Source organism: Myxocyprinus asiaticus, chromosome 18 (genome assembly GCF_019703515.2).
Source record: "Myxocyprinus asiaticus isolate MX2 ecotype Aquarium Trade chromosome 18, UBuf_Myxa_2, whole genome shotgun sequence".
NCBI classification, from domain to species: domain Eukaryota; kingdom Metazoa; phylum Chordata; class Actinopteri; order Cypriniformes; family Catostomidae; genus Myxocyprinus; species Myxocyprinus asiaticus.
The window spans coordinates 23,607,518-24,030,000 of record NC_059361.1 but is presented as its reverse complement, the minus strand read 5'-3'; the positions used below and the strand labels follow the sequence as shown (position 1 = coordinate 24,030,000).

Below are 422,483 nucleotides of genomic sequence, written 5' to 3'. Positions count from 1 at the left end.
GAGCATTTCTGTAACTGCTGATCTCCTGGGATTTTCATGCACAACAGTCTCTAGAGTATAAAGATAATGGTGCAAAAACAAAAAACATCCAGCAAGCGGCAGTTCTGTGGACAAAATCGGCTTGTTAATGAGGAGAATGGAGAATGGCCAGACTGGTCCAAGCTGACAGGAAGGTGACAGTAACCCAAATATACACGTGTTATAACAGTGCTATGCAGAAAAGCATTTCTGAACACATAACATGTCGAACATTGAGGTGGATGGTCTACAGCAAAAAAAACCCCTCCGGATACCACTACTGTCAGCTTAAAACAGGAAACTGAGGCTGCAGTGGGCATAGGCTCACCAAAACTGGACAGTAGATGTTTGTAAAAACATCGCCTGGTCTGACAAATCTGGATTTTTGTTTTTGGCACCATTCTGAGTAAACTCTAGAGCAGTGGTTCTCAAAGTGTGGGCAGGTATTGCAAGGGGGGCGCGGAAGACTGACCCATCCTCAAATCTCGTTCACTTTCACACATTCAACAAAAATTTTGAAAATACACATAAGAACCAATGTGCGCAATTTATTATCCTCTACCTTTAAACTTTTGCCTGGCACCACAGCGTATCCTACGCGTGCAGCTCTTGACAGCCCAAAGCATTAATGTCAGGTGCGCTCATGTTATTCTTGTGTGTGTGCCAGTTTCAAATGAGTGACGAGGTGAATTAACTCTTAAATTTCTGTCTTTTCCCTCACATAATACACTATATGATTTCAAAAGAATTGAGATCTAAGGCATGAGTGTTATGGACAACTTTAAGGTGCTTTGATATGTTCTTTTGGAGCTTGGATAGCCACAAACACGATCCTCTCTTCCCTCAATCTTGTGTTTCACAGATGAAAAAAATACTGATTTTGAACGATGAGGTTGAGTAAATGATGGCGGAATGGTCTGTTTTTATTGAAGTTTATCAGTATAGTTAATCAGGTGTTAATTATTGTCCAGAGGTCCTGACCGCTACCGAAACAGCACATAGACGGCACTGTCACATGACACTTGTTACTTTTTCAGTGCTGGCTAGAATGCGACAATCACAGTAATTTATTATTACTGGATGAGGATTTTTAAAAATAACTTTTACAGAGACTGCTGAAGCTTATTTCCATTCATAGGTATGAAAAATAACTAGAGTAAAACTGTCTCCAATGAGATATAAAACTTTCTGGTAGTTAATTGCGGATGAATGGAGGATTCGGTTTTCTGAGAGGCCAAGTGCCCCCTGGAGTGAAGTGTAACTTTCCATTCAGTTTTCATTGTATTTTAAATAAAAACTTTGTCAAATGAAGATGAAAGAAAATGTAGTTTTGTAGTTTTAAATGTATCTTTTAAAAGCATTTTTTTCCCCAGTAAAAACAAAATGATTTGACACGATTTTTCAGGTGCAAACATTTTTCTTGTTTCAAAGGGGTCGTGACCCAAAAAAATTTAACCACTGCTCTAGAGACTGAAAATCCTAGGAGATCAACAGTTACAGAAATACTCAAACCAGCCCATCTAGCACCAACAGTCATGAGATAACATTTTTCCCTATTCTGATGGTTGATGTGAACATTAACTGAAGCTCCTGACCCATATCTGCCTGATTATATATATTACACTGCTGCCACACGATTGGCTGATTAGATAATCGCATATAAATAGATGTACAGGTGAACTTAAAGTTGCTGGTGAGTATATATATAAAAACGTACTGTCTACCAAATTGACTAAAATTATGAAAAACTAATGATAAAATAGTCTGTACTAAGTTAAAAAGTCCCCTATATAATAAACAGCTTTGACTGTTCTAATTGGGCATTTCAAGGCTTATATGTCTGGTTTTGTTGTGGTTGTTGTTGATGAATAAACATCATAACCTGAAATTTCATAATCATAATGTTAAATGGTATTTACACTTTGGTTTTGTTTCAATGATGGGGTACTTGAGCCTTACTGATGGTGCTGTGGGTTGGGAACCACTGATTCAAAGGACAAGTAACAACTGACAAGATGTACTCACAAGTGTAAATAAAACATTTATGTCTGATTTGATCTACAGATTGTTGGATTTTCTTAGCAAATATCCTCAAGTAACACTACTTTGTTAACGTCATTCATACATTGTCTATCCAACTATTCCAACTCAAAATGTCAAAGGTATAAGCACTTTGAGGCTCTTTTTAAAGGTCCAGTACAGAACAACATTTCTGGCCTGAAAAGACTCCTCTGTAGAACGCACGACAAAACCTGTATGTTACTGGCCATCTATCGTCACTCTGCAAGACATAAACCAAGGGATGGTTTGAACACTAACATGAAGACAAACACTTTTGTATGATTTTGTTGGCATCTCTCTCTTGGCTATGGGATTAGTCAAGAGAGAACTATCCTGTTCTTAAAAACACTTGACACAATACTCACATATATTGATCCAAGTTGAGTTCTGTCTGTGTCGAACAGCTGATAGTAATGTTGGACAAAACTGGATCCTATTTGTTCCCAAATCGGCTTGTTGTCTCCCATTCTTATTCACCCAGCTACAGGCACTGGTGGGGACAGAATAAATTACTCTATGTATGACAAAGTGAGGGTTGATGACCATTATCAAGATCCTAAGCAAAATACTAAAGTTATATCTACATTTAGGTTTTCCAGCAGTATATGTATAATAGATACAGGTAAATAAGATTATATATAGTTCTTTTTGGGGCAAAAAATATATATGTAAATAAGTCAAAAACCAAACAGATAGCTGGATTCTCTGGATAAACTCTATATTCTACTGAGGAACTTAAAGGAATCTAACACACTTATGCTCCACCCTTTCAGTCACACATGCATTTGTCAGCAACATTGACTGGTTAATACAGGGGTCGGCAACCTTTTTGATATGGAGTGCCATTTTTTATTTTCCTGGTCAATGGCTGGCTATTTTATTTATATGAAGTTTTTCGCACCTGCATTCCAGTCTACATCTTGATGTAATCCTTCCTCATGATCACGCAGCGTGTTCCCTTTCGATTTCGGTCACTTACATCACGTCGCTGACGCTTATGGGAAAAAATCCTTTTCTCCGATTTCTGAACTCCTATTGGGTCACGTCAATTCAGATGCAACTGAACTGAGCCAATGGCGTTCGCGTCCACTCAGCCAATGACATTGAGCACGCGGCACTCAGCTTTTTATATATGCGGGCGGCATAACGCCATCAGTCAGAATGTATCTCTTTCACTCCTGGATTTCACCGTCTAATCGCACTTACGTGCAGTGGACGGCGCTTCCCTTCCTGAAGACGACCGCTCCCCTGCCATGCTCCGGTGAGCTAAAAGAGTTGAATATTTCCACACACTGACTGGACCATCTTTTTCAAGATGCCATCGCGGAAGTGCAGATGTGGGAAACCTGTTTCCATGTCTGATGGCCACAAGAGCTGTGCGTTCTGTCTGGGCTGCGCCCATGCAGAAGCAGCACTGGTCGAGGCTGAATGCCCACACTGCAAGGCAATGTGCCTCAAAATGCTCCACGGTCGGATAGCGCTATTTAAGCACAATGACCCGACTGCTCTCGCTCCATTGCCTCCCCCGTCCCTCGAGGACCTAGGGAATGACGATACTCAATGCGAGGATATGGAGCAAACGGATTGTGAGGCTGTACCGCCTGCTCAGGTCTCGTATGCACCCACACCCCCACACTCTTCTTCCCCATCCTGTTCACTAAAAGGGTTCGCCCGCCTGATGGCACTTCTGCCCTCGTGCAGTTCGGCAGCAGTGAACATGGAGAAGAGGACAATGACGACGCCGTATCGCTCATGGCTTCAGACACTGTCACCTCGTCTGCCTCATTAGAGGACGCTGCTTCTCCCCCCCAAAAGGCGGAGACTGGAGCTTGTCCGCATTCTCACTAAGGCTATAGACGAGCTAGAGCTCGAATGGTCACCTCCGTTAGAGCCAACTCGTTCTTGGCTGGACAAGTGGTTTTTGCCAGGCCGCCAAACTAAGACCACCCCGCATAGACCTGGCCCATTTTTCCCCGAGGTCCACGCTGAACTCTCCAAATCACCATTCATTCGTTCACCATATTCGGCGAGGCTGCAACTCTCCAATACAGCAGTTTTCACATCCATTGACCGTGGAGACCAAATGGGATATGGCTTGCTTCCCCTCGTTGAACAGGCGGTAGCAGCCCACTTATGTCCCTCAACTCAAGCTGGCTTGAGATCCCACCCACTGCTCTCGTCTAAGCCGTGCCGGCTTACTTCAACACTAGCGGGACGCTCCTATTATACAGCTGGACAAGCTGGTGCCACCTTGCACACGATGGTAGTGCTCCAGGTCTACCGGACCAAAATTCTTTAAAAAAAAATGGATGAATCTGGTCCCGATGAACTTTGTGTCGTGACCGATTTGGCGCTAAGAGCAACAAAGGCCACCGCCGGAGCGATTGGGCTCTCCATGGGAAATCTGGTCATCCTAGACAGTCACCTTTTGCTGACGCTGACCAACATGCACGATGGGGACAAGTCGGCCCTCCTCGACGCGCTGGTATCCCCCACTGGTCTCTTCGGCAACTCTCAGAGCGCTTCCAGACAGCCCAAAAACAGCAGCAGGCTATGAAGTATTTCATGTCTAAACGAGGTAGTACCGCTGCTCAACCCAGCTGTTCACGCTCCGCTTCAACGCAACGCCCCCCGAAACGGCAGCACTCTACTCCCCAGGCCCCTCAGGGTCCATCTGGCCGTTCGCCTGAAAAAGCCTTGGCCGAAGCGCCGCTATCCACAGCCACAACGCCAAGGGCCCCACCCATCGGGAAAACCTTCCTCTGATCAGCCTCAGCGTTCCTGACGGCTTCAGCAGCGTGAAGAGGAGTCCGTATTGTTCACCACGGGGAAGACCCGCCCCAAGTGGACTCGCAAAGAATCCCTGTTCTCTCCTCCCGCCATTCCTGTTCGGGAGATTGTTCACAATTGTTTATCTGTGCCAATAAAGTGTATAAAAAATGTGCACTCTGCCCGCCTTGCCGGCAGTGTGAAAAAAGAAATACACAAACACTCAGGAAGAGAGCTATGTTTCTCTTCACGCACCTACACACATCCCACAAACCATCAGCCCTGCCCCTGGGCTGGGCGCCATGTTAAGCTCTTCAGTGATCTCGCTATCCTCGATGTCCGAGTGAATAAAAGTGTGGGAATCCCTTCCCGGCATATCAAATTGGGTGTTAACAACTAAAGCACGGTTACACACTTCAGTCTGCGAGACGGCCGCCGCGCTTCAATGACGTGCTGCCGTCCACAATGTCATCTCAAAACACTCGCATTCTGCATGCAGAAATCGACAGCCTGCTAGCAGTACAGGCAATAGAACCTGTCGAACTCAGCGAGCGTCAAAAGGGCCTTTACAGACGTTATTTTCTTGTCCCGAAGAAAGACGGCGGGTTGCGTCCAATTCTGGACTTAAGGCTTCTGAAATGCGCACTGTCAAAGCGCCCGTTCAAAATGTTGACACAAAGGCAGATCATAGCACACATCCGTCAGAACGACTGGTTTGTCTCAATAGATCTGAAAGATGCCCATTTTCATATCCTGATTGTTCCTCATCACAGACGCTTCTTGAGGTTCGCATTCGAGAAGACGGCATATCAATTCACAGTCCTGCCGTTCAGCCTTTCCCTCACTCCGCGCACATTCACGAAATGTGTGGATGCAGCTTTAGCCCCTCTGAAAGCGGAAGGGCTGTGTATAATCAATTACCTAGATGACTGGCTCATTTTAGCACAGTCAGAGACTGTGGTGCACTCGCACAGGGACAGGCTGCTTGCACATGCGTGCTTTGCTCTCAGCCAGCTACAATCCCTACATGGAACCTGGCCTTGGTGCTGAACGCGCTGACTAAAGCCCCTTTTGAACCGATCGAGACTGTCGATCTGCGTTCTCTTTCCTTTAAAACAGCTCTCTTACTCGCCCTGGCATCCGTTAACAGGGTGAGTGATCTGCAGACTTTCTCAACGCACAGCTCCTGTTTGGAATTCGGTCCGAGCGAATCTAGAGCCACGCTGAGACCGAAAAAAGGTTATATTCCCAAGGTGCTCTCTACCCCCTTTAAGGTGCAGGTAGTCACTTTACAAGCCTTTTACCCCCCTCCCTTCCAGGCGGTAGAGCAACGCTCCCTCCATACACTCTGTCCAGTCAGAGCGCTACACACCTATGTGTCCCGCACGAGCCAGTTCAGACAAATGGACCAGATTTTTGTCTGTTTCGGAGGTCACTCGAAAGGCATGCCACATTGGATTGTTGATGCTATAACACTGGCGTACAAATCTCAGGGAACCCAATGCCCTATTGGCATCAAGGCCCACTCAACGAGAGGTATGGCCGCCTCTTGGGCGTGGGAAAATGGTGTTTCCATACAAGAAATCTGCCTGGTGGCAGGTTGGGCTTCGCCCAGCACCTATGCACGATTTTACAACCTTGACATGCATTCAGCAGATACTGTCTGTGCAGCAGCATTAATACATTGTGTCCGCTTTGAGAACTCAATGAATTCACTTCGCTCCCGGATTGCACGTGCCTGTGCAACACTGCAATACTCAGCCCTTCATGTTAAGCACCATCATACTTAGTTTATACTGCCTAATTACACTACATGCAGTATCTCTTATGTCTCGGCTGTGCTTTAGACATTCGAATGTAAAGCGGTGCCACACTCGGGCCATACTGTTTGAATATATATTTACTATGTTTCCCACACAAATACATTAATATACTTGTGTCTCGGTCACGCATTAGACACTTATTCTCTGGTCAAAAAATAGATATGTGCTGTGTTTCCCTTAGTGGAACTCAGCTGTTTCACTACCGGACTGTGTTCCTGACTGTCCTCTACTAGGTCCGCTTGGAGTCCTCTTAAAGGCAAAGCATCCCGCTACTGAGCGATGCGAATGTGCTTGTTACCTCGCCCCCTCAGAACTGTCAGGGCGAGGTTGATTTTTTTATATGCTTCCTATAAGCTAAGCGTTGTATCTGCATGACACAATCTCATGTCCTGCCCCTTCTATACACTCGGGGTAGTTACAACGAGATTCACTCAAGTGTTATGTGTCCTTTGTCCAATACCGCGGCATGATCGTACACGTTCCCATAAGTATCAGCGACGCGATGTAAGTGACCGAAATCGAAAGGGAACATGTCCGGTTACGTATGTAACCTCGGTTTCCTGAGATGTAGGGAACGAGACATCGCGTAGCTAGCCGCGCTACCGGACTTCACTATCAGGCGGCTCAGCCACCACTTTCAGTCAATTAATTCTGACTGATGGCGTTATGCCGCCCGCTTATATAGAAAAGCTGAGCGCCACGAACTCAATGTCATTGGCTGAGCTGACGCGAATGCCATTGGCTCAATTCAGTTGCATCTGAATTGGCGTGACCCAATAGGAGTTCAGAAATCGGAGAAAAGGAGTTTTTCCCCATAAGCGTCAGCGACACGATGTCTCGTTCCCTACATCTCAGGGAACCAAGGTTACATAAGTAACCGGAGATGTTTTCATCAGCTGAATGGGAGACTAAACACTGGCTGTGTCTCGTTTCGAAGGCTGCTTGCTAGGTAAGATGCGTCCTTTGAAGGCTGCAGTATACCGAGCGTCCTCCTTTAACCAAATCTCGTTTAAACGAGACGCCCTTCTTAGGACAAACGGAAACGGAACATGGTTGCTATGACAGCACACTACTCTTTAACAAGTGTGAGTGCTTAGAGTGAGAAGGTAACAAAGTCCCTTTAGAAGGGAATGTATGAGGTAAATTTTAGGAGAGTTATAAAGATGTAAAGAGAAAATAAATAGATTTTACAGGTGTAATTTAGTCTAATACTTTATTTTAATTATATATTAATATAATAATATATATATACTCTGCACCCATCTACTGAGGTACTTCAACTTGGGAATTAACATAACTTGCATTTGAACATCATATTTACGGGCAAATTGGCGTTATTTTTTTTAGATGTTTCCGTTGAAGCAAAGAATTGTGGGTTGTGAGTGCCCACGAAGGATACACCTCATGCATCCTCCGAATTCCCGTGAAAGAAGGTCACATTCGAAGGCTGCATTCGAAGTGTCCTACTCGCTTTTATGAAACGAGACAGCCTCAATGACGTATGCGGCCAAGAAATGCGACCTCCGGAGGACGCAGCCTTACAAATGAGACACAGCCACTATTAAAATGTGACGAGACTCACGCTGCATGTGCGAGCCATTCACGCATCATGAGCCGATCAACTATTTAGCCCTTTTCGGTGAATCACACCTGCAAAATCCTAAATCTTTATTTCCAGGTTTAATTTATAGTTTGAATAGACTCAGATTTTTGAACCCCACGATGTGGGTTTATGTTTTCTCTTTTAATCGTTTAATGTAATTTTGAGTGTGACCGTTGTTTAAGAACAGTGTACCTGTATGCTGGGTTGGAAATCTCAAGGATTAATAGTGGTGTTTTCCATATTATATCACGTGTTGTTCTGAATGCAAAGAGAAACAAATGAAATACGGAATATAGGTTGTCATCTGCGCAGCCTGACCGAATTAAAGCGGGGGCATTTACTCGCGGTTAACCGAAAGTGAAGCGCGAACAGTGCTCGAATAGAGGGGGGGCTGGGGGGATCCGGGACCCCCCATAAGAAGTAAAAAATAGACACTTATACAAAATATCCCCAAGATACTTATATTTTAGTAAAAAATAATGACAAATCTGATTAAATTCATGCAGTGGATACGGTAAATTTCGTGAATTATTTACAATAATTTATATTAAGTTTGTTTATAGGCTAGTTGTCATGTCTCTTTAAAATGCAAACGCCCCGCCCCACATCTAAAGACCGCTAAGCACATGACATCGTTGACATGACTGCTTGCTTGTCGCCGCTCCGATGAAGCTAACTTTAGCTAAAAAATGGAGAATAATAACCCTCCACTTGCAGTCAGGAAGAGAAAGCTTCTTACTGACTTTTTTGAGGGGTAATTTTCTCTCTCTATATATATCTTTCTACTATATCTATCCACTCTATGTCAGGGCTTTTGTATTCCTTGCATAAATTGTTAATATTTAGGCTTACTCATTTTTCATTATTAATAGGCCTGGTTCTACGGGGGTGCTAGAGATCGCGATGAAGATGAGTGACAACTTTTTAGTGATTATAAAGGGAGTGCTTGTTGTGTGCTTTCTATGCTATATATAATCCATTCAGAATTTGTATAAAACTTGTTTTTCAAGCTGCTAAGAGGACCATCAACGGCCACATACACGCTGCAAAGTTTCGGGAATTACATCCGCATATAAATGCGGGATTCACTCTTGAAATAGCATTGATTGACATATTGATAACCGTAGCATTGTTTGTTCCTGAATAAAGCAGCCTTTTTGACTGAAATGGTTGAATAGTCTAATGACTGACTCACTCATAACAGTCCCTTGTTATGAGTGACAATAACCCCCAACACTAACACAGACTGACAGCCTGTCTTGTCACAATTTATATTTGTATTATCTAATAAACTAGTTTCATGCATTTAAACAAGTCTTTTGGAACAAACACTATTATCACAAAGTGTCACATCAATCATCCAGTTGTTTTTAGGGTAGTAAATACTACATTGATAAATAATGCTAGAATTATTCTGTTGGATGTACACTACTGTTCAAAAGTCTCTTCTGCTCAACAAGCCTGCATTGATTTGATCCAAAATACAGTAAAAACAGTAATATTGTGAAATATTATTACAATTTAAAATAATAATAATAATACAATAGTAAACTGTAATTTATTCCTGTGATCAAAGCTGAATTTTCAGCATCATTACCTCAGTCTTCAGTGTCACATGATCCTTCAGAAATCATTCTGATATGCTGATTTGCTGCTCAAGAAACATTTCTGATTATTATCAATGTTGAAAACATTTGTGTAAAAAAATTTTTTTTTCAGGAATCTTTGATGAATAGAAAGTTCAAAAGAACAACATTTATCTGAAATAGAAATCTTTTGTAACATTATACACTACTGCTCAAAAGTCTGGGGTTAGTAAGAATTATTATTTTTGGGGGGGGGGGGGGTAGAAATTAAATAAATTAATACTTTTATTCAGCAAGGATGCATTAAATTGATCAAAAGTTACAGTAAAGACATTTATAATGTTACAAAAGATTCTATTTCAGATAAATGTTGTTCTTTTGAACTTTCTATTCATCAAAGAATCCTGAAAAAAAAATGTACACAACTGTTTTCAACATTGATAATAATCAGAAATGTTTCTTGAGCAGCAAATCAGCATATCAGAATGATTTCTGAAGGATCATGTGACACTGAAGACTGAGGTAATGATGCTGAAAATTCAGCTTTGATCACAGGAATAAATTACAGTTTACTATTGTATTATTATTATTTTAAATTGTAATAATATTTCACAATATTACTGTTTTTACTGCATTTTAGATCAAATCAATGAAGCTTTGGTGAGCAGAAGAGACTTCTTTTAAAAACATTAAAAAATCTTACCGATCTAAACTTTTGAACGGTAGTGTATATTTCCTTCTAGGTCCTTTTGAAGTTACTGACTGCTGCTTTATCACTGCTTTCTGAGACATTATGAAATAATTATTCCTGTGCCACTGCTGAATCTGACAGTGATACCATCCAGTGAGTCTGGAAGCCATCTGATTATTTTCTACTGTTTTTGAGACATTTCAATGTATTTTGAAGTCACATGCTTTTACGGGTCTTCAAGTGCCTTATATGTAGTCCCCTGGTATATTTGCCATAGTTGCCCTTTTGGGTCTGGTGTTTGTCACCCTCTAAATCCAGTATTACTTGGAGTAAGCCATTTAAAAGAAGAATAGAAGCTTATCTCTCTTTGTTATATAACATTAGACTGAAAATTTCTATTTTTTTTTATTCTTTATCAACACAAAAGCCTGTTCTTTTATGTAAGCCTGTTTTTAATAAATAGTATATAGTTATGCATATTATGATCAAAGAAATATATTGTATATTTTGTATAAATTGTATATTTATGGGGGTTGAGGACCCCCCATAAGTCTTTATTCAATTCGAGCACTGTGCGCGAATGGCTTGCACACGCTACACGAGTCTGTTGGGTATACTGCAGTCTCGTCACATTTCAACTTTTTGTTTAGCCTCCCATTCAGCTCATGAAAACACGCTGCGTGATCATGAGGAAGGATTACATCAAGATGTAGATTTGAATGCAGGTGTGGAATTCATACAAATAAAATAGTCTACCCCTCTCTCGCCATTGCTGGCGTGCCAGTGATTACCCCTCCGCGTGCCATAGGTTGCTGACCCCTGGGTTAATATATCATGTGCTTGTCATGACTCATGTCCCAATTGAGTCCTTCTAAACTTCAACATCTCCATTGCACCAAATCCTAGATTTCCTCTGACATATAACTTTAGTGGGATCTTCACTTAAATAGTTGACTGCAACGCCTTTAGTTATATATGATGAGAAGAACTCCCTTCTATCATAATTCTATCATACAGTAGGAAATGTTTAAATGACAACAATAACAAAGCCTGCTGCTATTTCTGTCGAATTAGCTTTTTCCATTCTAAAGAAGGCAAAGAAAAAAAAAACCTCTGCATTATTTAATAAACAATAAAAGCATTCAGTCTACCATTCTAAAGAGGATTGCAGACAGCTCGAGCCTTGGTTCCTAAGCAAGTCATTCCTCTGTATCAAAATTGTTTGTTTATATTCAGTGGTTTCCGTATTATGGTAAAATCGTTCCTGACATACTAATACATTCGATGACTATTTGATCACCATTACAATGAGCCATTAAATTGTGAGTACGAGAGTCACCATGCAAAGATTACCACTAGCTTCCGTTGGCCTCGCCGTTTCCTAGCCTGACTGATTCAATGTAGCTTTAGCCGTAGACGGGCTAACACAGGGTTGTCTGTCTACAACGAGCTCGCCGGCTAAACCGTGAGAGGAGAAAAGTTATTTTATTTTACAGTGGACGCTGTCCTTTGGATATGGCCACGGAATCTGAATAATAACGGACGACGATTAATTCTTCGATCACAGGCGCTCTCGTTACGTTCTAAAAATACCTCCGAGACATACTAGCTGCTCGCGGACTGAAACCGTCGCGCGGCCCATACACGATCCTGTCTATAACATAGGCGTGTCCTATAAACAAGCACTTTTGGTTACATGGGCAAAAAGCCTGAGACCTACTGTATTGCATATAGTTGATATGTGCAGCGTAGCACAACTAAAGTGATAGTTCCTATATGAAATCTGCAGCCAGTAACTTACCTCCGCGAACCCCTTTACCGTATCCCCGGTTCCAGTTATGGCGACTCCAACGCGCGTGAACAGAACAGAAGTCGAGCGGCCTTCTCGGTTAGAGCATGCGCAGAGTGCTAACACACGCCAGTTTGAATTCTGGTAGTTGGGAAAATCTTTGGCAGCCAGTCAACAGATTTTAAGTGTAGACAGACAGTTGTTGAGTACAGTACTGCCTACCAATCTAGCAATAGTGCTGCAAACAGCAGGTGAATCCCAGAATAGTGTGCTTTAAATGTTCTTAAGTCCACGTGAAAGCATATTTTTGCAATTTCTCAGATGGCTTCTGCATGCTGCAGAAAACAAAACTTTTTTGGCTCTCACTATTTAAATGATTCTTTTCTAGGAGTCTCAAAAGTAAAAATATTTCACAGCTGGTTAAACTGAGTTCTTGGATTTTTAAGCTATAAATCTGACAAGCAAATACATATACATGTAACATTTATTGACATATAAATAATGATCAAGTAACCTTTAAGTAGACAATACAGATTAATTCAGCTTTGTTGATCCCAGGGAACACAAACTGATCAAATGTATACACTGAATGCACTGTAAATCGCTTTGGATTAACGTGTTTGCAAAATGCATAAATGTAACGATTAAAAAGAAGTGGAGAGAGACAAATGAAAATTTACTTTGGAGGGTTAAATAAATGACAACAACAACAAAACTAATTTAAGGGGGTTTTGAATAAGCTCTTTGAAACCTACATACAAAACATCTGCTAGAGATAAACACATTTACACAATTAATTGACTCTGAGTCTTTGTGACAACTTCCCCATGTGACAGCTAGCCCTGGTCTCCCCTATGTTTTTTTCATATCTAATTATTACACAATAATATGCATAATAGACAGACATAACAGTAATATGCAAACTTTTAAAGGAATATTCCAGTTTCAATACAAGCTCAATCGACAGCATTTGTGGCATAATACTGATTACCACAAAAACTCATTTTGACTCGTCCCTCCTTTTCTTTAAAAAAAAAAGTAAAAATCTGGGTTCCAGTGAGACACTTACAATGGAAGTAAATGAGGCCAATTCATAAACATTAAAATACTCACTGTTTCAAAAGTATAGCCACAAGACATAAACAATATGCATGTTAACATGATTTTAGTGTGATAAATCACTTACTAACCTTTTCTGTGTAAAGTTATAGCCAACGATGTAATGTAAACAAACCCTAAAATGACTGTAAAAATTACAATTTAAACAACTTTACAGCTAACAAAATACACAAGTTTTAACAGACGAATTAATGTAATTGCTTTTATAAAATTATAAGCTTCTCATTTCTGCCTTTAAACCCTACAAAAATTGGCCCCATTCACTTCCTGTAACCTCGATTTTGGCTTTTTTTAAAGATTTTTTTAGGTAGTCAATATTATGCCACAAATGCTGTCGATTGATCTTAACTTGTATTGAACCCGGAATACTCCTTTAACACAGAGACATTTCTGTGTCCTGTGCTGTGTATGTTATAACTGTGCTGTGCGCTAGAAATACACAGTGCAAGAGTAAAGCCATGTGCTTGACTGGACAATAGTCTTTATTTTGGCCCTGACCTTTTCACATTAGCCACAGAGAGACGCTGTAGCACAACCTCAGTGTCCAAAGTGTGAGTTTGTAACTCGCACCCCTCTGTCTGAAAAGCTACACTGAGGTTCCAGTCAAGGGTTGCAGAATTCAGTGAGGGATCGATGGTCTTGAAGGCAGCCCTTAGATGCTCTGCATCCACTTCCCTATGTTGATGGTAAACAGGACAGAACAATGTCAAATAACAATATTTCAAACTAAACTGGTTTAGTTAAGTGTAGCTCTTCCCTGTGATCTCTAATTATAGTACTCATACAATTTTGTAAACAGTGAATTATGATCTCTCACCCTTTGCCTTCCAGTTGTACCCTGAGCTCGCTGATATACTGGAGTCTCTCAGCGGTAGCTTGATTTTTAACCAGACTCAGGAATTCTTTGTGCCTTCCATTGGTGTCCTGGGGTGGAAACAAGATGTACACATCTCTTGGCAATCATTTTGTGAAAGAAAATGTTTTATATTTCATGATTTTCAATATAAAGTATGTTTTTGTTGATGTGCTTAATGTGAAATTTGGGACCTGACCTCTGTATAAAGTTTCTGATAAGCTATTCGTACTGCATTTCTCTTCAGCTCTGTCTGAGCAATCGCCAACAGCTCCTGTATGTCTTGTTCTGACTTTAGGGGGAAAGCCTTCCTTAATGCCTCTCTGAAAATCAGCACATATTGTAATAATTACGTTTCAACCATTATTATACTATCATTATTCTGAATATTATTTAAGTCAAAGACAGCACTTACTATAAGAAATGTTCTACTAAAGGAACATGTTTTCTTTTCCTCACCTAAATTCTACAACAGTTAGTGATCCGCATTCTGTTGTGTCACTTTGAATTAAAACTTTGAGCAAGTGAGAAAGCAGCTGATTCTGTCCATGATAGATACTTTCGTCCACCTGCCACAAAAATACATTTAGCAACATTACGCAGCAAATATCAGTCAATATATAATGATCTCAATAAAATGTGGGATCCCTCCCTCAGTCTTGCCATGTTCGAGGGCTCATGAATAAACGTTACATTTACATATTGGTTTTCTGGCACTACACTCAAAGTGCTTTACGCAGTGAACAGGGGACTCTCCTCAGACACCACCAATGTGCAGCATCCATCTGGATGATGCGACGGCAGCCATAGTGCGCCAGTATGCTCGCCAAACACCAGCTATTTGTGGAGAGGAGAGAGTGGAGTGATAGTGCCAATTAATGGATTTTGGATTATTAGGAAGCCATGATTGAGAAGGGCCAATGGGGGGAATTGGGATTTATAATGACCACAGAGAGTCAGGACCTTGGTTTAACATCTCATCCGAAGGACTCCCTAATACCTCTTCCAGCAGCAACCTTAGTTTTCCCAGGAGGTCTCCCATCCAGGTACTGACCAGGCTCAACCCTGCTTAGCTTCAGTAGGCAACCAGTCTTGAGCTACAGGGTGATATGGCTGCTTGACAATAAGTTTAGTAATAAGGCCCCAATGTTTTGGTGCTTCTTTATGTCATGGAGGTCCTATGTAACCTGCAAAATCTGCTTTTGTGGACAGTGATCACAAAACACACAAACCTTCCCAGTAAGGATGTCATTGAAAAGACAAATGAGATCATCTTCAAGATAGTTTTTGATGCTTTCCATCAAGCTGTAAGCCCACTCTCCTGCCTTCTCCTTATAATGTTCCACAAGATAGTTGTGTAGAAACACTTTCATATCTCTGCAGTCATCACTCTTTATTGAAGAAAAAGGTGTGCAGAAATACAATAATGAATACCAAAGGAAAAACTCATAACATCTGAATGTTTAAACAAATTGTCTTTAACTTTTTATTTCTCTTACAAATCAGAGAGGATACAGGTAGGGCATACCTTCTCATTCTCTGCCGTTTTGTCCCTCCAGATTTCCTTGATTACTTTAACTACATCAGCTTTCTTGAGTTTAAGATTCTTAAGTTTCCCCTCATAGCGTAGATAAATGGGGACGTCATTGGAGGTGCCCTATGAAAACAACTTGAATTTAACCTAGCAAAGCTGATTAAATTGATTCTAGTGCTACCAATAACAAAAGCATATTACAGATCAGTATTTACAGTGGCAAGTAAAAGTATGTGAACCCTTTGGAATTATCTGCATTTACTGCATGTATACATTTGTCTTAAAATCTGGTTTGATCTTCATCTAAGTTACAATAATGAACAAACACAAGAGTTTTTAATAACACAAAAAGTATTGTATTGTTCTTGTACATATTTAATACATCATTACAACATTCACAGTGAAGGTTGGAAAAAGTATGTGAACCCCTAGGCTAATGACGTCAACAAAAGCTAATTAGAGTCAGGAGTTAGTAAGCTGGCATCCAATTAATGAAACGAGATTGGAGGTGTGGGTTAGAGCTACTTTGACTTATAAAAAGCACTCAAACATTTTGAGTTTGCTATTCACAAGAACCATCTGCTGACATGGGTCATACCTCGCAAAAAAGAGATCTCAGAAGTCCTACGATCAAGAATTGTTGCTTTGCATAAAGCTGGAAAGGGTTAAAAAATTATCTTGAAGAGCTTATATATTCATCTGTCCACAGTTAGACAAATTGTCTATAAATGGAGATGATTTAGTTCTGTGGCTACTCTCCCTAGAAGTGTCCATCCAGCCAAGATGACAAAGTGCACACCGTAGAATGCTCAATAAGATAAAAAAGTACCCTAGAGTGACAGTGTGATGAGGAGGAGGGCGTGGCCGGGCGTGAGGACGAACGCCTGGTGCTGAATTGTCCTAATCAGCCCGGAGGTGGATAAAGACGAACCAGAGGCGCCAGTTAGAGAGAGAGAGAGACACGTGGCCACTGTGTGTGTGTGTCTGTGTGTTTGTTTGTTTAAGTTCAATTATGTCATTAAAATTATGTTGACTGTTCTGCCGATTCCCGCCTCCTCCTTGCCCATCCTGTGAACCCCATTACAGACAGCTAAAGAGTTGAAGGAATAACTAGAACTAGTTAACATCTCCGTTCATGAGTCTGCTATATGGAAAACATTAAACAAGCATGGTGTCCATTGCATGACATTCCAGAAGAAGCTGCTGCTTTCCAACAAAAAAAAACAAAAATTGCTACAAGCATAAAGTTTGCCAAAGACCACCTTGACACTCCACAACACTACTGGGAAAATGTTTTGTGGACTGATGAAACTAAGGTTGAATTGTTTGGGAAGAACACGCAGCACTACGTATGATGTAAAAAGGGTACAACATACCAACATCAAAACATCATCCCAATGGTGAAGTACGGTGGAGGGAGCATAATAATTTGGTGCTGCTTTGCTGCTTCCAAGGGCTTACCTACTTTTACTACACCAGTGTGAATGTTTAAATGGATGTGTTCAATAAAGACATGAAAGATTATAACTGTTTGTGTGTTGTTAGCTTAAGTACATTGTGAATGTCTATACTTTGATGAGATCACATTTTATGAACAATTAATGCAGAAAACCAGCTAATTCCAAAGGGTTTACATACTTTTTCTTGCCACTGTACACCTGAAACATAAATGACGCAAATTATTACACTAAATTGCTATTGGTTTGATGTTAGGGAAACTTACAAGACCAGTGAAGAACTCATTTTGGTCTAGGACCTGTCCATTCAGCTCCTGCAGGAAGATCTCCAACTTCTTTTGGCTGGATTGACCTTCAAAGAGCTCTTTGCATCGCTCACTGCCCCCAAGTATGTCTATTACACATTACACAAATTATCTCAGGCATATGTTCAACTGTGCTGTATCTAGAGAAGGTGAAAATCTGGCTTTAAGAAAATTCAGATACTCGTACCTGAACATTGTTCCCAATTAGGTCTGGGAGTAACACTGTGATTATTATTTGAGCTGGGTTGCATCATGGACTGATTTGAGTATAACACTGCAGGTGCTGACTGTTGAATAGAATAATGTTCAGTAAGCAGACAAACTTCCCATTTGAGTTTTCTAATTATTATTATAGAATCCCAGTTCATTCTGAAGGCTGTCTCACTGCATAACTACACCTGCCGATGAACTTCCAGCAGTGTGTCATACTCTGACTTCATCTTTTCAAAGTGTGTTTGTAAGGTTTCCAGCTGCAACAAGGAAAGAAATCAAATATTATGTTTTTATGGTTTTACTGAGTTGGCCTATACTGTATTTGTAGAAAGGATACAGAATATTGATGTATAACAGTTGTTCTTTTGGATGTTGTTGTTTAAGTTTACAACAGATGAAATATACTGTAGGACAATTTCATCCTACCATACCGGAAATGACCAAAGCATTCTGAGGTATCTGCTCTAGTTTTAACTAAAAAACAAAAACGTTTTCTGTAAAAGTTGGAGAACTCCCAGGTTCATATAATATTTGACATTAAAATTTTAATATTTAAAACATGAATGTTGAAAGGCATTTCTCAATACCTTCATTAGAGTCTCCTCATGCACATGATTCAGGTTCTCCCAATCTCGCAGAGGGACCACATTGTCATATTCTGCTTGCAGGCGGTTGAGCTCTACTTGGGCTTTGGTAAGATCCTCTCTACACACTTGCAAAGCCAGCTTCAGCATCCCAGGATCCTCAGGTTTCACCTCTGAGAGAAACAAGAAAAGCTCAAACCACTGCCTCAAACTGCAGGAAACTGTTCTGCACCTTCTCATCACTATCAACCCCAACCACTCTTTTCTCTCTTTTTCCTGAAGATTTTTTTTTCTTTCAAAAACAAGATTGTGGGCATCAGTTTCCTTCCCTTAAAGAATCTATTCCAATCCATTTTTTCTATACTATCTGCTATCTATTGACCCAAAGAGTTAATCACTCTGGATAAAAGTGTGTGCCAAATGGTTTAAATACATGTAGTATAAATGTAAATGAACATAACATAGTTATGACACTAAGGTAACTTCACATTAAATCAGATTAAAGTAAGTTAAAGATTTTTTTTGCTTCCATGTCCACTATTGATAAATCAAATAATCGTCAGTTGTTAAAACCTTCCTTGTTGTCATCATCATCAATATCCTGGGTAGAGTGCATGCTGCTGACTTTGGCGATGAGCAGCCTTCGCGCATCACGTTCATCCCTGTATAACTGATACTGGGTGGCCAGATCTTCTTTTAGACGATCAACCTGTGGGAGAAATAACATACAGATCTAAGTGTGTTTTCAATGTCTGAGCATATGCTTTATGTGATTATTTAATTTCAAATAATATGTGATTAAATGTTAATAAAAATGTTTGACAAAGATTAACAAAACATCACTTTCATGACCAGGTTTTCAAAATTATGCAGATCTATACAAAGATCAGAATGGAGAGTAAAATAAAATAGGCTTCACCTGAATCTGCAGGGCACTTTCTTGTCCCTTCATACTCTCAATGATGCTCTGCAGATGTCGACGCTCTTGCTTCAGAGCTCTGATCTCATCCCTCTCCTGCACCTGTAGATCCAGAATCCTCTTCTCACACTGTTCCGACACCAGCACTAGCTTTGCCCGCAGTGGTAACAGATCCCTGATCTGTTCACGAAGGTGTGCTGGGACAGACATTAACACCCAACTATTATATTTAGCATTTCATTCTACTTTATTTAAAATATGCTGGTATAGCTTATATCAGAGTGGGCTGGTAAGATGAATGGCAAGCTAGGGTAATTTACAAACAAATAATTGAAATCTCTCTGATGATTTTTTTATATTGGCAAGGTATGAAATTATTTAAATGAAGTTTTTATTTTATTTTATTTTTGTTTTGTTTTTTTGCAGCTATAGCTAATCATTTAGTACAATACTGATTATGTCAAGTCATTTTTATTTGTAAAGTGCTTTTCACAATACAAATTGTTTCAAAGCAGCTTTACAGAAAATCATACTGTAATGTATAAAAATCCCAAGTGAACAGCTTCACTTAAAAACTTAATTGAAATTCATGCCATAATGTTTTTGTCTTTAAGCCCCCAGTAAGCAAGCCAAAGGTGACTGTGGCAAGGAACAAAAATTCAGTTAGTTAGTGGAGAAAAAACCTTGGGAGAAACCAGACTCAGCTGGGGGATGGACAATAAACTTGAAGTGGTGGTAGTCTACTGGTTAAGGATCTAGGCTGCCATTACAAAGGTTCCTTTCCACACATTTCAAGAAATGATTTGTACATACCTAATGTGATGTCGTACTCATTTTTGATAGTAGAAAAAATCGGCTTATAGGTTTTAAATTCTTCAATTAAATAGCCAAAGACCTCCTGGTGAACCTTCATGACACAGAGACAAACGCAGCAAAATTATTTCCTGAATACAATAACAGCAGAAGGAAACAAAGACATATTCAATATATCCACACTATGTATTCACAATATTCACATTAATGTTTGGATAGAGCCATACATGCCTTGACTAGTGGAGAAAGCAATATTGAGAACAATACATGTAGTCAGTTGTCAGTTGTGTATAAGCATATGCTAAAACAGTAACAAAGTGGGGGTTAAACCTGTAGTCTGAGCTCTTGGACTTGTGGGTCATGTATGTCTAAAGCTTCTATCTGTCTCTTGAGATAGCACTTTAGTTGTTCCAAGAAACGAGGCTGGGTAAGAGATCTGGGGGGAAAAAATCATAATAATGAAGCTGTAATATTGAGCACTGAGAGGATATGTGGAAAGCTTGCCGTACCCATGACATCTTATTTCTCTTGGTTTTCTGATGATTTCAGAGGTAAGATGATCAGCCCCAGTTGAAAGGTAGACTGAAGTATCTCCACCTTTGATCTGAGGGAAATCAGAGTGATCCAGCATTATTAGACATTTGATGAAGTAACCCAAATAAGTATGATATCAAAGTATATTTGTTTTGTTTATTTATTTGTTTTTGTTTTTTTACTTTCTTCATCATTTATTTATTTATGATGAAAGGAATATTCTGGTTTCAATACAAGTTAAACTCAATCGACAGCATTTGTGGCATAATATTCATTACCACAAAAATTCATTCGTCCCTCTTTTTCTTTAAAAAAAGCAAAACTATGGGTTACAGTGAGGCACTTACAATGGAAGTGAATGGGGTCAATTTTTTAACATAATAACATTCATCAAACCCTAAAATGACTTTAAAAATGAAGATTTAAAACTTTACAGTTCAAATAACACATTAGTTTTAGCAGAAGAATTAATGTAAGTGCATTTCTGCCTTTAAACCCTCCAAAAATTGGCCCCATTCACTTCCATTATAAGTGCCTAACTGTAACCTCAATTTTTGCTTTTTTAAAGGAAAGGACAGAAGAGGCTAAATAATTTTTTGTGGTAATAAGCATTATGCTACAAATGCTGTCGATTGAGCTTAACTTGTATTGAACCCGGAATATTCCTTTAAGAATTCACATTTGGCCAGCTATAAGTAGGCTTACATCTATCTACCAGTTAGCTATCTGTGCATCACTGGATATTTGGAGTACTATAAAATGCTATCTTTTAATCTGTTTATATATTAATTAAAACAATTTTGCAAGCAGGTTCATAACCAACTTACTTTAAGAAACTTTGATGTAGAAATTCTACTGATAATTTGTCCTCTGCTGTCTCTTTTATCATCAGACGGAAGGTGAGATGATGACCTAGATCAGAGAGAGAGAGAGAGAGAGACAGCAGTAAAGGAGTCTTTGGGTAGTTCACATAAAATGTCAAGCAGTCATTTTAATTAAGAAACAACAGTATATTTGTACTTTTAAAAATATATTATTTTTAGACCGTAGGACTATTTAAGAGAACGGCATAAAAGATAAAAAAAAATGTCTAAAAACTGAGAAAAACATAAAAGAAATGGTGACCTATAAAGAACATAAAATATGTAATTTCGGTAACACTTTACAATATGTTTCCATTAGTTAATGCATTAGGTATCATGAACTAACAATGAACAATATATTTTTGATAGCATTTATTAAAGGTGCACTCAGTAATTTTTAATATATGTCATTTTGGACTTGGACACTGACACTGAGGGGTGTGGATGCCACATAAAACGCAACAGTTTTCAGTTACCAATGCCACTGTAAAAATTATTTAGCAGAGACGGGCCACTTCTATTAAAATGAATGGGAGAAATTGGAATGCCCAATGGTCAATGGATGTAGAAAGGATGTCCCGCCTTACAGGTAAAAGAGCCAGTCACCTTTTAGATAACATCACCTGTCAATCAACACAAAGTATGTACATGCGCATTAGCTATACAAGCCGGAAAAATTTTGGTTTTTAGCGTAATCTGAGGTAAAGAATCACAATTTATGGTTACAGTGTTGTCAGATTTTACTGCTGATTTAAAATATGTTCTTTGTTCGTAATTTTGACAAACAGTTTTGGAGATTTCGATCTTTCCCCATTCAAGTAGATAGAAGCTGCACTGTCATGATTGGGAATTGCCTCCTGAGAGCGTTCCAAACATGGCCGACAGTAGACTGACTTGCAAGAAAGACTTTGGCTACTCTCAGTTATCCATAATTAATTTAATACATTTGTTAAAGTGTCAAATAACAGGGCGGTTACTGAGTTTAATGCTGCCTTCAAGTGGACCTAGGAAGCCCATACCTCCAAGTCAGGCGTTCATTACAACGACATGTCAAGCATTCATGTGGGAAACAAGATATGGAAGAAGTCAAACTAAAAAAAAAAATATTCAGTGAATGATGGCAAAAACTCTTTTTCTGTTGTACCACTGAATAAACATAAATGAATGTACTTGCAACATTTATTCACTACATATATGATTTAAAAATGCAAGGTATCTAACAAATTATTCAATAATTTGCTTAAAACAAGCCACAAAAGGCAAGTCATAAGCTGACTATAATATATAACAAATTAATATTATTAAAATAAAGTAAAATTATGCAACATCATTGGTTTCCATCATCTTTCCTGTCGACACGCCCCTTCCAACAACCCATCTTGGCAACTCGTGTATCATCTAGAATTCAGAGTTTCCCACTCGTAATTATGACTTTGCTTTACAGTTCTTGTGCTCGGAACTCGTAAGTACGATATTTCTGACTCCACTTGAAGGGTACATAAGTAAGTAGTATTTGGCTGGTCATGTGATCCCAACATGGCAGCCCCCATGACGGGACCCTCTCCATGTAAAATAAAACAGCTTTTAAAAGACTACTGATGAGACTGGAACCTTCATCTCGTGTGAGTGACAGTGATTTTTTTTGAACATGTTTCAAAATTGCTTTAGGAGTAAAACGTTTTAAATGAGAAAAAAATAAAAAATAAAAAAAATACTGAGTGCACTTTTAACCTTTGTTAATGCTTGTTAATAAAAATATAATTGTTCAATGTTAGTTCATAGTGAATTAACTAGTGTTAACATCTGCTCTTTTTTTATTACTATATGTTGAAATTAACATTAGTTCATGTTAACTTATGTTGTTATGTAATGTTAACAAATGGAACCTTATTGTAAAGTGTTACCATAATTTACTTAATACATTAGGGTTTCCACAGTGTACGGTGTTACCGGTTTTACTCTGTACAAGGGACAACACCGGTGTGAAATTTCATTTAGCCTATTGAAACCCTAATATAAAAAAGCTTATCGACATGTTATTTGTCAACTACCCATTTACTGACTGGAGTTTTGTAAACTATTCTGCATTAAGATTAAACTGACCCTGTAGAAGCCATTAGTTTACAAAATAACATTAATGCCTCTAACGCTTTTAGCTTACCTTTCAGAGTGCGACAGCGGTGGTAACTGCACTTCTTTCTTTGACGACATTTGGATGATTGCTTCAAAAAGCAGCCATTTAAAATTTCACAGTAAACTTCTCAATGTACTTCCAACCGACGCTTCAGCAGCGTGGCATTGTTGTTGTTTGAGAAGTGGTTGCTATGGCATTATGGACCCTAGAAAAGACCTCTAGTTTATAGGTGTCCATAGCGTGCCTTTATTAAAAAAAAAAACTGGCTGATCGTCAAGAAAACTATATGAGTCGTTTGGAATTCATTTATGTATGTAAATAGATCAATTGACAATTTCTTAAAATTTAAAGTATTAATCTGTTTGTAGGGGGATAGCGATGGTAATTGTTTTTCTCATGGCAATAATTAAATGGCTACTGGATTACACCACAGAGAGTCTTGTTTTTCTGAGCCCATCTGTTTTTTTAGACAGTAGAAATCCTCAGGATGCTTAACTTGTTGAACAGAATGTTTTTTTTATGTTTTTAATGTTTTTAAGAGATATTAGGTTTAGAAGTATGAGTGACTTGTTTTGTTACTTTTTGTGCTGTGATACACTGTTTTGACTAAATATGATTAATAAATATATATTGTTTAATAAAAAGGCAAATAATATATCTAAAAATATATATTTTAAAAACATACTGTGAATACGATCGGTTTTAGTTTAAGTATTATCATAATAATGGTGCTTTACAGTCCAAGAACTCAAGTTTGGTATAAGGATTACATGAAGACTGTTACATAACATGCTAAAAGAGTGATACAACTATGTATAATCATAGCACTTAAATAACGTTTTTATAGAGATACTAATTCGAGATCCAAAAAGGTTAGTTCAGACAAATAAAATATATTAGTTTAAAGAGATAGTTCACCCAAAAATGAATTATCTCATCATATATTTATTCTCATGCCATTCCAGATGTGTATGACTTTCGTTCTTCTGCTGAACACAAATGGAGATTTTTAGAAGAATGTTTCAGCTCTGTTGGTCCTTACAATGCAAGTGAATGGTGATCAGACCTTTGTAGCTTCAAAAATCACATAAAGGAAACATAAAAGGCCATCCATTCGACTCCAGTAGTTTAATCCACATCTTCTGAAGTGATATGATTAGTGTGGGTGAGAAATAGATCAATATTTAAGTCCTTTTTACTCTAAATCTTCGCTTTCACTTTCATTTTCAGACTTTCCGGTGTAAAAGTTAAGTTTTATTTATTTATTTATTTGACTGAACTATCCCTTTGATAACAAGTGTTTTTACAACATGATTATGGGATGTGTTGAAAACTACAGTGCGTTTTGCATCCCTCTCCTCTTTCCGACGGACAAAACGTCAATTATTTATGGGTCATGTAGTTAATGGCACTTCCCTCGTATCATCAGTGTGCACTGCGCAGTGCTTTGTGTTCAACTACAGTACCCACACGTCACTGTAGAGCGGCTGGCTTATCCGGGGATGTCTCACCACTGCTGTGTTTCTCCAGTCTAGCGCTCACTCCTTTTTAGCGGATTGGCAAAACAGGGGTAGGATTACGAGAAGGAATAAACACATACCCAAAAATGGCAGAGCTTGGAGCGGTGAGCCTGCTAACAGGAGATTCTGCTTTTAAATATCAAGAGCATGAGCTAAACGAGCGTTTGAAGCGGCTGTACCCGGCCGTGAATGAGGAAGAAACCCCCTTACCCCGATCGTGGAGCCCCAAGGATAAATACAGCTACATCGGGCTCTCACAGAATAATCTGCGGGTGCATTACAAAGGTATACAGATGTGACACACTCGCCAGAACATTGCTGAGCTGTCAACTCCACAGGCCTTAACAATCCCGGTGGTGACGGCTGTTGTGGTTAGCTGCTCTCGAACATTTGCAATCTCCCCAATCTAGATTGAGCTGCTTGTTCCGTCCCCTTTGCTTTGTTGCATAGAAGGAATGGGGAATGTCCAAATGGGCTGACATTTAGCAAAACATGTCAGAATTCGGCTAGCGAGAGTAGCTCAGGGTAGCATATAATGCACGATTAGAGAACCCATCGTGTCAGTCTTGCTTTTAGACACCTACTATCTGAAGAACATAAAGTGCTTTTGGTTTACGAAGCTCATCCCTTTTGGTGAATTAGTTGAAACTGGTGCTTGTCAGACAGCCACAGCAGGGCAACCAGCTACACCACTGAAATGAAATGCACATCGATTGTTTAGTTTACACCGCATTGCATAAGTGTATTTGTTATCCGCTTTCGAGAGCGGATGATTTATATAAGGGTGCGCGCCACAGTACAATGGAACAAAAACGCTGGAAACGATCTTGTTTTATATGTGTATTTAACATAGACAAGACTGTTTACGCACGAACAAGCGTGTTCGAAATATTCGACATATTCGAATCTAATGGATCGTTCGAAGCCCCGAATTCATCATAGGTGTGAATTCGAATTCCACAGCACTGGCTGTTTGAACAGTTGCACTGGGGTTTATTCTGACGAAACGTGTCAAAATATGTCCTGTATCTTTAAGACATTAACCCAAATTGAATACAAAAATGTGAAATTATATTATGCATAAACAAAATGAAGTCTACATTTAGGACCATTTTTGCATTGACATTATTTTCATTTCTATTCTCTTTTACTATTCCCCATTGTTTTCTATGATGATTATTATTGCCATAATACTGCTATTTGTTGTATACTGTATTACAACATACTACAGTGTATAAATACTTAACACTTTATTATACTTTATTATACATCATCAGATAGCACATGTACATCTGTGATCAGGGCCGTAGCTAGTGGGATGAAAGGTGGTAACAATTCTAGGGGCCAACAGGCCCAGGGGTCCCCACAACAAAATCTAAACTGTGTTTTTTTTAATGGGAAAGGGGCCCAGAGCAATATACAGTCAGGGGGCCCAGAAAACTGCTACGGCCCTGTCTGTGATGAGTCTGTTTTATGTCTTTTCATCTGGAAAGCATCACAATTTAATTAACATCTGCTAAACATCTTGAAAAGATCAGATTTACAAACATTCTACATCATAAACGTCTCAAAGACATCTGTTGAATGCCTTATTGACATCTGAGAAATACTTATTGACATACATCTTGTAGACGTATTGCAGATGAGCAAACAACGTAAAAAAAAAAAATCTTCCAGATGTAAACACATACATCAAATAGATGGCTGGGTGATGTACGTGTGCTATCAGGGTAATGACCCTCTTTTTTCTCATTGAAGGAATAAGAATTGGGGGTAAAATGTGCAACTTTCATGAAAATTTTTTTAATGGTTCTAAATAGACTTTATTTCCTGTATGCAAAACATCATTTCTTATTTGTTTCTTTTGATTTTGGAGTAGAATAGGACCAGGACATTTTCTTGACAGGTTTCATGACAATCACCCTGTGGTGTTTCTCCGGCCGAATGACCCAGGGGGGGACTCTAGATTTACCAAAAAATTCAGATGTACATTTTTTTGTTGAACAACTACAGTGGTGGACAAAAATATTGGCACCCTTGGTAGATATGAGCAAAGAAGGCTGTGAAAAATATGTCTTTACTGTTTATCCTTTTGATCTTTCATTCAAAATATTCACAAAAATATATCCTCTAATGGATATCAAACCCTGCAAACACAATAAAAGTTTTATCAAAAAGCAAATATTTTTGTCAAATATATGTGTGGCATAATTATTGGCATATCCATTTTGTGAAGCTCAACAACCTTATGCCGCACATCATAAATTTATTCTTTGCATTGTGATGGATGACAAAGGGAATTTGGCTTGTGTGTTACTTAATATTTATACCCCTCTGAAACAGGAAGTCATGGCTGAACAATTTCATGTTCCTAGTCATCCAGGTGCACTAAAAATAAGTAAAATGGGAGTGGGAATATACTTCAGATATATTTTACTCATAAGAATTTCTAGGGGTGCCAATAATTGTGCCACACATATATTTGACAAAAATATTTGTTTTTTGATAAAACTTATGTTGTGTTTGCAGGGTTGTAAGATATCCATTAGAGGATATATTTTTGTGAATATTTTGAATGAAAGATCAAAAGGATAAACAATAAAGACATTTTTCACAGCCTTCTTTGCTCATATCTACCATGGGTGCCAATATTTTTGGCCACCGCTGTATGTACATGCTTCTAGACAATACACAATAAAGCAGTCTATTTTAAGAATGATCACTAAACAGTCTGTAGATGCTCTTTGTGATTCAATGACTTTGCAGCTTTTATAACAGGGAGATCTTTTGTTTTAGCACCTACATAAACCATAAGGCTTGTAAAAAGGATTTGCCAAATGATCTGCTTTTAATTAGATTATGTCGTGTGACAGTGGGCCTGTTGTGCATTGTGCAATACTTCAGGACAGTTACCATCTGAGGGTCATTTGTGTATAGACTTTACTGTTTATTTTCTTACATGTGTTGTTGCACACATGACAGCTGTCAAATAGACAGCATGTTTGTGTCGATGCCCAGGTCAACTGGGTCTTTAGCCTAATAGTTTTATTTTGTTTATCCTTTTTGACTCAACATTGAACAACACCACATTATTCTGGTAATGTACCCTGCTTTGTGTCAGTGGAAAATTGTACCTCATTGGCAACTATCTTCTTTCACTGCATGGGTATGTTTACCACTTCATATGTGGCTGATGTTAGCCAAGCATTTTGTATTTGGAGTACTGAGTCTATTTGTTAATTAGTGTTGAGTAGGAATCAGAAGTGTTTGTGTACTGATATATATATATATATATATATATATGTTGTTTTTATTTTGTTGTTTTTTTTTTTGTCATGGATCTGTGTTTGGATTTGGATATCAGTTTATCCTTAAAATTGGTGTATTTAGATTTCGATTAAGCAAAGGGTTGCACTGTTTGTAACTGTAATCCCTTTCTTTAAATCAAATTATTCCCATTTTGTAGCAACGTATTCAGAGCAGCTACTATTTAACCTACTGTCTTCTTCTCACCCTTGTGATTTCAGTACTATTTTGGCCATTGTACCAAATTCAATTTGATATCTTTCATATTTCCAGGTTTAGACAAAAAGTATGAGCCATCAAAAAAATTAAAATCATGAATTTATGATGGCCAAAATCCATGTGTTTCTGTATCTTAACCTAACTTTGTGAAGTCATGCTTAACCTCCTGAGACCAGGATGAGATTGCTATGTGCATTTTCCATTTCCCTTTATGATTTGTAACTAGTAGCGCCTGATAATCATGCAAACAAAGCAATTTCTGAGAACAACAAATACTTTGCCTAAAAATGTATGTCCTCATATGGGGTTCATGATTTGGAATTTTTAATAAATAACAGGCTGTAGAAAGTCAGCTTTGTGTATCAAATTGTTTATTACAATGTTTTCTCTAAATCATTAATGTTTCGGACTTAAAGGGATAGTTCACCCAAAATGAAAATTCTCATAATTTACTCACCCTCATGCCATCCCAGATGTGTATGACTTCCTTTCTTCTGCTGAACACAAATTAAGTTTTTTTAGAAGAATATCTCAGCTCTGTAGGTCCTCACAATGCAAGTGAATGGGTACCAACATTTTGAAGCTCCAAAAGCACATAAAGGCAGCATAAAAGTATAATCCATAAGACTCTAGTGATTAAATCCATACCTTCAGAAGCGATATGATAGGTTTGGGTGAGAAACAGATCAAAATGTAATTCCTTTTTTACATTTTTGCAATTTAACATTCTCCTTCATATTCTTCTTCTTTTGTTTTTGGTGATTTGCATTCTTTGTGCATATCGCCACCTACTGGGCAGGAAGGAGAATTTGTAGTAAAAAAAATTACTTAAATATGAATCTGTTTCTCACTCTCACATATCATATTGCTTCTGAAAATATAGATTTAACCACTTGAGTCGTATGGATTACTTTTATGTTGACTTTAAGTACATTTGGAGCTTCAAAATTTTGGCACCCATTCACTTGAATTGTATGGACCTACAGAGCTGAAATATTCTTCTAAAAATCTTTGTTTGTGTTCAGCAGAAGAAAGAAAATCACACACATCTGGGATGGCATGAGGGTGAAAGAATGATGAGAGAATGTTCTTTTTTTTGGGTGAACTATGGCTTTAACGTTTCCTGAATGTATAGCTATTTACTAAATACCTAAATGTTTAGTTATTTATCAAATTTGTGGCAGTTAAAGTGTTGGCAAGCCAAGTAAAATATGAACTACTTGCCTGACTGGGCCAGTAGAAAAAAAAAGTCTTTATTAGGGGGACTGTTAGCCCATGAATGAAGAGTGGAAATGGGACATTTGCAGCACTACATCCATGGAGATATTGTACTGCATTGAATTACAACACAACCTCCTTTGAGAAGATTAATGCAAGGAAAATTAAATAGATTCAAATATAGAATAGGCCTAGATGAGGATAATTTTTCTATGCCGTTCGGTGGACTGCTATCTGTTTCCTGTGGCAGGTTTTTGGTTCACTGTGTTTCCTTTAACCTCTTTGTAATGTTTGCCTATTGAGGGGTTTTGCCAGTCTGAGGAGCCAATCATGCATGTTCACTCAGTGCGGTGACATCACCAGATTGTGTTAGTTTCCCCCTAGTGTCTCTATGAAGCTGTAAAACCCTGTTTGCTAACACTACCACGACACTCCCAATCTTCTCTCCCTCTCTCTTTGTTCTCTTATATTGTAGATATTAATTTCATTTTTATAATTTGGCCTGTTTAGCTGATGTTTTTGGTGCCAGCTGTAGCACTGTCCTGCTCCCACCGTTTGCCTTAGTGTTTTACCATATAGCTATCCGATTCTGTGGTGCTGATTGTTTGTGTGTGTTTATGAGAAAGAGAGAGTTTATGAGTATATCTCATTCCACTATTCATTGAGCTACACATACTGGTTATTGACTCCTTTTCACCCCAAAATCAACAGAAAAATAAGTATTCAGGCTGTATTTTGAATAAATTCAAAGACTATTTTAGGACGATTAAGATTATTTTTGCATTGTTACATTATTTTTTTGATGTTTTCAAAGTAGTGCGTATAGGCTTATAACAGAACATTGAAGTCAGGTCATAACATTCTTATAGAAACAATGCTATGACACTAGTTCACCCAAAAACCCTATCATTATTCTTTCACCCTAAGGTCGCTCCAAACCAGAATTATTTTCTTTCTTCCCAGCAGTGGCTAACACAAAATTAGACATTTTAAGAATCCTCACACAGCTTTTTGTCATATTATGAAAGTGAAAATGTCAAAGGAATGTCAAGCTCCAAAAAGCCCCCAAAAAAATCAAAATCATTGATTAGCTTGTGTCCAAACGTCATAATGTCAAACCTGCACCGTAGTCGCCATTTTGGACTAGAGCACTACAAACCAGAGTTGATCAATGATTTGATTTGAGAGTGAATAACCATTTAAATTTCCATCTAGTTTGGCCACACAAAGTGATTGTATGGCTTCGGAAGACTGCACAGTTTGTATCAACTACTTTTACAGTATTTTGAGCCTGACAGCCCTGAACCTTTTTGTGTTATATTTTTTTCTCTATTGTGTTCCACAGAAGAAAGATAGTCAGTCTTTGGGACATATTTATTTTGACACTTATATGGAGTATCATAATGTAAGGGCCGATGGTCTTACCATACAGTATATCAACTGATAAGCTGAGCATTTGGATGCCACATGTAAATTGGACCACATTTCTTCCCTGTCAGCAGGGTCTGAAATTAACACCTGCCAAGTGCCAAATGTGGGTGAATTTTCTATTTGGCCAGTGAATTTTGCTGTGTCTCACACCACACTGGCAGGTGCTTTTTCCTTTCTATCAATGTCTGTGTCAGTGCTTATAAAAGTAATGGAACACAGTTTTGTCCTCAAGGAGGCTCTGTAGGCTTACAATCAGCAAGGTTGCAGGTGTTAAGACAGAATGGCCCTTAACTAGTTTCCCGCTGCTCATCTATAGGCTTAGTTAGCTGTAAATCTAAACAAGGTGAGGGCAATTTTGAAGAGCCTTCATGCCATCTGGAAGAAGGGAAGACCACTCTCGGGTTTCGAGTTTATGTGTGAGTAAAGGCCCCGATATACTTCATATGAAATCGAAGAACGAATGGGTGTGATGTCATTAAAAACAAAATCTGGCCTCGTTTCGGTGGTTCACAGTAGCCAGTCAGGGCACACTTTTAGCAAAATGTCTTACCGGCTGCTAAACACCTTACTGCCATTGGTCCATGTCATCGGTAGGTGTGACCTGGAGCTTCACCTACTTTGAGACCCGTTCACGGTAGGGATGTGCGAGACTAGCCGACTAAACGGTTCTGATGCTTCAAGTCAACACTGGAATTGCTAGTCGGTTAAAATTTTCCCCCATTAAACTGATAATAATTTTTACACATTTCCATTTGGCTTTATATTTTTACAGAGGCTACGCTTAAATTACTGTCATATTAATGTTACATATTTTAAATAGAATTAATAATACAAATATTATTTTAAAAAGAGGATATCTGGAGCAGATACAAAGATTCATTTCACCTCAAGCTGCACGTGCTTCTTCCCTCTCTCAATCGTGGCATGCACAGGAAAATGTCCTCTCGCTAGACAAGAAAACTCAGCAAAGTTGTTATGAAATCACTTCGGTGGTGGTGCAGGAATCAGATTTCCAAACGTTTGAAAGTCCCTATGGATGTTTTCACATTTGAGTCTTCTTTACATCTGTGCATGCTTGTACACAGTTTTGCCGTTGTGCAGGCTTTTTCAAGTGCAGGATGGCCTCATCAGGTGAGTCAAGTCCCGTCTTTCACCAGACCATGTCAGTGTGTTAATTTTGCTCATCAAAAAATGTATGCTTTTGAGTAAGTAGCCTAGAAAATGACTGTTTATATTCAACGAGGTGCCGACTGCTTAATGTGTTAAAGTATCTTTTATTCTGTGCGCACGTCATGATTTGAATACATTAGGTTTATTGTAGGCTACATCACAGTCCTTTTTTTCTATCCTAGGGCTACTTTTTTTTTTTTTTTAATTTCGTAACTGTTATTGGTTAACATTTTTTACCAAACTGCTGTCATATTAGATCAATGGCTAATGCACGACTGCACGTTGTGAAATACGCACAACTTTTCAATGCATTTTTTTTCTCTCATAGATTTGGCTTAGTCTACCTGTTAATTATTTTCAACAATGTCCTGACCTGTTTTAATATGTTAAGTAACTTTTACGTGGTGAATTCCATTTAGAACAGGCTGAGTTGCTCTATTGGTCCTGCACTATTCATTCAATTGTTTTCAATAAATATGCCTTTTAAATATTTGCTAACGTTGATTCAGTCAATGCGTGTCATGTTCTATATTTAATGTACAATGATCATAATGCAAGGTGAGCACGTCACAGATAAATACCCCTTTTCAGTGGAATTTAGCTTCGGATTTGGAATAGATCAAGTATTTTAAATGGGTCGCATAAACACATTTCTTTTTTTGAGTGTTTTCTGACGGTTGGTTTCTTTTTAGACTAGTCGGCTTCAAAATTTTCATTTAAACGTCAGTGAAATTAGTCGTTCAGCACATCCCTAGTTCACAGTGTTCAGTCAGTTAAGATCAGTCAACACTCTATTGTTCAGTTATTAACGAACTGGTGCAAATTTACCTACATCTGTACGATTGTTCGCATAGAGACATTTTCCAAGAACATGTCAAGCATTTTTTTGTTTTTTTGTTTAATTAGTCTACAAAAGGAATCAAGTCTACTCTAATACTTTTTAAGTGCCCATAAACCTTTGGTTTATATGCTGCTTCACTCATGTGCCTTCTGCAGTGAAAGCCATTCACACATCTACCCATAGTAAGGTATGTCCCTCTCTTTTGTCTGTATTCTTCCCATTAACACTCTTTTATACACCTTTTATGCATCTTTGCAGTTGTAAAGTGTCATCATAAATTACAATTACAGTGTAATCAGTGCATATTATGGTCGCGTGTAGTGTATTTGCGCATTAGTGTCATGAATTCAGAATGTAAACAAGTCAAATTGCGCATTTTGTACTGCATATACAAGAAAAAGTAGGTGAACCTAAGCTGGTTTTCTGCATTAATTGGTCATAAATTGTGATCTCATCCTTATCAAAGTCACAAGTATAGACCAACACAATAAGCTTAAGCTAACAACACACAAACAATTATAATCTTTCACGCCTTTAGTGAACACATCCCATTAAACATTCACAGTGCTGTGGAAAAAAGTAAGTGAACCCTTGGATTTAATAACTGGTCGATCCTCCTCTGGCAGTAATAACCTGAACCAAGTTTTCTGGTAGCTGCGGATTAGATCTGCACAACATTCAGAAGGAATTTTGACCATTCTTCCTTACAGAACTGCTTATGCTCAGCCATATTCTTAGGAAGTCTGGTGTGAACTGCCTTCTTGAGGTCATTCCACAGCATCTCTATTATGGGGCTTTTCCACTGCATGGTACAGCTCAACTCGACTCGACTCTGCTCACTTTTTGGGGGTTTTTCACTGTGGATAGTACCTGGTACCTGATACTTTTTTTAGTACCACCTTGGTCAAGGTTCCGAGCGAGCCGAGCCGATACTAAATGTGATGTCAAAACCCTGCAGTTCACTGATTGATCAGAGAGAATCGTCACTACCAGCGTCAATGGATTTGCGACACGGGACATCAACCCGCTAGATTTAAAGTTAGTAACAGTGACAGCAATATCATTTGTTCACGTGACTTTCAAATTGTAAAAAGAAATGGCTGTGCGCAAAACCACGCCGTGGTCAATAAACGAGGTGCAGACTTTCCTCTCGTTAGCGACAAACGAAAAAGTCTTTCAGGAAGTGTCTCAACTGTTTGCCGCGCACGGCTACCACCGGACCTACCAACAGTGTAAGGAAAAGTTACTTAAAAGTGACTACAGAACCATCAAGGACCACAACAGCCGGAGTGGTTCAAACAGAAGAAAGTGGAAGTGGTTCGACCAAATGGACGCTATCTATGGCAATAGACCGGTGAGCAATGGGAGGGAGAGTGTCCTGGACTCGCCGTTGTTGGAGTCCACGATGGAGGATGGTACGTTATGTTACGTTAACTCTGTATTCTGCTTGAAAGCTTCACTTTATTTAGTTGACCAGCTACTGGAAAGCTTGCTTCTAAAACAACTAGGCCAATTTAACTGTTACACTTGTGTAAGATCACCATGCAACAACTGCTTTATGCAGCACAATGAGCTAGTAGCTAACAGCTAGCAGTCGTGTTATTGTTTATGTTCAGTAAAGTTTGTGTCGCGTTTAAGACACTTGCGGCGCAACTATGACGATCAGCCTATAATCCCACCCACGTTGAGATGGCACTAAACTGCAGTGGAAAAGCAAGCTCAGAAAAGTAAAGCAAGCAGAGTTGAGTCGAGTTGAACCGTAACGTGCAGTGGAAAAGTGACATTAGGATAAGGTCTGGGCTCTGACTGGGCCACTCCAAAAGGTGGATTTTATTTTTTTGAAGCCGTTCTGTAGTGGATTTACTTCAATGTTTAGGGTCATTGTCCTGCTACATCACCCAACTTCTACAGAGCTTCAGCTGGTGCACAGCCAGCCTGACATTATTCTGTAGGATTCCCAGTAGCCTTGTAGTGTGTCAACGTGGTCTTTGGAAAACTTCAGGTGCGCAGCAACGTTTTTGTTGGAAAGCCTTCGTGTTGTCCTGCCATGGACACCGTTTTCCATATAGTAGATTCTTGAACAGAGATGTTAACCAGTTAATGATTTCTTCAGTTCTTTAGCTGTCACAGGTGTGGACAGATGAATATCTAAGCTCTTTGAGATAACTTTGTAAGCTTTTTCTGCTTTATGCAAAGCAACAATTCTTGATCATAGGTCTTCCAAAATCTCTTTTTTGCGAGGCATGGTCCACATCACCAGATGCTTCTTGTGAATGGCAAACTCAAAATTTTTGAGTGCTTTTTATAAGACAAAGTAGCTCTAACCCACACCTCCAATCTCGTTTCATTAATTAGATGCCAGACTTGCCAACTCCTGACTCCAATTAGCTTTTGTTGACATCATTAGCCTATACTTTTTCCAATCTACACTGTGAATGTTTGAGTGATGTATTCAGTATGTACAAGAACAATACAATATTGTGTGTCATTAGTTAAAACAGATTGTGTTTGTTCATTAATGTAACTTAGATGAAAATCAAACCAGATTTTAAGACATATTTATACATAAATGCAAGTAATTCCAAAAGGTCCACAGACTTTTTCTTGCCACTGTATATTACTTTAAATTATCATCAAGTGGTTAAAAAAAAGCATCTTTTACTGATCTAGTGTAAATTCTACTCATAGAATGAGGCATGAAGTCAATGATAACACATTTTAATGTCACATTAGCTTCTTGAGCGTCCTCATATTTAAATGTGTTTCTAAACGCCTCCCACAGTGGTATGGCAGATATTTGAATGTTCGCAAACAGTATATTGTTGCTCGGCTGTTTTGAACTTCTTTATACCCCTGAACAAAGAATGCAGAAAAACTTCTCCTGAAGTACAGTTGAAGTCAGAAGTTTACATACCCTTAGGTTGAAGTCATTAAAACTAATTTTTTAACCACTCCACAGATTTAATATTAGCAAACTACAGTTTTGGCAAGTCATTTAGGACATCTACTTTGTGTATGACATGAGTAATTTTTCCAACAATTATTTACAGACAGATTGTTTCACTTTTAATTGACTTTATCACAATTCCAGTGGGTCAGAAGTTTACATACACTAAGTTAACTGTGCCTTTAAGCAGCTTGAAAAATCAAAAGAAATCAGCCAAGACCTCAGAAAAAAAAATTTTGGACCTCCACAAGTCTGGTTCATCCTTGGGAGCAATTTCCAAATGTCTGAAGGTACCACGTTCTTCTGTACAAACAATAGTACGAAAGTATGAACACCATGGGACCACGCAGCCATCATACCGCTCAGGAAGGAGATGCATTCTGTCTCCTAGAGATGAACATAGTTTGGTGTGAAAAGTGCAAATCAATCCCAGAACAACAGCAATGGAACCTGTGAAGATGCTGGAGGAAACAGGTAGACAAGTATCTATATCCACAGTAAAACGAGTCCTATATCAACATAACCTGAAAGGCTGCTTAGCAAGGTAGAAGCCACTGCTCCAAAAAAGCCAGAATATAGTTTGCAATTGTACATTGGCACAAAGATCTTACTTTTTGGAGAAATGTCCTCTGGTCTGATGAAACAAAAATGTAACTGTTTGGCCACAATGACCATCATTATGTTTGGAGGAAAAAGGGTGAGGCTTGCAAGCCGTAGAACACCATCCCAACCGTGAAGCATGGGGGTGGCAGCATCATGATGTGGGGATGCTTTGCTGCAGGAGGGACTGGTGCACTTCACAAAATAGATGGCATCATGAGGGAGGAAAATTATGTGGATATATTGAAGCAACATCTCAAGACATCTGCCAGGAAGTTAAAGCTCGGTCGCAAATGGGTCTTCCAAATGGACAATGTCCCCAAGCATACCTCCAAAGTTGTGGCAAAATGGCTTAAGGACAACAAAGTTAAGGTATTGGAGTGGCCATCACAAAGCCCTGACCTCAATCCAACAGAAAATTTGTGGGCAGAACTCAAAAAGTGTGTGCGAGCAAGGAGGCCTACAAACCTGACTCAGTTACACCAGTTCTCTCTGGAGGAATGGGCCAAAATTCCAGCAACTTATTGTGAGAAGCTTGTGGAAGGCTACCCAAAATGTTTGACCCAAGTTAAACAATTTAAAGGCAATGCTACCAAATACTAACAAAGTATATGTAAACTTCTGACCCACTGGGAATGTGATGAAAGAAATAAAAGCTGAAATAAATCATTCTCTCTGATATTTCATATTCATAAAATAAAGTAGTGATCCTAACTGACCTAAGACAGGGAATGTTTTCTACGATTAAATGTCAGAAATTGTGAAAAACTGAGTTTAAATGTATTTGGCTGAGGTGTATGTAAACTTCTGACTTCAATTGTATATCAGGGCCTTAAGTTTGAATTACCCAACTCCACAAAAATTTCTAAATAGATTTTCAGGCAAGTAAATATTCCATAAACAATACAATTCTTTAAAAAAGCAGTTCACTTTTAAACATGCGTACAATATTGTTTATTTGTCTCTCTTGTCTGTCAGATCCACTTGTAAAATGCAATAAAAAATGGCCGGCAAGAAATCTGACTGGCAGGTACATTTGTTTTTCATGTACAAGCCACCTTGGCTGGTAGACTAAAAAGTGAATTCCGGACCCTGTCTGTCAGGTTTGAAACCGATCCAGCCTCACTTTCACAGACTGAAACAACTGATAAGGTCTTGCCAAAAAATTCAATCAATAAATGTGTATTGTGTTATTTTGTCACCAAGCTGTTCCAACTAAAACAAGCATCAATGGTGTTGAAAATGGTATACCTCCTGTATGTCATATTTCACAATGCAAAAAAAAAAAAGAAACTCTCGTCCTAAATTATGGTTGATTTTTTACATTTTCTTTATGCAAAACATAATTTAGTTTTATTTTGAGGTAAAGTCTGACCTGGACATTTCTTGCCAGAGAGTCACCCTTTTATCAAGACTGGGATCGAGCCAGTTTTGTGCCTCAAAGGGTTAATAGATTATTGGCTCACCCCGGTAAAAAAACAAAAAAGCAGCGCTAATGCAGAACATACCATAAAATGATATGTCCTACACAGGATTAGAGCAGTGCTGTAAGACACAGCAGACCTATGATTATGCAGTGCAGAGAAGGATGCTGTATAAAAGCTGTTTGTGTTTTGTGCAGTAAACATGTTTGGGAGAGAGAGATGGAGGGACAGTCAGACAAGGAACTAAAGAAGGAGAGAATCACCTAGGGTCATCTCACTCCTCTGTGCTCCCAGAATGGTGTGGTCATGGCATGATGTATAAATAGATTGAGTGTGTGTGTATATATGTGCGTTTGTAGTTTGTGTGTGGAAGAGTGAGTCAGGGATTTGCACATACAGGGTCATCTGCTTTTACTCTGGTCGTGTGAGCTGTGGATATATATAGATTTTGTGTGTGTTCTTGATTATGAATGCTTGTCTGGACTTGGCAGGCAAGTGTATTTTAGCTTGTAGCAGGACTTAGATGCTAAATATAAAGGTGATTAATATTATTACAGTAACCAGAGATGATGACGATGAATGCATACACTTGATGCAGCTTTCAATTACTGTGGGGATATAGGATTGATTTTTATTTGAATCACAGTGTCTCATAACACATGGTATATGCTGATTACAGATATATGGAATAGTTCACCCAAAATTTTAAATTCTTTCATTATTTACTCACCCTCATGTTGTTCCAACAATTTTGATGATACAGTATATGCCACTCATTTCCATATAATGAAAGTTAATTAGGACTAGTGGTTTGATCAGTCCTTAAAATAAAGCCCGAGCCTGAACCTGAAAAACCGTTCCAGTATAGTATATTGGTGAACTATTGAGCAGCGAGATCTTTTCACTGCGTGTTGAGAGTAAAAGTTGTTCCATGTAATCTGTGTGTGTCCAAAGATGAGATCCACGCAACCCATTTGTCATTGAATAATGTCTCTTTTAATACCCCTTCTGTTCTTTACAGTCAGTGTTTACTCAAAATAACAAAAAAGAAACATTTAACTAGTGTTGCACTAATCATGCATAGCACGGATGAGGTAAAGCCATTCGAATCCTCTCTCGTTTATATACGCTCATTTACAGACGATCTTTACAGGACTACCGGTTTCTTAAAGAGACGGTACCGGATTTAGCACATGTTCAACAAATCAGTGTAAATAGGAAACATCATGCAATTAAATAATTAAACAAGTAGCAAAAAATTAGATGCAGTATGCAATATTATATCTATTGATTGAATACATGGATTTGTTCATTTTTAAAAAGCTAAAATGTGACCAATATGATTCAAAACTAATAAAATATAAATAGTAAAAAAAATGTTTTCATAATGTACCTAGAAAGAAGGTACAGATCTTTCATATGTAAGCAAAAAGGACATTCTAAAGTTAATATACCCATATGAATCAATATCGGATCGAATTGAGAGCTTGTAAATCTGAATAAAATCGGGAAATCTTTATTAATACCCAGCCCTTCATCATAGACAACATTCATAACAGCTAACATACTAGTACACAGTTTTAACAAGGCATGGTGGCCCCTCAGTACACCAGAGCAGAAGGGAAAAGAAAAAAAACACAACTTACCATTTATCAAGTTCTGAAAATTTGCTTGGTGCAAAACAATCTGGAATCATGTGTAAGAGTGTAACAGTCACATGAAGTCCTTTTAGCATCCTGAATTTATTCAGAACGTCAAATATTTGTGACACCTGCGCTAAAAGCAAGCAAGATGGAGCCCAACGAATGAAACAGAGCACATGTGTCTTTTTAATGTGACACGGTTTCTAACGAATGCGACGATCCTTTGCGAGTCATGGTGCAAATGGTCAAAGACATCCTTCCAGCACGTGTTACATAGGAAAACAATTTTAAAAACGTACAGATGCACGCAAAAACATGTTCGCTGCCCATACTTGTCCTTTCGCATGTCTTTGAGTGAGAGTGCCTGCGTGAAACATGTTAGGTAGGCTGAACAGAACATTGTTTGTTCCATGTATAATATAATTAGCTGATCAGACACATTGATAGCCTCATAGGACATTGGTGATAAGCCTGTATACTGTATCTTCCCTGAAAGTTAAAATGTGTAATTTTCGTTTGCTAAAATATTTTTTCCTATCCCAGTTTAAAGCTGAAGTATGTAACTTCTGGGCTACAAGAGTCACTAAAAAGAATTGCAAAAATAAACATTGTTCTCAAACTGCTTTTTCGAACACTCCCCCGTCTGCTGTTGATCATATTAAAAGATTGTCCTGCCCCAAACTCACACCATTGGAGTCAATGTTGTTGTGCCAGGCTGGACAGGTCGCTCAAAATAAACAGAGCACCACAGTGACATGGTGTTTACAGCAGAAGTGCTTCAGCTTTGATATGAAGAGACAACTCTTAAGTAAAGTAGATACATTTCCTCAAAAAGTGGAAACTGTGACTTTGCTGTTCTGTCTAATCATTGCTATGTGTGTTTGAGCATCCTGGCCTTCCCAAATCCGTCAGTTTGTGACTATCTGTTTGTCCAATTAATAGAATATGCTGTTTGAAAACAATTACTGTTTTTGTGTTCCATTTCGGTGAAGGTAGTGGCACAGAAATTACATGCTTCACCTTTAAAACATTCCTTGGAACTTGTTGTTATTTATGTAGAAAGTGATTCATACCAGAGGGTGTTTGGTCAGTGACTTATTTCCTTAAATGTTTCCATCTTACTTTAGGCCACGGAAAAAACCACAAGGATGCAGCGTCCGTTCGGGCCACCCATCCCATCCCTGCCGCCTGTGGCATCTACTATTTTGAGGTGAAGATCGTAAGCAAAGGAAGGGATGGGTAAGTGAAAACAGGTTCTGGTTGAATGCATTCATTTTAAATAGAGTCAGGTTCAAAAGTCTGAGACCACATTGGAAATCAGTTTTTTCTGTTAAAACTTGAAAATAAACAAAGTTTTAAAATTTTGAATTTTTTTTAGAAAAGTTATGATGTAAAATTTAAAATTTAAGATATAATATTTAAGCACGTTTCTAATCAAATTGAAACAAATTTGTGTCATTGACCATGTAACTCTTTTGTACAGTAGGTCAGATTTCCTTGCTTCCATTAAGGCACACAAGATGCTCTTTGAAACTTGCTCATGTATAGATCATTTGGTTTTGCACAAGAGTTCATGCTGTCATTAAAGGGACATGAAACCCCAAAACAATTTTTTTGAGATGTTAACAGGTATGTACAGGTTGCACATCATTGAAAACAATTATAGCACTCATTATGTTTATTGTTATGGGGAAAGTTATTTATTTTATTTATTTAGTTCATTTTTTTTTTTTTTTAGCCATTTCGTTCTTCTGGTTTAAAAACTAAACTTGAAGCAATGTCATAAAATACAAGGTACAGTATATGTGTAAACTCTGAGTTGTGGTTGGAGTAGAGTACACTAATACGTCATTCGATTCTGAGCGTTTCTCCACATTATTCATGAGAAGTAGCACTTCCATCCAATCATTGCACTGCTTCATGCATGAGCTTGCATTACAGCGGAGAATTCAAACTCAAACTTGGACGTGACAACAGTTCTTGGTCGGCGCAAGTTCAGCAGCACTCGCGAAACAGATATAAGAGGGGCTCCATGGTGAGATTTCATTACAGCGGAGAATTCAAAATCACAGGTGGACGTGACAGAAGTTCCTGACCCAGGTATGAGACTGGGCTTTTACACAGAACACCCTGGTACGATCGGAATCACTCATCTGAATGGACCACAGTCGATAACCAGACCTGGAGCGAACACTACTCATCACATACACTGTTCAAAAGTTTCTGGGATTTAGGCCTACAGAGTTTAATGGTGCTCTGTCATCAAGAAGAAAGTTAAAGGAAGAGTTCACTCAAAAATGAAAATTCTCTCATCATTTACTCACCCTCATGCCATCTTAGATATGTATGACTGTCTCTCTTCTGCAGAACACAAACAAAGATTTTTAGAAAAATATTTCAGCTCTGTAGGTTCATACAATGCAATTGAATGGTGGCCAGAACTTTGAAGCTCCAAAAATCACATAAAGGAAACAAAAAAGTAATCCATATGAGTCCAGTGGTTAAATCCATATCTTCAGAAAATATATGATAGGTGTGGGTGAGAAACAGATCAATATTTAAGTAATTTTTTTACTCAAAATATCCACTTTCACTTTCAGATGTGGAGATTTGGATGCCGTTTCCAACTGGTATTATGATGCATTTCGGGTGATCCAATCAAATGTGGTCAGCCCTAAACACAGGTCTAAACGGGGTCTAAAACGTTATGTGATCGGATCACTGAAACCACATACGAATGTGGTCAAAAATGCATGTGACCACATTGCATTTGAGGTGTAAACGCTAATTCGTCCTGTATGTGTCCTGGCAGCATTGAAGCGCCACCTCACCTGTCAATAAACTGATTCACTAAAACAAGAGTTTAATGAAGGTAAAATAGTGCCTAAATGATTTTTATGCATAAAGTAAGATTTGTAAAAGCGTAAATGAAGTTACAAGCATGATAGAAAAATTTACATGCACAGATTAAGATTTGTGAAAGCGTAAATCAAATTGCAAGTGTAAAAATAAATTGCATGCGCACAGAACATTGTTAATCAAGTTGCAAGATATTAGCAATACTTTAATGCTTTACAGAAGTGTAATTCATGTGTTGTGAATCTGTTATTGCGTATTAACACAAAGTCAATTTGCACTTAAACATGGCCAAAATCATTGCAAACCTACAGTCAGTGATATGCAAGCAAAGAAAGGGTGTCATTAAGAGCAAAACGGATTGACTGCGTATGAATTTCTCACTGAAAAGAGTTTTGCATGGGCATGTAAGACGGCCTCTGTAGCACCCCCATTTTCACATACAGTCACCAGAATTAGTACATATATAGTTCTCATCAAGCCGGACAACTTTCAAGATTGTAGTCATTAGGTCCGCCCAACAGGAAGTCTGCCATTTTGGAGTTTTTTAATATTGCAGTCTCTGAACTTTTAAATATTCCTCCTAGGGAATTTATGAGACTGTCCTCACATTTAGACAACATTATGACAAGACACTGAAGATGCTAAATTGTGAACATATTTTTAATATATTGAACGGTGTTGCCATGGCGATGCATTAAATTAATGGCGAAAAATGGGGAACAGGAAGTGTCTTATATCTTCTGTGTGCAATGTGTGATTTAGATCGAAATTGAGATGTATGTTTAGTATTGGAGGCTAATCACATGGATGTGACTATTTTGGGTCACTGTCATAGTGCCACCACCTGGCAGCAGGCAGTGTGGCTCTTATAACAGACTTTAAAATAGTCCTCTCATATTTACCCAAATTGCTTCAAAATTGTTTAGAATAATGTCAAATGCTAAATGCATGTGTCCACCTTGCATTGTTTTCGGAAAGCCTCCGGGTGGAAATGGACCCATGGTGCTTGGGCCCGTCATCGCTGCTTGCAGCTATATTTATATTTACTATTAATTATCATTGGCGAGGCATTTTGGTGAATAGATGAAATTAGCTGGTATCACAGAACTCATGCTAGAAGACAAATGAATAAAGTAAGCCATATAAAATGAAACTCTGTGAACAGATACAGTAGATAGATAGTTTTCTTAAATCATTTTGTTTTTTAGAAGGAGTTAAATGATACCAGCAAGATCCATCCATCCATCCATCCATCCATCCCAATGATAATTGAAAGTAATTAAAATATAATTAAAACAATGAACAGCAACAAGAAGAAACATTTGAACACCAGATTGAGATTTATATCAATAAATGGTGTCAGCTCAACTTTACACTCGCAATAAAAGAACGTGTATGTATTAAAATTTAAGAGAGGAGAGATACCCAGAGGAACGACGCTTAGCCATATGAAGAAGAAGCTGTCTGTCACGTTGTTAAACCAGGTCAGGTCAGAGTAAACTGGTCAAGGAAAACCTCATTTAATTGGTTACTAGAAGCAGGTAGACCCGTCTTCCCCCTCGCGTTTGCAAAACTCTTTTCAGTGAGAAATTCGTGCTGGGAAGACGGAACAGTGTATATCGGATTATTTCTGGAAATTATTTATGCCACAAACACAAGTCATTTACACGTTACAGACTGATTCTATGCAGTCAATCCCTTTTGCTGTTCATGACACCCTTTCTTTGCTTGCATATCAATGACTGCAGGTTTGCAATGTTTTTGGCCATGTTTAGGAGCAAAAACAGTGCCAGAATTGTAAGCGTGGGAAAAAAAAGGAAGTTAGAAGAATACACACCAAATTTACTTTGTGCTAATAAGAAATTACAGATTCACAACACATGAATTACACTTATGCAAAGCATTAAAGTATTGCTAATATGTTCCTTATGCTTTCAACTTGATTTACACCTTTACAAAACGTTCTGTGCGCATGCAATTTATTTTTACACTTGCAATTTGATTTACGCTTTCACAAATCTTACTCTGTGCATGCAAATCATTTAGGCACAATTTTACCTTCATAGAGTTTACCCTATGTAAACTGACCATGTTTACATGCACTTTGGAAAACTGCTTATTCCAGGGTTTTTGCAGAAAGCAGCATTCTGAAACTTTATGTAAACGAGAATTACGATTTCCTTACACCGCTTAAGGGATTAAGAGAAAGCAGTTTAACACACCACGTCTTAATGTGGCCATGTAAACACATAAGCAGCGTTCTGATGGGTGTTTGAAGAGTGCGCATGTGCATGCCTAACAACATTTTTTAACACAGCGGAAAACCATTGACAGAATTCCGGAGTTTTACGTAAGAGTAAAACCTGCAGTGCAATTGTTCAGTGAGAGTGCATGAATTGTTGTGCTTGACCCCCTCTTGTTCTCCCCCTTCCCACCCACCTTTTTACATATTTCCTCACCCCTGTCATGACCCTTTTTTTAAGTCTGAGGTGTGAACGACTGGTGCTGAACTAAGGGGGTTTCATGTCACTTCAAAGCAAAAGTGAGATTTTTTCAAATACCATGAAATTCTGAAATTCATGGTAATTTTTTAAGTCTGCTTTTCACTTTGATGTTATGCTGATAACCTAATTTGTAAATAAAAAAAATATTAAATTAGGAAAATGAAAAGTAGAAGCATTTTCATTGGTGCTCTCAGACTTTTGGACTTCACTGCACCTAAGTATAAAGACAATTTCACAGTCTCAGGATTATAATTGCTCTGATAATTTGACCCTACAACATGTTTGAATCCATGCCTTAGGTTTGGGCATATCATAACTGTCTAAAAATGAAAAAAGTTCCTACCCCTTCCTGCGACTACTGTAGCTAATGGACCTCTCAAACAAACAAATGAATGATCATTATAAAAGATCTCATTAATTTTTGTTTCCAGTAAAGTGAAGGCATGTGTCCTCATGTTTAATGAAGCTCACCTTTGTCCTATCTCCATTGGTATTTGCAGGTACATGGGAATTGGACTGTCAGCCCAGGGTGTCAACATGAACAGACTGCCTGGTGAGTTAACAGGAGACCTCACCACGGGTCACAGATCATGACTGTTTATTTTTCTAATGAGAGGTTGTGTTGGAGTTTGCATCAGGGTCTCCACAGAATGCCAAAGAGAGTGACAAAAATGACTTAGAATTTCAAAATATGTGTGCAAAATAATTAATAAATTTTTTTATTGATAACTACTGATACCTGTATGTTTCTTAATGTTTTCTTAACCTAGCTGTACAAAGTACCCATAAAATGACTTGATGTTGATTTGATGATATACTTTAGGTAAGAGGCAATACATTCTTGATGTAGTTATGTAATAATATTAGTGAATAAAGATGAAATTTAATAAGGTTAAATCAAGGTATTTTAAATGAATGGATGACACTAAGTGTATATTTTAAATGGTTAGATTAGAAAAAAATAGGCCCTTATGAAAGTGCAGAATGCCAAATACCTTTAATTTCAGATACTGCAGTGCATAGTGCAAATGTAGCCCACAAAAATGTCTTTAGTCAGATAAATATTTGCATTTCAGTGTTCTCTTTGAGCTCTGGTCTTGTAGCCTAAGATCCTCTCAAACTCTTCCCCTTAAACTTTTTAATATATTTCTATCACACAGTCAGACTGCAATTTAGGCCTGAAACATGCTTCAACATGTCCTGGTGAAAGCCATTAGCTGTCAGAATGACCTTGCAAATGCAAATACATCTCAGAGTTTTTCTGTCTGTATACCACAGTTAATCTCAGGAAGAACATTTTGATGTATTTTTTTCTCTCATTGTGTCCTCAAAGGAAAGGTAGAGAGGAAGGAGAGGAGACCTAGATCTCATTATTGGTTTTCCTCAATGAATTTTAACTGGCATCCTGAATGTTCTGCGATCACAAAGCCTTGTCATAGTTATTCAGAGCTGAAAGCTAAAATTAATCAGAGAAGATCTTTTCATTCTTACAAAGTATCTATTCACACACCAGAGGGTGTGAAGTAGGGGTGGGAATCACAAGGTAACTGGCGATACTATATTATATCGATATTTAGGTCACGATACGATATTATTGCGATTCTTTATTTTTGGTGTATTGCAATTTCAAAACTACGAGATATTGCGATAATGTTTTTCCATTCATCTTCATTGGATTTCAGAGAACTGTTACCAAATCACCAAATGCATTGTTCAATTAATATAAAAGTGCCAGTTTACAAATCAAGGTGAGTTTATTTTGTAATATCCATGTACAGTACAATGCAAAGCTATACGCATATAAGTCCATAATGGGTCCTTATTTCTTTGGTTAGGGTCAATGTAGCTAGTCTTTCTAAAAATAAATTATAGTATTTATGAAGACAGTAGTAGCCTAAACCCTTTAAAATCGTTATTTATTACAACACAGTTTCAATACATATAAGTATAATAGTTCACCTAAAAGGTTAGCAATATGATGCTAACTTTTTTGTTAAAATACCTCCGTTAATGTTACTACTGTAAAATTGTAATACATTTTAGTAACGGTGGGTGATTATCTGTAAAGCATGATAACTGCACCTTCTAAGGGACTGGTGTTGATTGTTTCTAGATCGATTTGGCAAAGAGAAATAATGTTTTCCATCACCATAATGTGAAAAATGTTTAATTATAATATCAATACTTGGCCTGAAAATATCGATAAAATATCACGATATACTAGACCAGTAAAATTAATTGACAAAAACTGTGATTAAAATATTTGTCAAAAAAGACACAGTAACTAAACAAATTTCTCCATTTTTGATGGCAAAAACTAAATGAAATGTGCTCACTCTCTTTAATCAAGAAAGGTGAAAAGAAAATGTCAGAAATTGGCAACTGGAAAAAATCTATTTTATCATTATTATTATTATTTATTTATTTGCATTTTCCAGCTGATTTTGGGGGAAGTTAAGAATTCTGCTGAATTTATTTAAATGAGAATGTGTAAAATGTGTTTAACGCAGTTTTGAGTTCTGCACACTAATTTGTAGCTGAGGGCATAATCATAATAGACAAAATTTTGTGAATAACCAGTGTTGAAATTTGATGGAAATCTCCTAAACTTTCTGTATAATTTGTATACATTTATGATTTGATCATTTGAAAAACAGTGAGTTGGCATAATAAATTACATTTTCAGATCAGTGTTGAATTAGATTACTACTATTACTGCTTCACTTAAAGGAATATTCCGGGTTTAATACAAGTTGAGCTTAATCGACAGCATTTGTGGCATAATGTTGATTACCACAAAAAATAATTTTGACTCGTTTCTCCTTTTCTTTAAAAAATGCAAAAATTTAACTTGCAGTGAGTCACTTACAATGGAATTGAATGAGGCAGAAGGCAGAGATGTGAAGCTTATCATTTTATAATAGCACTTACATTGATTCTTCTGTTAAATCTTGTGAATTATTTGAGCTGTAAAGTTGTTTAAATTGTCATTTTTACAGTCATTTTAGGGTTTGTTGACATTATATCATCATGGAAACGAAGTTGTAAAATTTGTCTTTAACTTTACACAAAAGGTTAATAAGTGATTTTATCAAGCTAAAATACACTATATACACTGTATGTACATATATATATATATATATATATATATATATTCATAATAACACTCATATTGTTTACGTCTTGTGACTAAAATTTTGAAATAGTATTTTAACTTTTATGACTTCCATTGTAAGTGCTTCACTGTAACCCAGAGTTGTGCTTTTTTTAAAAGAAAAGGATGGGCAAGTGAAATTAATATATGTGGCAATCAATATAATGCCACAAATGCTGTTGATTGAGCTTAACTTATATTGAACCCGGAATATTCCTTTAAATTGCCAACATTTACATTGGTAATAGCTAACAACGTTCAAAAGGCAAAAAAATTGGACTAAAATTTAAATGCAATTGAAAAATTAGAAAAGAGCATGAGAGCTGGATGTTTGCAGAGAGAGAGAGAGAGAGAGAGAGAGAGGTCACAGTTGGTGTCATGTCACCCTCCCGTTATACCTGTGACCAATCCAGCGACACTGTCACCTGCTCATTGGCTTCTCAAATGTGCCTGAAGCCTTTGAAACGCTTTGGAGCAATCTAGCCAATTCGGCATGTGCCTGCTGACTATAACTTGTGTGTTCATTCACCCCAATCCTCTCTGCTTAAACCGCTCTTTGTCCTAGAGTGCTTTGGAATAGAGAGGAAATGTGAACAAATGCAAATAGGCTGGCCCATGCATTTTCTAGCGTGTTTAATCTATGCCTATAGCATTTGCCAGCAGCATGATTTTCTGCCTGTGCTTGTTGGTGGATCCTTGACTGGAGCTGGGTTCTTTGCTGGTGTAATGAATGTTATGTTCATGTGCAGGGTTGGATGTTTAGAGGTTTTTGGAAAAATGCTAAAATTTGTGTTCATGTTTCTTTGAAGATCTAATAATGAAATAGTTGGGATGTTATTATCCAGTGTTAAACAGCAAAGCGGGTTCTTTGGGAAGCATAAGATGTCTTTTCAGAGTTATTCTGGCGAGGACAGGGTGGGTCCTTAGATCTTTACAGTGTTCCCATGGTCATGGAATTACACCGATCAGCCACAACATTAAAACCACCTGCCTAATATTGTGTAGGTCCCCCTCATGCCACCAAAACAGCCCCAACCCGCATCTTAGAATAGCATTCTGAGATACTATTCTTCTCACCGGAATTGTACAGAGCAATTATCAGAGTCCATAGACTTTATCAGTTCGAACCAGTCTGGCCATTCTCTGTTGACCTCTCTCATTAACAAGGCATTTCCGTCCACAGAACTGCCGCTCACTGGATGTTTTTTGTTTTTGGCACTATTTGGAATAAATTCTAGAGACTGTTGTGTGTGAAAATCCTAGGAGATCAGCAGTTACAGAAATACTCAAACCAGCCCGTCTGCACCAACAGTCATCCATGCGATTATCTAATCAGCCAATCGTGTGGCAGCAGTGCAATGCATAAAATCATTCAGATACGGGTCAGTAGCTTCAGTTAATGTTCTCATCAACCATCAGAATGGGGAAAAATGTGATCTCAGTGATTTGGAGCGTGGCATGATTGTTGGTGCCAGACGGGCTGGTTTGAGTATTTCTGAGCAGAGATGGGGCTGGGCGATATGGCAAAGAAAGAAAATCTCGATTTTAACTTATGGACGATTCACTATTTGTTTTTTGTTTTTTTTTAACTTTTAAATGTACTCCAACAAGATTCAAATTGTATGTTCTTTATTAGAATGCAAGGCAACCTGGTTACAGAAATCCAAGTTCTTTCCATTATAGGAAACAAAGGTGTGCAAGAAAAATGTACAAACTCACCAAATACAGCACAGGGGAAGTTGTCAACAGAGTATAAATGTAAAATAAATTAAAATCTAATAAACCCAGATGTTCAGAAATAATAGAATAAGAAAACTGCAAAATAATTCTTAGCTAGTGTAGGTATTCATTTAATCTAAACCAAGTCTATCTAGAGAGTTATCTAGAAATCATTATCAATAAATGATCAGGTTTATCTAGAAAATACTCATTTGTATATCAAACAATTTGTGTGTATATTCATAAACCGCTGTAGATAGAGATGCGCCCTCTAGCGGCTCACACTGAGCAGCGCAGCAATATGAAATAATTTATCATTACAATTCAACTCGCAAAGTTTGTGAAAATGAACGCTTGCCAAATGTTGGCTATAGATGCAGAACACTTGAAACATCTCACAGAACAAAGCAATAATTAGCGATCTATCTGAATCATCATGGCAAAAGGAGCAGTAGATGTTTGATTCTCCCATATATAGCTTATCTATGATTTGAAATGAAGCGCCCATAACTGTCACGTAACTAGTGCTTTTTATGGGTAAAAAGAAAAGAAAGGAGACCGTTCATCAACATGCGCACACCGAGGCCAGTTATGGTCTTAAGCCGGTGTATACCTGCATGATGGACGAAGCTGAGCTACAATCACACTGTGTACAATCATATTGGGAATATTACCGCTGTCTTTAATATCAGTCTCCGTGTTGTTAACCTGTCACATTCAGTTGGAGCGCAACACACACGTGCAGCTGATCAGATCGGGAGTGGCATTAAGACAAGCGCTATGAAATCTTTTTCTCTTCCTTATTTAACCTTTGGTGGATTTGCAACGTATCTAACTTTAGTGTTTGCAATATTTTTTGGCAAAATCACGATTTCTCGAATAAATAAGAGGAACAGTCATAGTAACTGAGGTCCAGTACAGTTACAGTAGTTGTTCTGTTATAAGGTGGAAAGTGAGCACTGTGTGTTCAGCAGTGTGACAGCTCTGGGGTAAAAGCTGTTCTTCAGCCTGGTCGTGTGGGCATACATGGCTCTGTAACGCTTGCCAGACGGCAAAGGGGTGAAGATGCTGTGACCAGGGTGGGTCAGGTTTTTACAGATGTTCGTGGCTTCAGCGGGTTCTAAAGATTTCTTCCAGTGTTGGAAGATGTGAGCCAGTGATTTTCTGGGCCGTTTTAATGATGCGCTGGAGGGCCTTCCTGTTCTCAGAGGTGCAGCCAGGGTACCATGCTCTAATGCAGTATGTAATGATGGACTCAATGGCGCACCTGTAGAAGTAGATCACAGCTTTTGTGGGAGTTGTGCTTTCTTCAGGCTCCTCTGGAAAGGAAGCCTCTTAAGACCTTTCTTGGCCATCGCTGTCGTGTTGATGGTCCATGTCAGGTCTTGGCTGATAAAGACTCCCAGGAATCTGAAGCTCTGAACTGCCTCCACCTTCACACCATTAATGCTGATGAGTCAGTGACCGTTGTTCCTCTGTCTCCTGAAGTCCAAGATCAGTCCTTTTGTTTTCTTTGAATTAAGAGAAAGTTGTTTTCCCGACTCCAGCTTTCCAGGTTCTCAACCTCTTCTCTGTAGGCTGACTCGTTGTTAGAGATCAGGCCTATCACGGTGGTGTCGTCAGCAAACTTGATTATGATGTTGGAATCATGGATGGGTTTGCAGTCATACATGAAGAGGGAATATAGGAGGGGGCTCAGCACAGAGCACTGAGGTGCTCCAGTGTTCAGTGTTATGGGGAGGAGGAGTGCTTTCCCATGCTCACTGTTTGTGGTCTGCTGGAAAGAAAGTTCAATGGGGGTGTTGAAAACAGAACTATAATCAATGAACAACATCCTGGCATAACAGTCCTGCTGTTCCAAGTGAGACAGGGCAGTGTGAACGGCCAGTGAGACATCGTCCTCAGTGACCTGTTTGCCCTGTGAGCAAACTGGTATTAATCCAGGGAAGGGGGGATGTTACTTTATATGTGTGTTAAAGGAATAGTTCACCCAAAAATGAAAATTTGCTGATAATTTACTCACCCTCAGGCCATCCAAGTTTCTTTCTTCATTAAAACAGAATTTAAGACTTTTAGGATTTCATTTCAGGCCTCCACCTCTGAACAATGCAAGTGAATGTCCTCCATTTTTTGATGGTCCAAAATGCATATTTAAGGTGCATTAAAATAATCCACATGACTCCAGTTGACAAATAAAGTTCTTCTGAACGCAAGGATTGATTATTTTGAGAAACAAAACAATACTTGCATACTTTTTAACTACAAATGTTTGCTTCGGTACATCTCTGTGACGTGCGCTCATGAGAGGGATGACGTAAACTCGTTGGTAAGGTCACATGTCACATGGAGGAGGGGTCAGGAAGCGCGTCATTGTTTACAAGAGAAACTTGCACAGAGCACAGACCAAGCGCCGTTCACAAACCAAAACAGTCCAAAACAATTTCAAAACAATATAAAATAAAATAAAAATCGTTTCCAAATAATAATAAAAAAAAACAATGTAAACAATGACACTTTTCCTGACTCCTCCTCCACGTGACGCGCAGTGTTTCAGGACCCGTCAGGGAACTCCATCAGGTCCAGCGGCTTTATTGGGGTTGATGTGGCTTAGGGTCCGTCTCACCTCGTGGGAGTTCAGCACCAGTGCGCATGATGTCAGCTTAGTGATGGTTTGGTTGCTGTCCCTATTGAACCATGCGAAGAAGAGATTTAGATCATTTTGTATGGCTGCGTGTATGTGTGCAGTTTGAATGTAATGGTTTTACATGCCCCGTCGACCTCCATGTCTCTGATCTCATGCTGGAGCCCTTCCCATTTCATTAGCATGAAGGGAACACTGAGCTCTGCTTTAGGAGTAATATCCCGGCCTTCTCTGCTCTGCAGATTAATCTAATACCTTACCACTTCCCACACAACAAGCCCCCACTACTTTACTTTCTCTTTTTTCATTCTGTTTGCATCTGTTCAGTCTGTCATTCACAGAATTCACTTGTTTACTCCGTTTCAAATCCACTATAGTTACTTGCACAATACCATTTGTTATCATGGACGGGAGACTAGGGATGATTGTAAAAAAAAAAATGTTTTTACATTTCCTTCAAAATTCACAGACTACAATAAATCTACCTTCTATCTTTTTGTATAAGAAAAAAATTCTAAAAATTATCTAAAAGAGATTAGATAATAATTTTAAATTAACACAAGTCAAAGTGTTACCATTGCCCCAATTACGGGAGGAAAACCCTTTTTTATTTTAATAATATTATTGCTTTAATATTTCTTTAATCCTGAATAGTTTTCACCCTTGTACAGTATTTATTCTTTCAGCTGTTAGGCATAATGTGTTCTTAAAACAAAAGTGGGACCTAAATTATTATTGTCAGTAGCAAGTTGAATCCTTTTCACTAAAATATATTGATCAGCTAAAGTCTTCTAGAACTTTAATGAATTAATCTTCATTACATACAGTTACTTAGCACTTTATTTGGAATACTATGGTCCTAATAATGTTTCCGACATGGTCTTCTGCCATTGTAGCCCATCCACCTCGATGTTCGACGTGTTTTGCATTCTGAGTTGCTATACTGCTCACTACAATTGTACAGAGGGGTTATCTGAGTGACTGTAGACTTTCTATCTGCTCGAACCAGTTTGGCCATTCTCTGTTGACCTCTCTCATCAACAAGGCGTTTCCATCCACAGAACTGGCACTCTCTGGATGTTTTTTGTACCATTCTGAGTAAACTCGAGAGACTGTTGTGCGTGAAAATCCCAGGAGATCAGCAGTTACAGAAATACTCAAACCAGCCCATCTGGCACCAACAATCATGCCACGGTCAAAATCACTGAGATCACATTTTTTCCCCATTCTGATGGTTGATGTGAACATTAAAATGTTAAAAATGTTTCAAAGTGAAACGACCCCACTTCTTTTTCTCATGCAGAGAGAAGTGTGTGTTTACAATTACAGTTGTCCTGTTTCTCCCACTGATCATGTTTGTATCTGCTATTTTTGAGTGAGATTGTCAGTTAGTGATGTAGACGGACTCCTCCACTTGGTGGTTTGAGGCAGTGCCTATCTGACTGCATTGCTGAGATGGTCTTGTAAAATTCAGGCAGGCTTGTCCAGCTGCACTCTGCATAAGCTCCAGGGTTGCCGTGGCCATTTATGCTGTTCAAGGACAATCTTTTCATGTACACTACCGGACAAAAGTTTTGAAACACTTGACTGAAATGTTTCTCATGATCTTAAAAATCTTTTGATCTGAAGGCGTATGCTTAAATGTTTGAAATTAGTTTTGTAGACAAAAATATCATTGTGCCACCATATTAATTTATTTCATTATAAATCTAAAATTGAATTATAGAAAACGTTTTTGAAATTGATGACTTGGACCAAATAATAAAGAAAAGCAGCCAATAATTGCCCAACATAGATGGGAACTCCTTCAATACTGTTTAAAAAGCATCCCAGGGTGATACCTCAAGAAGCTGGTTTAGAAAATGTCAAGAGTACATGTCTGCAAATTCTAGGCAAAGGGTGACTACTTTGAAGATGCTAAAATATAACACAGTTTTGATTTATTTTGGATTTTGTTTAGTCACAACATAATTCCCATAGTTCCATTTTATGTTATTCCATAGTTTTGATGACTTTACTATTATTCTAAAATGTGAAAAAAAAAATTATAATAAAAAATGAGTGTTTCAAAACTTTTGACCGGTAGTGTAGTTATAAAAAAACCCTATCTGTACCTGTCATAAACTGCAAAGCCTATTTCATCTGGAAAGGCAATTTCTGCCCACACAGCTGAGATCCACCAAAAATTATTTTCTGCCCGGTTATGACAACGGTGCTCATAATTTATGTAAGAAGAAGTATATTTTATGAAACTATAGACCATATGGCTTGTTACCCAAACTATGAAACACTGCAGGCTTAGGATCAGCTCTGACTCATCCTGTGACAAAAATCAGTACAGAGGCAGAAACAAGATTCCTTAATAGCAAACACACAGAATCTGCACCCGCAGAACTCCACAGAAGTACAACACCTCTCCATGACCAGTGCATGTACATTTATTACATATTTTGACTAGTTTAATTATGAGTGTAGTAGCTCAGAAAGAGTGTAGTAGCTCTGTTTAACATATTTTATCATTTTAAACCGCAAATTTGCGCAATTCTGCAGTCTGTTCCTTTGCACTCCTCTGCAGTTTTTGAATGCCTGAAGTCCTACACATTTAATTTATTTTATTTTTCTCTCTCACCTCAGGTTGGGACAAGCACTCCTATGGTTACCATGGTGACGATGGACACTCCTTTTGCTCCTCAGGGACGGGCCAACCATATGGCCCAACCTTCACAACAGGCGACGTTATTGGCTGCTGTGTGAACCTCATCAATAACACATGCTTCTACACCAAGAACGGACACAGTTTAGGTAATAATTTAATAGTAATTACTATCTTGTTAACTTTAAATAATTATAAATCAGATGGGGAGATTGATGGCCTTCACATCTTGTTCTTTACATCTTGTTTATGTAATCTCTGAATCCACAATACTAAGCAGTTCTGAACTTTTGTGTTCCTCCAGGTGTGGCTTTCACAGATCTCCCAGTAAGTATCGCAATACAGACCTCTTTCAGAGAAAGAAATACTAGATCTGTTCCAAAACTTAGCAAGCTGCCTACCTAGACAGCACTTAAGGTGTCATAGGTAAAATCCAGTGTGAAAAGTATCATTACATATATTTAAAAATGGACTACCAATATTTGTGTGTGCTGTGGATTTTATGCTTATTAAAGTACCAGTAGTAAGCTTAGCAACATGCTAATGTCAAGCGCTATTGAAATCAATTGCAAGTTGAGTCTCCTGTGCATTTCCAAAGAGCAGCACTATTTGTGTGGCACATGGAGTTGCTGCCTATGAAGGGGGGGTCCAAATCAGTCAATTCTGAGGTTCCATTTCAGTTAGAATGCAGACTTAGAAGGTAAATTCCTACTGTATTTTGAGAGTAGACTGCAAGGCTGCTCACTAGGTTTTGGAACAGAGCTGTTTTCTTCTCATAATACTTTTACTGATACATCATCATGGCCTTTGTCAGACTTACATCTCTGTACTAGTTTGTAATTTTCTGGCCAACTGTGGAACTATGCATTGCAGCAATTCTCATGTTACTGTCTTCTTAGGATAAATCACTTGTGTTGTAGCACTCTTCATTTGTAAATCGCTTTGCATATGTTACCTTTTAGATACAAAAATCGCCTGTCAATCAACTCGAGAACAGGCATGCGCATTAGCTATACAAGATGGTATAATTGCGTTTTTAGCGTAATCTGAGGTAAAGAAACACAATTTATTATACCAGTTGATGGAACAACACGCCATTCCCGTGGATCAACGTCGCCTTGCGTGATGGGGCTTGCGTGATCCCAATGAAGAGCCTCATCACTGCTACCTTTAAACACCGAGCACGCCTCTCCTTGGGAGACCGGTCTCAACCTGCTGGCGTCTTTACAGGTCCAGGAACGGAGTGGGGAGGGTCCGGTGCGAGTTAGATGCATCACGGACCCGCACCCCGGAACCCAGGCGCGAGCTGGAGCACGCGTCGTGGCCAACGGGCCAGGATGCTGGGCCGCTATTCCCCTCAAGTGTCGAGGCCCAGGGAAGCCGGACCGCTCAAGTGAAGCTGCACAGGGTTGTCAGATTTGACTGATTATATGAAATTTGTTCTTTTATCGTAATCTTGACCAACTGTTTTGGAGATTTCGGTCTTTCCCCATTCAAGTAGATAGGAGCTGCACTTTTATGCCGCTTGTTTACATAGAAAAATAGCTGCTAAAACTGCCCAAGAACGTTCCAAAAACGGCCTCTGAGTGGACTGACTTACCTTGAAAAAGAGACTTTGTTGAAAGGATCCGGAAATACATCTGGACCGTTTTAAATCCTTTGTTTTTGTTTACATTCTTGAAATGGTCTATAGTGTGATTAAACTGGAGCTTCAGCTGAGCCATTGCCAACTGAGGTTTGAAGAAGGAAAGGATTAATTTTGTTGCAAATGTAGATTTAGAGATGTGGTGCTAGACCTACTATATATGTGTGTGTGTGTATATATATATATATATATATATATATATATATATATATATATATATATATATATATATATATTTTAGAGATGGGCACGAGTACTCGGGTACTGGGACGTGGCAGCAATGATCGATCATGAAAACGATGGTGATCATGCATGGTGACTTTTTACTTAATTCGAAATTCAATGACAATTTCCTGACAACTAAACACAAACGTGTTAAAGAGGGAGCTTGTTTTTAATTTTGAGATTGATTACCTTGTGATTTTGAGGGAAATATTGATTGTCAGAGATGTCTCATAGCAACCGAACTGATATACGACACCGCAATGCTATCATTACGATAATCAGAAGAGAGTTTAATTAACTGTGTTTTGAACACCTGTCTCTGCAAAACATTTGCTAAACATGTTTTATTATCATTTAATGTAAGAACTTTGACTCGTTAATGGATATTATTTAATAAAAGTGAATGTTTGTCACTGACTGTAAACCTCCATGCCCTGGGCACCGACATATTTGCGTGATGTAACGCACACCTGCATCACAACGAAATGGGAGTTAAAGATTTCTGCAAGTGTTTCCAAGTTAGAAGTCCGACACAAAATTTGAATCCCTTGCACTTTCCCCAGTTGAAAGGTGGAAATTCAAACTCTCCGATTTGAATGGAACACTCATGAATCATCACAGCAACAACAGGAGCGAACATTTGGACACACACACACATACACACACACACACACACACACACACACACACACACACACACACAAACCAGTCATGTGGCAGTGAACTCAACGCGCTGAAGCAACGCATATACAGCAGGTGAGTGCTTCAAACAGCTAGACAGAGGGCAGCTAAATGGAACAGAATGCAGTGTCTTCAAAACTGAACTTCAACTTAATATGCATATTAAAAACATGATGGTTATGGCAACTCCTGTTTAGCCAACCATGATTTGAAAATAGATGGTTCAGACAGTCACTAAAAAAAACTGGTGCGTGCTTATGATTACTATGGTAACCTTAATGAATAACAGACAGATGCGTGTTGTGCACATTCTTCCATTGAGTTGGGCAGCGAATCTTCACATAATGACAAAATATGATGCATTACATTTTGATTATGCAATCTTTTGTACATTTTGTTACAGATTATTTTATAGCAGCCTATAATAAGGATCCTATTTGTGGACTTCAGTTCAGCCTTCAATACCATCATGCCTGATCTTCTCTCAACCAAACTGACCCAGCTCTCCATGCCAACCATAATCTGTTGGTGGATCAACAGCTTTCTGACAGATAGGCAGCAGCTAGTGAGACTAGGGAAAATCACATCCGGGACCCTCACTATTAGCACTGGTGCTTCTCAGGGATGCGTTCTCTCTCCACTACTTTTCTCCCTGTACACGAATGACTGCGCTGCAAAGGACCCCACTGTTAAGCTCACTCATTGGCCTCATCCACGATGGTGATGAGTCTGCATACAGACGGGAGGTTGAACAGCTGGCTGTCTGGCATGGTCACAACAACCTTGAGCTGAACACACTCAAAAGAGTGGAGATGATAGTGGACTTCAGGAGAAATCCCCCTGCAACCCACCCACCCCACCATCCTGAACAGCACTGTGGCAGCAGTGGAGTCATTCAGGTTCCTGGGCTCTACCATCTGTCAGGACCTGAAGTGGGACGCCCACATAGACTCCATTGTGAAGAAGGCTCAGCAGAGGTTGTACTTCCTTCACCAGCTGAGGAAGTTCAACCTGCCACAGGAGCTGCTGACACAGTTCTACTCAGCCGTCATTGAGTCTGTCCTGTGTATATCTATAAATGTCTGGTTTGGTTCAGCCACCAAATCAGACAGAAGGAAACTACAATGGACAGTTATGACATGCTGAGAGGATTATTGATGCCCCCTGCCCACCCTCCTAGACCTGTATGTCTCCAGAGTGAGGAAACGTGCAGGTAGAATCACTCTGGACCCCACACACCCTGTCCACTCCCTTTTTTAACTTTTGCCCTCTGGTTGGCGCTACAGAGCACTCAGCACTAGGACAACCAGGCACAAGAACAGTTTTTACCCTCAGACCATTTACCACATGAACAATTAAACTGCCTTCAGGACTCCCATAGTGCAATAATGTAAATAAATATCTCATGTACATATGTAAATTCACTCATATTTGATTCAATAACTGTACATACCCATACCTTTACATATTTTACCACTTGCACATGTACATACGCCATTCTATGTTATATGTCCTATTTTTTTTTTTTTTTTTGCATGTCTGTTTATACTCTTACCTTCTTTTATATTCTGTGTCTCACTGTAATGTTCTGTGTGCACTTGCTTGTTTGTCCTATCACCAAAAAACAAATTCCTTGTGTACGTGAGCACACTTGGCAATAAAGCTCATTCTGATTCTGATTCTAATAATGAATAGACAATACACTGGAACAACAAGACGCAATGCAGCAGCCAAAGACGTTTGTCAGACATGTTAATATATATACTGTTATGTACACGTCATTGCCCCTCAAGTACTCGTCGAGTACTCGAGTAATTAGTCCAAGTACTCGAGTAGACAAAATGACCAAAATGCCCATCCCTAATATATATATGCGTGTGCCACATCTCACTAGTTTTTAGTGTCTCTAGTGATAAGCGCTGTGTTTTCAGGACACTGTGTCAAGTTAAACATAGTTTAAAACTTTGAAAAACCCGTCTCAAGATCCCTGCATTTTGTTGTGCTCTGTCGAACTTTCAGTGAGTACAGTAGCCACCAGAGTCGAATGTTACATTCACACACAAGATTAATTGTGGGGGTTTTTTATGCATAAATTAACAAGTTAAACCATGAGCCCTAATATACACTGGTGGCCAAAAGTCTGGAATAATGTACAGATTTTGCTGTTTCAGAAGGAAATTGGTACTTTAATTCACCAAAGTGGCATTCAACTAATCACAAAGTATAGTCAGGACATTACTGATGTAAAAAAAAAACAACACCATCACTATTTGAAAAAAGTAATTTTTGATCAAATCTAGACAGGTCTCATTTCCAGCAGCCATCACTCCAACACCTTATCCTTGAGTAATCATGCTAAATTGCTAATTTGGTACTAGAAAATCACTTGCCATTATATCAAACACAGCTGAAAGCTATGTAATTTGTTAAATGAAGCTTAACATTGTCTTTGTGGTTGTTTTTGAGTTGCAGTATGCAATAGACTGGCATGTGTTAAGGTCAATATTAGGTCAAAAATGGCAAAAAAAAGAAACAGCTTTCTCTATAAACTCGTCAGTCAATAATTGTTTTGAGGAATGAAGGTTATACAATGCTTGAAATTGCCAAAAAACTGAAGATTTCATAGAAAGGTGTACACTACAGTCTTCAAAGAGAAAGCACAACTGGCAAGGACAGAAAGAGATGTGGAAGGTCAGATGTACAACGAAACAAGAGGATAAGTACATCAGAGTCTCTAGTTTGAGAAATAGATGCCTCACATGTCCTCAGCTCACAGCTTCATTGAATTCTACCCGCTAAACACCAGTTTCATGTACAACAGTAAAGAGAAGACTCAGGGGTGCAGGCCTTATAAAGAAAAAGCCACTTTTGAAACAGAAAAACAAAAAGAAAAGGTTAGAGTGGACAAAGAAACACAGACATTGGACAACAGATAATTGGAAAAGGGTATTATGGATCTTAACCCCATTGAGCTTTTGTAGGTGCGTGAGAAGTGCCTGACAAGACAGCCACATCTATGGCAAGTGCTACAGGAAACGTGGGGTGAATATCTGGACAAACTGACTGCTAGAATACCAAGGATCTGCAAAGCTGTCATTGCTGCATGTGGAGGAGTTTTTGATGAGAACTCTTTGAAGTAGTTACTAGTCAAATTGTAATAGTAATTTTTCACATTATTAATGTCCTGACTATACATTGTGATCAGCTGAATGCCACTTTGGTGAATAAAAGTACCAATTTCTTTCCATAAGAGCAAAATCTGTACATTATTCCAAACTTTTGGCCGCCAGTGTATACACTCATTTAGCACTTTATTAGGAACACTATGGTCCTAACAAAGTGCCTGACGTGGTCTTCTGCTGTTGTAGCCCATCCGCCTCAAGATTCAACATGTTGTGCATTCTGAGATGCTGTTCTGCTCACTACAATTTTAAAGAGTGTTTATCTGAGTTACAGTAGCCTTTCTGTCAGCTCGAACCAGTCTGGCAATTCTCCGTTGACTTCTCTCATCAACAAGATGTTTCCATCTGCAGAACTGCCGCTCACTGCATGTGTTTTGTTTTTGGCACCATTCGGAGTAAATTCTAGAGACTGTTGCATGTGAAAATCCCAGGAAATCAGCAGTTACAGAAATACTCAAACCAGCTAATCTGGCACCAACAATCATGCCACGATCGAAATCACTGAGATCACATTTTTTCCCCATTCTGATGGTTGAACATTAACTGAAGCTCCTGACCTGTATCTGCATGATTTTATGCATTGCACTGCTGCCACACGATTGGCTGATTGGATAATCGCATGAATAAATTGGTGTACAGGTGTTCCTAATAAAGTGCTCAGTGAGTGTATTTATAATAGAATAGAGTGATGTAATAGAATATCAATCATCGAATATCATTGTTAAAAACCTGAAAAATATTGAGATTTGTTTTGCACAATGTTTGCTCTGAAATGGCTTAAAAGGGTGATTTCTTTTTTCCAATCTGAGGAACCGTTATGAAAACGAATACGGTAAAAAAAATAGTTTTTTAAATAGTTAAAAAATTAAGGCATGTTTTTTTTTATTACCTACATTTATTTTACTAACACATTTTAATATATTAAAAAAGGCTACATTTGGACTTCTATCCATGAATCAGAATTGTGAGTCGATTCATTAAAACAAAAGTTTGAACTGATTCACATAAATGAATTGATTTGACTAATTCTGACGCCATTGAAGTTTCAGTCAGAAACGCTTGGCTTAACAGTCTCATACTCACGATTCGTAAGACAAGGAAGGACTGTAAAACTAGTCTAGTGACACCCTTTTTAGGAAACTATATGGCCAAATAAAAAGCGCATTAAATTCTTAGCGATATTCATGATGTTGCTCAATTTTATATCGGCAGCTAAATCATTGAGCAGTTATCATGAGTACTGAATATATCACCCAGTCCTACATCTAAATAGTCTCTTGTCTCTATCAACTCTGTCTGTTTTTCTTCTTTGTCTCTCATTTTAGCCCAACCTGTACCCCACAGTAGGGCTGCAGACTCCTGGAGAGATAGTAGATGCTAACTTTGGCCAACAGCCTTTTGTGTTTGACATTGAGGACTACATGAGCGAATGGAGGGCCAAGATCCACAGCATGATTGCCCGCTTCCCCATCGGAGAGAGACTGGGAGATTGGCAGGCAGTACTGCAAAAGTGAGCAGCCTCATATCACTTCCTGAAAATGTGCTTTGTAGACACATGGACTTTTTGAAAAGTTCTGAGAAGTTTATTTCACACTTCGCTTGCATATTGTAACTTTGTCATGATGGCTTGTTCTTGATTCATTAACGAATGTTTCTTCTTGCTGTGATAATTTTTTTATGTTGATATCTGCAGCATGGTATCCAGCTACCTGGTCCATCATGGTTATTGTGCCACAGCAATGGCTTTTGCCAGAGCCACAGAGACCATGATCCAAGAGGACCAAACCTCAATAAAAAACAGACAGAGTGAGAATCTACATTCATTCAAAGTCAACTAGTTTAGCCAGTGTGTGTGTGTGTGTGTGTGTGTCTTGTACGAGTTGAATATAGAGCAGCAATATTGTATTTATATCGCTAGTAATGAGTTAAACAGATCTCCCAATGTCGTCTGTGGATTGGGTAGGAAAATATAGCTGTTATGGGGAACTTAAAATTCTACTGGATAAGCAAATGTTTCTTTTCTTCAGCACTAGTCTGAATATGAATATTTAATCAGCTTGTCTGGCTTTTTTTTGTGCCTCTGATTTAAGCTTTTATCAACACACTGAATGTTTGATGTTCAATTTGTAGTTATCAGAACTGTTTATCTTGCACTAGCAACAACTGAAGGATTTTGCTAAATCTTTTTGGAAACGTTTTATTAAAGCTGAAGTGTAACTTTTTCAGTGTTAAAATACTTTCTTCTATCCTAGCTTAATATGCAGAGACAACTATAATTAAGCCATTCATAAGTTAATTTTCTATAAAACTTCCTGTGTTTGTTTTGAGCGTCCCTCTTAGACCCGCCCCTACAACATTACTCAACCAATGCAGTGAGTTGGGGGTGGGACTATCTGACTGTTTGAACAACTGCAGGCAAGAGGCAACTGAAGTTAATTTTTAAGAAGGTCCACAATAATTTCGGTCTGACCTTAACAGACTTGAGTGACACATTTCAGTGTGGATTGTTTTATGAAGCTGTAGAAATTTAATTACGGCTTTGCATAGAGACTGTTATTGAAAGATTAGGCAGTTTAAAACTGGGATGCAAACCCGCAGCTCGTGTGCGAGCTTTGTTTCTCATTTCACAAGCATAGAGGGCGATCACATCAAATTCTTAATTGCACAGCAGCAAAAATGGCCAATTTAATTCTGAATGTCATAGAAAGGGTAGAAATGGTCATAAAACAAAATTATGGCTTTTACTTTTAAGGTTTATAAATTAAAACTTTACAAACATTTTAAGTGTACCTCAGGGAGAAAAAATAACAATAATAATGTATGATATGACCGCTTTAACAAAATAAGAAAAAAAATTATAAGAAAAACACCTAATTAGTTAGTGAGGCATCTCGCTCCCACTTATGTAAGTGTTTATTCTCTTTCCGTAAAGGAATACAGAAGCTGGTATTGGCAGGGCGTGTTGGAGAAGCCATTGAAGCTACACAGCAGTTGTACCCTGGACTCCTAGAACACAACCCTAATTTACTCTTCATGTTGAAGTGAGTATCTCTACAAGCACACACTCCCCAGAGTGCTCTTCATAACACTACTGATGTGTGTGTGTGTGTGTGTGTGTGTGTGTGTGTGTTCCATTTAATTGTGTTAAAAGGATCAAAGGAATTGCTTAAAACCTCAAGCAAGGTGCAAAAAAAAAGGTTATCTTTCCATGGGATCACAAAAATACAGCAGAATACGAACATCCAGGACTTTCTGTCCTGAGTTTTATAATGTAATCCTTCTGAGAGAACACAAGGTCTGAGATTAGTCTTTAAAGGAATAGTTTGTCCAAAAATGAAAATTTTTCATACATGTGTAACTTTCTTCAGTGGAACACAAAAGGAGACATTTTGAAGAATGTCTTTGTCACTCATTTCCATGCTATTACAAATAAATGGTCACTGATTATGCTCAAAATGTATGCAAAAGCACAATAAAAGTTGTCCATAAGATCTGTGTACTATATTCCAAGTTTTCTGAAGTCTTTTTATCTTATGAAGTATTATGAACGTGCCTAGGAGAGCTAGGAGAGCTAGCAGATGTCAAGATTTTCAGTGAATAATCAGTGCATTCCAGTTATTATTGAATTGCACCATTAATGTCAATTAATGTCAAATCAATACTGATATCAGGTGCTGGTGTGGGAATAGTTTTGGATCTCTTGTCAGTTATTCAGTGCCAAGATCAGTGTGAAGGAGACAGTGAGAGCTGAGTTCTTTCTCTGTGATGAATAACAGTTGAATGACAGCCAGACAGTTTAATGGATTGCTGAGCTGACAGTGTCAGTCAGTTGGCATTATAGATAACAGAAGCGTGGTTGTTCGACATTTTAATGGATTGGCAGGTCTGAATTGAGTGTTTATTGCTGTGTGAAGTCTCTGTGGTGTAACACAGTGATTTTGTGTTCTCCTCTCAGGTGTCGGCAGTTTGTGGAGATGGTGAATGGTACAGATAGTGAGGTACGGTGCTTTAGTGTCCGCTCTCCTAAATCCCAAGACAGCTATCACGGATCCCCAAACCTGAGCCCACGGCATGGAGCCACCAATGCTCACTTGCACGGTACAGGTAACACACACACCCCTAACACTTTACATCTTCATTCAACATTTAATTATCAAGTTAAACACTCTGTGAATTATGCATTTGGGTGAAGCTCAAATGCAAAAGGTAAAAAAGAAGAAATTATATTTTGCATAAAGAAAATTAAGCCTATTTTATGACCATTAAGACATTAAGGCGTATGCTTAAATGTTTGAAATTAGTTTTGTAGACAAAAATATAATTGTACCACCATTGTACCATATTAATTTATTTCATCAAAAAAAAAAAAAAAAAACAATTATAATTTTTTTTTTTTTTTTTTAATTGATGACTTGGACCAAATAATAAAGAAAAGCAGCCAATAAGTGCCCAGCATATAGATGGGAACTCCTTCAATACTGTTTAAAGATCATCCCAGGGTGATACCTCAAGAAGTTGGTTGAGAAAATGTCAAGAGTACATGTCTGCAAATTCTAGGCAAAGGGTGACTACTTTGAAGATGCTAAAATATAACACAATTTTGATTTATTTTGGATTTTGTTTAGTCACAACATAATTCCCATAGTTCCATTTATGTTATTCCATAGTTTTGATGACTTTACTATTATTATAAAATGTGAAGAAAAAAAAAAAAAAATTATAATAAAGAGTAAGTGTTTCAAAACATTTGACCGGTAGTGTGTATACTATTTTAATTGCCATGAATTAAATTCATCCAAACAAATACTACCATGATGTATACTTACAATTTAAATAATAAATCATAATGTTTTATTTATTAATTTATTTTTTGCATTACAGTATTGAAAATGAGAGTTTTTTCACATTACGCCAGTAGGCTACTTACAATTAAGTTTGTGGGGGTGTGCTTAATTTTCATGAAAATAAATAAATTAATAAATATAGATAAATTCAAAATAGTCATGATGTCCTTCAAATAGGCTTCATTTTATTTATGCAAAATAAAAAATAAAAATTCTTAATTTTGGGGTGAACACTGACACTGACATTTCTTGAGTGTTTTTGTGAAATTCACCCATTCACGTAAGCTTTAGCATAAGTGTTTTCATTAAAATCTCATTAGTTAACCCATGTAGAATTTGTACCCTTTTTCATACATTCTTCACTGATTGTTGGGTCAAATCGGTGTTAATTATGTAGAATGGATTTAACTATATTAAAATGTGTCAGATGGTGCTGAGAGTACTACATTCTTAAGGATTATTAAATTAGCTAAATATTTATTAAACCTACATGCAAGTTGTTTCACCTGCACTGCAGTGGAGTGGGTTATGCAATTTACAATTCAGGTAGTGTACTTGGGTTAAGACCCTCTTCTAATGGCTCTCATTTATCTCTTTCTCCTCATGACTCAGAAGCAGAAAGTCCCACATGCAGTAATGGGGTCACCCCTCCTAATAAAAATAAGAGCCACAGCAAATACACAGGTGTAAGCTCCGCCTCCTCCTCTCCATCCTCCTCCCCCTCCTCCGTCAATTACTCAGAGTCCAACTCTACTGACTCCACCAAGTCCCAGCCCCACAGTGCTACCAGCAACCAGGAGACTAGGTCTGTGTTTGTGTGTTTCTATTTGTATTGTTTTTGTTGTTGTAATGCATTTATTATTTGAAGAGTGTTGAGGCTAATGTGATAAATATATGTAAATTGGAGGGATTATTTTATAATACTTGTATGTTTGAATTGCCACAGATAACATTGAAAAAGGATATGTAAATTCTGTAAGCAAGGACAAGCACATATATTTGGACTTGGTCTCAAATGTGTAGTTACATGCTACAGAGACAAAATCAGTTTTTGACTGTGTATTGTGTCTGTTGACAGTGATAGTGAGATGGAGATTGAGGCAGAACACTACAGTAATGGTGTGACAGAAAGCTCAACTCGCATTGTGAATGGCACATACAAATACCAGGAAATCCTGCAGGCGGATGACAACAGTGTTGGCAATGGAGTAGCAGGTACAGTACATGCTCACACTGCACATACACACTGGTTTTTCAACACAACAATCAACAGTCTGTGAGAACGCTTTAAGAACACATGCCTTTTATTCTATTTATACCTCTTTCATTCTTCATTCTGATGTGACTAGTTATATTTCTGCTCTGTCCTTTTTGCCCCTTGAGAGCTGCTAAATTGAGCTCTTCTAATATTCAGCCCATTAAATGTTTTCCTTCAAGGTCACAAAGAGAGAGGTGGAACCTGTAGTTTTTAATAGGATCCTGATATCCACTTCTTAATTTTTTCATGTGTAACAATAAACAAGAAAGGAATATAGACATTATTTTGAATTTGGTGAGTAGAAAAGTGTTTTAGAAAGCTACTTAACTTAAAAGTAAAGTAATTAGTAATGTGATTACTTTCCAATGAAGTAATTCGTAAATAATCTGATTACAATTTTAGAGGAAATAATTTGTCATTTGTAGTGGATTACTGTTTTTAAGTAATTTACCCAACAGTGGTCTTGACAAACTCTACCTATCTAGTTTGATTAGTATTAGAAATATTTTAAATAAAATGTATCTTTGAAAATAGATGACAGCTGCAGCTCCAGACAGCTTTGTGGAGGAAATCAAGCTGCCACGGAGAGAATGATCCAGTTTGGCAGAGAGCTTCAGATGCTTAGCGAGCAGCTCTGTCGCCAATACGGCAAGAATGCAACTCACAAAAAGATGCTGCAGGTAGGAGGAACGGAGGGCAAGAGGTCGACAGGCTTGAGAAAGTGATCAGGGAAAACATTAGGGAATTTTTTTAATTGTGATTGCCAGGCCTGGAAAAGTTGTGGAAATGTAATTTAAGAAAAATATTTATCAACCAAATTGAAGAGAATTTTCTCTGTCCATAGTGCAGTCTGTATAAAATGAATTAAAAATCCCTATCCAGTAATCACACACAACTTTGGACAAGAGGTTTAGGATCCCTGTGTGATAAACTGCCATAAATGTGATGTGAAGTGGATATTGATTGTGCCCTGTGACCACTGATTTTCTAACAGTCAACAGCTGTTCAAATGTTTTGAATTATTGTAGTTTTTACAACAAATAATAATAAAGGGGTCTGTTTTTGACTTTGGACTTTATATGACTGCAATGATACATAAAGCATTAAACTTCTTTTAACTCTTCTGCTCAGCAGAGTGCCTATATTACTCAAACCCCTGTTGCATAGTACAGTGGCAAGAAAACGTATGTGAACCCTTTGGAATTAGCTGGTTTTCTGTATTAACTGGTCATAAAGTGTGATCTCATCTTCATCAAAGTCACAAGTACAGACAAACACAGTGTGCTTAAGCTAACAACACACAAACAATTATAATCTTTCATGTCTTTATTTACTTTTCCCATTTACTTTTTCTTGCTACTGTATGTACAAAAGTTTGCATACCCTTGGAGAATTGGTAATATATGTACCTTTTTTTAAGAAAACACGAGTGAGCAGGCAAAACACATTTCTTTTATTTCATATGGGATACAGATTCAACTGTAGGTTATAACAGAATTGCACAATCATAAAACAAAACATGGCAACAAAGAAAAAAATGAAATGACCACTGTTCAAAAGTCTGCATACCCTTAGTTCTTAATACTGTGTATTGCACCCTTTAGCATCAATGACAGCGTGCAGTCTTTTGTAATAGTTGTCTATGAGGCTGCAAATTCTTGCAGGTGGTATAGCTGCCCATTCGTCTTGGCAAAATGCCTCCAGGTCATGCAAAGTCTTTGGTCGTCTTGCATGAACCGCACGTTTGAGATCTCCCCAGAGTGGCTCGATGATATTAAGGTCAGGAGACTGTGATGGCCACTCCAGAACCTTTACCTTTTTCTGCTGTAACCACTGGAGGGTCAACTTGGCCTTGTGCATAGGGTCATTGTCGTGCTGGAAAGTCCAAGAGCGTCCCATGCGCAGCTTTCATGCAGAAGAATGCAAATTGTCTGTCAGTATTTTCTGATAACATGCTGCATTCATCTTCCATCAATTTTCTCAAGATTCCCCGTGCCTTTAGAGCTGACACACCCCCAAAACATCAGTGAGCCTCCACCATGCTTCACAGTGGGGATGGTATTCTTTTTACCATAAGCCTTGATGACCCCTCTCCAAACATAGCGCTTATGGTTGTGACCATAAAGCTCTATTTGGGTCTCGTCACTCCAAATTACAGTGTGCCAGAAGCTGTGAGGCGTGTCAAGGTGTTGTCGGGCATATTGTAACCGGGCATTTTTGTAGCATTGGCGCAGTAAAGGCTTCTTTCTGGCAACTCGACCATGCAGCTCATTTTTGTTTGTCATATTGTGCTCCTTGAAACAACCACACCGTCTTCTTCCAGAACAGCCTGTATTTCTCCTGAGGTTACCTGTGGGTTTTTCTTCGTATCCCGAACAATTCTTCTGGCAGTTGTGGCTGAAATCTTTCTTGGTCTACTTGACCTTGGCTTGGTATCAAGAGATCCCCGAATTTTACAAGTGATTGAACAGTACTGACTGGCATTTTCAAGGCTTTGGATATCTTTTTACATCCTTTTCCATCTTTATAAATTTCCATTACCTTGTTATGCAGGTCTTTTGACAGTTCTTTTCTGCTCCCCATGGCTCAGTATCTAGCCTGCTCAGTGCATCCACGTGAGAGCTAACAAACTCATTGACTATTTATACACAGACACTAATTGCAATTTAAAAAGCCACAGGTGTGGAAATTAACCTTTAATTGCCATTTAAACCTGTTTGTGTCACCTTGTGTGTCTGTAACAAGGCCAAACATTCAAGGGTATGTAAACTTTTGATCAGGGCCATTTGGGTGATTTCTGTTATCATCATGATTTAAAAAGGAGCCAAACAACTATGTGATAATAAATGGCTTCATATGATCACTATCCTTAAATAAAAGACAGTTTTTTTGCATGATCAGTCATATTTTCAAAATCAATGCCAAAATTTCACAATTTCTGCCAGGGTATGCAAACATTTGGGCATAACTTTACTTTCCCCTGTTTGGTGCTGATGTTAATAGACACATGGAAGTGGAAAGGTTACAGTGTGTTGCAGTTCACTTAAGCTTCTTTGCCCAGTGTATTTGTCTGTTTGTGTTTAGGATGCATTCAGTCTGCTGGCGTACTCAGACCCCTGGAACTGCCCCGTGGGCCAGCAGCTGGACCCCATGCAGAGAGAGGCGATCTGCTCTGCTCTCAACAGTGCTATTCTGGGTAAGGTTTTCACATACACACACTGTTAACATAATCACTTACCAAGGCTTATAATTAAACACAGCCACAGTAATAAGACATGAAATATCTGGTTCAGCAAGTGTGTGATCAAGTGAGATTAAAGTACTTTTGCTAATTAATATTTTTAGTTGTAGATATTTAAAAGTGCAGAAGTAAAAACCCAGAATTCTTGAAAAATGTGTTAAAGTATACTCGCATGACCAGAAGACTCCAGTCATATCAGTACCAGTTTCCCCAGTATTGAAAATTTTGGCCCGTTTCCACCTGGTATTAAGATGCGTTTCAGGTGATTGGATCACATATGGTCAGGTGAGACACAACGCTGTTTACACCTGGTCACTTTAAATGCGTCTCCTGTGATCACTTGTGTTCGGATTTAGAGGGGAGGGTCTCTGTTTCATGACAACATACATCAGTCATTATGTCACTGTGTTATTGCATGAAATTAAACCACAACAAAATCAGAAAAGACAAGGAAAGTGCGGAAAAAAATGGTCTGCTGTTTCTCCCAGATACGGATGAAATTTAGTCTAAGCACAAACGCAGCATGTCAGGCAGAATTATCCATTATTTTAGTGGATTACCTCTATTAAAGGAGCTTCAGGTGTTCATGTTTGTCATCTGTGTTGATAACAGACACACTAAAGAAGATCTGTGAAGCTCTTGTGATTGTCTATGTATCTGCTTTTTAAAATTTTCAGATCGGACATTTATTTCCTATTAAAGCCGCTCGTAAACAGCAAAGTGTAACAGCTCTTGTTTTAGTGCAGCGGTTTATTGACAGGTGAGGGGCGGTGCTTCACTGCTGCCGGGACGCGTGCAGGACGGATTAGAGTTTACATCTCAATGCGATGTGGTCATATGCGTTTTTGACCACATTCGTATGTGGTGTCTGTGATCCGATCACAAAACATTTTAGACCCCGTTTAGACCTGTATTTAGGGCTGACCACATGTGATCGGATCACCTGTATCTTAATACCAGGTGGAAACAGGTCTTAGGTTGCAAGTTAATCATTAGTGACAAATTTGCCTGCAAATAAGGTATTTTTACAATGCCATTGGTAACCAAAAACGTCCTGGTTACTTTCATAACCTCCGTTCCCTGATGGAGAGAACGAGAAGTTGTGTCGATGTAGTGAAACTAGGGGTCACTCTTGGGAGCCCCGAACACCTCTGCTTTTGAAAAAAGGCCAATGGGAATTGGCGAGTGGAATTTGCATGCCACTCCCCGGATATACGGGTATAAAAGGAGCTGGTATGCAACCACTCATTCAGGTTTTGTGCTGAGGAGCCGAGACAAGGTCCCGGCCATTTCAGCGGGTAGTTCAGCATTGTGGCAAGAGGGACACAACGTCTTGTTCCCTCCATCAGGGAACGGAGGTTACTAAAGTAACCAGGACGTTCCCTATCTGTCACTCACTCGACGTTATGTCGATGTAGTGACACTAGGGGTCCCTATACAAAATGGCACAACTAGCTGAACTGTGTTACGTGGACTGGCGGTGCGAGACGGGCAGACCACTGTGTGCCTCATAGCCAGCACACCAGGCCGTCACGTAACCTCCCCCAATGCTCTTATGAGCGTCGAACGGTCCTTCGGGGACAAGTCGACTGCCCAACAAATAGGGACAGGCTAGCCTGGAGCCATAAATGTCTACGTTGGGGGGGTGTGACTCCCAAGGGGAAGATACCGCTGAGACCAGACCCCGCCCAGAGAAGGGGGGGGTTATTTCGTGTGGAAATGCATCACATGGTCTTACCGAGTCTTGTCGGAAGTATGTCATGTGGAGAAGTCGCATGGTAGGTCCTACGCTGGGGAGGGGGTTTCTACAAGCATGGTGACCAGGGGGCAGAGGGGCCTCTGCCCAAGGAAGATGCAGTTTACCGACAGGGAAATGATTTTGCGGAAGATATATCACATGGGGTCACCTATGGGGAACCAGCGCATGTGGAGCACCTACCCCAGTACAGGGCTTAGTTAGCACATGTACTGGGTCGGCAGCGTGTTTCTCCGCAAACTTGTCTTCCACAGGGCTAAGGAGGAAAGTCATCCATGGATCACAACTTGTGAACACGACTGGGAGTCAAAGGCGCACATCTTCACCCCATGGGAAGGGAAAGGCGCTATACGCAAGCGGTACACCCGGCCAGCTGTCCCGGAACTTACCTGTTCGGACCTGACAACACACGGGACGAAACCGGCTCAACCTGGAGATTATAGAACCTCACAACCTCCAGCCTCTCCTGCAGGAAGGAAAACACCGATCCGACTGCGCATCTCTGGGGGTCTTCGTGTCGGGAAGAACACCACTTAGCGAGCAGACACCACTTCAAAGCATACAGGCGCCTCGTAGAGGGAGCTCTAACCTGAGTGATCGTGTCTATTACGCGGGTGATAGGCCACTTAGGTCTTCTGCGTCCCATCCAAGGGCCAGACGTGGAGATTACAGAGGTCTGGTTGCAGGTGCCAGATGGTGCCCCGTCCCTAAGAAAGAAGGTCCTTTCTCAGGGGAATTCACCGGGGGTGGGGGGGGGGCTGTCGTGAGGAGTGTGAGATCCGAGAACCACGTCTGGGTGGGCCAGTAGGGTGCTACTAGGACGACCTGCTCCTCATCCTCCCTGACCTTGCACAGGGTCTGTGCAAGTAGGCTCACTGGGGGAAACGCATATTTGCGTAGTCCAGGGAGCCAGCTGTGTGCCAGCGCGTCTATACCAAGGGGTGCCTCGGTCAGGGCGTACCAAAGCGGGCAGTGGGAGGATTCCCGGGAAGCAAACAGGTCTACCTGTGCTCGACCGAATTGACTCCAAATCAGCTGGACCACTGGGGGTGGAGTCTCCACTCTCCCCTGAGCGTAACCTGTCGTGACAGGGCGTCCGCTGCGGTGTTGAGGTTGCCCGGGATGTGAGTGGCTCGTAGCGACTTGAGGCACTGCTGACTCCAGAGGAGGAGACGGCAGGCGAGTTGTGACATGTGATGGGAGTGTAGACCACCTTGACGGATGATGTACGCTACCGTCGCCGTGTTGTCCGTCCGGACCAACACGTGCTTGCCCTGGATCAACGGCCAGAACCTCCGCAGGGCGAGCAGTACTGCCAACAACTGGAGGCAGTTGATGTGCCAACGCAGCCGCGGGCCAGTCCAGGAGCCGGCAGCTGTGTGTCCGTTGCATACGGCTCCCCAGCCCATCTTGGAGGCGTCTGTCGTAACCACGACGTGCCTGGAGACCTGCTCTAGGGGAACCCCTGCCTGTCGAAATGCTAGTTCGTTCCAAGAGCAGAAGAGGAGGCGACAGATCGGCGTGATGACCATGCGATGTGTCCCATGGCACCATGCCCATCTCGGGACTCAAGTCTGAAGCCAGTGCTGAAGCGGTCTCATATGCATCAACCCGAGCTGTGTGGCAACCGCAGAGGAAGCCATATGCCCCAGGAGCCTCTGAAAAAGTTTCAGTGGAACCGCTGTCTTCTGTCTGAACGCCTTCAGACAGTTCAGTACTGACTGTGTGCGCTTGTCGTGAGGCACGCCGTCATCAAGACTGAGTCCAACTCCAAGCCGAGAAAAGAGATGTTCTGAACCGGGGAGAGCTTGCTCTTTTCCCGGTTGACCTGAAGCCCTAGACGGCTGATGTGCCTGAGCACCAGGTCCCTGTGTGCACACAGTAACTCTCGAGAGTGAGCTAGGATCAGCCAGTCGTCGAGGTAGTTGTGTATGCGGACGCCCACTTCCCTTAGCGGGGCAAGGGCTGCCTCTGCGACCTTCATGAAGACGCGAGGGGACAAGGACAGGCCAAAGAGGAGGACCTTGTACTGGTATGCCCGGCCCTCGAAAGCAAACCGCAGGAAGGGTCTGTGTCGAGGTAAAACAGAGACGTGGAAGTACAACAAGTAAAACAGAGACGTCCTTCAGGTCTACTGCCGTGAACCAATCTTGATGCCGGACGCTCACTAAAATGCGTTTTTGTGTCAGCACCTTGAACGGGAGTCTGTGCAAGGCCCGTTTCAGAACTCGCAGGTCCAAGATTGGCTGCAACCCACCGCCTTTCTTAGGTACGATGAAGTAAGGGCTGTAAAACCCTTTCTTCATCTTGGCTGGAGGGACAGGCTCTATCTCGCCCTTGCGCAAGGTAGCACGCAAGGTAGCAGTGCTCTCGCCTCCGAAGAGAAAATCTGAATGAGTGGTTGCATACCAGCTCCTTTTATACCCATATGTCCGGGGAAGTGGCATGCAAATTCCACTCGCCAATTCCCATTGGCCTTTTTTCAAAAGCAGAGGTGTTCGGGGCTCCCAAGAGTGACCCCTAGTGTCACTACATCGATACAACATCGAGTGAGTGACAGATAGGGAACTTTTGTTTTGCATGTCAGCAGTCAGTATATGGATAGTTTTCAATATTAAGTCCAAAACCACTGTTACCAAACATGAACAAAAATTACTTGGTGCAAGTTTAATTGCTATGATGGCTTCATATCTACAATCTTTTCCCTCATGTAGAGTCTCACAACCTGCCCAAGCAGCCTCCTCTCATGCTGGCCTTGGGTCAGGCCACAGAGTGTGTGCAGCTGATGGCCAGGGTCCGCTCTGGATCCTGCTCCTTTGCCAGAGTGGACAACTTTTTGCTTTAGTGCCAGTCCAGGTGAGAGCCCCTTACTACTTTCTGAAAAAAAAAATTGTGTGCTCAAAGTCTAGTGTGACAACGCCTTAAGGGGCTGTTCAGACCGAATTCAATCTTGCGATAAAAAAAGCTAGACACAGTGCAACAAATATTGCAAAACTCAGGTGTCTTGAGCCCGTTTTAAAAATCGCAGTTCTTTTTAACTTGACACAGCATCAGAAAAACATGATGCTCCTGTGCGAGATGATAAAATGATGGAAAAAGGAGCTCTTAGCACTATTTGATGTATAAAACATGCCCAGTTGGGACTTGTGATAGAAAATTTTTCAGCCTAAGTAAGACGCATGGTAATTATCACAGAAGCACACCACGTGGCTTCATGATTGCTGTAACAAAGCGAATAGCCACAGTCTACCAGTCAGATTAATATTTGTGAGGATGAGCGTTTAAGAGATTTAATGCCCATTTCAATGAATATGCAACCTATGGGGAAACTAGTTCTTTCAATTAGTCAACCTCCCACTTAAACTTTGGGAAATGTTTAATGTGTCTTGAATTGGTGCAATGTTAGTGCATTTGTATCTTTATACTGTGGAAGGCTTTGTTTGGAAAATGTTTAATAAAGTATTATACACTGCCTGGCCAAAAAAAAAGTTGCAGTTGGATTTAAATAAGCAGATACTTAAGAGCCTATGATTGGATCATTATTGCAGTGATTAAAATGTTTCAGCTGGCAAGAATTCATTTAACCCTAACTGATGCAGTGTGTAGCTTCTCATTTCTTAAACAACCATGTCGGAAGACATATCCCGTGGTCGTAGAAAAGATGTTACTGTGTTTCAGAAGGGGCCAATTATTGGCCTGCATCAAGCAAAGAATCCAGAGATTGCTGAAATCACTGGAATTGGGTTAAGAACTGTCCAACGCATTATTAAAACCTGGAAGGATAGTGGTGAACCGTCAGCTTCACGGAAGAAATGTGGTCGGAAATAAATCTTGAATGATCATGATCGGAGATCACTAAAATGCTTGGTGAAGTCACATCGTAAAAAATTATTTGGAGCAATGGAAAAAGGTCTTGTGGTCTGATGAGTCCAGATTGACCCTATACCAAAGCGATGGGCGCGTCAGAGTAAGCAGGGAAGCGCATGAAGCGATGTACCCGTCACTGTACAAACCTCTGGAGGCAATGTTATGATCTGGGGTTGCTTCAATTGGTCAGGTTTAGGCTCAGCAACTTTATGCTGCAATAAAATGAAGTTAGCTGACTACCTGAATGTACTGAATGACCAGGTTATCCCATCACTGGATTTTTTTCTTCCCTGATGACACGGCGTATTCCAGGATTCCAAGATTCATCGGACTCAAATTGTAAAACAATTGTTCACGGGGCATAAGGAATCATTTTCACACATGAATTGGCCACCACAGACTTCTGACCATAACCCCATTGAAAGTCTTTGGGATGTGCTGGAGAAGACTTCATGGATGGTTTGACTCTCCCGTCATCAATACAAGATCTCGGCCAAAAATGTATGCAACTCTGGGCTGAAATAAATGGTGTGAAGTTGCATAATGTTGTTGAAACAATGCCACGTCAAATGCATGCCATAATCAAAGATAAAGGTGGTCCAACAAAATATTAGAGTATGTGACATTTTTTGGCCAGGCAGTGTATTGTTACATATTGTTTTGTTTTCTTTCCTAAGATGGAAATTAATGCATTTTGACAAGAAAATAAGTATATATAGTGTAAAATTTCAGCACTTTCAAAATCTGTGAGTAATCGTGATTAACTAAAAAAACTAAATGCGATTAATCGCAATTTAAAAAAAATTATCAACTGACAGCACTATTATATATACATATATATATTAGGGCAGCACAATTAATTGAAATTAAATCGAAATCACGATATGACCTTGTGTGATTATTAAATCGCAAAGGGCCACGTTTTAATTAAATGAATAAATAGTCTGCTGGCTTTAAAGTTGATTTGCGCTGCTCTGTCCAGTCTGTATTAAGTTAGAGCATTATTACAGTGTTTTCAGAGCAGTTCTGTGCTCCACAAGTCCATCTCATACTTACAGTAACAGAATTGCTTAGAGTTTGGTTCGTTTGCTTACGTGCGCTAAGTGCTTTATTTACACTAAACTGGCGCATCCTGCATTAAGCTTTTTTTTTTATCATCTGCGGTAGCAGCATCTCAGTCTCCGCCAGGCATAGGTATCATAATAATAATGCGGAATACAAGATGGGATATAATCCAAAAATCTTTATTAAACGATTGCTGCGCAAACAGCTCAGCAATTAAATGAAAGCGGAACTAATATTACCAATATCCAACTAAATGAAAAGGAAGGAACGTACATATAATAAATCTATATAAATATTTAGATACTTTAATATGCATTTTAAATGCATTGTTAAAATTAAATAAAATAATGAATAAAAATAATTAAATTAAATGATGACAAACTAACCAAACTTTGACTTTAAGTTTAATAACACCAATGGGTTATCAGTTCAACTTCAGTTTGATGTTAAGCATCGTTCTTTAGGACTATATGATATACATTAGAGAATAGTTTGTATAAGCCTACTTGTTTTTAAGGCCTAGAGTAAAGAGTAAAATGGAATATTTTGTGTTTATTTAATTATTCAACCAACTAACCAACCGTATTTTTGACAGTAAAAACTAGGCAACAACTATGGTATTACCAACAGGGCAATTCAGTTAACAGTGACATTGAGCAGAAAGCTTACATATAACCAGTTTTGACCGAGCTGCTGATAAAAAGTTAAATGATCAGCATCGGACAATTAGATGAAAAGACAATTGTAGATCAGTATCGAATGTTAAAATCCTGATTGGATTATTCTTAATATTCAAATTGACTGGGTTTCAAAAACGAATGGTGATGATTAGTGGGCTGAGACCCTATCACAAAATGGACAAAACAGGTACACGGTGGATGAGTACAATTGGAATATAAAGAAGACATTGTTTTTTCTTTGTTTCAGTTTATGTATTTATTTGTTGGTGGGTGAATAAAAAAGTCTCAGTTTGATTCCGAAGTGTGAAAAAACCCCAGTAGCATTTTGGCAGTTGAATATATTAAAAAACGTTACCTTTTTTTAAAATTATTTTGTCTATCATAATCACAGTTCAAATCGCAATCGCAATATTTTTCAAAATAATCACAATATGACTTTTTGTCCAAATCGTGCAGCCCTAATATATACAGTATATTAGAATTTGTTTGAAGGTTCAGAAAACAGCTTCATTTAAAAACGAGTTTTCTGATTAATATTTATTTCAGGCTTTATAGGGTTAATTATGTTACATGCAAAGAATGTCAAATAATATTTTACTGTTTCAAAAAGTACAATAATGTCACATACCTAATTTGATAACTTTGATCCATTCACCCAACACCGTAAGTACTGAGATTTGCACTGTCAGTGAATAAATCCATTGTTCAGCATAATTTCAGCCAGAATGATAAAGTTTTCGCCTCTAGTACAAGGATTTCTGGATTGTAATCTGCCCTAATATAACTTTTAATTTTAATAAACGAAGATTGCATCTGTACAGTAGATGTATATCATGAGCGAGGACAATTCTGTTTTGCATTTTGCTTGCAATTTCACTAGAAAGCAGCACGAGCAACAGCGGAGTGAGAAGAGTGCGCGTCTAGATGCACGAAAGAACATCGCTTCTTACTGTCACTCAGTGCCACTGATGACAGCCGCAACGAGCACTCAATATAACATTAAGAATAACAAACTCCAGTGCCGGATCACCACTTATTATAACACATGAACGAAATGGAAACTCCTGCTCAAGAGCTGGAGATATTTTTTCTGCATTAGACACTTACCTGATGAAAGCTATTTCAAAAAGTGGTGGTCACAAAACCGGCAAAGTCAAAAAGTGGTAGTGACATGTCCAACCAGTCCCACAAATAGATGACGCCTGTGTGTGTGAGACATGGCACAATGGAAAAACAAGTGAAAACCATCGCAGACAGATGCAAAAACATGTTTGGTGAACGGCCCCTAATGCTGACAATTCACAGCTAGATTTCTCACTGGCTAATTTAATTATATATGAACTTAGACAATAACAATTTTGGAATATTTTAAGAAACCCAGGCATGATTACTAATATTATAGTTGTTAAAAACACAACATTTGTGTGTTTCTTTCAGGCAATGTTCAGAACAACTAAGAAGAAGACTTTTCAAATCGGTTGCCATGACGAGAGCACACGTTTGATATGGTGTGTCGCTTGCCGTTTGCCAGAAGCAGCCAAGCAGAATGAATAGAAACATTAGAAGAGAGGCTTCTTTTTAATTTAGTATTATCAAATACAAATTGTGTGACACTATTTAAAGATAATGAATTATTCTGTTTATCTAGTCATTTTTATTTTAGTTTATATTTTGTCTGTTTGTTGTGCTCATCATGAAACAAATCAACCTTCCGGCTCGTTTTTTTCAAGGGGGAATTCAGTGCATAGTATTTCAAGCATACCATATCAACGATATACATAATGGTAAGTTCCTACTGAAAATACGAGCTACATACTCTGGTTTTCTCAGTCAGAGCTCAGGTATATAAAACAAATGTTTTGTCGTCAGAACGAGATATTTGCAGAAACAGGTGTTGCTTTACCAGACCATACTGTGGGGTTTAAAGCAGGTCCTTTTCTATGTACAAGCAAATTCTGTAGGTTTTTTTGGTTAACTTTAGCCACCCCTTTAGGAATTAGATGGACATTAATGTTGTGCGTACAGGAGTTTTCATGTGCCCTGGCGATGTTTTCATTGGAGTATGTGTGTGGGACAGGGTGAGATAATGCATGGCTCCTAGCATCTCACCTTTTAAGCTACCTTAGTATCTCAAGCACCAGCACAACTTTCATTAGACAAAATCACACAGTGACGATGCAGACTTGCCTTTGGGTCCAATGTAGGTGAATTATATTTTTAACTGTAGATGTTTTCCCAAAATAAATCTATTTTACCAATATTTTATCATCTTTATAGCAGTGGGTATCATGCAAACTTTTTTTTTTAAGTTAGGTATATTGAAATTAACCTGTGGTTTTCAGATTTCCTGGCTGTACAAAATAAAAACTTAACGTTTTTACAAAGAAAATGAAGGTCAGTAGTTTGATTACTGAAAAGCTCCAGTGAAGCTTGCAACTGAACTTCTTATACCAATTCTGTAAGTTTTATACCCATGTCACTTTGTTGATAGTTTTCCTGTTAGATTAATGACTACAGGCTGACACCATTTCAGCTATTGTTATTAGTCGTTTCATTTGCTGTTAAGTACTGTTGTTAAAGTTTTGTTACCATTGAATGCACTGTACTTCAATTAATGCACATGAAGCATTACTGTATCTGTCTACCTCTCCTGTTCAGTAATGGAGGGATGGAGTAGGAACTTGCTGTATGCAAGACAATTGACTGACCCTAGGTTCCTGCAAATGAACGGAAAACGCTAATGCAAAATGTGTAATTATTTAGTAACTAGAACATCTCCTTAAATTGCAAATGTCTGTGTTGCTCTAGAACTTCACCGCGACCTCATATCTGTGCAATTGTTTTGTCCATTTCTCCTAGCTCTCAACAATCTCTACTTGGCCTTTATAAGTAGTATGTAAGTGTGATGTTAACAGTAGTTCAGGGACTTAATGCTACACTCTTTTTATTTCCTTCTAGCGGCCTGTGTATTCTCTGTCGGACATGGCGTGATGTCACTCTCCTTAGCTTTTCTTTGAACTGATTGGTCCATGAAGGAAAAACTGTCAGTCGTTCCCATGTCAACCCAACATTTCACACAGCTAGCACGCCACCATGGTTTTGAATGTAGCTTAGCCAATTTTACTCTCATTTTATGTCCCACTTTTTTGCTGCTGGCCATCATGAGATTGATTGTTACATTCCCTCATCTGCACCTGCTTTGTAAACTTCACTTATACCTCATTTACTCTTTGGACAGTGCTGTCTAGCTTCTTGTATCATGTCAGGCATTCACATAAAAGGTCTGTGTAGTGCAGTTACCATTTTGGTAGGTCACTGAGGTCAGAGGTCCCAGGCTCAACCTTGCACATGCTCCTCCTCAATATCTAAAATAAACTCTGCCTTTTCATTTTTAGAGGCTAGGAGTAAAATTGTGGATTAACACATCCTCATCCCCAATAATCTCAGTCAACTCATTTAACAATTTCACTCAAAAAGATGGATCATTTTGATTGTTAAGTGGTGGTATCTTATTTCATGGGGATAACATGCATAACTTTTACACAGCCATAAATGTTTATAGATAATGGCTCATACTTCTAATGACCTGTAAGTAATAGATCTTTGTTTTGGGATGGCTTTTTAATGCCAAATATGTTTTGGAACTCATCATAGTCTAACCGCCTAAAATGTATATTGTTGTTTGAAAAAGAATCCATCTTAGAACTAAAAATTTGGCTTTAAGTAGGGACCTATGTACATATGTGGAAGTGAAGGAAGTAGCCAAAATCCTTCTTTGTCATGTGGTGAAATTCCTGCCTGAAATGACAAGGGGCAGGAAAAATAGAATGGAGTACAGCAAGCTGTGCAAAATTTACTTCTATTATGATTTTCATTTTATTTGAGTTTTCTTTTAGAGATTGTGAAATGAGTTACTCTCTACTTAGCATGAACCTTTAAACAAAAAAACAAAAAACAAAATAAAAAACATAAAAAAGAAAAACAATAGAAAAAAGGGAAAAAAAGAGACATACCTATGTAATGGAAACATTATAAAGAAATATTGTACTCATTTAATTTTGACAGAATTATTTTTATTAAAATACACATCCGTGAGCATATGGTGTCTGTCTTTTGTATTATTTTGCTGTTGTTTCTTTGCATATTATTAAAATCAGAAAAAAACTACTATACTAATACCACAATACTGAGTAAGTAATAGTTCTGAGTAATTCAGATGCAACACTGCTCTAACAAAAGTGTTTTTCATCATGATGTGTTATAATATAATACATGCACTGTAGAATAGAATATTATATTAATAATAATAATTAGGTTCAGTTTAGTCTCTTATTTACATGCTAACACTAGGATCTATATGGTTGAGTTAAAATGAATTGCCTGTATTGTCTCTGTTTTATGCAAAGGTTATGAGGGAAGGTCAAGTCTGATAAATGTGTCCTGTGACGTTCATTTTCATATAGCAGACCCTTTTATTCTAAGGAAATACTGTATAGGGCAATTTAATCATAAGGAGTCAATAACATTCTAATTGCTTTTCATCTATTTGATGTAATTATGCTAACAGTTCAAAAATACAGTTTAGTCAAAATTTTAAATATTTGACTAAAATATTGCTAAAACAAAGCCTAAAAATCATAAAATTGCAACACATGCATTCACTAAACCAATATTTCCTGTAGAAAAAGTCACATCATGTGATTAGAGTCATTGACACTGTCAGTTACATTATGTATGCATTTGAATATAGAAATATATATGACACATACATTGAAAAAAAAAGAAATTAGGGGACAAACGCACAAAGATGCCATGACGACAGAGGGTTTCGGTCCATCACAGGCAGGTTATTGATCTTTCTCACAGATGCTTGTATTTGTGGACTCGACCCAGATGACCCTGAACCTCTTGATTTTCCCTTTCCATTTTCTTTTAGACGAGCTGCTCTTTTCATTTAGAGGTTTGGATGTCGAAATACATGGACTTCATCTCTGGATATTCTGTGAACATACATGTTTATATATATATATATATATAAACTTTGTTTTACATTAATCACTTTAAACATTTATCCAGTGACAATAACTAAGATGATTTATGTGTCCTTTTTTGTGCTGGGTAATTCTAGCTTGGTCTTTTTCAAAGTGATTTTTAAGGCTATATAACCTTCATAGTTGGAGTCTGAGACTTTGCTGGTGTATATAATAATATAGCACCTTTATGTGATAAGAACATACTTGCCATCCAGCAGCAACATATTTCAGCTCCTTTAATATGGGAAGTTCTTCATATCAACTGAATTCCTCATAAAGTTTCTCTGTTGAAAACCACAGACACCCACCCCACTGCAACACATACCAGTACAAGTAACAATTACCAGGTAAAGATGTAAAAATGAGCACTAATCAAGGATTAATAAATATAATTTAAACTTTTAACCCTCAGATTCCATTCAGTCATTTTTGACCGATTTGATTTTTTCTTTTTTCTTTTTTTTTTTTGCATCCTTCATCTTAGAGGTATATGACTTTTCCTCTTTTTACCATCTAAATACACATAACAAATCCTGAAAAGATTCCATTAAGTTTAAGTGGTTTTCTAAAAAAAAGTATCAAATTTGTTAGTGGTCAAATTTGCTCGACTCTTGAAATTAATAGGGAAATTAATGGGTGAGACTATAAAACAGACGAAATGCAGAACATACACACAGAAATGAATTGATAAGACTATAACACTGCCACAATGCAGAACACACCCACACCACCAACCACTTGTATTCCCATGCAAAACTAATTTTTACACAGCTCTGAGCTTCTTGAATGATGTTTGCAAAATAAATGGTAAAAGACTTTTTCTAAGTCTTCTCTTTATAACGTCAAGGTCAGGTTTGACTGTACATTGAACACTACATGTGGCATTATTGCAAAAACTGAATATTCCGAGCAAGTGGTTTAAAATCATAGCTAAGCTTTGATGAAAAATAGTCTATTATAGTGTCTAAATATATATCCAAATGCATAACTTGTGATAAGATCTAGAAATTACATTACAAAATTGGGTTACAGAGACCAGGCGACAATAAATAACACTGAGGCCTTCCATAGGATATACTGGTGATTACTAAGAAATTGTAATAGTTTTGTCATGTTTTCTTTTTTTTTTTTTTTCAGCAGATGGCAGCAGATGCTCCTAATGCATGACACATAGCAGCTTTTTCATAAATAATCATGTTTGCCTTTTAAAATGTGCTTATTTTATATAAAAATGTTATGGTGTAATTTGAGCTAATTGAGGTCTAAATCCATAAAGTCCTCCAAAATGCAAAAAAAAAGTAATACATTTTTTTTTTCATAATAATTATGAACGAAGAGGTGATGCAAAATGTGTTATAAGGTTATACAACCTGCATAGTTCAGTCTTCAGAGTCTGAGACTTTGCTGGTGTATATAATAATATAGCACCTTTCTGTGATAAGAACATACTAGCCATCCAGCAGCAACATATTTCAGCTCCTTTAATATGGAGAGTTCTACACATCTACTGAAATTTTTTAAGGAGAAGAAGGATGTTTCTACTGGTTGAGGAAGAGACTTTCTCATTACTAAGCATGCTTATAGTTTACTGTTATTTTGACATTGACAGTAACCCCCTGTTTCTCCTTATGGACTATGTACTTTGCTTTAACCTCCTAAAACCCAGTGTCCACATGCGTGGACATTACCTTTTGGCTTCTCTATAGGCAATGCATAATTTAATTTAATTTAAACCGACTGATCTCAGTTCAGGAGAATCTAGGCTGTCATAAAAGGGTTAAACTTTCGAGGCACCGAGTCAAGTAACAAAACAACATGGCGCTGATCACAGCTGAGTTTGTCTTTGGGAGAAACACCAACAAAACTTAATCTGGTAAGAAACCTCATTAAATCTTTACATTAAAACCTGTTTGAGTCAAAAGAGTAGAGACTCTAGTTTCATCCGATATGCCAGGGGTACTCAATAGGCGGACTCCGGTATGGATCCGGACCGAAGGACAATTCAGTCCGGACCGACCAAGATCTAAATCTTTGTGCTAGTTATCTGACACCTGGACAAGTGATTGTGCAAACATACGTGTATACACGCGCGGAGTGGGAATAAAGTGTGTCCAGCGCTATGCGCTTATTCCTACTCTCGTTGCCTTTTTCCCTGCTAATAGAGGTGCTGTATAATGCCTAATTCACTGTATGTAGTTGCAAGCGTGGTTATTTTAACAACAGTAGCAGAGACACCGCTACAGATACTGGCATCTTTCGCTTAAACACACTGCAGAAAACAAAAATGAAGCAAAGTGAAACAATCTTCATCTGTCTGATGTGTGATTCAGACAGTTCAGCTAAGCCAAGTTTGTGTCAGGACAAGTTAACGTGCTACCTTTATACTATAATGTTTTTTCCATCTAAATTTAGCCTAATTAATTAATTAATTAATTTGGAGCCTTTCATAATATACAAACAGAATTTTCTTCTAATTTTGTGAAAATTCATCAGAGATGTCATCATGGCATGGGTGGCAAGGAAAGCCTATTTATACTTAAATTAAGCTGACAGTATTTTAATGCTTTACTGTTGTTATGTAAATTGTTTGTTGTTAAAAGATTTTTACTTTAAGGGGGAAAAAAATGGTCGATTCAGACTTTTACATTTTTATAAATGTTCTCTCAGGGGATATCCCCGAACCCCCATACAGTATTTTTATCCTTCAAAAGGCCTCCTCTGTCCCATAAGCCTACATATAAACTCAGCAACAAAAAAGAAAAGTCCCTTTTTCAGGACACTATTTTAAAGATAATTTTGTAAAAATACAAATAACTTTACAGATCTTTATTGTAAAGGGTTTAAACAATGATTTCCATGATTGCTCAGTGAATCATAAACAATTAATGAACATGCACCTGTGGAACAGTCATTAAGACACTAACTGCTTACAGACGGTAGGCAATTAAGGTCACAGTTATAAACATTTAGGACACTAAAGAGACCTTTCTACTGACTCTGAAAAACACCAAAAGAAAGATGCCCAGTGTCCCTGCTCATCTGCGTGAATGTGCCTTAAGCATGCTGCATGGAGGCATGAGGACTGAAGATGTGGCCAGGGCATTAAATTGCAATGTCCTTACTGTGAGATGCCTAAGACAGCGCTACAGGGAGACAGGAAGGACAGCTGATCGTCCTCGCAGTGGCAGACCATGTGTAACAACACCTGCATAGGATCGGTACATCCGAATATCACACCTGCGGGACAGGTACAGGATGGCAACAACAACTGCCCGAGTTACACCAGGAATGCACAATCCCTCCATCAGTGCTCAGACTGTCCGCATTAGGCTGAGAGAGGCTGGACTGAGGTCTTGTAGGCCTGTTGTAAGGCAGGTCCTTACCAGACATCACCAGCAACAATGTCGTCTATGGGCTCAAACCCATCTTCGCTGGACCAGATAGGACTGGCAAAAAGTGCTCTTCACTGACGAGTTGCGGTTTTGTCTCACTCGCGTTTATCGTCGAAGGAATAAGCATTACACCGAGGGCTGTACTCTGGAGCGGGATCGATTTGGAGGTGGAGGGTCCGTCATGGTCTGGGGTGGTGTGTCACAGCATCATCAAACTGAGCTTGTTGTCATTGCAGGCAATCTCAATGCTGTGCATTACAGGGAAGACATCCTCCTCCCTCATGTGGAACCCTTCCTGCAGGCTCATCCTAACATGACCCTCCAGCATGACAATGCCACCAGCCATACTGCTCGTTCTGTGTGTGATTTCCTGTAAGACAGGAATGTCAGTGTTCTGCCATGGCCAGCGAAGAGAATGGATCTCAATCCCATTGAGCACGTCTGGGACCTGTTGGATCGGAGGGTGAGGGCTAGAGCCATTCCCCACAGAAATGTCCGGGAACTTGCAAGTGCCTTGGTGGAAGAGTGGGGTAACATCTCACAGCAAGAACTGGTAAATCTGGTGCAGTCCATGAGGAGGAGATGCACTGCAGTACTTAATCCAGCTGGTGGCCACACCAGGTACTGACTGTTACTTTTGATTTTGACCACCCCCCCCACCCCCTTTGTTCAGGGACACATTATTCCATTTGTGTTAGTCTGTGAAACTTGTTCAGTTTATGTCTTAGTTGTTGAATCTTTTCATGTTCATACAAATATTTACACATGTTAAGTTTGCTGAAAATGAAAGCAGTTGAATGTGAGAGGACGTTTCTTTTTTGAGTTTATGAGTTTGAGTTTATATCATGAATGTACAAATATTTAAACACAAAAACTGGACTGCTGTCATTTAGCTTCAAAACAAACTGCTGACCTTATCTTTTAATATTCATATCCAAGTGCCCTCGACTGATGAAGTTTTCATGAAATATTTTAATCTTTTGGTAGAAGATCCCTCAGACCTCATTACTTTGTCTGTCTCTGGGCCCCCAATGTCCTCAGCCCAGTTTTGAAGAGACTATTTTGAGTGTTTAGAATTTTTTTTTTTTTAAAAGTACTATTGCTGCCAACATGGCAAGTTATAAAACTATTCAAAAATATATACTATATAATTTTATAGCCATATGACCGTGTAAGTTACGTACTATTATCTGGACCTTTGCTGGGAAGAAAATGTTGAGACCGGACTTCTTGGAACTTAAATTGAGTAACCCTGCGATATGCCATTTTAAAAATATCATCAATTTATCGTAAAATGGCACACTGTTAAACACAATGACCATGTACGTGGACTATAGGCTCATTTTCCTTACAATATCCTATATTCACTGTGCATTATCACATTGAGAATCAATGGATGCATTTGGTCTAAAAACAAATTTAATTAGTATATTATTGCATGTTTCTTAGGGGCTACTAGTTGCAAATTAAATAGGGGAACGGAAAATGCACACAGCAGTCACGCTCAGGTATCAGGAGGTCAAGTATTAAAATGGCCTTATTGAACTGAATGGAAGAATGAGAGCATCAGTCTGCAGTATGAATATTGAGGGCCATTTGGTAACTATAGAAACACATTTAAATTGTCAGAACCGGCATTAGACAGCAGAGGGAGCCAATTCCCTGTAATATTTAGAGTGCTTGCCACATTTATTTCCTGATAGTTTTTCAGTTGTAAGTATGGTATTTTCAATGTACTGACTGGTTTATACAGTATGTAATGCAGTATTGTTCATTCTCTTTATGCTCTAGGTGAAGTGCAATATAGAACTTCATTCGGCAACTTCCAATAACCAGTTTTCCCCAAAACATAAAAGATAGCCCCCATTATTTAGTGAGTACTTCTGAATATGTTCAATTTATTTACCTGTAATACAAACAAACATTCAAAACACTGATTACATTACAAATGGTAATCATGACGTACAAACACTTTTAAGCATAGTGACACTATTATTAGAGTGAGTCACTCTGTAAGTGTTATGTAGTAATGACTTTATCTTGGATGTCATGTAAATCTTATTTTTTAATATAGTAATCATTAAAGAATAAGTCATTTAGGTAAAAGAAAAAGAAATACATCAGATTAATGAAATCAATTTAAATAATTTTATTATCTTTATAGAACATTTTATAATCATCATAGAACATTCACAGTATTGTACACCTTGACCCATTCGATTATAATAAAACACAAGCTTCTAAGGATTTGAGTTTCGTTTGTTACTGAAAAGAAATAGAAACCTCCTCTCCAGAATTCTTATATACATACAAAAGTACAAGAGTAAGAAAAATACTTTTCCATATTTTAACACATATATAAAATGCTCTTTATATATATATATATACACATATAAAAGGGCTCCTAGTATACAAAAGTGTCTATTTCATATTTCCATTTATACATATACATTGACATATACAAAAAAATAATGCTCATGTGGTATTATTGGTGCTCCAATAGTGTGCTACAGTGTGTAGTTCAAAACACTGTCACTTTATATGCCATATATCTCTTCAGTTTCTCTGCAACAAATTCAGACCGGCACATCAATCTTAATATACTCCCTCCAGAAAACAATAAGACAGATATTAAATATAGTCAGTAAAACAAAGTGATGGTTCATGTTTCTAAACGTCCCTTGCAATACATTTTAAATTATCCTTCTGATTGACTGTTTGATGTCCTCATAACAACATTGCAATGTCATCGAATGTTTCTATAGAGTCACTCGGTGTCAGTTTTGCAGATTTTATGTCTAGACATATTTAAATAACTACATTCTTTTTCAGACCAGAGGCTTCCTTGATAAATGTCAGGTTTATTGCAAAATAACACCTCATTTGTTCTTCTGATCAGGTTAAACCAGATAATGCACAGCAGATGAGCCTACACCTTCTTGAATCACACCTATCATTTATGACATTTAAATACTGGCTTCCTGATTATTTTCACTGGCACCTGCTTCTATCCACATATTTAAAACTTCAAAACATTTGGGTTTAGCGTCTGCTAAATGTTGGGTTGGTGGAGAAAAAAAAACTGCTACCACTTTACAATAACATTCTACATGGTGACTTTAGTTAATGCATTAGGGACCACAAACTAACAATGAACCATATTTTTACAACATTTATTAAATGTATTAATCTTGGTTTATGTTAATTTATAAATATACTGTTGTTCATTGTTAGTTAATGCTAGTTCTAATGCATAATGTTAAGGTAAACAACCTTTAAAGGGATAGTTCACCCAAAAATGAAAATTCTCTCATCATTCACTCACCCTCATGCCATCCCAGATGCGTATGACTTTCTTTTATTCTGCTGAACACAAACAAAGATTTTTGGAAGAATATCTCAGGTCCATACAATGCAAGTGAATGGTGACCAAAACTTTGAAGCTCCGAAAAGCACAAAGGCAGCATAAAATTATTCCATAAGACTCCAGTTGTTTAATCCATGTCTTCTGAACAGTTCTAATTGTTTTTTGGTGAGAACAGACCAATATATAACTTTTTTCACTATAAATCTTGACATCTGCAGTATCCTTGGCAATCATGATTTCAAGCTCGATTACAGTTCCTAGCACCGTCTAGCACTCTGAGCATGCATCAAGTGTAATCAAGCCTGAAATCATGATTGTGCCTAGAGACTGTAATGGCAAGATGTACAGTGAAAAAAGGATTACATTTTGGTCTGTTCCCACCCAAAACCGACTGGATCGCTTCAGAAGATAACATCTACAACCTTATTGTAAAGTGCTACCAAAAAACTAAAATATATTAGTAAATTCTTAATTTTATTTACCCCCCATGTATAATAATGGTTGTTCATCCCAGCTGGTAATCAGCAACTGCAATGAAACTGGTTTACTGATAAGGTGTATTTTTTGTATTTCGAAGTCTTTCCTCCATCTATCGCATATGGCCTTCAGGAGTGGACTGTGTGAAAAAGGTTCTAATGTGCAGAATTCTGGCCTTTTCAAACATGAAAGGAATTTCCAGAAAAACAGAGAGCACACAGGAGAATGGACAGACTGAGTCAATGAGAGGTCAAGTCTTTCTGAAGTTACACCGCACTGGTGCCAGTTAAAAATATATAGTATATTCTATTTTGCTGAAGGGGAGAAAAAAAGAAGAAAAAAAAACAAGGAGGGGGAAAATGGATTGAATGCCTTCGAAGAGTGAGCTCTGTTTGAAGACAACACTAATCCAAAGGTTCAAACCATGTTACAATCTTGCAACACTAGACGAGAAAAGAGGGACAGACTCATTTAGAGGCACTCATTTAAAAGCATCCATGTGTATGAAAACAGCCAACATTTTCCAAATGTTTATGAAATCATAACTATGTTAATGGGAGTGTTAAAATGGTGCACTATGACAGAACAAGCTGATAGTGAAAACATTTTTCAATGTTGGCATATTTGGAAGGCCAATTTACACATGCAGGGTCATCTTAAAAGGATAGTTAACCCAAAACTGAAAAATCTCTCATCATTTACTCACCCTCATGCCATCCCAGGTGTGTATGACTTTTTTTTTCTGCAGAACACAAAGATTTTTAGAAGAATATTTCAGCTGTGTAGATCTATACAATGCAAGTGAATGATGGCTAGAACTTTGAAGGTCCAAAAGCATATAAAGGTAGCATAAAAGTAATCCATAAGACTCCAGTTGTTAAATCCATATCTTCAGAAGCAATATGATAGGTGTGGGTGAGAAACAGATACATTTTGCGTTCATGTGCATTTTGGAGCTTCAAAGTTTTGGTCACCATTCACTTGCATTGTATAGATCTACACAGCTGAAATTTTCTTCTAAAACTCTTTGTGTTCAGCAGAAGAAAGTAAGTCATACACATATGGGATGGCATGAGGGTGGGTAAATGATGAGGGAATTTTCATTTTTGGGTGAACTATCCCTTTAATGCAACACTTCCTTTCTGTCTCAGGTACTGCCCATATCAGATTCATGAAAGCCACATGGAGTTTATAGATATTAAAAACATGATTGACTAACACTTGAAAATGGTTTTGAGATAACAGCAAATAACCACTTCAAAATCAACATGTAGAGCAGATTTCGGGATCCATCTTGAGTAACAGACACTGTGGTCAGTATATGTTTTAGTATCAGGCGATATAAGCAATCTATCATAATCAACACTGATCAGGTCAGTTTTAACACTCTTATATTTTTCTGCACCTCTTCACCATTATCATCATTAATGCAAGAGGCATAAAAAAGTGAGATGAATCCACAGTTAAAGATGCATCACTTTCATAGAGGCGATTCATTCCTCTAATGTCCTCTGAGATGTGCAAGCGATAACGTCAAGCATCCCAGTAGTAGCTAGCGCACATTATTTGCAGTGTTTGTGAGCTGATCGATTGTCCAATTAAGTAAATAGAGTTTCACAGGTGAGATGAATGTGTCCTGGCAATGGATAAAAATAATAATAAAAAAAACTAAGGCGCAAGGAGAGGAGAGCCATAAGGCACTTCCATATGGTGACAGCCTCATGCTGGGGCCGCTTGGAGCACCCTTATACACTGGCCAGATTGTGCAACTTGTGTGATTCTGGGTTGAGGGTCCTCATTCACAGAGATTATTATGAATAGATTGTTGTTTTGAGACAGTAATGGCAGAAAAATAATAGTAAATAATAATATAACAGTCCTTCATTTTCTTAATAAATGTGCATAAACGCGTCATACTGAGTCCTTCTCTCATGATCAGACCTTGTAGTGTAAAGCATACTGTAGCATACTTGCTCACAATGTTATGAAATTTCCGTCCTCTCTCATGCTTTCTTGGCTGCTACTCGTCTTGGTGGAGCTGCCGTTGTGTGTCGGTGTGGTTAGGGAGCTTAAAGAGGCCTTGCTGTCTGACAAAGAGCTGCTACTGGGCAAGGAAACACTTTGTGGGAGAGGCCTGTGTGCAAATGCACCCGACGACAGGGTGTTACCATGGCTGTCATTGCCATTTGTCATGCGGTGTGGCATGTATGTAAGCAAGTTGTCATTTTCTATGATGAGATCAGTATCGTCATCACTATCTCCCTCAGCCACACTGTTGCTGTTGCTATATGGGCTAGGATTGTGTGAGGCGGGACTGGGGGCGGAGTCATGAGAGAGGGCGGAGCCTCCCGAGCCAGCAGAACTGTTGCCAGCTGAGGATTTACTCGAGCGATGCGTCGTGTTGTTGCACTGATTGGCAGGTTTCACCGTCACAATAAGGTTGTGGCTGTTTGCAACCATCATATCAGTCACCTGGTCCAGTGACTTCCCAGCAACATCGATACCATTCACCTCGAGAATCTCATCGTTAACTCCCAGTAATCCTGTGCTCTCAGCCAAACCAGCCTTCACAAGGCGTGAGATGAAAACGCCTGGAACTTTCTCCACCCCTTGGGGTGTTATGCGAATGCTGACCCCATCACGGATGTAAAAGCCAAGGGGTTTGTGGGTGCCGTCCTTGTGCAAACGGACACGGAGATGCGTCTCGGGCAAGATGTCCACATCGATGATGGAAGAGATCTGCCGGAAATCCTGCGGAAGGCCGATGAGCAGCGCTGGTTTGGACTTCTGTTGTGATTGACGTAGTCCTGCTAGGCCCTTTTTTCTTCTCTGAAGAGACCCTGTGGGGAAGGGTATGGGGCCATCCACATCTATGTAGAAAGAATGAGAAATAGAGATAAATTGTTCATAAACACAAAGAAATCATGTAAACACAACAACAGAAACTTAACTCTTCTTCTTTTTTCTTTTCTTGGAGAATACAATCTGCTGAGACCATCACAATCTTAAAGAAACATTTAAAGATACACCTCATCCTCAAACACTTAAAAGGAACATTCTGGGTTCAATACAAGTTCAGCTAAATGAACAGTATTTGTGGCATAATTTTAATTAACACAAAAATAAATGGACTTTTCCCTCCTTTTCTTAAAAAAAAAAAAAAAGCAAAAATCTGGGTTCATGGAAGTCAGTGGGGCCAATCCATAAACATTAAAATACTCACTGTTTCAGAAGAAAACAATACACATGTTTACATGATTTTAGTGTGATAAAATCGCTTTACACAGAAAAGCCTTTTCTGTGTAAAGTTAGATACAATTTTACAACTTTAAAATTGGATATGAGACATTAACGAAGACGTAATGCCATAAACCCTAAAATGACCGTAAAAACTATGATTTAAACAACTTTACAGCTCAAATAATACATTAATGTAACAGAAAAATTGATGTAAGTGCTTTTACAGAATTAAAAGTTCACATTTCTGCCTTTAAACCCTTCAAAAATGGGCCCCATCCACTTCCGTTGTAAGTGCCTCAATGTAACTTTGATTTTTTTTTTTAAGAAAAAGAGGGACGAGTCAAAATAATATTTTTGTTATAATCAACATCATGCCACAAATGCTGTCGATGAAGCTTAACTGGTATTGAACCCAGAATATTCCTTTAAAGGGGTAGTTCACCAAAAAAATCTAAATTCAGTCATCATTTAATCACCCTCAGGTTGTTCCAAACCCGTTTAACATTCTTCTGCAGAATACAAAAGGAGGAATTCTGAAAGATGTTCTGTTCGCAGATTTCCATAGAGTGGCAGTTGATAGTGACTCGTCAAGTCAAGACTTTCACTGTAAAATTTTTCCAGCTTGTTTTTCACCAAAACCTATCATTTGCCTTCAGAAGACTTGGAATATGATGTACAGACTCACCTGGACTACTTTTATGATACTTTTGGGTCATTTTATAAGCATTCAAATAAGTCCCCATTGACTGCCATGGAAATCAGTCAATGGGACATTCTTCAAAATTTCTCCTTTTGTGTTCTTTTAAAAGCTGGGACAACATGAGTACATAATGACTGAATTATGATTTTTTTATTCTTTTGGGTGAACTATTCCTTGAATTAATAATAAACTATAAACACAGGCACTTTTTTTATGTAAAAAAAATATCTTTTAAGCGTTTTCTATACTTAAACTCCAGCTTTTGTACTACTCTAGCTTACTCTTGAATTTGATGATGCAGTACTGTGAAATATTGTTGGCTCCTGTACGATAAATTGCTTTTGATTCTCCTCATTTTTAAGTCGTTTTGGATAAAAGCATCCAAAAAAGGAAATATGTAAATATAAACATTCAGCAATCAATGTCATATTGAGTCATTTCGGAGAACATTGAAAATAGTAAATATAAAAGTGATTAATGGGGGACAATTTTTTAAATGAGGTCACTATGATGCGATACTAGTAGGACAGATGGTGAAACACAGAGCGAGGCTCTGTGGAGATCTTTCAGTATTCATTTTTAGAAACAGAATTTTATGCCACTGCAGTATGTACAGTAGATCACTCCAAATTTGGTAGACAAACTGTGAGTTTCTGTGGAGTAAGAAACTGTTCTAGTATGACCTCATTTATAAAACTGTTCCACATTAATCACTTTTATATTTATAATTTTCAATGTTCTCTGAAAGTATTCAATATGACATTGATTGCTGAATGTTTATATTGAGAAAAAAGGCCATAAAAAAGTATAGAAGATACTTGATCATAATAAAATGGAGTGGCAAGGATGGATGGATGAACAAACAGGGACTGTAATAAATCTGTCCAAGACACTTGCAATAAGCCAAGGGTCACGAGACTGAATCAGATTACAGTCAGATTAATCAAAGCCCCTCTCACGGCACATTAAATTCACTGTTCAAAAGATCTAAACAATCACAGCTGATGTGTCAGACTAGAAAAAGGCAAGAAGGATTGTTTTAGCTGGTAAGCAGGTAACATGGAGAAAAGAAAGCCCTCAACTGGAATCTGGTGGGAGGTAACATGCATCACAGGGGAGAGAGAATGTTTTTGGTTATTTTTAAAATGCAGCAGGGGTTTTGAGCGCTAGTCTTCATGCAGAGGTCTTTTTGTGATCAAGAGAGCACAGCCTGCTCAGAGTAGAAATAGCAGGAAGTCATCAACACCTTCCCCTAAGTCTGCTGACTAACATTAAACTGTGTCTGTGATTGTGTTTTCTGCAGTGTACATCTCTAAATTTATAGCCTAATAATAAACCAAAAAAAGAGGCTTGATAGTAGTGCAAGGTTAGACAAACAGAAGGAGCCTGGACATTACAATAAAAATGTACAATGTTGCTGCTTAATACACTGCTTTTTGGAATACTTGATTGGTCAATCACAGAATTCTTTGCTCAGATATATTTTATAATGACTGCTAAATTATACGTATAATTGACTGTTGTCACAGGCAACCAATTTCCTACATAGCTGTGCTAGTTTCATAATAAAGTAATTTCAGTTAAAATCAATATTTCATATCCATTCATTTATTTGGTAAGTACTCATGTAATAAGCCGGATAACGTACATTCTGAGATTATATTCTTCTCACCACAATTGTACAGATCTGAGTTACTGTAGACTTTGTCAGCTCGAACTAGTCTGGCTACAGGCCAAGGTTTGCCTATGGAGAGTACATTACCTTCTCAAGTGGCTCACAACTAATTCATTATCATCAGGCCCCATGGGCCAGCTTGTGGTTGTGGAATTGGGCAGTGAACACTGACCCCAGCGCTCATCAGATGATGACATACAACAGCAGGCAAATACAATAGAGATGGTGAAGCCCACAATGTGTAGTGATTACTATACTGTCAGTGTGACTCCATTGGTTTAATAAGCATGTAAATCTTTAACCTGTTCTTTCAAAGCTTTGACAGTATCGTCCATTGTATGTGACCATCTGTGCAAGGGTGTGTTTATAAAAGCTATTAGTTTAAATGGAGAATAGCATAGGATTTATAGACAATTGGAAGAGTTTTTGGGGTAGACCTGACCTGCTAAAGAGAGACGGACTCCATCCCTCCAGGGAAGGTGCCGCTCTCCTCTCTAGTAATTTAGCTCATAGTCTTCATATTGATAGTATTTGACTAACTGGGGCCCAGGTCAGGAAGCAGACAAACTGGTTAATCTGAACATCTGCTTTGAGACATCCCACAAGTCACAAAAACTACAACACATAGAGACTGTATCACCTAGATATCTCACAAAGACTGTGTCTGTTCCCCAAACAACCAAACACAAAACTCTCATTAAATCATTTAGACATTTTTTTATTAAGGTCAAACTTGAACAAAACAAAAAAATTAAAGATAAACATCATATGAAGGTAGGGCTACTAAACATTAGACCTCTTTCTACCAAAGCACTAATTGTAAATGAAATTATTACAGATCATAGTTTGTATGCGCTCTGTTTGACTGAAACCTGGCTTAAACCAGATGAATATATTAGTTTATATGAATCTACTCCCCCAGGTTATTGTTGTAAACATGAGCCTCACCTGAAGGGTCAAGGAGGAGGTGTTGCTACAATTTACAGTGAAGTTTTTGGTGTTACTCAGAGGACAGGATATAAGTTTAAGTCTTTTGAACTAATAATGCTTAATGTGACACCGTCAGATATAAATAAAAAAAACTTTAATTGTTGGTGACTTCAACATTAACATAGATGATGAAAATGACACATTGGGATTAGCATTTATCGATACTCTCAACTCTCTTGGAGTCAGTCAAAATGAGACAGGACCAACTCATCACCATAATCATATGCTAGATTTAATTCTGTCATATGATGTTGATACTATAGAAATTCTGCCGCAGAGCAATGACATCTCGGATCATTACCTCATCTCTTGTATGCTGTGATCAGCTAATGTTATTCAATATACACCACGCTATTGTTCAGGTAGAACTATTCTTTCAACCACTAAAGATAGCTTCCAGATCTATCTCATACACTCAGTAAACCCCAAAGCCTAGAAGAACTTGATGTAATAACAGAAAATATAAATAGTCTTCTCTAGCACTCTTGATAGTGTCGCTCCTCTTCGATTAAAGAAAATGAAAGAAAAAAGCCTCGCACCGTGGTACAATGATCACACTCATGCTCTCAAGAGAGCAGCTCGGAAAATGGAGCACAAGTGGAAGAGTACAAAATTAGAGGTATTTCGCGGTGCATGGAAGGATAGTGTCTGTAGCTACAGACAGGCACTAAAAGCTGCCAGGTCAGTTTTTAGCAAACTCATAGAAAATAACCACAACAATCCTAAGTGTTTATGCAGTACTGTGGCTAAACTGGTTAGGAATAAAGCTTCAACAGAACCAGATATTCCGTCACAGCACGGAATGACTAAATTGATATTTTTACTGATAAAATTGAAATAATCAGAAATAAAATTGGAATTATGCAATCATCTGTCACAGTACCTCAGAAAACAGTGTCTCATAATTTTCCTCACGAGCAACTTCAATCCTTCACTGTCATAGGTCATGAAGAGCTAACAAAACTTATCGAAACATCAAAAGACACAACATGTATATTGGATCCAATACCAAATAAGCTCTTAAAAGAGGTATTCCCTGTAATCTCAGAACCTCTTCGGTAACACTTTATTTTGATGGTCCCAAATAGATATTTAACTGACTATAAGTGACTTATCAACTGGCTTGCTATAGCTAGTAAACAATGTTTCAACAAACATTCAGTAGACTTTCAACTGTTTGAAAGCCAGCCAAACATCACTTCAGTTTATTACGATGGACATCTGAGGATGAACTGATGAAAACTCCAACCATAAGACATGGGATACTTCATATGCCATTGTCTGAACCTTGGATTTAGGACAGACCTCACCGAAATTACCGGCCGGTTGAACTGCGATGCACCTAACTGATCTCTGCCTGCATCACCTTGGTCTAATGATGGACTACACTCTTATAATGGAATACATAGACTATCAATTAACTGCCAACAAAACCCTTCATCAGCCAACTAACAAGGACAATGCATCTATGAGAACTTCAGCACTTAATCAAGGATGGGCTTCAAAGACATTAGTCATTAATCTTACAGTTCACACAAAATCTTTTTTTAAACACTGACTCTTAACACTTACTTTGTTTAATAATTTTAAACCATGACTTCCACTATGCATAATATTAAGTAATATTGGCATTATATTCATGTTGTTTAGCCAGAGGGGAACTTGCCCCCACAGTGAGCCTGGTTTCTCCCAAGGTTATTTTTCTCCATTAACCAACATCTTATTGAGGTTTGTGTTCCTTGCCACAGTCGCCTTCAGCTTGCTCACTGGGGTTCTAAATACAATTATTATTTAATAACTTATTTTTAAACACAATTCACAATCGTATTTTATCAAACTACACAATGATTACTCTAAGACATTATAGATATTACAGTTTCATTTTCTGTTAATGCATAATTTTCTGTAAAGCTGCTTTGAAACGATGTGTGTTGTGAAAGGCGCTATACAAATAAAAATTACTTGACTTAAATGTATCTTATATAGTATGCAACACAGCCTCCCTGCTTGTCTCCCTACATTAGTCTGAGTGTCTGGATCCCCACAGAGAGCAGGGCAGTCTCTGTTATTAAACCTGCTCATGGGCTGGAGAGGGAGAGAGAGGCAGGGCAGACGGGGTACCCAGGGAGGGTGAGTGGGAGGCAGGGAGGGATCCAGACAGATGCGTGGTAAGAGATGGGGATAATGGGCTGGCCTTAAGGTCTATAGCAGGTCCAAAAACCTTCCTTGTTAACACGTAAGATAAAAACCACGCTTACCCCCTCCCACCCCACCTAAAAAATATGCTAGGTGTTAAGACATATAGCTAAAATGCTGATTTTTGTGTGGGTGGATGTGTGTACATGAGGTCAGGGAATTTTGTATCTTGTAAACACTATACTTAGTGAAATGATGTGATGTTTTGCTTAGAGATCAGAGGCTAATGCATTGAGCTCTTAAGGCTGATTAAGAGATACCACCCCCTTAGCAATATCTTTCTCACACACCCAACATATGCAGACAACACAAGAATGAACCATTGTCTAGATCGAGATTGAAAACCCACTACCTCCCCTTGGCAAACCATCTCAAACAATCATTAATCACTGGACCTCAATGTCATATAACCACAAAATATGAGTAATCAAATGACCCCACTTATAGCCAATCTGTTTCCACAGCAACCTCGCATTAGTGCTGTAAAACTGCTTTGCAAGTGCTATAAGGGAGATTTGGTTGGGTTCGGTCAGATTGTGATGCATTTTCAGCTCTGGGCTTGAAGATTGTAACAAAATTACTGAGCCATTTATCAGATTAAGCTAGTCTGAGAGAGAGAGAAGCTAGTATTTCCAATAACAACATGCAGTTCAGACAAAGGCAGAGAGAGACTTCTCTCTCACACAGTACTGGCCAGTATGAAAAGGAAAAAGGGGATGTATTAGTATTATTCAAACTCAGAGTAAGTGGATAGAAAGGTGTATGCAGAGACCATAATCCAAACAGGAGACTGCAGTGAAAGTTTTTCATAAGCACCGAGTCACCAGAGAAATACAATAAAAAAAATGAAAAACTCCTGCCAGGTGTCTGCAGCCTCTGGGCACAGACTGAGTAGAGCTTTGTGAACATTGTTTTTTGGATTACACAGATACAGAGAGACTTTAGAAACTTCCACTACCCTCAGACAGCGAACACTACTAGAGAAGGGCTGTGCTAACCATCTGTGTATGCAGACTAGACGTTTAACTAGTAAGTAAATAAATAACCAAGGCTTGGTCATCAGAATCATGGAATCACTGGTTTTATTCTACTGCTGAAATGAACTGTTGATCTGGTCTCTTTCAATCTCTCTCATCTGTCTCTTCTGACATGCATTTTATGTCAAAAGAAAAACACTGTAGGAGTGAATACTGTATACAGCTAGGCATTGTTCTACAAATACTGTTTCTGAAGTATGAAATTAATTTAATTGCGGGTTGGTGTTGTTTTGGCAGCACAAAGGGGACCTACACAATATTAGGCAGGTGGTTTTAATGTTGTGGCTGATTTCATTGCATTAGAAGCAAAATATCAAACCAAATGGAATCTGCAAACAATAAGGCACAACAGTGTGGTTCCAGAAGTAAAAAAAATCCCATACATTTATTCCATAGCCTAATTGGTTTTCAACTATAACTTATAAACCTTTAAAGACAGACCTACCTAGAGCTCCGAGGTTGTTCATCGATGGTATTTGCTTCCATTAAAGCCATCAGTCTGCGTTATTTCAACTTCATTGTTTAAAAATAGAGTTTGATAGCAGAATTCCTGGTAAACAACTACATTACCAATGGCCCAGCAGAGGCCTTCATAGGACAAACGGAAATGGAATGTATCATGGTTGCTATGACAGCAGCCACTCTTTAACAAGCGCCAGCGCTTTGAGTGAGAAGGGAACAAAGTCCCTCTGGAAGGGAATGTATGAGGTACATTTTAGGAGAGTTATAAAGATGTAAAGAGAAAAGAAAATAGATTTTACTGGTGTATTTTAGTCTAATACTTTATTTTAATTATATATTAATCATACATATTATGTACTCTGCACCCATCTACTGAGGTACTTCAACTTGGTAATTAACATTACTTACGTTTGAACATCATATTTGCGGGCAAATTGGCGTCATTTTTTTTTTTTAGACATTTCTGTTGAAGCAAAGAATTGTGGGTTGTGAGTGTCCACGAGGGATACACCTCATGCATCCTCCGAATTCCCATGAAAGAAGGTCACATTCGAAGGCTGCATTCGAAGTGTCCTACTCGTTTTTCCGAAATGAGACAATTCCGTCGACAAATGCGACCTCCGGAGGACGCAGCCTTCCAAACGAGACACAGCCAGTGTCTCTTCACCCTTAAAATACTTATCTATTTGTACATATCGGAATATTTCGCAATAAACGTAAAATACATTGTTTCTATACTTAGAATCAACAACTTAAAATCAATAGTTTTATACACTACCTGGCCAAAAAAAAAAAAAGTCACATACTCTAATATTTTGTTGGACCGTCTTTAGCTTGGATTATGATGCATATTCGTCGTGGCATTGTTTCGACAACCTTATGCAACGTCACAACATTTTTTCCATCCAGATTGAGTACTACTGTCCATTTTTTATGATGTGACTTCAAGCGTTTTAGTGATATCCGATCATGATAATTCAAGATTTTTTTTCTGACCACATTTCTTCCAAGAAGCTGAAGGTTCATCACTATCCTTCCAGGTTTTAATAATGTGTTGGACAGTTCTTAACCCAATTCCAGTGATTTCAGCAATCTCGGTTGTTTTCTTTGCTTGATGCAGGCCAACAATTGGCCCCTTCTGAAACACAGTAACATATTTTCCACGACCACGGGATATGTCTTCCGACATGGTTGTTTAAGAAATGAGAAGCTACACACTACATCAGTTAGGGTTAAAATAATTGTTGCCAGCTGAAACTGAATTAATCACTGCAATAATGATCCAATCATAGGCTCTTAAGTATCTGCTTATTTAAATCCCAACGGTGATTTTTTTTTTTTTTGGCCAGGCAGTGTATATTTCCATCGTTTTTCATTTAATGACATAATTTGCAATGCTTCATGGGACTGTAGTTCGTTCCCTCATAAAAGACTTGTACCTTTGTCTTTTTGTCCGATTTTCAAATACTTTTTGCCTGAAAACAAAGTTCATGATGCTGTGATTGTTTGGTTCATGGCTTACAACTCTTTTATGGAGGATTTTATTAAAAGTCTATGGGAAAAATGAATGGGAAAAATACTTCCGGAACCTAGACGGCAGAATAAGTAGAAGGGCACTGTTGTGCTCTATAATGCCAGACCTCTTCTCAGAACAATTGCAATTCATTAATTTTTAAGTGTCTAAAATGTCCATATATTTTTTGGGACCACTGCATACCTTTTGTTACAATGCTCAGTTTATCTTCCTTGTGCAGCATCGTTAAGATTTGTGCAAGTATTGCTTTCATCAAAACACTCACTTAATTTAGCAAACATAAACAATTGAGTATGTTTGCACTAAACATTCTCAATGATGCTCCTGATAGAATAAAGAGTGCATGACAATATATGAGGTCAAGAGTACAATTATGTCCATTAATGATAACATTGAGGTCCAATGACCCTTCAATAAAACCTTGATTCTTTTCAAACCAATCTCAGAACCATTGCTTCCTCTCCAGTTCCTAAGTGAAGTATGTTATTGTAGAACAGGATAGCTTATTGACTCTGTGATACTACCACCGGGCAGTGTGTTTAGCTAGTATAGGGTAGCTTATTTACCCAGGTTAACACCTAATAATGTGGTGTTATGGCAAGGCTGGTCAGCTTATTGACTGCGACCCTACACTGCACATTTGTAGGTTATTACCAGAGTCATATATCATGCTGACAGTGGAGCCATTGGCTCACATCAGCAGAGAATGGCTGCTGTGTGTTTGACTATATGCTGATATGATATTGTTCCCATGTACTGAGAGACAACTGCTCTGTTCCAAAATCTGCCAGCTGCCTACAGAGGCACCGTTTTAAGGGATCGTAGGTCAACACAAAGGCTGTTCCAAAAGGTAGGTGACTTAATTATGCTGCCTCCTAAGATACCTCATCTTGACCAAATTCTAAGGCAGCATTGCACTGTTCCTTCACAGAAAAGGCAATCAAAGCTCAGTGAAAAATACATCCAAGAATGCAGAAAAACAAGAAAAATACTGATTATAAATAAACATACATTTCATTCAATACTATAAAATATTACTACCACACCTGGAGTCGCAAGTTCGAATCCAGGGCGTGTTGAGTGAATCCAGTCAGGCTTCCTAAGCAACCAATTGGCCTAGTTGCTAGGGTGGGTCGAGTCACGTTGGATTAACCTCTTCGTGGTCGCTATAATGTAGTTCGCTCTTGGTGGGGCACGTGGTGAGTTGTGCATGGAGCCGCGGAGAATAGCATGAAGCCTCCATGCGTGCTAGGTCTCCGTGGTAACGTCCTCAACAAGCCACGTGATAAGATGTGCAGATTGACAGTCTTAGACACGGAGGTAACTGAGATTCGTCCTCTGCCACCCGAATTGAGGCGAGCCACTACACCATTATGAGGACTTAGAGCGCATTGGGAATAGGGCATTCAAAATTGGGGAGAAAAATATTCTTCTAAAAATCTTCAATTGTGTTCTGCAGAAGACAGAAAGTCATACACATCTGGGATGGCATGACGGTGAGTAAATATTGAGAGAATTTTCATTTTTGGGTGAACTATTCCTTTAATAGGTAATATAATTAGTACTGACACTTTTCATTACCAAATCTCTATAAATGTGGCCTGGTCTTTAGCAACGTTCATTTGCCAGGATTCTGGACAATGTTGTCATTGTCAGTCTCTCTGAAGACTGAAGACAGGTACAAAGCATAGGTGGACAAGCTTGTCAGAATGAATAAAACAGGATGGCAGCTAGAGAGCACCTGCTGTTGGCCAGTGAGAGAGAAGCAGACACCTGATGCTGTTTGAGGGAGGCAAGTGACACCGTCACATCAGAGGAGTGTTCACTCTGACTTTCTTTCTTTGCTAAGGTTGGGTCACATTACCTTCATGGCCTAGTGACCGAGAAGTGTCCCTTTTTTCTTCGTTCTCCAAATAAAACCTGCATTTTGACTTAGTTCCTCCAAAGAAAATGAAAACCCTCATGTTGTTCCAAACACATATTACTTTTTTCTGCGGAAAACAAAAGGAGATGTTAGGCAGAATGTTAGGGACTGACAGCCTCAGCATTCTTCAAAATGTTCCACGAAACAAAGAAAGTCATAGAGGTTCGGAACAATATGAGAGTGAGTAAATTTCAGAATTTTCATTTTGGGGTATGGAAAAACAAAACAACTTTTTGACTTTGTAATAGTAGAAAAATACAATGCATGAAAGAGAGAGAAAGAGAGAACAAATTTAACAAACAAACAACAACAACAAAATAAGATCTATGGAAAGCTGTACAGTGGAAAGTGTCCAGATGGGACATGCCGCTGCTACAGATACAAAATATGATGATTGGAATCATGACTTTATATTAAAGTCCCTAAAAACAGAGTCCCAGATGTCAAAGTGTCCAGAGGGTTTGACTTCAACTCTATTTTACTGCTGTAAATACATTTTGGAAGATGGAAACAAGAGGCTTTAAAGAGAAGCTCAACCTCATTCTATCATAAAATTACTAAGATCTGCCATTGATGATAAATGTCATCACCTATTGTGAATCTCTGATGTAGGATGTGTCTCTATTTCTCCATCTATTCCACTTCCTCCTCCTCCCCATCGCTCAACAGTTCAACAGTTGTGCATATGGCTTTGTTTGGGTGTGGGTGTCTTCAGTTTGCGGAGTAAACACACACACACACATACACACACACATGTGGTGCGTGTGCCTGGACCTGACTCTCTGACCTCATCCTCTGCTACCGCCATCTGGATTCTAACCCTCAGACATATGGTCACCACAGCAACGGCAATCTCCAATGTCCTACTGCCACACACGCACAAGAGTTTAAGATCCAGTCAAACTTAAGACTGAACAATGAGCCACTTACAGACAATGACAATGCAATGAGATTCAGATATTGTTAAGTGTGACTTAAGTGTCCTAAGGTGTCCAAATACTTTTTGGGGCCACTGCAAATAACAAACAATTAAACGTAAACCATCCCATTCAATTATATTCCAGCACCCTGAGACATGATATAGTGCTCACACTGATACAACATCATAAACCCATTAAGAAGTCAAATAAAATGCACAAACACTCAGACTTTCATACAGTGTTCTAATGCAGTTAGACGTTGCTGGTGTGAATATAGCGTACCTATGCTGCGATCAGGCATTAATGATCATGGGACTGATGTTGTTTTTCCTTTGGGATTACTTCATAGGCTGATGAGAGCTGACTGTAATTCCAAATGATTAGGCCTAATACTGACATATAAGTATGCATGCAATTACGCATGATCATATGTACACACACATAGCACCCCTGCATCAAACAGTCGTTTAAGAATCTTAAGGCATAAATTCATGCTCTTTCATTGGAATATAAAACAGCAATGAGCAACAAGGCTATGGTAAAATCACTGAAGCACACAGCCTCAGTGGCATATTGCTTTTATAGAATGGCAACAACAACAATATGATAAAAGACACCAATGTTCAATAAATAGTTACATTTACTATATCAGAATAAACAATTCTTCCACCAAATATTACACAGTGGGGTACTGAAGTCTGAGACCACATAAAAAATCTAAATTGTTTTGTATTTAAACTAATGCTGTCAGTCGATTACAATTTTTAATTGCGAATAATCGCATAATTTTTCATGGGTAATTGTGATTAATCACAGATTATGAAAGTGCTAAAAATTTGACTCTACATATAGTTATTTTCTTGTCAAAATGCATTTATTTCCTTTTTCGGAATGAAAGTAAAACAATATGAAACAACATTATACTTAATTGACATTTTCTAAACAAAGCCTTCCACAGTATAAAGAAAGAAATGCACTAAAACAGCACCAATTCAAGTAACATTAAACGTTTCCCAAAGTCTAAGTGGGAGTTTGATTACCACAATTGAAAGAGCTCATCTCCCCATAGGTTGCATATTCATTGCAATAGGCATTAAATCTCTTAAATTCTCATCCTCCACAATATTAATCACCATGGAGACTGTGGCTATCTGCTTTGTTACAGCAATTGCACAGCCACGTTCATGATTCGCTTGAGCGCGTCAATGCCAGTGTCAAACACGGCTTTGATCTCCACATGGAAAGTGCAAAAGACAACGTCTCATTCTGCGTTTTCACGATAGTTAAGACCTGACCTGCTTCTGCGGTAATTCAATTGCGCCTTACAGAGGCTGCAAGGTACTTGATTTCTGTCACAAGTCAGAAAATTTGTACATACAAGTAGCATTAAGAGGTCCTTTCCCATCGCTGTTGTGTGTGTGTTGTGGTGTGTTCGTCAGTGTAAATGACTCCAGGTGGACACAAGGCAAGGTTCTGCTCTTTTCCCACCAGTGTTTATGCTGGTTTAAGCTTTATTAACAGTAAATGCGTTAATCTCGATTGAGAAACATTTACGCGTTAAACTTTAATCACATGCATTAATTTTGACAGTTCTAGTTTAAACCTAGAAATAAACAGAATGTCTTAAATGTAAAACAAAGAAAAAAAATTAATGGTTCTGCATTTCTGTTTTTTTAGATTGCTAATAATATGTAAGCAAATTTGTGAGATTGACCATGTTAATTAGGGTTGGGCATTTTGATTAATTTTGTAGTCAAGTACCCTCTAACTTATAAAAAAAATAATAATTAATCGATTACTTGAAATTTAGAATTTAAGGTCAACCTTCAACTTTTGAACCCATTTTTCTTATGGAAAAATGAGCACTATGCATAAACAATAAGATCTAGATTCAAAAATGAAACAACAAACATTTGCACACACACAGAAGCCTACATTCCAAGTCTTCTGAAGTGATACAATAATATTAAATAATGGCAGAATTTTATTTTTGGGAGAACTAAGGGCAAAACTTACACGAGAGAAGCAGTTTCAATGTTGCCCATGGCAGGCAAAGGCACAAAGGAAAATCAAATTGCAATATTTGAGTAGTGTTTTTACTAGTCGACTATTTAAAGCTGAAAGAGTACTCTTGTGCACATCCCTACTGTTAATTCAACTTCAACATTTTTATGCTGATATTAACATTTATAACTAATGTTAATTGCAAAATAGAAGCATTTTCACAAGTGGTCTCAGACTTTTGGACCCCACTGTAGTTCATTAGCCTACCTTATGCTTGTCAAGCAAAATAGCCACTTGGTGCATTTAAATAGAATGTACAGTCATCAAACACCATCAAATGTGGTTCATTCAATCAGAATTATTAGACACTGAAAAATCACGTTTTCTCTTCCTTCTATGCTGTTCTTGGACCATTCCTGAAGAGATGCCAGAATAAATGCCATGCTGAATGGAAAGAATGATATACAGCTTATTCCTGCCACTGCCAGTGACTATAGAGGAACTATATGAACAGCACACATTTTCTCCACAATCCACATTTCAACTGCTGGCAGGTCGAGCAAGCATTTTTTATCCTGCACTAACCCTTCTGACGCAGCCCTCTGACACCCTCATATGTAGCACATTTCTGTGCTTGTGCTCAGTTTCAAAGAATGCATGCCTGTCTGACACATTTACATAGAGGACAGAAAGGACAGAAAGTCACTCCATGCAGTTTAACCTATCAACAATTTTTCATGGTGTATCACTGGATTCCGAAGCCACACTCACAAATAGCCCTATAAATAAATTCATAATGACAAAACATGCATGTCATCTAGGGAGTGGTGTGTAAATGCCACTATCAAAACCCAGTCTAAGATTAGCCACAACAAGTTTAGTAAGTACACAGTTAAAAATGGGAGCAATGTCAACCCAGTTATGGAGTCTCCTCTCCTCTCTTTCTCATTCCTGGCCCAAGTGTTCTGCACATACTTTGTTATTCTCTACACAGTACCCTTCATTTGTATGGGTGTCATGGTGATTGGCCGTATGATAGCGCACCTGTGGAGCAGACCGCTCAGTCCGACTCAAACCAGCCTTTGTTCTTTGATATGCTCACTGATTTTATTGGCAACCTACCGGCAACTGACCCACAGGCCAAAAGCATATCTCCACTTATAAAACAAATCTAAATATCAAACTCATCACCTCTCATGGCAGTATGCGCACCAATTTAACTTTATTAAAGTTTGAGTTTGGCTGTTCACCCAAAATGTTTAATTCTGTCATTATTTACTCACCTTTATGTCCTTCCAAACCAGTATGATTTTCTGTCTTCTATTGAGCACAAAAGGAAAAAATCGGAATAAAATACTGGTTGCTCTTGAGTCGTTTCCATGCAATTACAATAAATGGGAGGAACTTTGAAGCTTTAAAAAGGACAATAAAGCACTACAAAAGTATCATATAAGTGGTCCACATGACTCATGCATTATATTTCAAGTCCTCTGAAACAACTGATCGATTTAGTTGCATAGAGCACTTTCATGGTACGTTTCATCCTTTTTAAAGCTTTAGTCTCCATTTATTGTAATTACATGTAAAAGAGCGACCATTTGATTATTGAAAATATCTAATTTTCCGTTGCACAGAAGAAAGAAAGTCACACAGGTTTGAAATTATATGAGGGTGAGTAAATAATGACAGAATGTAAATTTTTTGGTTAACTATGACTTTAACCCTTAAACGTATTGCTCCCATTTTTAACAGTGTATTTACTAAACTTATTCCACGCCTTGTACCTCATCCATTTTTTGGAGTTGTGCCCACACCTCGTTAGTATTCCTCAATCTCTCTCTTATAAATAATGTAATGCGGGGGCCTGGGTAGCTCAGCGAGTAAAGACGCTGACTGAGCTGAGTGACTCCATTCAGGTATCCTAAGCAACCAAATTGGCCCGGTTGCTAAGGAGGGTAGAGTCACATGGGGTAACCACCTCAAGGTCGCTATAAAGTGTGGTTTTCACTCTTGGTGGGGTGCGTGGTGAATTGTGCGCAGATGCCGTGGAGAATAGCGTGGGCCTCCACATGCACTACGTCTCCGTGTTAACGTGCTCAACAAGCAACATGATAAGACGCGTGGATTGACAGTCTCAGACGCGGAGGCAATTTTGTGCCAAAATTGCACACAAAAAAAAAAGTTAGAGACCCTAGGTATGTAAGAGTGTCGTATATCTCATAGATTACAATTTGGGGTAATCTAATCCAACTACTTTTGGATTACTTTCAACCTAATTCTATATTATTTTATGTCACATGCATTTGAGTATTTTAACATAAAAGTGCAAAGAGGAAGAAAATGTATTACATTCTTTATTACTAACAAAAAGAGCTCCTTATAACATTTTTAAAAAGTGCATTAAACATTACATGAATGAAATAAACATTAAATCTGACAGCAGTAACAGTGCATGGCCAAAGTTTATAATTCAAAACACTGAGACGTCAAGTTCATTTTAAGTGCATAAAACAATAGCAGCATTACGAACATTAATGGTCATAAAATCAACAGCAACAACGTTGCAAAGGTCAAAGCTTTCATCTAAAAACACTGAAACACTTTTAATCCTTACTGTTTACTGATAGTCCATTGTCTATTCCAAAGATGAGGTGCAAGATATTATCATTTGAACAGCAAGAATATTCTAAAAGAGCAGAATATTTTAAAACAGCAGAGTTCCACTGAGTCACACAAGGAACAATTATGTCAAGTTTTATGCAATGGACTCCACTGCATCAGCAGCAACAGTAGAGCAATGGGCTTTGTTCCATATTCCTGCACATTTGAACTATTGTGTACCCTTAGAGATGGCATCCACTAGATCCTTTGAAGCAATTTAGTTCAGTGTGTGAGCTGCACACCATTGGTGAGGTAGTAAGAAATATATATATATATATATATACACAAATCTATTACATTTTAAGTGCATAAAACATTACATGAACAAACAGTAATGAACCTGAAATCAACAGCAATGACATTGCTAGGTCAAAGCTAACAGCTTAAAACTCTGACACACTTACTTTTAACCCTTACTACTTACTAATAGTCCATCACCTATTGCTTAGCTGAGGTGCAATATCTTACTGTTGTAATGTAAAAGGAGCACATGCTCAAAATGTTCATCTGTGACACTATTGTGCTTAAGAGTAAGAATATGATGACATTGATATGAAAATGATCAATAAATTATTAACAATTAACTGTCATTGCCTTGTTAATATGTAATCATGTAATCTATATAAAAGTAACTGTAGACTGATTACAAGTATTATAAAATGTAATTTAATCCAATTACAAGTACTTGATTTTTGTAATCTGATTATGTAATCTAGATAACATGTAATCCGTTACTACCCAGCACTGATTACAAGAGAAATGAGTACTACATTAATACAAATAAATGCTATATCATGTTGATTTTCTGTGCAACCATGACTTGTCAACAATGGAGAATTATCAGTATTCCATATGCGTGTACACACATATACTTGTTATTTCTTAAGGTGACAATGTTGTTTCAGTGATTGACTTGATTTACATTTGACATTGCTATTTGATGAAGAAACAACATGGAAGTAAAGTATGGCAAGTGTAACATATGAACTGAAATTATGTAAATTGTGCGTCCATTTAGAACATACCTGCCAACATCGGATTATGAAAAATACTTAAAAGCGCATAAATGCATAAATTTAAATTATGATCCATATCATCCAAGATGTCAAAACAAAAACAGCATGCAAGGAGCATGTTACATCGACATGCCATCCAGATTACCCTGTGCACTATACATAGAATACTCATTAAGCGTAGAAAAGTGCAGGCATGAACACATACACATGGACACACAGACTCCCTATGGTACAAAACAGCTGCTGACTACTCAGATCATTGTGCACAGAATGGGCATGCTGGGAAATATCCTCCCCATTCTTCCACTCTCTGCTAAAACCAGCAATACAGCAAATGGGATTTACAATAGCCTGCCACAAACAATCTTCCTCACCTATTATCCGAGAACACACTGCTAAGCTAAAGTCATTCAACCAAGATAGCTGAGAAAAGGGGGGTGTAGCAAGTTATTGTTGCAAGGGTGCTTCTAGGATCATGTCAGTTACTAATGAGAAACAGAGTTGAATTCAATACAATTCCACAGGCACAAACACACATCCTTCTTTGTACAGTACACCCCTGAGGTGTGACAGCTACAGAAAACATCTCTTGGCTCTAGGGTGTCTCTAGTAGAGCCTGTCATCTTACTAGCCATGTGTCTTCAGCGTGGAGAGCAAACCTAGAACCGAGACAGAGTTGAAACCCCCCTCTCTTTGTAACACTTCAATTTTCCATCTTTTTTATCAAGATTTCTCTTTCTAGCCTATGTCAGGTCAGGCACTTTAGTTGAAGAGAGTGTGTACTATTTTCACACAAATGTTCGCATCACAATGTAAAAAAATACAGTAATACGATCATGCTTCATGCTAACAGGCGTGCTGATAAGTCACCTTGAAGTACACATCCTCATTTGATAAAACTTCTAAACACAAGGTTTTACTAATCTAAATGTTTTAGGTCCTAAAGTGCACATATAATACAAGCAGTTATGGAAAAATACTGTTGAGAAAGCTGTTTTGACATATCGTACCTGTTTAACCACAATCACATGCTCATCCTTTATCATTTATGGCTTGAGGATAAACACTTCCTTCATGCTGCTCAATGAACTTCAGCAAAGGATTAGAAAAGTTGTACATCAAGATTGATGACACATATCAAATCACTGAAAGTGTGATACAGGGAAAGAATATATGTCCTAATCTAACATGGTCTCAAAATGTATGTAGACACTTAAGCCACACTTAAAAATGTAGGAAAGGCTTTACGTTATATAACAAAATATCAAACCAAGTGGCTTTTAAACACACACACACACACATATACATATATATATATATATATATATATATATATATATATATATATATATAGCACAAACTGACCATTCAAGTAAATCATTTGATAAAAATATGTTAGTTTGGCTTTAAATAATAAAACAACAGAAAACTGCTCAAAATTCAAGACAAGTATTTGGATTCTTTCTGGTTGTCAAATTTTAGCAAAACATGGTTAATATGATGAACTACACCTGTGGTTGCTGTGCTAGGACACCTGTGTAAACTTAAGGTGAACTGACTTCATCCATTTAAAATCACTTTGAGACCAGTTAGTTAAAAGTACTTAAAAAAAATAAAAAATAATAATAATTTAGTTCTGAGAAAAGGTCCAGAATCAGTTGTTTGCAGATCACACTTTGTGTTATCTACTGCAACGAAATGCATACATGTTTAAAGGAATATTCTGTGTTCAATACAAGTTGAGCTCAATCGACAGTATTTGTGCCATAATGTTGATTACCACAAAAATGTATGTCAACTTGTCCCTCCTTTTCTTTCAAAAAAGCAAAAATCTAATGAGGTATGCATGTTGTTTACGTCTTGTGGCAATACTTTTGAAATAGTGTGTATTTTAAAGTTTATGTACTGGCCCCATTGACTTCCTTCTAAGTGCCTCACTGTAACCCAGATTTGTGCTTTTTCTTTTAAAGACAATTTTGTGGTAATCAATATTATGCCACAAATGCTGTCGATTGAGCTTAATTTGTATTGAACCCGGAATATTCCTTCCAAATACTTCTGGGGTTTACTGTATATTCAAATAAAAATAACCCCTAAATGTTACAAAAAAATAATGCTTCTACCAATTGGCCCCCCAAAAGTTACATGGCTTTGTGTTACTATGAGGTTATACACTACTCTACTGGTTCCCATCTGCCCAGCGAATGCATCATCTGGTGGGATGAATGAGTGTATGGCCACTCAGTGGGATGAGCTCATACTAAAACCAGATCAATCTCTGTCTCAGTGCACCTGTTCAGTCTCAATTTAAAAGCCCCAGTCGCTGATACCCGGGTAGGGTTGAGATATGATTAGAGAACTTTGATAATCCCACCAGATCACGGAATACATCACATCCTAATGTCGATCTATCCCTTCACAATCAGTCTGATGCATTTACGGTTAGCAAAAAACCTTGTTTAGACTTCAAAACATTCATTTGTTCACAATCTCAGTGTGTTTATATGCACTATTTTTTTGTTTCTGTGTTTATGATAAATATAAAAGGATATCATTATGTAAACCCAAAAGAAACAATCTCAAATATTGCAGTTAATCTGCCTTAAATTAAAATAAAGCAATGTGTTTATTTTACCTGATTTACAAACATGTGTCTGATTGACTAAAACGATTTATAAATAAATCGAACTGTTTATATTTGCAGTTATGCCTCCTTTGATTAATGTAAAAAAGTTCATCAACAGCAGAACCTTCATAGCTGTTCTTCAAAGGGTGGCATTTTCTGTAGAAATGTGCAAACATCACTGCATTTACAAAACACATTCATGAGAACCTGTCAAGCCGGCTGTTAGTTCCTGTTGTTTGCTTCCCTTTGTGACATAAGCACGTCAACCATCTTAAATTCAAGCTGAAGTGTGTCATTGCTGTACCACTGGAATCACCAAAAGTAATTTCAAAAATGATAATTGTTTTCAAACTGGTTTCCGAACACTCCCCGTCTTCTATTGTATATACAAACTGGCAGTCCCAACTCAAACCCTAAAACGACTGTAAAAATTACAATTGAAATAACTTTACAGCTCAAATAATACATGATATTTAACAGAAAAATGAATGTAAGTGCTATTATAAAATTATAAGCTTCACGTTTCTGCCTTTAAACCCTCCGAAAATTGGCCCCATTCACTTCCATGGTAAATGCCTCACTGTAACCTTAATTTTTGCCCTTTTTTTTTTTAAAGAAAAGGAGGGACAACTCTGTTGATTGAACTTAACTTGTATTGAACCCAGAATATTAATTTAAGGCTTGTGAGAATTAAATCAGAGTACTTACTGAATGGTTGTTGATATGACATTATTTAAAGATACAAAGTTTTATTATGTTGTATTTTACAAAAATGAATGAATTATGTTAATTACAAAGTCTGTGTAAACAAACCATTTTCAAGAATCTATTCTGTAAAAATACAAAATCGTCTCATCATTTGGTAACAAACTGCACAAGGCAGAAATTTTCAATAAGATTTGCATTTCTTTTTTCCAAATATTTCTTCCTCATAAGAACTAAAATAATCATTAATGGAACCATTATAGAACTGGAAACATTAAGAGGAATTGGAACCAGAACCGAAATCAGGTTGATTCCTTAAAATTCCCATCCCTACATATGGATACACATAGATATAGGGGAAGTTAATGTAAAGCAGCGTTTACAAACCCCGTACCTGGAGTATCTCAGCACAGCAAATTTTGGATGTCTCACTTATTTACACCTAATTCAACTCATTAGCCCATTTGTAAAGGCTCTGAACTGGGTGTGACAGATAAAGGCAATTAAAGACATTCATATTAAACACTGACGTAAAGTACCAGGTTGTGAAATGAACTGGTGTTCTCTATTAATACTGAAAAGAAGGAAGTAGAGTGTATTTGTCACCTACGTAGATGTTTTTTTACGAATTGTGGAGAGTGAGGGCTATGAAAGGTACACTAATGCATGCGGAGGGGGAAAACTGGTTGTTTGTGAGTTATCAAGTGAATGAATGTGTGAAGGGGTGAGAGTGCACAAAATTATCAAAACAATGAATGGAGTGTGTCAGCTGCACTAAATGGGAATTCTAGAAACTGCATATTCAGGCACCACATAAAAGCTAGAAGCAAACATGATGCAAAAACCAGGCTTTTAACACATCCTCTCTGTTCAGAGTAGAAATATATATGAACCAAGCAACAACAACAGAAAAAAAGCCATTAAAGCAGAAAAATGACATTTCTTCCACGGAGCAGATGAAGTTATAATCGCCCAGTGACAGCCTCCCAAGACTGCATCCGGCTGCCACAGGGATAAGCCCTCACTGGAAATGTGGATTTCTTCACCCCTTCAAACAGTGCTTGATTAAACAGATCCACACTGAAAACCAGGTTAGCCGAAGTCTGCAGCAGGGTTCTTCAGTACCGGGGGGAGCTGGTACAAGGACAAGGGGGGCTAATCTAAAGCCTTCTTACTCTTTAAATAGTAAAATAGGCATTTACTAATACTCTTAGCCACAAATAGTGAGCATTTCATTGCTATAAACTGGCCAGCATGCAAAAACACATGGCCCAAGGCTTGTGTGGACAACAAGGAAACACGTATCTACATAAACAAGATCCTAAAAAAAAGTGTGAGTTGAGGAAATTAGTGCAGAGAGGAGCAAGTATACCCTTGAGCATCTCAACACTATATGAAGTTATATGAAGTTTGTAAATATGTAACTGGCAACTTTTGTTTAGGAATAGCATTGCTGCAGCTTTAAGGAAGAGTTCACTCAAAAATGAAAATTATGTCATTATGTACTCACCCTCATGTCATTCCACATTTACAATTTTTATTGATTCTCATAAATGAACACAGAAAAACAAAACATATAAACAGAATCAGTCTTAACCCCCACTATTACCCCTCCCCCTTCCAATCCCCCAACCCCACCCTGGCCTCAACAACATCCCAGTAGTCGCACATTATATAGACACACAGACACAAAAAAGAAAATTAAATTAAAATAAACAAATAAACAAATAAAAATAATCACCCAGCCATAAATTATATATACCCTCCCCATTTCTCCACAAATCCGTTGTATTTCCCCATTCTTCTAAACGACCCCTCCTCAAAGGCCACCACCCTTTCCATCTCCAAGCACCACTCCTGAAAGGAGGGTGCTCCAGCCGACCTCCAGCCAACCTCCAGCCCCTTAGAATGATCTGTCTGGCGATCATGACACTGGTTAAGACCAAACATTTTATGTGTCTATTTTCAAAGTCAATGACCACCCCATCACCCAAAATAGAGAGTCTGGGGCAAAATGATACCCAAGTGCCTAATATATCACACACCAGACTCTGAACCTTCAGCCAAAACTCCTGAATCTCAACACCCCCAAAAGACATGGGTTATGTCTCCATCCTCTGATGGCATCGTCAGCAGGTGGGTGTGTCTTTAAGACCAAGCCTATACAATCTAGAGGGGGTCCAATAGAACCAATGTAAGATCATGAATTGCATAAGGTGCACCCTTGCGTATCTAGATGCAGTCTTGACGTTCCTCGTAAATCTTTCTCCCATAATCTCTTGAGAGTGGTCAAGGTTCCATCCCCCAGACTCAGAATTAACAGGAAGTAATACACTGATGCCTCATGACCTTTTACAAAAGTAGTAATCACCAATCTCATAGTATCTGCCGCTTTAGGGGGGTGAATGCTATTCCCAAAAATAGTACAGAGCAAGTGACGCAGCTATAGATATCTAAAAAACTGAGATCTGGGGATCCCAAAATGTTGAACCAAATTTTCAAAGGATCTCAACACACTACTTTCATATAGGTCACAGAGTGTAGTAACCCCCTAACAATACACTCTGACCAGCAGAAATGGGACTTATTGATACATAGTTTAGGGTTCAGCCATAAGCTCGAGGCCACATTTAGATAAATATCCAAATTCAACACTCTGGACACTTTTTTCCATACCGAGTGCAAATGCGAGATAACGGGGTGTAACTTAACTTCTCTGGTTGACTGAAGGAAAGGCTTTGCAATGGCCAAATAGGGGCATGAATTTCCTGTTCAATACAAAGCCAGGGAGGGGCTCTTTCAGGTGGAAGCAACAAATGAGCCAAATGTCTGCATAATAATAAAACAAAATCTTGGGAAAGGCTAGCCCACATTTGTCAATTGGCCTATGCAGATTACTGAAATGTAATCTGGGACGCTTACCATTCCAAATGAAAGACTTCACTATGCTATCAAATTGCTTGAAATAAGAGAGGGGGACATCTATAGGGAGTGCCTGTAGCAGGTAGTTGAATTTTGGAATACAGATTATTTTAATAACATTAACCTTCCAAATGATGCCTACCTGCCCACATCGCTCCAAAACCTTTTTATTAAAGGGTCAAAATTAACTCTAACTAAATGAGACAAATTTGCTGGAAATAAAATATCCAAATACTTTATGCCCTGTTTGGGCCACTGGAAGGCGGCCGGCTGGAAAGCCGTTACTGGGCAGTACGCTGTCAGAGTCAAAGCTTCAGATTTAGACCAATTGACTTTGTATCCTGAGAACTTAGAAAAGGAATTAATAATTCTGTGGAGGCAAGGCAAAGATGTAGTTGGATCAGAGATGAATAATAAAATATCATCTGCGTAAAGCAGAAGCTTATGCGCCACACCTCCCGCCAACACCCCTGGAAAATCATCCTCCTTTCTTATCGTGGCTGCTAATGGTTCCAGTGCAAGACAGAACAATAATGGGAAAAGAAGGCAACCCTGCCAGAGTAAAATAATCTGAAATTAATCCATTTGTTTGTACCACCGCTACAGGGTGTCTATAAAGTAACTTAATCCATCCCCGTATATTTCCAAAATCTTAAAAAGATAATCCCATTCTACCATATCAAACGCCTTTTCGGCGTCAAGTGAGATGGCAGCGGAGTCTGATCATTTGCCACTGACCACATGATATTGATGAAACGCCTAATGTTATCAGAAGTGCTGCAACCCCGAAAAAACCCCACCTGATCTACATGTATAAGAGATGTCATAACTTAATTGGTTAGCCAGAATTTTTGACAATATTTTAACATCTAGCTGGATCAGGGAAATTGGAAGGTAACTCTTACACTCGCTTGGATCTTTGTCGTTTTTAAGAATCAGGCTGATCCGGGCTTGTGTCATGGTTGGTGGAAGCTTTCCATCCTTTAATGATTCCATATAAACATCTAGTAAAAGTGGAGCCAGTTCTGTAGCATCAGATCTAAAAAAATTCAGCGGCAAAGCCATCTGGCCCTGGAGCCTTGCCTGTAGGCAGGGCCTTAATTACCTCGTCAAGCTCCTCCAAGGTTATCTCAGAATCAAGAGAATTTTTTTGCTCAGTCGTCAGTTTAGGTTGTTCTAATGGTTCCACAAAGTTTCTAGCATCTTCATCAGTAGACAAAGATGTGGAACTATAAAGATCAAGATAGAACTCTTTAAAAGCATTATTAATTTCAATGGCTGAGGTAATTATATCACCACCAGCAGAATTCATTAAGGGAATGGTTTAAAAAGACTCTCTGCTTTATATATCTAGCCAAAAGTATTCCTGCTTTGTCCCCTGACTGAAAATATGACTGTCTTGCCCTGAATAACCAAAACTCCACTTTCCGCAACAAAATAGTATTATATCTGTATTTCAATGGGGTCTGCTTCGGCACTTTTAATATTCCCTTCCAACTCCACAAGTTCTCGTGCTTTGGATTTTTTAATGAATGCACGCTCAAGCAGAGGACCGACAGGCGATCTGGAGCCTTCTCAGCCAGGAGGCATCCCCAGCCGCGACCCCGGACACCCACACGCCGTTACCCCCACCTGCGTTACAAAAGATGGGGGCGGCGGATGACCCAGAGGCGTTCCTGGATCTCTTTGAACGCACCGCTGAGATCTGGGGCTGGCCACTCGACCAGTGGGCGGCCCGACTCATACTGCTACTGTCCGGGGAAGCCCAACTCGTGGCTCAACAACTACCAGCGATGAGCCTCCTGGCCTACGAAGACTTAAAAAAAGCCATCCTGCAATGGGTTGGTCGGAGTCCGGGAGAAAGTTGTCAGCTCTTCCGGAGCCTGAAGTTGGAGAACTCCGACCGCCCGTTTGCCTTTGCCCAACGGCTCCGCGACGCCTGCCGAAGATGGTTGCTAGCGGGGGAGAGGTTCCGCAAGCCTCCACTGGCTTCTCCCCATTCGAGCTGCTGTATGGGCGATGCCCACGCGGTGTGCTTGATGTATTGTGAGAGGCCTGGGAGGAGGGACCTTCAAACAGTAAAAATGAAATTCAGTACATTCTTGATCTTCGAGCAAAACTCCACACTTTGGGGCAGCTAACACAGGAGAATTTGCTCCAAGCTCAAGAATGACAGCGCCGACTGTATGACAGGGGAACTCAGCTAAGGGAATTTGCACCGGGAGATAAAGTGCTTATATTGCTTCCCACATCGAGCTCTAAATTACTCGCCAAGTGGCAAGGACCCTTTGAGGTCACACGACGAGTGGGAGATCTCGATTATGAGGTTAAACGAACCGATAGAGGGGGCGCATGTCAAATATACCACCTCAATCTCCTGTAATTGTGGAGGGATGCGGTTCCCGTGACGTTGGCTACGGTAGTTCCCAAGAAGGCGGAGCTCGGACCGGAGGTGAGTTCAAAACATAAACAGTTCACCCCGGTCATTTGCGGAGACCACCTCTCACCGAGTCAACTCACGGAGGTTGCTAGGTTGCAACAGGAGTTTGCGGCTGTGTTCTCCCCTCTACCGGGGCGTACAAACCTCATCCATCACCACATCGAGACCGAGCCGGGGGTCGTGGTACGTAGCCGCCCCTATCGATTACCCGAACACAAGAAGAAAATCGTTCGGGAAGAATTGGATGCGATGCTCGATATGGGGGTAATAGAAGAATCCCACAGCGATTGGTCCAGCCCAGTTGTTCTAGTGCCTAAGAGCGACGGGTCTGTGCGATTCTGTGTGGATTATAGAAAAGTCAACGCGGTGTCTAAATTTGATGATCCAATGCCTCGCGTTGATGAGTTGCTCGATCGGTTGGGCACTGCTCATTTTTATTCGACATTGGATTTGACGAAGGGTTATTGGCAGATCCCCTTGACACCAATTTCCCGTGAGAAAACCGCCTTCTCCACACCGTTTGGATTACACCAATTTGTGACACTTCCTTTCGGTTTGTTTGGGGCCCCAGCTACGTTTCAGCGTCTCATGGACCGAATCCTCAGACCGCATTCAGCTTACGCCGCTGCCTATTTAGATGACATAATCATTTACAGCAATGATTGGCAGCGGCACATGCAACATCTGAGGGCGGTTCTGAGATCGCTGCGCCGAGCGGGACTCACAGCGAATCCGAAGAAGTGCGCGATTGGATGGGTGTAGGTACGGCATCTGGGGTTCCACTTGGGCCACGGGCAGGTGTGTCCCCAAATTGACAAGACAGCGGCGATTGCGACCTGCCCGAGACCCAAGACCAAAAAGGGGGTGAGACAGTTCCTGGGGCTGGCTGGCTATTATGGATGCCACCCCAACCTGAGTCGGGCGGTGGGGATATGTGGCAGCGGGGGCGTGGTCAAGCATCTCTCCGGAGAGAGAGAAAGCGGTAAGGACGCTTACACTTAAGCTAAATTATGTCTAACACCTGTCTCTAATTTGAGTGAGCACGGGGAGAGCGGCATAAATAGAGCCACACTGCAAGTAGAAGGGGGAGAGCCTGGGCACCACAGACCCGATTAAGAAGCAAAGAAGTTTTCATAGTATAAATGATGAGAGTTTATTTTTATGAAGCGGTGTGAGACTATAGATTAATTTAGTGAATAAAGTAAAGACTCTGAGACTGCAATTGTACTACAGAGAGAAAATAAACCCTTACCTGAAGCAGGAAAGCTGCTTCTCGCCTCCTCTTTACAGGGACTTAGATATAAAAAATAAAATAAAAATATTCTAGAATAAATATTATGGACTGATGAAAAGAATGTATAGACCCTACCAGATGGGTCAAAAGTCGCCAAATATCTGTAAGACCAAGATTTTTACACATCCTATGAAGTGTCATGTTGATTTAGGGGGATTACACACTTTTGCTTCACTATGATCAAGGACTGTATCCATCAATAGATTAAAGTCTCCTCCCAATATTATATCATGAGGGCTGCCAGCGGCTTGCAACATCCTTTCAAGATCTATAAAAAAGCCCTGATCATCAGTGTTAGGTGCGTAAATATTACGCCAAAATCAACCTTTGCCCCTGAATTTCTACTAAAACAATAATGACTCTTCCTAATTTATCTTTAATCAGTTAGAGATATTTGAATTGTATATGTTTACTTATCAATGTAATGACTCACCTGCTCTTACTTGAGCCAGCACTAAAGAAAACAAGTCCACCTCGTATCTTCCCAAATTTTTCAGCTTCCTGCGAGGAAAGATGCGTTTCTTGAAGAAACACTATTTCATATTTCTTACGTTTAAGAAAAGAAATAACCTTCCTTCTTTTTATGGGGTGCCCCAACCCATTCACATTCCACGTGGAGAAAGATAACCCACTCATTAACATTTGACATTTTGATATAATAGAAAAAGGAAATTGTGTGTCAAAAACAAGATTATAAAGACCACATTTCAACATTAGTGCACAATGAAACCCCGAACTCCCCCCTGAACCAAACAAACAGAAAAAAGAAAAACGAGTGCATTAAACCCGCGCACGACAGCGCCAACCAGCGTCCATCCCTCTAAACTCAAAAAGTCCATGTACGCCTACGAGAGTCACCGCGACAACTTTGCCATCGGATTGCTCAAGTTTGGTGCTTCTGTACAAATTTTGTGAGGCAAAATTACATAACAGAAAATACTTTGTAAAACAAACCCCAGCCAATAGGCAGAATAAACACAAAGAACGTGTAGATTCATACACAGAACTGACTCGAAGGTGTGATCCTCCACAAAACAAGTTCCAGCCTCTTGCGGAACCAGCAAAAAAAAATAAAAATAAATTATATATATATATATATATACACACACACACACACACACACACACACACACACACACACACACACACACACACATATATATACATTTATATATTATTTATATATATATATATATATATATATATATATATATATATAAAAGCCGTTCAGTTTCCTCGGACAGTCAAACGAGTGTTCAGTGAGCCGGCTTATGTGCAGGAGATGCCCTAATCCTTCCAATGTCCTGCAAAAATACTCCACAAAACAAACTCCAGCCAACAGGAGGCATAAGCACAAAGAATGAGCAGATTCATCCACAACTGTCCCAAAGGAGTGTTATTCCACAAAACAAACTCCAGCCGCTAGGTGAAACCAGCACAAAAAGAAACAAAACAGGCGCCCCGGTTCCTCGGATGGATAAGAGTGTATTGAGCGAGTCAAGTTCACACGGAGGCCACATAAAAAAAAAATAATAATAAAAAAAAACATGACTTCCTCATCAACTTTATAAAAGACATTGCTTGTTGTGGGCATGTAGATATTTTGCAGCCATCCTTAGTATCCATTCTCAATATGGCCGGGAACTTCAGTGTAAAAGCGATCCTCTGTCGATGCAAGAGTTTCTTGAAGGAGTGTCACTACACAAAACAAACTCCAGCCGCTAGGCGGAACCAGCACAAAAAGAAACAAAAATGGCGCCCAGCTTCCTCAGAGAGCCAAGAGTAAGTACAGAGAGTTAATCCACTCGGGGGCCACATGAGAAATACCAAATGGCTTACCCACTCCAATGTTTTTATGAAGGAGAGTGCTTGCTTGGGACATGTAAATACTTTGCGGCCATCCTTAGTATCTATTCTCAGAAACATCAGTGCAAAAGCAATCTTCCATTGATGTAAGAGTTTCTTGCATTCCTTGAATCGATCACGTTTCTCTCGTCGAATTCGCAAAGTCTGGGAATAAGAAAATGTTGTGATTCTTCCAAGAAAGCCTTCCTTTACTCCTTGCCTCGTGTAACACAAGATCTTTATCGGTAATCTCAGAAATCTGGCCAGGATTGATCGGGGCCTGTCTCCCTCAGCAGATCTGCGAGCCGAGACTCTGTGAGCTCGCTCGATTTCCAGTTTATTGCCTGTTATGTCGAGCAGACTCGGGAAGAGCTCGTCTAGGAATTTCATCATACCTCGGTCTTCTTCGTTCTCAGGAATTCCAACAATTCGGACGTTATTTCACCAGCTACGATTCTCAAGGTCTTCCAGTTTTTCAAAAATGCATTCCAAATCTTCCTTGGTCGCTACCAGATTAGCAGATAATTCCCTCTCCGATGACTCCAGATAATCGATCCGTTACTCAACGTCCGACAATCTTGTAACCAACTCAGAGAATTTAGTTTCCATCGCTGTAATCGATCGACCCATCCCGTCTTCCTTTTGCTTTTATCCTTTCTCTCCGTTTCCATCCTCATTTCATATTCTTATCAAATTCCATATCTGGATGTACTACGAATTCAATTACTGATTTGCTGAGATTGTGTGTGAGTTGTCTGTATGATCTCTGTCTGTCTGTATATATGTAGATACTAGCGCTTTTTTTTTTTTCATTTTCCATTTCTTTTCTGTAGTATGTTGCATAAAAATAAAAATGTATATATATAAAAAAATAATAATAATTATAAGCAGGGTTATGCCGAAACATAAGTGTTCCATACAACTTGTGTGCTATATTCAAAGTCTTCTAAAGCCATACAATAGCTTTGTGTGAAGAACAGACTGAAATTTAAGTATTTATTCACTGATAATGTTTGCAGAAGCTCACGTTCAGTCCAGATTCAAAAGTAATTCGATGTCATTGTTGGCAAAACACTATGGTTTTCATGAGTGTAGTAACTAGGGGATTGGTAAAAATACAGATTTTCCGATACATCGCAATCTTCATTTGAACGATCTTGATATACATTTTTAAATCCCAAGATCAATCTTTTACTTTGTGCGCAACCCTCCACTTCAATGAGAGGAAATCACTCGCATCTGCAACCAAATTTTGCGCTATGCGACTAAAAATGTGTTGGCAACTGGCTGGCTAATGTTTAGATTTTATTCACCAGTAATTGTGTTGTATAGTGGTGGAGTGTTCAGCAGCGAGATCTTTTCACTGTGTGTAAAAGTTGTTCCGTTTAATGTGTGCGTGTCCAAAGACGAGATCCACGCAGCCCATTTGTCATTGAATAATGTTTCTTTTAATACTCTTTCTGTTCTCTACAGTCAGTTGTTGATCAAAAACAACAAAACAAATATTTTATTCTAATCACGCATTGCACAGAGGAGACAATCACTCTTTAATTTCTTTCATATGTTAGCAAAAAGGACATTATAACTAAAACATACCCATATGAATCGATATTGAAATCGAATCGAATCGAGAGCTTGTGAATCGGAATCAAATCGGGAAATCTGTATTAATATTCAGCCCTAGAAGTGACCAAATGCAATGTGCCATTTTTTTTATTCTGGACACAAGTGCTAAGATTATCAGTGAATAACAACAAATATTTCACTCTTTTCCTCACGCAAAGGTTGCGCATGGCTTCGGAAGATATAGGCTTATAGTGCACAGAGAGTATAGATTACTTTTATGGTGCTTTTTTTGTTGTTTATACAATTTTATTTTACTATGAACTTTATGGCAAGAGCTGCATACAGTTCTTCAAAATTTCTACCTTTGTGTTCCTCTAAAAAAATAAATAACAGCATACAGGTTTGGGACAACATGAAGGTGACAGAATTTAAATTTTTCGGTAAGCCATCCTTTTCAGACAGACTGCCTCACACAGGAAGCCGTGCTGAATTGTTGGTAACTTTGGAACATGGTGCAAACTGATATATCTGAGCAAGAATTGGCAGGTATGGGAATCAAACTCCGTGTTTTGGCACACTACTTCAATGCACTTTCTGGCACTGATGTCGGCCTTGGACAAGCAGTTACTCTTCAAAAGCAGTTTTCAGTGGTCATGGTTCCCAGTTATTTTGACTGCTCTCCAACTAGTTTTTTTACGAATGATGCAGAGGTAGCCGCTTTTGTCTGGTTGTTGCATGCGGTTTCATGCGTCAGTTTGAGCAGTAATCCCTGTGCTTGTAATGAAAAGCCACAAATATTTGGTTGGTTATGTCACCTTCAGTTATTTGTTTTTGGACTCAGGGAAATTACATTACACATACACAGCCCCACACACGTTGGCAGTATCGGTCTAATTAACAACAATTAACACCAAATAATTGAGTTGTTTATTTCATTCCTCTTATTTATCAGGAAAGGGTGTGTAAGAAGGTATAATCTCTCATTACAACATTACTATTTAATAATGTCCATGTGCAAATTATAATTTAATTATGTAATACTAGAGTATTATTGTTGAATTTTTCTTACATAAAATCACACCCCTACAAGCTTTTCAGAAATGAAAGTGGTGAAAATCACTGCAGGAAAAGTGCACCATGTCCATTCTTACCATATTTTATCTATCTCTTCTTCTTTCTTACTTTCTCTCTCTCTCTGTTTTCTGTCTTACCTCACAAAGGAAATTATGTCTCATTAGCCATATTCCATGTTCCCCTGCCTTGGGTCAAACAAGAGGCAACACTTTACACACAGTAAAACAACTAGCCTACTCAAAAAGGTCTTGTGCTGTCTAGTTTTCACTAAAGACATAACTTTAAAAATTAATCCACCTGTTTTAATGCCTCTCATTTAATGTTCCCATCCAACAGTTCATCACACACCAACTCATGTGTGCATGTACAAGTGCAGTGTATGTGTATGTGTATTTGTGTCACAGACACAGTACCCATAGCTCTTACACTTTAGGGTACTTAGTTGCCTCACATTAAAGATAACTTCCAGAATAACTTGAGGGATTTGATTTTAGATCACCACACAAGTCTAAAAAGGGGGGAGTGAAGGGGTTAATATTCAAATATCCTTTTAATCTTACAAGTTATATCTCATCTTTTATCATCCTTATTTATTCTTATTTTATTAATACATTTTCTATTTTCCTTTTACAATAAGGTGCAAGTAACATGTAGGGGTGTACAGTGAAGCCATTATCTATATTTGTATCTGTATCTGTTCATATGACAAAATTATCTGTATCTCTCTCTGTATTCGGATAGAACCGGGTGTCGGCGGGGCTTAAACCAGAAGTGCGTCAAAACTAAATGAAATGCCTATTTTTAAATGTTACTCTTACATTTATAGTTTCTATTAATAAATATGCCTTGTATATACCTTTTCATAATAATAGCCTAATAATAATAATAATAATAATAATAATAATAATAATATATTACTACTATTATTATTATACAATTATTTAAAAAATATATGATTTTATTGTTTTTATTTTTCTTACCAGATGAAGCTGAATTTGTAGGCAAAAGTAACTGTGGAATATGTTGTTAACTGTGGTTTCTCCTGGTATTTCTGATATTAATATCTGCATGAAGCAGACTTTTCATATAACATTATTCTGGAGGCAGGAGGTGTCAAGCAAAATGTGAAATGTCAAGCACACATTTTGGAGTGAATAATAAACACAAACTGAAATATTAATAGAAATTAAAATAAAATCAGTATAGCCTACAAACAGGTGAAAGTCCCGTAAGTATATCAGGAATTTTTTACTATAAGACACCACTATTTAGTTAAATACTACTACTACTACTACTACTACTACTAATAAAAATAATAATAATGTTAAATTTATATAGTGCCTTACCAGAGGTAGCACAGTTTAAAAAAGAAGAAAAAAGACGGAGCATGTTTTAGTTTCTTTGTTTTACATAAGGAGGACTATTCTGAATAGATGAATACTCTATGGAGCATTTTAACAACTTTTTTTTTTTTTTTTTTTTTCAGAATAAAGTCTTAACCAGATAATATCCTTAATCATTGATGTGGACATACTGTAAATGTGGTCAACTTTAAAAGACAGATAGACAGCTCCAATGTGAAATCATCACTTCAGGTCAGGAATTAACATTGCGCTCAGGTTTAGGCTATAAATGAATACACGTGTGAAGCGTGTGATACATTAACATAGACATTTCAAGAAGTGGAAATTGTGTATGATGTTGTATCTTAGTTTATGTTACACTTGATAAGCTCCAGATGGGCACAAATAACAGAGACCGCAAACGGAGTCGAGTCCACACCCATCCGATCTGAAATCACACCGTGCGCATTTTCATTCATAAGGTTTACACTTTAGAAATATTGGCTGCATAGATTAATAAATTCTTTGTAATTTTGTATATATATATTTAAAATGTCACTTTATCCTTGTGCCTCTTGGATAATCAGTCATACGAATATTTTTTATATTATTCGGATGAATCCGTTATTCGTTTTGAAGTCATTATTCATGCCTTTCCTAATAAGGTATTCGGCTTCGGTCACATCCCTAGTAACATGTATGTCATCTGATGGGTGACTGAGGGTCTGGCCCCATGCCAGGAATGCAATGGCAGTGATCATTCATTTAGCCCGGCTCCCTGAGAATATGCATTTATATTATACTGCATTTATTCACAAACATATGTATCTGTTATAATTATTTCATAATTAATCAACTATTCTATTACCATTTGATTCTATTTAAATTCAATCATTATTAATTGAATGAGAGAGATTTTAGTTATGATATGATTTATTTTGTCATATTAGGTGACTATGTGCATTAGTAGGCCTTCTGTGTATGCTCTTTGTCATGCTCTGTCTTAATTTTCTGCAGATGGTGAAAAGAAAAACTGCATTCCAACAAAGTTAGGGAAACGACCTCCTGTCCTGGGAAATAAATAACACCTACAGGTTGCAATGTCTAAATCATTAGGTGTTTGGATTGTTTATGGTGCCCTATAACATGTGACACCACATAAGTTCAATGATGGGTATCTGATTAATGTTATGACTAACTAATTATTTTTTGCACAAAGGTGGAGACAGACCAAATTTTTAAAGTGCTAAGGTGTTTGAAGTGACCTATCAGAAGCTTAGAAAGTGTTGTACTGTGTCACCTATAATTCAAATTGCATATGACTATAATTGCTTGTGAATGTTTTTGAATGGGAACTAATTATTTTTTCTTCTGTATTACTAAACCACTGGATTCAACTGACTTGTGATGCTTATTGGAACTGCAGAGAACAATAAGTAAACTCTCTCTCAATTGATTGCAAACCTGAGTCTGAGTTTTTATTCCTCAATAGTCAATTTGGGGACCCAGCTGTTACCCCCTACAATCTTAAATGATAAGGTTCAAGCGTACAATAAACTATATTATCCATAAACATCAATATCAATATGAATAATCAAATATTCAAGAATGGGTGGGATCAAATGCAAAAATTAAAAACCCATATTGATTGATCACTAATATGAATATTGGGGTATTAACATCTATGGTGGTTACGGTCGTGACCCTTGGCTGTAACTGATAACTGAGACTATATGTTACAATAATAGAATATTTCATATAGCTAACATGTGATGTTAGACGTGATAATCTGATTAAATCCCTTTATAAATGCTAAATAAAACTGTTCCCTTTTTAAATTACAACAGTTCTTTAAATCTCAGAACAATGCCATTGAGTTCCTTTTACAGTGGATTAGAGAAGGTGGCGTAAACAAACAGAACAATGAAATAAGGAAGATTTGATAAAAAGTAAAACATTCCTAACAGCATTAACGAAACATTTCCTCAATGCTTCAGTTCAGATTCAGCCTTGATTAAACTCCTTGCTTGTGACACAATATAAAAAATTATGAAGGAGGCAGGGTGTTGAAATGACAGAAAAATCAGAGAGAGAGAGAGAGAGAGAGAGAGAGAGAGAGATGAAGGTGTGGGCTCCTTCACTCCTCTGCACTGCTATCAGAGACACAGCACCTCAGCCAATACTCAGCCATGAAACCGAGATGGGCCCGACTGGCACCACCTTACGCTGACACCCACACATCATAACATCTCATCATAGCCCATAACTGTTCTCATCATCATGCACAACATTACACTGCTGTAATGACTTTATATTCCCTCTGGAACACAACAAGGACAATGATATATGATCATAAAAAATGATGCATGATTTCAACACAAACACCTACACATACTTATCAACTGTGCTGCATGCATATCTCTTTTCCATATGCACACTAAATTCATTTAAACCTAAAAGCCCTTCAGGTACACCAAGAACCTATAATCTGTCTATAATAAATTCCTGTTCCCTGTTAAATTAAGTAGGGGCATCGCAATCTTCATTTGAACGATCTCGATATCGATTCTTAAATACCAAGATTGTTTTTTTTACTCTATGAGCAACCCTCCACTACAATCAGAGGAAATCACTCACATTTGCAAACAAATTTTGCACTACGCAACTAAAATGTGTTGGCAACTGGATGGTGCATGTTTACATTTCACTCACCAGTGATTGTGTAGTATAGTGGTGGAGTATTCAGCAGCGAGATCCATTCACTGCGTGTTGAGAGTAAAAGTTGTTGCGTGTAATGTGTGTCCAAAGACGAGATCCATTGAATAATGTCTCTTTTAATACCCTTTCTGTTCTTTAAAGTCAGTTGTTGATCAAAAACCACAAAAAATAAAAATGTAATTCTAACAATGCATGGCACAGATAAGATAAAGCCATTCGAGTCCTCTCTCATTTATATGTGCTCATTTAACAACACTTTTTACAGAAATGCCGGTTTTCTTAAAGAGACGGTACCAGTTTTAGCGCGTGTTCAACAAATCAGTGTAAATACTTGTAAATAGTAAAAAAATATGCAATTAAACAAGAAACATGTAACAAAAAATAAAATATGAAATATAATATTTATTTATTGATTGAATACATGGATTTGTTCATTTTTTAAAATCCAAAAAGTGACCAAAATGATGAAAAACGAATAAAATATATCAGTAACATTTATATTTTCATCATATACCTAGTTAGGAGGTCCCCTGTATAATTTATAGCATTGCTGGGTGAGAATTTCTTTCATATGTAAGCAAAAGGGACATTATAACTGAAATATACCCATATAAATGGATATTGAATCGAAATCAGAATCGAAATGAATCGGGAAATCTTTACCAATACCTAGCCCTACTGTTAAGTGTGTAATTTCTGTCACTAGCAGCAACAACCAGAATTGCCAGAATAATTTATGTTTCGAAACAAGTTTCAAACACTCCCCCCATCTTTCATTGCTCAATCACACAGGTAGTCCTGCCCCAAACTCACACCACTGGTTGAGCCAATGCTGTCATGGTCCGCTCAAAAGAACACATTGTGATTCCATTTGGTGCTGCTAAGTGGCACAGAAATTACACACTTCAACTTTCAAAATAATAACCATTTGACTTCTTTGTATAAAGTACAGCGCCTTACCTCTCCTTTGAATAATAATTCGAAGCAGAGGATTGGCCGAGGACAGTGCTTTGTGAAAGTTGTCATCATTGTTGATTGGAAGTAGATCTCCATGAATGTCGGCATATCCCAGCAGCACGTCCACTCCAGGGATCCTGTGAATGGTCTGCAACAGTTGGTAGAACTCCTGGAAGCCCCCAGCTCCTTTCCTCTTCAGGGCAAACCTTCGGTACTCTGCCTCAAACTGCAGCACAACCACAATCATGTTACACATACATAACCGAACAGAAAAACAGGCTCTTAATGCATATTACTTAGCTTAGCTCTATTATGACTTCACCACAGACCAAGAAAGATATGCCTGAAATTTGATCCATTTAAAAGATAGGGCTTTACTGTTTTTTTTTAATATTATGTTATGTTTGATCCGCTCTTTGAAATTTGGAAAATCTAAAATAGCTGCATACACACATTCACCTTTACAGCCACACACACACATTCAGTGTCAGTTCTCACTACCAATTTCAGTGGCTTCTGCAGCTGAATAGCTTTTTGATGTGCACTTGCAGTTCTGAGGAAGCCATTAGGGTGAAAGAAAAACATTGAGGAACAAAGGGAGGGACAATCTAATCAAGTACTACAGATAAAGAGATAGATGAGAACAGTGGCATTAAAAAGCAGAGCTTCTACAGACCACACACACCCAAAGTGTATGGTAAATTCATTTCAAGAGCTCTCGTCACAGCTGAACATATTGGAAAAATTGTGTCAGATTGCTCAATTTATGAAGAGGAATTTCATCATGGCCAATGACTTTCTCCTGTATCTGTCCTATATTTAATGTTGAAGAATACTTTATGAATTGAAATGAGAGCATCACCGAAAAATAAAAAGACAGAGAGCTAGAGATGTCATTTTGCAGATCATTTGAATATTGACATTTAGTAGGTCTCAAGGGGTGTTCTCTCGGGCCATATTCCTATAGTTTTGTGTTTAATTAATCCATACAGAAATGTACAGAAATCCTTAAACTGTGGTAATCAGGGACTTTAAGTTTCAGAAGTTGGATGATGCTGTTTCAATCCTTCCCCCATTTCTAACCCTATCTCTTGCTCCCCTTTACTTTCACATTTCTCTTTTATATATGGTGTTGACAAAATCTTGAATCAATAGGTTTGGCATTTTAGAGAACAATGTCACATTTAATTTTAAAATTTACTTCTCTGGGTGGGTAATCCTTCATTCTATGTAGTGGCATAGAGCATATCAGCATTTGCAAAAGAATGTTCAACCCACTAAACATTTACTGTCTATCACCTCTATTACATGCATCAACACATATCAAAGAATAAAATGTGACACAACTGACCTTTATATGCTGAAATGTTGCCCTTTGCTCCAAAATTACATTTTAATAGTAGTTGGCATGAAATACTTTTGGGAAGTTGACATGTCCTGAGATGTGACATGCTATAGTGCATCAAAAAATAAGGTGCACTCAGTAATTTTAGTGTTTATACTGTTTATCTTGGACTTACACAAACGCAGTAGTTTTTAGTTACTGATGCCAATGTAGAAATGTGGAAATTCACTAATCACAGTCAGCCTTTAAAGGAATAGTTCACCCAAAAATGAAAATTCTCTCATCGTTTACTCATTTTCATGCCATCTAAGATGTGTATGACTTTCTTTCTTCTGCAGAACACAAATTAAGTGCTTCCAGTGCACAACAATACAAAAACAATACAAAAACAGCAGCAAGACATAGATAATAATACAAAAAATACAAATAATTATACACATACGTACATACACACACAGACACACACATACATACATACACACATACGTAGTGCAATCTAATAAAAATCTGTTATCTGTTATGTACAGTGCAAATACAAATCTGTTATGTACAGTGCAAATGTTTTGGAATGAAATGGCAGAAGAGGTTGGATGTGTTGGATAAATATAACAAATACTAAGCTGTGTATTGCACATAGTTATTGCCCAATGGGGCAATTTAACTGTTCATGAGATGGGTAGCCTGAGGGAAAAAACTGTTCCTGTGCCTGACGGTTCTGGTGCTCAGAGCTCTGAAGCGTCGGCCAGAAGGCAACAGTTCAAAAAGGTAATGGGCAGGGTGAGTTGGGTCCAGAGTGATTTTTCCAGCCTTTTTCCTCACTCTGGAAGTGTACAGTTCTTGAAGGGGTGGCAGGGGGCAACCAATAATCCTCTCAGCAGTCCAAACTGTCCTTTGTAGTCTTCTGTTGTCTGATTTCGTAGCTGAACCAAACCAGACAGTTATTGAAGTGCAGAGGACAGACTCAATGACTGCTGAGTAGAACTGTATCAGCAGCGCCTGTGGCAGGTTGAACTTCCTCAGCTGGCGAAGGAAGTACAACCTCTGCTGGGCCTTTTTCACAATGGCGTCAATGTGTGTCTCCTGCTTCAGGTGCTGTGAGATGGTAGTGCCCAAGAACCTGAATGACTCCACAGTTGCCACAGTGCTGTTTAGAATGGTGAGGGTGGTCAGTGTTGGGGTGTTCCTCCAAAAGTCCACAGTCATCTCCACCGTTTTGAGTGTGTTCAGCTCAAGGTTGTTTTGACTGAACCAGACAGACAGCTGTTCAACCTCCCTTCTGTATGCAGGCTCATCGTCATCTCGGATGAGGCCGATGATAGTGGTGTCGTATGCAAACTTCAGGAGCTTGACAGAGGGGTCCTTGGCGATGCAGTCATTGGTGTAGTGGTAGAAGAGTAGTGGGGAGAGCACTCATCCCTGGGGGGCACCAGTGCTGACTGTACAGCTGCTGGAAGTGAGTTTCCCCTGTCTCACAAGCTGCTGCCTGTCCATCAGAAAGCTGGTAATCCACTGACAGATAGACATGGGAACAGAGAGTACGTGTAATTTATTCTGGAGTATAGCTAGGATTATGGTGTTGAAAGCCGAACTGAAGTCCACAAAAAGGATCCTTGCATATGTCCCTGGTCTTTCCAGATGTTGCAGGACATGATGCAATCCCATGATGACTGCATCATCCACAGACCTGTTTGCTCGATAAGCAAATTGAAGGGGATCTAGAAAGGGTCCAGTGATGTTCTTCAGGTGGGCCAACACCAATCTCTCAAATGATTTCATGACCAGTCATGAGTCATTAAATCCTGTGATTTTTGGTTTCTTTGGGACAGGAATAATGATTGAGCATTTGAAGCAGCATGGGACTTCACACTGCTCCAGTGATCTATTGAAGATCTGTGTGAAGATGGGGGCCAGCTGGTTAGCACAGGATCGAAGACACGCTGGTGAGACGCCATCTGGGCCTGAAGCTTTTCTCGTCTTTTGTTTCCGAAAGACCCGGCTCACATAATCTTCACAGATCTTAAGTGCAGGTTAAGTAGGCAGGAGGGGGGTTGCAGGAGGTGTTGATGTTGGTGTTTGTGTAAAGTGAAGGTCAGAGTGGGTGTGGGGTGTGAGATTGGGCCTTTCAAATCTGCAGAAGAACACACTCAGGTCATCAGCCAGTTGTTTGTCCACCACAGGGTTGGGGGTAGGATTCCTGTAATTTGTGAGTTGTTTCTTGCCACTCCACACTGATGCAGGGTCATTAGCTGAAAACTTGTTTTTCAGCTTCTCAGAGTATCTTCTTTTAGCCACTCTGATTTCCTTGTTCAGTGTGTTCCTGGCCTGACTGTACAAGACTTTATCCCCACCCCTGTAAGCATCCTCTTTGGCCTGACGATGCTGCCTGAGCTCTGCTGTAAACCACGGTTTGTCGTTGTTGAACTTGAAATAAGTCCTAGTAGGAATGCACATATCCTCACAGAAACTGATATATGATGTAACAGTATCTGTGAGCTCGTCCAGGTCTGTGGCTGCAGCCTCAAAAACACTCCAATCCGTGCAATCGAAGCAGGCTTGTAGTTCCCGTTCTGCTTCATTGGTCCATCTCTTTACAGTCCTTACTACTGGCTTGGTTGATTTTAATTTCTGCCTGTAGGTTGGAAGAAGATGAACCAGACAGTGATCAGAGAGTCCCAAAGCTGCTCTAGGGACAGAGCGATATGCATCCTTTATTGTTGTGTAGCAGTGATCCAGAATATTTCTGTCTATGGTTGGGCATGTAATGTACTGTTTGTATTTGGGCAGTTCACGTGTGAGGTTTGCTTTGTTAAAATCCCCAAGAATAATAATAACTGAGTCCGGGTATTGTTGTTCCATGTCTGTGATCTGATCAGCCAGCTGTTGCAGTGCTGTGTTCACACGCGCATTTGGTGCAATATTCACACTCACCAGAATAAACAAGGAAAACTCCCGTGGCGAGTAGAATGGCTTACAGTTAATAAAGAGCGCTTCCAAATTAGGACAGCACATCCTCTTTAACGTTGTTACATCTGTACACCAACTTTCACTGATGTAAAAGCATGTTCCACTGCCTCTCGTTTCCCCGTTAACTCCATGATGTGATCCGCTCTGAACAGCTGAAAGCCCGGCAGATGTAACGCACTGTCCGGAATGGCTTCACTCAGCCAGGTTTCTGTGAAGCACAAGGCAGCAGAGGTTGAAAAGTCCTTGTTTGTGCAGGTGAGGAGATGTAGTTCGTCCATTTTGTTAGGAAGTGAGCGGAGATTTGCAATATGAATGCTCGGCAGGGCTGTTCGAAAGCCGCGCCGATGGAGTTTGACCAGTGCGCCTGCTCGTCTCCCTTGCCTGCGTCTCTTGAACAGCAAAGCTGCGCCTACGACTAAAATGTCCAGCAAAATGTCTGAATATTCAAAAACGGGAAAAGACTGTCTGGTATAAGCTGTCGAATGTTCAGCAGTTCATCTCTGGTAAAACTGACTGTAAAAAGATTACTAAACACAGGACAAACAAACAAAAACAACAAAACAATAGGAGCGCTCCACACCTAGGCGGCCATCCGCGGCGCCATCATGATGTAATTATTACTTTTTAAGTTGCTAATGTTAGCTGCTTTGCTAATAATTAGGCTACACCAGTCACCAAGACACATGACAACGGTTGCACCCTCTCACTGTCTCTAGTGAGCAGCGCAACAAAACAACAGTGCTGTGTACACCAGATCTGATCTTTCTGCGCTGTATTCGTAAATATTTTTCTCTAGCACCGAACACGCTTCATTTATGCCCTATACTGCTCTACACGCGTTGCCTCTTTTCCCTGCATGTGAGTATTCACGATGTGCCACGTAAGTTAACGTGTTTCCAGAGCACCTTGAGACCATAATGTTTTTCCTTCTAAATTAAGCTTTATTAAAAGTCCAAGCGATTTCAGCCTTTCTACTTCCACGAGACTGAGCCGTTGGATTAGCCACACCCCACTCTTTCCAAAACACAGAACTCCAAAGATACCAAAATGAGCTTTACTGAGAGCAGAAACGGTTGTTAAAAACAACAGTTGTAAAATGGTGCCCTCAACTGACTACTGTTGTGAACAACGTGGCATAAAACTGCAATAAGCCTCAATAATTCACTCTAACTACAATACAATGAGAACACGCAAAATGATTGACCGGCAGAAAGCGCTATTGTCCACAGACACATTTTTGTTTGCTGTTTACAAAGTCTAGAGCTGTCACAGAGACTGGTGAGATATCGCAGGGCACTTATTTCAGTAGGAAAATTTTTTGCATACCTTTCCATGAAAAAAAAAAAAATAAAAAAAATAAAAAATAAGAAAAATAAATAAAAAAATTTTTTTTTTTAAATCGCTTACAGCACCATTAATCAGTATGTTATGAGCCTTAATAATAAACAAACAGATTTCTGTTCTAATTTTGTGAAATTAATCAGATGTCATCATCTCTGGCATAGATGACAAGACAATACAATTACTAGTTTGTAGCCTAGTCACTTTAATGAAAATATAAAAATGGTCCATTCAGACTTTTACATTTTTTATAGACTTATTGACTGTTTAGGATTTTTTTTTTTTCTTCTGCCAACTTGGAAATTCAAAAGAATGTGCAATGTGCAAATGTGAATGTATATAGTGATAAATATCAATATCGAATGATATGAAAAAGAATATTGTGATAATATTTTTGGCCATATCGCCCAGCCCTATGTGAAACGGACATTTATAGTAAAAAAGGACTTAAATATTGATCTTTTTTTAACCCACACTTACCATATCACTTCTGAAGATATAGATTAAAACTACTTAAGTCTTATGCTGCCTTTATGTGATTCTGGAGCTTTAAAGGTCTGATCACCATTCACTAGCATTGTGTGGACCTACAGAGCTGAAATATTCTTCTAAAAATTTTAATTTGTGTTCTGCAGAAGAAAGAAAGTCACACATTTGTGATGGCATGCGGGTGAGTAAAGGATAATTTAATCCATAAGTGAAAGTATCCAATAACAGGGCGGTTACTGAGATTAAGCGAGTAGTATTCAGCTGGTCTTGTAATACAAACAAGTAATTATCCCCATCCATTAATTGGCTGTATAACTCTACTCTCTCCTCTCCACCAATAGCTGGTGCGTGGTGAGCGTACTGTCGCACTATGGCTGCTCTCGCATCATCCAGGTGGATGCTGCATACTGGTGGTGGTTGAGGAGAGTCCCCTGATCACTGTGCAAATCGCTTTGAGTGTAGTGTCAGAAAAGTGCTATATAAATATAACGTTCATTCATTCATACACACATGGCAGCCCCCATGAGGGGACCCTCTCCATGTAAATTTAACCACCTTTTATAAGGTTACTGCATTGACTGGAGTCTTCATCTTATGTGAGTGATCATTATTTTATACACAAGTTTCAAATTTACTATTTATTTCATTAGGAGTAAACCTTTTTTAATTAGTAAAAATTATTAAGTGTAACTTTAAACACCATTTTGCTCATTCTTTTTATAATGATTTAGCATGCAGCATTTATTGCCCCATTTTAATTGAAAGAGACTACATGGAACGTGCTGTATGTACTTTTAAAATATCATTTGTCACACCACATGGCCATTTATATATACCTTCTCTTATAGATTCTCTCTCGACTATTTTTATTTTGACGTTGGTAAAAGAATGTCCATGGACACTTTTTGCATCAACTGCACATTTCAGGCATGAAAAGGTATAGTTATATAAAGCTAAGGTCACAAAACCATTCAATTTAGGTCTTATGTGTGCTCAGCACAGTCACCATAGCTATACAGACAATCATTTATTTTTTCTGTATTAAAAAAATAATACCTATCATATTTAATGGATTTGAATAAAGGAATTTGATTTGATATTTTGCTAATGACAGCATGACCTGTTGAGAAGGATATCATCACTATCATTTTGTTTAACTTATACTCAAACCTCAAAATACTTTTTCTCTAAAAATGCCATTGCAATGACTAAGCAATGGATAAAGTGAGACAGGAACCCATCAGGAGCATGAGAGTGAGAGAGAAGAACAATTTCTTCCAATTTCCTCTCAGGAAGAGCAGAGTGTCACCAAACACATCACACTGCCTGTAATAAAAACCAGAACCTCATGCAGGAGGACTGGAGTGATTAAATTACCCGGTCCAGGCTAGAATACAAAAACAGACACAAACTATCCACATCCAGCCGTATTTCTGCTCTTCCCGTAGTCTGTAATTTCATAGGAATCTTACTAAAAGGCCAGTTCCTGTTTTCTACTCTCCTATTTCACTCATCTATGCATTGTTCGCTTGACATTTCTCAAGAATGGAGGAATAATAAAACATATCCTGTTCTGTTTGGAAGATTGTGGTTGATGCTTTCCAGTAACTTGATTGGGCACAGTGACAACAGCGATTCCAATACATTAGACACCAAAACACGTGGTCTGTTTATTTAATAATAGTAGTAATATAGGGGGCATGTTAAAAAAAAAAAAAAAAAAAAAAAAAAAATTCCAATAACAAAAATATTTACAGTAGTAACTCATTTCTCATGTTGCCCACATCTCTAAAATGGATCAGTGTGATCTGATTGTTCCTGGACTGCGGGATTCGTTTCTACGCTATTGGTATGGAGCATACACAATTGATCAACAGGGCCCAATAGCCTCATTGCGCACATCTTGTATGTATGGTCCTTCCTTCACACTGCACCAGAACCGTATATCACATCACACAGAAACCTGCTGTCATATAATGATCCAAACTGAGTGCCAGCCGCAATAAAGCGCTTGTCTCACGCCTCGGAGTCTGTGCCGACACATACAAATCTGCCATCAGCACCATCAGCGTTTCTTTCTATGGATGGATTAGTACACAAACCCCAGCACTGACGCTCTGAAAATCCCCCAATAGCATGATGAGTTACGGGCACGCGCCACGTAAACACCAGTGTTTACACATGCACGCTGTCAAAGCGCAACGAAGATAACAGAGCGCAGGTGTCTCGAGACGCGCTTTTAAAAGTCGACGTCTAAAAAACGCGGCGCTCCAGCGCGAGACGCTGAAAACAACAGCTAGACGCAGCGCAACGTTCAAAGACGTCCGTCTCGCGCGTGTTTACATAGAAAGAAAAAAATAATAAAAACGGATGCACCCCCCATGGAACATTTGTAGGATTAACTTACTTTGCTCTTCACCTCCACGACATTTTCTTCGTTTTTCAGCGGCGTCCTCTGGTGATGATGCCGTGACATGTTTGTGGCGTATTCCCACGGCCAGTTTCACACGAGAGTAGCCCTATATACAGGAGTGAGCAGTCACCACTGGGTCAGTTGATCGTGTACGGAGCATGAGTGGACTGACAACGCAAGTACTGCTTCTCACAGGCACAGAATGATTTGTAAAAGCTGTTCTAACGGTGATGGGCGGGGCCAGTGACTGTCAATAACAATGATGTTGACAGACCCGCCGCTTGAAGGCGTGGCAGGGGTCGTGCGTAATGTCACATGTGAGCGGAATGTTGATTTGACCTCTTAGAACAGGTCGCGATGTAGAAAAAAAACTCATAGTGACTCATTATGTTTAAAGATATTAATAAACAACAATGATGAATGATATCATGATCAAATGAGAAAGTGACACAGAGAAAGCTCAGGAACATTCCACAGGAAACTTACAGGCTGTGGTGCTGCTGTGGAAACTTTACCATCACTTCCCAAACCCAGCTGTAAACCTATTTAGCAGTGTGGTCCAAATGGCATGAACGATACCTTTGCAGTGCACTTCATGGCAGCCATGTTATAGGGTCGTTCCAAACAGTGACATTGTGTGTACAAGATGACTTTAGAAGAGAGTTACGAATTGGGTTGCCACCTTGGCCCTGTAAGATTCCTGGACGCATGATCATGGCATTTAACACCTCATGGATATTCTTTATAAATATGTCTCTTTGATCTGCCTTTCATTCTCATAGTGAATGATTTAACACCAGACCTGCTATAATCAGTACCATGAACTTGGAGGTCTAGAAAATTTCTTCCAAGCACTTCGACATTTCAGTGTGCTCATGTTCTAAAAGACTAGCATAGACAAACTATTAAAACAAACCTATTTGAGTCCAAAAATGTGACATTTGCTCGCTAGACGTATGATTAGTTTCCATTTTTATCTTAATTTTTGGTGCCTGACATTTTACATTTTACGATGTCCACTGATCTTAATTAAGCCGTTCTCCTGTGTCCCTTGTTGTCTGTCCAGTTTTGTTCTGCACATCCTCTCTATGGGCCTCTGTCCAGCTCAGATGATGATGGATAGCAGAAGAATGCAGGAATGTGGAGGGTGATGATAATCCTGCACTCTAACTGGTTGTTCATCACAACAGCAGGTACTTTGATCTACACTGCATTTGGTCCAAACCCAACAATTTCCTGGAATATAGCAGAGAATGAAGTTTGAATACATGACAAATTTTTTCAAATAGATGTTGGGGACTCAGCTGACCTGTAAGGTATCTTGAAAAGGAGAGGTCTTTTGGATACTGGTGTTCCCACATGGCTTCTTAACTTTCTTAACCAGCAGGACTTCCCTGGTGAACCAACTTCACCAGAAAGACCAAACTTGTTTGACCAGCATTTATTTATTTGTTTATTTATTTATTTATTTAGTGTCTATGCTGGTCCACCAACTAGACCAGCACCAAACCAGCACAAACCTGAACAAGCAGATAATTCAAGCTGGTCTTTTCACCTGACTGATCCAATCTGATTTGTCCTCTCAGTCACTCCACCAACATATTTAAACTTCTACATTTTATTATTTTTTTTCTCCCCTTTTTCTCCCCAATTTGGAATGCCCAATTCCCAATGCGCTCTAAATCCTCATGATGGTGTAGTGACTCAATCTGGGTGGCAGAGGACGAATCTCAGTTGCCCCTGTGTCTGAGACCGTCAACCCATGCATCTTATCACGTGGCTTGTTGAGCATGTTGCCATGGAGACATAGTGCATGTGGAGACTTCACACTATTCTCCACGGCATCCATGCACAACTCACCATGCACCCCACCAAGAGCGAACCACATTATAGCGACCACGAGGAGGTTACCCCATGTGACTCTACCCTCTCTAGCAACCGGGCCAATTTGGCTGGAGTCACTCAGCATGCCCTGGGATTCGAACTTGCAAACTTCAGGGGTGGTAATCAGCATCTTTACCACTGAGCTACCCAGGTCCCCCCTTCATATGATTTTTATTGGAGAAATTAAGTGGCCAGAAACATATTAAAATATCTGTCTGACATCTACTGTAACCGTGTTCTCTCTTTTGGCTCATCAATGAGCTCATACACAAAGTATTTAACCTGCCAAACCAGATATTTGTTTGATAAGAACCTGCTGAGGCTTAAAGTCTGTTCAGTGGCTCAGAGCTTATTGCCTGTGAAACAGAAACTTTAGGAACAGTTTAGAAAGTTCATTGAAGTCGTCCTTTCTAAAATGACTCAAGGTGATTCTTGTAACATCATGAGAAGACAGAGGTGGGGAGGATGGAGGGAGCTTTCACATCAAAATGCACATAGCTAAGTGGTAAACCTGGTGTTTAATGTGTGATAATCCCATTGACAGAACATATGATAAACACACATTTTATAACTGAATATGGATCCTTTGACACTCATCTTCAGAGCATAATGTTTTTCCACTGTATGTCTATATAGCTGTATATCTGTTCATCACCTAGAGCTGTGCAACTCATTTTCCTTGTGAGAGAGTCATGCAGTTTGTAGCTGCTTAGATGATGGATGTCTAAGAATGTGAGCTATTCAAGAGGGGTCTGATTAGTACAAGCTGATAAGATATGTAACACTCCTACCTCTATTCTTCCTGAGACCTCATATATTCAGGAGGAAATGGGGTGAAACTGCACTTGAATTATCAGGAATTGTTGTCATCATGACCTAAGCATGTACAGTGGCCTCACAAAGTATTTGGACACTTGGGCTGCACTTAAAATGTATAAATTTACATTAAATAACAAAATATCAAACCAAGTCACATCTGCAAACAATTCATGTGAGACCTTTTGTCAGAACTAATTTCACTCTTTTTTTCTTTCTATTAAATCTAATCAACTGGTCCCAAGGTCATTTTTAGTGGATGTACAGTATGAATGTGTCTCTTCAGAGTAATCAGAAGTGTGGCTTATCACAATATCTTTTGTATTGTAATGGTACAAAAACTATTTGTCTTCATTTTAAACAATATATCTATTGTTTTATCATCTGAAACCTAACAACTTCTTTTTGTAAAATATTTAGCTTAAAAAGTGTTTGTGCTATTTTTCGTTACAAGAAATGTCACTCGGTTTAATATTTAGTTGTATAATGCAAATACATTTTTGATTGACAGTTTCTGTCAATACAATCTGTCAGCAAATGTGTCAGTTTCCTTCCTGTTCTCAAAAGCAGACACCTAACTCTTCACTGCAAGAACATAAGAGTAAAATGTATGCACTTTTGGGTCCTTTAAACAGTCTGTTTAGACAATTTACATTATGACAATGAAAAAGGCATGCTCTTAACAGGACACATCTCACACACCCTTTCACAATAAATGGTTATCAAATAATGGGCAAACATACCAACCATTCCTGTCTGGAATCACTATTTCTCTGTTCTCTAACCACACATCGAATTGTTCACCTGAGGTGTTTACATCCCTATTGTACCGTGTAGATTCCAGAATGTCACATAGCACAATTGATGGAGATCCAAACATGATGAAATTACTATTTTGAATAAAAAAAATGAATATAAATAGTCTGTAGTGGGGTCTGATGCTGTAATTAAACGCAATAAAATGAATACACATCTGTATGTAGTTACACACCAAGTACATTGCATCGTATGTATTTTAATGTTAGTGCATACTAGTAGTTAAAGACACATAATATAAAGTGGGACCCAACATTCTGATAAAACAGTATAAATGTAACTTCTTACTATTCGCCTAATTAAATTTCTAATATTTGTCGGAGTCTCTGTCAGGAAGGCAAGGAAAATAAACTTAAGGAATGTTACAGGTTCAAAACAAGTTAAGCTCAATCAAAAGCATTTGTGGCATAATGCTTATAGCCAAATAAAATAACTCTTCCGAGTCATCCCTCATTGCTTTAATAAAAGCAAAAATGGCGGTTACAGTAAGGCATTTACAACAGAAGTGAATGGGGCCAGTCTATACATGTTAATATACATACTTTTTCCAAAGTATAGCCACAAGTTGTAAATACAATTTTTATAGTATAAACATGATTTCACATTAGTTAACATGATTTTAGTGTGATAAAAGCAGGGAATTACCAGAGTTACAGTGTGTACCAGATTACAGTGTTAAATGGCATTATGATTTCATGACATCGAAGTAGTAATGTTGTATATGACTTTACATAGATAAGGTTAGTAAGCGATTTTATCACACTAAAATCATGTTAACACAGATAATGTTTATGTCTTGTGGCTATACTTTTGAAACAGTGCATATTTTAATATTTATGTACTGGCCCCATTCACTTCCATTGTAAGTACCTTTCTGTAACAGTGATTTTTGCTTCTTCTTTTTTAAATAAACGAGGAACGAGTTTAATTATTATTATTTTTTTGTTTGTTTGTTTGTTTTTTGATAATCAACATTATGCCACAAGTGCTGTTGATTGAGCTTAACATGTATTGAACCTGGATTTATGTGTCAGGATCAGTATCCTGACATTGTGTGTGACAGGAGAGCACAGTTCTCTGTCTTGTTTCTTAACCCCACCCCCTCGTTTGCCTTGTTATTAGTTCAGTGCTTAAACCTGTCTCCCTCGTTACACTTCTTGTTTCTCCCTGGCTGTGTCGTTTTGAAGGCTGTGTGCTCTGGAGTTCGCATTTGCCGGGCGTATACCTCACAGATAGGGTTGCCACTTTTGAAGTTTTAAAATAAGGGACACTTAAATGGGGGGTCAGTTTAGTTAAAATGCATTATTAATAAAAATAGTATATCCTTTCATATATGCTTATATGAAAACTTTCCTGACCCATGAATTATAAATAAGAATTAAAAAAACAACAACATTTATATGTTAAAAATATATTTATTTAAATTTTTTCTTTGTATTATTTATGTATACGTTTTGGATGGTTTATACATTTTATATATATATATAAAATTATTATTATTATTATTATTATTTATTTTTTTATTCACCTGTACTTGTCTTTATGATTGTATTCATACATTGTTTGATCTTATTGAACATTTATATAGAAAAAACTCCACAGTTTTACCACCATTTGTGGACTTTTCAGATGGTCCCTTTCCACACCCTTCACAGTATTAGCACGTTTTAGCACAATGTGTGGACTTTTCGGACAGTCCTTTACCCACCACAGGCAAATTTCCCAAATATCAATGTTAAATTGACGATCTGGAACGATTTCTTCGTGACGCCATCTGACCAGCTTAAATATGTACAATATGGGACGCATAATTGTATCTTTAAATATGGGATGATCCCGTATTTTACGGGACGGGTGGCAACCGTACTCACAGAGGCTGTCTCGTTTCAGAAATTCAAGTAGGAAACTCTGAACACTCACATCCCACAATTCTTTGCTTCAACGGAAACGTACATAATTTATTTGAAAAAATGACGCTGATTTACCTGAAAATATGGTTAAAATGCAAGTAATTTTAATTCCCAAGCTTAAGTACCTCAGTAGACGGGAGTAAAATATATAATGTGTACAAGTATAATAATATATAACGTAAAATAAAGTATTACAAAGTAAATATAAAAGTACAGCCACAAAATAAATTTTCTTCAGCACGCTTCAGTGCTGTCTTGTGCCAGTTCCTTGTGGTTCTCTCATCCTGTCTACATGTAAACGAATGAATGAATGAATGTTACACTTACACTACTTGTCAAAAGTTTTGAAACACTTACTCATTTATATATATATATATATATATATATATATATATATATATATATATATATATATATATATTTCACATTTTAAAACAATAGTAAAGTCTTCAAAACTATGGAATAACATAAATGGAACTATGGGAATTATGTTGTGACTAAACAAAATCCAAAATAAATCAAAACTGTGTTATATTTTAGCATCTTCAAAGTAGTCATCCTTTGCCTAGAATTTGCAGACTTGTACTCTTGACATTTTCTCAACCAACTTCTTGAGGTATCACCCTGGGATGCTTTTTAAACAGTATTGAAGGAGTTCCCATCTATGTTGGGCACTTATTGGCTGCTTTTCTTTATTATTTGGTGCAAGTCATCAATTTCATAAATTGTTTTTTTAATTTTTTATGATTACATTTTAGTTTTATAATGAAATAAATTAATATGGTGGCACAATTATATTTTGTCTACAACGAATTTCAAACATTTAAGCATACGCCTTAAGATCAAAAGATTTTTAAGATCATGAGAAACATTTCAGTAAAGTGTTTCAAAAGTTTTGACCGGTAGTGTATATATAGTGCTTTTCAGACGCTACACTCAAAGCGTATTACACAGTGAACAGGGGACTCTCCTCAAACACCACCAGTATGCAGCATCCACCTGGATGATGCGACGGCAGCCAGAGTGCACCAGTACGCTCACCACACACCAACTATTGTTGGAGAGGAGATAGTAGAGTGATTGATAGAGCCAAATTTGGCCAGCACACCAGGGTTACACCCCTATTCTTTATGAGAAGTGTCCAGGGATTGATAATGACCACAGAGAGTCAGGTCCTAGGTTTAATGTCTCATCCGAAGGACGGTGCCTTTTTGTTTTACTGTATAGTGTCCCATCACTATACTGGGGCATTTGGACCCACACAGACCGCAGGGTGAGCTGGCCTCACTAACACCTCAGCAGCAACCTTAGTTTTTCCCCAGGAGGTCTCCTATCCAGGTACTGACCAGGCTCAACCCTGCTTATCTTCAGTTGGTAACCAGGCGTGAGCTACATGGTGATATGGCTGCTGAATGTGGAAAAGTGCTGTTTTGTTTGTCATGTTCCTGTTGGTCTTGTCCTGTTCCTGGTGGTCTAGGCCGACAAGGACCAGGCTTCTGCTCCAGCCAGCCTGGGTTGATCTGTCTCCTGGCTTCCCGTCACTCTGCCTGTTGGTTCCTGGCTGTCCAGCTGCTACTGGACTCCCCTTCGCCCATCATCGGACTTGCCCATGTGCCTCGTCATCTGTGTTTCCTGGTCAGCTTCCCAGCCTAGTCTTCCTTCCACCATTCCCCTTTCTACAGCCAGCAGTTCTCCACCCACCTTGAGACTGTGTTTTTGCCCTTTGGGGCAAACATTAAAGGGATAGTTCACCCAAAAATGAAAATTCTCTCATCATTTACTGACCCGCATGCCATCCCAGATGTGTATGACTTTCTTTCTTCTGCTGAACACAAACAGAGATTTTTAGAAGAATATCTCAGCTCTGTAGGTTCTTACAATGCAAGTGAATGGTGACCAACATTTTGAAGCTTCAAAAAGCACATAAAAGCAGTATAAAAGTCATCCATTTGACTCCATATCTTCAGAAGCAATATGATAGGTGTGGGTGAGAAACAGATCAATATATAAGTTCATTTTTACTATAAATTCTCCTCCCTGCCCAGAAGGTAGCGATATGCACGAATGCAAATCGCCAAAAACAAAAGAAGAAGAATATAAACGTGAAAGTGGAGATTAATAATTATAAAGGACTTGATATACATTCCTATTGATCTGTTTCTCACCCACACTTCATATCACTTCTGAATGGATTTAACCACTGGAGTCTTATGAATGGATTTAACCACTGGAGTCTTATGAATTGATTTAACCACTGGAGTTGTGGAATTTTCATTTTTGGGTGAACTATCCCTTTAAGCTTGTTTTGCCCCGCCAATAAAGCCTTTTTGTTTTGCTCTGCATTTGAGTCCTCCTCCCTTCATCCGCATCTGACCCTTCCTTTAAGATCTCACTTTGAGTTGTTTCGGCAGAGTTGCGTGCATCTATAATTACCTGAAAATCAATTCAGCATAATTTGTAGATGGCTCAGTTTATCCATAGTTTACCAATAAAACGTGATGAGAACAACATCTTTCATTGCACTGAGGAGAACTGAAAATGACATAGCCAGTATAGACCAGCCTTCATTAATGTTTTATGAGAAACAAGGCTGGTGATATTTTTAATTCTGGGTAAGAACCAGGGACACTCAGTACCACTAAGATGTTCATGCATCTAAGAAATGCTTGTACCTTCAGAGAGATGTACAGGCTGTAAGGGAAAGGATGTGGAAAGTTTGTGTGGGTTTCAAAGGTGTTTGCGCACATTTGAGTGTGAGGAATGCTGCCAGACTGGCTGGTACACTCCGCTTTGAAAACTATGCATTCCCCTGGCCCTCCCACATCCCTCAGCAGGTTACCAGACCCAAGCTGCCGGCCGCCAGCCTCTCGTTTGTCTACCCAGCATTCCAGAGGAATTCTTGGCACCACATGACTGGCTTTTAGCTTTAGGGACAATACTCACACGTCTTAGAAGAACTATCAGATCTGTGTCAACACATAATGTGATAGTGACATCCTCACTATCACCATTCACTTTTATATAAAATGCATATAAATTAATTTTTTTTAAAATAAAAAATAATGAAAGTGACGATTGAGGCTCACATTCTGCCTAACATCTCCTTTTGTATTCCACGGAAGAAAGAAAGTTGTACAGGTTTAGAACAAAAAGTTTGTTGTTGTTGAGTAATTCATTTTTGGGATTGAGTAATTCATTTTCAAGACTGATCTGGGAAATAGAAGGATGTCCACAAGAGCATACCCTTTGGGCATTCCTGAACATCATTCTCTCTGTTTTTACTTCAAAGGCATGACACCTAAGGTGGTTGACTTTCTGGTCAGCTAGTTAATCATAAATTTCAACCTTCCCAGACCTGTATCATCAAAATTAGCCACAGGCCTTCCTTATGAAATCTGAGAGCTCAGGCTGGAATGTGAAACGTCACCTGGTCACCATGGTTACATGTCTGTATCAGCTGCTCTTTGTCCTAGTTTGAGAGAAGAGGGTGTTTTGTGTTGTTCTCTACATGTAAGTGGTTGAGAACAGGTGTCTGAGGAGAACAGTAATAATCTGTTTTATGCGTAGAAGTCACTTAACACTCTCTGACAACCAAAGTCAGAATGGGGAAAGAGAGATTAATGTGTGGATTTACATATGACTTTGAACTTTGACATTGGGAAAAACAAGTGTACAACATTTTTGTAGCAAAGTGGTCATCTTCAGTGTATGTGTGTTTAATCAAGTGCACATTATTTTCTAAGATAATTATTGATTCACACAAAGGCTATGCTCAACAGCTCTGGTGACATAAGAAGCAATAAAGTTCTGCCACCTAGTGGTCACAGTGTTTAATGTTTATACTTTTACAAAATGATAATAATAATATAATAATAATTTCCTTGAAAGTGCGCTCAGTACTCTCTTCCACATAACTGTGCAAATGAATAGTAGGATACTTTTGAAAAATATGTTTTAATCCTGTACACTCATATGCAGTCTTCATTCATATCAGTATCCTAATAAAAGCTGTTTTATTTACATGAAGCTGGTCAGCAAAAATATACCTTTAAAACAGCTACTTTGCAAAAAGATTTTAGACAGTGTAGCTTTTTGAAATAATAATAATAAAAAAGAACTTTGTTGCTTGACCACAAAGTAAACTACAGATAAACAAAAATTTGATCTGAAAAGGGAGGTTGCGAAAAGCAGATAACTGATAGTCACGGCATTTTAATTCCACTACACATAAATTAATATTTGTTAACAGAATAACAATGGCATTTATTTAAGTTACCTACATGTTTCAGAAATGTTATCTGTTCTTCTAATTGTCTGGAACTAAAAGGGCTTTGAAGACTCAAGGAGGGACTTTGTGGCACTCAGTAAACATTTACAGAACTTCAAATATTGAAAGTATTTTATTTCAACACTCATTATTCCCTGTAGTTTACAATTCAGATATTGCTAGTTGTACTAGAGATCAAATGGATCAAGATAACAGATAGAAATTAGCAAGAGAAATAAACCATATTATTTCCCTATATGCGCTTTACCATACTTCAGTAATTTCAAGACATGCGGATGAAATATGTGCTAGACAAAAGATTCTATCAGCATTTCTGCCACTTTGCGCAATGTTTCATTTGTAACAATTCATTATGAAGCTGAAACTGGTTGGGCAACTTTGCTTCTGAAATTTCTTCTGTTCCTGTGCTGTAGATAAAGAGTTCATTGTGACACATACACTCACTGAGCACTTTATTAGGAATAGGAACACTATGGTCCTAATAAAGTGCCCGATGTGGTCTTCTGCTGTTGTAGCTCATCCGCCTCAAGGTTCGGCATGTTGTGCATTCTGAGATGCTATTCTGCTCACTACAATTGTACAGAGTGGTTATCTGGGTTACTGTAGCCTTTCTGTCAGCTCGAACCAGTCTGGCCATTCTCTGTTGACCTCTCACATCAACAAGGCATTTCTTTCAGCAGAACTGCTGCTCACTGGATGTTTTTTGTTTTTGGCACCATTCTGAATAAACTCTAGAGACTGTTGTGCGTGAAAATCCCAGGAGATCAGCAGTTACAGAAATACTCAAACCAGCATGTCTGAAGCTCCTGACCCATATCTGCATGATTTTATGCATTGCACTGCTGCCACATGATTGGCTAATTAGATAATCACACAAATAAGAAGGTGTGCAGGTGTTCCTAATAAAGTGCTTAGTGAGTCTATTTCATACATGTATCTGTAAGATATACATCACTCATGTAAGTCATTCTGCAGAAATCTTCATATAACAGAAATCATATAACCTCGCTTCTGTTTCAGGAACTCCAGGAATGTGATCACAGTTATCCAGAGTTGTGAGAGATTCACAACCCAATTTGAACATTAATGTAATTTCACAGCTAATTCATCACCTTAAATTAATGTTATAATTAGCAGACTGAGCAGTTATTAAATTTAAAGTTATTTATGTGATTATCCTATCTTTTGGTGCTATTATTATCTGATGTGAAACAAATGTAACAATGTCTACCTATTTTCTAAAAAGACTCTGATTGTCTGGCTAGTATCATAAAGGCCTCAAAGCTAGAGGAAGCTAGGCTGAAGGACAAAGGCAGAATCTGATCATCAGCTGTGCTGGTCTGAATGTACCAGGATACACATGTTAGTGGAAGTGTATACGATTAATGCGGTGGGACAAGTGCTCATTGCAACTACATTGGGGTCCAAAAGTCGGAGACAACATGGAAATATGGATTTTTTTCTTTATTTAAACTTGGGAATAAACATTACAAAATTAAAAAAAGTATAATATATATTTTTTATTTTTTTAAGATCACATTATTGCATTATAACGCCTTTGTATGTAAGTTAAGATTTCCATACTTACATTGAAGCACACAAGATGCTCTTTGGAACATTATCAAATCATTCTGGGATAACATTAACATGGATCTTTCCTCTTTGTCTGTCTGTGGTAATGTTTGTGGTTATATCTGAAGAACACTTTTATGCAGTAAATAAAACAGTTCCCCTTTAGGTAGAATTTTTTTACAGAGGTTCATAGTATGTAATAAGCAGTGTATGTGTGTTGAATCAACTGTTCGTTATTTTTAAAGAAATTCAATTTTTTTTTCTTTGTTTTTTATTTTTTTATTTTTTTATTTTTTTTACTTAACAATACTGGTGATGTATGAAACCATTCAGTTCTGCAATCTTGTGGCCATAATGTCTCATGATTTTACTTCTGTTATACTCTGTTATATATATTGTTTTCACATTGTAAAAATGTTTTTTTAGTTTAAAAAACTAAATACATAATTTGAATCATTGTACCTTTGTTGTAGGTCATAAATCAATCAAACAGAAACATAATTCAAATCTGAAAAGGATGTGTTGAGAAAAGCAGATAACTGAGTCATGAACATACTGTATATTAATGTATGTTAACAGAATAACAATGACATTACACATATGATGCTTGGATGTTTTATAAATGTTAACCTTTTTTCTTATTTGCAAGCTGCATTCCTCGTTTGCAAGCAGTAAAGTGCTTTGCACAAAAACACCAGCTGAGTGAATAAATGTAAATGTTCTCTCTCTCTCTCTCTCTCTCTCTCTCTCGCTCTCTCTCTCTCTCTCTCTCTCTCTCTCTCTCCCTCCCTCTCTCTCTCTCTCTCTCTCTCTCTCTCTCTCTCTCTCTCTCTCTCCCTCTCCCTCTCTCTCTGTGTGTGTCTAGAAAGAAAAAGTGTTTTTAGCCTGGCAGGCACTTAACGACCAAAACGGTGGCACACTGCAAGCATCAACAGACCTTCAAAGAGTTAAAAAACTGATTTCCTCATAACAACTGATTACTCCCACACATGCAATACATACACATTCATACAGTACTTGTAAATGCATTCCATTGTACACAGGGTGTAGTGACAGGTCACGGACTGAGCCTCTGACTGAAAATGGCATCTAGTATATGTGAGAGTGTTCTGGTGACTGGGTCAAACCGGGGAATTGGACTTGAGTTGGTTCGCCAGTTGGTTGATTCACCCTCACCTCCAGGTCAGATCTTTGCTGGTTGTAGAGACCCAAATGGATCAAGGGCACAAGTAAGAGAGCACAGAGAGAGAAAAACCTGTAAAAACCATATATTTTCATGATTTTCTTAAACCTTTTAACAAAAAGTCTTGTTTTGATTTGATTACATATTTCAGCAAATTCATTAAATGCCTATACACTTTGTGCTATACAAATAAGATCTTATCGTCATTTGTGGCACCTTTTAGTTTTACAAAGACAGAACAGATGAGTCATTGTGACACTGAAACTAGATGGACGACTCTTCTTTTGTTGTTCTTGTGCTTTAGATAAAGGGTGCATTGAGACACATCATGTGTCTGAAGGATGTGTTACTCAGTATCAGCTTATAAAGATATACAGAATATCTATATAATCTTCTGAATAACACAACCAACCGCTTCTTTTTCAGGAACTCCAAGAACTAGCTAAAAAACACCAGGATGTGGTCACAGTTGTTCAACTTGGTAAGAAATGTATGACCAAATAAGGACATTAATTCAGTTACATGGCTGATTAATTAATTAGTGTTATAATTAGCAGAAGTATCAGTTAAATAATTTAATATGATTTATGTGACTACCATATATTTTGATGTTGTTATTAACTTATATTAACCCTTGTGTTGTGTTCGTATGTGCTAACACCTTTTGTGTTCCCGGTCAAAAATAACCGGCCCACTAACATTGTTAATAAATCTCTTATACTGCATATATTATCCCAAGATATTACATTAGATCTTTTTGTCATCTTCTTTTTTTAGTAATTATGACAGGTTTTGTACTTCATTTTTAAACATATTTAAATATATATACAGTATATATATATTTACTGATAGAAGGATCAATTGAACTGAGCATTGTGGGGGGCACTCCCTGCAGGAAAAATTTAAAATATATTAATAAAACTAATTATGTAATAAATTAATAACCACTTGCTAGATCTATACAAATAGGTGTCATTTTAAAGCTTAGAATCTGGACTTTACAATGCATATAACTCATCCTACCAATTCTTAAATAATGCTTTTTAATTTGCCATTTTGTTATCACAACAATTATATTCAGAGCTGGTAAAAACATAAAATAGATGAGATTGCCATATGTTATCTATCATTGAAAAGGTCTCAAGGAGCAAATTTGTTTCACTCAGAGGCCAAACTGCAGTGAGTATTAGTGTATGAAATACCCACTGACACACATAAATATAATAAACAGGAGTGTCTTTTTGTCATGTTTTTCCTTATTACTTCCTGAAACATTCATATAACATAGATAATGACATATCGCAACATACAGCAGACTATCTCCATTCAAACGAGCCCAAACATAACATTATATGATAAGATCTTGAAATATTTCTTAAAGAGTGTAAATGGAAAGATGATGCACAAAAGGGCATGTTGTGTGTGTGTGTGTGTGCATGTGTGTGTGTGTGTGTGTGTGTGTGTGTGTGAGAGTGAGAGAGAGAGAGAGAGAGAGAGAGAGAGAGAGTATGTGCACATGTCCAAGGACTTTGTGTGCACATATCCACATATGTGCTCATCTAAAGGATTGGGATGCTCCTGAACACTTAATATTTCTGTGTTTTGTAGTCTAATCCATTTATTTCCAATGGCTGTTCACTTTAGATCAGGAACACTACAGGTAAAATAAAACCAATACAATTTTATGAAAATTATCTAAAAAAAACAAATTGTGTGTTCAGATACCCTCTGTGAATAAAATTTTTTATTCCAGCTGGATGAAATAAACTACAATTTTCAGGAAAAAAAGCTGATTACCCCCGTAATCAGTCAGTTTTTATAGAAACATTATACAAGAGTTAAACATACAGTATGTAATGTTTTTCTCCCTAATTTCTCAAAAGACACTGATTGTCCGACTAGTATAACAAAGGCCTCAGAGTTGATGAAAGCCAAGCTTAAAGAGAAAGGCCTGAATCTTATCATCAACAATGCTGGTGTGAACATCCCAGGATCCTTAGCGGAGACAGGAAAAAAGGAGATGGTGGAAGTGTATACAACTAATGTTGTAGGACCAATGCTCATTGCAAAGGTACCTTCAAGACACCTCCATAATATTCTTGTAAACGTGTGTTGTAACAGTTTCCTGATAAATGACACAAATACATTTGCAGGAATTCCATCCCCTCCTGTGCAAGGCTGCAGCTCAGTTTCCACATCAGACAGGCTTGTCTTGCAGTAGATCAGCTATCATCAATGTCTCCACACTGATGTCTTCCATCGCCATATGTCGTGATAATTTCTCCAGAGCTCCAATGTACTCCTATCGGATCAGCAAGGTAAAACTATTTTTCTGAAATCTCTCAGCTATCTATAATTGTCACTGTGTGTGTATTTGGTGTAAAGAAAACGTTGTGAAAGTTGGAATTGTACTGACTGTTCCTTCATTGTACTTCAGGCTGCCCTGAACATGTTAACCTGCTGCTTGGCAGAAGATTTTAGAAAAGATAGCATACTAGTTATGGCTCTGCATCCAGGATGGGTCCAAACAGAGATGGGAGGCCCACAGGTAATACAGAGCCTAAAGTAGGACTTTTCCTTTTATGTTTGCAAACAATGGCTAGTTTTTAGAATATTGTTGGTCGTACACAGAAAAAAAAAAAAAAACTGAAGTGAAGTTTACTTAAATAACCTAGGAAGCAGTTTCCAAGCAGAAATTGCTAGTTAATTTAAAGGGGCATTCAGTAGTTCTCTAGCTAGCATTAGCATTGCTCTTCTTTGTGTACTTTAAGTACCGACATGACAGTGGTGTTAGCAGTACTGTCATCTATCGATGTGGATAAGCATGATAGTCTCTGTCGCCCCCGCCAGCTTTGGAATATAATTTGCATCTGCAAAATGTCAGAGTTTGAGGTAATTTCTAAAGTTATTTATTACTACTATAATATAATTGCTTTGCCTAAAAACAAACGTCAGAATTCAAGCGAACAGACTTCTACAGTTAAGGACAGATTATTATTGTCCCTCATATCAATAATCTTTGGAGACTGTCTACATTTCACGTTATTTCTAAAGACAGTTATTATATTTATTAGAGAACTGCTTAGCATGAAATAAACCTCAATTATCTAGCGATACAGAATGTTATGGTAAAGGATAGATTACAGTTGTTTTTGATGATCAAATTTAGCATGTCCATGAATACTGTATTTGAAGAACTCGTTTTTGTTTCCAAGCAAACCAACGTCATGGTTTACTCAAAATCCACAACAATCATTGTGCCAAGCCACTAAACGAATGAAGATGTATGCCATTTCATAGAGGTGGAAATAGATGGGCCCTTACTATAGCTGTGATAACAAAGGAAATAAAATGACACATTGTTTTCCGGTTGCGCTTGTAAACACCGCTGAAAACTGTCCATTACTAACATACGTTGACTACACATGTAATTTTAAAAAGTTTGAGGGAAACTTGTATGAGTTTTCTGCAAATTCCACTGATACTATTTTAGAGAGTGGTCTAAACAATTAATAATGTCTTACCTGTCCAACAAAAAAGAAGCAACATTGGCATCACTACTCCGCCATCAAATCTTTCCACCTTGTGTATGCCATACCGATGTTTACTCTAGTTTTTTGCCTTTGCCGGTCTTTCTGTTTTCTTGCTTCTGATATTTTTCCCTTCTTTGGCTGTACAGCTACTGAATCTCCTGTTGTCTCTGCTGCTAAAGCATGATAATAAGTATGCTCCATTGTATTCTTTTGCTCTTTGCATCACCAAACAATACTGCGCTAAGCATAGCCAACTGAATCTACATAGGCGGCAGCCAATGAGCGTGAGGATTTTCTTCTTCGATGTTTAATGAAACACAGCAGGCCATGTCATTTCAACATGGCGAAACACACTGAAGGGGTGAGCTACACCATGTATAATAAAAACACTTTTTATAGAAAACTATTATGAGCACAGTCTTCATCTCATGTGAGTGTACACCATTCAGATCACTCTTCACAGAAACACAATTCATTTGTTAATGTGTAAAACTTTTTAAATTGCAAATTACTGAATGTACCTTTTACAGACCATATTTTCAAGTAAATGCTACACACAGTTCTTGGTGGCTTTAATAGAAATGTACCATTCTTTAAAATTGATAAAAGCAGATACAGAGCTGCGCAAGCAGATCTGAACACTTGCACAAAACAGAATCAGAATCAGAATGAGCTTTAAAGCAAAAGCTTATGCGCCATACCTCCCGCCACCACCCCTGTAAAATCATCTTCCCTTCTTATCGTGGCTGCTAATGGTTCCACGGCAAGACAGAACAATAATAGGGAAAGAGGGCAACACTGCTGGGTGCCCCTATGCAGAGTAAAATAATCTGAAATTAATCCATTTGTTTGTACCACCACTACTGGGTGTCCATAAAGTAACTTAATCCATCCACTAAAAGTATTCCCGAACCCATGTATTTCCATAATCTTAAAAAGATAATCCCATTCTACCATATCAAATGCCTTTTCGTGTGTCAAGTGAGATGGCCGCGACCGGAGTCTGATCATTCGCCACTGACCACATAATATTGATGAAACACCTAATGTTATCAGAAGAGCTTTGGCCCCAAACCTGATCTATATGTATAAGGGATGAAAGCCAGAGTTTTTGACAATATTTTTTACATCTAGTTGGATCAGGGAAATTGGACGGTAACTCTTACACTCACTTGGAGCTTTGTCCTTATTAAGAATCAGACTGATCCGGGCTTGTGTCATAGTTGGCGGAAGCTTTCCATCCTTTAATGATTCCGTATAAATTTCTAACAAAAGTGGAGCCAAATCTGTAGCATAAGATCTAAAAAATTCAGCGGCAAAACCATCTGGCCCCGGAGCCTTGCCTGTAGGTTATCACAGAATCAAGATAATTTTTTTGCTCATTCATCAATTTAGGGAGATCTTATGGTTCCACAAAGTTTCTAAAGTCTTCATCAGTAGATGAAGACGTGGAACTATAGAGATCAAGATAGAATTCTTTAAAAGCATTATTAATATCAATGGCCAGGGTTAGGGAGTAACGAAATATATGTAACAGGAATACATATTTAAAATACAAAATATAAGTAACTGTATTCCACTACAGTTACAATTTAAATCAATGGTATTTAGAATACAGTTACATTCAAAAAGTATTTTGATTACTGAAGAGATTACTTTGCATTTTATTGTCATTTGTTTCATTTAATATTTAGTCCTTTCAGATGGAAAAATGTATACATATAAATGATGCGATCCAAAGTGCATTTGAACAACGGTGAAACACAGGGAATGGTAGAAAAAACTCTATATGCTTTATATATCTAGCCAAAAGCTTCCCTGCTTTGTCCCCCAACTTAAAATATGACTGTCTTACCCTGAATAGCCAAAACTCCACCTTCCGTGACAAAATAGTATTATATCTGTATTTCAATCGGGTCAATTCTCTGAGGCCATCTGAAGACATTCGGCACTTCAGCTCTTTTAATATTCCCTTCCAACTCCACGATTTCCCGTGCTTTGGATTTTTTTGATGAATGAGGCATACTGTATGATCCGACCCCTAAGAACCACCTTAAGTCCTCCTAAGCCACGCCCACAGAGGATACTGAGGACCAGTTGGTCTCCATATAGACATTGATTTCAGCCTTTAGCATTTGTTGGAATTCAGGATTTTGCTAAAGTGATACATTATAAGTGCCAACTATATGATTTCTTTTTCTCCATATGTGGCAACACCTTTAAACTCACCAGGGCATGATCTGAGACTAAAATGTTTCCAATTGAGCAATCAACAACAGATGATAATATATATATATATATATATATATATATATATATATATATATATATATATATATATATATATTTATATATATATATATTTATATATATATAAATCTATTCTAGAATTTATCTGTAAGACCGAGATTTTTACACATCCTATGTTGCTCGTCAATTTTACACGTCAATGTTGCTCTAGGGGGCTTACACACTTTTGCTTCACTATGCTCAAGGACTTAGTCCATTAAAAAATGTAAGTCTCCTCCCAATATTATATCATGAGTGGTGCCAGCAGCTTGGAACATCCCTTCAAGATCTATAAAAAAGCACTGATCATCAGCGTTAGGTGCGTAAATATTAGCCAAAATCAACCTTTGCCCCTGAATTTCTGCTAAAACAGTAATGAATCTTCCTAATTTATCTTTAATCTGTTTGAGAGATTTGAATTGTAGATGTTTACTTATCAATGTAATGACTCCCCTGCTCTTACTTGAGTCAGTACTAAAGAAAATATGTCCACCCCTTATTTTCCCAAATTTTTCAGCTTCCTGCGGGGAAAGATGCGTTTCTTGAAGAAACACTTTATCATATTTCTTATGTTTAAGAAAAGAAATAACCTTCCTTCTTTTTATGGGGTGCCCCAACCCATTCACATTCCACGTGGAGAGAGACAATCCACTCATATTAACTTTTGACATTTTGACATATTAGAAAATATAGACTGTGTGTCAAAAATGACTCAATTACTCAAGATGGCGCCGAGTATGGCTGCTGCGTTGCGAGCTCCAACACAACATAGTAGTGTTTTGTTTGTTTTGTTCACAATTCTTATGTTTTTTGTCATGGATGTTGTCTGCCTTATTGTCTATGACAGACAAACACTTTTGGACATTGGTTCAGCAATTTCACACCGTAAACCGGACTTCAAATTTCTCAATGCCGACCCGCTGTTTACAAACACGCAAGCGGAGCCCTTTGTCTGGGCAGCATGGCTGCGGAAACACAAAAGGAAAAGGGGGAACAGAGCCGGCGTTCTCATCAGAGTAAGACACCATGAAAATTGACCCCCGCTACCCACTATTCTACTGGCAAATGTTCAGTCTCTGGATAACAAGCTCTGCGAGCTGAAAGCGCGGATCTTTTTTCAACGAGATACAAGGGACTGCTGCATTATCTGCCTTACGGAAACTTGGATGTCTGCGGAGATTCCAGACTCAGCCATTGAACCCACGGGGTTCTCTGTACACCGAGCGGACAGAGCGAAAGATCTCTCAGGTAAAATCAGAGGAGGTGGTGTATGTTTTATGATCAACAAATCCTGGTGTGATCAGAGGAACGTTCATTCTATCAAGTCTTTCTGCTCTCCTGATCTGGAATTTCTTATGCTTCTGTGTCGACCATTCTGGCTACCGAGGGAGTTTACAGTGGTCATTATCACAGCTGTGTACATTCCCCCACAAGCGACACAGACTGGGCAATCCAGGAACTGTATGGGAGTATAAGTGAGCAGGAAACCGCGCACCCTGAGGCCGCGTTCATTGTGACCGGGGACTTTAATAAAGCCAGTTTAAAATCAGTCGCACCAAAATACCACCAGCACATTAGTTTCAACACACGAGGGGACCGGGTTTTGGACCATTGCTACTCTCCCTTCCGGGATGGCTACAAATCCCTCCCCCGCCCACCATTTGGCAAATCGGACCACTCTTCCATTTTGCTTCTGCCCGCTTACAGGCAGAAATTGAAACAGGAAGCACCCACCCTCAGAACGATCCAGTGCTGGTCGGACCAATCAGATTCCATGCTACAAGACTGTTTTGATCACACGGACTGGGAGATGTTCTGGTCCGCCTCTGATGACGACATCGAGCTTTACGCTGATAGCGTAATGTGTTTCATCGAAAAGTGCGTGGAGGACGTGGTTCCCACCAGAACAATACGGATCTATCCGAATCAGAAACCATGGATAAATTACGATGTTCGCGTGGCACTTAATGTGCGGACCTCCGCTTTTAATTCCGGGAACGCAAAGGAGCATAAACAAGCCAGTTGTGCCCTCCGAAAAACTATCAGAACCGCAAAATGCCAGTACAGGAGAAAGATTGAAGGACAGTTTAACACCACCAACTCTAGAATCATGTGGCAGGGAATTAACATTATCACGGACTTTAAAGGGAATAAAATCTCCGCCATGAACACCTCTGCCTCTCTCCCGGATGAGCTAAATACTTTTTATTCTCGTTTTGAGGGAAATAACACCGCCCTCGCGGAGAGAGCTCTCGCGGCTGAAGCTACAGAGGTTAGTTCACTCTCTGTCTCTGTAGTGGATGTAACCCGATCCTTCCGACGGGTGAATATCCGCAAAGCCGCGGGCCCAGATGGCATTCCGGGCCGCGTCATCAGAGCGTGCGCGAACCAGCTGGCTGGTGTTTTTACGGACATTTTCAACCTTTCCATCTCTTTGTCTGTAGTCCCCACATGCTTTAAAACATCCAACATCCACTGTTCCAAAGCAATCAAAAATAACTTGCTTAAATGACTGGCGTCCTGTTGCTCTGACCCCCATCATCAGCAAATGCTTTGAGAGACTAATCAGAGATTACATCTGCTCTGTGCTGCCTCTCTCTCTTGACCCGTTGCAGTTTGCTTACCGCAACAACCACTCCACTGATGATGCCATTGCATCTACAATACACACTGCTCTCTCCCACCTGGAAAAAAGAACACTTATGTGAGAATGCTGTTTGTAGACTACAGCTCAGCATTCAACACCATAGTGCCCTCCAAGCTAGATGAGAAACTCCAGGCTCTAGGCTTAAACAGCTCGCTGTGCAGCTGGATCCTGGACTTCCTGTCAAGCAGACGCTAGGTGGTTAGAATAGGCAGCAACATCTCCTCATCACTGACCCTCAACACTGGAGCCCCGCAGGGCTGTGTTCTCAGCCCACTACTGTATTCCTTGTACACACATGACTGTGTGGCAACGCATAGCTCCAATGCCATCAAGTTTGCTGATGACACGATGGTGGTAGGTCTGATCACTGACAATGATGAAACAGCCTACAGAGAGGAGGTGCACACTCTGACACACTGGTGTCAGGAGCACAACCTCTCCCTCATTGTCAATAAGACAAAGGAGCTTGTGGTGGACTTCAGAAGAAAAGACAGAGAACACAGTCCCATCACCATCAATGGAGCACCAGTGGAGAGAGTCAGCAGCTTCAAGTTCCTGGGTGTCCACATCACTGAGGAACTCACATGGTCCATCCACACTGAAGTTGTTGTGAAGAAGGCTCATCAGCGCCTCTTCTTCCTGAGATGGCTGAGGAAGTTTGGAATGAACCGCCACATCGTCACATGGTTCTACACCTGCACTGTAGAGAGCATCCTGACTGGCTGCATCTCTGCCTGGTACGGCAATAGCACCGCCCACAACCGCAAAGCACTGCAAAGGGTGGTGCGAACTGCCAGACATATCATTGGAGGTGAGCTTCCCTCCCTCCAGGAAATATATACAAGGCGGTGTGTGAAAAAAGCTCGGAGGATCATCAGAGACTCCAGCCACCTGAGCCATGGGCTGTTCTCACTACTTCCATCAGGCAGGCGGTATCGCAGCATCAGGACCCGCACCAGCCAACTCCATGACAGCTTCTTCCCCCAAGCAATCAGACTTCTGAACTCTTGATCTCCCACGATCAAAATAAATCAGCACTGCACTTTATTACCCTTACTCTTATATCTCACACCGGACTGTCATAAATTATATTATTATTATATTATATTCTCTCTTAACAACTGACTATCAACCGACAGCCTGAATGTCAATACAGTACAATACTGTACATTCTATATATACTATATATACTTTTTTTATATATTTTTATTTTTTATTTTTATTGAATAATGTGTATCTATATAGTGCGTATTGTATACTGTACAGTGTATGTTATTATTTGTATATTGTTGAGTGTAATTATGTGTATATCATATGTTTAAATTGTGCTGTGTTAATTTGATGTTATTGTAAATTGGTACTGTCTCATCACTGTCACGACTGCTATGTTGATATATAACTGCACCCAAGAATTTCACACACCATTGCACTTGTGTATATGGCTGTGTGACAATAAAGTGATTTGATTTGATTTGATTTGAAAATAAAATTATAAAGACCACATTCCACATTGGTGCAACAGTCAACCCCCGAACTTTCCCCAGAACAAAAACAAAAAAACAGAAAATATAAAAACGTGCCCATTAACCCCGCGCACGACAGCGGCAATCAGCGTCCATCCCTCTAAACACAAACCGTCCATGTATGCCTACGAGAGCCCCTGCGACAACTTTGCCGTTGAATTGCTCAAGTCCGGTGTTTCTATACAAAAATGTATAAAACAGAATTACACAACAGAAATAATCTATAAAACAAACTCCAGCCAATAGGTGAGATAAACACAAGGAACATGTAGATTCATCCACATAACTGTCCCGAAGGCGTGTTCCTCCACAAAACAAACTCCAGCCTCTAGCGGAACCAGCACACACACAAAAAAATAAATATATATATAAAAATGGGCCATTCAGTTTCCTCGGACAGTCAAACGAATGTTTAGTGAGCCGGCCAATTCGGCCGTTACCTGAGTGGAATAGATGCCCTAATCACTCTAATGATTTGCAAGAAATATTCCACTAGGAGGCATAAGTACAAAGAACATGCAGATACCTCCACAAACTTTCCCTAAGGAGTGTTACTTCACAAAACAACTCCAGCCAATAGGCGGAACCAACACAAAAAGAAAAAAGAAGGCACTCAGCTTCCTCGGACAGTCAAGTGAATGTTCAGTGAGTCAGGTCCACTCGGCTGTATCAAGAGCATCACACAATAACTTACTCATTCCATTGACTTTATGAAGGACAATGCTTGTTGTGGGCATGTAAATGTTTTGTGGCCATCCTTAGTATCTATTCTCAATTTGGCCAGGAACATCAGTGCAAAAGCAACCTTCCGTTGATGTAAGAGTTTCTTGCATTCCTTGAATCGATCACATTTCTCTCTTGTCGAATTCGCAAAGTCTGGGGACAAGAAAATGCTGTGGTTCTTCCAAGAAAGCCTTCTTTTACTCCTCGCCTTGCGTAACACGAGATCTTTATCGGATGATCTCAGAAATGTAGCTAGAATTGATCAGGGCCTCTCTCCTTCAGTGGATCTCCGAGCCGGGACCCTGTGAGCTCACTCGATTTCCAGCTTATGGCCTGATATGTCGAGCAGACTCGGGAAGAGCTTGTCTAGGAATTTCACCATAACTCGGCCTTCTTCGTTCTAAGGAATTCCAAAAATTAGGATGTTGTTTTGCCAATTATGATTCTCAAGGTCTTCCAATTTTTCCCAAACGCGTTGCAAGTCTATCTTGGTCACTAGCGGATTAGTAGCTGATTCATATTCATTTCTCGACATCCCCCATTCTTGTGACCAACTCAGAGAATTTTGTCTCCATGGCAGTGATCGATCGACATATTACAGCAAAATCCTCCAAGTCCGCAACGACCTTCGCCAGCATTGCCGACATGCTCGACATTTGACGCTGAATCTCTCCCACCGCACTGTCTAAATTGAGTCCCTGGTCTGCGGCCCTGTCAGGGGTGTCAGCTTGAGCACGTAAGTGTCTTTTAATGTCTCCAGAGCCCAGGGGCCTAGGTAGCTCAGTGGTAAAATACACTGGCTACCACCCCTGGAGTTCGCTAGTTCAAATCCCAGGGCGTGCTGAGTGACTCCAGCCAGGTCTCCTAAGCAACCAAATTGGCCTGGTTGCTAGGGTGGGTAGAGTCACTTGGGGTAACCTCCTCGTGGTCGCTATAATGTGGTTCATTCTCGGTGGGGCGTGTGGTGAGTTGAGCATGGTTGCCGTGGTGGATGGCATGAAGCCTCCACAAGCGCTATGTCTCCGTGGCAATGCGCTCAACAAGCCACATGGTAAGATGCATGGGTTGATGGTCTCAGACGCGGAGGCAACTGGGATTCATCCTCCGCCACCCAGATTGAGGTGAATCACTACATGACCACGAGGACTTAAAAGCGCACTGGGAACTGGGCATTCCAAATTGGGTGAAAAAGGAAAAAAAAAAAAAAATGGATTTTGAATTCTTTGACATATTGTCTTCATAGAACAGTTATGGATCAGGGTGTATCGAATCTCACCGGTTTATGATACAAAAAGTATTAAAAACTAGCAAAGTGCACAGAGCTCACCATTCACACATCCGACCCTTGCATGGTGCCACGCAACTCCCAATTACCACTTTTTTCAGAGTATATCATAATTTAGTTTTTTCATATTTAAAGATTCAAGTCAAGGTCAAGTGGTTTGAACATCTTGAGTAATATTTACAAGATTTTACATGATTAAGATTGAACATCTGGTTCTGGACCAAGGGTAAAACAATAAAATATACAGTATATACTGTATAAAATGCATTTAAAATGTTTTAATAAGAACAGTTTTAATGTGACCTTCATATAAAATTTGAAACCAGTGCTCATAGTTAAAGGTGCACTCAGTAACTTTTGTCTTTGGGTCATTTTGGACTTACACTGACACCTAGCGACTTGGATGCAGCATCATTTAAAATCTTTTTAGTTTTCAGTTTCAGATGCCATTGTAGAAATGTAGCATTCAAATCGGGGTGACACTATGCGAAGGATGGTCGCTTAAAGGCGAGCTCCACTTAAACTTTGGTACAATTATGCTTTAAAGCAATATTAACTGGTGAGAACAGTAATAGTTTTGTTTGTTAAATTGTGCGGGGAGGGCAGGATGTTGAAAATTTAGATATCGTCGGCCTGTGGGGACATTAAAAAGTACTTACAGAAAAAGCACTTAGCTTCATGAAGTAGGTTGGGATGGCGAAACTTTCCACCCTGATAACAAGAATGGACGATCTTGAAAAACTGGTTGAGTTGAAATTGAACGCGCCCACAGAATTTTAGGTCAGCTTCCCGGGGTGGGTGACACTATCTATCCTGGCAAGATTCTTGCAGTCAGCTGACAGAGACTTTGTTCTACGAGCGGCAAGAAATAAAGGCAAGTTGTGCTGGGAGAACCACAACATCATGGTTTTTCCAGACTTTGCTAGATCGGATTCAAAGACAGTCAAACAATTTTGTTTCATTTTTTTTATTTTTTCTCTTTCTCCCTTTATTGACTTATTGTTGAGTTAATTTGTTAATTCTGTGGGTTCGATGTGATTATTTACTGGGGCTTATTTTATGGAATACATTTTTGTGCAATTTAATGGCACGGTTTATGTAAAAAAAACAACAACAAAACAACAAAACAAAACAAGAAAAAAAAAACACCAGACTTGAGCAATCTGGTAGCAATAGTGTTGCTGAAAATTTCATGAGTGTGCATGGACCGTCAGATTTCCGAGGGGATGGATGTCAGTTGGGACTTTTGTGGTTGAAGCGCATTTTATTTTATTTTTTCTGTTCTGTGGGTTATTCAGGATTTGATTGTTATATCAATATTGGAAAGTGGTCTATATAATTTTGCCTTGAGTACACAAATTATCATTACATGTCAATATGTCACATTTTAATATAAGTAAAATGTTTCCCTCCACGTGGAATGTTAATGGGCTGGGGTACTCTCTAAAAAGAAGGAAGGATGTATCATTCCTTAAGCTTAAAAAATATGATATGGTGTTCCTTCAAGAAACACACCTTTCATCATAGGAAGCTGAAAAGCTTGGTAGGGCATGAGGTGGGCATATGTTTTGCAGTGCTGTTACGAGTAAAAGCAGGGGAGTCATCACATTGATAAGTTAGCATTTACAATTTAATTGTCTCAAAGAGATTAAAGATAATTTAGGAAGAGTCATTATTGTTTTGGCTAAAATACAGGGGCAAAACCTTATTTTGGCTAATATTTATGCACCCAACGCTGATGATCAAAACTTTTTTATAGATCTTGAGGGGAAGCTACAAGCCACTGGGATCCTTCATGATATGGATTTTGGTGGAGACTTTAATCTTTTCATGGATCCAGTCCTTGATCATAGTGATGCAAAAGTGTGTAGACCCTTTAGAGCAATGCTGACACCTCAGAGGATGTGTTAAAATCTTGGTCTTACAGACATTTGGAGACTTCTGAATCCATCTGGGAGGGACTACACCTTTTTTTCATCAGTTCATGAGATTTACTCTAGATTTATTCAAAAGATTTATTTCTAAGTTCCATCTACCACTGTCTGCTCAATTGGGAACATTTTAGTTTCAGATCATGCTTTGGTGTATTTAGAGATGTTGCTACATATAGAGAAAAGAAAATCATACAGATGGTGCTTTAATACATCCCTTCTACAAGACCCTGAATTTCAACAAATGTTAAAGACAGAAGTTAATGTTTATGTAGAAACCAACTGGTCCTCAGTGTCCTCTGTGTGCATGGCATGGGAGGTGCTTAAGGCAGTTCTTAGAGGGTGGATATTACAACATGCCTCATTCATTAAAAAAGATCAAAGCACAGAATTCATAGAATTGGAAAAGAGTATTAAAAGTGCTGAAACAGAGCTGAAGCACAGAATGGTCTTAGAGAGTTGACCCAGCTAAAATATAGGTACAATACTATTCTGTCACAGAAGGTTGAGTTTTGATTATTCAGGGCAAGACAGACATATTTTGAGTCGGGGGACAAAGCAGGGAAACTGCTTGCCAGATACATAAAACAGAGAGAGTTTTTTTTTTCCACCATTAATTCAGTGAGGTCTTCTGGAGGCATTATATTTACATCTGCCTCAGATATTAATAAAGCCTTTAAAGAATTCTATTTCGATCTTTATCTTCATCTACTGATTATGATATTAGCAACTTTGTAGAGCTATTAGCACTTTTTAAATTGACGAGTGATAAAAAAAAATATCTCTTGACTCAGATATTACTTTGGAGGAGCTTGTTGAGGTAATTAAAGCCTTGTCAACAGGTAAGGCACCGGGGCCAGATGGTTTTTCCGCAGAATTTTTTAGATCTTATGTCACAGAACTGGCTCCACTTATGTTGGAAGTTTACACAGAGTCATTAAAGAAATGTGAATTTCCGCCAACCATGACGCAAGCCCTGATCAGTCTCATTCTTAAAAAAGATAAGGACCCAAATTAATGTAAAAGTTATCATCCAATTTCCCTGATCCAGTTAGATGTAAAAAATATTGTCTAAAATTCTGGCTAATCGAAGTAGTTACATCTATTATACATACACTGTAAAAATTTCCGTAATTTGAACGGTAAAAGACTGTAAAAATGCGACAGTCAAAAACCCTTAATTGGTAAACGTGTAGTTACCTTAAAATATACGGTACAAAATTTTTATATATTTAAAAAGACAATAAATGTAGTTTTGCTGAAAAATGTTGTAAAAATTAAATTTAGATGTAAAAAGTCTGATTTTCCCATATAATTAATGGTAAACATTTATATCATGTTTAACAAGAGAGTATGTGTACTTTTTATGGTAAATTATTTATCTACGGTAATTGTTATTAACAATAATCATGAGTTCCCAGAATTCGCTGCATGACCCATTACATTTAATTATATTTTATGGGAATAGTTATATTTCTACTTATTTTTAATATCAGCTATGTTCTTTGGGGTGTTCTGTATTATATTTGATGTAGTTTAGTTAATGTTCACTGCATTATTTAAATTTCACATGTGTCACCTTGATGATGTTAAGTGTTTGTGTGAGTGACACTGTCTCTACATGTTTACTGGTCATTGCTCCTGGAAGGACCACTGTTGGTGAACTTTATGTCATCATACCCTTCTGTAATTACTACAGTGATTAACAATACATTATAAAGTAAAAAGCAGATTTGTACAGTTTCAGAAGGTTAATATTAAGTGTATCATTTAATAACATAAATGGCGATAATGTACCGTAAAATGTGCAGGCATCAATATTACATCCTGTAAAGGCTGAAATGTGTTTACCGTATTTTTTACAGTGAATTTCTGGCAACCACAGCTGCCAATTTTTTACCGTAAATTTAACAGGATTTTTTTTTTTTTTACAGTGTACAGATCAAGTGGGTTTTATTCATGGTCGTAGTTCTTCTGATAATATTAGAAGTTTTATAAATATTATGTGGTCAGTAGTGAATGATCAGACCCCGATTGCTACCATCATACTTGATGCTGAGAAGGCAATTAATTGGGTGGAATGGGACTATCTTTTTGAAGATGTTGGAAATATACGGGTTTAGGAACACTTTTATTGGGTGGATTAAGTTACTTTATAAACAACCGTTAGCAGCAGTGCAAATGGATTAATTTCAGATTACTTTTCTCTTGGTAGGGGAACCCGGCAAGGCTGTCCTCTCTCCCCTTTATTGTTCTGTCTTGCCCAGGAAACTTTAGCAGCCACAATAAGAAAAGTGGATGATTTCCCTGGTGCTGTAGAAGATCTATGCCTATCCTCCACAAAAATTATTAATTCCTTCTCCAGATTTTCAGGATACAAGGTGAATTGGTCTAAATCGAAAGGGGGTTAAAGTTGATTCTTTAATCAATGAGTAAAAGTGTCAAATAATAGGACGTTTACTGAGATTAAGCGAGTATTATTCGGCTGGTCGTGTGATTTGAACACAGCAGCCCCCATGTGTGGACCCTCTCCATGTAGAATAAAACAGCTTATAAGGTTACTGTTATGACTGGAGTCTTCATTATAATGTTTGTGGTCATGATTTCCTAGATATTTTGCAAAATTACAATTCATGTCTTTAGGAGTTAAATTTTATTCAATGAGGAAAAAGTCACTGAGTGCACATTTTAAAAATAAATAAATAAATAAATAAATAAAAACACCCTTATATAAGTGAGTTCTCACATTCATCTCAATGCTTTTTTTCCTTTGTAATCCTTACTTTTTTGTAATTTTTCTCTGGTACCTACAGGCTCCCCTAACAACAGCTGAGAGTGTCACAGGTATGCTGAAAGTGATTGCAAGCCTCACAGATAAAGACAGTGGAACTCTTTTAGATTGGAAAGGCAATAACATCCCATGGTGATTGCTCAAGTCATCCGATGTTTCACATGTACTTCTACATTGTTGTTTTTCTATGTTATGTTATGTCTAAAGTATGTCTGAACATTTTTCTGTTGCAAATAAAACAGTTCCCCTAGCAAATGAGGTGAAATTCGATCACAGATGTTTGTAATACTGCAATGGTAAAAATGCATTTGCAGTCATCAATTTTGTGAAGATCTCATGAAAACAGGTTTCCTACTTCTGTGATTATAAAAACTGTTGTTGGTCATATTTGTATTTTAGACTTTCCAAAGTCAATAGGCTATCAGAAGATTAATGTTGAAATAGGAAAATTGTTCTTTTTGTATGCATATGTTTATTATAAAGTTATTTTATTGTCTTGTTTATATATAAAACACCGATTTTGACAATCAGATAATGGGTGCAGTGCGACCTCTAGTGTCAGGAGAGTATAAGCAATTTATCATTACAGCATGAGGAGCTTGGAGTGACAAGCATGATACGAGTTTTCCAACAAATCGATACCCTGTTGAGAAAACAAGTTATATATAGTAATTTCTAAGAAACAAATGTAGATTGACTAAAGCAATTCAACTGCTAGAAGACTCACAGATAATACCGTAGGTGAGCAAACACATGATGCTGAGATGCAGTGCACATCTCTTTAAAGGGATAGTTCACCCAAAAATGAAAATTCTCTCATCATTGACCCCGTTTACATGCACTTAAGAAAACGGTTTATTTCAGGGTTTTTGTAGAAAGCGGCGTTCTGAAACGTAATGTAAACGAGAACATGAGTTTTCTTATGCCACTTAAGGGATTATTTTCAGGATTTTAACCCTTTAAATGCAAGTTTGTTTACATAATGCCACTGTTGTTTTTTACACACACACACACACACACACACACACACACAAAAGTCTCAATACACACATACAAAACACACTCTGCCATCTATACCAACACACCCAGTTATAGCTGCATCATTTATTCAATTGGCCTGCAGTGCTTTATAATACAGAAAATAGGAAAAAAGCATGTATTTGCTCCATAGGCAAAACATGAGAAAAATGGCACCATATGGTGGAAATTATTAAATATTTAAATTTTTAAGCCAGGGCTCCAGAATGAAAGCATAATATCATAGAATTCATGATGTTATGATTTAATGGCACTGGGATCAATATTGCAGTTTAATGGGTTTCAATTTTGTCCTCAAGGTCCTGAGTGTTACTATTTTGTGTACACAGTGTATTATAGATGTATTATAGGAACTGAGGTTGAAATATCAAAATTCCCCCCAAAATACACACCTTTGGCAAAATTTATGCCGTTTGCATTAACACAGCCAAAATGATCGAAAAAATAAATAAATAAAAAAGACAAAAATGTTCACACAAGGGTTAAGAGAAAGCGGTTTAACACATCTAGGTTTCTCCCAGAGAACGCAGCTTATCTGGCCATGTAAACACATAAGCGGCATTCTCACAGGTTTTTGAAGAGTGCGCATGTGCGTGAACAGACTGGGGTAACACACATCATCGGATGGAGCTGAACAAGAAGTAAACAGCCAAAAGACTTCAACATTTACGGAAGTACAGTCGAGAAAGCACATACACAATAATTTATACTCATTTATAAACACCACTGTAATGCGCTCGTACATCGGGGGAATACCTGTGTTTTATTTAAGAGAGAAAACCCCACAATTGCTGCCCAATTCCGCTGCAGGTCACAACAGATAGTTAAGGAAACAAACACAGCAACCACTGTGGAATATACTGTTTGTAAATAAAGTGAAGCAACAGAGTGTAAAATAGCTAAATCTTTCTCAGATGCCGTGTTTGTTATTTACACAAGCGTCGCGGGGATATTACGTTGCTATGGAGAATGCTGCTTTCTCATAAAGCCGCATGTATACATGAGTTAAGAGTAATCCACTTATACAGTACATGTAAACAGGAACGCAGTTTTCTCTCAATAAGCCGCGTTCTCGCAATAGGCTTCTTTCTGGTGATTCACTCACCCCATGCCATCTCAGATGTGTATGACTTTCTTTCTTCTGATGAACAAAACTGAAGATTTTTAGAAGAATATTTCAGTTCTGTAGGTCTATACAATGCAATGGTGACCAGAACTTTGAAGCTGCAAAAATCACATAAAAGCAGCATAAAAGTAGTCCACATGACTCCAGTGGTTAAGTCCATGCCTTCAGAAGCAATATGATAAGTGTGGATAAGAAACTGATCAATATTTAGGTCCTTTTTTAAACTACAGTCTCCACTTTCACTTTCACATTCTGAAAGTGGAGATTTATAGTGATAAAAGGATTGAAATATTGATCTATTTCTCACCAAAGTGATAGCATCGCTCCTGAAGACATATTAAACCACTGGAGTCGTACGGATTAGTTTTATGTTGCCTTTTTGTGATTTTTAGAGTTTCATAGGTCTGGTCACCATTCACTTGCATTATCTTTTTTTTAATTATTATTATTATTTTAACTATGCCTTTAATAGTTTGAGATCGTGTGAAGTTCGGCAACATAAGCTATGTCTTGAACTAACATTTGTAAAGGTTTCGAGAGCTGCAGCAGTTTCTGTAAATTTCAGAAGTTCACAGAACTCAAAAAAGTAAAACTGTAAGCCAAGAGAGTCGTTACATGAATCAAAACAACAACAATAAAATCAAAACTTAGTTTAAAGTTTATTATTGCTGGTAGGTTGGAGATTGAAACTAATGGTTTGGTTTAAAGGTGACCTAGTAAAATCAATCAGTCTGACAAAAGAATCAAACGAGGCTCAATGTAGTGATTCATTGACAGGGATTTGAATGCTTTGTTGACGAGAGAACCGGATGGTATGCCCTGTTGATTTTTCATTAACTATCAGTTAGCTCGTGATGGTACTCCCGATTGTCCTGTAAAAACAGGGGCAGGCGGGTGTTTTTTCCTTTCGCGTTGAAAGTAAAAAAAGGAGGGTACGAGCAGACGCTTCTGGAGAGCGGAAAGTACGTACTGCATGAGCTGTTTGCCTTTAAGATTAATAACGACTTTATTACAATCAAGTTTACATCTATTTCTTCACACGGGATTTAGTCGCTTGGACAAACTACTCCACAGGTAGGAACCCCATTGTGGATAAATTAATGAGAATGTTCCCTGATGTTGAAATAATAATAATAATAATAAATAAATAAATAAATAAATAAATAAATAATAGTAATGGATGATTGGGTGATCTTAGCTGATTTAAGATGGTCTTAGCTTTTTTTTTTTTTAACCTTAGTTTTTTCTGCGGGGTTATTACTGGGAGAGTATCTTTTATAAACTTTTTAAATCATAAATGTATTTATTAAAGTATGTTTTGAGTACATGTCCACGACAACTTTACTTTTGATCATTTGCAAACATTCGCAAAGATTCGGTACTGTCCATATTTTAACATGAGACAGCTGGCTTTATTTGGAATCGTTTATCATTACTGTGCTGGTGCACAGGGGAGTTTTGCGCCACTCTGGGATATTCCCGATATTCCCCACCTATTAAAACAGTCAAGCAGAGGTTGTCATGTCAACAGAGGGGTTTGTTGACTGATATAGGGAGGGTCTGCCTCCCTGTTCTTGAGGAGAAAGTGAAAAAGAAACCATAGATTGGGTTCTAGTGTGATGATGACTGTAAGGATTGCTGTACATTGTTCATGTTAAGTTCTTGAAGGAACTAGCTTGTGAATTGTGAACATAATTCAGCCTTTCAATATTGCACAATTCTTCAAATGGTTTAACCAGAATCGAAGATAGTTGTCTCATACTCTTAAAGGGATAGTTCACCCAAAAATGAAAAATCTCTCCTCATTTACTCACCCTCATACCATCCCATATGTGTATAACTTTCTTTCATCTGCTTAACAAAAACGAAGATTTTTAGAAGAATATTTCAGCTCTGAAGGTCCATACAATGCAAGTGAATGGTGGCCAAAACTTTGAAGCTCTAAAAATCACATAAAGGTAGTTAAAAAGTAATCCATATGACTCCAGTGGTTTAATCCATGTCTTCAGAAGTGATATGATAGGTGTGGGTGAGAAATAGATAAATATTTAAGTCCTTTTGTACTATAAATCTCTACTTCACATTCTTCTTTTGTATTTGGTGATTTGCAGTTTTTGTGCATATCACCACTTACTGGGCAGGGAGAATTTATAATAAAAAAGGACTTAAATATTGATCTGTTTCTCTCCCACACTTATCATATCTCTTCAGAAGACATGGATTAAACCAGTGGAGTTATGGATTACTTTTATGCTTCCTTTATGTGCTTTTTGGAGCTCCAAAGTTCTGGCCACCATTCACTTGCATTAAGCTGAGATATTCTGTGTTCTGCAGCAGAAAGAAAGTCATACACATCTGGGAAGGCATGAGGGTGTGTAAATGATAAGAGAAATTTCATTTTGGGTGAACTATCGCTTTTAATACATTTGAATGTCACTCACTGATTAAAATAAGAAGCCCGTCTTAATTTTCTCTTCCTAATATTTGTTAAACCCCTATGACGTTCTTTCTTCCATAGAATGCAAAAGGAGATGTTATGCAGAATGACAGCTTCAGTCACTATTTGCTTTCATTCAGTGGAGAAATGATGCAATGAAAGTGAATGGTGACTCACATTAAGATACTGCCTAACATCTCCTTTTGAGTTCCATGGAAGAAAGTCACATGGGTTTCGAAAAACATAACGTTGTATAATTGATAACTGAATTTTCCTTTTTGACTGAACTATCCCACAAGGTCATCCTGCAGGGTCATCAGTGGAATTGTAAGATGTTTGCTCTTAGAGTTTTGGCCTCTGTGAGTATTTAGAACTTTGACAGAATTTGAAATAGCTTCAGCTGACAGACTATGCCACACTGTTACATTGTTATCTGTTATACAGAAACATTCCAGAACGTCCGTGATTGCCTTTTTTCTGACCATGTTTCTGTCCTCTTTATCGCTCAGCATGTATTTCACAGACAGAGAATGGTTTTGAGATGGTTTACTTTAAAAGAATGGATTGTTAACAATTAACTATAACTATCAACTGCTTACTGATATTAGAAATGTAGTCATGAACAAAGTCAGCATAAAATTCAGCTCTATCCCTCTGACTTCATAGACTACGGTGGCTCTGAGGTGTTTGCTCAGTGAGCCTATCCTCATATAACAGAAACCCTCTATGGACACATTGGAGAAAGAATCACCATTGGCTAGTACATTTTTAAATGATGTCATGAAATTGCATTTATAGTAATGATACAAGCTGTTGTCACTGTTTGAAATTTCATACATATTTTAACACAAAATATTCAGGTTGGAACCTAAAATGTGTTTATATAATTCCATATATAATATTTAAGTGCTACTAAATCAAATGTAATATGTAAACAACAACAACAACAAAAACATTAGGTTTATGGCACAGGGCTTTGCACAGGTTAGACACTAAGAGCCTATTTGTTGTTTCTTAAAGTTAAAATATTTCATAATATATTATTGCCCCTTTAAATATTTATATATTTAGACATTTATTACACTTACTACATTAATACATTTTGTTACATGTTTGTTCATATGCATAATTTGTACGATTTATAAGTATTTACATTGAGTTTATATGTATAATTGATATGGATAAGTGCTAAAATTCTGCCAGTTCCTTGAGGAAGAGAGAAGAGAACGAGAGAGAAGTTGCACGATTGTTTTTACCTCATCCGTGCAATATGTGATTAAAATGATTTTTTCTTTTTACTTTTTGATCAACAATTGACTGTAAATAACAGAAAGGATATTAAAAGAGACAAATATTTATTGTACAAGTTCTGAAATTCAAATCTACAGGCTCTCAAGTTTTGCAGCACTTTTGACTTCCATCCAACAGGCACGTTACTGGTCTGTAGCCATGACGTAAAACAGAGAATGTTGTGAAAACAGTCCATGGAAAAGTTTAAGCAAAATCATAGTTGACATTGTTAAATCCAATGCAGATTTAACTATGGCATATCACAGCTCAATTAAAGTGATGGTGACACCATGACAACTCAGGACCCACTGCAGCCAAATAAATTTCCAGTAAATTTCCTTTGAGTGCGCGCTCATGAGACACAACATGCAGTGAAAGGATCTTGGGTTTCCTAAACTTCTTCTCCGCCATGGCACAACTCAATCACTGGTGAGTGAAATCTGAATATTGACTATCCAGTGGCTAATAACAGACATGTTTTTATCACATAGTGCAAATTTTGGTCGCATATGCGAGTGATTTACTCGCAATGTAAGGCTGAACAGTCGCAGTGATTGAAGAAGGGCAATAGTGTTTATGTGTACAGTGATCTGCTGATTTGTGTTAAATGTCTTTTTCATATCCCACTTTAATATGCAAAGACAACTATAAGCAAGCCTATAAGTAGGTTGATTACATATAAAAGATAGCGGCATGTAGCGCTGTGGCTGTTTGTTTGAGCGACTTGTTTAGCCCTACACATCAAGATTGGCTCGACCAATGGCGAGAGTTTGGGGCAGGACTATCTGTTCGTACAACCAATGGAAGATGGCTGGGAGTTTCCTGGAATCTGTTTGAAAACAATTATTATTTTTGCAATTCTTTTTAGAGATGCAAAAAATACACACTGCAGCTTTAATGGACAAATAAATGCATCCATAGAATTTATTACTGAAAATACATTGATTTGGTTAAATGTTTAATTGAGCATACAGTGCATCCGGAAAGTATTCACAGCGCTTCACTTTTTCCACATTTTGTTATGTTACAGCCTTATTCCAAAATGGATTAAATTAATTATTTTCCTCAAAATTCTACAAACAATACCCCATAATGACAACGTGAAAGAAGTTTGTTTGAAATCTTTGCAAATTTATTAAAAATAAAATCACATACATAAGTATTCACAGCCTTTGCTCAATACTTTGTTGAAGCACCTTTGGCACCAATTACAGCCTCAAGTATTTTTTGAGTATGATGCTACAAGCTTGGCACACCTATTTTTGGGCAGTTTCTCCCATTCTTCTTTGCAGGACCTCTCAAGCTCCATCAGGTTGGATGGGGAGCGTCGGTGCACAGCCATTTTCAGATCTCTCCAGAGATGTTCAGTCGGGTTCAAGTCTGGGCTCTGGCTGGGCCACTCAAGGACATTCACAGAGTTGTCCCGTAGCCACTCCTTTGTTATCATGGCTGTGTGCTTAGGGTCGTTGTCCTGTTGGAAGATAAATCGTCGCCCCAGTCTGAGGTCCAGAGCGCTCTGGAGCAGGTTTTCGTCAATGATGTCTCTGTACATTGCTGCATTCATCTTTCCCTCAATTCTGACTAGTCTCCCAGTTCCTGCTGCTGAAAAACATCCCCACAGCATGATGCTGCCACCACCATGCTTCACTGTAGGGATGGTATTGGCCAGGTGATGAGCGGTGCCTGGTTTCCTCCAGACATGATGCTTGCCATTCAGGCCAAAGAGTTCAATCTTTGTTTCTCATGGTCTGAGAGTCCTTCAGGTGCCTTTTGGCAAACTCCAGGCGGGCTGTCATGTGCCTTTTACTGAGGAGTGGCTTCCGTCTGGCCGCTCTTCCATACAGGCCTGATTGGTGGAGTGCTGCAGAGATGGTTGTTCTTCTGGAAGGTTCTCCTCTCTCCACAGAGAAATGCTGGAGCTCTATCAGAGTGACCATCAGGTTCTTGGTCACCTCCCTGACTAAGGCCCTTCTCCCCCGATCGCTCAGTTTGGCCGGGCGGCCAGCTCTAGGAAGAGTCCTGGTGGTTCCAAACTTCTCCCATTTACGGATGATGGAGGCCATTGTGCTCATTGGGACCTTCAATGCTGCAGAAATTTTTCTGTACCCTTCCCCAGATCTGTGCCTCGATACAATCCTGTCTTGGCGGTCTACAGACAATTCCTTGGACTTCATGGCTTGGTTTGTGCTCTGACATGCACTGTTAACTGTGGGACCTTATATAGACAGGTGTGTGCCTTTCCAAATCATGTCCAATCAACTGAATTTATCACAGGTGGATTCCAATCAAGTTGTAGAAACATCTCAAGGATGATCAGTGGAAACAGGATGCACCTGTGCTCAATTTTGAGTGTCATGGCAAAGGCTGTGAATACTTATGTACGTGATTTTTTTCATTTTTTTATTTTTAATAAATTTGCAAAGATTTCAAACAAACTTCTTTCACGTTGTCATTATGGGGTTTTGTTTGTAGAATTTTGAGGAAAATAATGAATTTAATCCATTTTGGAATAAGGCTGTAACATAACAAAATGTGGAAAAAGTGAAGCGCTGTGAATACTTTCCGGATGCACTGTATAGCTGACTCAACTTGTGGGAAAAATAAACGGAAATCAGCAAGCAGATCAAACAGACCAGAAGGAAGTGATGTGTCTCTGGGGATGGGATCTTTGTACAGCATGTTACGGTCACCTACACATGCACACACACACACACACTTACACATAGCTAAACTACAAGAGCTATATGTTTCCCTTGATGTTATAGGAAACACTTTGTCAAGGCTGCAATAAATAATGCCTGTGCCATTAAACTGTCTTTAATTTAATGTACAACCTCATAGTCCTGAACTGTGGACTTGTGTTACTTGTCAATGTTTTTGGCAGCTGTTCCAGCAGGTCTTCTCTTTGACCCGAGTCTAGTAGTGGTCAGCAGAAAGCAAACAGCAGTGGGGGGAAAGCAAGAGCATGTCACGTTACATGTAGATACAGTATCTTTGGCCAGAGCCATGTTTTGCTGTCCGAAACTCTGAAAGTAGAGATTTCTTTTTATTATTCTTTCAGTTTGTTCTTCTCACACTTTCTCTTGTCCTCTCCAGTCTTTGTTGACTCTGTCACACATGTACCCACTGCTTGCTTTTTATCTCTATTCCAGTCCAACAAATTCCATACTCTAACACTTTAATGTTTAGCACTTAATATGCTAAAGATATCGGAAAAACATTTAGGAGTGGCTCATCCTTACCTTTATTGAAAATGTTATGGTTATGTTGGAGAACATGCACCCTTATCTAAAGGTATTGATCACATTTGCAAACAGTAATGTGCAGTTATCACTTTTGCAAAGGCTGATCAAGTTAAATCAATGATAGTGTTCAAGCATTTCAAAGCAAGCTATCAAAGCTGTCCTGTAAGGAATAATAGATGACGGACCATTGAATTATTGAAAAATAATGCACACCCCACGGTGATAATGTGGCCACGACGTGAAGCGGACAACGCAAAGCAGCCGTTACACCTCGGGTGTGTATTATTTTTCAATAATCCAATGGGCCAGAGTCAATAATTCTGCTTATACCACAGTAGACGAAAGAACGAGAGAGAGGGAGCGCAAGGGTGCTTTTCAACTGAAATTGATATAAATGTAGGATATTATAGACATTGTTGTCATCTTTATTCAATGAACTTATCAAGTGTTTTATTTTGTTATTTTGCTGTGGTAGCCTGTATGACTCTTTTAAATAATTTGGCGAAGTGATATGGAACCATAAAGACCTGGAACTACTTCATAGCCGTGTGTTAACTGGAAAATAATAGCTCACATTAGAACATCTGTCAACCAATCAGAATCAAGCATTCAACAGACCTGTGGTATTAAGTTAATTTATGTGATAGAAGTCCTCTAAATAAAGCATGCTTGGCAAACGAAGCCTTGTACTAAAAATACTACTTGCGGCGTTGTTTTAAAATTGATTCAGAAAATAAAGAATGTCACGTCCAAACCACACCCATGAGTAGTTTTAATCAGTCACCAATGATCTTCGACTATCTGAGTTTTCCTGGGTCACAAATTTCAAGGATGCACGCATGAACAGGAGAAATATCTCCAAATGAACACCTTAGCAAAAACAAAATGTCAGTGCATTTTGTTATAATTTTTAGGTGAACTGAAAGAAGCCTGTTTGCCCAGTAAGTTTAAATAAGACTTTAATGAACTAATTTATACACAACATTTATGTATCCAGGTTAGTACATTGAGATATAAATAGCCCTCCATTATAAGTGCATTATTGTAAATTCAATTTTTGTTTATTTTTACAAATTGAAGGATGAGTCAAAACAATTTTCGGTGGTAATGGACAGTGTGTTACAGATGGACCTTGACTAGCATTGAACAGATACAACTGTAAATAATTGAACGAATACAGTTGTAACTTGCATTACATGAACATTCCTTTAAGCTCATATTGTAGGGCATACCATATATAGAATGCAGAAAATATTACTTATTTGTGCAGTTTCATCTGGGCTTTATCTGTTTCCCATTTCTGGAACATTAAAACAGAATAAGGGCAGTCCAACTGGAATTGCCTTAATAACAAGGTTGGGTAAGTTACAAAAAAAGTAATCCATTACAAATAACTATATACTGTACTTCTTTGTACAAATTGTAATCAGATTACTTGTATTACTTTATTGAAAAAATAATCACATTACTAAAAATTAATGTTTTAAATGTATTCTACATAATATTATTAGAAATATGTGTAACCCATGTAATGTACTCAAAGGTAATTAACACTACATTTTGACTAAACATTTATTCAATTACAGTAACCAATTACTTTATCAGATTACACCCAACACTGCTTTTAAATAAAACATTCAATAAAATGTTTTGAAAGTGTCATGAAAGTGACTAGAGCCATCTTTACACTGCAAAGGTGGCACATAATCTGCTCCTGAATTGGCATAAATGCATTTACCTGCATTTAAATGCATTTAAATTGCAATTGCATAAATAATGTTATATTACATTTTATTTATGTTTGACATATAAAATAATCAATATAGAAATATGAAATGAATGAAAATATGAAATTATACATTTAATTATGAAACTAAATAATGGGAAATATGCTCTATCATGACAACAACTAAGTTTAAGGCTGCTCTGATGCTCCATTTCATTTACACAGAACCAAAGCAGCTTCAGAACTGCCTTTGATAATAGGGGCTGAGGTGGGTCAGAGCAGCCATAATTTAGTCTTGCTTTTCTGCAGAATTGATTCTATTTTTAAACAGAATGTTGAGCAGGCACAGAGCAGGATTAACTCAGCTGTATAAAGTAGACTTATGGAGTAAAAATGCAGTGATGTTTGCAGGTTCTGCAATTAGAGATGAACCTTAATGGTTAGTTAAAGAATGGACTGTCCATGACCATGCTACACAGTTCACATGAAATATAGTATCCAACATCTGAACTTATTGAACTGACACTTTCATTATAGTCAAGAACAAGCAAACAAAAAGGGAACATAATAATAGTTGTAATATTTCTTGAAATCTTTTTATCTCACACATTAACAGATATAAGGAATGTTGGCAGCAACGTCCCTATTGTTTTCGAGGGATAGAGAGGGAGGAAGTGTTTATTGGTACAGATGTACAGGGTGACAGAGAGAAGCGATGAGACCATATCAGCCTGATGAGCTTCTTCCTTCCAAAAAAACTGCCAAATACACTCAGGGAATCCCTGAGTGCTGCCAGAAAGTTATAAAAACACATCAGAATCTTTGAATGATGTGTCTTTGTTATTTTTGTATGAGTAGAGCTTTTAAAACATTTATTTCTATTTTTGAATATTGATAAAATAGGTGGTGGGTTGTGTATTGTAATAGGCCATGTGAATTAGCAATCAACTAATCAAGCACCAATCAAATCAATCGAGCATCAATGGAGTTAGCTTTTTTTGCGTCTTAAATCTAAACATTCCATACTTCAAACTCACTCATTTTGAAATAAGTCTCACACAAAGGATTCTTTTCATCAACAGATGTTTCAACAGTCCAAAAATAAAGACTTTTATCTACAGTCTTGAGAAATTAACTGCTCATAGAAATCTGATTGCAGTGCAGCCTGTCTATTGGTCTGATCACACATGGAGTGACAGCATTATTTGCTGCAGCCTGGTCTGTCATAAGCATTGGAGGCCAATGGCCTTGTGCCCTTCCTTGTGCAAAAAGGTCTGAATGATGACCTTACCACTACAGGAACAGAGTCAGTTTCACTGGAATAAAAATATCCCACACCACCATTTGTTTTTGTTCCATATGCCCTAATGTGCTTTTATGTCTGACTTTGAAATTAAACATATGAAACAGAATAGAGATTTTGAGTAATATGTGCAATACAATTGTAGGAAATGTTTGGTCATGTTCCCTCTGACCTGCTCTGATTATATATGTCTGTTTTGGCCTGAAGCTTCCTGATAAAAGGGCAGTTTGGACAATGAATAAACAGTGCAGCTTGATTCCACTTCAAAATGACCTTCCAACATGTTCCTGTAATAGCTGTGTGTGTGTGTATTCATTTTTAAGTGGTATTGGTTTCAAATACAGTTTTAATGTTGATTGTGTGTGTTGGAAATAGCATACTATCATAATACTTCGGCAGTATGCATGCATTTGCTAAAATGTGCAGTTTAGGCTACAACAGAGCATACTGCCAGGAATACTGTACCCCACAACCTAATGTGTGCAACGTGACTTTCCATTCACAGTGTGACAAATTAACCAAAAAAATTTCCTTGACCCGTTACCCATTATTTGATCAGACTGCCAAGAGTTGAGACATTTTTGCACAAAATGGATAAAAAAAAAACTCCAATGTAACCATTTATTTCCAAGATGATAACTGGTCACCCCTCACTGAATTAAGCATGCAATGTAATGTAATGAGTTCATGTGACATTTTAACGTAGTGAGCTTATGTGATGGCAATGTAGAATACTTCTGTTTGAAATGTTTTTTTAATTTTTTTATATTAAGCAGTATACAGTATACTATTCTAGTACACTACAGTTCTCTCTGAATATCTCTTATCCAGTGTATTTTCAGCATTTAGTTAATTTCTGTTGCAGAATAATTGAAGCACACCCTCAGGACACCCTCTGCGTGTCAATGTTCCAATGATTAAATAATTTGTTCATACACTCGCACTGAAATTTATATACAAGTTTAGAAGTCCTCCTCTCTATATTTGTTAGCATTTTTTCATCAGCTGTTTGGTGCATGTTAATGGGTGAAGGCATCTGCTCATTTTTTGGCAGCACTTCATGTGTTAAAGATTATACATCCATATTTATATATGGTGCTGTGGAACATTTAGGCATTATAGTTTATGGTAACGATTAATGTTCAAATAGAGTTAAAAGAATATTCCAGGTTCGATACAAGTTAAGCTCAATCGACAGCATTTGTGGCATAATATTGATTACCACAAAAATTTATTTTGACTTGTCCCTCCTTTTCTAAAAAAAAAAAAAAGCTAAAATCTGGGTTCCAGGTGAGGCACTTACAATGGAAGTCAATGGGACAAATCCGAAAACGTTAAAATACTGTCTGTTTCAAATGTATAGCCAGAAGACACAAACAAGATGTGTGTTAACATGATTTTAGTGTGATACAATTGATTACTAACCTTTTCTGTGTAAAGTTATATACAATTTTACAACTTTGTTGCCATGACAAAGTAATGTCAACCAACCCTAAAACCCTAAAATGACTGTAAAAATGACAATTTAAACAAGTCTTTAAACCCTCCAAAAATTGGCCCCATTCACTTCCATTGTAAGTGTAACTTTGTAACTTTGATTTTTGAAAATGACAGACAAGTCAAAATTATTTTTTGTGGTAATCAACATTACGCCACAAATGCAGTTTATTGATCTTAACTTTTTGCCAATTGTATTGAACCCAGAATATTCCTATAAATATTACAGTTTCATAAGTATGATCTGCTCTTAACAGTCTGGCCTTCACTTCCACACTGCCTGCTGTTATTCCCCTATTCACTCACTGTGTAGAGCTGAAGACTGTACATGAAAGGCCTTGTTCAGTGCTGTATTCATGCTACAGAAAAAAAAAAAAAAACAGAACAAAAATCAAGCACAGTTTGGTTACCGACATACACTTACTGTAATAAAAAATTCAATATAGTCAAATCAACAAATAAGTGATGAATAAATGAATTAAAGAAAGCATTGAAAATAGCTGTGGATTATCATAATGTGTTGATTTTAAATGTTTTAATTTTGCTAATAGAATGTGAACTATTTGTGATACATATAAATGTATTTATTATTATTTACAATGGGAGGCCTTGTTACCATTCTCTCTCTGTTCTGTGTTTATTGGGGTATTAATAGAGTAGTGCTTTAATCACCATAGACATTGAAGGTGATGTTAGAATCTTGAGTCTGTGCATGTCAGACATGCTGCATTATTTTTTCAGATTGTCCGGTGGAGGGCAATGTTTGCTCATAATCCATTGGTCTGATTGTGTTTCTAGCTTTGCCTTTGTGGTTACTGCCATTAGAGCAAGTGGTCATGACTCATGAGCCTCATGTTTGTCTAATTCTCTAATTTCGTCTAAAATGAGATTTTAGACCAAATGATATATATTTTCTAACTGTCTAATTTAGACCTTTTGAGCTTTTTGTGTCCATCTCTTTGTTGCATTCTAATATATTGTATTGTCTATTTGAGATTAATAATGGACAATCTATTTTATTAGGACTAATGTTTAATGTTTTTTTTTTTTTTTGTCTCCATTCTTATTTTCCCTTCCTCTCTGTCAGAGTCAGTTTGAGAGCAATGACCATGTGGGGTTTTCTCCAGTCTTTACCACTTTACCAAAGCTCAGCTGTTTATGTATTGTGACGTAAGTGGAAAGAGAAACAATCAGGACAAAAGCACCTCAAGTAAATAAAACACCTGCACAACACATCTGACTATAATGAATGCTTTGTTGAAGGGAGTGAGGCATTCTATTGTGGGTGCAGAAAGATAACATTCAGCCTGCAGGGAAAATAGCTCTATTTTCGTATCTCTTGTTTTCTGTTTTTCTGTTAGAAAATGATCAGGCACAGTGACACAAATGTAGACATTTTTTTAAGGAACAACTGATGCACCATCCCACACTTTTGTCTCATCTACATGTAGACCTTGTCCACATTAAGAATAAGTTTATGTTCTGTGTGTTATCTTTTTGCAAAAGGAGATGCAACTTTTTATACTTTTTTCAATTTCAATCATCGATATTTTATTTAACTCTCAATGGAGCCTATATCCAGTGTTGGGGAGTAACGGAATACATGTAACGCGATTACATATTTAAAATACAAAATATAAGTAACTGTATTCCACTACAGTTACAATTTAAATCACTGGTAATTAGAATACAGTTACATTCAAAAAGTATTTTGATTACTGAAGAGATTACTTTGCATTTTATTGTCATTTGTTTCATTTAATATTTAGTCCTTTCAGATGGAAAACATTTATACATATAAATGATGCGATCCAAAGTGCATTTGAACAGCAGTGAAACACTTTCTTATGATGTGTTACATTCATACGAGCAGACAGAGAAGTAAGTTTGAAGTAAGTTTGGAGCAGAAGAAATAGAAATAAACCTTGTGTAAATTGTCAGCTTTATGCTAAGCTAAAATGCTATTTCTAGACATTTTACATGCACGTTACCAGACATGATCATATTTTTTTATCAAGAAAATTCACTTTAGATCATAATTCCTTTTTTTCTAGTAATACCTTTGATATTAGGGCAAAAATCATAATCTTGATAATCATTTTTGTATCGTTTTCCTGTAAAAATATCTAAAAATCCTTAAAACAAGATCAGTTTGATTTATCTTGTTTTAGGAACAACACTGCATAAGATATTTAGGTTTTTCAGAGAATGTATTTTTAACATGTGTATTTTGTCTTACTGTACTGGCAGAGTTTTTATAGTCAAAACAAGTGAAAAAATCAACCAGTGCTGAAAAAGTAATCCAAAGTATTTAGAATACGTTACTGACCTTGAGTAATCAACGGAATATGTTACAAATGACATTTTACAGCATGTATTCTGTAATCTGTAGTGGAATACATTTAAAAAGTAACCCTCCCAACCCTGCCTATATCTGCATAATCTAGTCTCTGATTTTCATGTCAGCTTCTGTTGCCCAAAAGCAGAGTGTGATGGAAAAGTTTTGAATGTATAATGTATTATGTTATTAGTTATGTTATCATGACTGTGTGTGTAGTGATTTAACAAGTTGTAAATAGTCTTATAGCACATTTTAGGTAGGGATAGAGCAGGTCAATTCAAAAGGAGATTGGAGAAAATGTTTTTTTACAAAAAAGGCTAAATTCATTCATATCCAGAAATCTATTGACCTTCCTTATAAGTTTAACAATTCAACATATATAAAAGTCAAGCTAAAGCTTGACTCAGAGAAATAATAAACATAAACTTTTTAGGGCATTACAGTGCAGAGTTAACAGGAAGCACCTCAACACCAGGAAACAGTCACAAATAAATACAAAAAAGAAAATGCAAATGGCTTCTTTCTGTTGCCTTCCTTGTTTACAGCTGTTAATAAGGCAGAACTATATTATTTGGTAGGACACTTGTCATGCTTTTGCCGAGCAGAAGTCAGAAGGGATTCTAAATGCAGAGAGTGAAACAGGGAAAATATTCTTTTATTTATTCACATGAAGGCAGCAGGATTGAAATACATTTTTTAAAGCTTATGTAAATTTCTGTGCCACTGTAGTGCCACCAGACGGAATTGCAAAACTAATAACTGTTTTCAAATAGTTTTCTCAAACACTGCCCTCTCTCATACATTGGTTGGATAAACAGATATCCATCTCAAAATCATGCCACTGGTTGTGCCAATGTTGCTGTATCAAGTTAGTTGGGATGCTCAAAAAAATAGAGCAATGTTTTGATAGCACCACAATGTTTACACTTTTCAGGGAAATTAACTTGCTAATGGCTTATCTGTCCCTGCATGTTCTGATAACATCGAATAAATTCACACTTTTGCTTTTATTTGCACTAAGGAAGCATTGAAGGCACCTGATTTAAATTTTTAAACCTTATATATGTATCTTTTTTGTTTCCTTCTTTCTCTCTTTCTTGCTCTTCTTCGTGAGTGGATCAGCTCATGCGAAAAGTAAATGTGCATGAGCTCACTGCATCCCCAATGCAGGCTTTGCTTTCACTCTTCACTTTCTCTTTTACTTCTGCCCCTTTTACTTCTGCCTCCCCATTTCTACCCCTTTCTCTCTCTTTCATTGCCATCACTTTTCTCAGGATAACAGACACTCAGCAGTTCTTCACTGGCACTGCTATGAAAAGGAACATTAAAGAAAGCTTGAGTGAGAAACCTTTTGTTGGCACTTAATTACCGGACCTGGATCAGGACCATGCACCACAAGTTTTAGTTTCAGGAGAATAATCCTACAAATGGCTTACTTATAGTTATTTCTGCATATTTAAGGGATAGTTCACTCAAAATGAAACATTTTTCATCATTTACTCACCCTCATGCCATTCCAGATGTGTATGACTTTTTTTCTGCAGAACACAAAGTTTTTTAGAAGAATATCTCAGCTTTGTAGGTCCATACAATGCAAGTGAATGGTGCCCAAATTTTGAAGCTCCAAAAAGCACATAAAGGCAGTATAAAAGTAACCAATTAGACTCCAGTGGTTTAATCCATGTCTACTGAAGAACAGACCAAAATATAACTCCTTTTTCACTATAAATCTTGACATCAGCAGTCTCCTTGGCAATCATGATTTCAAGCTCGATTACACTTCCTAGTGCCATCTGCGCATGCATCAAGCACTAGTTAGTGTAATCGAGCTTGAAATCATGATCATGCCTAGAGACTGCAATGGAAAAATGTACAGTGAGAAAGGAGTTATATTTTGGTCTGTTCTCACCCAAAATGTATTAGATTGCTTAAGAAGACATGGATTAAACCACTGGAGTCATACGGATTACTTTTTAAGATGCCTTTATGTCAGGGGCGTAGCAGTCATAAAAGTCATAAAAGCCCAACTCTTACAGTGCAGAATTAATATTTTACAGTATATATTAATATGTAAGTATGATATACTTGTATTTGTAGTATTTTAAAGATTCAAGTATTGAAAATTAATTGCACAATTTTGCAAAACTAGCTGCAAAATAAAGGGCATGTTGTGGAGCACTTGCTTCTGTTTCACACATGACAATAAAAGATTGAGCACAAGCTGGTCCTGAATAAATTATTTAATCAATTACAATAATGACAATTGTGCATGTGCACATTTTTATTTTTTACTCTGTGCTTGTGCATTGTGGGAAGTGGCTCCAGTGATTTGATTACATTCACCAAATTTCATTCAGATCCATTTAATGATTCATTCAGTGACCATTTCTGGTGATGCCAGAAGGTGGTGACAAATGAGTGCCTTTTGTGAAATTAGTTAGTCACTGAATCAATGATCAAAAGAAAATTTTAATCCTTTAAAATGTGTATGTCTACAGACCTACAAAGAGACTTTAGTAGAGGTTTTAAGCATTATAAGAACAAAGTAAATCAATTAAATCCCTACAGTGAGCTGCTGAGTATGACTTTTATAATAACAACAATAATAGTCTTATATTATTATGAGTTTCAATAACGTCCATACGTTTTGTAGTGAGAATCCCACTGACACCAAAGTATGTGGTGATTTTTGATCACACGTCACTTAAGGTGTGTATGTGTGTGTGTTTATTAATATCAGACGGCCCCTCCCTCCATCCTTGGGCACCAGCTAAGGAGTTTCACTTTAACAGTAAAAGTGAAATTCCAAATGGACCATTCAATAAATTAGAAATATGTAGTTGGAGGGAACTGGTCATCTGGTTAATCAGAAGGATTCATGAGATTCAGCCTAACCCTTTAGAGCTCTTCTGCATCATCAACACAATTAACACACAGTTGTAATAATGTGAGTTTTATTTACAAAAAGATAAACAAGAATAACTAACAAAAACAACAAAATGGTAGTAATATGCTAAAAGATAAAATAAACGAGTAGGTAAATAATGTGCATAGGATGGAAAGATGCAAGTGGTTGAATTGGATGTAGCAATGGCAAAGTATGACTATTATCTTATGAAAGATAATGTGGTTTCTCTGTTAATTCTTAAGGTGAAAACCTTATTCCTATTGAAACAATAACTCAAAGATTATTTGCAAGACATTTGATACACAGGTTATGCAATCTAAAGAACATTAGAAAATCATAAACTGATAGTATACACTAATGCCAAGTTCTCTGGAAAGAGGTTTAGTAGTGATATTTATTTTTGCCTTGATCGATCGATGAGTTCGGTGACCGCGACGTCTTCCACTGGGGCTCAGAACCACGTTACAGTGGGGAAGGAGCTGGATTCCATTTCAACAGTCTTGGACACAAAGAAGCTGAGGAATGCTGATCTCCTGGAAGCACCGAGAGGTTCTTGCAATCTGGAACACGCAGATATACTGCCATTATGTTGGTGCACGATTCATCATCTGGAACACACAGATGCACGAAACTTGAAGAGAGGGTTTGCTTGCCAGAACTTAACCTTGTCGCTGTTATCTCTCTGGTATAGGGATTCCGAACTTGCAGTTGCAATAGTCTCTTATAGAAAGACTTGGTACTTGGTCGATCTTCTACTGTCTCTCGGATGGACACTGAGGACAATGGATGATCTGTTATCCTTTCTCTCATGGAGTGATACTTAGCTTGTTGGATGGTTTATATTCTGTTACATCTCCTACCACTCAGGCCAGTGATTCAGAATGTTCATTATTATTCTGTTATTGCCTCTCTCGTAAAGTGAGACCAGAACAAATGTGTTTTAGAAGTGTATCCTGTTAATGACCCTCTGGACAGGGACTCGGGATGTTGATTATTATCCTGTTATTGCTCCCAAACTTGAACAGCCAGGAACTCAGAACAAAGGTGTGGTCATCCGGAGGATAGTTTTATACCTTCCTGATGAGCAGAAAATTTAAGTTTGTCACTTCTTGTTTCAGGGTTATGATTGGCTGCTGAGATTGGAGGGGGCCCATTCAGTGTGGCTCACCCTCCCTTCTCTGTGTGGAACATTTGCATATTTTAAAATACATAGTTAGAACAATGTCTTTAAAGTGTCATCTATGCATTGTTCCTTTTCCAAACCTCTTCAAAATACTCTTTGAAGATATAAAGACCAAACATGATATTGAAAGATTAAATATTATGCATGCATTAATTTATACCACAATAGTTCAGTTTGTGTGAACTATTGTGCTAATTGAACAACTGCAATTTACATAAACAGTTCTGTGAACAATCATGGAGTGGATGTGTTGCAGTTGGTGTCCATGTTAGGAATAAAAATTTGTGTGTAAAGGTTTGTCTTTGTGGTTTTTTGTTTCAGCTTTTGCAACATAAAATGTTTAAAATGTTGCTAAGACACCACCCATGAACCAATGAGAAGTCTTCTCCAATGTCTTGGAAGGTCCGGGGCCTTACTTTCTGAAGTATCTGGTAGTTGTCCAAGCAGCTTATCTGGTGGCTGTGCTTGGCATTTGTTTGTGTTGGTCCTGCCACGATCCAATCAAAATGGAGCCACTCTTCTTTGCCTTGACAGTTAGGGAGGGGCTCTGCCATAAACTGATTCATGGAATGTCATCTGGTCTGATGGTTCACCACAGTTTTCATGTATAAAAAGCATCTACATATCTATTCACTTCAGTAAAATGCCTAAGTGTTCTAAGAATACAGCAGATCCTTTTTTCTTACAGTTTGTCGGATGTACACCAAAGTAGAGGTAAAAAACAGGAGCTGATATTAAAAATATCTTTATAAATTTAACACAAAAAAACTGTCAGGAATCAGCAGAGGCAGGACCTAAATGCAGAGTAAAAAGGGAATTTATTTAAACAAAAAACAAAAAACAAACAAACATAAACTGCCCGAAGGGGGAAAAACGCAGTCCAATGCAGTCACCCTCTGAAGTGGGACTGGGGCAGACGAATACGGACCAGGACCGACCAGAACTGACAGAATAGATCAGGTAAAGGGAACAGGACCGATATGAGATGTGAAACAAGACGAACTCGCACTGGACAGCACACACGAGGAGACTAAAATAGGGAGAGAAATCAAACAGGTTAACAGACAGGGCAGTTGTGACTAATGAACTAATAAGCAAACAAAGAGGTGGGGAATGACGCAAGACAGAGAGACACGCAGCAGAACAGAAACAAAACAAAAATATGTGCTCTCACAAGACACAAAGACCTCATGAATTTCACCTGTGATTGGCTGGATGGTTGCTCAATCAGCCAAAAGTAACAAAACGCAAAGAATACTGTATACAAATCCACCATTTGGACTTGGTATGGGTTTAGCTTGAAAAAGTGCGGGGTACCAAATCACCTTTTTAAAGAGTGCGGAGGATGTGTACCCCATGTCCCCCGCGGCTGCTATGCCCTTGCTTTATGTATTTTTGTAGCTTCAATGTGAGAGACTTTTTATTTTTGGAGTGAAATATTGCTTTAACCTCCTGAGACCTGGACGAGATTGCTGTGTGAATTTTCTATTTCCCTTTATGAATTGTAACTAGTTGCACCTGATAACCATGCAAACAAATTAATTTCTAAGAACAACAAATAGTTTGCCAGTCGGTATGTTTTGGAATTTTTAATTAATGCCAAGCTATAGAAAGTCAGCTTTGTGTATCACATTTTATATTACATTTTTTTTTTCTATTTTGGCAACAAAATCTCAAAGTTCTCTCTCTGCATTGTTAAACAAAATATAGCATTTCCATCACTAAGAAATGTATACATACAATAAAGTTACCAATATTAAAATTAGGGATGTGCGAGACTAGTCAATTAGACGGTTCTGAAGCTGCTAGTCGACACTGGAATTACTAGGAAATGTATAGCATTTGAAATATCAGAAATGATCTTCATCAATTCTGAATCAAAGTAATGGCCAACATAGTCCAATGGCTGCCAACCATGTTGAAATTGAAATGGCTTAACCTACAGAGTTTTTTGTATGAATGCACTGATCTCAGAACAGTTTGAAAGGCACCTTATTTTAATCTTATCTCCAAATACAACCTTCGAAGGCAGCATTCCCAATGGTGATTATGCCCACTGGGTCTAAATATAGTCCCAATGTCCTCGTACAAGGACAAAGTAATCAAGTATGTTTTCTCCTGATAAATCACTGACATTTTCAAATTGGCACATCTTCAATGTAAAAACTTAATGAGGTTTCTTACCAGATGCACTTTTGTTTGGTCTGCTCACACAGCAGCATTTTACTGCAATTGGCACCATCTTGTTTTGTCATATGATGTCATGCTTTGATAATTTAACCATTAAATGAAAGCCTAAAGTCTCCTGATATGAGGATAGTCGGTTTAAATTAATTTAAATTATATATAGGTTACAGGGAAGCCAAAATTAAATGTCCTGTTATGAGGATGCAGGGTCGCACAAGGTTAAGGTGGAATAGAAGAGTATTTTAACAACAAAAACTTTCCACACCATATTTAACTAGTTTGTGTACCAGGACATACTCCTTTACAGTCTCTGAGTGTGGTTATGTGCTGACGATGTCCTCACTGGCCAGGTCACACAAGATGCCATCACTTGCACTTCCTTTCTGCCTGCTGAGCAGCATGCCCAGGGGAAGGGACCAATCAGCAGGTTATTATGGCCTGGTCGACAAGGTTCCACCCTGCTTTAATCTATAAGAGGAATTCAGGCTGGAAAGATTAACTGGGCTGAAGGGTCAGCGATCTGCCCCAGTGTCTTCTGTCCTGCCTGAAGGTCTTAAGGGTGATGGGGGTTAGAGGACCAGTCATTTATGGAGAACTTTAAAGAGTGCCACCAGAAATTAACTGCCCAAACAGGGATAGATTGTACATTCTGTACAGTGGCTCAGTGAAAAGTGACTGACTGGTACGACTGAGTTTTCCATTGGTTACTGTATTACAGGGGTCATATCACAAATTTTTTAATCATTTAACTTTTTCCCTGAGGTGCACTTTTGATGTTTTTGTGCAATAATATTTATAATTTTTTTTCAGGATAATTTCCCACCCTTTCTATGAATTAAACGGGCCATACAGTTGAACTGTTTCATCCTTCAATAGTAGAATCTTTGTAATGCTGTCTTTGCAGTTCACCCATAAACGAAAATTCTGTCATCATTTACTCACCCTCATTTTGTTCCAAACCCCTATGACTTTTCGACTTTGTATGAAACACAGAATTATTTTGAGGTACCAATAATACCTCTTCATGACTGCTTGGGTCAAATTTCTGTATCCTGAATAGGTGTTGTTAATGTGTAAATGTGGGCAGTCATTATCTGTCTTATGTCAGAAAGTTGCAGAACAAGTTGATTTTGCTACTTAGTTCCAATAGATGCTCTTTTTCTAAATGTTACAGTGTTTTCATAGTATAATGAACTCTTTTATTTCAAAAGATCAAGGAAACTTTGTTTCCAAAATATGAAAGTATTTTTTTAATATGGTCAAGTCTAGTGACACTGGGCCTGAGTAGAAACAGACTGATCTCACAGTGAAATTGGAAACAGTAGGTTGAATTTTCTATAGCTAAAATCGGCCTGTGCTTACTGATATTAGAAACACTGCCCCCAGTGGCCAAAGCAGTAAGCGTTGTTGGGAGTATGGGCACATGTGAGATCCATTTTCCGGGTGAAATGTTCCCGGAGTTGTTTTCAGCTGTACAGGCTGTTATAATGAAGAGGAATTCATATTTTATAAACTGAATCCCCCAACCGAAACCCTAAACCTAACCATAAGTGGTGTTAATATTAGAGGGGAAAATGCAACCTCCAAATCGTGCTCGTCACTGATTATGTGAAACAATTACTTCTTGATTTCATTGCTGGATGTAAACACAGGTCTCCCATGCTGTTAATGGAACGCACTTCCAGTTGTGCCACAGGAGAAGGTAAACACACTTGAGTTCTAAGAATGCAAAAATGTCTGATGGGAGATGGCGACTGTCAGTGAGTCGGCTTAATGTGTCTGATCCTAGGGTACTGTATCTCTTGGACACACATGCCGACTTCCCGTGCAACCATGTTGTGAGAAAGCGGCAAAGATTTTCAAAGGAAGGTACTTGAGCCCACCGTTCATGTCTTCAGTGCTGTTAATTAGATTTGTCTAGTCTAAATGAACAGCTGGTGGACTAAATGGTCAGCCTAGTCTAAAGTACCATATCTTCAAAGGTCAATACACAGAGTGCTAGCATGGCCCTACAGAATATAGTAATAAAAACAGTTCTTCTAGATTTCTGCTTTGTTTGGACAATAACCCTTCTGCTGATATTATATCTCAATGCTAACATTGTTCACTACTCTGACTTCAGTCCATATAAGTGCATGGCAAGTGTACACACAGACTCCTCTAGCCCTGAAATGAGAGCTTTGGTGATGCCTGACCCAAATAGACCACCCCATGCCTCAGGGTGCGAGTTTATCACACCTTTTCCATCTGAGATTTTCTCCAGCTCTCAAAACTATATGTATTTTTATGGATTGGCTTGAAGTATGAAGTATAATATGTCTGTGTGCTTGTTAATTGTGATATGTTTGTGTGTGCAAGTTATGAAATACCAAAGTAGCAGATGGAGTGAACAGGTGGCATGCAGTGTGTGTGGGTTAGTACACATTTGTTTTTCTTTTGTGTTGGTCAGCATGTTATGGTGAGTGAGTGAGTGGGTTGGTGGGTTGGTTCTATAAGGGTAGTTGACAAATGTTGAAAAGGTTCCTGAGAAGGCTAAATATATGAGGCTAAACAGAAGACTAAACAAGGCTTCATATTATAGAGCTGTTCAGCTTACAGCACTAAAACCCAGATGAGAATTAGCATTTTTGAGCACTGAGTTCCCTTAGGAATTGCTAATGGGTTTTTAGAATAGTGGTTGTCAATTTATGATGAGTAAGATAATGTCTGTGGTTAACATTACTAACGAAACTTTCTGTTGTTTGTGTTGTTTTATAACATAAAGGACATAGGCATAATTCAAATAAAAAAAAAAACATTTTGTGCTTTTTACTAACAATTTGATTCATAGGGACTTCAACGGTTGATTTGTCAAGCATATCTGTGTTGTAGACCTTTTTTAGCAACTTGTGGGCAGTTTAGGCAGCTAGTTTTTTATCAAATAAAATAATTTAAAATTCCACAGGGAACCCATGAAGAATTAGCCTTATGGGTTGGCCTTCTCTCATCATTTACTCACCCTCATGCCATCCAGATGTGTATGACTTTCTTTCTTCTGCTGAACACAAACACAGATTTATCACAGCTGTGTTGGTCCTTTTGATGCAAGTGAATGGTCTCTGAGTGTGAATCTCCACTTTCACTTTTAGATATGAAAGTGCAACTAAACAGGCGTCACTTTCAGATGTAAAAGTAAAAGTAAAAGTGGAGATTTATAGTTAAAAAGTACTTAATTATTGATTTCTTACACACACTTATCATATCGCTTCAGAAGACATGGATTAAACCACTGGAGTCTTATGGATTACTTTTATGCTGCTTTTATCTGCGTTTTGGACTTTCTTATTTCTGGCCATCATTCACTTGCATTGAAAGGACCAACAGAGATGAAATATTCTTCTATAAATCTTAATTTGTGTTCAGCAGCTATAGGCTGTAATCAACACTTGCTTTTGTACTGACATTCTGTCTGTCTTTCATTTAATTTTTCCTTTCTTTTTTATAGCTTTCAAGACACAATTGGTGTGCTGTGTCTTTCAAAAGGAAATCCTTGAGCATTGCTTTCAGCCGAAAGGGGATGCAGAGAAATGGCAAGAGAGACTATTATAATTTTTGGTTCAGGCTTCTTTGAGAAGTAAACCAGTGCAACATCCAACAAACATGGAATCCTTATAGAACTAAAGAGCCAATAAAACAGAGAGGGAAGACAGGAAAGAAGGACAGAAAGTAATGATCAAACGCTGCCCCCCTCCATAAATGGTGGACATTCCCACTGGGAGTCCGACAGGCAGGTTGCACGAACTGGAGTTCAGAGGTTAATGAGCATGGAGGAGGAGCAGGGAGGGGGTTTGGGTTCAAAATGAGATTGACAGCCAGATAGCAACAATCTAAAAGCAGGGCTGAGCCACGCTAGAAGACCTTGTCTATGACATGACTATCACAAAAGCAAAGGTAAGAGGAGGAATACAGTGTGGCCCAAAAAAGTATTCGGACACTTTTGGACTTAAGAATGATTTAGAATGAATTCCACATAAAAATGTCTGAATGTCATTGCATTCAAGACAAAATATAAAAGCAAGTGTCATGTGCAAACAAACTGGGAAAAAAAAGTCTTAATTAGTATTTTTGTCTTCAGTAAAAATATCGAAACATTCTTAAAACAGGATATATATATATGATATATATATATATATATATACTGTACCTGACATTTTAGAGAAAAATCTAACTAAATTTAGTGAGATTTATGCTTAAAACAAGAAAAAACTATTTGCCAGTGGGGTAAGAAAAATAAACTTGATTCAAAGGGAAAATAATTTTTTTGTTTGTTTGTTTTCTTGTTTTAAGCTTAAAGTTGGCAAAATTTTGTCAGATTTCTCTGAAAACAAAACGTATCTTATGCTATTTTGCTTGTCAAGTAAATATATCTTGTTTTACGAACGTTTTTATACTTTTACTGGAAAACAAGACAAAAATACTGAGTAAGAAAATGATTTTTTGCGTTGGGCTTTTCTCAGAACTACACTTTTCTGAGCCATTTTTGCAGTGACTTTCAAGCAAGTCAGTAACCCGGAAATTCACACAGGGAACCACGGGTGTATTTTATCACATTAACTGTTTGACGACCTGTACCAATATGTTTGAACAATATATCTATTGTTTTATTATCCTAAACCTAACAGACATTTTGTGATATGTTTTGCTTAAAAAGTGTGCGTTATACATGAAAATAAAAGCCATTTGGTTTGATATTTTATAATATAATGCAGAGACATTCATACTTTTTGGAATTTTCCAGGTTTAATACAAGTTAATCTCAATCGACAGCATTTGTGGAAAAATACTGATTACCACAAAAAGAATGTCGACGCGTCCCTCCTTTTCTTTAAAAAAAGCAAAAATCAAAGTTACAGTGAGGCACTTACAATTGAAGTGAATGGGGCACATTTTTGGAGGGTTAAAAGGCAGAAATGTGAAGCTTATAATTGTATAAAAGCATTTATGTACATTTTTCTGTTAAAACTCATGGATTATATAAGCTGTAAATTTGTTTATATTGTCATTTTTACAGTCATGTTAGGGTTTGGCAACAAAGTTGTAAAACTGGATATAAAATGTACACAGAAAAGGTTAGAGATTATATCACACTAAAATCATGTTAACACACATATTGTTTATGTCTTGTGGTAATACTTTTGAAATTGAGAATTTTAACATTTACAGATTGGCCCCATTTACTTCCATTGAAGTGTCTCACTGGAACCCCCAATTCATATTATGAATCAAATTCTGTCGATTGAGCTTAACTTGTATTGAACCCAAAATATTTAAGTATGATAAAACAAGTGTCCAAATGCTTTCTGTCTTGATTTTGATCAGTATACTGTATCTATTGTTTTATCATTTGGAACCTACTGTAACAAATTTATTTTTCAATGCTTGGCTTGAAAAGTATGCTTGTACTATCATATAAAATATATGCCATTTGGTTTATATTGTTTTTAAATGTGACCTACAGAAAGTTTTCGGGTTAAACACAAGTTAAGCTCAGTTGACGGCATTTGTGGCATAATGTTGATTACCACAAACAATAATTTGGAACAATCCCTTGTTTTGTTTTGTTTTTTAATTAAAAATCGTGCTTACGGTAAGTCACAGTAAAAGTGAATGGGGCCAGTCAATAAACATTAAAATACAAACTGATTCAAAAGTATAGCCACAAAATGTTAACATTATATGTGTTAACAGGATTTTAGTGCGATTAAACAGTGTAATCTGGTAAACACCGTAACACTATTAAATCTTGATTTTTTTCACACTGGACACATTTGGACACATAAGTGTATAAAATCCTTTTTTTGGTCCATTGTACACTCTTAGAAAAAAGGTTCTTTGGGGTTCTATTTAGAACCCTAGGGTTCTTTTCTCAGCTCCAAAGAACACTTTACGCCAAAAAGGTTCTATTTACAAAGATTTACAGAAAAAAGAACCCTTTTTGCACAAAAGGGTTTTTGGGTTGACAATTGTATATGCGGATGCATAAATTACATTATTGAAAGTTTTGTTTATAAATAGTTTTGAACACTACACTACATTACTGTTGCATTTGCATTTCATACTACAGAAAAATAAAGATTTTACAAGGTACTTCTAGAGCTTTGGGTTTGATTAGAAAATAACAAATTACAGATGTTCAGATCCAATGTCCTCTCTCTTTTAGATGACAGGTTTATCTTAATATTAATATACAGTCTATAGTCTATTCTTGACTCATAATTCAACAAAAAATTCAAAAAATGTTGTTTATCATGAACAGCAAAAAAACTTGAGCATGTAGGGCTGTTTTTTTCCTCCTATCTACATAGTGCAAAGGTACATTTAAAGCAAGTGATCAAAACGTGTGAGGATCCTATTTCAAATTTTAACGGCCACGGAAAGTCGGTTGAGCTGATATCTTGAGGGTGACGTTACCCTGGTAAGTAAGACTTATAAATTAATTTGTTGATAAATTTTATGTTATTTGTATTTATTTTGACCTAACTCCTTGTCATTTATGACTTACATATTTATTTCAGCATGCACAAAGAATAAATGTCGACAAAACTGTTTCATCCAGACCTGCGATATTCTCCACCAGGAGGTAAATAATTTTAAACTTGAATCACTAAAATCTCTTATGGGTTGACTAGTAATCCTGGTACAAGGTTATGTTACAATTTCATTTTCTTTGCATCTAGAAAACATGTGAAAAATAAAAACAAGTTTCCATGAGCACATCAGAGCATTGAATTAAGCCAACTGCACTGATATAAAGAAATGAATCAAGCTCTATCTATTCAATAGCTACATGTATATGTCAAATGTCCAAAGTCAAAGAGAGGATGTGATGGAAATGTTTCAATTTCTCAACTTGTGTATATTTGTTGTTTGTAGATTTACTGTCTTGTACAAAAATATGATAATTAGGGCCTATGTATTTTTTTTTTTATTGAAGAAGCCATATTAATAGACCATGGGTTTTTAGCAAAGACCTTCACCTAATTCAGAGCACTTCTGAAGTTCTGGCCATCAACATCATCACCCTTAAAAAAGGGATCTATATAGAACCTTTTAGGGGTTCCAGATATGAAGCAAGCGATAGAACCCTTTAGGGTTCTTATTTATATCGAACCTTTACTTCTAAGAGTGTATGCATGAAACCAGAGATAACAAAGACATAAGACATGTATGAATTAAAACCCCCAAGAATAGTATAGCGGTATGAAATGTAAGAATCTCCACAATAATAAACCCCATGATTATATTGTTAAATCCATTAAAGAAGGCCATTAAAGTCTATTTGATGAAGAACTCACACATCTCTTGCACTGTCAGCACATGGCCTGGATTTTGCACTGCATTATGGCGTCCTAATTACATAATTTAGGTACCAAGATTTAGCCTTGGGCAGTGGGTACACTGTAGTGTGTTTGCCTGGACTAACCCAGAGTGGGATGAATGGGAGTGGGGGTGTGTGTGCAGCATTAATTTAGGGAAGTGAATTTAAAATTCAGATGGTGGGATAACAGCCGGTTGGGTTTGAATAGGGGGCAAACAGGGAGGGGTAAAGAGGGGACTATGGGAAGGATGTACTGATCCCTTTCTTCAGTCTCTGGGCCTATCTTTTGCTGGCAGGTGGCCACATCTACCCTCTCTTCAAATACATGACATCACCTTTGGTACTGCCTGCAATGTTGCCGCAGCAACAACTGGCCAAGGCCTATGTGTCCAGTCACATCTCCTCTGGGAGAGGCTTGGGACATGTGTCACACATACATGATGTGTATTTTGTGTAAGTACTATATCATGTTTCTTGCTGTTTATATGCAAGGATATGCAAGGATTCTTTTTGTGGACATCAGTTCGGCTTTCAACACCATTATCCCAGCTATTCTCCAGACTAAATTAAACCAACTCTCTGTTCCCATGTCTATCTGTCAGTGGATTACCAGCTTTCTGACAGACAGGCAGCAGTTAGTGAGACTGGGGCAATTCACTTCCAGCACCTGTACGATCAGCACTGGTGCTCCCCTGGGATGTGTGCTCTCCCCACTACTCTTCTCCCTGTACACCAACAACTGCATCGCCAAGGACCCCTCTGTCAAGCTCCTGAAGTTTGCAGACTACACTACAGTCATCGGCCTCATCCAAGATGATAAGGATTCTGCTTACAGAAGGGAGGTGTAACAGCTGGTTGTCTGGTGCTGCCAAAACAACCTGGAGCTGAACATGCTCAAAACAGTGGAGGTGATTGTATACTTCAAGAGAAACACCCCAGCATTACCCCCCTACCATCTCACAGGACCTGAAGTGGGAGACCCACATTGACTCCATTGTGAAAAAGGCCCAGCAGAGGTTGTACTTCCTTCCCAGAACAGCCAGGCACAGGAACAGCTTTTTCCCTCAGGCCATCCATCTCATGAACAGTTAAAACTGCCCCACTAAGCAATAATTATGTGCAATACACAGCTTAGACAATTATATTTATTTAACATATCCTACCTCTTCTGCCATTACTTTCCCTTGCACTGTATATAACCGATTGTATTTGTGTATACATATATTTTTGTCTTATTCTGTATTTTTATATAAACTTTATATTCTATTCACTTATTTTTATTCTTTATTCAATTTTTTATTATTTCTGTCTTGTTGTTGTATTGTTTGTGCACTGGACGCTTCTGTCACCAAGTCAAATTCCTTGTATGTGTAAGCATACTTGGCAATAAAGCTCATTCTGACTCTGATTCAAATTTAGGCTCTTTCCCCTGTTTATCTTGTTTACACTCCAAAGCCACATACTCCCTATCTCCCCTTTTAAACTATTGGTTTTAAAATTGTAGCTTGTACAGTTATGCAACAATACTTTATGTTTGGTTTTTAAGGTAGAGAATTCTAGTGTCACACTAGGCTCACACTACAAACTTTGAATAGGTTTGTGTAATATTAACATGCTACTAGTGGTTAAACTTTGCCCTCGATCATTTGGAAAAAGGTGCCTCCTCAGCTTTGCATCCTAGATTAATCTCCATTTCTCATACTCTGCCCTTACACAGTTTCTAACTATAGCCTGGTGTGCTAATTGCCATGCAACAACTTCAGCCAATAATTTAACCTGTAGCTACATTCCTCATCAAGAGGCTATCTACTATGTGGCCTATTTATATAAACGTGTTTGCCAAAATGTGCTTTTATTTGGTGATAATAAATTCCATTCCTCTTAATGACTCATTTTTATTACTTTATGGCCTGGCATATGGTTCAACACCCTATATAAAGCATGGAGAGTGTTGTGTGGGGCAATGTTTTTGCACATCAGTCATTCAAGGCTAAGTTCTGTCGTCATTTACCCTTATGTTGTTTCAAACTTGTATGACTTCCTTTATTCAGTGGAACACAAAAGGAAATGTTAGGCAGAATGTTATGAATAGGAACTGACAGTATGCGTGATGTAAATTTCGTCATCAGCACAGCCGTCCAGCCTGACCACGCACCACTCTAAAAGAGTATCACAAACCATAGTGCGCATGCATGAAATGCGTTTGTATTCGCTCGCGATCAGAAAAGTATACTTTGGAAGGTAACGCGGTTGGTCGAGCACGGTCCGATCTGGAATGCAGAAAAACGAAGTATAGTTAGTTACTAAAGTATACTTAGATTTTGAACTTTCCGGATCGGCTCGTGCCTGGTCGACCGCTTTGCCTTTGTGAGTATACTCTTCTGACCGCGAGAGCATATGAACGCTTTTGATGCATGCCCACTAAAACTTCTTTGTAATACTCTTTTAGTAGAGTCAATGGCCGGCACATGCACAGGTGATGCGCACAGACAGACTGGATTATTACTAAATTTACGTCACACATATTATGAGTGATCTGCAACGCAGACGCGCAAAGTATACTTTGGCCTTAAGTCATCATTCACTTTCATTGTATAGAATAGAAAAAAGTTCCAGTCCCTTACATTGTGTATAATATCACCTTTGGGTTCCACAGCAGAAAGAATGTCATATTGGTTTTGAACAACGTGAGGGTGAGTAAAAGATTACATAATTTTATTTTTAGTGCTAACTATCCCTGATGCCAATACCTTTTTGATGGTTGTGCTGGGGTGGGGAGTGTTTGGGTGGACACGTTTTTCTGAGGAGTATTACACATCTTTGGGTTTCACTAAAAGAGGCCAAAAAAAGCTCAGATCTTTGTCACTCCCATTCTCCCTGCCCCCTCTCTGTTTTGAACAGGACTCGTGCATTAAGTGTATTTTTAATCAGTAAATGTGTGCAGTTGGACAGACGTTAACGTTCCGTAAAGGAGATCGCACATATCCGTTCAGAGGACATGATATTTACACAATCTCCTTGTCCAACTTTATCTCAATTCCCCTTGTATCAAAACAAGGACCCCCGATTCTCTCTCCACGCAGGCCGGGGGGTGAGGTGGACACGCTGGGGATGGACGTCTTTTCATTTGCATGTGTTTTGTCCACACCCCTTGCGAGATAACGACAGGACCAAGCCCACGGTCTTGCTTTCTTCAGAGGGAGAAAGTGACACAGGCGAGCCTCGTGCATGCAGCGGACTGAGGATACGTTGTGTATACAGATATATCAAGGATACGTTGTCGAGATTCTACACTGTTTCACAAGGAACTCATTTCGTTCTATTCAGTTGAAAGCATCAACTCAAGCGCGCGGATTTGGATTTTAAACATCGATGATACCCACCCTGGCGACAGACATGTATGTACTTTCATCGTTCAGTAATTCAGTTTTAACGATGTGTGTTTGATTCGAATAATACTTTGAGTGTTTCAATTAATATTTGAAGCGTTACATTTACTTAGTACCTAATATGGGGAAATTTCGAAGTGTTCTCAAGGAAACATAAGCTACAATAGACAGTAAATTATAGTGCCAACACAAACTGAATACAAACGTTTTTTATAGCTACTTGACAAAGCCGAGTGTACGTATTGTATTTTAATGATTGGCATTTTGTAAGTATTATGAAACATGTGCATGGCAGTATGGTAGACTTTCTCAGAGCCCCTTGGCATGGTGGAGACGGGCAGTAGAGAGCTCAGTCCGCTCGGTTTTGATGACAAAGAAAGCTTTGTTTGGTGTATGTGTGTGTAATAGATGTGACAGAAGAGTCTCGTAACCTCGGATATTAATACTTAGGAATAACATAGCGGAAATAAATTGTCTGGTGGTTTCGAGCAAGTCAGACTCGTGTTGTGGGGCCAGATTGTGTTTGGCTGACGTTTTCCCCCAGTATACGTTGCATTTCTAGACCTCAGCACTGTGTTATTGCTTTGAAGCCCCTTTCTTTGCACCTCCTCGGTTATAGCCACTCAATTGCTTTAGAGAATATCCCATGGAGCTAATCCTTCACAACCTAATCCCATTGATTTGGCCCCCCCCCCGTATGCAAGGAAAGGCAGGCTCTAATAACCTACTTGTGTTACTCTGGAGAATCTCTGAAGATACTCGGATCAGAATTTTGTTAGCCTGATTGATACGTGTAACATTATTAATTGAATACACCTCTTCTGTGATGAAAATAATCATTTATCTGGGGCATAAAGTAAAAATGTGGTGTAACCGTCTGGAGAAAGTAAAAATAAATAAATATATATAAAATAAAAGCATAATTAAAACTGATGATATTGGAAAGTGAAATGTTGGCATATGTAGTTTAGAATAAGTTTTTATGACTATTTCCAAATAAAATGAGCAGTGAAACTAATATATATATATATATATATATATATATATATATATATATATATATATATATATATATATTTTGTTTACCAGTCAGGTGGTGTAACATCCAGGTAACTATTCTGCTAACTTGTGACAAAAGAACATAAAACACATAGGACCCTTTTAGACCCTCATGACTGTGTGAATGTTATAAAAAAAATCTGATATTTTGTTCAGGTCAAATTGAGTAACCCAACAAAAACATCTTTATATTTGTGACTCAACATACATGATATTTTACCTAACATTTTTAAACTAATGATTAAGTTGTGTACACTACACAGGTATTAAATTATACAATACCTTTTACTTGATGGTTACACCACTATTATTTATTTTTTTCTCCCCAATTTGGAATGCCCAATTCCCAATACGCTCTTAAGTCCTCGTGGTGGCGTAGTGACTCGCCTCAATCCGGGTGGTGGAGGATGAATTTCTGTTGCCTCCGCGTCTGAGACCGTCAATCCACACATCTTATCACGTGGCTTGTTGAGCGCGTTACCGCGGAGACGTAGCGTGTGTGGAGGCCCACGCTATTCTCCGTGGCATCCATGCACAACTCACCGCGCGCCCCACCGAGAACAAAACCACACATTATAGTGACCACGATGAGGTTACCCCATGTGACTCTACCCTCCTTAGCAACCGGGCCAATTTGGTTGCTTAGGAGACCTGGCTGGAGTCACTCAGCACGCCCTGGATTCGAACTCGTGGCTCCAGAGGTGGTAGTCAGCGTCAATACATGCTGAGCTACCCAGGCTCTCCATTAAGTCTCCTTTTTTGTAAAAAAAAACTATAAATGTTTTTTTAATATCAACATGAACACAAAGATTACATTTCTATGAACTTGATACCAGAGGTCGACCGATAGTGGGTTCTGCCGATACCGAAAACGAAGGTGCTGGGGAAGGCAGATAACCGATTAATCGGCAATAGCTTTTTTTAAAATCGATTTAAAGAATAATAAAAAAAATGATTTTTGTCTTTCCTTACTAAGAAGGGCACATACATTGAGTCTACAAGAGTCCAAATAAATAAAATCCCAAAAGCAGTTTATTGTGCAACCAAAATCCTCATAATAACCAGAAAAATTTAACATTTGGTGAATTATGCGAGACTTTTAACTACAAACAAGCCCGTAATACACCAGTGAATCTTATTTTGAAATGACAGAGACTTGGCTACATTACAATGCTTTATAGATTTATTTTATCTATATTTACTAGGAATGGCATAAAATAACGATATATTGATTATTGATCGGCATGCTATTTTATCGATATATTTTTGAGGCATCAATGTTTTAAAATTAGCCGACATTTAAATTAGAAGCCCAATTTGCATGCTGTCCAATTGTCTCAGTTGGCCTCTGTTTAACAGTGAGGCTTAATAACATTGGGAGACCACAAGATAACATGTATCTCAGAAACACACCACACAGACAGGACGAGCTGAAGCGGTGCAGGAGATGGTAGTCCAAAGTTATGAAGGTTTTTGTACTTCTTCAAGAATGAACAAAGTGATGTTGATGAGTTTTCTGCAGTTTAGTGAAAGTGGTGAAACTGTGAAAACTGAACAATTAGAAATGGCAATGTTTATTATGCAATTTCTCTGTATGTAGCGTTAAATAGGTATTGCATTCAAACTGTCAAACCACAAAACAACATACTTGAAAATAGGCTCTATGAAAGTTACATGTTCACAATATATCATCCAGTGATGGCTAGAGTAAATAATCTTTGTCCTCTGATAATGATTTGGGTCGAATTTAATGGAAAACTATGCGAGTTGCGCTCCGTGGCACTTTAGAATGTTGACGCTGCGCGTTGGCTGTGTGTGCGTACCTTTGTAGAAAATAAATAAATGTTTTGAATTTTAAAACACGCCATGTCATCTGCCAGATGCATCCTTGTGCAACCCCCTTTGATTTACCTTGCTGCTCACACTTTACCAAAGTTGTGTTGAGAAATGTCCTATTTATATATGAAAAAAAATCACAATATATACACTGGTGGCGAAAAGTTTGGAATAATGTAAAAATTTTGCTCTTATGGAAAGAAATTGGTACTTTTATTCACCAAAGTGACATTCAACTGATCACAATGTATAGTCAGGACATTAATAATGTGAAAAATGTATATTACAATTTGAAAAAATATTCAGAACTTCTTAAACTACTTCAAATTGTTCTCATCAAAAAATCCTCCACGTGCAGCAATGACAGCTTTGCAGATCCTTGGCATTCTAGCTGTCAGTTTGTCCAGATACTCAGGTGACATTTCACCCCACGCTTCCTGTAGCACTTGCCATAGTTGTGGCTGTCTTGTGGGGCACTTCTCACGCACCTTATAGTCTAGCTGATCCCACAAAAGTTCAATGGGGTTAAGATCCATAACACTCTTTTCCAATTATCTGTTGTCCAATGTCTGTGTTTCTTTGCCAACTCTAATCTTTTCTTTTTTTTTCTATTTCAAAAGTGGCTTTTTCTTTGCAATTCTTCCCATAAGGCCTGCACCCCTGAGTCTTCTCTTTACTGTTGTACATGAAACTGGTGTTGAGCGGGTAGAATTCAATGAAGCTGTCAGCTGAGGACATTTGAGGCATCTATTCCTTAAACTAGAGACTCTGATGTACTTATACTCTTGTTTAGTTGTACATCTGGCCTTCCACATCTCTTTCTGTCCTTGTTAGAGCCAGTTGTCCTTTGTCTTTGAAGACTGTAGTGTACACCTTTTGTATGAAATCTTCAGTTTTTGGCAATTTCAAGCATTGTATAGCCTTCATTCCTCAAAACAATGATTGACTGACGAGTTTCTAGAGAAAGATGTTTCCTTTTTTGCCATTTTTGACCTAATATTGACCTTAACACATGCCAGTCTATTGCATACTGTGGCAACTCAAAAACAAATACGAAGACGATGCTAAGCTTCATTTAATGAACCAAATAGCTTTCAGCTGTGTTTGATATAATGGAAAGTGATTTTCTAGTACCAAATTAGCAATTTAGCATGATTACTCAAGGATAAGGTGTTGCAGTGATGGCTGCTGGAAATGAGACCTGTCTAGATTTGATCAAAAATGACTTTTTTCAAATAGTGATGGTGTTGTTTTTTACATCAGTAATGTCCTGACTATACTTTGTGATCAATTGAATGCCACTTTGGTGAATTAAAGTACCGATTTCCTTCCGAAACAGCAAAATCTGTACATTATTCCAAATTTTGGCCGCCACTGTATATCGATAATCATCGGGGAAATCTTCAGATTGTCGATGTGTGAAAAAGGCATCGATCCCAAGCCTAGTATTTACCAAGTGAATCCTTTTATAGCCTATATATTCAGAGATTTATATGTTTATATTTCACCAGATGAGATTTATTGATAAGGAATAAAACTAATGAGGGGAAAAATATCATTACAGATAGTTTAACTGTTAGCCCTGATTAATTGCTAAAACTGATATATCGGTCTACCTCTACTTGATACATGTGTTTTAAACTATATTTATAAAAGATTTCTAATTTGTATCATCTCAGGCAGCCTTTTTGTCAACGACCCATAAGAAACTCTGATCAATGCAAACTGACACATTTAGTTTGGTGTGAAATGGGAGAGGTGCACCATGATGTGGACTGTCAATTCTTCACATGAGATGAGCACCTATGAGGCCACTGGGACCATTTTAGATGGTCTACAGAACACAGTACAGCCTGCCCCATATGTTAGTAGGCTTTTCTATCTGCATCACATGGCATGGAAAAACAGAAAAGCCAAAATGCCTTTTTTCTTTTAACACGGACGTGTCTCAGGATTCGCTTCCACTTCTTTATGTGGTGTGCTACTGTATTTCTGAACTTGGATGTGAGGTTTGCTGTGAATCTTGTGACTGTCTATTAACCGTGAGGCTGTGTTGTCCAGACTACTTTCTGAGAAGAGTGTGGGAAGACTCCTTTTGGAAAACTTAGAGCCTTGTGGGCAGCACCACGGGCCACACAATCTGTCCTTTGTGCTGTGCTGGACTGATATAAAGGAGTCTAATTTAGCTGATGATTTGATCAACAATAACGATGAAAGTGATGAGCAAAAGAAAGTGCTGCTGGCCATATCCTAGTTATGTATTTTTTTTCTTCAAGAAACACAATACATCCAGTCTTTAAAACAACTTTACTGGGTCATTTAAAAAGAGGTTTATTTAGAGTTCAGTGTTCACAGAAAATGATAGATGGTATGTTTGACCATTGTTTACACTATCTGGTCTTTTTTGTTACTTATCCACATGAGTCATTCCAATGTGCACACATCTCAGTAGCTCATCCAAACAGTGTGTGTCAAACGTGTTCTGTAATTCTAGAGCTCACTTGTTTAGGTAACAGATTTAAATGTAACCAAACATAAGTTTTCTTTCTGCCATAAGCGCGTTCGGTTCTTTGTGCATGATGTCTCACACACGCATGTCAGAAACCAGTCCATAGTAGGCAATTTTTCCTTCCTCTTTCTCTACACTCCAGTCTACAGATTATTTCTCCCACACCCCAGAGGTGTGTCCTGGCTGACCATTCTGACAATTGGCATGCCTTGAGCAGGGCTTCTTGAAGAGAGTCCAGTCGACTGTTACTGGTTAAAAAATGTAACCATACAGTCACTAAAATTCAAACACTGCTGCAGGCTTTAAATGAAGTCTGTATTACCTGCTTAACTCTTTGAGACAACTGAGAATCCAGAAGTGTCATTGAATCCAAAAGGCTAGTCAGCCCACAATCAGTATTTATTCCTCATTTTTTTTATTGTGGGATTCTGTTTCTCAGAAATGGATGTAGGTTAGCTGCCAGCATCTGTTTAGGCTTTTATCTTTTATAATGCTTTCTCTTCCGCCTTCGGGAAAGCAGATAGTTCATTCGTTTTTCTTCCTGTTGGTAAGATGGCAGCTAGTTTCAGAGGAAGCAAACATGCCTTGAAATTAGTGTCTAGATATGTGTAGGAGGTTACAAATGATTCTCCAGTCTTCTGCACCTGGCTGCATGCTATGCTATGGGAACAGTGAATGGAAATCTGACCGTTGCCTGAACTCTGGATGGTCCTCTTACTTTCAATCACGACACTTGTTCTAATCCAAGAGTCCAAGATACAAAAAGTTGCTGACTTTAAGCATGTAAATGTCTCATTCTGTGTCATACTTTTACTGTGTCTAATAATAGACACTTTTCTCCTTGTTTAGACACATAGCACACAAGGCCTCCCACTGTAGTTTGTGTAACATGTTATTAGCAATGGCTATTTTTTTTTATTTTATTGCAGTGTGTGTCTGTATAGTGGGTAGTGCTGCATTTTTACACTACTCATTCTCTTGAGCAGCTACTTTGATTACACACCTCAAAAACCGCTATGGTGGACTGAACTAGGGATTTGCAAAACAACATATTTTAACAATAGATTAGTATGTGGGTTGACTGAAGGAATGTCAGTGTTGAAGGAATATTTGGTGTTCAATACAAGTTCAGCTCAATCGACAGCATTTATTTTTTTTTAGTTTCTCCCCAATTTGGAATTCCCAATGCACTCTAAGTCCTCGTGGTGGCGTAGTAACTTGCCTCAATCCGGGTGGCGGACGACAAATCTCAGTTGCCTCTGCGTCTGAGGATCCCGCATCTTATCACGTGGCTTGTTGAGCACGTTACTCGCTCTCGCCCCACCGAGAGGATTATACCACACATTATAGCAACCACTAGGAGGTTACTCCATGTGACTCTACCCTCCCTAGCAACCGGGCCAATTCGGTTGCTTAGGAGACCTGGCTGGAGTCACTCAGCACACCCTGGGATTCGAACTCGCGACTCCAGGGGTGGTAGTCAGCGTCTTTACTCACTGAGCTACCCAGGCCCTCAATCGACAGCATTTGTGGCATAATGTTGATTTCCACAAAAATTTATTTTGACTTGCCCTTTAAAAAAAAAAAAAAAGGAAAAAAAAAAAAGTAGAGTCTGGGTTCCAGTGAGTCGCTTACAATGGAAGCCAATCCGTAAACGATAAAATACTCTTTCAAAAGTATAGCCACAAGACGTAAACAATATGTGTGGTGTTATGTGATTTTAGGGTGATAAAATTGCTTACTATTTCTGTGTAATGTTATAGCCAATTTAACAACTTCGTTGCCATGACAAGATGATGTCAACAAACCCTATAACCCTAAAATGACTGTAAAAATTACAATTTAAACAACTTTACAGCTCAAAATAATACACAAGTTTTTACAGAAGAATTAAAATGCAAGTGCTTTTATTTAATTTTAAGCTTCACATTTCTGCCTTTAAACCCTCCAAAAATGAGCCACATTCACTTTCATTTTAAGTGCCTCACTGTAACCTCGATTTTTGCTTTTTTAAAGAAAAGTAGGGATGAGTTGAAATAATTTTTTGTGGTAATCAACATTATGCTACAAATGCTGTCGATTGAGCTTAAATTGTATTGAACCAGGAAAATTCCTTTTAGGGAAGGCTGTATGAAAATGTCCCCCAGAACCTGATCAGAAATACTTCTTAAGGGGCGTTCACAAAATACTTAATTGTGTTCAAAAACAGCTAGAAAGGGAGCAACAAAATGGAACAGAACAGAATGCAGGGGTTTCAAGCATTTTCAAATGTTTTAATTATTATTATTATTATTATTTTTTTAAGTTTTAAAACTATTTTTTAACTTGACACACTATCTTAAAAATTAAATGATCTGCCAGCAGTAACTGTTTGGCCAGTGCTCTAATATATGGTGCAGAAGCATCCCGGGCAACTCGAGTTCCTCACCCTCACTCCACTTAACTAATAAAGATATAACTTAAAAAAACAAAACACAATGCTCATGGTTGAGGTGCTGAGAAAACGGTGCGAGATGGGATGCAGTGGCAAAAGACATTCATCTGCATGTGTACAGTACATACACCAACAATAAAAAAAAAATAGTGCAGACTTAATGCAAGAATGCCTAGTGCTTCAAACGGGTAACTGACAGATATTCAACAAACTTCTATAACCTGTTATTGCTCAAAAATAGGGTGTTTCTTGCAAAAGACCTTATGCATGGTAACAGGAACATTGCTCACTGCAGGGATTTTATGTATTTTTGAAGGTGGTGCATTTGTTACGCAAACACTATTTTGAGTCCTGTAGTGGTGGTGCTTTAAAGGCAATGAATTTAAAGACGCAACTTCGCGGAGAGAGTTCACGCTATAACCCTCTCTGAAAAGTTCTGAAAAGTAGTCAATTAATCCCCCTCTGAAGCATCAGCACTTAAAATATTATAACTAAAGCAACAATTATAACACAATCTAGATAAACTTATCAACCGCAATAGTCGATCATCCCTAGACTAAATGCTGAGAACTCTTAATTAAATGTATACTAATTGGGCCACTCTATTTTAGCTAGCTTTTTGAAGATCATAGCCCAGAGTCAGTCCTCTAGCTGTGTGACTGCGGTTAACTCCAGCATAGCTGTGTCAGTCCTATCTCTTGGTTAAACAGGAAGCTGCTAAAACTACAGAGCTGTGCAGTTGGGACTGTGATGTCTATGAAGTATGACAAGCCCACTCCTGCAGTTAACCACATGCGCATTAACCCTCAAGGGTTTAGAAACATGTAGCATATAGCACTGCATCAGTGTATGAAAGTTCCATCAACACGCAACAAAGATTTTCGTACTTTTCTCGTAGCGGGAAGTTATTTTGACCTGTGATGGAATAATACTCTAGAGAGGTGATATAGCTTGTAAACCATACTGTTTTTCATCCTACCTTTTCTTCCTTCTCCTTGACTTTAAATTTGTAACATGGTTCTGTAACCACACAGTGCTGTATATCTTCCAGCCAAGATACATTTTTCAACATGGTTTGTCATTAAATCCTCATTTCACTCTTCACTTTTCTCCCTCTCATTCCCCACCTCGTGCAGAGCTCCTACCCATTCATCAGTCCAGCACCCCTTTTAAAGCCGAGCTGTTTTCCTGTGTGGGGATTGGCTGATCACCCACACCCTCAATAAAAGTCTGTTTTCTGACTGAGTAGGCAAATAAATTCCTAGCGTCAAGCATGGGGCCATTTGATGAAGCATAGACAAACAGAAATTTAGAACTTCAATGTTTCTGTTGTTAACCTGTGTAAGTGCAGTTCAGTTACATATTCAGTATGAGTGGAGTACAGTATACCGAACCAGTTAACACTGTAATAGCAGAAAAGACTGTCGGTGTTGCAAAATTGCATTTTTATGCATTCAATTTGTTTTCACATTTACAAAACATGTACTGTGGCCCCAGAAAGTATTTGGAGTGGACACTTAAGTCACTGTGTAATTGGGTAGGATATGTATTATAGTACGGCGTGTATTTCTGGAGTGTATCATTATGCAGTATGTGAGCGGAGTGTTATTATTGAGTCAGTACAGGAGAGACGGAGCATCTGGACGGGGTGACTCACTCTCTTCCAAGATGCGTCACACGCATAGGCCTGACGGTTGGTTCCATGCACAGATAAACCAAAATCCTACTACACTGGGCCAGTGTGTGAAGGTGTCATTATATTTGTTATGACCTATTGTGTTGCAGAAAACCTAAAAGTGCAGTTTTCAAGATTAGAAAAACATCTGTGTGCTCACTCAAGACATTAACATTACATATTTAGCTTAACATGCAATGAAAATGCACATGCTTTTTATAATTTGTCACTTGTAGTTGTGGAATGAAGACAAATGACTAGATGTTTACATACGTGAAGCCACATTTGCTATCTTGGTTTCTATAGACCCTTTTCGCATTTCCGGGTTTGGAATGCAGAAGTAAACTATAGCGGGGTACACTTCTAATGCAGTGAATGGGAGACCACAGCAAATATCATTGTTACATTCCCATTTGGTCCAACATCAAAAGACAAAACCCACTATTAAGTTTCCACGACTTTATAAAAGAGTTAAAAATAGAGAGGGGTGGATTATGAAAGATGCCAAATTTACAACAGCTGTATTTTAAACCCATAGCTTCAGTGTTGACTAGTTTTTTGTAAATAAATGCCAGGGGTAATATAACATGAAGAATAATGTTAATAAGTTAATAAACATGTAATCACAGGCTGTAAAATGGGTTCATTAGTTATAGACTCCTCTATAGTCTTAGTTATGTAAGATTCCTCCTGTTTACCAGTTTGTCACAGGTGTGTGTACTAGTGGTTGCACAGACTACAACTAATGTAGTCGATACCGTCTGCCTGAAGTCAACTAGTGACTCACCACATGATTTATAAAACGCGTCTGTAGGAAATACAGTGGCTCTGAAAATATATCTCCAAATATAGGCTGTGATGTTCGCATTAAAACACGCACACAGAATGCACTTGTTTATTGTCGCTCTGCTCCACAACGCATAATCATATCAACAACAATCTGTATTGCACATGCGCATAGCATTATATCAACACTGATAATGTTCAAAACATTCCATTGGCTACTCTGATAAAAATGACACATGCAACAGTAACCTGGAATATGGTATAAGCAAATTTGCCTTCAAATATAACCGAAACACTAGTGTTATTCTGACTTGGATGCTGTTCGCTACTTCAGGAACACGATTTGGTGACAGTTATTAAAAACATTTCAACTTAAGATCCAAGCGAGTGTAAGAGTTACCATCCAATTTTCCTGATCCAGCTAGACGTTACAATTTTGTAAAAAATTCTGGCTAACCGATTAAGTTATGACATCTCTTATACATATAGATCAGGTGTGGTTTATTCGGGGCCGTAGCTCTTCTGATAACATTAGGCGTTTCATCGATATCATGTGGTCAGTGGCGAATGATCAGACTCCGATCGCTGCCTTCTCACTTGATGCCGAAAATGCGTTTGATATGGTAGAATGGGATTATCTTTTTAAGATTTTGGAAATGCACGGGTTCGGGAATACTTTTATTGAATGGATTAAGTTACTTTATAGACACCCGGTAGTGGCGGTACAAACAAATGGATTAATTTCAGATTATTTTACTCTGGATAGGGGCACCCGGCAGAGTTGTCCTCTTTCCCCATTATTGTTCTGTCTTGCCCTGGAACCATTAGCAGCCGCGATAAGAAAGGAGGATGATTTTACGGGGGTGATGGTGGGAGGTGTTGCGCATAAACTTTTGCTTTATGCAGATGATATTTTATTTACATCTCTGACCCCCTTAGATTTATGCCTTGCCTCCACAGGATTATTAGTTCCTTCTCTAAGTTCTCAGGTTACAGAGTCAGTTGGTCTAAATCCGAAGCTTTGGCTCTGACAGTGTACTGCCCAGTAACGGATTTTCAGCCGGGCAGCTTCCAGTGACCCAAACAGGGCATTAAGTATTTGGGCATTTTATTCCCAGCTAATCTGTGTGATTTAGTTAGAGTTAATTTTGACTCCTTAATTAAAAGGTTTTCGAGCGATGTGGGCAGGTGTGCTTCATTACATTTATCTATGATTGGGAAGGTTAATGTTATTAATATGAATTGTATTCCAAAATTCAACTACCTGCTACAGTCTCTCCCTGTAGATGTCCCCCTCTCTTATTTCAAGCAATTTGATAGCATAGCGAAGTCCTTTACTTGGAATGGTAAACATCCGAGATTACATTTCAGTAAGTTGCACAGGCCGATTGACAAAGGTGGGCTAGGCCTACCAAAGATTTTGTTTTATTATCATACATTTGGCTCATTGGTCGCTTCCACCTGAGAGACCCCCTCCCTGGTTTCATATTGAACAGGAAGTTCTTGGTCCTATTTCGCCATTGCAAAGCCTTTCTATCAAACTAACTGGAGAAGTTTGCATGTGGTTTGGACAAAAGTGTCCAACGTGTTTAATTCGGACAGTTATTTAAATGTTGCCTCAAGCAAATGGCTGAACTCTAAATTATGTATTAATAAGTCCCCTTTCTGTTGGTTAGAGTGGATTGTGAGGGGGTTACTACACTCGGGGACCTGTATGAGAGTGGAGTGTTGAGATCTTTTGAGAATTTGGTTCATCAATTTGGGATTCCCAGATCTCAATTTTATAGGTATATACAGCTGCGCCACCTGCTCTGTATTGTTTAGCATACACCCCCCTAAAGCGGTAGATACTTTGGGAGAGGTGATTACTGCTTTTGGAAAAGGTCATGAGGCATCAGTGTATTACTCCTGCTAATTCAGAGTCTGGGGGATGGAGCTTCAACTTCTCTCAAGAGATTATGGGAGAAAGATTTGTACTTGGTATTGGAGGAAGACTAGGATTCTAAAAAATGTCAAGTCTGCATCTAGAGCTGCTAGGTTTGCCTTATGCAATTTAAAATTTTACATAGATTTTATTAGACCCCCTCTAGATTATATAGGCTTGGTCATAAAGACACACCCACCTGCGCCATCATTTCCGGAGTGGTGTGCGGAGATTGGGAGGGTGGCAGCTTTTGAAGAAGGGTTATCTAGAAGACTGGGAAATTTGACTTGTTTGTGGGAAAGTGGGGCAAATATCTGGCATTTTTGGAGGACTCTCAGGGAGGGACAGTGGAGAAAGAGGTGTAGTTGTTATGTTTGTGATTTATTATATTTTATTTTATTTTAATTTATTTTATTATTTGTTTTTGTGTGTCTATAATCATGTGGGACCACTGGGGTGTTGTTGTGGGTGGGGTTGGGGATTGGGGGGGGGGGGGGCTGGGTGGAAGTAATAGAGGGGGTTAAGTATTGATTCTGTTTGTGTATGTTTTGCTTTTATCTGTTTAATATATGAATCAATAAAAAATGTTAATCACCAAAAAAAAAAAACAAAACCCACTTCAACTTGGATTGCATTGACATGAAACGGGGAACCGCCTACAGCAACAGGTAGTCCGGGCTAAGCTAAATATGTTCAGACATACATGCTAACTTTTAGCTACAGTACAGCTCGACGTATGCCTTTGTTGTTGCACATTTTTAATAAAAGGTGCTTACGAGGAGATAACAACTTAGTTGATGTTTATTTCATCCAATCCGATCCGTTCCATTCACATACAAAACAACGCTCAGACCGTTGGTCATTATTTTCCCCTCAGGTGTCAAAATACTATGTGTGTTTCCATGGCAACCTATTGGACCCCAGGCACAGTCTAGCTGGCTATCTAATGCCTGACGACATAAAGCTACGTTGATATTTTTGTAAATACATATAATTAGCTAAAACTAGAGCTTATGCAACGCGTTAACGCATGCGATTAATTAAAGTTTAATGCGGTAATTTTTCTTCATCGCAATTTGCGCATTTATCATTAATACAGCATAAACACTGGTGTGAAAGGCGGAAACTTTGTAATGTGTCCGCCCGGAGTCATTACACTGACGCACACGCCACAGTGCCAGAGCCTTTCTACCAAGGATTGCCTACAAGCTTAACATATGCGGTGGTCCCATAGACATGCTATGGGCGGAACTGTCTTAACACGCTAAAGTTGACCGTTTCGCTCTCTCATATGATAGAGCCGTGGAGGTTAACTCATTAAATAAAAGAATCTCTGACAGCGCTTGCCTTTCAGTGATTAAATGATGGAGAAAGGAGCTCTTAGTGCTATTTGATGTACAAAACCAGCCCAGATTGGACTTGTGACAGAAATCAAGTCATTTTCAGTCTATGTAAGGCGCATGGTGAGTTCAAAGCGATGCTCGACTCTGGTATTGCTGCCCTGATGCGAATCATGAATGCAGCTTCACGATTCTTGTAGAAAAGTGGGTGGCCACAGTCTACTGGCAGATTAATATTGTGGATGATGAGAGTTTAAGGGATTTAATGCCCGCTGCAATGAATTTGCAACCTATGTGGGGATTAGTTCTTTCAATTAGTCAAACTCCCACTTAGACTTCGGGAAGCGTTTGATGTGACTTGTATTGGTGATATTTTAGTGCATTTCTATGATTATATTGTGGAAGGCTTTGTTTGGAAAATGTTAAAGCATTATATTGCTACATATTGTATTGTTTTGTTTTCTTCCTAAGATGGAAATAAATAAATTTTGACAAGAAAATAAATGTATATAGTGTCAAAGTTCAGCACTTTCAAAATCTGCAATTAATCACAATTAACTACAATAAATTATGCGATTTAATCGTGATTAAAAAATTTTATCGACTGACAGCACTAGCTAAAACCTAGGGGTGCACTGATCGAATTCAGCCGATATTCGTCTTAAATCCGCGATTGGCCGATCGTGCCTAGAATCAGGGCCGATCTTTTTTGCAGCAGTCAGGGAATCACACATACATTGCTCATCTAATGAATGAGTGCTTGCTCAGCCCTTGAAGCATGACAGAGTGGACTTTGGAGTTGTTGGCAGTTCTAAGCATTCACGAATTTAAACTTTCAGACATCATGTAATTCACATGAATATGCCATTTTGTTTTAAAAAATGTGTAAGAATTACACGTGTATGAATATTAAGTTGCCCATTTTCTAGAGTCATTACGGTAGTTATTCTGACTCGTTGCACGGTGAGCAGGTAGAGGATAAAGAGGGTGCTAATGGGTATAAAAACAACAAATAAACATGCAAATACAAATCTGAGTACACATGATGTAACGCGAGTCGTGACAATCAGACATTATGTGGAGCGTTAGAAAGTCTTTGAGCGATCGTGAGCGCTTTTAGCTTTACTCTCTTTAACATGAGCACTCTCGGTGTCAATCAAACATGTGGCTCTGCCAGTTCTCTCAATATCTCATCATCAGTCACTCATCTCAGCGCTATTCTGTGAGGATCCCAATTTAAATCAGATTAATGTTGGTCACAATACCAGTAATAACGGATATAACTGTTTAACCTTCTATAACAGCACCTCGTCTTCACGCATTTGCTTAATAATTAGTGATTTGTGTTACAACAAGATGCCAAAGACAGTAAAACAAATCATAGATATAAATGAGCTTGTAATGGATATATTTCTTATTTTTGAAAGTATCTCTGCTGTGTGTGATGCTCTCATGGTTTTTGGTTGCCAGTATGTCACAATGACCTTTTGTTATTGACAATAGAACTATTAATAACTGTTTTCAATACAAATAAATGTTAGAAATTCACAATTAATGTAATTTTAGTAACACTTAATAAAAAGGTTTCATTTCTTTAAGATAAGTTAATGCATTAGGGATCATGAACAAACAATGAACAATATATTTTTACAGCATTTATTAATCATAATGTTAGTTAATAAAAATACAGTTGTTCATTGTTAGTTCATAGTGCATTAATGTTAACTAATACAACTTTTGATTTTAAAAATGTATTAGTATATGTTGTAACTAACATTAAGTTCATTAGTTCATGTTAACTACAGTAATGTTGTTAAATAATGTTAATAAATGGAACCTTTTTGTAAAGTGTTATTGTAATTTTACTATGTGGGGCATAAACATATAACTGCAGCATGTAACTTGCAAAAGTGTGGCAAAGGGCACTTTAAGAAAAAATTGGTATCTGGATCGGCTGATCTTAGTGTTAAAAATCAGAGATCGGTATCAGCCTCAAATTTCCTGATCGGTGCACCACTACTAAAACCCATTACACTGCGAATCTGTTGTGTACTGTAGGATTGTACGTGTAGGGGAGTGGGATTTCTGTGAGGGGATGGTGGGTCTGCAGTGGTTTTGGGGTGGAATGATGTCTCGACTAATCAAATCCGACTCGACTAATGGGCTTAACTAGTCGACTTTTAAAAATCAGTAGTCGTGCAACCCCTACTGTGTATTGTGATCCTCTTGACTATAACCAGTTCAGGATGATACTATCCTCACAGAGCTGTGTGTTGTGACAGATCACTTACACCTTGCGAGTCTGCTCTTTTAGTTAATCAGTTTGCGCCAGTCAGCCTTGGAGACAGCTGTGTGGTTTGCCACAAACACACAGTCTAAAGCAAACGTAATGCCCCTCTAACACACACTCTTTGGTTTTGTACCGTTTTTAGCCGATGACTGCGTTTAACCTAAAGCCAAAATGACTTCAGTGCCTTGTGACTCCTTGTTCACTGAGTCGTTGATTAGCTCAGCACTGATGATCTACTGGAGGTATGTGTTTGTACCAAAGGACTTCAACACTATTTCAAAACTCCCCCAGGCCCACATAAGTGCAGATAAACAGGCTCACACTACCTAGGAATCTGTTGAAGCTGAAATTCCACAGTTCTCACGTTCAGGTGTTTGTCAGAAGTAGCCCGTTTCTGCAAATCTGACTAATTTTGTCATAATCCAGTTAGATCTTTGATCAGTGCTTAAGAACAAGCTGAATATGTGCCTTTGGGTAGGCGGAGCTTGTGACCCAGGTCAAGTACAGTACTTATCCTGAGAACAAGAGCTAACTGCTTTAATAGTAGAGTGTGAAATTGAGTGATTTATTAGAGCCACATTTTAGAGTTAGCTTCAGGATTGACACTTTAACAGCTAGTGTTCAGAGCTTTTTACAGTGGCCTCAAAAAACTTTTTGGACACTTAAGACACTTAAAAATGCATGAATGTCATTGTATTAGGTATCAAAATATCAAACAAAGTGTCATTTATTTGAAAGAAAAATAGCACAAACACACCATTTTGTATGTAATTAAATGGTGACCTAAACTTTGAAGCTCCAAAAAGCATATAAAGGCAGCTTAAAAGTAATCCTAAAGACTCCAGTGTTTAAATCTGTATCTTCAGAAGCGATATGACAAGTTTGGGTGAGAGACAGATTGTCATTTTTTACTATCACTATTTTTATCTCCACTTTCGCTTTCACTCATTATTCTTTGTGCATATCGCACCTACTGGGCAGGGAGGAGAATTTATAGCAAAAAAGGACTTCAATATTGATCTGTTTCTCACCCACACTTATCATATGGCTTCTGAAGATATAGATTTAACCACTGGAGTCTTATGAATGACTTTTATGCTGCCTTTATGTGCTTTTTGGAACTTCAAAATTTTGGTCACCAATTATTTGCATTGTATGGACCTACAGAGCTGAAATATTCTTCTAAAAATCTTTTTTTGTGTTCAGATGAAGAAAAAAGTCTGGGATGGCATGTGGGTGAGTAAATTATGAGAGAATTTTCATGTTTGGGTGAACTATACCTTTAAGGGGAACTGACATGAATGACCCTGTGAGGTTAAAAGTCATTGCAAAAATGGAAATTGAAAAATAAAAAAAAAGGTCTGTTTTGTTATCTCATGTAATGATGTGACAAGCATCCATAAGTGTTGCTCAAGTGTCCAAATAGGCCTACTCTTTGGCATTACTGTTGATATTTTTGTATTATAGGAATGACGTAATTATTTTTGAGTGCTTTTTTCATGAGAGAACGCAGCAACCTGTTGAAGAGCCTGTACAGTTTCTCTTGTTGCTATACAGATCCTAATATGGTAGGAACAAGGCGTACAGAGATGCTCTTGCATTCAGAGCAAGCTGGAGTGTCTTCATCCATAATAATCTTGCTTGCTGTTCTCCCAGTGGAGCGGCCAGAAAGCCTAAGGATCTCAGAAACCCCACAGAACTTGTGGTGATGGGGAATGCGTGTGTGTATTCAGGAAACTCCACATTCCTTTTCATATTCTGTTAGATATTGCTAGATTAGATAGTGTTTAAGGTCATCTATTCTACACTATATGCTAGTGTACTTCTAAACATTGACAAAATTTGTTTTCTGAAGATATAAGCATTTACAATCATCAGTCTCTCTCTTCCAGCTACAACGACTCTGGAACATCCATGGCATCTCATAGAGGTTGAGAAACCTTGTCCAAATGCTTTCTAGAACGAGAACGCACCCTCCTCTACAACTGTTCAGTGCATCTGGCTGTGTCCTAAGAGCCTTGTTGTAAGCAAAGATTGTGATGTGCTGTGTGCATTTGTGGGCTGTTTATGGATTCATGTTGTCTGTGAGATCATTGTTCGGTTCTCAAGACTTTGGAAAATCTGGCTGGAATTGAGATCGCTTTTCAAGTTTCCCTGTAAGCATGGAGGAAAGGGTATGTGTGTGTGGCTGTAAACTAAAGCTTATTAGCTATTTTTAAAAATGGTACGAGTCTTTCGACATATCCCGCCCCAACTTCCTGTTTCAGTAGTAAATACATCAAAACAACAAATCGAACTACACTCGTCTGTGCACTTCACGGGGACTTTAATGAAAGGAGTTCAGTCATGACCAAATGGAGAACTGAGAGCTCTGCCTGTGTCTCTGATGGGTTTAAACAAATGGGAAGTGAAGGTTTCTATGTCTGATCTTTTTCCCTCAACAGTGGTGCTCTCAGAGCCTCTCAGCTTTGAGATGATCACTTGATTGTTTATGAAATGTGACTGGGGAGGGGAAAAAAACCAACCCTCTTCACCTTGTTTTCCTTAAGATTTTTTATGTGTCTACACTTGGGGTGTAATTGTTCTTGGTAAAAAAATGAACCGTACGATTCGCCAACCACAGTTCGGAAAGCATTTGCTCCGTGGTTCATCTCTAATTTAATAACGCATCTGGTTAGAAGAAAATAAAGCGCCAAATAAACATGCGCAGTTGTAACCTCTGCTAATGCACCTGTATGGCTCTGTAGATGGACACACTCCGCCTGTTTCATGTGGGTCAACTTTCTACAGAGAGAAGCTGTCCTATTATCTGTTAGTATGTTAAATCAGTTGATGACATCACAGTTCTGCACACATTAGTTGGCAAAATGGCAAGTGCGTCATTTAAGTCTCCTGTCTGGGAACTTTTCTTTATGCAGTCAGTTACAACAGTGATGGTCAAAAAAACATTTACAACACAGGCACTGTTTGCAGACATTGCTCAACGCGGATGCTGTATACTGGTATTTGATTAGCTATTTACGCTGACATTACACGAGGATATATAGCGCGCAGTGCACACAGAGCCGCAGGTGAGTAGTGATGGGAAGATCGGATCATTTTAAATCTTGTTCAGCAAAATGAAAGAATCTTTAAGTCATTTTGTTCATTTGAGCAGAATTAAATTAAAATGTTACATTTTCAATAGTCAGATCCCCCTCAACACGTTTAACGCAAACTTTGATTATAGTCCCAATAAGGAAAAAAATATAATGCAGCCATGGACAAATTATGAGAAACAGAAAGATTAGTTCACCTCTGGAATCTTCTTGTCCGTGTCATTCGTTCTTTTGTGACTTGACAGCCGTATATATGCTATACACACACACACACAGGAAATAGAAATGATTAGTTCACCTCCTGACTCATCTGGTCCGAGTCGTTCGTTCTTTTGTCACGTGACAGCCGTATACGCTATACGTGACACTTTTTTTTTTATACTAAAACAAATCAACCATCGACTAGTTGTCCATCGTGACCCGTCCTTAGTGTTTGTGTGATCCAATAAATGTGTTATGTTCTTGTGTCCAAGATTAAATTATTTAAAAATACAATGAAAATACACCAATATATAGGGTCCAAAATCTAAATTTGATATATATAGCAGAGATGCATTGATGCTTTCTTTGCGGACATAAAGAGAGCAAATACAGTACTATGCAGAGACACACCCTGTTGTATTTTAAATATCAGTAACATCCAGACTAGTGTTTTCAGTAGTTAGTACCGACACCTGTAAAATTTCACAATTCTCGATACCAATTTCGATATCACAGGAAAAATAGGTAATATGCTATTGAGCAAACCCCTTTAGCCTATTAAAATGTTACATTTCAATGTAAATAATAAATTGCTTCAGGTTTTTTAAGACCTTATAAAATCAGTTTTATTTTTTCAATTCTATTAATTTTCCCCCCCAAATTCATTGTTTTCCAATTTCTTTTTAGTCAGAATTCCATGTTTTAAAGTTTAATTCAATTTCATCATCAAAATTGTGTCTAATCAAATGAATCCAAACTTAAATCGAATGAAATTAGAACAGTTACTTTTCAACAAAACAATTAAAAAATTTTAATTAAGTGCTTTAGATCCTCACAACATATTCTAAAATACAACATTTGTCTTACTTTGACAAATAAAGTGCTGCACAACAGAGCATCACTTTAAAAATAAAAACATTTATGAAAACTTATATTCAGTACAACATCACTCTTGCTTGTGATATTTACCATAGGTTCAACATAATAATAATAGTAATAATAATAATCAAATACATTTTACTAAACACTAGTAATATTTTTCTGTTGCAATTTCTTAAATTTCGCATGTCAAGCTTTTATTTTGAATCAAACATTTGTTTTGACATGTCGTTAGTTTCATGTTAACGGATAAGACGTTGGTTATATGTCCCAGTGTGATTATTGAAGCATAAAATGCGGTAATTTTTAAAATATAAATACATAGTCTGCAGGAGCTGCACATCATGTTGAATGAGCGCTCTCTTCTGTCTTCTACTACAATAAGCACAGCGAGCTATGCTAATAAAATGTGGTGTTTTGATCAGTCTGTATTTTCAGCACACGAGCAACTTCACACATTCACTTTGCAACGTGAAGCAGATACAGACTGTATATTTATTTAATGAAATCTCACTCACAGTTTAATAAGCACACTAGGACACATTACAATTTTAATTGATTAATTGTCCATTTCTGTGTAAAAAGAGTATCAGAAAGAGCTCGAATGAGTGTGTGAGCATTTGTAAGCAACCATCTGTCAGTCAGACTCTTGAATCAGTGCTTGGTGCTACCGGTACTGTAAAAACACTGGTGTCATTTTTTTATTTTAGTATCGACTTGGTACCAAAGTACCGGTACTTTTGACATCACTAATCCAGACTATTTTTTGATGGATTGTGGCAGTGCTTCAAGTGAATTATTGCAACACCAGCTACATGCATGAAATTTGTTTTGGAATTTTGTTGCAAAGTAAACATCTGTTGAGGTCTGTTGGAGGAAGTAAAAACTTTAGATTGAATCTGAGTACTTGACAGGACATGTCAAGCAGTAACAGAAGTGTGATCTAAAACTATTGAAGACAACATTTTTCTAATCACCTTTTTTATTATCTTCATTAATATTTCAATTAATATATGTCACACTGCAGGACTTTTGAAGTGAACTGCAAAAAAATTATAAAAGGTGTTTTAAAATGGTGAGAATTTTAATAGAAATGGTGACCAACACTTTTTATTATAAATCTTTATTAGTTTATGTCTAGTGAAAGACTAATATATTGTCCAGTATTTTTGCCATTTTGAGATTATCAGAATATAACCTTGCCCACGAGGAACAGAAACATAAACTCTACCTTGTGGCAGTTCCAGAATCCAGCCTTGTCAATGAATAATGCTCAATTTCTTTCAAAATATTTTCTAAAATTTTAAGTGAATTTATATATATATATATATATATTGGTAATTGGCCACCTTGCTCACTAGTTATCAATGTTGACATTGGCCGTTTTAAAACCCATTTTGGTCAACCAGCATTGTTGGTCGACCATGTTATTTCTCATCTACCCATCTCTAATATGAAGACTGATAGATGTGCTTGAGACATATTGTATCATTTGAAAACCCCAGTAATCAAGAAAATTTATGGTTTGCATTATATAGAACAAATATGTAAATTCTAATAAAAAATTTGTAATGGAAGCACTTAAAGTAGAAATGTTTAGAACATTATAAATATATCAGCGCATGATCTTTTCTATGGCACTGTATAGTAGCATATTGGGTGAGGCCACTTGCTGACTGTTATTCTACAGCATAGAGTGACCTGTAAGCCTCTTAACGCCCAGTTTGGGATTAAACAGAAAGTTTTGTATTCATGGGGGTCCTGAAACTTGCCTGTTCACTTGCAGCTAGAATGATCCGCTGGACCATTGACCAACTTCTTATCGGATGGAGCTGTATGTTTTTATAAAATGTGAGAAAATTATATTGAGGTGGAAAGATGAGTTGCATACAAGATCAGGGTCAGAATACCATGGCTTTTTGAGCTTATTGCATCTTGTTTTACAAGCTCATTCAATTTTGTCAGTACCAGCATGGTGTGTGCAGTGTGTAAAAAGGATAATCTGTAACGTAGGATTTTTCGTAAACTTCACTAGAATGATTTGCTTTAAGGTAATGGAAGTTTACCATTTCCTGTGTTCAGGTTCAGTCATGTGTGGAGAAGGTATGGAGGATTTCTTTATAAAGATCTTTATAAACAGTTTAAAAAATAACCCAGAGAAATGCGGGACGGATTGGATGAAGTGATTACTCAGATGCAATTTGAGATTATAAAATAACTTGGCGTCTGAGGAAAGCTAAATATTTTTGTCGGTGCTTGAGAAACTCTGACAAATTTGGTCTCTTTCAAAAATGTAAAGTTATTGCTCTCATTTGTTTCCTCCAGGAGTTTCAGTGGAAACAGCTTTTCACCTGAAAATGGAAATTCTGTCATTATTTACTCATCCTTGTGGTGTTCCAAGCCCTTGTCCTTTAAAACCTTTGTCCTTGTCCTGAATTTTATTGTTTGGAAAATACAAGTTTATTTTCAGACATTGGAAGCATGGATTTTTTGGCATGCTGATGTAAAACCATCAGAAAACAAGTTAGTAGTGACAATAACTCTCTCGCTCAGAATGCAGAGTCAGGGGAACAACAGCACACTTTCAACATAAGCCACAACAACTCTTTAAAATTGCCAATAAATAAATAAATACATTTTTTTTTTTTTTTTTTATCCTTTGCCTCCCTCACTTCCTCGTTGTCATGTTATCATTCTGTAGGCAGTCACTGGAGGAAATTAGGGCCTTATTGGCAGACTGTCAATCAGTGGCTGTAGAGAGAGAGAGATTAGGAAGGAGATGGTGGTCAGCAAGGTCAGAGAAAGGCTGCATCAGGGAGATGTGAAGCCAGATTAATTAGGCAAATATCTCATATAATATATGATTATTTTATTCTATATTGACAGCCCTAGTTTTAACTGTAAGAAATTATATGAATACAAATCAGCATATAGGTTTGTGAGAAAAAAATATGTCTTGAACCTTTAGCTGTCACTTTTAGCCAGCTCACTGGTTCTCAGAAAAGCTGCTTTGTAATAGTATTTATTGTGAAAGTGCTATACAAATTTATATACAAACAATAATAGTGAAAATAAGAAAAAAACTAAACTTAATTCAATTTGAGTTTTTTTTATAGCAAATTATTTCTCATTTTTATTTTTATTTTTTGTATATATATTTTATGATCGGGGGTCCCTTGCAAAGGGATCATCATATTTGGGGTCCTTGGCATTTAAAAGTTTGATAACCCCTGATCTAGAGAACACTGAAAGGGTCAAAAGTTTGCTAATTGCATTGAGGGTCACAAAACTATCTGAGAGGCTATTTTGATTGGATGATTTTTGCCACAAAACTGCTAAATAATGGTTATTTTCAAATATGTTTCCATACAACCTTAAATGGGACCTCTGCCAAACTCTTAAGCCAGAGATAGGGATGCACGATTTGGACAAAGTGATAGCGATTATTTTGAAAATATTGCGATTGCGATTTGAACTGCGATATGATGAACAACAAAAAACTAGCATATATTATTCCTTTTGAACAACATTTTATAATGTTTTGCCCATGTTCTACTGCCAGTAAAAAAAACTTGGGCTACTCTTTTAGGATTCACACTTGAGTCCTCTTAAAAGAACTAAACTAAGACCATTGCTATGTGGTTCAGTTAAACCATTGAGTTCTGAACCCTTAAGCTTTTATTTTGCCAACATCTGCATGAAGAGTTTGTGTGCAGCTGAGTTCAAATTCACAGCATTTGTATAACGTGCTCCTGATTTTAAGGTCTTCTCCTTAAAATCAGGTATTTGTAGCAGCCAGACATATTTGGAATTACGCAATGAAATTGAATCCGGAGCGCTTTAAATATGACGCGCTCAGCGCACGTAATAGAACCAAAATCAGAGCAAATCTGTTACTCTGAGCACTAGATGGAGTTGTGGAGGCTCAGAACCGCTCTGAAAATGCTGTAATAATGCACAATACAGACAGGGCAGAGCAACACACATAAACTTTGAAGCAAGCAGACTATTTCTTCAATTAAATCGCAGTCCTTTGCAGTTTAATAATCGCACAAGGTCCTATCGCGATTTTGATTTTATTTCAAATAATTTTGCAGCCCTATGCAGAATGTATATTTCACCTGCTGTTCATGTTTGTTGGTCCAGGTGTCTCTTGCTGTGACTCACTGTAGGATCAATGTAAGCACCTTTGGGACATGACTCTTAGCCTTAACATCTGGCTTTACCTTATGGTAAGGTAAGGTACTTACCATAAACTACAATGCCATTAGTCATTTGTTAGTGTCCAGTAGTAGTTGTATAAAAACAATATAAATGTGTCATCCAATGACAAATAAAATTAAGAAGTTATGACATTTTTCAGTCTTACCCAAACTACATGTAACCAAGCACCTGAATATCTGAAAGAATTGTAATTTTATCAAAAGACAAATTCAAATCTTAGATTATGACCTTGTGATTTCCTTTGGAAATGTTATCTTTTCTTGCACATTCAGAATTGACCATTTAGTGACACCCTGAAAGGATCAGAGCTCATTAGTGTGATCCATGGAAGACCAAGAGTGAGATTATTACTATACAGCTCGAAAGATTCATAGAATCACTTTGTTTATTATTATCATCTAGTCAGACTGAGCATGATCTGTGACACCATAACACTGTCAATGACGTCATGTTGCGATAAACCCCAGTCAAGCTCACCGTATCAACAACATGATATGAGTAATAAACAAATTGTATGAGGAAATGATAAACCTACATGTTACATATAAGACTCTGTCCTGCTGACATCATAGGGTGAGTGTCATTAATTCATCCAGAGACACATGTTCTAATAGGTACGCACCATATTGTATGTATTAATGGAATAGTTCAACCAAAAATGAAAATGCTGTCCTTTATTTAATTACCCTCATGTTGCTCAAAAGAATGATTTGTTTTGACTGATCTGGTTCTCTTCAATTCACTGAGTCAGAAAGTACCTGCGTGAAGATTCTTCAAAATTGTCTTTTTGTGTTCCTTGTAAAAATAACAGTATACAGGTTTGGAATGACGTAAGGGTGAGTAAATAATGAAAGAATTTTCATTATTTGGGTGAACTATCCCTTTGAATGCTCTTGAATGCCTGCACTCAGTGTTAGGCAGATTACTTGGGGATTGTAATCAGTTACTGATTACAAATTACATGATAAATGTAGCAATCTCATAGATTACATTTTTGGGGTAATTTAACCTGATTACTTTTGGATTACTTTCAATTTTGTTCAATTTTATTTTATTTTTATTCTGTTTTATTTGTATGCATTAAGTATGATAATCTTTTTAACATAAAAGTGCAAAGAGGAAGAAAATGTATTACATTCTTTATTACTAACAAAAAGAGCTCCTGATGACATTTTTAAAAAGTGCATTAAACATTACATGAATGAAATAAACATTAAATCTAACAGCAAAGACAGTGCCAAAGTTTATGCAGTGCATTCAGAAAGTATTCAGACCCCTTCATTTTTTTCACATTTTATGTTGCAGCCTTATGCTAAAATGCTTTAAATTATTTATTTTTTTCCTCATCAATCTACACTCCATACCCCATAATGTCCAATCAAAAAACAGATTTTTGATAACTTTACTCAGTACTCAAGGGGGCGATAGAGTTACCTTCAAACATCTGTGCCATTAAACTGGATGTGTCATTATTCAGATAAGTCTTACACTTACTTGCTCAGCCATATTCGTGTCGAACTGTGCTCCGCCATGACAGTAGTTGACTTAAAAGAGAAACCTCACCCTAGAAGCGGACAGTTCACACTAATCTTGCTATAGCACCCCTTGCGGCAATGCTGAGAATGCAACGCGCACTTGTGTTGGGTTAAGAATTGCACTCTGACACATTTCAGAAAGCAGCAACAGGTGAAATTGAGTTTGCGTTGCAAGATGCGTCTGTTCACGTACTTGCGTAGAGAATGTTTCGGCCCGTAGAGATGGCATCCACTAGATCCTTTGAAGCAAGTTCAATATGTGAGCAGCACAGCATTGGTGAGGTAGTAAGAAATATATATATTTTTAAACATATCTTGTTTATTTTAAGTACATAAAACAATAAAAACTTTACATGAACAAAAAATAATGAACCTGAAATCAACAGCAATGACATTGCTAGGTGAAAGCTAACAGCTTAAAACTCTGACACACTTACTTTTAACCCTTACTACTTAGTCCATCACCTATTCCTTAGCTGAGGTGCTTATTTTACTGTTGTAACGTAAAAGGAGCACATGCTCAAAATGTGTATCTGTGACACTATTGCGCTTTGGGGTAAGAATAGGATTATATTAATATGAAAATTATCAATAAATTAATAACAATTTTATGCCATTGCCTTGTTAATATGTAATCTATAAAAAAGTAACTGTAGTTTGATTACAAGTATTTTCAAATGTAATTTAATCCAATTACAAGTACTTGATTTTGTAATCTGATTACATAATCCAGATTACATGTAATCTGTTACTACCCAGCACTGCCTGCACTGTACATTCAAGCTTTGCATGTGTCTCTTTGAGTCTGATGTTATCTGTGTGTATACGATAAAGGTTGGACAAGTATTCAAACATGGACAAACATTCATACAGACAGGCTGTGTGACCGCTTCAAAGCAGTCTTTCCATTACTGCTGACTGAGTGATCAGAGCTCTAGACAACAGCCTGTGGTGTGGTGATGACAGAAATGTCCTCTCCAGTCTCAATGAATGTGACAGGCTACTAATCGCCTCTACTTCTCGACTTCAGCTGACTGACTCCATAATCAAGATAATCAACCACATACAGCCTTTTCCAGAAAATTAACTGCAATATTCTGTTTAGAGGTCATGTCACAAGCCGTTAGAAAATTACTGGTAAATCAGCTTTGGCAATTTCCCTGAATGAGAAGTAATAACATTACCTGAAAAGTTCTTGATGTTACTTGTGAACAAAGCCATTAGAGTAATGGTTTTACCACATGCGATGTCAGGAAACACTGTCATAAATAGTGTCAATGATTCAGAATTGTGATTAAATTATTTAGGAGTCAAAAAATGTCATCAAACTGGACAGATAGTAAAATGATCAATAGGCGGAGGATGTCTAACATGTTTGCTTCCTTAGATCAGACTATAGAGGTAATCTCATAGTGTATTACGCTCCACTAATCAAATATTAATTCATATGGTAAGCAGCCAATGGAAATTAACCGCGTGAGGCCATGAAACTGGACCACGAAGAAGGTGGCGAAAAAGCGGAAGTGCTAATGCTCCAATCATTGTTCCCTGAGTCTCCGCTTCAAATGCTGCTGCCCCTTGAAACAAATTGAATTTACCAACTCTTTCGCCAGTGTAGACAAGGAGAGATTGAAAATTAAGTCTAGTGACTTGCTCTTCAAAAAACTTAATGGTCAAATAAAAAGCACATTAAATAATCGTCATTTTCTCAGTGTTGCTTAAATATTGCTGTGACTAGATAGTCACAGTATATTCAGTAAAAGGTAGTAATAGATATTATTTGTAAGAAAATGTATTTGACAGTCATGTTCTGCACTTTGATCTGGGGATACACATTGAAAGACATCAAAGATCAATTCACTTGAAAACTGCATGCTATGTCAAGGAGGTCTCAGTCACAGTCATTTAAACATAAACAAATTTTCAGCAACCCTTCACCTTTACTGTGTGGCTGACATAAGGCAATTAAAGACAATCAAAGATAGGAATTTAAGCTAAACATCTAGATAGCTTAATAGGAGCACAAATGAGGAAATCATGACTTGATGTAAAGTCTAGGTTTACTTCACAAAAACCAGTCATACGTGCTGACTGTCTCGAGCATTTCCCTTTACTCTAATTAGCTTTTGTTGACATCATTAGCCTAGGAGTTCACATACTTTTTCCAACCTACACTGTGAATGTTTCAATATGTACAAGAACAATACAATAATTTGTGTGTTATTAGTTTAAAAAGATTTGTTCATTATTGTAACTTAGATGATCAAACCAAATTTTAAGACAAAATTTATACATAAATGAAGGTAATTCCAAAGGGTTCACATACTTTTTCTTGCCACTGTATGTGGGCCTTTGTCAAATATTTAATAACATAATGCTACAGTGCCTGATACCATTGTGAACTTTAGACAAACTGTAAGCTAACATGTCTCCTGCTTTTTCTCCTGAAAAAAGACATTTTGAGAAGTGATATTTATTTATGTAAGGGTTATCAATGGAGTTGGGGCGAGCCTATCTGTTTGGATGATGGGAAGAGGGTTCTGGAAAAATTTTCAATAACATAAAAATAATATTTTTTGAAATTGCGTTTGGTGACGCTAGTGGCGCAGAAATTACACACTTCACCTTTAAAGATTTGCTGTGGCCTCTAAGCTAGGAAAATAGCACTGATGACAGTCTGCGTAGGGCAAAATAGAACAATAACATATTAAATGGCAAAAATGAAAGACTGAAACAAACAACTCTTTGATGTTAAAGTGAGAATATGAGTCAGGAGTTGGCAATCCTGGCATCCTGTTAATGAAACGAGATTGAAGGTGTGGGTTTAGAGCTACTTTGACTTGTATAAAGCACTTTAGTAGTTTGCTATTTACAAGAAGCATCTGCTGATGTAGACCATGCTTTACAAACAAGAGATCTCAAAAGACGTACGATCAAGAATGGTTGCTTTGCATAAAGCGGGAAAGGGTTTTAAAGTTATCTCAAAGAGCTTAGATATTCATCTATCCACAGTTAGACAAATTGTCTAAATGGAGATGCTTTAGTACTGTTGCTATTCTCCTTGGCTGTTGAGCCAAGATGACTCAAAGGGCACACCGCAGAATGCTGAATGAGGTAAAAAAAGAACCCTAGAGTGACAGCTAAAGTTGTGAAAGAATCATTGGAACTGGTTAACATCTCTGTTCGTGAGTTAACTATACGGAAAACATTAAACAGGGATGGTGTCCATGGCAGGACACCACAAAAGAAGCTGCTGATTTCCAACAAAAACATTGCTGCATGCCTGATGTTTGCCAAAGACCACCTTGACACTCCACAATGCTACTGGGAAAATGTTTTTTTGGACTGATGAATCTAAGGATTAATTGTTTGGGAAGAACATGCACCACATACCAACATGAAAACATTATCCCAACGTTGAAGTACGGTGGAGGAAGCATAAAGATTTGGGGCTGCTTTGCTGCTTCTGGGCCTGGACCGCTTGCCATCATTGAGGGGAAAAATTAATTTCCACGTTTTTCAAGATATCCTACAGGAAAATATCAGGGTGGCTGTAAGCCAGCTGAAGCTCAGTAGAATTGGGTGATGCAGCAGGACAATAACCCTAAACATCAAAGTAAATCCACTACAGAATGGCTTCAAAAAATAAAATCCACCTTTTGGAGTGGCCCAGTCAGAACCCAGACCTTAACCTAGTAGAGATGCTGTAGAATGACATTGGGAGCCATTCACACCAGACATCCTAAGAATATGGCTGAGCTAAAGCAGTCCTGGAAGGAAGAATGGTCCAAAATTCATTCTGAACGTTGTGTAGTTCTAATCCGCAGCTACTGAAAACGCTTGGTTGGGGTTATTGCTGTCAAAGGAGTATCGACCAGTTATTAAATCCAAGGGTTCACTTACATTTTCCACAGGACTGTGAATGTTTAATGGGATGTGTTCAATAAAGACATAAAATATAATAATTGTGTTTGTCTATACTTGTGACTGATGAAGATGAGATCATATTTTATGACCAATTAATGCTGAAACCCAGCTAATTCCAAAGGGTTCACATACTTTTTCTTGACACTGTAGATTAAGTTAATTCACATTATGACAAGTCTTGTGAAAAATGTGTTTGAAAACGATAACATATGACAAAGCTTATGTCACTTTAGATCCAGGCCTCAGTGTCTGGGCCATGATGGGCCAGATAGCAATTAGTTATTCTAGTCACCTTACTATAATGGCTAACATGGAATTTCCTAAAAGAAAGTCATCTTTGATGAGGGCGCGGTAGCCAAAGGCAAAACTCTACTGCCATGTTTTTGTTTTAGATAGTGATCTGATTTACCTTATGGAGTATGACTCCAGGAAGATTGTAATTGCCTGGAATGTGTGACTAAACACTAGATTTGGACCAAAGTTTTTGTTTGAAATTTGTTTGAGATTCTTTCAATAAGAGCAAAATGATAAATCTTATGAAACATTTTGAGATTTTTTCTAGAAGTTTAAAGGTGAAATGATGACTTATAATGTTTTGTAATGTTGTTTTCAAACAAGTTTGAGACACACCCTCACTTTAGCCATCACCCGGACAGTCCCGCCCAAAACTCGAGCCATTAGTTGACCTAATTAGTGCTGCTAGTGGCACAGAAAGTACACACTTCACTTGAGCATAACAGCCCCCTAAGGGTATGACAGGCTTGAAAAAGTGATATAGTTTTTGAAATGTGTTACTCCACTGTTCAAGTTCCTTGTTTTATGCTATTTGCCATGACTTCATATTAAGAGCCACAACAAGTAAATATGTAAAATACACTGATACCATCAGATTCATTATCAACTGTTGGAGAGCTTGAAACTACTGAAATTAGTCTAGAGTGTGTTTTTACTATTAAGAAACAAAGCGCAGACCCAATGCTGGAAATGGGAGAGGCAGGAAGAGTGTGATGTCAGACAGGGAAGCGAACGGGAAATAGAAGGAGGGGATTGAGTGGGCTGCAGGGAGGGCGACGGCCTTCCCATTTCCTGGCAGCAGCCTTTTCTCTTTCTACCAGTGCTGTGAGAGTATGATTAGAAGATGAGGGCTCAGAGAAGGCCCACACAGCTGGAACTGTGACTTTTATTTTTTTCCCCCCCTTCTTCTACAAATTTGCTTTGAAGAGTTTCTGAAAAACCTGTGGAAAACACCTTGTTTTGATTCTTCATATATCAGAAGACCACACTGCCAAACATGTACAGTGGATATAGAGGTACTCCGTAACTCTTAAATTTCTGTGAGAGTGTCAGACTCTGTCAGAGAATTATGTTTTTTTGTGAACTATGATCTTTTGTATTGTCCAACCAATAGAGTGAGGTTTGGTTCAGGCAAGGTCTGAAATGTTCTCATGTTGTTAAGACTGACAGGTTTGGTTATGTTTACTTGTGGTACAGTAGGTGTTTTAAATGGCTCAGGTTTTGGCTGGAATACTTTAGATGTTCAATCAAGTTTCTCTTTTGTACAAAAGTTGTTCTTGCTCTCTCTTGCTCCAAGTTAAAAATCATCAACATTGGCTAGGCTTAGCATAATTTTGTTGTCACTCACCAAATTCGCTGACAATCATAGTGTAAGTACACAACAAAACATTGAGTTTAAAGTGTATACAGAATTACGGTAAGAAATTTGATATAGACACTCGGTCTCACTAGCGTGGCGAGCTGGAGTTGTACTGGAAAAAATACATGATACAGTTCCTCACACCAGGAGTTTTGTATGTTTTCTCAGGCCTTAAGTTAGCTTGGAAGGGAATGACAATGAATTTGTTGGTTTTGTCATTGTCCAGCACTGTTCTGCACAGATGTTTCTGTGTTTTTGGTGGAACCATTAAGGTCCTCCTGGGAGAGATGTCCCATGGGCCCTCATGTGATGTTTCTGTGTTGGTGACTGGAGAGAGAGTGGACACTCAAAAGTGTGTTTACTTTGGGCCACGGTTCAGCCTGCACCTCAGGGTCATCTAGAACAAACACACAGGGAGGTCAGTAAGTTTAGCTGATCCCCCCCTGGGCTGTACCTCTGGTTTACTTAAGGCCTGTTGATGCAGAAGCTGTAAACACTCATTTATATTATCCTCACAGTTCCAGACCACAGGCTGGGCCAAACTTTACTGAGAACATCATCTGGGTGTTGAAGGTAATGGGTCATTAGTGATATCTCTTAACTTGATATAATCCAAAGAAGATTTGCTGTTGGAGGGGGAGGAAAAGGGAAACAGTGTGAGTTTCTGGTTTTAGGCCTTGGCTCAGAAAATGGAAGGAAGGATACAACATGTGGGGCGAATGTTAAGTGCTAAGGGATTTCGAAAAGTCACATGACTACTATTAACTCTCAAGGTGCTTGTTGGTCACATCCTGGTAGTGAAGAAAGGTTTGAGTAGCAGCCTTCAATATTATATTTTTAAAGTCAATGGTTGGCATAAACTAATATTATTTACTGCTGATAAATCAATATGTAAACCAATATACAGTACTGTGCAAAAGTCTTAGGCACATAAGATGTTTCACAAAAACATTTGTCTTATGATGGTTATTTATATCTGCTACTTTAGTGTGTCAGTAGGAAATATACATTTTATACTCCCAATCATTTTTTTTTTTTGCAAATAGAATAGAAGAACAGGGAGCCCTGCAATAGATGGCATGGCCCTCACAGAGCCCCCCACTGAACATTGGGTCAGTCTGGGATTACACGAAGAGACAGAAGTAATTGAAACAGCCGAAATAAATAAAAGAACTGTGGTGAATTCCCCAAGAAGCTTGGAACATCCTATCTGCCAACAACCAAGAAAAACTGTGTCCAGGTGTAAGTAGGAGAATTGGTGCTGTTTTGAAGGCAAAAGTGTTCACACCAAATATTGATTTAGCTCTTTTTCTGTTTACTGGACTTTGTATGAAGTTAATTGATTAATGTAAACTATTTATGTTAAGAAATCCTCACTTTGAAAGTCTTTCACAAGTGCCTAAAACTTTTGCACAGTACTGTGTGTGTGTGCATGTATGTATAATATATACAGGTGCATCTCAATAAATTAGAATGTCGTGGAAAAGTTCATTTATTTCAGTAATTCAACTCAAATTGTGAAGCTCATGTATTAAATAAATTCAATGCACACAGACTGAAGTAGTTTAAGTCTTTGGTTCTTTTAATTGTGATGATTTTGGCTCACATTTAACAAAAACCCACCAATTCACTATCTCAAAATATTAGAATACATCATAAGATTACATAACATTTTTACTGAATTGTTTGCCTTCTGGAAAGTATGTTCATTTACTGTATATGTACTCAATACTTGGTAGGGGCTCCTTTTGCTTTAATTACTGCCTCAATTCGGCGTGGCATGGAGGTGATCAGTTTGTGGCACTGCTGAGGTGGTATGGAAGCCCAGGTTTCTTTGACAGTGGCCTTCAGCTCATCTGCATTTTTTGGTCTCTTGTTTCTCATTTTCCTCTTGACAATACCCCATAGATTCTCTATGGGGTTCAGGTCTGGTGAGTTTGCTGGCCAGTCAAGCACACCAACACCATGGTCATTTAACCAACTTTTGGTGCTTTTGGCAGTGTGGGCAGGTGCCAAAGCCTGCTGGAAAATGAAATCAGCATCTTTAAAAAGCTGGTCAGCAGAAGGAAGCCTGAAGTGCTCCAAAATTTCTTGGTAAACGGGTGCAGTGACTTTGGTTTTCAAAAAACACAATGGACCAACACCAGCAGATGACATTGCACCCCAAATCATCACAGACTGTGGAAACTTAACACTGGACTTCAAGCAACTTGGGCTATGAGCTTCTCCACCCTTCCTCCAGACTCTAGGACCTTGGTTTCCAAATGAAATACAAAACTTGCTCTCATCTGAAAAGAGGACTGGGCAACAGTCCAGTTCTTCTTCTCCTTAGCCCAGGTAAGACGCCTCTGACGTTGTCTGTGCTTCAGAAGTGGCTTAACAAGAGGAATACGACAACTGTAGCCAAATTCCTTGACATGTCTGTGTGTGGTGGCTCTTGATGCCTTGACCCCAGCCTCAGTCCATTCCTTGTGAAGTTCACCCAAATTCTTGAATCGATTTTGCTGGACAATCACAAGGCTGCGGTTCTCTCGGTTGGTTGTGCATCTTTTTCTTCAACACTTTTTCCTTCCACTCAACTTTCTGTTAACATGCTTGGATACAGCACTCTGTGAACAGCCAGCTTCTTTGGCAATGAATGTTTGTGGCTTACCCTCCTTGTGAAGGGTGTCAATGATTGTCTTCTGGACAACTGTCAGATCAGCAGTCTTCCCCATGATTGTGTAGCCTAGTGAACCAAACTGAGAGACCATTTTGAAGGCTTTGCAGGTGTTTTGAGTTGATTAGCTGATTGGCATGTCACCATATTCTAATTTTTTGAGATAGTGAATTGGTGGGTTTTTGTTAAATGTGAGCCAAAATCATCACAATTAAAAGAACCAAAGACTTAAACTACTTCGGTCTGTGTGCATTGAATTTATTTAATACACGAGTTTCACAATTTGAGTTGAATTACTGAAATAAATGAACTTTTCCATGACATTCTAATTTATTGAGATGCACCTGTATATATATAAATATATATATATATATATATATATATATATATATATATATATATATATATATATATATATATATATGTATATGTACAAACATACACACAGTACTGTGCAAAAGTTTACGTGTGTATATATATATACATATATAAACACACACACACATATATATATATATATATATATATATATATATATATATATATATATATATATATACATATATATTTATACACACACATACATATATATCTGCCATGCTGAGAAATCGGCTGATATTTGGCCATTTTTGCAATTATTCACATTGGCCAATAACTGTCCAGGGTTCTGTGACAAGGACGGGCCCATTAAGATCCACTATTAGTGTATTCTACTCATTTGGCCCAGGGAAAGGAGGGGCCAACTCATAAAATTTTGTCCCAGGCCCTGTGTCTAATTGGCCGATTAACAAAAGTGTCTGTTCCAATTTCATCTGGTCTTCCAACTGCCTTGTCAATCGATAATGAGCATTTTCTGTTTCAAGGAATTGTGTGTGTGTGTATATATATATATACCGATCAGCCACAACATTAAAACCACTGCTTAATATTGTGTAGGTCCCCCTCATGCCACCAAAACAGCACCAACCCTTCTCACCACAATTGTACAGAGCAGTTATCTGAGTTACCATAGACTTTGTCAGTTTTCATCAACAAGTCATTTCTGTCCACAGAACTGCTCCTCACTGGATGTTTTTTGTTTCTGGCACCATTCTGAGTAAATTCTAGAGACTGTTGTGTGTGAAAATCCTAGGAGACCAGGAAATACTCAAACCATCCCGTCTGGCAACAACAGTCATCCATGCGATTATCTAATCAGCCAATCGTGTGGCAGAAGTGCAGTGCATAAGATCACACAGATATGGGTCAGGAGCTTCAGTTAATGTTCACATCAACCATCAGAATGGGGAAAAAATGTGATCTCAGTGATTTGGACCATGGCATGATTGTTGGTGCCAAATGGGCTGATTTTTTGGGCGCTGTTTTGGGGGCACGATATTACACAATATTAGGCTGGTGGTTTTAATGATGTGGCTGATCGGTGTGTGTGTATATATATATAAATATATATATTATATATATTAGGGCTGTGTTCAAAATATCGATATGCCGATGCATTGTCATGGTCTCCTTGCCAATGCGCATATCGATGCAGCTGGGTCCGTATCGATATTATGCAGCATGCTGAAAGCCTGAGTGTAGGCTATCACAACTATCGCACGATGCAAGCTGGCTTTCAATCACCTTAGCAGTAGTAGACCACTACATTATAATTGGATGAGACTGTAGCCGGTAAATCTAAATCTAAAATCTATATGCATTTTGGCTTTTTGCCTAAACCTGGCAGTTGGGAGTAAGACATGACTCATGCGATATCCAAATTTGGCAAAGCTAAAGTACTGAGTAACACGACAAACCTCCATCTAACAGTACGTATGTCAAGAGACAGCTGGCTATATGCGCTTCTTTTACTTGCAACCAGAGTATAAAAAAATAACCAAAAAGTGGGTACTTTTTGAACAGTGGCAGGCAATTTTCTTCCCTCTGACTTGAAAGTTTCAGACCCTGTTCACACATTAGTAAGTACTGTCCACTTGTGATCAGATCTCCCAAAAGGATGTTAATACAAGGTCTGAACAGGACAAGAGTGACATTTGACGAGAGATACTTAGACACAAAAATGTGCACTTGAATGAACACAACACATCTTATTATATTTTGAAGAACAGACGAAAGAAAAGCGGCCAGTGCGCATCTCCGATTTGCTTTTTAAGATGTTCAATGGACATCTGTTGCTCATGAGCACAGCACGAGCGCTTCTCACAGATCAATTTAAATCCAGCAATTCACATTTTACTGTACATGGATTGTGAATAGTTGTGAATGTTTGTATTAATTGGATAAAGGTGGCTGTAAAAATCTAATTGGCTGGTAAAATTGGCTCAAAAAAGTTAGTTTCGTAAACCTGCATCCAAACGAGGTGTTAAAAATGCCAAAGACCGGCAGTGACGGTATCATGGAACATTGTCCATTCTACTTCTATCGACCATTGTCCACGCCACTCTGTAGCTATCCTATCGGCAATTTAAAAAAAAAAACATATTGGTTGACCACCATAATTACCTTCTGATTCTTTGATTCCTTATCTGTAATTGCATATATTCCTCTCTTAATCACATGTGCTAAAAAAAAAATGTATGAGCAGTTGCACAAAGAAGTTGCAGCTTCTTGTTTTGTTTGTTTTCACCTAAGCAGGGGTCAGGTTACGGGGGCCAGGGTGTTAGTGGGGTTGGAAATGTGCAGTATTAACCACAGATATAATCCTTTGTTATTTTGGGACCCGATTGGCTCTCTCTGCTTTTTCCCAGAGAGCATTAGGTCCCCTCTGACTGTGTAATTCTGTAGCCTACTAGTGTTTGTTTGACAGACACCAGGCCCTGCCCTGGTGAGCTCTGATATGACTGGAATGTGTACACGAGAAAGGGGCTACCGGCTCCAACATAATGGATGTGCTATCACCAAGGACTGTTGGTGGAAAGCACTGGAAAGCTTGCTTTTATTTTACAGGTGCTCATACCCAACCACTCACAATGTGTAGATCAGTGATTCTCATCTATTTTTTGCTACACATCCAGATTCAACTTTGGGCATCAAGTGGAGATCCAACACAGAAAAATAGTTTATTGTATCAAAAGGTGTTAACAAAATGTCAGTTAATGCATTTGTTAATATTACAAGGAACTGCATAGGCTGTAACAGTATACAAAATTATTTATATGACATATGATGAATAGTAAAATGTACAATTTTGTAAATGCATAAATTAAGGAATATTATTTACCAGTCTAGCGCAGAATATTATCCCAGTTTAACACGTGTAGCAAATCTGGGCTAAATGAATATTGTATTAGTATTAGCCATATTACTAAGTTACAGATCAATTTGCACCAAAACCTGTTTTGCTATCCCAACTATAGACGATTAAATGGTTAGTTTCATTACATTTGCATTTAGCATTGTCTTTTTCCTGCTGTCTGTGACCAGAACAGATCTGCAACCCATTTTTGGCAGGGCTGAAAAGACACCAGAAGTGACCATTATGCCCCAGAAATGTAAAATCTTTTGGCAAAAATAGTCAATTTTTTTGTGTCTATCTGGTATCTAACATTTGACATTTCATAATATTACATTCTAGGTGCAGGATTTGATGCCTCTGTGGACAGTGCAGCTAATATAAGATGTTTTGTTATAGGAAAGTTAAAGCAATTAAACCAGCTCTGAAAACATGCTGATTTAACTTTAAGAAATGCCCCTAAAATCTATTCCGGGGGCAATTTATTTCATGATTTACTCACCTTTAAGCCATCCCAGATGTGTATGTCTTTCCTTCTTCAGCAGAACCGAAATGAAGATTTTTATAAGCACATTTCAGCTCTGTTTGTCCATAAAATGAAAGCAAATGGGTGCCGTGAGGCTGCTGGCTGTTTGACGGTCCAAAAGGCATATTTAGGCAGCATAAAAGTAACCCACATGACTCCAGACGATCAATTAATTTCTTCTGAAGCAAATCGATAAGTTTGTGTAAGAAACAAATTAATTATCAATTTATTTTTTAAACAATCGTATCTGTTTAAGACATTCATTGATCGACTGGAGTTGTGTGGATTATTTTTATGCTGCCTAAATATGCCTTTTGGACCGTCAAACAGCCAATAGCATCATGGCACCCATTCGCTTTCATTGTATGGACAACCAGAGCTGAAACGTGCTTATAGAAATCTTCATTTCGGTTCTGCTGAAGAAGGAAATGCATACACATCTGGGGTGGTTTAAAGGTTAGTAAATAATGAGAGAATTATCATTTTTGGGTGAACTAACCCTTTAATAAAAATGTTAATTTCTGACATTATTCTTGACCCACCAGTTGAGAATCACTGTAAATGAAGTAAATGAAACTCGATAAATGTTAACTGTGACTAGAGCTTCAAATTAAAGAATGCATTTGTGAAACTGAGCCTGGTAAATCACCACATTAATTTGGGTGGGCTTGAGAGATTGTGTGAGGGTGTTTATGTTGGATACCAGTTAGTTTGTGGCGGATGGGGGTGGGGAGGCCCCCAGGTGCTTTGTTGTTCTGGAATAGTCCTGGAGCGAGGCCAGGCCACCAATAATATAGTCACTCTAATCCACGGGCTTTAGAAGCCCAGAGTCTGACCAGCTTTGATTATCATGAAAACAGTTGACATGCACTTGGAGTGTCCAGATGGAAACCCAGCACAGAGCAACAGTTGCCTAAAGGATGCTTTGATAATGTTTATTTGTTCTCTGTAGAAGATTCCAGTGTATAAAGGGAAATAAATAGAGTTTTGATTCTCACACAAGCCATGTTGAAGAGGCAAAATGTTTCACTTGCCTTGTTTACCTGCTTACACACAAGAGAAAAGAGGCCCACCAAAAGGTGTGTTTGCATTTTTGTTTTGTGTTGGTATTTGTTATAAGATTTGCCAAGATTCTTTCTGATGCTGTTGATTTGTTGCAAACAAAACTTTTAAAGCTGAAGATTGCAATTTTTTCGATGTTAAACTACTTTACCCTATCCCAGCTTAATAAGCAGAGACAACTATAAGTAAGCCATTTTTAAACTGATTCCCCTGAGGGGCTTTATGGCGCTATCAAAACATTGCTGTGTTGTTTGAGCGTCTGACACAGCAACATTGACCAATGTTGTGAGTTTGGGGCAGAACTATCTTTTTGATCGACCAATGGAAGATGGGGTGGAACGTTCAGGAAACCTTTTTATTATTTCATTTGGTGACACTGGTGGCACAATTTTGCCCACTTCACTTCAGCGAATTACATTTCTGTCACAGTTGGCTAGAAATGGCTAATGTTATAGGGATGATGAAGATAATGTAAAACACATAGCTTAATTCAAAATACATATGGTTTCGTTACCTGTAGTACATTTTTAATTTCATTATTGTATGATATTCTCCAAGAAATGGAAATTGATTGTTATATCAAGAGAGAGATCAAGGGATGAGGGTATATCTACCGATGGTTAAATACAGATTTTATGTTTTTGTCTTTTCTCTGTCAGACAGTGGAATATCCTGTGGGAAATGAAGAAATTCCACTCACCAGAACGATTTCCCCTCCTCCATGCTTTGCTCGTTGTTAGCACAAATTTTCTTTTTTATTAGCATCAACATTCCTGACTTTGTTTACTCTCCTCACTAATCAGCAAACAAACAAAAAACCTTGATAATCAAAATTTTAAATACTTTTGAAATATTTATATCTTTCCTTTGTTTAGAAACCCATTTCTAAATTGGCTTTTTTGAGTTAATTATTTACTTCATAAAGCATTTAACTTTGTCTTTCAGAGAAAAAGATATATTATAAAAACTTGGTTTGGCCCCAAGAGCAAAAGTCTTTAGACTTCTCTTCAAAACCTGGATCCATCCTTTAGTGCCTTTTTCCCCAGTTAGACAACCTGGAGCCTTGCCTCTAAGGAGATCTTGGGCTGGAAGGCAGAAACTGTCCCTCTCTGTACCCCAGCCGTGACACTCTCTTGCTGGGCACAGAGCAAGGAATTCTTCCTTCAGCAGGGTGGCTTCTAAATGAATTGTACATAGCTGAAATGCTTTGGCCAGTGCAGAGAATCACAGGTGGGTTTCAGGGCCATCATTAGTGCACAATGACATGAATTATGTCAAGCTGAAGCTCTGTGTAGTTTAGAAGTTAACCCTGGGTCATTTCCTGTGTCCCCTCCTTTAGGTTTTAAATAAACTCTAGCTTCCTTCCTCAATGCAGTTGCATTGATGCATTGCTGTATCCAAGCATCTGCCTATTTCTGCTGACCAAAACACTGAAGTGCTGACCGTCACAGTTAGGACCATAGCAGTGACTAAAACACTCTTGTGCTGACATGTCACTGCTAAAATGATTTCATGAACCAAAAAATGCTGGCTCACACTTCAGAATTTCACCTTAGAGTAATTAGATGTGTGACTTCAAAGTAGCTTTTTTATTAAGCCTGTTTCACCCTGCCCTCTTTTTTATCTGGTAAAGATAAATCATAATTTAAATTAAAATGAAACTAGTCACATCACATCTGCTCTAGTGGAGCCATGGTGAATGTTGATTTAATTGTAACCAGTTACAGCAGTTACATAATACCAGATCTTTTTTGAAGGCATTGAGGTTTTTGCTAAATAAACAGTCAGTTTAAAGTTGCTGTTCCTTCCCTGTTCAAAAGACCAGCGTATGTAGGGTAGGCGCTATGTCCAACATCTTATATCATGAAATTAGTAATTTTATATCACGATAACAATATATCACAATATAGTTACATTTCTCTAAAAAAAAATCAATACAAATTGGTTTATATATTAAATAACCATATTGTAATGCCTATTTTTGAACAATCCAATCAGTGAGTTAAATACTTTATAAATGAAAACTACTAAATTAAACTCTTTATTTGGAACTTGACAAACATAGTCAAAGTAAAAACAAACAAACAAACTCAATTTGGTTTTTAGTCAACCTTACCATAACGCTAAATTTCACATTATGCCATATTTCAGTCTGATGTTGTTGACTAGACAAGCCATTTTTATTTGTATAGCGCCTTTCACAACACACATCGTTTCAAAGCAGCTTTACAGAAAATCATGCATTAACAGAAAATGAAACTGTAATATCTATAAAGTCTTAGCATCATCATTGTGTAGTTTGATAAAATAAGATTGTGAATTATGTTTAAAAATAAATAATTAAATAATAATTGTATTTAGAACCCCAGTGAGCAAGCCGAAGGCGACTGTGGCAAGGAACACAAACCTCAATAAGATGTTGGTTAATGGAGAAAAATAACCTTGGGAGAAACCAGGCTCACTGTGGGGGCAAGTTCCCCTCTGGCTAAACAACATGAATATAATGCCAATATTACTTATGTATAGTGCAAGTCATGGTTTAAAATGATTAAACTAAGTAAGTGTTAAGGGTCAGTGTTTAAACAAAGATTTTGTAAGAACTATAAGATTAATGACTAATGTCTTTTGAAGTTCATCCTGGATTAACTGCAGAAGTTCACAAAGATGCATTGTCCTTTGTTAGATTTGTTGGCAATTAAATGATAGCCTATGTATTCCATTATATGAGTGTAGTCCATCATTAGACCGAGGTGATGCAGGCAGAGATCATAGAGGTGCATCGCAGTTCAACCGGCCGGTAATTTCGGTGAGGTCTATCCTAAATCCAAGGTTTAGGCAATGGCATATGATGTATCCCATGTCTTTATGGTTGGAGTTGGCATCAGTTCATCCTCTGAAGTCCATCACAATAGACTGAAGTGATGTTTGGCTGGCACAGGCTGCATTTAGGCGTCATCACTCAGAGACATGTAGCAGTGGAGTCCAACACGAAGCATGATTGGAGCTGGATCCAGCCGGTTCTGGTGACCTCAGGATAGGAGTCCCGAGGTTGAGACAGGGATACAAATAGAATAATATTAGCATAGATGCCATTCAAATTATTGCAGAGTTATAGATTATGAGAAATGTTTCTGGTTCCGGCAGACCTAACTAAAGAAGCCTAATTGTGAGTTGATGGATAAATTAGGTGTATGCCTGGCTAAATAACTTAAACTGAGTGAGTGTGTCTGCATCTCGAACAGTGTTATGGAGACTATTTTATAGTTTAGAAGCCAAATAGGAAAAGGATCTAACTCCTTTTGTGGATTTTGATATTCTACGAACTATTAACAGGCCAGAATTTTGTGATCATAATGAATGTGATGGAATATAGTGTGGTAGAAGGTCAGTTTAGTACTGCGGAGCTAGACCATAAGATTCTTTGTACATAGTTAACAGAATTCTAAAATTAATACTAAATTTATCAGGTAGCCAATGTAATGACGATAAAATGGGGCTAATATGATCATATTTCTTGGTTCTAGTCAGCACTCTGGTTGTTGCATTTTGAACCAATTGAAGTTTATTTATTGATCTTGCTGAATATCCTCCCAGTAATGCATTACAATAATCTAGTCATGAGGTCATGAACGCATGAATTAGTTTTTCGGCATCAGCAACAGGGAGCATGTGTCGTAATTTAGCAATATTTATTAGGTGGAAGAATGCTGTTCTACAAACATTGGTCATTTGATTTTCAAAGGACAGATTGGTATGAAATATAACACCTAAGATGTAACAGTACATCCATTGAGAGTCTAATTATATTTTAGCGGCATGTTTTTAGAGGTTTTTGGTCCAATAATTAATACTTCTGTTTTGTCAGAATTGAGTAGAAGGAAATTTCTGGCCATCCAATCTTTGATTTCATTGATACACTCTGCTAATTTGGAGAATTGTGAAATTTCGTCAGGTTTTGATGAAATATAAAGTTGGATATCGTCGGCATAACAGTGGAAATTTATTCCACGATTCCTGATAATATCTCCCAGGAGAAGCATATATAAGGAAAACCAGAGGCCCTAAAACTAGTGCCCGACCGATATTATCGGCCGATATTAGCCTTTCACCGATATTTTACCGATATGCGCCGATATGAAAACTTTTTCAGAACATATAATGCAGAAAACAATACTTTAGAATTGGTGTCATAGCGTAGTTTGTCCAACAGAGCGCGCTCCGACTCCATTGTTTACTGATCTGACTCTGAAATGACGGTGGTTTTACAGACAGAGCAGAGATAAACGTGTGGATTTGAGCGATCTCTTCTCATTAAATTGCTAACTAGTTTGTGAAATACATACTGGAAAGTTAATAAAAAATTACCCCATCATTTTTTATAACTAATATAACGTTAACCCTGTCCCTGACAGCCATGTCACTCATGTTTATCACGTCTGTTTGATGTTAGCCAGCTATAGTTTGTCAGTGCATATTGAAAGGTAAACATCAGAGCGTCTTTTTGCAGCTCAGCAGACAATGGTGCGGTGGTGGATTGTGTGTGGTGAGTGTTGATTTCACGCTTCACTGTTACCTAGTTGGTGAGAGACAATGCTGGAAAGTAAATAAAGTCCATATTTTACTCTCCGTGACAACGAGCTTATAGCTAACTAGCTAATCACGTAGCTACTTTCATTGTTGTCAGCTGAGTGGAAGCTAATGTGTAAGCGTATTCACCAAACTGTTTTGTTCAGGATTCACAGTTTGGTACCCCTTCAACCGAACAATTCCAGTCGTTGCATTTACAAAATGTAATATTTAGAAGTCTGGTTTTCCAGACATTAAAATAGGATACGTATAAAAGTAGATTTAATAAATAGTATATTTGCCCTGTGTAAATAATAACATATAGGAACTGTATCTAAAATAAATGAGGGGTGATACATACTAATACAACAGGCTGGAAAAATAGAATGTATTCATTTTAATATCCTGTATTTTTTTAATGTGTTGAAACTTGACACCGGGTGACGCACCCTAAAAACGGCAGATCAGTTAGATCAGTTTCATGCTGAAGAGCCGCTTAAAAGTACGTTTTTTTTTTCTCTCTCTTGTAAATGCAAATGAGTGTAAATGCCAACATCATCATATATGTTGAAAGGACTGATGCCTGTCAACCAAAACATGAGCTCATTGATGTCATTAAATATCAGTCTGCTTTTTTATTCCATCAGTTACTCCTGGTCGGAGGCTGCCGTATATATTTAATTTATACGTAGGGTTATGTCCTACATAAATTTAATGGTGCAACACTCAAATATTTAGTAGAGTGTAAATTGTGACTTAGTGGCCATTTACACCACAACTAGGCTAAGTTGTAACGTACGTGTAGGTGGTGCAACTGGCCCCTGATGTTTATTTAGCTATTTATTTTATTTTAATGTATTATTTATTTAAATGGTCAGCATTTGACTGATACTAAAGAGTAATACTGATGTTTATTTAGCTATTTATTTTATTTGAATTTATTCTTTATTTAAATGGTCAGCATTTGACTGATACTAAACAGTACTTATGCTTATTTAGCTATTTATTGTATTTTTATTCTTTATTTAAATGGTCAGCAATTGACATACTAAACATACAGTACTGATGTTAATTAAGCTATTTTATTTGTATTTATTCTTTATTTTAATGGTGGGCAATTGACTGATACTAAACATACAGTACTGATTTTTATTTAGCTATTTATTGTATTTTTATTTATTTATTTTATGTGTTCATTTCTAGAATTTTTTGACAATGTATAATAATAATGTCAAATGTTCTTTGATAAAAATATTTAAGAAAGCTGCCATCTGAGTACCTTTGCTTAGTCATATCGGTGCAAAATCAGTGCACAATCCACATAGAAAATGTCTGTTTTCATTTCAGCTAAAAAATTAGCTATATCGGTAATCTGTGAATTTTCCCTCTCTAAAATCGGTATCGGTCTCAAAAATCCCATATCGGTCGGGCTCTACCTAAAACTGATCCCTGTGGCACTCCATACTTAACTTTTGTTTGGTTTCACAATTCCTCATTTACATAGACAAAGTGGTAGCGGTCTGCTAAATAGGACCTAAACCATGCAAATGCAAGTCCACAAATGCCAACATAATTCTCTAGCCTATTCAAGAGAATGTCGTGATCTATTGTGTCGAAGGCAGCACTAAGATCTAAAAGCACTAGAAGTGAAATGCAGCTACGATCAGATGATAAGAGCTAGTAATTTGCAACTCTGATAAGTGCAGTCTCTGTACTGTGATGCGGCCTAAATCCTGACTGAAATTGTTCATATACTATTTCTCTGTAGAAATAAACATAGTTGGGAGGACACTACCTTTTCTAGTATTTTCAGCATAAACGGGAGTTTTGAAATCGGTCTATAATTAGCCAGTTCTCCAGGATCAAGTTGTGGCTTCTTAAGCGGTTTGATAACTGCCATTTTAAAGTTTCTTGGGACTTAGGATAGTGAGGAGTTAATAATATTAAGAAGAGGTTCTGAGATGGGAATACCTCTTTTAAGAGCTTAGGGGGGCGCACTATCAAGAGTGCTAGAGAAGACTGTATTTATATCAAGTTCTTCTAGACTTTGGGGCTTTTTGAGTTTATGAGATAGATCTGGAAGATTATTAGTGAAGCTATCTTTAGTGGTCGAAAGAATAGTTGTACCTGAACAATAGCATGGTGTAGATTGAGTAACATTAGCTGATCGCAGCATACAAGAGACGAGGTAATGATCTGAGATGTCATCGCTCTTCAGAAGAATTTGTATAGTATCAGCATCAACTTCATATGACAGAATTAAATCTAGCATATGATTATGGTGATGAGTTGGTCCTGTCTCATTTTGACTGACTCCAAGAGAGTTGAGAATATCGATAAATGCTAATCCCAATGTGTCATGATCATTATCTTTGTGAATGTTGAAGTCACCAACAATTAAAGCTGTTAAAAAAATTAACAAATTCACCAAGGAAATCATAATAAGGCCCGGGTGATCTATATACCGTAGCAAGGGCAAAAGATGACAGAGATTTTTTTATTTATATCTGACGGTGTCAAATTAAGCATAATTAGTTCAAAAGACAAACTTATATCCTGTCCTCTGAGTAACACCAAAAACTTAACTGTAAATTGTAGCAACACCTCCTCGACCCTTCAGTCAAGGCTCATGTTTATAATAATAACCTGGGGGAGTAGATTCATTTAAACTAATATATTAATCTGGTTTAAGCCAGGTTTCGGTCAAACAGAGCACATGCAAACTATGATCTGTAATAATTTCTTTACAATTAGTGCTTTGGTAGAGAGAGATCTAATGTTTAGTAGCCCTACCTTCATATGATGTTTATCTTTAATTTTTGTTTTTTGTTTTTTACCGTAATCAAATTTTTTCTAAATGATTTAAACGAGAGTTTTGTGTTTGGTAGTTCGGGGACAGGCACAGTCTGTATGAGATATCTAGGTGATACAGTCTCTATGTGTTGTAGTTTATGTGACCTGTGTGACGTCTTAAGGCAGCTAGCAGACGTTCGGATTAACCAGTTTGTCTGCTTCCAGACCTGGACACCAGTTAGTCAGATACTATCATTATTAAGACTATGAGCCAAATTACTAGAGAGGAGAGAGGCACCCTCCCTTGGAGGGATGGAGTCCATCTCTCTTTAGCAGGTCCAGTCTAAAAACTCTTCCAGTTGTCTATAAATCCTATGCTATTCTCCGGGCACCACTCAGACATCCAGCCATTCAGTGACACTAGTCTACTAAAAACCTCATCACCACGACGAGCAGGAAGGGGGCCAGAGCATATTACAGTGTCTGAAATCATTTTTGCAAGTTCACACACTTCTTTAACATCATCTCTAGTGATCTCCGACTGGTGAAGCTGGACATCATTAGTGCCGAAATGAATAACAATTTGAGAAAATCTACATTTAGTATTAGCCATCACTTGTAAATTTGATCTGATGGCAGATGCTCGAGCCCCAGAAATGCATTTAACGATAGTGGCTTGTGACTCTATTTCCACGTTCCTTACAATAGAATCACCAATTATTAGGGCTCTTTCAACATGATTCTCAGTGGGTGCATCACTGAGTGGGGAGAATCGATTGAAAACCCTAAAAGGAAAGGGAGTGATGTTGCTTTGCTGTGTGAGTATGCCGCCGAGATGTCACCCAGACGTCCTGCTGCGGGGGCGCTAGAGCTGGAGCCAAAGTGTGTGTGTTGCTCGCTGTTCTACCCGCATCCGAAACAGTATCTACCAGCTTCTCTTTCTCATTGACCTCCACTAGCGTTCTGATGCGTGTCTCTAACTCATTAGCCTTCTCCGTCAGCCTGACTAATTCCTTAAATTTATCACATGTGAATCCCTCACTGCTGACGGAAGAAGCATAGTAAACATGTGACATGCAATGCAGGAAGAAATAACATGAGCGGATTCCATGACTTACCGCAATTGTTTGTTGTTGTTGGTTGTTCCTGAGCGGTGAGGGTTTGAGATCAATGTGAATCCCTCACGCAATTGTTTGTTGTGATAGTTGTTCTTGATAAGCGGTTCTTTGAGATCGATGCAATAATCCGTGTTACACAGAGGAGAAAAACGTGTGTGCGCTGTAAAATGCACGATTTAATCGCGATAAAAATAGAAAGCGGATGCACGCGGAAAATGCACGCAGTTGAATCGCGATAAGAGAATAATGCGAAGGGGAAACCGGATGCGTGCTGAAAAATGGCAGATGTTACAGATTAAAAGCTGAAAACAGATAGAAAAGCAATGCTAAAAAGCTAACAGGCTATAAACACAGACTCGAGCTAGGTGCCAGTGGCAACATGTAAAATACACACAGATGATACAGTAGAAAAGAGGAAAAACCCGAAACACGTGGTAAAATGACAAAGGATAAAACGATGAACATATGAGAATAAGAATAAGCAATGCTAAGCAGGCTAGCAGGCTACAAACACTCGTGCAGTGTGCCATCAGCAAAAGGAACAGGAAGTCCAGTGCAGTATTATTATTATTACTAGTTTTATTCTTATAAACTTTCCTCAAGAAACTCGACATTATTTCAAAGCAATGCAGCAAAGAAAATAATACATAAGTACAACACAAAAAAAAAAGACTAGTCATCTCTAATAGTCAACTGATATATCGCCGAGGCCGATATTCTGACTTTTATTTTAATTACCGGCATCGGCCGATAAATGTTCCTGTTTGGACTATTTTTTTCTTGAGGGCGCCGAAAATCACCTGCTTGCATGTGAAGCGACTGAGACATGTGCACAGTGTCATTTAAACGGTCCACATATCAGAGCCGCGTCATATATGTTTGAGCTCATAATGTTAAAGTGCTCGTCTGTTTCATTCTCCCTCTCTCTCCTCAACAGTTCCCTGTAACTTTTAACTGTCTTGTCTAATGATAAAAAGCAAATATCAATAAAACTAATGTCATATATCTGCAAATATGCACATATCTCGTTTAAACAGATGTAATAAACCAATCTCACTCGATTTCAAGTCATGACAGTGCAGCTCCTGTCTACTTTAATGGGGAAAGATTGAAATCTCCAAAATTGTTGGTCAAGATAACGGTCAAAGAACATATTTCAAATCAGCAGTAAAATCTGACAACACTGGTATCATAAATGGTGCTTCTTTACCTCAGATTACTTTAAAAAACTGCAATTTTCCCAGCATTTATAGCTAATGCACATGCGCTTTCTCGAGTTGATTGACAGGTGATGTCTGTATCTAAAAGGCTCTTTCACCTGTAAGGCGGAACTTCCTTTCTACATCCATTGAACTTTGGGCGCAAGAGCTTCATGGTTGAGCATTCCAATTTCTCCCATTCATTTTAATAGGAGTGGCTGTCTCTGCTTAATAGTCTCTGGTGCAACTTCAAAGTAAAAGCGCTTCACGTGTGCTATAAGTAAATGTCTTATTCACTATGCACTGTATGTACAGTTGATTCGATTCTGTATTTTTTGAGAAAATGCGATTGCTAACGTGGACATGCCAGTAAAGCTATGGAAGTAAAGAATGGAATTGCATTGATTTAAAGATGCAAAAAGGTGGCCAAATTGGTGTAATCTAACCAGCAGTTACTTTTTGCAGACATTTGACGCTCATGCTCCTCCCCTCAAGAACGTAGGCTAAAACTCACCAATAGCCGAGTGTAGTCGATGTCCAAAATACTGAAACCGTGTCCATTTTACCATGTTTGAACCGCTATCAGTTGTGATGCATACTTGTCGGTCTTCACTTCATTTTTGGGGCAAGAAATTCACCTGTATGGTCTTCAGGAAAGTAAGCCGTTTGGCATTTGCTCTGAAGATTCCAGTCTTTGTCTATAAAGTGAATAGTAAGGCTCATATAAGGCTCAGATGTGCGACTAGACCACATATCAGAAGTAGAGGCAAAGAGTAGCACAGTTTGCAGCTGCCGCTCTACCATTTCCCTACACTCCGCATACAGCCGGGGAAGTGCAGTCAGTGAAAAATGTTTCCGGCCAGTTAGCTCATATCTGGGGTCAAGGACTCTGATAAGCTTCTTGAATCCCTCATTTTCGACAGTACTAATGGGAAGCATGTCTTTTGCAATGCAATATGCAACTGCATTTGTGATGTCTTCGTGTCTTTTCGTTTTTTGTCGTAAGACACGGTGCTGGATAATGATGATAGTTTGCTGCTGGGTAGTCGCACTGAGTACAGGCCTGGTGCTTGTAGATGGTCCACGTCCACTAACAACACTCATTTGGGACTGTAATTTCTTAATTTCTGCATATTCTAAAGGGTGATATTGTTTTAAATGATGAAACACATCATTGGCACAGTTTGCAGTGCACGCTGCTCTGTTTCTTTTTTTTTGTCAGATTGTAAATAGCCAAAATTTCTACAACTACTAAAATTGAGTGACCTTTCTTGTCGATGATATCTTCGTCATGGGCACTGCATTTTCTTCAGTGTCGCTCATCTCTCTTATTCCACTCCAACTACAAGCCTGTCAGCCACTGTGTCCGTAAACGATACCACATTAGTAGCCCGTTCTGCAACATGCATGCACAACATTATTTGTGCATGCGCATATCATGCGCAATGCATAATCATTATATCGAACATTTATCGAACTTTTGTTATAATTCTATCGAGGAAAATTATATCGTGTTATCGTTTTATCGCCCAGCCCTACAAGTGGGCTGTCTTTGTTAATCTAGACAGGTGTATCTTTGCTCTAACTTGGTTCTTTGGTTGTGTTCGTTTGCTCTTATATCTTTGTTGTCACATTTCTGGCTCATAGTCTCTGTGGTCTGAAATGGTGCGTGTTCCTGTCCTGGCTAAAATCATCAATGATTGGTGTGGTGTTAAGTGCAATCTTGACTGCTCTATCCTCCCACGTCGTGTCCACAGAGTGTTTTTATGGCTGTGATGTCTGATAGGCCATGACAGGGTCATGGCAATGATAAGAAACCTCACTGATTATATACAAGGAACTCCAAGTATGGCTAATCTAGAGGCTGGTTATCAGGGCTGGATGAGCATGATTACTTTCTCTTTCGCTCTCTCTGTTTGTGTCTATCATTATGCAGGGGTGGTTTTCCAGTGTGACTCTCAGTAACTACATGTGGGGCTTCCATTTAAATTCACAGTGCCTGGGTCAATGTCCCCGATTGCCCGTGTCCGTTTACAGTTGCTTTCCCAACTCCAACCAGTCTGACCACAAAGAGACACAGTAACATAGACACGTTGTTCAGTAGACACTTAATTTGCAATTTCTCCTTTCTCAAATGACTTATTTTTCAACTTCTCCCCTCAGACAACCAAGCTAGTTGCTCTGGTCCATTGGGATGCCAAAATTTCACAATCCAATCAATTACCAATGGATAAAACAAAGTCATGCCCTACATTTTTTTTCTCTTGTCACGTTACAGAAGTAAAATTAGCTATGAATTCCATTACATGTTTAAGAGAGAGAGATCTACTGAGTGGGTTTGAAAGTCTTTTGGCTGATGGGTTGACATATTTTCCCTGTTGTGGATCTAATTAGTTAATCAGTGAAGAACATACAGCTGAAACATTACCTAGCTTTGGGTTACCTCAAGCACATGTGAATCTTTCTGACTAGTTTTGTGTAAAACCAGACTAGTTTTGGTTGTTTCGGTAGCAAGCGGGAAAATACTTGCTTTTAATCTTCTTGTTCTTGAGATACACAAGAAATATGAGTCAAGAATTTTTGCAAGGAATCAATATGTAAACACATCTGTTGTTTTCTGGAATTACACTAATTTATGTCTAAAATGCTTTTATCTCAGGCGGTCAGAGAGTTTGCCCTTATAGAACCGCAATATCCTGTTAAATAAATTAAACATTCCGCTGATTCATTCAGGGCCCGAGGTGCACTCAACCAAAAGCTAATAATGAGATATTATTGCCTAATTCTTGAACAATTAAATTTAAGACGCAAAATGCAAAGACAGTGCTTTGGCTTAAATTGAAAAAACTCATGTCCTGTTTTATTCAGTGGCTCAGTCACCATTAGCCTAAGTTTTGTTAAACCTGTGCACCCATTTTCCCCATGTGTTTGACCTCATCTTTTACCTGTTTTTCTGCAGGGAGTCCCTCCAAAGCTGTGTCCACCATGTCCCTCTCTGTGCGCCCCTCGCGCAGGGTCGTCGCCAGATCCATCACTAGGAGCCAGTCCTTCGCCGGAGTCAACTCCTACGATAAGTCTTACAGGTCGGTTTTAACAGTAGGGATGGGTCGGGATGGTTGACCAACAAGTAGTTTATGTATTTCTTTTTTTTTTTAGTTTTTATAAACAGGGGTGCTTTAATTAGTGTGCTGACATCATGCTTTGCTTTTGCTGTTAGACTGTTTGTATGGTAAAACTCTCTTGGAAAAGATGTGTCTTTAAAATAATTACCACCACTACAGCCATACACATGCAGACAGACATCTTCAGCTGTTCCGTAGCAACTCTCTTTTTTTTTGGGGCCCACTATGTGCAAGATGGTTTGTGAAAAATCCAACTTTTACAAACTTATGTTACATTATGTTGTGCTCCTTCTATCTGTTTTTGAATGCAAGAACACATCTTATTTAAAGGTTCCCACAAGAAACTTGTCCTATAGGGGTCAGGTGAACCCGAAACCAGCCTATTTATAGGGGTGTAAATCGAACGTTTCATTACAATATGGTCTTATATCAATTCTCTTGGCCTGCGATCCAATATTTGCTGATACTTCAAAGTCTGCCGCAATACGATTTTGATTCAATTCAGGGCCCTGTGACCGATATTCCGATATTATGTGCCTATTTTACACAATCAGTGTTATTTTTGCCCTCAAATGCAACCAAAATATAATTTGAATATTTTATTGAGCTCTCTGCGAAGTGCAAATTTAGTATCCACATTGGGACATCCACAACAAAATAAGGCATTTTTTTCAGATCTTGAAAAAAATTATACAGATAATAATATAAAACATAATGTCACATACAAGTGATCATCACTCGTTTCATTACAGCTTATTTTTCAATTTAATCCAATTCAAAGTACTTACATACCCATGACTTGTTTCCAACTATCCGTGCTATCCGCGGTTTTCTTGGCAACAACTTCCACATTTGTAATGAAATATTCTGTTACAGTTAACTTGGGTAAATGTTAGTATGGGTGTTGATGTGTAGATGTGTAAAGTCTTATAACTGATGCTGGAGCTGAGCAGGTGTTTCTCTTTCCCTCATTAGTGCTGTTCAAAATGTCGGCGTTGTCAAGACATTTCACATGATGGTTGAACTGCTCCATGGTACTTTAAAATAGCAAATTCTCATGTAAAATTCAAATGGGTCACATGCGCAACGATATTGATGGAAGCCCGAATTAATCGTGCATGTGAGCTGCTCTGCTTTTTGTCACGAGAGCTTACATTTTAAGGAGCGCCCAGTTGACGTGCTCACCCTGATCCTGTCACTGGAGCTCGCGTTTCACGGGAAGCCCTGTTGACGCGCGCGCACACCGCACGGATAGCAGAGCACAATTTGGCTTCAAAGACCCCACGCAAATCTGTGTCCCACATGAAAAGCATATTTTGCGCTCAAAGTGAAATAAATGTAATAAGGTTGCTTCATCGCCTGACGGACATGCGTACAGACGTGGCTGACATGAGAGTATTAAAGGTACATTTTTAAAAAAATTCTATATCGATATTTATGCGTTGTATCGATGACATTTTGATCGTTGGTTATTGGATCAATGCATCGATCCAGATTGATGAATCGTTACACCCCTACCTATTTATACATGACTTTCTTAAGACCGATTAGTTGATTAGTTATTAAGACAACCCAGCAACTAGTCGATTTTGAAAATTATGTAGTTTTACACATCCTTATTTAACATACACATACACTTTCATGAACAAATGCAACAGATGCATAAACAAAGGACACCAAAAGCAATACTCTCAAATGTGCAAGCACACATCCAGTACCGCCCCTATTCAGTTATGGCCGAAGGCAGTCAACATAAAGGGAAGTCACAGCTGACAGGACGTCCTGTGGAGCCAGCATACATCCTCATGACTGCAGGCAGCAGGAAAGCATGGCCATTTGTTATTGACTTCAAAGAACCTGCACTCCAACAAAATAGGAGACAAATTATAGTGGAAATCTGTGTGGATCTTGCTTTCCCTCCACACAGATTTTCAGGTTTATCCAATATATTTTTCTTTCTCGATTTTAATAAATAAGCTTAACTTTCACATCATTTTTGTGCAAGCGTGTGTGTGTGTGTGCTGTGCTGTAAAGGTAAGTTTGTGGCTCCATGTTAATTTTTCAGAGGGGCAGAGTGGATCTTGAGTGTTCATGTATTTTGTCTCAAAAGCATGTACAGCTCTCTCCAAACCCCTGCTGTTGAAATTGAGCAGAGACAGAGAAAGCATGAAAAATTAAAGAAGAGCACTATTAGGACAACGGAGAGGAAAACAGAACTAAATGATAGGGAGGATGACAGGAGTAGAGACAGAAACAGAAAGAGAAAAATATGAGAATGAGTAGTTAATGGGCTCGGCAAAAATTTAGACAGCCGACATATTTTTCCATCATTCCTGCTCTTTCTTTCTGTGGAAAACAAAAAATATAAATTTTTGGAAAAAATAAAATAAAAAAATAAAACAAAATTTCTTGTGAACTATTCCTTTAATGAATATTATTCTGTCTATTTCAAAAACTTTGTCTTGCTTTGTTTGTTACTGTAACTACCTCAAAGCTGAACTGTGAAATTTCTGCGTCACCAAACTGAATTGCAAAAATAAATAATGTTTTTAAACAGACTTCCAAATATGCCCCTTGTCGCCATTCATCAAGCTAACAGATAGTTCCGCCCCAGCTAATATTGTGTCACTGTTGTTGCGCCAGGCTGGACGGGTCGCTCAAAACAAACTAAAAATTTTAATACCGAAAAAGTTACCCACTTCACCTTTAATCGTGTTGTATTTACCTGCATTTACCTTATGCAGCTTTACAAGAGCATATTCTGTCACTCTTTTCTCTCCATTTTATTAAGCTGTCTGTTACTTGAATAAACGGTTGCAGCTTGAATCGATCAGCACTGGTGTTATTTTAAAGCACTATTGATTTAAAAAAAGAGATTGTTTGTTTCCCCAGCCAGCCATAATACCTTGTATCTGATGTATGGGATTGTGTCTCTTATTTAATTAATGTAATAATATGTGTGTAATGTGTATTTTTCCTAGGAACCTCTCTGTGTTCAGCACCCCCGCGTGTGTAAGGAAAACTCCCTCCAGAGCAAGCAGGATGTTCACACTCTCCACTAAATCACCTCCTCCAAAGGTGCCCCAGCCCGAGAGGCTGGACGAGGTGTATGAGGCACTGAAGAAAGGACTGCAGTATGTACACACATTCACGTTTGTTTCACAATATTATTGAGGACATCTCACAGATGCAGAGGTATTTTCAATACCCTGTACTTAAAGGAATAGTTTACCAGAAAATTCTCTCATCATTTACTCACCCTCATCCTATCCCAGATGTGTGACTTTATTCTGCAGAATGATTTTTAGAAGAATATTTCAGCTCTGTAGATCCATACAATGCAAGTGAATGGTGACCTAAACTTTGAAGCTCCAAAAAACACATAAAGGCAGCATGCAAGTAATCCATAAGACTCCAGTGGTTAAATTAAGTCTTCTGAAGCGATCCAATCACTTTTGGGTGAGAACAGACCAAAATATAACTCCCTTTTCACTGTACATCTTGCCATTGCATTCTCTAGGCACAATCATGATTTCAAGCTCGATTAAACTTCTTAGTGCTTGATGCATGCACAAAGCGCTAGGAAGTGTAATCAAGCTTGAAATCATGATCGCTAAGGGGACTGCTGTCAAGATGTACAATGAAAAAGGAGTTATATTTTGGTCTGTTCGCACCCAAAACTGATTGGATCACTTCAGAAGACGTTGATTAAACCACCGGAGTCTGAAAGTTTACTTTTATGCTGCCTTTGTGTTTTTTGGAGCTTCAAAGTTTTGGTCACCATTCACTTGCATTGTATGGACCTTCAGAGCTGAAATATTCTTCTAAAAATCTTCGTTTGTGTTCTGCAGAAGAAAGTCATACACCTGGGATGGCATGAGGGTGAGGAAATTAATTTATGGGTGAACTATTATCCCTTTAATCCTCACAAATGCATGTTAACATAAGTAGATTTAAAAGAAAAGATGATTTGGAAGATTTATGAGCCTTAGTGAAGACCACTGAAATGTCCTTACAAGTTCGTTTTCGACATGTTTTACTACATTAGTGAGAACATAAAAAAAAATATTGGGCCTCAAAATTATAGTCAAACCGGTACACACAAACACACACACACACACACACACACACACACACACACACACTTACTTGGTACTTACTACTTACTAAATGGGGACATACAATAGACTTGTATTGTTTTTATGTAAAGCTAAATATTATTACTACAGACTAACCTTAACCCTAAAAGAAAACTTTTGGCATTTTTAGAATAAAATAAAAAAAAAAAAAAAAAATATGAATAATTTTTTTTCCAAATGATTCCTGTAAGCTGAATGTCCCCAAAAAGAGGTTTGGGGACAATTTTGTCCTTAAACTATAGTGAAGAACTGGTTTCTTTTGTGCTCAGTGCAGTTTTGGGTCAAATAAAAGAGGTCTCACTTTAGTTTGTTTATAGAGGACTCCCTTAAAGAGTAACTCTTTTTGTTGGGCAAAACATGACTTAAATTGGAGACACAAGGCATCGTAAGTCATTGCAATTTTGTAGTTTTGTACACCATTCACAATGAGAGCTGCTGTTTCAATGTGATTTTATGCCTTTGTTCTTTTAGCCTTGATGTCTGAGCAGCAGGAATATGAGATGTTAAATATTTATAGTATGGAGTTCAGATTGTATGCACTGTACAAACTTTAAATGCATGTACCAGGCATTACAGTTAATTCTGACACATAATGCAGTGTATGTTATCAGTCAGTCACACCTCACAGGGAGCTATTATTTAAAAAAAAAAAAAAAAAAAAACTTGATATACTTGCAGAATACATGAATTCACTGATAGTGAGACAGATACTGTAAGCTGATGTCTGCTGTACATTACAGATCTTACCTGCAGGTCCATCAGATGGAGCTGGACAGTCTGAATAGACAAATGAAAGAATCCAAGAGAAACTCTCGCTTGGTAAGTATACACATCTGAGAGAGAATCACATAAGTACCAGGCAATACCAGTGTCTGGGCTGTTGAAATGTTTGATTTTAAAATGACATCTATCTGTTGTTCTGCTTCAGGGCTTTCTATATGAACTTGACAAGGTGAGTGGAAACTTCTAAGTTTTCTTCCAACTTGTGTTTATAATCTGCATATTCTGTAAAGGCCTAGTGGGATATTATTTATTATTATTAAGTAGTTACTGCCTATCAAAATCATGTTGTGATTGTTATTCTTTTTCCTCTCAGCAAGTGAAAGTGATTGAGAGATTTATGAGACGGCTGGAGTTTCATCTCAGTAAGGTAAGCCTGCCGTTTAACTGAAATATGCTAATTAAATGTTTAAATATGCAAATATTTTAGGGCAGATGATGTTACTTTTTTTGGTTACAAGGTAGAACCCCAAGTACATTTGATTTTCTTGAATTAAAAAATTTATTGTATTTGTAAAACATGCTTTTTAAAATACGTTTGAAAAATAACAATTAAGATGTGTACACCCACACGATGTATTCAAAGTGTAAGGAAACTATGATATTACTTTTACCTTAGTCATTTAATCAAAAACTTTTTTTAGAGTGAGGAACATTTGGCACGTGTTTTAATCATCTGTGACATCCTCATTTAGGATGCAGAATGATTTTAGTTTTGGTAACGTGTTGAATGTTTGTTTTTTGTGAAATTATCAGATCTGAGTATTCATGTAGTTATTTTGTTTGTCAAATTTAGGTGAAATAGTAATGTGATGATTTATATGTGTGCAGACAACAGGATGTGACACTTGTCAGATATGATTGTCTATGCATGTATCTTGGTTTCATAGTTAAAAGAGCACTGCAGGTCTGTTCTTGCTCAAACGTTGCATGGCCTCGAACCCTTGATAAAAACATATTGTACAACAGTATCTAAACAATGACATTTATTTTGTGATTGATATTCACCTACAAGATATATAGCAAAACCCTTCCTCACAAACCCTCATAGCACACAACCAAAGATATTTCTCTGCAGTACCCCCACCACATAGACACTCGCACACTGCAGGGGACACGGGTCACAGGCAGAGGACAGCTCCAGGGCCTGCTCGCATTCCTCGCTTGTTTGGGGAGCGGTTAAACCCTCCGCTGGACCTGTTGGAGTCTGAACTAACAGCCTAAACTAACCTAAGCCAGCTGCACTACAGGAAAAGGACTTCATCTATCCTCCTCTCCCTCCTCTTTACTTCATAGCTCCATTTCTTGTGTGACTAGTGTATGTTTTATGAGTCGTGAGCATTGCAGGGAGCCAGAGTTCTTTAGTAGGGTGAGATATGTAGGGCCTCTATGTTATGGATTTTAAAGGGGAGGTAGGAAAAAACTAAAATGCCCATATTTTAAATTGAAAGTTCACCCAATATAAAAATCCATCTTCATTTACCCTATTGTTGTTCTAAACCGGTATGACTTTCTTTCTTCCATTGGAACATAAAAGGAGGTTTTAGGCAGAATTTTAGGAACTGAAACCCCTTGTTACCATTTACTTTCATTGGTGTGTGTGGGGGATAAAAAAGGATGTGGAAGTGAATGGTGACTAAGGCTATCTGTCCCTAACATTCTGCCTAATATCTCTTTCTGTGTCACACTGAATAAAGAAAGTAATATAGGTTTGGAACGACATGAGAGTGAGTAAATGATGACAGAAATGTCATTTTTGGGTGAACTATCCCTTTAAGCGCCATTGCTGAGCTGTCATTCCAATGATAGTTCCACCAAACTTCCAGATTCTTTATAGTGAGGTTTGCAGTTGTGTATTGGCTATGGCCTAAAATAAATGTGAATGAAGAGGCATGTTGTTATCAGCTTTGTATAGCAGTGTATTTTAGCAGGAGAGGCGCTGTCATAACAACTGTCCTGCTGACTCCTTGCCAGTATGCTGGAACATGCTTGCTGGACGGCTCCTCCTAACAACTTCCAGATGGACAGACAGAGGAATAATTTCCCTCTCTTACTTTCTGCCTTTCTGTCCTCCATTCCCTCTTTTAGTTATTGCAGGAAACCTTGTAAGGGTTGCAGATAGTGTCCCTCTTCAATCATAGAGATTATGTATGTTTGAATGGTGCATATGTGTCCTCATGCTGTCTGGGTCACACTTGTGTGTTTATCCCATAGCGTGCATGTGTGTATGTCTGTGTGTTTGCCCCAGTATGAGGAACCCTGCTGTGTTGACTGTTTAATTCTGCACCATACTGCTGCTTCTGCACTGCAGAGGATTTGGATCATCAACATCCTTGGCCTCTTAACACACACACACACACACACACACACACACACACACACATACACACACATGCACATTTCCTTAGCAATCCAGATGAGGTCCAGTCATTGATATAACTGTTGTTATAAGTTAATTTTAATGAACATCAATTAACCCTATCACACACCCTAAGGAGTGGTTCAAACCAAACACATCTTTGCACTTAAAAAAGCAAGATGCAATGCAACGAATAGAACAGAATGCAGGTGAACAGTTCAAGTTCTTTTAATTGACACAGTGTCTAAAAACAAGGTGCTTCTGTGCGAGACTCAGGAAAAAAAACGACAAAATGCAGCGCAATGGTCGAAGACGTCCATCTAACGCATGCTTACATCGAAAAATTGTGCACACAGACGCAACAAAGTTTAATCTAAAATTAATTTTAGCGTCATAATGCAATTGACATTTTCTGAAGAAGCTCAGCAAATGTGATCTGAGGTAAAGTATTAAAGTTTTAAATATTTAAAAGTTTTAAAATGTTCAAAAGCTAGTTTTCTGAAAGTGAATTCAGCATTGGACAAATAGTTCTGATAGTTTATAGTCTTAAAAAAAAAAAGTGTAGAACCATTCTGAGAATGTCATTCAGCCAACTTTTTTCGTCTAATTTAAGTTTATGTAAAGAAATGGCATATATAGGCCTAGGTCTTTATATATATATATATATATATATATATATATATATATATATATATATATATATATATATATATATATATTTTATTTAATGCTTTATTCATTTGGTAATTAATTTAATACAGGGGATTTTGCCGCCATTTTTTCAAAAGTAAGCTAAACGATAATTTTATAGAATTGGGCTATGTTAGTGTTCCAAAAAAGCACACTTAAGCTTTTCTCCTAGTATAGTGTATATATTTTTAATTTAAAACATCTTTGTGCATATTTTTATTTATTTTTTTGTATTGTGGGCTAATTCCATGACTGCCATGTATTATTTTGAATGGTGTGGAAAAGCAAATTTTATAAATAAACGGACGTCTACCGTGATTTAAATTAATCACAAACAGTGGCCATTCATTTGTTCTCCGTGCACTTGTCGATGTGCATGATACAAGATATTTGTGTTGGCACTCCTGGAAGTTTCATGTTTGCAGCACCGGATCTGTATGCCATTAAGATCAATCCATAATCACGTACAATAAATTGGCTTTCAAAGATGTATACCTTGTCATTATGATTAACACAGGCTAACGATTGGGGTAAATTCTGTCATGTGACACTACATTTTTGCGTTAATGCCAATTTTCTCGACAAAAAGTGTTTCCAAACCAGTTTTTCCTGACATTTGAAGTATCTACATAGAGTTTATGCGCTAGAGTTAAACAGAGTTTTGCATTTCCATCAGCTTTATTTTGATGCGCTAAAACTTTTTTCGCAAAAAATCCTTGAATGGAAACGTAGTTAATGTTCCATTGATTTTCATAAACACTGGGGTGGTGTTGTGTGTTTGTACAGATCGATGAGCTCTATGAGGCCTACTGTATGCAGCGCAGACTGAGAGACGGAGCCAATAAGATGGTGAAGGCTTACACGGCTTCTCCAGGCAGCAGAGAGGCCAGAGAGAGTCTGTCTGAAGCCAACAAGAGCTTCAAAGAGTACACAGAGGTAAGATGTGGGTGTGTGGGCAGATGAGAGTATAGCAGGAAGAAATATGGGTACATTGACAAGAAGTTAAGAGGAAACAGTGTAGGTAGGATTTAAGAGGCTTAAGAACTACACTTCAGTTTAGTGTTGGTAAACTGACTCCATTTCAGAACTGATTGTCACTTCAGTTTTAGTAAACTGTGTTCCCTTTAGAACTGAAATTCACTGTAGTGTTAGTAACCAATTCACTGAAACCCACTTTAGTGATTATAAACAATAAAATTCAGAACTGAAATCTACTTTAGTTTAATGTTCGTAAACTAAATAAAATTCAGAACCTAAATCAACATTAGTGTTAGTCACTGAATCCACTTCAAAACTAAAATTTACTGTAGTGTTAGTAACTAATTCAAAACTGAAATCCACTTTATTGTTGGTAAACTGAAACCACTTAAGATCTGGAATTCACTTTAGTGTAATGTTAATAAACTAAATCCAATTTAGAACTAAAATTAGCTTCAGTTCAGTATTAGTGAACTGAATCCACTTCAGAACTGAAATCCACTTCAGTTCAGTGTTAGTAAACTTAATCTAATTCAGCACGGAAATCCACTTTTTTGATGTAGATAAACAATACAATTCAGAACTGAAAACAACATTAGTTTAATGTTAATAAACTGAATCCAATCAAGAACTAAAATCTGTTTAGAATTAGTAAACTTAATCCAATTCAGAACTGAATTTCACTTCAGTGTTTGTAACAATTCAGAACTAAAATATGCTTCAGTTTAGTATTAGAAAACTGATTCAGAACTAAAATCCACTTAGGTTTAGTGCCAATAAACGGAATCTAATTCAGAACTGAAATCGGCTTCAGCTTAGTATTAAGGGGGTCACACACCAGACACGTCTGGCAGATGACATGGTGCGTTCAAAAATTAGAAACAATTGCTTTCTACGAATGTACGCACACTGCTCGGCATCTGTTGGCGGTGGACACCTACGACTCTGAAGGCTGCTCAAATTTCTACCGCGCCACGAAGCTCAGCTCGCATATTTTCCATTAAATTCAACCCAAATCATTATCAAAGGACATATATTATTTACTCTAGCCTTGTTCAGCCTTGAAGAAGGGAAAAACCTTGGTAACTTTTGTGTGTACTGTCTGCCACCTGAACCAAATCGGCATGCCCTGTGTTTGATACCTGTGCCGTTTCCTAGCCGCGACGATACGTGGCATCATGCTTCTCATCCGGTGTGCGACAGCCTTTAGAAAACTCAATTCAAAATTAAAATCCACTTCTGTTTAGTGCCAATAAACAGAATCTAATTCAGAACTGAAATCTGCTTCAGTTAAGTATTAGAAAACTGAATCCACTTCAGAACTGAAATCCACTCTAGTTTAATTATAATAAACTGAATCAGTTTCTGAACTGAAATCCGCTTCAGTTAAGTATAAGAAAACTAAATAAACTTTAGAATTGAAATCCACTTTAGTTTAATGTTAATAAACTGAATCCATTTCAGAACTGAAAGCAACTTTAGTTTATCAGTTAGTGTTTGTTAAAGGTTTGAAATGTGTATTCATAGTGCAACAAAATAGTGCAGTACAGTGGTGTGAAGGACTGGTGTTGAGTATAAGCTATGAACTGTTCTTATTTTTCAGTGGTAAGATCCAGAGGTTAACATATAAATAAAGTAGTAATATATAGTTCTGGTAAAGATAAGTCTCTCAAAAAAGTTTATTAGTTTTATGTCACTGTCAGGAAGTTAAAGCTTTTGCTCTGTTGATTATGGCTTGGGCCAAATGATTTTTCCACATCCAGTCAAATGGATGCATAGCCTAGAGAGAGTAAAGCTAGACTCATTCGATATGCTGGTGGAAATAATGCAGGAAGGCAATCTGATTAAGAGTGGCTGGCCTTTGCCAGTCAAGTGCTTTTCATTACCGTAATGGTCACTGCAAGACCCACATTCAGCTAAAGGAATAGAATTCTCCATAAAATGTACCCACTGTCTCTGTCTCTATATCTCTGCAGAATATGTGCATGCTAGAGAGTGAGCTGGAGAACCAGCTGGGGGAGTTCCATGTCAAAATGAAGGGTAAGACAACACTGGACTTTCAGCCTGTCTCTATATACTGGGGTCATAATGGTCCACTCAAAATCATAATGTTTTTGGGGATTTTTACAAACTTTAAAGAAATAGTTTGCCCAAAAATGAAAATGTTGTCATTTACTCACGCTAGTGTTGCTTTATGTCCCATATGACTTTCTTATTTGGAACACAAAAGACAAATTTTTAAAAGGTCTTCAGAGGATTCATTTGCCATAATGTTGCCTGTCAGGTTCGAAAAGGGAAAAAAACAACAACAACAACAAACAAAAAAACACTATGAAACGCTGGTTACGGATGTAACCGTGGTTCTGTGAGTTCTGGATGACCGCCAGAGACGGTGTGATAGTAATGGATAATCGCAGTGCCAACCAGATAGGTTGAAAACACATATCAATGGAGTCACGTAGTGATGTAAGCCGAGCTGAGGGAAATATAAGCCACTGCAGCTTGGTTCCCCGCCTCGGAACGTCTTTCTTGCGTCTTCCGAGAGACAGGGAACTCTGGCAGTTATCCGGAATTCACAGAACCACGGTTACATCCATAACAAGTGTTCTGTTTCATTCCTCCTGACCGCCAGAGATGGTGCTATAGTAGTGGATAAACAATACCAACAAAGTCATGAGGAATAACTCACCCAAAAAGACGGGTTATCGCCGGAACACAGCAGAGCTCACATCATGGGATGAGGTGACGTTTGACATTGTAAAATCTTGTGAAGGTACAGGGAGAGGACTAGGTGGCTGCAGCACAGATGTCAGTAAGGGAAACACCTCTGAAGGCAGCCCACGAAGCGGGAACAGCCTGGTGGAATGGCAAATGACTGCCCCAGGTAAGGGTTGATGTATGCCATGGCAATAACCTCAACAACTCAGCGTGACAGCCTCTGTTTGGATAGAGGGGCACCCTTCATAATACCACCATAACAAACAAACAACTGATCAGATCATCTCAACTGTGCAGTAGCCTCTACATAACACCTCAGAGCTTGCACAGGACATAAGAACAGAAAACCTCTCTCAATACTGGATTCAAGAACTGGTGGTTGGAAAGAACACCACTCAATGGACTGATTAATAAACTGTTGAAGGAGCACCTTAGGAAGGAAAGTCGGGTTGGGCTAGAAGGTGACACCAGTGCCCTCTGTCTTCCACCTCGTGCAGGACTGACTGACGGACAATGCATGAAGCTCACTAACTCTTTTTGCAGAAGCAACAGCCAGAAGGAAAGCCACTTTCAAGGACTTACACTTAAGGTCCCCCTGGGGTACAGTAGGGGGTGGGACTACCAATGGGACGACGCAAAATATGAATTGCTAAATATGCAAATATACTTCTACCTCCAGATGAAATGCGAGGAAGATTAATAAATATGCAAATATACTATTATTACCTTTGGATGAACTGTGAGGGGCAGAGAAGAGGGAGTGCACTGGCTCCGAGTTATAGGCTTAAAGAAAAACCCACGGTTAGGACCGACAGGCTTAAGCAAAAGAAGAAAAAAAATACAGGCGCGAGACCCTCAATAAATACAAAAATCCCTCAAATAACTCAGTAACTAACCCAATAGCACAGATGACACGCCCCCAGATTGATCCGTGAGGTAAAGTGACACCGATGTATATAAATATGAGAAATCAACTTACCGACCAAGCCACGATAAAGAAAAGTATTCCAAACCAATGCAAAAAATGAATCGTCACAGTCTGAGGACGAGTATTCGCCTCGTATGTATCACGAAAAATCGGCTGCTCCAATCCAATGGCTCGTTAACTTGACAGCACGTAAACAGCAATATGCAAAAACCCGTAAAAACACCAGTAATAAAAAAAACAATAGCGCGGATGATACCCCCCCTGGGTAGAACCCCGAGGCACAGTGACACCGACATATAAATATGAACTTCGTATGAGGAAAAATTAAAAACTATCGACCCGGTTGTGAAGAAGAAAAATAATCCAATCCAATTCAATGCAAACCCATATCGTCACAACTTGGGAGGATGAATGTTCGCTGCTTTGAGAAAGCTGCACTGACGATTGACGATGAAAATACTCCATGACCTAATCCGAAGTCGAGAAAGCGAAAGAGGTGGGTTGCCGAGCCGCAGTGGCTTATATTTCCCTCAGCTCGGCTTGCTTCACTACGTGGCTTCGTTGGTATATGTTTTCGAACTATCTGGCTGGCGTTGCGATTATCCACTACTGTAGCACCATCTCTGGCAGTTCGGAGGAATGAAACAGAACCACAATAAAAGTAACCAGGGTTCCTGCGGATCCTTAAGTCTTAAAATGTCTTAAATTCAGTTTTCCAAAATTTAAGGTCATAAAAAGTCTTAAATGATACAACTTAAGTCTTAATTTTTATTTAAAGAGGTCTTAAATTTGGGGGTGGTAAGACAAGACTCGTGATATGCACTATTGTGATTATCAAACTTAAAAATAATACAATTTAATTAAATAAATTCATGTGGTGCATCCTTCAAAGTGAAAACGCAGCACTGTATTTTCTCCAAGAGCGCGGGGCTTGTGAGTGTTTTCAGCCGTTGCAGAGCAGTCAATACACAATCATTAATCATTACAATCATTAAGCAATATCGGAAATTTATGACAAGTGATCACTAATGATCACATGTTGATGATGATGATGTAGTGTTGATGAAATATGACAATGTTTACTTTTAATTGTTTATATTGTAATACGTTGTAGATTATTGTAGGAGTGCACATTTTATATCCCTATGTGTTTGAATGAGCAGCTGGAAGCAGTGAAGTGCGAACATTTCAAAATAAGAGACCACTGGTGTATTTCAAAGTTGCATAAAGTGCATCTGGAATTTAATAAAATTTGGACTCTTGTAGCCTCTGTCTGGCCCACCCCATCACAGGAAGGAAAGACTAAGAACATTTAATATAGGCTACCAAGTTTAAAAAACTATTGGCAGACTAACTGGCTTTCTTTCAACACGTTATCGAATAAGCACAATCCAATATTGGTCAACCTCTAATTTGTTTTTATTTATATAATGAATTTGAATGTGATATATGTGGAAAACATGTATTAAGTATTTTAAACTTGCATAAAGCCTACTCTGTTTTACTGATAAGCAATGTTAAGGCCATGTTGAATGTGTGCCCCTGCCTGTTTAAGTAAGAGTCTTTGATACATTATTTATTTTGAGATTGTGTTGGTTTGTTTTGGTATGGGGATACGGTAGTCATTTTATTTGTTCAGGTCTTGAAAAAGGTCATAAAGTCTTAAATTTGATTTTAAAAACTCTCCATCAACCCTGGTAATCAATACAACTCATGCACTATATTCCAAATCTTCTGAAGGGATACGATCACTTTGTATGTTAAACAAAACAAAATTGCTACAGAGTCATTATTCACTCTCAAATCAAGTCAAATATGATGTCGATAACATCAAACCTTATTGTTCTTATTGTGTCCTGTGACTAAATGTGTGACAGGGTCACTATTCACTTTCATTATGGTGAATAAACAATGTGAAGACTTTTTAAAAATGTGCCTTTTGTGTTCCAATGAAGAAAGAAAGTAATACGGGTTTAAAGCGACATCATGTTGAGTAAATAATAACAGAATTTTCATTTTGGGTGAACCATTCCTGCAAGTGATTTTTCTGCAGTACTTAAGCAATGAATTGTTCACTCTGTTTCAGGCCTGGCGGGTTTTGCACGACTCTGTGCAGGAGATCAGTATGAGGTGAGCTGCTTCTGCTCTCTCTTGTGTAATAGGTTCATCAACTCCCCATGATTCCTTTGATTAAGATTAAGATAAAAGTCTTGATATCATTAACATTTAGATTCATGCATTTGGATGATGCTTTTATCCAAAGCGACTTTACATTAAATTTATACATTTTATTAATATGTGTGTTCCTGAAAATCAACCCATGACCTTTACATTGCTAAATCCATACTCTACCAGTCAAGCTACAGGAACCCATTGTCACAGATCTACTTTGTGCTGTTGTCATGGGCAGATATGACTTCTATAGGGGTGGTGTGGCTTAATAGTTAAAGATCTGGAATGGTTAACATAAGGATGTTGATTCGAACTCGCAAGAGGTGATCTAAGAGTCGAAACAAGTGTGCTTTTAAGCAAGCTTTGTCTAAAAGCATCTGCTAAATGACTACTTACTTTACTAGAGAGAGAGAGAGAGAGACAGAGACAGTTAGAGCCTTTAGAGACAGAAAGGTGCTGAATTAGCACTGTTTCCTAGTGTGCTCCTTTAGGCATCTGCTCTTGGGCTGTGAAGAACAGATTTGGGGAAGTGGAGGATAATTAAAGAGGGGCGAATGTTAATGTCAGCCACACCTGTTTAACATGCAGGGGCTTCAGAGTGACTGACAAGCCAGTCAATGCAGTGAGTCAGCACAGTCTGCTCAGCAAGAACCCACAGACATGTGACAGCAGTGAGGTGGTGAGAAAAAGAAGAAATTGACTCGAGAATCTCGAGATGGATGAGAGAGTGGGTGGCAAAGACTTGTTTTTGTTTTTTTTTACAGCCCATCTGTTATGCTCACTTTGTTCTTTGCCTTTACTGTACAAATGCACACAAAAGCAAAGTTTTTCTTCCACCTCTCCACCTACTAGAATGGATGGTCTGTTTCATGTTTAAAAGCTCGACTTGACAAGTATTTTAATAACTTGTTTGAATGCTCTTCAGGATTCAGTCAGTCTCTGTGCCCTTGCATGTGATATGTGTTAACAGAATGTCTATAATACTTGGAGAAAGCTTTTAGCATTCCCATTTATCTCAATGACAGTTGCTCAGCTGGCACAGGACTCTCTGATCTACTCATTTAAAATCTGCCTTATTTGCTCATGGCCAATCAGTTCCGCAGGCCAGGTTTTTTCAAGGAAATAACATGAGTCATAAATGATAACAGACAGTGAAAAATACAAGTCTGTTCTTGCTTTTAAGAGCCCTCTAAAAATTGGACATGGTAAAACATAATCTGCAATGTATTGAAATATTTGCAATTATATGTTGCCTCCAAAAAAAATTATTTCATACACAGCATCATTTGAATTGCCGTCAATAAATAAATGTGCTTTCTGCAGCCAGATTGTGTGGTTACGATATCTACCAACTAACTAATTGGGCTATTTTAACCGTATATCATTGTATACCATATATACATTCCTCCACAGATATTTATGAAGTATGGTCGCCAGCGGTGGAAGCTGCGAGGTCGGATTGAGATCAATGGCAAGCAAGTGTGGGACAGTGAGGAGATGGTCTTCCTTCCCCTCATCACAGAGTTCCTGTCTATAAAGGTATGAATATACAGTCACATTCACTCATATCTTCTCTGCTCTTGTCTGTTTTGCTCTATCTCTGTCCCTCACTTACAATCTATCACAGTCACATCAATCTGTGAGACATTAATGCACATAACAGCACAACAGCTGGATGTTTTTCCTCTCCCATGACACATAACTGCATGGGAGGGGAGGGAGATATAGAGAGGAAGACTGCACTGGAAAAGAGTAAAGGAAGTTTACAGAATAGAGTGGTTGGAAAAAAAGAGAGAGAGAGAGACTCCGGGGGAGGAATGAATAGAATGCAGCTGATGTTTGTCATTGTATTTTTTTTATATGCCTGAGAGATATAAAAGGAGCTGTGGGGTCCGTTTCAAAGAGCTGTGTGACTAGATACAGTAGCTGAGAGAGCTCTGTTTGAAAAAATATGACTGACTGTAAATATGCCTGATCCTAACTATTATGGGTGGGGGGAAAAAGACATGTTGAGATTAATATGCTAATCTAATAATAGATAGATAGTAAGCTATATTTGTGCAGAGTTCTACATGAACAGGTTTTCACAATAATTCTAGTTTAGTCCTTTAATGCACCGCTGCTACAGCCATCAAAGCGCTTCTTGTTCAGACGTTAAATCCTCTGCTGTGGGTAATGTTCCTGTTATTATGCATGTCCACAGGTTTATTTGTGAGGTGTTGTGGAGAGTATTTTTCAGGAGTCATTCTGCAGATTCTGACTAATAAGAAAATTGGTAGTTTTGCACTCCCCTACCTGTTACCTGCAAATTCTGTATTACAGAGTCAAGCAATTGTCATGTCAGACAGAACTATTCTTCAATAAACATTTTATTTTCTTAGAAAAAAGGGGTTAACACAGCTAAATATATCATAACATCAAATCACAAGAATTGCAACACTTTAAAAATTGCAATACATATCGAATCAGCAGATAAATACGATTGTAATATCGAATCGGGAGGTCTGGCAATTTCCAGCCATCGTAACTATGAGCATGAACAGCATTTAAAGACAACATGAAATCAAAATTGACCCCATTTACTACTAGTGGTGGGCCATATACCGGTAGACACGGTAAACCGAATTTGACAACCGGTATACATTTTGGATTATAGTCTCTATCACGGTTACGCAAAATCGGCAACGCATTTTGGAGAAATCAAGGAGGAAGGCGCTTGCTTCACGTGAGACAGAGAATTGAAGAAACATGTTTTTTCAGGAACTGACCATTTTTTGGCGGTCGCCCAAGCGAAATTTCGGGCCGCCAAAGCAAATTCAATTACAGTCTCTGGAGCATGCAAGTGCGCGGGAGTCCAGATTGCTTCCGTTTGACAGGGACAGAGACAGGAGAGTGCAGAACGGGATCACTTGCGCTACTTAATACGGCCCTGCCACACCCTCCTCCTCGTCACACTCCTCCCCCGCCCGATTCATGCCGGGGTGCCACCAGTCTGTCTAACTCCCCCCCTCTGGAGGGGAGACGCTGCCCTTCTGGCCATTCTGTCAGCCAGTGGTCCACCCCACCTGCTGTGAACCCAGGGGAGAGACAAAGGGAGGTGTGGGGAGAGGGAAAGGGCGAGCGGAAACACACACACACACAGAGAGAGAGAGAGAGAGAGAGAGAGAGAGAGAAGAACTTCCTCACCGACTCCTGGATGCGCTGTCGCCCGGTCCTCAACCACTCCTCCGCCCTCTGGTGGACGCCAGCTTGCTCCTCCCCCTGCGGACAGAACCGCTCCTCCTCCTCCTCCTTTCAGCTGGCAAAAAATGCTTTGGTGGACACATGGCCAAACAGTTAAAAGATCAATCTGAACAATCAACATAAACTTTTAATGCATAAATGAACTTAAACAATGAACTTACACATATAAACAGACACACATGCAATGTGGTCGAACCAGCGTCTCCGGCTGCCCCTTATCCCGCTCTCTCGCTTGAGAACCTAATGAAGTGTTTTTATATATATATATATATATATATATACACACAGTTGTGCTCAAAAGTTTGCATACCCTTGGAGAATTGGTAATATATGTACCATTTTTTTTTGTAATTGACATTTTGATTCAAAGAAAAAAACAACATATACACACTGAATCAACATTTATCTTTTAACCCTCATTAACATCCTTCCCCAAACACCAACCCCACCCTACCCCAAAGAACACCCCTGTGGTCACATAAAGTAATACACACACACAAACAATAAAATAAAAAATAAATAAATAAAAAATAAAATATATAATAAACATGCATAATTAAACTAAACGTCTCCCTCCTCATCCCTTCCCCTAGAGTCCTCCAAAACTGCCAAATACCTACCCCAATTCCTGAAAAATATCATATTCTATCATCTTCTCATAAGCCGCCACCCTCTCCATCTCCGCACACCACTCTTGAAATGGTGGCGCTCCGTCTGACTTCCATCCCCTTAAAATAATTTGTCTGCCAATCATCACGCCAGTCAGAACCCAATTTTTTATGTATTTGTCCCCCGAATTTATAACTTCCCCATCGCCCAAAATGCAAAGTCTGGGGCAAAGTAAAATTTGAGTGTCCAGAATGTCACGCAAATAATTCTGAATCTTTAACCAAAAATCTTGGATCTTAACGCATCCCCAAAAAACATGGGTTGTGTCTCCAACTTCTGATTGGCATCGCCAGCAGGTGGGTGTGTCTTTAAGACCAAGCCTATATAATCTAGAGGGGGTCCAATAAAATCTTTGTAAAATCTTAAATTGCATAAGGCAAACCCTTGCATCTCTAGATGCAGACTTGACATTTTTCAGAATCTTAGTCCACACTCCCTCCTCCAATACCAAATTCAAATCTTTCTCCCATAATCTCTTAATAGAAGTTAAAGCTCCATCCCCATACTCTGAATTAACAGGGAGTAGTACACTAATGCCTCATGACCTTTTCCAAAAGTTGCAGTCACCTCTCCCAAAGCATCTACCTCCTTAGGGGGGTGTGTGCTACTCCCAAAAATAGTACAAAGCAGGTGGTGCAATTGTAAATACCTATAAAACTGAGGTCTGGGGATCCCAAAATGTTGGACCAAGTTTTCAAATGATCTCAACACTCCACTTTCATATAGGTCACCGAGTGTAGCAACCCCCCTCACAATCCACTGTGGCCAGCAGAAAGGGGACTTGCCAATACATAATCTTGGGTTCTGCCATATGCTCGAGGCAACTTTTAAATAAGTGTCCAATTTGAACAGTCTGGACACTTTAGTCCATACCGAGTGTAAATGCGAAATAACGGGGTGTAACTTAACTTTTCCGATTAGTTTGATAGAGATGCTTTGTAATGGTGAAATAGGGGCAAGAGCTGCCTGTTCAATAACAAACCAGGGAGGGGCTCTCTCAGGTAGAAGTGACCAATGAGCCAAATGTCTGAGACTGAACGCATAGTAATAAAACAAAATCTTGGGTATGCCTAGCCCTCCTTTGTCAATCGGCCTATGTAACTTATTAAAATGTAATCCTTGACGCTTACCATTCCAAATGAAGGACTTCGCTATGCTATCAAATTGCTTGAAATAAGAGTGGGGGACATCTACAGGGAGAGATTGTAGCAGGTAGTTAAATTTTGGAATACAATTCATTTTAATAACATTAACCTTCCCAATCATAGATAAATATAATGAAGCCCACCTGCCCACATCGCTCGAAAATCTTTTTTATTAAAGGGTCAAAATTAACACTAATTAAATTAGACAAATTTGCTGGGAATAAAATACCCAAATACTTTATGCCCTGTTTGGGCCATTGGAAGGCGCCCGGCTGGAAAGCCGTTACTGGACAGTACGCTGTCAGAGCCAAAGCTTCGGATTTAGACCAATTAACTTTGTATCCTGAGAACTTGGAAAAGGAATTAATAATTCTGTGGAGGCAAGGCATAGATCTAGTGGGTTCAGAGACAAATAATAAAATATCATCTGCGTAATGCAGAAGCTTATGCGCCACACCTCCCACCACCACCCCTGGAAAATCATCCTCCTCCCTTATCGCGGCTGCTAATGGTTCTAGGGCAAGACAGAACAATAAAGGGGAAAGAGGGCAGCCCTGCCGAGTGCCCCTATCCAGAGTAAATAAATCTGAATTTAATCCATTTGTTTGTACCGCTGCTACAGGGTGTCTATAAAGTAACTTAATCCAACCAATAAATGTACTCTTGAACCCATATATTTCCAAAATCTTAAAAAGATAATCCCATTTTACCATATCAAACACCTTTTCGGCGTCAAGTGAGATGGCAGCGACCGGAGATTAATCATTCACTACTGACCACATGATATTGATGAGACGCCTGATGTTATCAGAAGAGCTGCGACCCTGAATAAATCCCACCTGATCTATATGTATAAGAGATGTCATAACCTTACTTAATCTGTTAGCCAACATTTTTGACAATATTTTTACATCTAGTTGGAGTTTACATACACACTCGCTTGGAACTTTGTCCTTTTTAAGAATCAGACTGATCCGGGCTTGCGTCATGGTTGGAGGAAGCTTTCCATTCTTTAATGATTCAGTTTAAACTTCTAACAAAAGTGGAGCCAGTTATATGTACCATTTTTAAAGAAAACATGAGTGAGCAGGCAAAACACATTTCTTTTATTTCTTATGGGATTCATATTCAACTGTAGGTTATAACAGAATGGCACAATCATAAAAAAAACATGGCAACAATGAAAAAAATGAAATGACTCCTGTTCAAAAGTCTGCATACCCTTAGTTCGTAATACTGTGTATTGCCCTCTTTAGCATCAATGACAGCGTGCAGTCTTTTGTAATAGTTGTCTATGAGGCCCCAGATTCTTGCAGGTGGTATAGCTGCCCATTCATCTTGGCAAAATGCCTCCAGGTCATGTAAAGTCTTTGGTTGTCTTGCATGAACCGCACGTTTGAGATCTCCCCAGAGTGGCTCGATGATATTAAGGTCAGGAGACTGTGATGGCCACTCCAGAACCATCACCTTTTTCTGCTGTAACCACTGGAGGGTCAACTTGGCCTTGTGCTTAGGGTCATTGTCGTGCTGGAAAGTCCAAGAGCGTCCCATGCGCAGCTTTCGTGCAGAAGAATGCAAATTGTCTGCCAGTATTTTCTGATAGCATGCTGCATTCATCTTGCCATCGATTTTTACAAGATTCCCCGTGCCTTTAGAGCTCACACACCCCCAAAACATCAGTGAGCTACCACCATGCTTCACAGTGGGGATGGTATTCTTTTCACTATAAGCCTTGTTGACCCCTCTCCAAACATAGCGCTTATGGTTGTGACCATAAAGCTCTATTTTGGTCTCATCACTCCAAATTACAGTGTGCCAGAAGCAGTGAGGTGTGTCAAGGTGTTGTCGGGCATATTGTAACCGGGCTTTTTGTGGCATTGGCACAGTAAGGGCTTCTTTCTGGCAACTCGACCATGCAGCTCATTTTTGTTCAAGTACCATCATATTGTGCTCCTTGAAACAACCACACCATCTTTTTCCAGAGCAGCCTGTATTTCTGCTGAGGTTACTTGTGGGTTTTTCTTTGTATCCCAAACAATTCTTCTGGCAGTTGTGGCTGAAATCTTTCTTGGTCTACCTGACCTTGGCTTGGTATCAAGAGATCCCCGAATTTTCCACTTCTTAATAAGTGATTAAACAGTACTGACTGGCATTTTCAAGGCTTTGGATATCTTTTTATATCCTTTTCCACCTTTATAAAGTTCCATTACCTTGTTATGCAGATTTTCTCCCCTTTTTCTCCCCAATTTGGAATGCCCAATTCCCAATGTGCTCCAAGTCCTCATGGTGTTGTAGTGGCTCGCCTCAATCCGGGTGACGGAGGACAAATCTCAGTTGCCTCTGCGTCTGAGATTTGTTGAGCGCGTTCTTATCAAGTGGCTTGTTGAGCGTGTTACCGCGGAGACATAGTGTGTGTGGAGGCTCCATGCTCTCCGCGGCATCCACGCACAATTCACCACGTGCCCCACTGAGAGCGAACCACATTATAGCGACCATGAGGAGGTTACCCCATATGACTCTACCCTCCCTAGCAACTGGCCCAATTTGGTTCCTTAAGAGACCTGGCTGGAGTCACTCAACACGCCCTGGATTCGAACTCACAACTCCAGGGGTGGTAGTCAGTGCCTTTACTCACTGAGCTTCCCAGGCCCCCCGTGATATAAAATTATTATTCATATCGTGATATAAGATTTTTGTTTTATCGCCCACCCCTCTTTTCTGCTATAATAAATATGCTTAGTCTTATTCTGCATGCTGCTTCAGTGCAAGTTATTCAAAACGAAAAAGAATAATCCACCTCTGACACAACATTTCTGCTAATTTGAGACAACTTGGACAGGGATAAATAATGTAAAGTCCTATCCTTTATATTTCCTACTGAATATTCTTTGTCACTTGGAAATACATTACATTTTTTACTTTGTCTTCAAGTTAATCTTAAAACTGTTGGGCTTCTTACAGACATTATGGAAGAAGTGATTCCTAAAGTTGGCAGGTACTACATTTTATCAGTCATTCAACCAATGATAAAATTTCTTCCTAAATATATTTCTCCTATATGGTTGTTAAGGTGACAGAGCTGAAGAGCCTGGCCAATCATGTGGTGGTAGGGAGTGTCTCGTGTGAGACAAAGGACCTGTTTGCTGCCTTGCCCCAAACTGTAGCTGTGGATATCAATGACTTGGGCACCATTAAACTCAGTCTAGAGGTGTCATGGAAGTAAGTACAGCTTTTGGGGATTGTTTTGGAGGTATCATATCAAAACCATTGAAATATCTTGAAGTTATTTAAAAGAAAATTGGTTTTAACCTAACAAATTTGTGTAACATGCACTATCAACACGGATGCCATTCTCTCTCTTTTCTTCTGTAGTCCATTTGACAAAGATGACCAGTCATCTTCAGCTAGCACCGTGAACAAAGCTCCTACTGTCAACAAACGCTTCTCCACGTACAACCAGAGTCCTCCAGACACGCCGTCTTTGCGGGAACAGGCCTTCTATGTGAGTCTGTCCTCCTTAATACTTGTTCCATTTCGACTGACCAAACCTTTTAAATCTCTCTTGTTCCCTGAATACATCTGCTTTCATAACTCTTGCTTCCAATATATTCAAGGATGTTTCATTTGATTTGAATTGATTCAATCCAAACATTTCTGCTAAGTGCATACCACCAAAATGTTAATATGCCACTCTGCTCTTTCATGTCCTAATGGAGAGTCCCTTACGTTTTTAATTTAGAGCAATCTGCTCCACATAGATTTGATAGTTATTGTTTCTAAGAAGCGTCTTGATCACATATTTTAAAGATCATGGAAACATAAGTGCCTCCATTTCACATCAGCTCGAACTTTGTCCTAATAGACTCAATCAGACGGTTAGACAAATTGATGGTCAATGTGATAAGCTGGGCTTGATCTGGATTTGCTGGCTCAGATTGCCTTGCACCAAAAGAGATCTAGCATTAGCTTGTTGGCAGCAGGGAATGGTATTTTGTTCATTTGTTACTCAAGTCAACAGTCCAATCAAGTGTCATTTTTTTTTATAATTTCATGTTTTTTGAGATGTTGTCAAGTTAAAAATAGTTATCTGCATTCTAATCTTCTCTTAAAAAAAAATAAAAAATATTGAGCATATGGGCTCCCCTGGACTGAAATAACCATTTGCAGTGTCAACGCGTATTGCTGTCTGATGCACTGTAACCATTCACAAAATTACAAAAAAATGCCTTTTGGCAAGTTGATAGTTTCTAGATTTCAATCGGTTTGAACAGTTTAGAAGTTGAAAAAAAAAAAAAAAATCATGCAGTTATTATTGTTGTTATTGTTGTGTTCATGATTGATCATTGCTGTTAATTATGAGTACTTGGGTACTCATGCACATCTCTAGATGACAGTCAGTATTCACACTCTCACCCCTTGCACTGACTGCATGCAGACAGCTCCAAGGAGCATGATTTCCAAACATCGCTGGTCCTTACTGGATGTTTTTCGAGACACGCTGACAGAGAAACTGACTCAGAGCTGCTCATGCAGCGATGTCACTTCGGTCCGCCTGGGTTCCTCTCTACCCTCCAGCCATGTAAGTGTGGACAGCCCATAGTGCCAGTGTGACTATCTAGTCATATAGCTTTAGTTAGTAGTCTGTAGTTGGCTGGATGGATGTGACTACTTGAAGCCAAGAACAATGGCGAGCACGAAAAACAGGTTTGTATGGTACTTCTATCATAGTTCTAGTAATTATTAGTGTCTGCAGTTGATCTTGGTAATAATCGTTTTTGTAGTGGTGATTTGTAGTTTTGTCCTGTAGTTTCTGTCAGTTGTCTTGTTATTAATTTGAACAAGTAGAATTTTTGTGCATGTTGTTTTTAGTGTGAATTCCGAGTTTGAGTGAATTCCGTCTTACTGTGAGTGACAATAGAAGCATTTACACAAAAACAAAGTCCCAGCCGTCCATAATACATTAAGTGCTTGCTGGTATTGTTTTGAAGGGTGGTCACATTTTCCCATTGAGGCAGAGATTGGCTGAAGCAGAAGTTAATTAGAGGGAGCAGGGAGTATGTTAGCTCTCTGGGCCTGATGCCAGTCTGAAGCTCTGTATTAGGAGATTCATGATAATGCTGAGTGACTGAGAACACAATCCCATCATCTGCTGTACTCGCCGCCTCCTCTTTTAACAGCTCTGCTGTCTCATCATAGTTCTTATACTGTACATTAATTTAGTTTAGCCTGTCTGTCACACAACATGGACCATATAGAACAGTATTAAAAGTGAAGTGTGTAATGTTTTCCGCCACTAGCGTAACCAAATAGTACTGAAAAATTATGATTTTTGTACAATTTCAAACAGGTTTCCCAAACACTCCCCTTGTCTGCCATTGGTCAATACAAAAACAATTATTGTTATGGTCTGTAAGTCCCTTTCAAATGAATTGTGTCAGGGCTTCAACGCACCTCACAACTCAAATGTTACACTTTGACCTCCTCAAGAAAAGCATACAGCATCAGAGAAGTGTGATTTTACTATTTTGCTATTTATTAATTTACATAGAATATCTAATGTGTATAATAAAGTGATTATTTTATGAATATCAGCATATGGCTTTGACATTGTGTCGTACATCTCAATGGGTCTTTTTTCAAAACCTAGTGAGCTTCCTTCGGGGCAGTATTTTAAGACATCATAGGCGTACTCCCGACGTGAAGGCTGCTCCAAAACATAGGTACCTTAATTTTGCTGCCTCCTAAGATACCTCATTTTGGAGAAATTTGAAGTAAACATCGTAAGTATAGACCTTTTTCACAGACTGTGGTGACGCGTTTCCACCTTATTTAGCAGCGTAAATCTTGCAATTTTTTTTATATTATACATTTTTAAAATATTCAGTGTAAATTTATAACATTATGCTTTGTGTTATATTACCCTGGAATTAGTTTAAAAAAAAATTACCACAGCTGCAAGGGAGGTTCTATTACAGCTGCTGAGAGAGTGACTGTAAATTTGGCATCTTCTCCCATTTTACTGTCTTAATTCACCACTCTCTATTTTTTTCCTCTTCCGGAAAGTCATTCAAACATAACTGTGGATTTTTTCTTTTGGTTTTGGAGCAAATGGGTAAGTGAAAATAATATTTGCTGTGATCTCCCATTCACTCCCATTCACTGATGTCGAAGTTCACCCTGCAAACGTTTATTAGGGATGCACCTATATGAACATTTATGGCTGATACGATACCGATTTTAACAAAATGCTGATTAAAATATTTGTACTTCTGCTGAATGAAGCCCTGACTGAAGCGCGGAATGCAGACTATATTTTTAAATGCAGCCTTTTAAGATTTCGTAACCGCGCAAGGCCATATTGCAATTTAAATATTAATTCAATCAATCATGCAGCATTAATGGATATCATACCAATGTCTGCTGGATTTAAAGTGTTGTGGATGGTTTCCCTAATCATGTAGCCAATAGGTAAGTTCCGCTTTCACAACTGTCACATCTGTTTATGTCGTTTTTTCCCCGCATTAACCTGAGAACGAGAAAGAATAAAAATGAAATATTACATGTTCTTAGGAGTGCCAACCCTTCTACATATTGTGGCTATTATTAGTTCTGCATTGTGCATTTTAATTCACAGAGCTTTTACAAAGTATGATACTAATTAATTATAAAAAAAAAAATAATAATTTCATATTGCCGATTTCATGCTAATAACCGATATGCAGTTGGTCTTTATTTGGTCAATAATTGGCCGATAAATATTGGCAGCCGATACATCGGTGCATCCCTAGTATGTATCCTTCCCTGGGTAAGGCGATCACAGAATGCACTGTGAGCTCAGTAGAAAAATACATAAAAATGCATAAAAACATACATAAAATACATAAAAATGTCATACAAAGCAACACTGAAAAATATTAATAAAAAAATGTTTAAAATAATAGAAAACTGACTATTTTACCCCAAAAAAAATTTGTGCCATGTATATTTTTGCTCATCAGAGTGTTGCATAGTTCCTCTAACGTCACCTGTATCGAAATCAGTTGTGAGGCGAGCAGGGCCTGTACTTTTTGATCTTTAGGATGGGCAAGTGCTTGTCTCTTCATCAGACTGGATGGGGGGAGGGGGGAGTCTCCTGCACGTGGAATTGCTGCCTATGGTAGTGTGTTCCAAATCAGTCATTCATCAGGCTCCATTTTTTAGTTTGGATGCTGCCTATGTAGGCAGCAGGAATCCAGGCAGCTTACTATGTTTTTGAACGGACCCAATATATTAAGATTTGCTCAGTATCTCTTCCATCCAGTTTTGATTTCACACTGGCACCATCCACATCATGAGACATCATGCAAATTGCCTGGAAATCACTGGCTGAATGGGGTCAAAGTTAATATTGTTTGTCGCATTACAACTAGAGCTGAAACGATTAGTCAACTAAAAATTGTCGACAAAATTTTTTGTTGTCGAATATTCGTTTGATCTCATTTAACGTAACATGAGATCAAATTAAACTCTAATGATGACGTGTGAGAGCAGCACTGCAGCTCGCCCCTGACTGAGGAGAGGAAGAATTACACAGCTCACAGTCCAGATGCACTCTAAACTTTCCAAACAGCTTCAGGTGATGTAGATCGCAAAATATGAGGGAAGTATAATGCAAAAATACAAAATAAGTAAATAAAGAAGCACTCTCGTTGTGGAATAAGTGGAGCTGAAGCAAAACTTGCATGTCGAGCAGCTTTAAAGGAAACACCCCGGCGTAACATCTTAAATGCAGTTATAGCTTTATTAAAGTGCAAATAATACGGAAGCAGGTCATGTAAATAACTACAAACTCCAAAACTGGCATTTCTCTGTGCAGTCACTGCCTCTACTATGAGTTGCGCGAATGTCCCGATCTAAGGGGGAGAGATTGAAACTGCACCCGGCTGAGGCACACTCTGTCACGGGGACGCTCATCTCTCGAGCGCGCACACTTAATACAGCTAGATTTTAACGTGATGTCTCGTGACTTATTGAATCATAATAAATGTCACTGTGCATTTCTTATCGTGAAGAGAATTGGTCATACGCAGCTTTATTAATAAGAGAGAGTTTATTTTTTTGTGAGTTAAAGATGGATTGAAGAGAACAGAAAGGCGAGAGAGGTAGTCTTCGCCCCATTATACACTGCAAAAAAAAATACATTTTTGATTTGTTTTTGTTTTTGTTTTGACTTGTTTTCCAATATAAAAATCTAAAACTTCTTAAAAACAACGTACATTTACTTTAGGAGCTATACTGCAGAAGAAAATGTCTTATCAGAGAATGTTGAATATAATATTAAAAATACAAATATTTTACAATATTTAAAATCCTTTAAAAAATGATGCATTCACCTGAGAAGCAGCATATAAGATATTTAGACTTGCTTTTAGAGAATAGATCTTGAATATAAGTGTATTTTGTATCTTTACTGCACTCGCAGAAGTATGACCAAGTGGAAAAAATACAGTTATATACAAAATACACTTATATTTAAGATAATTCTCTTAAAGCAAGTCTAAATATCTTATATGTTACTTCTCAATAAATGTATCTTGTTTAAGGATTTTTTGACAATTTTAAATGGAAAACAAGACAAAAACTAACTGAATTACTGAATTAAACTTAATAAAGTATTTTTTTTCCCCTTTAATTCAGTGAATGTCATTTAGAGGTATTTTTAAAAGATGATTTTGTCCTCTTTATTATTTGTAAGCATGTTTATTACAACTTTTAAGTCGGGGCACAAGCTGAATAATCGATTATAAGCTAATGATTGATCGTTGCAATAATTGCTGAATAGTCAAATAATCGTTCTAATAATCGTTAGATTAATCAATTATCAAAATAATCATTAAGTTGCAGCCCTAGTTACAACCATTGACATGCGCTCAACATGCCACTGGCGGTAATGCTGTAGCTTGACGGTTTGCTCCGCAGAGTTCAAGGAATTGGCTTGAATGTTGAAGCGAGTCATGTAAAAAGGCCTTTGCTTAAATTATTGTAATCATATCGTAATTAGATTTAATTCTCATAATCTCTTTCTTCCATTAGAATATGTTGAGGAGACAGGAAGAGATGGAGAATGGAACAGCGTGGTCAAATTCCTCTGAATCCTCAGACGATTCATCCAGTCCCCAGCTTTCCTTGGGAATGCGTCACGCACATAAAAACTTAGTCCAGCCTGAGGTACAAACTGCTCCTCCTGCCATTGAAATCTCTTTTGCCCCCCGTCACTCAGCAACCTCTACTCCCACCCGCCTGGCCAATCAGAAAGAAGAGGACGAGGAGGAGGAAGAGGAAAAGGATCTTAAGAAACCAGCAGCCAAAATAACAGTTACCACTAAGGCCACTGTGAAACAGGAAGTGCCCAACGGCCATCCCCGATTTTCCCGCTCTCTTAGCCACATCAGCGAGAACAGTGTAGATGGTGTTTTGACAGATAGATTGACTGGGGAATCCTTGGAGACCACTGAAGTGACTTCAGTGGTCTCTTTGATATCAGTAAGTGACATGGATAAGCCCCACAGAGCAGAACCATGTTTTGTCGTACCAGAGACTCAGGAGATCTGCGCTGTTCTTGTCCAAGCCACCTGTGAACCAACCTGCACAGTTGAGCCACTGAACTGTCCAGAAAGTAGCTCCTGCAAGGAGCAGCAGGGACTTCCTGCTGTAACCACAGCCTGTGTCATATCTGAAAAAGCTAACAAAGAGCTTAGGTCTAGGCCAAGCTCTGTCTCCTACACCTGTGGAGAGAGAGACTCTTCCCCCAGTGCTATTGTCTTGTCCCATCAGATGGACACTGGAGCATCTAGGACTGATCTCTCAGCACAGAGCCATGAGCCATGCCTCACAAAGTTACAAACAGACATTGTGCTAGCCAAGAGGTCTGGTTCTTTAGCAGAGACTAGACCCACAGATGGTATGGAAGCACAATCAGCAGACAGCAGTGTGGAGGAAGCCCTTAGTGCAGTTATGTCCTCCCTTGATGACTACAGAGGCCAGTTCCCAGAGCTGCAGGTCTTGGAGCAAGAGCTGAAATTGTTGGATGAAGCACTAACAGTGAGTGACAAAGTTAATTACTTACCTAGTTATTAATTTGTGTTTGTTTTTCATTTGTTTGCACATACAGTGTCTCCTAAAAGTATATGAAAACCCTTAAGCCATACTTAAAAGTCTATGAATGTTTTGCATTATACATACAGTAATATCAGTGCTGGGTAGATTACTTATAAATTATAATCTGTTATTGATTACAAATTACATGTCTAAAATTGCAATCAGTAACGTAATCTCTTGAATTATATTTTTTGATTAATCTAATCTGATTACATTTGGATTACCTCTGACCTAACTTGTTTGTTAGGTTATGTCATATTCGTTGGATTTCATGTCACATGCATTTGAGCATGCATTTTACTGCTATACATCAGCGGTGTTTAGTTGCTTGCATAATTATTCCGCATGAGGAGGCATGGTCTAATCGTTTGAGTAGTGCTTTTGGCTCAAATTTAGAAGCATGGAATGCAAATGTATTTTGCATGGTGTAAAAATAAGAAGGGAGTTGCATGTTTTCCCCTGTGGTGCTGATAGAGCTCTAGGCCCTCCATCAATAACAGAATTGAATATGTTTGAATTTAACAGGTATTTCTTATGAAAGACTTTCTAGAATTATTGACAGGTGCCCAGAGGTGCATTAAACAAACGTGATCTTACTCCCGCAATTTCTGCATTACAAACGCCATCCATGTGTGCCAGCAGATCAGACCAGTTATATTTTGTGAATCAACTTCACAAAAAAGGTCTCAAAGTTATCACAAAAGCAAAAGTGCAAATCTTTTTCCTATTTTTTTTAATAAATTTGCGAAACTAAAATTAACTTTACCACACTAATGCGATCAGTTTGGCATTTACGTATGGTTTACTTTGTGACTATGAAATTACGTGTATTTGTGCATTTTGAAGCCTTTGATGGACAAAACCCTTCCAAAGACATAGCGAAACAAGGTTATATGACACACAGAGTGATACTTCCAATAATAATCTAAATGTGTTCATCGGGAGTTGGTTATATATGCAATGTAAAGTTGAGAAAACATGCAAGCATGCCTCCAAATGCTTTAGATTTGACGTGGAATCGTTTGCAGTAGACAGGATATTATGTTTTAGAAGGCAGAGTTTACATTGCACAGTAATGTTTTTGTCCTGTGTCTCCTAAAATGTGGTAAAATGCTGAGTGAGACCGTCTTCAGTGTAATTATAGCCACCTGGCTAGTAGCTAGTATCAGGTCTTTGTGTGCAATTTCCCTGTATTATCCTGTAGCTCAATACCGGGTGCCCACTGAAGCTAAGCAAGGATTGAGCCTGGCCAGTACCTGGATGGGAGACCTCCTGGGGAAAACTAAGGTTGCTGCTGGAAGAGGTGTTAGGGAGGCCAGCAGGGGGTGCTCACCCTGCACTCTGTGTGATTCCTAATGCCCCAGTATAGTGACCGGGACACTACTGTAAAAAGGCACCGTCCTTCCGATGATACGTAAAACCGAGGTCCTGACTCTCTGTGGTCATTAAAAATCACAGGGCACTTCTCGTAAAAGAGTAGGGGTGTAACCCTGGTGTCCTGGCCAAATTCCCCCCATTGGCCCTTCTCAGTCATGGCCTCCTAATAAGCCCCATCCATAAATTTGCTCTATAACTCTACTCTCTCCTCTCCACCAATAGCTGGTGTGTGGTGAGCGTACTGGTGCACTATGGCTGCCGTCGCATCATCCAGGTGGATACTGCACACTGTGGAGGTTGAGGAGAGTGCCCTGTTCACTGTGTAAAGCGCTTTGAGTGTAGTGTCCGAAAAAGTGCTATATAAATGCAACATTCATTCATATATTTCTGACTACCTCACCGATGGTGTACAGCTCACACATTGAACATAATTGCTTCAAAGGATCTAGTGGATGCCATCTCTAAGGGTACACAATAGTTCAACTGCAAAATGTGCAGCAATATGGAACAAAGCCCATCGCTCTACTGTTGCTGCTGATGCAGTGGAGTCCATTGCATAAAACTTGACTCAGTTTTTCCTTGTGTGACTCAGTGGAACTCTACTGTTTTATAATAATCTGCTCTTTTAGAATATATTTGCTGTTCAAATGATAATATCTTGCACCTCATCTTTGGAATAGGCGATGGATAGATTATTTCATTCATGTAATGTTTAATGCACTTTTTAAAAATGTCGTAAGGAGCTCTGTTTGTTAGTAATAAAGAATGGAATACATTTTCTTCCTCTGTACTTTTATGTCAAAACGATTAGGCTATCCTACTCAAATGCATGTCACATCAAATAAAATAGAATTAGGCTGAAAATAATCCAAACATAATTGGTTTAGATTACCCCTCAAATCTATGAGATTACATTACTGATTGCATTTTTTTTTCATGTAATTTGTAATCAGTGCCTGATTACAATTCACAAGTAATCTGCCCAGCACTGTGTGTAGGTCACTGCCTTTGATCAACATTTATGAGGTGGAAAATGTCAAGTAGGTTGAAAGCAGAGGCAACATTACATTAGCTTCTGTCCTTTTCAGTGGGGCTTCACAGACATAGGGTGATGCTCTTCCTGGCTGAATGAGATGTTAAATTCCCACCAGGCATTGGGTGTTCCACTTTTACATATCCATGACTCATGACAACCATCAAAGTCTCAGATCCAGTTTTGGACCCAGAGATAGAAGATTAAGTCTTTGCCTGTAGAACAATAGAATTAATCTAAGATTGTTTTTCTTGTTTCACTGTTTCATTCTGTCTATAGAGGGCAGGTCTTCCTGACACAAGTTAGCTTTGTCATAGACTAAACAAAATGTTCAGTGTCTATCACCATCTTTTTCCAGGACTGGCCATTAGAATGTTCCAATTTCTATTCCATGTTAATTTAAGCTCTATTGACAGCATCTGGGGCATGCTGGAGATGACCACAGAAAAAAAATATCAAATCATACCTCAATTTGTAAAAAAAAAAACCAAAGATTGTGTTTGCAGTAAAATGCTCTTACAATGCAAGTGTCCTCGAACATTAAGCATCCAATTCTGGTGTTTCCTTCAGTTTAATATGCATACAAATTTAGTTTTTAAAAACATTGACTACATTTTTCACATTTCACTTTAACATCAGCAGTTTGTCACTTGTTATTATTAGTGAAAGTAGAGGGAGATTAATAGTTGTAAGTTTGTTTGAATGTTGATGGTTTTATTGACCTCGTTTGTGCGTTTACATGTGTATGTGAAGGTACGGAGTTGCAGTCGTTCGTCCAGTGTCAGTTTGACAGTTGAGACTGCTCTTGGAAGCTTTGACTTCCTCAATACAGCAGACCTGGAAGAGGAAGAAGATGAGGAGGATGGCGAGAGACAAAGTGTGACAGACAGGTCAGAATGTGAAAAATGTCTCACCTTTCTGCTCTCTTGTTGTATGTTATTGTTGAAAAAAGAGAAAACATTTTTAAGCAAGGTTTTTCCTCAAAGCACATCTCTTTATAATGTTATGGTACTCTACTGCCACCTAGTGCTTAAATTTAGAAGGACAGCTGTTTAAAAACTTCAGTTTGAGTAAATGATTTTAAAACTTTTGAAAGTATTGTATGACTTACTACCATTTCCCTCCGCCTCTTATCTGACATGTGTTTGGCTTCATATGTGTGTGTTGTAATGGATACAGCACTGAGGTGCGGCCTGCGGCTGTGGAGAGTGCAGGGGAGGATGAGGGTTGTGAGGTGGGATGTTGGGACACTTCCTCTGATCCTCTCAGCACAGGGTGCCCAGCTCTAGATCACACCCTACTGGTTCATCTGAAGAACTGCAGCTCTCAGCTACTGGTCAGTTACTTCATAAGGATGTTTGGTTTCACATATCCTGTGACCAGAAGTATAAAAATAAATAAATTTAAAACAAAAGAAGAATGAAAAGTTTTTATGAAAAGTCATTTGGTACATTGATTATATCTATGGTAATACCATGGTTCTTTGATATTTAACTTGGTACTGAATGTTTACTATAGTCATGTGCAATGGTATGTACATGATACTCCAAGGTACTTTAAAGAATATCACAGTTCTACCTCAAAAAACATGGTGTTATTATGTCCAAACAACCATAGTATTATCATGGTACATTTTGATAATTTTTTGTTAAAGGTAATTGTTTCTAAATTAAATGGGCTTTGTAAACTTGATGTCTGCACATTTATTTGCTCTCCATCATGTTGTCTCCAGTAGAATTTTTGCTGTTTTCCATTTTCATAGTTTTCAAAGCCCCAATAATTTCTTGGGGATAACTGGTAAATATTTAAAGGAATAGTTCACCCAAAAATGAAAATACTAACCCTCATGCCATCCCAGATGTGTATGACTTTCTTTCTTCTACTGAACACAAAGATTTTTAGAAAAATATTTCAGCTCTGTAGGTCCATACAATGCAAGTGAATGGTGGCCAAAATTTTAATGGTCCAAAAAGCATATAAAGGCAGCATAAAAGTAATCCATACGACTCCAGTGGTTAAATCCATGTCTTCTGAGGTGATATGATAGGTGTGGGAGAGAAACAGATCAATAGTTAAGTCCTCTTTTACTGTAAATTCTCCTCCCTGCCCAGTAGGTGTCGATATGCACAAAGAATGTGAATTGCCAAAGGACAAAATAAGCAGAATGTGAAAGTGAAAGTGAAGATTTATAGTAAAAAGTACTTAAATATTGATCTGTTTCGCAAGTACGCAAACTCAGACGCGAGCGCTTGGCCAATGCATGGTCCCATTATACATACATTACGTGCGCTCTTACATTGCTCTGGTGGTTACAAACCTCATACCACCAGAGGGCAATAGATTTTTTTAGGTGTGACCACAAAACCGGTGGTGCGTCTGAAACCAGGAAAATGCTGCCTTCGGAGGCAGGATGAAAATAAGGTGCTTTTTAAACTGTTCGGAGACCAGTTCCTTAAGAGTTCCATTCATTCAAAACAGCTGTCAGTTAAGCCATTAACTGATTAAGCAGCAAGTCAGCTGCCTATGTTTTCGGATGCAGCCCCGATGTGGTAGATGAGTTGATAGTTGAGGAGTGGGGAGAGACACGGAGAAAAAACAAGTTCGTTTGAATGGACTGGGGACAAAAAGTCGTATGTATTTAAAAAAAGTTTCAACTGAAATTGCTGCCTGAGTCCGCCATGACAGTTGTTGATTGAAAGAAGAAAATCCACTCTAGCGCCCCTTGCTGCAACGCAACGACATGTGAAATCGAGCTTGCATAGCAAGGTTTGTCTGCGTTCACGTACTTGTATGTGTATGAGTATATTTGGGACTTTATGGATTAATTTATGCTGCCTATATGTGCTTTTGGAGCTTCAAAGTTTTGGTCTCCATTCACTTGCATTGTATGAACCTACAGAGCTGAGATTTGCTTTTAAAAATCTTTGTGTTCTGCAGAAGTAAATAAGTCACACATCTGGGATGGCATAAGGGTGAGTAAATGATGACAGAATTTTCATTTTTGGGTAAATTATTTCTTTAACAGTGCATTTTTATTTATGCACTGTATGTTGTTTTTGTAAACAGAGGTTAGGCACATTTGGGCCTCTGCGCTGCGGGGAGATGTATGCTCTGGACCGTCTCCTCAGGGAGGCTAGAGTCCTCGAGCTCATACGATGGGTTGTCAAGGACTCAAGGGGCGGAGTCAGACAACCAGAGGAGGGTAGGTCTCACAAGATTTGTTTTAGAGGAGATTTTATTTAGTTTTATAGTAGACTTTATATTACTTTAGTGTTATCTGCTGTATATATTTGCAGGATTTTACTGTAGTGTTATTTGTGTCTCAGTCTCCTCATTATACTGCATTTTTCAAACATGTTAGATTATAAATTGTAATGCTTGGAAAATAATATATTTTTTTATTATATATAATTTTTTTCTTTCATTCTCTTAGTTGTTCCTCAATTAGATCAGTGCCAAGGGGCTGTGTTGCTATGGCGGCAGTGCACGGATGGCTACAGTGTGTACAGCACCTCCACAGAGGCTTTCTTACAGGCGCTCAGCAATGCTTACACCAGCAAACTCCCAGAGAGAGGAGCCGGCTTTGCAGACACAGGTATGTGTGTGGGCGTCAGGTAATTTCTATATTGTGATGTCCCCACAAGAATATTAAAACCTGAAATAACCTACACTGTGACGACCAGCACACGGTCCCTACAAGGAAAATGGCTTAAACATATTAATGTTTTCATTCAAATCTGAATATGCATAAGGGTTTGTATGAGGGTTATGTTTAGGGGTAGTTGATTAAGGAATAGGAAATATAAATACCTCAGTATAAAAACATTAATGGAAAGTCAATGGGAAGTCCCTACCATGACAGAAAAAGAATAAAGAGTCCTGTATGTTTTAATGCTTAAGCAAGCATTGCAGATGAGTTATTGGGAAATTGGTTTATAAATTAAAATAGCTGTTCAGTCCTTTAATCAACATAAAAATGTAACTTCCAGTATTTCATCACTCAGGAGTATTGATTGCTAATAATTGTTTCTAATGATCCCTGGTGCAATCAAAGGTGTCTACATTCCAACTAGTCATATTAAATTATCTTTTGACCCTTAGTAAATTAGACTGATGTCTGTTAGGAGATTTCATAAAGTGGTGACACTGAACCTGTGTGTGTGTGTGTGATAGTGTTTCTGCGTCTGGTGGAACGGGTCCTGGAGAGAAAGCTGCCAAGGCGTGGTGGAGGTGCGGCCAAAGAAATGCTCACGCTCTTCCAGTTTTGGAGCTACCTGGAAGCAGAGGGAGTGAATGAATTGGACACACACATGACCGAGCTTGCTGAAGAAGGTGTGTTTGAGTATTGGCATTTGTGTGTGCCAGAGTTTGAGAGAGAGAGGATGATCAGAAATTATTGAAAAATGGATCACACCTCACTCATTAGCAGTGTTTATTCATAGAGCTGTTCAGCTTATAGTCCAAAAACCCGGAAGAGAATTCACCATGGGTTCCCTCAGGATTTTCGTACGGCTTTTTATAATGGGGTTTTCAACTTAGGAGTAAAATAAGGTCTGTGGTAAACATTACTTGACGATACGTGAATGTTTTATTCTACAGCACAAATTACACAGTCATACCTCAAACGTGAATTTTGAAGCCATATTGAATTTCATATATTAAAAAAAATAAAATAAACACATAGTGGCTTCAAAATTTGTGTTTGAGGTATGACTGTGTGTCATTTATGCTATAGAAAAAAACATCCACGTATCGTCAAGTAATGTTTACCACAGACCTTATTTTTCTCATTAATTCCAAAACCCCATTATAAAAACCCCTTGGAAAATCCCGAGGGAACCCATGCCGAATTAGACTTCCATGTTCACCTACAAATTGTCGTCACGGCTGAACACCTCTATGTTGGTGCCCGTATTTCAGGTGTAAGCAGCATAGCTAAAGTGTAGCCAATGTAAATTTTCACACAGAGTTTTGCTTTAGTCATAGTTTTAGTCTTTTGACAAAAATGTCCTTTAAAAGTAGTCAGTATTTCTTCCTGATATTCATTTTTATATTCAGTTTTACTCTGACTAAAATGGCATATACTTTGTCAACAAAAATAATATATTTTAGTTGATGATAACGTGTCTAACTGCAACAGACCAAACTTTATTCAAATATTCAAACATTTTCTTAATTTAAACATATATTAAACATATAAAAGAGAGGCTACACACAAAAAAACTGTATAACTGTCCTTGTTTTGAAAACCTGAGCTCCTGAAATATAACATATAATGAAAATGCTGAAGCATTAGCTACTGTTTAGAAGTTAGTCTACTGTATCCTGAATTCTTCATGCTTAGTTTAAAGACTTATATTCATTTTCCGTGTTTAACCCGTTTAGAATATGGCATTGCACGTAGCGTGTTTTTTACAGAAACAGCGTATACACAAGGCAAGTTATGCATAAACGCAATATTTAGTGCGTAATTTGGTTCAAGTTTACCTGTTCACTCGCTTCATTGTCTGTAAATTGTACTATTTCATGTATGTTGTGGATATAGTGATTAATCTCATGTATAAATAGGATGCGTTTGAATAGCGGTTTATTTTGACGGTGTTCAGCATGTTCAACTCACACAGCTCAAGCAGGAAAATCCCCAACGTATTGGATTATTGGACTAGATGAATCCATATCTTATATTTTCTTCTATAAACAGAAGTTTCTGTAGCTGAAGCATAGCTGCAAGTAGAGTTTCAGCACTGAACTTATTATAGCATTTACATTTTTTACATTTACATTTAGTCAGTTAGCGGATACTTTTATCCAAAGAGATGTACGAATGAGGAACATAAGCAGTTTTGTCAACAAGTCAACAATATTTGCAATATTATCACACTGCCAATTTAGTAGAGAGGCTAGAGCAAAGGAAGGAAACAAAGAGAGAATAATATATATATATATATATATATATATATATATATATATAATACATAATTTTTATATTTAATATAATAGTCTTTTTTTTTCAGCTCTGGACTGAGCTGAAAGTACAGAGAGATTGCACTATAAACACATTTTTCAACACAACATTTTGTGATTTAGGTTTTTATGAAGCAGCATAAATATTGGAGTAAACTACTCATCCACTTTTTGAAATAAGACTTCTGTTGTGTGTGATGCAAGTTATACGCAGTGGCAGGCACACAAACAGTACTATATTTTCAAATATAAATCTGACAGAATCCAGGTCATTTAAGCAGTTTATAGCCTACATTTACAGGTTTGGGTTTCATTCCATGCTGATTAATTACAATTTGGATGTAAATGTGATCCCATAACTCATGTAAATTAGATTTTACAACAATCAAGTTCTCTCAGATTAACAATTTTTATTGATTCACATATATGAACAAAGTAAAACAAAACATTTATACACAGAATCAATCTTAACCCCCACTATTATCCCTCCCCTTCCCAATCCCACCCTGACCCCAACAACATCACAGTGGTCTCAAATGATATAGACACACACACGCACAAAAAAATAAATAGATAAACAAATATAATAATAATAATCACATATCCATAAATGACAGATACCCGCCCCATTTCTCCACGAACATGTTGTACCTCCCCATTCTTCTAAATGCCCCTTCTTCAAAGGCCGCCACCCTTCCCATCTCCAAGCACCACTCCTGAAAAGAGGGTGCTCCAGCCAACCTCCAGCTCTTAAAATAATCTGCCTGGCGATCATGACATTGGTTAAGACCCAACTCTTTATGTCTACTTTTAATGTCGATGACCGCCCCATCGCCCAAGATACAGAGCCTGGGGAAAAATGATACCCGAGTGCCTAACACATCTCACACCAGACTATGAACCTTTAACCAAAACTTCTGTATCTCAACACACCCCCAAAAGACTTGGGTTATATCTCCGTCAATATCTCTGTCCTCTGATTGGCATCGCCAGCATGTGGGTGTGTCTTTAAGACCAAGCCTATTCAATATAGAGGGGGTCCAATAGAACGGATGTAAAATCTTGAATTGTAGAAGGCGCACCCTTGCGTCTCTAGAATCCTAGCCCATTCTCCCTCCTCCAATTCCAAGTTTAAATCTTTCTCCCATAATCTCTTCAGAGTGGTTGAGGCTCCGTCCCCCAGACTCTGATTAACAAGGAGTAAATACACCGATGCTAATGACCTTTTCCAAAAGCAGTAATCACCTCTTCTAGAGTATCTGCTGCTTTAGGGGGGTGTATGTTATTCCCAAAAATAGTACAGAGCAAGTGGCGCAGCCGTAGATACCTAAAAAAACTGAGATCTGGGGATCCCAAAATGTTGAACCATATTTTCAAAGGATCTCAATACACTACTCTCATTTAGGTCACAGAGTGTATTAACCCCCCTCGCAATCCACTCTGACCAACAGATAGGGGACTTATTAATGCATAGTTTGGGGTTTAGCCATAAGCTCGAGGCAACATTTAGATGAATATCTGAATTAAACACTCTGGACACTTTTGTCCATACCGAGTGCAAATGTGAAATAACGGGGTGTGATTTAACTTCTCTGGTTAGATTTATAGAAATGCTTTGCAATGGCAAAATAGGGGCAAGGACTTCCTGTTCAATACAAAACCAGGGAGGGGCTTTTTCACGTAGAAGCAACCAATGAGCCAAATGTCTGAGACCGAACGCATAATAATAAAACAAAATCTTGGGTAGGCCTAGCCCACCTTTGTCAATCGGCCTATGCAGTTTTCTGAAATGTAATCTGGGTGCTTACCATTCCAAATGAGACTTCACCATGCTATCAAATTGCTTGAAATAAGAGAGGGGAACATCTATAGGGAGTGCCTGTAGCAGGTAGTTGAATTTTGGAATACAGTTCATTTTAATAACATTAACCTTCCCAATCATCAATAAATGTAATGAAGCCTACCTGCCCACATCGCTCGAACCTTTTAATTAAAGGGTCAAAATGAACTCTAACTAAATCAGACAAATTTGCTCTAAATAAAATACCCAAATACTTAATGCCCTGTTTGGGCCACTGGAAGGCGGCCGGCTTGAAAGCTGTTACCGGGCAGTACACTGTCAGAGTCAAAGCTTCGGATTTAGACCAATTCACTTTGTAACCTGAGAACTTGGAAAAGGAATTAATAATTCTGTGGAGGCATAGATCTAGTAGGGTCAGAGACGAATAATAAAATATAATCTGCATAAAGCAGAAGCTTATGTGCCACACCTCCCACCACCACCCCTGGAAAATCATCCACCTTCTTATCGCAGCTGCTAATGGTTCCAGGGCAAGACAGAACAATAATGGGGAAAGAGTGCAACCCTGCCGGGTGCCACTATCTCGAGTAAAATAATCTGAAATTAATCCATTTGTTTGTACCGCTGCTACAGGGTGTCTTTAAAGTAACTTGATCCAACCAATAAACGTACTCCCAAACCTATACATTTCCAAAATCTTAAAAAGATAATCCCATTCTACCATATCAAACACCTTTTCGGCATCAAGTGAGATGGCAGCGATCGGAGTCTGATCATTCGCCACTGACCACATGATATTGATGAAACGCCTAATGTTACCAGAAGAGCTACGACCCCGAATAAACCCCACTTGATCTATATGTATGAGAGATGTCATAACTTTACTTAATCGGTTAGCCAAAATTTTTGACAACATTTTTACATCTAGCTGGATCAGGAAAATTGGACGGTAACTCTTACACTCGCTTGGATCTTTGTTCTTTTTAAGAATCAGACTGATCCGGGCTTGCGTCATGGTTGGTGGAAGCTTTCCATTCTTTAATGATTCCGTATAAACTTCTAACAAAAGTGGAGCCAATTCTGTAGCAAACCATCTGGCCCCGGAGCCTTGCCTGTAGGTATGTCCTTAATAACCTCGTCAAGTTCCTCCAAGGTTATCTCAGAATCAAGAGTATTTTTTTGCTCAGTCATCAATTTAGGGAGTTCTAATGGTTCCACAAAGTTTCTAATAGCTTCACCAGTAGATGAAGATGTGGAACTATAAAGACCAAGATAGAATTCTTTAAAGGCATTATTAATATCAATGGCCGAGGTAAAGATTTCACCACCAGCAGATTTCACTGAGGGAATGGTAGAAAAAGACTCTCTCTGCTTTATATATCTAGCCAAAAGCTTCCCAGATTTGTCCCCGACTCAAAATATGACTGTCTTGCCCTGAATAACCACTTTCTGTGAAAAGTATTATATCTGTATTTCAATTGGGTCAATTCTCTGAGGCCATTAGACAACATTCTATGCTTCAGCTCTGCCTCGGCACTTTTAATATTCCCTTCCAACTCCATGAGTTCTTGTGCTTTGGATTTTTTTGATGAATGAGGTATACTGTATGATCCGACCCCTAAGAACCACCTTAAGGTTACACAGAGGATACTGAGGACCAGTTGGTCTCCATATAGACATTGATTTCAGTCTTTAGCATTTGTTGGAAAACAGGATTTTGCAAAAGGTATACATTAAAGCGCCAGCTGTATGATTTATTTTTCTCCATATGTGGCACCACCTCTAAACTCACCAGGGTGTGATCTGAGTCTAAGATGTTTCCAATTGAGCAATCGACAACAGATGGAATGTGGGACTTAGAAATAATAAAAAAAATCTATTCTTGAATAAATCATATGGACTGATGAATAGAATGTATAGTCTCTACCAGATGGGTTCAAAAGGTGCCAGATATCTGCAAGACCAAGATTTCCACACATCCTGTGAAACGTCAGTGTTGCTCTAGGGGGCTTGCACACTTTTGCTTCACTATGATCAAGGACTGAGTCCAGCAAAAGATTAAAATCTCCTCCCAATATTATATCATGAGGGGTGCCAGCAGCTTGCAACATCCCTTCAGGACCTATAAAAAAAGCCCTGAACATCAATGTTAGGTGTATAAATATTATCCAAAACCAACCTTTGCTCCTGAATTTCTGCTAAAACAATAATGACTCTTCCTAATTTATCTTTCTGTTTGAGATATTTGAATTGTAGATGTTTACTTATCAATGTGATGACTCCCCTGCTCTTACTTGAGCCAGCACTAAAGAAAACATGTCCACCCCATATCTTCCCAAATTTTTCAGCTTCCTGTGAGGAAAGATTTCATATTTCTTATGCTTATGAAAAGAAATAACCTTCCTTCTTTTTATGGAGTGCCCCAACCCATTCACACTCCACGTGGAGAAAGATAACCCACTCATATTAACATTTGACATACTAGAAAAAATTAATTGTGCATCAAAAACAAGATTACAAAGACCACATTTCAACATCAGTGCAAAAATCAAACCCCGACCTCCTCCCCCTGAACAAACAAACAGAAAAAAGAAAAACGTGCGCATTAACCCTGCACACAACAGCCCCAACCGTCGTCAGTCCCTCTAAACTCAAAAGGTCCATGTACGCCTACGAGAGCCTTCGAGACAACTTTGCCATCAGATTGCTCAAGTCCGGTGCTTCTGCACAACTGTTGTGAGACAAAATTATATTACAGAAAATACTTTGTAAAACAAACCTCAGCCAGTAGGTAGAATAAACACAAAGAACGTGTAGTTCATTCACAGAACTGTCTCGAAGGTGTGTTCGTCCACAAAACACATTCCCACACACACAAAAAAAATAAATAAATAAAAATAAATAAATAAAAAAAATAATATATATATACACACACACACACACACACACACACACACACACACATATATATATATATATATATATATATATATATATATATACATACATACATAAAATAATAAATATAATAAAAAAATAATAATAATAAAATATATAAGGCCGTTCAGTTTCCTTGGACAGTCAATGAATGTTCAGTGAGCTGGCTATTAATGAGTGCAGCAAGTGACGTAATCCTCCCAGTGTCCTGCAAAAATACTCCACAAAACAAACTCCAGCCAACAGGAGGCATAAGCCCAAGGAATGAGCAGTTTCATCCTCAACTGTGCCGAAGGAGTATTATTCCACTAAACAAACTCCAGCGGTTAGGCAGAGCCAGCACAAAAGGAAACAAAACAGGAGTTCCAGTTCCTCGGATGGCCAATAGTGTATTGAGTGAGTCAAATCACTCGGAGGCCACATAAAAAAAAAACAAAAAAAAAAACAACATGACTTCCTCATTCTGTCAACTTCATAAAAGATGTCGCTTGTTGTGGACATATAGATATTTTGCGGCCATCCTTAGCATCCATTCTCAATCTGGCCAGGAACTTCAGTGTAAAAGGGATCTTCCGTTGATGTAAGAGTTTCTTGAAAGAGTGTTATTACACAAAACAAACTCCAGCCACTACGCGGAACCAACACAAACAAAACAAAAAATGGCGCCCAGCTTCCTCAGACAGTCAAGTGAATGTTCAGTGAGTCAGGCCCACTAGACAGCAACATGAGAATCACCAAATGGCTTACTCACCCAATGTTTCTATGAAGGACAGTGCTTGTTTGGGACACACAAATACTTTGCGGCCATCCTTAGTATCTATTCTCAATTTGGCTGGAAACATCAGAGCAAAAACTTCTGTTGATGTAAGAGTTTTTTGCATTCGAAATGCAAGTCTGCAACAACTTTTGTCAGCATCACAGACATGCTCGCCAGTTGACGCTGAATTTCTCCCTCTGCGCCGTCCAAATTGAGTCCCTGGTCTGCGGGCCTGTCAGAGGTTTCAGCTTGAGCACGTAAGTGTCTTTTAATATCTCCAGAGCCCGAGGATTTTGAATTCTTTGTCATGTTGACTTCAAAGAACAAATATGTAGTAGGATGTGTTGAATCTCACCGAATTATACCACAAAAATAATTAAAAACTAGGAAAGCGCGCAGAGCTCGTGGTTTACAGGTCTGCTCCTCGCATGGCGTCACGTGACCTCCACAATCAAGTTCTCAAGTTGTCCACTCCATATAACAATTTTATAATTAATGGCCATTAATAAAGAAAATACTTAATATAGGAACCCAGAAAACACTTTATTTACTGTATAGAGCCGCAGATGTTACGCAGCAGAAACGCTGTCAGTGTGAAAGCATGATGTGAGCCACCTGTTATGCTTACGTGCTGCTTATGCATGTGGTGTGAAACAGGCCTAAGTGTGTATGTTATGTACCCTTCTATCTTTACATATGAAATGCAAATATTCATTAGCAAGAGTGATTGTGCAACACATTTGGAGCAGTTTCAACCTCTGCCATCCCCACACCCCCATTATCACCCACCACACACTTCGTTGGGCTTTCTTGATGAATCTTTCCATTCCTCCCCCACCTCATATTCTCTTTTCACTGTATCTGTTTCATCTATGTCTTCCATTAACCACACTCCTCTGTCTCTCTTCCCCCATTCTCCTGAAGTGTGGCTAGTTCAGTGCCTACAGTCTGGAGACCAGGATGTTCTGGTAAAGTCTCTGAAGAAACCTCCAGAGTGCAGTCTGAAGAGGGAGGGCTTACGGACAGTCAGTCTGCTACTGAGGGACCCAAGGGGGAAAGTGTGCAGTACAGCCAGCTCTCTGCTGCGTAGTCTAGCTGACCAAACCCGCCACAGGGAGAGGGTAAGATGTCACACTCTGGATCCTCCTTCAAACTTTGTGTTCTGTACACATTTGCAGTGAAAGTCTGAGTCACCCCCAAAATGCACTCTCAATCTCAGCCCTAAAATTCATGGGGACTGGGACAAAATCTTTTTGGGTGGGCCCGCTCTCCCCTAGTCACGAATGAGTAAGCTGTACTATAAAAGACTGTCCTGCCTAAAATAGGGATGCAAAGTACTCACCTTTTTTAAGCTAATTTGTCCAAATTGTTTGGTAAAATTTAAATGATTACTTATTAAAATCACTTGAAATGCGTACTTTAAGCTTTAACACTTAAAAAAAAAAAAAAAAACACTTAAAAAAGCTTTAAATACATCAAACCACTGAAAATATACACCTTTAACACCTTCTATGACTTTCTCACCTTTTTTATCTCTCATGAGTTTGCATCCCTGATATTGATATTTTAAACAAAAATGTAAAATAATTTGCTGTTTATATATTGAAACATTTTATATGTGTTATGTATATACATAACGGCACATTAAAGGTGTATACTGTCCATAATTTAGCTTTTTTCTTTTCCCCCTAAATTGATGATAATTTTTGCATCCATAATTCAGTTATTCATGGCCATTTTTAAAATAAAAATGAACTGAGTAACAGTGCTTTGCTATGCTCAAATACTCCAAATAGATGTCATGTGGGTAGCAGGTCATATGTTAACTCAGTTATTTTTTTTAATTGTTGAAAAAGTTTTACTCAAATAAATTGTGTATAAAATATTGACCGCTCACATATGGAGAGGGTCCCCTCATGGGGGCTACATGTCAGGATCACATGACCAGCCAAATACTACTCACTTAATCTCAATAACCGCCCTGTTATTGGCACTTTCATTCACTGAATAAATTAGTCGTGACTGACTGTGAATAGTGAATTTCTACAAAGGCATCTGAAACTGAAAGCTATTGCATTTGAATTATGCTGCATCCACACCCCTAGAGGTCAGTGTAAGTCCAAGACAACAGACAAAATGTTACTGAGTGCACTTTTAATGTTTTTGTGTTTCTGACATAAAAAATCCAATGATTTCAGAACTAGCCGTTTTTGCTGTTGTGTTTCCATAGATGTTCTTTTTCGATTAGATAGGAAGTTGGGAGTTCTGAAAGTTACAGTATGTTTTCATAGAACAACGAACTCTTTTATTTCATATGATCAAGGAAAAATTTATTTCTCATGATTTGAGCCATTTAAATGTGAATTTGTGAAGAAGCCTTTTCCTTTAATGCTTTGTTATTCAGAAAGGATTTTGAATTAATCCACTAAATAAGCTGTCTCCCATTACTGTTCTCTCTCAGGCTCTTGTGAGCTGTCTTGAACTGCTGGAGGATGAGAGCATTGAGACGCGAGTTTGTGGATGTAAAGCACTCGCCTGTCTGAAGGTCAGTCCCTGCATAACGTCTAAACCTTTCTCCCAAATAACCCGAACCACTCTTTTGGTTTCGTCCTCCGCTCCATAGCTCTTCAACCACATAGAATGTTTATTTCTAATAATATTTGTGCTTAAATGTAGCCTGGTAGTGCTGCTTAGATTCTGTACTTTATAATCTGAGTGAGAATCAGAATATATGCAGTATTACAACTCAATGCAATCTGAGAACTTCAAGGAAAGTGCCCTGCTGACTGTGTTTGTACATTACAGGCCAAAGAGAGCATTGAGCAGCTGGTGTATCTGTGCCGGACAGATAAGGAGGATGTGAGGGATGCTGCCAAACAAGCTCTGCTTGTGCTAGGTAAGCAGTGGAATAAATTTCTGGAAATGGACTTATGAAAGAGAGATCAGGAATAGTAGTAAAAGAATTGATCCTGTAGGGATTGAAGAGTTTGAGACACGAGAGCAAGTGCAATCTACAGGAACGCTTATCAATTGGGTTTGCTTCAGGACTAGGGTTGCAGCGGTATACCGGTTTCACGGTATACCACAGTATGAAAATGTATGGTTATCATACCATGTACATTTGCTTATTTACGGAATTGAGAAAAAAAATGCAACCGGACGGAGAATCTCACCTGCGCATGCATATCTCCTTTCCTCCTCGTCTGCCTGTCAGACTCGTCAACTTGCCCCACACACACACACACACACACACACACACACACACACACACACACATGCAGTGGAGAAAATGTCAGATAGAGGCGAGGTGAGGGGGTCTGACATAAGTGAGTGTGTGTGTGTGTGAGTTAAAGCAGTGTTTCTCAACTGGTGGGTCGCAGGTCTATTCGGACAGGGTCGTGGAAAGTAGGGAAAGAGCAATGCATGGTTCTCCCATTGAAGATATTTTGGTGGCCGCCCAAGTGATAGCCTATTTAGGACTGCCGAGGCAGATTTAATGATAATCTCGCAAACAGCTAAAGGCTTCTCATCTGCACTTTCACACAAGTGTAACGGAACCAGCTCGCGATCATGATATACTCTGCTCTCTGACGTGCGTGTGCAACAACCGGGCTTCCCTCGATATTGCGGAGCGCAAACCTCAAAACTGATGTGACCAATTTCAATTCTAGTGAGACTTTTCTTCTTTGTTATGGAGGAGGGAGCCCCGACATGCCAAACAGCACTGAGGAGGAAAAGAGCAACACTGTTCACGATTTTACATGAGTAAAAGTAACTGTTATATTTTGACAAAATGTTATAGTTTCATATGAAATAATCTATTAGACCTCATTTTATATCAACAGCGGCAGTTGTAGTTCAAGTTTCTAGATGTGTTTCAGCTAGTATTTATTTTTTCATAAATACTATAATTTGTTATTATTATTATTACTATTATTTAAGACTAGCTACACTGACCTAACCATGGTAATGAGGAGCCTTTCCTCCTGTGTAATATGTATGTTCTGTTTGAATTATGTTTGAAATTATGAAACAAATGGGATATTAATGGACTCGTATAAGTAAATATGCTCTTAAATTTTTAAAAAGGGGGAGAGAAAACTTCCTGTCGCTTTTGTTGTTGACATCAACAACAAAAATAATGTCACTTGATGCATGTCCTTGTACTTGAAATCCATGAACAAAACTATGCAACATAAAAAGGAAATGCGACCCAGGATACATTAAATACAGGTTAAGTTTTTACTATGGTGAGTCGCCACTTGATGTCCAATGTAAAATCTGGATCCTGAAGCAAAACCAGTTTAGAACCTCTGAGTTAAAGGTACAGACAGGAGCAGTCTGGCTGTGCTGTCGCGCACCTACAGTATATGTTCATTATTACATTACTTTAAAGCTCACACAGCTGATGTTATTTTTCATTTAGTAGTTAATTTAACATGTAAACTAACATGCTTTAGTTATATAACATGTTATAGTTACATGCTATTTTTTTTATCGTGTTTATAATTCGGTTTATTATTATAATTCTGTTAGCTTTCTTATTTATTCTATTTATTTTATTTTCAAAAGGGAGACTTTTTTTAAACATACTTCAATTTAAAAAAAAAATGGTTTCAAGTTTCATTTATAATAAAGTGTTTGTTCAACTAAAAAAAAGAAAACCCTTCTGTTTTCACTCATTTAAGGGTCATTGTAACTGATAATAATAATTGTGTAATACCGTACACAGTGATACCGTGAAATCGTGATATTTCCTGAGACTGTTATCGTACCGTGGAAATCTCATACCGTTGCAACCCTATTCAGGACCCAGATTTTACATTGGACATCAAGCGATGATCCAAACCTGTATCTAATGTAGTCTGGGTTGTATTTTCTTTGACCTTGCATAGTTTTATTCATGGTTTTCAAGTTACAACTATGCACAATTATATGGTTAGTTAGCATTGTCAGGCCTGCATCCCATTGTTGGGTCACGACAATAGTTGCACCCAAACCGCACACTTCCACGCTATTCTGTGTCATGTTGTAGTGTTAATAGCGTAAGTAGTATGTTAACAATGCAACAACATAAAGTGAACTAGGAGTACCCGGATGATGCATATCTTCAAAACAGAGTATGAAATGTTGGACATTTTATGCACTCAGCACTCGCGACTTGCCGTACGTAGTGGAAGGGGTGGAGTTACCTGGCAGCGATACTGGTCTGACAAAACAAAAATTGTAAATAATGGAGAATGTAGAAATTAGCAAAACTAAAGATAGCACCTTAGAAATGTGAGTTGAATGCTTTACCATTTGAAACGTCACTTCCGTCAGGTGTTAAATGGATCTCTCATAATTTACTCATCCTCATGCCATCCCAGATGTGTATGACTTTCTTTCTTCTGCAGGACACAAACAAAGATTTTTAGAAAAATATTTCAGCTCTTTATGTCCATTCAATGTAAGTGAATAGTGGTCAGAACTTTGAAGGTCCAAAAAGCATATAAAGGCAGCATAAACATAATCCATAAAACTCCAGTGGTTAAAACTGGATCTTCAGAAGCCATATGATAAGTGTGGGTTAGAGAAAGATAAATATTTAAGTCACCACTCTTTCACATCCTTCTTTTCTTTTTGGCGATTTGCATTCTTTGTGCATTGTGCCACCTACTGGGCAGGGAGGAGAATTTTTGGTTAAAAAAAAAAGGACTTAAATATTGATCTGTTTCTCACCCACAAAATTATATCGCTTCTGAAGATATTGATTAAACCACCTTCAAAGTCCTTGTCACCATTCACTTGCATACTTTGGACCTACAGAGCTGAGATATTCTTCTAAAAATCTTAATTTGTGTTCAGCAGAAGAAGTCATAAACATCTGGGATGAGGGGGAGTAACTGATGATAGAATTCATTTTTGAGTGAACTATCCTTTTAAACAGCAAATGCCTCTGTGTAGTAAAAAAAAAAAAAAAAAAAAAAAGTTAAGCATTTGGGACTGTACTACTCTTGGAAAATTCATAAACTACTTGGCTGAGTGCATGGTGTATATTGTAAGTGCATAGTCACTTAGGTTTTTGATTATTCGGACGTTCTGTTGGACATTTTAGTCGGAGGACCTGCGGTGCTGTACAAGCGCGCTAAAAGACGCAAACGTGGGAAGCGAGCCCATCGACACGTTGAGTCCTCACAAGATGGAATGTCTCGCCTTTTTGCACCTGGCAGTATGACCAGTACCGCCTTCTAACAGAATCAACTGAGCGATACTCATCGGAAACAATATGCTAATGTCTCAGTATATTCATCTACATGATCATACCAATTTAAAAACTATTAAATGCACACTAGTAAAAATGATCAAATGTACACTATACAGTTGTACAAGTGCACATCAGTGTGATCACACAATGACAGAGTGTTCCATAGTGTCCTCAAAGACATGGACAGATATCAATGCAATAATTTGACAAGAGGATTTGTATGTCAATCTGTATGTTATGAATATTTTGAGCCGGCACGCTGGTCAAGCTCCAACAGCGCGGGTTTCGAACCGCATTGCCAAGCATCCATCTAGCAAATCTCCGCTCTCTTCCTAGCAAAACGGATGAATTACTTCTCCTCACCTGCAAAAATAAGGACTTTGCAAATTCTGCTGCATTGTGCTTCACGGAAACCTGGCTGTGTGGAGCCATTCCGGACAGCGCATTACATCTGCCGGGCTTCCAGCTGTTCAGAGTGGATCACACCGCGGAGTTAACGGGGAAAACGAGAGGCAGTGGAACATGTTTTTACATCAATGAATGCTGGTGTACAGATGTAACAACGCTGAACTACAAGCCTGCTTTGACTGTACTGATTGGAGTGTTTTTGAAGCTGCAGCCACAGACCTGGACGAGCTCACAGATACCGTGACATCATATATCAGTTTCTGTGAGGACATGTGCATTGCTACTAGGAATTTATTTAAAATACAACAACAAACCATGGTTTACAGCAAAACTCAGGCAGCTTCATCAGGCCAAAGAGGATGCTTACAGAAGTGGGGATAAAATCTTATACAATCAGGCCAAATACAGACTGACAAAGGAGAGAGTGGCTAAAAGAAGCTATTCTGAAAAGCTGAAAAAACAGTTTACAGCTAACGACCCTGCATCAGTGTGGAGAGGCCTGGAAGACTTTACCAACTACAAGATACCATCCCCCAACACTGTAGGGAATCAACAACTGGCTAACGACCTGAATGTGTTTTACTGTAGATTTGAAAAGCTCAGTCACACAACCCATACCTGCTCCGACCTTCACAGCACACAAACATTTACACCTCCTGCCCTCTCCTGCTAGTCAACACGCATTTAAGATCTGTGAAGATGTTGTGTGCCGGGTCTTCCAGAAACAGAAGACAAGAAAAGCACAGGGCCCAGATGGTGTTTCGCTCACTTGTCTTAAATCCTGTTCTGACCAGCTGGCCCCCATCTTCACACAGATCTTCAACAGATCACTGGAGCAGTATGAAGTTCCCTGCTGCTTCAAATGCTCCACAATCATCTCCGTCCCAAAGAAACCCAAGATCAAAGGACTTAATGACTACAGACCTGTCGCTCTGACATCTGTGGTCATGAAGTCATTTGAGAGACTGGTGTTGGCCCACCTGAAGAACATCACTGAACCCTTTCTGGATCCCCTTCAATTTGCTTATAGAGCAAACAGATCTGTGGATGATGCAGTCAATATGGGACAACATTACATACTTCAACATAATTATAATTTTATAATTGTATTTATTTATAACACATTATACATTTTGCACATATACAGTGAAATTCTTTTTTTCACATATCCCAGCTAAGCTGGGGTCAGAGTGCAGGGTCAGCCATGAAACAGTGCCCCAGGAGCAGATAGGGTCAAGGGCCTTGCTCAAGGGCCCAACAGTGGCATCTTGGCAGTGCTGGGGCTTGAACCCCTGACCTTCTGATCAGTAACCCAGAGCCTTAACCGCTGAGCCACCACTGCCCCTGACAGTGACACACCATCAACCCCGCTCCTAAGGACTAAATTAACCCAGCTCTCTGTCAGTGGATCACCAGCTTTTTGACAGACAGGCAGCAGCTAGTGAGAATGGGGAAATTCACCTCCAGCACATGTACAATCAGCAATGGTGCCCCCCAGGGATGTGTGCTCTCCCCACTACTCTTCTCCCTCTACACAAATGACTGCACTGCCAAGGACCCCTCTGTTAAGCTTCTGAAGTTTGCAGATGACACCAAAGTCATCGGTCTCATCCAAGATGAAGATGAGTCTGCATACAGAAGGGAGGTTGAACAGGTGCAGTCAAAACAACCTGGAGATGAACACGCTTAAAATAGTGGAGATGATAGTGGACTTTAGAAGGAACACCCCACTCACCATTCTGAACAGCATTGTGGCAGCAGTGGAGTCATTCAGGTAGGGTTGCACCAGCTGTGTGTAAGGTCTCACTTAAGTTGGGATGTAAAGTTCACACTAAGGGCTTAGTAACTACTAGTTAGTTTGTAACTAAGTCAGTGCTTAATTTGGTTGCACCACCTGTTCTTAAGGCAAGACTTAACTAGTAGTTCGTAAGCTCTCCGTAAAGTAATGCATAGTCGCATAATATGACTACATTAATTGATCCAATAAGCAGCCTTCAAATTTGTACACAGAAGTATTAAAAAGACAGGCATTTCAGTTTTATCTCATTACAGTTGATGTTCAAACCATGTTTGCTCATGTAACTGCCAGCTGTAATAAATGATATCCCCATTAAAATACGATACGTAATAAAACAGGATTTAATTAATGGTATATTTAGCCTATGTAAATCACAATATTGAATGACTGTATCTAAAATGAATAAGGGACAGTAAATACACAATTACTTATACAACAGGCTGGAAAAACAGACATTTATTCATTTTAATATCTTATATATATGTATTGTATATGTTGAAACTTGACACCATACAGAGGAAAAGTGCATTGTTAGATCTGTTACTTGCTGAAGAAGCACGTTTTTTACATAGTTTTCTCTCTCATAAATGTAAACGAGTGTAAATGTCAACATCATAATGTATGTCGAAAGGATTGGAGCCTGTCACGCGAAACATGAGCTCATTGATGTCACAAAATATCAGTCTGCTTTTTTATTCCATCCATTTAGTTAATACGTAGGGTTACATCCTACCTAAGTTTTATGGTGCAACGCTCAAATATTTAGTGGTGCGTAAATTGTGACTTGGTGCCCATTTACGCCACAACTAGGCTAAGTTGTAACATACATATAGCTGGTGCAACCGGCCCCTGGGTACTACCATCTCACAGGACCTGAAGTGGGAGACCCACATTGACTCCATTTTGAAAAAGTCCCAGCAGAGGTTGTACTTCTTCACCAGTTGAGGAAGTTCAACCTGTACTTCTATAACTGTCTGGTTTGGTTCAGCTACCAAGTCAGACATCAGACTTCAAAGGATAGTACGGACTGCTGAGAGGATTATTGGTGCTTCCCTACATACCCTGCTAGAACTATACACATCCAGAGTGACGAAAAGGGCTGATAAAATCACTCTTGACCCCATTCACTCAGCACACTTCCTCTTCGAACTGTTGCCCTCTGGCCAGTGCTACAGAGCACTGAGCAACAAAACAGCCAGGCACAGGAACAGTTTTTGCCCCAAATACTTTCTTTTGGTCAATACAACCATGTGCAATATTCAATCCATCCATTCCTACTTATATTCATATTTCATTTATATTCTTTAACAAATCCTACCTCTTCTTCAATACATTACATAACCTGCACCTAAATATATATCTGTATATAAAATATTCTAACAACATTATTGCGCTATTGTATATTTCTCTCTTTTTTTTCTTTTTTTATCTGTTATATTGTATTTTTTTTTTTTTTTTATAAATTTTTTGTCACTATATGTATACATGTTTAAATGTATATGTTTTTATGTATGTATATACGTTGCATTCTCTTGCACTGGAAGCTTCTGTCACCATGACAAATTCCTTGTGTGTTTAAGCATATTTGGCATTATTTCTGATAGTGTATAGTGGGTCATTTGGAACAATGCTAATGTCTCTTATGTTCTGTATGATTACTTTGTTTCTTATGCAGGTGAGGAGGGGAAGATGGCCCATCGACACGTTGAGTCCTCACAAGATGGAATGTCTCGCCTTTTTGCACCTGGCAGTATGACCAGTACTGCCTTCTAACAGAATCAACTGAACGATACTCATCGGAAACAATATGCTAATGTCTCAGTATATTCATCTACATGATCATACCAATTTAAAAACTATTAAATGCACACTAATAAAAATGATCAAATGTACACTATACAGTTGTACAAGTGCACATCAGTGTGATCGCACAATGACAGAGTGTTCCATAGTGTCCTCAAAGACATGGACAGATATCAATACAATAATTTGACAAGGGGATTTGTATGTCAGTCTGTATGTTATGAATATTTTAAATATGGCCTAAGATAAACCACTGTTAAGTGAATAGTAAGATATAGAGAGTGGGTTTATTAAGAATGTTTTGCTGCCTTATGATTTCGCCCAAGTGTTCCCTTCACGATTCATGAAAGCTAGACCCTGATCAGAAATACAAGTGATGACTGTACTGATAGTGATGGGAGATAAAGTGTTTTCACTTTATTGAATAAAGTAGGCAGCTGCTTCCTGCGGAGTAAATAGAGAGCATAGCTGTCCACTTTGTCAAGAGTGTTTGTGTGTGTACATATTGAATGGAGAATGAATGTTGGTAGTTGGGGGTTTCACACCTCAGAAAGTAGGATGGGGATCCTGGAAAGTATTTTCCTTAATCCCAAACTTTTATAGGGACCTTGTTGCCATTAAAAGTGTAACAGTGCCATCATTCCAAACTGTCATATGCTTTATTGTTACAGAATATATATATATATATATATATATATATATATATATATATATATTCCGTGGGAAGTGTAAATGTTTTATGTTGTAATTTAGTTTAAATACTCAGTAGCAAATGCAGATTTGTTTCGATTCACCATGCACTTCTCAAGATTTAAACCATTGGCAATGATGTAATATCTGCTGTAAAAGTGGTGAGAAGCTGTTCTTTTTTATTCAGATTTGAAAATGCCATTATTAATTTGATTAAAAGAGTAAACTGTGGTGAATATTGCCTTTTGCAATAGTTTCAGACAACCTCTTCATGCATGTGATTTCTAGACTGCATTTTTGCCAGTGCTGCTTGACAGAAAGCTTCTCAGCTTAACCCATAGAGTGCTCATTTTACATAGCATTAATTTCTCACCTAATTTGTTTCAGACTTTAATGGACAAAGAATGCCTCCTCAGTGTACAAGTGCCTCAAATTAATATGGGGAGCATGAGAATGAGATACTTTATTTAAAACTCAAGATTGCAGTTTAGGATTACAAACTGCAGGACAGATTTACATATATTTTATTATTACCTACAGTTTGTGCAGCATTAATGAAGTGATCTACTTTTGATTTCTTTTTCTCTAAATATGTATTATGTCTGACAAGGATATTGCTGCCATCAACTGTAAAGAAAACTATTAAAATTATGAACATTAAACTTGCCTGTTTTATTTATAAACAAATGTGAAAGTTTGGATTTTGTTAAGTTCAAAGTTGAAACATGAATTTTCAGAAAAAAGGAAAAAAAAAGAATACACAAATATATGTGTGAATGTATGTATATGTATATAAAAGCATTTCCACATACATATACAATGGCGGCCAAAAGTTTGGAATAATGTACAGATTTTGCTCTAATGTAAAGAAATTGGTACTTTTATTCACCAAAGTGGCATTCAACTGATCACAATGTATTGTCAGGACATTAATAACGTGAAAAATTACTATTACAATTTGACTAGTAACTACTTCAAAGAGTTCTCATCAAAAAATCCTCCACATGCAGCAATGACAGCTTTGCAGATCCTTGGTATTCTAGCTGTCAGTTTGTCCAGATACTCAGGTGACATTTCACCCCACACTTCCTGTAGCACTTGCCATAGATGTGGCTGTCTTGTCGGCACTTCTCACGCACCTTACAGTCTAGCTGATCCCACAAAAGCTCAATGGGGTTAAGATCCATAACACAATTTTACAATTATCTGTTATCCAATGTCTGTGTTTCTTTGCCAATTCTAACCTTTTCTTTTTGTTTTTCTGTTTCAAAAGTGTCTCTTTCTTTGCAGTTCTTCCCATAAGGCCTGCACCCCTGAGTCTTCTCTTTACTGTTGTACATGAAACTGGTGTTGAGCGGGTAGAATTCAATGAAGCTGTCAGCTGAGGACATGTGAGGCGTCTATTTCTCAAACTAGAGACTCTGATGTACTTATCCTCTTGTTTAATTGTATCTGGGCTTCCACATCTCTTCCTGTCCTTGTTAGAGCCAGTTGTCCTTTGTCTTTGAAGACTGTAGTGTGGCAATTTCAAGCATTGTATAGCTTTCATTCCTCAAAACAATGATTGACTGATGAGTTTCTAGAGAAAGCTGTTTCTTATTTTGCCAATTTTTTTTTTTTTTTTTTAACCTAATATTGACCTTAACACATGCCAGTCTATTGGATACAGTGGCAACTCAAAAACAAACACAAAGTCAATGCTAAGCTTCATTTAACAAACCAAATAGCTTTCAGTTGTGTTTGATATAATGGCAAGTGATTTTCTAGTACCAATGTAGCATGATTACTCAATGATAAGGTGTTGGAGTGGTGGCTGCTGGAAATGGGGTCCGTCTATATTTGATCAAAAAGGACTTTTTTCAAATAGTGATAGTGCTATTTTTTTACATAAGTAATGTCCTGACTATATTTTGTGATCAGCTGAATGCCACTTTGGTGAATTAAAGTACCAAATTTCCTTAAGAAACAGCTAAATCTGTACATTATTCCAAACTTCTGGCCACCAGTATATATGCACACATGCTCAAATAAACAGACTTCAGCCATAAACCACACTGATTGTCTATTATCAGGACAAAAGCACATTTAAAGTGTATTGATTAAACTGCTTTTAATATCTCGTGTATTAAGATATATATATATATATATTGAAACCCATTTGACTTAACGGGTGGGGGTTCTAAAAAAAAACAAAACAAAAACAGCCCATATCCGTATTTTATAAGCAGCGCCCCACACGGCCAATCCGCACACTGCCTGTGTTTACAGCCCTCCCCCTCGCCACCGCCTCCCTGCACGCTGCGCATGCGCAACAGACACTCAGCGCCGCCATTTTGTGCGGAGCCTACTCTGCAAAAGCGGGAGAGGATTAAAACAGCCGGAGGAGAAGGACGCAATTGTACTCCGTCTCGTACTGAAGGAAGAACAGACCGTGGGCTTTCTATCGAAATCAACGCGAGAGCAAATCACCAAACGCAGGTAAAACAGCACTACTTTTCAGAAAGGGGGGAGTTTTGCAGGAGCTTTAATCGGCCTCTAGGTGTCACGATGGGGCTCCCAGTTCAGGCGGCTGGCGGGGGGTGTTTGTCTCCCTCTATCGTTATCGAAAATTTAGCAAAAAACATTTATAACCCTGAAGTTCGGGCTTCTGTCCGACTATTAAGCACCATTGAAACTATATCAGACGACATTTGGCCGAGATGCCCCTTTTAAACGCAAGGATGTTTGATTCGATCTTTAGGCCAGGCGTCCATTTTCTGTTTCTTCTCTTTGTTTCCTGTCTTTAGAAACCCGCCGTTTCTGCACGCGCACTTAGCCATCCAGCTAATGTACCTCTCAAACTTCACCAGTTTTCAGTCCCACCACACCCAGATGGTCTCAAACAAACATCTACATTGACAAAAACAAATATTTCAAATTCAGATCCGAGAGGTTTCAGGCAGAAAAGGTGTGTTTCTACTAGAGAATATCGCTAACTCGCGCCCCTCCACGAGCAGTTAAATTCAAACCCAAACCGATGAAACATTGATACGGTTCGTGACGACAATGAAGTACAACGACCTCGGTGCGTTGGGTTCTCTTCGTCAATCCTGGAAACTGTTTTACCATTTGAACTGGTTTAAATCGAAGTTGTACAAAAAATCCCCATATGTTCGATTCTAGCATTGGTTAAGTTGCTGCTAGCTTATTGCGCAGATTAAAATCAAACAAGGAAGATGCCGTTGCTAAATGACACCGATGGCCATTTTCGATAAATAAGACCGAGCCTTTATTGCCGTACACACCACGAATCCAGGTCCTGCACATGTTGCAGGGGTTTATCGCCATAAACCTCATTGAATCGCCGCATACGTCGGTCTCGGTGCGACCGCTCACTCTTATAGAAAGACTAACCTCAAGCAACAAACGACTGAAGGGATAAAAACTGTAGAGAGCTCCCTCTACAACCCGACTGGTAGTGGTACAAAAACACGATTAACCATCTCAGAATGCCCTCTTGCTGTGGGAAATCATAAGCGTGTTTTTAAACGTGTGGCGGTTGGTGTAATACACACATTTGCTCCGTTTTTTGTTGGTTTGACGTGTTAATGATGACTGGTCTTGGCAAAGCCGAGCGATCCTGCAGTCTAGTGAGGAAGTAGAAGTGAACCGGGCGAGACTGTGTTTGCGCCAAGAGTTCACGAACGTGGTTTGGGGGTAAATGAAAGCAACGCTCAAAGTTTAGCTGAGCCCTTGTTGAACGTGTTCATTAGGGAGTTGTAAATAGTCTAGCTGTTTTTGGTGCTGTATGAATAATGACTATTAGTAATGCTTCTCAATGGAACAAGAAACATATACCTTACCAATGATGGGGTGGTTAAGACGAGGGAAAAAAAGCTTTAGTAGCCTAGCTGATCTGTATGATATGGAAGCCCATTTCTGCCACGTAAAAAAGTACTTTGGTAATCAAAATTATGAGATACAGAGTCATATTTATGAGAAAAACATGAAATTGAGATGCAGTCATAATTATGAGATGCTAAGCTAAAAAGGCAAAATTAAGAGATAAAAAGATGAAACAAGAAGCTACATCATAATTATGAAATTAAAAATTCCTCTAATAAATCTAAGTCATAATTTTGAGATGCTAAGGGCTTTTTCCAAATTGCATTTTGCACCTTTGAATGGCACTTTGGGAAGGGGATGCCATTCAAAGGGTCGTTCCAAACACAAAGTTCCCTTTAACAAGACATTTTAGTGAAGGGTACATTCAAACTGTAATGCCATGCTCTCTTTAGAGAGTCCACATTAAGAGCTTTGTCCTTTGTAATGAGTAGGGCATAGGGATGATCACTTTCGATGGAAATTCGCCCTAAATCATTATGAAATGCTAAATCATAATTATAAAATACTAAATTATTATGAGATGATTTATCTAATTTTTACTTTAATCTCATAGTTGACATAGTATCATCATTTTTATTATTTTTAATCTCATGACTTTCTCATTATTTTGGTGTTATTCTCATAGTTATGACTTCTCATAATAATGAAGTTTTATCTAATAGTTTTGAAAAAAATTTATGTGGTGGAAATGGGCTTCCATAATATGACTTGTACTTTGATAATATTTGGTTAAAAAAAAAAAAAAATTACAGTGTATGACTGACTGCATTGATTTATTTGCATCCCAACAGGTTGAGCTAGGTAGTAAGCAGAGTTCAGACAGGTAGCTCATTCATCGGAGGCACAGGTGTAGGGAGATGAAGTATTCCTTTTCAATTCAGGTAAACTCATAGTATGCTCTGCAAACACCAAAGTCGTTTGTTTGTCATGGATGGCAATGGAGGTGTCAACTTGACTCAGTTGTTCTCCATTGACATAGTTGATAGCAGTCTGTCTCTGTGTGTGCATGTAAGTAAACACACAGCTCAGATTGCAGTCAGGTAGGAAAATTCTAGTGCTGAATTCCAACTCGTTTGGATCTTGCTCCCTGTAGGTATTACCCATGGAAGGGGGACCGACTGAGGCAGTTGTAGAAGAGGCAGGAGATGCTTTCAAGGCCAAGGAATGTAAGACATACCAAAGGAGGCGGGAGGATGAAGAGGTTGGAGCTGAGCTACTGCAGGCTGCTGGGTTAGAGCAAGTCCAGGCCGAAGAAGAGTCTGTAGTGGAGGCCCAGCAACAACTTGTTGAGGGAGTAGTTAATGTCAACAGCAGTGTGGAGATGATGGTGATGGAGACCCTGGACCCTGCCCTGCTTCAGATGAAGACCGAAGTCATGGAGGCTGCTGTTGGAGCACCTGTTGTGACTGGTGCGGCCCATGAAGCCACGGTTACCACTGTTGATGACACTCAGATCATCACCCTGCAGGTGGTGAACATGGAGGAGCAGCAGTTGGGCTTGGGAGAGCTCCAGCTGGTGCAGGTGCCTGTCTCTGCTGTGCCTGTCACTGCAGCCACTGTAGAAGAGCTGCAGGGGACGCTGGTGGATGCCACCTCCATGCCTAAAGATGGAGAGCCAGTCATCTGTCACACACTGCCATTACCTGAGGGCTTTCAGGTTGGTCATAATATATATTTAATCTGATTTGAATTAGGGATTGGCATTTTCAAGTAGTTTTGTAGGCGAGTATTCTAACCCAGTGTTTCCCAACCACTTTGCCGTGGAAAATTATCAGATTACACAAAATAATTAAATGCATGAAAATAAATAATTTCAGGGATCCAAACTCCTCACCTTTTGGAGAAATTCGCCATTTTGAAACCATAATCGGTCACTTTTGTGATTGTGAAGAGCAATGATTACAAAAGTGACTGATATTTATACGCGTCTTTCACATATGATCTTTCACATGACTCGCGTCAGTGCTGCAGAATACAATGAAGTCTATGAAGTGACGCCACTTTACACCAAAGTGTTTTTCACACACACGTTTTTGCTTCACCAATAATGTTTTTGCGAGTACTAAGCAACAATAAATATTTAAAAACTGTCCAAATTTGTGAAGAGACATTGAATGTCTCATAATTTCTTTTAATTAAATATTACCTTATCGTTTACGAATATCAGAGACCCCAGTTATTGAAGTAATTTAAATTCACCAAAAAAACTCTTAGACCTAAACATAAACGAGTCCTTTTATTACTTCTGCTATCAAAGCAACTGCAAGCTTTATTTCTCTCTTACAAATACGTTTTCAATGCAGCTAATTCTGCACAATTGTAAACTTGAATAAACTTGAATCACTAAAATAGCTGGAATTGGTGCTTTTAGCTTATTCTTTAAAAAAAAATATCCCCAGAAAAAGTGTTCGTGAACCAGTGATTGTCTTACCTTTTTCGCCCCTCATGAGTTTGCATTTTATTGTGGCATTGCAAGAACAAATCTACAAATTAGAAAAGAAGCAAATTTGTTTTTTTTTTTTCATTACCCATTTAGCGCTCTTGCTACCTGTGACCTCACAGCGTAGCCTACCTATGTGACTTGTTTTTTTGTTTTTTTTTGCATAGCCGAATTTCAAACATTACAAGTAAACACGCTACTAAGATGGACAGGAATCATGGACAAGTTCTTGAAAAGGAAAAATATTGACAATGGTTAGCCTATGTGGGATAGTGGTGTGCCGTAGAATTTTTGTCGTAAAAAGTGTGCTGTGGCAGAAAAAAGGTCGGGAAACACTGCTCTAACCCACAAAAAATAAGTAATTGATTACTCGTAAGTTGAAAATATAAAGACACCTGTGAATTCATAATTGTTTTATTCACAAATGTAACCGAGAACGGTTTAAAAATCAGGTGACTTCAATAATCTATGCTTTTCTTTTGGGGGGAAAAAAGTGAAATGAACAATATACATTAATAAAAATAAAAAAAAGATTAAAAAAATAACACTAAATAATTTTTGCACTCACTCGGAGCCTACATACTGTAGAAACCAGTGCTGACGGCATTACTTTAATGCATACAAAGTCTGCATAAAGGCTATCACATTTTTATCATTTCACGTGTTATTCGGGAAAGTGGTGAAAGATTTTTATATATATTGTTGGTGTTCAGAGATTGAATGCACAAACACATACTGGTCTGATAAGCTTCTGAGTTTCTTGTAGTGCTTTGCATTTTCTTTCCACCATAAAAGCAGATCCTCATCCATTGTAGGGTTTCCAGGGTGTTACTGGTTTTACTCTGTACAAGGGACAACACCGGTGTGAAATTTTATACCGGGTAAAAGTGGGAAACATTATGAATGGAACTTCCAATGTCAATACAATAGCCTAACGAATAGAATAGCCTTAAATAAGAATGGTTGCCTAATGAAGAGTTTGTGACCCATGATAAATGAACCTAAATAACGCATTGCCAGATGTTCTTTACCAACGTTTAAAATTACACAGGCAGCAAAGCATGCGCACTGACAGAAGACAGTTTAATTGCAGGTAGCAAATATAATGTGCATGGTGGGTAACTGTAAGACCTCTTCGATTCGGAATGACACAAGAAATGCTGTTAGACACAGACACGCGCTTGAAGAAGCACTATTATATTTTTTTAGAACGGATGACAGAAAAACCGTCTATGCACATGTCTGACACGCTGTTTGTTCGGAGGCGTGCAGTCTCGTGGAACACGTGTATGTAAGGGGTTCTCACTCTCTTTGTTTCAGTCTTCTGAATTTTTTTTTGCAAGAATAGTATCGTCTATTAGAATGCTGCAAATTACCTCAGACCATCTCAGCTCAGGAGGTGCTCTTGTGAAAGCCCAGGAGTGCCATTTACAAAAGAATGAAGGAATAAATTATCAATCTATTAATTTGAAAATAAAAATTTGAATAAACCAATTTATAAATTAACAAATAAATACACATTTAAATGTATCTATTTAATTAATGTTTAAAAATTTACTTCTATTTAGCAATAAAACAGCACATTAATAAGTAATTTTTAACTGCACCTTTTAAATTGCTTTTTAAAAAGCATTTGGCAATTGCTTTTTTTTATAAATAATAAATGATCAGTATATTATTTTGAAAATAAAAACACATTTAAATGTTTATTTGGTTCATGTTTAAAATGTCATTAAATGTAGCAATAAAGGAGTAAATTAATGAGTCTTTTAAATACACTTTTTAATGCATTTTAAAAGCTGCTAAAAAGGTATTTGGCAATTGCTTTTCTTTTTCGTTTTGCTTCTTTTCTTTCTCCGATTGAGAATCGAGTTAAAAATTCCATTGGACTGTTGACATGTGAGAGCAACCAATGACATTTCAATTCAGTTATAAGACACACCCCCTCTCCCATGTGCCACTCGAAGAGGATGTAAGACGGCCTGTCTTTGGACAATGATACGAGCAGTTTACGTGATATTACTGGATCTGCGAATCCCACGCATTAAAAAATGGATGCGAAGCATATCAGAAGTTAATGGTGGCTCGTTCAACGTTGCTGTGAAATGCTGAACGCAGCCCTACCTGAGCGTGCACAGTGATATGTGTCTAGGATGGGAGCTGGTAATCGTGATGCTGTCAAGAGAACCAGCCTACCGACCCGCGCCTGGAACAGAAAGCATGCGACGGAGGTGAGCAAGGACAACGCCTCGAGTTGCTGGAGAAAGCCGATGAACTTTCCAGAATTTATACTGAAGAAAACGCACATCCCCTTTCAGTTATATCACATTCATTTTAAAAACACTGTATGATCATCTTTATTTAATTTTTCTTAAAATAATTGCCTGTGTATGATAGAGAAAAGGCGGACTCTCGGAATGACGGTCAGCTGAGGATACAGATAAGGCAAGTAAGCACACTTTTGTGGAACAAATGGTAGTGTTTAAACTAATGTTGTGTATTGCTTGAGTGTATTACAAAAGTGTTCAAATGAAAATTTATATTTTCCACACCAACCTGCTGTGTATGTCTGTTTATAGTGTCGCAAATAAAGTTTGTGCTTAATCTTTTGTTGTGCTCATCTTCATAAAGATGTTTATTGACTGACAGAAGCTACACAGTAAACACACAAGGTACACATTCTTTTATCGCATTCCTCTTTTTCAGTTGTAGTCTGAATCTCATGGATTTTACATTTTGAATTGGATTTTGAATGAATTTACATTTTAAGTGTACCTTTGTATAGGCAAAATTTTATTGAAACACGTAACGGCAATTAACATGTCAAAGAAATTTTGAGGTAAAATGGCCAAGATTTAGGCCAAACATTTTCAGAGAGAGAAAAAAAGCAATAACCAAGTTTAAACCCTTCACTGCTAGAATTGTGTGAAATGAGACAGTCACTTAACATAACTTTTACAGGAAGAAAAAAAAAAAAGACATTCTGGTTGTGTAAATAAAAGGTAACTGCTTTATAAACAGAAACAGTTTAATAAAGATTTGTCAGCTTTGCATTTCGGTTTTATCTTACGGTTAATGTTCGAACCTTGTTTTCTCACATAACTGTCAGCTGTTATGAATTATATCCCCATTTAAATGCTATCCGTCATAAATTATAGATTTAATAAATAGTATATTCAGCCGATGTAAATAATATTATTCAGGAACTGTATCTAAAATTAATAATGGGCAATAAATAAATACTAATACAACAGGCTGGAAAAATTGACATTAATTTTAATATCCTATATATTTTGTATGGGTTGAATCTTGACACTGGGGCAACACACCCCGGAAAGTGCACCGTTAGATTTCTTCATGCTGAAGAGCTGCTAAGATGTTTTTACATAATGTTCTCTCTTGTAAATTTAAACAAGTGTAAATGTCAACATCATCATATGTCTAAAGGATTGAAGTCTGTCACGCAAAATATGAGCTCATTGATGTCATTAAATATCATTCAGCTTTTTTATTCCAATCGTTACTCCTGGCCAGAGGCTTCCGTAAATATTTAGTTTATACATAGGGTTACGTTCTGCCCAAGTTTAATGGTGCAACGCTCATATTTAGTAGTGCGTAAATTGTGACTTTTAAGCCACAGCTTGGCTAAGTTGTAACTAACTTATAGCTGGTGCAACCGGCCCCAGGTGAATATCTGTAAGGTCAGGCAGTGCAGAGAAGCAATTGTTTTAGTAACTTCCATGAAGGCAGGCACCCCATATAATTAAATCATTACCAAATCTATACCATTCGTTTGTGCCACAAAAATGAATGTTTGTGCTGGTTTGATGTTTGGGATATTAGACATTTATTTTTTTTGACTGTGTGACTTTACTTTCCACCCCTTGTTGTCCAAGTTGCTCCAACCCAGTGCCATTCGTTTGTGCTCTATTTGTGCTGTTAAAAGAAACTAACTATTTCCCTTTCTTAGATATAGCAAGAAACTTTTCGGGAGCAGTGACATCACTCTCCACTCCATATCGTCCAAATCGCTCCGAACCAGTGCCGTTAAAAGAAATATCAAAGTTTTCCTTTCTTTGTATTAAACAAGATGGCTTTTGGGAGCTGTGAAATCACGCAGGCTAAACCCACTCATATAACTGGATCGCTGATGCAACGATAAACTGCCAGCAGGAGGTGAAGCCACCGGAAGTGTTTGAGTGGCCATCTTAGTATATGCCCAAACTCCAAATTCCAGAAAATGATGTCAAGCCATTAGAGAATTAGCTTCTGATAGGAGGTGTACTGAATTGGAGGTGTACCTGTGGATGTATTTTAAGGCCTACCTTCAAACTCTGTGCCTCTTTGCTTGACATCATGGGAAAATCAGAAGATACCAGCAAAGACCTCAGAAAAAAATTGTGGACCTCCACATGACTGGTTCATCCTTGGGAGCAATTTCCAAATACCTGAAGGTACCAAGTTCTTCTGTACAAACAACAGTACACAAGTATAAACACCATGGGACCATGCAGCCATTATACTGCTCAGGAAGGAGACTCATTCTGTCTCCTAGAGATGAACGTAGTTTGGTGCGAAAAGTGCGAATCAATCCCAGAACAACATCAAAGGACCTTGTGAAGATGCTGGAGGAAACGGGTAGACAAGTATCGATATCCACAGTAAAACGAGTCCTATATCGACATAACCTGAAAGACTGCTCTGCAAGGAAGAAGCCACTGCTCCAAAACCGCCATAAAAAAGACAGTTTGCACATTCCCATGGGGACAAATGTCTTATTTTTTGGAGAAATGCCATCTGGTCTGATGAACAAGAATTTATCTGTTTGGCCATAATGACCATTGTTATGTTTGGTGGAAAAGGGTGAGGCTTGTAAGCTGAAGAACACCATCCCGACCGTGAAGCATGGGGGTGGCAGCATCATGTTGTGGGGGTGCTTTGCTGCAGGAGGGACTGGTGCACTTCACAAAATAGATGGCATCATGAGGAAGGAAAATTATGTAGATTTATTGAAGCAACATCAAGACATCAGCCAGGAAATTAAATCTTGGTTGCAAATGGGTCTTCCAAATGGACAATGACCCCAAGCATACCTCAAGTTGTGGCAAAATGGCTTAAGGACAACAAATTCAAGGTATTGGAGTGACCATCACAAAGCCCTGACCTCAATCCAAGATAATTTTTATTTTTTCTCCCAATTTGGAATGCCCAATTCCCACTACTTAGTAGGTCCTCGTGGTGGCGCAGTTACTCACCTCAATCTGGGTGGCAGAGGACAAGTCTCGGTTGGCTCCACTTCTGAGACGGTCAATCCGCGCCTCTTATCACATGGCTCACCGTGCATGATGCTGCAGAGACTCGCAGCATGGGAGGCTCATGCTACTCTCCGTGATCCACGCACAACTTACCACGCGCCTCATTGAGAGCGAGAACCACTAATCACGACCATGAGGGGTTACCCCGTGTGACTACCCTCCCTAGCAACCGGGCCAATTTGGTTGCTTAAGAGACCTGGTTGGAGTCACTCAGCACACCCTGGATTCAAACTCGCGACTCCAGGGGTGGTAGTCAGCGTCAGTACTCTCTGAGCTACCCAGGCCCCCCGATAGAAAATTTGTGGGCAGAACTGAAAAAGCATGTGCGAGCAAGGAGGCCTACAAACCTGACTCGGTTACACCAGTTCTGTCTGGAAGAATGGGCCAAAATTCCAGCAACTTTTTGTGAAAAGCTTGTGGAAGGCTACCTAAAAGGTTTGACCCAAATTAAACAATTTAAAGGCAATGCTACCAAATACGAACAATGTGTATGTAAACTTCTGACCCGCTGGGAATGTGATGAAGGAAATAAAAGCTGAAATAAATGTCACATTCTTAAATGAAGTAGTGATCCTAACAGATCTAATACAGGGAATGTCTTCTATGATTGTCAGGAATTGTGAAAAACTGCGTTTATATGTATTTGGTTAAGGTGTATGTAAACTTCTGACTTAAACTGTATATCAGTGGCTAAATCCCATGTCAGTCACTCTCACCTGTCTCCATCGTTTGTGCATACTTCTGGTTTGTGCCGTGTTTGGTAATGTTGAAGCATTAATATTTTGGAAAAGATTAATCTTTCAGCCCATCAAACTCCAAATACAACAGCAAAAAATGTGTGTGCTGCGAATTATTATTTGTTTATAGGCTATATGTGAGACTGCTAAACAAAGCTGTACATAATGTTTATATAGGTTCATTATTCCGAATATTTTAAGTAAACAGCCGCAGCTTTCAGCTCTGAATTTGCTTTTATTTGTTTGAATTTAGCTAGAAGCTGGCCTGACTTGCATTGACCATGTTTGTGTAATTGCATAGGCCAATATGGTAGCTAATATTCAAGATCTTTTTGAAATTTCAGCGCAATGTTTGAAAACGTTAGGTGCCGTTCACATGCTGGAATGTGTTGTTGCACTAAAATTACACGCATCGCCACAAAAGAGCAAAACGAAGGTGTCTCGACTCGACGTACATTTAACAGTTTAGGTTCGTTTTTTTTTTTTCTTTTCTTTTTTTACTTGCCATCTAAAAATACGAACAAGCCGTCAAAGATTTCTATCAAGCGCACGTTTACATTGAAGTAAATTATAAAACTGCACAGTTGGACACAAAAATATGCTGTGTGAACGGCCCCTCAGTGTAAGACTAGAACTCTTTAGAAAAGTTTGATCACACTTGCCTGTTCTTTATTGTATGTTACAGCACATTTTAGAATTTAGAGTAAGCTATTAAGTAATCTAAACTAAGAAGTAACACACATATGGAAATTATGCCGTGACCAAAACAAATTAAATCAGAAAAATCTTATATTTGAACTTCTTCAGTGTAGCCTTTTGTCTATTCCAGCTCTGCACACTCGGTTCATTTTCTCAACCAACTTCTGGTGCATTCTGGGATGCTTTTTAAACAGTATTGAATGATTTCATATGCTGGACACTTGCTGGCTACTTTTCTTTAAAGGAAAAAAAAAAGACTTAAATAAAACGAATAAATAAAAGGTTTGTATAGACCTCTATTATTAGGCACAATTTAGAAATAATCCCAAGTGTTTGACCATAAGCCTTTAGATAAAAAGGTTCTAAGCTTGGTGTCCTTTTGGACTGGTTGTAGGCTACATTTATTTTATTTTATATTTCTATGTTAATTATATTTTATTTACTAACTTTAAAAAAATAAATATATATATTTTTTTTTATTGTATCTTACTATGTTTTGCTATTTCTGTAGATAAATCTAGAATAACTGAGTTTCAAGTAAGTTTTTAAGCTTAAAGAAACCATTTAAAGTTATTTTAATAAGGACAATTTAGAAATTTTACCAGTTTGGGCAAATTAGCTTCAGAAAAGGTGACTTTAGCTGAAAGGTGAGTAGTTTTCATCTCTGGCTTAAATGTCAGACCAAATCTGATATTTCCTGACAGAGAAAGACGTGGGGTTTAGCCTGCACGATTTCACGGCTCCCAAAAGCTTTTTTTTTTTTTTATACAAAGAAAGGAAAACTTTATGATGTTGAACAGCACAAATCGAGCACAATCAACATCACGCAGCCAAAAAAAAAAAATGTCTAATATCTAAAACAAAGAACCAGCACAAACGTTCATTTTTGAATGGTATAGATTTGGTAAAGATTTAATTGCTAACTTCACAGAGGTGTTTTAGTACAGGATCTGGTGGTATTTTTCATCGGCTCAATACCTCAAGCGGTGAAGTAGGGTGAGGCAAATGGCAGTTGCTGTGTATGCTTTCAGTTCGGGGCGTGGTTCGGGAGGCTGGTTCTGTTGACAGCATCATGATTAACAGCTCCCATCCTGGACACACATCACTGTGCACACTCGGGTAAGGCTGCGTTCAGCATTTCACAGCAACAGTGAATGAGCCACCATTAACTTCTGATATGCTTCGCATCTGTTTCTTATGCCATAATGGCCATTGCAGATTAACAGAGTAAGAATATTATCTACATTTATCAAAAATTATAAAGAAGGGGGGGGGTTGGGGGATTCTCATGACTTCACGAAATGGATGTTTTCCTCAAACATTTCAGTCATGGTTCCATTCTTTTATTTATAAGGATGTATTGTTTCCATAAGAATTTTTTTCAGCAGCGGTGCTGTTGTGCTCGTGTTCACGAGCCTGTATTAATGCATGAGGAATAGCTCAAAATGGGTGTGAAACTCAATTTTAGCCTGGGCCACATCAGGGTTTATTTGTGCCCTCAAAGGGCTGGTTGAAAATGTGGCACCAGCACCTGCTTTGGTAGCACCCATGCAATTACCAATAATATTGCATAATTTGTGCATTGAGATGCACATTTGACAGTATGTCTATAGCATTAGTTTTGAGGTTGGAATGCAGATGTCAAGTCAGAAATTCCAAGATGTAAATGATAATATTAACAACAGTAAAATCTGTGGGGGGGGAAATTAATGCCTAGTTTTTTTAAATTAATATTCTGACAGTGTGACTAAATTGGGTCACATTTACAGATTGTTTCATCTGGCTCCTACTGATTAAACAACGGTAATCTCTTGAAATTTCTGAAGGCAAACAAAACTGCCTACATTTTCCTACAATCGGAGAGCATTACAAGAGAACAAATTTTACACAGGTGGAAAACTGATAGCTTGGTCCATAATAATTATGAAAATTCAGACTGCAAAATGCCACCAAAAATAAATGATTGCGAAAATAAAATCTAGTCACCATTGGTGACTGTCGGGATGTGTGCTTTCATATGCAGTTTCGTCAGATATTGTCTTGTGAGTTATTGAATACATCTTTAGAACGCCAGTGTGTCTCGTGCCACTTTTCACCCGTTCTGTTGATATGAGCTCGCTGGCTGCACGCAGCAACAAACACAACGTGAGCAATGATGTCCGATTCGTGAACCGATGACTCTTTTGAACCAGGTCTTTATAATGAATCACCCGACAAGTGCTCATTTTGAAGTCCAGGAGCTCAGGCAGTTTGAATTAGAATCACTTATCAGTGAATCAGCCATTTGTGAGCTCTCAACTGGGAGTGCAGACATTTCAAAATGGTAGTCCCTTGTGTATTTCCGGCTTGTTTATAATTAAGTCATTCAGTTTGCATTCTTGTAGTCTTTGTGTCTGGGTCATCCGGTAACAGTAAAGAAAGACTAATATAATGTGTGTGTGTGTGTGTGTGATTTATTTTTTTATTTGTGATGTGCGATCCAGCTTTTGATACTTAGGACCATTGAGGGACTCACACAACTATTACACAAGGTGCAAACATTCACTGATGCTCAAGAAGGCAACGCGCTACTACAGTATTTGCATATAATACTTTATGTAAATACCTGTTAAGTAGATTCTGAAGGGCATTACTAAATAAAATAAAAATATATTTTATCTCTTATATTTGTATAAATTAATGAAATAAGTGTGAACTGAGACAAGGGGAATCCAATTTTGTGAACTCAAATATACAGTGTATATATTAAGCACACGATTGAGTTATGTCTTTTCTTTGGCTTTCTATCTTGTTTTTGAACAACAATCTAATTCCAGCAATTCTGTGATGTGGCAACTAAAACAGACATTTGGCTCCTAAATGTTTGAGTTTAGGAGCCAATGGCTCCTTAGTCATTTTTAAGTCTGGAGCCCTGAAATGTATCATGGGTATTCATAGTATCCATAGTTCGCATGTCCAATTAACAGGTTTATACCCGTTTATGTAAAATCTAAAGTTAAGCAAATATGCGCTTCCCCTCTGCTGGCACTCACAAGCTGCTTAACACTGCACCACGAGTGAAGGCGAGATGGCGACGCGATAGAGGGAATTCACTGCATTTTGAAAGTGAAACATGCGGGAATGATTAAAATGGAGCTCAATCCCGTGCTATTGAGCTAACATTCGTTATTGAGATTTTAATCAGGCTACTTGTCCGGTCGGGCAAGTAAAATTCTCTTTTAATTGCCCGTTCAAAATTCCACTTGGCCCGGGCAAGCAGACAAGCGTTAATGTCGAGCCCTGTAGTGGATGTTTTTCATTTGCTCGTGGAAATAAGTGAAAATAATATTTGCTGTGGTCTCCCATTCACTTCCCTTCATCGCTGTCGAAGTTTACCCTGCAATCACTTTCTTCCGCGTTCCAGAAACCAGAGAGTGACAAAGGTCTATTGATGTTTTCTCTGTCCGTGCTGTTTAGAATGTGGGGTTGTTCGTTTTAATCACGGAGACATTTGGAGTTTGCTATAGACAGTTCTGTACTGCATTCAAGTGGGTTTCGCAATCACTGTCGAGCATCTCACTGGTTCACTAGCGCATTTAAAATAGTCTGTGCTATGCTGTTGACGTGTTGAGATTGAGACCAGTCCGCGAGTAAACGCATCTACCCTTTGCTCGCGCAGGTCTTTCCATTCTGTTGTGTTGACTATTGATCCGGGTCTAGCGCTGTTGATAATGATCTGCGCTCTCCCGGAGTTAATGCATCTCTGAGCTTGCACTGCTCGATTCATTGAGCCGCTGTCATTTCGCCTCTGAAGCGAGCAAAATGAGCTCAAATATACGTTTAAGATGACGGGGGAAGCGCTAACTGATTAGTCAGTCAGATGTTCTGATCCTCTTCTATCCTTCGTTTCAGAAATGAGCTCGCAGGCCACATGACGTGAAGTGAGTTTGACACTTGTGTGTTATGCGGTGACGTCACTGAGTTTGTGCGTGTATTTGTGATGTAACTCTTTCGCAGTGTAGAATGCGCACAGCTGACTGGGGCTAGCAAGCGTTACGTTGCGTCAAAAATATTAAATGAACGATGTGAAATTTAATAGCGGTGCTCAATTTAGCAGCGGCGCTGCGCCGCTCCAGAATGCATATAGGGGAAACACTGGGATGATAAAATGACAATTAAAAAAAAATCTTGTTTTGACATTTGAACCCTGTGCTACAAAAAAGCCAGATGCACCTGTATGTCTGAGTTGGTTTGGCTTCATGATGTGATAATCACAGAGTTTAATGAGTTTAATCCCGAATGTCGACTTGAACATTAACTTTATCGTGCTCAGTTTTATGATGGTGTCAGAAGCATATGAATGAGATATAATATCAAACAGAGAGATGACAGAAGTGTCCCCGTTTATGAAAGTGTCCATGGTGCGAACAGTCAGATGCACTGCTTCTCATTTTGGAGCTGTTCAGGGAGCGGAGCAGGCTACTGATGATTTTCTCTGCATACAATGTGCTGTTTTCACTTGCAATAATGCAGAGCTGACCCAAACTGACACGGAGAATGAAATGACAATGAATTCACAAGTTATTTATAATCGTGTAGTCTAGGGCTTGTTGCAGCCTGAATTTCTCACTAAATATGCTGGATTCAGTCACATTGTCAAGTTGTCAATGTTCTTTACCATAATCGAGATCCTAATTGAAGCTCCGTAGAGTCGACAGCAAAGCAAAAGGTAAGATTGCTATTTAATTTGTGTGAAGACTTTAATTTCAGCAGATCTTGCTCACGTTTCAATGGCCGTTGTTGATACCGGAAGTAGGTTTAACCCTGCGAGGGGCACCCCCGGAAGCGAGAAACGCGGAAGTGTGAGAAAGGCCTATTGTAATTGCGAGATTTGGTGAGAGATTCGGATGGAAATTACAATATAATTCAGCGCTCCTCACGGCAGAAAAATGCACAAAGGAAAATCAATTTGCGATATTTGAGTAGTGTTTTTATTAGCTGGTGCAGAACATGTACTCGATTACTCATGCACATCCCTAATTTGAATGGATTCTGTTAGTTACAGCAAGCATGGACCATACATTCTTAAGGTTATATCTTCTCCTGTAGGTGGTCAAGGTGGGTGCTAATGGAGAGGTGGAGACAGTGGAGCAAGATGAGCTCCAGGCCCAAGAGGAGCAGCCTCAACAGCAGGAGGAGGAGGAGATGGCCGAAGCCCAAAATGATGACCCCACATGGGCCAAAGATCCAGACTACACACCCCCTGTTAAAAAGACCAAGAAGACAAAGAAAAGCAAGCTGCGCTACAACACAGATGGAGATAAAGACATGGATGTGTCTGTGTATGACTTTGAGGAGGAGCAACAGGAGGGACTGCTCTCTGAGGTCAATGCTGAGAAAGTTGTGGGCAACATGAAGCCGCCCAAACCAACCAAAATTAAGAAGAAAGGTAAGCACTCTTGGCACATGCACATTAAATTAAATCTCATTAAAGTATCATATCTGAGCTGGATCTAAATCAATGCATGCAGGTGTTAAGAAGACATTCCAGTGTGAGCTGTGCAGTTACACTTGCCCACGACGTTCCAACCTGGACCGCCATATGAAGAGCCACACGGATGAGAGGCCTCACAAGTGCCATCTGTGTGGACGAGCCTTCAGAACTGTCACATTGCTGAGGAACCACCTCAATACTCACACAGGTACATAATCTCCAGTGCTACGTTAGAGCTTAAGAATCAATTAGTGGAATGGTACATATAGTTTGACTTGTGGGAATGAGAAGTTGAACCTTTTTATTCTTTCTGACAGGCACCAGACCCCACAAGTGCACTGACTGCGACATGGCCTTTGTCACCAGTGGAGAACTGGTGCGACACAGACGCTACAAGCACACCCACGAGAAACCCTTCAAGTGCTCCATGTGTGACTATGCCAGCGTGGAGGTTGGTCTGGGAGCATTACCTTTTGAAAATTGTTTGCAAAAGGATTTTCTATATTGCATCTGAATTGTTGAACTAAGTTGAGGCATAAACTTGATATATTGCAGGTTAGTAAGTTGAAGCGCCACATTCGCTCCCACACCGGAGAGCGTCCGTTCCAATGCAGCTTGTGCAGCTATGCCAGCAGAGACACCTATAAGCTTAAGAGACATATGAGGACCCACTCAGGTCAGCAGCACAGACTCACAGTCACCACTCCGCTTATTATTATTATTATTTATTATTATTTTACTATTATTATAAAATATTTTGCATTTGACACTGTTTCTTGTTGTCTTTTCTGCAGGAGAGAAGCCCTATGAGTGCTACATCTGTCATGCACGATTCACCCAGAGTGGCACCATGAAAATGCACATTCTGCAGAAGCACACAGAGAATGTGGCGAAGTTTCACTGCCCCCATTGTGACACAGTTATTGCCCGCAAGAGTGATCTCGGTAAGGCCCTCTGCTGTTATCTTGATCATTTAGCATTTGTGGCTTTTGCCGGTTGAGTATTGAGGTTACTTTTTCAAACTCTTACAGTAAGTTGCATAATTTTGTAACTTAGGTTTGTTGTGTTGAAGTTTACATGTTTTCTGCATGCCCTGCAGGTGTGCATCTCCGTAAGCAGCATTCCTACATTGAGCAGGGCAGGAAGTGCCGTTACTGTGATGCAGTTTTCCATGAGCGCTATGCTCTCATCCAGCATCAGAAGTCCCACAAAAACGAGAAACGATTCAAGTGCGACCAATGTGACTACGCTTGCCGTCAGGTCAGACAGACTATTAAAGTTATTTTTAAATAAACTTGCTTGCATGTTGAAAGTATGTCAAAACAAAACTTTAATAATTCAGTTTTGTGTCCTCTTTGTTCACAGGAGCGTCACATGGTCATGCACAAGCGCACTCATACTGGAGAGAAGCCATACGCATGCAGCCAATGTGAGAAAACCTTCCGGCAGAAACAGCTCCTGGACATGCACTTCCGGCGTTACCATGACCCCAACTTTGTACCCACCTCCTTTGTATGCACCAAATGCGGCAAGACCTTCACTCGCAGGGTATGATGATCTATTGAAGTAGGTTAGACATGTTTGAATGTGCGACTGGATACAGTGAACAGTGTTTAATGAAGTGTATATGTTTGGATCTGACAGAATACCATGGCCAGGCATGCTGAAAACTGCACTGGTATAGATTCTGGTGATGGAGAAAATGGAGCTCCACCCAAAAGAGGCCGTGGGGGCAGAAAGAGGAAGATGCGCTCTAGAAAGGATGATGATGATGAAGATGACAGTGGTGAGTGGCTTGGTTCTAGTTGTATTATTATGCTTTGGTTTAATACTTGGTTGAAGTCAGAAGTTTACATACACTTGGGTTTAAGTCATTAAAACTCATTTTTTAACCATTTAGCAGATTTCATATTAGCAAACTATAGTTTTGGCAAGTTGTTTAGGACATCTACTTTGTGCATGACACAAGTAATTTTTCCAACAATTGTTTACAGACAGATTGTTTCACTTTTAATTGACTAACACAATTCCAGTGGGTCAGAAGTTTACATACACTGAGTTAACTGTGCCATTAAGCAGCTTGGAAAATTCCAGCAAATTATGTCAAGCCTTTAGACAATTAGCCAATTAGCTTCTGATAGGATAATTGGAGGTGTACCTGTGGATGTATTTTAAGGCCTACCTTCAAACTCAGTGCCTCTTTGCTTGACATCATGGGGAAATCAGCAAAGACCTCAGAAACAAAATCGTGAACCTCCACAAGTCTGGTTCATCCTTGGGAGCAATTTCCAAATGCCTGAAGGTACCACATTCATCTGTACAAACAATAGTACGCAAGTATGAACACCATGGGACCATGCAGCCATCATACCGCTCGGGAAGGAGACGCATTCTGTCTCCTAGAGATGAACGTAGTTTGGTGCGAAAAGTGCAACTCAACCCCAGAACCACAGCAAAGGACCTTGTGAAGATGCTGGAGGAAACAGGTAGACAAGTATCTATATCCACAGTAAAACAAGACCTATATTGACATAACCTGAAAGGCTGCTCAGCAAGGAAGAAGCCAATGCTCCAAAATCACCATAAAAAAGCCAGACTACAGTTTGCGAGTGCACATGGGGACAAAGGTCTTACTTCTGGGAGAAATGTCCTCTGGTCTGATGAAACAAGAATTGAACTTTTTGGCCATAATGACCATCATTATGTTTGGAGGAAAAGGGTGAGGCTTGCAAGCCGAAGAACACCATCCCAACCATGAAGCATGGGGGTGGTATCATCATGTTGTGGGGGATGCTTTGCTGCAGGAGGGACTGGTGCACTTCACAAAATAGATGGCATCATGTGGAAGGAAAATTATGTAGATATATTGAAGCAACATCTCGTGACATCAGCCAGGAAGTTAAATCTCGGTTGCAAATGGGTCTTCCAAATGGACAATGACCCCAAGCATACCTCAAGTTGTGGCAAAATGGCTTAAGGACAACAAAGTCAAGGTGTTGGAGTGGACATCACAAAGCCCTGACCTCAATCTGATAGAAAATTTGTGGGCAGAACTGAAAAAGCGTGTGCGAGCAAGGAGGCCTATAAACCTGACTCAGTTACACCAGTTCTGTCTGAAGCAATGGGCCAAAATTCCAGCAACGTATTTTGAGAAGCTTGTGGAAGGCTACCCAAAATGTTTGACCCAAGTTAACCAATTTAAAGGCAGTGCTACCAAATACAATCAAAGTGTATGTAAACTTCTGACCCACTGAGAATGTGATGAAAGGAATAAAAGCTGAAATAAATAATTCTCTCTACTATTATTCTGACATTTCACATTCTTAAAATAAAAAGTGATCCTAACTGACCTAAGACGGGGAAAGTTTTCTATTCTTAAATGTCAGGAATTGTGGAAAACTGAGTTTAAGTATATTTGGCTAAGGTGTATGTAAATTTCTGACTTCAGCTGTAACTGGAAATTAAACTTATTGATAAGAACTTGATTATTTGAACTAGAGGTCAACCAATATCTGTTTTACAGATTAATCGGTTCATACAGTTGCGTTTTGTAGCTATCGGAAATCAGGGGGAGGTAGCTTCTGATTAGTTTATTTTTTTTAATTCCTCTGTGGCTGGTGCTGGAGGGTTCTGCTGTTGCAACTCCTTGTTTCTACAGTACAAGGCTGTGCAGAGAGAGACTAACACTTTAGATGTGAATTTAAAACATTGTCAGAGAAAAGGCAAGATGTGTGTGTGTGTGTGTGTGTGTGTGTGTGTGTGTGTGTGTGTGTGTGTGTGTGTGTGTGTGTGTTATTATATATATATATATATATATATATATATATATATATATATGAGAGAGAGAGAGAGAGAGAGAGAGAGAACACTTTTATTACAGATAGTCATGGTATAATAAATAAGTGAGGACAACCAACATTTTATAGAATGTAGTTTGATAATTCATTTGTTTATAACTAATTGCTGCTCTGGAGAACTGCATTGCCGAGATGCTTACATTAGCTGTTCGAATGGTTAGAACAACATTAGAAAGTTACAGATGGGAATTGCTTACATTTCATCTTAATTCGCAATTTTGAATAAATAAACTCAGCAAAAAAAGAAATGCCCTCTCATGTTCAACTGCTTTTATTTTCAGCAGAATTAACATGTGTAAATATTTGTATGAACATAAAAAGATTCAACAACTAAGACATAAACTGAACAAGTTTCACAGACATGTGACTAACACAAATGGAATAATGTGTCCCTGAACAAAGGGGGGGCGGGGGAATCAAAAGTAACAGTCAGTACCTGGTGTTTACAAGGCACTTGCAATTTCCCAGACATTTCTGGGGGAAATGGCCCTAGCCCTCACCCTCCGATCCAACAGGTCCCAGACGTGCTCAATGGGATTGAGATCCGGGCTCTTCGCTGGCCACGACAGAACACTGACATTCCTGTCTTGCAGGAAGTCACACACAGAACGAGCAGTATGGCTGGTGGCATTGTCATGCTGGAGGGTCATGTTAGGATGAGCCTGCTGGAAGGGTACCACATGAGGGAGGAGGATGTCTTCCCTGTAATGCACAGCATTGAGATTGCCTGCAATGACAACAAGCTCAGTTTAATGATGCTGTGACACACCGCCCCAGACCATGACGGACCATCCACCTCCAAATCGATCCCGCTCCAAAGTACAGCCCTCGGTGTAACATTAATTCCTTACTATAAACGTGAGTCCGACCATCACCTCTAGTGAGAGAAAACAGCTACTTGTCAGTGAAGAGCACTTTTTGCCAGTCCTATCTGGTCCAGTGAAGGTGGGTTTGTGCCCATAAACGACGTTGTTGCCGGTGATGTCTGGTAAGGACCTGCCTTACAACAGGCCTACAAGCCCTCAGTCCAGCCTCTCTCAGCCTAATGCGGACAGTCTGAGCACTGATGGAGGGATTGTGCATTCCTGGTGTAACTCGGGCAGTTGTTGTTGCCATCCTGTACCTGTCCCGCAGGTGTGATATTCGGATGTACTGATCCTGTGCAGGTGTTGTTACGCGTGGTCTGCCACTGCGAGGACGATCAGCTGTCCTTCCTGTCTCCCTGTAGCATTGTCTTAGGCGTCTCACAGTAAGGACATTGCAATTTAATGCCCTGGCCACATCTTCAGTCCTCATGCCTCCATGCAGCATGCCTAAGGCACGTTCAGGCAGATGAGCAGGGACACTGGGCATCTTTCTTTTGGTGTTTTTCAGAGTCAGTAGAAAGGTCTCTTTAGTGTCCTAAGTGTTTATAACTGTGACCTTAATTGCCTACCGTCTGTAAGCAGTTAGTGTCTTAACGACCGTTCCACAGGTGCATGTTCATTAATTGTTTGATTCATTGAGCAATCATGGAAATCATTGTTTAAACCCTTTACAATAAAGATCTGTAAAGTTATTTGTATTTTTACAAAATTATCTTTAAAATACAGTGTCCTGAAAAAGGGACGTTTCATTTTTTTTTGCTGAGTTTATAAATGTTACTTACGAATTCATGCAGATCTGAGTTTTTATTTTCAGGCGGTTGAGAGGCGTCCAATTTGTTACAGATTATGTTCAGATTATAAACCTGAGCACTCCGAAGAGGTTTGGTTGCCAAGTAGATAAATAAGTTGATCATCTGTTTTAAATAATAATTTCATGTTAATGCCAACCTTATGTGAAAATGCTGCATTCATTTTTGCTTTTGCTTGGCCGATCGCTTTCTTCAGAGGACAAAGCGCAAGAACGGTACATTGCATGAATGCAGGCGCATAGGAACAGCCCGTTTGCCTTCATTATTTTTTTATTATTATTTTGCCTATGAACTACAAGACCTGTAATATGTTTTATTAATATTTTCAGTAATTTCAGGTGGCAAACACTTTGTAGAAGGTACCAGTGTCGAGTACTTTATTGAAGTATTGCCAGGGAAAGAACAATGTGAAATCGCTTACAAAATAATCCGCATGGGGGCATGTTAGTTTTGTTATAAAGCAATATTTTTACATTGAATGGTAAGTTTTCATTCATATTATAGGTTTTAAGTACTATTGACTGATTAAGCGGCCATCGGCCTGTTTTCCCACGTTAGTTAATGGTTTTTGCAAAACCCTTGGTCGACCTCTAATCTGAAGTTGTTCCAAACCTGTATGATCTATCTTCGGTTGAACGCAAAAGGAGATGTTAAGCAGAATATTAATGTCTTGCAGCCTCTGTCATTATTAGGGTTGCGCGGTATACCAGTTATAATGAAATTTCACGATACCTAAACATTTGAAACCGTATATCATCTTGTTCATTTCAGTACCATATTAAAGTATGCTGCCATTAGCAAAATGTAATGTAATGTGAGTTGAGATGAAATCAAAGACCATTTGAAAATAATAATAAATAAAATAAATCTAGATATGGGCAAGTGTGATCATTAAACAGCAGAAGGATGTCATTTAATTAAATGAAATACGTTCACATGCGCTGCACCACAGAATGAATGAGAGGTGCCTCTATGCTGTCATCTCCACACACAAGCAGGCGCACACACAAGCAGGCGCGCACACAAACGCAGCACACAAATGCAACACACTACTAATGCTTCATTTTCATGCAGTGTGTCCAGTAGTATCCATCTGCAGAACAGTGTGTTTAGTGTATAATTGGCTGTGAACTCTCAAATGACCACTTTCACCATTGCAGCTTGGAGATTTCAGTTCAGGAGTTGCAAGAAGTTTGATATAACGAACGCTTTACAAACAGGAAGAACAATGTCTTTCAAAATAAAATTCCTGCGGAAAAGAGCTCTATTCAACCAGCTGCGTGAAATTGAAGACATTACGATAGAAAAATATTACTGCTGTATAAAAGTGTAATATTCAAATTAGTCATAATACTCCATAATATATAATAATAATATAATATTAAATGGTTATATTATTAATATTATTATCTGTAAGCAATATCACAAAAGCAAGTGTACTGAATATCAGCATGTTGTGATTCAGCCATGGCAGCCTTTTGCCTCAGGTAATCAGATTGTTTTCATTTAATGTTTAATACTGTAAAGAACTATTGTGCATCTTTTTTGTTTTTTACCAAAAATATGTGTAGTATTATTGTTGAAATATTATTGGCTCTATATTGTTGAAAATTATTATTTTTCATTTGATTAAATGTTTTATTAAACACTATTTGATATAACATTTAATTAAAACATTTAACATGGAATCCAGAAAAAAAAAAAGGCACAAGTATCTATAAGACTTTATGCAGTTCTTTTAGTCAAGTAGTTTTCTGTGTAATTTCATCAAATTTGTGTTTTTTTTTATTTTTTATTATTTTTTTTTTATTTTTATTTGTTGCCTAAGTATCGAGTTGGTATCAGGGCTGGTATCATACCGAAGCCAAAATTTTGATATCGGATAGGGATGGGCATTTTGGTCATTTTGTCTACTCGAGTACTCTGAAGTAAATGCATAATATTTTGTTATTATGTGAAGACTCGCTGGTCAATTCAATGAAACAATGCTCAGAACCTGCATCTCTGTTCTTCCTTCAGGTTACCGAAATAAGCTTAGTAAATTCGCACAACTGTTTCTGAACCTTGTATCTACAAACCGTGGTTTCCGTGATGCCATAATCATCGTGTTTTTAAAACACGGTGTTAAATTGAAAATACCCTGCGTTCTGTTACATTCAGCTGTGCTCCATCTAGATGTTTGGACTTATAACTTGTGCGGAAATCTTCAGCTCTGATTTAGCTGAGATGCAGGTGTGTCACGCAAACATGTCGGCACTGAGGGAGGTTTACAGTCAATGATAAACCTTCACTTTTATTAAATAATATACATTTAATGAGTCAAAGGTTCTATGTATATGATGATAAAACCTGTTGAGACAGATTTCCAAAACACGGTGGATTAAACTTTCTTTTGGTTATCATAAACCTGTAGAACAAACGTTAGCATTGCAGCATCATTTATCAGTTTGTTTGCTATGGGACGTCTCTTTTGACAGTCAAGGTACTGCTGAAAATGACAACGTAATCAATCTAAAAAAATAAGGCCCCTCTTTGATATGTAGTGTATAGTTGTAAGGTAGTTGTCACTGAATTTCAAAATCAATGAAATGTCAAGCATTTTAATTTTCGATCATTGCTGTCACTTCCGAGTACTCAGGTACTCGTGCCCATCCCTAGTATCGGAGCAAACCTAGTCACTATTCACTTTCATTTTGTGTGGGGAAAAAAGAACCAATGAAAGTGAATGGTGACTGAGACTAATATTCTGCCTGAGATCTCCTTTTATAATCCACGGAAGAAAGATGTCATATGGTTTGGCACAATACAAAGGTGATGAAATGAAGGAACATTTTTGTTTTGGGATGAATTATCCCTTTAACATGTGTTGGCAGTATGGTTTGGATTGTATCTGAATAATTTATAATGATAAAGAATAGTGTATTAAGTGGCACCTACAGTTGCTCTGAATGTCTTTTATAAAAGTTTAACACTGACCTTAATGTCTCAGATGAGCATGGAGAGCCTGATTTGGATGATATTGATGAAGAGGATGAGGACGATGAGGAGCATCTTGAAGAACAACATATTATGGTAGAACAGGCTCCACCCAGCATTCCCATCCCTGCTCTAGTTGAGCCTCCTGTAAAGAGGAAACGTGGCAGACCCCCCAAGAATGCACCCAAGGCCTCTCCTACCAAGCCTGCTGCCAAAACCATTGCAGGTAATGCATGCACTGCTGCATAATAAGAGAAACCATTCAGATGCATCAGCACAACTGAGACTCTCTACTGTGACTGCATAAAGTGTACTTTGGAAAAGCTTTTTTTTTTTTTTTAACAAAGTCAGTCCTGAATTAGTCAATTATTAATCGCTAAATCTTTTATGGTATTTAAAGAAAAATTATTGCCATGGAAGCAGGCATTGCTTTAAATCACATACAAACAACCATCAAAAAGTGTTTCACTGGGTTGAAGTAAAATGCTTTCTCTGTTTCTCCTAGAAACTGCTGCAATTATTCAGGTGGAGGATGAAAGCACAGGGGCTATTGAGAACATCATAGTGAAGAAGGAACCAGAGGGCTCTGATGCAGCTGCAGCCCAGCCAGTGGTGGTGTCGGAGGTGGAGGCAATTGAGGCGGAAATAGAAACAGTGCAGATAGCTGTCCCTGAAGCTGCACCTAATGGCGACCTTACTCCTGAAATGATCCTTAGCATGATGGACCGGTGATCTGTGGATGTGTATACACATCTTGCATAAATATATCCCCTTACATGTCCCTATACACATGCTCACTTTTCTCTCTTCACTTCCTTATAGACCACACCTCTTCATTTCTTGTGTTCTCATTTTAGTCCTCAAAGTCTTTCATCATATTTCATAAAACTTCATATTCAAATTTCTATTGTCCATAAAACCAAGTTTTTAACTTCCCAGAATAACATTTTGTCTTTTGAAAATATTTAGACTCATGAGGATCACAAAACCATGCATGGGTTTCTTCTTCCTCTCTATTATAGCAGTAGCTCATCTGATGAGTTCTTGCTGTCTGTACCGTGTACACGGAGAGGACTGCACAGTATCTGACTAAACGTGGTCTACTACATGCATCTAGATGTCTTTTTCCAGATAACCTGCTGTGTTCTTTTGATCTTTTAAATCTGACATTACTATGGCAATATTGAGAAACTCATTTTGTGCCTGGTCGAGCCTTGATATCTAGAATCACTGTCACTGCTGTAGAAATAGGCGTTTTATTTTCTTTTTTTTTTTTTTTTTTTTTTTTACCCCATTTGTCCGAGAAAGTCCTCTCAATGTTTGACATTTATGATCACTTATTATTAGCTGTTTGTTCCGCTTGTGTTCTTTCACTGGTCACAGTAGATGATGTTAGAGAGAGTAAAAATGTAGCCATCTGATTGTCACGCCAGGGACAATGATATCCATCCGTTCACATGTTTAAAAAACCTGCGGTTGAAAAAAAGTTGTACAAAAAATCTTGGCTAGTCTTGCTTGTAAATAATTTTTATTTTGTTTTATTATGAACATTTTAATCTTTTTCTAGTGAATTGATGACCTTGAATGCTAGGGCAATGGCTTATAACAGTAGTTGTTCAGAAACATGCCACTGAAGGCTTTCAAATTACTTGTGTGCGAAATATAAAAGCCAGAAGAATCATGTAAGCTGCATAACCTCTTGTCTTTCTGTCCTTCTGTAGCTTGAATCGTTGCATTTGAGTCCAACTCGCGTGTTGGGGAGGGAATGCATAATATTGCACCTAAACTTTTTACCTCCCATTACTTTTAAAGGCAACAAAAGAATGAGCTTAAATATTGATCCTTTGAAAAAATATAGGCTTCCATGGAGCTTTTGTTTTGGCTTTGTGTAAAGGAGGAAAAGGGACAGAATTGGGGACATACAACAATGTGCACATCTCAAATCACCTGAGTCTTGTTTTGATGTGGTCATGTTCCCTATAAATCACCCCTAATCTTGAACTGTATGTGACCTGAAATTTATCGGAGTTTGATCATATTTAATGGGATACTGAAAAGAGACTTAAAAAAAAAAGGTGTCTTGCAGTTTACAATAGGTTTTTCAGACCACGTCTGATTGAAGTAGTTTAATATGGGTGTTTGTGGAAGCTATTTTGATACGAACCATTTCTAGAAGGGGAAGCTTGGATGGAACATTTGTAAAAAAGTTGTCAATTGTGCAAAAGAGCAATGTCCTTATTTCTGATCATTTTGTTTTTCTGATTCAGAATGGTTTTCTCCAACAAGTAATTGCATTTAAATTGCTTTCTTATTTTTATGCTCTTAAAAATCTAGGTTACTGCTTTTTTTTTTCTTTTCTTTTTTTTCCTTTTTTTTTTTTTTTAACCTAGCTGTACTGTGTGAATTTTACAATGGTCAGAAAATCAACCTTATAAAGACATTTATTATGACTCAGTGGGGCATAGAGGGCATATGAGGCAAGATGGTGTGGAGAATGTATTGCTGTACAGCTAATAAAAAAATATTGTCCTATTTCAGTGTTTGTCCTCCTTTCCAATTGAGTTATCTCTTTAATAGCTAAATCATTTTCTACATCAAGTTGTTAATTTGGTACAAGGGGGAAAAAAGATGAATCCTGCATAGTAATTTAAGCAACAAGGTACAAGAGGCCGTGCTGTTTTGTGAATATTGTCACAGCAGAAGGGCGTTGTTCTACAATGTGGCACAGTCTTGAGTTTACCACATGATAAAAATATTAAGGACACAAATGTTCATTAAAACTTTATTTTTTAAATTAAAATCATTAAATGTCATCCTTCCGCTAGAAGAAATGGTAGTGTTGGAGTCCACCTTATTCAAGTCTGAGTTTTTAAACAATCGAGTCCAAAAGGGGCCGAGTCAGACTCAAGACCGAGTCCATAACAGTCTGAGTCGAGTCCAAATGAATATGTTCAAGAACCTGAATTAAAATTCTAATTGTAAACTCATCAATATTTTAAGCTTATTTTAACCTTCACAACTAAGAAAAACAATTTGTCAATATAAATGCAAAAAAACAACAAATTACTAGTATCCTGCTGAACAAATTTCAAAATGGTTTCGGAATGAACACGTACACCGAACAGCCACAACATTAAAACCACCTGCCTAATATTGTGTATGTCACCCTCATGTTGCCAAAACAGCATCAACCCGCATCTCAGAATAGCATTCCGAGATGATATTCTTCTCACCACAATTGCAGAGTGCGGTTATCGGAGTGACAAAGCCTACGGTTAGTTCGAACCAGTCTGGCCATTATCTTTTGACCTCTCTCAAGGCATTTCCATCCATAGAACTGCCACTCACTGGACGTTTTTTGTTTTTGGCACCATTCTGAGTAAATTCTAGAGACTTGTACATGAAAATCCCAGGAGACCAGCAGTTACAGAAATACTCAAACCAGCCCATCTGGCACAAACAATCATGCCACGGTCCAAATAACTGAGATCATATTTTTCCCCATTCTGATGGTTGATATGAACATACACTGAAGCTCCTGACCCGTATCTGCATGATTTTATACACTGCACTGCTGCCACAAGATTGGCTGAGTAGATAATCGCATGGATGATTGTTGGTGCCAGATGGGCTGGTTTGAGTATTTCTGTAACTGCTGATCTCCTGGGATTTTCACGCATAACAGTCTCTAAAATTTACTCAGAATGGTGTCAAAAACAAAAAACATCCAGTGAGCGGCAGTTCTGTGGATGGAAATGCCTTTGTTGATGAGAACAGACAAAGTCTACGGTAACTCAGATCACCGCTCTGTACAATTGTGGTGAGAAGAATAGTATCTCAGAATGTTATTCTGCGATGCGGATTGGCGCTGTTTTGGCAGGCATGAGGGGGACCTACACAATATTAGGTAGGTGTTTTTTTTTACCCTCTCTCTCCACTGTCCCTCCCCGAGAGCCCTCCAAAAACACCAGATATTTGCCCCATTTCCCCACAAACAAGTCTAAATTCCCCAGTCTTCTGGGTGACCCTTCTTCAAAAACTGCCACCCTGCCCATCTCCGAACACCACTCCTGAAATGGGGGCGCTCCAGCCGACTTCCATCCCCTTAAAACTATCTGTCTGGCGATCATGACGCTAGTTAGGACCCAGTTTTTTATGTGCTTATTCTCTATATTGATGACCAGGGCAAAATAAAATTTTAGTGTCCAATACCTCACGTAAAACTCTGAATCTTCAACAAAATTTATTGGATCTTAGCACACCCCCAAAAGACAAGGGTTGTGTCTCCATCTTCTGATTGACATTGCCAGCAGGTGGGCGTGTCTTTAAGACCAAGCCTATACAATCTAGAGGGGGTCCAATAGAATCAATGTAAAATCTTGAATTGCGTAAGGTGCACCCTTGCATCTCTAGATGCAGACTTGATGTTTTTTAGAATCCTAGCCCACACTCCCTCCTCCAATACCAAGTTTAAATCTTTCTCCCATTCTCTCTTGATAGAAGTTAAAGCTCCGTCCCCCAGACTCTGAATTAGCAGGGAGTAATACAGTGATGCCTCGTAACCTTTTCCAAAAGCAGTAATCACCACTTCCAGAGTATCTGACGCTTTAGGGGGGTTTAAACTACTCCCAAAAACAGTACAGAGCAGGTGGCGCAGCTGTAAATACTTATAGAACTGAGATCTGGGAATCCCAAAATGTTGAACCAAATTTTCAAAGGATCTCAACACTCCACTCTCATATAGGTCACCAAGTGTAGTAACCCCCCCTCACAATCCACTCTGACCAGCAAAAAGGGGACTTAGTAATACATAATTTGAAGTTCAGCCATATGCTCGAGGCAACATATAAATAAATGTCTGAATTAAACACTCTGGACACTTTTGTCCTTACCGAGTGCAAATGTGAGATAACGGGGTGTAACTTAACTTCTCTGGTTAGTTTGATAGAAAGGCTTAGCAATGGTGAAATAGGAGCAAGAACGTCCTGTTCGGTATGAAACCAGGGAGGGGCTCTCTCAGGTGGAAGCGACCAATGAGCCAAATGTACGAGACCGGATGCATCATCATAAAACAAAATCTTGGGTAGGCCTAGCCCACCTTTGTCAATCGGCTTATGTAACTTATTGAAATGTAATCTGGGACGCTTACCATTCCAAATGAAGGACCTTGCTATGCTATCAAATTGCTTGAAATAAGAGGGGGACATCTACAGGGAAAGACTGCAGCAGGTAGTTAAATTTTGGAATGCAATTCTTTTTTATATCATTAACCTTCCCAATCATAGATAAATGTAATGAAGCCCACCTGCCCACATTGCTCGAAAAGCTTTTTATTAAGGGGTCAAAATTAACTCTAACTAAATCAGACAAATTTGCTGGGAATAAAATGCCCAAATACTTCATACCCTGTTTGGGCCACTACAAGGCGCCCAGCTGAAAACCTGTTACTGGGCAGTACGATGTCAGAGGCAAAGCTTTGGATTTAGACCAATTGACTCTGTATCCTGAAAATATAGAAAAGGAATTAATAATTCTGTGGAGGCAAGACATAGATCTAGTGGGGTCGGAGACAAATAATAAACTATCATTTGCGTAAAGCAAAAGCTTATGCGCCATACCTCCCACCACCACCCTTGAAAATCATCTTCCTTATCGCAGCTGCTAATGGTTCCAGGGCAAGACAGAACAATAATGGGGAAAGAAGGCAACCCTGCCAGGTCCCCCTATCCAGAGTAAAATAATCTGAAATTAATCCATTGGTTTGTACCGCCGCTACCGGGTGTCTATAAAGTAACTTAATCCATCCAATAAAACTATTCCCGAACCCATATATTTCCAAAATCGTAAAAAGATAATCCCATTCTACCATATCAAATGCCTTTTCGGTGTCAAGTGAGATGGCAGCGACTGGAGTCTGATCATTCACCACTGACCACATGATATAGATGAAACGCCTAATGTTATCAGAAGAGCTGCAGCCCCGAATAAACTCCACCTGATCTATATGTATAAGAGATGTCATAACTTAATCAGTTAGCCAGACTTTTTGACAATATTTTAACATCTAGCTGGATCAGGGATATTGGACGGTAACTCTTACACTTGCTTGGATCTTTGTCTTTTTAAGTATCAGACTGATCCGTGCTTGTGTCATGGTTGGCAGAAGCTTTCCATTCTTTAATGATTCCGTATAAACTTCTAGCAAATGTGGAGCCAGTTCTGTAGCATAAGATCTAAAAAATTCAGCGGCAAAGCCATCTGGCCCCGGAGCCTTGCCTATAGGCAAGGCCTTAATTACCTCGCCAAGCTCTTCCAAGGCTATCTCAGAATCAAGAGAATTTTTTTGCTCAGTTGTCAGTTTAGGGAGTTCTAATGGTTCCACAAAGTTTCTAATATCTTCATCAGTAGATGAAGATGTGGAACTATAAAGATCAAGATAGAATTCTTTAAAAGCATTATTAATATCAATGGCTGAGGTAAAAATTTCACAGCCAGCGACTCTCTCTGCTTTATATATCTATCCAAAAGCTTCCCTGCTTTGTCCCCAACTCAAAATATGACTGTCTTACCCTGAATAGCCAAAACTCCACATTCCGTGACAAAATAGTATTATATCTGTATTTCAATCGAGTTAATTCTCTGAGGCCATCAGACGACATTCGGCACGTCAGCTCTGCCTCTGCACTTTTAACATTTCCTTCCAACTCTACGAGTTCTCGTGCTTTGGACTTTTTGATGAATGAGTCATACTGTATGATCCGACCCTAAGAACTGCTTTAAATACCTCCCAAGCCACGCCCACGGAGGATACTGAGGACTAGTTGGTCTCCATATACACATTAATTTCAGCCTTTAACATTTGTTGGAATTCAGGATTTTGCAAAAGGGATACATTAAAGCGCCAACTGTATGATTTTTTTTCTCCGTATGTGGCAACACCTCTAAACACACCAGGGCGTGATCTGAGACTAAGATGTTTCCAATTGAGCAATCCACAACAGATGAAATGAGGGACTTAAATATAAAAATAAATCTTTTGGTCTGATGAAAAAAAATGTATAGTTCCTACCAGATGGGTTTAAAAGTCTCCAAATATCTGTAAGACCAAGATTTTTACACATCCTGTGAAGTGTCACTGTTGCTCTAGGGGGCTTACAGATTTTGCTTCACTATGATCAATGACTGAGTCCATCAATAAATTAAGGTCTCCTCCCAATATTATATCATGTGGGGTGCCAGCGGCTTGCAACATCCCTTCAAGATCTATAAAAAAGCCCTGATCATCAACGTTTGGTGCGTAAATATTAGCCAAAATCAGCCTTTGCCCCTGAATTTCTGCTAAAACAATAATGTTAAATCCTCCTAATTTATCATTAATCTGTTTGAGACATTTGAATTGTAGATGTTTACTTATCAATGTAATGACTCCCCTGCTCTTACTTGAGCCAGCACTAAAGAAAAGATGTCCACCCCATATCTTCCCAAATATTTCAGTTTCCTGCGGGGAAAGATGCATTTCTTGAAGAAACACTATATCATATTTCTTACATTTAAGAAAAGAAATAACCTTCCTTCTTTTTATGGGGTGCCCCAACCCATTCACATTCCACGTGGAGAGAGACAATCCACTCATATTAACATCTGACATTTTGACATATTAGAAAAAATAGATTGTGTGTCAAAAACAAGATTATAAAGACCACATTCCAACATTAGTGCAACAATCAATCCCCGAACTTCCCCCCGAAACAAACAAACAGAAAAAATAAAAACATGCGCATTAACCCCGTGCACAACAGCGCCAACTGGCGTCCATCCCTCTAAACACAAACAGTCCATGTACGCCTACGAGAGAACCCGCGACAACTTTGCCGTCGTATTGCTCAAGTCCGGTGCTTCTGTACAAATTTTGTGAGACAGAATTACAGAACAGAAAATAATCTATAAAACAAACTCCAGCCAATCGGCGGGATAAACACAAAGACGTGTAGATTCATCCACAACTGTTCCGAAGGTGTGTTCTTCCACAAAACAAACTTCGGCCGCTAGGCAGAACTAGCACAAAAAGAAACAAAAAAGGTGCCCAGTTTCCTCGGACAGTCAAGTGAATGTTCAGATAGTCAGGTCCACTCGGCTGTTACATGAGTGCAAAAAAATGCCCTAATCACTCCAATGTTTTGCAAGAAATATTCCACAGAACAAACTCCAACCAATAGGAGGCATAAGCACAAAGAACGTGCAGATTTATCCACAAACTGTCCCGAAGGAGTGTTACTCCACAAAACATACTCCAACCGCTAGGCGGAACCAGCACAAAAAGGAACAAAGAAGGTGCTCAGTTCCTTGGACGGTCAAGTGAATGTTCAGAGAGTCAGGTCCACTTAGCTGTATAGACAGTATCACACAATAACTTACTCATTCCATTGACTTTATGAAGGACATCGCCTGCTGTGGGCATGTGAATGTTTTACAGCCATCCTTAGTATCTATTCTCAATTTGGCCAGGAACATCAGTGCAAAAGCGACCTTCTGTTGATGTAAGAGTTTCTTGCATTCCTTGAATTGCATTCCGCTTCTCTCTTGTCGAATTTGCAAAGTCTGGGAACAAGAAAATGCTGTGGTTCTTCCAAGAAAGCCTTCCTTTACTCCTTGCCTCGCGTAACACAAGATCTTTATCGGATGATCTCAGAAATTTGGCCAGAATTGATCGAGGCCTTTCTCCCTCAGCGGATCTCCAAGCCGGAACCCTGTGAGCTCACTCGATTTCCAGCTTATGGCCTGTTATGTCGAGCAGACTCGGAAAGAGCCCATCTAGGAATTTCACCATATCTCGGCCTTCTTTGTTCTCAGGAATTCCAACAATTCGGACATTGTTTCGCTGGCTACGATTCTCTAAATCATCCAACTTTTCCCAAATGCGTTCCAAGTCTGTCTTGGTTGCTAGCAGATTAGCAGCTAATTCCCTCTCCGAAGACTCCAGATAACTGATCCGTTTCTTGACGTCCGACACTCTTGTAACCAACTCAGAGAATTTCGTCTCCATGGCAGTGATCGATCAACGTATTACAGCAAGAACCTCTAAGTCAGCAACGACCTTCGCCAGCATTGCCAACATGCTGGACAGTTGACGCTGAATCTTTCCCACCTCACCATCCAAACTGAGTCCCTGGTCTGTGGCCCTGTCTGGGGTATCAGCTTGAGCATGTAAGTGTCTTTTAATGTCTCCAGATCCCGAGGATTTTGAATTATTTGACATATTGTCTATATAAAACAGTTATGGAACAGGGTGTATAGAATTTCACCGGTTTATGACACAAAAAGTATTAAAAACAAGCAAAGTGCGCAGAGCTCACTGTTCACACGTTCGACCCTCGTATGGCACCACGCGACTCTCCCCAGGCAGGTGGTTTTAATGTTGTGGCTGATCGTATATGCTTTCGTTGTATGAAGACAAAACTGTCCTTCAACACACTTATAGCGTTCTGTTGACATTTCCATTATTTGTTGCTTTTCCCCTCCACTCAAACATACACCAAAAAGTTATTTTATATAAAAGAGTTCTTTTTATTTTTAATTTTAATTTACTTTTTATTTCCACTTCATTTTCAAATTGTCCATTCAATTTAGTTTAGTTTTATCTAAAATTATGGGTGAAATACATTTAATGTGTTTAATACATTTAATAAATGATAATATTAAAACATTTAATAATGCCCATAATAATAATAATATGTTTTATTTATATAGCGCCTTTCCACAAGCTCAAGGACACTTTACACTCCATATACATTTAACAGGATAAAGTACATTAATATACATTTCAACAGAAGTTACAATCTCAGTTACAAAGGGGGAAATAAAACATCAATCAGTAATAGATAATGCGTTGAGAAAAGATGTGTTTTAAGCTGAGATTTAAAGATAGAAAATTAAATACAACAACATAAAATAAAAACAGAAAAGATCAGACGCCATTAAAAAAATTAAATGGTGGTGGTTCTCCTCTGGATCGCTCGTTTTGGCAGTTTTTACTTGCCGGCTGGAGACCAGAAATACAAAACAGGCAATTAGAATCATCATGGCGCCACCCAGTGGTTGCTCGGAAAAACTGAATAAAATTAAAAAATGGGTTTTAACAATAATTGTAATGTAAAACCATTTAAATCAAGCAGCAGCAGATTTTCTTTTATTTATTTATTTATTTATTTATTTATTTTTCAAAAACACTTTACCTACATAAAGGTATGTTATTTGCACCGTTTTATTCATTTTTATTCATGTTTCTTCTTTCTTTCAATTTGCCACAGTGTCAAGTGAACATCCACCAGAGAGAGATACTGAGTAAAAAAAAAGTAGCCTTTTAGCAAGTGGCAATTTTCTTTTCTATAGCATCTAGCCGTTAACAGACAACAAAATTGAGCGTTAAAACAACAGCGTTTCCTTTTATGTACATTCTTTGTTTGAAGCTGACACTAACCGCTACATATAACTGTGTGACAGCAGGTGTCCCTATTGTCATGTGCCCATGACTGACTGAAACTACACATTAACCTAATTTGCAAGCATTGGTAGGTTTGATTGCCATTGAATTGGTGTTGAAATGATTGTTCTATATATGAAACTGCCTCAGGATCTTTTTGCACATTTTGATGTGTCTGTTATAGGATGCTCTTCATCTAGTTCAGGTGTCACATCCTGTCTCAGACCTGTACTCTCAAACTCAAACTGTGGTTTTCCCCATGAGCATGAATCATAAAGCAGCAGGTTGTGTGTGTGTGTGTGTGTGTGTGTGTGTGTGTGTGTGTGTGTGTGTCACGAAAGCTTTGTGAGATTTGCCAGCTTTGGCCTGTCTTCACCCTGCTGACAGAGTGAGCAGACATCATGGCTGCGCAAACAGAAGTTCCCTTTTGTCTTAAAGGTATGATGCTCAGCAATTCTTTCAGAACATACTAATAAATGAAATACAAACTAATAACCTCACTTACTTGGATTGTATCTTATGTCTGTATCTTGTGAAACTGCTACTAAATACTCGTAGTATTACTGTTCCATCTGGCCAGTTTGAGATTCTTAATTGCTTAATAGAAAACGTTGTTGTTGTTTACATTTATGTTCAGATTATTCATTTATCTGCTGGTAGGTATGATGTGCTCGATAAATGGCTGTGTGTGCATGATTTACAGATGGCATAACTCAGTACCTGAAGCCACAAAGAGTTCAGTTCATGGGTTTGATGCATCTCAACCAGTACAAAGGGCGAGCAGAGAGCAGAATTTTGGTACGTCAGCCTCTCCTTCACACCATTATATATATATAAATACATGGAAACAAATGCCGTTTCACCAGGTCTGCAGTGCATATTACAGACAGGACAGTGCACACTTCATAGTAAAACTTGCATTCTCTGTTAAACACTGGAGTAATGAATAAATACTAAAAGGACAGAAATTGGTGGAGTACACATAGTTTACACTTCAGTTAGTAAAACTATGAAGGAACAAGAGTGGGAAGTCATTTAAGTGACCAAATGAGCAGTGCATTGCAGCCACATACGAATGTTTGTAGTTGTGATAGTGGTTCTGATCGTATTAGTAGTAAACCAAAGCAGTAGTGGTAAATCACTTTTATTGTAACATTACCATAAACACACAAGTGTAGTGGTGGGTGAAAGTTTTTGGTGCATGCTCCACAAACAGTGACAGCTATAGATTACACACTGCACAATATGCAGCTTATACACATTACATAATACATACAGATGAAGTCAGAAGTTTACATACACCTTAGCCAAATACATTTAAACTCAGTTTTTCACAAACATTCCCTGTCAGTTAGGATCACTACTTTATTTTAAGAATGTGAAATGTAAGAATAATAGTAGAGAGAATTATTTATTTCAGCTTTTATTTCTTTCCAGTGGGTCAGAAGTTTACATACAATTTGTTAGTGTTTGGTAGCATTGCCTTTAAATTGTTTAACTTGGGTCAAACGTTTTGGGTAGCTTTCCACAAGCTTCTCACAATACGCTGCTGGAATTTTGGCCCATTCCTCCAGACAGAACTGGTGAAACGGAGTCAGGTTTGTAGGCCTCCTTGCTCGCACACGCTTTTTCAGTTCTGCCCACAAATTGTCTATCAGATTGAGGTCAGGGCTTTGTGATGGCCACTCCAATACCTTGACTTTGTTGTCCTTAAGCCATTTTGCCACAACTTTGGAACTTTGTGGTCATTGTCCATTTGGAAGACCCATTTGCGACCGAGCTTTACTTCATAGCTGATATCTTGAGATGTTGCTTCAATATATACACATAATTTTCTTTCCTCATGATTCCATCTATTTTGTGAAGTACACCAGTCCCTCCTGCAGCAAAGCACCCCCACAACATGATGCTGCCTCCCCCATGCTTCACGGTTGGGATGGTGTTCTTCGGCTTGCAAGCTTCACCCTTTTTCCTCCAAACATAATGATGGTCATTATGGCCAAAAAGTTCAATTTTTGTTTCATCAGACCAGAGGAAATTTCTCCAAAAAGTAAGATCTTTGTCCCCATGTGCACTTGCAAACTGTAGTCTGGCTTTTTTTTGGTGGTTTTGGAGCAGTGGCTTCTTCCTTGCTGAGCAGCCTTTCAGGTTATGTCAATATAGGACTCGTTTTACTGTGGATATAGATACTTGTCTACCTGTTTCCTCCAGCATCTCCACAAGGTCCTTTGCTGTTGTTCTGGGATTGATTTGCACTTTTCGCACCAAACTACATTAATCTCTAGGAGACAGAATGCGTCTCCTTCCTGAGCTGTATGATGGCTGCGTGGTCCCATGGTGTTTATACTTGCGTACTATTGTTTGTACTGATGAACGTGGTACCTTCAGTTGTTTGGAAATTGTTCCCAAGGATGAACCAGACTCGTGGAGGTCCACAATTCTTTTTCTGAGGTCTTGGCTGATTTCTTTTATTTTTTCCCATGATATCAAGCAAAGAGGCACTGAGTTTGAAGGCAGGCCTTAAAATACATCCACAGGTACACCTCCAATTCAGTACACCTCCTATCAGAAGCTAATTGTCTAAAGGCTTGACGTAATTTTCTGGAATTTTCCAAGTTGCTTAAAGGCACAGTTAACTTAGTGTTTGTAAACTTCTGACCCACTGGAATTGTGATAGTCAATTAAAAGTGAAATTATCTGTCTGTAAAACAATTGTTGGAAAAATTACTCATGTCATGCACAAAGTAGTTGTCCTAAACGACTTGCCAAAACTATAGTTTGCTAATATTAAATATGTGGAGTGGTTAAACGTCTGACTTCAACTGTAATATACAACATACAATATTCACACTTTACTATGTGTCTAATGTGTATACTGAACAGTATTCCTATTGTTCTGTCTGTAAACTATATCTGTCATTGTACCACTGCACTGCAATTAGAGTAAGGTCAGTTGTTTTACTCTAATTTTACTCTTGATTGTGGTACTAAATGTTATTCCACACAGTATTAATAATCAGCACTCACAGTGGTGAAGGCTACTGCAGAGACCTGCTGGTGAAATGTGTATGACTCATGCTGTGCAGAGCATCAAGTTCTGTTTGCACAGTCAGCATTGAGGTAGAGTATTAAATTCTGAAACTGTTTATTCATCACTGAAGAGCTGCACCCTTTTCTCCATATAATGCATATACTGGACTGAATATGCCAACATTTTGTTATAAAACTGAGACCAAAAACAATATTTTCAAGCAGAAAAGGTTGAGTAACATTTGAAAGCCACAAACTTTGAAAAAAAATAAATAATTTAAGAGTACAACTGAAAGGCAGTATCTACCCTGTTGTTTTGATCTCTTTTTCTTCCAGCAGATGGAGCTAGACCCACAAAATATAACATATTTACATTGTATTCTGTTGTTGTTGTTTGTTTGGTTTTTGTGTGCTCTAACAGGTGATGTCTCAGTGGAGAGCTCATGTATTCTACAGCAAACTTCCAGTGAAGGTGAGAATCAGTATGTTTGTGTGTCAAATTAGCAAATTATCATTATACCTGAGGGGTGCCCCTATAATATTACAAATGTCTATGTTCAGTACCCCACTTTTTGGTTATTTGTTTTCAGATGCCACTTGGATTGATACTTTGTATATAATGCAATGAAATTCATACATTTTAAGTGTGGCTTAAAGGGATAGTTCACCCCAAAATTAAAATTCTCTCATCATTTACTCATTCTCATGCCATCCCAGATGTTTATGACTTTCTTTCTTCTGCAGAACACAAATGAAGATTTTTAATAGAATATTTCAGCTCTGTTAGTCCTCACAATGCAAGTGAATGGTGGCTAGAACTCAGCAGGTCCGAAAATCACATAAAGGCAGCATAAAAGTAATCTATATGACTCCAGTGGTCAAATCCATGTCTTTTGGACATGGATTTAAATTAAAAACGTGTTTAATCCATTTATTGTGCGCCTGACGTTTGATAAAGTTCTGAACAGGTGTCAGTGTTGTGTGCTTAATATAGACCCTAATTGTTATTTGACAGGTAGGGTGGTCATTTTTTAAGTCATGGTAGGAAGGATTCTTCTTATTTTTATTTTTTAATATGCCCTGTGGGCTAAGCCCCGGATGTCACTGAAGTCTAGCAACTCCCTTTGTCTGAGAGCCCAAATGCAGCAAATAACCTTGAGCAGTGCATTTACGCTGATGTGTCATGAAAATATGTGGCCGATTAAACAAACAGTAGATTGCCTGCAGCAGGGTCAGTAGGTCAGGTGCAGTATTAACTCAGTGCTGCTCAGTGCTCCTTAGTACTTCATATTTCCACTGAGTTAATTTGTTTCATATTCCTGCATAAAAAAAATATGGTTATGACTGACATTGTTTGCTCAAACAGCTTGATGTGATTACATAGCTGAGGGCTTTAGAAAAATCTGGTATAGTCTACACCTTTTAAGAGTTGATTGTATTGCATTCTTAAATCAATATACACTACCGGTCAAAAGTTTTGAAACACTTACTCATTCTTTATTATAATTTTTTTTCACATTTTAGAATAATAGTAAAGTCATCAAAACTATGGAATAACATAAATGGAACAATGGGAATTATGTTGTGACTAAACAAAATGCAAAATAAATCAAAATTGTGTTCTATTTTAGCATCTTCAAAGTAGTCACCCTTTGCCTAGAATTTGCAGACATGTACTCTTGACATTTTCTCAACCAGCTTCTTGAGGTATCACCCTGGGATGCTTTTTAAACAGTATTGAAGGAGTTCCCATCTATGTTGGGCAATTATTGGCTGCTTTTCTTTATTATTTGGTGCAAGTCATCAATTTCAAAAAAACTAATTTTATTATTAAATTGAAGTCTTATAATGAAATAAATCAATATGGTGGCACAATGATATTTTTGTCTACAAAACTAATTTCAAACATATAAGCATACGCCTTCAGATCATAAGATTTTTAAGATCATGAGAAACATTTCAGTCAAGTGTTTCAAAACTTTTGACCAGTAGTGTATATCTTGATTGGTAAAAGCTTTCCATGCTGAGTAATGCAATGCATTTAGATATTGAAAGTGTGTGACTCAATATTAGTTCCTGTGGAAAAAAAAGCACTTGTACCAAAGCTCAACTTCTGTGTTTGAGTTTCAATGAATGACCCAGCCTCCCTTACCCCCACCTTCGCTTCTTTTTAAAATTGTGAGTCACTATAACACTGTTTTCAGTGTTATTTGCTGCATATACATGTCAGAGTGTGTGCTGTTTACAACGGTCTCATCTCTTGCTGCAGGTGGAGAGCTCCTTCAGCTATCTGGAGATCTATGCCATCATCATTGAGAGTACTGAGCAGGTAAGAGCATTAGCATTGATGGTTTAGATATATAAAGTTGTTTATTACCCTGATATGTGGGTGTAACCAAATATTCAAGGTTGTGGGGGGGGGGGGGTTATAGAGTCTTTTATTGAAGAAACCCATATTCATCTACCACTATTCACTTTAAGCCTGGACAAGTTCATTTAACTTATACATTTAAATTTATGGAAACTGTGCCCTAAAAAAGTTAAATTTTCGAAGGTAAAAAATGTGCATTGACTCAACTTAACTTAAGTGTTTTTATCTTTCTGCTTTGACTCAAGTTACATTGATATAAAAATATAAATTTGTTCAACATAAAAAGTATTGTTGACACAACAGATAAAACAATTGACAAAACCGTTTGATTTAAATAATGTGGACTTAGCCTGTTTTGTTTAAATAACATAAATATAATTAATTAATCTTGTTTTTAGTACTGTTGTACTTTTAACCGTATACTTTATTAAAATAAACAGTTCAGCCTTTGCCTCCTAATGCAAGACCATCTTGCAAAGCAAACACAGCATGTGATATCTAGATAGGGAGGCACATATACTCACCGGCCACTTTATTAGAAACACCTGTACATCTACTTATTCATGCGATTATCTAATCAGCCAATCGTGTGGCAGCAGTGTAATGTATAAAATATGGGTCAGAAGCTTCAGTTAATGTTCACATCAACCACCAGAATAGGGAAAAATGTGATCTCAGTGATTTTGACCGTGGCATGATTGTTGGTGCCAGACGGGCTGGTTTGAGTATTTCTGTAACTGCTGATCTCCTGGGATTTTCTGCTGCTGTAGCCCATCTGCCTCAATGTTCAACATGTTATGTGTTCAGAAATGCTTTTCTGCATAGCACTGTTGTAACGCGTGTTTATTTGGGTTACTGTCACCTTCCTGTCAGCTTGGACCAGTCTGGCCATTCTCCTCTGACCTCTGTCATTAACAAGCCGTTTTCACCCACAGAACTGCCGCTCACTGGATGATTTTTGTTTTTGGCACCATTCAAAGTAAATTCTAGAGACTGTTGTGTGTGAAAATCTCAGGAGATCAGCAGTTACAGAAATACTCAAACCAGCCCATCTGGCACCAACAATCATGCCACAGTCTAAATCACTGAGATCACATTTTTACCCCATTCTGATGGTTGATGTGAACATTAACTGAAGCTCCTGACCCATATCTGAATGATTTAATGCATTACACTGCTGCAACATGATTGGCTGATTAGATAATCGCATGATTAAGTAGATGTTCAGGTGTACCTAATAAAGTGGCCCGTGAGTGTAGACCTCAACACTTGACACACAAACCTCAGTAATAGTGACAATCAACAAACGTCTTTAAGTAAAAAGATGAGCTCTGAACATCATCACACATTCATTAACTAACAGTAATGACAAAAACAACAACAAAAGCACAGATAAAATCTGCAAACAGCAAAAAATAAGCCCATAACACTAACGGTAAAAAATTTATTCATGTCGCAATGCATGCTGGGAGCTGGCAAATCACCATTGTTCAATATAAAATTGTTAGTTAAGACAACTTTGTTAAGCTAGATTGGGACAACATTTAGGGTAATGTTGTTTGTCTAAGTAATTTACACTGGCGGCCAAAAGTTTGGAATAATGTAAAAATTTTGCTCTTATGGAAAGAAATTGGTACTTTTATTCACCAAAGTGGCATTCAGCTGATCACAATGTAAAGTCAGGACATTGATAATGTGAAAAATGTATATTACAATTTGACTAGTAACTACTTCAAAGAGTTCTCATCAAAAAATCCTCCACGTGCAGCAATGACAGCTTTGCAGATCCTTGGTATTCTAGCTGTCAGTTTGTCCAGATATTCAGGTGACATTTCACCCCACACTTCCTGTAGCACTTGCCGTAGATGTGGCTGTCTTGTCGGGCACTTCTCATGCACCTTACAGTCTAGCTGATCCCACAAAAGCTCAATGGGGTTAAGATCCATAACACTCTTTTCCAATTATCTGTTGTCCAATGTCTGTGTTTCTTTGTCCACATTTTCTTTTTGATTTCTGTTTCAAAAGTGGCTTTTTCTTTGCAATTCTTCCCATAAGGCCTGCACCCCTGAGTCTTCTCTTTACTGTTGTACATGAAACTGGTGTTGAGTGGGTAGAATTCAATGAAGCTGTCAGCTGAGGACATGTGAGGCATCTATTTCTCAAACTAGAGACTCTGATGTACTTCTCCTCTTGTTTAGTTGTATCTGGGCCTTCTACATCTCTTTCTGTCCTTGTTAGAGCCAGTTGTGCTTTCTCTTTGAAGACTGTATGTACACCTTTGTATGAAATCTTCAGTTTTTTGGAATTTTCAAGCATTGTATAGCCTTCATTCCTCAAAACAATGATTGACTGACAAGTTTCTAGAGAAAGCGGTTTCCTTTTTTGCCATTTTTGACCTAATATTGACCTTAACACATGCCAGTCTATTGCATACTGTGGCAACTCAAAAACAAATACAAAGACAATGTTAAGCTTCATTTAATGAACCAAATAGCTTTCAGCTGTGTTTGATATAATGGCAAGTGATTTTCTAGTACCATATTAGCAATTTAGCATGATTACTCAAGGATAAGGTGTTGGAGTGATGGCTGCTGGAAATGGGACCTGTCTAGATTTAATCAAAAATGACTTTTTTCAAATAGTGAAGGTTCTGTGTTTTTTACATCAGTAATGTCCTGACTATACTTTGTGATCAATTGAATGCCACTTTGGTGACTTAAAGTACCAATTTCCTTCCGAAACAGCAAAATCTGTACATTATTCCAAACTTTTGGCCGCCAGTGTACATTTCTTTCTTTCAAAGATTTTGCAATAAATAATGCAGCGTAACCTGGCACCAAATGTAATTGATTCAACATTATGTTTTTGAATTAAAGGAATATTCTGGGTTCAATACTAGTTAAGCTCAATCCACAGCATTTGTGGCATAGTATAGAAAAATAGTTTGGACTCGTCCCTCCTTTTCTTTAAAAAAAGCAACAAACTGGGTTACAGTGAGGCACTTACAACGAAAGTGAATGGGGGCCAATCCATAAACATTAAAACACTCACTATTTCAAAAGTATAGCCACAAGACGTAAACAATATGTTTTTAACATGATTTTAGTGTGATAAAATTGCTTTCTAACCTTTTCTGTGTAAAGTTGTATCCAATTTTACAACTTTGTTGCCATGATGATGTAATGTCAACAAACCCTAAAACAACTTTAAAAATTACAATTTAAACAACTTTACAGCTCAAATAATACATGAGTTTTAACAGAAAATGTATGCAAATGCTTTTGTAAAATTATAAGCTTCAGATTTCTGCCTTTAACCCCTCTAAAAAACTGGCCCCGTTTACTTCCATTGCAAGTTCCTCACTGCAACTTCAATTTTTGCTTTTTTTTTTAAAGAAAAGGAAGGACGAGACATTTTTTATTTTTATTATTATTTTATTTTGTAATCAACATTATGCCAGAAATGCTGTTGACTGAGCTTAACTTGTATTGAACCTGGAACATTCCTTTAAGGTGACAAATATGTGTGTTAATTGAACTTAAGTATACAAATTGATACAATGACAAATTAAAATGTTAAGTTGACTTGAAAGTTGTTAGTTTTGTCAAATAAAAAAAATACTTTAATATTAAAAATCTTGTTTTATTTTGTTGCCATTGGCAACAGACTAAAACAAGTTCAGATAAATTGATTGAACTCAAAAATGCCAGTAGAATGGTACATAATGGAGGTCCCGTATTTTTTCCTCAAGAGAAAGATCCTCTTCTGGCCAGCCAGCCAGTTAGTCAGTGCTGTTTTCGTTCATGGATAAATGCATCCACTCACCATGCCTTACACGCTTGTTTATGTGTGTGTGTCAGGTGGTTATTGAGACAGACAGGCACATCTATTCTTTCAGCCTAATGTCTGTGCGAGACCTGGAGGCTGTGGTCACTCATGTCACCGCTTCGCTCAAGAAGATCTTCCCTGATTCATCTCCAGGGTGAGTTATCCTCATACCCACATGGAATTTGCATCTGCTGAATTCCATACCACAGAATTCAACAGATTTTCTCCTAAACCTTAGAGCAGAAAATGCAACAACATCAAAAAAAGTCACTGTTATAACAGAATGTTCCAACAGAAAGTGCTGTTAGAGGAACGTAAACATTCTCTAATCAATCACTGTAAAATGGGTGTATAATCTTTGCAGAGTGTCTCTTGTCCATATTTTACCTTTTAATACACTGTGATTATTTAAGCCATTCAGCCTTTACAGTTTTGACTCACTTCTTCTCTGAAATCTTAACAGATTTATCAGCCCACAAATGGAACAAATATGACCTTTAAAGTTGCCCGTATCTAATACCACATTAGATGTTACCATAGCCTGTTAGTTTTCTACTGAGTGGAAAACTAAATAAATAATTTTTGTTGGTCGGTGTGTCCTCATCTTCTTCTCTCTTTTAGGAAGTTACTGAAGAAAATTCCCCCTGATCTACAAGACAGGTTGTGTAGTCTTGCCTCCAGAGTAGAGGAACATGTGAATGGAGCAGTTGGACCATGTGGTTTGTTATTAATATCCTTGAATATATAATCAGCTCTTTGATCTCAATATTCTTTTAGAGATACATTTTTTTTGCATCTTCTTTGGTCTTATACAGGAGGCTTCTCTGACACATATGCAGCATTGTGTGATTTCAATGAGTTCCCATGTTGTGGAGAAGTTCAGTGGGTCTGTAGCATTCACTACCACTAAGTCTCACATTTCCAAAAATTAATGGTTTTTAAAATGGTTTAAAAAATGATTGCTACTGTTCTTTTTTAGGACGTTGACAATATTTACCATGTTCAGAACTGTCGGGTATTTAACCTCATTGACTTCAGTCATTTAGACAGCAGGTAGGTGAACCAACACTTCTTTCATTTTAATAGCATTGGTAACACTTTAAAATAAGGTTCCATTAGTTAACATTAGTTAATGCATTAGGTATCATAAACAAACAATTATCTATATATTTTTTATAGCATTTCAATAAAAATACAATTGTTCATTGTTAATTTTAACTACTTTTGTTAACTATTGTTAACAAATAGAACCTTATTGTAAAGTGTCACCATAGCATTTTATCTACTAGATATTTTTAAAGTATATTTTAGTTACATCTGTCTAATCCTCACAACTACAGTATAATTGAGCAAAAAGCTATGACAGGCTGTGCTATATTACAGTATGAATATAGTCACACTTAAAGGGTGTTGTTACCCTTGAAGCCCTTTAGTTGTGACTAAAGTCATAATATAGCATAGTCTAAAGTGCCTTATTGCTTTTATAAAATGGTTACAACCAGGGCTGGAAATGGGGGAACACGGGGGAATGGAATTCCCGAACTGAATTTCATGGGGGAACGGCATTCCCATTCAACCTGGCTACATTTGTTAGGAGCATAAAGAGTATTTCTATCTTTTCTCCACTATATAGCCTAGGAAAGCTGTGTGGGTTCCTCACATAAATGCGTGGGATCTTCTGCGTCTATGGTTGCGCAATGTCGACCATCGTGAGTGGCCAGAACACATTCACGCAATAGATCAATAGATGCACGCGGGAATCCACAGGCAACCGATCCACACATGCACGCAACATCAGCACATGCGCTCAATTTACAAATCCACGCACCAGAAGAATGCAAAAATATACGGGTTCCTTTGCTCAGAATATCATCCACAAGTACATTATTTAATTATTTTCATTAAAAATCTACTTGCTGTTTTGTATTGTTGTGTACTGGAAGCTCCTGTCACCAAGACAAATTCCTTGTACTGTATGTGTAAGCATACTTGGCAATAAAGCTCATTCTGATTCTGATAAGTGTATGTAATTTAATGCACTAATAAATGCTGAGCCGTTTGTACTGTATTTATTCTTCGAGAATCTCTGTTCTGCAGTCTTGACACACACGCGCAATCCTGGGGGCGTGGTTTAGCGAGGCTGACAGCAAATGCCCATTCATTCAAATGAAGAGAAATATCCATTAGATTTGGCTATTTTTTTAAGAACAAAATGTGTTCAGAATGTTCAGTTTCGACCAAGAATTTTCATTTCTCAAGAGTAATGTGGAGATATAATCTCTATAATCTGAAATAAGTGTTTTATTATTTTTATTTTTTTTATAATAAAATTCAATTTTTATCCATTATGGCAAAGCCATCAGCTGCCATTACTCCAGTCTACTGAGAAAATAATGTGTCACATAATTTGTGTACTAAAGTAACATTTATTTTTGTTAGAATGTTTAAAATGGTTGTGCTACTTAATGACATTTGAAAATATATAGTCTTATATAGTATTAAAGGGATAGTTCACCCAAAATTCTCATCATTTACTCACCCTCATGCCATCCCAGATGTTTATAACTTTCTTTCTTCTGCAGAACACAAACAAAGATTTTTAGAAAAATATTTCAGCTCTGTAGGTCCATACAATGCAAGTGAATAGTGACCAGACCTTTTGAGCTCCAAAAATCACAAAGGCAGCATAAAAATAATCCATATGACTCCAGTGGTTAAATTCATGTTTTCAGAAGCGATATGATAGGTGTGGATGAGAAACAGATTAATATTTAAGTACTTATTTAGTATAAATCTCCACTTTCAGTTTCACATCTTCTTTAGTTTTTGGCGATTCACACTCTTTGTGGACATCACCACCTATTGGGCAGGGAGGAGAATTTATAGTAAAAAAAAAAGGGATTTAAATATTGATCTTTTTCTCACCCACACTTATCGTATCTCTTCTGAAGATATGAATTTATGGATTACTTTTATGCTGCCTAAATATGCTTTTTGAAAATCTTCATTTGTGTTCAGCAGTCGAAAGCCATACCCATCTTTGATGGAATGAGAGTGAGTAAATGATGAGAATGGGTGAACTATCCATTAAAGGATACAAATTTGAATCAAAAAACATTTTTATTTATAAAATGCCATTCTTCTGCTAAAGATATAATACCAGATGTAACAACGTCACATGTATTACTATATTGTGGATTTTAACACAGCAGGAACAGTGTATAGACCAATCAGCATCCAGGACAGAAAGTTTCAGTTTTATAATAATAAATAAAAAAAAAAACAATTAAATCTAAACTTATTTTTAATTGAACAGAGACTTGGCTTTAGCAGTTGGCTCTTTGTCCTTCAACCAGTGGTTCACTAAGATATGCAGCAAGGACTTCAAACTGGTATGTATGGATACTATATGTCTGTGTGAACTTTTAATTCAAACCAAACAATTAGGATAGGTCAACACCATGGCATTCGGGTTACTTTAGTCTTGCCTAACATGAATCTAAATAATTGCAGAGTGTCTCTTGTCCATATTTGACCTTTTAATACACTGTGATTATTTTGCCCATAAATGGAACACATATGACCTTTATAATTTCCAGTATCTAATACCACAAAGCACCAACATGTTACCATAGCCTATTAGTTTCCCACTATCCATAATCTGTCTTCTGTGAACTTTAATATTTGATGGATTATGGACATATGATCCATATATCATAAATTGATATAGCTGCCTTTTGATAAGAGATCAGACAGATACCTAAAAGTTTGAGAGAAATACTTAAGGTGTGTTTGTTTTGATTAGAATTGTGCCTGTTTTTTAGGTTAAAGTTTAGGGACCCACTTTATATTATGTGTCTTTAATTACTATGTACTTAAGCATTTGATACAATGTACTTATATGTACGTATGTGTTGTTGCATTGTACTTGCATTTAAAGGGATCATGAAATGCTATTTTTTTTATCATTTTATTATCTTTCCTTAGCTCCAATGATAATGTTAGTAAAGTTTTTGTTTCACCAAAACAGCCATAATTTAGTAATACATGATAATTTTTTCACCCTGTTTTTGTCCCTCTGTCTGAAACGCTCAGTTTTGGCCTCAGCATCTCCTTCAAACTTCAATGTAAATGCCCACTGTTCTGATTGGTTAACATCGTGCAGCCCCTCAAATACAGACATATTTGAAACTGATTTGGAAGAAAATGAACAAGCTCCACAACAATATAAAGCTAAATTTGAGGATTTACACATAACGCACATCCAGCACATTGCATCCAAATATATTAAACTGTTCACTCAAACACAAATGTTAACACTCAGCACAATAAACTATTAAACAGTCATGACATTTGAAATATTCATGAATGAAACTGTATAGTTTCGGTTTTGCAGTCTGGTCCAATAGTGTTTTTAACTTCCCATTACTTCAGTAACAGTTCCTTTACAATGCTTGAATTGTATTATTACTTGTTCACAAGCAATTCATGCTGACATGAGCCGCAAAAAACGCACACACATAGTCCAAAGCACGATGAACATGACACACACACATAGGTGCACTGAGGCACACATTGCCGGAAACACATCAAAATGGTCAACGATGTCCATCTAGTGTATGTGTACATACACTAACTATTAAAAAGAAGTTTGTTCTCAAAACAGCAAGAGGCAGAGCAGCTGAATGAATCTCCTTTTCAGAGTTGTAACTTGACACCGTGTCTTTTAAAAGCAGCGGGAAATTCATGACATCAGTCAAAGACCTCTGTCTAGTACTTGTTTATATACAAAAATAATTCAAAGTAGTCCAGACCACCCTTTGGTGTTCAGGAAAAGTTAGCCAAACTAGGCCTGACTGTCCTGCTCTCTCTCTCTCTCTCTCTCTCTCTCTCTCTCTCTCTCTGTTTACTAATACAAATTGATCTCCAGTGGGTGGGGCCATGGGTGTGAGTTCTGAAATTTACAGTATGTTTTTATAGTACATTTACCACTTATATGTCAAAATATCAAGGACAATTTGGTTCTACATTTCATGACCCCTTTAAAGTACATGCATTTAATTACATCTGTAGTTACACTGTTAACCTTATGCCTAATCCTATCCCAACCCCAACCCTTACCCTAAAACCTAACCCTACTCCTTAACCAACACATACCTCAACCTCAGTAGCAGCAAATGTGAATTTTGTGAGGATTTTGCAGAACAATATGTAGTAACACACTAAATACATTTTAATGCCTGACCATAAGGCATGACAACAACACAAAATACACTCAAGGGCAACATAAATCGTCTCAGTGTAATAGAATATACTCATTTAGATGGAGAGAAAATTTAAGGAAAGGTAGAACAATGAATTGTAGATGAAGCCACTTTCTTAGGATAAGGGAAAACCAGGGACTTTTTGCTGCTTCTTTATCTGAAACAGTATACATGAACTTTGGGTGTGGTTCTGAATTTTAATAGTGGTTAAGCTGCTTCTATACTTCTGCCACTCTCAACATATTATTTGTTTTATACTACACTTTTTCCACATGGAAATTCAGCTAAATCTTTGTGTGTTGCCCGTTTGCCTCCAAAACATTTGGAACTGTGTTCTTGATGACCCTCAACTCTTTATTCTCAGACACCTGATGTGCAGGAGCAGGTCCTCTATATGATCAACAGGTGCTCTGCTCTGGAGGAGGTCAGTCTGGAGGCCAGTGGACTCAAAATGTGAGTTTAATCAAGACTCTTGCACAGACATTACAGGGATGTCATCAAAGATGTTTGTGCTTGGAAGGTTGTAACCTAACTGTAGTTATTCTATTTGATCTGGTTTTTCGATTATGTTCTGTTATATAGATTTGATTATTGCATTCAATGATCTTCAAGACATTTCTTTTGGACTTCTTGGGGAATATTCTATTGCTTAGATCATTTGCATTTCGGTGTCCTTCTCAGTATTACTTGTTTTACTTATTGCGTTACATTAATGACAAACTTACACAGTTTAATTTATGAGCACTACTTTAAAGTTTAGTTTTCCTGTAATTAAATAATTCTCTTGAAATCCTGGTGCAGGGATTTTGCTATTAAGATGGCCAGTGCTCTTCGGGACCATTCGGCCTCTGCTCTCCATATCATCAACCTGTCTGTCAACACAATAGAGGATAAAGGTGCTGATGCAGATATTCTCTCTGATCTTGGATCAGGTCTCCATTTTGTGCACATTTATTTGTGTTATGCTGATGTTATGAAACTGTATTTAGTCACAGTCTCTCTGTTTGTCTGTGCTCAGGTGTGATTGCTCTCAGTCAGAGTTTGGGGAAATTGCCCCGTGGCCTTAGTCAGCTGTACCTCTCCAAGGTCTCCATGTCTCCGAAAGGTACACCATAGCCATCTATTTTTGACTTTAATTTTTACATAAAATAGCCTTTTGATCTGCCACAGTAGGTATTCCTCAATTAAGGTTTCTTTGACCATATGAACGGACTTTTGTAACATTTAGTTCTATTATTATTTTGGTCCCACTTTATATTAGGTGTCTTTAACTACTATGCACTAACATACATACAATACAATATATTTATCGTGTAACTATTTGTTGTTCTGCATAATTCTCAAAGGATTCACATTTGCTGCTACTGAAGTTGAGGTACGGGTAGGTTTAGGTGTAGGGTTAAGGTTTAGATCAGGGTTTAGGGTAAGGATTGGGGTAGGGTTAGGTTTAGGATTAGGTGTAAGATTAACAGTGTAACTACAGATGTAATTAAATTTGTACTTTAAATGTAAGTACAATGCAACAACACATGTACATAATAAGTACATTGTATCAAATGCTTAAGTACATAGTAGATAAAAACACCTAGTATAAAGTGGGTCCAAATTTTTTTTTTCAAATATAAGAGAATTTGCATCACTACGCCCATAATGCATACATACAGTACATACAGTAATGGGTCTTATATGACCGATGTTTGTTTTCTATGGTATTCAGTGCATTAACACTGACATTATTCTTGCAAAACATTGATTGTTTACAGTTTCTATTTGTTATGTAATGACGGTTATGTAAATATACAGTATGCTAAACAATGTTCACGTTCATATTTATGTGTAGTATACAAGAATATCAAGTTGTTATTCAGCTGATGATTTTATACAAAGTGCATGACATTATACCCATTACAGAGACAGTCCTCATACTGAGGTTAGATGACTAGTTCACATCAAGGGCACAGTGGTAATAGCTCCTGGACCACTTCTTAATGTATTTGAACCTGCAATTTTTCTTTTTTTCAGTACGCCTCACCACTTCAAACAACATATAGCTTCACTGCATAATATCGAAATACAATGTCATACAGCAATATAGAGTACATAATTTGTCATTTTACTTCATTTTATTTGACAAAAAAACATTTTATCCTAGTCTATTGTCCATCTTATATGTGTTTGTGGGGGTGGAGTTGAGACATTTTTTATTTTGCCACCAAACATGGAAATTTCCCATATTTCTTTTACAGCCTTTTTTACACTGACATCCAAAAGTCCTACTTCATTTTCAGTGTGTGTGAAGCTTTTCAGAATTTAATTTAGTATATATCAACCATTTAAAAATGTATATTATTCATAAAATTATCATTACAGTTAATTTGTCTTTAAAAAAATAAGTATTTTTTAGAAAGAATAAGTGGTCACACTTATATTAAGTGGCCTTAACTGCAATATACTAACATTAAATACATAAAAGACTATGTATTTACTGTGTAAAGAATCATTTTGCCCACATTTGCTGCTGCTGAGGTTGAGGTATGGGTAGGTTTAGGAGTAAAGGTAGGGTTAAGGTTAGGATTAGGGGTTAGAGTTAGGATTTGGGGTAAAGTTAACAGTACAACTACAAATGTAATTAAATGCAAGTACTTTAAATGTAATTACAATGCAACAACATATATGTACATAATAAGTACATTGTATCAAATGGTTAAGTATATAGTAGTTAAGGCCACCTAATATAAAGTGGGTCTGAATAAGCATTTAGATTTCACCTGGGTCTTTTTGGACTCACATATGGATTTTAGGAGGTTAAGGTTGCATATGCATTCTAGGGTTAAGATAGTGCAAGAATAGGTACATGCCAAAGTTTGATACTAAGGGGTGAATTTTGAACAAATATAATAGTGATGCTTGCCTTAACAATTCAACCCATTACTCATCTTCATCTTTCATATTTCCTTGTTGCTCCAGGCCTGGGGTGTCTGGTTCAGGTTCTTTATCAGAGTACATTTCTGTGCAGCACCCTATCTCACCTAGACCTGAGCGGAAACATCGGCTGCCTGGCCACAGAAGAGGCTGTGGTGAGTTTGAGGGGGGTTGGGGAGGATTGAAGTGATTGATACACTACATCCTGATAATATTAGTGTATTATCTATATAAGCAATATAAGTGCTTGACGTATGGATCATTTGATGCTTGTCTCTCTCTTTTAGAGCCTTTTTAAGTTCCTGGCTGCTCCCAATGCAGTTTCTCATCTTGACCTCAGCTCCACAGACTGCCCCTTAGACACTGTGAGTCACACCAAAAGATGCCATTTTTGGATTTATACAGAATTGCTTCATTTTGGTGTATTGCTCAATTTCTAGCGTAAAATGAATCAATAGGTCAAGTGGAAGTTGCTGACATATATAATATTTTTCCAGTGTTTTTGATAGTTGGACTTAATTAAATTAAAAAGATTCAGGATATCAAATACAATATAAAATGAAATATCAATATAAATCATATTCTCTAATTCAGATTATGTTAAATTTGTGACATTCATCAATGGCCCTTACCACAAAGCAGCTGTGCCTAATCCACTGATCAGAAGATACTTTGCACCCAACAGACTGAGAATCTAGAGCACCTTTGACATGTCTATTTCTCTCTAGCTGTTTCTGTCTCTTTCTGTGGGCTGCTGCACTACTCTGAGCTACCTCAACCTCTCCAGGAACACTTTTTCCCATAGGTGAGTCATCAAAGAGATGTTACTATGAATTATAATTATACACATCTACATACTGAAGGCATGTACATACTGATCTGTGTGGTTGTTGTAGGAAAGCACAAAAGGTCACCAGCAGTGTGTTGGATTTCTTTAACAAGAGCACTGCGTTGAAATATGTGGGACTGGCTGGAACTAAGTTACCTCCAGAGGCTCTCAGGTATGGGTTTTATGCACATACTAGCATTTAAATGCTATTTCCTTGAATACAGTTGCAGAAAAAAGAGTGCTAATATTTAGTATTACAATACTGGGACGTTCCATATTTGTATTACTCTGCTTCTGTGTTTGTGGCTTTCCAAAAAGTGGTGGGGATTTTGATTCATTGTTCATTTTGATTTCTTACACTGATTCCTTTAGTGACAGTTTCTGCAGACTACATATTTATGCCAGAAGGTGTTGACAAATAAACATCTTTTATGTTATGAGTGAATCATTGACCACATTTACACCTGGTATTATTGCTGCCTTCACGTGCTGTCAGAATTATTGTAAATACGAGTTTCACAATCGGAAGTTGCGCATGAATGACCACTCAAGTCGTAGACTGGGAAACTCGAGTTTCCAAGATGGGAGGAGTCACAAACTTTCAACATGGTGGAGGAGAGTACAGTTTCTGTAGTGAATGACAGGTTTTATTCCTTTTTCTAAATACAGTTAATTGTTAACGCTGACCGTTTTGGTAATTTTCATTTATGTATATCAGCAACCAGTTGATGCATGTTGTACATTTTTACACCATGAAAATAGCTTGTATTTCACCAAATTTCCATTATCGTCAGCAAGCTGAGTAACATTTTTATGGTGTCAAAATAAAAGTTCCTCAAGAAAAATATATGAATGAAAATTTTTTCCGGTAACAAAGCACTTGAACACGACATACTCGTAATTACCACTTCAGAAGTGGGAAGTAGGATAATTCCGATAGCACATGAAGGCAGCATAAAGGAATAGTTCACCCAAAAATTAGAATTTTCTAATTTACTCACCCCCATGCCATCCCAGATGTGTATGACTTTCTTTCTTCTGCTGAACACAAACAAAGATGTTTAGGAGAATATCTCAGCTCTGTAGGTCCATATAATGCAAGTAAATGGTGACCAAAATTTTGAAGCTCCAAAAAGCACATAAAGGCAGTGTAAAAGTAATCCATAAGACTCCAGTGATGTAATCCATGTCTTCTCTAACCATGTATAAATGGGGTCATTGATTCAACTGATTCGTTAAAAACACAGAGTTGTTCATCACTGAAGCAATTGAAGTAAACGAGAAAGATTCGTTTACTGAAAAGATTCATCCAAAACACTGATTAGTTTACGAACAAGACACCACTAGTTCGAAAAAAGAGTATTGGGCTGCTCACACCGAACGCACCCTTCTGCAATCTTTTCCGATTTGTTCTTTGTAAACATACGCTGGACAGACGTCTTTGACATGTTTAGCGGTTCTTTCAGTGTCTCGCGCAGGAGCATGGCTCGTTTAGACATCGTATGAAGTTTTTATAACGTTGAGGTGTTTTATAAAAGCAATATCACACTCGCAGTCATACTGTTGACAGAATGGTGAACTTTGACAGAAATTTTAACAACTGTTGGGTCCTTATTTCTATGAGCAATGTAACTAACATGAATGCTTCTTTGGTCATCATTAATGGATGATATGAATGTTGTTTAGATTGTTGCTACAGGGCCTGGCAACCAACACTCATCTGTCTGACCTAGAGCTTGATATCAGCTGCTGTGAGGTACACACACACACACACACACACACAAACACATTGAGGCATGACATTGTATAAATGTGTTTCATTGTGATTTTGTGTAGTTGAGGTCGGCCGGAGCTCAGGTGATTCAGGAACACATCTTTGAGGCCAAGGCCATCTGCAGTCTGGATCTGTCTGACAACGGTACAGTTTCATATTTTATTCTCTTTTCTTGCTGCCATCCTCCATCACTTTCTGAGCTCCCTTCATACCCGCCTCTTTCATTCTGTAAAATGTGTTATATTGCTTTCACTGTCACAGAGAACTTGCTCTCTCTTAATCTCTCTCTCTCTCTCTCTCTCTCCCTACCATCTCTCAGCAGTAGTAGAGGGGTTACAGGGTCTTCCCTCACATCAGGTTATAAATCATTTTTGAATGATAGAGTACATTGAGGCAAAGAGAGAGATGGAGGCATGAATTAATCTGACTCTGTGTGTGTATGTGTTCCTGTCTCTTTTGAAAACCTCTTTTCATGAGATAAGAAAGAGGTAAAAGGGGCTGTCATGCTGTTATTCCTAAACACCTCAAGAATTAATGCTAAAGACCCATTCACACAAAAAGTGATGTAAAAAATACGAGACAAATTGCAGACAAAATATTTAATATGTTGAAAAGTTTGTCAAACCCTGTGCTGTTCCTGTCTGTGTGTGGTTGGTTGGTGCGGGGATGGGCAGAATACTTGAATAAAGTATTATACTTGAATAAAGTATTCTGGGCTGAATACTAAATACTCTCTCTTAAATGTCAAGTCAAGTCAACAACACACATCGTTTCATAGCAGCTTTATAGAAGATCAGGCATTAACAGAAGATAAAACTGTAATATCTATAATGTCTTAGAGTCATCATTGTGTAGTTTGATGAAATACGATTGTGTATTGTTTAAAAATAAGTAATTAAATAATAATTGTATTTATAACCCCAGTGAGCAAGCCGAAGGCGACTGTGGCAAGGAACACAAAACCCCATAAGATGTTGGTTAATGGAGAAAAATAACCTTGGGAGAAACCAGGCTCACTGTGGGGGCAAGTTCCCCTCTGGCTAACATCATGAATATAATGCCAATATTAATTATGTATAGCGCAAGTCATGGTTTAAAATTATTAAACTAAGTAAGTGTTAAGGGTCAGTGTTTAAAAAAAGATTTTGTATGAACTGCAAGATTAATGACTAATGTCTTTGAAGCCCATCCTTGATTAACTGCAGAAGTTCACAAAGATGCATTGTCCTTGTTAGTTGGCTGATGAAGGGTTTTGTTGGCAATTAAATGATAGACTATGTATTCCATTTCATGAGTGTAATCCATCATTAGGCCGAGGTGATGTAGGCAGAGATCAGTTAGGTGCATCGCAGTTCGACCTGGCCGGTAATTTCGGTGAGGTCTATTCTAAGTCCAAGGTTTAGGCAATGGCATATGAAGTATCCCATGTCTTATGGTTGGAGTTGGCATCAGTTCATCCTCTGAAGTCCATCGTAAGAGACTGAAGTGATGTTTGGCCTGCATCGGCTGCTATTAGTCATCATCACAGTGACATGTAGCAGTGGAGTCCAACACCAAGCAGGAACGGAGCTGGATCTGGCCGGTTCTGGTGACCTCAGGATAGGAGTCCTGAGGTTGAGACAGGGAAATAAATAAAATAATATTAGCATAGATGCCATTCCAGGGCTCAACGCTAAAGATTTTTTCTACTGGCCTAGTTGAGCCAGTGCATTTTTACTGGCCCTGCCAAAATTTTCACTGGCCCCAACACAAAAATTACAAATAGTTGTTTTTACCATCATGGCTTTAAAAATGTGTCCGAAGATAATTATTTTTTTTACGTATATTATGTTTTTAAGACAATGTCCCCCCAAACAGAATCACATTTATAATTTGTAAGATATGATTTATGCCTTATGTAATCCCATATAAGTGCTTTACAGATATAAATTCATACACATGAGTTTTTAAGTTCTGTTGTGCAGATGATGGGTTTTCGGTCACCCGTTTAGTCATGCTGTCATGCAGCTTTTGGCCATGTGTGGTGTATTCACACACAGTATCAAAGATTTAATCACTGAGTTAAAGATGTGATTATTGGCTGAATGTAATAAACATATGAATCCCTGAAAAGAGACTTGCTACCAAATCGGTTGTGACGTGTAATATACATTAGGGAGATATTGGGCCTAATCAGTGAATTAACTATGTGTATATAACATGAAATCAGACAACCCAAACAAGACCAACACAGACTGATGCACAAAGCACAAAAACAAAAATACCTGTATGGTCCAGAAATGAGAAATATAACAGGTAGACTATTTTGAATATTCATCTTCACCCTGCAGCTAAACAGCTCTGATAATAATAGCCTAATAGCCATAGTGATCTTGCTTCTTTTTATATCAAACGATATTATAATGTCGAATTAATGTTTACGTTTTGAAACAAACCTAATTAAATGTATATTTACATTTTGGATACTGAGCAGCTCGTGATTTCCAGACACGTGTATAATTGGGGTTTAACAAAGTTTATTACGTCTCATTCGGCGCTTCATCTCTAAAGGCGAATTAATGAGAGAAAATGTATTTGTTTTTTTACAGTGGGAATAAAACTAATGCTCTGTCCCTTTACGAGAGCACATGCATGTTAAGCAGTCTACGCTGCATGGAGAGAGATGATGATGAGACATATGCACACAGAGACATTGAGTTTCAGTCCTATAGAATGAAACTGTTGATTTCTTATGTTCCAATTTGTGGATTACTGTGTTTCACCAACATGTAAAAACGAAAAATGTGGGGATTTTGCACACTGTGAACACGGAATGTGCGGGGATACTTAAAATGTTCCGCAAGATGTGCAATCCCGCTACAAAATTCATGTGTTTTTTTTCCCTTCTATTTTCTACACATTGGTAATAGTTGCCGCTAAGACACTTGGAAAAGAGCGAGGACAGTGCTAGGAGAGTGCGCTCGGTGTCTGCACGCGACTGTGCCTTGGTGCGTCCAGTATATTATGCGCTCGCGCATCTTTGCAAGCTAAATAGAATCGCGCTCGCTCTTCGGTTAGAATACTTTGTTCGCTCAGTGTAATTGTTGTTTTCTCTCACTTGTTGTTTTCTTGCACTAATGTTATAAATGCAGCACTGGCCCGATCGGGCAAGTGACAGTTCTAGCAACTGGCCTGAATCTCTCTCACACTGGCCCCGGGCCATCGGGCAGTCCTTATTGTCAAGCCCTGCATTTAATTTATTGCAGAGTTATAGATCATGATCATTGTTTCTGGTTCCGGCAGACCTAACTAAAGCAGCCTAATTGTGAGTTGAAGGATAAATTAGGTGTATGCCTGGCTAAATAGATGAGTCTTTAGTCTAGACTTAAACTGAGTGTGTCTGCATCTCGAACAGTGTTAGGGAGAATATTTCATAGTTTAGGAGCCAAATATGAAAAGGATCTACCTCATTTTGTGGATTTTGATATTCTATGACCTATTAACAGGCCAGAATTTTGCGATTGTAATGAATATGATGGAATATAGCGTGGTAGAAGGTCACTTAAGTACTGTAGAGCTAGACCATTCAAAGCTTTGTACGCAGTTAACAGAATTTTTAAATTAATACGAAATTTAACAGGTAGCCAGTGTAACGATGATAAAATGGGGCTAATATGATCATATTTCTTGGTTCTAGTCAGCACTCTGGCTGCTGAATTTTGAAGCAATTGAAGTTTATTTATTGATCTTGCTGGACATCCTCCCAGTAATGCATTACAATAATCTAATCTTGAGGTCATGAACGCATGAATTCGTTTTTCAGCATCAGCAACAGAGAGCATGTGTCGTAATTTAGCAATATTTCTGAGGTGGAAGAATGCTGTTCTACAGACATTTGTAATTTGATTTTCAAAGGACAGATTGGTATCAAATATAAATATTGGTATCACACCGTTGATGATGATGTAACAGTACATCCATCGAGAGTCAAATTACATTTTAGCGGCTTATTTTTAGAGGTTTTTTTGTCCAGTAATTAGTACCTCTGTTTTGTTGGAATTGAGTAGAAGGAAATTTCTGGCCATCCAATATTTTATTTCATTGATACACTCTGCTAATTTGGAGAATTGTGAAATCTCATAAGGTTTTGAAGAAATAAAAAGTTGGGTATCGTCAGCATAACAGTGGAAACTTATTCCACGATTCCTGATAATATCTCCCAGGGAAAGCATATACAGAAAAGCAAAAGCCCTAAAACTGATTCCTGTGGCACTCCATACTTAACTTTTGTTTGGTTTGACAATTCCTCATTTACATAGACACAGTGGTAGCGGTCTGCTAAATAGGACCTAAACCATGCTAATGCAAGTTCACTAATACCAACAAAATTCTCCTGCTTATTCAAGAGAATGTCATGATCTATTGTGTCGAAGGCAGCACTAAGATCTAAAAGCACTAGAAGAGAAATGCAGCCACGATCAGATGATAAGAGCTAGTCATTTGTAACTCTGATAAATGCAGTCTCTGTACTGTGATGAGGCCAAAATCCTGACTGAAATTGTTCATATATATTCTCTGAAGAAATGAACATAGTTGGGAGGATACTACCTTTTCTAGTATTTTGGACATAAACGGGAGATTTGAAATCGGTCTGTAATTAGCCAGTTCTCCAGGATCAAGTTGTGGCTTCTTAATAAGCGGTTTGAAAACTGCCATTTTAAAGTTTCTTGGGACATGTTCTGAGGATAACGAGGAGTTAATAATATTAAGAAGAGGTTCTGAGATTACTGGGAATACTTCTTTTAAGAGCTTGGTTGGTACTGGATCTAACAAACATGTTGTGGCTTTTGATGTTTCGATAAGTTTTGTTAGCTCTTCATGACCTATGACAGTGAAGGATTGAAGTTGCTCGTGAGCAAAATTATGAGACACTGTTTTCTGAGGTACTGTGACAGATGATTGCATAATTCCAATTTTATGTCTAATTATTTCAATTTTATCAGTAAAGAAATTCATGAAGACATTATTATTGTGCTGTGATGGAATATCTGGTTCAGTCGATGCTTTATTCTTAACCATTTAGCCACAGTACTGAATAAACACCTAGGATTGTTGTGGCTATTTTCTATGAGTTTGCAAAAATATGCTGATCTGGCAGCTTTTAGTGTCTGTCTGTAGCTACAGACACTATCATTCCAATGCACCGTGAAATACCTCTAATTTTGTACTCCTCCAGTTGCGCTCCATTTTCCGAGCTGCTCTCTTGAGAGCATGAGTGTGATCATTGTACCACGGTGCGAGGCTTTTTTCTTTAATTTTCTTTAATCGAAGGGGGGGTGACACTATCAAGAGTGCTAGAGAAGAATATTTATATTTTCTGTTATTACATCAAGTTCTTCTAGACTTTGGGGTTTACTGAGTGTATGAGATAGATCTGGAAGCTATCTGTAGTGGTTGAAAGAATAGTTCTACCTGAATGATAGCATTGTGTAGAATGAGTAGCATTAGCTGATCGCAGCATACAAGAGATGAGGTAATGATCCGAGATGTCATCGCTCTGCGGTAGAATTTCTATATTATCAACATCAACTTCATATGACAGAATTAAATCTAGCGTATGATTATGGCGATGAGTTGGTCCTGTCACATTTTGTCTGACTCCAAGAGAGTTGAGAATATCGATAAATGCTAATCCCAATGTGTCATTTTCATTATCTCTGTGAATCGTCACCAACGATTAAAACTCTTTCTACAGTGACTACAAGATCTGATAAAAAATTTGCTAATTCACCAAGGAAATCAGAAAAAGGCCCGGGTGATCTATATACTGTAGCAAGGGTGAATGTAAAAAACGAACGTATTCAGAATACAAGAATATTTTCAGAATACATACTGTATTTATAAAGGCAAGGCACAATTGGAAAAATTATGTGTGTTATGTCATTATTATTTTATCTGAACCGCTACATCTCCACTATTAGCATCTAAGTTAATCTAAACAGCCAGCCAGCTAGATATTTGTCAGCAAATTTCATGAACTTAGCACTACCTTGATTTCTTTAAATTAGATGTGGAGTTGGACGCTGATGTTTTTCTTTATGGAAGGCAGAAGGCAAACAGAAGGCAGTTTGTGGTCAAGACTGAAAAGCTAGAGTCTAAGCTACCAAGCAGGTTTGCTTGTGAATGTTCAGAATGGTATTTTTTACTTTTTAAAACTATTTTTTAGATTTTAATCTTCTTCTTAACCCATTTTTTTTATTGGACTGACAAAGATCAATACATTTTGACACAAAATGCAAATTAACCATATTTTCGAGATGATAACTGGATGCCACTTGCAGAAATTAAACATGCAACATAGTGAGGCCCTGTGACAAAAGTGTAGTTTACATTATTAATGCTTTTAATTAGGCTTACTTCTGTATTTAGGCCTATTTATTCCTTGTAGTTTCTATCTCTTTTAATTACAGTTTTATTTTGGAGTGCTTTTGATTCTTTTATTTCTCCTTTGTTTTTAATTGTCAATTTTAGATTATTTTGTGAATTTGCTTTGTATAAGATGTTAAATAAATGTATTTACACAGTAGTTACAATCGCAGAAAACAATGTGTCATGCGCTCGAATGTAATATTTGTGTAAAAATGTGGCTGTGTTGATTCTGGTGCACAGCTGACAGTGTGCTGATTGGTGTGGTTGCCAGATATTAAATCCCCAATCTTTATACATGACTAAGACGTTGTATTTTCATTATCCAATGTCTACCATCAAACCTTTTGGTGACCACTGTCCATTTTTAAAGTATCCCGAAAAACCACAACCCATGATGCTATAATTTTAACCTGCGACTGTGTTTACAAATTAGCACAGTTTGGCATAAAAGCGCTACCATGTTAACACTGCTCATGCGCTGCAGCTGCTCTGGGGAAGAGAGAGCGAAAGGACAAGTGTGCAGCACGCATCTGCGTTGTTCAGAAAAACAATCAGGTTTATCACTTGATTGACAAAAATCCGCAGGCCTGTCACACCTGTCTGAACACATATACAAATATTCACACACATGAGAGAGAGAAGACAGTGTCAGTGTGAAATAAATGAGAGCGACATTTGAATGATCAAAGGTGACAACATGCATGATGGACTGCACTGTACAAGTACACTGTCTTGTGGTCCCCAAAGGCATTTGACAACTACAATGTCTATTAAAAGTGACTATAATCAAAGTAAATAAAACTAAATAATAATTTATAAACAGCCTTAAGAAAATATAGAAAACAGAAGGATGAAGACACGTTGAATCAAATTTTGACTTCAAGGGATAGTGCGCACAAAAAAAATAAAAAAATAAAATAAAATTCTGTCATCATTTACTCACCCTCATGTTGTTCCAAACCCATATGAAGGAATGTTTGGCAGAATGTTAGTGACTGACAGCCTCAGTCAATAAGAAAGTCAAAGGGGTTTGGAAGGTCATAAGAGTAAGTAAATGATGACAGAATTTTCATTTGTGGATGAACTTTCTCTTTAAGTTATGAATCAATATAGATCACAATTAGCGATGTGAGTTATTCTCTCCATCTCTTCTTCTCCACTGCCCGCAGGTTTTGAGAGCAATATGGTTACTCTAATTCTCTCCATTGGTCACAGTCACTCTATTCGACACCTCTCAATCGGACGCAACTTTGCCATGAAGTCTAGGTGAGATGAATTCTTTATGTTTTTAGGTTTTAATGCCTTTATAAGCTGAAGTGTGTAAAAAAAAAAAATTATATTAAAAAACGTTTTCCTATTCAAGCTTAATAAGCAGAGACAACTATATGTAATCCAATTGACATAGCAATATTCTCATCCAATGGTGTGAGATTGGGGTGGGACTATTGGTTTGTTTGACCATTAGAAGATGGGGGGAGTGTTTGGGAAACCTGTTTGAAAACAATCATTACTTTTACAATTCAAAACAGAAATTACACACTTCAGTTTTAAAGAAATATCCTTCTTTTAATTGATCCATACAGCTCACTCTCTTTACCTCATCCCCTCCATCCCTTATTCTTCTTCCTTTATTTATTTTCCTGAGGTATGTTTTGAATGCCTTCCCTCTCTCTTAGAGCTCTTACAGATGTGTTACATCGCCTTGTACAGCTAATTCAGGAGGAGGAGTGTGTGAGTACATAATTTGTAATAATTATAAACACTACACTGTATACACACACACACACACACACACACACACACACACACACACACACTCCCAATTATTCAATTAGAATCATGACTTAGTTACAGTCAGTCATAGACAAGCTCTCCCAATTGGTACCAATATTACTTAAAAGTAGGCTTAGTTCCCCCATACACAAATGATCTGTATATCACAGCTCCCACCTACAGCCCTCAGCTCTCATATAACATAGAGTAGGAAAACTGCTGTTTATGGCCTACTGAATAACAGTTAGCAGCAGCTTGTTTCTGCATGTGTCTGTAATACTAGAACCAAAAAAGAGAGGAAGTCCACAGAGACGCCCCCGCTACATCCCTCCAGCAAGACTGGAGTTTTAATTACCCACAAACCCTCTCCGTGAAGGCACGCCTGAGCTCAATAATTACACAAGCAACTCTCACTTAAAGATAGGACTCATTGAAATAGACTTAACTTGATGTAACTTCATCCACATTAAAAGAGGGTTTTTTTTTTGCTCTCCAAAGGATCTGTGCTGGCCTTTTGCTACCCAACCTGTTATTTGGTAGAAAATGTTTCTGAACCTTAGTAGATTTGGACCTCCATCTTTAATCTTAATCAGAAATTTTAATGAGACTTACAACCAAAGTTTAATGACTCTATGACAATGACTCTAATGAAAGATCACTTGATCAATGAAATGGAACTCAATATATGTCAATATTTTATTTTACTCAGGTTAAAGGTACTCACTGAGATTTTAAAGGGATTGTTCACCCAAAAATGAAAATACTCTCATCATTTACTCACCCTCATACCATCCCAGACGTGTATGACTTTCTTTCTTATGCTGAACGTAAACAAAGATTTATAGAATGTTTCAGCTCTGTAGGTCAGTACAATGCAAGTGAATGGTGACCAAAACTTTCAAAATGTGAAAGAATGTGAAAGTGGAGATTTATAGTAATAAAGGACTTAAATATTGATCTGTTTCTCACCCACACCTATCATATCGCTTATGAAGATATGGATTTAACCACTGGAGTCGTATGGATTAATTTTATGTGGCCTTTATGTGATTTTTGGAGCTTCAAAGGTCTGGTCACAATTCACTTGCATTGTATGGACCTACAGAGCTGAGATATTCTTCTTAAAATCTTTGTTTGTGTTCAGCAGCAGAAGAAAGTCATACACATCTGGGATGGCATGAGGGTGAGTAAATGATGAGAGAATTTTCATTGTTTAAGAATGCTAACCTCTCAATAAATATATGGAATCTTCAGATGTTATTTGGAAAAAAATTAAAGCAACGTAATCATTTTAATAAGATCATGAAGGTGTTCTATTTTATTGTCCAGTTTTCATTTTAGACATTTTCTTTAAATAATCATATTTATTTTATTTAATTTGCAATTGGCATCTCGCATCTATCACAATTTTAGGAAAACACTTGGTTTTGTATGTAGCTAAGCATATGGCATGAAAAGTTGTGTCTGTAATGTCTTTTCATCTCTGCCTCAAGCCATTGGAATCTCTCTCTGTGTCCGACTCAAAATTGAAGACTGGCACCACCATCCTCATCAACAGTCTGGGCAGTAACGCCAGCCTTTCTAAGATTGATATCAGTGGCAACTGTATTGGTGACACAGGTGCTAAGATGTTAGCAAAGGCCCTCATGATCAACACCAAGCTAAAGTAATTTTTCCTAACATGGTGACTACGGTTTAAATATATGCCCGTGTTCCAAAAAGTAATGACTGTCACAGATTTCTTTAATGTCAAGTAAGGTTTTGCCATATTTTCTGATACAGAACACTGGTTTGGGACAGAAACAATGTGACTGCCAGTGGGTTTATTGATGTAGCCAATGCCATGGAAAAGTGAGTCCACCCCTTTTGCAGACTTGTAAATGTTTTGTACTTTATTTTTGGAGAATTAAAGTGTGCATTACTTATTTGCATCTGTGTTTCTTCACACAGGAACATGACACTACAGAGCATAACCACTCCAATGAGTGATGTTTTACAAGCCTATCGAAACAACCCTGAGAAGACAGAGGAGGCTTTACAGAGAGTAAGTTCCGGATGCTGGTACTTTAGAAAACCTGCAGAACCAATGATGAGATATGTAACTGATATATCTCCCCAAAAGTATTTGGAGACTCTTTAGTCACTCGTACAAAAATATCAAACCTAATGGCATCTGCAAACAAAGGCTGCTAAAGCTTTTTTCTTTACCATTTTAGCATTTACTTTTTAACCACCTGCTCTCAAAGTGATTTTAAGTGGATGTATGAAGTCAGTTCCCCTCAAGTTCACACAGGTGTCCTAGCAAGAGTAACCACAGGTGTAAATCATCACAGTTCCACTAAGTTTTGACAACCAGAAAGTGTCCAAATACTTTAGTCTTTAAACAGTTGATATTATTTTATAATTTGAAACCTTACAATCTTCTTTTTGTGAAGATTTTTTGCTTAAAGGGATAGTCCACCCAAAAATGAAAATTCTCTCATAATTTTCTCACCCTCATGCCATCCCAGATGTATATGACTTTCTTTCTTCAGCAGAACATAAACAAAGATTTTAAGAAGAATATCTCAGCTTTGTTGGTCATTACAATGCAAGTGAATGGTGACCAGAGTTTTGAAGCTCCAAAAATCACATAAAGGCAGCATAAAAGTAATCCATAAGACTCCAGTGGTTAAATTTATGTCTTCATAAGCTAAATAAAAGATGTGGGTGAGAAACAGATCAATATTTAAATCCTTTTTTACCATAAATCTCCACTTTCACTTTCAAAATGTGACTCAAAGTGAGATTTGTTTCTCACCCACACTTATCATATCGCTTCTGAAGATATATATATTTAACCACTGGAGTCATATGGATTATTTTTATGCCGCCTTTGTGATTTTTGGAGCTTCAAAGTTCTGGTCATCATTTACATGCATTGTATGAACCTACAGAGCAGAAATATTCTTCTTAAAATCTTTGTTTGTGTTCTGCTGAAGAAAGAAAGTCATACACAACTGGGATGGCATGAGGGTGAGAAAATGATGAGAGAATTTTCATTTTTGGGTGAACTATCCCTTTAAAGTGTGTTTGTGATATATTTCTTTAAAACAAATGTAATTGTTTTAATATTTTGTCATATAATCAGAAGACATTCATACATCAGATGTGGCTTAAGTGTCTGAATACTTTTTGAGGACACTGTATGCAATATGTAACTTTGTATGTGTGTATGTAGATCCAGGCTTGTTTACTTAGGAACAATCAGAGACAATATGAAGTGGAAGAGGAAATGTGTCATTTGCAGCATGGACTTAAGACGGCACGCTCTGAACAGGTTTGACTCACTGTTTTGAACTGTTTATATGCACCACTATGGTTATTACTGTCTATATACTACTGTGATATAAAAGATGATTATACTGCTATATACCCATGGTTCAGATCATAAAAAAATATGAACATAACAGTGTATGATCTGCATCTAACCCTCACTGCCTTGTCTCTCTCTTTCTCTCTGTCTGTGCTCAGATAGTGCAGGATATCTGCAAAAAACTACAGGAAAGTGTGCACCCTCTAAACTGCTATAATATACAAGAGGTGCAGTCAGACATCCTGCTTGCAGAGGAAGCATTACAACATGCAAAGACAGCCATTAGTGTATGAGCTTACACAAATTACATGATACATTTGAATGAAAAAATATTCAAAACCTGTACATTTTCTAAAAGTAATTTTTTTGTTTGTTTAACATTTCCATGGCAATATACAGGTGCATCTCAATAAATTAGAATGTCGTGGAAAAGTTCATTTATTTCAGTAATTCAACTCAAATTGTGAAACTCGTGTATTAAATAAATTCAATGCACACAGACTGAAGTAGTTTAAGTCTTTGGTTCTTTTAATTGTGATGATTTTGGCTCACATTTAACAAAAACCCACCAATTCACTATCTAAAAAAATTAGAATACATCATAAGAAATAAAAAAAAACATTTTTAGTGAATTGTTGGCCTTCTGGAAAGTATGTTCATTTACTGTATATGTACTCAATACTTGGTAGGGGCTCCTTTTGCTTTAATTACTGCCTCAATTCGGTGTGGCATGGAGGTGATCAGATTGTGGCACTGCTGAGGTGGTATGGAAGCCCAGGTTTCTTTGACAGTGGCCTTCAGCTCATCTGCATTTTTTGGTCTCTTGTTTCTCATTTTCCTCTTGACAATACCCCATAGATTCTCTATGGGGTTCAGGTCTGGTGAGTTTGCTGGCCAGTCAAGCACACCAACACCATGGTCATTTAACCAACTTTTGGTGCTTTTGGCAGTGTGGGCAGGTGCCAAATCCTGCTGGAAAATGAAATCAGCATCTTTAAAAAGCTGGTCAGCAGAAGGAAGCATGAAGTGCTCCAAAATGTCTTGGTAAACGGGTGCAGTGACTTTGGTTTTCAAAAAACACAATGGACCAACACCAGCAGATGACATTGCACCTCAAATCATCACAGACTGTGGAAACTTAACACTGGACTTCAAGCAACTTGGGCTATGAGCTTCTCCACCCTTCCTCCAGACTCTAGGACCTTGGTTTCCAAATGAAATACAAAACTTGCTCTCATCTGAAAAGAGGACTTTGGAACACTGGGCAACAGTCCAGTTCTTCTTCTCCTTAGCCCAGGTAAGACGTCTCTGACGTTGTCTGTGGTTCAGGAGTGGCTTAACAAGAGGAATACGACAACTGTAGCCAAATTCCTTGACATGTCTGTGTGTGGTGGCTCTTGATGCCTTGACCCCAGCCTCAGTCCATTCCTTGTGAAGTTCACCCAAATTCTTGAATCGATTTTGCTTGACAATCATAAGGCTGTGGTTCTCTTGGTTGGTTGTGCATCTTTTTCTTCCACACTTTTTCCTTCCACTCAACTTTCTGTTAACACGCTTGGATACAGCACTCTGTGAACAGCCAGCTTCTTTGGCAATGAATGTTTGTAGCTTACCCTCCTTGTGAAGGGTGTCAATGATTGTCTTCTGGACAACTGTCAGATCAGCAGTCTTCCCCATGATTGTGTAGCCTAGTGAACCAAACTGAGAGACCATTTTGAAGGCTCAGGAAACCTTTGCAGGTGTTTTGAGTTGATTAGCTGATTGGCATGTCACCATATTCTAATTTGTTGAGAGAGTGAATTGGTGGGTTTTTGTTAAATGTGAGCCAAAATCATCACAATTAAAAGAACCAAAGACTTAAACTACTTCAGTCTGTGTGCATTGAATTTATTTAATACACGAGTTTCACAATTTGAGTTGAATTACTGAAATAAATGAACTTTTCCACGACATTCTAATTTATTGAGATGCACCTGTAATATTGTTCTAAACTAAGTGAATAATCTACTGATCTTTGACTGTCCTTGTTCCTCAGTCTTTTGCAGGGCTCTATGAGTTGGGGAGGTCACCCTTTCGTGGTGACATGTTGAAATACATTCTCAATGACACGGCTAAAGCCATCAAGAGTGAGATCACTGAGGAGATCCAGGTAAAGTTGAATCATGTTTCATGGGAGTGTCAGTGGATAGTAATAACTATATACGGTACATTGCTGATGTAGTGTTTGCTATGTAATAAGAATTAGCACATTTATGCATTAAACAGACTTTTTTTTATCTTTTTTTTTTTTTAATATAGTGAATTCAAGGTACATATTTTATCAGTATGTGTTGCCTTGGAATCGCACCCATGACTTTGGCATTGCTAGTTCCATGTGTTACCAGATGAGCTCTAGGAATTGTACAAGAGAATTAGATGGTATTAGAAATTAGTTTGTGTGTGTGTGTGTGTGTGTGTGTGTGTGTGTGTGTGTGTGTGTGTGTGCGTGCGCTGTGCAGGAACTGGCAACGGCAATGCTGCAGTCTGCCCAGTCGACCTGTCCAAGAGTTGTCCAGAGGTCAAGTGTCAGTGAACAGCTGGCAGATCGTGTGGCCAAGAAAACACGTCAGGCAGCACACTTCATTCAGAACACAATGCAAGAGGCTGAGAACAGCATCAGGAACAAACTCAGGTGGAACACACTTGTACATGACTATAAATATACAGTACACCTATAAATAAAGTGCATAATATCTGCACCACTAGCGTCACGAAAACAGAATTGCAAAAATAAAGATGTTTAAACAGTTCCCCTGTTTTGATAGCGCCAGAGACTGTTACACTTTTCGGGATAATAAACCTATAAATGGTTTACGTATTGTTGTCTGCATATTAAGATGGGGTAGGAAAAAGTATTAAACATCAAATGACACATTTCTGTTTTAAATTCTTGAAACTTTGAAAGAATATTGTGTTTGTCCTTTAATGAGCTAAAAAAAGCCTAATTATTCCTTAATCCTGAATAATAATTTTCTTTACTATGTGCTTCTCTCTCTCTCTTTCTCAGTGAACTAAAACTGTCCATCAACTTCTCTCTGGTGGAAAGTATAATTGATGAAGTTCTCCAGGACTTGTCAGTGGCTCAGGAAAAACTGGTGAGTGTTTGCATTCATGAATATGTGTATTGATCACATGACAGTTGTGTGTGTGCGTGTGTGTGTGTGTGTGTGTGTGTGTGTGTGTGTGTGTATGTGTTTGTGTGTGCACACGTGCTTATGTGATATGTAACATGTATCTCTCCTGCTCTCAGGACAAGCACATGAGGGAGTTCTCCCAGTCCACTAATCCCAAGGCCAATGTTCCTCAGCTCAGAGTGATGGAGCATGAATTCCCCACAGATGATGTGAGGCCAGAGCACGTCTGCTACACTTAATCACAACTTCATCTCTTGTATCTTATTTTGCACATAAGAATCAGTAAATTATATATTAAAGTGTTAACGCAAAGCCCACAGTGGCTTATTGCTTTTAGAAAAACTAGGCAAGAGCAGAGGTGATAAATCAGATAATAACACCAATAATCAGAATAAACAATTGTTCTCCCAAATAATATAGTGCAGTAGCCTAACTGCAGGCTGCTTACCGGTGCCAAGCAACATAGCTTGGTGCATTTATATACAGTAGGGTCCATAACGGCCATTTTACATCGCAAGCATGAGCAGAGTGTATTTTTTTCGGCACCCATGTTAACAGGTTACAGCATTCACATCAGAAGCATCAGAAGCACGTCAGAGTGAACTGTGGTGCAGAGAGGGTTTCTGCTCCGAGTCTATTTTTCCAGCTCTGCTCAAGCTCAATTAATGTGACGAACACTATTGATGGACACAAAAATTACAAATTGCACAGAATAAGCATAAATTTGTAGTCTAGTGTGTGTTTTATATGAATTTAAGCACACAGAAAAAAAGAGAAACATTTGTCAGATGTAAAATGACAAAAACTAAAAGAAATTATTTTAATTATATAGCTTAGCTATATATATAATTAAGGTATAGCTTAGTTATATATACTGCCTATTATATACTACTATACAGAGAGCAGGTCTAAAGGGTTAACAGCAATACCCATATACACAGCCGAGTGTGCTGACAATCATAAACAATGCATGCGACAGCACGTGTGGTCGGTAAATTTAGAACTTACCTCAGTCTTTTATTGACAAAGGATGACAGAAGATTGATTGTGGAGAAACGAAGTGCTCATGATCCTCAACTTACATTTTATAAGGATTAATTAACAAAGAAAAAAGCATAGGATGTTGTTGTTGCTTCGGCTGTTGATGGTGAGTTCACTTTTTTTCTTTTTTTTTTTTTGGAAGTGCGTCCTTGTTTTTTATGAAGAACGTATTCAACAGTCTTGGCTGATGTTTGAACATAGATACACTCACCGGCCACTTTATTAGGTACACCTGTACATTTACTTATTCATGCAATTATCTAATCAGCCAATCGTGAGGCAGCAGTGTAATGTATAAAATCATGCAGATATGGGTCAGGAGCTTCAGTTAATGTTCTCATCAACCATCAGAATGGGGAAAAAATTTGATCTCAGTGATTTAGACCATGGCATGATTGTTGGTGCCAGACGGGCTGGTTTGAGCACGCACAACAGTCTCTAGATTGTAAAGAGAATGATGTGAAAAACATCCAGCGAGCGGCAGTTCTGTGGGCAAAAATGGCTTGTTATTGACAGAGGTCAGAGGAGAATGGCATACTGGTCCAAGCTGACAGGAAGGTGACAGTAACCCAAATATACACGCGTTACAACAGTGCTATGCAGAAAAGCATTTCTGAACACACAACACGTCGAACACTGAGATGGATGGGCTACAGCAGCAGAAGACCCCTCCGGGTACCACTACTGTCAGCTTAGAACAGGAAACTGAGGCTGCAGTGGGCATAGGCTCACCAAAACTGGACAGTAGACAATTGGAAAAGCATCATCTGGTCTGACAAATCTGGATTTCTGCTGAGGTACACAAATGGTAGGCCCACTTCAACCTCAGTTTTCTGTTCTTCACTGACAGAAGTGGAACCCAACATGGTCTTCTGCTGTTGTAGACCATCTGCCTCAAGGTTCGATGTGTTGTGCATTCTGAGATGCTATTCTGCTCACTACAATTGTACAGAGTGGTTATCTGAGTTACAGTAGCCTTTCTGTCAGCTCGAATCAGTCTGCCCATTCTCCATTGGCCTCTCTCATCAACAAGGCATTTTCGTCCACAGAGCTGCTGCTCATTGGTTGTTTTTGGCACCATTCTGAATAAACTCTAGAGACAGCTGGGCGTGCAAATCCCAGAGATCAGCAGTTACAAAAATACTCAAACCAGCCCGTCTGGCACCAATAATAATGTTACGGTCTAAATCACTGAGATCACATACTTTCCCCATTCCGATGGTTGATGTGAACATTAACTGAAGCTCCTGACCCATATCTGCATGATTTTATACATTACACTGCTGCTACACGATTGGCTGCTTAGATAATCGCATGAATATGAATGGAGATGTACAGGTGTACCTAATAAAGTGGCTGGTGAGTGTATATCACTTTTCTATGGTTGTACACACATATTTCTGACTATAAAGTGAGTGATCGATCAGAGAGTGGTCGCGTCCTGTATTGTACAAAAATGCAAAGGCTCGTCACCCTCCCCGTCTCCTTCATGTACAAAAACTAGTTTCAATACTGAATTGTGTTTTTAAGGATCAGAGCTTATTTTGTTCGCTGCCACTAAATGAAATACTTCTTCAGGACTTTATGAGGTTATATCAGCTTCATGTGAATTTAGAAAATTTTATGATGATCAAGTTTGTAATACTTATCAATCTCCCACTCCTAAAAAAAACATTTTAAAAGTTATGATCATTAATAAAGGAAATATTCAACGTAGTAACATAGAAATTACTTTATTTTTCTGTACAGAGCCACTGCTGTGACGCTGTAACAACGCTTAAAATGTGAAAGCCCTAGCGAGTCTGCAGCTGTAGTTACAATGTAGTTGCGATGGTGCTCTGTTCATGTCTAGCTCAAGCTTGCAATGTGAAACGGGCGTAAGTCTGAGACCATATTGAAAATTGTTCTTTTTTTGCATTCTGTTCTTAAAGGAATAGGTCACCCTAAAATTAAAATTCTCTCATCATTTACTCACCCTCATGCCATCCCAGATGTATATGACTTTCTTTCTTCTGCAAAACACTAACGAATATTTTTAGAATATCTCAGTTCCTTACAATGCAAGTGAATGGTGACCAGACTTTTCAAGCTCTAAAAATCACATAAAGGAAACATAAAATTAATCCATACGACTCCAGTGGTTAAATATATGTCTTCAGAAGCGATATAATAGGTGTGGGTGAGAAAAAGTTCAATATTTAAGTCCACTTTCCACTTTCACTTTCACATTCAAATTCTTTCACATTCTGAAAGTGAAAGTGGACATTTATAGTAAAAAAGGACATACACTATATGGCCAAAAGTTTGTGGACACCCCCTTCTAATTAACGAATTTGGTTACTCCATTAAATCCAGTAAAGAAAAATCTTAATGTTTCTTTATGTAATGGCTTGGGTTTTGTGTGCTTCCAAATTTGTGGCAACTGTTTGGGGATAGCTCTTTTCTGTTCCAGCATGACAATGCCCCTATGAACAAAGTGAGGTCCATAAAGAAATGGTTTACTGTGTCTGGCATGGAAGAAATTGACTGGCCTGAACAAAGCCCAGACCTGAACCCAACTGATCACTTTTGGGTTGAACTGGAACAGCAACTGAAAATCAGGCCCCATCGACCAACATCAGTTCTGACCTCACTGATAGCCTTGTGTCTGAATGAGAGCAAATCCCTGCAGCCATGTTACTTCATACAGTATAGTGGAAAGCCTTCCCAAAAGAGTGGAAGCTGTTATTACAACAAAGGGGGAAATTGATGCCTAAGGTTTTGAAATCAAATGTTCATCAAGCACATATGGTGTCCACAAACATTTGGCCATATAGTGTAAATATTGATTTGTATCTAACCAAAAGTGATTGCATTGCTTCAGAAAACATGGATTAAACCACTTAAGATTGAAAAGGCCTGGTCACCATTCACTTGCATTGAAAGGACCTACAGAGGTGAGATATTCTTTTAAAAATCTTTGTTTGTGTTCTGCCGTAAAAAAAAAGAAAGCCCTACACACCTGGGATGTCATGAAAGTGAGTAAATTATGAGAGTTTTCATTAAGCATCACAATTTGAATGAAAATGTACATGAATTTCAGATTTGATTAGTGTTTATGTCCCCGTTTGCTTTAATGACAGCATGCACTCATGCTTGACTCTTAGGTTTGTGCAAAACCTGATGATCCATCTTTTCCCAGCATAATTTGAGAACGTTCAGAAGAGCATCTTGTGTGCTTCAATGGAAGCAAGGAAATCTCACTTCTTTGTACAAAGTAGTTAACATGGTGAATGTCTCAGATATGTCACATTTGATTAGATGTAACCTAAGAAAATCTTAATTATTTCTTCATTTAATGTCATAACCTTTCTTTTTCAAAATCCGAAAACTTTAATTCCAGGTTTGAATGAGAAATACAATTTTTAATGTGGTCTCAGACCTTTGGACCCCACTATACAATTAGATTGCTTTTCTACCAGAGCAAATTACCAGATGTACTTTGATCATATCAGTTCTGTATGTCCTGTTTAAGTGGAATGTTTGAGGTTAGTCATATGCACATCTGTGTATTAAGATGTCCAAAGTTTTTTGTTCTCTCTGCCTATGTTCTCAGTACGTCCCCGTCATCTGGAGAAGCAGCTTCCACTCGCGTAGCATCCGTCCCGCCCCTTCAATCAAAAGTAGGTCCCTTGTGTCCTGATGGCGAGGAGAGATGCTTGCTAAGAAAAAGTTTCTCCTCTTGCAGTCTGTCAAATGCTGTGCCTCTGCTTTTGCCCTCCCAAATCAAATTTCACTGGATGTAGCTAACATACTAGTGACATCATAGCTTGGTGTTACTGGCAAAATGATTGGCTGTAACAAACCCTCACACCACGCACCACAGCTGCTGAGGTCAGAGGTCATGTTCAGATCTGTTTAATCATGCAGTCATCGATGATGTCAGAACAGCAGATGTCAGAGGGTTGTTGATGCTCTTATTTTAGCTAAAACCAGCATATTTAAACAGTGGTTTATGGTTGTTTAGATCTCACAATATTGTTGTGACGTTACGAAGTGGCAAAACTCATGAATATTAATTAGGATATGTGCAGATAATATCAAATAATCTTTTACTGCAAAGACAAAAAGTGGTACCCACATGTCCCACCTGTAATTGATTCCTAGTGATGGAACACAAAAGGAAATGATATGCAGAATGTTCATGTTGCTTTTTCAGTACAACGAAAGCACAAAGTGTCCAGGTTTAGTTCATATATATGGTCCAGACTCTTGTCCTTATTTACACTTGCACACATTCAAACTGCCGCACCGTTCCAGGTTTCACGTCAGTGACACCAAATGCAATTGGTTCTTTTTCAAATTTTCAGTGAATATCGACTTGAATTTCAGGCGTAAGAGCCATATGGACTACTTTTATAGTGCTACTATGGTGCTTTTTGTCATTTTTGGAGCTTGACAGTGCCCCAACCTATTCACTTTCATTGCATGGACGAAAGCTGCATCAACATTCAGCACTTCTCCTTTTGTGTTCCAAAGAAGAAAAAAAGTAATTTGGGTTTAGAAAGAAATTATGCAAAAAAAAATTATGCAGCATTCTTTTCTCTAATTACAGAAATCTGGTTAGTTAATCTGACTTCTTGACCCCATTTCCACCTGGTATTACAAAGTGTCTCGGTGATCAAATCACATGTGGTCAGGTGAGACACATCGCTTTTTACACCTGGTCACTTTAATGCGTCTCCTGTGATCACTTGTGTTCGGATTTGGAGGGGAGGGTCTCTGTTTCATGATGACATACATCAGTCATTATGTCAGTGTGTTACTGCATGATATTAAAGCGCAACAAAGTTAGTAAAGACAAAAAAGCACGAAAAAAATGATGCGCTGTTTCTCCTAGATGCAATTGAAATTTACTAAAAAAGAAGATCTGTGAAGCTCTCGTATCTGTGTATGTATCCACTTTTTAAAATGTTCCGATCTGACGGTTATTTCCTTTTAAAGCCAGCAAAGTTTATACTCTTGTTTTAGCACAGCAGTTAATAGACAGGTGAGGGGTGGTGCTTCGTCTTCTCTGCTGCCGGGACTCATACAGGACGGATTAGCGTTTACACCTCAAATGTGATGTGGACACATGCATTTTTGACCACATTCATATGTGTTTTTTGTGATCCAATCACAAATCGTTTTAGACTCCGTTTAGACCTGTATTTAGTGCTGGCCATATGTGATCGGATCACCCGAAGCGCATCTTAATACCAGGTGTAAACGGGGTCCTTGTGTTGCTGTGTGAGATTGTGTGTGTGTGATGCAGTAGTAGTGTTACAGTGTGACAGTAAGAGCTTGCATTGTTGTTTGAAATAGTGTCGTGAGAGCTGGAACCCCCCTCGTGGGATTTCCCCTCCCTGTCTAATTGCTCATCTCTCTGTGTGCTGTGCCAGTCGGAGAGAGAGGGGGGTTGAATTTGGGAGGTTCCACCCTGTCTCTAGACTAGATATAATGAGCTGTGTAACACACTGCTGGCAGCAGCTAACTGGAGCATAGCCCTGTTACTCTCACACCACTGAGCCCCGCAGACACAGCGAGGGGGCCACCCGCTTACAACCATGACACAAGAGCATGTCCATACATATAACCTATATTTCACCTCAAAAAACAAAACAAAAACAAAACATAAAGAATTATATTTGAATATATTATTGTAAATAATGAAGCCTATTACGATGACCATTGTGACTTTATTTTCATGTCAAATATGAACATTTCCCCCCAGTTCTCCTTATTGGAATGCAAGAAATATTAATCTCATTACAGTAATGCCAAAAATTATTATATATTAATTAATTGTAAAGTATTTATACGTAATGGTATCGTTTGTGGTACTGCACTGAATTTATGCTGATTTAAATAAAAAAACATTGTATAATATCCACTCACTGAGCACTGGTCCTAATGGTCCTAATAAAGTGCCCGGCATTATCTTCTGTTGTTGTAGCCCGTCCGCCTCAAGGTTCGACGTGTTGTGCATTCTGAGATATTATTCTGCTCACTACAATTGTACAGAGAGGTTATCTGAGTTACTGTAGCCTTTCTGTCAGTTTGAACCAGTCTAGCCATTCTCAATTGACCTCTCTCGTCAACAAGGCGTTTCCATCTGCAGAACTGCTGCTCACTGGATGTTTTTGCCACCATTCTGAGTAAACTGTAGAGACTGTTGTGCATGAAAATCCCAGGAGATCAGCAGTTACAGAAATACTTAAACTAGCCCGTCTGGCACCAACAATCATGCCACGGTCGAAATCAATGAGATCACATTTTTCCCCATTCTGATGGTTGATGTGAACATTAACTGAAGCTCCTGATCCGTATCTGCATGATTTTATGATGCACTGCTGCCACATGATTGGCTGATTAGATAATCGCATGAATAAGTAGGTGTACAGGTGTAGAGTTATTTCTAATAAAGTGCTCAGTGAGTGTAAATTTAACTGTAATTTAGAAAAAAAAACTATAAATGCATATTGTATTACAGAAATTAAAATATAATCACCATTGAAAATAATGGGAATTACAAAAGAAAGAAACAAACATTCGGATGCATTATGGTAATGAGAGATAATTTAAAGGGGAAAATGTGCTTAATTGTGATGATAATAATGTCAGAGTAAAAATACTATATTATAGAAATTAAGATACAGTATAATGAGAATCACCATTAAGAATAATTGGAATTTCACACTCAAAAATAAAGCAAAACATCCGGAAACATTATGGCAATGCGGGGAAATTTAGGGGGTAAATGTACTTAATTGTCATGAAAATAATGTCAAAATAATGTTGATGCAAAAATATTATATTATAGAAATTAAGATGAGAATGAGAATCACCAATAATAGGAATTATCAATAAAACAAAAACAAAAAACAACCAGATGCATTACGGTAATGAGGGGAAATTTAAGGGGGACATGTGCTTGATTGTCATAAACATAATATCAGAGCAAAAATACTACATTGCATAAATTAATATATGACTAGAATCACCATTGAGAACAATTGGAATTACAAAAAAAAACAAACAAAAAAAAAAATATCCAGACACATTACAGAAATGAGGGGAAATTTAAGGGGAAATGTGCTTGATTATCATGAAAATTATTTTAGAGCAAAAATACTATAATATAGAAATTAAGATAAAACAAGAATCACAGTTGAGAATAATTGGAATTACAAAAACAAACAAACAAAAAAAAAAAAAACATCTGAAAACATTATGGTAATGAGGGGAAATTTAGGGGGTAAATGTATATAATTGTCATGATAATGTCAGGGCAAAAAAAACCCTGATGTTATAGAAATTAAGGTATAATGAATATCACCTTTGAGAATAATGGGATTTACCAAAAAAAAAAAGAATAACATCCTGACGCAGTATGGCAATGAAGGGAAATTTAAGGGGAAATGTGCATAATGTCATGAACATAATACCACAATGCAAAAAGTCTTCATGGTTTTAAATGTTCTTTATAAGTTAAATTTTCTTTATTTAATTTGTTTGTTTTTTTGGTTGGTGGGGATGGGGGTAACGGGTTTGTGAGGTTCACTACTGAACTGTGTCGTCATGTGGATTTCCTGAACCTGCACTATCCAGTTATCCTTGTCTCTGGTTTAATCTTAATTTTCCTGTTCTGTTTTTCCACTTCTAAGCATTCAATCCTTCTCTCTTTTCCTCTGCTTTATTTCTAAATATTCATCGCTCTCTTTCTCCATCCTTTCTCTCACTATCCCTGTCCATTTCCTCCTCTCTAGAAAGATACACATATTATTCAGGATTTGGTGGCACCCCTCCCTCACTATCTCCCTCTGTCGTCCCTTATTTCCTTCCTCTCGCTCTCTCTCTGCAGGTTTGTTAGATGTAGAAGGCGAACAGCAGGCGCGTGTGGCCACACATCCCCAGCAGAAGGTAGAGGAGCGAATGGGAGGAGGGGGAGGGCCTCAGATCTCCAGGGTAGGAACGGAGGAGAGGAGGCGGGCCCTGTCGTTGTCGTTGGCGACGGGGCTGTCAGTCACATTGGCAGGCCAGCTGAAGCCAGGAAGCCCCTCCTACCCGGGGAGAGAGGCGGATGCTGCTGCCGCTCCTGCTGCTGCCGCTCCTGCTGCTGCCGCTCTTAGCAACAGAGAGCCCCGGCGCTCGGAGCCAGCACCTCCTCAGCCCCCTATGGACCTGCCCATCGATGGCCACACACTGAGGCACTACACCCGCTCCAGGCCCCGACCCAACCGCCAGAACAGGCAGCCGCCCACCAAACCGCAGGTAAGACAGGGCTACGGGTGTATGAGAGGGTCGGGAACCGAGAAGAAAGGAGCACTTGAGAGGGATGGAATGAATGTTAGAGGAGCTGGCTGAGACAGGGAGAGATGGAGGCAGAGTTGGGGATGCTGGTGATGGAGAGAGCGCAGAGTGGGAGAGAAAGATAGGGGGAGGGAGGGAGAATTGGAGGCTGCTTTCTGATGGCCGTGCTCAGGTTGGTTCATCCGCCGCAATACAGGCTATTTTAGAGGCTTGCAGCACCTCCAGGCTCTTGCTTTCTCTCTCCATCTCTCTCTCTCTCTGCCCGTCTCCTTCACTTCATCCTCTAATTTTTATCCTTTATCTCAATTATAATGCTCCAATATGTAGCGAGAGACACTTGGAGAGAAGGTGATGCTGTGGTGGGTTGTGAATTTTTGGGTGTGTATCCTCCATTGCAGTTTTCGAAGGCAGCGTGTTTCTATGTGTTTATGATTCTCAGTGGGGTGGTGTGTGTGTGTGTATGCTGTCAGAATGGGGCACAGTCTCTTTCCAGTGGTTATAGATGGTTGTGCTTGGTGTGACTGCTGTAGCATCTTAATTATTAATGTTTCTAAATCAAGGAGGGTTTCTCTCTCTGTGTGTCCCTCTCTCTCTCTTTCATTTCATCTCTCTCGTCCTTCTGTCATTAGGAATGGAGGATCCCTCTATTCATGGCATTCCACAGTGTAGGGTGTGGGATCGAAATCAGTTATTCAGTATCTGTTTGTGTGTGTGTGTGTGTGTGTGTGTGTGTGTGTGAGAGTGTGTGAGAGAGAGCTCTGTACGTCTACATTCATCCTCGTCAACTGGTATGTTGTACAGATCACCTGGTGTAGCTTGAGTGTTTAAAGGGAGAAACTGATTGGTGTGTGTGTGCTGTCTTGGTTGTGCATGATCAGCCCTTGATCAAAGGTTGCTGTGTGTGGTTGCACTGGCACATGCATCTCCTGCGATTCTATTGAGCCGATCTTGTTTTTCCTATGGATTCACACTCTTGTGAAAAATTACATACTCACTGCAGTGTTTTCATTATGTGTTTGAGATAGAGAGATAAGAAAGAAAGGCTGAGTATGTACTTATTTCCTCATATTTGTGCGTATCAGTAACACTTGTACATCCTGGTATCCTGTGAATGGTCACTTGGTAAATGGTTGCCATAGCGATGGGTTTTACGATGTTCTGAACTGTGACTGCTAACACTCATGCCTGTACACTATTGTGTGTCTAATGTGCTCCTATGGCATGTGGCCTGTTTATTGATGCCTCTATTGTGTGTTTGTCTGTTAGTAAATTATGCTGATAAGGATGGCATTGTGACCTCATAATTGGATTTTGTGTTCCATTGTAATTGTGGCAATTCTGTGTTATTGTTAGGGATTTATTCATAGATACGTTGATTTGTTGATAACTATATTTGAAACATACCTATTTTATTTCATTGCCACAGAATTGCCACAGAGTATTTACCTCTAGTTGGCCAAATTTACCCATTTATATGTAATTTTTTTGTCAGTGCCACGGTACAATGATGCTACCAAAAATTGTATTTTTGATAAATTATGATTACCATTTTCATTTACCGTGGTATTTACAGTCAAGGAGCACTCTGTTAGAAACACCTGTACACCTACATTTTCATGCGATTATCTAATCAGCCAATTGTGAGACAGCAGTGCATGCATAAAATAATGCAGATACAGGTCAGGAGCTTCAGTTAAAGTTCACAACCATCAGAATGGGGAAAAATGTGATCTCAGTGATTTCGACCGTGGCTTGATTGTTGGTGCCAGATGGGCTGGTTTGAGTATTTCTGTGATTGCTGATCTCATGGGATTTTCACACACAACAGTCTATAGAGTTTACTCAGAATGGTGCCAAAAACAAAAAACATATAGTGAGCGGCAGGATGGAAATGCCTTGTTGAAGAGAGAGGTCATTGGAGAATGGCCAGACTGGTTCGAGCTGACAGAAAGGCTACTGTAACTCAGATAACCACTCTGTACAATTGTGGTGAGAAGAAACATCTCAGAATGCACAACATGTCGAACCTTGAGGCGGATGGGCTACAATGGCAGAAGACCATGCCGGGCACTTTATTAGGTCCATAGTGTTCCTAATAAAGGGCTCAGTGAGTGTACATGGGAGTTTCCAAAACATAGTAGATTAGCATTAGGGATGGGAATAATAAGGAATTTAATGATTCCGGTTCCAATTCTGATTCCTCTGAACAATTCTGATTCCTTACCGGTTTCATTAATAATTTTTACTTTTCAGGAAGAAATAATTGTAAATAAGAAATGCATTAAATTATGAGATCTTTTGAAAGATCAAAAGATCACATATAACAAATCAAAGATAAATGTAACAATTCTTGCAAAAGGCATGTTTATATATACTTTTTGAGGCATCAGTGCAATCCAATAAATGGCCCAAATGTAAATATATATTTAATAAAAATTGTAACCAAAAAATATGTGCTTGCATGTTTCATCCATTTACTTAAAAAAAAATAAAAATAAATCATTATAAATCAAAACGTGTAGGCCTATCTTTATTTACACATTGATATATAAACAACTACTCAGTGCACTACCTAATTTAAGTGTCAGGAGCCTGAAGCACATAATATTAAATAACAGTTCTTATTTAATTTCAAGATGGACATGATGGAAGTCAGATTTACTCAAAACAACCGACTCACAAGAGTCATTTGTTCGGGAATTGGAACACACAGCTCTGCTGCTGAATATCGCATTTGTAACATCCACATTGGGGGGAAAAGCTCGTTCAAGAATCGTTAGTCATAAAAATCATATGGTGTCTGTATTTTTATAAAATGGAAAATTCTTTGTTCCCAATCTTAATTAGCATTGTACAAATCATGGTAGTTGGGTAGTTAGTACCAGGGACCGGTTACTACCTTTAAAAAAAAAAAAAAAAAAAAAAAAACGTTTTCACTCCGGAACAATTGAAAATCACTTTGTTCTGGTTTTCGGTTATGTTCTGCTAAAAATTTTGTTCGTTTTTGGTTTTTGTTCCTTGAACCGTTTTTAGTCCCTGGTTAGTACTGTGTGGTTTGAAAAATCCCATTTTAGGGATATGCTAAACTACCCATTTTAATAATCAAATAGTCTGTGATAAGGATAATGTATAATTAGGATCTGATATTATGTTCATGTGACCCCAATCAGATGCATTTCAGAGGGATATATATGGATGCTAAGCGCAGCATTTCAACATGGTAATGAACGGATATTCAACAAATAAATAAGCTAAATAACTATAACATCTTATTGCACAAAATAATCAAAGAAAGAAAAGTATGAAATAAGAAAGTCTCCAATACAGAGTAGCACAAAACTGCTTATGCACATCCTGAATGCACAATGACAATGAATGTTCAATGTAACTGAATTGCTTCAAGGCGATCCTCGCTGCACATTCAAAAGAGCAGAACTGCAAGATAACCAACATCAAGCAACTTAATTTTTTTTTACTGCAACTATTTATTTAAGCAGTGTCTCTCCACAGCACCTCACAAATACAGTAACATTACTAACACCAGTGGATTTTTAGTGTCCGATAGTGATCGTCTTGAAATGTATTGTCAATTCAGCATAAAAAGACTAAACCTAAAGCATTAAAGAAATGAAACTTCTTGCAGAGAGTTTTACTGTGCTGACTGTTATTCACTTGTAAGCTCAGCAAGTTATCATCATGCAAAAACGCTCTCCAAGAAGTTCCGTCTCTTAATTTATTTGAGAATTGCATCTCCCATTTAAACCACTACTAAAATTCTATTGTTAGTAGTCGACCACACTAGTCGACTGCTCGGCCACCCTGATATATCCCTAATACTGTTATGTGATGTCATTGTCTGTGTAAAAGAACTGAACCTCTTTTTGTGTTGTCACGACGACCAGCATGTGTGAGAATCATGCTGAATGTTGTCATGGCTACCTGTTGGAAAGTACCAGTTGCTATGGACAGTTACTGAAGTTGGTACCCTCACACAATCAGACTCAAAGACAGAGGCTATCATATAGAGATACAATCACTGATGTTAACTTCATTCAGTATACTGTGTATCCATGGCTACAGGTGTGTGTGCATAGCTATAATTTGGGGACAAAAATGAGCTACAGTAAATCAAAAATGTTTTTTTCCTTTTATGACAGTTGGAAAAAAATAATTAATAAAAACATGAATTAGTGCTTTTAATTCTAAAATTTCAAACAGTTGTTTTGTAGGGTTAGGGTGTGGGTAGGTTAGTCTGTAGTAGTATAATGAGTATAATTAGCATTATATAAAACAATAGAAGTCTATTATTATCCTCATTTAGAAATCTAAATAAACGTTTGTGAGTATATGTGTATTTCTGAGGTCATTGTGCGGTCAGGCAGGACAGAGTCTCACTGGAGATTAGAGAGATGGGCACAGAGGAGGAAAAAACTACTGGTATTTTATCAGATCACCTGAATGTGTGTGTGTGTACGTTTATTAGTATGTTCATTCCCAGATATCAGCGTGATCTGTTGGCAAGGGTGTGTGTCCATATCGTATGGGGTGATATTCCTTGGCTGGTGAAAATCCAATGACAGGTGTTGCCTCAGGCAGAAGCTTGTATGACTGTATAAGAGATGATGCCAAGATGGTCAAAAGTGTGCATCTTTAGAGTCACGTGACACCATGTGAGGTTCGGACATGTGAACGGCGAGCTCTCTGTGCACTTTGCTAGTTTTAACACTTTTAATGATATAAACCGGTGAGATTCGATACACTGTTTCATAACTCTAGGAGGACAATATGTCAAAGAATTCAAAATCCTCGGGCTCTGGAGACATTAAAAGACACTTACGTGCTCAAGCTGATACACCCGAAAGAGCCGCGAGCCAGGGAGTCAGTTTGGTCAGGGAAATGCGGCAAGAGTTGCTGGGCATGTCGGCAATGCTGACGAAGGTCGTTGCTGACTTGGAGGTTCTGGCTGTGATATGTCGATCGATCACTGCCATGGAGGTGAAGTTCTCTGAGATGGTTACAAGAGTGGGGGATGTCGAGAAACGGATCGATTATCTGGAGTCATCAGAGAAGGAATTATCTGCTAACCCGCTAGCAACCAAGGTGGATTTGGAGCGTGTCTGGGAGAAGTTGGAGGACATAGAGAACCGTAGCCGGCAGAATAATGTCCATATTGTCAGAATTCCTGAGGCCGAAGAGGGTCGGGATATGGTGAAATTCCTGGATGGGCTCCTTCCAAATCTGCTCGACATAACAGTCCATAAGCTGGAAATCAAGCGAGCTCACACAGTTCCGGCGTGGAGATCCACGGAGGGAGATGAGCCTCAATCAATTCTGGCCAAATTTCTGAGATCATCCGATTAGAATCTTGTGTTAAGCGAGGCAAGGAGTAAAGGAAGGCTTTCTTGGAAAAACCACAGCATTTTCTTGTTCCAGACTTTGCAAATTCAACAAGAGAGAAATGTGAACGAATCAAGGAATGCAAGAAACTTTTACATCAACGGAAGGTCACTTTTGCACTGATATTCCTGGCCAAATTGAAAATAGATGCTAAGGAGGGCCGTAAAACATGCCCACAGCAAGCGATGTTCTTCATAAAGTCAATGGAGTAAGTCACTTTGTGACACTCATGTTGCAGCCGAATGGACCGGCTCACTGATCATTCACTTAACTGTTTGAGGAAACTGAGTGTTTTTTTGGTGCTGGTTCTGCCTAGCGGCTGGAGTTTATTTTGCAGAGTGGCACACATCACATTCGGGACAGTTTTGTGGATGAATCTACACGCTCTTTGAGTTTGTTCCGCCTATTGGCTGGAGTTTGTTTTATAGATTATCTTTTGCTGTGTAATTCTGTCTCACAACATTTTTTAAAGAAACACTGGACTTGAGCAATCCAACAGCAGAGTTGTCGCAGGGGTCCTCGTAGGCGTACATGTACTGTTTGAGTTTTGAGGGATGGATGCCAGTTGGCGCTGTCGTGCGCGGGGTTAATGCGCACGTTTTTCTTTTTTCTGTTTGTTTTTTTCCGGGGGATGTTCAGGTTTTAATGGTCGCACCAATGCTGGAATGTGGTCTTTATAATCTTGTTTTTGACACACTATCTATTTCTATATCTTTTCTTATATGTCAGAATGTCAAATGTTAATATGAGTGGATTGTCTCTCTCCATGTGGAATGTGAATGGGTTTGGGCACCACATAAAAAGAAGGAAGGTTATTTCTCTTCTTAAGCATAAGAAATATGATATAGTGTTTCTTCAAGAAACGCAACTTTCTCCGCAGGAAGCGGAAAAACTTGGAAAGATATGGTGTGGGCATTTTTTTTTTTTATAGTGCTGGCTTGAGTAAGAGCAGGGGTGTCATTACACTGATAAGTAAACATCTGCAATTCAAATGTCTCAAACAGTGTAAAGATAAATTAGGAAGAGTCATTATTGTTTTAATGTTCATTAATATTTATGCACCTAACATGGATGATCAGGGCTTTTTTTATAGATCTTGAAGGGATGTTGCAAGCCGCTGCCACCCCTCATGATATAATACTGGGAGGAGACTTTAATCTTTTGATAGACATAGTCTTTGATCATAGTGAAGCAAAAGTGTGCAAACCCCCTAGAGCAATATTGACGCTTCACAGGATGTGTAAAAATCTTAGTCTTACAGATATTTGGAGACTTTTGAACCCATCTGGTAGGGACTATACATTTTTTTTCCATCAGTCCATAAGTTTTACTCTAGAATAGATTTGTTTTTTTATATCTATGTCCCTCATTTCATCTGTTGTTGATTGCTCAATTGGAAACATTTTAGTCTCAGATCATGCCCTGGAGTGTCTAGAGGTGTTGCCACATATGGAGAAAAATAAATGATATAGTTGGCATTTTAATGTATCCCTTTTGCAAAATCCTGAATTCCAACAAATGCTAAAGGCTGAAATCAATGTCTATATGGAGACCAACTGGTCCTCAGTATCCTCTGTGAGCGTGGCTTGGGAGGCACTTAAGGCGGTTCTTAGGGGCCGGATCATACAGTATGCCTCATTTACCAAACAATCCAAAGCACAAGAACTCGTGAAATTGGAAGGGAATATTAAATGTGCCGAGGCAGAGCTGAAGTGCCGAATGTTGTTTAATGGTCTCCTAGAATTGACCTGATTGAAATACAGATATAATACTATTTTTGTCACGGAAGGTGGAGTTTTGGCTATTCAGGGCAAGAAAATATTTATCTCGGCCATGGATATTAATAATGCTTTTAAAGAATTCTATATTGATCTTTATAGTTCCATGTCTTCATCTACTGATAAAGATATTAAAAACTTTGTGGAACCATTAGAACTTCCTAAACTGACATCTGAGCAAAAAAAATTCTCTTGATTCTGAGAGAAACTTGGAGGAGCTTGGCGAGGTAATTAAGGCCCTGCCTACAGGCAAGGCTCCGGGACCAAACGGCTTTGCAGCTGAATTTTTTAGATCTTATGCTACAGAATTGGCTCCACTTTTGCTAGAAGTTTATACGGAATCATTAAAGAATGGAAAGCTTCCACCAACCATGACACAAGCCCGGATCAGTCTGATACTTAAAAAGCACAAAGATCCAAGTGAGTGTAAGAGTTACCATCCAATTTCCCTGATCAGAGCTAGACGTTAAAATATTGTCAAAAACCGATTAAGTTATGACATCTTTTATACATATAGATCAGGTGGGGTTTATTCAGGCCGTAGCTCTTCTGATAATATTAGGTGTTTCATCAATATCATGTGGTCAGTGGTGAATGATCAGACTCCGGTCGTCGCCATCTCATTTGATGCCGAAAAGGCGTTTGATATGGTAGAATGAGATTACCTTTTTAAGATTTTGGAAATGTAGGGGTTCAGGAATACCTTTATTGAATGGATTAAGGTACTTTATAGAAACCCGGTAGTGGCGGTACAAACAAATGGATTAATTTCAGATTATTTTACTCTGGATAGGGGCACCCGGCAGGTATTGTTTTGTCTTGCCCTGGAACCATTAGCCGCGATAAGAAAGGAGGATGATTTTCCAGGGGGTGATGACGGGAGGTGTGGCATATAGTCATAACGCAGATGATATTTTATTATTCGTATCCAACCCCACTAGATCTATGCCTTGCCTCCACAGAATTATTAATTACTTTTCTAAATTCTCAGGATACAGAGTTAATTGGTGGGCTAGGCCTACACAAAATGTTGTTTTATTATTATGCATTTGGTCTCAGACATTTGGCTCATTGGTCACTTCCACCTGAGAAAGCCCCTCCCTGGTTTTGTAATGAACAGGAAGTTCTTGCCCCTATTTCACCATCGCAAAGCCTTTCTATCAAACTAATCGGAGAAGTTACACCCCATTATCTCGCATTTGCACTCGGTATGGACAAAAGTGTCCAGAGTGTTTAATTCGGACATTTACATGTAGCCTTGAGCATATGGCTGAACCCAAAACTATGTATTAATAAGTCCCCTTTCTGCTGGACAGAGTGGATTGTGAGGGAGGTTAATACGCTCGGTGACCTATATGAGAGTGGAGTGTTGAGATCCTTTGAAAATATGGTTCAACATTTTGGGATTCCCAGATCTCATTTCTTTAGGTATTTACAGCTGCGCCACCTGCTCTCTGCTACACGGCAGATACTCTGGGAGTGGTAATTACTGCTTTTGGAAAAGGTCATGAGGCATCAGTGTATTACTCTGGCCTTCTTGAAGGGCTCTCGGGGAGGGGCATTGGAGAGAGAAGTACAGTTTTAAATGTGTGTGATTATTATTATTATTTGATATATACACTACCAGTCAAAAGTTTTGAAACACTTGACTGAAATGTTTCTCATGATCTTAAAAATATTTTGATCTGAAGGTGTATGCTTAAATGTTTGAAAACAAAAATATAGTTGTGCCACCATATTAATTTATTTCATTATAAAACTAAAATTTAATTAAAAAAAAAAAAAAAAAAAACGTTTTTGAAATTGATGACTTGGACCAAATAATAAAGAAAAGCAGCCAATAAGTGCCCAACATAGATGGGAACTCCTTCAATTCTGTTTTAAAAGCATCCCAGGGTGATACCTCAAGAAGTTGGTTGAGAAAATGTCAAGCGTACATGTCTGCAAATTCTAGACAAAGGGTGACTACTTTGAAGATGTTAAAATATAACACAGTTTTGATTTATTTTGGATTTTGTTTAGTCACAACATAATTCCCATAGTTCCATTTATGTTATTCCATAGTTTTGATGACTTTACTATTATTCTAAATGTGAAACAAATTATAATAAAGAATGAGTAAGTGTTTCAAAACTTGACCAGTAGTGTGTGTATATACAGTATATATATATATATATATATATATATATGTACACACACACACTATACAGACAAAAGTATTGGGACACCTACACATTACACCTACAGGAGCTTTTATGACATCCCATTCTAAATCCATAGGCATTAATATCGAGTTGGTCCCCCCTTTGCAGCGATAAGAGCTTCCACTCTTCTGGGAAGGCTTTCTACAAGATTTTGGAGTGTGTCTGTTGGAATTTTTGCCCATTCTTCCAGAAGAGCATTTGTGAGGTCAGACACTGATGATGGATGAGAGTTGGAAGCATAGAATTTTCCGAAATGTTAATGCCTCAGCTTACCAAGACATTCTGGAAAATTCTATGCTTCCAACTTTGTGGAAACAGTTTGGGGAAGGCCCTTTTCTGTTCCAGCATGACTGTGCCCCAGTGCACAAAGCAAGGTCCATAAAGACATGGTTGGATGAGTTTGGTGTGGAAGAACTTGACTGGCCCGCACAGAGCCCTGACCTCAACCCTATCGAACACCTTTGGGATGAACTAGAACGGAGATTGCGAGCCAGGCCCTCTCATCCAACATCAGTGTCTGACCTCACAAATGCTCTTCTGGAAGAATGGGCAAAAATTCCAACAGACACACTCCAAAATCTTGTAGAAAGCCTTCCCAGAAGAGTGGAAGCTGTTATAGCTGCAAAGGGGGGACCAACTCGATATTAATGCCTATGGATTTAGAATGGGATGTCATAAAAGCTCCTGTAGGTGTAATGTGTAGGTGTCCCAATACCTTTGTCAATATAGTGTATATATATATACACACACACACACACACACACACACTACCGGTCAAAAGTTTTGAAACACTTGACTGAAATGTTTCTCATGATCTTAAAAATATTTTGATCTGAAGGTGTATGCTTAAATGTTTGAAAACAAAAATATAGTTGTGCCACCATATTAATTTATTTCATTATAAAACTAAAATTTAATTAAAAAAAAAAAAAAAAAAAACGTTTTTGAAATTGATGACTTGGACCAAATAATAAAGAAAAGCAGCCAATAAGTGCCCAACATAGATGGGAACTCCTTCAATACTGTTTAAAAAGCATCCCAGAGTGATACCTCAAGAAGTTGGTTGAGAAAATGTCAAGAGTACATGTCTGCAAATTCTAGGCAAAGGGTGACTACTTTGAAGATGCTAAAATATAACACAGTTTTGATTTATTTTGGATTTTGTTTAGTCACAACATAATTCCCATAGTTCCATTTATGTTATTCCATAGTTTTGATGACTTCACTATTATTCTAATATGTGAAGAAAAAAAAAAGAATTATAATAAAGAATGAGTAAGTGTTTCAAAACTTTTGACCGGTAGTGTGTGTGTGTGTGTGTGTGTGTGTGTGTGTGTGTGTGTGATATATATATATATATATATATATATATATATATATATATATATATATATATATATATATAATTTATTTATTTTTGTGAATGTGTGTGCTCATGTGTGACCACATAGATGTTTGTTGAGGGTTAGGGTGGGGTTGAGGATTGGGAGGGGGAGGGGAAATAGTGGGGGTTAAATGTTTATTCTGTGAATATAGTTTTGTGTCTCTTTGTCAATTTTGAGAATCAATAAAAAGTGTTAATCAGAAAAAAGTGTGTATCTTTGTTCTAATTCTCTCGTCAACTCCTGCCTTTATAATGGCTGCATAAGCATTTCTTTATTTCCTCCCCCTAACCAATATCACACCCCCATCACATCCATCCATCCATCTATCCATCTATCCATCCATGCATTTTCTTTACCGCTTAGTCCATTAGGGTCACGGTGGCAATTGGGAGAGCAGAGAGGCCCAGACATCCCTGCCCCCAGCAACTTTCTCCAGCTCAACCTGGGGGATTCCCAGCCGCTCCTAGGCCAACTGGGAGATATAATCTCTCCAGCGGGTCCTGGGCAACCTCGGGGTCCCGTCCCAGTTGGCCGTACCTGGAACACCTCCAACGGGAGGCGCCCAGGGGGGCATCTTTTCCAGTTGCCCGAACCACCTCAACTGGCTCCTTTCAATGCGGAGGAGTAGCTCCGAGTTCCTCCCGGATGGCCGAACTCCTCACGCTGTCACGGAGAATGAGTCCCGCCACCCTGCAGAGAAAACTCATTTCAGCCACTTGTATTCGTGATCTTATTCTTTCAGTCATTACTGCGGTCACTGTTCCCAGTCTGCAGCCGATCTTACACTCCCTTCTCCCCTTACTTATGAATAAGATCCCAAGATACTTAAACTACTCCACCTGGGGTAAATTTTCACCCCTTTCCTGAAGGGGGCATGCCATCCATTTCCATGAGAGAACCATCGACTCAGACTTGGCAGCCCCTTTGCAGTGACTTAAAAAAATCTCTCTACGACAACAGGTGGAAAAATAACAATACAAATTAGTATAAATACATCAATTGAACACACAAACATAATAATAATTGAAAAATAAACCATGATGGCCTATAGAAAGTTTAACATAAATATCACACATTTTTGTTTCATAAAAAGGCTTTTAGCAGGGACATAATTTGATGTTTGGACATGAACTTTATTGTCACCTGCAGGTGAAATCTCTAAACTGCAAATGCAGGAACTGAATTTGGACTTTGCGCTGAGTTAAGAGGTAGTATTGAAACGTCTTAGCGCAATGACCTATTCCTCAGGAAAATAGCAAATTGCGCTTTGCACTACTTCATTAACATATAGTACACCCACAATTTGTGCGCATACACCCACAGTTAGTGCAAACACTCTACCCATGCCCACTTGCACTTTGTGCTGGCATGAAAACTATGCTTAGAATTAGTACATCACAAAAATTAGATAAGACGTAGGGCACAATCGTAATGCATAGGGCTGCGCTTTGCACGCTTACGAAATGTCTTATTTTGTGTTCCATGGGAGAAAGTCAAATAGGTTTGGAATTACATGGTGATGAAATAGTGACAGAATTGTCATTTTTGGTGGGTGAACTATCCCTTTAAACACTCTGATGTGCAGTACTGCCTAGCATAGAGCTTGTAGCTTTACCACGAGAGGGGCCAGTGGAATTCAAGCATCACTGTCTTGAAATGACACCTTTCGACAGGTCTGTTCCAGCTCATATCATAACGCTGGTCTCAGTTCACAAAGTTTAACTGAAAGGTAAAGTCTCCTTTCCTGCAAACAGCACAGAGACACAGTAGCTGGCATGAGAAAGAACACGGTGTTCACTGTCTCTCTGTATCGCTCCCTCTTTCCTCCTAAATTTAAAAGGGAGCCATCACCGCAAATCCACCACGGTGTGCACAGAGTCATGACATGAGTCGGACATCTTTGATCAGTGTGTCAGCTTTCTACTTTAATGCTGATCTGGGGAGAGCTTCATCAGAGCCTTATGTGTCACTTTTACAAGAGCTTAAAGGGTAAGCTTGAAGGTATAGTTCACCCCAAAATGAATATTCTGTTACTCACCCTCATGTTGTTCCAAACCTTTTTGACTTTCTTTCTTCCATGGAACACAAAAGGAGATGTTAGGCAGAATGTCAGCATCAGTCACCATTCACTTTCATTGTACAGAAAACAAGATGCAATGAAGGTGATTGTTGACTAAGACTCTCTTTTTGTTTTCCATGGAAAATGGGTTTGGAACAAAATGAAGGTGAGTAAATCTCAAAAGAGAATCTTCATTTATGGGCGAACTATCCCTATAGCTCTTCAGGTATTATTATCCATATCTGGTTGCACATAGGAGTTTTGATTGCAAATTACTACTATTGGAATGAATTGTAGATGATTTGTAAAAGCCTGTTTATGAAATGTATTCGCTATTAGTAATGAAATAATTCATATGTAAATTTATGTGGAACAATATAAACCCTGGACATCTTATTTAGACATTTAACAAACCCAGCAGACCAAGTGAACCCAAAGGCTTTGTTTTCTGTTATTAATATGTAATTATGCATAAGCTGTTTGGTTGCACTGATTTGAAGGATAATATAATTGTGTGTTATTAAGATGTGTGGGAAACACCTTTCCTTTGTGCCTCCTCACACAACAGGGCACCTTCTCTCCTTCGTTTTTTGAAGATGGAGTGATGAGTGCATTACCTTCTCACTGGCCGAGAGGTGGTAAATGATTTATAATCCGTTTCTCAAGCTGTGTGCAGTCCCTCATTTGCATATGGTTGCTATAGCTTTACAGTGGTCTCTCTTTCTCTCCATCTTTCTCTCTCTCTCATCCTGCAGTACCCGAACTGCCCAAAGGCCTTGCAGTCTGTGCAGCTGCAAGAAACGGGCAAAACACACGGGCCGGGAACCCTGTGTTTTTGTGTTGAATCTTAAGCTACTGATCTGGCACAATTTTACAGTAAACATGAATCCTAAATTGACACTATTTACTTTCTTAATACACATTCCTGGTCTTATTGTGAACAATTAATCTCTGCATGTTATTCCAAAGAGAATGTTTGTCTTCACAATCTTTCATCAAAATTTAATAACATGCTCCGCCTCTTAAACGACATTCCTTTTTAGCTGATGTCACTGATCCCTTTTATTTTTCAACCTCTCTCCTCCAAGTCACCTGTCTTATAAAGACCACTTTTTGGATCCAGTCAGTTCCTTTCCCCAAAAGCCTCCAAAGACTCCAAGAAATGATGCAGAACTCATTTCTCTATTTCTAGTTTTCTTTTTTTTCTTCTTTTTTTTTTTTTCTATTTCTCTAGAAATCTAGTTGTTTCTGCACCACTAGCAATGCCAAATAGAATTTCAAGAACATTACCCCCATCATTCAGTGTTTGTTCAAACAGGTATCAAAAAACAATCACTTGCTCATCACCTCTGAAACAACTTTCCTTTTCAACTGACATCACGAATCCCTCTTATTTTTCAATCTTACAACTAGGGCTGGGCAGTTTTTTTGATTTTTTTCGATTAATTCTAATTTAAGTTTTTACACGTTACACGTCGGTTTCCTTTCTTTCCTTTTTACCCGTAATAAAGCATTAGTTACGTGAGAGTTACGGGCGCTTGAATATCAAATCATAAAGATAGGCTATATATGGGAGAATTAAACATCCATCATTCCTTCTTTTACCGTGATGATTCTAATAGATCGCTGTTCTGTGAAATGTTTCAAGTGTTCTGCATCTATAATCAACATTTGGGAAGTGATCATTTTGACAAACTTTGCGCGTTGAATTGTAATGATAAATCATTTCATTTAGCTGCGCTGCTCAGTTTAAACCGCTAGAGGGCGCCGTGTGGCCTGGACTCTATCTGCAGGGGTTTATGATTATACTGTACATACAAATTATTTGATATACAATGAGTAGGCCTACTTTTTAGATGAATTTGATCATTTCTATTTATTTATTTCTAGATAACTTTCTAGATAGACTTGGTTTGGATAAAAAGGAATATATACAGTACATTGGCTAAGAATATTTTGCAGTTTCTTATTTTATTCTATTATTTCTGAACATCTGGATTTATTAGATTTTAATTTATTTTACATTTACACCATGCTGACTACTTCCTGTGTGGTGCACTTTCTTTTGTGATTTTTTTTTTTTTTTTTTTTTGCACACCTATAATGAAATTAAAAGGGATCCCATTAAAGGGATAGTCCTCCCAAATATTTAAATCTGTCATCATTCACTCACACACATGTGGTTACAAACCTGTATGTCTCTTCTGTTGAACACAAAAGGAGATGTTAGGTAGAATGTCAGGGACTAAGCCTTTGTAACCACTGACTTAAATTGAATGGAAAAAAAGATGTAATGATAATAAATGGTGACTGAGGCTAAAAGTCTGCGTAACATCTTTTTTGTGTCTCTCTAAAAAAAGAAAGTCATTATGGGTTTGCAACAACATGAAGGTGATTAAATGATGCCAGATGATTTTTGGTTGAACTATTCCTTTTCAGAGATATCCCACTTCTGTCTGGAAATTATTTCTGTCTCGTCCTTTACAAATACTAATTATGTATTTTTGCTATATATTAACAATATGCAGAAGATATTACCATATATGCCTCTAAGAATTTACCTAATCCACTTTAACACTTGAGCTGAATCTTCAGACCTGACCTGTTAATCCTCACAAAAGTACCATCACAAATCTATGTTTTGGACCCTCTATAGAGACATACCGCTGTGCCATTTATGTTGTTAATTTAAATGAACAATTGCCATCATGAAAGTTGTTTTGCTCATTTATCACAATGTGTTGTAATTACATTAAAGCTCAGTGTTAAAAATTTTTTTTTCCTTTTCGCTCAGGACTGGTTTGTCTTACAACAGACAGCCTCCACTTTCACTCGCTGTGTTTAAGTGTGTGTGAGTTTGTGATGAGGCTGTATCTGTGATGGGGTGGTGGTGGGGTGAGTGTTGGAGAGGGCAGGGTGGGAGGTAAGAGAATGAGGTAGGGTTTGTTTCTCTCATGGGATAGCACAAGCAAATGTGCCTGAAGACAGATCGATAGCAAACAGAAGACCTGCCTTGACTTCTAACACAGTCTTTATAATGCCATGTTTAATGTATGTGTATGGATGCATGTGCATGAGCAGGACAAAAACTCTAGGGCATAAACTCAAGAGTTCTTTACAGCTCACCCTATAAACTCAAACTAAAGCTTTACATAGTATGCACAACGTGATTTACACAAGTACAACATGTACCTGGAGCAACACTCTTTGTTGTTTGTTGCATTAGTTGTTTGAGTTTTATAAAAACCTAACCCTAGCCACAAATGACACACCCACAGACACATACATTAGTGGCATCAAATCTTAAGGCACTTATATGAGCAAGTAAGCTAGATATCCTCGAGCAGATCTGTATATTTTGTATCTTCCATATATTTAATTTCTGAGATATGTCTGTGAAATAATCAGTACTTATTACTTTTGATTGACAGAAATTCTGAACACAAAGTCTACACACATTTCCATTAATTTGTTTGGTGTTTTCTCTACAAACAATATAATTATTTTTTCCACAACAATCTATTATTGTAGTATCAACTATTTCAAATACCACCCCTAAACGGAATGTAAAAACAAAATGAAATCTGATTGGTTTACATGTCAGTCATACAGACCCTTCCTGTCTAAGGGCAGTTCTTGGCTTGAATAAGTTGCAAAGCAGACCTGACTTTATGCTAAATGTCAAAAGCCTGGCTGTGCAAGGTTATCCTTACCCTAATTACATTTAAATTTACATTTATGCATTTGGCAGATGCTTTTATCAAAGCGACTTACAGTGCCCTTATTACAGGGACAATCCCCCTGAAGCAACCTGGAGTTAAGTGCCTTGCTCAAGGACACAATGGTGGTGGCTGTGGGGATTGAACTAACAACCTTTTGTTTACCAGTTCAGTGCTGTAGTCCACTACGCCACCACCACTAGAAATTCTAACCTTAATCCAAACTAACTCCTAAATTAGAGAGCGATGATTACTGATTTTATTGTAATGTTGTTCCAGGATCAGCAGGGACATAACATGCTTGTGTAAATCATGTTAAAATGCATACAAATTATCTTCCATTTATTCCTTTAGGGCAAAATAGTTTCACATTTTCACATGCAGTTTTAATTGGTCGAATGACCTTGTGTCTGTTTGTATATGTGCAGGAGCAGGCCGCTGAGAGTGAGAATGAGGCCAATGAGAACATAGGGAGGGTTGATGAAGGTGTAGAAGAGTTCTTCACCAAAAAGATCATCCCTGATGACCCCCTGTGAGTACACAACACACACAAACACACACACTCAAATACACAGTAAAGGCATGCAGAGATGTTCATGTTAATTCACAGTTTTTACTATGGGTAGTTTAAATTGTCCATGGACTTTAATCAACAAGATTTTAGGCTAATATTTATATGGATATATAGGGGAAAGTGTACTTTATATATTAGGTCCTGTAACCTTTTCACACCTATCACCATTTTGCAATCAACTGCTCATTTTAAATAGTCCTGTGGTGTGTGACAAATGATTTTTTTTAATCGACAATATTCCAAGTAGTCTCTCAATAAAATGTGCATGCAGTTTTTTCCTGCTAGTTGCTAAATAATAAAAAAAACCAGAAATAGCAATACCATTGTTCTTTTGAAAAATATGTTTAAAATGATGTAAACTCGCATGAGATGAAGACTCTAGTCATATCAGTCTTAGAGAAAAAGCTGCTTGGTGCATATTCATGAATGCTGGCCATGATGAGATCACATGACAAGTGGAATATTACTTGCAGTATCTCTATCCCCTGTAACTGGACACTTTCACTTGCAGAATAAATCATGGCTGACTGCAAATTACGCATTTTTACAATGACATCGGTAACTGAGAACTTTTGTTACAATTATTACATTTATAACAGTTTTAGATTATATAGGAATATAGCATGTCACACCTCAGGACATGTCAACTTTCCAAAAGTATTAAATGTCAACTACCCTTGTATATGTTTGTAGAACTAGAATTCTTGTTACCACAACACATCATTTTGATGAATCATGATCTTGCTAACAAAGAAATGTCTTGATGGTTGTCAAAAGACATTTCCCATCATGCCTCTCCTCTCCTCGTGTTCAGAAAGCACCAGAGGGAGGAGCCCCTCATTAAACCACAACCTGCAGAGCCCATGTGTGTCACAACTGCCCCACCCACCACCTCCACTACAACCCCCATCCCCACCACAGCCCTCTCCAAAAACATCAAGAAGAAGTTTGGCGACTTTTTCGCCTTTAAGAAAGTCCGTGCAGGTCGAGGGGCCAAGGGCGAGGGCGGCCCCGAGGGCAAAGTCAAAAAGACTTCAATAGCAGATCTCATACGACCACTCCGGGAAGCAGCACGAGCAGAGAAAGAGAGGGAAAAGGAAAGGGAAAAAGAGAGAGAACGAGAGAAGGAGAAAGAGAAGGAGAGGGAGAAAGACAAATTAGAAGAGGAAAACATTGTCAAGTCAGCCACAACTACAGCCAGCACTACCATCCTCACAATAACAGATTCTACAACTTCACCAGTTAATGAAGACAAAATGTCTCCCAAAGCTCCTTCACATGTCCCCACCCCTGCACTGACCCCACCTGCGTCCACTCCCACACCTCCTGCCACCTCCCCAGGCAAACCTGAAGAGGCCCCAGCACTGCCCCTTGCTGCACCTCCCACCCCCACCAAAACCCCCAGCCCAGTCCCAGTTGTGTCACCCTCAGAGTGGGAGAAAAGCCGGACCCTAGAGAAGAGCTGCACAGATGGAGAACGGAGGCCCAAACCCACCCGGCGTTCTCTTAGAGAGGGAAAATCGCAGTCCCTCATCCTGCTTTCCGACGTCTTGCCAGAGCAGGACGGCACAGCTACACATGCTAAGGTGAGTCAGCACTGGTTCTGGGCTCAGTTTGGTTTAGACTAGATGTTAGGAAGGTCACATGTAGGCCAGGCTGATACTTGGCCATTTTGAGATTATAGGCAAGAATTGTGTCTGATTAATAGAAGTGATAAGTTTCAAAATCAATCGACAGCCTTGTAAACGGATACTAACAATTTTCTGTTTTTAAATGTTTTGGGGTGAATTTAAAGTAAAAAAAAAAGAAAGAAAAGTGCACATTAAAATTCAGCAATTTAATTTGCAAAATCTTTTTTTATTTTTTATTTATATTTGTATTATATTGACCATCAGCCACCCAGCTCTAAATAGCAGTATTGGCCATCAAAAAGCCCATATCATATGTTTAATGATTATTGTTTTTTTATTTTTTATGGCTGTTTAGGTCTTTAATTTGAGGTTGGCTATAGAATGATACTAAAGAATGATCCCTTGCAATAAAAGTACTATGGCAGAACCATGGTACAGTGATGTATCATCAGATGGTAATATGTGACATTGACTGACACTCTTATTGCATTCCATAGATTTTATAAGGAATGTGTGCCATTTTGGCTAGTGTGAATATTGGTGCATACTGAGAAAAGTATGAGGCTGATATTATTTTTTGCAATTTAATATCAACGCATCTGAAAGATGCTATTAAAATGTACCTATAAATGTTGTTCTTGCAGCATTTGCTGTTTCGTAAATATACTGTTTCTGCAGGCTAAAGACAGCGAGTCAGTATTAACTTGTTTGCCCAGTGTCTGCTATTCCAAACATTTTCTTACTCCAAAAGCACTCTGGATTGGAGGATGAAAAATTCTATAGAGGTTTATGCTGCTTATTTCATATTTGGCTCAGATCACTTCCTAATAAGTGCTGTAAATGTTACAAACACAGATATTGACATGGAAGTTTTATGTGCTGTTTGAACAGTAATGTCTTAAATAGCTCTTGTTTTTTTGGTCACTCTTTAGAAACATGCATCAGAGAGCTCATCCAGTTTTGAACAGCGTCTCCATGTTATGCTTCACCGCATGGGAGTCACCAAAACAACTCCTCCTGACTCCAAACAGAGTCAGGTTAATGTGGGTATCTTCTGTATAAAAGATAATTTAGTGTGATTTTATACACTTGTCTTTACTTTTTGCAGTTCTTTTGAATAGTATGGACCCTTTTCACATTTCTGGATATGGAACCTGAAAGTAAACTATCGGAGAGTAAACGGCACCACTGGTGTATAGAAGTAAATAGGAGACGAATGTTATTGCTTGCGTTCCCTTTTGCTATTACAGCAAAAGAAAAAAAATTCACCATTTCTATAACTTTCCAAAGGAGGAAAAAAATAGAGAGAGAAAGATTTACTGTCACTTCCTCAGCAGCTGTAAGTGAAACCCCATCAAAGCAATGCTGACTAGTTTGTAGGATTTTTTCCCCCATTAATGCCAGGGTAATATAACACACACAAAAAATTGCGATATAAATATACATTAAATGGTGTACATTAAGAAAAAAAGTTTGCTAGATTTACTCAAACTTTGTGAAAAGGGTCCATTGTATTAATTGTTGTCAACAGTCTGGCTTTTCATTGTGAAATATATTTCTCCTCTGAACTTAAGCTATCAAACAACTCAGCTCTCTGGAGATCTTTTAAAATGTATTAATGTGTGTAAATAATTCAGCCTTATCGGATTTGATGCTGCACAAGTGCATCATATTAAGCAAAAACACCTTTACTCGGTAATATTCGTCCACTCAGCTAAAACCACCGTATCAGAATAACGGCTTGCTCTTTACATGTAAAAGGGTCTGAGTGAATTAGGGATTATACACTTATGTAGTAGGCATCTCAATTAAACCAGTGTTATCCTCTTACAGAGCAAGGATGAGGAGCTGAGAAAAGCCAGCTCTGAGGGTAAGACACATTTCTCTGCCCTCTCAATTGCAACAGAACATAGATCTTTGTGCTGGGATTCTGGGGAATTTGCCGCATTGTTAGTGCTGTGTCTGCAGATTTGTGTGTCAGTAGTGATCTCTGAATTCCTGCTCTGTGGTATCAGGTGACTTGTGCTCTAGAGTCATTTGTGTGATACAAATGTGGTCTTTCCTTGTTATTACCCTCATGTTTTTCAATTAACACTGCAAAACTATATCCTATCGATTTATCATGGGGTATTCAGAGGCATTTGTTTATATTATACAGAGGGTTTTTTTGTCAGCTTGGCAAAAGGCCAAATGTCTGTACTTTCTCCCATGATTAAACAAACAAACATCAAGAATACCTTGCAGCATTGTGTTAATAATTCAAATGCAATTTTACTGCCACCATAAAAGACTTTTCCTTAAGCTAGTTTCAGTCTGTTTATTCTTATGTATAAGCATAGCTCAGCAGGTATTCCATGTTGATGTGCAAATATTTTTTGCATGGCTGTTGACGCAGATCCTCTCTGTTAGTTCTCTGTTAAACATTCCACTTTGCTTGTTTTTATAGGTGCAATACTTGACAAACCTGAGCCACCACCCACATTTATGAAACCCCGCACAATGTCCACCTCGTCAGGTAATAAATGAATCACCCAGCCTCAGCAATTTTCATCTTACACAGTCTTAAAGGGGTCATGCCATACTCTTTTTTTAAAAAAAATTTTTTATTATCAACTCTGAGGTCCACTGATAATGTTAGTACATTTGTTTTGCATCAAAACAGTCATAATTTAGTAAAATATTATCATTTTCACCATGTCTCCACCCCTCTGTCTGAAACGCTCGGTTTTGGCCAAAGCGCCTCCCTTAAACTTCAGTGTTAACGGCCACTGTTACGATTGGCTAACATCGTGCAGCCCCTCAAATACAGCCATATTTGAAACTCAATCGGAAGAAAATGAACAAGCTTGAATCGTATTATGATTGGCTCACAAGCAATCCACACTAATATAAGCCGGAAAAAAACCTGCACATACATAGTCCAAAGCACAATGAACAAGATGCACACAGATACAGTATCATCCTGCACTGAGGCACACATCGTCGGAAATGCATAAAAATGGTCAAAGACATCCATCTAGTTCATGTTTACATACACCAACAATTAAAAATAGCACAGATGGGCGCAAGAACATGTCCAGGACACATCTGTGCTAAAAACAGCAAGAGCAGCTCAGCTGAATAAAACAGAGTGGGGTCTCTTTTTTAGAATTGTAACTTCTTTTAAAGTCTTTTAAAAGCAGTGCAAGATACATGGCAACGGTCAAAGACGTCTGTCTAGTGCATGTTTATATACAAATTATTTTAATCAAAATAGTCCAGATGGGTCCCCTCTGGTGTTCAGGAATAGTTAGGCCACACTAGGCCTGTCTGACCTGCTCTCTTTCTAAGTACGAATGGAGCACCAATGGGCGGGGCCAAGGATGCAATGATGTAAAGTAGGTGTTAATGTTATTGCTGTAGAGGCTGTCAAGAATGAATGGGCCCACAAATGACGTAGGGAAGTCGCTGAAGTAGAGAACGAGGAGTTTTTGCTGCTTGGTTTCAATAAATTATTTTATTGCATTGAGGATTAAGTTTTGAGTTCTGAAATTTACAGTATGTTTTTATAGTAGAATTACCTCTTATATGTCAAAATATCAAGGAAAATGTGATTCTTCATGACATGACTCCTTTAAAGCTCAAGTGTGTCATTTTTTCAGTGTTAAAAAAAAGACCTACTCCTATCTTAGCCTAATATGCAGAGACAACTACAAGTAAGCCATTTGTAGATTGATTCCCATGAAAGGAATTCATACAGGTGTGGAACAACATAAGGATGAGTAAATGACGACAAAATTTAGATTTTTGCATGAACTTTCCCTTTAAACCTCCAATTTTCTCTAGACACCAGGCGACCAACCCGAGTGACCCAGAGTGTTCTGGAGTTCCACCGTACAGAAAAGCCGCTACTCCCTGAGCGTCCTATAGGCCCATTGCCCCCTAAACCTGCCATCAAGCCCATTCGTCTTCCTACTAGTGATACAGCCCGAACAGCCACACCCACTCCCAAGCTACCCAGCCCCTCTCTGGATGGTCAGGAAGAGGTACCAGAGAGCATCTCGATCCCACTGCCTCAGCAGAAGGAGCCCCCAACTCCATCTCCCCGGAAAGAGACCCCCCCAGCCCCCTCGCCACGGAGAGTTCTCAGCACGGATGTCAGGGAGCGTGCAGAGAGAGCACAATCCGTCACTGAAGGTTTGTCTCACTGTCAGTCAAGTGGGGATAATTGGTATTGGAAAGATAGCTTTTAATTAAAATACTGTTGTAAACTTGTTTTAACTGAATAATGGGTTTTAACCCATTTTCCTAGTCTAGTGGTTCTCAACATTACTAACTTTGAGGTCCCCTATTTGTCCCCTTCACAGGTTACATTTACTCCTTAAATGATGACAGTGGTGCTTGTTTTGCAAACTTTTTTATTAACAAAATCTAGAACTGTGTCAGGGTTGTGTGTGTTTGTTTTTCATGTCTTTTTTTTTTTTTTTAAAGTTTAGTTCCTGTTCCTGTTTCATGTCATGTGGTTCCCTGGTCATGTGATTTCATGTTTCCCTCCATGTTCATGTGTCTTGTTTTCATTGGTTTATTTTCTTGTTACCCATGTCTGTGTATGTAAGCCCTCATGTTTGCCATTGTCTCTTGTCAGGTATTGTTAATGTAACATTGTTTTGTGTAACAAAGTCGTTTATGTTTTGTTATGTTTTGGATTCACGTTTTTGGATATCACTTATGTAAATAAATGCACTTGGGTTCTTCACATCATCATCGTCTGTTCCTGTCTTTAGCCTGCTAGCAATGTTACAAGTGGTCAGATTTATTCACCAAGTTTGTTTGTTAAATTGAGCTCACTTTATATGCTGCACTATATTTAGGTTTTTATCAGTTTTAGCATTTTAGTTGTTAAATTCTTTCAATATAACATTGTTTATTTAAAATAATTTTAAAATAAATGTGGTCCCCTTCGAAATTTACTGAGGCCCCCTAGTGGGCCATGGCCCTTAGAGACACTGTCCTCTTTCATTCTTTCTTTCTCTCTCTTCCTGGCTCTTTGTCTCATGTGTACACTCATGCTCGGACATTATGATATGCATCACTGTCTAAACAAATTTATAATTCTACAGAATGGCCACATTCCTACTAAACTAGTGTCTGTTTTCATTCAACACCTCCCTCGATGGCCAATCTTAAAGCTCTCAGAGTGTGCTGCCTCTTTTAGAGCTCGGCCAATGACATTTCAGTTACTGCTATCCCATAAGTCATGTAATTCAATGCTTGTGAGTCCGATACAGCAAATGGGCTCTGATGAAAATGCATTAATTCTTTCAGTGTTTGTTCTAATACTCTGCATCTCTGACACTTTGTATCTTAAAATGTCATCTTAGCGCAATAACCACATAACCGAGAATATGAATATTGTGATAATGTACTAAGCTGAACGTCCCCTTGTGGTGTCAAGTGCTGCCTATGTGTCAGCAGTTTTGCGGATGCCGAGCAGTCTGACATTTTTCCTCTCTGAATCCATTGATGTCCCACACAAACACAATTTCCACCCTGACGTCATCTGTGATCTGATTATAGAGGACGCTGTGCTTGTCGCACATTTAAAATCTTATCAATCCAAAGTCCCTGTGCTGTATTGTGCTGATTTCTTTATGAGAACAGACACAGACTGACTGTTGATCTCTCCCCTCATAGAGACCCTCCCTATTCCGCGGCCTCGCATGAAGCCCTCTCCTCAGCGCCGTGCCGTGTCTGTCCATGAGGATTCTCTCAAGCAACACGCCGCAATCCTTGACTCTGATGGTGAGACATTATATCAGTTAAATACCCATGTTTCTGACTAATGGTGATTCCACACAATGTAGTATGAGAGCGTTATTTTAGTAAATAATTAATGATACTTTAGCTGTCAATGTGGCATACTACACATTTAAGAAGATCTGATATTGTAATTTATACTGTCCATCCAAATTAAGATTATAATCATGTTGATTTAAACTCAGAAAATGTGTGTCATTGGAAAACTTGAAAAGAAAAGGTAAAAGGGATAGTTCACCCAAAAATTTTAATTCTCTCATCATTTACTCACCCTCATGCCATCCCAGATGTTTATAATTTTCTTTCTTATGCAGAACACAAAATTTTTTAGTAGAATATCACAGCTCTGTAGGTGCATTCAATGCAAGTGAATGGTGACCAGAACTTTGAAGGTCCAAAAATCACATAAAGGCAGCATAAAAGTAATCTATATGACTCCAGTGGTTTAATCCATGTCTTCTGAAGTGATATGATAGATGTAGGTGAGAAACAGATCAATATTTAAGTCCTTTTTTACTATAACTCCCCACCTTCACTTTCATATTCTTCTTTTGTTTTTGGTGATTCACATTCTTCCTGCATATTGCAACCTACTGGGCAGGAAGGAGATTTTATGGTAAAAAATTACTTAAATATTTATTTGTTTTTCACTCACACCTGTCATATCGCTTCTGAAGACATGGATTAAACCACTGGAGTCATATGGATTACTTTTATGCTGCCTTTGTCCTTTTTGGCCTTTAAAAGGTCTGGCCATCATTCAATTGCATTGTATGGACCTACAGAGCTGAAACATTCTTCTAAAAATCTTTGTATGTGTTCAGCAGAAGAAAAGAAGTCATACACATTTGGAATGGCATGAGGGCGAGTAAACAATGAGAGTATTTTCATTTTTGGGTGAACTATACCTTTAAGTAATTACTTTTAAAACACTAAATCCATTCCTTTCTATGGACTCCTGACAGCAATTAATATACTTTATATTACTATTAAATGATGAGGGTTGTTATTATGGCCTCTCTCAGAACTAAAAGCTGCGTTGCCAAGACAGCAGAGGTCACCGGGGCGGAAGCGAGTGAACCTGGGGGAACTGATGCCCTGCTCAGAGGATTTGGAAGGTGAGTGCAGTGAAGTGGCACTCCAATACGATGAGAAGAAGTGTGTATGTGTGTTTGTGTGTGTTTGAGGAAGAGAAAGACAGTCAATAACTGTGTTTCAACCATATGTATAATATGTCTTTCCAACATATAACATGTCAGTGAACTTCTTTTTATTCAACATAAATACTTCAGGTTAAATTATACATTTATGTAAAAGGGAAAGTGTGTATTTTAGGCTCTGTGACTGGTTACAATTTATATTGTTCTGTTTTCCCCCCACAATTTTTAGTCATTTAATTTTTAATCACTTTTTTGCCTTCATCCGTTTATTGTAAATTTGTTTTGTTGTCTGAAAAATAATTTTTTTAAAGTACAAATATGCCAAAAAGTAGTTTTCGATTAATTATAGCATATCACATAGCTGGACACTGCTGAAACTGCTTCAAAGTTAATATCAACTGCCCTCTACCCTTTCTGTAGTCTGCATCTGCATCTGCAAATAATTTTACCTTGAAGTTCTTAATATGTTTTAATGTATGCAGAAGTAACCAAAAAATTAACAGCTCTTAAAACTCCTAACCAACATCATACATCATGATGGTGCCGTGGATGGCCGCCTCAGTGTGGAGCGCTCCTATTGTTTTGTTGTTTTTGTTTGTTTGTCTTGTGTTTAGTAATCTTTTTCCAGTCAGTTTTACCAGAGACGAACTGCTGAACATTCAACAGCATATACCAGTCAGTCTTTTCCCGGATTTTGAATATTCGGACGTTTTGTTGGACATTTTAGTCGGAGGCGCGGCTGTGTTGTTTAAACGCACTACGAGACGCAGGCGAGGAAGACGAGCCGATGCGCTGGTCAAACTCCGTCGGCGGGGCTTTCGAACAGCGCTGCCGAGCATTCATCTAGCGAATCTCCGCTCTCTCCCTAACAAAACGGACGAACTACATCTCCTCACCCGCACAAACAAGGATTTTTCAACCTCTGCTGCCTTGTGCTTCACAGAAACCTGGCTGAGTGAAGCCATTCCGGACAGTGCGTTACATCTGCCGGGCTTTCAGCTGTTCAGAGCGGATCGCATCGTGGTGTTAGCGGGGAAAATGAGAGGCGGTGGAACATGCTTTTACATCAATGAAAGTTGGTGTACAGATGTAACAACGTTAAAGAAGATGTGCTGTCCTAATTTGGAAGCACTCTTTATTAACTGTAAGCCTTTCTACTCGCCGCGGGAGTTTTTCTCGTTTATTCTGGTGAGTGTGTATATCGCGCCAAACGCGTGTTTGAATGCCGCGCTGCAACAGCTGGCTGATCAAATCACAGACACAGAACAACAATACCCGGACTCAGTTATTATTATTCTTGGGGATTTTAACAAAGCAAACCTCACATGTGAACTGCCCAAATACAAACAGCACAGAACCAGAGACAGAAATATTCTGGATCACTGCTACACAACTATAAAGGATGCATATCGCTCTGTTCCTAAAGCAGCTTTGGGACAATCTGATCACTGTCTGGTTCATCTTCTTCCAACCTACAGACAGAAATTAAAATCTGCTAAGCCTGTTAGTAAGGACTGTAAAGAGATGGACCAACGAAGCAGAGCTGGAACTACAAGTCTGCTTTGACTGCACTGATTGGAGTGTTTTTGAGGCTGCAGACACCAATCTGGACGAACTCACAGATACTGAACATCATATGTCAGTTTCTGTGAGGATATGTGCATTCCTACTAGGACTTATTTAACATTTAACAATGACAAACCATGGTTTACAGCAGAACTCAGGCAGCTTCGTCAGGCCAAAGAGGATGCTTACAGAGTTGGGGATAAAGTCCTGTACAATCAGGCCTGGAACACACTGAATAAGGGAATCAGAGTGGCTAAAAGAAGATACTCTGAGAAGCTGATAAAGTTTTCAGCTAACGACCCTGCATCAGTGTGGAGTGGCATGAAACAACTTATGAATTACAGGACTCCTACCCCCAACCCTGTGGTGGACCAACAACTGGCTGACAACCTGAATGTGTTCTACTGTAGATTTGAAAGGCCCAATCTCACACCCCACACCCACTCTGACCTTCACTTCACACAAACACCAACACCTCCTGCAATCCCCCTCCTCCCCACTCCTGCTACTCAAACTGCACTTAAGATCTGTGAAGATGATGTGTGCCATTTCTTTTGAAAACAAAGGATAAGGAAAGCACAGGGCCCAGATGGCGTTTCACCTGCATGTCTTAGATCCTGTGCTAACCAGCTGGCCCCCATCTTCACACAGATCTTCAATAGATCACTGGAGCAGTATGATGTCCCATGCTGCTTCAAACGTTCCACTATCATCCCCATCCCAAAGAAACCAAAAATCACAGGACTTAATGACACAGACCTGTCGCCCTGATGTCTGTGGTCATGAAGTCATTTGAGAGACTGGTGTTGGCCCACCTGAAGGACATCACTGGACCCTTTCTAGATCCTCTTCAATTTGCTTATCGAGCAAACAGGTCTGTGGATGATGCAGTCAACATGGGATTGCATCATATCCTGCAACATCTGGAGAGACCAGGGACATATGCAAGGATCCTTTTTGTGGACTTCAGTTCAGCTTTCAACATCATCATCCCAGCTATCCTCCAGACTAAATTACACCAACTCTCTATTCCCACGTCTATCTGTCAGTGGATTACCAGCTTTCTGACAGACAGGCAGCAGCTTGTGAGACAGGGGAAATTCACTTCCAGCACTTGTACAATCAATGCTGGTGCCCCCCAGGGATGTGTGCTCTCCCTACTACTATTCTCTGTCTACACCAATGACTGCAACCCCATGGACAGCTCTGTCAAGCTCCTGAAGTTTGCAGACGACACCACTGTCATCAGCCTCATCCAAGATGACGATGAGTCTGCATACAGAAGGGAGGTTAAACAGCTGGCTGTCTGGTGCAGTCAAAACAACCTTGAGCTGAACACGCTCAAAACAGTGGAGATGATTGTGGACTTCAGGAGGAACCCCCCAACACTGTCCCCCCTCACCATTCTAAACAGCACTGTGGCAGCAGTGGAGTCATTCAGGTTCCTGGGCACTACCATCTCACAGGACCTGAAGTGGGAGACCCACATTAAGTCCATTGCGAAAAAGGCCCAGCAGAGGTTGTACTTCCTTCACCAGTTGAGGAAGTTCAACCTGCCACAGGTGCTGCTGATACAGTTGTACTCAGCAGTCATTGAGTCTGTCCTCTGCACTTCTATAACTGTCTGTTTTGGTTTAGCTATGAAATCGGATATCAAAAGACTACAAAGGACAGATCGGATTGCTGAGAGGATTACTGGTTGCCCCCTGCCCTCCCTTCAAGAACAATACACTTCCAGAGTGAGGAAAAAGGCTGGAAAAATCACTCTGGACCCCACTCACCCTACCCACTACCTTCTGGCCGACACTTCAGAGCTCTGAGCACCAGAACCGTCAGGCACAGGAACAGTTTTTAGTCACAGCTTAGTCTTTTTATATTATCCAACACATCCTACCTCTTCTGCCATTACATTCCCTTGCACTGTATATAACCGATTTGTATTTAGATTTGCACTACGTATGTGTGTGTGTGTATGTATGTATGTTTGTATATGTATGTACAGTTGTGATCAAAAGTTTGCATACCCTTGGAGAATTGGTAATATATGTACCATTTTTAAAGAAAACATGAGTGAGCAGGCAAAACAGATTTCTTTTATTTCTTATGGGATTCATATTCAACTGTAGGTTATAACAGAATGGCACAATCATAAAACAAAACATCAAAATTCTTCATACCCTTAGTTCTTAGTACTGTGTATTGCCTTCTTTAGCATCAATGACAGCGTGCAGTCTTTTGTAATAGTTGTCTATGAGGCCCCAAATTCTTGCAGGTGATATAGCTGCCCATTCGTCTTGGCAGAATGCCTCCAGGTCATGCAAACTCTTTGGTCGTCTTGCATGAACCACATGTTTGAGATCTCCCCAGAGTGGCTCGATGATATTAAGGTCAGGAGACTGTGATGGCCACTCCAGAACCTTCACCTTTTTCTGCTGTAACCACTGGAGGGTCAACTTGGCCTTGTGCTTAGGGTCATTGTCGTGCTGGAAAGTCCAAGAGCGTCCCATGCGCAGCTTTCGTGCAGAAGAATGCAAATTGTCTGCCAGTATTTTCTGATAACATGCTGCATTCATCTTGCCATCAATTTTCAAAATATTCCCTGTGCCTTTAGAGCTCACACACCCCCAAAACATCAGTGAGCCACCACCATGCTTCACAGTGGGGATGGTATTCTTTTCACTATAGGCCTTGTTGACCCCTCTTTAAACATAGCGATTACGGTTGTGATCATAAAGCTCTATTTTGGTCTCGTCACTCCAAATTACAGTGTGCCAGAAGCTGTGAGGCGTGTCAAGGTGTTGTCATTTGTGGCATTGGCACAGTAAAGGCTTCTTTCTGGCAACTCGATCATGCAGCTCATTTTTGTTCAAGTATCGTCGTATTGTGCTCCTTGAAACAACCACACCGTCTTTTTCCAGAGCAGCCTGTATTTCTCCTGAGGTTACCTGTGGGTTTTTCTTTGTATCCCGAAGAATTCTTCTGGCAGTTGTGGCTGAAATCTTTCTTGGTCTACCTGACCTTGGCTTGGTATCAAGAGATCCCTGAATTTTCCACTTCTTAATAAGTGATTGAACAGTACTGACTGGCATTTTCAAGGCTTTGGATATCTTTTTATATCCTTTTCCATCTTTATAAAGTTCCATTACCTTGTTACGCAGGTCTTTTGACATTTATTTTCTGCTCCCCATGGCTCAGTATCAAGCCTGCTCAGTGCATCCACGTGAGAGCTAACAAACTCATTGACTATTTATACACAGACACTAATTGCAATTTAAAAAGCCACAGGTGTGGGAAATTAACCTTTAATTGCCATTTAAACCTGTGTGTGTCACCTTGTGTGTCTGTTACAAGGCCAAACATTCAAGGGTATGTCAACTTTTGATCAGGGCCATTTGGGTGATTTCTGTTATCATTATGATTTAAAAAGGAGCTGAACAAATGTGTGATGATAAATGGCTTCATATGATCACTATCCTTAAATAAAAGATCAGTCATATTTTCAAAATCAATGCCAAAATTTCACAATTTCTGCCAGGGTATGCAAACTTTTGAGCACAACTGTATATATATTCATATATATGTATATGTGTATGCATGTGTATATGTATGTATATATATATATATATATATATATATATATATATGATATGTAGTGTGTGTGTGTATTTATGTGTGTGTATATGTATGTATGTGTGTGTGTGTATATATATATATATATATATATATATATATATATATATATATATATATATATATATATGTATATATGTGTGCGTGTGTGTGTGTATATACGTATATGTATGTGTATATATGTATGTGTGTGTGTGTGTGTATGTGTGTGTGTATGTATATATAAATGTATGTATGTATGTATATATATATATATATATATATATATATATATATATATATATATATATATATATATATTGTCTATTATGTATTCTATATATACTTTTTTTTTTTTCAGTATCTATTTTTTATTCAATTTTAATTATTTTTTAAAAGTTTTGTTGCTGTTTTTGTATTGTTGTGTACTGGAAGCTCCTGTCACCAAGACAAATTCCTTGTATGTGTAAGCATACTTGGCAATAAAGCTCATTCTGATTCTGATATAGAATATACAATGTATCAACACATCATCACTACCACATTCATTGTCAACAAATGTCCCTGTACAGCCACATTACTTTGCAGATTCACAATCTTTAATTGTCTTATGTTTCAAAATCTCAATTGAATCTGATTTTGGTTGATCTTGTGCAGTACACTTCTATTATGCATGAAGATTGTGTGCCCATAATGTGCATATCTTTCACAGTGAAATCTGTGGAGAGGGACCAGAGCACTGAATGGACAGATGAGATGGACAGCACAAAAGTCACAGACAGCCAATCAGAGCAGAGCCGGTCTGGGCCCCACGAGCAAATGACCAACCAGGAGAGGGGGGAGATGATCTCAGAGCAGCACACAATGCAGGGAGAAACATCAGACCAAAGAACTGAATCCCCCTCACCTGAGACACACATGGACTGACCCTGCACAAATCTATTTTCTATCATGTGTACCTTTGCCTTGCACGCCAGATTATGTACAAAAGAATGAATTATGAACAAATGTGTTTAAAAAAAAAAAAAAAAAAAAAAAGAGTAAATCAACATATACTTGTTAATAATTATTAAAAAGTGAATTCTGTTGTGTCATTAAGAGTCCTGGCTTTTTTATGGGTTGTAACCACTGATAGAACTGGACTGCTCATGACGTTATATCAGTGAAGACTGCGCCACCATATTGCTATGCCCAAACCTTCCAATGTACCTATTGACTTAACAGGAAATAATCTCATTTCAGCAATTAAACATTAGTCATTCAATCACCGATTTTATATCTGAAATCTTCCATGTAAATCCCTACAACGCAAACATCCTACACATGTAATGATTTATTTAAAGTCTGGAATTTTTCCTTTTTCTTGAAAGCCCGAGCGAGTTATGTATATCTACTGTATATCAAACAGTATCCACCTCTCACAAACTTCATCAGCGAACAGATCAGCTGAATGTAAACAAGTTAACTGAAACTGAGGTAAGATACAAACAGACATTTTCAGACTTATTTATTGTGATAATTGAAGTGTTTCTTCAGAGTTACTTGTTTTATGTTTTAATCAAAAAGTGCCTTGTTCTCACGGTCACTGGAATAAGAGCACGCTCTCTCCTTTTATCACACACAGCGGGTGCACTGAGATTGAGGGAGAGACACACAAAGCAAAGCTGGTTAAAATTAAACTGATATGCTAGATTTAAATGGCAAACGAACACGTATTTATGACATGTATCCATTTCTGACTACAGAGAGTACATCGTTATGAAAACAAGCAAATCCCGGACATTTAAGATGATTTATAAATCCCGGTTTGACTTTTTTAAAGTCCCATTCGGGGTAAGGACGTGTTGTCACCCTAAACAAGCAGATATTGCAGCTTTTCCTTTGGAGATTGTTGTGCTGCACTGATAGACTGAACACCGGGGCAGATGAATGCTCTGACATATATATTCTCCCTCGTAAAATATTATCCATAACAAGCTATTTTAAACATTAAACATGGTTGTCACTAGACGGTGAAATGCTGCTGTTGTATCCAAAGGTTGGAGATGGCAGGGGCATAGATTCCGGGTGTATGGGGGGAGGTAACTTTCCCAATAATCAAAACAAGCAATTACAACCCTCATAATATTTATACCATGATCAATGGAAACATATAAATGCTTTACGCTGCAACACCCCCAATGTTCAAGCCAAATCTATGCCCTTGGGAGACGGTGAAACGGGTGTTTTCGCCTGTCAGTCATTGACGCTCTATGGCTGTTTGGGCATACTAATATTAATGACCATTAATCAACAGTAATGACGTTGCCTAGGTCATTTTCATCTAAAAATAGTGAAATACTTTTAATCCTTACTGCTTATTGGTAGTCCATGGTCTATTCCAAAGCTGAGGTGCAAGATATTATCGTTTGAACAGCAAGAATATTCCAAGGGTACGTTTACACCACTAAAAACAAAGCCCATCGTATGTACTAAAAACGGAAAAGTTTTCCTTTGCTTTTTTGAAAAGTTTCGCGTACAGAAGACAACGTTGTCAAAACGATCCCTGTTCACACAGATTAGTGAAAACGACTAAAAATGCTGTATTATGCATGCCAGGGCAGTAGCTGGCGATGTCACTTTGTAAAGAAACACTACGCGCCTGCGCACATAAGCATTCTTCTACAGAGCGGTGAATACAAACAATGAAGATGGCGAAA

At 38.3% G+C, this 422,483-nt stretch overlaps 8 protein-coding genes across 24 annotated transcripts in view; 5 read left to right on the top strand and 3 right to left on the bottom strand.

Annotated features, from left to right (window-relative positions):
* Positions 1 to 12,447, bottom strand: part of LOC127455974 (nuclear transport factor 2) — a 25,730-nt gene extending 13,283 nt beyond the window's left edge. For 2 of the 3 annotated variants that reach the window (XR_007899766.1, XM_051724206.1), the window contains exons 1-3: positions 12,353 to 12,447; positions 2,445 to 2,569; positions 2,219 to 2,299 (exon numbers count right to left, since the gene is read on the bottom strand). Coding sequence is in view for 2 of the 3 variants with exons in the window: in XM_051724206.1 (XP_051580166.1) it covers positions 2,219 to 2,299; positions 2,445 to 2,546 (183 nt within the window). In the remaining variant the exon portion in view is untranslated. The remainder of the gene's footprint in view (positions 1 to 2,218; positions 2,300 to 2,444; positions 2,570 to 12,352) is intronic. The other variant, XM_051724207.1, reaches the window with a different exon arrangement.
* Positions 12,448 to 12,810: 363 nt separating this feature from the next.
* On the bottom strand, positions 12,811 to 23,851 carry LOC127455957 (translin-associated factor X-interacting protein 1-like). The gene is made up of 17 exons (XM_051724170.1): positions 23,696 to 23,851; positions 21,499 to 21,583; positions 20,647 to 20,741; positions 20,468 to 20,573; positions 20,138 to 20,231; positions 19,325 to 19,521; positions 18,979 to 19,114; positions 18,409 to 18,578; positions 18,007 to 18,078; positions 17,796 to 17,895; positions 17,570 to 17,697; positions 15,841 to 15,969; positions 15,545 to 15,703; positions 14,772 to 14,881; positions 14,512 to 14,635; positions 14,277 to 14,383; positions 12,811 to 14,134 (listed from the first exon to the last, which is right to left on the bottom strand). The coding sequence occupies exons 1-17, from the start codon at positions 23,743 to 23,745 to the stop codon at positions 13,942 to 13,944; spliced, it is 2,055 nt and encodes a 684-aa protein (XP_051580130.1). The 5' UTR covers positions 23,746 to 23,851; the 3' UTR covers positions 12,811 to 13,941.
* Positions 23,852 to 24,959: 1,108 nt separating this feature from the next.
* On the top strand, positions 24,960 to 82,061 carry LOC127455958 (ran-binding protein 10-like). 7 transcript variants are annotated; one of them, XR_007899765.1, is made up of 16 exons: positions 24,964 to 25,473; positions 41,115 to 41,226; positions 45,851 to 45,903; positions 55,499 to 55,666; positions 55,822 to 55,844; positions 62,576 to 62,760; positions 62,944 to 63,056; positions 64,183 to 64,291; positions 65,206 to 65,354; positions 66,707 to 66,899; positions 67,173 to 67,309; positions 67,887 to 68,032; positions 70,437 to 70,548; positions 75,064 to 75,205; positions 79,399 to 79,745; positions 80,920 to 82,061. XR_007899765.1 is itself a non-coding variant. In XM_051724176.1 (15 exons), the coding sequence occupies exons 1-14, from the start codon at positions 25,275 to 25,277 to the stop codon at positions 75,192 to 75,194; spliced, it is 1,821 nt and encodes a 606-aa protein (XP_051580136.1). In that variant the 5' UTR covers positions 24,960 to 25,274; the 3' UTR covers positions 75,195 to 75,205; positions 79,399 to 82,061. The 7 variants fall into 7 exon arrangements, 6 of the variants coding, with proteins under 6 accessions (XP_051580136.1, XP_051580134.1, XP_051580135.1 ...); XM_051724176.1 differs by having other exon boundaries at positions 24,960 to 25,473; positions 65,206 to 65,348; positions 66,710 to 66,899; positions 79,399 to 82,061; XM_051724174.1 differs by having other exon boundaries at positions 24,960 to 25,473; positions 66,710 to 66,899; positions 79,399 to 82,061.
* A 6,463-nt stretch (positions 82,062 to 88,524) lies between these two features.
* LOC127455965 (partitioning defective 6 homolog alpha-like) lies at positions 88,525 to 139,418 on the bottom strand. Its single transcript, XM_051724192.1, has 3 exons — positions 138,626 to 139,418; positions 130,083 to 130,305; positions 88,525 to 93,100 (listed from the first exon to the last, which is right to left on the bottom strand). Exons 1-3 carry the CDS (start codon positions 138,692 to 138,694, stop codon positions 92,205 to 92,207), a joined length of 1,188 nt encoding a protein of 395 aa, XP_051580152.1. The 5' UTR covers positions 138,695 to 139,418; the 3' UTR covers positions 88,525 to 92,204.
* An 11,523-nt stretch (positions 139,419 to 150,941) lies between these two features.
* LOC127455969 (C-factor-like) lies at positions 150,942 to 168,075 on the top strand. Its single transcript, XM_051724198.1, has 6 exons — positions 150,942 to 151,146; positions 151,527 to 151,581; positions 152,984 to 153,171; positions 153,254 to 153,418; positions 153,538 to 153,648; positions 167,845 to 168,075. Exons 1-6 carry the CDS (start codon positions 151,000 to 151,002, stop codon positions 167,956 to 167,958), a joined length of 780 nt encoding a protein of 259 aa, XP_051580158.1. The 5' UTR covers positions 150,942 to 150,999; the 3' UTR covers positions 167,959 to 168,075.
* Positions 168,076 to 170,923: 2,848 nt separating this feature from the next.
* LOC127455951 (rho family-interacting cell polarization regulator 1-like) lies at positions 170,924 to 307,966 on the top strand. 7 transcript variants are annotated; one of them, XM_051724151.1, is made up of 23 exons: positions 194,205 to 196,722; positions 233,267 to 233,462; positions 252,335 to 252,458; positions 255,479 to 255,631; positions 257,377 to 257,455; positions 257,565 to 257,588; positions 257,733 to 257,786; positions 261,252 to 261,401; positions 263,420 to 263,483; positions 267,176 to 267,219; positions 268,675 to 268,800; positions 275,389 to 275,537; positions 275,691 to 275,820; positions 281,391 to 282,398; positions 285,619 to 285,755; positions 286,045 to 286,201; positions 287,932 to 288,067; positions 288,299 to 288,460; positions 289,039 to 289,197; positions 297,249 to 297,445; positions 298,786 to 298,869; positions 299,130 to 299,220; positions 306,453 to 307,966. In XM_051724151.1, exons 1-23 carry the CDS (start codon positions 196,636 to 196,638, stop codon positions 306,548 to 306,550), a joined length of 3,609 nt encoding a protein of 1,202 aa, XP_051580111.1. In that variant the 5' UTR covers positions 194,205 to 196,635; the 3' UTR covers positions 306,551 to 307,966. The 7 variants fall into 7 exon arrangements, with proteins under 7 accessions (XP_051580117.1, XP_051580115.1, XP_051580111.1 ...); XM_051724152.1 differs by lacking the exon at positions 233,267 to 233,462 and having other exon boundaries at positions 194,214 to 196,557; positions 196,658 to 196,722; positions 306,453 to 307,965; XM_051724157.1 differs by lacking the exons at positions 194,205 to 196,722; positions 233,267 to 233,462 and adding an exon at positions 170,924 to 171,060 and having other exon boundaries at positions 306,453 to 307,965.
* Positions 307,967 to 309,559: 1,593 nt separating this feature from the next.
* LOC127455955 (transcriptional repressor CTCF-like) lies at positions 309,560 to 335,614 on the top strand. 3 transcript variants are annotated; one of them, XM_051724168.1, is made up of 13 exons: positions 309,613 to 309,748; positions 311,947 to 312,036; positions 312,249 to 312,812; positions 325,435 to 325,774; positions 325,857 to 326,027; positions 326,137 to 326,270; positions 326,375 to 326,495; positions 326,614 to 326,763; positions 326,919 to 327,079; positions 327,185 to 327,367; positions 327,464 to 327,605; positions 334,341 to 334,553; positions 334,833 to 335,614. In XM_051724168.1, the coding sequence occupies exons 2-13, from the start codon at positions 312,013 to 312,015 to the stop codon at positions 335,057 to 335,059; spliced, it is 2,430 nt and encodes an 809-aa protein (XP_051580128.1). In that variant the 5' UTR covers positions 309,613 to 309,748; positions 311,947 to 312,012; the 3' UTR covers positions 335,060 to 335,614. The 3 variants fall into 3 exon arrangements, with proteins under 3 accessions (XP_051580127.1, XP_051580129.1, XP_051580128.1); XM_051724167.1 differs by lacking the exon at positions 311,947 to 312,036 and having other exon boundaries at positions 309,560 to 309,748; XM_051724169.1 differs by lacking the exons at positions 311,947 to 312,036; positions 312,249 to 312,812 and having other exon boundaries at positions 309,560 to 309,748.
* Positions 335,615 to 345,177: 9,563 nt separating this feature from the next.
* Positions 345,178 to 422,041, top strand: LOC127455949 (capping protein, Arp2/3 and myosin-I linker protein 2-like). Its single transcript, XM_051724146.1, has 40 exons — positions 345,178 to 345,245; positions 345,511 to 345,605; positions 348,259 to 348,309; positions 350,107 to 350,166; positions 354,069 to 354,190; positions 354,658 to 354,755; positions 354,852 to 354,922; positions 355,016 to 355,089; positions 357,353 to 357,428; positions 359,665 to 359,753; positions 360,102 to 360,196; positions 360,319 to 360,405; positions 362,268 to 362,377; positions 362,510 to 362,587; positions 362,951 to 363,027; positions 363,119 to 363,223; positions 364,738 to 364,807; positions 364,888 to 364,969; positions 372,403 to 372,499; positions 372,910 to 372,964; positions 374,500 to 374,672; positions 374,789 to 374,857; positions 374,957 to 375,050; positions 376,227 to 376,325; positions 376,520 to 376,648; positions 378,397 to 378,510; positions 378,860 to 379,032; positions 379,408 to 379,495; positions 379,651 to 379,743; positions 384,171 to 384,237; positions 388,458 to 388,867; positions 405,877 to 405,980; positions 406,837 to 407,608; positions 408,586 to 408,696; positions 409,487 to 409,523; positions 410,100 to 410,168; positions 411,479 to 411,829; positions 413,327 to 413,434; positions 414,475 to 414,567; positions 420,497 to 422,041. Exons 1-40 carry the CDS (start codon positions 345,209 to 345,211, stop codon positions 420,709 to 420,711), a joined length of 4,998 nt encoding a protein of 1,665 aa, XP_051580106.1. The 5' UTR covers positions 345,178 to 345,208; the 3' UTR covers positions 420,712 to 422,041.
* The last annotated feature ends 442 nt before the right edge of the window (positions 422,042 to 422,483 follow it).

What these genes read in the sequence shown, in the direction of transcription:
- LOC127455957 (XM_051724170.1), bottom strand. Translation starts at nt 23,745, where the DNA reads ATGTCGTCAAAGAAAGAAGTGCAGTTACCACCGCTGTCGCACTCTGAA. An exon ending in CCGCTGTCGCACTCTGAAAG is followed by an intron (nt 21,584 to 23,695) that starts GTAAGCTAAAAG and finishes TCTCTGATCTAG; the next exon opens with GTCATCATCTCACCTTCCGT. An exon ending in CTAACTGTTGTAGAATTTAG is followed by an intron (nt 14,636 to 14,771) that starts GTGAGGAAAAGA and finishes GCTGATTTTCAG; the next exon opens with AGAGGCATTAAGGAAGGCTT.
- LOC127455958 (XM_051724172.1), top strand. Translation starts at nt 25,275, where the DNA reads ATGGCAGAGCTTGGAGCGGTGAGCCTGCTAACAGGAGATTCTGCTTTT. An exon ending in TGGCAGGCAGTACTGCAAAA is followed by an intron (nt 62,761 to 62,943) that starts GTGAGCAGCCTC and finishes TGATATCTGCAG; the next exon opens with CATGGTATCCAGCTACCTGG. An exon ending in CTCACAAAAAGATGCTGCAG is followed by an intron (nt 68,033 to 70,436) that starts GTAGGAGGAACG and finishes GTTTGTGTTTAG; the next exon opens with GATGCATTCAGTCTGCTGGC.
- LOC127455965 (XM_051724192.1), bottom strand. Translation starts at nt 138,694, where the DNA reads ATGTCACGGCATCATCACCAGAGGACGCCGCTGAAAAACGAAGAAAAT. An exon ending in TCGTGGAGGTGAAGAGCAAA is followed by an intron (nt 130,306 to 138,625) that starts GTAAGTTAATCC and finishes GTTGTGCTGCAG; the next exon opens with TTTGAGGCAGAGTACCGAAG. An exon ending in AATTATTATTCAAAGGAGAG is followed by an intron (nt 93,101 to 130,082) that starts GTAAGGCGCTGT and finishes CTTTCTACATAG; the next exon opens with ATGTGGATGGCCCCATACCC.
- LOC127455969 (XM_051724198.1), top strand. Translation starts at nt 151,000, where the DNA reads ATGGCATCTAGTATATGTGAGAGTGTTCTGGTGACTGGGTCAAACCGG. An exon ending in CAAATGGATCAAGGGCACAA is followed by an intron (nt 151,147 to 151,526) that starts GTAAGAGAGCAC and finishes CTTCTTTTTCAG; the next exon opens with GAACTCCAAGAACTAGCTAA. An exon ending in GACCAATGCTCATTGCAAAG is followed by an intron (nt 153,172 to 153,253) that starts GTACCTTCAAGA and finishes ATACATTTGCAG; the next exon opens with GAATTCCATCCCCTCCTGTG.
- LOC127455951 (XM_051724151.1), top strand. Translation starts at nt 196,636, where the DNA reads ATGACTTACATATTTATTTCAGCATGCACAAAGAATAAATGTCGACAA. An exon ending in TTCTATATGAACTTGACAAG is followed by an intron (nt 257,589 to 257,732) that starts GTGAGTGGAAAC and finishes TTTTCCTCTCAG; the next exon opens with CAAGTGAAAGTGATTGAGAG. An exon ending in TGCGGGAACAGGCCTTCTAT is followed by an intron (nt 275,821 to 281,390) that starts GTGAGTCTGTCC and finishes TTCTTCCATTAG; the next exon opens with AATATGTTGAGGAGACAGGA.
- LOC127455955 (XM_051724167.1), top strand. Translation starts at nt 309,575, where the DNA reads ATGCGCAACAGACACTCAGCGCCGCCATTTTGTGCGGAGCCTACTCTG. An exon ending in CATTACCTGAGGGCTTTCAG is followed by an intron (nt 312,813 to 325,434) that starts GTTGGTCATAAT and finishes CTTCTCCTGTAG; the next exon opens with GTGGTCAAGGTGGGTGCTAA. An exon ending in ACATATGAGGACCCACTCAG is followed by an intron (nt 326,496 to 326,613) that starts GTCAGCAGCACA and finishes TCTTTTCTGCAG; the next exon opens with GAGAGAAGCCCTATGAGTGC.
- LOC127455949 (XM_051724146.1), top strand. Translation starts at nt 345,209, where the DNA reads ATGGCTGCGCAAACAGAAGTTCCCTTTTGTCTTAAAG. An exon ending in GAGGCCAGTGGACTCAAAAT is followed by an intron (nt 359,754 to 360,101) that starts GTGAGTTTAATC and finishes ATCCTGGTGCAG; the next exon opens with GGATTTTGCTATTAAGATGG. An exon ending in TCCCGCCCCTTCAATCAAAA is followed by an intron (nt 384,238 to 388,457) that starts GTAGGTCCCTTG and finishes CTCTCTCTGCAG; the next exon opens with GTTTGTTAGATGTAGAAGGC.